The sequence below is a fragment of the Ambystoma mexicanum genome, chromosome 10 (genome assembly GCF_040938575.1).
Source record: "Ambystoma mexicanum isolate Mex_15411 chromosome 10, UKY_AmexF1_1, whole genome shotgun sequence".
Taxonomy (NCBI): Eukaryota; Metazoa; Chordata; class Amphibia; order Caudata; family Ambystomatidae; genus Ambystoma; species Ambystoma mexicanum.
Genome location: NC_090932.1, coordinates 1,489,379,029 through 1,489,955,744, shown reverse-complemented (window position 1 = coordinate 1,489,955,744; position 576,716 = coordinate 1,489,379,029). Strand labels below are relative to the sequence as shown.

General features: G+C 46.5%; 2 protein-coding genes across 3 annotated transcripts; both read left to right on the top strand.

Moving 5' to 3' along the window:
- Positions 1–108,045: 108,045 nt before the first annotated feature.
- VPS33A (VPS33A core subunit of CORVET and HOPS complexes) lies at positions 108,046–393,749 on the top strand. The gene is made up of 13 exons (XM_069619602.1): positions 108,046–108,248; positions 109,420–109,485; positions 125,677–125,804; positions 142,982–143,171; positions 233,040–233,156; positions 277,119–277,293; positions 287,826–288,019; positions 307,607–307,733; positions 309,618–309,685; positions 322,735–322,872; positions 347,254–347,391; positions 377,881–378,049; positions 392,894–393,749. Exons 1-13 carry the CDS (start codon positions 108,147–108,149, stop codon positions 393,085–393,087), a joined length of 1,806 nt encoding a protein of 601 aa, XP_069475703.1. The 5' UTR covers positions 108,046–108,146; the 3' UTR covers positions 393,088–393,749.
- A 181-nt stretch (positions 393,750–393,930) lies between these two features.
- On the top strand, positions 393,931–571,923 carry LOC138492457 (uncharacterized). 2 transcript variants are annotated; one of them, XM_069619601.1, is made up of 2 exons: positions 393,931–394,055; positions 566,559–571,923. In XM_069619601.1, the coding sequence occupies exon 2, from the start codon at positions 566,778–566,780 to the stop codon at positions 566,910–566,912; it is 135 nt and encodes a 44-aa protein (XP_069475702.1). In that variant the 5' UTR covers positions 393,931–394,055; positions 566,559–566,777; the 3' UTR covers positions 566,913–571,923. The 2 variants fall into 2 exon arrangements, with proteins under 2 accessions (XP_069475702.1, XP_069475701.1); XM_069619600.1 differs by lacking the exon at positions 393,931–394,055 and adding an exon at positions 531,836–532,190.
- The last annotated feature ends 4,793 nt before the right edge of the window (positions 571,924–576,716 follow it).

Below are 576,716 nucleotides of genomic sequence, written 5' to 3'. Positions count from 1 at the left end.
CACCTCTGGAACCGTCTACATGGCAGCACTGGACATGACCTCTGCTTTTGACAATGTCATTCGCAATATGTTGTGGGTCAAAATGAAAAAGCTAGGTTGTCCTTCATTTCTCATTCACACTATTGCCATGCTCCATCGTGCAACTTGTTTTAAAGTTTGCATTAATCAGGCTGGCAATCTTACAGATGAGATCCCAACTCATATTGGGGTCAAGCAGGGTCGCAACCTTGCATGAACTCTTTTTAATCTGTACATTTCTGATATTGACACTTTATGGTCGAGTATCACCATTTATCCAGTCAGGATGGGTCATCTGCAACTGCATTGGTTGGCATTCGTAGATGACCTTTTTTGACAGAACTCCTTATGGTCTACAGCATAAACTTGACGCATTTGCTTCATACGCTTCTCAGCGTAATCTTAAGGCTAACCCTGCGAAGTCTAAAATTCTCATCTTCTTGGGCAACAAGAAAAAGATTCCCTCATTTACTTGGACACTTCATGGTTCTCCTATAGACAAATCCCATGGTATTTGTTACTGGGCTACAATTTGTCAGATGTGCCTTTCATCGCAAATTGGCACCTCTGTATGCCTCCTCTGAAACCCAGCTCCTCTGGGCTTGCCCGGATGGATAAGATGGAATCTTCGAACCAGCCTTGGGGCATTCATGTTTGACATGGGTTCCCAGGTGCGTTCACTGGGAGGGTATCCTTTCCATTCAACCAAATATTGTAGTGGATCACGTCGGTATCTAGAGTCACAGATTCTGGAAACCTCGTATTCTAAGGTGGTCACTTACAGTCACAGGGGTAGTTCGAGATGACTGAATATATGGTTTTAGCAGAGAAGTATGGAATACTGGGTGGATCCTTTTCCAGGATTCTGGTAACCGAAGTTGAAAGGCCACTGGGTTGACGATTTCTTGTATAGAAAAGGGACCGTAATACCTGGGAGCCAATGTATTTGGGCTTAGATGTTGAGGAAGGAGCTTCGAGGATAACCAGACTTTATCGCATACAGAGTAGGAATGTCCAGGTCTTCTTCTGGAGTCAGCATAACATTTGACGTCTCTTCGGGCCCTTTCTAGATGTTCCTTAACTTCTTTGTGTACTGTAATAAGGGTTTCAATCCAGGAATCTACCACAGGCACTGGGGTAGGGTGTGGGAGTACAGAGGGTAGAACTGATGGATGCAATCCTTGACTACAGAAGAAGGGACTGGTCTTGATAGCTGAATGATCTGAATTGTTATAAGCAAATTCGGCCACAGGTATTAAAGGATAGTTCCGGGACTTTTTTTTTATTGTCCCTACGGGTCGGCCATGTGTTTGTAAGCATAAATCGGTAGATCGTAGGAAACTTTCCTATGGACCTTACCCGACTTTTCGCCCATTATCGCACTCGAAATCAGCCTCCATTTTGTGATAATCCTATCATTCTGCCGCATCGACCTGGCTCACCTGCCTTTGCGGCACTAAATCAAATCCCCCGCCCCTGAGCCTGACATCAGCAGACGCGTACTGCCCATTTCAAGCACGTCTCGTGTCAACAATCGCTGCGCCTCAGCTATTGACGTGTTGCCATGGAAATGGCAGGACGCCTCTTTCCCCAATAAGTATAAACAGACCGTTTCACAACATACAGCAGCAGATTTTCGATTCCATTCCTCTCTCTGTGTTACTTTGAGTATTCTGTGACTCGTTTCAGTGCTCTGGTCAGCTACCTTCGCCGCTTGTAGCCCGTGTGAACACCTGTACCATCTCTGTAAATTATTTTACTATCTTTACCGCACAATGGCCACAATAATGCCGTATATGTACGAGCCCGAGTACACCGAGGAGGAACTACTGGAAAGGCAAGCACGCGAAAACGATGGGGATTCGGACGGCAGTTGGGAGGACCAGTCAACGGATGAAGAGCCTGGACCATGTCGCATGGACGGCGTCTCCACCTGGTGCACGTGCAATCGGTGCGAGCTAATGCCAACTGAGGAGGAGAACTGCTGCTGCCGTGAAAATTCCGGGTGCTTGGCCTACATTTCGGAAAGCGAGCAAAGTCTGCAGGAAGGCGAGCAAAGTCCGCAATGCATCACCGAGCTGCCAGAGTTCAGGGAAGCCTGCCTCTCACGGACAGTGTTGAGGATGATGATGGTGCTTATGCACGAACTTCGTGGCACTGTTCGTCCGCGTAATCCGAGTAACGAGTAAGTATACTCTGTTTGTGATGTCAGTGATGCCACCACTATTCCATGGTCGTCTCCCACATATAAAATTTCATTTACATATCATTCGAACGCATGTAAATTGGTTCCATATAGTGCATTTTCTAGATATAATTTTTTTCTAAGAAAAATGACATGTGTTACCTGAATCGACATTGATAAGAAAGTTTGGTCAGTTTAATACAGTTTGCATCTTTTTTTTTCACAGGTGGTACAGGCTGGTGGCCTATCGTTGCTTCACTTGGTGGCTTCACGGGAGGCTCGGACACCGCGTTCGGAGAGTAATACCTGCCTGTGCGGTACTTGCCATTAGACAACATTTCCCCAGTGACAGTGGACAATACCGCGGATTTTCCCTCGATGTGCTGCAACCTCAACTTTACAATGTGTAATGTTTATTATTTATGTTTAACTAAAATCTAAAATAAAGCCCAACATATATTTTAACAATGGTTGTTTTGATTTTTTAAATGAATCTAGTGTATATTCTCCTGGGAGGGTGAGGTATTTATAAACTCACCCCCCTGCCTTCCATGTAGTAGATCCTGCAGCCATCCTCTTACATTCAGTTAGATGGCCTCTCCTTGGTGAGGCCCTGCGGCAAACGGGTCTTGTCTGCACGACCACCGCCCCGATCCACCCCCCCCGCCCTATCAAAGGCAGTTCGCACCAGGGTACTTGCGCTGCTGGCAAGTGGAGCTGTCAGGGAGCGATAAAGGCCAAGAGGTGCCAAAGACCATGTACACTTCAAAGTGGTCTATAGAGCATGGGTTGTTGTTCCCATGTCTACCTCCAGACCCCGTGTCTCCTGCCAAGCATCCCCCCTCACGCTGGACGCCCCCCTGCAATCCACATAAGTGTGTCTCCATTCACAAGTCTTCCTGTGTCTTGTCTGCACGACCACCGCCTCGATCCACCCCCCCCGCCCTATCAAAGGCAGTTCGCACCAGGGTACTTGCGCTGCTGGCAAGTGGAGCTGTCAGGGAGCGATAAAGGCCAAGAGGTGCCAAAGACCATGTACACTTCAAAGTGGTCTATAGAGCATGGGTTGTTGTTCCCATGTCTACCTCCAGACCCCGTGTCTCCTGCCAAGCATCCCCCCTCACGCTGGACGCCCCCCTGCAATCCGCATAATGCCACGACATATACACGTCATTCATTCACAAACACACCCCTGTTTCGAATTCTTTATAACCCACTTCATATTTCTAATGAGAACTTCTTTGCGCTTTGCTAGTCAACCCGTGAAGGTGCTGGTTATCTGCTCTTCGTCTCTGTGAACTTCCGTGACCACTTTGAGCAAACTCGTCAGTTTGCAACCTGTGAACTGCTCCCTGTTCTACGACAAGAAACTACTCTGATCCCTGCATCTAACTGTTTGTTCGTCAAGGTAAGTCCATGTACCATAATCATTTTGCGTCCAATTTTTTAATTTATATCTATTTGCTAGTAGTCATCAAATTGCATCCATGTTTTCTTTTCGTTCACGACAGTACATGCAAGGAACTAGTCACATGTTCTGAGTTTAGTCAAATTACTTTTTCTATTTTTTGAAAGTTATTGAAATACTTATCCGCATGTGAATAACGTGTATAGTTCCAAGAACCAAAACGGACCTTGCATTGAACCTTTTATGTGTCATTTAATGTTTTAACACATTGGTATTCATAGAGAATTGTTGATCTTTACTTTTCAGAACTTTCCATAATGCCTGCCTGTTCCATTGGCGGTTGCCCTTCGAAGACCCATAACAAATCTGAAGGTACTATAATGCATGTTTTCCCTAAGACAATAGATCAGATAAGAGAATGGGTCCGATATTGCGGATATCCAGCCTCTGAGCTAGAAAGTAGAGTCCTAGAAGTCTTTGCGGACAAGAGGGGTGATCGATACCGCATCTGCAGCAGGCACTTTAGCCCAGACATGTACTCCACATCATTGCTAATAAAGAAGAAAACACCGCGAGCGAGGCGAAAATTGCTCTCAACCGCTATTCCCACTCTATTCGTCCACATCCCTCCACTGGTGAGTCAAGTTTACGTATTTGTCTCTCGGCCTTGCGGTAGTGTGTAGCATTAGCTAACAATAATTTCCCCATTTATGTATCCACTCAATATGAAGGCGGAAGATTCTCCATCCGTGTCGTTATTGCAGTCATCAGCCACTTCAAGCGCCTATCGGGTAATCTTACTTAGCTATTCTGACACTGACTTGTTTTAGGCATGTAAATCAATAGTTTTAATTGATCGTGTAATTATTTTACCTAATGGTACACCACAGTACTCGTCCTCTAGTCTTTGTTTTCAGTTATAATTATTGTTATCCAAAATAATGCAAGTACTGTCTTTCAGGGAGATGCTGAGGAGTCCAACGCATTGACGACAACCGTAGATGTCACTCAGATGCTCGAGGTACGTTTCCGGACAGTTCCATCGATGGAGATCATCAGATCTTGCATTCTTGTAGCGTGATTGTTACACACAATGTTTCTTTCGTTTTTAGCCATTGGTATGTCCTTCTGTCGTCGCCCTCCTATGTGTCTTCTTTTTTCAATATTGTGTTCATTACTAATGAAAGTCCTATGTTTCAGGGAGTCGATGGAGCATTAGTCCAAGAAGAAGGGGGAGCATGCAGTTACGGGTCGGCGCAACAGCTTGCAGAAGTGTGCACCGCAGTTACAGCGTCCCTTGATGTTCTTATGCATTTCGAGGTATGGATAGTGACAGATCAATCATGCGAGATCAAATGACGTGATTACATCCGCTATACTTCCTTCTTTATTAACGCAAGTACTATGTTTCAGGGAGCTGACGGAGCTTCTTCAACAAGAACATCACCCCTAGTAGTTGATGCAGATCTCTGGGTGGTGACACTTCCAACGATGGAGCAAATCGAATCATATTTAGATATCCATTATTTATTTTAGACAACTGATCATTTGTGCAGGTCTATTTAGATGAGCCGTTGACGCCTGCAGAAAGTTTATGTTCTTTTAAACAAAATAGAAAACCATACTAATGCAATTACTGTGTTTCAGGGAGTTGCTGAAGCGTCATCTTCAATATCATCATCAATGGAAGTCTATGCGGAGCCCGAGGTATGGATCTTGACAGTTCAATCTAACTAGATCAACAATGCGTGAACTATTGTCGTTTGAATGTTCTACACAATGCGTTCATTCGTGTTTTGCTATTGAGATGTACGTATGGGTATTGGTCCCCAAGTACATTTTGTGTTTTCAATATTATTATACATACTAATGAAAGTTCTATGTTTCAGGGAGTCGATGGAGCCTCAGTGAGTGATGGATGTGCTTATCATGAAAATATAGTCGTTGCAGCGCGAGAGGAAGTGGAGACATGCACACACGAGTCGGAGCAACAGCGTCCAGATGTTGAAGTTCGAGGCAAGAAAGTTTCAAAGAAAAGAAAGCAAAAGAAGGTTAGTGTCCTGTTCACTATATTATGTTGTCTTTCACTGTCAATAGTTCAATACTGTAAGTTTTGTTTAAACTGAACATCCCTTTTCTAATCTGTCCTCTAGTTGCGAGTGGGTGTAAGAACTAGATCTACACAGACAGTGAAGCGAACGAGAGATGTTGCTTGTCAAACCTTTTGGCAGGGACTTGAGACTGGAGATGCATCGTGCCAATGGGAAGAATATGAAGTGATTGACAACGGAGCTATACCACCACCAGCCATTGATAGTGAATGTCCTCCTGGTAGTTTGGATGCAGTCGGAGATCAATTCACAGAATCCACACCCGCAAAAAATAAGAGCGCGCGAAAGTTGAAGACATTGTTTTTTTCTCCCATCTCCGGACAAGGAACAGATGTTGCAATGGAAGAGAATGAAGTGGACGACAATGAAACACCATCAATATCACTCAGCATAGCGGAAGACGATATCAGAGATTGTACCTTTCATGCGAGTGACATGTCCTCAACGTTACAGGCCGAACCAGCTGGGATGCAGAGTGACAGTATAAGGAAAGAGGCCAAATTCATTGTATTCGATAGCTGTTTGATGGATATTATTATGATGATGAAATGTGGGCATTGGGTTGGTGGGGAAGTATGTGGGGAGCCATTGATTAATGTGACTCGTGCAATTCGAGGCACTAACCTTAAAATACATGCCACCTGTACACAATATCATCCGTTCGCATGGTCTGCACAACCCATGCTGGGGCAACTGCCAGCAGGCAATCTACTTTGTGCAGCGGCCGCACTTTTTAGTGGTTCAAGTTTTAAAAAGTTACAGTATTTCTTTCAGTTTGTGGGAATCCATTTCATTGCGAAAAGTCAGTTCTACAAATACCAAACCGATTATCTATTTCCAGCCATCAGCGAAGCTTGGAGAATGGAAAAAATGTCAATGGAAAGTACATTCGCGGGCAAACGCTTCAGGCTAGCCGGTGATGGACAGTGCGACAGCCCAGGATTTTCAGCCAAGTACTGCACCTACCACTTTCAGGACATGGAAAGTAAGAAAATTGTGAGTTCGGTGGTCGTGCAGGTGTCACAAAGTACATCCTCAGTGGCCATGGAGAAAGTTGGCTTTGTAGCATCATTGCAAGAACTACAATCGCGGGGAATGGTGATCGACCTGATAGCCACGGACAGACACGTTTCAATTGCCAAGACAATGAGAGAAGAGTACAAAAATATAAATCACCAATTTGACGTATGGCATCTTGCAAAAACAATCAATAAAAAATTGTCGGCTGCAGGAAAAAAAAAAGATATGCAAGGTATTTCACAGTGGTCCAAGTCAATCAGCAACCATCTTTGGTGGAGCTCAAAAACATGTGAAGGGTCGTTGGAAATTCTACTGGAAAAATGGCGGTCAGTAATGTTGCACTGTAGCAACGTACATCGATGGTCGACAAATGAGCATTTCCACAAATGTGAACATGGCCATTTGTCCACAGAGGAGGCACGGAAGAAGAAGTGGTTGATTCCTTCATCACCCACTCACAAGGCCATTGAAAAGATTGTATTTGATAAAACTATAACAAGAGATTTGAGGGGACTCACGGAATTCTGCCACACAGGAGATTTGGAGGTGTTCCACAATATGTGCCTAAAGTACTAGCCCAAAATATTGCATTTTGGCATGGAAGGCATGATAAATCGGACTCTTCTAGCGGTCTTGGCACATAACCATAATGTTGGCCGTCAACAAAGTAGGACGACCGGAACTTTAGGGACGCTTCGCTACAATAAGGCCTTCACTAAAAGAAGTAAACAATGGGTGATCAAACCAGTGTTTGAGGATATGCAATATGAGTTTATTGAGAGACTTATCGTAGATGTCCTCGATAGGCACATACATGGAGTGGTGAACGAACCTATGCAGGGGACAACTGCATTGCCACCCAACATTGCCTCTGTTCCATGTCCACCTAAAGCAGAGCTCATTGAGAAATACACATCACGGTTTAAATGATTGTAATTTGATTGTCTGTTCTCTCGAGTCTCCTCATGTTGCAGGCCCATTGCAATTAAACCAAACAGTAATATAAATCATTTTTACAAAAATTATAGAATGTTTCCGTATTACAAACACATGGCCGACCCATAGGGACAATAAAAAAAAAGGCACGCAGACAAGATGCCCTTACACTAACTGCAGCTAACTAGAAATGTGTGCTCGCTCAAAGTGAAGGTCAGCTGCTTTGATGTTTTGCTCGGGTGGCGGAACGGCCCACGACCCAGTATAAGGTTCTATTGTGATTTGACCTTGACAGGCCGGGACCATCCTGAAAGACTAAGAAAAGATAATGAATAAAATTTCAGAAACGAAACGATGAGCCACGTTCATTAGAAGAAGTAACGTCGGCAAAGAAGGAGTGGTGTTTCGGGTCTGCCCTACACAGAGACACAATGGAAAATGCAAATATAATGTAAGTAACTTTTGATGAGTTTATACCGCAATTTCATTACTATACAGTGGCTTTAAAGACGGGTTCAGTTGTACTTGTTCGTTCTATGTGGCATATTGTTTTCTACCGCGCACTATCTTGAGGAGAAACATCTGCTTTTACTGAAGCACCTCAAAACCTTCCTCTTTGCTTCTGCTTTCTCTCTCCCTCTCCCCTGCTACAACTGGTCCACTGTCTGCGACCTCGGTCCTGGGCCCTTCCACTCTCCACCTGCACTGCCTCCCTGTCAACCCCTGCACTGGGGGACTGTCTCAGTATCCTACAGGCCCCCCTTCCCAGCACTTGTTCTGCACTTACCTTGCACTTGCCACCAGCTGGCCCTATTTATTTATTATTTTATGCTACTTACCTTGTACTCCACTCCCCCCCCTCCCTGCCTCGCCACGCCTTTAAACACTTGTGTACACCCAGTAGCGCTGTCCTCGCTATGATTTTAATAAGGATCTGATGGTGAGACTAATTTCATTTTTTATGTTTTTAGGTACATCATTCACTACTGTCTGTGTCACGAGTACCAGACACCGGCGGACGGCTTCTACAGCCGCCAGTTGCTTCTCCGCGTGAACAACGTTACCACCCTGACCATTTTATGGGACGATCGCCAAGTACAAGTATGCCCTTACGCGGTACTAATGGTTAGATGCAACATACCTACCGTTGTGGTGGCCTAGTGCCTCGTTGTTGGAACAGCCATGCGATTATCAGTGCGACCGAAGAGCTTATTTTTATCGTAAACCAACACCCTGTGTACTGCACACGAACATCGCTTCCCTCAAGACGAACTAATTTGGATCGAGAGCAACGAAAAATGCAAATCGCTGAATATTCTCTAAACATTTGATGTCCAATAGACGTACTTTGCCAAATGTACAATCTTGCCGTTTGCTTTTAAACCACGGTTTCACATTCCGAATTGTGGCGCTGTATTGTGAGATGCTCTAAGACCCTGTGTACAGCAAAGGACCATCGCGTTCCTCAATACGAACTTTTTGGAACATGAGCAAATAAAAATGCAAATCGCTGAATATTCTCTAAACATTTGATGTCAAATAAATGTACTTTACCACATTTACAATCTTGCGGTTTGATTTCAAAGTACAGTTTCATATTCCGAATTGTGGTGCGCTGTATTGTGAGCTGATCTGTGTTGATTTCCGGGGTCTGTGTGGAGTCGCGTAGAAGACGCCTGGGCGCGTTTGCCTACGCAGCTCAGTCACGTCACGGATAGAGGCGGGGAATATGAATGTTTTGATAAAGTCTGTTTCAGGGGCGGGGGATTTGATTTAGTGCCGCAAAGGCAGGTGAGCCAGGTCGATGCGGCGGAATGATAGGATTATCACAAAATGGAGGCTGATTTCGAGTGCGATAATGGGCGAAAAGTCGGGTAAGGTCCATAGGAAAGTTTCCTACGATCTACCGATTTCTGCTTACAAACACATGGCCGACCCGTAGGGACAATAAAAAAAAAGTCCCGGAACTATCCTTTAAGAGTGACCAATCATCCTGGACCTTGGTAGCGAAGCAACGAAGGTATTGTTCAAGAGTTTGGTTTACACGTTCAGTAGCCCCATTGGTTTGTGGGTGGTAGCCTGAAGACAAGTAAAGTTGGATTCCTAGTATATGACATCATTGCTTCCAGAACTGAGATATGTACTGGGGTCCTCGGTCAGAAATGATCTTGGAAGGTAGCCCATGAAGCCGGAATATGTGTTCCAGGAAGATTCCGGCAAGGTCAGATGAGGATGGCAGTTTGGATAAAGGTGTAAAATGAGCCATATGAGTAAAAAAATCAATAGTGACCATGATAGTCGTGTACCCCCTGGAGGATGGTAGTTCCACAATAAAATTTGTGGTGATGATTTCCCAGGGTCTTGTTGGTATTGCTGGTTGGAGTAGGAGTCCTGCCGGCTTCTTATTATCATGTTTGTTCTGATTGCAAACTGTACATGTCTGGATATGGATCCTGGTATCATCCTTCATTTTCGGCCACCAAAACTGTCTTTGTAAGAGATGGAGGGTGTTGGTAATCCCACGATGTCCCGAATGAAAGGTATCATGGCATAGGCTTGTGATCCTTTGTCTCAGTCCAGGAGTCGGAATGACCAAGCGATTGTCCTTGAATAAATATCCGTCCTTTGTTGTGAAATTCCATCTATAACTCTTTCCAGGTTTCAGAGGATCGAGTTTGGCTCTGAAGGCTCTCCAGCAGAGTGAGTGCTTGGACAACAAAGATTGTGTGGGGAAACATCTTTGGGAAGGTCTGATCCTCAAGGGTTTCATAATCTGGACGTCTGGATAAGGCATCGGCAATAATGTTATGTGTTCCGGGGACGTGATGGATTTGGAACTGGTATTGAGCAAAAAAGAAAGCCCAACGGGCTTGACGACTGTTTGTGCATTCTAGGGGTTGTAGAACCTGAAGATTCCGATGGTCCGTGCGAACTTGTACTGGGTGTTTAGCTCCCAGGAGGAGATGACGCCAGTCAGTGAAGGCTTGACGGATGGCTAGTAGTTCCTTTTCCAAAACGGAGTAATGGGTATCACTGGGAGTTAGAGTACGAGAAAGATAGGCGATGGGGTGTTCTAACTTGTCGTCCAACTCTTGTTTCAGAACTGCCCCAATGGCGTAGTTGAAAGCATCAGTCTCAACAAGAAAGGGTCGATCAATGTCAGGTTGGGCTAGGATGGGGCTTGTGTGAACTCCGACTTCAAGCGTTGAAAGGCCGTATTTTGGGTTGAGGTCCACAGGAAGTGGGTATCTTTCTTTAACAGTGAGACGATAGGGTGCACAAGCTCTGAAAAGGTTGGTATGAATTTCCAATAGACGTTAGCAAGCCCTAGGAAGGATTGAATCTGTTTCACAGTAGTTGGGGTGGGCCAGGACAAAATGTAGTCTACTTTCGAGGAGTCCATTCCAATTCCTTTTGGACTGAGAACGAATCCGAGGTAGTAAACAGTTGATACATGGAAAAGGCACTTCTCGGGCTTGGCCAGGAGTTTATGTTCACGTAGACGTTATAAGACTGCCTTCACATGCTCTTCATGTTTTAGATGGTCCTTTGAGTATATCAGTATATCGTCTAGATATACGATGACGATGAGGAACTATATATCTGAGACACTCGGTCCATGAAACGTTGGAAAACCGCTGGGGCATTAGCAAGTCCGAAGGGCATAACCAGGTATTCAAAATGGCCAAAGGGGGTTCTAAAGGCTGTTTTCCATTCGTCACCTTCCTCTATACGAATGAGATGGTAGGCACCCCTTAGGTCTAATTTTGTGAAGATTACTGCACCCCTGACTGCTTCTAAGATATCCGAGATGAGGGGCAAGGGGTAGCGGTCCTTGAGTGTGCACTGATTAATGCCATGGTCTGAGTTCTTTGGTATCTTTCTTGGGAACAAAGAACAATAAAGAACCCGCTGGGGATTTAGATGGTCGTATGGTGCCATTTTCCAGGTTAGTATCCAGGTATTCCCAGAGGGCCCTTTTTTCAGGTTCTGATAATATAAACATCCTGCCGAAAGGAATCACTGCTGAAGGTTCAGTATCGATGGCGCAATCCTCTGGCCTGTGAGGAGGGATAGCTTGAACTATAGCGGTCGAAAACACATCAGAAAAGGCTTGGTAGGACCTGGGAATCTGGATGATGTTAGAAACGGTGACTGGATTTTGTTGGCTCTCTTGCGAGTCTTCAGAAGGCTTCGGTAAGGTATCTAGGGACAAGCAGTGAGACATACAGTGTTCAAATCCAAGGAACAGGGAGCCTGCTGCCCAATTGATGTAAGGGTTATGCCTTTGTAACCAGGGCATTCCAAGAACCATCGGATAATGGGCTGATTCTATAATGTCGAATTTGATCCTTTCTCGATGGTGGTTTATAGAGAGTAGACTCTCTTTAGTCTGAAGGGTTATGGGTCCTGAAGAAAGAGGTCTCCCCTCAATGGCCTCTACCGGTTGCATTGTTACTCGGCTTTCATGTGGAATGTTGTGAGCAGTAACCCTATCATGATCTAGGAATACGCCCATAGCTCCGCGATCTATTAATGCCAGGATGGGGTAGGATTCTGTCTTGGAAGGCGATAGAAAGGCCTGTAGAACCACAAGATTATTTTGTCCAGGAGAGTTCAAGGATGGAATTGATGTGGAGCAAACATCTCTCTCCCGACACTGTGCCCCTTCTAGGACGGGAGCTAGCGTTTCCCGAACACCGTGGAGGAGCAATAGGGCATTCTCTCACAAGGTGTTTATCGGAGGCGCAATACATGGACAGACCAGTGTGGATCTGTCACATCCTTTCTTGTGGGGTAATGGGTCCACGGAAAGCCCCTAGTTGCATGGGTTCTGGGTCTGTGGTAGGAGAAACTGTCGGCTCTGATCTAGGCGGATCTAGATCTAGGTAACATGTACCTCCCCAGTTTCTGGGCAACCAAGGATATGCTTTCTCTCCACATATAAAGTAAACTGGATCTCACACATATACTGGTTCTATTTCCCATTTCAATACCACTGTATTCATGCATCCAGTGTATGTTCCGACTGAAAAGGAGCCTTTCTTTTTTAGACAAAAAGGGACAGTTCTTGGGCTATAATTCACCGTGTAAGATGGGGGGGATTGCATCTTTGTCCCCATCTGTTCTTACACAAAACGTCATTACAGATGTTTTTTCTGGTGGGGACAATCTATCATCTATTTTGTCGTGTTATCTTTCACGTACTTTTCCTCGTGGGCTCTGGGGCCATTACTTGTGCTTTATGGAATATGGAACAACCCACAGGCTTCGTTATTATTTCCTCAAACTCATTCATGTTGGTTCTATCTAATTGACCCGTACTACTCTCATTCCATTTCCCATAGAACATTGCACCTAAAGATTCAATACATGCAGAACTTAATGGTAATGGCTGTACATACCAACCTATTCCTTTCCCAGCATGCTGTGGTAAATGGGCACATACCCAGCAATTTGTTTTCTTCAGAATTGCATGTGTCATGTTCATAATTAATAACAAGGTGTTATTCCCAAACCCTTCCCTGTGTCTTTCTTCCATTGGGGGCAGAGTATAAGTAATCACCTGAACCGGGCTTTCAGTAGTGGATATATTAACTATTGGTAAAAACATTTCTAATGGGTGTATCGATTCCACATACCATAATATTAGGGCTGTCGTTATTGGTGCTAGCACGCTCATAAAGCACATAATTATTGTCAGTGCCAGCATACAATTCTTTTTACCATGCGTTTTTCTTAAGCTTACAGTCTTTATAATTGACTCATTCTCAGCAGTGGTGCAGGAGGAGGCTGGAACCGGTCCCGACATGTTTCTCATCGTCCTTCTTCTTCCTTATTACAGTTCGTCGTGGATGTCTCTCTTTGTTGCACTTGCTCTGATGTCAATAAGTTCAACGGAATTGTCACAGTTCATTTCTGCCAGTCCTTTATAGCCTGGATTGCTTATTTATTTTTAGGCAAGATCACTTGTCCTTTCTCATGCTGCTCAGAGGACTTTTGATCAGTTATCTTTTTGCCTTAGTACCATGTGCGCCCAGCTTGTCCACTCTGGTTCAGGACACATGTACTTTTTATGATCGCACTGAGGAGCCGCGAGTCTTGAATTGTCCGACTTGCACAATTCTCACGCTTCTCTCCTCTACACCTCTGGTTCCTTCGCCCTCCATGAGCATATAAAACGCCAAAGAACTGTGGATCACTTTGTCTTTCGAGGCCGCAAATTGTATCGCCTCACTCCTGGTATTGTGTGATCCGTGAACAGTGCCGGTGCATTTCGAGATTCAGGCTCAAAGTCAGCCTGTGGCGCTACTGCAGGTGCTGGTGTGCGCCGCGCCAGTGATGCAGATTCGTTCTTTGGCGTGCTGGCAAGTGCTGGTGGGCGCCAAAGGGGTACACGTTTCGTTTCTATTGTTAGTTGCAAGGCAGATTTCGTGTCGGCCAACAGTGATGTCGATTCTGCTGGGCAACGCTGGGGCACTCTTTGCCCTTCCCCCTTTTTGGCAATCGTCTCAGGCTTTGTTTCGAGTTTCACTTCTCGTTTGGGCAGATTTGGTGGCTGCTTACTGGCAACAGTTTCTTCTGTTTCTGGGACCGCTGTCTCTTTCCGGTCGTCTGGGTCAGGCAAGTCTTTCAGTGAAGTTGGAATCTTTTTGGCATGGGTGACATGGATCCACGACTTCCGCCCATCCACCCGTATCACCGTCTGCGTTGCCAAGGTACTTGATAGGGGCCGTGCCACCTGGGTGCTAACAATGACTTTCTTTCAAAATTTTTAAGCAGCACCCAGTCTCCTGGCTCCAGCGCGTGCCCCGGACCGGTGTATCTTACTGGTAATGCCTCCTGCACCTGCTGATGAATCAAACGCAATTTCTGCATTAAAAGGCCACAATAAGTACAAAGCACAGGATGTTCTACCTCTCTAAGTCGGTTTGGCTGAGGTGCGCACCAAACATTTGCCGGCCTCCCCACTACGATTGCGTACGGGGAGAGCCCAGTTTTAGTCTGTACAGACGTACGCATGCATAATAGCGCTATTGGTAATGCATCCACCCAACTCAACTTGCTTCCCGCACATATTTTACTGATCTTTGATTTGAGAATCCTGTTGTGCCTCTCCACAAGACCGGCCGAACTCGGATGCCTTGAACTATGGAATCTCTTATCGATCTGAAGACCCGCACATTTCTGTAACACCACTGCACCCACAAAATGCGGGCCATTATCGGACCATAAGACACGGGGCAAACCAAAACGGGAAAAATATTCTTTAAGCATTACTTTTGCCGTGCTCATTGCTGTGCAGTCCTTTAAGGGATATGCCTCCACCCACTTGCTGAACGCACAGATCACCATTAAGACTTACTTTACATTTTGGCATCTCTCCATCTCTATGAAATCAAAGTGGATCACCTCAAACGGCATAGAGGGCGGGCCAAAACTGCCTATTGGAGTCACTGTTCCCTTTCCTACATTGTGTTGTAAACACGTGACGCAGTTCTGCACCAACCTCTCTGCATTCTTCTTTATGTTTACATTCTGCCATACTGTAGATAGGTGCTGTATTATCTTTTTCGCACAGATGTGGGTAGGGCTGTCGTGGGCCATTGTGACCATTGCAGTCACATAGGAATTTGGCAACATCCAGTTTATAGTTCCCTTGTCCACCCAACAACCTTCCAGATCTAACTCAGTAGAGCCCTCTGCACACCCTTGTATTTCATCGGCCGTAACTTCGGCCTGCATTTCTTTGACAGTGGCAACTCCATTTTCTATCATACAGGGTACTTCCTCAGTCTGAACCGTCATCATTTTGGTATTTAAATCAGTGGCAGTTTGTTTCGCAATTCTGTCTGCAAACGCGTTTCCCTCTCCTACTTTGCATGTTACCTTTTGTGTGCCTTGCATTTCACTATTGCCAGGCGTTTTGGAAGCGTGAGTGCAGACAGCAATCGTACAATCAAAGGGCCATGTTGAATTCTGGCACCATGTGATGTCAAAAACCCTCTCTCAGCCCAGAGTCGACCAAAGTTATGAACCACCCCAAAAGCATACAGACTATCAGTATATATATTCACATTCAAATTTTCAGAAATCTCGCAGGCTCTGGTTAATCCTATTATCTCTGCGGCTTGTGCCGAATTGTAGGGTATTCTTTTGCTCTCTACAACGCTCTCTAGGGTAGTGATAGCATATGCGGCAGTTGTCGTGCCGTCAGGTAATTTAAAACATGAGCCGTCACAAAATAACTCTCCATCTGGCTCTTTCTGTGGGGTATCACTTAAATCAACTCTCCCCTTGGTTTCTTCCTCAGTGACCATTAAGCAATCATGGGGGGGGTGATTCATTCTCCCCAATTTCTTTTATGGGTAGTGGCATTAATTCTGCAGGATTCAAAGCGCTACACCTCATAATTTGGATATGGGGCGCGAACAAGATAATCTCATATCTTGTCTATCTAGCAGAGGTGAGGTGTTGCGTCTGTGTCCTATTTAATAGAACGTCTATGGCATGTGGCACCATCAGAATTAAAGTGTGCCCCAATACCATCCCTTCCGTTTGTTTCACTGACGCAGCAGCTGCCGCAACAGATCGCAAACATTGTGGTAGTGCGCGCGCTACAGGGTCCAGCGCAGAAGAAAAATAGCTGCATGGCCTATTTCTTCCACCTTGTTCCTGTGTCAAAACCGCCAATGCACATCCTTCACTTTCACACACAGTCTAAAAACCCTCTCATAATTTGGCGTGCCCAAAACTGGAGCCAAACATAATGCAGTTTTCAATTGATGAAATGTTTTCTGACATTCCTCATCCAACTGCAAAGGCATAACCGCATCCTTTCTAGTTAAATTCACTAATGGTTTCACAATTAACGCAAAATTACCAATCCATTGTCGGCAATATAAAGCCATGCCTATTATGGCTCTGACTCCTTTTTGTGTCTTTGGAATAGGCATACAAGAAATACTTTCTATGCGTTCTGGCGTTAGCCTTCTCCCTTCTTTTGAAAGCAGGTAGCCCAAATTGGCCACCTCCATTCGATTATATTGAAATATCTTTAAACTAGCTTTATGGCCATGTGCCGCTAGGTGTGACAGTAGTAATACAGTGCTTTCTTTACAAATCTCCTCTGTGTCAGCAGCTAACAATAGATTGTCTATGTATTGCAAGAGTAAGCAACCCACTGGTAAGTCTAACATGTCTAACTGCTCTTTAAATGCTCTACTGTAAATACTCTGACTTTCCATGTAACCTTGCGGAATCCGCGTGAATGTAAATGATCGTCCTCCTAATGTGAACGCGAACAAATATCTGCTGTCCTTGTCCACTGGAATGCTGAAGAACGCATTTTTCAGATCAATTACACTAAAATATTCTGCTGAAACAGGTATCATTGTCAATATTGTAGTGACATCTGGCACTAAAGGAAATTGTGGATCTACTACCTTGTTTAATGCGCGCAAATCAATTATAAAACGGTATGGTACTTCATTGCCTTCTTTTTTATAAACTGGAAGAATCGGGCTGTTGCATGTACTGCCTGTAATTTCTTCAATTACCCCTAATTTCACCAAATCTGTAACAATACTCTTCAATCCTTTCTCACCTTCAGCCGAAATTCTGTGTTGGGGAATACGCGGTAGGGTAACACCTGCTTTCAAAATGATCTTTACTGGCTCTATTTTCAAGCATCCTACATCGTTGTCATGCATTGCCCATATACAGGTTGGCACTTTACTTAGTTCTCCTGGTAAAGTTTCAGACATGAATTCTGACACGGGGGCATCGTGTGGCCAAATCGTTAGGAACCCCCCGTCTGCCGTGCAATGTATAACAGAACCTAATTTTTTCAACAAATTTAATCCCAACAGGTTCTCCCCACAATTTTCTGTTAAAAGGAAAGGACAGTGTTCAGTGAATGGTCCTATAGTAACTGGGACTGGTTGGGACACTGGGTTTATGACTGGTGTACCTGCGAACCCTACGGAAACATTCTTTTGCCCTGACAGTGGTATATCCAGAACCAAGTGGTGGTCTATTGAGCATTTTTGCGCTCCTGTATCTACAAGAAAGCGGTGCTCCTCATTCCCGACTCTCATTTCTACGTAGGGTCCTCTCTGATTCACGGGAATAGACACTGGTTCCGACCCCTGTCCTGGGCTGTCCTATTGGGGAAATAACACATCGTCTGATGTGTAATCATTGCTGTTACTGTAATACGTGTTTGGCTGTGTATCGAAAACGTTCCCACTCTTCCCTCTATTTCCCCCACTCTGGTTTCCATACTGTTGGTTTTGCTGCCCCTGACTCTGGTTAGGGGCATTTAGGTTTTGGGTTTGGTTTTGATTACCTCCATTATTGTGGTGCTGCTGCATACTATTCCTATTTGGGCAATTCGCTCCTTGGTGTCCTCTATGCTGTCTCCTCTGACTAGACCCATTTCTATTCTGCAGATGCGGACATTGCGCTCGCCAGTGTCCTTCCTCCTTACAATATGCACACTGATTTGGTCCCACTGTTCCCCCATGCATATTCAAATTACTCCTTCCTTGTGCATTCCCTCTCCCTCTATTGTGTCCTACTACTTGCTGTAGTAGTACCTGCGTTTTCAATAGGCATGCTTTCAAGTCTGCCCCCATCTGTTTTAACAACGATAATTCATCCACCATTTCCTTCTGCCCTGGTGATGGTAACTGCTGCCATTCATTATGTGACCCCTGCATTCCCTTCCGATGTCTCCCGATATCCCTACTCCTGTACCCAGGTGTAGTAAACATTTCGGCATAATCATTATCTAATTCATCTTTAAGTTCAAAAAGTCCATATACATGTTCTCTCACTTCTTCATCCCTCTCCCTACAGCGTGCTAACGCATTCAAATCTAACAATCGCTGCGGTGGTAATTTCCCAATTAACTGTTTCCATTTCTCTACCAAATATTCACCCATGCATTCCAACACTACCTGTCTTTCGTTGCTTCTTCGGAAGTCATATATCGAAGCCAATGTTGTCGTCCCATCATTCCCGTCTATATACATCTCTGCCTGTTGCTGCAATTCCACCTTCCTTTCTTTGCTGATCGCGCTGCGAGTTACCCTCGTGCATTCCCGTTGTTCAGTCCCGCCTCTCGCCCCCGTGGTTTCAACTTCAAGCCCGGGAGGAACGGACGGTACTGAGTCTGTGTCTGAGGCGGGAGGTGCGGATGGGACAATGGGAACAGGGAGTGTCTGTTGTGGGCCTGGTTGGCTAATAGGAAGTATTACGTGCGCGGTCTGTGGTTGTTGGAGGGCTTGAGCTACCGGAGGAAGAGCTTGGGCTACGGGTGGGGTTTGGGCAATAGTTACTGACGTGTCTGGCCTCTCTTCTGATCTTGGGCTTTGTTTTGTATGGGTCAATATGTTTTCTATCAATTCATCTGCTATGTGTAATTCTCGATGTGGGTATATTTTTTCTATATTCAACTGGTCACGCCTACCTGCCCTTCTTAGACTCTCAGTCCACTCCTCCTCTTCTTTCTCTTCCGCTACTTCACCTTTCGATTTATGCCTGCGCGCATGCTTCGCTCTACTTCTAAATCGGAGCATTGCTTCCCTCCTCCAGTCTTTAATGATTTCAAATGCTGCAGGACGCTCTTTCTTTCTTATCAACACCCTTTCCAAGTTATCTATTCTCGCTATCTCAAAACTACCATTAATCGGCCACTGATGGTCTTGTTGCTTTCTGGTTTGCCTATGCCAAGTCTCACAAAATATTATCGCACCCACTCCATACTTCACATACATCTCATACGCCGGCGTTCCCCCAGGTGATACAATTTGGCCATCTTCCAAAGATTGTCTACCACAGCGGAAAAACCCTGCTAGGGAGGACAATACCCCAGGCATGTTTCAACCTTCCCCCTGGTTAATCAACCTTACCTAGGACGTTTGATTTTGTAAAGTCAACTCTCAACCAATATCAGGATTACTTTGAATCGGGGAATGACTCACCTGATAAATCAAGTCGTCTGTATACTGACGCACCAAATGACGTTGTGTCTGCGTTTCTTGGCTTCCGCCTCGTTTCGGGACCCTCGCCTCCTTGTTCTCTAGCCAGGCACGTCGATCAGGGATCAGATGTGTGCAGATCTGCAAAGGAGTCTCTCATCACTTCTACAGGGCACCCCGAACACCTCTTGATCCCGGCTCGATCATCCCGTCCTCGCCGTTCTCCGCCTTACTCAATTACAACGTATGCGATGGAACAAGTGGGGGAGGGTCCCTATTCAGGCGCCATCTTGAAAGGGGCCCCTAGGGGTCCCTTACGTCTATGGAAACAAGGCGAGTCATCACACACGATAGATACGCCAGACACGAGGTTGTATTCCCAAAGCTAGGGTTTATTGCAATGCAAAAAGTCTCCGTTGGCCAACTCGGTCTCACGCCCCGCGACGTGTATCTCTAGACCTCGAGGGACGCAAGAGAGCGAATTACGTACATCAGTTACATATATGCAAAATGCATATCAAACAATCAGCTATGACATGTTTAACACCCCCCTTTATTCGGTTTCTTTGAACTTAGTGCGATGATGGACACTTTCGACAGCTATGACACCTTCAAATATCTATTCTAGTAACAATTTGCAATTTGTGAGTTCGGAGGCATCTTTCAGTTGTTGAACAGAACACAGCGCTTCTGTTCCTGGAAGCGAGCAACATACGGGGGAGAGTTGCATTCCAGACCTTGCTATCTATGAGGTGCTATTCGTGTCCTGTGAGCCGACACGCTCTAATGGGGCTGAGCAAAGGGGGGCCGTAAGAAGAGCATAATTCAAGCATTTAGCTGCTTTATTCTAACATATTCTACCATGTAACGAGACTGGCTGGCAGCTAACGAGACTGGCTGGCAGCTGCGAAATGGTTAAATGCCCTGCAGCTCTGCTTCAAGGCTACATTCGGGAGGGAGCCGGGCATTCTTCCTGGTGCTGCCTACGTTGTGTTTCAACTAACTCTTGTTATCCTCGCGGCCCTGCGGCCTTGTCCTTTTACGTGCAGACAACAATGTTTTACAGTCGAGCAGTGTAAGAAGAAAATGTACTGCGAAGCAATAAGAACAGCAAGCAATGTGCAATGGTTAGAAAACAAAATGGCGATTCTTGTTACATCAAAATGGCCACTCATTGGCAAACTCGGAAACCTATATCCTGTCATATCGTGCATGAGACGGTTGGCCCACGGCCATCAAAATACGTTTGCGGTCAGACAGTAGAGGTATCCATTTTTCTAGACTGACAATACAAGAGAACTGGATATAAGGCTTAAATGTCTCTTGGATTGATTCCCACCTCCCTCATCCTAGAATTCCTCCCTTAAGTCGAATTCCTCTCCTCACCTTAATATTAGGTATGGTGTGCTCTCTGTCCTGCGTCTCTGTGCAGGGGCGTGTTGGAGGTGTGGGCGTTCTGCGACCTAGTTGCTTCACTGGTGCGTTGCCCCGTGTTTGGGTCCAGGCCTGCTGTGACTCCGATTTGCTTGATGAGGTAGGTACTACTGTTTTACAGTCTTGTATCTTGCCCTTTTCCTCTTTGGCCTGTTTGTTGTTATTAATGTCTCTAGTTTCTTTGCCTCCGATGAGTTCAAGAGTTTTGGCGTTGCCGTGCTGTATAGGATGAGAATCCCAGCAAGATAAGTGAATGCGCGGTGCGCTGCGCTTTCTTGCCTTTTTTTTTCTGAGCTGTGCCTGCACCGCTTCCTTTGCAGGTCGTTATGATGTTCCGGGCCGCTGTGATGTTCCGAGATCAAGGAGAGACTACACCTGGTAAGTGGTATGTTGATCAGAGAATTTATTTTGTCTTTCTTTAGCTTGAAGTAAATGTCCAGTTGCCTCTTTGAAGGCTTCAGTAATGGTTGTATGTAAGGTTTTCACCGCATCTCCAGAGCCCTGGGGGCATCTAATTCAGAGATGCGTGGATGCCTACCATAGGGCTTTTCCATAGGGTATAAAAAGGAGTTCGTCCCATGCAGAGAATTATTATAGGCATATTCTGCTATCCATACTAAATCCTTCCAACCTTCTTCAACTTGGTGTAACATATAGCATAGGTATTGTTCGAGTGTCTGGTTTGTCCTTTCCGTTTGGCCATCCGTTTGGGGATGATGGCTGGTGAATAATTGAATATCGATTTGGGCCATTGAACAGCACTTCTTCCAGAAGCTAGATACAAATTGACTAACTCGATCTGAAATCAGGACAGAAGGAAAACCGTGTATTCGTACTATATGTTCCAGAAACACCTTTGCCAGACTGGATGCATTTGGAAGACCTTTAAATGGAATGAAGTGTGCCATTTTAGAAAATAAATGTACAACCAGTAAGATGGTGTTGAATCCTTGACTGGGAGGCAAATCCGTGATGAAATCGAGAGAAAGTGTGTGCCAAGGTGCGGGTGGAATTTCCAAGGGTTGTAGCAGACCAGCTTGTTTTTGCTTTTGAGATTCATTTTGTGCGCACATACCACAGGTAAGGATAAAGTGAATAATGTCTTTGCGCCATGTTGGCCACCAATAGTTTCTTTTCACTTTGGCTAAGGTTTTGGCAATTCCTGGATGACCTCCATCAAAGAGTCATGATAACCGGAGATGACTTGCTCTTGTAACTCTTTACTTGGCAGATATAAACGATCTTTGAAATATGGTAGTTGATCCTTAAAGGCATGGTCTAGTAAAAAATGTTATTTGAAAAATAGATAGGCAACATAAAAAAAAATACTAGCATTCTCTTCCCCGTCCTCCGCGTACAGCACTAATGAAGGGAAAGCCACCCAGCGGTAGCTTTTGTTTACTACAGCTGGCTGGCTTTTCCTTCATTAGTGCCGCAAAAGCAAAAGCCAGCACAGGAGGGCATCCATTTCACAAAATGGATGCGCCCATGTGCTTGCTTTTGTGAATTTGGAGCTTGAATAGCTCAAAATTTTACATAGGAAGTTTTAAAAAAGAGAATGTTAGTATTTTTTTTTTATGTTGCCTATCTATTTTTTAAATAAAATTTTTTACTAGACCATGCCTTTAATTATATGATGTTCGTTTTTTGAGTACTCCATTTTTGTAAGGTCTCGGGATTCATTAAGAGCTGGATCTTGTTATGGAGTTCACTTTGGGTTAGTGTTGTTGTCAGGCCTAATAATTTGTCATTCGGAATGATAGCTACTGGATTGGGGGTTGTGTATACTTTTTCATCAATACCCATGTGGGATAAAGCATCAGCTTTTCCGTTTCGGACTCCCGGTCGATATGTGATCACGTAGTCCTATTCTGCAAAGAAAAGTGCCCATCACAGCTGACGTGAAGATTGAGCTTTTGCAGTTTTTAAGTATTGAAGATTTCGATGATCAGTAATCACATTGATGGTATGTCTAGCACCTATGAGATAATGTCGCCAAGCCTTGAAAGCTGATTTGATAGCTAGAAGTTCTTTGTCCGTGATAGCATAATTGAGTTCTGGAGGCGTGAATTTGCGTGACCAGAAGGCCACAGGATGCAGCTGCCCGGTATCGGGATCCCTTTGTGAAAGAACTGCTCCCATTGCCATGCTAGAGGCGTCCGTTTCCACCACATAAGGGAGATCTGGGCGAGGGTGTCGAAGAATTGGGGCGGAGGTAAATCTTTTATTGAGTTCTAGAAAAGCCCTTTCTGCTTCTTATGTCCATTGGAATTTCTTATTGTTTTTTCATAACAATGACGTGATCGGGTGCACTATCTGAGAAAAGCTTGGGATGAATCGGCAATAAAAGTTTGCAAAGCCCAGCATGCTCCGGATTCCCTTGAACGAAGTTGGCGACGGCCAATTAAGAATGGCATCTACTATCCATCATGATCCCTTTTGGAGTGAGGATAAAACCGAGGAATTCAACTTCAGTAACTTGAAATGAACAGTTGTCAAGTTTAGCATACAGTTGATGTTGATAGAGTTTTGCCAGAACTGAACGAACATGTTTGACATGATCTTGTTTAGAAGAGGGGTATACTAAAATGTCATCAATATAAACCAAAGTGCACACGTCGATTAGTTCCCGTAAAACATCATTCATAAAATACTGGAATGCACCGGAGCATTGCAAAGTCCAAAGGGCATTACCTGATATTCGTACAGCCTTGATGAGGTCGAAAGCAATAGATTCCCGGTGTCCATCCTGGCACAGAAGGGTTAATACTGCTGTACATTGGGTTACTGGACCAGAAGCTATTTCAGAACCATCAACGGTGGTGAGCTTTTCAGTAGTTGGCTTTTTGCATAATGGATGCCCTATCTCTGCTGCCAGATCTTGGTCTATGTAGTTTCCAACTGTCTATGTATGCTTCTACGGCATGTATCCGCAATGGTTGTTGGTGATGGATCAAAATCACAGGTAATGCAAAGCGTGAGGTCTGTGGCTCATTCTCCTCGCTCGACAAACAGACCTCTACGCTTTCCGGGCTTGGTCGTTTTCCGTCTCCTTGTTGTCATCTTCCTTTTCTGTAGCTCCAACTGTTCTCCTCGGAGGCTTTATTGGACATTCTTTGAGGAAATGGCCTGACTTTCCGCAGTATAGACATAATAGCTGTTGCCACCTTTTGTCTCTTTCATCCTTAGTTAATGGAGCCCGTACCCCTCCGATTTGCATGGGTTCTACAGTGTTCTCCGCTGAATGCGAGACATTGTCCTTTGACCGGACATACATGGCATGAGTGTCAAATCTCATCTGATCGACCTTTCGGTCCTGTAGCCTATGATCTAACTGAACAACAAGATTGATGAACTCTGCACAGTCTCTTGGTGGATTCACCACTTGTGCTAGGACGTCCTTTAATTCTCCCCGTAAACCCCGGTGCAATAATGTGGTCCTTTTCTCTTCAAGCCATCCCGTTTCAACAACTAACCGATTAAAGGTTGCTATATATGATAACAAAGTCTTGGTTTCCTTGACGGAGGGACAAAAGTTCATTATCCAATGCTTGTCCTTGGGTATGTCGAGCAAACAGTTTCTCCATTTCCTGCTGAAAACCTTTAAAGTCACGTAGCAGTGGATCATCCTGACTTACTAATGGTACAGACCAATCTGCAGCACTGCCACTCAGATATGTATGTATGTATGTATGTATATCATCTTATATAGAGCCGGCCGCCCGCAGGCATCAGGCTGCTTTGACAATTCAAACACAAAGCTATCGAAAAGGACCTCCTGTATCTGACTAAGTAAACTAAGACAGTGGCTGGACATATGATAAAACAAAGGCATTAAGACATATGATAAAACAAAGGCAACCCGTGACTGATCGTTAGGAAAAGCCCCAGGTCTACAAAGGAAATGAAGACTACATTAGTTCATGAACATTGTGTACTTCTTTGGATCCCCAGCAAACCATTCTGGTGGAGCTAAAGGATTTGTCCCAGGAAGAGTTATTTGTACGGGACTGGCTGGTGTTGTCACTGGCGGAACGCTTCCAGGTAAGGGGGCCTGTCCTGCCTGTGATTGGAGTAATTGCTCAATTCCTCAGTACAATCTTTAGTAACTATAATTTCTCTCCTAAGGGCGTTGGTTTCCTGCCTGGCTGAATGTACTTCAGCACGTAGCTGCCCCAATAACTGGGCTAAATGGTCGATTTCTGATGTTTCCATGACGTCCAGGTGGATAGTTATATAAGGCTTTGCATTCTGTTATGCTCACCTGATATCCACGGGGACGCCACTCAGCCACGGATGGAAGATTAGCACTCTCGAACCCTCTCCCTTGATAGTGTGTTGGACGTGGATAGCACCTGCAATGCAGGAGAACTGGATATAAGGCTTAAATGTCTCTCTTGTATTGATTCCCATCTCCCTCAGCCTCGAATTCCTCCCTTAAGTCTAATCCCTCTCCTCACCTTAATATTAGGTATGGTGTGCTCTCCGTCCTGCGTCTCTGTGCAGGGGCGCACTGAAGGTGTGGGCGTTCTGCGACCTAGTTGCTTCACTGGTGCGTTGCCCCGTGTTCGGGTCCAGGCCTGCTGTGACTCTGATTTGCTTGATGAGGTAGGTACTACTGTTTTATAGTCTTGTATCTTGCCCTTTTCCTCTTTGGCCTTTTTGTTGTTATTAATGTCTCTAGTTTCTTTCCTTCGGATGAGCTGGAGAGTTTTGGCGTTGCCGTTCTGTATACGATGAGAATCTCAGCAAGGTAAGTGAATGCGCAGTGCTTTGTTGCCTTTTCTTTTTGCTGAGCTGTGCCTGCGCCGCTTCCTTTGCAGGTCGTTACGATGTTCCGGGCCGCTGTGATGTTCCGAGATTAAGGAGAGACTACACCTGGTAAGTGGTTTTCGTTGTCCTTGCATGGCCGTGAGCGAGCGCTCACTAATAATGTCTTTTTGTCTTTTTCAGGTTGCTGCAGCGTTCCAAAGATGGATGCAGCGTCGTGATGAAGAATCCCCGGACGGTGTGTATTCAGGTGAGCAGCTGGTGGTAGTTTGAAGATGGAAGATTCAAGACCAAAGCCAAGCTGCTGTTCTTCTTCTTCCAGATACAAGATTCAGCACGTGGCAGGATGCAAGAAACACTGGAGATCAGAACTGGACATGGTAAGCGTTACGCTAACTGCAGAATAACGCGAAGCATGTGCTGCTGTTTGGGTGTGGCTTATATAGCCCATGTAAAGTAGTTCCAGGTAAAGTCGTCCCAGGCCCAGCCACACCCGAAACACTAGACTGCATAGCTGTGAGTGCCTCCATGTTAACTGAAGTCCCAATCCAAAGGTTGTCCTTCACATAACACTATGAGCCTGGCGCCAAAGGCACCAGGACTGGCTCCAAGAGAGTCCCTAATGGTGTTTTGTGGCCCTTGAGGCCACAATGGAAGCTTGTAACCTGGCCCCAACCGAAAGGCTGGTTTGGCCATGATGACCAAGGGCATGAATCGTGACAGTTGTTGATTGATACTGACTTGTCTGAGTTTGTCACTGATGCATAATTGTAATATTCAAATAATTGTTTGATCTTTTCGATCATTTTGCTTCATCTTCCACACAGATTTGATGTCTCATGAAATGTTATCTTAGAAGCTCCAACTCATATGGATAGGGCCTGAGACATCACCCCCGACCATCCTTGAGCTCTAGCTGGGTTGCGTTACACCTTCTCCCTCTGGGAAAGGACGGGGAGCCTGCCGAGGTTCCCTGAAACTGCTGCTGGACTTGTGGATGGTCAACCCACATGAGGGATAGCCACCCAAGGCCAGGGACATCACCCCAGACCATCCTGGAGCTCTGGCTAGGCAGCATTATAGAATTACCCTCCAGGAACAGACAGGGACCCTGTCTGGGCTCCCTGGGACTGCCGTTGGGCTTGTCGACACTTTTTCTTTTCCGCCCATGTAGGTGCACCCACACATGTGAGGTATGGTTTTCATCCGGACACCTGTGGCAATGTGGGAAGGTATGACATGTGGTGTTGGCAGTGTGTTTCTGTCATATTCCCAGTCAGTGGACATAATCCTTATTCAGGCTTTCAGGCTAGGCAGGGAACATTACGTAAACCAGAAGGTCAAAGGTGGGTGTTAGCCTGGCACACATGGCATTTACATCATTCTCAGCACACACTTCCATAGACTATTGTGATGTTTTACAGTACATTCCATACACTTCCATAGACTATTGTGATGTTTTGCAGTAAATCCCATACACTTAACATGGCCGCCGCACAATCCATTCTTAAGTTGCAGCACGTTCTATTCATATTGCAGAGGGAGCTATTTAAGCCCCACCTCTGCCAGAAAGCACACCTCGCGTCTGAACCTCTGACAGCGGGTAACGCCACTGGCGTTTCTCCTAACAGAACCTGTAAAAGGAGATTATAGAGACATTAGCTTTACTGCAATTTACAGAGTTCAATAGTTAATAGAAAAGACCTACCTGTTCAAAGTTATCTCCGAAGCGATTATCTTCCATCAGAAGTTTTACACTCAGCCACAGCATTTTCAGTCAGTAGTCTCCGTTCGTAGTTGCAGCATCTTCCATCAGAAGTTCCACTCACCGCCACAGCATCTTCAGTCAGCAATTTCCAATCAAAGTCCCACTATCTTCAGTCAGAGGTTTGTTCCGCAGCCACTGCATCTTCCGAAGGTATTTTTCCTCAGATTTCCGAAAACCTGCAGACAAAACAATAGGTATTTAATTAACAACAGACAAACTTTATATATAGTTAAAAGAAGACGTTAAATAAGGTTGTTCAAGTTTTCACCTCACAGTTGTTTCCGCGCTCATCCCTGAAGGCTGCAATTACTCTGTATAGGTGAACTCAGGTTTAATAAACGTTATCTCATTCTGGGTAACTCTGCAGCCCTTCTCAGCTATAAGCTCTTTTCCTAAACTCCACGACCCTGCAAAAGAAAGAAAAAAAGAGCAAGTCATTAGAAAGAGAGATCTCTCCAACGTAGCAATCTGATTTAAGGCCTCAATGATTACAGTATATTCACCAGCTATTTACCCCAAGACTCATTCTTAAAAGTAAAGACATTTATTTGACAAGAAGCTATAGAGTACAACAGCTACCCAAGTTATCATTGTTTCATTGTTTCTTCACCTCAACACGCCTCTGTAGAAAAGCAGGATGGGGAGCTCCACAAAAAATAAACACAGGTGAGAAGGGAGGGATTAAAGGAGCACACATGTCATGCAGTAGCATTTTAGTTTATAGATGTTAGTGTTTTATTGTTGTTATTGTTGTTTTAAACAGAAAAAGAATCCAAAAGGTGTCAATTACCAGGTCCACAGGGAGAGAAGGCATTACGCTCCTGAGGAGTCCAGGTAAGCGTTACAGTTTCAGTAGTTTCCAGTTGGTAAATGGTCTGAAAATTGAGGTTTCTTTCCTAAATTTGGGTATTTGCTGGGGATTGTGGGTAATACATTCTGGGGTGATTCACGCATGTCAGACCTCTGTGTATTCCCACAGGTGTCCCCTTTTCGGAAATGCATGGGGTTCCCTGTTCTCCTTGATGGCTGCGACACCTCAGGCCCCAATCTGTAGGTTGTCCACAAGAGCAAAATCTGCTCTGCCGAAACACTTGGGGTTACCAGTGGTTTATCCTTTTCCCTTTGTTCCCAGATAGGTGCACCCACACATGTGAGGTACCGTTTTCGTTGGGACACCTGTGGGAATGCAGGAAGGTAGGACATTTGTTGTGTTCTCTTGGTTTCATAATATTTTCACACATTTGCTGCTGCACTTTGTCAAACAACCCTTTCATTTCCCAAATGTGACCTACATTGCTGCTTTAGGCACTATACGCTTTTGTAACCTGCACAAGTCACCTACCCTTCAAAAGGTCTGCCTATGCTCTTTCAAAAAATGTATGCTTGCTATTCCTCACCACATATGTTTTCCTTTTTTACACATGCTAAGTATGTCTGTTTGGGCCGTCAGCATACTAATCCTGTGTACCATGGATCCGGTTTTGGCTTGTAGTATTGCTTGTTTTGTGAAATATTACAAAACAATGTGTGATTTCCTAACTGGAAGACTCGACGGACTGTAGCTGGGCATTGCTTTTCTCAATATTCACAGAAGCCATTGCCTTACAGAGCCAACCATGTCCACCACATACGTTTTATATCTGTCATTTTTCCAATTTTCCCCCAAACTGTGGGAATTTTCCCTGCATAGTTGATGCCTGACCTGCACAAATCACCCTTTTCTGAATTTGGAATTCTGTCTCCTTTTCAGAAATGTATGCCTTTCTGTCTTCCCATTCAGCCCTCCTACCCTCCTATTCCATTAGGTCCACACATGCCCTATTGGAAAAAAAGGGCAAAATCGCCTACTTCTCACAAAACTGATGGTAATCTTATGAAAATATGTTTTTTTGGTTTCCAATCAACCTGTTCTTGAAAGCCTGGAAAATGGCGAATTCAGCACAGCAAACCATGTGTTCCTAGCTCTCAAAAGTAAAAAACCACAGGCTTCTTTGTACATCATTTTATTGGCATTTTCTGAAAAAACACAAAATGTACTCCCTTTTTGGTTATTGTCTCTCACCCCATACCGCAAACTAGGATTCCTTGGTGGTGTTATGGGAAGAAAAGGGGCCAAATTAGTTTGAGATATCACATGTAACAAAAATGTTACAAGGGATTGAATGGCGACATACCAAAATCACCAAAAATGGGCTTGGCACGGGGGGGACCCTTGGCAGTTAAGGGGTTAATAATGAAAAAAGTAAATTATTTTAAATTTGGGCCCCCACATACCCCATATTTCTACAGCCTTTTTACCCTCCCCCCAACTACACCCACCCCTTTTAATCCCTTACCCCACCCCCATATATACTTTTACTAAACAAAATTCAACTTTTTTTTCAGGTGTCGTTTAAAATGTTTGTCGTTATTTTATTTCATTAATAACACTGCATACCACAGTGGTGATAAATGATTGCACAGTATCATTCACTGCTAAATTCAATATGCAGTGTTTTCTATTTAAATGTATAAAGTTACAATTCAGTTCAGTGTTCTCTGGACATTGATTGGGCTTACGACCCTGTTTTCATTTATCGCTTTTAAATATTTGTGCCTTCCACTTTAAAGAACTTCCCAGTACTCCGAGACTTTCGAAACTGTTCTGCTTCAAGAGACGTGACCACTTCAATTCAAAGTATTTCTGATACTTTAAAGTTTAATAATGGAAAAGCCTAGGAGCGGAGACCTTTGAAAACATGCTTTTCTAATGCACGTGACCACTCCGCTACTAGCTACAAAATATTTCAGCACAATGGAAATGTACAGTCACTCACGCTTCGTGTACCGGGTTTATTTCTCAGAAACTCAGTGGTCTCTAAAGTAGCGGTCCTCGCAGCACTGAGCACACGATCTGCAGCTTCTGCTGCTTGGTGTCCAACCTCTGCCCCTTAGACACCCCTGCGCCGGCATCTCCGAAACAGGGAACAAGCACTTTACGTGGAAGGGAAAGGGGCAGCCTTTCCACCCAGCTCCCTTGTCTGCTGCCAGTCCGCCCCACGGAGCTCTTGCTCCAATGGCAGGCTGTCTCAGGTCCTCTCTCTTCACCCGAGTACTAAAGTGGTGAAAGTGTAAAGTGTTCATTACTCTCAATTGCCTCTTCCTCATCTCAGTACTGTCAGGTGTACTGTATATTGTTTTGGGGGGGACTGACTTAAAATAACCAATAAAGGTCGGGCAAGGGTTAGGTTGTTCATCACTATGAAAAGGGGAATACCATGTCTTGCCTGAGGTAATCCAACTCCAAATCATCAAGGATCCTCCACCCAGGTTATCCTCCCTCACCCCCCACCCCCCTGGGTCAGGATCCAAAAGCAATGGCTTTTCCCTGGCCACCTGCGTAGATGATTCAAGGGGTTTAGGCGTGAGAAAACCCCCAAGTTTCTCACAGGATCCAGTTTTTGGGCTCCGATCTTTTAACAGTAGCGCATTACTGTAAGTTGAAGTCTATGCATCCTTCAGGATTAGTCCTTGGTCAGGTGGTGTTGAAAAAGATTTGAGAAACTGGAGAATTATGGGGGCATTCTGAGCCGATACAGGATTGAGTAGCAGAGGGTGGGTACGTGACAAGAGAAGGGTTGTTTGCGGGTCCTTTCTTTGCGGACGAGATGTGATTCAAGCCGCTTTATCAATTTGCTGCATGAGGATCGTATGCCACCATCTGTACCTCACACTTAGACATACATAAAACTCATAAAGGTACAATATGGCAATTCAGGTTTCAGGTTTAACAGAAATAACAGTCATATTCAACATGAACCTGATAACTTTATATCCTTGTAGCTGGGGTCGGATCCCCTCCCCCAGTTCAGAATTTCCACTCTGAAAACCCTCTCAGGGCCGAACTCCGCTATCACAATAGCAGCGGCTCCGGCTTATTCAGTTATCTGCTGCTGCAACTGCAGCTTACAACTCCCACTGCTGCTCCACCTCCTAGTTCTAATGGCCTGCACCTGAGGGGGGCCTTATGTATTCAAAAGTCCTGCTCAGGTGTGGGTCATTAGAAGCCTTAGACTGCACATTGCCATTTAGTGCCTCTGAATCCCTCTTCCTCGTCCCAGTACTTCGGTCATTGTGGGACTTGAAGTCCCCAATGTTCTGACCTCTTTTTATATCACAAGTAGGGTTTTCCATTTGAATGAATTCACTCTTTTTAGTTAACACACCTTTAGGGAAAGATTTGGGAAAGATTAATGATTGGTTTAGATTTAAGGGAGAATTATATTCATTGGAAGCCTGGGTCTTAATGCTCTGCTTCCATGTATATTCTTCCCATGTTGATGACAATGATTTTCACTACAAACAAAGCGGGTAGGTTTAAGAAGAGAAACCTTACTCTGACAGCAAGCCATTAAATATCCTGGCATCATAGAAATCTCCCCTTCTGAAGAAGATAAATGCTACGTGCCTCCCAACAGAGCTATTTCATTTCCCTGGGGCCCTTCTCATCCCAGGTGATCTTCCCGCTAATACCACCCCCAGGGTTTGGATCTGGTAGCGGCTGCCTTCTCCTTGCCACCTGTGAGTAGACTTTAGTCAGGGGTTCTGTAGGACTTTGCAGTGTTCATCACAACAGGCTGCTGCCAACGGTGTAGCCAAAGGTTTTACCTGAATCTGAGAGCTACGCATCAAATCAATCTAGGCGCATGTCATTGAGCTATTGTTGGACAATGTTTTGTTTAGCGGGAAGACCGATGTGGACTATTTCAGTCTTGGATGGGTTAAGTTTCAGGTAGGCAGTCGACATCTATGACTGGATGTTGGCTAGGTTATTACCGAAACGACTGATGTCTTGTGGACTTTTTACTCATGTACAATTGAGTATCATCCGTGTGTTGGTGGATGGCTATATCCAGATCTTTGAAGAGTGTTCCCAGAAGCTTGATGTAAAGGTTAAAAAAGGATTGGTGACAGGAAGGAGCCTTGAAGGACTCTGCAGGAAATTGGGAATCAGTTACAATGTAACATGTTTGTCTGGACAGCCTAGTGTCTGCCTGAGAGGCAGGAGGTAAACCAATTCAGAACAGTACCAGAGCATCCCATCCTGTCGGCGAGGAGGCAGAGGATAATGTGCTGGTTGACTGTATTGAATGCAGCTGAGCATGTCCGGGAAGGAGCCTCCTGTAAGGAAAGCCTTAATGATGCTTAGGAGTACGTTGAGCGCAGGGCCCATCAGTTGTATAATGATGGAGGCTGGGATGATATTAGCAGAGTAGGAAGTAGGTTTGAAAGAGGCAGCTGTTTTAGGAGGTCTGAGGGAGAGACAGGAGAGAATTTGGTCCAGAAGGGCAGTGTGCGTGCTGGGATCCAGGGGAAACGAATGTTGTGGTAGGTTGATTCGATTGGTCGGATTTTGTCTGTTTTTTCAATATTAGAGTTAATTCAGTTGCATTTTTCCTCAGTTGCTGGTACCTTTGGGTTGGATTAGGGTTTGGTACAATGCTTTCTACTTCACAGAGTGCTTTGCTACTCTATGAGACTTTTGCAATGTTGGTGATTATTAAGCAGCTTTGGCCTTGATAATCAGAATCTTATGGTTGACGCTGAGAGATATGAGATTTGTGTGATCTCCTGGGTTACGGTTTTTGTGACACTGTTTCTCTAGAGCTCAGATTAAGCGCTTGCTGGAGACGAGCGCGGAGGTGAACCAAGAGGCAGATGGTTTGGTTTTAGTGCGGCTGGTTTTTAGTAGGGCATGAGTACCAACCAATTTCATAGCAGAGTTGTTGAAAAATTCTAGGAGGGCCAAGGCGTTCTATCTGGTGGGTAAGTCTGCAAAGTTTGCTTATAGCTCATTGACCGAGAAGGTTTTAAAGGAGTGGTGATAAGTGAGGGGGTGTTTAACTTGACCTTTGTGGGCCATGGTCAATTGGGTGATAGACAGTGAGATGACAGCAAGGTCAGACCAGTTGAGTGGGATAGAGTTTGTGCAGGTGATGAGGGGCGGATGTAAAGACTAAATCTTGCCTTTGTTGTGTATGCGGAAGAGCACAATTTGCTTAAGACCAATGGATCTGATCAGTGCGAAAAGCATACTTTGCGTGTGGTTGTCAGTGTGAGACTCTGGGACGTTAAAATCTCCTAGAAAGACATTGGTGTACGCTTTTGGCAGAGGAGAGACAGTTGGAGATGTCCGCAATGAAAGTGACTCCTGTGTGGTGGTCTGCAGATGAGGTGGAATGTGGTGGATTCTTTATGAGATGAAGGGAATTGGCAAGCAAGTGAATCAAATGAGATTCTTATGGGAGAATGGGTGATGGAGAATGGCCAATCAATTCTGTGGATGATTGCCACTCCGCCTCTTGCCCTTCCTGTCCAGTGACATTTTGGATTCAAAAGCCTGGTGGTAGGAGGACTTCAAAAACATGTGGGGAGGATGGGGTTCTTCACAGTGCTGCAATGGGTCTTCTGGTGGCAAAAATCCCCACAAGCAACTGGTCTTGCCAAAGGCAGAGGTAATCACCAGGATATAGAAGTGACCGAGTGGGGAGCTTGCTGTCTGTTTGAATTATAAGAAACTCAGACTGTATATACACCAGGATGAGAATTCCAGTAGCCAAGAGAAAAACTCCAGATAAAGTTCTTTGCACATCCTTCATTCAGTCACGCCTTCAGTCACTTTCTTGGCAAATAAAATTGAAGCAGCAGGAGTGTGTGCTGTTTGGTGGAACAGCGCCTTTGCTTACATCACAAAATGCAAGTACATTGCTGTTAGTGGCAAGGGCAGGGGTTTTACCTCTGTGAGGCTGTGTCTGTATGCCTCGAGCAGCAGGAATGGGCAGGGTTTCACTTTCTTCTGCAGTGCAAGCACTCAATGGATATGAGGCAGGAACATCAGTTCAATTTGACATCAGAGCTGGTGCTGGCCAGTATCTACAGGAATCGTTGAAGGAAGTGGTAGCAGGTATGGTTTGTGGCTGTCGCAAGACTTTGAGACAATGTTAGGGATTCAGGGGGTTGCAACATCTTCTTGCATGCAGAGGAATGTGTCCACAAAGAATGTCACAGGGACTTGGCAGGTGTCTTTGTCAAGAGGAAGATCTGATGTGGGGCAATTCTACCTTGCCTGGAGCATTGACTACCTCTGATGCACACTGGTGTAAAACTATCCCCCTGGCTTGAGCGATGATTGGGTCCACTGGGAATTTTAGGCGTGGCTCTTTCACATGGAATTAGATGGATCTGACCGCCTTTAGAAGGGAATTCAAGTAGTTCAAAACCATGTCCTCATGTCCTCATTAAGGTGAAGGTTAATTCTTCTATTTTTTTAAAATTTTATTTATTTATTTGTATATAATCTAAAAATAGATTTTTACAAAAAGAAACCGGAGATGGAGATTAGACATTTCATTCATTTGATCAAGTAGAAACTCATAAGTCTATTTTTTGAGATCTGAGTACTTATCAGCAATTTTACAGCCTCTACTATAATTTTGCAGCAATTTGTTCATTCCAGAAAGAAAAAAAAAAAGAAGTTTTTCTGAATAACTACAGCGTCGCCGGCATTTGGGGAAACAGCTCCTTGACTATATATTGCATAATATTGACCGTCGCCAGTAGCCATGATGTTCTGCCTATGCATCGTATTTCGTATTTACAGCTAGTTGTATGTGAATATGAAGCCGAGCAAGGGGCAACATTTGACGCCATTTGAGGCCAGTCTCTTGATACATCTTGGATAGTCCAAGGCCTATAGGTTAGTAGCTCTATAGAAAAACCCAGATAGTCTTCTCTTAATGGCTTCATTTCTGTGTTCTACAGTACCACTGGACTGGTGTGTTAGGCACAGTGTAGGTGTTGTATGACATTTAGAGTGTTTCCGCCAGCCCTGAAGATAAGGGGTGTATCGTCCACTTTACTTCCTAAAAATAGGCAAATCCTCCCAAAAAATAAAAACAGGGAGTAGAAATTATCCCAACAAAAAGTAGTAAACAGACCTTGTGATCCTGCTTTGACCTACACAGCTCCATGGAGATTTTTGGACCAGTAGGGCACATAGTACCACAGAAAGAAACTACGATTAGTACTGCCTGATTGGAAGAAGTAAACATGTATCTTTTGTAATGTGTATGAATAACTAGGTGCAAAGGAATAATTATTACAAAAACATTTCCGTTTTCCAGTTAAACATTTTTTGCTCACTTCCCCATTGGGAATTGGACTTACATTTTTACTCCCTAAAAAAATCATTTTACTCCCAACTTAAAAAAAGCGGGGAGGAAAAAAACGTATCTGGGCACACTGGTTGCATAATAACTGGTCTCTAATAACCTGGTAGTAAAGTGAATCCCATTGTAACTGATCTTGGGATGTCAAATGGGGGAATGTTTCCCGCTAGTAACCTTTTCGCCACTGTGATGGTGCCTGCTTTCCTACAGGGATAGGACCCACCCCAAAAACACATCCACTAAAACGAAACAATAGACATAAAATAGTCCTTTAGGGAGTTGGGTAAAATCTGTTTGGACATTGTGGATATTCTGGAATGGCCCTTCTTGAGCCGAGCATGTGGAAGACAGTGTTTTGACAGCCACACCAATTTTAAGAGCTAGACATATGGGACAGGTACTACAATAGTGGTTAGCTGCAACCAATAGGTGAAGTAGGGAAGAGTGGTCTAGGCACTACTGGGCGGCCATCAGGATTGTGTCATTGACTATCACTTCCCAACTTACAAGTTATGCAAGAGCAATAAGCCTTCTTTTGTTCAGGAGCTCAACCCCACTAGAGAGGGTGGAAATCCAGGCTGGTGTGCCAAAACACAAATATCATCAGCTGCCAAAAGACCTGAAGGGCCTTTGCCCTGGCTGATTTGTCAGCGAAGTTGTTTCTTTGAGCAAAACCATAGACCGTGTGCCTTGAGCTTACTTTGGAGGGCAGAAGGATGCAGTATGGCCCCTAATAAAGTGGCTACATAGGATTCAGTGCATAATGGGGTGCCTGCTGAGGTTAGGAAAATGAGCTGTTTCCACAGAATGCCAAACTTGTGGGTAACATCATGGGTGTAACAGGTATCTGTATACATGTTAGTAGATGTTTCTTTTTCTATATCACAGGCAGGGTAACTGTCAACTGGAGTGTCACAAACAGCACACTGACCCAAGAACACACAATGGACTAACCTGTTCAGGTGCAGCCAGCTGTGATGAGATAAGAATCCCCCTACCATCTCTACCAACCTTATGCAAAGGATTAGGTTTGCAGAAACAGAAGGGAAACCCTTGTAGAGTCCTGTCCCTATGTTGCCTCTAGGTTGGGAACCGGAAATTGCGACATGCGCAATACCAGTGAGGGTACCTATACCGTGAAAAGTTCTTGAAACAAGGTCTGCATTGAGAAAACCCTATATGATGTATCCACAAAGAAATGACGGTCTTCTGAAGGAAGTTCCAGAACAATGTGAAGATGAATGAAACCGAAGACTGGAGACATCACATGAAGCAGAAATGACGCACATAGAAGAGATGCCGATAAAGAAGGTGAATGGACTGTATAGAATCTGATGGCGAAGTAAAGGATTGACTAACATTTTGTGAGCAAAATGAACATTGAACCGGCAGAGAAGCACTGAAGAAAATGCAAAGCCGTTTTAGAATTGTACAGATGTAGTGACGCAAGTAGACCAAGTAATCATAAGGCTGGCTATACGTAGTGAATAGACTGCAGGCGATGCCGCCAATATATATATATATATATATATATATATATATATATATATATATATATATATATATGTTTATAGAATCTTGATGTTCCACAAAGCATTATAGCAAATTGTACCCCATGAATAGAAGGGCTGACAGTGTGGCGCAGTTGAATAAAATAGCTGATGGCAAAGGAAGATTCCAGAAGTCTTGCTGGCCCAGTGTCAAGAGTCGGGGATGCCAAGAGCCTGGTTATCTACTCGAGGAGATACAATGAACGTGAGAAGCAAGACGTGCCTCTGTTTGAGGTGTAATGGAAAAACACCAGAAGTGCCAGGTTTTATTCATTTAATAGTATTAAATACAACGAAGGTGCTCAAAACGTGGTCTCCTGTCACATGGTTAAGTTGGAAATAGACTTTGGGGCAAGCTACACCAAGACCAGAAGATAAGGCCATGCTCTCGCTCCCTTTTATTCCCAGAGACGAGAGGCTACTGCAAGGCCGAGTTAAAAAACTAACTGACTGGCAGACAGCAGGAGTGATGATGGATGTTGGGCTAATTGGGTGGGGAGGCATGACCAAGCCAACCCACATGCCCCTGGGGTAACCAGCTTGCGTGCTGCTAGCGAGTGGAATATTCCAGAAGAGTACAAGCGTGCCAACCAATTATAGAGGGCCACCTAGCAAGGAGCCCTATAATTTGAGTAGCCAATAGAATGTTGTGTATTAGTATGACGCAGAAGATGACTTGCACTAGGGGTGGGCTTAGTTGTCCACCTGACCTTAGAGACCCAATCCTAGTCCAGTCCCCATAGAAAGTATGCTTGGATGTTCCTCTTAAGTCTATCAAAATCCCCCGTAGGATTTCTTATTTTGCCACATAGCATGACGTCAGTGATGATGAATTTGTAGCATAAAGCTGTGTTTTTTATGTAAAATGTTTGAGAGACTTGAGCAAACGTTGGATGATGTCCATTGCACTCCCTGTTTTAGACAATTGATAATAAAACAGCTGTTTGTTTGCCAAATTTCCTGAGTCGGTCTGATTATTTATGTATGAGTAAGATCTGCATCCCCATCCATCTCAGATACTGTTACCTCGTCTTAAAGGACCTTCTGGTTGACCCTCAAGGAGGAAAACACCCTGTAGTCCTCTTTTCTTTGATAGCGTTGTCACTGGCTCCCCCTGAAGGCTTTCCGCGCTAGGTTTTCACCTGTGTGTAGCAAAGAAGGACTGCTAATTAGCGGCGGGCTGAGTAGGCAGGCTGTGGATTAGAAAGGGCCGAATGAATGCGCCACTTTCGCACTCAAGACCAATCTTCACAAGAGAAGGCAGAGATTACCTTTAACAGGGATAGGGAGGTTTGGGAACCAGGAGCAAAGGCGGGTCATAAGCAAGAGGATTACTCGCACACAGTTAGTTCTACAAGAAGAGACGATACAGTGAATACACACAGGACAAGGGCAAGGATAGTTGTGAATAGCACTTAAAGACAGTAGAAAAGGAAAACAAACTCACAAGCATTATGCTGAGATATAGCAACGCGCCTTCACTCCCGTCTCTCCTGTACTTGAGCATTTCTCCCACTGTTGTCTGACGCTGAGGCTGCAGAATCCACGAACCAGAACTCCTCCTTCCGAAACACTAGACCATTGGATGCCACTTCGGCAGCCATGTTGGGGGAGCCAGGGAGTAATGCGCAAACCCTCCTCCAGCGATGCAGAAACAAATGTTGGCGGAACCGGGATATTACAGTATGCCCCCTCCCAAGAGGAGACAGCCCCTGTTTTCTCGGATGCAAACGATGAAAACGTCGGTCCAAACATGGGGCATGCCCAGTAGAAGCCAGTTCCCATGTATGGCCAGCAGGTGAGTACCCATTACAGTTGTAAGGAAGGCATGGTATCAAACAGTAAAATAGACACTTGATCACAATTCAAGGGTGTTTATTGAACTTCAATCGGGTTTGAAAAATGCCTGTCTAATCCTAACTCTAAAGATGGGAGCAAGCTACGACCATCATATAATAGTTACACAGTCCTAGTCGAGTCTGTCAAAGTAAAAAGGGCCTATACTAATAAACCTATTGCCAATCCTTTCTTCTAAATACAAATAGTGTGGGATACAATGTTATGCAAAAGAAGTGTTCAAGAAATGATATGTTGGGATATTCAAGTCGTTGGCTTCCCTTCCCCACGTTTTGTGGATGGGACAAGGCAGCACACTCAAGCTTAGCACACTCTCTGGCTTCTCTAGCATAAGGATGCAGGTCTAAACTTCCACATCAGGGTCTTCTTTGTCAAAGTCTCTTTGCCATTCAAAGTCTCTTATTTTACAGGTGCAACACGACAACACATTAAAGTTCCTTTCGTCTCAGGATTTTCACTTATACAACTTTTCTGGTGTTTTACTGTTCACCCCGGTTCCCCCTCCGCTGGGCTCAGACCCACTTTAACCTCCAATTAGTCTCCCTCTGCCGTGCTCAGACCAAATTCATGTACTTTTCCAAACATTCCCTACTTCATCAAAATCGAAGACTTTTGACTGTGTGCAGGATTTTGCTCGACTACTTCGATTCACATTTATTCGTTCTCTTTCAATTGATCTCCCTATACCGGGCTCGGACCAAATGTATCTACTTTTGTCACTTTTCAACTGGGTACCTTACAGAGACCTTCGATTAAGCACCCACACAGTGCCGGACCACTCTGTCAAAGGTATTGTAGCTTGCTTTAAAGTTCAATCACTCATCAGCAGTTCAACTTCACTTGCACCTCTTATCACACGCGTTTTAACAATGTTCATTCCAGCGCTCGCCATACAATGTTGCTGCTTGCAACTTTGGCTTCAACACAGACCTGTCTTGTATCTGTCTGCCCAACTCACTGGTCCACCCCCAGGAACTGGATCCAAAAGCGATGGCTGTTTCCCGGCCACCTAGAAGACAGATGCCGGAGGACTAGTGGGTGAGACACCTTCTGGTTTCTCGAACAGTCCACCATATACTGGAGATGCCCATGAAAGTAGCGGGAATCACAAATGCCTGCAACCTCACACTCCAAACCTGAAATTGTAGTGATCAGAGGGGGCGAGCAACAGAGGGTATCTGGAACTGATCCAGGACATCAATTGAGACACGGAACACAGGATGCAATCTGGACCAGGATGGGGGAAGACTTAACAAAAATGCAGCAGACCCCCCATATACAGAATCTGAAATGGGCCAAAATACTTCTCAGACAACTTGGATGGAACCAGATGTTTGGGGAGAAAGCGGGAAGACAACAAAACTTTATCTCCTGGGCCTAGCGGGGGCAGCAGTTCTACGACGGTCAGCGGAGCGCTTTCAACATTCTTGGCCTGCAGTAACAGCCGTAATTGTCTGTTCATGACCCTGATGAATGCAAAAAAGCAATTCTGGATGCAACCTATATGTACACTGGAAAGGACTATCACCCAACTAGGAGTGCACAGCATTGTTATATGCAAACTCTGCCAATGACAAAAGTGTAGCCCAATCGTCATAAACAGAGAAGATAAAACATTGTAAGTAACCTTCTAAGGTTTGGTTCAACCTCTGTCTGTCCGTTGGTCCGAGGGTGGTAACTGGAACTCCGATCCCTCGGAATGTTTAGTGCTGAACAGACTAGCTTCCAATATCTAGAAGTATACTCAGAGCCTCGATCCGAGGCGATCGTGTCCGGGAGCCTATGACGAACATAAACATGATTGGTGAATAAGCGAGCCATTTGGGCTGCTGTGGGAATCTGGCATAATGCATGAAAGTGATTCAATTTTGTGAAATAGCCAATTGTTACCATGTTGGCAGTGTTCCCACACAAAACTGGGAGAGCAATGATGAAATCTGTGGCGATTATTTGCCAAGATCTCTTGGGTCTAGCTAAGGACACCAGCTGATCCAAATTTGACCTTCTTGGAACCTTGGTTTGCAGGCAGATGACACAACTTGAAATATAATCCTCAACATCAGATCCCATCTTGGGCCACCAAAAATACCTCTATAGAAGTGTCCGGCTATTACTGTGTCATGGCATATCCTGAGTTTAGTTTAGTTTGTTTATTTATATAGCGCAGCCAAACCCTAGGGTAACTGGCCGCTTTAGACTTGAGGAGCAACAAAAGTTACAGAAAGAGTGCTTCCTTCTGTACTGCAAGTGAAGGCAGAAATACTAGATGGTCATGGAAGAACAGACCGTCGTCTTGAGTTAAGTTATGTTCAGTGTCGCTGTTTCCCGTTTGACTATTTTCAAAAAGTCCATTAAAGCATAAAGGAATTTCACCTTTGGGAATAGATTTTCTGGTTGAAATCTCGTCCTCAAAGCACTCACCTTTCTAGATAGGATGTCTGCCATAATATTAGCCTTCCCTGGTATGACATTATAGGTAATGCTGTAAGGGGAAAATAAATGTGCCCAACGAGCCTGAAGGCTGTTTTGTGTCTCTGCATATTGCAGGCTCTTTAAGTTCGGATGATCTGTCCTGACTTCGATGGAGTGTTTGAATCCTAGAAGATGTCCACTCCTGGAAGGCCCATTTGATTGTGAATCATTTTTTTTCTAAAACCATGTAATTGGTTTCTGCTGGTGATAAAGTCTTTGACATGTACGCAATGGGGCATTCATCTCCATTCATCTCCGGTTCCAATGTTTGCTTCATCAGGGTTCTTTAGGACTGGACCAGTATAAAAGGCTTTCTTTAGTGTTTCAAAGGCATGATCAGTGGTCATTGTTCATGTGAATTTAACACCCTTCTTCAACAGAGCTGTCATTGGTAGTATAACCTTAGAGAAATCTGCTATGAATTTACAATAACAGTTTGCAAAACCTCTAAATCGTTGTAGTTCTTTCACAGAACGTGGTGGCATCCCGTCGAGAATAGCTGATACGTTACTAGGGTCCATAGAATTCCCTCTGGAGGACAACACGTATCTGAGAAAAAACATCTTGAAACATGTTGTATTGCTCGGGAAGTTTATGAATCTTGCTTATACTTGTACCAGCGGTTTCACCAAAGGATGAAGTGGAAATGGATTGAAAACCTGCCGTACAAGAGGTTAGGCAATGAGTTACGCAATTTTCGGAACCTAGGAAGAGTGTGCTGGCCTTCCAATTGTATATGGGTTGTGTTTGTTTAACCACAGGAGTCCTAAAATGATAGGATGGTGAGCCACTTTAATTATGTTAAATGACAATTCTTTCTGATGTGATGACAGTCATACGCAAGGTTTTTGTTTATTCGCAGATTGGACCTGATATCAAAGGAGTACCGTCCACTCCTCCTACGGGGATAAGCACTTTTTTGCCACTCAAGGAATGTGATGCAATTTGGCCCACTCGTCATCTATAAACAATCCGGCTGCTCTGCAATCTGAGGGCAGGTACGCCCTCTAGGTCAGTGTTTGCAAAAGCCAAGTCGATCTTGATAACCACCATGTGTAGATTCTGTATTTGTTGCTGTCTTGGGACAGTTTCCGATTTCTGGTACCCCTGTACTATTTTCCGCAATTGTGGGTTCCAATATGATTGGGAATTGGCGTTTCCCTGTCGCCTGAGAGGCACCAAAGGACAGTCTCGCACCAGATGTGTTTTAGAAGCACAGTACATACGAATAGCATAGAAAGACAATGGAAAAGGAAAACGAACTCAAGTGTTTTGCTGAGAAATAGCAACGTGCCTTGATTCCAGTCTCCCCTATACTTTATCACTTCTCCCACTGTTTACTGAGGCCGAGGTTGCAGAATCCATGGATTCCTCCTTCCGAAACACTAGACCGTTGCATGGCACTTCGGCAGCCATGTTCGGGGAGCTGGGGAGTAATGCACAAACCCTCCTCTAGCGATGCAGAAACTAATGCTGGCAGAACCAGGATATTGCAGTAACTGTAGTGAGCTAAGCAACTGGGCCAGAATGGGTATTTGGCAAGCGATAGGCTTTGCTTATTTCATACTAAGTGCAAAGTCTGTACACCACTATACATATGCCAGGGGATCCCTCAAAAAAGACCCATTAACACAGAGAATCTGATCCAGATTCTGTATGGGTACATCTTCCAAGTCTCATGTAAGGGTTAAGAGTTGTTATGTGAAATTATACAATCATGGGAACATGGTGTCGGAAGCAGGGGCTCTTGGTGTGATGTCATCTGCTCAGTGGCAGTTCAGTGGCAGTCCACCAAGTCCATCTCTGCTTGCTGTTGGCACACATTTTTAAGTTGGTGCTGGGAGAGGGGCATTTACCAGTTGTGATGCCCCATGAGCATAGTGTTACATCTCTTGTTATCTTTGCCCAATACAGGCCTTAACATTGGTGCTTTCAAGGGCTACCTGGTGGCCTTATCCATCTTTTCAAGGACTCCTGAGGGGTTGTATTTTTCTGATTCCTACTCTAACGGTTCCTAAAAAGGCTAGTTAATACCTTTGCAGCACCCACCCTCTGTGTGGGATCTTTACTTGATCTTGATGTTCTTGATGGTGACGCCTCTTGAGCCCTTGCATTTGTGTCCATCGAGGGTACCCAATAATAAAGTGGATTTTCTTTTAGTGGGGATCACTGTTGTTTAGTGGTTTGCTGAGTTTTAGGCTTTCAGTTTTGCCACTTCACCTTTTATTTTCTAAGGAACGTTCCTTCATCAGAATATGCCAGTTGAAACACTTTGTGCCCTATCCAAAATCGAAGACCCTTTTCACAGATTCGACTCCAAAAGAGACTTGTATTTCTATTGGTGAGGCTGAAGGAGTTCCATCTGGATTATCAGCACTGGATTGTCTTGTGTATCAATACCTACTATGAGTTAGCACACAAGGATGTCAAAGGGAGCACTAGAGCTCACTCTGTGAGATGTCAGAACGCTCTTTCTTCAGTAGGCAGCGGGGTAAAACCAAATCAATAAGGAATACACAGATGGGACTAAGGAAACTCAATTTGTGTTACATTTAACAGAAGGGAGTGGCAATTGGACAATGGAGTATATTTCAATGCAAGAGTTAGTATGGACCTTTCCACAGCCTTTGAAATGGTGAATAGGGTTTGGCTTTTTAGAAGGGTTAAAGATACATTTGCAACTCCTTAAAGTGATTAAACTTGTACATTGTATTACCCAGGCAGCTGTGCGCTTTGGACCCACAGGTGAGTGTAGTCAGTACTTCAATATAAGAAGGGGGTTCAAGCAGGGGTGCGTGTTGGCCCCACTGCTTTTTAACCTTCACACCATCGCATTGGAGACTGAGTTGAAGGCTATGTTTGCTGATGTTCCTATGACTGCAAGCACCCAAACTCCAGTCCTGAGCTATGCAGATGATGCAGTGTTGATAGCTAGGAACCCAAAGGCATCGCAGGTCCTGATCCGCAAATACTCCGAATGTATGGGTGCAAGAGATCTAAAAGTGAATGCCAGTATATACAAGGTTTTAATGATTGGGGCAAATAAAGGTTGCTATATCTTCTTCTTTAAAAAAAAATCAAACCAAAGCAGGTAAACCACTTTAGTTATTTGGGGGTGACATTTCCAAATAAATGGCATGGGATGGATCATTTTTCTAACCAAGCCAAACTTATGGGCAAGTCATGTGGTGCTATAAATAACATCACAACCACCTTAGGATACCAGTCTGTTGAAACCACTTTAAAAATGTACCGGGCAAAATCACGTGCTAAAGCAATGTCTGATGTTGAGCTTTGGGGGTTTGAGGACTTGCATTTAATTCAAGCAAGGAGGATGCTTTTATTAGATTCTACTCAATCTCCCGCAATCTGCTCTGCTTTTCACCATGACTGCAGAATTAAATCATCCCTTTATAGGTGATGAACTTAGGCCAAAACCCATTTTGTATGTGGATATCATTATGGACCAACCCTGCGGCTGGTCTTTCCCAGAAAATACTGAAGGACCTCATGATGAATGAAAACCTATACAAGATCCCTTCGATAAAATATGTTTGTGGCACCCTGATAAAAGTGGGTGCTGGAGGATTGTTTACGGATCCCAGCAGTATTTCTAAAACCGACATTGGGTTGATTACAGGGATATTAAAACATTTCTAGGATATTGAAAGTAGGGAAAAGGATCATAGCAAACTGATAATAGGAGGCATACTACTATTTCTATCCCAAGCTAAAGGAGTGGTCATCTGGACCTAATTGTTTCATGTAACAGCAGGTCACATATAACTTGCCTTAGGTTCGGTTTCTTGCCAAGTGGAAAGGTATCTAAGTGGAGTATACACATATCTTCTGAAAACTTGGCCTTCCCACATTGCCTGCAAGTTGAGGACACAGTACATTTTATGTTCTTGCGTGACCTATACAGGAAGATTAGGCAGAAGACCCTCCTCCCTGTGTTCAGACGTGCAAGCATTAGAACAATTGGGCAGGCTTTGCAACATCTGTTGGCTGTAGATCCAATAGCCTTAGATTCAACCCAGATTTATATTGCATTGCGTGAAGGACAGCAAACAATATCTCGGTGGGCTATCGCCATAAGAATGTGGTTTTACTTTCAAACTGTATGGCAAGTGATTGGTTAATAATTATTTTTGTATTTATGTAATTGATGTATGTATAACGTTGTTGCAATGTATTGTACCTTTAAGGCTTGTGTCGAATAAAGTTATGTTTATGATGATGATACTGCATTATTAAGGTTGAGAGTCATAGTTTGGGCTACAGCATACTTCTAATACATTTCTGCTTTAATATATGCAACAGTTTAAGATATATTGTAGATAACATATTAATGTCCTTGTTATGGTTATAATTTGCAGATTTATTTGAATTTAATGAGTTATGTTTAATTACAATATGGAAGAGGATTAATGTGTTTGTTTATTTATTTGTAAAGCGCTCTTCCCCCAAAGGTATCTGGGCGCTACAAGAATGTGGAATTTCTTAGTTACAACACAAAGAGATACAGGCTATGTTAAAATACAGAATGGTCCATAATACAGGTAATATAAAAAGGGTATGTACAGGAATAATATACATATATGGCTATTTTGTTGTTAACTAGGCAATTTTGAGGGTGCTAAAGACGTGTGAGGTCTTTGGATATGAGCCAGCGTTTGGTGTTGTCCCTGAATTTATGGAAGGATTGAGTGACTCTTGGGGAGGATGGTAGGGAGTTCCAAAGTTGAGCCGCGATGACTGGAAAGCTACTGTCATCGGCTTTAGTTAGCCTTAACTTAGGGACTCTTAGGAAATCGTTGTTGGAGGTCGTAGTAGGTTGTACCGTGTTGTTCTTGGTGAATTTCTCAGTGAGGTAGAGAGGTGCTCAGTTGATTGAGACTTTTACATGTCAGGGAGGCAGTTTTGAGATGTATCTATCCATAACGTAAAGCCAGTTATTATTGCGTCTTATTGCCGAGATATGTTGTCTTTTGGAGATGCCTAATGCCGTTCGCAGTGCATTGTTCTGGAGAATCTGGAGCTTGTTAGTGATGTACTTACTGGCATCTAGGTTTAGTATGTTACAGTTCTAATTAAGTATAGTATAGTATATTACAGTTCTAATTAAGAAGTTGTGACAAGACTTGTACACTGGCCTTGTCAAGTGAGGATGGAAACCCTCTCGACTAACTGAAGAGGGAGAGAACAGTCAGTCCTAACCCTGAGGACAGTGTCTGCAGAGAGAGCCCCACTTCCGTTTCCTCCCTTTGTACCAGCATATTTCTATTTAGACCACTCTTATCTCCAGCCTTGCCTCCAATGTCAGATACTTGCCAGTTTATTTCTATTTCTTTCAGAGCTCTGACATTGGAATCATGAGCCAAGACAAACCATGAAACCGGAAAAAGATCAGAAACACTGCCTGTCCACTGTAGTGATCTGCTGCAGAGAGACCGGCTTCTACAGACATGCAACAGAGGCAGCAATGCCCTGTGATGAAGAGAGAGAGAGACGCGCACAGAAGCTGCTTCAATACGTGACAAAGGAGGCCCTCACAGAGCTGCCGAAGGAAAGTCGGCAATTATGCACAACATCCCAGAGCCTCCTAAACTATGTGGGACCTAAAGGTGAGAAAGACCCAGGGCGGTTAGCACAGGGGCAACACACTGGTCTTGGCAGCAAGACCACGCAGCACAACAGAGGTTCAAATCCTTGATCCACACTTAGAAACCGAAACTCGGGTATGGTATTAGGCGCATTCTAAAAAACCAATTAAATAAATAAATAAATCCCCTTAAAAACTTAACAGAAGGTCCCCTCGGAACAGGGTCTCGGAACACGAACATGAACGCTGGCCTTACCAGGCCACCATCGCCAGTATGCTTCAAGTCTGAAAAAGTGGATAGGGATTAGCTCACTGTTTATGATTTTCTAAATTAGACACACACACATCCCAGGTGGCGAAGATAGGGACAGACTGGCCATGGAAAGAGATCCAATCATGGCCAAGGGGGAAAATATAAACTGACTACAGGAAGCAGGAAGTGTGTGTTATTTGGTTGAGGTCAGAGGCGAAGGACAGCCAAGAGACCAGCAAGAGGGAGGAAGGAGTAGCGGACTGTGGAGGCAATTTGTGGAGCAGATGAGGTAATGCCTAGAGTTTGCAGGTGGTAGTACACTGTGACTGTGCATGTTTGTTTGGCGAGTGTGTAGAAAACTAATGTAAGGAGTGATTGTGAAGCAGATGATACTGAGGGAAATAGAGGTGTCCGAGTAGTGTGGAGGGCGAGGTGTGGAGGAGGAGGAATAGTGTGGCGGGAGAAGTAGGAATGTGGAGGGAGTACTGGGAATTTAGAGTGAGTAGTCGAGTAAGAGTTAAAAAAGGGAGAGGTAAGAGTGACCATTTTAAAAGGGGCATGAATCAAACAGCATATTTGCAAGGGACCATCCAGACCCATATTAGAACACTAATCACTAGATGATGTAGGGAGAGTTGGGAAGTCCCCAAGGGAGTCTAGTGAAGTGAGATAAGGCATTTTGGTCTTTAGCTCCTTACCACTAGCAGAAGATGGGCAGAAGGTTTTCTTCCTCTGAATCTATTTACCTGGGGTCAGTGAGGCTTGGGTTAGGGTGGAGGTTTTACACTATTCGTAAGAGAGAGGGACAGCAATAAGCCCCACAAAATCTTCAATCAAAACCCTTGAATCGCCTCTGAGAATGAGAGCAATTCTTGAGCCATCTGTGACAATGTGTATTACTGTATTTTGCACTATTTAAATGTTTGTTTTCTTCTAATAATTTCTCCAAATTTCGATTTTTACTTTAGAATGTGTGCCTCTTCTGTTGCTTATGTATGTTATAATAATTTGTGTAAGCCGTCCTGCAGCAATATCATTGTGATATTCAAATTAAACGACAGTGGATTTATGTTCAGAAATCCAAATAAGTTAATTTGTCTGATTCACTTTTACTAACACCACTTAAAGGATGCCCCCTGAAGAAGAGAGATTGCTCGAAACACTAAATTGTTAGAATGTGTTTCTTGTATGTATGCTCCCTCCATTGGATAAATACTCCCACCATGGTCGCCTCCTTTTCTTCCTCATGTGGGATGACCACCTCTCAAGGGAAGAGATCATCAGCAGTATCTACCAATACGATAGGAAACATGAAGCCAACGCAGCTCCATACTACCCTCACATGTGCGTCTTTGATTCCTCTTTTCAGTTCATTTTCTTCGACTATAGGAATTGGGAGCACCATCCTTTCTCGTCTTGTATGAGAATCCCAAGCATGTAGAATAGCGTTCTTGATTCTGATTTGGCAGTTCGGTTTTCCTTCTGACTTCCCAAGTTCCCTGTTGCATTGCTCAGGGCGTACGATATCCACATCCTACATGGCTTAGTTTTATGCTAGTGAGCCGCATCTGCTGGAATTATGGTGTCTGATTTTTTAGTTTTTGGGACATAAAAATGTATTTCTGTATGTTGACTTACACTTCTTGATGGAGACCTGACACCACAAGCATTTTGGCAAAAATGCAAGCATAACCCAGGAAAAATGTGCATATTGGCAAAATATGTACCCCTTGTTGATAAATTAGATACCAACCAGATTGCAATCAGGTCAAAGTCTTGTTTGGCCACTGAGATCGCGATCCAGAGACTTGGTCGATAGGATACATTGCAAACGTCCAATCTCTTGGCGGAAAATAGGAGCATCTCACATTTCTAACCTCCTAAATGACTGGTATGACAATCACAGGGTTACTCCCATTACAGCCATCTACTCTTGCCATGTCAGGATTTGATCAAGGCTGTTGGAGTCTAGCTGCCACCCTACAACCCCCTATCAGAAGAACATTGTACATGTATTGAAACACTTGTGTATAGGCGCGTTACAAATGCCATATCATATCATATCATTAATTTTGGGTGTTTTCCAGATGGGGAACTATAACTCTGATATTAGGTTCCTGATGTAAGGCAGCCAGCTTGCTTTCAGCTATCTTCATTGAGAGAAATATGTCGGCAACTTGAATAGCTAGAACAAGGGGTTTATTGTAAGGTTGTTTCATCTTCTTTCCGCCCATTACAGCCATTTTCATTCTAGGATGCCATTTTACTTTCCATTGTTGTCCGTAATGATTTTATTTTTATTATGCAGTTATTTGGACAGAAAAAGCCCGATCTCAAATATTTTCTTCAGAAATGTTTCTTTTGAATAAGTCCTGTCCAGCCTTCAGACCAGCTCCAGTGCACTTCTAGGGCTCCTGGCCTCCACGACACTCCACCACTCCAAGCAGCCTGAGCGCCATTGAAAGGGCCTGCTGGTTTTCCACCACTAATGGGACTAGAATGCCATCCCTATTCAAAGATGGCCACCGCCATAGTCCCGAAAGAGCTGTACCCGACGAGGAGAGCAGCGTCATCGAACCCTGATTGGGCAGCATGCAGGATGTACCAGCTCTCTGGCAGGAGCCGGCAGGCGGAGCCAGCTCCTCCCCAAGGCTCCCTCCTAAAGCCTTCAATGCCTGTCTGGGCCTGTACCACACCAGTCCAGCTCCCAGACTGGCTCCAGTGCACTTCTAGTGCTCCTGGCCTGCAAGACACTGGGCCACCCCATGTCCGATCACCCTTGAAAGGGCCTGCTATTTTGCTGCCACTAATGGGACTAGAGTGATGTCTCTATTCAAAGATGGCCACCGCTACAGACCCGAAAAAGCTGCACATGACTAGGAGTGCAGAATCGTCGAGCCCTGATAAGGCAGCATGCAGGATGTCCCAGCCCACAGGGAGGAGCCGGCGGTCGAAGCAGGTCCCTCCCCAAGACCCCTCTCCTAAAGGCTTTGATGCTTGTTTGGACCTGTGCCACATCAGTCTAGCCCTCAGACCAGCTCCATTGCTCTTCGAGTGCTCTTGGCCTCCAAGACACTGTGCCACCCGATGCCCGAGCGTCCTCGAAAGGGACTGCTGGTTTGCCACCACTAATGGGACTAGAGTGCCGTCCCTATTCAAAGATGGCCATTGCCACAGACCTGGAAAGAGCTGCATCCAACGAGGAGAGCAGCATCATCGAGCCCTGATTGGACAGCAATGCAGGATGTGTGCCAACCCTCCTAAGGCCTTCAATCCCTGTCTGAGCATTCCTGGCATCATGGCCCCTCACCTCACCATTCCCCAAGCATCCCACTATCGCCCTCTGCTGCTGCTACCCTTTTATGCCCCAAACACAACGCACACCAGCCTGCGACATTCCCTGCACCACATCCTCCAACCCTCCTCCCGCCAGCAAGCTGCAGTCCAGCTACAAGGTATGACGGGCCCCTGGGGGACCCTCATGCATGGAAACAAGGCACAATCACCACACACGAACTGATACGCCGGACACGAGGTTCAATTCCCAAAATCTAGGGTTTATTGCAAAGCAAATAGTCTCAGTCGGCCGACTCACATCCCGCAACGTGTGTTACCAAGACCCTGTGGGACGCAAGAGAGAGAACATTTTACAACAGTCACATATATACAAAAAGACCATCATATCATCAGTCGTGACTCATCGAACACCGCCCATAATGTATCTTCTTTAGCAAGGGTTCGGTGATTGACAATTATGACGAATGACACCTTCTAAGACATTTATTCAGCAACAGTTGCAATCTGCGAAGGTGCATACACTATTCTTTGTTACAGAGAACATAATGCTCTTATTCTGCAAGCAAGCTGTGTTCGTAGGAGAGACACATTCCCAGCCCTGCTATCTCTTGGTTTCTATTTGTGAGCTAGAGGTCGGCTCGATTTAAAGGGGTCCAGGAAAGGGGGGCCGTGAAGGAGAGTATCATTCAAGCCATTAACTGTCTATTTCTACAGTTTCTGCCATTTCCTGCTTGGTGATTAAATGCCTTTCTGCTTACTTTCAAGGACTTGTGAGGGAGAAAAACAGTGTATTGCTGACTGGGCTGTCTGGGCTAGTCTCTCAGCATGTAACTTGTGGCCTTGCTCTGTGCATGGGCAGAACGAAATAGAATCCACTTTAGCAAAGCGTTAGAACAGAAAATCAAGAGAAAGCAAAATTGCAAAATGGCGAATTCTGTTGGTACAATATGGACGCTCTATAGTTATGCTGACGATTCTGTGGCTATGCTAGACATATGATGCGGTTGATTTTCGGCCAAAATGATATACTGTCTATGCTATGGTAGGGTATTTTCTAGACTAACAAACCCTCCTCTTGGCCGTAAGCCAAACGCATCAACCATACATCGTGTCTTCCTCTGACCATGTATCTGATTCTGAACTATGCATACTGCTGGAATCGCCATCGTCATTATCAATATTAATGGACATGAATTCTTTCATAGTTTGCATTTCGTGATTCGTATTCGTATTCACTTTGGGAATTCTTTTTTGTGTCACCATGTGTATGCATTCATCACTTAATTCAGTGCAGATTATTGATAGACAGTGTATGCAACAACATCATGTTAGGAAGATTCTGAGGACTGCTGCTAAAATTGCAACTAATTTCCATCCCCATGAGCGTAATAACTCCCAAAACCAGGAACTTATGTTCAGTTCCCAACTGCCTGCCAGGGGGTGGAGGTCAGAGCTCAGGACGTGTAACTTCTTTATTGCCTCAAAAATCGTAGGGGAGGAGTCACTTACAAATACGCAGCACGATGACCCCACGATTTTGCAAACTCCTCCACGGTCAGCCAAAACTATGTCAAGAGCCATTCTATTTTGAAGTGTCATTAATCTAATTGCCTTCTCTTCCAGAGTCATATTATACAATATATCCGTTGTTCCATTTATTGTTTTTTCCAAGATTCTGGACAATTGTCTTATATTTATGTGACTGTATTGCTTGACCCCAAAATGGTATAAATGATTTTGCTATATCTTCTGCAATAAATCCTGCTTCTTCATCCCGTCGTGGCCATGATCTGGATAATTTCGCTATGTCTGACGTTTTTGAAAGGAATACCCCTGGCAAAAGAATCCCTAAGTAAAAAGTACCTCCCCAATTTCTAGGCAACCAGGGATAAGCTTTTTCCCCACATATGAAATAGACAGGATCACCTACATATACTGGTTCTTCCTCTCTCTCTCTCTCTCTCTCTCTCTCTCGAGTACTGCAATATTCATGCACCTATTGAATGTCCCTACTGAATAGGAGCCTTTCTTTCGCAGGCAAAATGGAACAGTGCGAGGACTGTAATTTATTGTATACGAGGGGGGCACTGCATCTTTGTTCCCTAGTGGGTACATGTGAAACATGATTACAGATGATTTATAGGGCACATACAGTCTGTCTCGTGGCATTACTACTGGTTTTATCACTCTTGCTATGTTAAATATAGAGCAACCTACAGGTTCCATTAACACTTTTTCAAATTCATCCATATTTGTCCTATCTAATCGACCCGTTTCGCTCTTATTCCATTTCCCATAAAATAGTGCACTTATTGATGCATAACATGCTGAACTAAGCGGCAATGGCTGTACATACCAACCCATTCCCTTTCTACCATGTTGCGGTAAATGCATAAACACCCAACAGTTGCTTCTGTCCAGGGTTGAGTGTCCAGGGTTATTTCCATAACCTTCCCCTGTGTCTTTCTTCCATTGGGGACAGAGTATAAGAGATTACATGGATCGGGCTTTCGGTGACAGAGGCCTTACTAATAGGCAAAAATGCACCTAATGGATGTATTTTCTCTAAATACCATAATACCGGGACTACCGATATTGGTGCAAGTATACTCACAATGCACAGATATGTTGTGTCAATAAACATACATCTTTTTCGGCAACTCTTTCTAGGCAATTTTATAGTCTCTATATTTACTACATCATCAGCATTGGTGCAGGAGGGGGCGGAAGCAGGTATGGGCATCATGCTTGACTCTTCTTCTCCAACAGTGTTTAGGCCAGTTCTCGACAGCCTGGATTGCTAACCGTAAGGCAAGACTATTGTGCTCCTGCACATTGCTCAAAAGACTCCAGAGCAAACATCAATTGCCTTAGTACCATATGCGCCCCGCTCATTCGCACGGGGTGATCAACAAATGGATTTTTATTTTCAAAGATAGCACCGGGAAGCCGCGTTCCAGAGCGGCCAGATTGGTACAACCCCCACGCTCCGCTTCCCTAGGCCTCCGATTCCCACTTCATCTGTGATGGGAATAGAGGCAGCAAAATGAAATACGAAGATCAGATCACTTTCGATTTTGAGAACGTAGGTTGTACCTATTGCTCCAGGTTGTGTGTGATCGATGAAAAGTGCAGGTGCACTTCCAGATGCAGGCTCAGAGTCAGCCTGTGGCGCAGCAAGTGATGGTGGGCGCCAAAGTGATGATGCAGGCTTTGTGTCAGCCTGTGGCGGTACAGATTCAGCTGAACAAAGTTGGGGCACACTTAGCCCTTTCTCCTTTTTAGCACTCCTCTCGGGCTTTCTCTCAGGCTCAGGCAGAATTTGTGGCAGAGAACTAGCAATGGTGTCCTTCGAGTCGGAGGCAGCTGTTTCTTCCTTGTCGTCTGGATCAGGCAGTTCTTTCAATGGCGATGGAATTATTTTCGTGTGGGTGGCATGGATCCACGCCTTACGACCGTCCACACGGACTGCGGTTTGTGTTGTCAGGAGTACCTGATAAGGCCCACGCCATCTTGGCGCCAGTGATGATTTCCTCTTAAAATTCTTTATTAGGATCCAGTCTCCAGGCTGCAGACAATGCCCCGGGCCGGTATATCTGACAGGAAGAGCCTCCTGCACCTGCTGATGAATTAAACAAAGCTTCTGTATTAAAAGGTTACAATGGACTTGATGACGACTTTGGCGGTAACCCTTAAATCCGGCGGTAGCGCTAATACCGCCGGATTTAAGGGTCCGCCAAATCAGGACTTCGGCGGATTTCACCCCAGCTCTTAGCTGGGGGGAAATCCGCTGAAAATTTGCGCTATTACTGCCGGCGGGAAATCCGCCGGCGGTAAGAGCGCGAAATTTCCCCATTGAGCCCAATGGGGCATGGGGCATTCCCGAATGGACTCAATGGGGAATTACTTTACCGCCGAACTCGTGATCCGGCGCTATTAGCGCCGGGGAGTTCGGCGGTAGGGCTATTACCACCGGCGGTAAAACCCTTCGTGGATTCCTTGATTCTTGTTTGGTTCACTTTACTTTGAAGCCCTACTACTTTTCAACCCCTAGGGCTAAGGTTGGCTTCATAATTTCACACCTTTTCGGAAATGCTCTAACTGGGGCTACGCCCTTAGTCAATTCTGGTGATGCCCTCCTGGATGACTACGACGGTTTCATACAAGCCCTTAAAAACATGTTTGACCGCCCTGAGCAGGTCTATAGTGCCCAGGAGCGCCTCCTAGACTTTCAGCAAGGATCCCAGGATATGCTTACGTATGTAACCCGATTCAAGCAATTGACCAAGGAAGCTGACTGGTCTCCTGAAGCAAGTTTTACACTTTTCAGAAGGGGACTGAATGAGGAGATCAAAGATGAGTTGGCCAGAGTGGCTCACACAAGCTCATGCCAGGCTCTTTTGTACCTTGCCATGCAAATAGATTTTCGTGTCCAGGAAAGAAAGGCGGAAAAAAGGAAATCCAAAGTAACCCCCCCGAAGGCATCCTTCGAGATTACCTCCAAGACTGACACAAATCCAGGGTCAGCTGCTGAACCAGAACCTATGCAGATAGGAGCCTTCCGTGGACCCATATCCCCGCAAGAAAGGATGAGAAGGATTCATACGGGGTTATGCATGTACTGTGCCTCGGATAAGCACCTGGTTAGAGAATGCCCTCTAGCCCCTCCTTGGCGTTCGGGAAACGCCAGCTCCCGATCCTAGATGGAGCAAGGCTTCGGGAGAGAGATGTTTGCTCCACGCCTATTCCATCCTTGAACTCTCCTGGACAAAAACAGCCTAGTGATTGTACAGGCCCTTCTGTCGCCATCCAAGAATAAGACCTACTCCATTTTGGCCTTGGTTGACTGCGGAGCTATGGGAGTATTCATTGATCAAGATTGGGTTACGTGTCACCACATTCCGTACGAGACACGAAGTACCATGCAACTGGTGGAAGTGATCGATGGAAGACCCCTCACTTCAGGGCCTATAAGCCTGCAGACTAAAGAGATCCAACTTTCAATAAACCATCACCAAGAGCTGATCAGATTTGACCTCATTATGTCTGCTCATTATCCCATGGTCCTGGGTATGCCCTGGTTACAGAAGCATAATCCTTATATCAACTGGGCAGCAGGATCCTTATTTCTTGGATCTGAGTTTTGTATGTCTCACTGTCTATTCCTGGAATCATCCGTGACACCTTCCAAAGAACCATCAATAGATCAGCAAGTTCCACTCATGGTTTCCAATATCATATCGGTTCCAAGGGAGTATCAGAGTTATGCTGATGTGTTTTCAACTGCCATAGTCCAGGCTCTAACCCCTCACAGACCTGAAGACTGCGCCATAGACACAGAACCCTCAGCAGTGATTCCCTTTGGGAGGATGTTCATCCTATCCGAACCTGAAAAGAGAGCCCTAAGAGAATACTTGGATATCAACCTTGAAAATGGCACCATAAGACCATCGAAATCCCCAGCTGGAGCCTCACTGTTTTTTGTTCCCAAGAAGGACACCAAGGAACTTAGACCTTGCCTCGATTATCGTGGATTAAATCAATGCACCCTCAAGGACCGCTACCCTTTACCCTTGATCACGGATATCCTGGAAGCGGTGAGAGGAGCTGTTATCTTCACGAAACTGGATCTCAGGGGTGCCTATCATCTGATTCGTATCAGGGAAGGAGCCAAATGGAAAACAGCCTTTCGAACACCCTTTGGACACTTCGAATATCTGGTAATGCCCTTTGGACTTGCTAATGCCCCTGCCGTCTTTCAACGTTTCATGGATAGGGTGTTCTCCGATATGCTGTTCATCTTCGTCATTGTCTACCTGGATGATATCCTGATCTATTCCAAGGACCTTCTAAGGCATGAAGAACATGTTAAGGCTGTCTTACAATGACTACGTGAACATAGACTCCTAGCCAAACCCTAGAAAATGCCTGTTTAATGTGACCTCTGTTCATTACCTAGGATTTGTCCTTAGTCCAGAAGGAATTGGTATGGATCAGTCAAAGGTAAAAGCCATATTATCCTTGCCGGCTCCCACTTCTGTGAAACAAGTTCAATCCTTCCTGGGGCTAGCCAATTTCTACTGGACGTTCATACCCACCTTTTCTGAGATTGTTCAGCCGATCATTGCACTCTTGAAGAAAGACACTCCCTTTCTCTGGTCTACACCTGAAGACAAGGCATTCCAACGTTTAAAGACAGAGTTTACTCAATCCCCCATCCTAGCTCAACCCGACATAAATCGACCATTCATAGTGGAGACAGATGCCTCTAACTACGCCATAGGAACAGTGCTGAAGCAAGAGTTCGAGGACAAGATGGAACATCCCATTGCTTATCTTTCAACAACTCTGACTCACAGTGAGACACATTACTCTGTCCTGGAAAAGGAACTGTTAGCCATCCGTCAAGCCTTCACCGAATGGCAACACCTACTCCTGGGAGCGAGACATCCAGTCCAGGTCCGCACGGACCATCGGAATCTTCAAGTTCTACAATCCTTGGAGTGTAGGAACAGTCGTCAGGCCCGTTGGGCCTTCTTCTTTGCCCAGTACCAGGTCCACATCCGTCATGTCCCTGGATCCCAGAACATAATTGCTGATGCCTTATCCCGACGTCCTGACTACGAAACAATTGAAGATCGGACCTATCCCAAGATGTTTCCCACACGATTTTTGTAGCTCAAGCGGTCAGTCTCCTCGAAGAAATTCGGATACAAACCCAATGCTCTGAGCTCTGGAAGAACATTTCAAGGAAGAATCAATGGGATCTAAGAATCAAGGATGGATACTTGTCCAAGGATAATGCTCTAGTCATCCCCACACAGAAATTACAACAAAGGATAATCAACCTTTGCCACAATACCCTTCATTCCGGACATCGTGGCATCACCAACACCTTCCGTCTTATACAAAGACAATTTTGGTGGCCCAGAATGAAGACAGACGTACAAGTGTACATCCAAGCCTGTTCTATTTGTAGTTAAAACAAACACGATATCAAGAGACCAGCGGGTCTCCTACTACAACCTACTCTGCCAACAAGACCATGGGAATTCATCGCTACAGACTTCATTGTGGAATTGCCACCTTCCAGGGGATATACAACTATCATGGTTACCATTGACTTGTTCCCTCACATGGCTCACTTTACACCCCTGTATAAACTACCGTCCTCATCAGAGCTAGCTGGAATATTCCTGGAACACATTTTCCACCTACATGGACTTCCTTCCAAGATCATATCAGACCGAGGACCTCAATACGTCTCACAATTCTGGAAACATCTCTGTCGCATTCTGGGAATCCAACGCGCTCTCTCATCAGGTCATCCACAAACCAATGGAGCTACGGAACGTGTAAACCAGACCCTGGAACAATACCATCGTTGTTTCGCCACAAAGGTTCAGGACGACTGGTCGCTCCTAATACCCGTGGCTGAGTTCGCGTACAACAATTCCGATCATTCGGCAATCAAGACCAGCCCCTTTTATTGCAGTCAAGGATTCCATCCATCAGTGTTACCCTCTGTTCTTCCACATTCCACACCTGTTCCTACCATTGACTCCTGGATGGAAACACTCATCAATGTACACAAGGAGGCCAAGGAACACTTAGATAAGGCCAGAATACGAACTAAACAAAATGCTGATTCTAAAAGAAGTCCAGGGCCTTCATATGCAGTTGGTGATAAAGTCTGGCTGTCCTCGAAGCTACTACCCCGACACTTACACCCAAACAAACTGGCCCCCGATACTATGGTGCATTTCCCATCAAGGAAATCATAAATCCTGTCTCATACCGACTCAAGCTACCCGACTCCTGGAAGAAGATTCACCCAGTTTTTCACACTTCTTTATTAAAACCCTACATCCGATCTTCCCGGAAATCTTGCAGACCCCCTCCGGTGGTGGTGGACGACCAAGTGGAATATGAAGTGTCCCGAATATGCGATTCCAGGTATAAACGGAGTCAGCTTCAATACCTGGTTGAATGGAAAGGATATCCTCCAAGTGAAAGAACCTGGGAACCAGCTTCTGACCTGAATACCCCTCGATTGCGCAGAAGATACCATCTCATACACCTGGGCAAATCCGGTGGAACGAGTCTTCGGAGGAGGCATGCTGTCATGATCCACAGAACACGGTCCTTTTGGACCTAATGGTCCTTGTCACAACGGGGCTTGCACTCCTTAATACTCCCAACATGGCCGTCTAACGTGCAACATCTACCTTGTCTTTACGTCAGACGTAGCGTATTTACAAATAGGCCGTGCCCCTGCGGGCCCGCGCGTCTCAATGCTACTGCAAGCAGCGACTAGATGTGTGCTCCGTAGTTCGCTACACTGTTATCCTTGTTCCTGGACCTCCTAATTACATTCCCATTATCCTCTTCCTTCTTCCTTGGTTCCTGGACTCGTGTGCTGTGTGCTCACTTTCTTAATTTGTGTGAATCTGAAAGAATGCCCTTCCAGTGTGAAAGCAAATAGGTATCTGCTATCTTGGTGTACGGGAATGCTAAAAAATGCATTCCTAAGATCGACTACACTAAAATATGCAGCCGAGGCTAGAATCATTGTCAAAATGGTAGTGACGTCTGGGACCAACAGAAATTGGGGATCTACTACTTTATTCAATGCACGTAAATTAATTATAAAACGAAACGTGATTTCATTACCTCCTTTTTTATAAACTGGATCAATGGGACGGTTACAAGTGCTACCAGTAATCTCTTCAATTATGTTTCTTTTAACCATATCTGAGACAATGCACTTTAATGCTTTCTCTCCTTCCACCAAAATTTTATACTGGGGAATACGTGGTAATGTTACTCCCTCTTTCAAAACAACTCTCACCGGCTCCATTTTCAAACAACCAACATCATTATCATCCATCGCCCATATGCAAGTTGGTACCTTACTTAACTCTGTTGGCAGGGGTTTGGACAGGAATTGGGACACTGGCATATTTTGTGGTGAGATTGTCAAAAACACTCCATCAGGAGAACAATGAATAACTGCACTTAGTTACTTCAATAAATTTAAACCTAATAGATTCTCGCCACAATGTTGTGTCAACAGAAAGGCAAGACTCAGTGAATGGTCCTAGGGTTATCGGTACTGACTGTGACACAGGACTAATTACTGGGGTGCCTGCGAACCCTATTGAAACGTTCTTTTGCCCTGACAGCGGTATCTCTGGAACCAAGTGGTGGTCTATTGAGCACTTCTCTGCACCTGTGTCCACTAGAAAAATGTGCTCCTTATTCCCAACTTTCATTTCTACGTAGGGTCCTTTCTGGTCAACGGGAATAGACACTGGCTCCGACGCCTGTCTTGGGCTGTCCTAGCGGAACAATACATCATCTGATGTATAGTCACCAGAATAGTATGTATTTGATTGAGCATCAAAAACATTCCCATCCCCAACTTCATTCTACTGATTCTGATTTTGGTTACTATTTCCTTGATTATTCTGATTTTGTTGTGTACTATTGTTTCTATTCTGCCCCTGTGCTCCCGGGCGACCTCTGTTCTATCTTCTCGGCCCATTCCCATTTCTATTTTGCAAACGTGGACACTGTGCTCGCCAATGACCCTCTTCCTTACAGTATGCACATTGGTTTAGTCCAAGTGAACCTCCATGCATGTTCGAATAATTTAATAATGTGCATTTCCTCTACCCCTATTATGATTCGCTACCTGCTGTAGTAACACTCTTGTTTTTAGATTCACTCTGTCTTTTACCTCTTTTTCTTTTTCTGTATTTACTCTATTTTCATAGTACTGGGCCATGTGTAATACCTCACTCTGTGATTTTGCTTGCCATGCACTTTCAGGTGTCATTATCACATTTTGGATTTGAGGTACCAACCCTTTCACATATTTGTCAACAAATAGTCTTTTTATTTATATTATATTTTATTGTAGTATTTTCAGTGCTTAAATCTTGTCCACTAAAATCTGTAAACACTTCTTCAAATCTATTGAAATAGTCCGTAGCCAACTCATCTTTGCCTTGCACACATAAAGTTAATTTGTCCCATATAATTCTTCTTTCAGTTACTATAACCTTCAATTTCTGTACTAGTCATGCTGGTAACGATGACATATTTGACGATGGCTTTTCTCCTGCTTTTCTGTCCGCATCCTCTTTTATTAAATTCTCTCCTGTAGCACCCAAACTATCCTGATCATCTACATTCCTAATTTGCTTCCATGTATCTGCTGGGAGAATTACAGGAAATAATAGGTCAATGTCGCTGTCGCTCATCGTAAAAATGGACGATATTAAATAGGACTCAATTTCTTTATAGAATCCCGCCGGATTTTTTCTCAAATAAGGGATGGTTTTGTTTTATATTATTCACCTCTTGTCTGGAGAAAGGGACATGTACATATTGTGCTGTGTAATGCATTTCTGTCACCTGCGCTGGTTGCCCATTTGTGGCAGGAATTTCTACTTTCGGTACAAAAGTGGGTGGGATCTCGCTCATGGGAAATATTGCACTCACTCTTCCTTCTCCCTCTCTCTTATGAAGCACTATAGCTAGATCAAGGGATAAGGCAGTTTCTCCAGTATCCCGTGAAAACGCTCTTTTGTACACTGCCATTACTTCATGTGGGCAGCTCTGCTTTTTCTCTGCATATCTATCTTGCAAATATTCAACCATTACCTGCAATGCCTTTCTTTGCATCCCTAATGTATACTGATCAAATGTATCATGCACCTCCATTGTAGGGATGCTAGCATCTGTAATCCATCTAAGCGCCTCTGGCGTACATATTTTCATTTCTTCACTAGCCTGTTTTGATGGTCGAAAAAAATCGCTGTTGCACATATGGTGCTGTCTCTTGTCTCCCTCTTCTTACCTCTTTGTACCGAAACCCAGGAACAGAAAACATCTCTGAATACAATTCATCAAGTTCATTCTTAAACTCAAAAAGCCTGTCCACGTGTTCCTTCATCTCTGAATCACTTTCTCTTATACGCAAAAAGGCATTTAAATCCCGTAATTTCTGCGGTGGCACCATACCAGTTAATTGCTTCCATCTTTCCATAAGATATTCTCCCATGCATTCCAACAATACCTGTTTTTCACTGAGCTTCTTATAATCATACATCGACCCCAGTGTCGAGGCCTCATCATTTCCTTTGATATATATTTCTGCCTGTTCTTTCAACTCCTTCCTCCTCTCCTTGCTGACCGCACTACAGGTTATTCTAGCGTACACGCTTTGTGCAGGCCCTGCCCCTCCCATACTGTCTTCTCTGATAGCTGTGGATTCAAGCTCGGTAGGTGGAGGGGGGAGTGGGATCACATGTTCAGGAGGGGCTGGTGCAGATGGAACAACTGGAAGGGGGAGTGGTAACTGAGGCTGTAACTGAGTCTGAGAGGCGGGGGTGGGCTGGAGCTGCAGCTGAGCAATGGGCACTGGTGCAGTTATGTCAATCTTACTTTTAGGGCGTTCTTGCCTTTTCTCATTTAAAATCTTATTGATTAGTTCATCTGATACATGCAACTCTTGTTGAGGATATATTTTGTCTATGCCTAATTGAAGGCTCCTGTGTGCCTTTCTAATTTGCTCGTCCCACTCTTTTTCTTCCTGTTCTCGCGCTCTATCTGCATTAGATTTGTGCCTACGCGCATGTTTCTCTCTGCTTTTTAAGCAGAGGTTACCTTCCTTCCTCCAGTCTCTAATGACATCAAATGTCGCAGGGTGTGCTTTCTTGCTCAGCAATACTGATTCCAAATGCTCTATTTGCGCCATCTCAAAACTCCAATTTTTAGGCCATTGCAAATCTTCTACGTGTCTGGTCTGCCAATGCCAAATTTCACAAAACATTATTGCCCCTATTCCATACTTCACATACATCTCAAACGCTGGTGACCCTACGGGTGGCGCAGCCTGGCCAGTTTCCAAAGATTGTCTACTGCAGTGGAAAAATCCCACTAGACAGGAAGACAATTTTCCAGGCATGTTTGCTCTTATTAGTACCTTACCCTGGGCGTTTGATCTTGCAAGAGCAACTCTCAACCAATATCAGGGCTACTAAGAATCGGGGTACGACTCACCTGATCAATCAGTTTGTCTCTCAAGATGCAATTCCTCCTTATACAGACGTAACCAAGGATCGTCGTGTCTGCGTATCTGGCTCAATCTGCCTCGTTTTGGAACCCTCGCCTTCTTGCTCTCTGGCCGGATGCGTTGATCAGGGACCGGTTGTGTACAGATCTGCAAAGGAGTCTCATCACTTTCAAAGGGGTGCCCCGAAAACCTCTCGATCCCGGCTCGACGGCCTCGTCCTCGATTCGTTTTTTTTACCTTCTTCAAATTTCAACGTACACGATGGAGCAAATGAGGGAGGGTCCCTATTCGGGCGCCATTTTTTGACGGGCCCCTGGGAGACCCTCGTGCATGGAAACAAGGCACAATCACCACACACAAACTGATACGCCAGACACGAGGTTAAATTCCCAAAATCTAGGGTTTATTGCAAAGCAAATATTCACAGTCGGCCGACTGGATCTCATGTCCCGCAGCGTGTGTTACCCAGACCTCGTGGGACGCAAGAGAGAGAACATTTTACAACAGTCACATATATACAAAAAGACCATCATATTATCAGTCGTGACACCTCGAAAACCGCCCATAATGTATCTTCTTTAGCAAGGGTTCGGTGATTGACAATTATGACGAATATGACACCTTCTAAGATATTTATTCAGCAACAGTTGCAATCTGCGAAGGCGCAGACACTATTCTTTGTTACAGAGAACATAATGCTCTTGTTCTGCAAGCAAGCTGTGTTCATAGGAGAGACACATTCCGAGCCCTGCTATCTCTTGGTTTCTATTTGTGAGCTAGAGGTTGGCTCGATCTAAAAGGGGCCAGGAAAGGGGGGCCGTGAAGGAGAGTATAATTCAAGCTATTAACTGTCTATTTCTACAGTTTCTGCCATTTTAGCGGGACTAGCTGGCACCTGCTTGGTGATTAAATGCCTTTCTGCTTACTTTCAAGGACTTGTGAGGGAGGAAAACAGTGTATTGCTGTCTGGGCTAGTCTCTCAGCATGTAACCTGTGGCCTTGCTCTGTGCATGGGCAGAACAAAATAGAATCCACTTTAGCAAAGCGTTAGAACAGAAAAGCAAGAGAAAGCAAAATTGCAAAATGGCGAATTCTGTTGGTACAAAATGGACGCTCTATGGCTATGTTGACAATTCTGTACTGGCGATGCTAGACATATGATGCGGTTGGTTTTCGGCCAACATAATATACCGTCTATGCTATGGTAGGGTATTTTCTAGACTAACAGGTAAGCCAAAGCCAAACTCCCCTCAGCACTCCACTTCTCCTCCCATGCCCCCAACCACAACGGCCATCTTCCCCAACTGGCCTAAACCCACACCATTCTGACACGGCATTATAAGACCACCGCTGCATTCTTGTGTGATCCTCCTTCACTCGAATAAGTCCCCTATGCCCAAAGCCATAATTTATCACTGCAGCCCTCCTGCCAACAGCTCCCTTCGAAACAAAACTCTCCTGAAACCCACCCTCTTCCTTTCCCCCTCCATGAAAAAAGCCTGACCATCTTCTCGTGCAACACGGCTACTACACACCTGCCCATCCACAGACAATTCCTACCTCAGACATCCCCTCCCTCTTCAAAGATTACGTTCCCCCACCAGCCCTCCAAATCTCACTCCCTATACCACACCCATTTGAGGGAGCACCAGAACACACACTCTCATCCATACTCTGTCCTCCTCCCCCCAATTCCAAAACCCCCAACAGCATAGAAATAACCCTCTCTGAACCTACTCCTCAACACATCACCCAACTAAAATGTGCACTCATAAATGCCAGCTCACTATGCGCACACACATCCATGACTTCATTATAGAAGATCATCTCGATGTCCTTGCAATCACCGAAACATGACTCCACAATTCAGCTGGCAGTAGACTCTCCTTAGCCATTCCTCTGGGGTTCACCATATTGAGAGCCGGCCGGACTGACAAACCAGGCATAGGTGTAGCCATCATCCACAGGTCGGCTATAGTCATCAGAGAAATACCTTTTCCACCCCAATTAGGCAGTGAAACTCTACTCACTAAGATTTCACTTAAACGCAAAACTACCATCAACCTACTCCTCATTCATCAATAACCCAACCCTCGACCTCCCCCGATATCCCTCTACACATCTACCCCTTAATTAAGCCCAGCACTAAATTCATACTACGAGACTTCCACCTAGATTTTAACCACCCCACCGACTCCAAAGCTACAGCATTATCGTCCTCCCTCAATAAGATGAACTTCTGCCAACTCATCACAGCTCCCACCCACAACAAAGGCTGCACCCTAGATTGGTTGCTCACTCTCAACATCGCAGCCAGCATCCCAGATGTCTATTACATACCATGGACCGATCAATCGATCATAGAATTCGACATACTACATCACAGTAGTACTACTACCAAACCCACACCCATTCTCACCCGCAACACCCAAAGACTTAGAGGCTACCCTCACTCGCACCCTACTAAAACACCTCTGAAACCAGGTTACCAGCTTGGCCAATCCAGAGACCATTGCGATACACATCAACCAATCTCTCACGCGCACACTCGACCAACACAGTATTAGGTCAATAGACTTTTTTTTTTAAAAGCAAATAAAAAAAAAACAATTTAGAAAGACCGCTCTGTGACCCCACAGGGCGGTCTTTCTAAATCGAACTGTCAGCCCCTGCGACGCACATGAGTGCTGACCGGCATGCCAGGACCCGGAAGCAGCTGCGATGCAGAACAGGTAAGTGCATGTTTGTGTGTGTTGCGTGTTCGTGTTTATTTTAGGGGAGTGTGAGGGTGCTGAGGCAGAGGGGTGGAACCCCCCTATTTTGAAAATCCTGTTGGGGAGGGTGAGGGGGGGGGTGAGGCAATGTGCATTTTTGCTTTTTGTCGGCCGCCCAAAATCGGCCAAAAGAAATGGTTCTTTTTGTTGGGTGAAATTATCACATAGAACCAACATGCATCCCTCAAATCCATAGTGCCCAAACCACGCAAACACCCTAACATCTAGTTCTCAGACGAACTTACTGCACTCTGCAGACAAAACGAACAGAACACCACCTCTGGAAAAGACACCTGTGAGAAACCTGAAGGTGTCTCACCCGCTAGTTCCCAGGGGTCGGTTTTCCAGGTAACCAGGACACGGCCATCGATATTGGAACCAGTTCCTGGGGGTGGACAAGTGCAGGAGAATCACCTGGATGAGGAGTACTCAGGGAGTGGAAGTGGGACACCGGAGGGTAAGACGCAGAATCCGCCTCCCAATAGCACCTTTTCTCCATCCTGACAGGTAGGATACATAGGAATTCAACCCCCCCGACCTTTCCGTCACAAACACTTTCTCACGAACAGGTCACTGTGAGCAACAACGGACTAACACCAGAGCCGTATACCTGACATGTGCCAACACAAGGGTGAGGCAATTACTTATAATTACACACACCTGACTTCCATCACACTTCCGCAAACGGATAAAAGGTGGAGCATGAAAAGACTAAGCAAGGCTAACCGCATGAGGAAGCAGCAATTCCGAGATGGCAGTTTAAACAGAAAAAAATGTGGCAAAACCAGACAGGGCGGCAACGAGGGAACTACCCTTGACCTTTTCTGAGAAGAACCGCGACTTTCAAGAGGCCTAATGGAAAAGAAACATAAGACCGGGAATTGCAGCTGAAGAACGGTGCACTGTGTGTCGAAGATATACGGGGCCCTCCCGCATTGATAGCCAAGGCGGGGAGAAGCAATTGCATCTGTGATACTGTCCTTGGCTCCGACAACAAAACAACGCCGATCAATTCAGCACAGCCGCTGAGTCAGAGAGACTGATAGCAGACCGGACTGTGTTACGCTCAAGGTTGCAAGCGGCAACACTGTATGAGGAAAGATGACTGGTATGTGATTGAACTTTATGAAACCAAAATAGGTACCAGATACAGAGTTGTCCAGTGCCACGTGGGTGCTCACTCAAAGGTCTCTTTTTGGTATCCAATTGAGGGTGTGAGAATTATTGAACTGTGAAATCTAAGTGGTCCTGCAGCGGGTCAAGCTAAATACTTTGCACATTCGAAAGTCTTCGATTGCTTATGAACTGAAGTTGGTCTGAGCCGGGCTGAGGGAGACTCATTTTATAAGAGGGGGATCTGGGGTGAATCGTGAGTCACCCGAGAGGATATTGCTGTGACAAATGTGAACCTGACTGAGGAATGTCTACAAACTAAAATTGGTCTGAGCCCGGCTGAGTGTCATGATCCCAGTCAGTGAGCATGATCCTCATTTGGGCACTGAGGCTAGGCAGAGAACATTGGATCAGTCAGCGGGTTAAAGGTGGGTTTCAGCCTGGCACAGATGGCATTAACACCATTCACTGTATCAGCTTCCACAGACTCCCATGAGGTTCAGCAGTAATTTATTACACTTAACATGGCTGCCGCAAGACCCATTTACTGTTACGCTCACCTGGCTCCCACAGGGGCGTCGATCGGACCCGCACAGCTGCGGTCTCCTCCAACGTGAAGCGTAGTGCAGAGATGACAGACTGTACTGGCTTGCTTAATCTCGTCTGCTTGACCCGTAGAAGTATTCTCCTGCAAGTGGAGAAAGGGATTTAGCCAACCGTGGATTCTAGTAATGGCACCCCACTGTTCTCCCCACTAATCACCTCCGATATTCCCTTTCAGTAATCTCACCTTAGGTTTTTGAATGATGAGCTCTCCATCCTGTGTGGAATGCAGGGGCGCGTAGATACCAGTTACTTCACTGGTTCCAAGGCGTTGGAAGAGTTCCGGATGAATATTGACTCCGAGGTTCCTGGCGAGAACCCGTAAGTATAAAGTCCAAAGAGTTAAATATGTCCTCCGATGTTCACTCTTGTCCCATTCCCTTCTTGTGTTGCAGCTGGGTCCAAGAGAAGATTGTCTTGTGGCAGCTGATGGCGTTCAGGTAAGAGTCTGTATTACCCAACACTGTCCGGTAAAAGATGTGTGTATTTAACTTGTTGTTTTCTCTCTCCTTACAGGTGCGGCGTAAGAAGTTGCGGGATGTTAAAGAATGATGCCTCCTGTGGTAAATCAGGTAGGTCTATGGTGGTAAAAAGAGATTGCATTTGTTGGCTCTCTCGGCTCACCTTATATTTCTTTTGTCTCCTAGATGCTGGAGTTCGGTGAAGAAAATGATGGAGGCAGCGCCGAATCGAAAAATGCTGTGAGGACTGGTGAGTATGGTGTGGCGCTGCAGCTGGCGATGCAACGCGTGCAGAAATAATGTCCTTTCCAAGTTCGAAGACGTGATGGAGCCGGAATCAGGTAAGGAATTAAAATAATGTCCGTGTTCTAACCTTTCCTTCTTCTTTCCTCTTTTTCTAGGAGCTCTGGATTCACGGCGGGCGTGGCAGAAGACTGGATGCTGACTGCAGGCACGGTGAGCGTTATGCTGCTGGATGCAGAATAACGCGAAGCATGTGCTGCCGTTCGGGCATGGTTTAAATAGCCTTCAAAGTAGTCCCAGGTAAGAAGTTCCCCCAGAGCCACACCGAGTAAAAGAATTGTCCCTGAAGTAAAGTAGTCCCATTCAGGCCTCACGTTGGCTTGACTTCATTGCAGCATGGTCTGCATGAGGTAAGTAATGTACATGAGCCGGGCGCCAATGGCGCCAGGACTGTACCCAGACAGCCCCTAGCCGGGGCTGCTCGGCTTTTAGTAAGCACCTGGATGCCTGCTCCCGGGGCTGATGGGCTTGGTCCGGATGCCTGGGGGTAGGCATCATGACATTTACATGTAGCAGCACTGTTCCATTAATTTTGCAGAGGGAGCTACTTAAGCTCCGCCTCTGCTGGAACACGCGATTTGCGTCTTCTCCACTGACAGCGGGTAACCCTACCGGCATCTCTCCTCACAGAACCTGTCAAAGAAAGAAGATAGTAGAGACATTAGTTTTACGAATAGTTACAGAATACCTTTGTTCATAGAATAGACTTACTTATCTGAAGTTATCTCCGACGCAGTTATCTTCGGTAAGAACATTTATTCGTTCAGTCAGCATCTTCCGTCAGAAGTTTCACTCACAGCATCTTCAGTCAGCAGTTTCTTCGCTCGCAGCTGCAGCATTTCAGTCATAGGTTTATTCTGCAGTCACTGCAGCATCGGAATGGGTTTTTCCTCAGCTTTCCGAAAACCTGCAGCAACACAAGAGATATTTAAGTTAAATAACGAACTTAACAGTATTACAGAAAAGAAGTTTATAAGCATTTACGTGCCTGAAGGATTGTTCAAGTTTTCACCTCACAATTGTTACTGCGCTTCACCTAGAAGGCTGCAGTTACTCCATATTGGCAAACTTAGGTTCTTTAAAGACGTTTTCTCTTCCTCAGTAACTCCGCAGCCATCCACAGCCCAAATTCTTCTCCGAATTCATAGAACCTGCAAAAAAGATAAAGAAGATAAATATAATTAGAAAGAGGGATCTCTCCAACGTAGGAATCATTCAAGCCCTAAAGGATTACAGTATATTCATCTGTTATCTTACACAAGAAAATCAATCTCCATGAGTAGACATTTCTAAGCAAGAGACCTTAGAGTTCAACAGTAACCAAAGGGACCACTGTTTCGCCATTTCAACGCGCGTCTGTAGAAAAGCAGGATGGAGAGCAGCTCCACAATAATAAAACACAGGTGAGAAGGGAGAAAGTCAAGGGAATACACTTTTCATGCTGTTTTATCTTAGTTAGTAGATGATTAGCATTTTCTATTGTTGTCATTTGTTATTTCAAACAGAAAAAAGTTCCAAAGGCTCCAAGGTATCAGGTCCACAGTTTGGGAAGGTATTACACTCCCGAGGAGTCCAGTGTAAGAGTTACACTGAGGGAGGCTAATTGTATGAAAGGGGATCTGAGACCAGCAGAGGGGGATCCAGGGTTAAGAGTGAATCTCCAGACTTGAATATTTGGAAAGGAACTTTTTTCGTTATATTTGGTACTTCAGATCCTCTGAATCTAGAGACTTTGAATGTAAGACACTTGGGCACAGAAAGCCCTGATGTTGGTAAAAGGAACTGTATCCTAACCCCAACGAAGCCGAAGAGTGTGCTATGCTCGAGTGACCCACCTTGTACCATGCTAAAAACGTGGGGAAAGGAGCCCAACGGCCTGAACATCCTGACTTATCATTTTGTGAACCCTTCTTTCTTTTTCCTGAACATTACCCCACACTATTTGTAACTAAGCGGTAAGGATTGGCAATAGGTTTTTTAGTATATGCCCTTTTTATTTGAAGGGACTCCACTAGGACTGCATTATTATTATTTGATGGTTGTAGCTTGCTCCCATTTTAGATTTAGGTTTAGATAGCCGTTTTTCACACCCTTGATAAAGTTCAATAAACACCCTTGAACTGTGGTCACTTGTGTCTGTCTTACTTTGACACCATGCCTTCCTTACACACCCAACAACCATTCAACTTGGCTGCCAAAGCCTACACAGACAGCCTGATTACCATACCCCCATAACACAACAATCCTAAAAGCTGGCTCCAGCACACGAGAACTACTCTTGATCTTAAAAGAGCTAGAAAACCCCATGCCCCCCACCACGTCGATAGACTCAGACAAACTTGGTGCTCCACCATTCAAACTGCCTTATCTGGCCAAATTGTGAAACTAGGTGACAAAATCACGTCTAAAAAGGCCCAACTAGCTTCCAAAGCGCCCACCACAATGCCCTCCACCCCTTTGACCATAGCTACCCTTCTCAGCACCATTCTTCCAGTTCTCACCAGTTATCATCAAAGAGGTCTGCATCGCCATCCAGTGCCTCAAACCCTCGAACTGCAGAAGGAACTCTTGTCCCGCGAGCATCTTCAAACTTAGTGCCACTACACTCGACCCTTCCATTAGGGATTTTATCAATGCCTCATTCACTCCCAGCACCATCCCCACCCACCTCAAAGAAGCCTAAGTCTCACCACTCCTTAAGAAGCCCTCTCTTGACTTTTCGCTTCCTACCAATTACCAACCCATCACCACGGTGCCTTTCCTTCTCAAAATCCTTGATCGCATGGCGTACACCAAAGTCCAAGCACACCTGGAACACTCATCTCTACTAGGCACCAGACAATCGGGTTTTTGACCCAAACATATCACAAAAACAGCACTCTTTGACCTTAAAACCCAACTTGCTTGATCCGCGACACTGGCAAAATTGCAATCTTACTACTTCTCAAGCTATCAGTGACCTTTGACCTTTTGGACCATAACATGCTGGGCCACCAGCTCTCCACCAACTTCAACATCTCCCAAGATGCCACCACATGGGTCAAATCGTTCCTTACTAAGCACTCCTCAAGAGTCTTCATTGGAGATGCCTCCATCAATCCCATCCCCATCCCGTTGGGCATCCCTCAAGGCTCCTGCACCTCTCCAGCCCTCTACAACATATACACCAAACCACTATTCGACCACTTTGACTCTATCAACACCCTTTACACCAACTTTGCTGACGATGCCCAAATCCTCCTGCCCATTACCGGTAACTATGCCCAGGACACTGTATCAATCATCCAAATTTACTGTATCATCCAAAACTGGATGGTCACCCATAATTTATGCCTAAACGATGATAAGACGGACTTGCTCATTGTAGGCCCCCCAAACCATCTAAGAAACCTAGACCTAGCATACCTGACCATCCACATCACCCACATACAAGTGTCCAAACATGTCAAGACACTGGGTATATACCTGGACGCAGAACTCTCGATGTCCAAACATTTGAACGCCCTTGCATCCTGTGCTGTGTACACAGCCAAACTCATCTCACTCAGCGCAAATTCCTTTCCCCACAGAACTGCCTAACTCTAGCACAAGCACTCATAGTCAGCAAACTCGACTATTGCATGCAATGTGCTATTAGGAGGTGATTCAGCCAAAATACTCACCAAACTCCAGTTACTTCAAAACAAGGCCTGAGGAGTCGCCACAGGGCTCAAGCCATCAAACACATCACTGCCACCAGGAGGGAATCACAATGGCTCCCTATAAAAGCCTGAATTAAATTCAAAACGCTCTGTATCACTCACCGCTGCCTCCATAGCGATGCGCCAGCCTACCTCACTCACCAAATTGCCCCCAAAATCCCAGCGTGCCCCCTTTGTTCATCAGGCATCATCACCCTCCTCACTCCCAGGTTCATTCGCAAACGAGCAGGATGCACCAGCTTTGGCTATGCAGCTCCAGTTCTTTGGAACTCTCCCCAGATTCATCAGAAACGAACCTTCCTATAACACCTTTAGAAAATGCCTGAAGACCTGGCTGTTCAACAAATATGACTAAGCTGCCAGCCACCTTTGTTTTGTTTATGGACAACTGTTATTATCATATGTGACCGCTCTTTTTCACCTCTTGTACCAGCACCGTGATACCTGCGGGTTTGGGTGCTACATAAACGTAATAAATAAATAATAAATAAATGACTTCCCATAAACATATTTCAAAATTATATCTATTAAAAAAATGTATTGCAGCAAATTAATTTGAATTGTACAGCATTTTAATCAGCCAGCCGTCTTTTGGGGCTCCCATGTTCATGTTAATGGTCTCTAGTACTCATGTCTACATAATGTGAGGAGCCAGTCGGAGGGAAAACTGAGGAAAGGGATGGCAAATGCGCCACAGAACAAAGTTTGAGGACAAGGAGGGAAGAGAGGAACAAAGTGTTAGAAGATGGGATGTGGCAGGTATCAATAAATACGGCTAAATCTACATGAAATGTCCTCAAGGAGTGAGGCAATTGTGTGCAGTAGAGGGGGAAGTCCTGGATGGTGTAAAGGGATTTGGAAGTGTGAACCTAGATCTGTGCTGACACAAAAGCGTTTGGGCCGGAAACTGAACTAAAAGAAACTTATACACAGAGGGAAAAGAATCGCCAGTAATTAAATCCGTTAATACCCTCAAACTCATAATGAGGTCGTATTATCTGACAGGTTACATGGACGGCCAGTGACTCCAACTCGTAGGCCACTGTGGGCACAAGAGGATAGGAAATGTATATGACTATTTGCACCCCGATATAGGTTAGCTCTTATTGAGAGGGACCGACAGCTAACGATACCCCAGGGAGGTTATGGAATTCTTTTTTCACCTTTTTGGAGGGGGATTCTTCAATTCTTGTACCCTCAGATCAGTTGAAACATAGTAGTAAAGTTCCTAAATTTTACTAGCTTAACCACACAGTATGTCTCTATTACGAATATCCATAGTAAAGGGTCTCGTAGGAGATAAGGAAGCCTTTTGAAAAGTCTTACTTTCTAATTTCCTCTGGGTCAGGAATCTGGAAATTCCTTACAACCTCCAAGTCCCTGGTCTGCTCGCAGGACCCGCTAAGGGTGCCTGGTAAAACCAGGCGTCCTTAGCGGGTTCCCATGAGCAGACTCGTAATGAGGCGGTAAGGGGTTGACGGCTCTGGCACCTTTACCGGCGTCGTTAACCCCTTACCGCCTCACTGTCAAGTTGGGAAGCCCGAGAGGGCCGCGTACCTGATGTCTTGGAGGTCGATCTCGCAGAGGTCGCCAGTCTGGAGCTCGTGAAAAGATGAACAAGTGGCACGAAGAACCAGCCTCTCCACCACCCACGATTTGAAATGGGTGGAGGATGGACCGACTCCCAATGTCACGAAGGCACTCTTCTGATAACTGTGACAGTGGGACTGTGCAAGCACAGACAGGTGAGGCCAAAGTCTTGGTGAAGATTGCTGGCAAGACGAAGTCCGATGACAATACTCCGAAGGCTCAAGAACTGCAGTAGTAGTCAAAATGTCCGACGCGGCAAGACAGGTCTATACCGCAGAAAGAAAAGATCTTGGCAGATGCTGGTGGTCCGACAGGAGCAGGCCAGACAGGAATGAGGGAGACCAGATATAACTAGCAGACTGGCCCTAAAAGGAGCCGAGTAGGCGGACCCAGGGTTGACCCGGAAGAGTTGCTTGGCAGGACCAAGGCAGGACCCAGGTAAGTGATTGGCAGGCCCAGAACGGGATTATAGCAGGAGTGAGCAGGCAGGCCCAAGACAGGACCCAGGTAAGAGTAGCAGGCAGGCCCAGGGCAGGTCCCTGGTAAGTAATTGGCTGGCCCAGGACAGGACCCAGGTAAGGGTAAACAGGCAGGCCCAGGGCAGGACCCTGGTAGGGGTAAGCAGACAGGCCCAGGGCAAGTCCCAGGAAGGTAGAAGGCTGGCCCAGGACTGGACCCAGGTAAGTACAGGAGCAGAGGAACAAACGAAGCGGAGTGAAGCAAACCGCGTTGAGACGCGGCTTGCATCGATTCGTGGCCTCTTTTATGGGTCGCCGGCCCCCGAGAGGCTTGGAAGGCAAGCCGCTTCGTCTCCGGGCACCGGCGAACCCATAACGAGGCCTGGAAGGCAAGCCCTTCCAAGGAGGCGAGCCCAGTCCACGGCGCATGCGCGGAACCGCAACAGAGGTCTCCCGCTCATGCGCCGTAGGCCGCCGGGCCCAACACCCAACGCTCCTCCCCTGGCGAGTCCCCAGACGCGAACGCGCGGGTAGACTCGCCAGGAGGAAAAGGGAGCGGCAGACTCCGGTCTCCGACGTGACATGACACTATGCCCCCTCCCAGGAAGACCCGGGGCCCCAGGTTTCCAAGGAAACCGTCTATAGGACTCACGTACCAGACGGGGGGCATGCACATGCTGGTGCGGTTCCCATGTACGATCACAGGCCGGGTACCCTTTCCAATCTACCAAATAGTGGAGTACCCCCCTGCGATAACGGGCATCACAAATCTCGTGAACCTCGAACTCTGGAACGCCTTGCACCAGGACAGAGGCCGGGCGAGGACGGGTGCGGCCGTAGGTATCGACCACGTAGGGTTTCAACAAGGACACATGGAAAACGGGGTGTATATGCCAAGAAGGGGGTAATCGGAGACGGAAAGCTACAGAGGACAGCCGCTTGGTAAAAACGAAGGGCCCAAAAAATCGGGGAGCCAGTTTGACGGGCAGGTTGTGAAGCGGCAGGTTCTTTGAGGATAGCCACACCCTGTCTCCCTCCTGAAAATCTGGTTCTACACTCCTCTTCCTGTCTGCCTGTATCTTCATCCGATCTTTGGTTTCTGACTGACTCCAATGGAAGCGTGAATTGTATTGTTGTAAGACACTTCTGCAAGATCTAAACCAGCTTTCCAGTTGGACTGAGTAGCATTAGCAAAACAGCGGAGGTACTCTTCCAAAGTTTGATTGGTCCTTTCGGTAAGCCCATTGGTCTGTGGGTGATAGCCCGAGCTTAGAGCTCTATGAATTCCCAGATGACCACACACCTTGCTCCAGAATAAAGAGAGGAACTGGGTCCCTCGATCTGAAATGATCTTATCAGGTAGACCATGTAACCGGTAGATTTCATGCAGGAACGCTGAAGCCATCAGGGTTGCTGTAGGGATCTTCTGAAATGGGATGAAATGGGCTAGTTTAGTGAAACTGTCCACTACCACCATTATGCAAGTAAACCCTTCTGAAGGAGGTAGATCCACAATGAAGTCTGTGGCGATGGTATGCCATGGGTAAGGTGCTATTTCAGTAGGTACCAGCAATCCCAACGGTCGTTTTCTAGGTATTTTGCACTGGGCACAAATTGGACAACCTTCGATGTACTTCTGGACTTCAGTAGCCCAACCAGGCCACCAAAACTGTGGGGATATCAACTCCCGTGTGGCTCTTATCCCACGATGTCCTCCAATAGGTGAATCATGGAATCCATGCAAAATGCCATTCCGAATAGCTCCCTTAAGAATATACAGCCTTTTTTGAAAAAACAAAAGCCCATCTTGTTCAGACACAAATTGACGACTGAGAAGAGTCGCTCTTTCGGGATCAGTTCGAGTGGCGTCCACGATGGACTCAAGGTGAGGAGACAAAGTCAGCAAGAAATGTTGAGGGGAAATCAGTGGCTGAGCTGGGCAGGACGCCTCTTCCACATTCCCTAGGGATCTAGAAAGTGCATCTGCTTTCAAATTGGAGGTTGTAAGTAACATGAAACTCAAACGGAGAAAAGAAGAAGGCCCACCTGGCCTGACGAGGAGTTCGACATTGCAAGGAGCGAAGGTATTGCAGATTGCGATGATCTGTCCGTACTTCCACGGAAAAGCGAGCTCCGAGAAGGAAATGTCTCTATTCCTCAAATGCGGTCTCAATAGCCAACAGTTCCTTTTCAATCACCGCATAATTTCTTTCGCTGGGATTCAGTTTGCGAGAAAAATAGGCCACTGGATGTTCAACCAACGTAGTCGGGTCTTTCTGTAGGAGGACAGCACCGACCGCGAAGCTGGAAGCGTCGGCCTCCACAATGTAGGGTAGCTCCTCCTGTGGATGGCGCAGAATCGGGGCTGCCATAAAGGCTGACTTCAAGATGTCGAAAGCCTGAGAAGCCTTGGAATCCCACGAGAAAGCGATTTTGCAGCTGGTTAGCCTGGTGAGGGGCGCAGAGATCTGAGAAAATTGAGGAATGAAGCGCCTGTAGAAATTAGTGAATCCCAGAAAGCATTGAAGGGACTTGATATCATGAGGAGGTTTCCATTCTTGTATGGCTTGCACTTTCTTGGGATCCATCCCAATTCCTTCCTGATTAATCACAACCCCCAAAAACTCGATGCTGGGTTGGTGAAAGCAGCATTTCTCCACTTTGGCGAATAGATTATTAATGGACAACCGACGAAGGACCTCACGAACATGTTCCACGTGCTCGTCAAAGGATTTGGAAAAAACCAGGATGTCATCCAAATACACCCAGACGGATAAGCCAAGCAGATCGCCGAAGATGTTGTCCATAAATCGTTGAAAAACAGAGGGGGCATTGCATAGGCCAAAAGGCATGACTCGATACTCAAAATGCCCGAATGGTGTCTTGAAGGCTGTCTTCCACTCGTCCCCGCTCTTGATACGTACCAGGTGGTAAGCTCCGCGTAAGTCCAGTTTGGGGAAGACCCGAGCAGTATGCAAGGATTCAAGGATACTGCGAATCAGAGGTAATGGATAACAGTCTTTTGCTGTTATATCGTTCAGTTGCCGATAATCAACACAGGGTCTCAAAGTGCCTTCCTTCTTCTTTACAAAAAACCTGGGGAATCCTGCGGGCGATTTAGACGGCACTATGTATCCTTTTTGTAGACTCTCCGACAAGTACTCCTGAAGCACCTGCTTTTCATCTCCTGTTAGGGCATACAATTTCCCATGGGGAATGGCACAGTCCGGCAACACTTCGATGGAACAGTCAAAGGAACGATGCGGAGGAAGAGGTATATCGCCAGGTTCAGAGAATACCTGTTCGTAGTCGATGTATTCCTGTGGAATCAGAGACGTGGAACATAGACTGACCCCTCTGCCGTATGTTTCCAGGGAGGTTGAAACGGCCAGGGTAGGAGCTGGTAGCTTGCATTTCTGAGCGCAAGCAGCGGATGAAAAGGTTAAAGTCTGAGTTCTCCAGTCTATCACCGGGTTATGGTATTGCAGCCAAGGTAACCCCAAGACCACTTTGTAGGACGGGGACTTTATTACATCCAAGGCGAGTTCTTCAAGATGGTCCGCAATATGGAGGACTAGACCTACTGTGAACTGACAAACGGGCCCGGAAGACAAGGGAGTTCCATCAATGAGCTCCACGGTTAAAGGTATGTGTCTGGAAATGAGTGGTATCTTGTGTCTGGAGGCGAATGTCTCGTCGATGTAGTTGCCGGAAGCCTCACTGTCCAACGGGCCTAATACTTCCAGATTCTTGTCAGGCAACTTAATCTGGATCTTCAAGGTCTGTAACACTGCTGGTTGCATGGGAAGACGAATCGAACAAACAACTGAAGGGTCTGAAGATGGATTGAGACCTGTCGTTGCCCTTCCAGTACACGACAGGTCTCCTAGTTTCCCGACTTCTTCTTCTGCGGACGCAAAGGGCACGTACCGAGATAATGCCCGGCTGCTCCACAGTAAAGACATAAACGTAAAGACCTCCTCCGTCTCTTCTCTTCCTCAGATAATGGACCTCTTATGGCTCCTAGTTGCATTGGCTCCGATCCAGATTCAGTAGGACCGAACGAACCTGCGGGTAAACTGGACGTCCTGGGACTGTTTCTTTCGAGCCGACGTCTCTCAGCCTTTCGTTCGGCTAACCTCTGGTCAATACGGAGCACCTGATCAATCAACTGTTGGAGGCTCTCTGGTTCGGGGATATGGAGTAACTCGTCATTGTACTCCTCTCTGAGGCCTCGGCGAAACAGAGTCTTCTGTGTAATTTCTGGCCATTGGGAGTCGGTAGCCAAAAGTCGGAAGCGGCTGATGTAAGCTATAATGTCAGCGCTTCCCTGCTTGTAATCCATCAGTTGATTCTGTGCAGCGGAGGCCAAATTAGGCGTCTGGAACACCTCAAGGAATGCTTTTTCAAAGGCAGCAAAATCATTCAAAATGGGACTGTTTGTAACTACAAACGGAGTTGCCCAGGCTAACGCATTTCCAGTTAGATTTCCCAGGATATACCCGATCTTGGCCCTATCATTGTTGAAGTAAGTAGATCTGAAAAGGAAATGTATCCGACAGTGATTAAAAAATTCAGCCACCCGTCTCGGGTCTCCATCAAACTTGATAGGTGTAGTGTGAGCCAAAGATCCCTCCACCTGAGAGGTACTAGGTGCTCCTTGGGTTATCATCTGGCGTAACGTCTGATTCTCCTGACGCAGGGCGGTCATCTCGGCCCTGAGTGCTAGTAACTCATTCCGCATGTCTTGCGTATCATCCATTTCCAGGTCAGAAGGCAGGCGTCTCAATCTGTCAAGTTGGGAAGCCCGAGAGGGCCGCGTACCTGATGTCTTGGAGGTCGATCTCGCAGAGGTTGCCAGTCTGGAGCTCGTGAAAAGATGAACAAGTGGCACGAAGAACCAGCCTCTCCACCACCCACGATTTGAAATGGGTGGAGGATGGACCGACTCCCAATGTCACAAAGGCACTCTTCTGATAACTGTGACAGTGGGACTGTGCAAGCACAGACAGGTGAGGCCAAAGTCTTGGTGAAGATTGCTGGCAAGACGAAGTCCGATGACAATACTCCGAAGGCTCAAGAACTGCAGTAGTAGTCAAAATGTCCGACACGGCAAGACAGGTCTATACCGCAGAAAGAAAAGATCTTGGCAGATGCTGGTGGTCCGACAGGAGCAGGCCAGACAGGAATGAGGGAGACCAGATATAACTAGCAGACTGGCCCTAAAAGGAGCCGAGTAGGCGGACCCAGGGTTGACCCGGACGAGTTGCTTGGCAGGACCAAGGCAGGACCCAGGTAAGTGATTGGCAGGCCCAGGACGGGATTATAGCAGGAGTGAGCAGGCAGGCCCAAGACAGGACCCAGGTAAGAGTAGCAGGCAGGCCCAGGGCAGGTCCCTGGTAAGTAATTGGCTGGCCCAGGACAGGACCCAAGTAGGGATAAGCAGGCAGGCCCAGGGCAGGTCCCAGGTAAGTAATTGGCTGGCCCAGGACAGGACCCAGGTAGGGGTAAGCAGGCAGGCCCAGGGCAGGTCTCAGGTAAGTAATTGGCTGGCCCAGGACAGGATCCAGGTAAGGGTAAACAGGAAGTGACTCAGGAAGAGTGAGGTAGACGACTGGAGAATGTAGGTTGAAGGGGAGGATGAAGAATGACCAGAGGAAGTGGTGGAGGTGCAGAAAAGTAACAGCTAAGAAGGTGGTGAAAGAGCATCTGTTGCAGGGTGACATTGTGGGCAATACAAACCAGTTTAGGGATGGACTGGGGAACTTGAGGGATCATCATATTCTACTTCCAGGGTCTACATCAAGGAGATTGAGGTGGTCCCTGGCTAGGATCTTGCTAATCGCAACCTCTAGCTTTAAACATGCCCCATGGGATGTTTTCAGTTAATCCTCACTAACACTGATTTGTTTAGACGGTCCTGATACATTATTCTCATACCTTGCTTCAGAAAGCCTTTTCCTTATATGTCTCACACTACATGTAACTGGTTTCGCAACAGCTCCCTGATGCCCTAGGGCTGAGGCGCTTTACAAATGGAAAAAAATTAAATAAATATATTACATCCTGACAACCTATCAAACATTGTTTGAATCTCACATATGTCTTGCCTGTGTTTTATTGACCCTACTTCACATTACACAGGTGCTTCAAGTATCAGACTGTTTTTTTCACGTGACGCACTGTAAGAAATATTTGTCGCACTATGGATATAGCCAAGTCGAGAGTTCCAGAGTTTGTTAGTAAGAAGATGGGTGCTTGAAGAAAGGGATATCTGCAATGTTTACGTATTGTGGCAAGCTCATCTGTGACACTCAGTTTTGGTAGGAAAGAACAAACCATTTATTTTGTTTGATAAATTGTGTTGACCGTATTGGCAGTTCCTTCCCAGTTCTCCTTTGGATATTTAATAAACAACCCCACGATTCTCACCAGGAATCATATAAAGGTAGGTGATCAGGAGTACTCCAGCCCATCACTACTTCGGACATTGTCACCATGGCCCAAACGGACATCCAGCAGCTGCGGGATGAGGACATTGTGGTGGTGGGACAAAACACCAATCCCTTTGAGCAACAACTTCCCAAACCAGGGAGGGAACTTGCTGCACTTCCTACAGGAATCGGTAACAGGCATCCACTCTTCCACCTCCTTCTCCTCTGCCCATTGCTGCTGGTGCCACCTTTTAAGCTGTGTGCCACTTGGCCACTAGTAATGCTTCCCTCTGCCACCTGATGGCGGGGGCCAGCCTGCCGCATTCACAGTCGCAGGTTGCCTTGATTGGGGGGCTGAATTGCCAGCAGCACTGCACCCCAACTCTTTCTCCACTCGGCCCTTCTCTACTCCTACAATTGGACAGCAGTCTCTACCCAAACTCTCACCCCTTACCACTGCCCCTGCAGTCCACAGTGTGCCCACCCACAGTTGCTAACAAAACGGGGCTGGTGGCCAATGAAGTGTAGGGAGCAGAGGGGTAACCCATCCCCACCTAGGTTTCTGGACGTTTTTGTTTTCCTTACAAATGTTTTCAATTTCTTGGTACTTTTCTTCCATTGGCAATGTTGGCCCCCATTTCCACCTGGAATTCCTTTGCTGAATCCTGTTTTTTCTTTACATGCAACTTGCCCTGGATAATATTTAATTAGGAGTTTGCACCCCACACCCACTTGGGCAGCACCACTCGTCCCAGCTTTCCCTGCTCAGGAAAATGATGTTCATGAGAGTATCTCATAATCTTTTCATTGAATTTACACTGAAGTAGAGGATGGGCAAGAGTGATGCGCTTCCCTCTATTACAAGACATTGTTGATGCATTCTTTACACAGGACTAGGCCATCCATATTATTCTGTAGAGACCCAGTGGCTGCTTGTCATACCCATCGCTGTCATTGTCTGAGCCTGCCTCATCGGGCCTTTTTCCTGCCAGTATACGAATGCACTACCAGTCCTGTGTAAACACCAGAACCTGTTTTTGAGTACAACAAATGCTCGTTCATTGGGGTGTCGGTAGCAGGCATCAGCTGAATTTGTATGATGTTGTGGGAGGGGTGGGGGCACTGGAGTCTGCAGTGGGGTCATCAGACAATAATGTTTGCGACATTGTGTCACCTGGGGAGTAGAGGGATTTGTTGTGGTATAATTTCTTGTACTTTATTTATTTTTGGTATTTTATTGAGCATACAGCTTGCTTTGGGAAGCAATTGAGTGCTTTAATGAGCAATAGGGGAAACTACAGGAATTGGGTAGTTAGTAACAAGATAGGGGTATAGCATAGGAACAGGGAGAGAGTGAAGAAGGGGGCAGAGTGACAGCCCAGAGATTCAAGCAGTAGTGGGCCAGAGTCAGATAAAAGTAGAAGCAACTGGGTTTAACATAGAAGAGGGTACAGTAGTGCCAGGTGGAAGCACAGCATGGGGTGGGGGGGGGGCAATGCAGGAGCGGTGAAAACGTGTCCCGGCCACGGGCAGCAGGGAAGAAATGGGCTATTAAAAGGGTAAGGCGACATAGAACAACCCCAAGGGTCTAGTTCCCAGCCAGAGCAGGGGTGCAGTGCTAGATGTATTTCAGTATGTGTGGTGGAACCACCTTATAGTTCTGATTTCATGAAACATGTTCCAGTGACTTTCCGTGCAACGTGACAGTGTCCTTTCTCCTCAGCAATGCATGGAGGATAAGTGAGCAGCCCATGTATGTGTCAGGAAGCAGATGAAGGGTTTGTATGTGAAGGGCACAGGAATAGGAATGGTGTTCATTTAGGAGAAATTGAAGGATCCCATGTGCCACAACAGGATGTGTTTGCTGCTTCTGGGCAATAAGGATTCAATGTTTATGTGGAGATTCCACTGCTTATGATCATCTCCCTGGGCGTGTGTTGGGTCAAGCAGATGGCATTAATCTGTTACATGACTGGCCGTGGTCCACCACAAGGTGAACCTCTTTGTGACCAAGTCTTTCTTCCATCTTCATAGACAATGTTATGCAAAGATTCATCTGGGATGGGAAACCACCAAGGCTGGCAATTTGGAAATTACAACTTCCCCTGAAACGGGGAGGGATGAATTTGCCAAAATTTTGTGATTACCATCTATCTTTTTCTGCACGCCATCTATGTAAGATCATTGATTCTAGTAATGAACGACCATGTGATTTGGTGTGGGAGTGCGGCATGGTGTCCCAACTGGATCCATAAGCTCTGTTGACCACTAAGAAACGTAAATCCAAAGAAGCAAATCCCTTGACTAGTTTCCTGCAGGATTGCTGGTGTGAAATATCCAAGCGTATGAATGCAGATCCTTATCGGCACTTAAATGCCTCCATTTGGCTCAACCCTGCCTTGAAATATCAGGGAAAAAGGTTTTTTTGGCCGGAATGGTTCCTGACGGACATTAAGTACATCCATGATCTTACAGAAGGGGGAAATTGGATCTCATACACACAACTTTGCCTATCTTATAACATGGCGGATTGTACATTCGCTGAATACTGAAAATTGAAAACTATTGTGGCAAATTGTTTTGAAATGCCTCATTTTGAAACTCAAAATGTCGCCTGGTCGGCACGACAAACACGTTCAAGTGCTTTCCATCCAGCTTCCACGTTATATGGATTCTTGAAGGCTTGCCGAAAGGGGGACCTAAGATTACCATTTATCTGGGCAGAAGAGCTGGGAGAGGACATTGATCCAAACTGTTGGCAACGGTGCCGCGAGAATACTCGTTTGGTGAGTTTGGACTGGGGCCTTAGAGCATCACAAACTAAAATTCTTTTTAGATCCTACTAGACACCAGCTAAGTTATTTCGGAAGTAAACTCTTGGAGGACGATCTCTGCTGGAAGTGCAAAGGTGCAAGTGGCTCCCTCAGTCACTTGTTGGGGTTCTGCCCGAAAACAAGAACATTTTGGGAACATGTATGTGAAAGATTAGTATTGGTTTTGAACTGTACAATCCCTCTTTCTGGCTCCCTTCTGATTTAGGTGACATATCTCAGTTTGATGATTTAACCTTTGGAAGGAAAACTTGGTTACTCCGGGCTTTATGATCGCCAAGAGGATGATACTGAGAACGTGGAAGTCAAGCAGCTCCTTTAACATTGACGAATGGGTGGAAGAACTTCTCACTGTCTGCACTTATGAGAAGGCCATTTACAGAGACTCAGAAGACGCTGAGAAATGTTGGGACATTTGGGGAAGTTTCCTTGAAGTTTATGGTTGATATATACCTATTATTTGGACTGCAAGGTCTCAGGTCTATTAACTACAATGCCAACATGGTTCTCTCTTTGATTTATTGTATGATGCTTTATTTACTGTTAGCAATGTTTGATAGTATAAATATGTTTTGGTTCTTTAATCTTTGATCTATTTTTTTTTCTTTTTCCTCTTTTTCTTCTTCCTTTATTTCTTGCCTTTTTTAAATGGCCTTGGTATTTATGTGATCTGATATGTTATTGTGCTGGTTAACATTTACTAGATGCTTTTAGGTTACTTGTTGATGACATTGGTTCATTTGTTTTGTGTACTTTGTTTATTTGAAAATAAAAACTTTAAATCGATACATCCAAAATGCCCCCTGCAATTCACTGAAAGCGTGTTTGATGCTTCTTTTGCAGGTTTGACTGTTGAAGGACAACAGCATTGTAGTGCCCGATATCAGGGACATCACACCTACTGAGGATTGTGTGCTTCCTTGATATGAAAGAGGTACACCAATAAACTGTGGTGCAAGCAGAGTTGGGTCAATAATCACTCTACTGTATTTGAGGATTGCTGCACAAGGGGATGTATGCTCAGCACATGGGTCCACTGGAAGGGGAAGTTTGTGGATTGCTCTGATGGTCATTGATCTTGTTCCCCAACATGTCATATACCAAGCACAGGTCCCCTGACTGGGTGAGATCCAATGCAACCTGTCCCACTTGCACCCAAGTCATAACAAGCGAGTATCCCATCACTTCAGCAAGCCGTCACCCAGATATATGCACAGTGGGAATAGTTAGTCACATGCAGGATAGGTGCTTTGTATTGGCATAAATTAGAGGAGTGTGATTTAATATACATACACAGCAGCTAGACTGGTGCAGAGGTATTCCCTCCATGATGGTTGGGAGGTTTGCTCTGATGCAGGATCAGAGAGGTATTGGCAGAGACAGGGAATCTGGCCCACATGCATGAAGAGCAGGTCTACATCGAAGACCATCTACATGTTGATGAAGAGCTGCAAGTGTCTGTTTAAGAAGACCTTCTCTTGCCCTTGGAGGCAAAAGGGCCACGTATGTGCAGTCCAAGGACCACAGGATCAGTGTGAGTGAAATATAGTGCTGCATCAATCTCATCATGGTGACAACACCTGTGAAATGATGCGAGTAAAGCAGAGCTGGGGGATGCTGTGCGCCAGAATCACAGTGTGCCAAAATGTGCTTGTGGTGCAGAAATGAGTCAATGTGATGGGCTTCAAAGGGACCGGAAAGGGGGAGTGTTACTGTCTCCCTGCTGTCCTAGGTGTAGCGCTCAGATTCTGCCAGGAGACTGAAGATCATGGCAAGGGCCTGCTGATCAGTAAAGGGTTGGTGAGACAGCCTGGCCCTGTACTCTCTCTACGTATAGAGCTTGCGAGCTCTCCTATCCATACACCTGTCCTGGTACTGATGCTGGGGGAAGGTGGGGTGTAGCATACATGCCAACATTCTGGAGCACTTGGGAGGGAGATTTTGCGACAGAACGTGGGAGGAAGATATTTTCCCATAGGATTTCATTGGGGATTTAATTACTTTAGGTGTAGAAAAATAGCAATATATATATATATATATATATATATATATATATTTTTATTTGTGTCTATGACCTAAATGAATAGACCCTAAAATGTGTGTCTATTGCCTAAATGAATAGACCTTAACATAACTCATAAATACAACAATTACAACCTTTAAATTACCTTTTTATAAAATAAAGAGCATTAATAAAACAGCACAAGATCATTTTACAAACCTTATTTCCTTAAATAAGAATAAAGTGCAATTAATAATGATCTAGAGCAATGATCCAAATAAAAACGCTCCCATAGAAAATCCCAAGGAGGCGATCTCATTCTCTCAATAAAACTACCAAAGATGCCATTCCTCGATGTAATCGATACTGAACATTCACACACAAAGAGCCTCCTGATTTATGGAATTTTTAGCATTGTGCAACATCAAGTTGTACTGGTGCAAAGTGCAAAAACCCTGATTTACAGAACAGTGCAAAGTGTATTTTTACAGTGCAAAGTCACTGTGCACTGCAACAATATACTTTACACTGTTTTGTAAATCAAGGTGTTTGATGGCAGCACAAAGTGAATTTGCACCAGTACAAACTGACTTTTCTCCGTGCTAAAAATTCCATAAATCAGGCTCTATGTGTTTTAGGATTCTACATACACCTGGCAGTATCAACAATTGTATTCTCCACATCTTTAACGTTCCAACGCAACTTATTTTCCTTGGTCGGAAGTAAATTTAGTCTGAATCGCAACATAGTTCTTGCAAAAGTCCAAGAAGGGTACAATAGCAAGTATGGAGCACAGGAACCCAATTTTCGATTAGCTTGTTTAGATCGTTATAACACCTATAATTGTTTCTTCCTTGCTGGCAGACTATTGGAGGCTGCCTCTTCCAAACGTATAGAGGCGTTGCTTAAATGCGAACAACATGGCTGTATACAAAGGCATCTGTTCAAAGATGGAATTTAAGGGTTGTTGGCAAAGTTTCATACAGAATAGGGTCCACTTCCATAATACCTTAGAGGTAAGGAAATTCAGACCCAACTTCGATCGATCTACCACCATAGGAACTGATTTATGGAGGCCCAATGTACTTTTCCACAACAGCCCTTTTACATGATAAAAATTATACTCTGTCAATTCGTGGTGAATTTCTAACCCATAGCACATGATCGTGACCACTTTGGATTCACAAAACTTGACCACCGGCTTCAGTGAAATATGCCTGGTCTTGACGAGTACCAGATCAATCAAAAACGTTTTTCCCTTTATTACATCAACATTGAAACCTAGATATTTCAGGTTTCAAATCTCGTCAATTCTTTGGGAATTTAACACCCAGCTTGTTGAACGTTTCCTATGGCAAGCATGAAACACCATAATTTTTGATCTCATTGTATTGATGATCAAATCATTTTCCATTGCATAATGACCAAAGGCCTTTAGAAGCCATTGGATGCCGACCCTCGATTGGCCCAGGATCAAGATGTCATCACATATGTGAGCCAAAACAATTTGCAACCAAGCACAACAGGGGCCGCAAACATCTGCATGTTCCACTCCAATATTCGACAGGTAGATGTTAAATAGGATTCTCATCCGGGAAAGGCAGATTGACCAATCACAATCTGCCTTCCCGGGTGCGAATGTGCATCCATCTCCTACACTAACTACGCCGACGACACTCAGATCCTCCTTACCCTCACAGGTAACTATGACTCCCTGACCCTGAACAACCTCTACAACACCATCCAAGCCTGGATGGCAGAAAACAAACTAAGCCTCAACTCTGACAAGACGGAACTCCTCCTGGTAGGTTCCCCGACACACTAAAAAATCTAGATGCCCAATTCAGTCACTTCACCATAGACTCCATCAAAATTCCTGTCTCAGATTCTGTCAAAACTCTGGGAGTCTACCTGGATTCCAGCCTATCCATGGATAGACAAGTCAACGCAATAGCCTCCGCAGCTGCATATCATACCAAACTTATCAACGCTGTCAGACCCTTTCTCTCCAAAGAGAACTGCACCAATATAGCCAGAGCCATCACCGGCTCTAGGCTAGACTACTGCAACGTACTCTTTCTAGGAACATCCAATAAAAACTTAGAGAGACTACAAGTAATACAGAACAACGCTCTCCGGGGAGCCCAAGGCATTGCTAAAAGAGAACACATTTCTGAGGCCAGAAAACTAGCCCACTGGCTCCCAATAAAGGAAAGGATCGTATTCAAAGCCCTGACACTGACCCACAAGTGCATTCACCTCACTGCTCCTGCCTACCTCTCACAAAGGATACACCCCGTCTCCACTACCAGGCCAACCAGATCACCATACACCAACATGCTCTCTGTGCCACTAGTAAAAAGAGTCAGAGCGGGCGGATCCAGCTTCCCTTATCTCGCACCCACTCACTGGAACGCCCTAGCTCCCACTATCCGAGGTGAGGCCTCCCTCACCACCTTCCGCAAAACTCTGAAAACTACCCTCTTCACATAAGGCCCGACACATCAGCACGAATACCTATCATATAAGTTGTAATATATGACCAAATGCAATATCTGTAACAGTAAGTTTTGTAGTATTCATAATGTGTCAACAACCGCTATCATGCCTGTACCCTGTAACCAGGTTATTGCAAGTAACAGCACCTCAATGCCCCTGGGCTGCTTGCGCGCTATATAAATAAATAAATAAATAAATAAATAAATAAATTCACCGCCTGCGGTGAAAAAAAAAGTGAACAGAAATGGATGCTGCCATAAAAATAGAAAAGAGACTAGGTCCCTTTTCGGATGACAGCCGCCATTTTGGAACCTGTTTTATATGGCCGCCGTCATCCGAAAAGGGACCTAGTCCCTTTCGATATTTTATTTTAATGGCAGCCGACATTTATATTTTATTCTGACGGGTGTTGTCGACGATAGAGAATGCTTGAATTGTAGGTTGCTTGCAAGTGGAGAGGCAAGAAAATCACATCAGTGGAAGTGAGCGGTGACACACGAAGTGAAGAATCCTGTGAAGAAGACAAGCTGGCCATCATCATGGTCAACAGTTCCACTGCATGGAGAGAGAAGCCGCACTGCATGGTCAGGGTTGATGGAAATGAAACCAGGGTCATGGCTGACTCCAGGTCAGACTTAACCATTCTACCAATTCGCACGTACCAAGAGATGGTAGGCCGGAACAAAGTTGAAGTCTTGAAAATGAAACACAGACCTACCGTGCTTGGTGGCACATCTGTTCGGCAGTTAGGATACATCAACAGTACAGTGGAGTGCAAAGGGAGGACAGTTTACATGAAGGTGTACTTCGCCAAAGAAGGTCCCGCAGTGCTAGGGTGGGATGATCAGGCAAAATTGGACATAAATCTTGACCCGAGCACTGAAGATCAAGTTCTCTCAATGACAAGCAGAGAAACATCAGTATCGAGGGATGACTTTCCAAGGTTATTTCTGATGTGCCTGACAGAATTAAAAACTTTGTGCACAAAATGAGTCTACGGCAGAATTCCATCTCAGTCAAACATAAAGACCAGTGCCAGCCACAGCGCGGCAAGCCCTGCAAGTGCAGTTGGAGAAAATGGTCAAAGAAGGCACCATCGAGACTGTGGAGTCATCAGAATGGCTGAGCCCAGTATTACTTATAAAGAAGCAAGGCATAGAGTGTGTATAGACGTACACAGCTCGAACCTGGAAGTTATCACTGACAGTTACCCACTTCCCAGCATCAATGAGCTCATCTTGATGATGAAAGATGCAAAGGTTTTCTCCAAATTGGATATGCAAGATGTGTACCATCAAATTACGCTACATAAAGAGTCAAGACCACTGATGGAGTTCATCACCCCATTCAGCACATATCAGAACACCTGAATGCTGTTTGGGTTGTCCTCTGCTGCGTCATCTTTCCAGCGAATGATGGAATCTTTATTAAAGAACATCTGCAGCGCATCCTTTTTTCAGGATGACATTCTAATATACGCAGAAGATACAAAAACACATGACAGCGTGTTGAGGACAGTGCTCCAGAAACTACAAGTTGACGGTACAATTGCGGTATGAGAAGTGCGTAATCGGGACCAAGGAAGTGGAGTACTTGGGATACACCATATCTAGAGAGAGCATAAATCCCAAGAAAAACACTCTGGTACCAACCAACAAGGAAGAATTGCAGTCCTTCTTAGGGCTAGCTGAATACTATGCCACGTTTGTGCCAAGGTTTTCGTAGGTTACAGCACCCCTGAGAGAACTGTTTACGAAAGGGGTGGAATATGCACTGCATCAGACCCAGAAGAGTGCGTTTAAGGAAGTGAAAGAGAGGATTATATGTGCACCATGTCTCCAACCGTTTAATCCCCACTGGAATACGTTCATCACGACTGATGGCAGTGCATATGGGTTACGTGCAACGCTCACCCAGAAGAAGGGCGACACTGAGCACATGGTGGCCTTTGTGTCGAAAGCTTGGCCCGTTAAATAATTCCAGACTTATGCGCGGGGCACCAGATTCACGCTCCTCACTGATCACAAACCACACATACACATGCTGAGCCCAGGTGGTCCTGAAACATCCACACCCAGACTAGCATGCATAGCCGTGAAGTTACAAGAATACATATATGAGATTGGACATATAGCAAGATGGAAAAACTCACAGGCTGACTTTATGTCGAGGCTGCCAGAGGCAGGAGGAGCAAAGTCCATGTTCTTAAAGGGACAATGTGATGTGGCATCCATTGGAGAGCTGAGCAGCAAGACGTACATGGAAATGGATGAGAACCACTGGAGGGATGAGGCGGAAAATTATCCTGTGATACAAAAGATAACAGACTGGGTCAGGGTGGCCCGATGAAAGGATCGTCCCAGATAGGCTGAGATCATTCTGGAAGTGAACAGATGAAAAATATGAAAGGATTTGGCTTACTATTGAGAGGTGATCAAGTCATACCAGCAGTGGGTATGAGGAAGATAATCCAGTGCACAGCTCATTCGGGACACCTCGGGAGCACCATGACGCAATGCTGTGTCAGGGATGCATATTGGTGTGCGGGTATGGACCACAACAGCCAAATGATGATGGAGCGGTGCCATCAATACTTAAATAGCCACAAGCACCTAAAAGTGCACCAGGCACCACTGATTCCGAGAGATACCAGAAGGGGTATGATACAAATTGGGATTAGATTTTATAGGCACGTTAGATTCCATGTCGCCGCAGCACAGATACTGAATAGGGTTGATCAATTACCTGTCCAAGTAGGTAGAAGCTGAATTTGGCTCGGACATTACCACAGCAACGGTCATTGAAGTAATGACTGCAGTGTTTCAAAGGGGAGGCCTGCCCAAACTCTTGATGGAGAACAACAACAAGCAGAACAAAGCCTCTCTGTATCATTATTATCAAGCCAATGGGTTGGTCGAGAGGGTCAACAGATTTATCAAGGGCACCTTGCAACTGGTTAGGGCATCAGGCATGGACCTGTACAAAACAGTCAAAGAGGCCATTGCAGTTCATCGCCTCCCTCCCAATGGGGCCACCAATGTGTCACCATTCCACATGTTACGTGGTAAAGGGTGGTGTCCTCACTGATACCTCAGTGGCTAAAGAGAGTGAGGGAAGATGGAATCATGGACATGGAAAAGGTTGTACGGAGAATCAACAAGAATAAGGCAACCATGAAGAACAGAAGTGATAAGAAGAGGGCTGCCCAGAAAACGGTAGTACAGGAGATGTAGTCAGAATTCGATTGCCCCACAAAGATCATACCACTGGTTTCAGGTTCAGCAGACCGATCCAGGTGCGGAAAGGATCAAATCACATATGCACCCAGGATGGCAAACGATGGAACCTGGAAAGGGTTGTCATGTACCAGCGGTCATCTGCAGGGTTAGAAGAACCCAGAATGAGAGATCCAACGTACAGGAAAGTAATAATGCTCTTCCAACAGGTACCAGTTACAAGGAAATTGCAAAGGAATACCACCAGGAGATGGAAGAGTACAGATTCAGCATGGAAGGTGAGGGCGAGAGTCAAGGTGAATGGAGCAGAGTAGAGGCAGACAGAGTAAGCAGAGCGTCCACTGCTGAGTCACCTATCAGAGAGAATCAGGAGGGTCATCCTCACCGAGAATAGTGCAGACCAGCCAGGTATGAAGACTACGTGATGGAGTGGGACAATGCTGCTCAGCAAAAGGAGGTATGTAGAGGGAACAGCTATCTGTGCTAAAAGTCTGTATACCTATAATGGGACATCTTAAATATTTGCCCACCGGCACCTCCTTGTTGTAAGTGAACTACAGATATTTTAATGTGTCCTTTTAAGGGTGCATCACGAGAAAGGAAAGGGTGGAGTCAGCAGGGGAAAAAAAGGAGTCCGAAAGACTTAAGAAATGTGAACTGCATACACACCTCTGTGTCCTCCTTTCATGATCCGTGTAGGCCCGCTACACTTCCAACAACTTGTGACAAAGGAAATGAGCCAGCATAGACTTACAGCATCATCCGCTGCGTTTTCTCGGCTCGGTGGAGAGCTGTCCTTCCCGCATCATCTGATGTGTCCTGTTGGAGATTACTGATGTCCTGTGCCTCCAGCGCGTCTTCCAATGCCTGCAGAGGCCACAGCGTTGCATCTGCTGTAAGGAACGCATGGTGGCAATAGTAAGACTGACACAAGTGACGCTAGTTCAAGGGTGTTTATTGAACTTTTGCAAGGGTGAGATAAACGCATATCTAAACCTAAATCTACAGATGGGAGCAAGCTACGACCATCAAATAATGAATAATGCAGTTCTAGTGGAGTCTTGTCAAATCACAAGGGCCTATACTAAAAATCCTATTGCCAATCCTTAATACTAATTTACAAAATAGTGTGGGTGAAGTTCATGAAAAAGAAAGAAGTGTTTACAAAATGATAAGTCTGGATGATTGGGCCGTTGGCCTCCCTTCCCCACACTTTCAGCACAGGGCAAGGCGGTTCACTCGAGCAAAGCACACACTCTGGCTTCGGTGGCACAAGGATACAGATCTATTTTCACAGTTTAGGACCTCTTAAGTCCAAGTCTATTTGCTTCTTTTCCTTTTTACCAGTATTCAGTTTGGGTGTTCACCCTAGATCCCACTCAGCTGGGCTCAGATCCATTTTCAAAACAAAAGGTTCCACGTTGGATCCCCCTCTTCCAGGCTTAGATCCCTTTCAAACTATGTTCAGATATTTTCTTCTCAGGGGTTTCACGGTTCACCCCGAATCCCCCTCAGCCGGGCTCAGATCCCTTTCTTTTGGTCAATTAGTCTCCCCCAGCCATGCTCGAACCAATTGCGATGCACTTTAAACTATCAAAGACTTTCAAATGTTCACAGGATTTAGCAAGACCCGTTGCATGACCACTTCGATCTCAGTATTCCTTTTCTTCACATTCAGCATCAGTTGTATACCTAACGGAGACCTTCTAATGAGCACCCATGTGGCACCAGACCAGTCTGTGTATGCTATCTTGGGTTGCCTCCAAAGTTCAATCACAAAGTTCAATTACTGCTTTTAGTTTCCAATTATATCTGCGTCGCTCTTCGCAAACGCCTCACACACTGTTCTCTTTGTACAATGTTGCCGCTTGCAACCTTAGTTCAAAACACAAGCTGGTTTGCTATCAATCTCTCCAATTCACCGGTTGTGCTGTCTTTTCTGACACCCCTTTGTTGTAGGAGCCAAGGACAGTACCACAGCGGCAATCGCTCCTCCCACCTTGGTTATCGACGCAGGAGAGCCCCGGGTATATCCGACACACTGTGTAGGTTTGATCAGCTTTAGTTGCTGGTCTTCGGTTTCTTACTTTCCAAGGCTCATGAAAGTGACGGTCTTTAGAGGTCACGGTACTTCCCTCCTTGCGTCTCTCTTTGGTCTCACTGTCTTTCTCCTTGTATTAAACTGCCATCTTGGAACTGTTGTTTCGTCATGTGCTTTGCCTCGCTCAGAGTGTGCTTTCCTGCTCCGACTTTTATCCATGTGGGTATGGGTGATGAAAGTCAGGTGTGTGTAATAATCCGTAATTGCTGACCTTGCCTGTCAATGGTGTTGGGACATTTCAGATATACAGCACTGGTGCTAGTCCATTGTCGCTTGCGTTGTACTGTCTGTGAGTAAGGGTTTGTGTCAGAAAAGGGAAGGTGGTTGAATTCCTAGGTATCCTACCTGGTAGGAAGGGGAAAATGTTATTGGGAAAGGGATACCGCATCTCACCCTCGGGTGTCCCACTTCCACTCCCTGAGGAGCTCTCACTCAGTTGATCCTCCTGCACTGGTTCACCTCCAGGAACTGAATCCAAATGCGATGGCCGTGTCCTGGTCACCTGGATGACAGATCCCCGGGGACTAGCGGGTGAGACACCTTCAGGTTTCTCACATGCCCTTCCCCTATGCGATGTAGCCGCACTGTTTCACTGGGGAACTGAGAGAGGAAATCCACGCTCCTTTGGTCTTTACCTTTCCGGTGCTCAACAGTGAAGCAGTAGGGTTGCCAGTCTAAGAACCATCGCATGACTCAAGGGTTAGAGTCTTTTTGTTAGCTAATCCAAACTAGTAAAGAATGGTCAGTGACGAGTGTGAACCTTCTTCTAAGATGGAAAATGGCCCACTTGACAGCAAGGGCCTCTAATTCCAGCACAGAGTAATTTTTTCACATGGGAAAAGTTTGCGACTCATAAACAAGATGGGATATTCCAATCAGTCGCAGATTTGTGATAAGACTGCTCCTAGCCCTGTAAGGGAGGCGTCTGTCTGCAGTCAAATTCTTTTGAGAAATCTACTACCTTTAGGATCGGGTTCTGGTACAGGGTTTGTTTTAGGTTGTTGTAACATATATCATCCTCGTTGGTCCAATGAATTTTCTGGGGCTCAGCATTCTTTAGTTTATCTGTCAGCCTAGCTGTCCTGTCTGAGAAGTTTGGGATAAACCTACGGTAATAACCGATTAACCCTAGAAATGCTCTGAGATCTCTTTTAGTTTTAGGTGTAGGGGTATCTAGTATAGCTTTCACTTTCTCGCGTTGAGGTTGCACACTACCATTCCCTTCACGGCTGATTGGGCCAGTCTGCATTTGGATACTCCGAGAGCTCTCATAATGGTAAAGAGATGGAAAAGGTGGTCTTCCCAAGTTTTACTATAAATGACGTTATCGTCAATATAAACTCCACAGAAATCAGAGCAGGGGTGTAATATTTGGTCCATAAGCCGCTCATAGAGATATGAGAGTACACCATTGTGGGTAAAGGACATGAAGCGGACAATGGTCACCGCTACCAATGGGAAGAAGGAAGTGACAAGGAACGTGTCGTTTTTCAAGCACCGCATGTCTGGAAGAGAGAACGACACAGACCAGAAACGAAACGGGTGGAGATACCGGAAGCAACAGGAGGTGAAGAAGAAGACGTACAGCAAGGGGAGTCCATTGCCCCGGAGAGAGAGTATGGGGGAGATTACCGACTGAGACGGAACATCAAAAGACCCAGCAGATTCATTGAAGAAATATGAGATGGACGTAAGGAAATATGTGTGGGGGAGGTGTTGGAAGTGAACTGCAGATATTTGAATGCGCCCTTTAAGGGTGCCTCATGAGAAATGAAGGGGAGGAGTCAGCCAGGAAAATAGAGGGGTCAGAAAGAATAAAGAAAAGTGAACTGCATACATGCCTCTGTGTCCACCTTTCATAATCGTGTAGGCCTGCTACACTTCCAACACCTCCCCCATCTACCCGCCCAGCCGCATCCCCAGAAAATCAAATGGCAGCTCTCCTGTATTGTGTTTTCATATACCTCGTGGACCTCCCAGTAACAGGGCCCCCGTACCTGAAGAGAAGACACGGACACGTCTTCCTGTTACTGGCTCCCGGCGGCAACTGCCTCACACGGGGTCCCCTTTATTCATCGTGCATGCGCAGCCCTCCTTGTGGCTCGCGCATGCGTACGGGGTGTGCATCACTCCGTAACATTCCTCCTTTTTCATAAAGAACAAACAGAGTGATAAAACAAACAATAGTCAACTGCCCAAACAGGGCGCATACATTAGTGCAAAAACAAGTAATAAGTTTACCGGCCTAATGTGGCCATTACCATCCTCTCTGGGCATCAGGGTCCATTATGAAATCACGGAACCTGGCTGGGCACCTTCGACCTTCCCGACTTGGATACCTTCTGCCCTCATTCCTGGACTGATGGGGAGACTCGGTTGGTGCCAGACTTTCTCGATCCTCGCTGTCTTCGGGCATCGGAATTGGGCGCTGAGTCATGGGTTCACCTGCGATGAGGTCGTCCTCTGTGGATCTGATGTCCACTTTCTTGAAATAACAGGAGTTTCTCGTGACAGTCCCTCTGCAGTCTGATGCAGGCACCATTGACCCGTTCATGTGAGTCTCGCCCATGGGGCTGGACTCATATGTGAGAGAGAGTTTTCCTTCCGGGTGCCTATTGCGCACCAGGACGGTGTCCCCCACTGCACTATTGGGCTGCTGGAGGTGCCTCCTGACATTCTCGCGCTTATTGCACATCTGCCACTCCTCTGATACCCTCTGATCGTCAATGGTCCCCGGGTCGCGCCCTTTCATCTCCGGTATCAGTCCTCAGGAGCACCGATTGAACAGTCCCTCTGCTGGGGCCATCCCTGTGGACTGATGGTGTGTGGTTCTGAATATTTTGTTTAGGGTGTGCATAAACCGCTCTGCTTCTATGTTGGCCCTGGGCCATAGTGGTGTCACCTTCCGGTGAGTTATTCCGCACTCCTCCATGTACTGCGCAAATTGATGGCCTTGGAACGGGGGTCCATTGTCTGAACATAGCTCAAGGGGGAAACCATGTGTGGCGAATGTCCGCTCCAGCGCTTGAATGGTGTGGTCTCTGGCGGTAAACTCGACATACTTCATCTCCGGATATCGAGACCATTGGTCGATTACTGCTAGAAAGTATGTTCCTCTCCCTGTGGAACCGAAATCAGCATGTACCGTGCCCCATGGCCTGTCACTTCTCCCCATGGACTCAATACAGGCTTGGCACCATATGCAGTGTTGCACATACTCGTCTACACGACGTTCCAGGTCTGGGAACCAGACTTTGGTCTTCAGACGTGCCTTAGTTTTGGCCGTACCCTGTTGGCCACTGTGGGCTAGTTTGAGCACCCTCTCAACCAACAGTCGCGGTACTACAATCTGCCGTCCTCTTAACAGCAACCCTTCATCTGACACAGACATTTCATGACGGTAACGCCACAGTGCTTGCAGCTCTTGTTATGCGCCTTTTGACCTTCGTGACATGTTTGTCAGTGCCACTTTCCAGTCCCCATCGGCCATAGCAATACGGACCAGCTGAAAGCACTCATCATTCTTGGAAGCGTCTGCCAGCTCTGTCATGGTTAACGCTATTGGCATGATGGCGTCTACCATGTCTGACCACTTCGGCGCAGTCTTCTCTGGCTGGTCCATCTTGCGAGCGGCTGGCCCCGGGGTGTCAGGACAGGTAGTCTGCCGGGTTGTTCGTACCAGTACGGTACTGGAGCTTCACTCCGTACTCCATCAGGGATAACATCCACCTTTCAAACCATGGGGGAGGCTTAGAGGAGGGCCCCGTCATGATGGGAATCAGGGGTTTGTGGTCTGTGATGACCAACACGGTTTTCCCAAGATGTATATACGGAAATGTTTGCAGCCCCACAGGATTGCCAGAGCCTCCCTCTCGATCTGTGAATACCTTCTCTGTGTCGGTCAGGACTTTACCAGCATAGGCTATTGGCCTCATCTGCCCATGTTTGTCAGGTTGCAACAGCACTGATCCCAGGCCTACCGTGCTGGCATCAACAACCAGTTCTGACTCCTTATTGGGGTCAAAAAACGACATGGTCCCTTCCCTGGTTAGTGCTGCCTTAATAGTGTCAAATGCCTTCTGCTCCCGGGTGGACCACTCCCAGGTGGACCACTCCCAGGTGGTATTGATCCTCGTGAAAGCCCTAAGCGGTTCTGCGAGGGAAGCCAGGTATCTGATAAATTGGCCACAGTAATTTACCATCCCCAAAAAGCTTCGCACATCTGATTGTGAGTCGTGGCGGGGAGGGCAGCTTCCCGAATGTCCTTTACTTTCTCTGGGTCTGCAGATATGCCTGTAACGCTCACCTGACTCCCACGGAGGCGCTGGCCTGGTTCGCGCTGCTGTGACCTCTTCTAAGGTGATGCGCAGGGTTCGGAAGACAGACTGGACCGGGCCCCCAAATTTGGCTTGTCTGGCTCGCAGAAGTATCCTTCTGTAGGCGAAAATAGGGGATTAACTGTCTGCGGGGTAATGCAATCGGCCTCCCACTTTCCCCTCTCACCCTCCTCGAAACCCTTCTGTGATTCCTCGTAGCGTCTCACCTTAGGGTCTGGAAGGACGAGCTCTCCATCCTGCTTCTGATGCAGGGGCGCGTTGGTATCCGGTTACTTCACTGGATTTTCGGATTGGTGAGAACCAAACTTGCTTGGCTTCCAGGTAAGTTTTTTGATAAGAGGTTCCCCTTGTGTCCATGCATTAATGTACTAATGCTAGTGTCTTTTTCCCCATAGGGGCCGGGGTACGGAATGCCGGGGAACAGGCACTGACCCGAGATGAGAGGTGAAATCCTTGTAGAAATCAGGTAAGTCTTTAATGAGCGTTTTTTGGTAATGTCTTTTCATTCGCTCATTAACGCTGATGTCTTTTTTTTCCCCTTAGGGGCCGGGGTCCGGAAATGCCAGGATGCGGCGCGGACCCGAAATGAAGAGGGAATGAATCAACAGGTAAGTCTTAACATGGAGATTTAGCTTTCCTTATTCCCTTCTCTCTCTCACCTTTTGTTCTGGTCTTTTTCTCCCTTGGCGCTGGGGCGTGACTGCGAATCCGGATGATCGCTGCTGAACATGGAGGCGCCCTGTAAAGGTGAGTGGAATGCGGTGCTGCAGCGATCGACGCGATGAGCTTTTAAATAAAAGTCTTCCTTTTCAGGATTGTCGGCGAGATGTCTCCGGGATGCGGCTTTAGCAGGTAAGGACTTTTCCTTTTTCTGTTCTCTTCTTCTCTTCCTTTGCAGGTGATCCAGGATGCTGGCAGGCGTGGCAGAAGTCAGGATGCAGGAGCAGACACGGTGAGCGTCCAGCTGCTAGATGCAGAACAACGCGAAGCACGTGTGGCTGTTCGGGTGGGGTTTAAATAGCCTTGGAAGAAGTTCCAGGTATGTATCCTTCCTCCAATCAGGTATGTATCCTTCCCCGACCACGCCCGGATGGTAAATTAGTCCCACAGGTAAAGTAGTTCCTTTCAGGCCTCAAGGAGGCCGGGATCCTGCAGCATGGTCTGCATCAGGTAAGTGCACCCAAGCACTCCCATAATGAGCCTGGCGCCTATGGCGCCAGGACTGATGTCTTTTATGAGCCTGGCGCCATAGTCGCCAGGACACTGTCCAAAGGGTCCCTATATGGGGTTGCTGCGTCCTTCCTTGGGAACTGGATGTCCGCTTTCGGGGACGCAGGGCTTGAACCGGCTACCCGGGAGCGGGCATCATGACAGCACTCCCCCCAAGGCCCCTCCCAAGGTTGTTCCCTCCTGGGGGTTTTGGTTTGTCTGGGAAGAGTCGTTGGAATTTCCTGACTAATCAAGGTGCATGCACATGGTCGCTGGGTTCGCACGACCTCTACTGAGGTCCGTACCCCTTCCAATCAATTAGGTAGAACAGTTTTGACCTAAACATTTTTGAGTCTAAAATGTTCTTCACTTCGAATTCGGGCTCCCCATCTATTAGAATAGGTTCTGGAGGTTTGAGTAGTCGGGTTCCGGGTACCACTGGTTTCAGAAGTGACACATGAAAAACAGGGTGAATTTGCATGCTAGTTGGTAAATCAAGTTTAACAGCCACTGGGTTAATTATTGCCGTAATAGAATAAGGTCCCAGATATTTTGGGTTAAACGTTCAAGGCCCTTTGAGTGGTAAATGTAGGGTAGCTAACCACACTTGATCCCCAATCTGATACGGAGGTTCTTCACTCCGATGTAGATCAGCATTCTCCTTGTATTTTCTCTTGGCTTGTTGTAAATGCGTAGTTGCCTTTTTGAAAGCTTGGGTAATTGTAGAATGCAGATGTTCTACTGCAGGCATTCCGAGGTTCTGAGGTGAGTCAAGGTTTGAGGTTCGAGGGTGATGCCCAAACAAAGTATAAAAAGGACTGTGGCCAGTTCCAGAGTGTACCGAATTATTATATGCGTATTCGGCTATCCAAAGAATGTCTTTCCAGTTGCTTTCAGATTGCTGTAACATACACCGTAAGTACTGCTCAAGGGTCTGATTTGTCCTCTCGGTCTGACCATCGGTCTGAGGGTGGTGACTGGTCGATAATCTTACGTCGATCTGCGCCATTTGACAACATTTGCGCCAGAAGTGGGAAATGAATTGGCTTCCCCGGTCAGAGATTAGTATAGATGGGAATCCATGTAGCCGAACAATATTTTCGAGGAATTCTTTGGCTAGGACAGAAGCTGAAGGTAAACCTTTCAAAGGAATAAAGTGGGCCATTTTGGAAAACAAATCCACAATTACCAGAATAGTATTGTACCCCGAACAAGGAGGCAGGTCCGTAATAAAATCCATTGATAGGGTGTGCCAGGGTGCTGGCGGTATGTCTAGAGGTTGAAGGAGACCGGCTGGTCTTTTCTTTTGACTTTTATTTTGGGCGCAAACACCACAGGACGTCACAAAAGATTTAACATCTTTTCGCCAAGAGGGCCACCAAAATTGTCGTTTCACCTTTTGCTCTGTCTTGGCAATACCGGGGTGTCCCTCTATTAATGTATCATGATAACCGGAAATAACTAGTTTGTGTAATTCCTTATGTGGCAGGAATAAGCATCCTTGGAAATAAGGTAAACCATTATCTATGGTAAAGTCTGATCCCTTTTGTATCCATTCCTGTAAGGTTGTAGGGTCCAGGAGTTGTTTCACTCTGGCTTGAATGTCTTCAAGCGTCTGTAACAAAGTCATGCCTAGAATCCTCTGTTCGAGAATTATTGGTACTGGTTCTGAGTTTGTATCAGATTCTCCCATTCCAATTTGGGATAAGGCGTCTGCTTTGCCATTCTTGCAGCCAGGTCGATAGGTAATTACGAAATCAAATTCAGCAAAAAACAAAGCCCATCGGAGCTGCCGTGATGACTGAGCCTTGGCGGTTTTCAAATACTGTAAATTCCGGTGATCAGTGATCACTGTGATGGTATATCGAGCGCCAAGCAGATAATGCCGCCAGGCTTTAAAAGCGGACTTAATGGCTAACAGTTCTTTGTCCGTGATTGCATAATTAACCTCGGGTGTCGAGAATTTTCTGGACCAAAATGCTACGGGATGCAGTTGGTTGGTTGCTGGATCTCTTCAGACCATTCAAACCGTTTATTTTTCTTCAAGAGTGCAGTAATGGGTTGTACCACGCGTGAAAATTCTGGGATAAACCTGCAATAGAAATTGGCAAAGCCGAGCATGCTTTGAACCCCATTTACAGAGCTAGGTGATGGCCATTTGAGGATGGCATCCACCTTTCTTGAGTCCATTCGGACTCCTTTGGGTGTCAGGATGAAACCTAGAAACTCGACTTCTGTGGTATGGAAAACACATTTCTCCAATTTAGCAAATAGTTTGTGTTGGCGCAGTTTTTCAAGTACTGCCCTGACGTGTTTTCTGTGATCAGATTCCGAAGAGGAGTACACCAGAATGTCATCGATATATACGACAACACAAACATCGATGAGTTTCCGAAGGACATCATTCATGAAGTATTGGAAGGCAGCCGGCGCGTTACACAATCCGAAAGGCATCACTTGGTACTCGAATAATCCGTATTTAGTACGGAAGGCAGTTTTCCATTCGTCGCCTTCTTTAACTCGTACCAGATGATAAGCCCCCCGGAGATCTAACTTGGTGTATATGCAAGCGTCCTTCACCTGGTCAAGGAGTTCAGGGATCAGAGGCAGAGGATAATGGTTTTTAACAGTTATCTGGTTCAATGCGCGGTAATCGATACAAGTTCTAGGGTCGCCTTCTTTTTTGGGCACGAAGAACAAAGCCGAGGATGCCGGGGACTTTGACGGGCGAATAAAACCATTAGCTAGGTATTGATCCAAATATTGTCTCAAATGCAGAATCTCAGGTTCGGTAAGGGCATAAATCCTGCTACAAGGGGGTTGTGCACCGGGCACCAGATCGATTTGGCAATCGTACAATCTGTGAGGAGGTAACGTGTTGGCCTGTTCCTTTTGGAAGACGTCCTGAAAGTCTTGGTATTCCGGAGGTAGTTGCATGGAGGCAGAGGTTACAGATGCTAGATTAATCTTCAGGTTTTCTGGGTAGCAGGTTTGTGTACAATCCGGGAAGGTTATTCTCTTAGCTCGCCAATCAATTCGAGGATTATGTGTCTCTAACCAAGGGATTCCAAGAATAACCTGAAACTGTGGAGCCTTGATTACATCAAACACAACACCCTCCCGATGGCCATCGGGACCAATAAGAGTCACCTCAGTAGTGGAATGTGTTACCGGTCCAGAGGCAATTTCAGTTCCATCGACTGTGGTGATGACATCTTTGCTGGTTTTAGGACGGAGAGGGAGGTTAATCCTAGAGACCAATTCACGATCCACATAGTTTCCAATAGCCCCACTATCGATGTATGCCTTTATTGCATGCAACCGCTTAGGCTGTTCTGGATCTACGAGAACCACTGGCACAATGAAATGCGAGGTCTGAGAGTTAGTTTTCAAGCTCAGCAAGTGGACCCCTACACTTGTGGGGCGGAGTCGTTTCCCGAAACAGAGTCTTCATGGTTTTTATCAGCGGCTCCTACAGCCTTTCGGGGCGGTTTTGCCGGGCAATCTCGTAGAAAGTGTCCAGAATTCCCACAATAAAGACATCATTTTAACTGCTGCCTCCTTTCACGTTCCTTTTGAGTTAAGGGTCCTTTAACCCCTCCAATTTGCATAGGCTCAGAGACATCAACTCCCTTGGGATTAGCATGGGTCTTGACCAACACCCGGGTCTCAAACCTGGACCGATCTGCTTTTCTGTTTTGAAGTCTGTGATCCAATTGGACCACTAAGTCTATATACTCTGTGCATTCTTGGGGCGGATTTACAACTTGGGCCAAGACATCTTTAAGTTCTCCGCGAAGGCCTCGATAAAACAACGTGACTCTTTTATCCTCTGGCCATCCCGTTTCCACAATTAGTCTATTAAAGGTTGCAATATAGGATAGGAGGTCCTGATTGCCCTGTCGCAGGGATAGAGGTTTGTGATCCAGAACCTGCCCCTGAGAGTGTCGAGCAAATAACCTTTCCATGCTTGCTTGAAACCTTTGAAAATCACGGAGAATCGGGTCATCTTGTGTAACCAGTGGAACTGACCAATCGGCAGTGCAGCCGCTGAGATATGACAATACAAAGGCTACCTTGGTCTCATCATTAGGGAAGGCCCCAGGTCTGCATAGGAAGTGCAAACGACACTGATTCATGAATACGGCGAATCGTTTGGGGTCCCGAGCAAAGCGTTCGGGTGGGGCCAGCGGCATGTTTCCAGGTAGATTATCTGCACAGGGTTACTGGAAACCACAGGAGCGGGGTTCCCTCCGGAACCGGGTAGAGGAGTTTTCCCAGCTTGACCTTGCAAAAGCTGTCTGGCCCGGTCATCAGTTCTTTCCTTTGATATTATTAATTCCCTCCTGAGGGCATTAGTCTCTTGACGAGCGGCATGTACTTCGGCCCGTAATTCCCCCAGTAATTGGGCCAACTGATCAGTCTCAGAACTTTCCATAGCGCATGGGTGGGAATTTGTAGGAAGGCTTCGCATTCTGTAACGCTCACCTGACTCCCACGGAAGCGCTGGCCTGGTTCGCGCTGCTGTGACCTCTTCTAAGGTGATGCGCAGGGTTCGGAAGACGGACTGGACCGGGCCCCCAAAACTGGCTTGTCTGGCTCGCAGAAGTATCCTTCTGTAGGCGAAAATAGGGGATTAACTGCCTGCGGGGCAACGCAATCGGCCTCCCACTTTCCCCTCTCACCCTCCTCGAAACCCTTCTGTGATTCCTCGTAGCATCTCACCTTAGGGTCTGGAAGGACGAGCTCTCCATCCTGCTTCTGATGCAGGGGCGCGTTGGTATCCAGTTACTTCACTGGATTTTTGAATTGGTGAGAACCAAACTTGCTTGGCTTCCAGGTAAGTTTTTTGATAAGAGGTTCCCCTTGTGTCCATGCATTAATGTACTAATGCTAGTGTCTTTTTCCCCATAGGGGCCGGGGTACGGAATGCCGGGGAACAGGCACCAACCCGAGATGAGAGGTGAAATCCTTGTAGAAATCAGGTAAGTCTTTAATGAGCGTTTTTTGGTAATGTCTTTTCATTCGCTCATAAACGCTGATGTCTTTTTTTCCCCTTAGGAGCCGGGGTCCGGAAATGCCAGGATGCGGCGCGGACCCGAAATGAAGAGGGAATGAATCAACAGGTAAGTCTTAACATGGAGATTTAGTTTTCCTTATTCCATTCTCTCTCACCTTTTGTTCTGGTCTTTTTCTCCCTAGGCGCTGGGGCGTGACTGCGAATCCGGATGATCGCTGCTGAACATGGAGGCGCCCTGTAAAGGTGAGTGGAATGCGGCGCTGCAGCGATCGACGCGATGAGCTTTTAAATAAAAGTCTTCCTTTTCAGGATTGTCGGCAAGATGTCTCCGGGATGCGGATTTAGCAGGTAAGGACTTTTCCTTCTTCTGTTCTCTTCTTCTCTTCCTTTGCAGGTGATCCAGGATGCTGGCAGGCGTGGCAGAAGTCAGGATGCAGGAGCAGACACGGTGAGCGTCCAGCTGCTAGATGCAGAACAACGCGAAGCACGTATGGCTGTTCGGGTGGGGTTTAAATAGCCTTGGAAGAAGTTCCAGGTATGTATCCTTCCTCCAATCAGGTATGTATCCTTCCCCGACCACGCCCGGATGGTAAATTAGTCCCACAGTTAAAGTAGTTCCTTTCAGGCCTCAAGGAGGCCGGGATCCTGCAGCATGGTCTGCATCAGGTAAGTGCACCCAAGCACTCCAATAATGAGCCTGGCGCCTATGGCGCCAGGACTGATGTCTTTCATGAGCCTGGCGCCATAGGCACCAGGACACTGTCCAAAGGGCCCCTATATGGAGTTTCTGGGTCCTTCCTTGGGGACTGGATGTCCGCTTTCGGGGACGCAGGGCTTGAACCGGCTCCCCGGGAGCGGGCATCATGACAATGCCTCCTGCGTGAAAAACAAAGCCGAATAATTAAATTTTATCTTTGAAGAACTTGCATTTCTCTCGATGGAGGGTTAGCCCCAAGTCTCGGATCCTCTCCAACGTCTTCTCGAGTCTCTTCACATGTTCCGCTTCAGAGGACGCGTACACCAGAATGTCGTCACTCAAATTTAGTACCCCTGTTAGACCTGAAGGGCACCTCTAATCACGTTTTGAAAGACTTCAGCAGCTGAAGATATTCCAAAACTCAGTCTTTTGTATTGGTAAAGACCATTGTGTGTGGTGAAGGTGGTTATGTACCTGGAATCTGGGTGTAACTCGAGCTGGTGGTACCCCGACCGAAGGCCCAGTTTCGAAAATATCTTGGCTCCCTGGAGTTCTCCTACCACATTGTCGAGAGTTGGTGTCAGGTGACGCTCCCGTTTAATGGCTATGTTGGGCAGGCGCATGTCCACGCAGATGCGCACTGCCCCGGGTTGCTTGGGTTTGGACGCCACCACTATTGTAGACACCCACAGGGTGGGGCCTTCCACCCTTTCTATGATATCCAAATCAACGAGATAATGCAGTTCTTGTTCTACCCGCACCCGCAGGTGGAATGGGATCCGGCTGTGTTTCAATGCGGTTGGTCTCACGGACACATCAATGTGCAAGCGGATAGGTTCTCCCCGCAGTTTGCATATCCCTTTGAACAAATCGGCATACCTTTCTGTAATGTCAATAACGTCGCATTGATATACTGACAAGGCGAAATGTACAATGTTCAAAGCTTCAGACGCTGCAGAGCTTAGCAAAGAGTATGGACTGACTTCTGTTATGAAAAGTTTGGCCTTGATGGAGTGTTGGCCGTGAGTGACTGACGTGGTGAACACCCCTTGCAGGGGAAGGGGTTTATTGCCCCAAAAGTGTATATCCTGGCCTTTGTCTCATCGAGCGTTGGTGGACCTGGCAGCGCCTCATAATGTCTAGCGGCCATTACGCACAAAGATGCTCCTGTGTCTATCAGCACTGGGGTGTGGGTTTCACCAATTTCCACCACACAGGTGGGCTGCCATCGTTTCCTCGAGCCAAAGATAATATTCGAGACGAAGAACACCTCTTCATCCTCCTCGGCCAGTTCAAGATCTTGCATCCCTTGTTCAATGGCGGCCACACCATTTTGTTTTCACGGGCCATTACTGCCGGCCCTTGCCGGCCCTCGCGAGACCGCCACAGGGTTGGCTGCTCTGAATACCCTAGCAAAATGTCCTGTCGTGCCACAGCGCCCACACAGCCTTAATTTTGCTGGGCAGTCATTGGCATACGTCGTAGCCGCAATACTGACATGGTTGGGGCAGGCCGGGCTTCTGAGATGACTCTGGTCTTCGCTGGGCCCATCTCGGTCTCTGGGGTGCATTTGTTGCTGGGCAACCAATGGCGTAGGCCTCCTCACCTTTCCCTGGCTGGACAGCTGTGTCCATTCTCGCTCCTCTGCTCTCCACCAGTTGATACGCTCTGCCCATGTCTAGAATCTGCACTAGAATCAGCCCTGGCTCACGGAGTACCTGGTGCATGAGCTTCCCAGAGCTGCATCCCTGGATGAGTTGGTTCCGCACCATCCCCTCCTCATTTTCCCACTGACACATGCTGGCCAGATGTCGAAGCCTCCCGCAGAATTGGTCCAGTGTTTCCTCCCAGACTGTCTCTCGCTGCACATTATGAACCTGTCAAAATCCTGATTGGCTAGGGGCAGAAAGTGTTCCTTGAGGGAATTTTTGACCTCCAGGTATGTGGTAGCCGGAGAGTTCAGTGATTCAAATATGCAATGCACCTCGGAACTGGCGGCATACAACAGAGTCGCAACCTTGGGATTGTCTTCCGTCTCTCCCGTGGCCCTGAAGTACATCTCCAACTTTTTGACACATAGGAGCCATTTGGGCCCCAATTTGGACGGTGGACGTGACATGTCGATCTCTGGCATGGGTGCCTATGTACCTTGTTGTCTCCGAAGGGGTGGAGCTTGTGCACCGGTGTCCACTTGCTCTTCCATGGCTGCAGACCGCACAGGCACCTCCCTCTGTACAGAGGCTGCAAGTCAGCACCAGTAGCGTAGACTCTGCGGCGATGGCAGCAAAGAAAAATGACCCCAGTGAGGGAGTAATGTCCAGTGGACCCACTGCAGTGGGAATGGGGTGAAGGTCCTCAAATCCTTCCTCAGGCTGAATGTGCAGCACATAAATCACACATGTGCACAGCTTGCACAAGAATCCACAGCCATTTGTGGAGAAACAACTGTGGTGTATCCAAAAATTGCTGAAAATGCACGAGCACCCCATGAGGGGCCGCTACCATTAATTTACAAAATGGCGGCCCGCATGTGCCGTGTAGGTGACAGCGTCTAGTGAGCACCGAGAAAATTTCATGGAGATCAGATGTTGCGATCGTGATATTTTCTCTCCCCACTCAGGCCCGTCCTCGTTGCCAATATTGTGTTTTCATATGCCCCGTGGACCTCCCAGTAACAGGCAGACATGCCAACTCTCCCGATTTAGGCAGGAGACTCCCGATTTGGAAATGAAAAATATAGCAAAATATTGCTATTTTTCTTGTTCTCCCAACTAAACTCATGCTAACCCCAATGCATTCCTATCTGGTAATTAATTTCTCCCGAATGCTCTCGTGAAATCTCCCACTAAGGTGCCTCATAATGTTGGCATGTATGAACAGAGCCTCCGTGCCTGAAGAGAAGCCATAGCTCTCAACTCTCACGCTTTTGGCGGGTGTCACCCGCCTTGTAAACAGCTGACTAACCCGCCAAGCCTCCTGCACGCCCATTCATGTCAATGGGCCTCTCACCTGCCAAAAATAAAATCGGGTGTTTTCACCCGCCTTTGCGACACAAATGGTTGAGAGCTATGAGAGAAGCCACGGACACGTCTTACTGTTACGGGCTCCCGGCGGCAACTGCCTCACACGGGGTCCCCTTTATTCATGGCGCATGCGCGACCCTCGTTGTGGCTCGTGCATACATACGGGGTGCATACATGCCAACATTTTGCCACAGCTGGGAGGGAGATAAGGGAATTTTCCCATTGGATTGAATTAAGGTTACAATTATTTTAGGAGGGAGAAAGTAAAAATGAGCAACATTTTTGATGAAAATCGGGAGCGTTGGCATGTATAGGGGTGTGCATCACTCTGTAACATCCCGTTCCTGTGTGCAGTCATGATTTTACATTAGCATGTTGCGCTCTCAAATTTCCCCACTCGATGCGTGAAAGTATGATTTCCACTCATACTTTTCCGTCTGAAAATGTTAGTTTTACTTTTCTCACGTTAAATGTAGGACACGTTCCAGAATTAAAAGAAAAACATTTGGTTAACATTTTGAAGTCAGCATGCCCGATCCCCCACCCCCTTCCTAAAATAAGTCTAGTAATTGGAATACACTAAACCAAAACATCGATTATCATCACTCTACCTTCTCTCGAAGCAGTATTTAAGGAAACGAAAGATTTGACTCCGTCTATTACAAATGGAGTACAGTTAAAGATGGCCGTCACATTACGATTGGTTCTTATTGGAGTAACGCCTACCAAGCCCTTGCAGAAGTCATGTGACATGGCGGTCACGTGAGCTGTCATTGCCTGTGTAGTAGGAGATGGCGGCTCACTTATCTTACGGTAGGGTAAATCTGAACGTACTTCGAGAGGCTGTACGGAAAGAGCTGCGGGAGTTCCTGGATAAGTGTGCTGGCACCAAGGTGAGAGTAAAGGAGGATCCTGCTGTAAAGAGCCCTGGCACTTTCCCTGACTGCAGTCCCAATGCTGAGCACTATGCCATTTATATCTTTGGGTAACTGAGTGTCGCTGACCGGGTTATCTACGTATTTGCTTGTTTATGCCACGTACGTATATTTATAGATATGTCATTGTAGGGCAGTGTCCCACAGCGTGTATCTCTTTGAACGTCCTCGGCGGTCTTTTGTGTGTACTGTACTATTAGAGGTCCCGCAGTACATTGCTCGCAGTTGGTTTATGATGTTTATGTCAATGCTAGCATCTGTTCTGTGATGGTGTGTGTGTTTAATTTGTTAGGTCCTGTTCTTTGTCTCCTCTCTGATATTTATGTATTTCTAACACTGTTGTGTAGTGCTATGGTGTGTGTATCACAAATGAAAGTGAGACTTCATCAATAAAGTACGACCAAAAGCTAAAATATCCTCTTCTGTGTGAACAAGAGTACAAAAAGCAACCCCAGTCATACGTTTCTCCCTTATTGACCAAAGTGTGGTGCAGCTGATTCTCTGTAAGGGGTCCATATCTAGATTGCCCTTTCTTGTTTCTGTTGAAACAGGGAGCGATAAACATAAAAGCACAAAAGGTTGTGAGAGAACCTCAACCAAATTTAACAAAAGGCAGAGCTCTCAAAATGTGATTGCTGAATTTCAGGGGCTTTGTTGCGTTAAATCTGAATTTCAGGGTTTTTGTTGTTAAATCTGATCACCTTAACACACTCTTAACCAAGGATATAAATTGCTGGGCCATATATCGATATATAATCATTGCAGTGTTCTGTGATGTTTGTGTCTATAACTCATTGCTGGACAGTGACTTGTAGTTGCTATGTGTTTGTACTGTGTGCAATCCCCAAAAAGATCTTTAGCATTAAACTAAATATTTTTGTGTGCAATCACTTATACTTTGTCAACTGTTTTATGTGGTGTTTTATGTGTTGCACACACTTATTTGTTGAACATCTAAATACAGATGACAGGAAACTAATTTAAGAAATAAAAAATGTGTGTTCTTGGATAGGATAGCCCGTATAGTTGAGGCCATTCTTATTGGGGTATTTTCATTCTCTTAAAGTTTTTCATATATTTTCTGTGGTTTATCACATTGCAATATATTCATTTATTGGTGTTCTTTCAGGCAATCGTTTGGGATGAATATCTGACGGGCCCTTTTGGATTAATTGCTCAATATTCACTTTTAAAGGTAATCCAGAATTTTATATATTTTTAGTAGGTCTTTTTTATGTTCTTAATATAATCAGCAAAAAAGAAATGCTGTATCTTGTATGAATTGTATTCTTCATGCTAGTATGTAGTAGCTAAGCCTCTTACCCCATCAGAAAGGCAAGAACACTCATCTGTTAACGTTGGATCACAGCACCTCATCCATCGTGATTTCCTTTGTCTTGGCCTCCCCTTCCTCCTCCCGAATGATAACATTGGGGCTGGTCCTTACCTGCCATCATATATAGTTAACAGCACATGCTTACCTATTAACACAGATAAGAAATGCACATCTTGCTTTCTATTGTATTAATAAAGACTTGGACTGAAATTTGACCACAGGCCAATATGAATCCCTTATGGACTAACGTGGTTTATCTAGATCCCTGCTAATTTGATGCAATGACTAGTGCTCTCCAGGAGTACAGGGATGAGTAGTGGCTAAACTGTCTACTCGGCCCCACGACGCTACCAATAAAACCAGCAGTGATCCCATTCACAAAGGTAAGATGGACACAGCCGACATGTATACCTCCTTTTACCTTCTGTAGCAACATGGGCTGAGGGCAAACTTTACTCTCAGGAATGGTGCAAGGTGATTGCAGCAACTCAAACCTCAATCGTGCAGATGCCAAAATGAAATAACGTTGAATTAAGATTCTATACAAATATATATATATTTCACTGACAAAAAACTTTGTTAAAGGGATGTTATGGTTAAGTTGCACTACTAAAAACCTACGCAATTCAATGGACAAATGTTGTTACAGGGACGTTATGGTTACAGGTAAAACCGAAACCCCCTGAAATTCACCATTTATGGCAAGCTAAGCAACCATACCTCGCGCTACCAGTAATAACACCCATGACATCAAAGATGACATCACAAAGTCAAGCACCTTAGAGTGGCAGGAAGAAAATTTCCCTCATGACGCAATGACTTAATAGTAACCCCATTGGTACTCACAGTAGTGTGAACCATAAAATATGTAATATATATTGCTGCATGTACACCAAACGCATTTTCTTTTCAGTAAAAGAACGTATTGGAAAGGAAATCATGGCAGTACAAGCGGCAACCCTTCCACAACAGTATATGGGCATAGGAAAGGAAAGAAACTCTGTGTATAGGAAAATGGACAGCCTGGAAGCCAAAGTGGATAAATTGGTCAACAAATGTGCCACCTTAAAGTTTGCGTACAAAGATATATTTTGGATAAAATGAAACAGAACTGGCACACCTGCACGTGTACTCCTTCCCCATGTCAGAGCTCGCCATCCCCTCAAAATCCGTGTGATGGGAGACGTTACAGTGATGCGTCAATCTCTTCCTCCCCTCACAACCAATTTGTGCACATCCCCCATTTCCCCACAATAAGTATCCACTTCTGCTACCCCTTCCCTTTCCTAATGGTGTGTAAAAGTAAACGTTAATAATGAAAATGTTGTTGAGTGTATGTGTGGTATTGTTCTTATGCTGAAATGCCATTCTGACTCAGCGGCACACGGTCCTCATTGCAATGACCGCAATTAAGAAAAAAGTAGGTCTCCTATGGACACCGCAGCTGCCCGGCCTATCCACAATGGCAATGGAGGTATCTGTACAATGCCAGCAGGCTCTGCATGTCCGCATGTTGTCCACCACCCATCAATGCGTGTGGGAGAGGACGTTTGTTCGTTGTGCAAGTACACACATGTGTATGTGTTCCTCTGTGTTCTGGTAACATCGGCACTGTGCAGCATATGCAAAGGAACGTTAATGAGGTTGAGGCGGCCACCCACCTCCTACAGGTAGCTATACAAATAAACATCCTACCTGCTGTACCCTATAAATAGCCAGCGTCTCCCAAAGTGGTCGGCGCATTTGTGGCGCTCTATTAGTCAGTTGAGCATAGGCAACGGTGAGCATAGGACACCCATGCACACCACGTATTCCGCCCAAAACGCGTCCAGCCGCCCCAAAGGAAAACAGTGTCGACATCACCATGCGACCAGGCTGCGCGTGGGCCCTTATTGCGGGGACACAAGCCCATATTGTAGGAATTACTGAACCAGATCATATATCATTTTATGGAGTAAGTGCTGAGATAATGGCGGGGAGATGTGTTTTATGTATGAATGTTTATAACATAGTAAATTATGCTAAACAAGAGCAGCAATGTATTCCTGCATATGCAGCATAATGTTATGTAGCTTGTCCCAAACGGAACCTGGCCATGCACCCTGGAGACTCTGCAGCATCCCTTCTATGTCAAGAAAGACAATTTTGGAGGAGCTCTGCTGGTATCCAGTGACCAAGTCAAGAGTATTTAAGCCCCAGGCCCAGCATCAGTCTTCAGGACCTGGGAGCCAGCGACGGATGACACAATGCTGACCAGAAATGGCAGAGTCCTCTGCCATTTCCCCAATCGTCATGATCTGTAAAGATTAGTCTTGTTTTCACTTAATTCCCTAGAGGGGTGCATTTACTCTGATTTGAGGGTGATCAGGGGGTACCCCAAAAATATTTAAGGGGTGACCCTGTAAATTGGGGTTCGCTTTCAGTGGGGATGGCCCGACGTGTTACTTAGTTACTTCCCCTGTACTTTGCGAAGCCCTAGGCAGTTCAGCCACGCCCAACTGTAGTGATCAGACTCCTAACTCAAAAAACCCATGTATCCTGAACGACTTTAGTAGAAGCCATTTTAAAAGAAAGCCTTTCTGCTCACTGGAGTGGGGCGTGGCTCCAGAACAACAGGCATGGGGACTTCGAAACAGAGGGAAACTCAAGTGAAAAAACACCCACATGAGCATACTCTTGCAGGTGATAACAAAATGGGAAAATGTATGTGTTTGTTATGGTGATGTGAAAGATATGGTATGGTGATGTACGAGGTCAGTGGAATAGATGGAATAGGACTTTTTGGTGATGTAGTATTGGTAATATAGTGTAAAATAGGACTTTTGGTGATAAGGAATAAGATTCGATAGGATAGATTGGATTTCAGGTGATGTGTTGAGGAGTAGATTGGATAAGAGGTGGGTTATGTATTGCAATTGTCACGTATTTCTGTTTTTCTACTTTTTATAATGGGAAGGAAAGGGATCCCCAGCTTATAAGGACTGGGGGGGGGGAAGGGATCCTCAGCCGCTATAAACAGGTTGAGAAGGTAGTACCACACATTGGTCTTCTTAATGATGGTAAAAGCAATAAGTGGTATTACGTAGTGTCTCGGTATAAGGAATGGGCATGGATGGTAGTCTTTTTTTTTTTTTTTGTATATTTTCTCTTGCTGTCTTTTGTGGGAAGGAAGGAATGTGGATGTGTCGTGGTGTGTGTGGGTGAAATCAAAGTGAAGAAAGTGTAAAAAAGGGTGGGAAAAAGTGGGTTGATCTATATTTTTGAAGCAGGTGCAGCATAGCAGTAGGGTTTAAGTGAAGCATTAGGGACGCACGCAATATTATGTAGGAAGGAACTCCAATAAAACACATGCATAGGGTTCTGCCACTGTGTTGTGACGGAATAAATAAACAAATGATAGTAGAAACAAAGGGGGGACGTCCTGCTCCTGGCCAGAGCAGGGCTCCCATAATAGAAACATGCTAGAAAAAATGTCCATCTTTGTAGCAGCAAAATATGAAGGGAACAAGATTCTAGATCTCTGTAAATTAGTTGAGGATATAGGAGATCAGGAAGGTGAAAAAGAGATCCAGTGTAAGGGGATATACCCCGTAACACCTAAACCTGTAGTGGGGTATAAAAACCCAGTCTATAAGCCTCCAGAGGTAGAGAGTGTCAACAGGATTAGCAGGATTACCAACTAGGAGGGGTGACTCAAGAGCTTTTGCACCTCAATATAACTCCTCCACAAGCTCTAATTTGCCCGTAGCATTAGTGTACCCAGAGGGTCCACAAGTAGACATTGACAATGAGCTAAGAGCATTGCAGGAAAGGTTGGTCAGCTTACAAGAACAGAAAGAAGTATCACCAGAAATAAGGCTACCGGTGCAGAAAATAGGGGATTGGAATCCAGGAGATTTTTTGTTTCGTTAAACCCTTGGGCAATAAGAAATGTTTGTGTTGAAAAAGATGATGGACAGAGTGTATGGACAGTCCTGGGACAAGAAGTAGAACAAGCAAGGTATAATGGAGGGGAAGATCAAGGTGGTAGAAATAATGAAGAGGTAGGGCAAGAAGGAGATCAAGGAGAGGAGGTGGCGAGAAACCCGTCCCGGCTACAAGAGGCAGTGGGGAGGGACAGACCAAGAAATAGATGAGATTTAATCATGGTAGTTCAAGATAAGAAGAATACTAAAGGGGTAGAAAACAAAATGCAGATGCCTCTAATACATAAAGGAGTAGGGATAATGCAGTATGTGTTTTGGCCTCAAAAGGACAAAAATAATGTGACTAAAACTCTCCCCCAGCTTAGAGACGGTGATAGTAAATGGATCTTCTATGAATTTGAAAAACAAACAGCAGGGGTAGCCTTAGCAGTAGGAGACTTTAAGAATGTACTGGTCACCTTAGTTGGGCACCAGGCCGGGGACATATGGGCAAGGGCTGGGTTAACTCTTGCAGATAATGGACATGATGGAGAAGCCTTGATGGAGAAGCCTTTGATGAGGTAAGGGCAAGGGCATGGGATGCCCTACGAAGGGATGTACCCAGATACCCCATACTTGCATTCTTTAATGCAGTACACAATGGGTGAGGATGAGAACCCAGTTAGTTTTATTCTTAAGTTATAGGAAATGTGGAGAGTTGAGACGGTTCCATTTTTCTATTGTATTGTAAAGAGGGGACTACCAAAAGAGGTCCAGAAGGCAATCGATACATTTGTGGGAATTCAAACCAAAGGGTGGACAGAGATACAAAGTATAATAGTCCACAATTGTAAGAGAATTAAGGAGCAGGACAGGGAGACAGCCCAGAAGCAGCAAATTGACAAGTCAAAATGAGTGGAAAAGAAACTAAATAAGCTTGTCGTTCAAGCACCAGTGAAGCACCAGCTCAGGGGGAAAGGACACAATTGCGGCACTATGGGGCGAAGGAGGACGGGGTCAATGGGGTTGGGGGGAATACAGTACCCCAACCCACAGTGGCAATATGAAGGAGTACCAAGGGGAAAAGGAGGATTTCGAGGAGCAAGAAGCTTTGGGAGGATAGGGCCTCGGGGAGGAGGATTGCGACCATCACAGTGCTGGTGTTGCAGGAAATGGGGGCATTTCGCAAGGGAATGCAGGAACTAGCCTGGGATGAGATTTAATTATGGGCCATCACCTTCAGGGCAGGGGTTCGAAGGGCCTTAAGGAAGGAGACAACAGAAATTTGGCGAGGGGGTCAAAATCAGTTTCCTTATGGGGCCGACAGGCAAGGGCAACATGGGCAACAACTACAGCAGGGTGAGGGAACACAGTTTAACAGAATGGCAGGGGGATCAGGTGCCCCATTCCAAGGAGTTACAATGACGGGGGTGGCCCTTTTTCATTCCCCAGGACAAATACATATTCTGATTAGGACAGCCCACAGAAAGCATGTGCATGTCCTGTCCTATTGATAACCGCAGACCCTGAAGAGGAGCCCTTGGTGGAAGAGGAAATAGGAAACCGGCAATATATATTTATGGTAAATTCCGGTGCAACCAAATCATGCACCATGGAAGGGAACTTTCCATTATCAGGTAAAAACTCTTTATATGCAGGGATTCTCTGGGGCTATTTCTAAGTTCCATAGACTGAGGAGCTGGATATAAAAGTGGGAGGGGAGTTAGTATGAGCCCTTGTTATAGTCAGTTCCCCTGTGAACTTGTTGGGTAGGGATCTGCTCAGTAAAATAAATATAACTGTATAATTCACAGATCATGGGGTAGTGTGTTCCACTCCAGGGATGTATGTAACTCAAGCAATGGTAATAATCAATGCAATAGCAATTGAGTCAGTAGTACATGGGGTTCCTGTGGTCCCAGATATATATATATATATATATATCATTTTTTTTGTTTTGTTATGGTATTAAGATATTAGTAAATGCAGTGCCTCAAATTGTGACAGCGTTGGCAAGTACCTACAGATTTTATTTTCCGATCCATGGTGCCACCCGAGATGATGGCAGTGACAATGTTGTCATTAGATTTGCAAGGACAAGTAGTGTCAGAAAAAGAGTAGTCCTGATTGGAAAAGACCAGGACTGGTGTGAGTAGCACACAATATTATATATATACCCGACAGTGTATTTAAAGGAACTGACGGATAAGGAGTTATTTGAGGACAGTCAACAAAGTGGGGAGATTATTTTGGGATTCTGCATCCCCTGTTCATGGTGCACCATAGGGAGGTACAGTGCCCCCTGATGGCAGTAGTAACTCGGATGTTTTTATTTTTGAGGAGGACATGGGATATGTGCCAGCACAATTATGGACTGTTAATCCACACGATGTTGGGTTACTGAGAGCTGTGACCCCTGTACAGATTACATTGAAGTAAGGTACTTGGCACAAATCATCCAGTATGTGGATGATCGGTTGGGATGTAGTGAAAATAAACATCAGTACAGGAGGGATTCTGTTACATTATTGTAATTGCTGGCTCCCAAAAGATACAAGGCAGATACAAAGAAGCTACAGTACTGCCAACAGGAGGGACTATACTTGGGACAACTCATTTTTGTAATGGGGGAAAAAAAACTTATCAGATAGGGCGGCGGCAGTGCGCACCACCCCTAGACTCAGGACTGTTAAGGAAATGTAGCAGTTTTTTGCCCTTATGTAATTTTTGTAGGGCATGGATCCTAGACTATGCAGTCTACACAAGGCCACTGTTACAAAGTCTCAGAGAAGGACAGAGGACTTAAAAGTACATTTTAATGGACTGACAAAATGACTAGACAATTTGAGGACTTAAGCTATTTTCACGGCTTCTGTTTTAGCAACTCTGGATTATTTGCAGGAGTTTTATTTATTTTCACACTCTGAGGAACGGCTCATGAAGGAAGGAGACATATTATATGGTGATGGGTCATAAATAATTGACCAGGGGGCGGGAGGGAAGCACACGGGGGCGGTAGTGGGACACGGTAAAGGGGGGGGAGAAATAGTGACCACCCCTGTAGAAAGCGAGACCATGGTTCCATACACAGCATTGCCCATATTACAACAGGACCATCTGGGAAACTGATCATCCCCAGTTTTAAAGGTCCATATGAGGTGGTGGTCTGTACTCCTCTCGCCGTCCGTATGAAGGGGTTGGCTATTGGGTGCATCTCTCGGATGTCCTTAGAGCACCCAAGACCAGGCAAAGTTTAGTAAGGGCATAGCCAAAGAAGAGACATTTTTGAGGATCCATGCCAGGGTGGTGTGCAGTGGCACACGCCGCCTTTTTTTCTTTTTTCATTTTTTCCTGTTTTTAATTTTTTTTCTTTTGTCAAATTTTATTTAATTTTTATTTAATTTTTTTTCTGTTTTTTTCTTCTCTCTTGCTCTCTCTCTCCTTTTATCTTGCACGCCCTCTGTCTCTCTCCTTTTCTCTTGCACGCTCTCTCTCGCTCTCCTTTTCTCTTGCGCTCTCTCTCCTTCTCTCTCTCTCTTGCTCTTTCTCTCTCTCCTTTTCTCTTGCGCTTTCTCTCGCTCTCCTTTTCTCTTGTGCTCTCTCTCTCGCTCTCTCGCTCTCTTTCTCTCTTTCTTGATAACCTTTTTTCTCCTCTCCAGGAATAAGCAAAGATGGCTGACCGACCTCCCTGTTATGTAGGGATTAGATTAAAACAAAAGTAATTTGTTCTATGAACTATGTATTATATAAAGTACTATGTTTTGTATGACACTGGTTGTGGTTGTTGGAGTGGATGAAGGGATGTTTGTTATATGGGGTGGCCATATAAAGGGGGGAGGAGGGTATGGACAGTTGGGGGAAAAAATGCTAATGTCTATAAAAAGGGGAAATAAAAAATGTCTCAATTTTTACCGGCCACCCCTACCAGTTTTCTTAAACGAATGAAACGGGAAGCATGAATGACGTATGATTTACATAAAGTGTTGGGTTTTGACACTATTTCTGACGTCCAGAATGTAGAAACATTGAATAGCTAGTACTCTGATATGCGCCTTGCAGGAAGGAAGTCAGTGAAAAATGTTACGTGTGTGCATTTATCCCGCACACATCAGGGGCATCCTAAGGTTTTTAGTTCCACATCCAGTCCCAATTACAGAGGCACAATGATTGGCACATCCTGCACTATAAGGGATAAAGGGCACATTCCAGGCACATAGTGCGCAGTTGAGGAGCATTGATCTAGATCCAGCGTTCTGCAATGGCAACACAAAATACTGCCAGTGTCTACAAGGACCATATTTCTGTTTGGGAGGTTACTCAAATGACAATGACAAATGACAGGGAACCACAGTGATGTGCCTGGCAGATGGGCTGATCGAGTACAGCAGAGAAACAATATCTCAAATAGAGACTATGTGTGCGCAGTATGGTCCCAATACATCACATGGCTGACACAGATCGCAACAATGAAGAAGCCAGTGCAAATAGATAGGGCTAAAAATTTTGAACTTTGTTTTAGCAATGAAGGAACAGTTCCTGGTGGCACAAACACACAGTGCAACAACACTCTCTTGTGATCCCTGGCATGACGAAAGGTACAGCAGCAGTGATGGATTACTACTGGGTTTGTGGCCGACAAGCCTACTTGTAACTCCTACCACCTGCGAGAGGCAAGTGTTCACAGGCCACCCTGCACTCAGTGCTACTAGTAATCCTGGATGAACACCTGAAGGGAGAAGAAAGGCCTGTCGAGGTGCCACCAGTCACACTAGCACCTAAAGAAGCTTGCAGATCACACAAGAATTTGGTATGCTGCCAGAAAAAGGACGATTTCAATGGCGGGGAAGAAAGAAAAGCTCAAACTGTCAAAAGACTGTTCCGCACTGCTCAGAGGAATACCTGACAAGTATTGAATTTTTAGCTCGGCAGAGACTTTCTTTTTTGGCTCCTGGGGTACAAGCAGCTACTGCATTTTTCTACCCCCGGATGATGCTGCGAATGGGTCACTATCCCAAGTCATCAAGGCGGTGCACAATCCAGGTGTTCAAATGAAGGAATAAGGTGGAGTTCAGAGCAGATTGGCTATCGCTTGCCTTTGATTGGGTCCTGTCATGGCTGGGGGCAGCAGTAAGAATACTGGTTCCTGTGATCATGTTGTTCTTTGTTCTATTCTGCATGTGCCAATGGGGTCTCCAATGATGTGTTCCTATAGTCCCTAATAGTGCAAAGATGATGGTATCAATTGGGGGACCTAAAACACCTTGCCATACAATAAGCAGCGAAACTCAAACTAATATTTCTGGGGTTGTAGATATGTCGGGTGGGGATGAGTTTGTTACTATAGAAGTAACGAAAGGGGGAATGTTGGGAGGAGCCTAGTGCTTTTCATTTCCAAACTTTCCACGCGCTTTAGAACTAGGCAAGATTTCTGTTAACTCTTTTCTAAGCACTACACGAGTCCAGGGGGGAGGAGGGTCACTAAATAAAGATAGTTAGGATTGAAACATAAGTGCAAATAACTATTCAGATGGATATATATATGGGAAACTATTACATTGTAAGTTAGCTTTGCTCAAAGCACACGGTAAAGTCAGGCTGTGCTAAATATAAATTACAGGCAGGCTGGTAGAGGGCACGAAGTGGCTGAGCAGCTGTTCCTGTCAATCACAAGCCAATGGAGACTAAAAAAGATTCAGCACGACATAGAGTACTAGGAAAACAAGGTTTATTGTAGGAATTACTGAACCAGATAATATATCATTTTATGGAGTAATTGCTGCGATAATGGCGGGGAGATGTTTTTATGTATGAATGTTTATAACATAATAAATTATGCTAAATAAGAGCAACAAAGTATTCCTGCATATGCAGCATAATGTTATGTAGCTTGTCCCAAGCGGAACCTGGCCATGCACACTGGAGACTCTGCAGCATCCCTTGTATGGCAAGAAAGACAATTTTGGAGGAGCTCTGCTGGTATCCAGTGACCAAGTCAAGAGTATTTAAGCCCAAGGCCCAGCATCAGTCTTCAGGACCTGGGAGCCAGCGATGGACGACAGAATGCTGGCCTGAAATGGCAGAGTCCTCTGCCATTTCCTCAATCCTCATGATCTGTGAAGATTAAAGTTTTGTTATCACTTGCAAGATAGACTCATGGCTTTTAATTCCCTAGAGGGGTACATTTACTCTGATTTGAGGGTGATCAGGGGGTACCCCAAAAATATTTAAAGGGGTGCCCTGTAAATTGGGGCTCGCTTTCAAGACACATCACATCACCGCACACTGCGTAGCATCAACATTTTGACTGTGCAGCGAACTGGTACATGGGATGCTGAAGCCGATCCCGATATGCCTAATTTTAGTGGGCACAATGCTACGTACAAGAGGCCCAGCCATGCACACAATGGCTTAAGAGCCTTGGCACACACACCACAACACTATCCTCCGATGCACCGGCCGCGTCCAATGTTCGCAAACCTCACGGCATACTGGAAGCCAATGAGACTTCGGCCCGCGGAGCGAACACGGAAATGGGTCTGCAGAGCGGACCCATATATCACTGATTTTTTTTTTGAGACGTACATTTCAGTTCTCAATAAAAGTACTGGTCGGATTTCCACTAAACACACAAAAGCACACCTTCTGACCCAAGTCACAAAGCGTTTCCCCATTCAGTCTATGGAAGAAAATTGGGACCCCCCTATAACGAAACCTCACACAACTTGCTGAAAAAATTCATACTTTTTTTTTTTTTTTTGCAAAGTTTGGTGGATACCCATAAATATATATCGCCTTAACATCACTCACCTAGACTTACAGGGTTGACACTTGTATATCATCAAATAGTTTTGGCTTCAATAATTGTGTGCTCTTATCATTCACCATTCCATAACCAGGAATGGATTATTCTTAGAGATTACACTGCCACCAGTCAGACAAGTCAACAATTATTGCATGTTCGATCAGATGGGAAGAAGTTTAAATGCTACCTCTGGCTGCAAATGACTTTGGGTTACAGGAGCTGTCTTCATACACTTGTGACATTTTGACCTGCCCTTTGCTACTGGAGAGAAGGGGCTGCGATTGTCAGGTGGATATTGGTGCAGCAAAGGCATATGAATACACTATGCTTTTGGCATGGAGCTTTTTGGAAGTGTTGGGGGTGGGAGCATTCTGTATCTTTTTAAGCCAGTGCTTTCACACCCTTGCAGATAGCAATCCATCACAGCTAATCCATGTTCTTGAATGTTCACATTTTAGTTGCGTTTGCCTTCATACCGCTCATCAACTTATAAAGTGACAGAAGCACACTTTTACTGACTAACTTGCTCCCCGCCTAATGCTAATAAAGTGGGATACAGGTGTTGCTGGCATATTATTTTAAATCTCATCCCCTGCATACCTTTGCTCTGCAGTTGTTTTGGATTATAACTCCCCTCGCCCCAACCAGCATTGACAATGGCAAGGGATCATGGGAGTTATAGTCCAAAACATCTGGAGAGCTGCTGGTTGCAGCCCCCAGAACATATTCTATTTATGCTGGGCTAGTGGTTGCATCAAAGTGACTTTAAAGTACCTTGTTGAATTCAACATTTCATTGTAACTCTCCAATGTAAATTAACCTATTGTTTGCTGGTCATGGTCTGGTTGCAAAGATTTAGCCAGCACCAACACTGAGGCTTGCAGCCAACGTATGGTACATTGTATATAGAGAAGAAGCTTATGGTGCACTACATTAGATGCTGATGACAAATACAGTACAAGATAATCAGGTTTAGGATTTATTTATTTAAATGGCTTTGTTAGTACACACCACAAACATAATTTTTGCTAGTGCGCTGCAGAGACTAAGCAGACCAGAAACTGAAGGCAACTCAGGCATTCAGAGGAACTTCAAGCTTAGTTGTCTAACCAATTCTTCAGAATTTTCATGAACTCAAGTTCGAGAGAGGAAGTTCCACAGGGCTGGAGCAACCACAGAGAGATACTATGGAGCAGCAGTAAGGGTAGATCTTGCGGGTCAAATAAGTGGGAGACGCACCATGCAGACATTTGTATTTCAGGCATTGGAGATGAACTCCCCATCCTAACGTGTAAGGGGGACGAACTGCTAAGGATTGGGTTTCTCCGGCCACTACCCGATGTACCTCCTATAGGGTGAAAGGCGAGGGATCCTGCAAGGTCACCACCCCACCAAGGTGGGAAATTTCATCTTTAGAGGTTTTGCAGGTCCCTGTTCCAAAAAAACATTGGGAAATATTTCTGGGATATTTAACCAAAGCCTAGTTCAAGAAAACCATACAAATGCGCATGGTACGTCTCCGGTGTCTGAACTACAGCTGGAATACACTGCATTGTTTGCTCCCATGTTAAAACCCCTACTAGTAAGGAGAGAATGTGATCTGGGTCAACAAGTATAGCGTTCAGGTAATCTGACCAAAGAGTGCACACAATGTAAACAGAGAAGTTCTCAAACATACCAAAAGAATGGTTCAAACAGCCACAGTATTCACTTTAGAAGAGGGACATCAAGACACCACAGGCCACCATCCTTCAGATGTGGAACACCGCAGGTGCCCGCACACGCACTGGTTGGATTCCATGAAGTTGGTGACTTTACAAGCTGCATTTAAAGACGCAGAACGAACAGTCTTTCCCAATGCTGGGAAATCCAAAAAGAGGGATCTGAGTATCTATTAGAGGAAAAGGGACCAATCCAAATTCCAGAATTGAACCTATAATGGCCCTAGCTAATTCAAAAGGCACAGGTCCCAAAAGCCTGGAGGAAGGTAAAGAAAGTGGAAAGATGTAAGGAGCTTTGGGAAAAGCTTGGCAGGAAGCTGGCACACTTCCAAGCAGACCCTAGAAATAGGTAGTCCACGCCTTGGCCAAACAACAGCAGTGTCTCTAGAGAGATATATCCCAGAGCACAGAGCTACAGGAAGGTAGTCTGCTGCCATATCTGATGAATTGTTCCGAGCCAAGCAGGAGGCCTGAAGGTGAGGGAGAAATACCCATCAATGTGAATACTGGGAGAGACTTGGCTCTGCAAGTAGGGTTGTGGTACATAGCTTTTAGTTTCTTCGATGTCCAGTCAAAGAGCCTGCAAAAAGGATGCTGTGTGAAGGAACCAGAGAACATGGCACTTGGGAGAGGTCCTGAGTTATGGTTAATGAAGAGGGGGTTGAGATTGTGAGTAAACCCTGGAAGAGCTTTCCCAGTAGAACCTCTCTGTTTGTTATTTAAGGATTGGATATATAAGATTCAGACTCTTTTGTTGGCCAAATCTTGAAACGTTTGTGTTGTGAGTTTCGGGTAGCCAGGTGGCTAAAAGACTTGTTAAGATTAAGGGTTTGAACTTTCTGTTGGCCCCATCATTTGTATATTATTGTGTAGACTAGGGTGTCCCAGGTAGGATTAAGGGCTTATCAGAATAGCTTAAGAACTTTATGATGTTGGTACTTCTCTTTACAGGTGTTTGACACTTGAAGAAAGAACCACTTTGGGTGGACAATCCCTGACACTGTTTGCTTTAGGAACATCCTTATTATTTGTTGCCCCTTTGTTGTCCAACCATGTCCCTGAAGAAATAACTAATAAAATAATTCAGTTGAACCACATTCATACTGTCATGTGTATCATTGTTCAGCCATATCACAGCGGCAAATGGAGTTCTCCTACGAAAGGGGGAAGGATAGCTGTTTACAGATGCCAACAATGAAGAAACCAGAATCTCTTTGGACCAACTGAAGTCCTTTTAATTTGTAATCGGAAAGGTTAGCGTAAAAAGCATTCGCATAGTCCATATGGGAGTTGATAAAAGTTCCTCTTACTCCTGGTTCCATGTGTTAAAATCGCAGCAAAAATGGCAGTTTGCTCAATAAATCGCTGCAAAAAGGCAGTGGTTTTGGCGCTGCAAACCATGCAATGGATGCGGGGGACACCCCTGCAACTATTCAGTTTAAAGGGGGCGGGGGACAACACCCCTGCATCCCCCACTCACCTTAAATGGTATAATGGGTACACCTTTACCGGGTCAAACCACTGCATTTTTGCCGCTTTTATTTTTTACAGACAACTTTTTAGGAGGTTTTCCACTTGTACTGCAGCCACCTTGCTCGACTCCAAGATGACAGCCGCAGTCAAATACAAACTGGCTTACCTCCAGTGGCCGTTATGGAACTCCCACAGTTGGGGATAAGTACCAGAGACTAAAAGGGAGCTTTTTGTCTCAACGCTAAGGTTTCTGTACCATAGCTCAGTTCGCATTGTCCTTTTTTCTCTTTTCCCTTGTTCTTCTTTCGGGGTCCTTACCTCCTTGTTCTTCCTGTACCCTGTCTCTCCTTGCCTCGTAGCGACCTTGCTCCCTTTTTGGCCTCTTCCATTCCTCTGAATCCTGCATTGCCTTTTTTTCTATCGGCTTTATTGCTATTGACCGGCCTCTATCGTTCGTCATCTGGATCTACGTTTTTTCTTTCTCACAAGGGTTTTCCTATTTGTAGGCTCTCTCTGGGTGTCACCCAGCCTAGGACGGTGGACCAACAGGCAGGGTGGCATCTAGAGAGAGTCACACCTAGCTGCACGAATCCTGATTCTGGACCGTGATTGGCGGACACCTTGTCCATCAGCAAGACACGAGAGAGGTCTTGCCTACAAATTTATTCATCTGAATTGTCAGACGCTGTTCTGGACTTTAAACCTGACATTAGGATTAGTAGTGAAGGAGTTCTAGTGGCTGCAGCGAAAAGCATGTCATCGTGGTCATGGACCAGAGCAGGGTCAGTGCCATCTTTGTTTGAAGCTAGATTGGCAGAGGCTAAGTAGGGAGTTTCCTTCAATGTGAAGTTGTAGTTGTTTCGAGGCATCTTTTTAAAGTATTTTTGCAATCCAGTGGAGGCCAGACATAGAAAATTAGTTGGAGAGAACAAAGCCGTAGAGGTTTGGGAATCGTAAAATGTGTAAAGGAGCCCTCAAAGCAGTTGGGACTGAACCATGAAATAAAAAGAAATTGATTAAATGGGTCATTCGGTATAAAAGAATGTTTGTACAGTCGGTGGCAAGTGCTGTTGGGCAGATGTCCGCAGATTATTTAGCTGGCTAGAGGTGTTTGAGAAGAGGTAAAATCTTGTCAGGAGAGGTGTTAGGAGTGGGTTGGAGGGTTTGTGTTGATGAGTGGAATCCCTCTATAGCCAAATCTGAGATTTTGTTGCATAACTCCTCAGAGTGAGGAACGGGGGGTTTTGAGCAGTCGGGACAATTTGGAAGATGGCTCTGAAATAGGATTTAAATATCATTTTGAATTCTTCAATGTTTTCTGGGTTGCGGTCTTGGGAAGGGGAGAGCACTTCCGATAACTGAAGTTTTGATTAAGATACTCATCGAGCTAGAGCAGGGGGTCTTCAACCTTTGCCTCTACAGATGTTTTGCTCAATAACTCCCATCCGCATAGTCATTGGTGAGGGACCGTAGGAGTCGTTGTGCATATCATCTGCGGAGCTGATTGCTGCAGACCCCTTTGGCCACAGTTCTGAGTGTGCAACCTACATATCCATGACAGTCAGTCTGGGCTATTTTTAGTTTTTATTAAGAGGGCATTCTAAGTGGGAGTAAACCCTTTATGTTGCACGCTACTAGTCGGTCCTTATTAGTCAGTTGCCCTCTCAATTCCGCACTTGCAAAAAGCACACTATTTCTTACTCGCCAAAAGTCCATAATAATGCCTGCTGAAGGTGTAGGTTGAAAGGGCATGTCTTGTCAAAAAACGTTCTCTCAGGCTCGCATTGCCTCCTAGGTTTAAATCAATTTGTGAATCGGGCATTGGATAAACAAGTGATTTAAAGATTGAATGGAATTGCTTTGATTACAGTATGAACATCAATTTGTGATAACATTGTTTTTAGAATGCAAATAAAGAATTTCGCCTGTAGGAATAACATCCAATCTAAATCGTAAAAATTGCATCCTCCAATATGCATTAGGAAATGTTCTCAAGTAGTTTGGTAACGATCCCAGTGGTTTATCAATTACAGAATTGTTTTTATATAGTGTTGGATTTTGTGCTGCATTTACAGATTCCTATTGTATCCCTGTCTGCTTTTGTTTATAAGTGTAATGGCTGTATTTTTGTCTTTCTTTTCCCTCCCAGGAACATGAAGTGGAAAAGATGTTCACCCTTAAGGCTGGTCGGCTGCCTGCAGCTGATGTTAAAAACATAATTTTCTTTGTTCGGCCTAGATTGGACTTAATGGACATAATTGCAGAAAATGTGCTCAGGTAGGGTCTTCCATGAAAACACTCCACTTCCTATAGCTTCCTTGCAAAATGTGTCTTTGGTTAGTTTCGTTATTGTATAAATGGTATCCAGGGAAAGCTGGAGGAGAGAGTTGGAGTTGGGGTGTGGATGTTATGTGGGGCGTCTCCTCCGAGTGAATGCTGTCAATTAATTGAAACGGCATAGAGCTGTCAATTAATTGAAACGGCATAGACCCAGTGTGGGGTGAACCATTGTTTGCATTAGTTTCATTCAAACTCTTACACAAAAATGTTGGCAATTGCTTACAAATAATTTGCATGCTTAACTTAAGTGGCTCAACTACGGTCTAAGAATGAATGTTGACCATTAGTAAACAAATCTTGGGTATTTCAAGGTTTCTATTTACTTGTGGAGATGGAGCTTTTTTTATAGATGTTTTCAGTTTACAATCAAACCTTTGCTTTTCCCTCTTCCCTAACTTTGTTGACAACTTTCCTACACGATTTCTCTGCTTTTCACCGATCTGTTACTTTTCTTCTGTCTCTCCTTGCCCTCTCACAGGAGTCCTTTTCATTCTTTGATTAAGTTTTCCTCCTTTATCCTCTGACACCCCAATCTCTGTTCAAATTCTTGTCAATCTCTCCTCTCACTGTCTCTTCTATTCTTTTCTAGCCTTTATCTCTGAAACCCACAGTCACGTCTCCCCTCTGACTCAAATGCACGGTTATTCCATACAATAGCCATCAAATGTAGCTGCTCCTTAATCGCGTAGGTTTTAGAGATGCCTGCCCACATATGGAATTCTTCCTTCACTATTTTGAAGCATAATTTGTAATATATTTAATTGACCCACATTGTTAAAGACCTCCTCATCCTCTGGGAGCCGGTGCAGGTCTCCCGGCCCCCGAGGAACCTCTGCTTTTAAGCTGCCTTCAGTGCTGCTTATCAGGACCCTGTTTATCAATTGGTGTATTTCTAAAACCGCTTGTCTGAGGATAGTATAGCGCAAGGATCGAACCTCTGGCTATAATGGAAGGCCCCTCTCTTCTAATAATTATATCAATTAAAATGATACAAACACTGTTGACCGGCGCTCCAAAAGAAAATTTCTTTATTCGTCTTTGTATTTTCCAAATTATAATAACATCATTAGCTGTAGTTTTTAAACAATATCGATGGCCCCCGACACGCATTTCCCCTTTTTTTCATCAATGGTTCATCAGGAGGGATAAACAATATAAACTTTTAACCCTTTAAGTGCCATGGGTTTTTCCCCCCAGTGCCAAGGCCTTTTTTGGTGACTTTCTTGATGAGTGTCGCCATTCAATGCCTTGTAACTTTTTTGTTACATGAGATATCTCGACCAAATTTGGCCCCTTTTTCTCCCACTTGTAATCCTATGTTGCTGTAGGGGGGTGAGAGAAAAAGGGCGAAAATGTGTTTTTTCAAAAAATGCCAATTGGGCGCACCTACCGGGGCGGAAAAGGGTAACCCACTGGTAACCCCAAGCCTTTCAGCACAGCACATTTTGTTTGTGTGGGCAACCTACAGATTTGGGCCTAGGGTGTCGAAGCCAGCAAGGAAAACGGGGAACCCCATGCATTTCCCAAAAGAGGACACCCGTGGGAATGCACAGAGGTCTGACTTGCGTGAAGCGGCCCAGAATTTATTACCCAGAACCCCTGGCAAAGACCCACATGGGAGAAGGGTGCCCAAGGCCAGGGATATTACCGCCGACTTTGCTGGACCTATGGCTGCCCTACGTTACAGCTTCTCTCCACCAGGGAGTCCCGGCAGTGTGCCAATACCTCCCAGAAGGGAAAAGCTGTAATGCAGCCCAGCTGCAACTCCAGGACGGTTGGAGGTGATGTCCCTGGCTTTGGACATCCATGTACCATGTGGGTGTACCGTCTCCTAAGCACAGCGGCAGCTCCAGGGAGCCCCGGAAGGTTCCCCATTCCGCCCCGGAGGTGACATCTGTAACATAGCACAGCCAGAGGTGGAGCCTGGGCTTGCAGACGGACAAGCCACATGGGAGGGATCCACTCCCAAGGAAACGCCAATGTTCTGCTGGCATGGGGGGCAGTTTGTGGCCGGCCCCTGCAATTGTGTCCCAGCCCACCAAAATATCTGCCCAGACGGCCCACTCCCACCAACAACCCAGCCCCAGTCTCACCCACTCCACTGACAGTGGGCCCTTACCATAGAATAATAAAAAACAGTACTTGCATAATGTTGCAGCTGCTCGCGTAGAAAAAGCTGTAAACAAAACAAAAAACATGTGTTACCTATGGTCACACCAGCAAAAAGAAATCAGTACTTTTCAAGCATCCCCCTCCCCCTGTTGCAAGCCATCCCTGGTGGTCTACTGAACCTCACCCCCCCAGTGAAAACCCATTTGCCCCTTCCTACGGGCAGATATTTGCCCCCAGGGAGGGCTGCATGAGGTGCCCCCCCCACACTCCATTTGGGGTGGGGGTGGGGAGAAGCACATCCCAAAACGTCAGACAGGCCCTCCAATGGATGGGGAAGTAGGGTTTGGGCACCCTTGGGGCAGATTGGCACACCAATGTGCCAATCTGCGCCAAGGGAAGTTTGGTAAACAAACAAATTGAAAATGGCAGGCTGCACTTTAGTGGGGGCTGAAGGGCACCCTAAACTGCCAGAACATTTTGAAATGTAATAGAGGGTGCACCTCTCCACCCCCACCCCAATTGGAGGGGCGATGCATCTCATGTAGCCCTCCCTGGGGGCAGGTATCTGCTCCTAGGAAGGGACACCTGACTTATCTGCCCCCAGGGAGGGCTGCATGACATGGCCTCCACTCCATTGTGGGTGGGGGGGTCACCACCCCTTCCCATTAGAAAATTCCCTATCTGTTTGGGGTGCCCCACAGCCCCCCCCCTAAAATGCAGTCTACCATTTTCACTTTTTTCCTTTGGTAACCCAACTCCCCTTGATGCAGAGGGACACATTGGTGTGCCATCTGGCCCCAGAGTGCCCAAACCTGACTTCCCCCAAACACAGGCCCAGTGTGTGTAGTGAGACACACTTATATATAAGAAATAGCACACATTTCACTCTAACTTTGAAATTTATACCACTGTTAATTATTTTTATTAGGAACTGTGCAAATAACTTTTTCAATTTCAGGTTTCTGCTGAATTTGAATAAATCAACCCTTGTTTTGAAAAAAAACATATTATTGGTAGGGCAGAAGGATAAGCCTTTGGTAAGTGCAGATATTAAAGGCAAAGGACATTCATTTTTAGATAGATTCAATATTAGGTCTTCTTTAGTCTTTGTTCTTTTGATCTCGTCTTGACTCCTCTTGAGTTAGCATCTTCTTCTGATGTTGCCTCTGCCTCTCCTCCCTTTTTGGATTGTCATATGCTGGGGTAGATTTGTTTTCCATTGTTTGTGTTTTCTGTATTCTTCTAAAAAAGAATATGGAGTAGTGTTTTCTATGTTGTCTTGATTTGTGAGGTTTGAGATCTCTTGTTCTCCTTCACTGGTTGATTCTATTTCTGATGACCGTGGTGAGGCATTTGGTACTTTTGTTTTGGGATTTTTTTTTTTTAGATATGAACCCTTTTGGTTTTCTATTTGTTTGTTTTGTGAAGTATAGACCCTTTTAAATTCATAGTCCATCTCATCTCTATGAAATGTTTGTTTTCAAATTTTTATTTCCTGTTCATATTTCGCTAGGTACTCTTCCAAAATGTGATAATTTTTAGATGTTGCTTCCGGGATGTTAAGGTGCTTGATTTTACTTTTAATCTCTTCAATTTCCTGTGTTAATTTATCATGAGATTTTTTTAGTGTTATTATCCTATGCATCATCTCTTGTGAGGTTGTTTTTAATAATTCCTCCCAGTCTCTTAGTTCTTCTAAATCTTCATCGAATGAGGGAAAGATGCAGATGCGTAGACCTCTGATAATTCTTCCCACCTGTAGCTAGTTTTCCAATGAAGTGAATTCCCACCATTTGGAACGTTCCTTTTTTGAGGGATTTTCTATTTGTTCAAACAATTGTTTAAGTGATTTAGAATTAATATTGGGTTTTCCAATATTTTGAGTCTGTAGTCCAGAAAATAGTTGCTTGGCTTCTTGTTCATGCATTTTGTACTTGTCATTCATTATTTTGTACCTCAATTTGATTTAGGGTTTGATATTGATTGAAATACAACTCAGCCTCTTAAGACAAAGGTTACCTGAAATCTCAAATTTGCAGCCTTAAATGACAAACTGCGGCGAGTGGTTTGTAGAAGTATGTTTTGCTGATGGAATAATTTGTTGGTGCTGCCTACATTTGATGTTTGTTGCTCTAAGAGCTATCCGTTTCTGACATAGTTTGCTTAAATGTAGTCTTATAAAGATCTTATCATTAACTTATCCTTCCTTTTTATATCAGTCTGGCGACCCTCCAGTTACCCTAAATGCATCCCCATCAACCTCAGATGCCATTACTTCAATGCCAGACGTCCCTCTGATTGAAAATGTTTGATGGAAAACAAGGCAACGGCTAATTTGTAAACAGTTATCCTTTCCCTGAAAGAGGAATTTCTATCAGAAGAAAGATCTTCCCTTCCCATGTGCAGAGTTTACCTAGTGTAGTCTCTGTTTAATTCTTATTTTATCTGTTCATAGAAGATTAAAACATCACACCTTATGAGTGTTTCTTGATTATCCTGTTAATGAATGTGTTTTTCTTTTGCTATGTTTGTCTGCACCCTTCACCTATGTTTGTCTGCACCCTTCACCTAAGAAGGGGCCCCTCTCTTACTCTTATTAATGATTGACAGTGGTTTTCAAACTATTTATGCTCCTTCGTATATGCCAAATATCTCCAAAGTCACTGCGCCAATTGCATTCCTCACCTTTTCCCCATCTGTGCACCAGCCGAAAACTCATCAAGCCTCCTCAGCTCCCTCCCTTTAATCACTTTCTTTTATTGTGATAGCACTTCAGATGAGCCAACTCTAGATCTCATCATAAGCATCATTTTGTGCATAGCTGGATATAGCAAATGGGTCATGTTCCCTACTACCTGGAGTTTGTCTATACATTTTTGAAGTTCCAGAATTTACTACGTGTGAGTCAGTTAATGCCTGGGTATGCCATTAAGCTGGATGCCTGTACAGGTTTCTTGGCTAGGTCAGAGATTCAAGTTCCTACCTCCTTAGTTGCTGTTTCCAAGAAATTAGATATCAGTTCTTTAATCTTTTCTGAGTGCCCTTGATTTCAGAGACCCGCAGAATCTGAATATTATTGCCTAGTCAATACTACTCTGCACATTCTGAGGTTAGTTCCAAACTCTTGGCCGTATCCTGGAGAATTGAGAGCAGGATCTGCATAACATTAATTTCTCCTTCATCTAGCCTGATAACGACCCAGCGGTAGAGTGTGGTCTCCCTTCTCCATATTGTGATGAATCCTGCAGAGTCCTCACTGGTCCCCAGCCTGGAGTCTCCTCCCATGTGGCCAGGGGAAGTTAGCCGCTACCTGATCCTTACCCCGGGGGTGGTATTCTGAGGGTGGATGACATGGGAGGAGATTGCTGTCGGTGGGGGGGGGGGGTAGAAGGGGGTGGTGAGCACTCCAACAGGAGAGACGCAGTATTCTTCTCTAACCAGTGAAGAAGGCTGTTTTAATTCCGGAGTCCCTGGCGGCATGTTGACATTATTCAGAACCCTTCAGTGGTAAAACTCTGAAAACCCCTTTTGTTAAACTTTCCAAACATAACTCTATTTATATATGTACATTACTGCTCTAAAACACATTTAACATCTCATGTTTATGATGGCTCTTATTTAAACAAGAATTGTCTACAAAGTAATTAATTTAAAACTGTCTAAAATGCCTTTGGGCTCCAGGTCCCCAGAAAGCCTCAAGTACTGGGACGAAGAGGAGGAGCAAGGTCAATCTGGAATGAAAGTAATACCAAGTACAACATGTGGTCTAGTTGTCAGGTTCACAATCCGCTGCATGGGACATTTGAAATTGAAATCACCTGCAGGTGAGGGAAGGAGACGAGAGCTGGCGAGAGCGCGGAGCGGGAAGCAAACCCAGAGGCAGATTCACAGAGACGAGCCCTGCAGGAGGAAGAAACGGTCACAGGCAACCGCCTGGAGGTATATCATACCAGAGGAGAGGAACTCCGGTAAAGTTAAAGCGGGTGCCGAGGAGGGATCGATAGAAGTGAGACAATTGCTGTGTGACTTGCCGTTTGACTGGGGAAGAGGCCGTCTTGTGGAGTGGCAATGGTTCCTTCGGCGGAAGAGCGAGAGGCCGACGCAGGATCTGAAAGACGCTGCTTAGCAGGAAAAGCCTGCCCAACACCCTTCACACCAGCTGCACGTTGCCCTGGTGAGTCAACCAAGAGGAGTTGGAGTGAGGGTGTGGGGGCCCTGGGACGTGCCAACAAGTTAACATACATTTGGGACTTAAATACCGACCAAGTAGAATTGAAGGACAAGGGCAAAAGTGGTACAAATCTTCTTAGATGAGATGCCAATTTGGGGAAACCTGGAACCCGCATTGCCATAATTCAAGAGACACTAGAGAAGAAATTAAAGGGCAATAGTTGTACAATTATCCTTATGAGATGTCAATATGGGGAACGTGCACCAAGCATTGCCAAAAGACACTAAGAAAGAAGTTGACAGACTGAACTTGAACAGAGCCCCGTATGTGGGATATCAATAAGGGGGAAGTTCGAACGAGTGAAACCTAGAGTCAACCAATTCTAAACACTGAAGAAGTGCAACTGTGCTATACTTCAACTGTGTTATATCTTGTAGAAAAGACCTGGTGAAAAGATATGCATCAGGAAGTGAGCTCTTTTTTGAAAGAGATACCTGGCAGGAGAGTACACCAGGGGATCTGCGTGAAGGGGGCAATTCCTGGCTGGGGAATACACCAGGAATTCATAAGGTAGATGAAAGAAAAAGGTAAATTGAAAGATGCCTGACAGGAGAGTACACCAGGATATCTGGAGATTCAGTTGAGAAATTCCTGGCCGGAGAGTATACCAGAAAATCTTTTTTTTAGCAATTGTGGGAAACGGATACTTTTTCATTTGAAGCAGTTGTTCAAGTTAAACAGATTTTGCCATCCTGAGAAAAGTGTTCTATAGAAGAGACATTTGCTTAGCCAATCTGAGGAAAGTATTTTTGGGAGAGACCTTTTCATTGACTTTAACAGAACATTGTTGGAACAAAACACTATCCACAGTTTCCGTGAAATAGTTCTGGGGAAGGCAACCGACTCCTGGACTCGAGGAGTGATTTGCTGGAATTGCACGTTTTGTTTTGAAATGCAAACTGAGACATTTGCATTGCACCTTCTGATTGTGTATGTTAGTGTAAGGGTCAGATATCTTTTGGACAAGGTCAGCTTGTTTTATTTTCATAGGCAGGGACATTCTCGTTAGGATAGGGACAGATGGACCTTTATCCAAACCCCTTTTTATTTGAATAAAAATGCCTAATGTGAAAATATTACAACTTTGTGTCCGCCTCTCATTTCTGACCCCCCCCCCACAATCTGCACATAGAGCCTTTGTTATATCTCTTTTGTTTTCTGAGCTTAACTTCTGGATCCTTTCTTCCTCTACTTGGATTAACTTACATTTACTGTGGCTGTATTTTCAGCCCCAGGGGATGTGAGTGGTCTCTTAAAGGTGCAAAGTGCTCTGTATTGGACGCAAGAAGCCCTCTGCCTCCAACTGCAATGTGTCTGTAATGCATGGATGATCTCTGACTTTTTGGTATTGTTAGAAGAAAGATTATACAGAGGATGTTCTGTAAAAAGCTTAAGAGCTCAGTGAATTGTGAATCATGGGTAGACTATGACCCCCTCCCACCCTGAGTCAAAGATGCCCCAGACTGTTCTCTAGCATAGAAGTAGGATAGCACTCTGAGTCTGTCTTCTTTTTTTTTTAAAAACTTCTTTTTAATTATTTTTTCAACAAAGAAATACATTTCCCAACTCCCACAACAACCCGCCCCCCCTGAAAGCAGCTGCATTATGTCCTTGGTCCATTACTTCCATGGATCGCTTGCCCGCACATATAAAACAATTACACTCCACAACTTCACTCCCTCCAACTCCAACCCCCCCCCCGCCTCCCCCCCACAACCCCCCCCTGAGAGCAGTCTGACGTCGTCCCTGGTCCATTACCTCCATGGACTGGTCGCCAATGTTCATTGCAGGTCCAATAAACGCAAACGTTGCAGGTGCCACCCAATTCGGAAGTCGTCCCTAAGGAAGTCCAGGGTCTCCTTCCAGTCCCTTGCGAAAGATTGGATATCGCTATTCATAGCGTATGTTGCCCACCCAAGGGCCACAATTTCCCAAGGTTTCCGCAGCAGGTCCTGCAACAAGAGAACCTCCTTACTCTTCCACCTCTGCGCTATAACGGTCATAGCCGCAAGTATGAAAATCGCTCTTGCCTCTTCCTGAGATCTAGGTTGCTCTACCAAGGTGTCCCATCTAATTCCCAGAATAACCTCCCCAGGGGATCTGTTATTTCCCGTTCCTGTACCTTCTCAACTTTCTGCCAAAAGGGCCTTATTTTTGGACACGACCACCAGATGTGCTGCGCCGTACCCTCCATCCGGCATTCCCGCCAACAACTACCAGAGGTGGTATGGTATATCTCCCGGAGCCGGATAGGTGTGTAATGCCACACAAACAGGATCTTATACCACATTTCCTGTAGTGCGGGCGCTTTGACCAATCTAGGGATTCTCCTCCACAACCTCTCCCACTCTTCCCCCTCAATTGCCCTTCCCAGGACCTGTTCCCACCTCCGCATATACGGCCACTGTCCCCTGGTACATGCCTCGTCCAAGATTTTATATAGGTTAGATATTGGGCCCTTAGATCCGTCGTTAGTTGACCGGAATCTCTCAAACTGCGTCATTTCCCTTATTGCTGCCTGCTTGTTTGCAGGGCTCAGGACCCAATGGCGAATCTGCGCATATGAGTCTTTCCTCCTCTTTAATCCCGTATTCCCTCTTACACTCCTCAAATGAGAGAATTCTCTTCCCCCCTAAACATGTCGCCCAAACGCCTACAGCCCCCCTCTTGCCATTGCTTGAATGCCCCCATCTCCAACCCAGGGGTGAAATCTCCATTGCGAAACAGGGGTGTGAAGGGGGAGGGGAAAGTCGTGATTCCCTTTGTTCTCGCCAACTTGTCCCAATTCTCCGCCATCAGTTTTGTAATGGTGCTCTCGTACACATGTTTTGGCCTAAGGTGCCTTGGAAGCCATAGAACCTCCGCTAGGCTGCGATGTGCTACAGTCCTATCCATTACTACCCATCTTTTATCTTGCGTAGCCTCCCCCTCCTGGAGCCATTCCCTGATTACTCGCAATTGGGTGGCCTCATAATATTGTTGGAAATTCGACAAAGCGAGCCCTCCCTCTCCTCTGGGAGCCATTAACTGTTGGCTACTGACACGTGCTTTTTTCCCTTCCCACAGAAATTCTCTAGTTAAAGATCCCAGCTCCTTAAAAAAAACCCGCAGGGACTGCCTGAGGTATTGCCTGGAAAAGATATAACAAACAGGGGAGTGTTACCATTTTGATCGCGGTCATCCTGCCCATCCACGAAATCCTCAGGCCCCTCCAAATACAGTAGTCCCATTTGATGTCCTTTAACAACGGTGGATAGTTAGCCTGATACCACCCTGCAAGGGTTGGGGTAATTTTCACCCCTAGATATTTGATTCCCCCTGGGCTCCATAGAAATGGAGTAGCCGTCCTCACTAACTCTCGGTCCCCTGCCCTTAAGGTCAGATTCAGGAGTTCTGATTTACTAATATTGATCTTGAGACCGGAGGTTTTCCCAAATTCCTCCAGAATGTTTCGGCTTGCAAGGATGGACTCCATCGGCGCCGTCCATGACAGTAACATGTCATCCGCAAACGCCGCTACTTTATGTTCCGCCCCTCCGAATTGTATGCTCTTCATCTCCTCCATCTTCCTCATGGCCTGCAGGAGAGGCTCCAAGTAAATTGCATAAAGCATAGGTAACGGGTGACAACCCTGCTTAGTGCCCCTACTAAGTTTAAAGGACCTAGACATAACCCCATTAACTGCTATCCTCATGGCAGGATTCTGGTAGTTGGCCTGAACTAGACGCAGAAACCCCCGCCTATTCCCATCTTCTGCATAACCCTAAATAGAAAGGACCACTCCACGCAGTCAAACGCCTTTTCTGTGTCTAGAGAAAGGAGGACTGTGGGAGTGTCCTTTCTATCGGCCTTTTCCACCAAGTGGGCCACTCTTCTGATGTTGTCTGTCGGCCTGTTATAAAACCCGCCTGGTCCGGGTGGATCCAGTCCGGAAGATAGCCCTCTAGCCTGTTCGACAACATTTTTGTAAAAATCTTGGCGTCAATATTAATTGACGCTATGGGCCTATAAAACGTTTTCTCTTCAGGGTCCTTGTTTGGCTTCAAAATAAGGGTTAGCCTGGCCTCCTCCATAGAAGGAGTGATCTTCCCCGTTGACCTAAAGGTGTTGAAGAGGTAAGTCAGGTGAGGGATTAACTGAGATGCAAAAGTTTTGTAAAAAGCTGCGGTATACCCATCTGGGCCCGGGGCCTTATTCTGGGGTAAATCTCTTATCACCCTCCTCACTTCCTCCTCTGTGATCTCATTGTCGAGCAATTCCGATGCCTCCTCCCCAATTTTCCCCAACTCCACCCTGTCTAAGAACTGTACTTGCCTCCATTCCTGGGGATGCTGTGAAGCATAGAGCGACTCATAAAATTCAACTAGCGCTTCCCGTATCTCCCCTGCTCTTGTCACCCGTTCTCCCGATCCTGATTTTAGGGCCGTGATCGCGTTCCTAGCTGTCACTCCCTTTAGCAGACGGGTAAGGAGAGAATCTGCTTTATTCGCTTTCGTGTAAAACTTTTGGTGAACGCTAAGCAGAGCCCCTTAGGCTTTTTTTGGTTCTGAGGAGCTCCAGTTGACCTAATGCCCTACGATACTCCCTCATGGAAGCCCTAGTCGGAGTCGCTTACGCCTTGCTGTCTCAACCTCCTCTTCCAGCTGCTTCTCCAATGCCCTCTGTTGCTTCTCCCTGCACTTCGCTGCCGCTATTAATTCCCCCTTCAACGTAGCCTTAAAAGCGTCACACTTTGTCTCCTCCCTTGTTTCTTCCCTTACGTTGATCTCAAAGAAATTCCTAATCTTTTCTTCTATCTCTTGCCTAATTACCGGGTCTCTGAGAAGATATCCCGGGTATTTCCACGTCCACACCCCTCTTTCCCGATACCCCAGGTCCATCCTCATGGAGACCACTTTGTGGTCAGCGATACCAATGGGGCCCGTCACTACCTCCCGGATCCGACCCACCAGACTCGACGTTACCCAAATGTAGTCGATTCTAGATTGGGAACCGTGGACCCCGGACAGAAAAGTAAAGCCCTTTCAATTCTCGCCACACGTCTCTCGTCCCCGCACCGTGTACTCTTTCTTTAAGGTCTGCCGACATCACCGCTCCACCTCCTCCCACGGGGCGCCCTGACCTATCCCGTTCCCTCTCCCAGGCTATATTGAGGTCCCCCAGCAAGACTATCGGCCCCCAGGCCTTGTCTTCCAACCTTCCCAGGAACCGCTTCAAAAACTGCTCCTGGCCTGAGTTTGGGGCGTACGCTATCGCCAAGGTATATGGACTATCATGGTACTTCCCTTTAACGACGATATACCTACCCTCCTTATCCCGTATAGTTTCCATGACCCCTGAAGTCTACTGAATTTCTAATAGCCAGGGCCACCCCCCAAGACCTACCCTCCCCCGACGCATGCAGGATCTGGTCAAACCACCGCAACTTCAGTCGCCCCTGGTCTCTTTGTCTAAGGTGTGTTTCCTGCAGACCCAGGATGTCCGGGTTCTTTCCTGGTGAATTGCTCCAATTTCTTTCTCTTGAGTGGGGTATTAAGTCCCCTCACATTATGTGTTAGCCACTTGAAAGTTGGTTGACCCGTCCATATTCTCATGATAGCTAGGTCCCCACATTTCTCCTCCTGAGGGGCCGTCCGAATGGCGAAACCCCCTAGACTCTCCTCCTGCTCCCTTATGTATTCCTCACCGTTAAAGAGACACCCCCTAACTCCTGGCCCTCATGAGGTGCTCTGCTGCCCTCTCCCCCTTCTTTCCCAACCCCATTCTGCCTCCCCCTTCCCCCTCCCCTCGCTCCCCCTCTACGGGTATACCCACCCTTTCTGATTCACAGATGGATGCCCCCCCCGCCAAATACTCCCTATAGTGGTCCACCACCCTTATAGCACGTTGTGATTTAAGACTCCACTTGTGCGTCCCGACCCCTACCCCACCCGGTGGCTTGTCTTATTCCTTTCCTTAGATGACATACCGCTCAGCTTCACTCCCCTTCTCTTTTCTACTACTGTTGTCCAGGACCATGGTTTTGACTCTGATCTTGTCGTCAAGGTTTGCTTTCCAGAGCCACTGGGAGCGTCGTCCAAGTCCAGTTGCAGAATACTCGCCCCATCCCGCAGTGTGGTTACCCAACTCGACGCCCACTCCCACTCAAACAGCAAACCAAATGGGAAGGTCCACCTGTAGTTAATCCCCCTGTCGTTGAGTGCTTTGAGCACCGGTCCCATTTGGTGCTGCTTTGTCAGAGTGCTGCTTGCTAAGTCCTGAAATAGTGCGATGCGATTGTCTTTAAACATTATTGGTTCTGGCTTTCTTGCTTCCCTGAGAACTGCCTTCTTTTGAGCATACCTGGTGAACGCCGCCAGAACATCCCTAGGTCTCGACCCTGACCCCTTGCCTCCTCTGCCCACTCTATGAATGCTATGGAGCTCTATCTGATCAGGGGCGAGACTCAGCAAAGATAGATTGAGCCACACCTTTTAGGTCTTTGTCTTGGACGGTTTCCGGCAGCATTTTAACCCTTATATTAATCCTCCGAGACCTGTTCTCCATGTCCTCCATTTGGATCTCCAAGTTTTGCGTGGCTGTATCTAGCCGATCAATCACTTCACTATTGGCTGTCACCTCTTTATCCAAGTCCTGCATGCCCCTTTCCAGGCGGTCGGTCCGCTCCCCCTGCTGTCGCAACACTTGCTTTATTTCCCCCAAGGCCGAGTTGAGGTCTGCCCGTATCAGTTGAAATTGTTCCTGGAACGTCTTAGTTAGGCTAGTTTGCAGGGTGAGCATCTCCCCCTTGAGGTCTTGCCTTAGCATCGTGATCGGGCTCTCCCCTTCGAGTGATGAATCTCCTCCTTCTGAGCCCGCCTTCATAGTTTTAGCCAACTCCCTCATCTCCTGTATCGGCCAGATAGTGGGAAGGGTGCCCGGGCCGTCCCCCGGAGTCTGCGGCGCTCTACCGCCCTTTCCCTTATTTTTGGATGACATATCAGCGCATCTTTTGTCTGTGCGGTCCACCCACTCTGTTGTTGGCGATTTACCACCCCACCGGGCACACTGCCACCCGAGGATCTTTAAAGAATCCTCCCTCCACCACGGCCTTCCCACTGTCCCCTCTCCGGTGGTTCAATACCTTCCTTGCCGCCTACTCCGCCGTGCACTCCCCTGAATATTCCTGGCAGTGGGAGGGTATGCTCAGCCCCCGCACTCTGACAGGGACTCTCCTATGAGAAAGAAGGCCCCCGTGCTATGTTGTGCCTCCTGTGTATGCCTTAGGCACTGAGATCCGCCAATTACAAGCTTTATGTTAGTGCGGCATGGGCAACACCCTCCCCTGGTCTCCTGGTGTCCTCCTCTCACCTGCCAGCCAGGGCTCTCTCCAGCTGCACCAACCGATGCTCCGTCCGTCTCCCCGCTGCTGCGACTGCCTGCACAGTCCTAGTAGACAGTGGTAAGCAACCCCCAGCGGGGACCTGATCCGCCAAGGTAACTGTCAGAGCCACTGAACGCCTAGTGGTCCCAGTGGCGTTCAGCTGCACCATCTGGCTCCTCTCTTCAACCAGCAGCAGCGCTAATACGGGGCCTCTCCAGTCACCTGAGCCGCCACTAGCCTTCTGCCCCCTCCTTCTCTGGGATCGGGCCTGTTCAATACAAGCTCTGTCAGTGCCGATGCATCCTCTTCCCCCCTCCTCCTCTGTGGCGGCCTCCGGCACTCGCTCCCGCAGATGCCCGCTGCTGCTCCGCTTCACCTCGTTCCTGGGGAGGTAGTCCCCACTCCTCGTATGGAGACGGGCTTGACACCGCCTGCCTCCTCCTCTGCACAGAGCAGGCATCTGTAGCACTGGCCGCACGGCACCCCAGGTGATCACCGCCCGTGTCGCTCCTCGCCCACCGGGAGGATCCACAGCCCGCGAGCTGCCACTGCACGTTCTTTGCCCGTCCCGCCGGGAGCCTCAATACCGCTCCTCCTCCTCAGCGGGTCCTGCAGCACCACCGGTGGCCACCCGATCGCCGCCCTCCTCTTCTCGGACCCCTTCACCTTCAGCTCAGGAGGGGTACAGAGCACCGCACAGCAGGGTCGCAGCGGCCCTCTTCACCCTCGGCCGCCAACGCCGTTACTCCGTCGCTGCAGCCGACATGGAGGGGAGTCCACCAAGCCGTGTTCTATGCACTGCAGAATGTCAGGTGCCTGCCTCGCAGATTTCTTCCCAGTTGCCGGGTGGTGGGCCTTTCCTAGCCTCAGGATGCAGGAGAGCTCCGCCGACACGTCTACCCCCTGCAGGCGGCCATCTTGGAATCCTGAGTCTTTCTTCTTAAGATTAAATGTGTCTGAATGTTTGTAGCGAGAGCCCTAATTACTGTCCGTTTGGCGGGGGGGATATGGGAGGAGTGAAGCAGCGGGGTTGGGGTGGATGCAGGGTGCAACATTGAGGGGAGCGGGCGATATTTAGCTCCTGCTTGTGGCCTAGACGAGCCTGGTTAGCCTGACGGCAACAGCAACCAGGAGCTGGCTACCTGTGGCTCCCCATGCAAACTGATCCTGAACATACACAACTATGTGAATGAATCTCTGTGCGCTTGGGAAAATCTATAAATAAACATTAGTATAAATCTATACAACATTTAAAAGTATAAGGGGTCATAAATAATGGACAACATGATATGTTTGAATCTTATGTGGTAGTTAGATTTGCTTAACGCTATGTACTAGCTCCTTGCTCTCCAGCGGTAGCTCCTGGTAACTGGTTTATGCTGGATACTCAGGAGCTGCTTTTAGCTCCTGCGTATCCATTCTCTATTTCGATCCCTGTGGATAGGAATGGGTGAGATGGGGCAAGTGGGGAGGGATCAGGGATGAGGTGGTATGGTCTTTACCCTGCCCTGCCTCTTTACCCTGCCTCCTGATCCATTTACACCACTGTAGTCTGTATTGTTGGTGAAGGAGGTAGAATGCATTTCAGTTGTGATATTCGATCTCTTCACTGTGTGTCCTACTTTTGCCATACTATCTCCCTCCTCCTTTAGCCTGGGTGTATCCCACTAACCCTTGTGATAAATTGGTTCTCACTTGTAAGATTCAAAGTGGCACTAAAGTGTGAGGCTTTTTCAGTGGGTCTTTATAACCGCATTTTCACTCCCCTTGCCCTGCTGCTTCCTGGCCTGGCCTTATGGCAGTTCCCTCATAGTGCCCCTGGATGTTAGATGTCCGGGGAAGGGGATGCGAAAAACCAGAACAACTTATTAAGAATGCAGTAGGCCAACAATCGCAGAAAAGCTCTTTGCTGGTAGTAGTAGCTCTATGACCCTGGGATTTTCACATATTTCTTCAAAAGTGTCTACCAGTGTCTCTCAGTAATTCCATGTAAGGTGCAGGAGAGAGTAATTTTGGAATGTAGTATCGTGCTCCCCACTTCAGTGTCGCCGAGAGTGTGCAGTGCACAGCCGTCACCCAGTATAGTTGCTGAGGGCCGAAGTTCAGCACCTGAAATTGTGTGGAATAGGGCTCTTTTTTTTCATTGCTGTAATATTTCTAGTGCTTAAACATACTGGTGCCAGGTGCCAAATTCTCATATGCTTAGGAGTCTAATGAATACTATTTGACCAGATTTATCCTGGTGCAGTCAGTGGTTTGTAAAATCAGACTTCCACTCGGATTAGCTAGAGGCATGGTCAAACATCTAGCTTTTCAACTGTAAAAACCTTAATCTGTGCTATTGATCTATCAAGGCCAGAGTACAGCACTATATGCTGAACCATGCACAAAAACAAGTGAGGAAGCTGCAACTAGTTCCAAACCAAACACATTGATTAAACATTAGAGTTATTTGGAGCAAGCACATTGCCCCATCATTGTAAATCACAAAGTGGCTTCCAATAGAAAAAACAAATTAAAATTCTGCTTGTTATGCATGGGACTTTATAAAAAAACAGGTGGTCCTTTTTGTGTTTAGTTTTAGCCTTTTAGTTTTTCTTTCCTTTTGACCATCCTGATCCTTGCATAGGAAAATATAGTTCTACACATTCATCTGGTGTTCGTGACCAACTTTGCAATTTAATGGTTTGAAGGGAATAAAGTTGAGCATGGAAAGTTAGAGTTGATCAGAGATAAAGGAGATGTGTTGTAAGGCCCTCGATTAGGTATAACTGGAGGTTTTCTGGTCACTTACTATTCTTTCTACTTTAACCTTTCAGCTTCCAGGTCTTTACACAGAAAGAATACCGTAGCCCTCTCTAAATAATATCAAGTGTGCAGTAAAGAAACTGTTACTGGTTTTACACTTCGTTGGGATCTTCATAATTCCAGGTGTTTATATGTTGACTTGAGTATCTTGGATTATGGAAGGGGCGAGGAAGACCTGTATTGAATCGGATTTATGATCTTCTGTCTAAAATCCTTTATTTCCCACAATCAACCCACAAAATCTTTAATGGCAGCCTCCTCTCTCTCCTTTACACTGTCCCAAAAGAATACAAGAATTGGCTTTTTTGGTCCAGGTTATTGGCGCAAACCTTTGAGATCTGTAGGATGAGAATGTATTTGTTTATGCAAGGTAGCAGAAGGCACCAGACTAGTTCATCATAACCTGTTGCATGCACCCTATGTGGCTGCCATGTTGTGGTTTCTGACTCATTTATTTTTTTAAGATCTTTTGGGTTCGGTCTCTCTGTTTTGCCAGTTTATGTACACTGCCCAGATCATAGAAGAGACCTGGTCTCTATGGTGAATGCTTTATTCATGTTGGATTTGTATTAATCTGTGCTTTGAAATATTTTTTTGCAGTGAAGACCGGAGTCGTTCTCCTCCGAGGGAGTTCCACATCTTGTTTATACCACGTAGAAGCTTGCTCTGTGAACAAAGGCTGGACGATAAAGGGGTCTTGAGTTCCTTTACTCACAAAGAGGAGTACAGTCTTGACTTAATTCCATTTGATGGAGATCTATTATCCATGGAATCTGAAAATGCTTTCAAAGTAAGTGCAGTGATGCATGTGCTTCAAATACTTATTGTATACAAAAACCTTGTATGACTAACAATTACCGCACATTAGGGATGAAATGGTCTGCGTCTTAATGAATATTGCCTAGTTACAAAACATTTATTATTGTTCAGCAAGAGTTCTTGACAACATCTCATCCATCATACAATATACCACAGACATAACAAAAATATAAAGCAAACACATAAGAACCGTAATATACTTATCTATTCAACATTTTCTTCCAAAACCTGTATCCTATTTTTGCCACCTTCTTTAGTCAATTGAAATCACTATGGACCCCCCGGTCCTCCCAGCCTAGGTCACACACCACAGCTTACAACCACAATCCGCCTTCTGTCACCCAATTACTTTTATTCTGAAAGAATTTCCAGTAAGTCTTGCGGGGAAATACAGCTTATTTACATCTTTCAAAGCATATTCTATGAAGGGAGTCCAATCTTTCCCAAACAGTGCCAAATTGCCATGTATGATTGCAGTCACATTCTCCATACTAATGAGATCCCATATAGCATAATACCATTGTACAATGGAGGGCACCACTCTCCTCTGCCACATCCTAGCAGTGCATCTCTTAGCCCCTAGCATAAGGTTCGCTCACAGTACTCCTCTCCTCCCCCTAAGCACGACACTTCCCGCCACATATATTTTCAACATCACCAGAGCTAGATCAAAGTTGACGCTTCTGTCCAAGATCTTGCCAACCCTTGACTAGACCTCCTGCCAGAAGTGTTTCAGTTGTGGGCAACCCCATCAAATATGCCTCACTGTTCCCTCCTCTCCACAGTCTCGCCAGCATAGTGGGGGAGCTAGAGCCTTTCATTTTATGTAACTTCTGCACTGATGCAAATGGGCCAAACGCTCCTCGAGTCGCTTGATCCTTCTCCACATCCATTTGCCCCTAATCTGTAGTGGGCTCTGCTCTGCCACCCTGGATAATATTTTGTGCAGAGTTGAGGAAGACCTCTGTTTGTCACAGTGTCTGTGATTCCCCTTTCCCACTCTTTAGTTCTCGTTTTGCCCCCTCCCTCATAGTGGATGTGCTTGCACAATGTTTGAGCTGTTAATACGTAAAGAGGTCTCCCTCGCATAGCCGGAACTCCGCTTCACACTTTTCAAACGTCTTGTAGCGCGCCGCCTCCTTAAAGATCACCAAGCCCTCTCCGACCCCCCCCCTTCCATCTTGCAAACGTGGAATGAAGGCTGGATTTCGAAATATAGGTATTCTCAGCAATGGCCACAGTGATAACCTATATTGTCTGTTAACCCTATCCCAAATCTCTAGCGTGCACCTTGCAATGGGGTTCTCCCTCAACCCTGCGGGCCTATGGTCCCTCTTCGTCCATGGCATCTTCTATGTGGGCTCACCTTTTACCACCTGTTCATATGCATACAATGTTTCATAACATCCTCCCTTACCCAATCTGCCATTCTGCCAAAGCGCGCAGTTGTGCCGCCTGAAAATACTACATTATGTTTGGGCATCCCACTCCCCCCCCGCCCCCCTGCAGATTGGGTTTGTACAGGACCACCCTTCTGATACGTCGCTTCTTCCCGTTCCACACTCTCGTCTTGTACCCCCTTTAAAGCCGTTCCGGATGGCGCAATAGGCAACGCCTGGAACAAATAAAAAAAATCTAGGAAGTGCGTTCATTTTAACTATCGCTATCTGAACTAACCAGGACACATGAAATCTTTCCTGATCTGACCAGGCCCAGCAACAGGGTGGGGGGTTAGTTTGCTTTATAGACTGTTTTGGTATTTGCAGTCACATTCACCCACAAGTACCTCACCAAAACCCCAGCCCACCGAAATGGGTTTCACTTTTAAGGCGTTCCTCCTCCCTCATCCCCACCAACAAGTTCAGTATTTCAGATTAAGCCAAATTTACTTTGAACCCTGATGCCTTGGAGAACCTGCTAATTTCCCCCATGATCTCCGGTAGTGACTGTGTTGGGTTGGTCACCATTACCATGACGTTGTCAGCAAACAGCCCTATCTTATGTTAAGCGTTAACCCATTCTAACCCTTGAATCGTCTCATTGCTTCTGTTTTTGTGTGCAAAGGGCTCCATAACCATAGCAAATCGGAGGGGGGGGGGGACAAGGGTCAGTGCTTCTTGGTTGGCCTAGTGATAGGGAAGAGTCTAGTAAGCCTGCCCTTTACCTCTAACCTAGCTACTGGATGCTGGTAGTTTGCCAGAACCATCCTGGAAAAACATGGGCCCACTCCCATCATTCATAGCACCGTAAACGTATACCTCCAGTTAACTTGGTCAAATGCCTTCTCGGCATCAAGTGCCAAGAGAAGTGTGGGGACCCTAGCTCCTAACCTTGCAGTTTTGTCTACAATATGGAGTATTCTCCTTATATTATCAAACGTGTTCCTCCCCTGGATGAAGCCTGATTTGGTTTTGTTCGATCAGGCCAGGTAATACCTCCTCCAGCCTCACTGCCAGGACTTGCATGCATAACTTGGCATCCATATTGATAAGTGCTATTGACCTATGGGAAGAGCAGAGCTGTGCATCTTTGCCCGGCTTTGGGTTCAAAGTAATTTGGGCCATGTCCATAGACCTAGATATTGAGCCCTTTTCCCGGAACTCATTAAACACATCTGCCAGGGTGGCTCCTAGTTGTTTGCTTATTGTTTTGTAGAATATTGCTGTAAAGGCTGTCGACCCCCTGGCGTTTGTGGAGCTTCAACCTGCCAATTGCCTTCCAAAACCTTCTCTGTCGATATTGGCGCCTCCAAGAACTCCCTCTGCTCACTCGATATCTGGGTCCCTTTCGACACCCCCCTCCCCCACATATGCATCTTGTTCCTGCTCATTGCTGTACAGGTCCGCAAAGAAATTCTCCATCAGCTGCCTCCCTCTGTTGTTCCCACCCATTCCTTCTGGTCCAGCAGGCCCGCTAAAAAATGCCTCTGCTCCCTTGCTCTCGGGTGCCTCGCTAGAATAGTGCCCACTTTGTTTCCATGCTCATAGAAAGGCTGTTTAAACTGTAATATGGCGCTGTCCGCCAACCTATTGGTTAGGTGTTGTAGCTTTCCCTTCATGTGCACCAGCTGCCTAGCTAGTCGCACCGACTCTGATTACTTGTGCTCTGCCTCCACCCTCGATATCCCTTCCAATTCCCTCTCTTCCCTCCTCTTCGCCTCCCGAAGATCCTTCGCAATGTGAATTATATAGTTTTTAATATGGTCCTTGAACCCAGCCAACCTTTCGCCACCCACCACCCCCTAAGTCTCTAGCAGCTTCCATGTATTTATCGATCTCTCCCGCTATCAGATTACTGGTGCCTTTTATCGCTCAGCAGATAGTCAGTCCTCTAGCCTCCAGGCCCTATTCTGTCTTTTGAGGGTCCCTTCTTCCCATTCCAATGCCACAGGGGCATGATCCGAAAATGTAATCGACAATATTGTCGCTCTGTGGCTCGCTGCTATCATTCCTTGCATCGCCAATATATAATCTGTTCTCGAATACGTTCTATGCAGAGCTGAGTAAAATGAATAATCCCTCTCCTGCTGGTGCTCTATCCTCCAAACGACAAGCAAACCCAACCCACCCAGCCGGTCCGAGATGTGCTTAGACATCGACCCAGTTGCATCTCCCCGTACCCCTACAGACTTGTCCCACCCCGCAACGAAAGTTAGAGAGAGATTTCAATCATCCACTCTCCCTCCCTGAATATCTCAAACTCGTCCAGCCAAGCATCGAGAAACTGTTTTTGTCCCTGGTAAGGTGCGTATACTGATACTAACGTGCATGTCTGTCCCTTCAGTTTTCCTTTCACCATCACAAATCTCGACTGAGGATCCCGCCAAACCTGTACTCCTTCCACAGTGGCCTCTCTATGGAGAAAAATCGCTACTCCAGTCTGCTTATTCTTAGCATGGGCGTGAAATTGAGTGGGGGTTATTCCTTAATATGCAGCCTTTTCGCATCCTCCCTCTTGAGATGAGTTTCCTGCAAACATACAATGGGGGGGGTCTCTCCCTTGGCAATATTTCTCAGTTTACTAAATCTCTTGTTTGGACTATTCTACCCTCTAACATTCCACTATTCTAGCCTGAGCTTTGTCATGTTTTGGCTGTGTAATCCTGCCCCGTCACAAACTGTCGTCCTCCCCCTTCCCTCCCTGACCTCCCCATTTCCATCCATTACCAGACCACTCCCCCAGCAGCTGAGCCACCATTCTGTTAGACCTGACCCCCTTATGAACATTTTAGGTAACCCTGGAACTTCCATCCAGGCTCTTGGCATGTCCTCCATTGGTGAACTTATACCAGCTCGGCCCCTCTCTCTCCTCAACCAAATCTTTCACCCAACAACCCCCCAACCCTCCCCCGACTCGTAAAGCCCCCAAATAACAACTTGTAAAACTCTGAGTTCAAACGTGGCATTTCTGTAAACGGCCCAGTACCCTTCTTGATCAGTGTTGTCCACCTGGCACCATGCCGTCCAACAAAGTCCTTTAACCCATGACAGCCCCCCCTACAGACGGTCACACCATTATGTCTTCTTCTTGGCCTTCGTAGTCCATCCCTCCTGGCCAGTCATGGGTCGCCTCTGTGATCCTTTACTAGTGACCTCATCCTGCCGACCCATCCCCAACACCTTCAGACCCTCTTCCACACTGTTTATGATCCTTTCCTTATTCCCCATCCTGACCTGCAGCCTCGAGGGGAAGTGCCACCAGTATCCATGTTCTTCCTTATGAGATCCTCCGTGACCACTCTAAATGCTTTCCGCTTGGCCAATGTCACTTGTGCTAGGTCGTCGAACAGCTGGACCTCACTACCTCTAATGCGCACCATGCCCCGCTTCCTGGCAGCCACCGTGATCCGCTGCTTATTCTTAGACATCACGTGGCCATGCACTTGGGTCATTCTTCTTTCCACCCACCCGGTGCACCCTATCTATGTCCAGATTGTGTGCCTGACCATTGTCCACTAGGTCCACAAAGAGCTTCTGGATGTAGTCTTCCAAACTGGTCCCCCCTATACCCTCCTAAGGACCTTTTGATTCTAATATTTTCCCTCCTCAACCTGTTTCGCAGATCTTCGCACTTCTCCTCCAGCACCATTAACCTCTCCTACGCTGCCTGCATCTGCTGCGAGAGGTCCGGGATCTTCTCCACCATTGCAGTTAACTGGCCCTCCATGTCCATAACCCTCTCCCCCAGTCCCTCAAGCTCCTTCCTATTCACTGCTGTAGCTTGAGACAGGTCTTCCTTGATGTGTGCCGCTTCTGCCTTGACTGTTTCTGTTCTGTCACTTTTACATCTTGCCAGTGCCGAGTCCAGGTCTTACTTTGTGAGCAGCATCCCCCTGTCCCATTCCCCCCCCCCCCCCCCCCTGTCCTGGGACAGGAATTGAATTGCTGACTGCCTGGCGATGCCTGCTCAGTGCCTCTCCCCGGTCTCTGATCTTCTGCGGCTGACCCCTCTTCTTCGGTCCCATTTACATGCTGCTTGCCGGTCAAACTGGCCTTCATGGGTCCCCCAGTGAGCCGGTGATATGTGCGCCTGGCCGGTCACTACCACCAAACTCTGCTTCCCCTGGCTCTCTTAGCCCGTGTGTGTCCAAGAAGCCCTGCATCCACTGGCCCCCAAACCTGGACTTCTGCTGCATGTGGATCCTTCACATCAGCAAGCAGCAGCGTCCCATGCACCCAAAGTCACCACAGTCTTTGTGCCAATTCCTTCGACCCGCCACCAACTGGTACAACGTTCATTCATCGTCCATTTTATTTCGTGGCACTTTTTGAAAAAAGGTTTGCTGAAAAAAAACATTGAAAAATATGGAGGGGGACGGCATATAAGGCGTAGGGGATAGTGTTATATAGAATAAATAGGAGACAAGGGATTGGGGGTTCCCAATAAAAATAAAAAAATGTATTTACGCTGAAAATCTTTGGCAAAAAGTGCTGCGAAGAATGAACATAGAACCCAACAACACGGGCATCTCATGGTCTTTGTATTGTCCCCTCGTCTGCAGCGGCTTCAGTCATGCGGCCACCTCCGTACCCGCTGTTGCCTTTCTGTATCCTGCACCCTCCGCCTACAGGGGGTTCCGGCATCCCACCCCCCTCAACTCTATGAATGCCTGTGCCACTTTTATGCTCCCTTTGTGCTCTTCATATGTCTTGGCAGTGTTGGTGCCCACAGAATCATGGGCAGCCTGAGGCGGGCCCCTTTTATCCTCCGCCTCCTTGTCTTGTGCTTAGGTCTGGGAAGGCACTACACCTCTCAGCCAGCAAGCCCACCTCTTCCTTCTGCGCTGCTTGCCCTGTGGCCCCCAGGAAATGTCCTCTAAATTGACGTCCAGCGCTGTTCCTCTGCAGCGTCTGCCCACCACTCCTAGCTGTCCTCCACCTGCACAGAGGATCCAGGTGTACAGGGCCTCCTCACCATGATCTACTCTCTCACCAGTGGTGCTTCACTGTCTCCACGCTACTGTCCGGAGTCTCTGCTGTCTCGCTCTCCCTATGCCTCACCGTTGCACCGCTTCTCGACTCCAGCTGCCTTCATAGCCCCTGCACCCTGGGCTGCTTGTTCATCTGCTCCCCTGTGCTCTACAGTTAAACCCCAAAACTCTCCCACAGCTCCATAATGTGCCTTCCCTCCCCCCCCCCCGGGCTGCGCTCCGCTCCACACCGCCCATGGGTCTCAGGGCCCGGAACGCTTGCTGACTGCCATTAGAAAGCTCTGCGGAGGGGGCATCCCGCAGCTGTAAAGCGCAGGCCAGTAACCTGGAGAATAGGAGGGGACAGGGGCAAAAGTACCGGCTGCAAGGTCAGCAGCCGGGAACACAAGGGAAGCCCAACACCTCTCCCACTAACCCCCCCCCCCACCCCACCCACAGACACACAGAGCCAGGCAGGATGCCGGGCACAACGGGCCCACAACACAATAGAAATCAGGGAGGCAGAAAGTGCCCTGGTAGGGAACAGTGAGCACTACAAGGTGTTAACTGTTGTTGGCTCCAGTTGGCCAGTGTGGCGTTGCCCCGGAAGGGCTGCGCACGCGGCGGCGTGACGTTGCACGTCGCCGCGTGCGGCTTAAATAAACTGGGTGTTCCCGGAAGCGGGAGAGCGACCGGGGAGCCCGAACCTGACGGACGTGTGAGTGTGAGCTCTGTTGGGTTGGGGGCTCACGGGCACGCCTGGGGGGCAAAGGACAGACCCCCAACAGTGGCGACGAGTGATGTCGGATGCACGGGCCCGGCGGTGAAAGGCGTCTGGAATTTTTTCAAACGATCGGAACGTTCACGGACGTTTCGTTTCATGCCGTGGCTGCAGACCGCACACGCGGCTGGCGGCCATTTTGCATACGAGGCCGCAGAACTTCTCGGAGCTCCGGTTCGGACCGAGAAGGTGATCCGGGTCTAATTTTTGGATTTTGTGGTTGCTGAGTGCATGACCTGCACGCCCATACCCAATTTGTGTGTTTTCATCAGATTTTGGGACTGTTACGTCGAGTGTAAGCCAGGATAAGGACTAATATGGTAGGGCCTGCTTAGTCCAGTCCATCCACGTGGCTCAATTTTTGGGACTTCTATACGGCAGTGCTTTGCTGCAAGGTGGCAACAAGGCACTTCCTTGCCCCCTTCATCATCAGGACACTCTTTTTGATCCTCTTCATCATCACGAGGTGGTGGCCGTTTTGGAAGTTCTTTGTGTGTTTGCACCAGGCTGTGTGTGGCACGGGGGTGCATCCTTCCGCATGGTGATGGTGGGAATCTGAGTTGCGGCCCCAGGTCTGGTAGTGGGGTGCCTGTGCGCTCAGTCCCATGTCCGACAGCGACCAGGACGGTGACGCCACGGATCCTGGGGAAGAATCGCAGGACGAAGGTCAGGCGGCCCAGCCTGCAGCTCTGCAACCGCTGCCACCGGGGAATCGGGGGCCTGCACCACAGGCACCACTAGGGGCACAGCCTGTCGCTCCACAAGGGCCCCCCATTATGGCTCAAGCTAGAGCCCAGGCGGCCCTGCAACCGATACCAGAATTCGATCCTACGGGCCCCCCGTCCAGTCTGGGGCCCCGATGGAAGAGGTGGGTGGCCCGCCTGGACATGTACTTCAGGGCTGCTCGAGTGGATGACAATGACAGCATGGTAGCCACCATGCTGTACTCGGCGGGAGCCGCGGTTCAGGAGATCTTCGAGTCGCTGACTCCGGTGGACCAGACCTATGGTGAGGCGAAAGCGGCTCTCCTCGCACACTTCCTTCCACTTGCCAACGTGGACTTTGAGAGATTCGTGATGCTGTCGGCCAAGCAGAAAGATGAGACCCTGGACACGTTTTACGGCCGCCTACGCCGCCTTTCCCAAGGGTGCGCGTGGGGGGACGCGGAGGACATGATACGGACAATGCTGATCCAAGCATGCTCCTCCGGCAAACTGAGGAGACAGGTCCTCAGAGAGCCGGGAATCACTCTGCCCCGTATACTAGTACTGGGTCGGTGTCACGAAGTGGCTGAGGCACGGGCAAACAAGATGGAAGCGGGTTCACGCTCAATCAAGGCCGAAGAGGTGTGCGCTGTGTGGCGGGGCGGCAGAGGAACAAGAAGGCCTGGTGGAGCCCCCCGAGACAGGGCAGGAAGATCGGGGGAGTCATGTCAGAAATGTGGCTATGACCTCCCCCACCCCACAGAGTGCCCAGCCGCAGGAAGAACATGTGGCCGATGTGGACTGCCGGATCACTTCTCGAGAGTGTGTAAGTCGGCTCTACCTGTCATGGTACCCAGAGGTCCTGCCCGAATCTGGACTCCGCGCCAAACCCGGCCATCCAACGTGGCCCAGGTGGATCAAGCGGAAGAGGAGGCTCAGGCAGAGGAGGCTGAAGTAGAGGAGGAGGAAAACATCTTCTTCGTCTCAAGCATGGGGATCCTGAAAGGCAAAAGCAGGAGACAGCCAAGGTGCGTGGTGGAGGTGAACCGCTCGCCTGTTCCCGTGCTGGTGGACACAGGGGCATCGGTCAATGTTATGGCGAGGGGACATTATGACGCTCTTGACCCATTACCGAACCTGGCTGTGCCAAGAGCTCGCATCTTCGCCTTCGGTGGACTCGAGCCCATACCGCTGGACGGAGCGTTCGTGGCGAAGGTGGAGCATGAAGGCTCGAAGATCAGAGCCCGGTTCTATGTGACCCCCATAAGCAACAACACCCTGCTGAGCTGTGCGGCTGCGGAGGCACTCGGGATAGTGAGTTTTGCGTACTAGGTATACCTGGAAGATATCAACGATCTACTGGACAAGTACGCAGCCCTGTTCAACGGCATTGGAAGAATGACCGGTGACCCAGTCCGGCTACACATTGACGACTCAGTACAACCAATTTCCCTGAAACACCGGACAGTTCCTTTTCATCTGAGGGAGCAAGTCGACAAAGAACTGGACAACCTGGTGGCCTTGGACATCATCGAGAAAGTGGAAGGCCCAACACCATGGGTGTCCCCCATTGTCGTGGCCAGGAAACCAAAGCAGCCAGACTCCGTTCGCATCTGTGTGGATATGAGGCTACCCAACAAGGCCATAAAAAGGGAGCGACACCTGACCCCGACCATCAATGACATAATTGCTGAGGTACAGGGGGCCAGATTCTTCTCAAAACTCGACCTCGGAGCAGGGTACCATCAAGTTGTCCTCCATCCGGAGTCCCGGTACATTACTACATTCACCACCCACCGGGGACTCTACAGGTACAAGAGGTTGAGCTTTGGGGTATCGTCGGCAGCCGAAGTGTTTCAGAACATTATCCGGGGTGCACTTGCTGATCTTGATGGGGTACTCAACATCAGTGATGACATTTTGGTGTTTGCCAACACGGAGGTGATCCACCTGAAGCGCCTGGCCAAGACCTTCGAGAGACTACAGTCATTGGGCCTCACCCTCCATAGGGACAAGTGCGAATTCCTGTGCCCATCAATAGAATTCTTTGGGTTTGTGTTCAAGGAGGGAGGGTGTCACCCGACCCGCGGAAGGTTCAGGACATAAAGAGTGCACAGCCCCCGGAATCCGTGTCGGAAGTGAGAAGTTTTCTGGGCATGGTGACCTACTGTGGTCGGTTCATCCAAAACCTGGCCTCGAGGTCTGAGCCGCTCAGAGCTCTTACCAAGAAAGAGACTGCCTGGCACTGGGGTCCACTGGAACAGTCGGCGTTCGAGGACATCACAACGGAAGACACCATGGCGTTCTTCGACCCGGCGCTACCCTCGGAGATCGTGGTCGACGCCAGTCCGTTTGGCCTGGGGGCGGTCCTGACCCAGGTGGACCGGGATGGAAACCTCCGGCCCGTAGCATACGCCAGCAAGGCGCTCTCGGAAACGGAGCAGCGGTACTCCCAGATCGAGAGGGAGGCCCTGCCGGTCTTGTGGGGATGCCGACATTTTCGCCTCTATGTGCTGGGGGGCCGGTGACTGTGGTGACGGATCATAAACCCCTGCTCCCAATTCTGGCGGGCTCGTCATCAAAGCCCCCGGCCAGAATTGAGAGATGGATGCTCGCATTGCTTGAGTACGGGGTCACGCTGGTATACCGGCCAGGTGCCAACAATGCAGCAGACTTCCTTTCCCGTCATCCCGGAGTGCGTGGGGGAGTGGCGGGAGACACCTGCGCAGAAGAAGCGGACGACCATGTCCGGATGGTGGTGGAGGGAGCAACACCAAATGCACTGCCCCTGTCGGAGCTGGAGGCTGCGGCGGCCGAGGATGGGTGCTTCCAGATACTGGAGCAGTCGATGCAGAGCGGTTCCTGGAAGCTCGTCTTGGAAGCTCTCGCAGGGCGGACCCATGAAGCGAAGACCGCCCTTGAACAGCTGTGGAAGGTGAAAGATGAGCTGTCTTTCTCGGAGTCGGGGCTCCTGCTCCGGGGGGATCGCATAGTGGTCCCCCACTCCAAAGTGGGTGAGGTGATCGCTTTGGCCCATCACGGACATCAGGGTGCTGCCAAGACGAAGGCGAGGCTGCGGATGAAGGTCTGGTTCCCGGAGCTGGAGAAAAGGGTCGATGACTTTGTGGCAGCCTGTGTATGGTGCCAGGCAGCCTCCCCGGTGCAGAGGGAACCGGCTATCGAAGCAATGCCTCGAGGGACCAGGCCCTGGGAGGTCGTGCATGCGGACTTTGGGTCCACGTCCGTGGGCACCCATTTTCTGGCCATAGTTGATGAGTACTCCCGGTACCCCGAAGTGGAGTATGTGGAATCGGTGGCATTCGAGCATGTGGTAGTCGGCGTGGAAAAGATCTTTGCAACCCACGGATTTCCCCTGACGCTGTGCTCGGACAATGGGTCGCCATTTCAAAGAGAACGCTTCTCAGAGTTCCTGGCCAGCTGTGGAGTTCAACATCGAAAGATATCCCCGCTGTGGCCTCGGGCCAACGGCGATGCAGAAAGACTGATGCGAACACTAAACAAGACATTTCGGATTGCGCAAGGACAAGGCCAGCCCCTCCAACGAGCATTGTATCAATTCCTGAGAGTGTATCGCACCACCCCACATGCCTCCACTGGTGTCGCCCCAGCGGAAGTGCTGTTTTCCGGCGATGCCCCCGGGGTCTACTGCCGGAGGTACAGGAGAGAGAACCCGGGATTATCAACGACCAGCAGGTTGAGGCCGACCGACTGGCCATGATCAGCCAAGAGAACGTGCGCCGGGGCCTGCAGCCCCAGCGGCTGGTGCTCATCCAGAACCGCCATCCTCACGGGAAGTTGTCCCTACCTTATGAACCAGCGCCCCTGGATGTGGTCGCCGTGAAGGGGTCAATGGTGACGGCCTCCGATGGGCGAACGGCTGCCACCCGTAACGTCAGCTTCTTCAAGAAGCTGGGGGACTCGAGAACTTAACCCCCTCTGGACCCTGGTGTCGCCGAGATCCCTGAGGAAGATGGGCCCCCTCTCGGTGTCCCGGCCTCTCCGAGTCGGGAGGCTACTGTTGATGGACTGCCGGTGCCGGAGGTGAGCGGGAGGTACCCCCAGAGGACTGGGCGAGGGAAACCCGCTTACCTCAGTGAGTATGTGTTGGGACAGTTGGAGAGCCGTCCGGGGTGAGGGTGGCTGACATTAAAGGGGCCTGGGTCCAGGATGGGCAAGTTATTTGTTGTGTGATATGTTGTGTTTAACTAATAACGTAATTGTGTGTCCTCCTGAAAAAGGAGGAGTGTGGCGTTGCCCCGTAAGGGCTGCGCACGCGGCGGCGTGACGTTGCACGTCGCTGCGTGCGGCTTAAATAAACGGGGCGTTCCCGGAAGCGGGAGAGCGACCGGGGAGCCCGAACCTGACGGACGTGTGAGCGTGAGCTCTGTTGGGTTGGGGGCTCACGGGCACGCCTGGGGGGCAAAGGACAGACCCCCAACAGCCAGGGGCGCAGCAAATGCCCCCACAAACGGATATAGCCTAGGGCTATTATCTGACAATAAAAGGAGCTGCCCAAGCAGCAGAGAAGCACAATTCATTTGGTACTCCTCACATACGCAGAATACTTTTTTCTCTTTGGAAACATTTGCCTGTTTCCCGTATGGTAAAACCGTGAGCTTTGCCTTGCTCCGGTTTTCACTTTGCATTTGAACGGAACAGTGCCCTACTGCCAAACACCAAGTTAGGAGCTCCACCTTGCTCCAGGCACACTCGTTGGTGGCAGTATTGCAGTCTCCCAAAGCTGGAAGCTTCACTGTGCTCCCGAAAACTGCGGGGAAGAAGTGGAAATCGTTGCCGCAATGAAGCGATTTGCAAGAGGGACGCAGCCTGGTGTTGTGGATAAGGCAAAAATAAGGAAACTCGCCAGCGGATCCAAGGAAGCGGAAGAGTGAGATGTGGGCCGCAGCATAAGGAGCGGCATCGTGGAGGAACGAAGGCCGGTCTGTGAAGGGAGGAGCCTAGCACGAAAGGAAGGAACCGGCCAAGGTTGCCACAGCAACCAGAAGGAAACTCACACTAGGACCACAGCAAGTGCAGAGCGGGGACCTGGATGAGCGGAGAGGCTGTTGGATAGCTTGTAAAGTTTGAACTCCACGGCACACACAGAGCGAGGAGTTGGTGTTTCATAACAACATGGACACAGAGGCACTAATTGTTAAAAATAGATAGAATTACAAAACCACAGTTACAGCATACCTGGCTGAATGAAAGCATTTAATTTCTGAACTCCACGGTGCACGCAGAGCTTGTTACAAAACGCACAGACACAGAAGCAGAATATTTTAAAGGAGAAAGAACTGACAAACCACAGTAGCTGCATACTTCACAACGCGAAAATGGCAGCCAAGAAGAAGTCAAAGCTCATGGAACGGGCGGATGAAGCTGAACAGATACACGGCTGGGCATGGGTGAGGAAACGCTTAAGTGAAAGTTCATATGAGGAGGAAGAAGTTGTTACTGGACTCGAGGAAACGGTGACGCCACCAAAGAAGAAAATCAAGGGGGACAAAACTCCAGCCACAGCCCGGAAAGAAGAACAATCAAGGTAAAAACCTTTTATGACTGAAATGTTGGACGAATTTGCAAACAAGTATTTAGTGCAGCAGGAATCATTAGTAAATGCCAGATTTGACAGATAAGAAAAAATGATTGATTTTGGGGAAAAACTATAAACCACGAGATCAGAAGTACTAGTGGATCAAGGGGTCAGTGGCTAAGGGCTGCTAAGGGCCCTAATCCCACCCAGAAAGAGCTATCAGGGCCCAGCACTACAGGGCCCACCACAACAACTCCAGCAATGGAAGTGGGAAAGCCAGCAACAGACAACAGCGTAGTCCTTGCGGCAACGGCGACACAAGGACAAAGCACAGTTGTCACAGCCATGCAGTTTGTAGAATAACTGAAAGGACTAGAGAACAATATTTTAAACAGGTTTAAGAGGTCCCTGGCATGGAACATAGAATTGGTGGTCAAAGAAACTTGGAGAAGGGGGTACATGGATATATTTTCACTGCTAGAAGCACAACAAAAGGGTTATGATGCGTTTAGAGACCCCCAAAAAGATTGAAGAGAAAATATTAGCACGAAAATCTCCGGTAGAACACAATTGGGATAATTGGTTGAAGGCATTCACTGTAATGGCGACAGTGATTTTGGAGAAAACACCAGATGAAGGGGTAAAGTTATTCGCTTATGTAGACAAAATCAGAGAAGTAAGAGAAGCCTTTGGGGGGATAACTGGCTCACCTAAGATGAGGGATGTAGGAGGGCCATGTCTGAACACTCGGAGATGGAATGGGACAAGGTCCGGAATGATTTGTACGTACAGGAGGTGCTCAGGGTAAAGGCACCATGCTGCGGGGGAAAAGAGCTCAATACATGTTAAGACAGCACAGCTAGGCAGAAATAAAAGCACAGAGCCAGAGAATCAAAGCAAGGGTGAAGCCATGGGTGGCTAGGTCAAATACCTGCAGCCAGAGTACTAGCAAACTCCAAAACACCAACAGAAACAACATTACATGTTGGAAATTCGATAAGGGGTATTGCTCGTGGGTCAGGGAGTGTAGGTTCAAGCACGCCTGTACAAAATTTGGGGGGGGGGGGAGCACACCAGCATTGGGTGCACCCGGTTACCTAACAAAGGGCCCCACAAAGAAGAATAACATTTCGAGGGACAAGGTCAGAGGGATGCCAGGGAGAACTCCAATTAAAGTCTGGGAATGTTCTGCATTATTAACAGCCTACCCAGACAAAAACATCAGATTATAGAAAAGGGTTTCTAGGAGGGGTTCAGCATCCCGATTTGGGGCAAAGGATCTGTGAAAATACCAAAAAACGACATCCGCAACGGAGAAAACCACAATAAAAATAAAATTCTGAAAGAGCAAGAACTATGCAGAATTGGGAGGGCCTTGAGATGAAATGCCTTTCAAAGAATACATATGTTCTCCACTGAGCCTGGTACCCAAAAAGGAGTCAGGGCAGTTTAGAATGATAAATCATTTATCTTACCCCCAGGGGCAGTCAGTAAATGATGGAATACCAGAGACAGAGACCGCAGTGACTTGTAGGCACTCTGAATAGTCAAGGAAATTGGGAAGGAGACGCTAATGGCAAAACTGGATATTGAGTTAGCATTTAGACTCCTACCAGTACACCCAAACTCTCAACGTTGGCTGGGTTTCACATTTGAAAGCACATTTTATGTGGCCAAATGCCTACCAATGGACTGCACGATATCATGCACCCTATTTGAGCATTCAGCTCCTTTTTCTCAATGGGCTTTTAAAAATAATTTACCAGAAGCACAGGTAGTGCACTATCTGGAAGATTTCATGCTGATAGGTCACCCAGGGGCAGGGGAATGTCAAAACTCATGGAAATGGCAGCACAGTGGAGCATTCCACTGGCAAAGGAGAAAACCAGCAACCCAGCGACAAACATCATTTTCTTGGGTATAGAAATAGATTCTAAAGCAGGAGTGTGTAGGATACCGAGCAAAAAGTAGAACTACTACGGGGCAAAATCAGTTCCTTAAGAGGAAAGAGCAAATCGTCAATGGCAGGAAGCCTACATTTTGCAATTCTGTCGAGGAATTTCCCTGCCTTTTCTAAAAGCTAAGGGGAACGCACTCTTGACACAGGATAACTGGCTAAACAACAAACACATAAATAAACGGTATAGACCATAAACAATATGTACATTTCTTAAATTACCTTCTGAAGTCCTGGGAGATTTCCTTTCCCCAGGGTTTAAAGTCACTTAATCAAAATGTTCAACCTTGGAAAGGAAATGTCTTAACTCTGTAAAGATGTAAAGTTAAAGCAAAAGGTCATCAACAAAATGTTCCAATGGTAACTATCTCCTCCTTTTAACAAAGGTTCCACTAGCAACTGTTAAGACGGATTTCTGAACTCTGACCTGGTAGGCAGAGGTTCAGAAGGCCAGCCTAGTTTCTTGGAACAGTGTAACCTTCTGGACAAGCCAGACCAATCAAGGTAGCTTGGCGGCAGTCAAGACTAGGTCTCAGGAGGGCTGAGGGTGACTGAAAGACCTCAATGAGCACACAGAGCAAAGGACACTTACCAATCACTCCCACTCAGGTGTATATATGTTAAAAATACAAATACATTTATTTCAAGGCCTTTCAGTTTTAACACACAAATCAAATCACAGTAACACTTTTAAGCCAACACAATCCTATCTAAATACATATATACAAGACCAATGGGGTCTGAAGGGTTAATGCACAAAATGGCTCCGTACCTAAAAGGGGAAGGAAACGGGCAGTGCAAATAGTCTTTAGTCCCTTCGGCATCAAACACACTCCTGACTAAGAAGCAGTCCAATCTCAAATGTACTTGCAATGCTGGCGTAAGCGGTAATGCAGATGGGCAAAACGGAGTCTCTTCAAGGGTCTGTAGCAGCTCAGGAAGGTGGGTGAGATGATGAAGAATAGGTTCCCACTATTCGAGGAGGTCCTCCACTTGAGGGCAGAGTTGATTCTAAGAGTTGGCAATAGTTCACTTGTTTGCACTAGCAGTGGAAAGGAGAGTGGCCCTTGGGGCAATTGGATGGAGGTGCTAGGGGCCACCAGTTAGGGTTGCGATTACTCACCGGCGTACTCCGGAACAAACTTCGGCAGTCAAGTCCACAAAGGTTGCAGGTTCAAGTGCAGCAATTTGGCGCTTCTGCGGTTTTCAGCGACGAAGATACAGTGAAGATTCCCAAACGGGACAGTGGCGGTTTCTACGCTCCTGGTTTCAGGATACTTGGATCATATCCTTCGTTCAGTGAGAACTCCAGAGATCGACATGGTATGGCTGTGGTTGGCCCTTCTCTTATCCAGAATCTCCTTTGCGCCAAAATGAAGAGGATATCTGCTCACATTCAGGCATACCATACGTAGACCAATCACGGACCCTGGTGATCCCAGGCATTCACAGCACTCCAGACTCTCTGGCACCCAGGATGTGTATTGGGGACAGACACCCCAGCCCACATCCTGGAGGTACACACACAAGGCATGCAGAAGCCCGCGAAAGCTTGGCATTTAGTGGGAGAAGGCATGCCCAAATAAGGACTGTCCCGGGTCGGCTCGACCTAGGGTAGGTGAAGAGGCAAGATGGCCAAAGGACAGGACAAAGAACCTTGTGGCATGGCCATTTCAGAGCCAGCCCCCTGTTTGTGCCAAACGCGGTTAATGCGATTTACTTGCCAAAGGGTTCAAAATATAAGAAAAGATAATCTGCCACCAGCCCTGTCCGTGACACATCTGCACATCTAAAAAATCCTTCGAGAGTATCTAGGGCCTTTGGAAATGTGGATTAGACCCAAGTTCACGGTACTGTAAGGTACTTTGTACACTTGTTACATGTTGCAGAAAAGTTGCAACATTGGAAAGGGCTAAGGGAAACAAAGTCTCCCAGTACTGACTGTCTTTAAGGGCATGTCAGTTTCCCAATAACAGTGAGCGAAAAGCCCTGAGGAGTGCAGCAGAAGGCTGGGCTCCTCTGATAAAGTCAGACTATGGTGTTTAAACAAAGCAAAAAGTTGTGGGGGTTCACAACTGGAGGGAAAATTACACATAAATGGAAATCTTTCCTAATGGCAACACATCTCCTTTTGGGTGAAGTTTTCCACTTTTCTCTTCAAGCAAAATAGCCCCAGTGGTAATCCTGGCCACAATGCTTTTTCAATCCCACCGGAAGATTTGCCACAGCTCACAAGAATACGCAATATACATACTGTTAATGTTAAACAATTCTTGATTTAACAGTTAGGATTCCTTTAAATATGGCTTCAACAGTCAAATTGGTATTCTTTGTCAGGATGCCTTCTTAATACTGCTGCTTCTACTTCAACAACTATTTTGTTCACTTTGGTTTCAACAACTGCAATGTATCATCTACTGACACCAAATCTACCTCTGGGAATACTTTGGACCACTGCCACAACTGCAATGACTTTTAGACAGCCTTTAACAATGCTTCAACCTCTTCAGGTAGGCTAGGCACTCTTTCTTCAAAGGGGCAGCCTCTTAGCCTCTCTTGTTGAACTGTCAACAATGGTAACCTGTGTTTGGCCTTAACGACTCCCTTCTCTCTGGCCTCCACAGTCTTGGACATTACAGGTTGAGTCTACTTCAAAATGTTATTCGCAAGCAGCCAATTCCTGTTTCCCAACTTCACCTGTACCTTTCTGCCAGCTTTCAGCCCAACAATTACCCTGAAGCCTTGGTGCCACTCTCTTATTCTCGGTTAACAGTTGTATACGTGTTGGGTTATGCCAATGAACTGTTAGTAACTTCACAGTACTGCTGGTTTGTTTTAAATTCTGAGAAAGGTTCAGCTTCACACTTAATAGGGTACCTCTTGGCTTTAGACATTGCTTGTTCTCTTCAGTCCTTTATACTCTTGCGAATGAAAGGTATGCCACTAATATACAAAGTATAAGGTTCAGTCTTTTAAGAGAAACCACACTTTGGCACACATGACCACTCTTTGATGATGTAATTTTCAATCTTTAAAGGTGGTTGTGAAATTGTATTCCCATAGAAGCTCTTTGTTCAGCTGAGCGTGGGTGAGCGGTCGCCGGTAGCCCGTGAGGGAACTGCAGGCCTTTGAAGCCCTGCCTGGCCCATTGGGCCTCTGTGAGTTGATTGTGCCTGCTCTCCCCTCCCACTTCCTGGTCCTCTTCTCCCTCCCGCATCCCTGCCCGCCCACCCCCGTCTGATTGGCTGTGTGGCTGCCTCCCTTCTGGGCTACTCGAAGCCCGCTCCCCCTGCTCACTTCTTTGTTCAGCTGAGCGTGGGTGAGCGGTCGCCGGTAGTCCGTGAGGGAACTGCAGGCCTTTGAAGCCCTGCCTGGCCCATCGGGCCTCCGTGAGTTGATTGTGCCATAAACTGAAGATTTGCATCCGCGCTCTGAGCGCGTTGTTTGTGCCTGCTCTCCCCTCCCACTTCCTGGTCCTCCTCTCCCTCCCGACTCCCTGCCTGCCCACACCCCCCCTCCCTCTTCCTATAACCACCCCCTCCTGGGCAGCTATCTGTCCGGCAGCCCCCTGCGGCTAAGGGCCTCAAGGCCAAGGGCGACTCCTACAGTTGCTGCTCCCTGTGTGTCTGCAGGTGTCTGCAGGGGACGCTTGGCGCCAGTACTTTGCTATCTCCACCTTCTCCCGGCCCACCCCACCTACACCTGGCCACTGCATTCGCATGTTGTCTTCACCTCACTGTCACAGTTGTGGTATACTAGGGTTTTTTTTCTCCCCTCACAGGACTCTCAAACTTAGGTGGCCTCAACACTCTGTACCTAACTCGCATACTGTTGTTGTTTGATCTGAAATGTGGTAAACTAGGGTTTTTTTTTCTCCCCTCACAGGACTCTCAAACTTAGGTGGCCTCAACACTCTGTACCTAACTCGCATACTGTTGTTGTTTGATCTGAAATGTGGTAAACTAGGGTTTTTTCTCCCCTCACAGGACTCTCAAACGTAGGTGGCCTCACCACTCTGTACCTAACTCGCATACTGTTGTTGTTTGCTCTGAAATGTGGTAAACTAGGGTTTTTTCTCCCCTCACAGGACTCTCAAACTTAGGTGGCTTCACCACTCTGTACCTAACTCGCATACTATTGTTGTTGTTTGCTCTGAAATGTGGTAAACTAGGGTTTTTTCTCCCCTCCCAGGACTCTCAAACTTGGGTGGCCTCACCACTCTGTACCTAACTCGCATACTGTTGTTTGTTCTAAAATGTGGTAAACCTGTGCTTGCCGCTCTCATGCTGTCGGCGTTCTCTCGCATCGTCTGTCTCCCCCCCGCCAACCCCTCCTATTCCATGGTGCTCTCTATCTCGCCTATCTTCTCTAACTGCTTCTCTATTGACTATCCTGCTCTCCTCACTAAATCTGGTAGGAAAAAGTTTAAAAAGGACATCCTGGTCTCCAACCCAGGCCTCCCTATCGCTGACACCTACACTAGTGTCTGCTCTAAGGAAACTCTCACTGACATCCTCTTTTTCGTGCCTTTGCCTGACCTATGGACCCTTCACATGGTCTCTGTGCTCTCTCCTTTTTCCTCTTCTTCCATTAATGGTGGCACCCGTTGGGATGTCCTCTTGGCCCCCTTCCACTCCTCTAAGGCCATCATTAATGTCTAGGCTAACGGGACCGTCTTGGTCCAAGGCCCTCAGGCCAACCTTCATCTCTTTGATAGACGCTTCCCACCCCTCATCAACTTCCTTTCCTCTCCTGCTGTCCCCCCTCCTCTGTCCTCGTCTCCCTTGCCTCTACCCTCCCTCCCCCCTCTCGTGCTCCTTCTTCTACACCTCTGCAGGGCGTTCCTCTGATCTGTACCCCTCACCGGAAGTCCTTCAAGGATGGCAACCTTCTCCACATTGCCACTCTTAACTCTCGCTCTGCCATCAAGCATTCCTCTGATATCTGTCGCCTTTTTGAGGAACTGGACCTTGACGTCCTCGGTCTCACTGAGACATGGTTCACAGCCAGCTCTGTCACCAGCTTTGACACACTCCTACCTGACGGTTACAAGATCCTCTCGTGCCCAGGCCCAACCGTGCAGGGGGGGGGGGGTGTTTATCTTCCCTGAGTGGATTCCTGCCACTGTCACTCCTACGCAGACCTACTCCTCTTTTGAATGTCTTGTCTGCCGACTCTCTCTCCTAGTCATTCCCTTACCGTGGCTACTATCTATCGCCCACCTGGTCAAATTTCCTCCTTCCTCTCTGAGTGGGCTGACCTCTCCTCCTCACTCCTGTCCGCTACCACTCATCTCCTCTTTCTTGGTGACTTCAACATCCACCTGGATGCCTCCTGTCCCCCCACTGGACTCTTTCGTGAACTCTGCGACTCTCTCTCACTCTCTATTCTCCCGTCTGGGCCTACTCATTCTGCAGGGCACACTCTTGATGCTCTGATCGCTTCTGACCTTCCCCTCTCCGTCCCTCTCTCCACTCCTCTCTCCTGGAGTGATCACTTTCTCCTATCCTCCCACCTCACCCTCCCTACCCCTCAGGCAAAGTCACCCTCATCATTGCCACCCACCTTCTCGGTCATCCGACCCATGAAGCGTGTGTCAGTTGAGGCTCCCCCCCCCCCCCCCCCCCCCTTCGGCTGATACTCTTGATATCCTTGCCCCTGTCCTTGCCCCTATCATGAGAATCCGCCTGAAGCCCAAAGCCAAATGTAACTCCTGGTATGACTCGGATCTCGTCTCGCAAGTGTAGGGTGGCAGAGAGGAAATGGCGTGCTTCATGTTCATCCTCTGACAAACTGGCCTGCCGCCTGCTCCAAAGGCAATACCATCTCTCCGTACTCACCAAGAAGAGAGCCTTTATTCAAGCCCGCATCTCTGCGCATCTAACAACTCGACTGAACTCTTTAAAATCTGCAAGGAGCTTGCCAACCCTGCTGCAGTCTCTACCTCTCTTGTCCCCTCCCAGGCCCTCTGCACTGCACTGGCCTCTCACTTTATCTCTAAAACTCAGGACATCCTGTCCTCACTCTCCTCCTATCACCTCCCTCCCTCTCTTCCCGGCTCTTCCTCTGGCCCTTCTGCAGCCACCCCTCCTCCCTCCTCCCTCTTTCTCTGCCTTTCCCCTTTTTTCTGCTGACGAGGTTTCCAGACAAGTCCGATCTATGAAAGTCTCGTCTAAACAGGTTCACCCATGTTCCTCCAAACCTATCAAGGACCACATCGACTCCCTGGCTCCTGCCCTGGCTGACTTTTGCAACCACTCTTTTGCCTCTGGAGTCTTCCCATCCCCCCTCAAGCACTCCCTTGTGCACCCTCTTCTTAAGAAACCCTCTTCCGACCCCTACTGCCCGGCTAACTATCGCCCAATCTCCATCACTCCCTTCCTGGGCAAGCTCCTGGAGAAACTGGCTATCTCCCAGCTTAACCTCCATGCTGAATCCGTTGGCAGTCTTCATGACCATCAATCTGGCTTCAGAGCGGCCAGAAGCATGGAAACTGCTCTCCTGAACATCAGTGATGACCTGCTCTTGAACCTCGACTCCAACACTCCGAGTGTTCTCATTCTGCTCGATCTCTCTTCTGCCTTTGTCACTGTCACCCATGCCATCCTGCTCAACCGTCTCTGTGATAACCTGGGTATCACTGGTCAGGCTCTGGCGTGGCTGACTTCTTTCCTTTCCAATCGACCCTCCCAGGTCCAACTTGGGTCCTTCCTCTCTGACATCTTCTTCTCCACCTGTGGTGTTCCCCAGGGATCTAATCTCTCTCCCTGGCTGTTCAACCAGTATCTGGCACTCCATGCCCACCGTATCGCCGCCCTCTGCCCCAACTTTCAGTGCTATGCGGACAATACCCAGCTCATTTTCAGGCTACCCTCGGCCTCCTCCTCTCCTTCCCTCATCTCTGCCTGTCTGCTATCCAGGAATGGTGTGCCACCAATGACCTCTGCCTTAATGCCAGTAAGACTGAGATTCTACTCATCGGCACACCCACTCCCTCCTTCCCTGCAGCTCTCTGGCTGGCCTCTCTTGGCCCTCTTCCTGCTCCTACCTGCAAGGCAAAAAACCTCGGGGTCATCTTCGACTCCACACTCTCCTTCTCTCCTCACATATCTGACATCTCTAAGAAGTCCCACTACCAGATGCACCTCCTCAGAGGTATTCTTCCCTTCCTCTCCTTCCACCAGAAGCTCACTGTCTCCCGAGCCCTGGTTCTCTCGAAGCTGGACTACTGTAACAGCCTCTATCTCAATCTGCCTGACTCCACTCTCCGCCCTCTGCGACTCATCCAGAACAGAACTGCAAGACTTGTCCTTGGCCTCAAGCCCAGGGACCGTATCTCTCCAGGACTGAAATCTCTACACTGGCTCCCAGTGGCTGCGAGGATTAAGTTCAAAACCCTCTGCATTGTCCACAAGGCCTTCTGGGGCCTAAATACCTTCAACTCTCTCTTCCTAAATATCTTCCTTCCCGAGCCCTTCGCTCATCCGTCTCCAACTCCCTCAGGGTCAGCCGCTTCTCGAAGCAACGAGCTGGGGGTAGATCTCTCTCCGCGGCAGGGGCCTCCCTCTGGAACAGCCTTCCTGCCTCCCTGAAACTTGAGGAGAACCATCTCCAGTTCCGGAAGCACCTCAAAACCTTCCTCTTTGCTTCCGTTTTCTCTGTCCTCTCCCCTGCTAAATTCTTCACTGAAACTGCACTGAATCTGCAACTGGGCCACTCTCACCGACCTCGGTCCTGGGCCCAGCCACTCTCCACTTGCACTGCCTCCCTGTCTCTGTATCCCTACAGCCCCCCCCCCTTCCCAGCACTTGTCTGCACTTACCTTGCACTTGCCACCAGCTGGCCCTATTTATTTATATTTTATTCTACTTACTTTGTACTGCACTTCCCCCTCTCCCCTCCCCTTCCCCTTGCACTTTTCCCTTCCCCCTACCCCTGCACTTGCAGTCTGAATGTTACCTGGCCTAGTAGTATCGTTGTCTGTCTTCCCCTTGTTCCCCCCCCTGCCTCGTCGCGCCTCGAAACACTTGTGTATAGGCGCGTTACAAATGCCATATCATATCATATATCATATGATATGATAGTTTATTTATATAGCGCCTATACACAATGTGTTTCGAGGCGCGACGAGGCAGGGGAGGGAACAAGGGAAAATACAACATTCTTATAGGCCATGAACAGTAAGGATGTGAAATTAACTATCGTACTCGGCCTGACGACATTTCAGATAGTGCAAGAGCTAAGACATAGATGAGGAAGGTAGCGGGAAAGTGGGAAGGAAATGGAAACAGACAGGCGACTACCGTACTAGGCCTGACAACATTTCTGGTAGAGCAGAGAAAAACAAGAGGTGAGGGAGAGGGGTGCAGAAAGGGAGGGAAGGAAAAACAAGCGACTATCGTACTAGGCCTGACAACGTTTCAGGTAGTGCTTTAGGGGGTGGGGGGAGACAGTAAGGGGATGGGGAGCCACAGACAAGGTTGCTGTCCTACTAGGTCCAGGGACAATTCTGATAGAGTAAGTGCATAGAAGAAAGTAAGGGGAGGAGAAAGGGAGAGGGGAGGGGAGGAGAGAACCAAGAGTAAGCAGTCAAAAAGAGTGGAGAGCGAATGCAATTGCAGAAGTCAGTAGTAACACGCTTACACCTGCTCCCCAGCTGCAAAGGAAAAGAGGCTGGAAGACTCCTTAAGTAGGGAAAAGAGCGGCCAGCAGGAAGCCACCAGGTGGGCGGGGCTTGCTAAGTGGTGAAAAAAAGCGGCAACCAGGAAGGCACTAGGTGGGCCGGGCTTAGGCCAGGTGACCTAGATCCACTTACTCCTGCCCCCAAGCTGAGAGTCCAGGCCTCCTTAGGGAATCACATGAAGTCACACACAACCATTTGTTGATGTAGTTTTTCCCACGATAAAGATTGCAACTTTAATATTGTCAGCATTATGTTCTGTGATGGCATTTGCAGCGTTCTCTTCTCTTAATTAAGGATACGCAACCACTCTTTGAACAAGTATAGTCTTTGGTTTTGGAACAGTGGGTTTAACAGCGTTAGCTATCTGCGCGAGCAAGAACCTTTGACTTTATACGCATGTGTTGCAATTCCATTTGTTCCAACAGATTTTGAATATAGCGATTTAATTCTACTCACTGAACATCTTACATGAGTGGCAAAGGAGCTGGTTACTATTACCGGCAATGCTTTATAATGCTGTGCTTCACTCCCGGCTTCTGAAGCGTCTGCTCTGCGCGTCACCATGCTTCTCTGAATTCAACTACAACTTCTACTGCTTCTGGCTCGCAGGGAACCCACACCCTTCTCTTGAACAGGTGTCTCCGGTCCAGCCCCACGTCCTGGGAGTTTCCTCTTTTCAAGACACTCCACTTGACAAGTGCTTCTTGCCTCAGTGTTCGACAGGCCAACAGCTCGGCAACCGCGGAAATCAGGCTCACATGAGGAAAACTGTTTCTCCAGCACGTCTTCCACTGCGCAGCCTCTGCATTTCAGAGTTTGGGGGGACAGTACTCTCTCAGAACACACAGGTGAACTCTGCTGTCTCCTCGCTTCGGCGTACCTCTTGATCTCCCACTTCTGCTTGGTTTGCCAGTCTCGTGTCTTCCTTCTGTTCCTGCCACGGCCTGCACTCCAGCTATCATTCCAGCTCCTTCCACTCCTTCCACTCCTTCCTCCTTTTTCTGCCTGAGGGGGCCTTTATGCCTCCCAGGTTCAGTGATACTATTCAGGTGTGGGCTATTATCCTCAATTGCCTCACTTCTGCAATGGCTACTGTTGGCTACTGTGCTTAATTGCTTGTTTTTGACAACTGCATGCCTCTTCAGCCCTCTTCCTCGTCTCAATTCCTCTAGGATTCTGGGACTTGTAGTTCCTTTTTAACAAAGTTAGGTTTTCTGCTATTTGGCAAACGGCCATCAATAGTGTGCGATTACGAGGAAAGTTAGAGGGGTTAATCCCAGTATCCCTGGTCTGTCCCCACAACCCCCACCCCTCCATGTGACCCTCCTTCAGTACACCACCCCAAGGGACGGGATCAAGAAGCGTCTGCCTTTCCCTGGCCACATGAGGGGAAGAGTAGGATGAGTCATTAGTTATTTTCACACTTTATATAACTTTGTACTCTACTGGGATGAGTATGGAAGTATTTTCAGTTTTCTTATCACTTTGTATATTACTGTGACGAGTATGATTACTCCAATAGTTATATTAGTTCTTGGGACTGTGGTAATTATTATTACACCAATCATTATCGCTGTCACTCTCCCCGTTACTTTCCTTGTATTTCCTTGTATTGGGGCTGCATCACCTTGTCAGATTTCTCCTTCTGGTTAGGGTGGTCTGTCTGCCCGGCTCACCTGACACACTTCAGTATGCTTCCTGGTAGATGGTATCAGCTATAAGAGGGGGTCCCCACCACTTCTCAGTGTTTCTCTCGCTTTTAGCTCTCTCTCGGACACGCTTTGGCGCGTGTCTTGAAAAATGGTATTGGCATGGAGAGGGGTGTCCTCTCTCTCCCCGTCTCTGTCACCCCTTCCGAGTTGTGTGTCACTCTTTGGACTACCTTCGGGCTGACCGACTCGGTCTGTCCTTTGAACAGTGCGACTCGGGCACTTGTTCCTCCCAGCTTCTCCCCTGCTTGGTAAGTAACGTTTCCTCAGGTTTTCTAGCATCCCTCTCACAGCTGGTATGAAACTCCTGGGTCTCTTGCACGTTGGCTATCTATCCTCCCACTCTTATGATGCTGCTCTGGGGCTTCCCACGCGTCTTGTGGAAGTCCTTCTTTAGTTTCAGAGTCATATTCATTATAACTCGCTTGGGTTTCTTCATCACAGTACCAGGCAGATACTTCTCTTTACATTTTTTTTTTTGTTTATTTGTTATAGCTGGTAAACCAACTTTTCAAATCTTACATACATTTTCATAAAACATAATGAAAGCATCTACACTTGGAAATTACTTGAACCCAGTTGTGCAGAATTGAGACAACAGAATATACACCCTTCTTCCAGCTTACATTGCACATGTCAATCGCTAATTCACTTTGATTTAATTTATGCAATTTTCGTTTCAGGAAAAAGTATATTTAAAGATTGCACAATTGCAATCTGTCTAGTTATTCTTGGATTAGAGAATAGGCGATTCCATATTTGTGTATAACCTGTGCCACTCTGAACCAATAATTTTCCCCCAAAGCACTTCACTCTTATATCATGTCATGCAGGGCACACAATTATAAGATGTTGTAGCGTTTCTCTTTGTGCTTTAATTTTGCAATGACGACAGAAATTCTGTTCCTTTGATATTACTTTTCTTCTAAACAAGATCTCATTTGTTTCATACTGATTTAATCTAAATCTTAGAAATTTCTGTCGGCATGCATGTGACGGGAATTTCAACAGGTATTCAGCTATTACTCCATACCTTTTGGTGCCAAATGCATCGGGATCAAAGTCTTTGAGTTTTGTACAGAGTGCCATATTGCTAATCCAGTCAGCTTGATGAATTTTATTTTTGGAACGATCAGGATTTGTCAAAAGGAGCTCAATCGATACCAACGCATCAGAAGCCGCATTTAGAGTGTGATTTCTCCACTTCGTTGACATACCATTTTTTGCTGTTAATAGTTTTTGGGCTAATACATTCAAAAAGGTAGGCCTCCCTAACCCCTCTAGCATTTTTCGTAGAAAAGCACACTGCTTCCATAATGCATGGGCATATAGACATACCAATCCCAATTCAAATCGCAATATAGCCAATGGTGTTCCAGAAGAGAGTAATAGAACAGTTTTCCAAAATCTAGCTTCGATGCTGTCCCAAAACTTACGGTTTTGTGGTACCGAGGCCTCAACCCTTGGACACTATGTTTCACTGTAAACTTGCCATATCTTCTTAGGAGAATTTTTGATTGAGATATCAAGGCGTTCAGCTTAACATTTCAGTGGTCATAGTGCTTAGGGTTTTCTTGTGCTCAATATATACTCCAAGATATTTATATTTCACAACTTTGGTTAATACACAATTTTGAAGGGACCATTCAAGATGATATTTTTTGGAGACATTGTTATTGCAAACTAGTATTTGGGATTTGGCTGTGTTAATCACAAGATTATTTGTTATTGCATATAAACCCAATTGGTTTAGCATATTTTGTAGGCCGGCGGGTGTATGGGACAGCAGTACCAAATCATCTGCATATAGTAAATATGCAACCTTTTGAGATCCTATGCGAGGCGCATCTACTACACAATTCATTAGGACAGGTCCTAAATCAAGGATAAAGAAATTAAATAGGAATGAGGCAAGAGCACATCCCTGCTTCACCCCTCTGTGTGAAGATGGCTGGTGATAATTTTCCATCCATATTCAGTTTAACTCGCATGGACGTGGTGGTATGTAATAACATTACTAAAATTACTAGGGATGTTGGGCACCGATGTAGTCTAAGGGTTACCAGCCATTTGGGCGAAAACCAAATGATCGAATGCCATTTGGTCGAATGCCAAATGGCCGAAAAAATGGTTGATTTTTTTAATGGTGGGGTTTCCCCCAACCCCTTCTTTTTTTTTATTTTTTTTATTTTTTACCAACCAAAACAAAAAAAAATATAAATAAAAAAATTCGACCTTTTTTTTTTCCGACCAAATGACTGGACACCTAGTCTAAGCTTAGCTACGAGCATATCTCTATCAATATAGTCAAAGGCGGATTTAAAGTCAATAAACCCCAAATATAAGGGGAGTCCACCATCAACTTGCTTGGTTTGTATCATTGGTAGGGCTAAAATGTTAGGTATCTTGCCCATGCCTTTGAAAAGCCTGACTGTAGAAGGTCTCTTAGGCATTTTTTGTCCACCCACTCATTAAGTTCTTTTAGTATTATTCTACAGAATATCTTAGAAGGAGCATCCAATAAAGAGATTGGACGGTAGCTCGTCGGTAGTTGCCGGTCGCCTTTTTTGTAGATCGGAACTGTGATTGCGTCCATGTTTTGGGTAGTTTTTGGTTTCTATTTATAGCAGAAAATATCTGGTACAGAATTGAACTCCAAGCTTCAGGGTGTTTTTTCATCAGAGTTTGAGATCCCGTCAGGGCCCACAGCGCTTGAGTTGCTTGAGGTCATGATTAGTTGTCTTATTTCCTTCTGATCAATATGTAACCAAAACCTCAACACCTCACCCGAATTTAGTGTTGAGACCGTGTTTAATACTTCTCTTTAACACCACAGTAGCAAATGTCTAATGATTCTTCCTGCTTTTTTCAGCAGGATTGTTGTTGGTGGAGTATTGATTGAGGTGGAAAGGGAGTTCCTCATTGGAACGGGAGCCCTTGTCCCCTTAGCGGGGGAGTCTCTCCCAGCGAGGTCCCGGTTGCCTCTACCCTTAGGGAGGGTATTGCATAGCGAGCTCACCTCCCCAGCCTCCCAAGGAAAGGCTCCCCCATGGGGAGAAGTGACTGAATCCCTTGATTCGTCACATTAGTTTACAGAGGAATACATTTTTATGGAGGGTTCAGCTCTATATTTGATTCAATATAAATGCCTGTGACTTGAAGCAATAGTAGTGTATCAAGTTATCTACGTGCTTAACTTAAGTCAGAACCCCAAATTTGCTCCAGACAATGTAAATGTATGTGGCCACAGCTATTGCACTGGATGCTCGATTCCATGTAGGTCATTTAAAAAAAAAAAAGCATACTACAGTGCTGTCTCAAATGGATTTTTAAAGGAACTGCACATGGAGGCTGTTGTATCTCGTTTTCAGTCATCTTCATAGTTGAGTTATTTTGCAGAGTTTCATCATGCTGGTCATCTATGCATGTATTTGAACCTTGGTGCTTGAGAACGAATGACCGCTAAGAAGAATGTTGGGTGTGTGAACTGGGCAAGGTTCTATGAATGCCATTTGGGCTAGTATGCAAGTGAATGGCTGATGGGTGTTCTCCCTGTCTTACAACTGAACTACAAGAAACTGGGTTCCTTTGACATACACAGTGCTCCAGATAAGATTTTGAGGTGGGAGTATTTTACTCCCTATTTTTTTTTAACTTTTAGAGTAAATGTGATTTCAACAGAGTACAAATGACTTTTCTCCTTTGCAAGAGAGTAAAATGTATGTGACATCCAGCCGCGGTGTGCAAAACTGTATGGAAATCATTACCATGCGGCAGCTTTCTGCATTGTGACAGAATACACCTTTCATTCTTTCTCTAAGGGCTGGCCATGTGATATCTCCTGTATATATTTAAATGTTGAACAACAAAAACCTAGCCAATTACATAGTAAAGCAAGCATGAATTGTATTGTGTGCTTTGAGGTTCGATAGCAGAATTGTCTTTTGATGTTTAATGAAAGTCCTAATTTCTTGGAGCCATTACTACCTAATGGTAGGCCAATGTTATGATACAGCAGTGCAGAGAGGCAAGGACTCCATGCTAAATTCTATACCTAATCTCATGGTCAAATGGTTATTTATATAGCGCTTTTGGCAAAGCGCTGTACATGGAACATATTTATCACAATTATCGCCAAACCGAAGTTGGTACTCCTTTATCGACCTCGAAAGGATGAAAGGCTGAGTTGGCCTTGCCAGTATTCGAACCTGCAACCTGCAGCAACGAGCGCTCAACTGGCTGAGCTATCTTATTGGCTAACATCTTTCAGAGGTCGGTAAACTGAGTATCGACTGAGGTATAATAATAACAGTGCCAAGGGGCCTGATTCACAGAGCGTTTTCATATGGGTTTACACTATTATAAAACACTTCTGTGAATCAGGCCCAGGTTGGACGAACCATGTATGAAGCGCTAGACAAAGTTAAATACCTCCCTGGATTATCACAGGGACAGGTTTTGCTGAGTTTCTATTTCAATTACAAATTACAAATGTAACTTTCATTTGTTTGTTTTTGAACAGCGCTTGCACATTGTAGTCTTGAAGATTTGAGAGGCTAGAGCACCTGTGATTGGTGTAATGACAATCACTCACCCATGAGCAAACACTGACCATTTATAGTAATGTTCCCCATTGACTGCACGGTTGAATGGGTTTAAACCAGACTGTGCATGCTCATTATTTTACACACTGTTTTTGAGTGTAAATTAAATTAGAAGTGTACAAATTATCTGCCTTTGCATGATTATGCACACAGCACAGGAACTCTGAAAAATACAATTGTGCAATAATGGTTTGCTTCCACTGGAAAAAAAAGCATAATTTGTTAGAAAACAATTCTAAATTCCAACTTAGTTTTCCATCTTCAATCCTAAAATGCTAGGAAAATAAATATGCACAGTGCTTCTGTTTGCTCCGTTAGCATCTACACACAACACAGCAGAAGCTGAATGGAAAGAAACCATTCATTTGATCAGTGTGCAGTTTCTTTTTTTGAAAGGCTTCAGAGAAATAAATTCTATTTCAGAGGCTTTTCTCCATGGTTTGCAATTACATCCCCGTAGATTGAAAAAACAACGGAAGCTTTCTGGTTTCTGTCAAGTAACCTGACCTTTGCACTGTCTTGTGCTCTAAACTTGCCCGTAAACGTACACAGGAAAATAATAAAACTGTCGTATTTACATGATTTTCATGTGTAAAAAGGCCTTGCACAAACCTTATCTGGAGGCCTGGACTACATGGAAGAGACCAAGTCCAGGACAGGATGAGAGTGACTGGATGCTGCAGTCGGCACCAGTGCGGAATTCAAACGCACACTCGGACACAAGGAGAAGACGCCGCTGGCGGTTGCCCACTTTGGGAAGGAGATGTGGCCACAGGAACTGTCCCGACCGAGGAAGCAGACATCCCTAGACATTGAAGGATGCTGTCTGCCCACTGCAGAAGGGCAGAGATGTTGAGGAGCTTGAGCGGAACACCTGTTATCCCAGGAGGACCCGGGGACGTGTCGGAGCCCTAGAGAAGGTAATTTAATTGTTTTAATGGTTTTAATTTAATAGTTTTTTTTATAACGTTTCTAAACGCAGATACGGGTTTCAAATCTCTGTTGATGTGGGTGTTCTTCCATTGCCCCTGTGCTGCCCTCTGTTCACTATGGTAAGGGGTGACATGCAAGAACCGGGGGGCACACGGGAGAGCTGGGTGAGCTAATGCTGGAGAGAATCCCTAGACCCCCTTTCAGTGAAGCTTCACGGGTGTTGCCAGAGGGGTGTGTTGCCCTTAATCCTCCTCTTCCCCGTACGAGAGGAAAGGCTAAGTCAACTGGCCGCCAGGGAAGGATCAAGGACCGCAGCCCCAAAGCTAGAGGGAAGGTTCCTCACTGCAGTAGCAAACATAGGGCCGCTGACCACTGGAGAAGGGTACGGGACCCGAATGTGAAAGGTAACAAGATCAGTGGGAAAGAGAAGACCACTGAACAACAGAGAGGGGTCTGGTACCCCTATTATGAGTCACCTTCCTCGTGGCAGTACTTGGCAGGAGAGTGAATCAAGTGGGCCAGCTGAAAGAAGAGCAGTCGGGGTCCGGGACCCTCATCATAGTTGGATCCTTTGGTTGTAAAAAGCCAGGTGAAGGGAGTCCTTCCCCCTGGTTTTGTGTGTGGAAAACAGTGAGAACCAGACACCAGGAGAAGGGAGACATTCTCCTAGTGGTTGAACCTGCAAGAAGGATCAAACCAGTAATCCAGGGGAAGGGAGACATTCCCCCTGGAGTGAACCAACCGTGAACTTTCTGATACAGAATATTATAGGATTGGTAGTCCTTTGTTTGCAACGTATTGGAACCAGGGGAAGGGAGTCATTCCTTGTGGTTAAGAACTTGCAACCAGAACTCTGATACCCAATCCAGGAAAAGGGAGTCCTTCTCCTGAACCAAGAACATTGGTGCAAACTTTAGTTTAATTATAAGTGTAAGGGACGAAGATAGGGAATTTTGACACAGGACGGTGTACTCTTTAAGTTTTAAGGACATTCTGACAACCCCATTAGTATTTCGGTTGAGGCAGGTAATCCCCTCTTAGATAAAGGGAAAGTTATGTTTTCTCTTTATTTTCCTGGCTAATAAGTCCATAACAATCACTATGCCACCTCTGTGTCATTCTCCTCCACCTGCATCCTTACAATGTTTGCAACATATATTTTTCTTTTCCACGGTAGGACCGTTAAGAGACACACTGATGTATTTGTGCTGTGTTAGCCTTTCAACGTTCTCTGTGCTGGTGAAATCATGAGTTTAGGGTGGTTTTGAGTTTCGGCACATCATCAATACGTAGCCTGTGTTGACCGTAGTATTGCCTTGGCTAGGATTAGTAGTGAAGCCATCAAAGCACAGAGGAAGGGCACGTGGCCAATGGCTGCCCACACATTGTTGATTGATTGTAGTAGCCTTAATATTTTGAATAGAAGAATATGATCCTTGGTATTTACCTAAAATACTTTTTTTATTTAACTATATATTGTTGAACTGTTCTGTTTTTAATGCTCATGAACTGTCTCTAGAAGAAAATAAACATAAATGCTAGGCAAAAGAATTACAGCATTATATTCATGTGTTTCTATTTAGGAGTATAAAAGACTATATTGCAAGTGCAAACACCTGTCTGGTTAGCGATACAACTGTGTAGGGAAGATATTGATAGTGTCTAATTTGTATAGATGCATAGATTCACCCAGAGGTAGCCCCACAACGATCTTGCTGTCCAATAAGAGTCTTGGCAGGTACTCAGAGGTAGTAGTTTTTCTTGCACTAATGTGCAGATACCAAACTTTCTCCAGAGTCTTGCTTCAGTACAGCAATAGTCTCTGCTGCAAAACCTGCCACAGCTCCAGGTGGGCGCTTAGCTCGCCTTTGGGGGTGGAGGTTGGGCTCTGGCATTCAGGGTATGATGTAAATCATACACCCAGGCATGTTTTGGCATCATCCGTCAGATATAGCTTGGGTCTCTGGGCACTGCAGGAACTGGACCCATGTCTGCTCATACCCGTCCCACTCAGGATAATTAAAGCAAAATGACAGGTAATGGCAGGAATATTTGGAATTACTCCTATCCTGGGATTGCTCTTGGCAACCCCCCAGACCTTCGTCAGCACGGCTGCGACTTCTTGCCTCTAACTGCACTATAGTAGACAAAATGAATGATGTATGTGCACAGTTAATACAAGACTGCTACTCTCACTCCAACACATCCTGGAGCTAGGCCACTCACGCACATTGATGGAAGTACGTGCTGGGTGGATGGAGATGACATTTCAACATGTGGCAGCCGTCGCTGTGCTGGCGGTAGGAAGAACCAACTGTGGTATCAATAAGGTTGCACCCATGAAAGATCACACAAAAGGCAAATTGCAATCTCTGCACCGAAAGGGTCACAACCCTGCGACTACTTTGGTGGAAATTTACTGCATAATGGCTAGCGCCAAGCCAGAAGAGGCTGGTGTTCAAAGTATGGTCCCATGAACAGTCTGGTGAAAGGGATTGGGCCGGAAAGTGCCAGATACCCCACAAAGGAAGTTGAAATGCAAAACAAAGGCTGTGATTCCTGAAGATAAACAGAAAGACTTGGGAGGTTGAACACAAAGGACGGTGGAGCCATGTCATTTTAAAAGGAGCAATGTGGAAAATGAAAGCGTAAAATTGCTTTTACACTTGGTTTTCTGTTCCAGCTTATTTTGCAGGTATCCAGAGGTGTAGGGGGCACTGTAAAGCTTTGGTAGTCCTCTGCATGCAATTATCATATGTTAAATAATGATACCTAAAGTGTTCCTGATTTCTGCCCTAGGATAATAGCCAGGAAGGCGCTGCCAGCGCCACTGTTGGACACTGATTTCAGAAACTCCCATGCAGACGCATTGACGTGGATTCTCTGAAAACATTATAAACTGCTCACAATTCGCAAGGCTGAGACCCAAACTTCTTGTGGGGCCTGCCAAGGTGAAGGTTTTCATGTACAGAAGGAAAGCTCCAATTCCTCTGTTAACTACGGCTAGATAGCAGGGAAACTGTATGAAGTCTGACATGGCCACGCTCCGCACCTGCATACAATTCCTTTTTGGCGACTATGAGCAGTTGTGGACTGACATACAAGGAACTCTGGAGATGTCCTGGTGAGCCACTACAATATGAGCCTCTTGTGTTGCCTGATTTTTGGATCTTCTTACCTCTTTAGCAGTCACCTCACCCCCTTTATTCCACCTCTCCTCACCTCCCACATCTCTGAAGCAAAGAGGTTGTTAGTATGTTCTTACTCATGCTTAACACATGTTTTGTGTGTGTTTATATGTTATGTTCAACTACATTTTAATCCCTATATTGGGAAAAATTTGTTTTAATATTCAGTATTTAGACACGTTTTACATATACTTGGGCAGATGACCCCAATGCAACATAATGGGGCTGGGCTTGCTCGCTTAAGTCAGTTGCACAGTGTGCATGGAGCCACTTTGAAAAGGGTTTCCATAGCTGCTTTGATTTCCCCGTCCATCCCTTTACACAATTTAATGAGCTCTTCCACAAATTGGATGTCTGAGGAGCCATGAAGTACATTTCCATATCGACGACATACAACCATGACCCCGCTTGCACTGGCCCTTTTCAATCCACCTGCACCCCAAAGTGGAGGAGGAGCTGCATAAGCTGGAGAACACTGGAATCATTGAGAAGGGGATATGATTGCTCGTACTGGCATGAAAATACAAGCACCCAGACCATGTATACATTGACATGCTTGGTCTGAACAAGGCCATATAGCACGAGATGCTCTCACCTATCTGTGATGACCTGAGAGAATATTGAACAACGCCACTTGCTTGAAAGCGGTTTCCCCCTGTTATGCACTTTCTACAATTACTACAATCCCATGGTGGGTGCAACTCTGATATAACGGTTGCCACACGCTGAGAAGAAAACAACCAGGTGGAGAGTAGGAAGAGAAGGGCCAGTTAACCAATGCTGTAGGTCAGTGACGCAGTTCTCCTGAGGAACAAAACAACTCATGGAACGTTCAAATGCCATTTGAATCCCAGCCATTCACCATCAGTACCCGTGAATGTAGCATAACTGCCACCTGTCAAGAATGATAATTTGTCCTGAGAAATTAATTGCATTTCAAATCCTTCGGCGGGCCTTTAGAAGAAGCATCCAGCCCAAGTGCCGGGGACGATTACAATGGGTAAGCGGGGTGCGGTGACCCTGTCATACTGACACTGGAAGAGATGGAGGTGCCCTGTTCCCCAAGGATCGGCCCTGTGTCCTGAACCCCATGCTGACCTGAGGCCCCAGACCCAGTTACCTAGTGAGAGAACAGAGGGGAATGCCAGAGTAATATGATGATGATGATGATGATGATGATGGAAGTATGTAGTGCAAGGATGCCGTGCTTGGGAGGTTACGGTCCGCGCACTGCCACGCACACTACTTAGTGAGACAGGACCTGTCACCACAAGAATAAAGTGCAGCTTCCCATGCATGGGTAGGAATAAGCATACCATGGAACAGAGCACGATTTGGACATTGCTTATTCATGCATTGAGGGCTGTGCACCAGATTATCCCCCACACTACCGATTTTAGAGAGGGAGAGAACGAACTTTGAGAGTTAACGAGGATTGCGTGCCTCTGTGCGCGCTGCTTCGCTGATAGCAGTTTTTGTTTCGCTGTGTTACATTGCAGATGTTGATGAAAATCAGAGAGATGTTATTGTTATCTAGATCTTTCAATCCTCTTACCTTGGAAGGTAAACACGAAGCCTTCAGAGATGGGGCCAGATTTTGGCTGAAGAATGTTTACCAAATTTGTGTGACGCTGTCTGTTCACTGTGCCAGGTTCTGGTACCTTCGTTGGTGGAGAAAAAATATTTTAGCTGACATTTGTTATCAAGTAGTGTGTCTTTGACACACCTGGGGAAAACTTTTTGCCCTAAGCGGAATGTCCTATTTGTGTCCTTGAGTCGAAAGAAAACATGAGTATTTATCTTCATAATTTCATGAGTTTTTCTCTTATTTCTTATTTTTTCGTACTTCCTTTCACACACTGTATCCATCACCAAGAGACGACTTGTGTATTTTGCCACTTTTAAATTGTTGAACAAACGAGATAGAAAAAAAAACCACGACAAGTGCCTGGGAACAAACACCTACCTCATGCTGGGGTCTCACCTTTATCTCTAGGCATACATTTTCAGATTGATCCTGCTGAATCTGGCTATGTCTGCACATAAACAAATGTTCAATCCAAACCTCGGACACTTCATACTTTCCGTCAGAGTTGTACCTGACTGCAGAAATAACCCTTCTGTTTTGGGGCCTAGCTAACCGTATACGGACCTCTTGGGCTTTCTGGTATAATATGATATGGCATTTATAACGTGCTTATACACTATACACAAGTGTTTCAAGGCGCGACGAGGCAAGGGGGGGGACAACGGAGGACAGACAACTATCATACTACGCCACGTGTCAATCAGATCGCGCAAGTGCATGGGAAGGGGGGGAAAAGGAAAAGTGCACGGGGGGGGAAGGGAGAGGGGAAAGTGCAGTACATGGGAAAGTGGAATAAATAAGATAAAATAAGACAAATAAAACAGCCGGTTAGTGGCAAGTGCAATAGGTGCTGGTAGGGGGACTGAAGGGTTGGTAGGGGGACTGAAGGGATACAGAAAAACGGTCCCCAAGTGCAGGGGTTGCCAGGGAGGCAGTGCAGGTGGGCAATTGACGGGGCCAGAGATCAGAAAAGGGTGGCCAGGTAACCAGTGCAATTTCAGTCAGGAATTCAGCAAGGGAGGGGAGGAGAGAAAGCAGAAGCAAAGAGGAAGGTTTTGAGGTGTTTCCGGACCCAGAGATGGTTCTCCTCGAGTTTCAGGGTGGCAGGAAGGCTGTTCCAGAGAGAGGCCCCTGCCGAAGAGAGTGATCTGCCACCAACTCGTTGCTTGGAGAAGCGACTGACCCTGAGGGAGTTGGAGGCAGATGAGCGAAGAGCTTGAGAAGGAAGATATTTAAGAAGAGAGAGTTGAAGGTATTGCGGCCCCAGGCCCCAGAAGGCCTTGTGTACAATGCAGAGGGTTTTGAACTTAATCCTCGCAGCCACAGGATTTCAGTCCTGGGGAGACACGATCCCTGGGCTTGAGGCCAAGGAGAAGTCTCGCAGTCCTGTTCTGGATAAGTTGCAGAGGGCGGAGAGTGTAGGCAGGCAGATTTAGATAGAGGCTGTTAGTCCAGTTTAGAGAGGACCAGGGCTCTGGAGACAGTGAGCTTCTGGGGGAAGGAGAGGAAAGGAAGAGTGTGGTAGCACATTGTTATTCAATGGCGGCACTAGTTTAGCAGAATATTTTCCCATACTTCTTTTTTGGTCAGCCATCCATTGATCTTTTTAGCTTCTTTTGCTAACTTTGGTTGTACCCTAGACATTTTGCTACTTTGTGATCTTGTGACTTCTTTTTACTGATTGCAAGCCTTGCTGTCTAAGCCATAACTGCATTTGGATGTCCTGTCTTCTTCCTGAATATTGGTGTACTGTAAAGCACCCAATGTTCTACCTGAACACCTCGCGCAGTCTGAAAATTGTGTTCAGATCATAGGCTGGTGTCAACTCTGTACGTTTAGTTTGCCTGCACCATAGTGTAGCCATTTTACCACGCTGATCACCAGTTGCTTCCTGAACAGTGCCACCATGACGAAAATAGTTTGGAAGTCTTTTGGCCTGCCATTTTTATTTTAGCCTGTTGTGTGCTTTTCTTCTCATTTTTGCCGTCCTACATGAGCTTGGCCAGATCTCCCAACATCTCTTGTGTGTGAATAAGAGTCCAGTTCAGACTGGGATAAGGTCTTTCAGATTCCTCATTTAACATGCGTGTACGTACATGTTTGTGTGTCTAAAGTGTTAACACGCCCATGTGAAAGTGGAGTGTGGGTGGCCCCAAAACTTAAAGCACTAATGGTGTTTAGGGAGCTGGAGTAGGCTACAGTCCTTTGTGTGTGTATATATCTTTGGGGACCGTGAGCCATTCAACAAACTGTAGAAAACTTGAGAAGGTGAAATTATGCTAAGGACCCTTGTTGCTGGTTGCCTTTCTGATTTATTTGATTCTCCACATGGCAAAGCCCTGACACACTCTGTCCAAGGGTGATCTGTTTTAGGCTCTTTCTAAACCTCATGCAGCAGGAATAGTTGGATCCTCCAGCACCTCAGCCCTGTGTGCCGTGCTTGAACCTTATGGATCTTTTTAATCCCTGGATTGTGATAGGGAACCCAAGCTGCATCTGCTGGAAACTGGCAGTTTTCTTCATACTGTTCACAAGTGCCGACTCTATTCTGTCCTTCCTCGAGGGGGCCCTCCTGCAGCCCGTTCTGCAGCCCTTTGTTCAGACCCAGAACCTCCTGTGAACTCTCCCTATTATGCTTCCTTGCGGCTACTACTGTTGTGTCCAGCCATTCAAGGGTCTTCCAACATCACCTACAGTGTTTCTTTCATCCAGCCATCTCGGAGGACCCTGCTTGCAGACACTACTTCACGAACTGGCAGCGCAATCAAAACTAAATCCCATCATTGGAATTGGCCTCTACCCCTGCACATTCTGGGCTTCCACAACAATTTCCTGTAGCCTGGTCTGCATCCTGGGGGTCTTCTGATTGGCTTCTGTTTTTCTTGGTATTTGGTGTTCTGGCTGCAGTACTCCTACAGGGTCTCCTGTAGCATTTACTGCAACTGGGCTTGGCACCATCTCTGCACTACTTCTTTCAAGGGCCTTTGGTTGTCAAACATGGGTCTACATCTCCTCTGCTGGATTCCTGAATTCCTGCATTTACAGGATTGCATTCCTGCAGCATTCCCTAGTCGCTGTGAATGCTTGCCTGTGTTTTACCTGTAATTCGGGGCTGCCCACGGTTTTATTCTTTTCCTCTTAAAGTCTATGGGCCAACCTTTCTGAACTGCTGATAAGCATTTCAATTACCTGTATAATTGTCGTTAATAATTGTTTAGGTTGTGGCTTGTCAGATTTTGAGGACACACTGTTTTCATATGCATGCTTTCTAGCACTTTCCTGTAATGTACATATTTCTTAATGGTTACCTTTTACATAGAGTGTATTCACTGTAATATACTGTGGTGTTCTTTTGTGTGAACTGTTCTTTTTTGACCTGCCTGATGTCCTCCGAAGAGTCCAGACTGCTCAGTCATGACTCTTTTGAGGCAATCATGACTCTTTTGAGGGAGACCGGGAACCCTTGACATACCATACATTATTGGTTGGTCTCCCAGCCCTGCCTTGGCTCTGGTTCGGGTTGAGGTGTAATTGAAGCGCTTGCTGTCTTTGTTGCGCAAATAGTATCACAACGGATAATATGGCAGTTGATATTTTGTGCAGTTATTCAGGTCCTGTTTCAGGGCATAACTTTGCGCTAGTTTGGGCTGGTTGTTATGACGTACATTGCACCACAAAAGGTCTCTACCAGCGTGAGGAGCCGTACTGGAGACAACTGTATTTGTGTGTGTTTGCACCATGTTTCCAATGTTCATAGCTTCTGCACCAAAAGGGTGTTCTAAGGTTCACACAACTCATTATATGCAAAGGAGGGTTGTGGTTTTGTGGCAGTTATGATAGCAAGCTCACTCTTTCTTGTAAAACTCCTCCATTCCTTGTCCGATTTCCTCCTCTCCACTTCCTTTTAAAATAAATAAATCTACTTGGCATAACGTTTCTCAACAGTCCAATATGAAGTGCACTGTTGGTACTACCTTTACTTGTTTTAATGCCCTTGTTGTGTCGGTGACTCTGAAGAAAACTCTGTAAAAGTAAACAAATAGTTGTGAACAATATGTGTGTCATCGAAAGGCACACAAGTGGCAACGATATAGAGCGAAGTTGAAAGTGGTGTGGGCCATCAGCAAGGTACACATTGTCAATTTGACAGATATAAAATTTATCAAACTAAAGTGGGGGCAGCACAGACAGTGGGGGAGTAGGCGCATGTCCAGTACTCGACAGACTCAAAAAGCTGAAGAAAATTGCGTTCAGGGGAAAAACACATTCACATTTTGCGTTACTGACTAAGGTTTGTGGAGGTACCAGAAATGGTAACTTCAATTTGCATATGCTTAAATAATATACTGCCTTAATCCCCAATTCACCTTTAACAAATGTCTTTGAAGTCAACAAGATTAGTTTATAATCTTTCACATTCAATTCTCTATTGCACACTTCCTTTTCAAACTTGAAATGGTTTATTAGGCCCTAAGTCAGCTGTCTAACACAGCTTTTTCCTTGTCTGCCATAATATACTTAATTAGCTTTTGTAACCAATGTGAGGTGTCTGGACAGCCACATTTGATACTGTTTTTTTCTTTGGTATTTCAAAGAAGTCCTGGAATAATACAACCCATAGGATCCTAGGTAACACGGATATAGGTCTAGATCCATTCTACTAAGTGCCTTGTCCCAGAAGTGGTAGTTTATGTTGGAGTTCCGTAATGTACCTACGAGCGTATTATGGACTCATCCTCAGCAATCGTCGTTATCTTGATGGTTCAGTTTAGATATTTTTAGAGGAGTCAAGTATAATCTGAAGAGTTTTTTGCTGCATTCACTTCCAAATTTAGATCTAATTTACTAGTTTGTATGGCACTACACAGCCATTTTCAGTTATCTTCTTTTGGACCCTCTCCCAATTGCAGTTCACATGCTTCATTCAGCCATCCATGCACAGAAGAGGCTGTCGCCTCATTCTGTCTCCTCAGATGAACTACCACTGGAGAAGGCCATTCCTAAGTAGAATCCCTAGTTCTGGCTCCACTAAGACGTTTCTGTGTTGCATCCCTTCCAGACCAGACTTTAGAGTTTTGTACCTTCCCGACTTGGGGGGGGGGGGGGGGGGGGGGGGGGGGGGGGGCGGCTATGTTGTCAAAATCATTAATAGGGTCCTTTCCCTTTACATTCATCTGTGTATTTTCTGATAGTTACCATGATCCTTGGTTTCTGTGGCAATTTCTTGTTGTTCCCTCTTAGTGCTAGATTTCTCCAAAGGGCTGCCTTCTTGTGGAGGTTACAAGTGGCAGGGCCTGAAATGTTCCATTAAGCCACGTACCCAGGAATCCACTAGTTCTGCGAAGTGAGACGTAATTAGGAAGCACACAATCACAGATGCCACACACAAGGGCCAGCTTGTCTAGGAATGCACTGCTCCTTTCTGCAGACTTTCTTGTTTCACCTCCCAATTTATTCAGAGTTCGTAACCATCTCATTATGAGCAGAATAGTGCATGAAGTGAAAACCAATCCCTCTAAACCCCCATCTTTCAGACAATATCAGCAGGTGTTGTAAGGTAAACTTTGTCTGTCTTGTCAGTCCTTCAGGAGAACAGATAAACAGCCATGCTAACCAGCTGGCGAGAAGCACACAGGGGAATGCAGCAGGGTAAAGGGGGGGAAGCACGTTGGAGGAAAAACCGAGCAAAATAACAAAAGGTGGAAAACTTCATTACAAAATGGAAGATGTGAGTAACATTACAATAATACAGTATTACACACATTTCCCTCTTGGATGCGTATCGACATCTATATATTGCCTCTTGTGTTCACTGTACAGACTGGCTCGCCTGAGGAATTCTTGGGTCAGACCTTCACGTTCAGGGACAAGGATTCATAAGATATCAAGAGGGGAGAGGGTACTTACATGGCATATGGGGTGTGTGATAGCAAAGGCACAGCACTTTATTATCATTAGTACACTGATCGGTACTCTGGGTATGAGACTTATCCTTGGCCTCAAGCCCAGGGACCGCATCTCTCCTGTCTTCAAAAGCCTTCACTGGCTCCCAGTCTCAGCTCGGATCAAATTCAAATCCCTTTGTATCATCCACAATGCTATCTGGGGCTGGGGACCACTTATCTTCAATGCTTCCTGACCAAATACTCCCCTTCTAGACTCCTTCGTTCCTCTGGCACCAACTCTTCCTGTTGAGCGGTTTTTTAAGCGAAGAGCTGGGGGTCGGTCACTTTCCCCGGCGGGCTCTCTCCTGTGAAATTGCCTCCCTCTCCCTATGCGTCTTGAGCATGACCTCCTTAAGTTCTGAAAATGCCTCAAGACCTTTCTATTCACCTCTTCCTTCTCCTCCTCGCTAATCATACCGTAACATGACAGAAATGCAGGGCCCCTATGTTTCCCCGGGGCCCTGACCCCTCCCCCCACATCCCTCATCACAGCAGCTGTCTTTCTACTGCACTTACACCTCACAGGTGGTTACACTTACGTTCTCTCCTCTTACCACTTCATCCTGAGCGCTTCTCCATGCGCACCATAGCACCTATCCTCTACCCTTCTCCCCTCTGCACTTGCACATTCTGAACACTTACAAGGCGTAGTAGGTTTGTCTCCCCTCCTTTTTATCCTCATTATTTCTACTATTAATTCAATTATTTATCATTGTTGTAATTCATTGTTTACCTTCCCCTGTCCCCACCCTGTTGCCCTGTGGGTGCTTTGAAACAGTTTTTGTTAACTGTATAAGCACCTAACAAATGACCAATAAATAAATAAGCACTTCCCTGATCCCACGTAAAGCAGTAAGATATCCAACCAGTTTAATATACGCTTATCGTTAGGGGTGCCCACCGTGGCCACTTCCCCAAACACTACTGTGGGACTTAATAAGGGCAACATCCATTTCTAGTTGTACCTGGCCATCCACTGGAAAACAGCTGAAGGTGTTTAATAGGCGGCAACTCCCTCTTACTATGCAAGGAGATAGCCCAGGGCATATGGTTCTGGACCACGTATGCAGACCTGCTCTTAACCTCCTACTGCAGGGCCTGGATTGCATCTGCTGTACCATTAGCGAAGATCTCCAGTGTGGCGGACATATTTATCAGTGCCCTTTCATGTTCGACAAGCCCCTAGGGAATCGGGCAGTATAAATGATATGATATGGCATACGGTTCTGGACCACGTATGCAGACCTGCTCTTAACCTCCTACTGCAGGGCCTGGATTGCATCTGCTGTACCTTTAGCGAAGATCTCCAGTGTGGCGGACATATTTATCAGTGCCATTTCATGTTCGACAAGCCCCTAGGGAATCGGGCAGTATAAATGATATGATATGGCATTTATAACACGCCTATACACAAGTGTTTCAATGCGCGACGAGGCAAGGGAGCGGGAACAGAGGGAAGACGGACAACGATCATACTAGGCTAGGTCACATTGAGATCTCGCAAGTGCAGGGGTGGGGGGGATAGGGAAAAGTGCAGGGGGAAGAGCATTGCAATGCATAGAATCAACAGTAAAATGAATACAAAATAAATAAGAATGATAGGTAAAAGTGCGACCAGCTAGTGGCAAGTGCAGGGGTAAGTGCAGACATCAAGTGTCGAGAGCTGGTAGGGGACTGTAGGGATACCGAAACAGCCCCCAAGTGCAGGTGTGCAACTGGCAGCGGAGGGGACCTGTGCCCGAGATCAGAGGGTAGCCAGGTGACCAGTGCAGTTTCCGTCAGGAGTTCAGCAGGGGAGAGGAGGAGAGAAAGCAGAAGCAAAGAGGAAGGTCCTGAAGTGCTTCTGGAACCAGAGATGGTTCTCAAGTTTCAGGGAGGCTGTTTCAGAGGGAGGCCCCAGCCGAAGATGGAGATCTACCACCAACTCGTTGCTTGGAGAAGTGACTGACCCTGAGGGAGTTGAAGAGGGATGAGCGAAAAGCTCGAGAAGGAAGATATTTAGGGAGAGAGAGTTGAAGGTGTTGAGATCCCAGGCCCCAGAAGGCCTTGTGGACAATGCAGAGGGTTTTGACCTTGATCCTCGCAGCCACTGGGAGCCAGTGCAGAGATTTTAGTCTTGGAGAGATACAATCCCTGGGCTTGAGACCAAGGACAAGTCTCGCAGTCCTGTTCTGGATTAGTTGCAGAGGGCGGAGAGTAGAAGCAGGCAGATTTAGAAAAAGGCTGTTGCAGTAGTCCAACCTAGAAAGTACCAGAGCTCTGGAGACGGTGAGCTTCTGGGGGAAGGAGAGGAAAGGAAGAATACCTCTGAGGAGGTGCATCTGGTAGTGTGACTTCTTAGAGATGTTAGAGATTTGAGGAGAGAAGGAGTGTGTGGAGTTGAAGAAGCCCCTTAAGTTTTTAGCCTCACAGGTGGGAGCAGGAAGAGGGCCAAGAGAGACATGAAGGGTATCGTACCAGTTAGGGCAGGTGGCTAGGGGATTTTTCACCTCTCCCCATCAGGACCTGTCCTGGACATCATGGGGAAATGGTGCAGGGAGAGTGCATATTTGAAGTAGTTACTATGCCTACAGTGCATATGCCCGTTCAATTCAGAGGCAGTGTCTTGTAAGCATCTTGTCTGCAGAGGCAGTAGAACCCGGGGTAATATAAGAATGGCAAACGTCCATGCAGGATAATGCGCACCATCAATACGGCAGCAGGCACAGAACCGGGAAAGTCTGACAGGTTCCCGGAACATAAGTCGGTAATGTTGCCAACTGTGCCTAAAGAAAAGGGGCAGTATCCTTCTCATCAGTGTAACTGCATATGGGCCCATTGGGCACTATCTTTGCAGTGGACTGATGCCATTGACCTAGATCAGGATCTGCATAAAAGGCGAGGAGTAATGGCCCACAGGAGATTTTGTGGTATAGGCGGTATTGTTTCATGCACAAAGGGGAGCTTCTTCAACTATTTTCACCCTAGCTGGTGTGGTTCTCCATACTGGTATTTCACGCTGACCACTAATGCCTGCAGCCCAGGGCAGTCCCCATACGTGGGCTCCTGCAAGTTGAAGTTGGAGGGCCAGCCCTTGCTAGCAGTGTTGAAGACCATTTGTGTACACCCACCAGTTGCTAATATTGTATGTGCAGTGTGGCAATCTAGAAGGAGGACTCGAACCAAAGGACCTGGTTTACACGCATTTTTATTTAAATGAAAAGAAAATGCCTCTCTGAACCTACTGCTAAAAGGGAGTTTCCTTCCTAAACAAATTAAGCATAAGGCGCTCGTCTAGTCCAAAAAGTAGTCCTCGGGCCAAACCTATTCACTAAACTGGCCCTAACACTTAGAAAAAATATAAAGGAAAAATAGGTTGAGATGCTGCACTCTGGGTTTTTTCACTACAATCTCGCTCGGGCATCCCAGGAATCCCTTCTGGGTCTGGATCCAATAATTATCAGTTATTAAAGTTCCCCTCAAAGAGAAGCAGTTTTTGGCAGTCTATCCAAGTTCCTCCAAAGTTTGAACAAAATCTCAAGTTCCTAAAAAAAACGAAATGGCCAAATCTCTTTAGGTGTAGGGGTATTTCCCTGAATCCTTTCCACCACTTTGGCTGTTCTCGCCCCACTTTGATCAACTGTAGGGTGCCTACGTACTCCCCTCGTATCTGCGCTTCACTTTGTTTATTGGGCCCCTGTGGCTCCTTTGGGTTTCTCTGTCCCAATGTCTCACTTGCCTCTCTAGGGTACTGGCGTCTCCTCTTTCCGTCTGACTGTTTTAGCTCTTGTGTGTCCCACTGACCCTTCTGGAGGTTTGTGCTATTCAGGTTCTCTGGCTCCCGCACCCTTTTTCCTTATCTCATGTTCTCCCTCTTCTCGGGTCCCTTTGACCCTTGGATGGGGGTTAAGGTAGTCCTTCCCTCTCTCCAACTCGTTCTTTCCAATCCTCTGCTCCCTCCAACCAGGGAATCTGCATACCTACTGTGTTGTGGAGTTTGCTTCAGTGTGTGTCCGTTTCCACAGCAGCGGTAGCTTTCTCCACGGCTTGACACTCTTCCGCACTGGATACTAGCACGTTTTGCGTTCCTCTTGTCCTATAGGTGGTCATGTCTCAAGGTACGGATGGCTTTGCGCGGTATTTTTCTCTCCGGCCTTGTGCACTGCTTCACTGGGCGGACAGCGTTTCCTTTGCAAGTCGGCTTCCTTCCGCGCTACAGCCACCTCTGTTGGTCTGCATGTCTATGCCCCTCGCCATCCTTCTCACATCGGAGGCTCGCCTACGCGTTGGGTTTCTCCTCCTCCATGCAAGGGTTGTTGGCCCTTTATTCTCGCTCCGAGATCTAAAAGGGATGGCTTGTTCACCACCTGCTTTCAAACCTTTCAAAAGTTCAGCATTATCTTGAGACAAAGGCATAGAGGTAAAAGGCATCAAGGTAATGTCAGTGTTAACTTGAGTCTAACACATTGATGTGAGGTCAGTCTTTCGCGCTCGCATGTAGGCAGATGATATTTTATGTATAAGTAGTTCCCTGTGGGAATGGGAGTCCTTGTCCCAAAGGGGAGTTGCTCCTAGTGAGGTCTCACATTCTCAAACCACTAGGGAGCGTTTTGCTAAGCATGCTCCTCTTCCTAGCCTCAAAGGGGATGGCTCCCCGTAGGGAAGAAGTTTCAAAGTCTCCAGATTCCCCAAAGCTGCCTATAGAGGCTGTTGGACTATACACTACATTGACTGACCATCCGGTTTCCCCTTTTAACCAGACAGTAGCCCATATATTTACTGAGATGGTGAGCTTTCTGGACCCTTCTGGCTACAGTATTTATGACACAAGAAACAGAGGTGGGGTACATCACTACAAAAGCTGTTGGTAACGAGGGTTGTCAAATATCATCTCTGTTCTTGCCTCCCCACTGATTCCAGGGCAGGCCTCCACCTAAGGGTATGTGTGATTCTGCCACAGGAATTGGCGGCTTTAGAGTCAACTGGGCATGAGGACGAACTTGGGCTCAGACCAAAAATGCATAGTACCATAGGTGGGAGCACAGTAAAGGGGTGTCTTCTCCCTCTGAGGTATCCTAGGTAGAACAATGTGGATAGCAAGGACTAACATGATCTCTAGATGCCAAAAGAAGTGTAATGTCGGGTACTGCAGCTGCCATGCAGGGGATCACCCTTTCTCAGACCCTGCCCAAGTGGGGTCGGACAGCAGTTCTTACCAGTGCAGTTTGCGATCTTGCAGGGATGCTAAATAATGGTCTCTGCATGGATCCAATTACCTGATCAGCAAAGATGCAGATTCCTGGGGCAGGTACACACCTCTCCAGGGATGTGGGAGCTGCCCAAAGAGTCTGGTTGCTAATGACAGAAGGGGCTACAACAGGGGTTGGTGACTCTGTGTATTAACCTGACTACATGGAGCCCCTACTGCTTGTAGGAAAGGGAGGTGGTCAACCTTGCATGAAGGCAGGTGTAAACATTGGCACCACTAGCTAAATGAAAGTCAGGATAGTTGCATTGCAGGGTGCCCTAATGGCAGATCTTGCATGTGGACAGTGAGCAGGTGTGGTAGTTGAGCGCCACCTGATAGTTACAGTGCAAAGGGCTGAGAGGTAGCTGGAGACTGAGGACTTGCAATCATAGGGGCTCAAAGAAAATTCTCACGTTGTGATATTCTGGGAGGCCTAACGTTGGGACAAGTACAAGCATGTTGTTCACAGTACTGCTCAGCCTGGTCCCTATTGGGCCTGGGAAAGGATCAAAATATGCTTCTGATATTCAGCTGGCCCAAATATAAGGTTTATATTGTCCTAGCAGTTTAGGCCTATAGTAATTGCGTGGCTGCAGGTTGTATTTAGGTGCAGATCCTTGTGTGTTCCTTAAGGGTGGCAGTGTATCTAAATGGTTCAGCCTCTGGGTTTAGAGGGGAGATCCATGGTAGCACTTCACTTGAGAACTGTGGAGCCAAATGGGGACCCTGGCGTGCTTCACAGAGATAAGATATGTCAGCAACAGGAACAGGGCCCCCTCCACCTAGGCTAGAGCAAATTCTTACAGGCGTTCTCCTGGACGTAGACCTAGTCGCCTTCCGTCAGATCATGAGGTGGGTCACTCGGGAGCTCTGACAGGGTATTGTTAACCTGTAGGTGAGAACTTGAGTCACTCCAGAAAAGTACATAAACATCACATCATCTATGAGTGTCAGAGGTAGGGGCTTTGCCGTGGGCAGATCCACAGGAGCCGTCTTGGGTCTGCCCAACACAATTTCATATGTTGATCCAGTGGTGCGATTAATGCTGGCTCTCATATACCGGAGGGCAAGAATTAAGGCATCCACCCTGACAGCTGTGTCTGGCCCACATTTATGCTGATTTCAGTTTGAGTTCTCTGCTTGTGCGTTCCAAACACCCTCTTGATTGAGGTTCATAAGGGATGTGTAAATGGCTGTCGGTATTCAGTGCTTGGCACACAGCTTTAATCAGTTTTATTAGCAAAGTGAGGACCCGGTCACTGTCAAGAGGCTGGAATCCCTCATCTGGGAATGAATATTAACATTTTCTTAGGAACTGTGACCTGCAGCCGCTCACAAATGTTCCTACAACTATGCCCATCTTACCATACCTCTTGCACACAAGCTTTTATTGCATTTTCCGTGAGGTGGTGTGAGAAACCAAAGGGAGTCTCACACGCTAGTCCCCAGGGACTTGTCATTCAGGTGGCCAGGACACGGCCTTCGCTTTTGGATCCAATTCCTGGGGGTGGACCAGTGCAGGAGCATCACCTGGGTGAGGGGTCTTCAGGGAGTGGGGGTGAGGCGACCAATGGTGAGATGCGGTATTCCCCCCCCCCCCCCCCGTACCCATTATGCATCCTATTTCATAGGATTCTCTGAGGTCCCAACTCCCCCTGTACCACCTTTCTACACCAACACTGGTCTGCTGAGGAAGAGGTCGACTCGACTGAGATGAAAGAGGCTAACCCTTACATATCGCATTGGACATGTCCAGCTAATCGGGTCAGGCAAAGTTGGGGACTTCACTTTAAGTGCATACGTCTGATACAATTAGCTCTCCACCCACGGATAAAAGGTTGAACATAGAGACACACTTTGTGCAAGGTGGAACACGAGTAAGAAAAGAACTTCCGGGGCGAAGCAGAACCTAATGGAGGAGAGCAGCAGACCGAGGGACGAGGGCCAAGGGAGGAAAATCCCAGGAGTTCCCTGAAGGAGGTTATTGCCTCCAAAAGGCTACGAAAGACACGTGGAAAAGGCTGAATCCCAAACAAGAAGGTAGCATTGTGTTTCAAGGATGCCAGCAACCCTCATGGGTGAACGGCAGAGTTGGGGAGGAGAGGCCAAGCCTGTGGTACTAACTTTGACTTGTGAATTGGAAAGACATGGAAGAAACAAGTTGGCAAGCGACATGAGAGACCGGTGGGTGCTAAGGAAAGATTGAAGTTGCAGAATTATATCGCTCAATTGAAGGCTGCACACGTGTGGATGAGACACAAAGAAAAGCAGACCTCTGAATAACCTTTGAAGTAACGATGGATGTAAAGCCAGCGATACTTAGTAATGTAGTGGTCTGGTGAAAAGAAGTAACTCACTCAAAGGTCTCTGTGAAAGGTAAATGTTTGTAGCGATAAAGTGAATGAACTGTAAAAGCGAAGTGATCAAGAGAGTAAAAAGGTGAACATTGAACTTTGGTGCTTGTAACAGTGAACTACCCAGACCAAGAAGCACTGGGGCAAATAAAAGTGTGAGTTGAAAGTTGGAAAGTCAGTGTCTCTGCGGAGGTCTGTAGAAAAAGCCACACACATTCGAAAGTCTTTGACAGCAGAAAACGGTCCGAGCCCAAGGGAGACCAGAAGTGCAATAAGTTAGGGGAAGGGAACCCCTAAAGGATGTTAATTGAGCTTGGGGAGAGGAACCCCACTTTTGATTTGAAAGCTCAGAGTCCGACTGAGGGGGACTGGTGTGAACATTTTGTTCAACTGTGTTTTGGAAGCTGGAAAGTGAGGCTTTAACGTGGAGGGCCAGGTGGTCCTTTATCCACGTTTCGAACTGCCTTTGTGTTAAGAATCTGAGCCAATGTGTGTCATCCTGTCTACGGGGACTGCCTTATTCCGTGCTGTCTAAACGCAGGGAAGGAGCTAACTCAGCCACCTTTTATTCTTTATATCTGAACACCGATTCTCCTTCACACACCATTTGTACAAGAGATAGGGCAGGCATATTAGTATAGGCCATTTGACAGTCAACTAGAACTGTTTTATTATTTGATGGTTGAGACTACTCCGATCGTAGCTATAGGCCAAAGTAGGAGTTTCTCCAACCCCATTGGAAATTACAATAAAGGTTTTCCAAATTGTACAATTTGTATCAGTGTCATACTTGTGAAACCATGCCTCGCTTACAGTGGGTAATGCCATATGCCACCCTCGCTATATGCAAGTATGCTCTAGTGGAGGCTAATTGGCTTCCCGAACTGTCTCCAGATCCCTTCTTTGTCATGAATACAACCTGTCTTTGCCCACATCTCTTTTGTGGTCTTACTAGCCGTGTTCTCAAATTCACTTTCTCTGTTTTATTCCTGCTCAACCATTGATATGGCTTCCTAGACCTGTTTTTGTAATACTGTTGTTGCTCTTGCTACCTCATCTGCCACCGCATTTCACGTGTGAGGAATGGTTCCATGTCTTTTTAACGAATACATAAATAACAAATTAATTTATAATTATAAAGACACAAAATAACAAATACAATTATTTATTTCCCTTTTTTGGGGGGATCCCCCAAAGCCCTCTTTCCCCTTGCTAAAAATCCACCCCACCCCCCTCCCCACAAGATGTTACCCTTTACCCCACTCCCACACATAGTTTCTTTAAAAATTTCGTTATTTATTCATTCGTAATTTTTTTCCCGTTAACACTGTATACCGTAAGGGATCTCTTTTCCTGACCGATTGCCCCGAATCATTACACACGCCAAATGTGTAACTGCTATCAGTGTGAATAGTGACTTGGCCACAAACCTATATGGTACAAGCTCGAGTGACGCCTACAAATTCTGCCACCTGTGCAGACACCAAAGATTGCAACAAGGCTGCTAGTACTACAAATGTATCCATTTTAATATTTACTTAACAATCGCATAGGCAGATAATGACCAAACCATAATGAAGACCCATCGACAAACACCTGGTCTCCCCATTGGAGATGTGTGTCAGTGAGATCTGTCTCATTTGTTACCAAGGTTACGATCTCCAAGCAGTCATGCTTATCCTGGTGAGATAATGGGGAGGCTAAATTGAGGGCCTGCACATTCTAGAATGATACTCACTTCACAGTACTTCCTCATACCTAAACTATTGCTCTTTGGGGACATGCAGTGTTAGTGAGGTAACTAACAGAGCATGCATCGCAGACATGCTAGGGATGTTTCAAAATAATATTAGATGATTTTGGGACCAGAAGGGCAGTGACTAGTAAAGTGGCAGCCACATGATCTGGACCAGTACTGTAATATGCCAACGTGTGTGGCGTGTATCTGTGCTTTAGTAGTAAGACTCCTGAGGCAATGCCCAGTTTCTCATGGCAATATAGAATGAAGTCCTCCTTGTCATCTGGCAGATTTAATGCAGGAGCTGAGCATAAACTGGCCTTACGGGTTTCAAGGTGGTAAACCAACGATCAGGCCAAAGATGATGATCAGGGGCATCCCCCTTGGTGGCCTCCTGCATGGGATTGGTGATAACTGTGTAATCGGGGATCCAATTTCGGCACTACCCACTGATTCCCCCCCCCCCAACTAATCTTTGTTTGTAGTGTGGGTAACGTAACACACTGCTGAATGCGGGACCTGTCTGTAACCTTACCTCAAAATGTGTCTTGTCTTAGAGACTTCAGTTCATGCCTGGACAATTGCATCTTTGCTCTGGTCACTTTGGGTCAGGTCTATCATAAATGGGTGGTGCCCATCATGCAATCCTCCTAGGAAGGGGAACAAAGTAAAATGTGGTCAACGTACCTGGAGTTCAGTTTCTGGGGAAAACCAGCTGGTATGTGTGTTGATGCAAAATCCATGACACAGCTGAGTGATTTGATATGTGAACGGAAAATGGGACACGTCATACAGTGAAATGCTGAAAAAAGCACTGCATAGGTTGATCACTGTAAAAAAATGTGATGTCCGAGGGGATAGCTGCAAGAATAGTGGGCGGGTTTGTTACAAAAAGGGCCATTAGGTTGTGCCACAGCGGTTACAGCAGCTCCTAGGCCTTGTACAAGTCTTCAGGCGTTAGAGTTGCATTTAGGGACAGGAAGAATTTGGGTATTGCAGGGAAAGGTGATTGGGATCAATATACTACCTTGTTGCAAGTGTTCCTTTTATATACCCTTCTCTGCAACTGTTCTTGGAGGTTGGGGGGGGATGGTGACACATGCAGGGCAGTATCAGATTATCCTTAAGAGCAATCTTAATGGGTTCACGGGTTTTTTAGGCATGTGCCATTCAGACTTGTGACCCAAAAGTATTCTTGAACCTGAGACAACCACAGGGCCAAAGCAGTGTCGTTTGCCTAATGGAAACCCTTCTGGCCTACAATAAAATGCTGCTCCAAATCGGGCTAAGAGATCCATCCCTAGAAGGTTGGGAGGTGCTTAAAAGGAAAGTGTGCTGTTTGGTCAGTGAAACCAGAGTCACACCTACAGGGGCATAGACTGGAAGGGTTATGGTGGTGTGTCCACTCCCACAGTAGAGACCATGGCTCCCGACCAGGGTAGCTGTGGGAAGCTCCAGTATCTACAAGGAGTTTGGTTTGCCTTCAATAGTGGCTGATATTTAGGGTGCTTTGGTAGGGAAGGCTAAGTGCAATACAGTGACCGGAATATCTGAGTTGACGGGTTGTCATTGTGGCACAAACTGGAGATACACTGGTCATGAAGACAGTTATAGGTTTACCTGAGGGGACTGATTAGGGTTAGCAGGACCTACCACTGGCATAGTGTGGGACTGAGATTGAGTGATCCTAAAACACTGGGGCTGAGAGGTAATACATTGAGTTCAAGGTACCATTTGGTTGGGTGTTCATCCAGGCATGGTTAGGCCTGAATGCCTGATATTGAGGGTGGTTGGGACATTTCCTTTTTCAATGGCAGGCTATCTGCAATAGTTACCTGCTGCATTAGGGATACCTGGCCTGGAAAGGATTAAGAAATGGGTCAAGGTCTAGTGTGACCTTAGTGGTACTGTCTATCCCTATTGGGTTCCTTAAGCTGTTGAGGGCCCTGTCCCTATTAGTATAGTGCTAGGGGGAGGGTCTGGAATCTGCAGGTCATCTTGTGATGTAATGGTGGGCTTTTCCATTTTCTGAAGCTGCATGGCCATAAGTGTCTCTTGTGTCTGATCTATTATTCCGATCGATATTCCGGTAGTGAACTGCTTGAGTTATTATAGAGGTGTATCCTATTGATTTCCACACCATACTGTTTTTCAAGATATCGTGCAATGCTTTGTGTAGATGAACTTCCAGAAAGGTCCTGACCGTCAACTGCTTTTGAGTTTGTGATGGGGTCTGAGAGATCAGAATTATCAATATATGCCTCTTTCACATGCTCCAGGGAGTCGGCAGGGTACTCGTATGTCTCTTAAATGTCCTACTTTTCTCCTAGTCAGTAAACTGGGGCACAAGCTATTTTCCTTCCTGTAAAATAGTGTCCCTTTAATTCTTTATTGCATCAATGTCCAATAGGGACAAATCAGCAGCTGCTTCCTGACCAGCCTGTTCCACGGGCTCAAGGAGAGTGTGTTTTGCTAAATTGGTAAACTACTGTTTCCACCTGGCTTTTGGTCGGCAACATTGCTGAGATTTGTGTCCTTTCAGAAAGCGTGGGTATATAGGCTCCCACGGTGTCCTTAATTTTAGGAAAACCTTAGTATGGTGTGTGCTTGGGGGAAACTGCTTTTTAAGTGCTAAGAATTCTGCTGAAGTCCAGGTGGTGTGACAATTGGCTGGGGCAGGATGTTGTCTCAATGGAGTAATTATATTCTGGGGCAGGGGAGAGTGACTAGGTCACCCGTCTTTATAGTAAGAGGTTCCTGAATCTTTTGGTCTGATTAGCCGTGGAGGAGGCTGTGCACAAGTTAAGGTCTCCAACCATGCGAGGATTTCACCATCCTTTACATGTCTGTGTCGGGTTAAATTCTGGGGGATGTCTCCTCCGTGAATCTGATAATGGTCTGGAGATCTTGGTCAGCTTTTCCATAGTAACGTAACCTGGTTCAAGCTCAAGCAGCCTTTCCTGGATCTCGAGGGGGTGAAATTAAATCGCTTTGTCAGCGTTGAAGGACTCGAGCTTGGTGCCTAAGGGCCTACAAAACCCAGAGCCTCGCTGAGGGGGAGGGGAGACGCATCAGGAGGTAGTGGCTGCAGGCGTGACGAAGGTGGCGGGTGGAAGTATGGTGACAGGAGTGGCGAGAAGTGAGCTCTTAAAGGACTGGGTCTGAGATGCAGACTGGGGTTGGCCTGCACCTTGAGTGGTCAGCAGGGTTGTGGGGTGGGTAGTGGAAGCTTAGGGTGGCGAGCAAATGCCAAGAATATTCTCTGCCTGGCATGCCATTGTAACGGGCGTGCTAATTATGGGACACGAGCTAGTTTCTTTCATATGTTGCTTTGTGCCGCAGCCTTTCTTTCTCAAGCTGGGCCTGCTGTTCCCTCAATACAGATGTCTTCCTGTGTGCACACATTTGGCCCATACAGATTACACTTTCCACTTAGTAATTGTAAGTTTCACTTGCAAGCAACTGGCGTTACAAGTCAATACAGGATTCCCTGAAGGTGCTTGCTACTGTAAAGCTTTGATAGCCGTACCTGTTGAGCCCCTGTGTGTGGGTGTGCCATTTTAAAACCTACCTAACCACTACATGACCGTACTTGGCTTGAATCATTCCCAGTAGAGTATCTGTATTAAACTTCTTTCCCACTTTGCTACGTGCGTTATCCATGATGTATATATGAAGCCACAGGTTCCTGAAACAATAACACAATACAGATGACGACACAATACAGGTAGCCAGAGAAGGAAGTGCAGTATGCTGGTTTAAATTGGAGGCTTGGGTCGGGGACTGCGTTGTCCGCAGTGGATAATACTCACATGGGCCATGGGGCGTGGAAAATAAATCTGCTTTGGCTACTGTTTATCTGGGAATTGCACATTAGTGTGCTCTGGTGTGTTGTAGATGGCAAACGTGCAGGCCCCCATGTGCTTTGAATCTTAGTTACTGGTATCACTTGAGATTTATGCTGTCATGTACTAGAAATTCGAATGCATATTTGGCAACCACGCGTTTGTCCGAAAGTAATTTATTTAGCTAGTAAAAGGGCTGTGCATCGGTTTATGTTATGTTAAAGGTTCTTATTCTGCGCACTGTTGCCACCTATGTGGTTTCTTGGCGCTGTGGCGGATCTGTAAGGCAAGTGGGGGCAGGGGGGTCATTTAGTAGAACTGAGCAGGGAAAAAAGAGCAAGAGAGCTTTTGATGTGGTGTTGGCAGCTTCAGGTTGGTGACACCGTTCACTGAGCGTAGGTGTGTTTTTTTTCGATTGGTAGCTGCCATGTGTTGGTCGAGACTATGTGCTTCATTACGGGGTTGCCGGAAAACCTGCTGGTAGGCGGTGAGTTTCCGGCAACCCCGTAACAGATGTACCGCTGCCTGATATCCCAGTGCCCCTGGGACATTCGTCCCAGTGGCCCAGGATGTCACGCGGCAGGAACTGTAAGTCCCCATTCCTGTGGAGGCCCACAGGACTCCACAGGTATGGGGACACGGAAGCACTGGCACCATTGCTAACGGTGCTGGTGCTTCCGTGAAAACCATGCCTGCAGGGGCCGGTGCTCCCGGCAGGCCAGGTCATACCTGCTGGGAACACCGGCCCCTGCAGGCATTCTTGTAGTCTGGCGGTCCGGACAGGCTGCTGGTACGTTGCTACCAGCACCTTTATTTCCGGACAGCCAGACTTGTAATGAGGCCCTATGTGTTGTGTGTATTGTTGTTGTTGTGGTGGTGTTGTGAAGTGCGTGTGGTCCGTTGTGCTCTAGAGGAATGGTTGCGTTTAGAGTTTCAGAGGTGTATGCATGAGGGTGAGTTTTTAGTAGGGCTAGTTTGTGGCAATACATTTCCTAGCCTAGCTTTTCCAACTAAGTGCCACCCATATCCCTTCCCCTTTCGTACATTCTGGTGTGCAGCAATGACCATCCCCGTGGGTTCCCCCAGTGAGGGATGTTCCCTGTGCCCCTCGGTCTGTCGGTGTGAGAGCGGGAACACCTTTCTCTCTCCCCTGATTTTTGTCTTGAGCCCTTCATCAGTGGTCCAATTAAGTCGGACCCATCTCCCTTTCCGGTTTCCTCTTTGGCCATCTAGCGTGATGGGCACACCCTAGGTCTCAAAACCACTCCATCCCATTCAGGCGCCTCTCTTCTCCCTTGCCCTCCATCCGGCCTACTACCCACTCCTCAGTTGTGTGTTCAATTCATGGTGCGTGAATGTAGTTCATCGTTCACATCCTGTTCGATGTTGAAGAGCCAGGTTTTTAGAATTTTTCTGAATTTTTCGATGTTCCTTTGTAGTTCATATTTCTCTGGGCAGGGAGTTCCAAGGTTTTACGGCTAATCAAAAGAATGCTGATCCACCAAGTTTTTTCCTCGTGTATGGTTTAGGATCTAACCAGATGTCGTCGCTGGATCGGTGTGTTGTAGTCAGCCGGTAGATGGTGATTTTCTTTTGAATGAATTCTGCTCCTAGGCCTTGGATTGCTCTGTGCGTTATGGACCTTGTTTTGAAGGTGATTCATTTTTTGACTGAGAGCCATTGTAGCATCCTTAGCACTGGTGCGAAGTGGTCCCTTCGTGAGAGTTTGAGCAGAAGTCGGGCAGCTGAGTTCTGTATACGTTGCAGTTTCCTCAGTAAATAGTCCAGCATTCCGAGGTATAGGATGTTGGCGTAGTCTATTCTGGACATGATGGACAAGCAGAGGAATGGTAGAATCTTTTTGATCGTGTGTAGAGGGAAGAAGCAGTTTTTAATGATCCCGTTTACTTGCGGTTCTAGGGTTAACTCGTTGTCCATTAGGATTCCACGTTGTATTAGAACGTTGGATGTTATGGGTGGTGGTTCCAGTTCTATGGGCCATGGGATGTACTGGTTGCCTCCTTGGTTGTTGGATGTAATCATGGTTTCCATCTTTTCCGGTTTGTGCAGTAAATATTTCTATTGTATTATATTTAGCCTGTCAAGGGTTGGCCTTGTTTCTTTCCTGGTTTTGTAAAGCTGCAGAGTCACTTATGTGTCTGAACCTCCTTTATCATTACCAATATATTTACCATGAGGATATGTGGGCTGCTGATGTCCCTCCTTTGGGATTCCTCCTTCGGAAGTGTAGCCTCAGTTGCTGCGTTAGGGGAATGTCGATGACTGACTCTCCTTGTAGTCTGACCAAAAGACAGACTTGAAGTTTCTGTCCTGGAATTTTAAGGGTCACATTTCTTGTAGTAAGTGCAAGAAGGCTGTGGTACTACCTCAATTTGATGTGATGTGACATGGCTCTACTTCAGAAGACCACCTGGCATCTGAGGAGAGTGAGAAATTGTTACTTACGTGGGTGCAAAAACGTTTATACTTATTCGATTCCACGTTGAGGGAACTGCAATACTGGTCCGAAAAAACATCTCTGTACATTCCGTAAGCCACGAGGGGCGGTTGTCTCTCTTAAGTTGAAAATTCAAAATAATGTGGTCCTCTGCTGCAGTGTCTGTGCATCAGCAGCCAATGATGGGTTGTTCGTCCATAGATTCTCATGGCACATTCAGAAATACTGGTGAACTAGAGTTTGTTAGTGAGGATTTTAATGAGGTACTGGAGCCTATCCTTAACAGGTTCCTGGGGAGGAGTCACTGCATGTACCAATCAATGTGGCTACAGTGTTAAGAAGCCTCTGCAAACTTGGCCTTTCTGATACATAGAGGCTTCAGCATCCCACAGGTAGGAATTACACATTCCATTCCCCCGTTCGCAGTACATACTCAAGGCGTGTTTATTTTCACCTTGGGGATCACCCAGAAAACAACCAACAAGGGGATTGGAAATATCTTTGATTTCCGATCATGCCCTAGTGTGCCTTATCTAACCATGAGCCACCCCCCTGACCCTGACCCATTGGAATGGCCCACACCTTCATGATAACACTGTCGAGGGAGAAATTGTGGCTGAGATACAGGAATGTGTCTGACTCAACGGTCTGGGAAACATTTACATTTTATATAGGCAGATATCTGATGTCTGGTTGGAAAAGAAGAGGAAGGCAGAAGGTAATTAGGAGACTGGAGAAGGAAGTGAGCTGAAGGCCAGTTCAGAAAAGTAGGCTCTGCAGAACCCAAGAGAGAAGTTGAAATTTGAATTCAACAAGCTGCTGAGCGATTGGAATTTGTGAGAAACCTGAAGGCGTCATCACGTTTTCTTCCTCTGGATCCCTTGCTCAGGTGGCCAGAGAAGGATCCCGACCCTGGGGGCGGACGTGCGAGGGAGGATCACCTGAGTAGGAGGTCCCAAGGGATTGGGAAAAGGCCCCCCTTTTCTAATTATCGATTATCCTACTGTTCCTCAGCTTTTACTGTATGTTACCATTTCTGACCCGTTTTCCCCTCCCTATTTTCAACATTAACTGAGACGAGGAAGAGACGACGAGAGTTAGAAAGGTTACCTCTGAGAAAAGCACTATGAGGAGGAAGATGAATGGTGAGGCCTACTACACTGCACTACTAAGTTGTCCCTTTAATGCGGTCAGGCACTTAACAGCAATTATGCACACCTGCAACACTGCTCTAGTACTGACAAGGAAAACAGGAAACCTAGGAGTCGGACATGTACCATTCATTGGTCTAATGATTCAGACAAGGGAGGCCAAGGACTCACACCTGAAACCCCTTGACAGGGTTTAGGTGTATAAAAGGTGGGGCACTCAGCAGTACAGGAAGAAGCAGTTGCGAGAGCAGAAGGGAGGCTGCGTGACTGAGTCCAGCAGGGGGGGGGGGGGGGCCCTTCTCAGTCCCAAGCCACGGTTTGCCAGTAAAGCAGAGCGAGTAGGGAGAGGTGCCGAGGAGCCGTGGCTGCTTAGGATGGAAGGGAACGGAACGGCGTGACACTGAAAGTCTGCAAAGTGAAGCAGGAGAGGGAAGTGTGGCGAGGGAGCCATGTCTCCAAGGAGCCAGGAGAGTCCATGGAAGGTAGCCATGAGGCGTGTTAGTCCCTTTTTGAAATTGGTAACCAGAAATACTCCTTCCCCTGGGCCAGGACAGGAGCCCACGATTCACTGTCTGAGGGGCAGGCAGTGAGACCATGACCTCAGACGGCAAAGACATTGACAAAGAAAACACAGCCGGTGAGTGAAGCGCCGTGAGAGCTTGGTGTGTATTGACAAGGATACAAAATGGCAGAGTGGTCATGTGTATGATTACACATTCTCGAAAGGCTCTGTAAAGAATTTAAAAAGGAAGGTTCTGCAAAGTCACAATATGAGTGAAATAGCCTAAAACGGGAGCTGTGCGAGAAACGAAGTGGGAGCTAAATTCCCAAAGCTAATGAAGAATTATTCACATAAAGTAAAGAGTGTTGGAAAAGCATTGGGGTGGTCTCCAGGTGGGAGATTGATCCAAGAGGGCCGCAGAGACCCCACCACAAGAAATAAGCACTGGGGTAGCTACCAGGCGGGAGAGTGATCCAGGAAGCTGCAGAGACCCCATAATAATGAGATCAACAAAATACATGTGTGAACTTTGTTACAAGTTGGTAATAAATATCTGAGAGGCAGGTGGTGAGATCCTGACCTCAGAGGAAGTTGAAAAATGGGGAAGGAAACTCCGAAAGAAGGCAGTTGAACTGTTATGGAACTTTTTATGTTTTGCAAGTTGAAAATGTGTGTTAAAGAGAGTGGAACATTGTGAAACTAAAGCGGGGCTTGAAACTTAGTCGAGGGAAGCCTAAGAAGCCCATTGAAGTGCATGGTCAAAGTTTTGAATCCAGGAAAAGGGAACCTGTAGAAACCCAAGGAACTTTGTGTAAAGTGATCTTTGTGACGCCACGAGGTGTCTGAGCTCTGAGCAAGGGAAGCCTGAGTAACCCTTTGTGAGAAATAAGGTACTGTGAACTTTTTTAATCTTGAAAAGCCTGTTGAATTTTGAGATCCTGAGTACTTTGAACTTGGGGAAGTGAGCTTCAGAAGAGCTCCAGTGCCATCCTATTTTTACTTTGCACACTATTGACTTTATCCAGTCCCCTACACATTGTTAACAAATAGAAGTGAGGGCAAGCATAGTTTTTGACACCGGCAACATTTTACTTACTTTTCCATTAGGGAGCATTGCCACCATAGAGCAAGGGCAGGTTAGGCACCACACCATCCTGACAAGCAAAAATAAAGGTTATCAAACAGTGTTTCACTTGTCTGTGTCGTCTCTTGATACCATGCCGGTCTCACAGATTAAATATGCCCTATCAGTCAACTATTTTCATGAAGGGCAGAAGATGTGCAGATTTCTGACGCACAGACGTTATTGTATGAACAGCGGACTAATGATAGCAGCGGTATGCGAATGTGGGGGAACCTCAAACATCCCATTGATGATTAACCTGGAATTGGAAGATTTCTACCGGGTTTATATAGATCTGAAATCTCAGTAGCACATTCAATAAATGAACATCTGGAGGTGATGGACATGCCAGTGATTTAATGAAGAAGCAGAATAATTTACTTGCGGGGGGTGGTTCCTGCAGTCAGTTGTGATTCTTTGGAACCTCTTTGCAGACGGGGCAGTGGTAAAGGAAAGGAGAAGGCGACACGCATGCACGCAGACGCCAATACTGTTTGATGTAGGGGAATCGAGCATCAGTGTAGTTGCAGTGTAAGCGGGCAGTTCCTGCCGTTCCACCTTGACCACGTTGGGCCGGCAAGATATTGGGACTTGGCCCTCGGCTTGGTGCGAGTGCAGAATAATGCGGCTGCTGGTTGATGTCAGGCTGAGAAATACACTTGTGACTTTGGAGCGCAAGTTTGATCTGGAGCCTCCTTCCTTCTTTGGACGATTGTAGGACATTTATGCCTGACTTCAATGTGAATTAAGGAGCTTGTTATTCAGTATAGGCTGCTGGAAATACTGATTTAGTTCTTCTTTGCTGTAAAGATCGTTGGCGCAGAGAGAGTAACATGGGGTACTGGCTGTCTCAGACAGTGCTCTTACTCAGTAAGCAACGATGGACCCTGAGGAGGCATACAATCTGCAAAGTAAATCTAAGTCTAAGACAACATCGAGTGAGGTCAGAGGGGTTTCCACTTTTGGGGGTGTAATTAACAATAACCTTACTGTGGAACACCCGACCTCACATTGAAAACTACAGATTATTTTGCAAATCAGCTTGACAAGAGCCTACAGTCTAACTGCGCAGCGGAGTAATTTGGAGAGAAATAAGTTACCTATTGCTTCTGCCCCAGTGTCACTACCCTCACGGTCGACTCAGTAAATTGGGCTATCTCATGACTCTTTGCTGATTGAAACCTGTCTAAGTATGGAGAAAGGAAAAATCCTGACTAAGAAGAGTCGGTAAGTTTGAGTACCTTTCCTCGTTTAACATGTCTTTTAATAAAGCCATTCAAACTGGCAAGATAGATCGCACCTTCTCAGAACGTGGGAATGCGGATTATATTTATCTATTTAAAACTATTCCTCTGCTTTATGAAGATGGAAAAGGTTTTCCATCTTCATTAAAAGGTCTCTCTTAGGGTTCCCTGTCTAGAGGTGCCCTAAACTTGGTGCTACAGTCACTCGTTTGCTTATATGATAATATTGGCTGTGAAGTGCGGTCACATTCTTCCTTATTAAATGTAATCGCAAAATCAATTAACTTTTAAAAAGACAATTGGGCATGGGTCAATGTAACTGCGTTAAGAACCAATTCACCTTTGGAACATCACAGCCCAAAGCATCAGAGGCTTTGACAGTAGTAGAAGAGGAGCGGATCTATGTAGAGGCCTTGTATTTGGATCATGGTGCACTTAACTCCTTTAAAACTGGCAGGCCTTACAGCATCTCTCCTAAGGCATTGGTTAGTGATGTAAATTATCAGAATTCAACAGTGTCGTACTACTAAAACACTGACTAAGAAAAACAATCTAAAAATATTAAGAATCCACTGAATATGAGGAGAGGTTTTCAAATTCTTAAGAGACTTCACCAAGAAAAGAAATACCCAGGTGATAGGAAACGAAGAAAAAACAACCAATAGGAGATTAGCATCTTTGTCGCCATGGATGCAACTCCCAATGTGATGAAGGCAACTGATGATAGGCTTAGGGCAAAAGATTCTGCCCAGGTCAAGGAATCGATGGGCTCCAGTCCAAGGGATGTTGGTGGTTCTTCAAACCTAGAGGTTTGTTATCGAGGGGAGGAAAGCATGTTGACTGTCAACAAGCAACTGCATGAAGAGGTTGCATTAAACCTGGAACCAAGTGGCTGCAGTTGGACATCATTTATGTGATGGAACATTGGAAGTCTATTGCCTATCCTTGGAAGCAGTATTTAAGGATATGGGTTTACTGCTGAATATTCATTTATTTAATGAAATTTACCAGGAAAACAATGCTTTTTTGGCACAGAAATGCTTACAAAACCTAAACATTGATTTAAAGAGTGGAGAACCAGTGTCCTGAACAATGGGTCGGAGGATGTGAATATACGACCAGATGATGCAGAGGAGGTAAAAACATGATCCAGGGACAAGGAAGATAAAGTCCTGACAATTTGTTTCTGGTATTCCTTTATCGTGCTTGTTATCATTGTCTGATTCAAAATGGGTTTTGTTTAAAAAAACAATGAAAAAAAAAAGATACAAAGTGCTGCTTAATTTGTACTCTAATTGTGCCCTAGAAATCCCTATTACAGGGGGCGGGTGATATGTTTCTCCCCTAAACAAACTTAAAAAGGGACTGGGATGACAAATCTTTTTTAGGAAATTTTAGGAATACACATAATGATTTAAAAATAAATTGCACTTTCGGTGAGGCGGAGGCAGGTCTCCTTTGAAACCCCAGGCAATAAATAACTTTGTTCAAGAATGTGTTGATGATTTGTCATGGCTTCCCAGCATCCTACAAGGTTGTATTAAGAACAGGTCAGGTATTTAAACCTGATGATTTGTGATTACTATGAGGGAACACAAGATGTTTTAATAGATTTCAGCATAGTGATGTATGAACCAGCTCTGACATTTTTATATATTCGCATTTCAAGACGTTTGATTGTGTTCACTCCTGATCATCAATGATTTTAATGTATGTTTGAAAAGCACATGTGGGAAAGTAGGGCAGACCATGTGGTGCCATTTTGTTTTTCACAAAACGTTCATTAGGCTGGTTAGTGAATGAACAAATTGTAGCTGCTACAACTTGTTAAATGAGTCAGATGCAGAGAGTGCTTAAGTCCCTTTAGGTGCTCAATCAAGACAATATAGTAATAGGTTAAAATCGAGGGGCCAGAAATTGGCCTCATTTAAGCACAGTTGGAACGTGATTAAAGCTAACGGAAGTCTCAAAGGTGATATTCCAAGTGAGCCAACATGTTTTAGGCAGCTTAATGTTGTACCTTGGAGCGATCATGCAAAATATGTGTGTTGAAGAATAACTGTCTGTAGATGTTCATGGTACTAGATTAAGAGGGAGATATCCCGATGTTCAGGCATGGAATCATTGCAGAAGTAGGCGGTGGGATAAGTTGTATCACCCAGATAAACTGCAATTTTGTAGCCCATAAGTATTTAATTATTCAATTCAGCAATGGACGTTAGCAAATTATACATTCCTGCAAAATCATATAATGTCTTTGATATTGAAATAAAGAACCGAGAAAAAAGGTAATGAGGGTGGCATTAAACAAGTTGAGCCAACATGTGGAGATGCCTATAGAAGAATTTATAAGTGGGAAATCCATTAACTAGGGATATAAAAATTAGTAAAAAAATTAACAAAACATCAATTATTACATACACCCAATTTATGTTGGGTCTACCTATGAAAAAGGGTTCCAGGGGAATCTAGAAGTGATTCAACAATAATGACCAGATGTAATCCAATTGTATCCCGGAAGAGATTTGGGTTGGCCATTTTCAAAATATACATGTCGGAGCTCAAAATTCACACTGTCTGTTGGCTAATGAAAATGAACTCTTGGCGAGTAAGAAGTGGTGTGCTCTGTGTATGTTTAAAACCAAGGTGGCCAATTACGTTTTATGGTTGGCTAGTAGTTTGCACATTTAAATTTGTATGGTTGTGTATGTTATGAATAATGAAAACATCAATGATTACCCTGTATGTGAAGTTTGTACTATAAACTAAAGGCAAGCTAGTCTGGCCCAGATGGGTTACCTAATATTTGAATTAAGTGTGTGGGTGGATATCCTTATGACGCTATTTCAGCAAATTGTTTCCACAGTCACATTTCCTCCTCCTTGGTTTAATCGTACCTATATTTTTTCTTTTTAAAAGGGACCAGGACCCGCCCAAGTAATTATAGGCCCATATCTTTACTAGATGTGAGTAGCAAGGTTCTAGCTTCCCTAGTGATCCAACGATTGAAAATATGGCTAAAACAGTAAGCTGTCTGTTATATTCTCTCTGTCCAAAGCAAGCCACTAAATAGCATGGCCTTTCACTTTATGCTGCCTGCTTAGATTTAACAGTAGCCTTCGACAGCGTTGATAGGAGTTTGCTATGGAGGAAATTTGCTACCTGGGGTATTTCTGAGTGGAGTGGTTGCTGAACATTTTGATTAGGTTCCATACTAATACCACTCTGCAAGTAAGATTGAATGCAGAGGGTTCTTTTGTCTAAGAAAATTCCCACTTTTATGGGGCTCAGACAGGGCTGTGTTACTGCTCCCTGTTTGTTCAATTGCTAAACTAAAAAGAATGAAGGAATTTGATAATGTGAAAGTTTTCCAACTTTTTATTTATTTGTTCATGTGACAAGCTTTTGTGAAGTTTCATCTTGATAGGGGTACGGCTTGTAGGAATGCCACCTTTGCAAGAAAACAAATGTTTTGGCAGCAAGATGCTATAGTTAACTAGACTTACTTACAACATTAGAAATCCTTGGCTGAATATGTGATACCTCCTCCACTGATTCTGTGCATTACTTGAGGAATTTTCCATGTCCACTTTTTCGGAGCTGGTTCATGAGATTCGTTTTAATGTACTGGATATTTTTGACTTGGTCTCAGACGAAATATTGAAAACCGCTATTGAAGTTATAGGATTTGTAAACATCCTTTGGATACTTTAAATCCTGTTTGTCTACAGTGTGAAGTTTTAGGGAAATTGGACAAAAATATTTTGAATGTTTTGTATAGAACATGGATTTTATAGCCACAGAGACATTTTGAGCAAGGTCAATCAAAGGGAGGCTAGCCTGACTCTAGGCCTTAATTGTTTTTGTTTTAATTTTTTGCCTTTTTTTATTAACATATTTTTATTGGTTTCTTGTTGTACAACATAAGAACAAGAATTAAACAATCAACTTCTTAATTGTTTTTTAAGAGCGTTTTACCACACTTTGGGACATTTGTTTTGTTTTTGAATGACTGCAAACTGTAGGGATTGTGTAGTTTTATGTTTATTTAGTAATTGAGGGTATGAAGTTTAAGTGTTAGTCATAGAATGATTATAATTATTGTATGTGTATATGTTGTAAATTGTATTATGTGCAGCTTTTGTTAATTGTAGGATTGGAAGATGAATTGTGTATTGTTTTAGTTTTAAACCAACCAAAATAAATAAACCTGTTCAGTCTTGGAGCACATGGGTTTTGGTAAGAACTTCATCCAGCTGGCTAAGCTACTTTACAAGAACACCAACATCTATTATGATGAATGGCTTGATCTCGGTCCCATTTGAGCTGATGAGGAGACACGGCAGGTGTGGTGTTTGTAGGGATACTCCTGAAGCTGGGGTTGTATGCCAACTACCTTCTTAATAAAAGGACCGCATTCTAGGTACTTGCTGTGACCATAATTAAGTTTAGGAAAACATTTTGAACATAGTCTATTGGGCCAGATCTGAAATTCTCCCCCTTTCTACAACATGCCTCAGAGGTGACCCAGGAGACATGGGCATTATCTGGTGCCCAGAGAGACTCAAATTAACTCGAGATGCAATTGCAGGTAGATCTGGCTAGTGCCCCTAGGTACCATGTGGGTAAGAATATCGTGTAGTTAGACTTTGATCGACAGATGAATGACAATCCAGCTATTGCTGTGGGAGCAAATCAACACTTGTAAAACTATGCTGGTGCACCAGGTTAATTGTATCCCGTTAATGCTGCCGGTGCCTGTCCCTCTGGGGGAATCTTCAGAGAAATCAATGTGCTTATGTGGAAGCTTGTATGGCACGATCAGCGGCAAACTTCTACAGGTAGCCCTGGCTGGTGGTTGATTTGGTATACTGGACTTTGAAACATAACATCTGGCTTTTGCTGTTTGGCACATAGGTGGTTGATTGGTCGGCAGTGGTTCCGTTGAGGATTTGGCAGCTGCAGAGGTGACTGTAAAAGGTATGCAACTAGCGTCAGTGCTGTCGATGAGACTGTGCCTAGCAAACCACGAGAGGAGCGTTTTGTTAGGCTTTCTGATATTGGTCAGGTTGAACATAGGCAACCTAATGTGACATAGAACCTCGCGCTGCTTTAGTGGCTTCAGTCATGTGCAACTCTGGGGACAAGTCCAATGAAAAAGTCTTGTTGTGGCCTAACTGGTACTTGTGTGGCTGGGTATTGGGGACTGGAAAGTAAGGTGGCTTACCGCGGGGGAACTCTGTGCAGCGTCTACAGTGGTTGGCAACTTTTGAGCACTAACCATGCCTTGGAGAGAGTTGAGGTCATACCGCAGTGCAGGCAGAAAGTCTGCAACAGGGCTGTCCAAGAACTAAGAGTAAAGTTATAAGCAAACCAAGTCCACAAACAGGCTGGCTCTGTATTCACAGAGCAGGTTTGAGAACAGTGCAGGTTCAATGAGTAACCAGGCGACACTAAGAAGCAACACGGTCAGGAACACGGAAGTGATATATGCACAGCTGTCATGGATTCACTCTGGATGTCGGACATTGTAGTCCCAAGTGAGCATATGTATTTGTATGCTTGCCTCTGTAGCCTCCAGTCATGCCAAACATGTACTGCGATGTGTGACCATGTAGTGTGATGAAGCACAGGACCTCAACACGGTAAGCAGTAATAACGTAGAAGATGTGGCATTCAAAGACACTGAATTCAAGCTGCTGGAAAAGAAAGATGACTGTAACAACATGCCAGTGCTTTCATATAGCTTTATTTGGTAATAAATCATAAAAGCAATTAAATATCACATTCTTAACATCATACATAAAATCAATAGTTTCATATTTACAATACATGTTAAAATTTAGAATAAAAAGGGCTTGATCCGGCTCACACAACTTTCACTAGCATACTAGAATTTTAGAATAAAAGAAAATTGATTCAGCGCACACGTTTCAGTCACATTTCCCCCTATATAACCAGGCTCTGTGTACACATTTTGCAGTAAAACAGACTAAATTCACATCTAATGTGTTCTTCTTAGAAAATGTCACAGCCAAGTCTGTTGTTCTAATATCTTTCATTCGAAATACTGGCAATAAATAACACTTTCTCAGCCTTGAATAGCCTGGGCAGAAAAATAAAGTGTTTAATTGATTCCTCCGGGCTGCCACAGACTGTACAGCTCTTCTCCGGGGTATCTCACCACCTAGCCGTTTATTTAGCCCCTTTAAGAGTATTAATACACAGTTGTATATATAAACTTCGGACATATGCAGGAACTACACAATCGAAGTACAATTTGAATCCCTTTACCTGTTTCAGCATAATATAGGGGACACCCGTCTTCAGCGCAGCACAAGCACATTTCATCTGACTTATTATAGCTTTGTGGCACTTAGTTTTGATATGGCTCTTTGAGCTCAAAGTTAGATCCTCTGGTTTTTCCCAGAAAATCCCCATGTCCAGATTCTCAAAACCCCTACATACAAATCAAAGCCATGCCATGGATCTCGATGTATTTTTCAGACAAATCCTCGATTCTCTGTATTTAATTAGTTCAGGTGTACTCCAGAGCCTCAACCAATACAACAATGGTTTGGTGACAATAACTTCATTTATGGGCTTAAGGCAGCATTACCAACCTAAATTTGCCACTGGGGCTCCCTTGGGTTGCATTGATAAAGTTTCCCCTTTCTCTTTCGCTACAACACTACTCAAGAAAATGTATTCCTGCATGATCAGGACATGGTCACGTACTGAGACGAAAAAGCCTGGCACAGGTGAAGTAAGAAGGCAAAAGAATCGGGAGACACGTTCTAGTTGTCTGCCATTACTAAGATTGCTAAATAAAAAAGACGTGGGCTGACACAGAGGGGTTTGTAGTAGTCGTCGTCGTAGTAGTAGTAGTAGTAATAGCAGAGGCAGAAGAATGAGCAAATGAGACACTGCAGAGCGGTGGAAATAAAAGTGCTTTGTCAGAGGCACCGACAGTGGATTGAGTTGCGAACATACGTGGACTTGGATGAAAGCCAGAGAGAAGGAAGGTCCTTCTCTGAGGAACTTCACCCCCAGGTGTGCCCGTCAGCAGCAAGAGGCACAGTAGAATCGCACCCCCAGACACCTCGCAGATCCAACCGGAGGACAGCTGGAGATCTGAATGGACAAGCACGAGAAGTATGGTCTGCGCGGGGAAATTGGAAAATGCAAAAAGCACTAAAGTAAAGTGAAATGAAACAGGGATACGTTTATATGCGCAGTCCCCCACAGCACCTGATACTATTGGGTGCCAAGGATATTAAACAGCCCTGGGCGCCTTACTTTTCCACGTCACAGTTAAAAAGGAGAAAAACTGCTACGGCATCAGCTAAATAGTTGTTCAAGACAACTAAACAAGTGGAAAGACCTGGGGGAAGAAGTTTGTCCCACCCTGGCACCTCGGAGACTTGATCCAGGGGTGGGAAGTGGTTCCCCTTTGAGTACAAATCCTTATCTGGGGAACCTGGTTAATTTGAAACTTTTTTTGCATCACCTTTTTTTTGGTGAGTAAAGCTGAGAACTGTATTATTGGCTGAATACTTATTTTTGGAAACAACTACCCTTGCACAGTTTTCTTAAGTTATAAGTCTTGGGAATAGTGACAGGCTTCCGACACAATGGTGATAGACTTTAGTTTTGGGCTGCCTGGCGGTACCATTTGTTTTCTTTAAGGCAAGGAAACCCCTCTTAGCAGTAGGAATAGATAGGAGTTTGTCATACCCATTGTTGTGAAATAAAGGTGTTTATACTGAAAAATGCCACCATTGTGTCCGAGCTGTTCTTCTGATCCCTCCCAGTAGTTACCATCTAACCAGTTTTCATATATGTGTCCTTCTAACAATGCACATGAGAAATCGCCCCAAATCCCTTTTTACAAAACACGAGTCTGGGGAAATGCAGGTGTGCTGTCCAAAGCTATATATTATTTGGTACCCTAGTGGCGAAACTTAACAGGCAGCTCTTCGCCGGATACTTTCTTCTTTTATCAATCAGGTACCCGGTCCTCTGGCGCCACGCTCCTACCCGGTGCATGTCGACTTCAGCGGGCTTTAGCCGGTGTCCAGCCAGTCTTCCCTACATCAGATCCCCATGCTCTTTGCCTCCGCTGCCTTGGCCCTGGCCACGGGTGGAAGGGTTGCACTGGGGGCAACGCACTTTCTTCGCATGCTTTTAAGAACAGACTAGCTCAGTTGAGGGAGCTCTTCGAGAAGTCGCCTCCAGAGGACTTGAAGGACTTTGTCAGACATAAATCAAGGACCAAGGGAGGGCCGCTCTTTTCCAGTGCACCCCGCAAGGGCGATTCCTTCCCAAGGAAACGCCCAGACGGAGGAACCTCTCAGGTTCTCGCACCAGCACGGGTACTGAGGCTAATTCGGCTGCCAGGCTGAGTGGTCTGTAGATCCTTTCGGAGACACTGCTGAGGGACAGCACGGTTCTTATACCAGGTGTACACCCGAGGGGCTATGCCCTTGTACCAGCATAATGGCTGAGGGGGAGCCTGCATGCAGCACAACCGGCAACTCTGCCGATGGCGACATGCCTACCAGGCCTCGGCCTGAGATGCAGGGTAGGTCTCATGCTCCGTCGCCAAGAGTCCTAGAGGAGGCTGGACCCAGTGAGCCAAGCACCATGACTTCGGCACGTGGTATGGAGCTCAAGAAGATGGCCGCTGCGCCAGACAAGATGGCTGCTCGCCCGATACCACCCCAAGGAACGGAGCAGGTGGGAGAACGAGTTACATGATGGGGCTGGTGTTTACCAGGTACATGGCCTAGAGCGTATCCATCAGCAGGGCAGGTTTACCCCGTAAACGGCTAGACAAAGTACGCACCGGCCTCAGCAGCCAACCCGCTACCCCTGCTATATCACTGACCGCTGCTTACAAAATCGTCGGAGCACACCTATTTACAGATATCATTGAAATTAGCAGCACTGCCCTAATTTCGCCTGAAAAACTGCTTCTAAAACCGAATTTCGCCTCCTGAAACCCCCATTCTCCATTATGCACCACGTGGAGTGCACCTTCCAAGATGGCCGACCAGGGTTTGATGCTTTAGCACCCTCCACCTTACCAAACCTAAGCTCTGTTGCCAGGCTCGGATTGGCTATTGTGGCCTATATTTGCACCTATCCGGCGCCGCCAGGTGTAATCCGGCCCACCTCACCAAGGCCCAGGAAACAAGGCTGCTTCCTGTCCCTAGCCTGTCCACAGCTGTGCACACCGTTAGCACAAGGAGTACACAACATCCATCTACACAGCAAATGTATAGCGTTAAACTTTTTAACTTAATTTGCTTACGTCTAACTTTGTGTTGATTGAGGATTCCTGTATCTTCAGACTCTGACCCTGTCTGCCTTCAACATTTGCAACATCGGCAACCGTTATTAACTTGTCTCTCCTTGCCGAGATGTCCCGCAATGCGAACGTCTAGTCCACTGCCACGTATCATAGTTTCCTTTCACTAGGACCCGTGTGGCCAATGGACCCTGCACATACTGTACTGCACGTGTAAACATTGCTCTGATCCACACCTGATAATGCCTGTGGCCGTGCAAGAGTCGCCTCCATTCTTGGCTGACTTCCGCACTTGTAAGCCAGCGTTATAGCATTATTAATGTTTGCATCTTAGTTATAACTATGTTTCTCCTGCCACCCCTGCCTCTGTGGATTTATGATTTATGACCCTGGTACTTGTTGCTATGTGCCCATTGTGCTAACTCACTGCAGAAGGTGCACTCGCCTCTCAGAAATATATCAAAGATTGCCTTTACTAGCACGCATCCGTAGCCTGATACCATAGTTAAGAGTGATCTCCGACCTAGGTAAATGTCGATCGTGTGCCTATTGTGCAAACCCACTGCTAGGAATTTATTCTGTTTAAAGTGCTGGAATACGCATTCTGTTTGTTAAATTATAACAGAAGGTTGCTGCCTTTCAGCATATGCCTACCATCACACATATTAGAGCACTGTGCCCACTGACCCATGCATCTGCCTTTACATGCAGCATGCAGCAACTGCTCTTATGTGCCTAATGATTTTATAGCTAACTGCGTTCCCTGACCTAGGTAACTGCTCCTGTGGCCCATATTATCCGTTACCATATGATGTATTGTAGTGTTTCTTTCACACGTTGTTGTATAAGCAAACTTGCCTCGCGTCATAGTTGCTGCACCAGCACCTTGCTGTCAAACACCCAGCCTGTTTCTATAATTGAGCTACACGCGCCCATCCCCAGACCTCTTCCAGGTACACCGTGAATCTATACCGTGAACTGCTCCTCTGCTATCTTCACACACCTTACTGAACCCAGCCAACGGCACTTGCAGCGCCAATAGCATTTCGGCCCACTTTTTTTTTTTTAAGCTTTATTTTTGCATTTTAGTAAACGGGTGTACCAACAAGCCCAAACAGTGGGCTACTAACATTCCGCCGTTGCACCCCCCCACGCCCGCCTCCCCACCCCCCGACAGTCCCATCACACAACAAGCAGTTATTGCATTTGAATTTACACAGGTGAAGTCTGTGGTGGCTGATCAGATGTCTGGGTTGGTGCTGCGCTGGCGAGGAGGTGGGAGATGTACGGGCCCCAAATATCTGGGGTTCTTGCGTGGTGAGGAAGTGTCTTTATAAATTCTGATTCCGTTTATTGGCAGTATGTAATGTGTGTCCTCCAGTTCGCAAGAGTGGGGTGTGCCTCGTCCCCACGCCATGGCCACTGTTCTATGTGCCAGAACCAATAGCATGCTTGCCAGTTTTCTAACGTGAGAGGACAGGGGTCTCATTAGGCCAAGGAGTGCCACTAGGGGGGGGAGTGCCCCACCTTCTCGCCGATTATTGCATCAGTTTCGTCGAGCACATCTGACCAGAATTTAGACACTGGTGGGCAGCTCCACGCCAGGTGCAGGAAGTCAGCATCCGGGGACCCGCATCAGTCGCAAGATGCATTTGACCCGGGGCGATGTCTGTTTCTCTTTTTAGGGGTATAATGGGTTTGGTGCAGAAAGTGAAAGTGGATTTGTTTGAAGCGGAGTTGAGTTCCACTTTTTGAGTCTGTTGTAAGATATAGTTCCAGTCTTCATCTAGAATGGGGGTTTGAAGCGTGGTTTCCCATCTTGCCTTCGTTTTGGGGGTTCGATGGAAGAGTGTCCATGAGCAGGGCTTTGTAGATAGATGAGACCAGTTTGCCCTCCCCTTGTGCCTTAATGGCTCCATGCAGCAGCTGCCAGGTGGGAGGTTGTTGTGGGAATGATGAGATGAGGGCCTGCAGGGTGTACCGCACTCTGAAGTACAAAAAGATATCAAGAGAGGATGTGCTACCCTTCTCCTTCGCCTGCTGGGGTGTTATGACGGTGTCTTGTATGAAGAGGTCACCAAGTGTATTTATTTTGCACTTGTCTGCCCAGATCAAATACACTTTTTCGGCGGTGAGTGGGATCCCGGGAATTAATTTTGCGGGTAGAAGAGGCGAGTATCTAAGCTGAATCTTGTACTTTTGGGCCATTTTCCGCCATATTGTGTAAGTGGATTGCACTATGTTCAGCGTCGTGTGTGGCACAGCCTGATTGCTGATGATCAGGGCCCTTAGCAAGTTGGGTGAGGTTAGTGCCCGTTCGACCTGTACGTGCGGTCTTACGAATTGGGGCTCATACCAGTGGCTGAGAAACTGGGCTTGTGCTGCCCAGTAATACCGTTCTAAATTGGGTAGAACTAGCCACCCTTAGTGACGGGAAGTACGAGGGATGAGTATGCCACCCTTGCAGGTTTGCCCGACCACATGAGGTCCAGAACTAGGCTCCTCAGATTACCCAGGAAGCGCCGGGACAACAGGATGGGGATGTTGGCGAAAAGGTACAGGAGTTTGGGTAAGATTACCATTTTTACCAGTGAGGCTCTCCCCCAGTGGGTGAGTGGTAGAGATTTCCACCTGTTCACCTCATCTCTTAATGATTTCAGTGTGCTTTCGTAATTGTCTTTAAATATGTCGTGGTGGTTCAGGGACACTCTGATTCCTAGATATCGGACCTGGGCTTTCTCCCAATAGAAGTTAAAATCGTCTTGAACTATTTTGGTCTTTGTGTTTAAGGGAAAAACTATTGATTTAGATTGATTTTGAACCCTGATACCAGCCCAAACTTAATTATTTCCCGCATAATCGGGTTAAGGTTTTCGCTGGGGTTTTGCATGAACAGGACTATGTCGTCGGCATAGAGGGATATTATGAGACGGTGAGGTCCTATTTTAAGCACTCTCTGGATTTGGCGTTCCCTTAGGCCCGCTGCTAAGGGCTCCATCACAAGGGCGATGATCATGGCGGATAGTGGGCAACCCTGCCTAGTGCCGTGCTGGAGGTTGATATGTGCCGAGCGAGTCGACCCGAGAGTGATTGCTGATAGGGGCTGATTATAGAGGAGCGAGACCAGCTTGATAAACTGTTTCCCAAGACCGAGCTGCTGTAGCACGGCGAACATAAAGGGCCACTCAATGGAGTTGAACGCCTTTTCGGCATCCAGCAGCACCGCCACTGCCTGCTGTTCGGGGTCAAGTGCTGCTAGAACCCCGAACATTCTACGTATCCCGAATGTAGTGTTTCGCCAGGTACGAATCCCGCCTGGTCGGCGAGTACCAGTGCAGGCATTAGCGGGAGAAGCATATTAGCGAGGATCTTGGCCAGGATTTTGTTGTCCAGATTAATTAGTGATATGGGGCGGTAGGATTTACAATCTTCGGGGGGCTTGTCCTTTTTGTGTAGTAGTATTACGTTGGCTTCTCTTAATGTCTGTGGGAGAATGCCGGATTCGAGCGCTTCTTCGAATACATTTAGCAGAAGAGGGGCAATGAGAGGGGCGAAGTGTTTATAAAACTCACCAGTTAGCCCGTCGGGCCCCGGTGCTTTGGATGGCTGTAGACTTTTGATGGCTTCTTGGATCTCTTCTAGCGTTATGGGCACGTTCAGCGGCTCACGGAGTTCCCCTTCCACCCAGTACATTTCTGTCTCGTTGAGGTAATTCCGGATCGCGTCGGAATCTTCCAGGCTGCCGGTGCTGTATAGATCTTGGTAGAATGCCCTGAATACTTCGACTATGTCTTCTTCTTCGTGCAGCATATTTCCCTGTGGTGTCCGGATGCTGTCCACCCTTTGTTGGCCTCCTGTCTGCCGCTATAAGACGAGCAAGAAGGGCTCCAGGCCTCTGGCCTTCGCCGTATTGTCTAATTCTGTGATTGTGGCCCAGAAATTTGATCTCCCGTTCAGCCAGGTTTCTAAAGTTCAGAAGTTCTTCTTTCAACCTCGCCTTGGTGTGGTCTGAGTTGTGAGCGGCTTGCTGCTTTTCCAATTCCTTCAGGTGTGTTTCGCTGGTCCCTAGCTCGCGTCTGATAGGTTTCAGGATTCCATTTTCTTTGCCTAGGCAGACGCCGCTTACATAGCATTTGAGAGATTCCCATAGCACTCCGGCGGAGTTGAGGGTGCCTTGGTTAATGTCAAGAAAGGTGTTGATTTCCTCGCTTAGCTCGGTGGCGAATGTTGGATCGGCTAGAGATCTGGGTTTGAAACGCCATTGGGGAGGTCGTGGTCTGGTGGTCGGCAAGCAGCATTCGAGTATTACCGTGGCGTGGTCTGAGAAGGTTTTGGGGAGTATTTGGCATGTGCCCCATTGCCAGTTGCTGTGAGCGGAGACTAGCAGATAATCGATGTGGGAGTTTGTATTATGAACACTTGAGTGGTATGTGTAGTCTCTGGCTTCCCAATTCTGGATCCTCCACATGTCCAATAGGTCAAATGCTTTGCAGATCTCCTGCACTTGTAGGCTAGCTTTGGACGGATCCGCGGTTGTTAGCTGTGATTTATCATTCTGTGGGTCGAGATGAGTATTCAAGTCACCTCCCCAGATTATGGTAGCGTTTCGCACTTGCGTGAGGCGGGACAGCACCCAGTCAAAGTTGTTTGCACCGTCTGTGTTGGGGGCGTAGGAGTTGACGAAAACCACCTCCTCTCCCTCCACTATGCCCCAAACCAGAAGAGCCCTTCCCTCGTTATCTCTTTCTGTTTGGATCAAGCGAAATCCCAGTGAAGTGTGAAGAAGAATTGCGACTCCTCTGGTGTAGGATGAATATGAAGAGAAGTAGCGATGGCATCCCCAGTTGCGGGCCTACATGTGTTTGTTTTGCGGCAAAAGGTGGGTTTCCTGAATCATTCCCACCTCGATCTTGTGGCGTCTGAGTAATTGCAGGATCATGCGTGTCTTGGCCGGGATGTTGCCCCCTCTAATGTTCCAGGTTTCTACTTTGAATGTACCAGTGATGTTTTATATGACCCCCATTTGCAGACAGACCGGAGGCGGTGTCCCGACACTTGGGACGGCTGGATTGCATGGGAGCAGAGCATTTCGCCCCACTTGAATCAGGAGTGGAGTTGCAATCTGTGCCCTAGTCATCGCTCATGTGCACCTAACTAACAAGCAATCTATCCCCTGCCAACTATTGTTGAACGTTGCTTCATTTACCTATCGCGCCCCATGCTTTCAGCGTAGTCTTGTCAGCAAGTATGACATTTAGCCCACTGTGCCTTATCATCTGAACCTTGCATCTACCTTATTGTGCTACCATACCATTTGACCGATACATTCAACCCACTATACCCTACTATCTGAGTTTTGCATCTAGGCCACTGTGCCTTACAATTTGAGCTTAGCATTTATCCTACTGTGCCTTACCAGTTGAGTTGCATCCATTCTAATGTGCTCTACCATTTGAGTTGCATCTAGCCTACTGTGCCTTAACATCTGAGATCTGCATTTAGTTTCTGTGCCCCACTACTTGATTATTGCTTTGAGCTTTCAGCCCATCCCACGCCATGTTCACCTATCTTACTATGGCTGCGACAATACTCCTCGCTACCAGCACCTTAGACTATCTCAAAGAGACCTCGCTAGTCAAGCTGCAAACAGTCCTGCATAGCCAACAAAATGCAGCTTCAAATAACCCTAGCCATGCCCCTCCTAAATATCTACACGATATGGGTTCAGGTGATTATGATACTATCCCATGTACCATTACCAACAGAAATCTTAAACTTTGTGCTAGACTTTCCAAATTGCATGAACCACTCACAAGATCTCAACCACCAACAAATAAGAGGACTGTCACATTAGTATAAACCTCATTATTACCAACCAGTCTATCCCTTCATCTAGTCTCTGCGCCACTACGAATCAGACTTGGACAACTAATCGTAAGCCTAGAATCCCTAATATTCCTACTCTCCTCCAGATATCGGCTAAAACATAGGCTCATTCCCTCAAGGGAGCACTTCTAAATGCAAGATCCCTCGTGGCCCACACCATAGACATAGCTGATCTGATTACAGAACGTAACTTGGACTTCCTTGCTATAACAGAGTCCTGGCTACACAATGCCCCAGGACATGCGCTTCTGCTAGCCATACCAGACGGATACACCATCTCCAGACAAGACAGAGTTGGATCCCGAGGTGGAGGAATTGCCATCATATCTAGAGAGAACCTAGCATTGAGACTAGTCCCCTACCAAACTCTGCAATCATGTGAAATTCTCACTGTTAAACTCCCGCTAAACAATTCTCCATCACTTACCATGCATCTAATTTACAGACCTCCTGGCCCCCTTGGGACATTTGAGGAAGACTTTCATAGTACATTCGCCAACAATCTTAAACCTACCTCCCAACTACTGTTGCTAGGCGACTTTAACTTAGGATTTAACAATCCAGCGGACAAGCATGCCTTAGCAATAGCTAATACCCTTAATGCACTTGGCCTGTCGCAAAACGTTAACGAACCTACTCATATAAAGGGTAGAACTCTAGAGTGGATAGCCAACTACAATTGCACAGGTACTATTGCCGCCATTACGTCTCGACTCTGGACCGACCGTTCTCTTGTGTCCTTCACTCTATTAACTACCAGACCCCAACAAATGACAACACACACGGTTCCACCTTGCCTTACTAGAAATAAAAAGAACATTACTGTGAACAAAGTGATTCCTGCTATCCTCCCCACCTTAAATGCATTGCCTGATAATCTTTACCCGAGTACCCTGGTGCATGAATACAACAAAATCATGCTCGCCACACTGGATAAAATTGCTCCATTTAAATTAAGAACAAGTAAAGATAAAGCCCACCTTAACAATTGGTTCACCCCACAACTAAAGGACCTACGCCTACTGAAGAGAAAGTGTGAAACTGTCTGGAGACTATGTCCTCCATTGAGAACAAAAATAAACTAACTACCTCTGCGCATTATAAAAATGAAGTCTGCCTGGAAAAACGGAACTCCTATAACGAATGTATTGCCAAATCTAACTCAAGTATGAAGGAATTATTTACCATACTAAAAGAACTTGAGTACCCTATCTCCAGACCTGACATATGTAACAAAAACAAGATCTGGTGCTTGTATATTCAACAGACACTATCTAACAAAATAATCCCTCTCCAAAATAAAATCAAACTAAAGAAAGATTCTCTAAACTTACCACATTCCCCTAATACCCTTCCACACAGTGATTTACCTACTCCCCAGACTAATAGATTCCGCTTTACCAAAACATCTGTTATAGAGGTAGAAAAAACCATTTTATCCCTTAAGCCATCCAATTGTAAAGGAGATATTTGCCCAGCACAGATTATAAAATATGCTGCTAGAGACCTCTCCCCATTTATCTCTAAATTGATCAATGCTTCGTTCTCCTCCGGCTCTATCCCGGCCAATTTAAAACAATCCTGGGTTCTCCCACTCCTATAGAAGCAAACTTTAGATCCACTTGTTGCTACCAACTACCGCCCTATCACGACGGTACCATTTTTACTTAAAATACTCGACAAAGTCGCCTACACGCATATTCAAAAGTACCTTGAGCTGCATAAACTTTTAGGGGTAAGCCAATCTGGCTTCTGCCCGCTACATGGGACAGAAACTGCCTTGATCGACTTGAAAGCACAGATTCATGAGCTGAGAGATAAAGGGAAGACAGCATTGCTCCTGCTACTTGATCTCTCAGCTGCATTTGACCTGGTGGATCATAAGGTTCTCTGTGGACTCAGCAGCCCACTTTTCCACAGAGGCTATCAGATGGATAGAATGCTTCTTGAGTGAGAGAACTATGAGGGTGTTCTCCCCATCGGCAGCTGTAGACCCTACCCCGATCCTGTGTGGGCTACCTCAGGGCTCCTGCATTTCCCCCACTCTGTACAATATATTCACTAAACCCGTGTTCGATGATCTAGACCTTCTGGGTCTAGATCATCGTATGCAGATGATACACAGATTCTCCTACCGCTTTCTGGGGATCGTTGTAAAGACTTGGCGCTGGTGAGTAGCGTATATCTCATCATCCAGGAATGGATGGCCACCCACGGTCCATGCTTGAATGATGACAAGACAGAGTTGATTATCTTAGGTACTCCCTCTAACATCAATAAATTAGGTCACGAATACTCTTCATTTACCATTGATGGAAACATTATTAAGGTCTCCAAGGAGGTAAAAACCCTTAGCTTTTACCTTGACTCAACCATGTCCTTTGATAAACAGGTGAAATCTCTGGCCTCTACCACAGCCTACACATGCAAGCTTATCAGAGCTGGTAAGCCATTTCTGTCAAATGACAGTTGCATTATCCTGGCCAGCGCACTAATCCTCTCTAGGTTAGATTATTGTAATGCTCTCTACAGTGGTGCCAACAAAGCAATTATCCAGAGGTTACAAATTTAGCAAAATAACACATTAAGAGCTGCACTAGGCATGAACAAAAGAGTACACATTGCCTCAACTAGACTTCAACACAAGTGGCTCTCCACCCACAATAAAATACAGTTAAAAATGTCCTTCCTGACCCATAAAGCTATAAACAACGTTGCCCATACCTACTTAATAGACAAACTGATGAGAAGAACTTCAAGTAGGCCAACAAGAGTGAATAATACCAACTGCCTCGTGGTACCGAGATTCAGGCTCACCAAGATTGGTGGCAATAGCTTTCCTGTGAAGGCTGACAAACTCTGGAACTCCCTGCCTCACGAGCTGAGAATAGACCAACCTTCCCTACACTTTAGAAAGAGATATATCACCCATCTCAACCTGACTGAAGGTTAGTTAGACTTTCACAACTGCCTACATAACACTGCTACATTTAGCTAACGTTGCACATCATTGTAAATAATTTTTACAATTTTATTGTATAGATTCGAATTTAATATAATCTGTAACTTGAACATTGATACCTATCTCTTGCCTGTGAGTAACTTTACCTGTACCATTATGTTGTGATATTGTGAACCACTTGAAACTTGCATCTTCTTATTGCTGCGCCCTGTTACCTCCGGGTTTGGTGCGCATTAGAAATAAACAAACAAACCTGCCACCCCACCGGCCTGTGAGCACAAGTTCTTTGAAAGGTTCCTCACGCTCATGAGATCTTCTCAGATGGGATCCATCCTTAGGGATGTAATCAGGGACACGCTCCCTCCTGTCCCTCCGCCTGTGTCTATAGTCATTCCTCCTATGGCTCTAGTGCTGCAGGCCCCGGTGCAGCCCCTGCTGCCCACGCCAGCTCCTTCAATTCTGGCTTCCCTGCCTCCCACAGTTCAGGCGGTTCCGTACCAGCCTCTGGCTCCGGTCTCCACACCTCAGCCCTCGGAGCCCAGCACCCCTCCGCCTGCTCCGGACCAGCCGGACGCCCTGGTGGACACATATGAGGAAGAAGACCCCGACATCCCATCGTCAGCCAAGGCCTTCCATAAACGACTCGCAGGTCTGGAAGAGTACTTGGGCCTTCCTCAACCCGAAGTGGGACAACCGGAGGTGGGGGTACTTGCAGAGGTCCTCAGTCTATACCCTGCGGCTAGAACGGGGATCCCGAAGCAGAAGGACACTGTCGCCTTGGCCAAAAAGGGGTGGATGAAGCGCCATTTGGCCCAGCCTGTCAATCTGTGCATTGACGCCAAACATAGGCAAATGAAGGGGGATCCACTCTTGCTGTCGGCCCACCCTCAACCGCACTCTTCAGTGATTGCTGCAGCATCAATCTATTCAAAGACGCTATCGTCCTGGGCCACCTCGTCCTCTGCGCTGCTAGGCATGGAGGAGAAGATCTTGGAGGCGTACGGGAAGAAGCTTTATTCCAACGCTTCGCTGCATCTTCGTCAATCCAACGTGGATGCCATGCTGGTAGCCGTTAATCAGAGGCTTTGGCTGGAAATGGCAGACTTCCTTCCAGAACTTCCGGTGCAGAGCCAGTCACGTTTCAAGGCGGGACTGGCAGAGGCTAAAATGGTGGCACAAGACATCATGGAGTCCACCTTGGACCACATTGACACCTCTGGCCGGGCCATATGCATCACCACGGACATGAGAAGGGCTGCCTGGCTTCGCGCTACTAAATTTAACCCAGATGTCCAGGAACGCATTTTGGACCTTCCATTCAAAGGGGTAAACCTCTTTCACTCAACCACCAATGAGGCGTTAGGTAAAAAGAAAAACAGTTTGCAAAGTCTTTATCTATCCTTACGAAGGCCACGCCCAAGGCGTACACCCAGTTAGAGCAACGCTTCGACAAGGGGCGGACGTTTGGAAGGTTCTGCGGCTTCCAAGATCAGAGGTCCTGGCACCCTGACCATTCGCCGAGTCAACACCAGTGCAAACAACAAAAGGGGGGAAGCAAGGGCATTTTTTAGTGTTCCTCCTCCGCAACAACCTCAAAGGGAAAGAAGGCATGACTTGACCCTTTGGGACCACGTGTCTCCAGTGGGGGGCAGGCTTGCTCTTCACGCACAGTTTTGGCGTCAGAATTTCGCAGACCCCTGGATCCTCTTGGTAGTATCGCCTATCGATCCCTTCCTCTCCTCCCTCCTCCCCTCCATTCCCACAGATTGGGCCAGCAAATCTGTTGGCGGAAGTTCGGTCGCTCGTCGAGAGACAGGCCGTGGAAGAAGTCTCAGCTTCCCAGCGACGATTGGGCTTCTATTCCAGGATTTTAGCCATACAAAAGAAGAAACAGGCTGGCCTGAGAGTTGTGTTGGACCTTTCCACCCACCACCTCTCCCTCCCTCTTCAAAAATTCAAGATGATTATGCCAGCACTGATCGTGGAGACATTGTGCAGGGGAGACTTGTTGTGCTCCCTGGATCTGAAGGACGCTTATCTACACGTCCCGATTTGGCAGCCGCATCGCTTCTTCCTACGATTCAGGATCATGGGCTGCCACTTCCAGTACAAGGTGCCACTCTTTGTCCTCAATTATGCCCCGAGGGTATTCACCAGGCTCATGAACGTGGTGGCAGCCGGCCGCAATGCTACCATGTCTACTGTACCTGGACGACTGGCTCATCGGGGCGAGATCTCCGGAGGCGGTTCATCACACTTTCACCACTCTTATGATCACACTCCCCAAGCTGGGGTTTTCGGTCAACCTCAATAAGTCTTGCCTGCAGCCTACCCAGAGCGTGACCTTTCTGGGCCTCATATGGGACACACGCTCCGAGAGAGTTTTCTCCTCCGAGGACAAGGTCACGGCCATCAAGAGGCCCACGACTCACTTCCTCATCTGAGAATTGACCTCGGCCTGGTGGTACCAACACTTATTAGGCATCATGGCAGCGGTCCTACTGGCCTTACCCTACACGACACTCAAGATGAGGAGATTGCAGCTGCACTTCGCAGCCTCATGGAATCAGGAGCGGGGTTCCCAAGCAGAGCTGGGTCAGCATTCTGCCTTCTCTACTCCCAGACCTCACATGGTGGTCCAGGGACTGCCACCTGCGGACAGGCAGGCCCTTCCACAGCTGGCCCTGCAGGTCACCATTATTATGGATTCCTCCCTGGATGGCCACTTTGGACAACCAGAGCGTCCATAGTCTGGGCCCTGCAGGAGCAGGAGTCTCGTATCAACTGGCTGGAGCTGAAAGCCATCTGGCTAGCTCTCAAAGCTTTCCTTCCGCTCATTGCCGGCAAGGTCATCCTCATCCAGATGGACAACTCCACTAGCATGTACTATGTCAACAAGCAGGGTGGTACCAGGTCCCCTCCACTGTGCAACCTAGCGTTCAGCATGTGGGACTGGGCCCTGGAGAACATCTACCTGAGGGCCATCCACCTTACAGGGGAATCCAACCTGTAAGCGGACAGACTAGGCAGACTGGGAGCGGTCAATTACGAGTGGCAATTGAGCGATAAGGTGCTGCTGGAGATCTTCGGCAGATGGGGGCATCCTCAGGTGGACCTCTTTGCCTGCTGGGACAACGAGAAGTGCCAGCAGTCTGCGTCCTGGCAGAGGCAGGGCCACGGCTCCCTGGGCGACACCTTCCAGATTCAGTGGAGCGGCATGACTGCGTATGACTTCCCTCTTACACCCCTGATCCACAGGGGGAATCTGCAAGATAAAGGAATCGTGTCACTTCAGCATCATTCTGATAGCCCCGTGGTGGCCCACGAGACTGTAGTTCTCGGAGCTTCTCGGTCTCTCGGACTGGCCTCCCATTCACCTGCGTGGGGCCCAGCTCATTTCTTGGTGCAACGGGGGGGCAGGGTCATCCTCCCCGCTCCACAGAAGTTGGCTCTTGCAGCGTGGTTCCTGGGCAGGTCACGCTGAAACACCTGGGTCTATCACAGGCAAACTAGAATTCATTCAGGGGGGTAGGAGCAAGTCTACTAGGAGCCAATAAGTGAATGGTCGAGGGTATGTCACGGGGCCGACTCAAAGGAGATGGACCCCCCCCCCCCCCCCCAGTGCACATTGGATGACGTACTCTCCTTCTCTGCACACCTTGCCCACTCAGGCGTGAAGGTGGATACATGCTGCACCTATCTGGCAGCCAGAGGGGCCTACAGAAATTCGAAAGAGGAAGTCTTCTCCTCTTCCAAACCGGTGGTCAAGCGACATTTGGCAGGCCTCACCAGCCTATTTCCTCCCATCAGGAAACCACACCCCGTATGGGACCACATTGTAGTGTGGGGCACCTTGGGGCACACACCATTTGAGCCAATGGCGTCCGCTGACATCAGGCTGGTCACCATTAAAACAGCTCTGTTGGTGGGTCTCACCTCTGCTTGCAGATTCAGCGAGATCCAGGCGCTGGTGGCTTCAGCACCCTATACTATTTTTCACAAAGATAAGGTGGTCCCAGAACACACCCCACGTTCCTACATAAGGTACCCTTTGCTTTATGTCTGAACGAGGAGATAGACTTGCCTATGTTTTTTCCCGAACTGGAGGACGATTCTCAGAGGGTCTTGCGCTGTCTGGATGTCCGACACGCTCTGAAATTCTGTCTGGACAGGACTAAGGGCTTCCGCAAGCCTGATGCTCTGTCATCTTCGGCGGGGGTCCAGGCCTGGTAATTAGGCATCCAAGGCCTCTATAGCAAGTTGGATGGTCTCGGGGAATCAAGGAGGCTTATGAGGGTCAGCACAAACCGCTTCCAGCTAACATGCACGCCCATGCGGTGAGAGCCAAGGCCACGGCCATTGCATTTCAGCGGCAGGTGCCGTGGCAGGTCATCAGCAGGGCGGCTACCTGGGCCACCTCTTCGGCTTTCTGTAAGCACTACTGTTTGGACGCCGGCTCTAAGTCAGACGCGGTTCTCGGACTGGCGGTTCATAGGAACTTGTTTTCTTAAGTTTCCACCCTGGGGCTACATTCAGTTGTAATCACCCATGCAGTATGGAGGACAGGGGCCGGGACGTAAGAGTAATGAATAGTTACTCATCGTAGTGACTAACATACTCTTAGTCCATAGTGCCCTATCCTCCATACGTCCCAACATCATCCCCCCTAATAATACTGGTCTCATTAGTCGATGTTAAATAGTGTGGACGCGTCAATGGGGGACTGAGGAGTGGTACCGGTGGGCGGAGTCATGGGAGCACATGCTCCCAGGGCCATGCCTCTAAATTTAAATGGAAAGAAGATTTTTTCTGGTGAAAAGGTTCCGTCTCCCGTCCGTAGCGAAGGACGCCCATGCTGTATGAAGGAAAGGTGACTATTGACTAAGAGTATGTTAGTCACTACGGTGAGTAACTATTTCTCCCCACCTTATCCCCTTCTTCTTATGATGGGGTACTTGACATTTGCACATCCGCCTTTTGATCTGTTACAAATTCGAACTGTGCCTCACCCTACTCCCCTGCCCTGAAACTTCCTTGTGAAAGTCCCCTTATAAGTACTAACTGAACTTAATTTCCATGTCTCTTGGCTAATTTCCGTGTCTCTTGGCTAACCTCTTAAGAGTTTCTGCTCTCTAACATTTCTCATATTACCACTATGAAACGTTTGCCTCTAGCACTTATGCCACCCAGCATTGTATCCTTTTCTCCATTGTGTTTTTCGGTCATGGAATTTGCCTCAAAGCATAATGACCAGTTACAAATGTGACCTTATTACTCTGTACCTATTCTTGCTTACCAGCACGTCTTGCCCTGGCTGTATCCCTTTGCTCTATAACCTTTGTGAGAAACCAGAGGGTGTCTCACCGATTAGTCTCCGGTGATCTCTCTGTCAGGTGGCCAGGGCATGGCCATCGCCCTTGAATCCAGGCCCTGGAGGTGGACCAGTGTTGGTGGATCACCTGGGTGAGGGGTCGTCGGGGAGTGGGGGTGAGGCAGCCGATGGTGAGACGCGGTATTCCCCCTCCCTTTGTTTATCTAACCCATCCAATTTGTTAGGATTCTCTGAGGTCCCAACTCCCTCCCCCTCCGACTCCCCCCCTCCCCCCTAAAAACACTGGGCCGAGGAAGAGGGTGACTGAGAATAACAAGACTAACTCTTATGCATCGTACTGGACATGTCCTGCTAATCGGGGTCAGGCACTTGACTTTAAGTGCATACATCTGATACCAATTGGCTCTCCTCACATGGATAAAAGGCAGAACATAGAGACGCACTCTGAGCAAGGCGGAACATGAGTACGAGCAGAACTTCCAAGGGCGAAGGCAACCCTACTGGACCAGAGCAAAAATGTTCCCTACAGGAGGTTGTTGCCTCCAACAGGCCGCGAAAGACATGTGGAGAAGGCCAGATCCCACATCAGAAGACTGTGTTAAAGAAAGTTTGAAGTAGCAACATTAAAACGCAAGTGAAGACTGCACGTATGTGGATAAGACTCAAAGAAAGGCAGGCATTTGAATGAACTTTGAAGTAAGGACAGCTGTGAAATCAGCTGTAATTATTAACGGTGTGGTCCAGCAAAAGGTAGTAGCCCACTCGAAGTCTCATTGAAAGGTGCATTGTTTGTAATGATAAAGTGAATGAACTGCAAGAGCGAAGTAAGCAAAACTAGCCCGTAGAGAAGGGGAGAGTGAAAGCTGAACCTTGAACTTTGAGTCAAAATGGTCCTGCGGGAGTCTGTGAAGAAAGTCACGCACATTCGTAAATCTTTGACATCCAAAAGCAGTCTGAGCCCGACTAAGGGAGACCCTAAGTGTAATAAGCTTGGGGAAGGGAGTTCCCTTGCAAGTTTTGTTGAACTTTGTTGTGAAAGGTCTGAGCCCAACAGAGGGGGACCTACGTGAACTGTGTTGTGAAAGGTCTGAGACCTACAGAGGGGGGCCCACGTGACCTTGTTGTCTAAACATTATTTGGAAGTCTGGAAAGGGAGACCAGTTGAGCAGCGATCCATATTTTAACTGTTTGTGTTGAAAACGCGAGCCAGAGTGTGTCATCCCTTCAGGGACTGCCTTACTCTGTGTGGTCTAACGTGGGGTTGAGAGCTGATTCAGCCACATTTATTCTTTTGAACACTGACTTTTCCTTTACATACATTTCTCCTTCATACCCTTTTTGTATAAGAGATAGGGCAGGCATAGGGTTTTTGTTGGCATGGGCCATTTTGATTTGACGGAATCCACTAGGATCGTTTTGTTTATTGGTTGATTGTTGTGACTACTCCCATCTTAGTTCTGGGGCTGGTAAAACTACTTTGCCCTATACAGTTCAATACAGGTTTTACAAATCGTACCTATTATGTCAGTGTCATACTTTCAATACCATGCCTCCCCTACACCTTCAAGTAGGGATTTCCTGTGACGCGCCTTCCTGAGTCCTGTGTATCCCACTCCTCTTCCAATACTTTTACATATTCTTGTTCTCTTTTCCCCTCCATTCTCGTACCCTCCCCTGTGCTTTAAAGTAATTTTATGGCAATTTGATGCATTGCAAAACTTTAAAGTAAATACATTGCGGAAAACATGCTTGCGAGCAAGCGGTTATTCATAAATGAAAATAGGGATCCGATTTAACCTTGACTGCTAATCACAAATGGGCTGCTAATCAGGCTGGCGCGGGTCCTTACCAGCTGGTACAGTCTTTAGACTGGGTATGGCATAAAAGTAGCAGGGAAATAAATTGAGATAAAGGTGATGCTACTAAAAGGCAATTTTCTTTCCTTGGTGTATTTGCACTTTCGTTTTAGGAATAAATGACTTCTGTAGTCATTTCCACTTTTCCATCTTTACACTCTGCCTGGGTTCTATTCGTATCCGGTTGTAAAGGTGAAATACACCAAAGTAATCCAGAAGTAATGCAAAAGTAATAAAAAGAGTACACAAATTGCATGAAAGAACAGCTTTTTATGGGCAAATATGTCTGGGTGTATCAGAAAGCTCGTGGAACTGAACTGAAGAAGACCATCTCAACACGCCCACTTGGGGCTATAGTATTTAAGGCAAAAAACTACAAACCTAACATGTTCTATGAATGCAACATTCATTCTAATATTTCCATTGGCTACTCGTCATTAAGCCCCTATAGAGCACTATACGTTAAACTATATAATTGGTTTTCTTTCTCGTTACCATCAAAATACCCCCGCATTGAACATGACATATTGTCATAATCTGCATAAAATACAGTTTTAATTGGCTGGTTCTCTTTCGTGTTACAATTGATTTAAAAAAACTCTACCCTAATTGGACAGCGACACCTGAGGCAGCCCTGACTGCAGGATCCCACCGAGACAGAGCAATCGTATAGTGGGTGGAAATCAGGGAGGTCAAAACTTTGTTGCAACTCTTTGAAAATCACAATCCCATCCCAATTGGGCCTTTTGGCTCTCCACCCTGTGCCCCTGCTCGCTCTGCAACTCCCATCTCGATACACATTGCCAATTCTGGAAGCAACCTCCTAGTTCTCTTCTCACAATAAATATCTGCATGAAAAAGTGTCTAAGACCCTGCTCCTGGAAATTAATATTCTTTTATTTATTTGAATTACATAAGCATTTTACCACAAAACCAACAGCTCACATTGGCAGTGGGAACATTGTGCTCACAGCCTAGTCCTGGATTATTGGAATGCTGATGGCTGGGGCCCGCCTGCACATCTGTGTCGTTCACAACTGTTGTGTATTAATTTGCCTATCATCAGTGAAAACACCTGCTGTTTTGTATCGGCCCCTGAGAACTGCCTCCCTCGCAACAATTGAAAACTGTTCAGCATCCATTTCCATCCTGACCTTGGCTACTTGGAGCTTTTTTTCCAACAGCAGAAATAAAATTTACTTAAATGACCATAGGTCAGAAATGCAGCCTAGCACACTAGAATAGCAAAATCTGCAGCCTTTGGCAATGGCCTGCTCTAACATGGTAGACCTCTTGATCATTACAACTACTAACAACTATACTGAATAAAGCTCAATCTACATAATCAAAAATAAAAACCAAACTACATATCCTTATCTAATAATGTGTGGAGAAAGGAATTGATTATAATGAAAGCAACTTGTTGCTCTACATGTATTTTATTATGCAACAAAGAGTCTGGACCTCCCTGAAGTGTGGCAAAAAAGTTTACACCAAATACAGTGTCGCATCACAAAAAACATGTGACCGCTACGTCATTACCAGTGGCCTAATACCCTGCTAACTGTTTTCTGAGCTTGTACTTGCCCAAATGTTTAGGACGTTGGACTTCATCCTTACACTGTCTTGCCAATTCAACAGCCACTTGTGGTCAGAAACCTTTTTTATGAGGCAATATTTTTAGGGTGTCCTTATGGACCCTTTTGCTTTATTCTAAAAAATAAAAAATTCAAAAAAAGGGTGTGGACCCTTCATGGATGATACATTGTGTGTGTGTGTGTGTAATATATATAATCTATTATAGGGCGGCGACTGGCACCCTATAGTTCAGGTGAGTAGCGAGTTGCATAGGAAATCGAAAAAATGCTAATAATATTTGACTCTTGCAACAGACTTAGATACATTTTGTGGATCATTTTGTAAATGTGTCACATGGTGCAAGTGTTTGGGGGGTGCATGAGAGTACTGGGGAGGCAAATGGCAGTTGGGAGGGTTGGGGAGGTGCGGGGTAATGAGGGGACCTTGCCTGGAGGAGAAGGGCACTTGATGAGTGTGGGTGCCTGGGGCACGTTTTAAGTTTTTCTGATATTCACGGCTATAAAACCACTGATAATCTCGGCTACATGTAGTACATTGCTATGCAGACCGTGGCTATATGTAGTACATTCCTATTATAGCCACGGTTAAGGACAAAATGTCAACAACAAAAAATTATATTTATACAGCTACACTGAGGTAGGGTGTGAAAAATCACTGGTCATTGGCTTGGTAGTGTTTTAAATGGCTGAAGGCCTGGTAGTAAAGTGGGCACGGCCAAAGACCGTGGCTAGTGAGCAGCAGTGATTTGATAAATACAGTGAGCATAGATGACGACCATGGCCAGTGGTGCTGAAAAATATACAGTGGGCACGGCCAAAGGCCATGGCCAGTAGTGCTGAAAAATATACAGTGAGCATGGCCAAAAAAGTTAACTTAACGCAACAAAACCCTTCAAATTCAGCGCATTGGGTAACTCGGGACCGGCTTAACTTGGCTCGTTCCTGTTGCAAAGCCCAAGAGCACATATATATTATAAGAGAAGCAATTTGCAATACCATGCAAAATGGCACTATGGGGGATATGGCAGTATGTGGGATATCAACGGGAACATGCCGAGTTAAGCCGGTCCTGAGTTTCCCAATGCACTGAATTTGAAGGTTTTGTTTTGCGTTCAAGTTTGCCACTAATATTGACCGTCGGAAAATGTACAAATCAATTAATTCTCATTTCTTTCCCTCTCCTTTTACATAGGAGTGTTACCTGGAGAATGACCAGACTTGCCTGTACCAGGCAGCAAAAGGACTGATGATGTTGCAAGCACTGTATGGAACCATTCCCCAGATCTTTGGAAAAGGAGAATGTGCACGGGTAATCACAACAGCTTTTACTCTGAAAAAAATGACATGTTTTATCTGCCTCATTAACACTAATTTTCCAAATCGATTTACAGCTTCTGTTTTACCTTCATGTTTTCACTGTGCATGCTTGGGCTTGTTGGAGCTCTCCCTTGATAACGCGACTCTAAAAGTACTTATCGTGCGTGCGTGTGTGTGCGTGTGTGTGTGTGTGTGTGTGTCACAAGATCTGCTTCTCTGCTTTTATGAAGTGTTCTAGTGCTTGCTGTGGGATCATGGTTTGGGAGAGGCTACTGGTTTTCTTTTTTTTCTTTTTTTTTTCTGCTTGAAGCAAAACTAGCTATGCTCTTTATGGACTGCATGCATCGTTCTTCAGCAAGGAAATGATTAGGTTACTTTTCAGTCCTTTTTGCATGCAAAAAAAAACAATTTGCATGGTGTTGCCAATCTAGTTTTTTTGGTGACTATCCACTACTGAACGTTCAAAGTTGCCCAATAACGTTTCCGTATTAAATGCAACCCTGACCAAATGGGGAGTCAGTGGATCAAGTTCAAAGTTTAAAAGGTAAAAAGACTAATGGCCACATGTGTTGTGTGTGCATTATATTGCCTAACTCTTATGGGAATCTTGATAATGGATATCTTCAGGTGGCATAGCAGTTAAGATATTCTGGGATACAAGGTCATGTAAGAGGCAGCAGTGTGATTTACAAATCTCACATAACATAGCAGGTGACATCGAAAAAAAAAACATCGAAGTAAGTGTCCAATGGTGGAGGCTCTAGCTTAAGTTTGTGAGACTTTGAAAGCCACGTTTTAAAACTAGTCTCTTCTCCAGACTCATTCCTATGAAGCCGAATATGCCCCCACTTCCAAAACAACTTTATGGCCAAGGGATCAACAAATTACTCAAAAATAACTTGAGGGTCTTTATTTGATTTATTGAGTATTTATAAGGCATACTGTACGTCAATAAGTGTTTCTAGACGCCAACAGTTTATTGGTTTGTTTTTGTCCCACCAGGTATTGGGTATAACCAAAGATGTGATGGGTGCAAGGTTATGAATTAATGTTAACCACTGGCTCTGGTCATTCTTCCACACTATAATTTTTTTGCCTGTTTGCATCATTGTAGAAGGGAATCAGCAGTATGCAGATCAGTCTTGGTCCTGCCATCAATGGGGAAGTTAAGGTTGACTGTGAAGGGGTTGAAACAGCATAGTAATTTGTCTGTCTGACACCCATTCAGATCCTTAACCTCATTTTGGACCATGGCCTTCATTCCTTACCTCTCTCCACCCAGGTGTTTCACACATTCCCCCTTCCTCTGGGATTTTGTATTGTCCTGAACGCTTCTTTCTTTACTCCTTCCTTCTTGGCTGGTGCAGGGGTCTTCTGGATTCCTCTACCAGGCCTCCCCACTCTTGGGTCGTCTGGGGGGTTAGGCAGCAACCACAGTATAACCAGTCGAGTTAGACCGCAGGGTACTTTAAGCTTTCACCTCCTGGTTTATTCTCAAATGCACCCCCCCAGCCTAGAGCTGTACTGGAGTTTGCTGCCATTACATTTCTGCCTCAAGCTTATCGCTGTCCCTTGATCTAGCCCCTCTCTAACAGCTTAGGAGCATTTTCCTGGCCCAGCGCTTAAAGCCTTTCTTTTCCTTGTCCTTCCTGCACACTTAATTGAGGTATTTCTCCCTCCTGTTGTTTGCCTCCTCCTGGCTCTTCCCTCTTGCTCCTTGATCTCTTTTCTCTGATGTTTCAGTTTTTGCTCTGTACTGAGGCTTTGCCTCCTCTCTGATCTGTCCAACTTTTCTCCTTCCTCCATCAGTAGGTAGTTTTTTTCACCTCCTTTCTTTTAACTCTGCTTAGATGTTCTACCAACTCCACTTTCCTCTTGTGCTCTTCCTCTCACCTCCTCTTCTTTATCTGCCTCCTTTGCTCTGTTGCACCTTTTCCCTCCTTATTTAATTTCTCCTTTTAATGTTCCTCCCCCCTTCTCTACACACATGCAAGCTATCTGTGCTTTACCTCTTCATCTTCTCATTGTATCTCTGCACCTTCTACACTCTGCTTTCTCCACTTTCAGCCTCTCTCCTCTCCACCTCACTCCCCTAGCTTTCCAACTGACTCCTAACGCCTACACTTCAACTCTGGCTAGCACGCATTTATATACTTTAGTGGAGTTTCTAAGTGGATAGTTAATGGCAGCTTTGCATGAATCAAGAGCAGGCTTTGTGCATACTGGTGCAGACTATTTCCCTACGTGAGATTGCTTGAGCGATGGATGGCTCTGCGCACCAAGGCTATGTAAAGGCCATCTGTCATCTTGAAGTCCGACAGACCTTTCCTTTCGGCCTCCCAACTAGCTGATTGGAGCCCCTGGCCCTGTTCTGTGCAAGGGTGTACTCTGCCCTTCCCCGGAGCAGGCACAGTTCCCATGGATATCACCCCAAGCCCACTGGGTAGGGAGGGGCACTGCACCTGCTAAAATAAAATCGCTGTTAACGGGAGATGGGCTACACCTGAGTTCTTAAATGACTAATGGACACAAACACCAGAGTACATTTTATAGGGATCCCAACGGGGACCCCTTTCTATTAAACACCTTTTGATCTTAAAACCTTTACCCTAGGATTCCCCTGGCGTGAGCTCCATCTAAATGAGTACCGGCTAAGTCAGCTCACCCTTCCTTGGAGGGATCTTGGGGACCCTTAGGATGAACCTACTGCAACCAAACCCCTTCCTTACCTCAGGTTACCACACACATGAAGTGTGAGGCTAGAGAATGCCCTCTGTGGGTGGTCCCGTTTTGCTAGGCGGCGCCAGGCAGGTCGGCAACCTATCCTGCTCCCTATGTAATATAATGGCCACCTAAACCTTCTACCCTATTTAATGTTTACCCTAATTAACATACCCCCAATAATTACCCCAAATACCTCAGACTTAACATTTAACCTATATAACAAAGCTTAATTATATATATTTTTTTAGAGGAGATGAAACTCCTGCATCAAGTCGGGAAAAATACACCAGGCAGAAACCAGTCGAGGCATACAAGAGGAAGAACAGACTGGGGAGAAGGGGCCAAGGTAAATCCAAAAAAAAAAGAGGCCAATTGGGAGCCCCGCAGACACGCGGTGGGAAGATCAAGAAACAGAAGCAATAATGATGACTCAAAATGTACAAGTCGTCAATCTGTCAGAGAGAGCATTAACAGACATAGAAATTCAAGTTTTGTCCAAAGGTTTATCTTTTTGTTTAACATCTAATTTTGATTGTGCGCAATGCAGAGTGGATTTACATCTGTTCATCAGAAAAATCAGGCTGGCAAAATTCTTTGCAGGAGCAAACATTAATGACACATCTGGTCCTCTAGAATCAGAAATGCTGTCGGCCCTCACTATTAGAGATATACCAACTTTGCGCACTTTATCATCATTACAAGAAGATGACGAAGAGATAACAGATATGAATGCACCTGATCTGAAATGGTCTTCTGATGTCCCTGAAGATCTCCTTACGAATATGCCAGCACCAAGTCTTTTAAGAAAAAAATCTAGATTTATTCCTCCAACTAACAACATGGCATTTATAGATCTCTTTGAGGATCTAATCATAGATGACTTGAAAAAACTGGCCTCTGAACAGCAAAATGCATCACAATGTAACCTCAGACGAACGAATAGCCATAAACAATCTAAAACAAGATGAAACAATTGTCATCCGTTAATCGGATAAAGGAGGAAATATTGTGATTTTGAACACACAGAATTATAAGCGAGAAGCCTCACGCCAGCTTAGACAACTTGACAACTATGAAAAATGACTTGCAAATCCACTTAAGTCATACAAAACGGAGTATGATCAGAAGCTCACGACATGGCACGAAATGGGCCTTTTGACTACACGAGAAAAGGCTTTTTTGACGAGACTTTCCAATTTTGCCAATAATACATTTTTTACCAAAAATCCACAAATGCAAGAGAACACCGCCGGGGAGGACAATAGTTGCATCAATTGACTCCCTGTTAGAAAATACATAGAAATATCTGGATCATTTCTTGTTTCCATTTGTTCAGACATTGCCATCCTACGTCAAGGATACATCTGACTTTCTCCAACAAGTCGATCAAATACCATGGAAACCAGGGTACTTATTAGTAACATTAGATGTGGTCTCTTTATACACATGCATCAGACATCAGGAAGGCATGGAAGCTATTAAACGATTTTTATCTACTAGATCATTAAGCTTTAGAGACCACTCACAAATGTTATTGGACATGCTATTTTTCTGTCTTACACACAATGCCTTGTTTGACGGCCAACATTATAAACAATTGTGTGGAACAGCTATGTGCACGACAGTAGCACCCACGTACGCGAACCTCTTTATGGGGGCCTGGGAAGCTAAGCTGTTTTCCGAAGAAGCTCTTTTTACATATACCAACAAGTTGGCCCTTTGGCGCCGTTATATTGACGACTTGTTTATATTGTGGGATGGCAGCGAACAGGAATGGATGTCTTTTTTTAACATTGTGAATGCACATGATACTAATCTTAAATTTACCGAACAACATGATCGAATAGAGGTGGTTTTTTTGGACATTAAGATCTTGGTAAAAAATGAAGTACTGACGACAAACTTACAAAAAAACAACAAGTACAAACTCATTGTTTCATGCGGAAAGTGCACACCCAAAATGTCTAAAAAACAGTATACCCTATGGTGAATTTTTAAGAATGAAAAGAAATTGTAGCGAAAACAAAACTTTTGAAAAGAATGCCAAAATAACAGCGATCAATTTCATGGCAAGAGGCTACAAGAAATCAACTATCAATAGTACCTTCAATCAATGCGCCAAACAAACTCGAGCAGAAATTTTTAGAAAAAACAAGGAGAAAAATGAACAGAAGTCACAGGAAACGAAGTCTGAAAGTATACGCTTCATCACAACTTACAATAATGGGGCAAAAGACATCCAGAAGATCCTGTCTAAACGATGGGCGTTATTACAAAGAGATCCAGATATTGCAGCACACATTCAGAAAAATGCCAGTGACATTCAGAAAAGCGAAATCGCTACATTCAGAGTTGTCACCAAGTCTCTTCTCGACCCCGACACAGACAGCAAATCAATGGTTAATAAATAATCAGGGGGGTTTTTACAAATGCACAAAATGCAAGGCCTGTAAACGTAGGGTGGCTTTGAAAGACTATATACATCCGCGAACCCAGAGGAAAGTGATTATTAAAAAACATATCACCTGTGCAACAATTTATGTAGTCTATGTGATCACATGTGGCTGTAACCTCTGGTACATAGGCAGCACAAAACTAGAAGTAAAACTTCGAATTTTACAACATCTTCGGGCCATTAAAAACAAAGATCCAACTTACCCCCTTGCCAAGCATTTTGAGGAAAAGCATAATGGAGATATTTCATCTTTCAAATATTTCGGCATAGACAAAATCTTACCACACCCAAGAGGAGGTAATCGAGAATTAAAGTTGAGACAAACTGAATGTAAATACATCATCGACTACCAGACAGAAAATTCAGGTGGCCATAACAAGGACGAGGATCTCTATACATTTGTGGGAAATTAGAACTGTTTTTGGGTATATTTGTAATATGTATAACAAAAGCCAAAACATGAAAATAGAATATGGAGACTTTATCTAAGATTATGAGACCACTGTATGTTTGCTTACCTTTGAAGTATACTTTCTTTTAACACATTTTTTTATATAGTTTTTACATTTCTTAACATGTAGAAAGCTTTTTAATAATCATACACATATATTTTTGAACATGGTTGCATTTTTTGGCAATCTGTCACAGGCTCCTTTTAAACACTTGAAAACATATACTATCCCCCTTTTTTCCTTTTGAGTTCCCTCTTTTAACATCTCATATATTTGAAAACTGAGATGTTTGGGGTCAACTAAGTTGTTTTATATATTGTGCGCATAAAGCACTTTTTTCTGGCAAAGAGGTTTTATAATTACTGAAGACTGTCGAATGATTATTGTGATGCACTATGCACTTTATCTATAGTACTAGTCACTTTGGAAATGTGGAACATTTGCTGCTACTATACATAATGCACTTTATCCAGGGCCTTAGATACTATGGATGCTTGGAACATCTGTTGCCATAATGCACATTGCCCTTTATACAAAAGGTTAGAAATTACTGTTACATTCCTTGAAATGATTAGGTATGCTTGTTGCCATATTAGTACGAGTATTGCCATTGTGCACTATGCACTTTACTAAAGTATAAGATATTTTGGAAATATGGGAATACTGGTAGCTATAACACACAATGCACTTTGTTAAAAGCACTTGGCACTTTGGTAATCTGGAAAATGCACTATAGCAATGACATAGGAAAAACATGTCCTTAGGTAATGGCTACAGTTTGAAATTTCACAAGTGCATAACATGTCATTTGTTATACCAGCTAGACTTGACTTATTTATTGTTATTGTTATACCAGTATTTTCTCTGTGCACTATGCACCTTATTCAAAGTTTGGACACTTTGGAAATGTGGAAATACTTACCATTACAATGCATAATGCACTTTATTGAAAGCACCAGGCACTTTAGTGATATGGAAAGTGCAATATGGGCATGATGTGAGAAACCTCTTTAAAAACATGGGTTATTGTTAATAATCCAGGAAGTGCAATGCTTGATGTAGAAATGTAAATAAAAATATACAATCAAGATTTATACGTTGGGAAATATGACTGTACTATCAGTATCTTTGTCAATATGTGTTGCATTTCTAAAACCATATATTTCATGTAAAACACAGAAAGTATTTGGCTCTATTAGTATTTGTGAATACATGGTTTAACCGTTCCAAGATGTCACTCACAGAAACATGTACTGGTAATGAGAGGTTTAGTTACAACCAGACGAAGCCCGTTAGGGTGAAACGTGTAGTTGTTTTGTTCTCTCCTGAGCAACTTGTCCACTGTACCTGTTGAATAAAGGACGTTTGATGGAGATCCTTTTTTAAACGTATCTGGGTGATTTTTTTCATTGAGGAGAGTGCCGTCCAGAAAGCGGTATTCCGCTTTCACTTTCTTTGTTTTGGTATATATGTGCTCACAACATATATACAAAATAAAGTGCTATATCACAATGGGGTAACTGCTGCAGTCAGTCATCCGCAGTACCTTGAGGTCTGTCCATGGGGTGCTGGGTCTGGGCAGGCTGGTGTAGGGCTGATGCAGGGCTGAGAATTGTTGATTGCAGACTGGGGTTTGGTCCTGTTGACGCCTGATGGTAGATCTTGTTTGATGCCTGGCCCCTCTTTTGTTTTCATGGTGGCACCGTCTGCCACATGGGGCCACTCACACTCACTGGCAGCATGTGCTCCTGATTGCATCCTGGGTGGCCCCCTGCTTGAGTGGTGGCCCGCCCACACTTTGCTGCTGTACAAGTTGTATATCATATTTTGTTGGTTGGGCGCCCACCTGATATCACTGCTGCAACCCGGGCACCATTTTGGATTCCGGCAGAGTCCTCGTTGCTATGGGGAGGCTGCGATACTCCCCGCTGCGCACTGCGGGCTCCTCCTGGCCTGCCCCTCAGCGATGCGTTGTTGAATGCAGGGGACAGTCCATGTCTTCACTTGGGCTGCTCTGCTGGGCAGCTTGGGGCTTTCTTCACCTGGGCCGCTCAACGGAGCGACCCGGGACTTCACCGACTGGATTGGCTGCCGAAGAGGACTTTGATGATGACGGGCCCGCCTCTCTGGCTACGAGGCAGGCCTTTTGTATCACATACACGGCCTTGGCCGGGCTGTTTATTAATGGGCCCAGATGGCCACTGCCACTCTGCCTGTGCCACAAATGTCTCTGAGCCCGCCCGGTCTGGCCCCGCAGGCACCATGGCCCGAGGGCGGCCGAGCTACCCCTGGCATAGACGCTCGGCCCCCTTGGAAGCAGTCTCGAGGGGCCTCCTCATGCGCTGGCCAGCGCTAATCAAAGGATTCAAGCTCCGGGGGGGGGCACTCAAGGCCCCCCCCTCCCACAAGTAAGCCTCTCTCTTTCCCTCTCTTCTCAAACTGTCCTTTTGTCAACTATCTTTTTCCCAAAATGTATCTAGATTCTCTTTTCTCGGGGAGTTCTTTCCTATTGTTGTTTTCTCCTTTCTCTTAACATTTCAGCGATTCATCGAGGTGTGTGTGTGTCTGTCATGATGACATCATTGTGGTCTGCTTCAAAATTCTACTGGTGGCAGAGTCTCCGTTTTCCCTAGAACTGGTGCGGGCCCTTTGTAAAGTCTAGTCACTGAATGTCCTAGCGGGCATCCTACCAGACCAGCTTTAAAATACCCATCTGTCCAGTACCTAAAGCATAGCTACTTTAAGAAACGGTATTGCACTATGCCTGTAAACCTCCCCACCTTAGGCATTAACAGTTATGTCGTGTGACAAGCCCAGTTCCCCCTTGTCAACCACAGTATGGGAGCCCTCCGTCACCCGAGCGTGCCCTTGGCGACAGAGATCCCCACTGCTTTGCTAAGGTTTTGCTATGGTTACACCTGTTGTCGTAGTGATTCAGGCTGATTGTTATGCTTTCCATATGCTGTCTGTAAACGTACATTGGTACATTCGTTCTTTCTCTGAGATTTTGTCATATCTTATTCTATACACTGTACAAGCAGCACGCACTTACAATTTACGAGATTCTCACAGGCCGTGAGGCAAGCAACTGGGGGGGTACCAGTTGGGGGTACCGGTCGGGTGCTCCAAAGTTGTGTTTGGAGGAGCAGTCGTCACGGCAACCCCTCGGCGCTTGAGCAGTAGGACGGAGCCGTGGCGGTGGCCATCTTGGAGCGGTAAGGGGTCCATAGCAAGCAGGGCTGAACTAGTATGTTTTGACTAGCTTGTTATGAACAGAAACAAATAAACAAGGTGTATAGTGTACATCTTCAATATACTTAAGGAACTTGCTCCGTCTATCGGTGTCTTATCACATGGGTCAAAGGAAGGGCATAGGGATCATCCTAATTATTACATCAAATACTGTACCCAACCACTTTGGGCATAATTAAAGGTACATCGCACATTATATTCTTGCCCAAGTATCTCTCAGGTGTTGCTTGCTCACAATCTTAAACAAAACACATTAGATCTGTAGGGAAGGCATGGTATCAACACTAAGACACACAAGTGACCACAGTTCAAGGTTGTTTATTGAACTTCAACAAGGGTGTGATAAACGCCTATCTAAAGATGGAAGTAAGCTACGACCATCAAATAATAATAATGCAGTCCTAGTAGAGTTCTCGTCAAAATAAAAGGGCCTATACTAGAAAAAAACTATTGCCAATCCTTACCTTTAAATACAGATGGTGTCGGGTGAAGTTCATGAAAAAAAAAGTCAGGATAATGGGGCGTTGGCCTCCCTTCCCCACGTTTTCAATACTGGGCAAGGCGATTCGCTCGAGCAAAGCGCACAGTCTGGCTTCTGCGGCATGAGAATATAGTTCAATCTTCACAGTTCAGGACCTTCTGGGTCGAAGCCTCTTTACTACCTGTAAGCCTCTAGATTCAAAATGGGCCTGCTGGGCAAAAACAATATGTAAATGTTCTTTTCGTTTCAAATGTATTCCAAGGTGGCTGTTTACCTTAGATCCCCCCTCTTCCGGGCTCAGATCCCTTTTTAACCAATGTTAAGAGAATTCTTTCTCAGGTGACTCTCGGTTCACCCCAGATCCTCTTCTGCCAGGCTCAGATCCCTTTCTTTCAGTCAATTAGTCTCCCTCAGCTCGAACCAATTGTGATTTTACTTTAAACTATCAAAGACTTTTGAATGCGCACAGGGTTTAGCTTGACCCGTTGCATGACCACTTCGATTTCGTTATTCCCTTTTCTCACACTCTGCATTAGTTGGGTACCTGGTGGAGACCTTCGAATGAGTGCCCAGGTGGCGCCGGACTACTCTGTGTGTGGTATATTTTGTTGGCCTCCCAAAGTTCAAAATGTAAAGTTCAATCACTCCTTTGGTTCCAATTGTATTTGCATCGCTCTTTGCAAACGCCTTACACACTGTTCTCTTTGTACAATGTTACCTCTTGCAACCTTGGTTCAAAGCACAAGCTGGTTTGATCTCCGTCTCACTGGATGTGCTGTCTTTGCTGACGCTGCTTTGTTGTAGGAGCCAAGGACAGTACCACAGCGGCAATCGCTCCTCCCCACCTTGGTTATCGACACGGGAGAGCCCCGGCTACCTCCGATACACAGGTTTGATCAGCCTTAGTTCCTGGTTTTCGGTTCCTTACTTTCCAAGACTCGCGAAAATAACGGTCTTAAGAGGTCAAGGGTACTTCTCTCCTTGAGACTCTCTGGTCTTGCCGTCTTTTTCCTTGTATTAAACTGCTGTTTCTCATGTGCTTTGCCTTGCCCAGAGCGTGCTTTCATGCTCTGCCTTTTATCCGTGTGGGGAAGCGTGATGGAAGTCAGGTGTGTGTAATAATCTGTAATTGCCTGTCTATGGTGTTGGGACATTTCAGGTACACGGCTCTGGTGCTAGACTGTTGTCGCTCATGGTGAACTGTCAGTGTGAAAGGGTTTGTGTTGGAAAAGGGGAACGGTTGAATTCCTGGGTATCCTAACTGGTAGGATAGGGAAAAGGTGTTATTGGGAAGGGGCCACTGCGTCTCACCCTCTGGTGGCCCACTTCTACTCCCGAGAGCCCCTCATCCAGGTGATTTCCCCCTCCCACACCCCCCAGACTGGTCAAACCCCCCCCAACCCGGAACTGGATCCAAAAGTGATGGCTGTGTCCTGGCCACCTGGATGACAGATCCCCAGGGACTAGCAGGTGAGACACCTTCAGGTTTGTGAATCCAATTACTCTATCCAGGCTACCTCTCTCTGTAATAGTCTCCTATGTAGGTGACTGCCTCTATTTTGCATTGAGACCTGTTCTAGTAACACACTTAAGTTGTTCTGCATTGTGTCTGGCCTCCACAAAATGTGTTGCCACTGGTGATTTGAGGTTTTTAGTTCTTATATTGGACTTGTGTTCGGTCCATCTAATTTTAGCTTATCTCATGGTCATCCCCACATAGTAGTATCCACAGGGGCAGCTGAAAGCATATTTACATTTGTAAAGTCACAAGTGCAAGAGTGTTTCAATTCTATTTTTTTCCTTGAATACGGGTGTGTAATCTTGTTCCCCTTCATGATATTACTGCAATGCTGGCAGTTGTAGCATAGTTGTGTACCTCCTGTATTTTTCTTTGTATTGATTCAGGGACACTGTGTCTGCTCTTACTAGTCTGTTGTGGAGTGCCTGACTGTTCCTGTAGGCAAATTATGGGAGTTCCGGAAAAGGCCTTTGTAGAGTAGGGTCTTTGCGCATCATTTCCCAATGTTGTTTCACAATTCCTTTGATTCTAGTGCTTTGTATAGAGTGTGTTGCCACATCCACCAGGGAAGGATTAGTTATAGGTGGTTTAGTTGTGGGTAGAAATTCTCTTGTTATCCGCTCTACTTTTTTGGATATCCCTTTGATCAGATCCTGGAATTTAACCTGTAATTCTTGAGCTTGTCTCTTATACTCGTCCATGTTGGATATGTTTTGCTGATACCTTAAGAATTGACTCAATGGTACATTGTCAATGGTTCGCTTAGTATGAAAACTGGTAGTAAGTAGAAAGCTGTTTCTATCCATAGGTTGGTAAATATCCTGGTGTTCAGTTTGTCGTTCTCATGGTATATCTCTGCATCCATAAAATGGACCCTGTTGTCCATGTGCTGCGTTGTGGACCTGATTAGTGGGTGCATTTGGTTCACCATTTCAAAGAAATTTGCCAGTTCTTGTTTAGGACCAGTCCAGATCCCAAACTCATCGTCTATGTAACGCACAAAGACCGATAGATGCTGCATCCACCTAGTGGAATTTAAGATATGTTCTGTTTCCATATAGAGCATATAAGTGTTTGCATAGCTAGGAGGCATGGCTGCTCCCATGCTGGTGCCTGACACTTGAAGAAAGCACCTTTTGTCAAATGTAAAGAAATTGCTCAACAACACCAGTTACAAAAGAGTGAGAACAAAGGTCCGATCTGCCAGACATGAGTTGGAATTGAGGAGCCACTCCATCGCTTCCAAATCTGCTTCATGCACAACATTGGTGTAAGGGGACGTGACATCCATGGTGAAAAGTGTACCGCGTCCCTGTACAAAAGCTGCATTACTGAGTATAGAAAGGAAATGTGTCGTGTCCTTGATGTATGTCAACTGTCTTTAATCAAAGGTTGTATCACCTTGTCTAAGTACTTAGCAAGCAGTTCCAGTAAGCTACCCATCGCTGCAATAATGGGGCGCCCCAGTGGGTTCACTAGACTCTTATGAATCATAGATAAGATATAGAAGACCGGCATCACCGGATGCGCAGTCTCCAGGAATTTCCTGGTACGTTCTGAGATGACGTCTCGGTTTTCTGCTTCATCCAGAACTTCCTTGATGAAAGATTGGCCCAGTCATGAGGGCCCGACTGAAGCCTGCCAAAAAGTGCAACTCTTGGTACGACTCCAAACTGGCTGCCCTTAAATGCAAGTGCAGAGTGGCAGAACAGAAATGGGGTTTTTCAGGTGCACCCTCTGACAAACTGGCCTCTTGCCTTCTTCAAAGGCAATATGGACTCTGCATCCGCTCCAAGAAAAGTGTCTACATTCAATCCTGCATCTCTGCAGCATCTAACAAACAGCCTAACTTTTTAAAGTCTGAAAGGAGCTGGCCAACCCTACTGCAGCTGCATCCTCTACTGCACCCACCCAGGCCCTTTGCTCGGCCCTGACCACACATTTCACCACCAAAACACAGGACCTCCTGTCCTTGCTCTCTTCCGCTCTCCCTCCTGCACCAACATCTCTTGGGCCCCATTTCGCCGCCCCCACCCTTTATCCTCTTCTCGCCTCCCTATCCCCTGTCACACCTGATGAGGTCTCTAGACTAGTCCGGTCTATGAAAGACTCTTCTAAACAGGTGGACCCCTGCCCCTCCAAAACCATCAAGGATAATATTGACGCACTCGCTCCAGCCTTGGCCAACCTCTCTTTTGCCACTGGAGTTTACCCCTCTCCTCTCAAGCACTCTCTTGTGTACTCTCTGCTCAAAAAAACCATCCGCCGACCAGTTCATTCCGGCAAACTATCGCCCGGTCTCCATCACCACCTTTCTGGGAAAACTCATGGAGAAACTGGCTATCACCTCCACACTGAATCTGTTGGTTGTCTCCATGACAATCAGTCTGGTTTTACAGCATCCAGAGGCACGGAAACTGCTCTTCTGAACACCCGTGAAGACCTGCTCTCCAATCTTGACTCTAACTCTCCCTCTGTCCTCATTCTTCTAGACCTCTGTTCTGCTTTCGATACAGTAAGTCACAACATCCTGGTCACCCTTCTCCTTGATACGCTGGGAATCACAGATCAGGGCCTGGCGTGGCTAGCCTCCTTTCTCTGTGACCGGCCCTCCCAGGTGGAACTTTGGTCCTTTCTATCCTCTATCACTCTCTCTACTTGTGGTGTCCTCCAGGGATCTAACTGGTCCCCCTGGTTCTTCAATATCTACATGGCCCCCTTGGCCCACAGGATCTCTACCTTTACCTCATACTTTCAGTGTTATGCTGGTGACGCCCAGCTCTCTTTCAGGCTACCCTCAACCTCCTCCTCGCTCATCCCTGATTGTCTATACGCAATTCAGTCCTGGTGTGTGGCTAACAATCTCCGCCTGAATGCCAGTAAGGCAGATTGTCCTCATTGGTAACCCTGCTCCCGCTTTCCCACTTTCACATGGGCCAGCCTCCCTTTGCCCTCACCACCATTGAGGTAAATAAAACTTGGGTTCATATTCGACTCTACGGTCTCCTTCTCTTCGCACATCTCACACATCTCCAAAAAGCTGCATTACCAACTGCACCTCATCAGAGGCATTCTACCTTTTCTCACTTTCCCCCAGAGGCTCACCACCTCGAGAGCCATGGTTCTCTCTAGGCTGGACTATTGCAACAGCCTCTTCCTCAACCTTCCTACTTCTACTCTCTGTCCTCTACAACTCATCCAGAACAGAACTGCAAAACTTATCCTTGGCCTCAAGCCCAGGAACAACATCTCTCCAGCTTTGAAATCCCTCCACTGGCTCCCTCGTGGCTGCAAGGATCAAGTTCAAGACCCTCTGCATAATCCACAAGGCTTTCTGGGGCCGGGGGCCACACTATCTACAATGCTCTCTTCCTAAATACTCTCCCTCTAGAATCCTCTGCTCATCCTCCTCCAACTCTCTGCGGGTGAGCCGCTTTTACAAACAGAAATTTGGGGGTAGATCTTTATCCTCTGCAGGTGTCTCCCTCTGGAACAGCCTCTCTCCATCTTAAGCACCGTAAGGTCTGAAAACTCAAGACCTTCCTCTTCTCTTCCTCCATCTCTCTTCCCTGCTAACCTCCATCTTTTTCTCCACCCTCTTCTTCCTTCTCCGCCCTAACGCTGTTTACTTTTTGCTGACTGGTTGCCTGGTTCACTACCAGAGCCTTACAGGTCTCAGGCCCCCCTGCCAGTCTTTGGACTTGCCTCCGGGCCACTGCACTATGTTCAGCATTACTGCACTTTCAGCTTACGCTCCATAAGGGAGGCAACCTCTGCACTTAACCCAGGGCCCTGTTGGACTGGACATGTTTGTCCCCCCCGCATCCCTTCCACGCACCTCCGTCTGTACGCATCCATTACCTAAATGTATTAGGATTAGTTGGTTGATCTGTCCTGTCGTCCCCCGCCACCCCTACCTTTTTCTGCCCCCCTACTCCCCCTCCCTAGCTGGGTCGACACTGTAACATTTCATGCACTTGCACTAGGAGAAATGCTGTTGGGGCCTAGTATGTTAGTTTCGAGGGGATTGGGTCCTCCGACGTATTCCATATCTATGACATGTAATCACCACAGCTGTGCTGCTTCGGAAACTTTTTTCGGCGTCTGCGTCCTGCGTCGATGACGTCGATGCGCCGTTGTCGAGGACCTCCTCCGACGTCCGATGTCATCCGATGTGATAAGTAGGACGCACGACGCCCGTAGCCTCAGTTCCGTTTTTTCCGCGAACCTGTTGCTTCGTGAATCTCGGTTACCGCCTCGACTCTTTGGAGTTCTGTTCTTCTCGGTTCTTCGAACCTGTTTGTTTTGTGAAAATCCTTTATGTGAAGATGTCTTCTACTTCGTCTTCGACCCCGCGTCCGGGATTCAAGAAGTGCGGGGAGTGTGGGTCCAAGATGTCGGTGACAGACTTGCACAACGCCTGCCTCTGTTACCTCGGGGAGGCCCACGACACGGATGACTGTATCGACTGCCAGTCGCTCACGTCCAAAGCCTTACACGAACGTAAGAAGAAGTTGTCGGTAGGTCGGGTGTCCAAGCCCCGGAAGTCGAGGTCTGCGGGGCTTTCGACGGATGATTCGAGGGGTGACTCTCCGCGTCATCGTCGGAAGTCTCGTGGGTCTCCTTCTAGGAGTCGGTCTCGCCACTCCTCAGCCTCTTCGAGGCATTCTCGGAAGCGCCGACACCGGTCGTCTTCCAGGTCCTCTTCGGAGGACTCTGCCCGGCACGTCGCTTACCCCACCAGCCGTGCGACGCCGGAGGAATGGGCTTCCTTCGGGAAGAAAATGCTGGCGATTCTTGAGTCGCAGGGTACTAAGCCGTCCGGGCCCCCGAGTGGGGTCGAGAGTCACTGCTCGCAAGAGTGGTCGGCACGAGTCACGGGAGAGGTCCCGTTCGGACAAGGAGACTCGTTCTCGACGTACCCGTTCCAGGTCCCGGTCCTCGACGCGTTCGAGACCGTGTGCACCTGTGAGGTCTTCGAGGAAGACATCGACGTCTGAGGCGTCGAGGGCGTCGACAGGCTTTCTCGAGGCTCCGGCTCCGAGGAAGTCGTCGAAGCCGTCGACGCTCAGGTCGTCGAAGGACACGCTCGGGGCTCCGGCTTCGAGGGCTGTGTCGATGCTGGCGGCGCTGCATCTGATGTCGACGCCGATTTCCTCGACGCCGATGCCTGTTCTCTCGACGCCGGCGCCGAGTCGCTCGACGCCTTTCGTGTCGGAGGTGCCCCGTGGCACGGGGGAACCCCCTAGGAAGGCTCTGGTTAAGAGCAAGCACTCTCGGGTGCCTTCTTTTCGCCACCTGGAATATATTTCAGAGGCGGATGAGGATTCTGATGTCCTGGTTCCTAGTCAGGTTCCAGATGAAATTGTCTCGGGCCATAGTCAGTTTGACGATTTGAGGCAGTCACTGCATGATGCCAGTGGACTGGACACCTCTCCGGAGGTGGAGTTTTGTAGGCCTGAACCTGGCTCTCATGCCGATTCCTCGTATACGCGCCTTATGGCTAGGGTTTCTGAGTACTTGGGATGGTCTGCTCCCCCAGGGGAGTTTGTGCAGGATGATCTAACGGACATCCTTGATGTTGGTCCCCCAACTGACCCGGTACTGCCGTTCCATATGGCTTTACAGAGAAGGGTGGCGGCGGCTTGGACTGCTCCGGAGAGTCTCCCGGCGGTGGGCAGATCCTTGAAGCGAAAATACCGTCCAGCCAGTAGCGACCCCTGCTACTTGACCAGGCACCCCACTCCGGAGAGTTTGGTGGTGCAGGCGGCCACGGCCCCGGCAAAGCAGGCGTCGTACCCTACCATCCCTCCTGATAGGGACGACAAACGTTTTGATGGCTGGGCGAAGAAAGTGTTTTCTTCTGGTGGTATGGCGCTTCAGGCGGCCAACTCCATTTGTGCCTTGTCTCGTTTCACACACACTCTGTGGAACTGTGTTGCGTTAGCGGGTAAACATATTCCCGAAGGGGACGAACGGGATGGTTTCCTTGCTGTGGTCCAGGATGGTAAGGATGCCATGTGCGAGTCCGTTCAGTCGGGTTTGGACTTAGCTGAATGCGTCAGTAGGTCCATGGCGGCGAGCACTGTGATACGCAGGTTTGCGTGGTTGCGGAAGTCGGGTTTGCTCCTGATGTTCAGTCCCGGCTCCTCAACATGCCCTTTGACGGTGAACACCTTTTTGGCAGCAAGGCTGACGAGAGCCTTGAGAGGTTGCAGACCTCAAAAGCTGCAGCGAAGTCGTTGGGCGCTGCAGTTCGCCAACCTCCGCCTTTTCGTCCTAGGGGACAGCAGTGGAGGGGTGGTTCCTTTCGCTATTACTCGTCCTTCAGTAAAGCGAGAGGAGCTGGCAGTCAAAGAGGCCAACGCAGGGGTACCAGAGGTGAATGACAGGGTACCCGTGGTGCCAAGGCCGCTCGGGCAGTTGCCTCTTTGCCCTCAGGTAACGCCGCAGCCGCTCCCACTCAGTCATGAGGCCATGTCCCATGGTTCGCCGGTTGGGGGAAGGCTGGCGCAGCATCTTGTAGAGTGGCAAGCCATTACTTCAGATGTGTGGGTTCTGGAGATCATGACCCACGGCTACTGTCTTCCCTTTCGGCAGAGGCCTTGCGACAATCCACCGGGGAACCTCTCTTTGCAGAGTCCGGATCCGCTCTTTGTGCAGGAAGCCCTGCTGGAGAAAGGCGCCATAGAACTGGTGCCTGTAGCGGAGAGGAACAAGGGATGATATTCCCCTTATTTTTTGATTTTGAAGAAAGACGGGGGATTGAGACCCATCATGGACTTGCACGGTTTGAACAAACTCCTCAGGAAAGACAAGTTCAAGATGGTTACTCTCTCTCAAGTCCTCCAGGCCCTTCAGCTTCAGGACTGGTTGGTGTCACTCGATCTCAAGGATGCTTACTTCCATCTGCCGATCCATCCCAAGCACAAGAAGTACCTGAGGTTCGCGGTTGGCGACTCGCACTTTCAGTTTCGGGTCCTGCCGTTCGGATTGACCTCCGCCCTGAGGGTTTTCACCAAGCTCATGGTGGTGGTGGCAGCGCATCTCAGGCAAGGGGGATTCACGTCTACCCCTACCTGGACGATTGGTTGATCAGGGGGAGCTCTCCCGAGCAAGTCCTGGATCATCTGTCCGTCACCTGCCACTCCCTTCACAGGCTGGGCTTCTCCCTCAATTTAAAGAAGTCCCATTTGACGCCAACTCAGCGGCTCCAGTACATCGGAGCAGTGCTCGACACTTCCCTGGGGCAGTGTTTTCCTCCCCAGGTGAGGGCTCTTCACATTCAGCAGATGGTGCACAAGTTTCAGCATGCCCAGACGCTCCCAGCGTTCGAGTTCTTGAGGTTGCTCGGCCTCATGGCATCCTGCATTCTTCTGGTGCCAGAGGCTCGCCTGCGGATGAGATCTTTGCAGTGGGCACTCAAGACGCAATGGTCGCAGTCCTCCGGCAGGATGTCGGACCCGGTTCAGGTGCCGTCCTCGGTCGCCCAGGACTTTCTGTGGTGGGCCGTCGAAGGCAACTTGATGAAGTGGGCTCCATTTTGCCTTCCCTGGCCGGAGGTGACGATCGTGACGGATGCATCCCTCACGGGATGGAGAGCTCATGCCAACGGGCTGACAGTCATATCAATCTGTTGGAGCTGAGGGCCGTCAGGCTAGCCCTGAAGGCTTTTCTGCTGACTGTGCGAGGAAAGAGTGTCCTGATCCTGACGGACAACACAGTGGCCATGCACTACCTCAACAAAAAGGGGGGGCAGGGTCACTTCATCTGTGCAGGGAGGCGATGCAGCTCGAGTTCTGGGCCATCCAGCAGGAAGTTTCGATCTCGGCAGTTCATCTGGCCGGAGACGAAAACGTGACGGTGGACGCTCTGAGCAGGCAGAGCGCGATCTCTCACGAGTGGGAGTTGGCTCAGGAGATTCTCCTGGAGATCTTCGCCCTTTGGGGGACCCCTCAAGTGGATCTCTTCGCCTCCAGTGTCAACCGGAAGTGCGAAAGGTTTTGCTTGTGGGAATTTCCTCCAAAAGGAGCCTTAGGAGACGCGTTCGTGGTGGAGTGGTCATTCCCGCTGCTGTACGCGTTTCCGCCAGTCCCCGTCATCCCTCAAGTGCTGCGGAGGTTACGGAAGTTTGGTTCCCGGATGATCCTCGTTGCTCCGGCGTGGGCTCGGAGGACGTGGTACCCGGACCTTCTCGACTTGTCCATCTGCCCTCCACGTCGTCTTCCCTACCGAGACGATCTGCTCTCACGGGAGGGGGGTCAGGTTCTCCATCCAGAGGTCGGATCCCTCAACCTTCACGCTTGGCTTCTGAAAGGTTGAGGTATAAGGATTGGGACCTCCCTGAAGACGTGATGGAGGTGTTGCTTTCGGCCCGAAGGCCAGCAACAAAGTCTCTGTGCCGTTGGCGTATGTTCTGCAACTGATGCAGAGTTCAGAATGTGGATCCTTTTGCATGTGACATCCTCATGGTTCTGTCCTTTTTACTTTCTTTGGCCCACAGGGGCTTGCAAGTGGATACCATTAAAGGTTACCTGGCGGCGCTGTCCATCTTTAGGCGCTCGTCTGAAGAGTGTTCTTACTTTAAAATCCCTTTAATTTCACAGTTTATGAAAGGGCTCGCTAATGTGTTCCCTCCGTCACCTTTCCTGGTGCCCGGTACGGATTTAAACCTTGTTCTTACGTTTCTTATGGGTGCTCCGTTTGAGCCTTTACATTCTTGCCCTTTGAGGCTGTTCACTCTGAAAACTGTTTTTAGTTGCGGTTACTTCCGCTCGCAGAGTGAGTGAGTTAGAGGCACTTTCAGTTAAACCACCTTTCACTGTATTTCACAAGGACAGGGTTGTCCTTAGAGTTCGTCCTTCTTTTCTTCCGAAGGTAGTGACGGAATTTCATTTGACCCAGAAGGTTGTTCTTCCGGCATTCTATCCTCCTCCGCATCCTGGTAAGGAAGAGGAGAGGCTCCATAGGCTTGATCCTAGGAGAGCTTTAAGCTTTTATGTTTCACGCATGTCCCGGGTCAGAGTGGACGATGAACTCTTTATTGGTTACGCTGGAAAACGTTTGGGGCAAGCTGTGACAAAACAGACTTTGTCTCGCTGGATTATTTTGGCCATCTCGGAGTGCTACCGCTTGGCGGGTAAGGACCCACCGGCTGGCTTGCGGGCCCATTCTACCAGGGGTATGGCTGCATCTACTGCCCTGCAGAGGGGTGTTCCTATTCGCAACATCTGTGATGCAGCCACCTGGGCTTCAGTACATACATTTGTGCGTCACTATTCCCTCGATTCCATCCAAGGACAGGATCTGGCCTTTGGCAAGGCGGTCCTTTGCTCTGCTATTTGATTGGCTATTCTAAATTTTGATTCTAAATTCTTTCCCTCCTCCTTGCTCTGGTACTGCTTTGGGAGTCTGTCATAGATATGGAATACGTTGGAGGACCCAATCCCCTCGAAGAACAAGTTACTTTATTACCTGGTAACGTTCTTTCGATGGGATGGTCCGACGACGTATTCCATATCGCTCCCGCCCTGCCTTCCCTGCTGCAGAATTTCTTTTGCGATTGCAGCTTACGTTCCGCAAGGCTTTGTGTCTCACTGGCAGTTGACTAATGTCACACGTTCTGGGGGAAAAAACTACAACTGAGGCTATGGGCGTTGTGCGTCCTACTTATCACATCGGATGACGTTGGACGTCAGAGGAGGTCCTCGACGACGGCGCATCGACGTCATCGACGCAGACGCCGAAAAAAGTTTCCGAAGCAGCACAGCTGTGGTGATTACATGTCATAGATATGGAATACGTCGTCGGACCATCCCATCGAAAAAAGGTTACCAGGTAAGAAAGTAACTTGTTCCTTTCTGTTTAGATCATTCAAAACCTTCAAGGCCTAAGAATGATTATTGTATTACTTTGTTCCCTTCCTGCCTTGAAGCGCTTTGAAGTACTCCACCTATGTATAAGCGCTGTATAAATAAACAATTACACTTACAGTTAGTGCCTTCTCCTTCTCTGTTAGATCATATGGAATTTCCTGATAGGTCTCTCCATCGTTCAGTGGTCTCTCAACTTCTTTAAGTTAGTCTGTCTTGTCCATGAGGACCAGCGCCATTTTCTGCTGGTTTTGATTGTCTAAGCACTTGTCTTTCTCAATTAGTGAAATGTCCATGTTTCTTTGGTTGGAACGATATCTTCTTAAATCCCTCAAGGTCTGTTTTGTCAAAGGCGATCAGAATTCTGTTTTGCACTGGTGGAAAAAAAGTGCTTTTAGGTGCCATTTCTAGGTATTCAGAGCCTTCTGCACTGTCACTTGGTTCCTCTGAGTCAAAGAACTCGTTTGGTTTCAGTTTCCTTTGATTTTTTTTCTCGCAGAAGGGTGCTGCTGTGTTGTGGTACAAATGATAATCCTTTCTGTAATAAGCTTAATTCCAAACTTGACAACAAATGTGTTGAGATGTTTGCTACTAATTTTTTTTTGTTATTGCCGTCTTTCATTAAGGAATTTTTCTTTTACCCTCCACAGGTTGGTCTCTTCATAAAAAGGCAACTAGGCCAATGACAGTCGAGTTTGATGGTGCCACATAAGCTTCTGTTTCTGTCCCCGGAATTGTTTCCAATTCGGTACTAGACCCATCAGAAGATGTTTCCTTATTTGGCACTTGAGGTTTTGGTATACTTGGTGGATTCTGCTTGGGAGCTCTTTGTCTGTAATATTCTTGTCCATAATAGTCTTGCCACGTGCATATTTGTAATCCTGGGTGTCCCTCCTGAATTTCCTTATTTCTTTGTATTTATCGAGCTTTGAATTGGTGTCTTCTAATATTTGATCTATTTGTTCCTTGGAGAGATTGCTACTCAGGGAGACCTTAATGCTGTCAATTTCCTCATCAAGAGAGCTAACGTTGTGTTTCAGTTCCTCTATTGATAATGAAATCAGATCCAAAGAGCACTTGAGGATCGGTCGCCAGCGTTTTACGAAGGTTCGGTTATCCTTGGGGTCGGTTCTAGTGAAACACTCAACCCGCGTGGCATCCTTTCTGCCCTATGATACTGCGCCAAAGTGGAGGCAAGTCGTTTTTAATTACTCTCTCTGCGCATTGCCCATTCCAGCTGTTGAACCAAGTAGCCTGCAAGCTTCTTCCCTGCTAAAACCGAGAACTTCAGCTCAGTTAGTAGTAGTTGCGGCTAATCTTAAGGAAGGACATGCTCGAAAGTATGTACTGTGTCCAAAGAGATAAGTGGTGTGTGCTACCTCCTGAGGTGGCATCAGAAATTGAACCAGTGCATGGTTGATTTTGAGCCATATATTTAAAAAGATCCAACAGCACAAAGGGGGGCATTTTTGCATTCGCCCTGCATATATATTTGTTGCTGCTGTTGTTGCAGGAAGAGTTCTCGAATACCAGCGCCTCCAAAGCATGGGTTATCCATTTTTAAGACCCATCATTGTGGCTCCATGATTCTAGTGTTCGCGTTGTTGAAATGTGCAGGTTTCTGCCCCAATCGGACTTATTCAAGATGTGTTCTATTGTCAACAGCACTGTCACATCTTTTGCTCATTTGGCTAGTAGTGATCTACGCTGCCCGAGTCTCAGTGATAAGACCTATTTAGGCGCATCCTGGAATAAAAATAGATAATTTTTAAAACCACAGTTCAAACAGATTGCCAGGTCTTGCTATTATCAGCTTTAGGTACTTCAGCAAATCTTATCACGTGTTAGTCATCCTACTCTGGTTGCCCTGGTTACGGCTACAGTTCAATCTTGTTTAGGTTATTGTAATATGGTATACCTGGGACTCGCCAGCATGTGCTGTCTGAGAGCAGGAAATTCTACAAAATGATGCGGTGCCCCTATTTTTTGCCTCCAATCGACGACTACTTCACAGGTCACCTATTATGCGAAACCTTCACTGGCTACCACACATTTTGTTCAAGGTTTTATGTATGGTGAATCGCTACGTTTATTATTCTGCTCCTACCTTTCTTCTTGCCAGATTCCCTATCTGTCTCCCAATTCATTCTCCAAACAGGTGTTTTACTGTTCAAAGCACCTCCGATCTTCCTCAACTTGCGCTTCCTAATCTGAAATTCGCCTTTTTTTTCATCTTTGGGCTATCTGCAGCTTTATTTCTTTTTACAGGTTTTAGACCTGACTGTTTTATACTCTGCCTAAATTTGATGTTAGTGGATGCTTAGTGCTCCTCTGCACCAAGAAGTTTATTTGTGCGAGTACTCTATAAACGCAACTTGTATTACGTTACAGAAAAAGAATTCTGCTTTGCTCATTTCCATCAAAGAAGTTTGTGGTTTTTTTTTTTTTTTTTTATCCTCTCTGCAATCTGGCGTGTCTATTCAAACCTTTATTTCTGAAACCCAATACCAGGTCCACATTGTCAAGTCCTGCGCTGACCTCCCCTATGGGTAGAGGCAGTCCAGATCTATGGAAAACTTTGTGACAAACGGCAAAGTAATGTTTCTGCTTTCTGCAGTCAGAAATTCCATAGTTGGAGAGAGGAAATCTACTGGAACTGGCCAAGCATTTCGAGATCTGCAGGTGATTTGTAAAATGGGCACATAATTGTGAGTCTGATCATAAGTAATCTGCATTTTCTGTGGAAAAATATGCCCCTACGATTAGGAGCAACCCTTATGATATTTTGCGATGTATTCTTCTCATTTCCCTGAGCATCCTTGCCCTTAGGATCTTTTGCTATATAGATTACATTTTGAAAGGCAACATGAATGTCTGACAAGTTCCCCTCATTGGAATAGCTGGAAATGGTAAGCACAAAGGAAAGTGTATGTAGTCACTTGGTATACTCTGAATGCAGGCAATTACTGGAGGTAGGGGAACATTTGTGCTATGGAGGGAGTTGTTTCCAGTCACCTGCCAGTAAAATCAAGTGCGAAAAATACAAGTACCAGAATCCTCAGTCAATTAACTAGCCACACCTTTAAAAGAAATGAAGACATGCCCGAAACAGCAAAGAAACTCAGCCTCCCTGAAGATTGATGGAGTCATGAAAACAGTCATGAAAATGTGCGTTTGGAGGAGAAGCTAATGACTGGTAATAGAGCACCTGCCTTACCAATTTTTAAACAAAAATTACTGGAGGTAGGTGTCCACACTTCGGACAGTCATGTTGGTTGAGTCATGTTGGTTGAGAATCAGCCAGCATCTGCCTATGTGGTCATGCTGATGCTGTTTTTGTCTGTATTTACTTCTCTGGGGCTGTCTTTTCTTACTCTCTAGCCCCAGCTAGAGCTGTTGATGCTCTTTGACCTGCCAGCCTTGCTCTCTTCCGCTATGATTTTCTCTTCTCTAGCTTCTCCAGCAATGTGGAACTAGAACTTCTTCTGAGTCTCTGGTAGAGATCCTTGAATTCATGTATATTTGTATACCTTCATTTTTTTTATACCTTGCACAGAAACGTGTTATTGTAATTGAGGTGGTCACCTTAGAACTAACACCCTACTATCGGGCAAAGTGGTTCTAATGGGGTGAGTATTTAGACAAACCAGCGCCACTGTTTGGTAGATATGTAAATTGCAGACTGGGCTCAAATCCTGGGTTCACAACTTAACCAAAGTGTGTGATCCTGGGCAAATCCTTTAATCTATTTTATCTGCTAAGATTAGGGTTCCAGTGAAGTGATTCATTGTATAGCATTTTATTAAAACAAAAGGATTGTGCTCTAGCACCTTGAAGCATCTTGTGTGCTCGATGTAATTACCAATAAAGATCTCTGACACAAATAACCGGACAGACTCGAAGAATATGACAAAGTACTACTTTGTCAGCTCAAAATAAAGTAGGGCAATCTGGTGAACAACAAACTAGTCCAGGCACTCACACTTAGGTTTCGATTATACAAAGGCGTTACACCTCAAAGTATGTCAGATATGACGTCATCCTACGTTGTAAACTGATAAACCTATTGAAGGGAGGGATTAGTTAAGCGAACGTATATATCTATATGTCATATAAGTATTAATATTACTGGATGCCCCTCATCTAGCAGGCACACCTTAAACCACCTCTAAATACGTATAATACAGAATAGCAGCAGCGGATTGGCCTGTGCAAGATTGTATAGCATGTTGCTACATAGACCCTCTGACTGGTTGGTATTCTCTTTCAACCTTGAAGTTTCAGCTCGTTAACAGCAGGTAAGCAAAACGAAACTCTGGCGCAGAGAACGTCAGACTACTACCCACTTGCCCAATTAGTCCAACCTCTGTCATCATTCAGGCCCCAAGCCAAGGCTTCTCCTTCATAGTTGACCTTGCAGCCTGTTCTCTGTTCTGGGACTTTCAAGGAAGTGTAAGCACACCATTATTTTCATCTGGAGCTTAATGAATAGTCCTTGTTTTCAGCATCTGAATTGCGTGTGTGTAGACCACGATTTTCTCCATTTTGACCTTTTGTTTACCGCTATTTGATTCAATTATGCGGATTGTCCAATACTTGGCACTTGCAGATGTATTCTTGTTTGCTTAATCTAAGAGAAATATGTCCTACGCACATGGCTTTTCCTCTTCACTTCCTTTGTGCCTTGCACTTATTCCTTGATGTGGCATCCTTGATCCCAGGCCAATAGACTCCTCTTTGTTCAACACACAAAGCTGTTTATCCAGCGTCTCCTGACTCTACAGCCCTGGTCTGTCTCTGAGGTAGCTTGATAGGTTTCAACATGGGCCAGGCATCCATCTTTTTCTCATGTACACCTTAGCCTCGTTATGTTTTCTTCTGCAGCAAGCTTCTAGATGTCTCAGCTACCTTGTGTTTCTGCGTATGTACATTCACTTCATCTCTTCTCACTTATTTATTTGGTGTATGATTTCTTCGTATTAGATTACATGTTTCTCTTATCGCTCCAGTTACATTTCTATCCTGTAAGTATTTGCATATCGTTTCAGTGCGTCTTTGTGTCTTTCCTTCATGATGTCACTTTGCTCTCGTCCAATTTCACTTATAGCCCTTCGATGTCCAATGGTGTGTGCAGACATCCTTACACTCTTCCAGTGCAAGGGCATATTCGATACAGTTGTCTGAGTGCATATCGTCTCTCATACACTCAATACCTGGTGTCCGACATAGGGCTCTTCTCCTGCTATTCCAGTATGATTGAGGTGAGGGGATGGGAGATAGGGATGACTTGTCTACTTGCTCCTCTACATTCCCCCTTTTGGTCGAGTCCTCGACCACCACCACCTCCTCCCCCTCAGTCTTCATTTTCTCTTCACACTGTGGCTTCTTTGGGTTCCATATCTTCGGCACCCCTCTTAAGTGACCTGCATTTTTCATATGTTCATCCGTACTCCAAGTCATATAGCAGCACTCCCCAGATAGTGGAGAAAATACCCAATGTCCTACATATTTCTTGTGATCGTATGGGTAATAAAACATTGTTCTTGTCGGTGCTAGGGGATTCCTTTCATGTTCTCACAGGTGATGCTCTCGTTTTGCTTGTGTTCACCAGTTTCAGCATTTATATCAATCATCTTCATCCCAATAGGTTTCTCAGCTGTCTTCTTGCATTATCCTATAATGACCTTGACAAGACAGAATCCTCTCAATACCAACACTAGTATTGCTCCAAGTATCTTGAAGGCATTCACCAGCCAAGTTGGAATCCACGTAAACAGAGATCAAAACCAATTATCTCCTTCCGTCTCATCAACTTCATCCTCCATCTTCGTATGCAGGGTTGTCAGCATAGATATTGCTTCTGTCAGGGTTCCATTTTCTACATGATGGGCAGGTGTGAATGTACAGCAAAAAAGCCCGATCTTGGTACACACGCCTCCTTCCATTGCTGTAATTAGTTCAGGACATACCTGTTCTGGAGGGTCGTAAACCTGATGACCCTCTGTTCTTCTTGCATTAAATCCTTTTGTCGCGTTGGTCGTTTGTAGAAGCTCTCATCTGGTGATTTGTAACCACTTGGCATTCCCTGCAGTCTGGAGTCCTGGCATAAATATAGAAGTAAATATCATTGCCGCCTTGCTGAATAATTTATGCTCTGCTGGAATATCGTCATAGGCTGCTATTGATTTTGCTGAGAAATAGTTCTCCATCTTCAGCCAACTGAGGTTGAGTGACATCTTCTTTCTCTGGTATTCATTCATTTTTGGGAACTCTTCAATGTGAAGGTCACTTTGGGGAATCACTAATGCAGGAACACGTATGACCACGATAATGCATATTTCTTGCCAATTCTTGGGTAACTGCATATATGCTCTGGATCCACAATCCCAAAATCGGTCCATCAGCATGGCAGTTCCTCCATTAATTCCTGGTACTTCGAGTATCTACTTGTATCCTTCATTTTCCCCAACTAGAAACAGGCCTTTGTTCCTGAAGCATGTTGTTGCATTATTTATAGGTATTATGGACACCTGTCCTGCTTCATTATCAAACCAGGTTAGTAGCTTAGAATACTTGGCCCATGACTTTAACACTTGTCATTTACTATTTACACTATGTTTACTGGTTCCTTCTTCAATTAGTGTGCGGTACAAGATAACATTCCTTCGTCCCATCCTGAACTGGTGGCAACTCGTCCATATACCAATAGCGGATGTCTCTCCCAGCATCCTAGTACTCCTGATTTTTCTAGTATATCTCAACATCCCAGCCTCTACATTTCAACAACCTTCATTTGTTCTCCAGTCAGGGATGGATCTACAAGGCATCGTGTTCGCCCAGCCTATTTCTTTTTCCATCTTTTGTGTTTTCACATAAGCATCTTCATATGGAATCTATCTTCTTGATCGCCATCGTTGGGTGCTCATCTTCCTACAAGTTGTCCTCTGACTTTGCACGCTGCTAGATGGCTAAGGCACTTTGCATCGTGTGCAGGTATTTCTCTTACAATGAATGTTCTGGCTGCATTCGTGGCATAGGGGATGAGGGAACATATGTAGCAGCTTTCATCTGACGTCTCTCTCCCACCTCCTTCATGTGCTGATACCATATGTTATTCTTTAAATTGGTCGAATTATCGGTGGCGCTGTGGAGCAGCCCAAGATGGCTGCCTAGCTCTTGAGCCCCGTGTGGCTCCGGCTGAAATCCGTCATCAACTGCGGTTCCTTTTGCCTGCGCTGCCTTATCTTTGGTGGAGCTGTTGCCCCTTCTCTTCTGGCAATCTTGCTGCAATCCTGACCCGAATCGGCCCTGGGAAGCCTGTGAACGGGATTTCTGGGCCTGCTGGCGGTTGGCGCGCCGGGCCTTGGCGGGCGCCTGGCTCCCGCTACCTGCCCTCCTTCATCAGCCACCGGCGCGGCGGCCCCCCTAAGGACACCACCTGCTGCCGGGACCCGCGTGCTCTCGCCTCCTCCTCCACAGTCGGCGCCGGAGCGTTCGTCCCGGCGTGGCGACCGGACTGGGACCCCGCCTGCCACTTCTCCCCTTGCATACAGCGCCAGAGCGCTCATCTCGTCTAGGCGGCTGGCGGGAGCCTGGTCACCCTGAGCTTGTGTGGCTCACATTACTGGACTAAGGAGGTGAGGAGCGGGTGGGGGGGGTGCACCGGGCGGACCCCCATCTACTTGTCTGCCTGCTCCTGTGAATCCTGGCCCTCTCACTCTGCCCTGCGTGTCATCTGAGCGGCCTGCATTCCCGGAGGGCCTGGATCTCTGGCCGCAGGCTGCTGCACTGCTTCCCCTACTGGGGGCCCGGACTGCACCTTGCGCGGGCTACTGGGGGCCGCCGTGTCTCGGGCCCGGCCGGGTACCGAGCCTACACATTCCCACTCCACCGGGGCTACCTGGCGAGTGGCATCTGCACGGCCTTGGCTTCCTACTCTCCTGCAGCCTACCCAGCCTTACTGCTTCTATAATCGGCCTGGGCTGCCTTTTCTACCTGCCGCTTCTGCACGCTCTGCCACCCGGAGCCGGGTCTTCTGGGGGCCGCTGGTGCGACTGGGCCCTCCACTCCAGCGGCCATATGCCATCTCTGTGTCTCTATCTACAATGCCTAATAAAACCAAGGGGGTCTCTGGGAGAGGAACCATGGACAAATTTGCCAAATCCGTCCCGAGGGAGGAGAGGGGACACGCATCGTCCTTGCAGGAGGACCTGGAAAGTGACACCCCCTCTGGGGCGAGAACCCCCGATCTGACCACACTTATGGAATCCATGGCCAAGAACTTCGCCTCGTTCCACGAAAAATTGGACGACATTAACGCCAATGTTGCTTCTCTTAAAACCCGAGTGGACCAGGCAGGCACCAGAATCACTGAGGCCGAAAGTAGGATATCCACGAATGAGAACGAGATTCACGTGCTGCAAAACACCGTTGCCTCCCTGTCGCGCGATATGAAGAGTGTGAGAGCCAAGTGTGACGACCTAGAATCGCGTTCCCGTAGAAACAACCTGCGTATAATCGGGGTCCCTGAGAACGCACTTAAGGGCCGCATGGAAGACGCAGTCGAAGCGCTACTCAAGGATCTACTGGGCAACCCGAGTCTCTCACCGTACTTTACTGTCGAGCGTGTGCACAGGGCCCTGTCTCCGCGCCCCAAGCCGGGGGATATCCCAAGGCCCATCATCGCCAGGATTCTCAACTATCGGGATAGAGACCTTATCCTCTGTCTGGCCCGCGAGAGGGGAGACTTGCGCCATGAGTCCCACACCATCAGGATCTTCCCGGACTTTTCAATTGCGGTGCAGCAAGAGCGGCGCCAATTCCTTGGGGTTAAGAAACTCCTTAGAGAACACAACGTCCGGTAGGCCATATTGTTCCTGGGACGTCTCAAAATTACTCACAATAATAAACTACACTTTTTCACTGTCCCGGATGAAGCGGCAAAATTCATCGAGGCTCACATACCACTCCACAATCCGGCGCCTGACCCTGCCGGCGCTGACTGACCAGATGTAGCTTAGACTGTCACTGCTTCACCTGTCTGGTAATCCGTCAATGTGCATGGGTCAATGGCAATTTTTCGATCATCAACCATGCGGCCTGGGTACCCTTAATATACTCACGGGCCGTGGCCCGGCTTGGGTGTTGGAGACTAGCGTTGGGACCCAACAAAAACTCTGTATTCCGCAGGAACCTGTTATTCGACAGCTTATGCTGTCTTACGCAATGTCTAAATGGCCGTCCACACGGCAACAGCGCACCTCACTGCAATTGCAATGTTTGTTTTATTGGATGCTACTGCTAGTTGGCCCCTGTTGGATTTCGCCCACCGACCCTTACTTCCTGGTGATGGTCGGGTTAGTTGTTGGCGCATACATCCGGGGGGGGGGGTTGATTTCCACTGCAAGTTGTGGGTGGGCAGTGAGGGAGGGAGATGGTATGGTTGGGGTTTGGGGTAACAATAATGCAAATGATAGGGGCGGTTTGGCAAAGCGCACGACATCAGGGCGCCCTCATGGGAGCTCTCCTCATTCACTGTGTAGGTTTCTACGGCGGTTGTGGGATGTGCCTTAGTCTCCCGTAATGTCCACAACAGTGATGTCCTGGAATATCCGGGGTTTAAGTAACTTCACCAAGGCGCGCAAAATCATGGCCCACGCCAACAGACATGGTTGCAAGATATTACTATTGCAAGAAACACACTGTGGGGGCTCGCTAGCTAGGTGCATCGCGCCTGCATGGGGCCCACACAGGTACTTCACGGCTTATTCGACCCGCGCCAGAGGGGTATTGACAATGATCCACAGGTCACTTAAGTTTGTACTCCACAAGAGCTACATCGATCCAGAGGGAAGGTACATTATCCTACACTGCGCAATAGCGAACAGGGACTATTTGCTGGTTAACACGTATGGCCCCAACGTGGACTCTTGCTTCCATATTGTTGGGATATGTAGGGGTGCAGATCATTTGGGGGGGGGAACATGAACTTTATCTTAGATACCACACTTGACAGAACTGGCTCGGCCCCCAGACTCCTTTCCAATGCGGCGCGCAAGCTCCTTGCACATACCATTGCCCTTGACATTCGAGACCCCTGGCGGGTAATGCACCCGCAGACGCGGGAATATACTCGTTATTCCTCGGTACATGACAGCTCCTCCAGAATTGATATGTTCTTCCTGTCCATTTCCTTGCTGGGGAGGGTGTTGGAAACTCAAATATTGGCGCGCATCCTGTCGGACCACTCACCGATCCGGCTCTCTATAGATTTGGGCGTGCCCGCCCCTACAATTAACTCTTGGCATTTCAAGTCTTCGGCCTTACAGGACATAGTATTTAAGGCTGATATATTGTCCGACATCCAGTCCTACTTTGAACTTAATACACCTCAATCTACCTCTACAGGGGTCCGGTGGGAAGCTTTCAAAGTCTTCATCAGGGGAATGTCCATATCTAGGGAGGCGGGAACCCTCAAGGGCATTAGGGCTGCCCTCGCCCGATCTGAAGCCAAATTACGCGAACTTGAGAGTGCTCATCCCACGTCTGTCGACCCCCCGACTCTATCCCAGATCAGCAAGGAACTCCAATTTTTCAACGAACAAGCCACCAGGGAAGTCCAATACTTCAGTCGCCCACAGGCGGCTCGTAGATATTGAGAGGGGGACAGACCTGGCAGGACACTGGCTACGTTGGCCAGGGGTGAGTGTGGCCAAACCCAGATAACCTGTATCAAGGACAGCCTGGGGTCGGAACGGTGGTCTGACCAACATATTCTGGAGGTCTTCACAGATTTCTACTCAGAGCTGTACACACAACCCCCCCGAGCACAGTGAGTCCCAAATGCGCGACCACCTTGAGCAGATCCCCATGACTATCGTCTCCCCCGCTATCAGGGACCAATTGGATTCCCCCATCCTGCTGGATGAAATAGTTGAGGCTATATCTAAATTCCCTAAAGGTAAAGCACCTGGCCCCGACGGGCTGACAGCTGAGTTTTACCAGGAGCATGTGGCCATCTTGGCTCTCAGGCTGCTTGAAGTTTGGAACGAGTCACTTCGGTTTGGCACTCTTCCCCCTTCGCTGCGCGAGGCCACCATCACGGTCCTGCTCAAACCCGGTAAACCCACTAACGAGTGTGGATCATATAGGCCCCTCTCACTGATGAATTTGGACACCAAAATCTTCGCCAAAGTGATTGCCAACCGCTTCTTCCCGGTCATGTCATACATGGTCCACAGGGATCAATCGGGCTTTGTACCCGGAAGATCAACATCCCACAACATTAGGAGGCTGCTTAACATCATGGCACGTATTGACCAAGGGGCGAGTGCGGTTGCGGTCACACTGGATGCCCAGAAGGCATTTGACACGGTGTCTTGGAAATACATCTGGTTGGTCTTGGAAAATATGGGGGTAGGGCCCAATATGATAGCATACATTAGGTTACTGTACACTTCCCCGGTGGGCAGGGTGCGAGTTAATTCTCAGACGTCCAGTCCCTTCCCTCTCTTTAGAGGTACCCGACAAGGCTGCCCGTTCTCCCCGATCCTCTTCGCCTTGGCAATCGAGCCGATTGCCGACTATGTCAGGGAGCGGCATGCGCGGAGGGGAGTGCGGTTGAAGGACTCCCCTGAGATCATCTCGCTGTATGCGAACGATGTGCTACTCTTTATTAGAGACCCAGCTGTTCATCTGGACCCGATCTTACGTGACGTCACCCGCATAGGCACATACTCTGGGTTCACAATAAATTATACGAAATCTGAAATCCTCCCCCTCACTAGCTCCACGATACAGCCCACCACCGAGTACCCGCTCCGTTGGTGCCCGAATGGGATTAAGTACTTGGGAGTCCAGGTGTCCCTCACCAGAGATTCACTCCTAGCAGACAACTACCAGGCAGTGGCCGAGCAAGCCGAGGCCAAAGTCATGCGCTGGCGTACCCTTCCACTATCACTAGCCGGCAGACTCTCGCTGGTGAAAATGATCCTGCTACCCAAGTTGTTGTACATATTTGGTAATGTTCCTGTCTGGCCGGGTAGGAAATATTTTACGAATCTGCATAAATTGTTTGCCCAATTCCTGTGGCACTCTGGCGCAGTGCGTAAAAAGTGGTCGGATATGTCACTACCCTACGACAGGGGGGGTTTCACAGCCCCAGATTTGCTGCGATATTGGACTGCCTCACAGGCGCAGTTCGCATCTTACTGGTACCCTGGGCCCCCACCTCGTCCCCACGTCAAACTTGAGGTTCTGGCAGCGGCAGGCACCGATGTCATGTCCTTGATTCTCAACCGGCAGTATGTGCCGGACTCTCCCATTGATCCGGTCCGGACCACGGTACAGGCTTGGGGCCAGATATTCAAAACTTGCGACGAGCAATGTCCGTACTACAAATGGCTCCCCACCTGGAGGTTTCCCGGGCTGGAACCCACGTATGACACCGCCCTGGCGCGCCATTGGGAGGCCCTGGGATACCGCGCCCTCACCGATTTCTATCCAGAGGGACAGTTTATAACACCGCAGACGTGGTGGCCGGGGCACTCGGGTTCTGTTCTGGAGCTCCTGCAGTTCTACAGACTCCGCGCTGCCATCGAACCCCTGGACTCTCCTGCGATCGCTTACATCGCCAACTCGGGTGGCGCCCGCGGAGTGGTTTCCTCATTATATAAGCTCCTCTTGTCCTCGCCCTCTCCACTTCCGTCCAGGGCCCATGATGACTGGGCCTCCGAGTTGGAACTGGTACTTACTGACCAACAGTGGGAGAGGATGTGTTCCCATACTTGCAAGGTGTCCTTAAACTTCTGCTACCGCACCATACAATATAAACTGCTTAATAGGCTGTATTACACTCCAGGTAGAGTGTCTAGGTTTGCTTCCTCCGATCCTCGGCTGTGCCCTCGCTGCGGTGCGGAGGGTGCTGACCAATTGCACATGTTTTGGAGCTGACCGGAACTGGCCACATTTTGGAGTAAAGTCATAGAGACACTGTCTGAGATCACTGACACTGTGGTAGACCCTGATCCATTGGGGGTTTTGTTTGAGGTGTGGCAGGCTGGGGGGGCGGGAGACATTATTAAATTCTTGAATGTAAGCTGTATCATAGCCAAAAAGTGTGTCCTACTAAGCTGGAAGAGCCCCAGCTCCCCCGCATTCCAGAAATGGTTAAATTTACTCACCTGGTCCCGGAACTGTGAGGAGGAGTTTCTGGGTATGCTCCCAGTACGTTCTCGTCCTCAAAACATATGGACTGCATTCAACAGCTACTTGATTAGCTTAAATGACACTTCCTCTGTGGATGAATCCCCCTAACGTCCCTATTGCTGTTCGGCTTCTTGGTGCTCTGTGATATGTCATTATTCAACCGCTGTTACCATAATTTTGCCTATATGCTCTGTATTTACCTGTATATGCTACGAATCTGTGGTTATTGCTCGGATGTGTGTGTATGCCTTTTGCCTCTGTCAACAAAAATAAAAGTTTAAAAAAAAATTTAAAAAATTGGTCGAATTATCAAGATATGTATTTATATTTTCATTATCTTCACCAGCATCCCTTTAGTTGAACAATTTGTTTAATGAAATCAGGGAAGATTCTACTCGTGCTTTTGTTAGGGATGATAAGAAGCATTACATTGTCAATCACTGTATCTGCGTTTTTAATCATTATGTGTCTAAATGCCATAATAAGGAAGAAAAGACAAATCATAATGCATAATGAAATCGCAATTACTATTCCATTAAAACTCAGATTTTTCTGGATGGTAGTGAGCCTCTTACATTTTGGAACCTTCTTATCTTGTTTTAATTCAATATTTAATTTTGTTCTTTTTTGTAAATCAGACTTTTATATAAAAACTGCAGAATAACAGCGATAATGAAAATTATTGTTTTTGTGATTGCCAAGAAATGTCACAATGTCCACGTGTCATCTTATCAGAGCTGGGTAAGACTGTATATATTGCAGCATACCGTTATTGTGATTGGCAGCATAGAAGATGCAGTGTGCTCTTTTTGTTTGGATCCGGTACGTCAATACATTGTCTCTTGCTCCTATCTAAAATAGTTTTACAATAGCTGCAAGTCCATTCAGTCCTTTCCCTATTCTTGCTAGCCGATCTGGTCTGCATGCGCGGAACTTCTTCTCTTGCTTCACTGTCAGCAGCTGCAGGAGGGGTAAAGGTATCTGCTTTATACGGTTTGATGTCGTGCAAGTGCAGCCAAGCTTGTCTTCCTTGTAGCTTGACAGCTGTGGGAGTAACTTCTACCTCATATGGTCCCTCGAAACAAGGTTTATTCCAAGTTCGAACAAACTTTTGTACCAGCACCTGGTCCCCTGGATATAAAATAGGTTGCTTCAATAGATTTTCAAGATCAATTGGTTGGCTGTCTTTAATCCTCTTTGCCCCACCCTTCGGTTCTTGATCTGTTGAGAAATAAAAGATGCTAGCAGTCATAGTTGCCAAATAATCATGCATCTCATCACCTAATGTCTTGGCTACACTGTGGGTATCAGTTTCTAACCTAGTAGGAGGAGCAAGAGGTGTTCTCATATGGCGTCCAGTCACCAACTCATGAGGAGGTAGGTGGTGATCTGAGCCAGGCTGATTTTGCAGTGCCTAATAATGGAAGGGGTAGGCAATGTAACCACCCCTTCTTTTAAGTGGTCATTCTTTTGGCTCACGGTCACAAATCCCATTTGCCTGTGTGTGATAGGCAGAAGAGAATGTATGCTTTTTACCTAATAAGAGTAACCGTTTCTAATTGTTCATTTCCAAAATGCGGTCCATTGTCAGACCGCAGGACTTCCCACACACCCTTTCTTGGAAACACCTCACGCAAGAGGAACTGGGCAGCGCATGTGGCATCGGGATTCATACAAAAAAGGGACATACCACTGCCAGCATGCACCTATAGCCATTGCATGTCTGCAACATAGCCACATAATCTATATATAGATGCTGAAACAGCCATTGTGTCTAGGGATTGCTCCTCTCACTGTTCGCAAAGTGTGCCCTGCTGTAAATTTCTGGCACATAATGCAGTGTAAAATAAATTGTGCCACATATTCTAAGAAATTTGGTCAGAACCAATCTTCTGTAATTATAGCAGATAGACTCTCTCAAGTCGTAGACGCGGGGTAGTGAAGCTACTCCAGCTCTACCCTCAATAATGCTAGAGGCATAACTGGCTTTCCACTACTGTCTTGTCTCCATATTGCCTGCGTGGGGGATAATGAGCACCCCTGCTTTCTCCATAAATCTTGCTCCTCTTGTAGGGCTTGACCTTGTAACTCAATTAACTGAACAATAGACCACATATTACAACCCTCCTTTTCCACTGTACACCGTCCTGACATCTGTTTAGCACTTTTTACTTCAAAATCAGAAATATAGGGGAAACATGCTGCCTTTTTGCCTTCTAAATCTGCGGCTTTTTACAGCAAGAAATCATGTCTGTTCTTTTAGTGTGGGCTGCGCATTTCAAGACTGCGATAGCCAATGGGATTCTTAGTGCCTCAATAAGCTTATCCAATAGGGACGCATGGCGTGTGCCGTTTGCACAGAGGAACCCCCTCCTTTTCCAGAGTGACAAACCTGCGTGTACATTTGACGTCACATAGGCGGAGTCAGAGTACACGTCACTTCCTCATCCTCCTATCTTTGAAGTGCTGCGATAAACGCCACTAAATCTCACAATTGTCACTATTTCAAATTCACCGTCGCGGTTCAGCTCCACTACTGCTGATTCAGTATGCCTCTTGCGAGTCGTTTGGTCAATTTTTGAAAAGCCATCAATAAAGAGAATTCCCCCCCACCCGCTAAGAGCATTTTCTCCAACACTGGCAATGTCGTAAAACTCAGTATACGTTGTGCAGTCATGTACATAGTCATCCTTTCCTATCGATTCTGCAATGAAAGTTGCTGGGTTCACTATTCTACATCTAAAACATTTTATCGCAGGGTTTGAAATGATGACCTCATATCCCGATGCTCTTTGTGTAGTCAATGTACTTTTGGGTTTCTCTAGAATAGAAAATAATGCATGCTTAACACATGTCACTGAACACTGCATTGTAATACTTTGAGCTTTTTCAATAGCAAATGCAGCAGAGCTAAGGCTTGTTCGCAATGGTAATGCCCTTTCATTACTGGATCTAAAATCCCACTATAGTAAGCCAATGGTTTGTGCCCATGTCCTAATGTAGTTTTCTGTGTGCGGACTGCTGTCGTACCGTCTCCATTTGAATGGGAAAATAGGTAAAATTCTTTGATAGTCTGAAATTCCTAGCACAGGGGCTGTACTGATTGCCCTTTTTAATTATTCAAATCCTTCAGTCACTTCATTTGTCCATGTTATCCTTTGTCTACCTGCGCTTCTTTAGGTCCTTTTAAAAGTGGTTGAATATAGGTGCTGTATAGTAATCGAAAACCCAGGCTCTGCAGTTGTTAGATAGGCCTAAAAATTGTTGCATTTCCCTCATTGTGTTAGGTTCTGAAGTCTTCATTATTGCTTTTACTCTGTCAGGTGTCGCCTTTCTCCCTTCTTAACTGTCCTAAATACAGGACCTCTTCCTGAAAATATTGTAGCTTCTCCTTGTCTACTGTATATTTTCTCTGTGCTAGTATGGTCATGAGTCTTCTCTGCATCTTGCTGCATACTAACATGTCATCCTCATACTGAATTATTGCACTCTCAAGTTGTACATTACCTAGGCCCATCTGGAAGACCCTGTTAAAGATTGAGGGGGACTCACATTACCGCTGATGCAGTTCCGGAAACAAGACCTTCCTCTTTGCTACCGCTTTCTCTCTTCCTCTCCCCTGCTGATGTCCCGAACGCTCCACACACTGGTCACCTGGACAGATACAGATGAAGATGACTATACCCAAGACACAAAGACAAGAAACGGAGCCCATAATAAGAATCATGTGATCAGATACGAAAAACCTGGGTAAAAGGAGCTTGAATCAGATGGGAAGTAAATAAAAAACTGGAAGTTCCAGGAAAAACTGCAGAAGATATTCGTAGACGGAGGCCAGAGGCAGATTTGGGGAACTGTGCTATCACCAGATGGCTGAGAAGAAGGGGTAGTGATCTGCAGAGACTGGGTGATAATAGGTCACTACCAACCAACTATTGAGAATGCACAGATGTTGTGTAAGCCTCTATGTTCGAAACTTGCTAAGCTATTGACATGGGTCGAAGACAGAGGAGGACCCTTGCATTGGGCCCAGGCTCCTGCATGTCCAGTTGCACTTTGCACTGCCTCTCAGCTCCCTGAGCACTTGTGCTCTGTATCTGCAACCCTACAGTCCCTTCTCGCTGCACTTATGAGCCAAACCCCATTCTCGGCACTTGTCCCCTTCTACTTCCCTGCACTTGCGCGGTCTGAATGACACAAGGCCTAGTAAAATTGTTGTTTTGTCCTCCCTCTGTTCCCCCCCTCCTTGTCTTGTTGCGCCTAGAAACACTTGTTTACAGGCACGTTATAAATGCCACATATATCATATAACCAGTATGTTTTAGGCGTGTATTTCTATATGAAAATTAAGTCAAATCTTGGGTGTCCTCATGAAGGGGAATTGAGAAGAAAACTTTTTTTTTTTTAAATCTATAACTGTAAAATATTTGTCTTTAGGTGAAATGTTGCATAATATTGTAGCAGGATTTGGAACTAAAGTAAACTTCTTCAATAATATTTTTTAGGGGACAGAGATCCTGAATAAATCCCCAGCACCGCCCCACCACCCAGTTGATTTTGTCACTGGGTACACCGACATGTTACATGGGGACTCAGATGGCACCAATATTCCCTGCTTCATTAAAGCAGAAATAATCTCAAATATACCTTCATCTGCTTCTCTGGACATAAGATATTGCTTTGCTTGTGGCAAAATTGTTCCTGGTTTAAGCTTGATTTTAACTGCTCCTACTCCTATCAATAGACCCAAGTCATATGGACTGTTGGTCCATAAAATATGTGGCACTTCTCAAAATCTTCCTGGAAAAATGACAGTTTTTTTAGCATTGCTATTCTCTGCAGTATTTCTCTATTCTCCACTTTTTAAAAAATTATCTTTATTGATTTTACAACAGGAAAAAAGAAATTCCTCTACCCTCCCACTTCCCTGTCCTCTCCCCCTAGAGGACCTACAAGTCTGTCTCCCTCCGAGAATCTGAAGGAGCTGTTTGCTCTTTATAAGTCCAATAACCTCAGGCGTTGCGTGCACCACTGCGCCCCGTAGTCGTCCTTCAGGAGTGCCAAAGTTTCTCCCAAATCGTTAGCCAATTGCTGCAAGTTGCTCTTCATTGCGTAGGACGCCCATTCCAGTGCAATCAGTTCCCAATCCTTTTGCAGCCAGTCCTGAATCGGTGGGACCGTTGGGCTTTTCCAATTCCGAGCTATAAGACTCATTGCCGCCAGCGTGAGGACTGCTCTTGCCTTTTCCCAGTCCCTGGATTCTTTCTCTGTTGTCCCCTGGCAGCCCCAGCAGTACTTTCTCTTGGAATCTATTGCCCCCTTTGCCCAAAGGCCTGGGTTTGAGCCTGCTGAACCTCCTCCCAGAATGGGGCTATTCTTAGGCAATTCCACCATATGTGGGCGGTCGTGCCCTCCGGACCGCATCCCCTCCAACAGACCCCTGAGGTTCCGGATATTTGTGTTTTAAGTGGGCGGGAGTGTAATGCCATCCATAAAGTATCTTGTACCATGTTTCTTGCAATTGAGAAGTTTTGGCCAGTTTAGGGATTCTTCTCCTGAGGTTTTCCCAGTCCACATTCTCGCCCCAGCGTCCCCGTTGACTCATATAGTTCCATGCTGCTCTGGGGGTAGTATCATCTAGGATTCGATAAAAATCAGATATCAGTCCCTTCGTGTCATCATGTGTCAGCAGGAACTTCTCGAATGGGCTGACCCGCCTAGTGGCTGCCTCCCTGACACCTGCACTCAGTAGCCAATGACTTAGCTGTGCATATCTAAGCCTCGCCCCTTCCCCCACTCCAAACTCCTGCTTGCAGTTTACAAAAGAGCATATGACCTGACCCTGGAACATATCCCGAATTACTCTCCAGTCCCCCTCCCAGCATTGTCTGAATGACCCCCTTTCCTTCCCTGGGGTAAAGTCTCTTGTTAAAGATGGAGGGTAAATGGGGAAGGGAATGTTGTGATCGCGTTTCTCCTAACCAGTCTATCCCAGACATCCGCCACTAATTTGGTTATGGTGCTCTTATACATGTGTTGCGGCCTATGATGTTTCGGCAGCCAAAATACCTCCCTTAAATCGTGTTGCATCACTACCCTGTCCCTCGAGGCCCAAAGGTTGTCCCCCCGTCCCCGAGAATCACTCCCTCAGTACCCGGAGTTGTGTTGCCTCGTAATATTGCCGAATGTTGGGAAGGGCAGCCCCCCCCCCCTCTCTCCTTGGGGCCATCAAGATCTGCCTGCTGATTCTTACCCCTTTCCCCTCCCAAACAAACTTGTTTACCATTTTTTTCAGGTCCCTGAACAAAGCTACCGGAAGTGCCACCGGGATTGGCTGAAAAAGGTAGAGAAGGCGGGGAGAGTACTACCATTTTAACTGTTGCTATTCTCCGTACCCACGTGATCCTGAGACTCCTCCACTTCTGGAGGTCCCTCGCTATAGCCTTCACTATGGGCGGAAAGTTGGCTGCATACCATCCCGCCAGTTGTGAGGTGATATTAACTCCAGGTATTCAATCCTCCCTTGACTTTGCATGAACAGTGTTGCTTCCATCAGGTGCGCCATTTCCTCCTTCCCCATCGTGAGGTTGAAGAGTTCTGACTTACTGAAGTTAACTCGTAAACCTGAGGCCTCCCCAAATTCCTCTAACAGTGCAGTACATGCTTGTAGTGAGCTCCTTGGTCTGGTTAGTGCTAGAAGCATGTCGTCAGCAAAGGGTGCAACTTTGTTGGATGCCTGCGAAGGGAATGTACTGTATCTCGTCTGCCTCCCTGATTGCTTGGCGTAAAGGCTCCAGGTATATTGCGTAAAGGAGGGGGGAGAGCGGGAATCCCTGTTTCGTCCCCCTTTCCAATCTAATGGGACGTGACATTGAGCCATCTATCAAGAGTCGCGTCGCCGGGGCGTAATAGTTTGCCCTGACCATTCCCTGAAAGTCCCTGCTCACACCCATCTTATCCATTAGCCGGAAAAGGAACGTCCACTCCACGCGGTCAAAAGCTTTTCCCCCGGCTAGTGACAAAAGGACCATGGGAGTGTTCGTCTTCTGAGATTTCTCCACGAGGTGGGCACCCGTCCAATCTATTGGGCAATATTTTTGTATAGATTTATGCGTCCACATTAATGAGCGCTATAGGCCTATAGGAGGTGCATTCTGGCGGGTCTTTGTTTGGTTTTAAAATCAGGGTTATTTTTGCCTCCTCCATCATGGGGGTGGTGCATCCCATTGTCTTGAAGGTATTATATAGGCGTGCCAAATATGTCACCGCAAACGCTTTGTAAAAAGATGCTGCATACCTGTCCGGCGCCTTGTTTGCAGATAAGTCTGAGATCACCCTTCTCACTTCCTCTTCTGTAATTTCCTGTCCCAGTGTTTGAGGTTTCCCTCCCTATTCTGGGCAGTTGCATCTTCTTCAAGTGCTCCCCCTTCTCATCCCTTATGGCCATAATTGTGTTCCGTTCCCCCGCTAATCCTTAGTAATCTTACTAGTAGCACATCAGCTTTATTAGCTCTCGCGTAGTATCTCTGCCTCACAAAAAGGAGTGCCCCTTGTGCTTTTTTCATTCTTAGAACCTCTAACTGCCCTACCGCCCTTCTGTAAGCTTTGAGGGTCTCCCTTGCCCTCTTCCTGGCCTCCACTACTTCTTCCTCGAGTTGGGCTCCCAGTGCCCTCATCTGCTTCACTCTTTGCGCACTAGCCGCAGTGACCTCCCCCCTCATAGTAGCTTTGAAGGCATTCCACCTGGTGCTTTCCCCAATGTCCGCGCTATTATTGGATTCAAAGAACCCCTTTATCTTTCCGTCCAGCTCTTCTCTAATCACTGAGTCCCTCAGCAGGCCCATCGGCATTCTCCAACTCCACACTCCCCTTGCCCTATGCTGTAATTTCAATCTCATGGAGACGATCTTGTGATCTGCTATACCGAGAGTACCCTCACCATAATGTATCGTCCTCCCTTGTCCCTTTTTATTGCTGCCACTCTGAAGTCTAAGGTGTTCTTAAGTGCCAACACCCCCCCACCCCCCTGTTTTGGTCAGACCTGAGGCAAAGAATAATTGATCAAATCCCCATAGTTAAACTCTTGCATGGTCGCGCAGAAGGAGGTGCGTCTCCTGGAGTGCCGGGACATGCGGGCATGGTTTTTCTGTACATTTTCCTAATTTGTTTCTTTTAAGAGGGGAATTAAGCCCCCTTACATTATGCGTTAACCATTTGAATTTGGCTGTGCTTGTGTCGCTCCCAGCTCCTCTCCCGTTCGGTTTCCTCCTACCCCCTTCCCCTGAGTTCTACTCCCCTCTTCCCCCATTCCCTAGGGGTGTCCTCTCCACCCGAATTGGCACATCCTTGTTGCCCTCAGCTCTCCCCGTCTTGTCATAAGGGAGACTACTGGCTCACCGTCTTTTGATAATTTGCGATTATTAACCGTATCTTTATCTCCATTATCATGTATGATTCCCCCCTGTCCCTCCCCCCCCCCGAACTCCCTGGCGTTCACTCGGACTGCTTTTCATTCTAAACAAAGAAGGAGGGGCATACATTGTAATGGATATAAAGATCACATGAATAGCCGCTTTAGTAGAGGTGCAGACAGTCCCTGTCAAACAGTTTACTTATGTAATGAAATGCGGCCAACTGCTTGAAGTGGGCCGCATATCGTGGGATGGAGGGCTGCATTTGGCCCGCGGGCCGTATGTTGTGCACCCGAGGGCTAGACGGTGCTGATGTTGGTGGCATGTGGGGGCGTCTTGGAAAGCACTGCTCTGTGTTGAAATACCAGCACTTAACATATTTAAGCACCACAGACCAAATGATGAAGCTGGGGTGAAGCGGAGAGTGAGGATGGGGCCATGGTGTTCAAATGGTAGGGTGTGGGTGGGGTACATGGGAGGCACGGGATGGTGGAGCTAGAATTGGGCAGTAATCCAGATAGGGCCAGGGCACTGGTCAAATGGTGCAACCGAGCGGGGAAACTCAACTGACAGATTGCAGGCGGCAGCACAGTGCAGGATCGTAGAACGATGTGTGGGACAGCAAGCACAATTACCTGGCAAAGTGATCCCACTTCACCACCGATCCATGGCGAAAAACTTCAGCCAGGGAACGATCAGCCAATTCTGAGCTGTGCTGTGCGAGTGGCAAGCGGGGCGGGACAGGAAACATGAATTCAGGCAGCAGTTTGCGCTTGGTGGTCACATTGCTTAAAGCAGCTATGACTATTTTTGGAACTTTACCTGCACTGCAAACCCTGACAGCAAAAATGGGGTAGCCTCAATGGGACTTGTGGGATGTCATGTGCCTTGGTCAAGCACTGGCTCGATTTATAAAGGTGAGGCTTGAGCCCCTGGTTTTTATCTAGGCCAGCTGATCCTCATCTGGATTGGCCAGCTTTTTGCGCTGCTTTTCTTGAGCAGAGCTCCCAATTTTCGCAGTTCAGTGTTTGAGAAAGCCATTCAGTTTTGTTTTATTGCTTGGAATTCTGGGATTTGAAGTCCTATATTTAAAATGGAAAATACAAAAGTACCAGTCCCAAAGTACTGATGGGGGGGGGGGGGGGAGCGACTGGATGCATTGATCTGGGAAACTTGATCACTGCTTGCTTGGGTGCTCTAAGATGGTACTTGTTATAATTGTTATAATTGCTCTTTTATAACGTGCTTAATACCAGCGGGTAGTTTCTAAGCACAGAATCGGGATTCGAACCTGTGTTGCGCTGCCTAAACGCATTGCCCTGGACCTATCCTTCCTCCCCTTGTGCTTATTGCTTTGAATAGACTCTTCCAAATGTACTTTGCATCCTTGCCGATAGTCCACTGGATGGCTCACGTTCCATCTCATTAGGTAGGGTGACATGAAGGGGTCATTTTAAAAGATAGCTCGGATTCCGAAATGTGTGTTCCTGGATGCCAGTTGGGGTGGATAAACCATTAGAGGTAGGCAGCTTCCTTGAAAATTGCTTTTTTTTAACCTAACCAAGTGCTTATTTCCTTACAGCATGTGGCAAATATGATGATCAGGATGAAAAGAGAAATCACAGGGAGCCAAAACTCAATCTTCCCAGTTTTTGATACTCTATTGCTGCTTGACCGAAATGTAGACATGTTGACACCTTTGGCTACTCAACTCACCTATGAGGGACTCATTGATGAAATATTTGGGATACAGAACAGTAAGTTGTCAATATGCTACCACCATATGTGTTGCATGGCAAACATGAATTATGTATGTGATGTTTTGCCCCCACCTCCATCCGTTGTCGGGACTATCATTCTCTACTATATGGCTTGGTTTAGACTGTATTTGTCAGTAACAAAGTGCACAACTGATTCAATTACCTAAATACAGTAAAAGATGCCATCTACCATCGTTGGGTACCTAATGACACTGGACAATTGGATTTTCCAGAAAACTGAGCGTCGGCTATCTGGGTGACAGAGAGCTGGATAACAACGCTTCTTGGCCATTTGCTCTGTACACCGTCTCTCCAGCATCCAGATAATCTTGTTATGTGGCTACCAGCAATGGGAGTTGCCAATAGTACCTTTTGGCTTGAGAAAGAGCTGTTTAATGAAGCTTTCACTGCACTATAATCTCCTTTTAATGCATGTGAAAATATCATGGGTATTTGCTCTTAAACCGCGCTTTGCTCGACTTGCTATGTGAACGTACTTCTCAGCCAATGCCTTTGGTATAATGCATGATCCTTTAAATGCATTTCAAAAGGTGGACAAGGAGGATTCCTTGCATCAAAAACCCAAGCCAAAAAACATCTCATGCAGGAAGGAAAATGGCACTGTCCATTAAGGTTTGTTGCTCCTCCTACTTTGGGACTGGACTGTATTTTCCTTTACTCAAATGTGAATAGTGTCATATGTACAAATCCTCTTTGTTTCCGTTTGCAGAACACCCCAAGTTTTGCAATAAGGTTTTGCCTTAGTAATGAATTGATTTAGAACTCAAAATAATAGTTTTGGAAAATGGAATCCAACTAAAACCATTCTCCAGAATAGTAGCGTGACAGATCTTCATTTGTATGGTTTTGGCCATAATTCACAATACACACTGCAAGTCAAAAGTATTTGTTTCACCACAATCAATTTAGATTTTATGATCTGCCCTATTTCATTGCTCAAATTCTATTGCACAGACTGGTATTTGGTAATCCCTGCAATCGGTTAAGCCAACACATATTTCTGCACACCACCTTACATCCAAACCCTCATCAAATAGTGGATGCCTTATGACGAGCTAGCTAGAAGAGGGAGATTGTTTAAATAAGGTAAAATGGCAAGTGGATGTTTCACTTTATATTTACTACATAGCGTAATTTAAAGTTTCTGTTCATACACACTTTACATCAGGCACAGTGGCAGTTGAGAATTGCGTAATTGCAAATGAAGGGGTTAATAATTGTGCTCAGCAATTTCAAGGTGTACATAAGTTTACATACTATTAGTTGAGTTTCATCTGCTTGGCCATGTGGTGGTAATTGAGATATTTGGTTAGAATTGTATTGAGGTTCATTGGTGTTGAAAGAAGTAGAGGGGGAGGTGAGACAAAAGCATATGTAATGTAAGCAGCCAATGAAAACATTGAGTACGTAAAATAGGAAGTATTCGGGGCAAGTTGGGGATCACAGCTGGTGGCAGGTCGAAGTGAGATCCGGGATCCATCTAACATACCCACAGGCAAACGGGCATAGAGTTCCAGGCTACTAGAATAGAAAGGTCATGGGGTTAAGTGGATGTTTATGCTGATTGTATTTTTCATGGGTTTTGACCACAAAATACATGCACACACACGTTATTCAGTGTATACCAAGGTTGGAGAATGGCCTTAAAGTGTGTCTGAAACTCAAAAGGAGATGCATGTAAGGAAAACAGTGAGAAGATGGATGATTAACCAAAGGTTCTCTGGCGCCTAAACTGCAGGACTGATGTCCAGAGTCCAATCCCTAATCTAGTTCTGGTTTCTCAGATAAGGTTCATAAGTATTCTCCTCCCTACCCAGATTTAGGATTTACCCCCTCCCTTACTTCATCACCGGCATTGGCAACAAAAGGAATCCTCTGTGTAAAAAAGGATTGTATTATGTGAGGAACCAGGAATGAGGCTCAGACACAGAGATTTATGGTTTTAACCATAAACTTTTGTTGACAAAAGAAAGGGGGTTTGGGAAATGCCTCTCTGTCCCTGCGCTAAGAGCTGTTTCCCTACCTCAAACAAACTAAGCGTCTGTGGGATGTCAGAATGTCCAAAGCAAAACATCCTGTGCTCAAGGTACTATTCTGGGCCTCACATTCTAAAAAGAAAATCAACTCTAAGGCGAAAGGCAAAATGTCTTTGGCCTTGAGTAATGTGTAAATGTTCAAAAAGGGTATGTGTAACTCCAACACAAAAGGTTCCAGAAGGATGGAGTTCTTTGTTCCGGAGCATGGCTCCCTTTCTCTTCACTCTGTTTCATACTTCCAAGAATATTAGTTCCTTAAGTTTCTCTTGATCAACAACACAACTGATGAACCAGACAACTTGGCTAGAAGTCTGTATCTTGGTAGGAACCTGGTGTACCACTCCTTTTCAATATGTGTGAACAGCCTTTTACTAGTCCTGATGTACCCTTCTCAGGACCTCCTTAGGTGTCCTTGCCTGGTATGCTTCCCTACGAGGGCTTTCTCATATGAACACACTTGCAACTTGCATCCACCTCGTATACTGTCTATACTCTCCTGCTAATGGCTTTTCTCTTGTAGCTTGACTGGTATATTCTCTGGCCAGGGCCTCTCACATATGTATACTCTCGCAACTTTAACCTGCCTGTTATATTCTCTTTCTGTCTTGAATCTGCCTGTTATACTATCCTGCCTGGGCTTTTCTTATAAGTATACGGCATATACTTGCAAACTTAAGTCTCTTATAATTACTTTGTCGCTTAAAGTAACATTCACTTGTTTGTTCTTTCTTATATACTGCATTTATCGTTATTTGCTTTCGGCAGAGTTGCCAATACACCTTGGTGTCCCGGTTTCCCTTGGTTGGACTCGCTGGTTCTTGATGGCATGTGTAGATTCTCCTGCAGGAAGTCTGTGGAGGCTTGTCTGCATTGCCTCCTCTGCGCTGTAGCTTCTCTCTCTTGTGGCTCCCGCTCGTCTGTTTGGCGCCACTCCGGGCTTAGGCGGAGGGTGCCTCTCTGTACCTGCAAACGCTCTGGAGCATTTCTCCTGCTTTGGGCATCTTTGCAGCGTACCGTACCCTTCAGTCGGCTCTCCACAGCCTCTTCAGTGAGCGGGTTGGCTCCACGGACCTCACACCAGCCCTGCAGTCCATCGGTCGACGACGAGAGGACTCGAGTTCTCCAGCCAGCGTCCGCTTGTCAGCTTGCTCGCCGGTTTACATCTTCCAGCATCGGGCATGTTTCTGCAACAACTAGAGCGCAGCTTGTGTTCTTGGCCTCCATTGATCTTCATTACTCAGCTCATCTTCTTCGACAGTGTTTTCCCATGTTGGGGAAATAGAAGGCAGTTCTTGATAACTTGTATGGAAGGTCTGGGACCGCGTTCTCAGCGATCTTGAAAGGCAGGTCCGTTCTTGATGACTTGTATGCAGAGTATGGGAAGGGATTTTTAGGAGTCTTGAAAGGCAAGTCAGATTTTGATGACTTGTGTACAGATCCTGTGAAAGCGTTTTCACTACCCTTCCTAGGTGTGTGAGGGGAAATATGACAATATGCCATTAAGACATTTTCTATTTCTATTTTCATTTATTTCTGCATATTTGTTAAGCACCAAAGCCCTTAGGGATCCGGGCGCTACACTAAAGGACATGGGACAGACATCAGAGAACCATAATAAAACCGAAAGCCAACAGGGGAGAACCTACCTAGGAGAAAAGCCTAGTCTTTAAGCCCCTCCTGAATGCAAGGTAGCTTGGTTCCTTTCGAAGTATCTCCGGCAACGCATTCCAAGCTTGTGCAATCAAGAAGGGAAAAGAGCTGCCATTTCCCCTGCTTCTCTTGACACGAGGAGTAGCAAGCGCCATGTGAAGACCAGAGGTAGCGAGTTGGTTTGTATACTTCCAGTTTCTCCTTCAAATATGATGGCGCAGCTCCAAACAGGCATATGTGGCCCAGTAAAAGTATCTTAAATCGGACCCTGGGGGCCACAGGAAGCCAATGAAGCTGCCTGAGAGCCCCATATACCGGTTCTCTCCACGCAATGTTACAAACAACTCGCACTGCATCATTTTGAATTTTTTGTAATTTACCCAGACATTTCTTGCTAGCCCCACCTAGCAAAGCATCACAGTAGTCAAGTCTGGGTAACACTATGGTTCGAACTAGCTTCTCACGATGTTTCTGGGCTACTAGGGGCATATCTGCCTCAGAACCCTCAAGTACTAATAGTTTTTTACCACATAATTTACGTGAGCATCTGCAATTAATGATGCCTCCAGGAAAATGCCTAGGGTTTTAACCTGATCAACCAGAGGGATGCAACCTCCATCTATGCTGAAACTCTTATAAGCCGAACTTAGTCTTCCTCTGGCGTGTTTTGACCCGTAAACCATGAGTTCGGTTTTAGTGGTATTTAAACACAACCAATTAGAAGTCATCCAGTCTTTGAGTTTGTACATTTTATGTAAGTTGTCTTGATCAGTTTCGTGGTGCCCACTCAACTCCACGGACAACTGAAACTCATCGGGGTAGTTTGCAAAGAAAATCCCCAGTTTTTCTATTTCATCACAAAGTGGTTTAATATAAATGTTGAAGAGCAACAGAGACAAACAAGCCCCCTATGGGACTTCACACAAGATTTGAGCAAGATCAGAAGCAGCGTCTCCCAACAGATTTTGGAGCATGCGGCCACAGAGAAAAGATTCCATCCACACTATAGCTTCCTCTGAGAGGCAGTCTGTATGACTGAGTGCATTCAGCAATCGTTTATGGTCCAAAAGGTCGAAGGTTGCCGATAGATTTAGAAGAATCAGCAGCCCCGAGCCACTGTTTTCTAAAGCGGTAAGCATGTTAGTGCAAAGATCAAGAGGAGGCATGGAGGGGGGGTATCCTCAAAAGAGAAAGGGGATACCATGACTCATCCGATGATGTCATGACACCTCCCTGAGGGTTGCCTCTCTATGTGACCCTCCCTCATATAGCTGCCTCCAGGGTCGGGGATCAGGTAGCGGCTGCCGTCCCCATGCCACATGGGGAGAGATCGCAGCTGGAAAGAAGTGATGGCACCATCGTATTCATCACGATTAGCACACAGTTAACCCTCTAAGACCAAACCGCACTGCGAGTGCCCCATTTCATTGATCGATGAACCACTTGACACCAAATGAAGGTTCAAATCTTTTGTATTCCCAAAGAAGGGTTGGTTGGGATAAACACCTACAGGATATAAGGGTTGGTCTAATAAATAAAAATGGGAACCCCTCTTGGATAATCTAAGCTAACAGTGCCCTATAGGTCAAACAATACAGTGCCTGGATTCTATCCCTTGTCGAGATACTGTTCTCCAAATTCAACACTCTCATGAATATGCTTTCCAGTCACTTCTTTGCTTATGTTACAGTCACAAGTATACAGCTCTCAGCCACACTTTCTCTTCACTGGGATATACTTCTTAGCTCACTATTTGTAATTCACCAGGAGGATGGTGCCTGTCTCGTTTCTTCCTAATCTGGAGTTGTAGTGCTCCAGTTTGCTAGCAAATGTTATGGTGTCCTCCTTCCTCCCTTACAAACAGATCTAGTGGGTGCCCTTCTCACTGTCGATAAGGGATCTAGTGCCTTTTCTCCAGCTAGCAGTGTCCTTCGCCACAGGCTGCCAAGTGAGTCCAGCTCCTAGGACCCCTCCTCAGCCCTTGTCACAGCCATGGTTAAGAACCTCAGACTCTTCTGCCAATAGTTCTCAGGTTTAGTCTCTTTACCCTCTGGCTGCCTTCTCTATTGTCTGCCCCAGGTTCCTCCCAGTTTGTCTTCCTGTCTCCTCTCCTCTCTTGGTTCCAGCCTGCTGCCTAAGGCTTAATGTATTTATCCAAAGTTAGAGACTGTCCTGACCTTCCTCACACTTCCTCCTCGAGCATCCTACACACTGCCTACTCTTCCCTAATCCTCTGTTTCAATCTCCCGCTTTAGTCCCCTTAATACTGAAGTGGTCCGATCTCTACTGATGACAGCAAAGCCCCCTTTTGGTGCCATCAGACCCTCTTGATCCTCAGCTAGTCCAACATATTGCTCCTTTAGTGGCCTGTCACCTCGCTGAACTTTTCAACATGTTTAGACTTTGCTTGCTTTCCCTCTATCTTCAAAACAGTCATCCCTCTCCTAAAAAAGCAAGAGGCTACCCCAAGCCTACCGGCTAAAGTTTGCCCTTTGTCTCTCCTTTCTCACTACTCTAAAGGACTTGCCAGGGTTGCGTTCAGCCATCTTACAAATTTCTTAGACCGCCACAAACTACATGCAGGTTTGTCTCCAACTTCATCACGTCTGCTAAAGACTCCAACCTATCCTCTATCCTGATTTTCCTTGGCTGGTCAGCAGCTTTTGTCACGGTTGATCACTCTGATCTCCTTAATAAGCGCGTTGGATTAAGGCGCTATTTAAATAACACATCATTATCATTAATGCTCGTTATTCTTGAGATTCGCAATCAAGCCCTTGCCTGTATTGAATCCTACCAGGCACTTCGCCATTTCTGTTTCTTGGAGCAACCAACACCCTTTTAACTTACTGCTGTAACTTTTGGTGTTCCAAAAGACTGTTTCCGGGGTCTTCTCCTATTTACACTCTGCACATCGGCTCTTGGGACACTAAACTCCTTTGGGTTCTTGTACCAACTCTTTGCGAACAACACCCAAGTCGTCTTCTCTTTTCCTGGACTCTCATCTGATCTCTCTATCAAAATGTCCATCTGTTGCTGCCATTTAATATTGGATGGCTTCACACTCTGATGTTAAACTCTACCAAAACAGAGGTGCTCTTCTGCCATGCCAAATACTCTCTCATATCTATTCCCCTGCCTATCCAGTTACCACGTGACACCCTCCAGCTAGAAACCCAGTGTCAGCTCTGTCCCTTCTCACATCTCTACTTTTCATCTCCAAAACTGCAACAGTGGCTTACCTCAACCTCCTAAATATTAGCAAAATCAGGCACCTCCTTTCTTTGAACGCCACCAAGCATCTGTAACCACTCTTCTCTAAATGGGACTATTGTGGTAGCATCCTCTTTGGTTTCCTTAACTGTGCTTCCTCTCCTCTAGACGAGATCATTAACTTCGATACCAGGACTCTCTTTGAACTCCATCACTTTACATATACTTCCTCGTACCATCACCAAGCTGGATGGCTGACAATGCAAAACAGGGCCAGATTTAAATGTCTTCTATCCACGGTAAGGCACCCACCAGATATATCCTCCTATCCACGGTAAGGCCCCCACCAGATCTATCCTCCTCTATCCAACTCTACAAACCTACTTGACTACCCTTGTGGCGCCTCACCCTCCCTCTGCTTCCTCACGCTTCTGCCCTTTCTCTCTCTCCTTGCTCCACTTACATGGGATTATCTACCCATTGACGTTGAGAAAAAATTCCACACTGATTTGTTCCCAACCAAACTAAAAGCCTTCCTCCTCGCCTCCGAGTTGCTCTCTTAACCTACCTCTCATCTGCCTCTTAGCTAACATTTATCCTTCTCCTCTAACTTACATCTGTCCCTCACCTTCTCTGCCTCCATTCTAGCAATTCATCTATCATGGCCACATCCCTAACAGCTGGTGGTACTGCCTGCCTGCACTTAATGTCTAATATTGGTTGTCTTCAATCTGTGCATGTCCACCCATGGTTTTTCCCCGATGACTGTTCCATTTACTCCCCTCCACAACCTGGTCAGAATATCTCTCATACTCACCCCTTTGTAAGAAGGTCACTGCTTTACGTCAAATCTGATTTCTTATCTATTGTAGGTCTGTGATCAAATGAGCATTGTTCGTCCCTGTATATAAATAAATATTGTATAGTAAGTGTGTGACATTATTTACAGAGAGATTTCATTTGCTTAGTGTGTACTTTAAAGGGCTAGTAAATCATTGTATATTTTTGTACTTAACTGTGTAACTGAAATTATTGGTTGTGTTCTGTGGGGATTCATTGACGCCCTAGCCCACTCTCGCACCCCCCCTCTTAAGTCTTACTGCTCTGCTACCTACATTGATTGGGTTTGACTAGACTTTAGTGTCTTTCCTGTTCACAATAATCCATTTTAACAATGATCTTTAACACCAAATCCTGGCCACAACTATGTTGTGGCTGTAAGAAATGGAATTCAGCCCTCACCTCGGAACCACAAGTTCAAACAATAATTCAAAGCAGTTTCCTGTTCGTCCCACACAGAATCCTGGTAATAGTACTCTCAAGAGTTGACCACAGAGACCCAGCCTTTGCTTGCACCTCCAGGGTTACCTGCGGAATCATACAGAAAGAGTGCAAAGATCGAACGCATCATGCTGCCACTCGGGACTCGTTACTGGCCTGAAGTCCAACACACGTCCAGTTCTCCAGCCCCTCTGAATCTCACACACGCCTTCCACTAGAGGTCCTAACGAGCCACAACGAAGTCGTTCATCCATTAGATGCTTGGCTGTATGCTCCGATCCAGCACTGCGGTTCTAGTAACCATCCCATTCTTCAGACTCAAGTGACTCTGCACACTGGGAAGCCCCATGACTTTCCAGAGATCCCGAAAAACCTGATCATCGTGTTGCAATAATGTAGACCGCGCCGATGCCGTCTCTGAATGCTTGTTCCATTAGAAATTGAAATTCCCATGCATTTCCACAGTAGGCATGGAATACCAAGACCTTCATTGAAACCAGGCCCAGCATGGGCCGAGGACAACTAGAATATTCCCGAAATATCTTCCCCCATCACCATAGTAACGAACAAAATACAGCCAGGAACCTCTGTCCTGGTGAACATGATCGGTCCAGGCCACTGGTCATCCCACTCCTTGCTAGCCTGTTGACCGTATTTCTTTCCACCTTAAAGTAGGCACACAGCTTTCCATACAAACTGCAGCAGATGGGATTCGTAGTCCAAAACATCTCGAGAGCCAGAGGTTGCAGCCCCCGGAGTTTATAGTATGCACAAACATTAATAATTACGAATAAATGCAATATCAAACATGGGTATAGAATCGGCTCCCTTACAATGTCTTTCTGAGCTCTGTACTTTCTGCAGAGTCTATACCTAGCCCCTCACCTTTCCCCATACAGATGCTGCGTCCTCCGTGTGATGGCGATAGTCCTGCAGGACCCAAATGCGATGACCGTGTGTTTCCAAGTACGAGGCTGGCCCCCCACATCAGGGGATGCCTTTTTCACTGCTACTCACATTCCCCTCCTTCCAGACGTGCGTTTTCTCTAGTTGCGTTGCTGTGCGCAACAGCTGGGGTAGGTGTAACAATGCACACCTGACAACACAAATCTTACCCACAGCCAAAGAGACATATGGTGTGGCAGAGAGAGTGCAGGACCGGTGTATGAAATTACAGGCACTGCTAGTTTTAAATATTTGTATTGCGACTCATCTTAAAATGCGTCACTGCTGAATATCTCCCATTATTTCTGAGGAGAAAAACATGGTCATGTTGGGTTTGTAAGTCAGTAAGTCACACTGTGACCATTAACCTTGTAAAAGTGCTATATATTCTATGCTAGTATAGAAGCCCGTGTACACGGGCCAAAGTGAAGGTCTACATTAACACAGTAGGACCACTATGTATCCTAAGGCAACAGCTCCCTCTAGCGGTGAAAACAGGCAAAGCTACTGCATCGGACAGACATACAGGACAAGCATACATCTGGCCTTGTATTATGTTGTTAAATTGATTAGATGATGTAGGATAGATTGTCTACTAAAAGTTTATATATTTTTTTTTATCAAAGTTGATATTTCTATCATATCCTAATGACCCCCAGTGTCCCGTGCCAATCATGTAGAGGGTGCTTATTTGTCGAAACGTTTATTTCTGGGTGGCACCATTCTGGAAATGCGGTAGTCCGCCAAGTCCCTGACTCCTCAGCCTTTTTGGTGAAGTGGCCACTCTAACAGCAGCTGGTTTCGCAGGATCAGTTGTTGCTGCTGCAGTGCCCCCTTTTTCACAACTGGAATGTGATTATTTAGGCAGCAGTTATTATTTGAAAACGTGCGTTTCCCAGGAACCTCCCCACCATGTTTTAAGGGCCCGTTTCCTTCCACACATGACATTTGAACCGCGACTTGGGTTTTTGCGGCAGCCAGCCTTGTGTGCCCCAGGGGCTGATGAGCCATGACGGGGGGGGCTACGAGAGGCTAAACGTCCGGCTATGCTACAGGCACCAATTTCATGGGCCAGTCGTCTATGCGTGCATACTGTTGCAGCAGTGATGACAAAAGCGCGGCAACACATCTCAAGTCGAGGCCTGGTATGTTTTAGGGAAACTTGTCAAGCTTCGTTTGCACAGTGGAGTGGGCATGTGAAGGTGTAAGAACCCTCCGTATACATTGAGGATTTTTTTTTCATGAACAGATTGCCAAACTAGTGATTCTCTCCAGTGTTGTGTTGTACTCACGGAAGTGAAAAGTTACACTAGAGTTTTTTTTGGTATGCTGTCTGTAAATAATAATTTATAAATACCTCTTTTTAACCAATGCTTATTTTAGCCCATGTGAAACTACCACCCGAGAAGTTTGCTCCCAAAAAGCAAGGCGAAGGGAGCAAAGAGCTGCCCACAGAGCCAAAGAAGCTTCAGCTGAACTCTGCGGAGGAGCTCTATGCCGAGATCCGAGACAAAAACTTCAACGCCGTGGGACCGGTGCTGAGCAGGAAGGCCAAAGTCATATCCGCAGCTTTTGAGGTGAAGTAGCCCCAGCCTTTTATGAAAATGCACCTGCTTACCCCACAGCAGGGTCTCTTTTCTGTTTGATATCTTCGCTTGTAACTGTGTCCCTTTCCACTCACTCGGATATCCATATCCCAGGCTTGAACGGGTGGTGGGCAGGCCGGGTTTGCCTCTAGATGTCTGTGTTCCCAGCGGCAAATTTACATGCCCATTTTGCCACCTTCCATGCCGAATCCCGCTTTCATTATTGCTCCATCCCCTAGGGTTTCAGATGGCTTCTTGGCGAGGAACGTTAGCACTTTGGCTGCATGTCGGCATTGGCTTCACAGCATGCAAGTATATCACATTCTGCCTTGTCTTTGAAAATCATGGCACCAGTGTGCTGATTTGTGGCGCTTGGGAGTTTTGGGCTGAGTTTCACTGTTTCTAAAGAGCACCACCTGTATTTAAAACTTCATATATGCTCTCAAACTAAGACGAATGTATGGCAACTACCTTTCGTTTTCCTATTTTCTAAACTTTTGAAAGTGAATGCCTTTATGCTTAAGTGAAGTCCAATTGCATGGGAGCTTTGTTTTTCATTGGGCAACTGCAGTAAATGCGATCATTAGGGGCTAACCCCCCTGACAAAGTTAACACACTTCTTTCTCTGAGGGTGCAGAGTTAATTGAGAGCTTCCCAGAAGAAATAGGTGCTAATGGAACTGTGACTTGTGTTCTAAAACTGCATTCTTCATTATCACTATCCTGTTGAGACCTGTCCATTCATGTGGTTCAATGTTTTGCAGGCATATCATTTTCATATTGATTTAAACTTAGATTTAATAAGAGGATAAAACTGAATTACATGACATCCATACACAGTGCTTTGATTGCATTTAAAATAATGAAAATAGCCAAACGAGGACAGCAGGTCCCTTGGAATGAATGCAAATTATACACCACTAACTGCACAATAAGAATGTTCACTGAGGAGATCCGGTCTTTATATAGCACAGTGCAAAGCGCTTTTTACAGAACTCCATTGTGACTTAGAATAACATGAAAATGAACTTAATTCTATATTTTGCCAGATTCAAAATAGGTATTCTAATTATCATGTGATCAGTGCTTGCCTTCACGTCCAGAGAAATATTGCGCTGAATCAAAAGGGTGTTTTGTGTTTAGAAAAGTGCAACTGTTTGTCAGTTAATGCACCTTTTGCTGCTTTCAAAAATAATTGGTCTCCAAGGCCTATCCTGTAAAGCCACTTCCTCATTGTATGTCATTAAATGACTGCCAGGGGTGGACTGGGAATCAAAAGAGGCCCTGGAAATAATTTTCAAAGTGGCCCCATATTACACATTTTCAGCAAGCCCAACCCTTTTCCTATGGGAGAATTCGAAAATACCACACAAAAGAGGCCCAGGGTGCAGAGGCCAACAGGAAATCTCCAGAGTTCCCTATGGGCCAGTCCAGCCCTGTACTGTGCAACTCCATGCTGAGATTTTATTTGTCACCCGTTTTGGGTAACTGCCTGGCTCTCTGCCCCGTATAAAGTAAAGTTGACCTAGGAAGGCCCAGAAAATTATTTGTGGTCAATGACAGTTTGTATTTTTATACTTATTAGCTGGCATAGGTGTTCGTAGCAGTTCTGAGCTTCATATCTTACTCAAAAACCCTTGTCCGCCCCTGACATGTGAGTTACTAATATCCTTACTGGTGTGATACTTGTGGGGCTTCAAGCACAATACATCGTATAATTAACAGTTTGCCTTGTAAGGTTGTTTATAGAATTTGCGGTATAAGCGGTTGGATTTAAACACCTGCAACATTAGCTAGCAGCAGGCGTTTGGTTGGATTTAAACACCTACAACATTAGCTAGCAGCAGGCGTTCGTGCAAGTTCTGCGGTTTGTACCATATTAACTATTATTTGCCCTTGCCATGCATATGCCTACCGTCCTCAGTGATGTGGGACTCTTAGATCTGCAATTATTTGTCATTTGCATTTGACATTACATTCCAACTCTGCACGAGATGTCATTAGGACAAAACATGTTTGCAAACGCGGTTTGTTAGCACAACGTTGTGTTTTAAAAGAAAGAACCCCGCGTTTGTTAACCTAGCAAATACATAAACTCTGCATGATATGTCTTTGTGTTGCCAAAAATGGGCGAAACATATTCCCAAATGCAGTGTGTTTTAAGAATGAAAAAGAGCGGGTTGGCCCTTCTGGGATTGGAACCTGGATCGGCAGGCTCCGCACAGATGTCAAACGCAAGTACTCTACTTGCTGTGCTATCCTATTAGCCCTGCCATTTAATGGCTTGTTAACTTTATTTGGCCAACCTGCCCACTGTGGCTTTCAATGACACGGGAGGCTGTGATGTGGTGCCTTCTTTCCCCGTTTCCTTGACGCAGTATGCTGTGACCTATTTACTTATAAACACAGATGTCAAAGCGGGCTATCTATGTAGCCTTAACAACAGAGGGACTTATGCGGTGCTTAGGTTCTCTTACAGAGTGTGCTGTAACCTTTCTCCCTTTGGGCTGTGCATACCGGCGCCGCGGCAGAAACTTACTTGAATGTAGCAAATCGCTGTGGCACCAGGTTTCTTCCTCCGAGCGCTGGACGCCCCGGGGGCCTTCACACCTCCTCCCGCCAGCACACGCGCTCGTATGTCCTGTGAACCTCGGAAGGCAAAGAAAACCGAGCTTATCCATGTCGAGATTCGAACCTGCGTCCGCAGGCCCTGTACATATGTCAAAACGGGGCGGCTGTAGCCACTGTGCTACCTATGCTGCCTTACAAAATCGAGGGATTTACGCTTTGATCCCACCTTATGTTCTTCATAAAAGGACATTCGTAGTGACTCTCAGTAATGAGTCAGAACACTGCTCAACTGTGCGAGCAAAACTGGCTCATGCAGTTCTGTACCCCTCTGCTGTGCACTATGCTGGTATCACTATGGGGCCTCGGAAACATTAGCCCCGCTTCATAATAAAGTGTAATCCCTGACGCGTCAATATCAGTTCGCGCCGAGGCTGCTTCGTGGTTGCATGTGTATTTCAACTGAGTCAGTTTCATTGCCGGAAGCCCTTCTCTTGCAGAGCTTCGGGCTGTGCATGCCCGGCGCCGCGGCAGACACACACTTGAAAAGCATGTAGCGAGTTGCTGCGGCGCCGGGTTTCTTCCTTAGAGCGCTGGACTCCCTGGGGGCCTTCACACCTCCTCCGGCCAGCACACAAAGCGGAGGGGGGCTGCAGTCCGCTCCCAGCCACTCATTTCATACCGAGTTCCAGCCGTGACGCCCCGTACCAGGCGAACACTTTCCATGCCCAGCCCTGCTGAGAAGGAAAAAAAAAATATGAAGCGCCTGCATCGGTTTGTGTTGGCAGCCGGCATTGCAGGCAGCCAATTCCGAGCAAACCACCCAGGCAGATGTGGCGCTCACTCAATGTGTGTCCTTCCGCTCCAAAGAGGCCCTACGGCCAGAGGCCCACCGGGGGATGTCCCGGTGTCCCGGTGGGGCAGTCCAGCCCTGATGACTGCATAGCACCCCAGAATGGCAAAATATATATTTAGCTCCTAAGAACTTGCTAAGTGCCAAACTGTGTTTCCTGGGTACAAATTGACACTGACCTGTACTTTGTTTACAGGATGTTCAATGAGTCAAGGTTTTAATTGATTTATTTTTATGGCTTAAATGCCATCTCGGGAGGATAGCTAAGCGGCAACGTGCTTGCCTTGGAAGCAAGACACGGAGCAACATGGGTGCGAACCCCGGGTCCGCGCTTTGAAACCTCTGGGTTAAGCGCGTTATAAATAGCCTATCATATCATCATAGTCTCTAAATTTGGTTATTTTTAAAGGCCTATCTTCATGGACCAAATCTCTTAATTTTTGGTTTGGAAGACCTAAGCTGTGGCTCTAACGTAAGCCCCCCTTATATTTGTGCATAGAAGTGGTTCCCAAACCTTTTGCCATAGTTGTCACTCAATGCCTCCCTCAGGGTGCTCCTTTCTCTAATAAGTCCTGCGACAATCCTTCAGATGGCGTCACTTTTCCCCGAGAGGAGAGCCCCTTCCTGTGAGGCCATGAAGGTGAGGCCGCTAACTGATAGTCCCTCTAGGGGTGGTAAAATGCACGAGGACCTCATTGGGAGAAAGTCCCCTACTGGGGATAAGGATGTGCGTCTGGAATACAGCCCCTTTAACTCCCAAGCCCACACAGAAACGGCAGCACCCAACACTTCATTACATAAGGTATAGTCAGAGACTGTTATTTTAATGTGTCAGATGGTCTCACTATGGCAAGTACTGGGACGAAGAAGAGTTCGGGAACACTACAGTCAAGTAGGAAGAGTGTCCGACCAGCGGCATCAACCAAACTGACTTTATGCAGGGGCAATCCCAGCTATTTAAACCAAACGGCAAAGAAGGACTCTGTTCTGTCTTGTATCCAGAAGGAGAACGGCGCGAGCAAGGAGGCTGCCAAAAAGCCTGCGAGTTGGAAACAGGGCATCCAGAGGCTGTAGTGAAGCAGTTATCTGAGGCAATGACCCCGAACCGAGGGACGTGAGTAAAGTGTCTTGTCAGTCGGCTGGGAGCCGACAACCTTGAAGTAGAGAGTCAGTGGGGTGGTGGCGTGACCTGTGGTGGGTGGACCGTGTGGTGCAAGAAATACACTGAGACTGCCAATGCTCGCCTTCCATGAGACTGCGCAGGGGATTGTATGGAAAGTATGAGGAACTTTGGTGATTGCACAACCTGTAATGGGCGGACCGTCTGGTCCGAAACTTGCTCCCGTCAACAGTAACAGGCTGCGAAGTCAGGCGAGCCGAACAAGAGTGGACGAACTAACATGAGACCCCTGGCGAAACCGGTGAAGAGTTCTCTGAGAAAATGTAACGGGAACAGTGCTGCGTCCGCGAGGGGCCGGGAATAAATGAGAAGATGAAACAAGAAGGCAAGCAAGAGGTTGATCGTTTTGTAAGGCAATTGCCAGATCCATTCCATAACTGTGTGGGATTAAAGAGTCAAGAAGGACTTGGTGAACCTCTTCCTCATCCCACTAAAGAATCGAGGGGAGAGGGAGTTTCTTCCTCATCCCGGAAGGGGCAAGTCAAAGGATAGTATTCAAGTAAAAATACAACAAAATCTGTGGAGGGAATTGGAAGTATTGACAAAGGGGCTAAAGTTAAAATAGCTCCAAAGAAACTTGTTGGAACTGAATGGGCACTAGGAGTAGGGAGCAATTCTCCTAGGTCTGTGAGACTTGTGAAACTGAACTGCAAGAGACTTTGACCCAGTAGAAGGGAATCATCCTCCTCGGTTAGGAAAGAAATCTGACGTTAGCTTAGTGATTTGTGTTTAAGTGATGGGGATAGAGTAAGAGTGTGACTAGGACAGTACTTTTTTCTTTGGACGTTAGACTTTCTGACAGACCCAAGTTTTATTTTTGTTCCGGTAGGGAAACCACCTTCAGAGTTGGCGATAGAAAGGATTACATTTTTTTTTTTCAGAAAAGTTTATAGCAACAAACCTGCCTTCACTTGGTCAGACTCCTCATTCCAGGTCACCACAGTACACCAAGACCAAGAGACTACGCCTCTCGGGGTGTGATGCGCTTAGGCCAGGGCAGCCAACACCAGAAATGTTCAGTATTTCAATACGATGTCTGGATTCAAGGCTGAATCCAGACATTTTGCTTTGCAGGGTGCCAGGGAAAGTCTGCATGTGGTGACCACCAATAATTGAGTGGCTGCCAAATGCTTTTAAAGATGCGTCTTTGTGGTATGATTCCGAGTGCAAACTCTGCTTCCAATGTTCCCATCAGATAGAGGAACTGGTACCTAAATGTTTGTCACTGTTGCGAATCCTGAAGCACTTAAAAGCGATATCATGTGGATTCAACAACGGTAATTACTTCAAAGTAATTTACTTCAAAGTAATTACTTTGAAATTACTTTGGAATATATATGTAGTTGTGGGTTAATTGGTAAAAAGGGGGTGGTGTTTAGGGTAGGGGGTAGTAATAAAGGGGAAGGAAGGGAATGGGAGACACACCACTAAAATTAAATCACTTCGAAGTAAATAACTTCGAAGTCATTTTTTTCAGTGAAATTACATGGAACCCGGATCAGCACCCTTGAACCTGAAAACAACTATGCATAAGGTCTACTGTGGCAACCTGCTGAAGGCGGAACGTTGCTGGGATCTGAGTTACTCTTGCCTTTTTATTGACTAGAGGTAAATGTGAACAGTGTTTCCACCCCTTGTCCCGGCAGGACCAGTAGGGTTGAAAGCCTCTAAAATCCATCTGCTCCCAGAAAAAGTTTTGCACATCCTGACATGAAGCTGTGGGACCATTGGATTACTTTCATCAAGACACCTTCCCCTAAGACTTGTGGGACTGCAAAAACCCACAAGGCTGATGTAATCTGCACCACTGGTTTGCAGTCTCCACCTCCTGGCAACTGGACCTGACTCGTCAACCACTGGACAGCTGCTCTGTGCCCTAGCATCCGCTCTACATTATTTGTGATCCAACAAGACCTCTGGTAACTCTAAAATCTTCCTTCCTCTGGGGAGAACCCTTCTTTTTCCTCACATGAATCATTATTGGTTAACTGGACGCTGGCAATGAGGTAAATGTTCTTTTAACTTTCAAAGCAATTTAACAGCTGGCTGTTGCTTTCCTTAACTTAAGACATGTGCTTATTGACTTTAACACTGCTTCATTAACCTCTATGGGAAAGGTGTATTCCCTTTTAGAATAAACACTGACCTTTCAACATCCCAATCCCAACTTTTGTCAACTTTGTGATACTAACTTGGGGACAGTTTTAGAACCTGAACTATCCAATTTATAACGTTAGTCATTGGTAATTCTGCATTTTCCTTTTCCTGCACAGCAACAGATAGATCTTGTTTGTTCATCACGTAACTTTCAATACTAACTCCATCAAATACATTTTAAAACTGTTTATGCAATAAAACATGTTGGGACAGCATATCTTGTGTAGGGACCTCACTGTATAAAGATTATTGGATACTTGTGCGAACAGTGTCTGGATGGATGAACTTAATGTGATTCAAGGATCTAACTAAGGGCATGCTTATCTTCCCTAATATATAGTCTTTGGCTATAGCACCCTGTAAACGTCTTGTCCTAATCTTAGCGTCTTGGGGCTGTATCACTCTGCATGCTTTTTTACCTCATGCTCAGGGATATAGTGCCTAGCTTGCTTCTTGACTCCCTTGCCTGCAATACATCTGCTCCCTTGCTTTAGGTAACTTATCTGGCTTAGTCTCGCACTCTAGTTGCAGCGTACTCTCTTGTGCTGTTAATATCATTCACACACTGCTACCAGCAGTATTTCTTCCCCCTGGATTAGTGTTTTTGTTAGGCCCTGCTATTGTAAGCCACAAACATACCTCATCCTCCTGGATCAAAGTCTCCTTGCTTCTTCCCCCTGGGTTTTTCTCTGCCCATGTCCTTGAGCCAGCCTACAGTGGGCTATTTAGTTTCTCCCCATCGGTGTCTGTTCTCCACCAGATATTGAGATCTAACTCGCTACAGGCTTGTGACTTTCTGGCCTCCTGATTCAATTCTCAGCCTGCTTCTAAAATACATTTCTCAGCAGGCTCTTGGCTCTCAAGTTTTTACCCTAACTGGCCTCTGCCAGTGTCTGGAAACTAGCTCTTTCCATGAACCTTAGCCTTCTCTCCTCTACAGCTTCTGGTCTTTTCGTAGTCTGAATTATAGTCCTCAGCAGAGTTTTTACAGTTTCTCCAGCATTGGATTTTCCATGGATTCACATGCTGTGAATATTCCCCATGGTCAGGCTGGGAACCTCGATCATTTTTTACTTAGCGTTTTCCTATCGAAAACTTTGACACTTCAGTGTCCTATCAACGTCCTTTTTGGTTGCTTTAGCCACCACCAATCGGACGTAGGGTATAAGTAGCCCCGCCCCGCGGCTACCCTTTAGATTTCAACTGTCTCCAAAGTGTTGGGATCATCTCGTGCTCATTCTGATTTCTGCACGTGTTGGTGCGGTTGGTGAAAATGTCTTCAGGAAAATCGTTGTTCCGGCTCTGTGCGACTTGCGGGCTGACAAAGGTGTATGAAGGGGATGGGCATATGGACTGCCTCTATTGCCTCTACCCCCATCATTCGTCCGAGTCTTGGGAGATCTGTAAGTGGTTTTCGCAAAAGACGCTTAAAGACCACAATCAGCGGTTGGTGTGTTGGCTGAACAGGGGTACCTACCCCCCCTCGGAGGTGGGGACGGTGCGAAGCTTGGCATCGGAGAGGCCGGCTCAAGTGGCGGATCATCGCAGGTCAGCGTCAGCTGAACCTCCGACTAAAAAGTCTTGGCCTGGTCCTGTGGAGGTCGGTAAGAGTGGTCGCTCCTCTTTGAGTAAACATCTGTCGAAAGGGGCATCTTTATCCAAGCATGGGCGGATGGACCAGTCACGAGGGTCTGGAAGTAGGCCCGAGAAGTCGGCGTCTCAAGTGAAGGCCAAGAAGGACTCGGCGTCGTCAAAACACTTCTCTTCAGGAGACCATCACAAGTCCTCCTCTAGTAGAGAGTCGTCTAAACATCGGGCCAGTGGTGCCAAGCAGGCAGGATCGCCTGAAATATCGACACCGCAGGTTGCGGTTCCAACTACGTCATCATCGGCAGGAGTCCCGTCGTCGACAGTCCCTTTTGTCAACTCCGATTCCGTCGTCGACGGTGTTGTCTGCAGCTCCGTTAGGGGAAGGAGGCCCGATGTTGTCATCATCGAGGATAGACACAGACAACTTGCTACTGACAAAGGTGTGGCAGGCCCCTGCTTTTGACTCTAGTCTACCAGACACTATCCTACATCAAGAGACTGCATCGGAAGCAGAGGACGATGGGGATCCGGTGTTGGATCCGTCGGCCCTGGGCCTACAGTGTGTTGGTCCATCGACGTCGATGGATGTGGGGGCTGGTCCATCCAGTTACCTTCTGGTGAATCCGCAGGCGATGTTATCGCTCCAGGTGCTGTCCACGTTGCAATCTGTTTGGACAGCTGGATTCCAGGTTGCCTCCTCTGAACGTAGCTCTGGTGGGGCCTACCGTCGACGCTGCAGGTGTTCCTCCACGTTTGACAGCTTCGGCTTAATCTCTGGCACCCCCTGCAAGTGAACGAAGATCGTCCACGTTCCCATCCTGAGCAGGGGGAGCTGCTGGATTCGGAATCGGACAGTGTATCTAGAGGGACCATGTCCACTGGCTCGTCACCGTCGAGGGATCCGGCGTGGGATTCGGACGTTGAGATGGAGCTACCTCTTAGTCCGGCACAGCCGTCTCCGCCCGATGATGTTGGGGCGTTTCACGCCATGATGGCGAAAGCATGTGTGGAATTTGGTTTGGCTCCAGAGGAGGAGCGAAAGGAGTGTTTCCTAATTGATCACATGGGAAAGAGACGAAAATCTGTGTTCGCCGTGCCTATCCTGGACCATGTGTGGCAAGAGGGCCTGCGCACGATGCAAAACCCCTTTTCAGAACCGGCTATCAAAGGAAGGCTGGAGAAATGTTTAGTTTCACAGCCCACACCTGAGTCGGTGGTTTCAGCGGCGGCTAGCCGCAATGCTAGGAGTCAGCACAAATGTGTTACCCCTCCCGATAGTGACGCTAGGAGACAGGATGCCTTCGGTAAAAAGGTTTTGACTGTGGGAGCGACGATGGTGAAAGCGGCCAATTCTCTAGCGATCATGGCTATGACCCTGAGATGTGGCATCGGTTGGCTCCTAAACTGGAACATCTACCTGAGGAACACCATAAAGCTGCTATGATGATACGCGAAGGGGAGGAGGCGTCCAATCATCGTATTAACATTGCTGTGGACTTAGCGGAATCTGGTTTTAAACAGATAAACAACGGTGTAGTGCTGCATCGACAGGCCTAAGTGCACAGACTTTCACCCGGAGGTGAATTATAAAGTTCTGGACATGCCATGTGAGGGGGAACAATTGTTTGGTGAGAAAATCGATGAGGCCCTCAAGGGTACCCTGTCCTCGAGGGCCTCCATCGAGCCGACATCACCGGATGTTATAAGTAGGACGCACAACGCCCGTAGCCTAATTCTGTTTTTTCCGGGAACGTGTTCGCTTCGGAGATCTCGGCGTGCCTCGGTTCTACTGAATCCTGTTCTTTCGGTTCTTCGAACCTGTTTCTTCCTTGCAATATTGTATAATGTCTTCGGCTTCTTCCACCCCGCGATCCAGTCTTAAAAAGTGTCGGGTGTGCGGGTCCAAAATGACGCTGACGGACAAGCACGACGCTTGCCTCCAGTGCCTCGGGGAGGACCACGATACGGATGACTGAGTCGACTGCCAATCGCTCACATCGAAGGCCTTGCGGGAGCGTAAGAAGAAGCTGTCGGTCAGTAAGGTGGCCAAGCTCCGGAAGTCGCGTTCCACTGGTCTTTCGACAGGTGATTCGAGGGGCGACTCTCCGCATCGTCATCGTGATTCCGGGGGTTCTCGGTCTGGGAGTCGGCCCCGCCATTCCTCTGCCTCTTCGAGTCGTCGCAACTACCGGGCGCCTTCGAGGTCCCGGTCGGACAAGGATGGTCACTCTAGACATGGCCGTTCTGGGTTCCGGTCCTCGACGCCTTCCAGACCGCGAGAACCTGTGAAGTCTTCGAAGAAGACATTGATGCCTGCAGCGCCGAGGTCGTCGACAGACTCTCTCGAGGCTCTGCTGAGAGACGAGCTTGAGGCCTGTGTCGACACCGTCGAAGCTGTCGGCGCCGCGCTCGACGTTGATACCGATTCCATAGATGCCTTTTTACGGCGGTTTTGTTGGAGGTACCCCGTGGCATGGCGGAACCCCCCCCAGAAAGGCTCTGGCTAAGGCTAAACATGTCTTTGTTCCTTTTTCTGTACCCTCCTTCCAGCCTCTGGATTATATTTCTTAGGTGGATGAGGGGTCTGAGAAAGGTGAGGTTCCTGCAGAGGTTCCTGATGACCTCCTTCCTGGTCATAGCCAACTTGAGGACCTGCATCAGTCGTTGCACGACACCAGTGGTCTAGACACCTCTCCGGAGGTGGCGTTTGGTAGGCCTGAGCCTGGCACGCATGCCGAGTCCTCATACCGGCGCCTGATGTCGAGGGTCACGGATTAGCTGGGGTGGTCTGCCCCCCCGGGGATTTTCAGCAGGATGACCTGACTGATATCCTCGACCAAGGTCAACCAACTGACCCGGTGCTGCCATTCCATATGGCCTTGCAGATAAGGGTGGCTGCAGCTTGGACTTCTCCGGAGAGTCTCCCGGCAGTGAGCAAGTCCTTGCCGAAGAAATATCGGCCAGCCAGTGGCGACCCCTGCTACTTGACCACGCACTCTACTCTGGAGAGTTGGGTGGTGCAGGTGGCTACGGGCCCCGCAAAGCAGGTGTCGTACCCTACCATCCCTCCTGATAGGGATGAAAAACGGTTTGACGGCTGGGTGAAGAAGGTGTTTTCTTCTGGGGGAATGGTGCTTCAGGCTGCCAACTCCGTTTGTCCCTTGTCTCGTTTCACGCACACTCTGTGGAACTGTATCTCCTTAGCAGCTGATCATATTCCCGAAGGGGAGGAACAGGATGGTTTTCTTGCTATCGTGCAGGATGGCAAGGATGCCGTGTGTGAATCCGTTCAGTCGGGTCTGGACATGGTTGACTGCGTCAGCCGGTCCATGGTGGCGAGCACCGTAATACGCAGGTTTGTGTGGTTGCGGAAGTCGGGTTTTGCTCCTGATGTGCAAGCCCGGCTCCTCAACATGCCGTTTGATGGTGAACATCTTTTTGGCAGCAAGACTGACGAGAGCCTTGAGAGGTTGCAGACCTCCAAAGCTGCAGCAAAGTCGTTGAGCACTGCAGTTCGCCAACCTCTGCCATTTCGTCCTAGGGGACAGCAATGGAGGGGAGGTTCCTTTCGATATTACTCATCCTTTAGTAAATCGAGAGGGGCTGCAAGTCAAAGGGGCCACAGTGGGAGTGCCAGAGGTGGAAACAGGGTTCTCGAGGTGCCAAGGCTGCTCGGGTAGTTGCCTCTTTGCCCTCAGGCACTGCCGCAGCCGCTTCAGCTCAGTCATGAGGCCATGTCCCATGGTTTGGCGGTTGGTGGAAGGCTGGCGCAGCATCTTGTAGAATGGCGTGCCATTACTTCAGATGTGTGGGTTTTGGAGATCATAGCCCACGGCTACTGTCTTCCTTTCCGGCAGAGGCCTCACAACAATCCACCAGGGAATCTCTCTTTGAAGAGTCCAGATCCGCTCCTTGCGCAAGAAATACAATCCCTACTGGAGAAAGTCGCCATAGAACTGGTGCCTGTAGCGGAGAGGAACAAGGGATGGTATTCCCCTTATTTTTTGATTTCGAAGAAAGACTGGGGATTGAGACCCATCATGGACTTTCGCGGTTTGAACAAGCTACTCAGGAAGGACAAATTCAAGATGGTTACTCTTTCTCAAGTCCTCCAGGCCCTTCAACTTCAGGACTGGTTGGTGTCTCTAAACCTCAAGGACGCTTATTTTCATGTGCCGATCCATCCCAAGCACAAGAAGTACCTGAGGTTCGCGGTTGGCGACTCGCACTTTCAGTTTCGGGTCCTGCCGCTCGGATTGACCTCCGCCCGAGGGTCTTCACCAAGCTCATGGTGGTGGTGGCAGCGTATCTCAGGAAAGGGGGATTCACGGATACCCCTACCTGCACGATTGGTTGATCAAGGCGTGCTCTCCCGAGCAAGTCCTGGATCATCTGTCCGTCACCTGCCACTCCCTTCACAAGTTGGGCTTCTCCCTCAACTTAAAGAAGGTCCCACTTGACGCCGACTCGGCGGCTCCATTACATCGGAGCAGTGCTCGACACGTCCCTGGGGAAGTGTTTTCCTCCCCAGGTGAGGGCTTGTCACATTCAGCAGATGGTGCACAAGTTTCAACATGCCCAGTGTCTCCCAGCGTTCGAGTTCTTGAGGTTGCTCGGCCTCATGGCATCCTGCATTCTTCTGGTGCCAGAGGCCAGGTTGCGGATGAGATCTCTGCAATGGGCTCTCAAGATGCAGTGGTCACAGTCCTCCGGCAGGATGTCGGACCCCGTTCAGGTGCCGTCCTCGGTCGCCCAGGACCTTCTGTGGTGGGCAGTCGAAGGCAATCTGATGAGGGGGGCTCCATTTTGGCTACCCTGGCCGGAGGTGACGGTTGAGACGGACGCATCCCTCACGGGATGGGGAGCTCATGCCAACGAGTGGACAGTCAGCGGTTGTTGGTCTCCGTCGGAGTCCAGACTCCATATCAATCTGTTGGAGCTGAGGGCTGTCAGGCTTGCCCTGAAGGCTTTTCTGCCGACTGTGCGAGGAAAGAATGTCCTGATTCTGACGGACAACACAGTGGCCATGCACTACCTCAACAAAAAGGGGGGACAGGATCACTTCCTCTGTGCAGGGAGACGATGCAGCTCTGGTTCTGGGCCATCCAGCAGGAAATTTCGATCTCGGCAGTTCATCTGGCCAGAGACGTAAACGAGATGGCAGATGCTCTGAGCAGGCAGAGCTCAATCTCTCACGAGTGGGAGTTGGCTTAGGAGGTCTCCTGGAGATCTTCGCCCTTTGGGGGACCCCTCAAGTGGATCTTTTCGCCTCCAGTGTCAACCGGAAGTGCGAAAGGTGGTTCTCACAGGAATTTCCTCCAAGAGGAGCCTTAGGAGACGCGTTCGTGGTGGAGTGGTCCTTCCCACTGCTGTACGCGTTTCCTCCAGTCCCCGTCATCCCGCAAGTGCTGCGGAGGTTACAGAGGTTCGGTTCCCGGATGATCCTCATTGCTCCGGCATGGGCCCGGAGGACGTGGTACCCTGACCTTCTCGACTTGTCCATCTGCCCTCCACTTCGTTTTCCCTACCGAGACGATCTGCTCTCACGGGAGGGGGGTCAAGTTCTCCATCCAGAGGTCAGATCCCTCAACCTTCATGCTTGGCTTCTGAAAGGTTGAGGTATAAGAATTGGGACCTCCCTGAAGACGTGATGGAGGTGTTGCTTTTGGCCAGACAGCTGGCAACAAAGTCCCTGTACCGTTGCCGTTGGAGAAAGTTCTGCGATTGGTGCAGGGTTAAGAATGTGGATCCTTTTTCATGTGACATTCTTGTGGTTCTGTCTTTTTTGCTTTCTTTAGCCCACAAGGGCCTGCAAGTGGGTACCATTAAAGGTTACCTGGCGGCACTGCCCATATTTATGTGCTCGTCTGAGGAGTGTTCTTATTTTAAAATTCCTTTAATTTCTCTGTTTCTGAAAGTGCTCACTAATGTGTTCCCTCCGTCACCTTTCCAGGTGCCCGGTTGGGATTTGAACCTTGTTCTCCAGTTTCTAATGGGTGATCCATTTGAGCCTTTACATTCTTGTCCTTTGAGACTGTTAACCCTTAAAACTGTATTTTTAGTTGTGATCACTTCCCTCCGCCGAGTGAGTTACAGGCACTTTCAGTTAAGCTACCCTTCACTGCGTTTCATAAGGACAGGGTTGTCCTTAGAGTTCGTCCTTCCTTTCTTCCAAAAGTTGTCAGAATTTCATTTAAGCCAGAAGGTCCTTCTTCCGGCATTTTATCCTCCTCCGCATCCTGTTAAGGACGAGGAGAGGCTCCATAGGTTAGATCCTAGGAGAGCTTTAAGTTTCTACATTTCACGCATGTCCAGGGTCAGAGTGGATGATCAGCTCTTTGTAGGTTATGCTGGAAGGCGTTTGGGTAGCTGTTACTAAGCAGACTTTGTCTAGATGGATTATCTTGGCAATTTCTGAATGTTACCGCTTGGCAGGTAAGGACCTTCGGTAGGCTAATGGGCCCATTCTACTAGGGGTATGGCTGCCTCTACTGCCCTGCAGAGGTGTGTTCCTATTCGTTACATCTGTGAAGCGGCCACTTGGACTTCCGTCCATACTTTTGTAGGACACTACTCCCTAGATTCTATCCATGGGCGGGATCTGGCGTTTGGCAAGGCGGTCCTTTACTCTGCAATTTGATTGGACATTCTAAATTTCTATATTCTAAATTCTTTTTCCCTCCTCCATACGTTGGTACTGCTTTGGGAGTTGGTCATAGATATGGAATACGTCAATACGTCGGAGGAACCAATCCCCTCGAAGAACAAGTTACTCTCTTACCTGGTAACGTTCTTTCGCTGGGATGGTCCGACGACTTATTCCAGATCGCTCCCTCCCTGCCTACCCCACCACAGAATTTCATATGCAATTGCGGCTTACGTTTCTGCAAGGCTTTCTGTGGTTGTACTGGCAGAAAATTGGTGCCACACGTTCTGGAGAAAAAACTACAATTGAGGCTACGGACGTCGTGCGTCCTACTATAACATCCGGTGACATTGGCTCGACGGAGGCCCTCGAGGACAGCGCATCGACGTCATCGACGCAGGACGCATACGCCGAAAATGTTACTGTCATAGATATGGAATACGTTGTTTGACCATCCCATCGAAAGAACGTTACCAGGTAAGAGAGTAACTTGTTCTTTCTTACCTGTAACTCCATTTCTCCAGCGTTGTTATCTTTCATGGATTCACATGCGCCCGCCGCCGCCGCCCCTGCATGCAAACCTGAATTGGGTAACCTCCACTTTGGAGGTTAAAATCTGAAGGGAAGCTGCAGGGGTGGGGCTACTTATACCCTATGTCCTATTGGTGGTGCCTAAAGCACCCAAAAAGGACGTTGATAGGACACTGAAGTGTCGAGGTTTTCCATAGGAAAACGCTTAGTAAAAAATGACTGCGGTTCCCAGCCTGACGACGGGGAATATTCACAGCATGTGAATCCATGAAAGATACCAACACTGGAGAAACGGAGTTACAGTTAAGGAACTACTCCCTTCGCCTTCCCATGTCTGCGATATAGCCTCCAGCCGCCCTGGTCTTTGTCCCCTGCCTTATTGCCTTCCGCTTCACCCAGGGTCTGCCTTTCTCTCGTCCTGCTTCTTAGTTGGTAGCCCAGTCTGACACATTTCCAGCTGAGCCCTAGGCTGTTTTATGGGGCTCCTGATTGCTTTGATTACCTATCATTCCTCTTGATAGGTTGTTCCCCTTCTCTCACCCCCCTCTTACTGTGAATGATGAATTCTAATTGTTTTTTTCTGAACTGATAAGGGTTTTTCTGATGCTGATTAACACTGTCCTCTTGGAAGCTGAGGTTTCTGCGGCCTAACGCAGCAGCAGCAGAGGGCTTGAAGAGCTGACTTGCCAATGTGAGAGCTGCCAGTTTCTTCCTTTTGGTGTGCAAGCGCATGAACACAGGAAGCATTCGGCTTCAGCCATGTATTCCGCAGACACAATCGGACAGCTGAAGCACTCCAGGTTCCAAGCTAGGTTTGCTTCTGCCACATACTAGGATATCATCTGAACTGAGAGGTGGATGGGATGAGTGATGCCCTCTCCTTTTCTGTCCTAGTTTAGTTTGCAGAAGCTGTGCTGGCTCTATTTTTGCTAGGAGCTGATGTAATCTATACAAGTGCCTGGGAGTGTTTATGCTCCTTATTAAGGTGTGGTTTTTGGCAGACTGGTGGGGCAAAACTCGGAAGCTCTCGCTCAGCATAAACTGGTTGCATAGGTAGAACTGCCCCCTCTCTCAGCTATCTGGACGAAAATGACTTGCATTCTCTATCTCGATAAGGTAGAGGGAGATTACCTTAATTTCTTTTCTGCAGCTGTAGTTGGTTTGGACCTTTTTTCTTTGACTGCTGTTGTGAGCACATCAATAGTGTTTGCGACTGGCTCTCTATACAGAAAGGATGTCCACCATCTTGTCTCTAGGGATAATGTTGGCAGCGGGCTCCCATTTATTCTGGACCATGCACTACTACGTTCATCTGGCTGAGATTCGCACTGTGTGAAGCTGCACTGCTCAGCCTTATGAGGGAAAGCATCATCCATCTCCTATCTTAATCTGGGCATGGTAAACTGTTAGGGAGAATTCTCAGGAATGTGCTAATTCCTCTCTACCTTAGAGACCCCCAGCAACTTTGCTGGATTTTGAGGACTTGAATTTTTAACCTGGAGAGAGTGAGACCCTTTTTCCCCACTCATGTATTTTAATGTGATTTGAACACTTTCTTTTGGTTGTGGAGTCTTAGAAACTCCATAGGCATCATCTTTTACAATGTGTCACACAGCACCTTCAGTGCAGTGGCACAGGGAAGTCTTTCAGATTTCCCCAAAGTTTAAATACCTTCTCTTGGATAAACTACTGTTTCCAAGAGCAGTGAAGTGAAATTGACTTTACTTATGTTTGTAACTTTCTAGACCCAACGCACACTATCTTGCAATGGGGTGCTAGAGTATCCCCTTTGTCTAGTTTCTCCTGTAACATTTGTGTTACCCTTTCTGTAATTAATGGCTGGTGGCAGTGGTTTACTTTTCCATTGTTTGTTTTTACCGCGTGTTGCAATCGCGATTTCTTGTTGGAAAGGTCCTTCTTGAGATTTACTCTGCGAGCCAAACCAAGTTTGGTCCCTTTGTTCGTTTTGTCTTTGGCGGGATTCATAAGTGAAGCCCGCCTCTGGCTCCAGTGTGTGGCGGGGGCAGGAAGCGAGGGAAGTGCCCGAAACTCCCTGTGCTTGGTCTCCTAGGAGACAGGAATGCACTCCTAGATTATTGGTCAGCTAGCTGTCCGGCAAGGACAGCCACCCTACTGGGTGACTGACAACTAGGCTGGAATGAATGGGAGAAACCTGCATAAAAGGCAATGCTTTTTGGCTCGGAAGGCAGTCAACCACTGGACGAAGGAATCCGAAGAAGCACTTGGAAGAGACGCCTGCTGCAACTCCTGGACCGTTGGTTTGCCCTGTGAAGCTCTGCTGCTGTGCTGAAGCTCTGAATTCGCCTCGACTAGAGAAGCCCTACAAGGACGTCTTCTCCCCTTGAGTTGGTGGGACCAATCAACTCCAAAGTAAGCCATCTGGACATCCTCTCGGAGCTGGCTGAATTTCCACTGTCGTTGCTGCTGGAAACTGTAGAGCCAGGGACAGGAATACCAGATTGTGTGCGTTGTTTTTAAGTTGGCTAAGAGCTCCAGGAAGATCCTCTGGACTCCCAGGAAGCGGGAATGACCGAGCCTGAGCCACATCAACAGAGTGCTGGACCCCAGATGCAAGGAAAGCCCATCTCGACAGCCAAGAGTCTGCTGTAGTGCTATTTGCAGAGATGTGAGAAGTTGAAACCGGCAAGTGCCACTGAATAGAAGTTGGTCCTTTTCTGTTGCTGCTGTGCCGTTGCTGTGCAGGAGTGCTCCAGACGTCCTCCCTCTTGTCCCCACAACTGAGGCCCAGGAACACAGGATCTGCAGAGCTGCAAAGGAACAAACCCCTCTTCTTCTAACCAAAGTTACTGTAAAGTCTAAGAGAATTTACCTCTTGGTGTGTAACCTCACTTGTTCTCAGTTGAGACTTGTCGTGGTTGCTCTTGTAGAGTTGCTATCAGCTTCTTTACCTCACAAGCCTAATCAGCTTGTGGCCCTGCTTTGATTTCTTCTTTTCTACAAAGACTTCTAAAACATTGTGCAAGACTTTTACCTATCTGCAAGAAGTGCTTCAGCTCACCTAGACTTTTGCCCAATTGACTTTGGCCTAGCCTGGCTCTCTGGATGACTCTTCTTTCCTCTGACACTGTGTTTGGTCTTCCTTCCAGGAGGGGGTTAACTAACTTTGCATTGGGGTTGTTTCAGAAGTACTTACCTGCTTCAGGATATTTGTGTGATCTCTTGTTTTGTTCAATAACCTTTTTCTATGACATACTCTTAAGTCTGATTCTAAATGCAAACAGTGGTATATCAATGTCCACAGTGTCCTAGTTACTAAAGTTACCTGAGGGCGTAGGAACTGTCTGTGTGCCATCCCAAAAGGGTACTTACTGATTTAGAAATATTAATATTAAGTGTGTATTTTGGAGTGTATTTGTGTGTTACCATTATATTTTCCCCTTCTGAGGAAGGCTTACTCTAACTGACTGTTAAATTAATAATTGTTTAATCAATAAACCTTGTGTGTAAGAGTTTATTTGAGTACTTGTCACTGTGAATCTCTGTGTAACTCCCCTACAGCTCACATTGACCCCTCTTGAGATGGGCCTAGCTGCTCAACACACTATCAACCTGTGTAGTACAGACTTATATCAAAGGTTGGGTACCTATTGCCAGGAGGTTAGGGTTGTTGTAGTGCACCAAAGGGCACTGCATACAATCTTGCCTAACATAAACCTATCATTTCAAACAAAATCTTTCCTGTCCCCTAAAATTCACATCATCTTTGAACTTGAAAGTAGCACTAATTGTATTTTGGGAAACCGATTATTTTTTTCCTTCTGATTGGATTCATTGTTTTTGTCTATTTGCCTATTATTGCGTGACTCTTATGCAGGACATCACTATAGCTTTTTTCTTAAAACGCAGCCATAGGCTAACTTTATGAAAGTATGTAATCTTGATGCCAAAGCAACAGCAGAATAACTTCAACTTCATAAACGTAGGCTACGTACGACATGTATTCCCTTTTTCACAAGTGATTTGCATGGTCACAAGCAACTAAACATGTGCTAATAGATATTTCAATTTTTAGGAAAGGCACAACGCTAAAACTGTGGGTGAGATCAAACAGTTTGTATCGCAGTTGCCACATATGCAGGCAGCAAGAGCGTCTCTGGCCAACCACACTTCAATAGCAGAGCTTGTTAAAGACATCACAAGTAAGTCGTCTGTTTTCATCTGATACATATCCATTCCTTTCTTCCTACATTGTGAAGTCTTGCTCTGAACTATAGCAACTATGACTTCTGAGTAGTGCTGTACCTATTTGGACTGATCCTATCACGTTATCTTGACTTTGCACCTGTGTACCGTTTACATTTGAAAGACGAATGGGTTGCAAAGGCTGTTTACAATACGCTTTTCCCATGAGTACTGCAGCCATGATTAGAGCCGCAGCCATGTATAAAAGCTCCCATTGATTTCCTCGCAGGATGTTCCATCCTGACCTGTGGTGTCCTGTCAAATGTGTGCTTAAAGATTCTATTCCAGCTACCCTTATTCCAGTCCAGCTACTTCTGTCTCACATAACATATTTACCAGCACCAATCCTAGCATGCTGAAACAGACATTTGGAAATGTGTGTACGCTTGGGAATGTTGTGAAGTGTTACTGGTGCAGGTGCTATTTGTTTGGGCTGAAATCCCCTGTATGGAATATTGGAGACCATTTCACAGTGTACCATTTCACAGTGTATCTAGTTAATTGTATATAGCATGTTTGAGACCCTGTTGGGCAGCACGTTCTCTCTCTTCAGTGAATCAAGAAACCAAAGATTACATGAAACCATTCAATAACCTTATTTCACATGCAAGTGTAATAGTAGAGAGGTGGTTGGTAGTTTGTAGGCAGGTTATAGGGGAAGGACACAAGGAACCAGTCCAGAAAGAACACTGTTAGGGTCACTTTCTAATTTTTATCCAGAGAAAAGAAGCTCCAATGCCACTTTTCTCTATCTGGTTACAAAACGCAGTCACACGACCGCAGTTAATCCTTTTAACTAATACTGGCAGTAAAACACCCATGATGGAATGTGGTTTGGGTTTAACAGACCAAAGGACTAGGAACCAACCTCAAGAAGGCTAGCAGCAACCATGAAGAATGATTATCTGCCATGGCCATGTGGCTAGAAGGATATATGTAATAAACAATTTAAATTGAAATTAAACAAGTGCATCAATAAAACCAAATCTTCAAAATCAGAACTGTCAAGAAGTTGGACACCAATCGCCTCTCCCTTTCAATAGCAATGCACAAACCATCTTCCAGGCATGACCACTGCACAAGGCCACAGACCTGAACTGACACCACATTTGCCGAACCACCGGCAGATCCACATGCAGCCATTCAGGTCCCGACACTTCCATAAGCCAAACAGGTTGCTGTGCTGCAGCGATGGCCCTAATTCCCCGAGACCATGTGGTAACCATTGCTGGTCACAAAGTCGCACGTAGAAAATGTAAGACCAGCACGAACTGGGAAATTGAATTGGAAACATTTCTCTTTGGCTCCATTTCAAAGTGGTTGCTTTGAACATGACTGTTTCCTGTTAAACCCTTTACTATTTCTTCCCACTAAAACCTGTCCAACAACTCAGCCAGTCCTTTCGACCAAACTTTCACATTTTCCTGAGCCGGTACTAATCCATTGAAAAACCGAGATTCTAATGAGGGGCAAATACAATCTCAAACTTATAGTGCTCATGAAGAGGATTACACAACTCTATCACATTGCATGATGATGGGTGTTCCTAGATTTTTAAATGTTTTTCCTACCTCAATGAAAGTATTACTTTACCTTCACAGTGAGCCTTTGAATATATACAGATGGTGCACTTTTAGCTCGACTCTATGCATTATAAAAGTTATTTATTAATTTAAGTGCTGCCTTTTTTTGTAACGATTTACAATGTTGTATAACGATTTATATAAATAGTATATGCTCAGCTGTATTTAAAATCTGTGATGAAGTATTTGTGGTGAGCTGATCAGTAAAGTCAGTTTCCAGTTTTCCATTACATTTTGAATGTCTATTTTATGTTTCAGCTTCAGAAGCCTTCTTTGATAATTTATCAGTGGAGCAAGAATTCATGTCTGGAATAGACACTGACAAGGTAGGCAAAGATGATTGTTGCTCCTGCTGTCTGTGTTGGCTCTGGTGAGGGTACCTATGGAATTTGTGAATCGCTTCAATTCAGAAGCTTGCTCAAAATTGAACTCTTCTGCTTTTTATGCATCTTTGTGATTTTTCTTTTTTGAATTTATTTTGTTGCATATCAGCACTACAGAAATCATGCGAGACACAGTTTCTACTTAAATTCTCCAATTTACTTGTATCCTGTCGTGAGTGAGATGCATTTGTCTTGTGGTGGCATCCACATGTCCTGCTGCTTTCCTTGCTTGATGTTAGAATGTTGGTGACTTTGGGTAAATAACAACTCGATGAATGTTGGATGGGTGGTGTGCGAGTGTCCTGAGAATGTCAGTTGGGAGCTGAGGGTGGACAGTGTGTGTACTTCTGGTCTTAAGTGTACCTAAAGAGTAACTGGAATCCTGTATTATGATCTGGGAGTAAAGCTAATATGTTTTACCTGCTGGACATGCTTCTTCTATGCTTGCAGAGAGATTGCAATATGTTTCATGCAAGAATAGAAAGAAACAGCCAACACATTTAATACAATAAAGAAACGAATGAGGAGGCTACAAACTATAGCAGTAATATACACATGAATGGTTTCAAAACACATACCCAAAGTAAGGTGAAAGCATTTCAGATAGGTGTAATTTCATCATAAAAACTGACAAGGACTCCAATTGTAGATGTCTGTTTTCAATTTCACATCATACGTTTTAAATAATATGAACAATCTTTTTCAAGATGCAAGAGGTACAATTTCCCTTGGTTTGAGAAGGCAAGTTGGCCATTTTTCTACTCTCTGAAATTCTTTCTCATTGACATTAACCATTTCAGGATCCAAAAATGAACACCTTCTCCATGTATATTATGCTCAATAATAGTATTCTATGTGGTGTTGAATTTCCCATGGGTGAGCATCTATTCTATAAATCCACTCCTGAGTGATTGCTCTTAAGTCGCTGCAGAAGTAGAGGACGCCGGTCATGAGCAAAGGAAAGGGGATAAATCCTCAATGTTGACATTACCATCAGCATGGTTTACCCAAATTTGTATAATCTACCTTGGCCAATAATTTAAATATGCATTCATGTCTGCACCTTTTGAAAATACAAATGCATTCCAATTACTTGAACAGAATTTCAATGTTTGGGTAATTCCAGGGTGTGTTTTTAAAGCCCCTTAACTTATTGATTTTCCCAATTTTCTATTTTGGGGTCACTCACCTAATTTTGGTGGACAGAGGGTTTTCTACTCCAGTCCCCCTGAGATTGCAACCCTTTTGGGCTCATTTTGAGTATATGCTCATGGTTTTCCCATAAGGCTTGCAGTCCGAAATGTGATTCTTAAGTACCCAATTTGTTCCTAAGTGTGATTTATATCGCCCTACAGTGGAGTAGGTTGGTTGCAACTGTTATTTAGTGTTGGGTTCACCAAGGGTACAAGTTGTTTTACCGCATTGTTGGCCCAATATACCTTTTTAGTATTTTCATTACATCTTGCTGTTGGCCATTTTGTTTTAGGGGATTCCTTTGTTCAGGGCTACCTCAAGAAAGGCCCAAACTGAATGTTCTGGCCACGTGGGTTCTTTCTGAGCCTCAGTGAGGCAGCCTCCATACTGTTTTTTTTTCCTGGTTTAGGCAAATCTGTCCCTGGGCAGTCCATATAGGATCGCATGGACATAGTGTGGGTTGAGTTGCTGACTTAGGGGTCAACCAGATGGTCTACCCTCATAACTCTGTGTCTCTAATTCGCTAATGTGATTGGTGGGCTGACTTAGGCCGTCCCATATGAGTGGTGATACTTAACAGAATATCCTGCACCTAAGCTCTATCTTGCTACTGGAATTTTCTGAGGAGCAGTTTTTTGTTTTAACCTGCTGGAGGAATAACTGCCATTGCTGCAATTTTAGGATCACATTTGGACACACTCGTTTAACACTGTGTGCTGGGCTGACTCTGGTTTGTGCTTTCTGCGTCCATACGTTCATCCTCTGTCCATCTATTGTTTTCACTTGTGTGCTGGACCATGCATTCTATCCTGGGACCATCTACAGGCTGTTCGGCCACTGTAATCCGGTCTGACTTATCTGGTCCTCCATGGGATTGTTTTTCTGCGAATCCGTGTCTGTGGGGTAGAACTGGGACTTTCCAACCTTTTCTCCATAAATACGGATTGATTTTGTCCTGTTTACTCTATGGGAACTTTTTACTCTCCTGAAAATTTTCCAATGTGATTGTGGGGGTGCTTGACATTTTTCCTGGATCCAGTGAGTTTTAGGCCAGAGACTTTTAAGTGAGACCTGTGAATATAACGCATTTTAAAAAAAAAATGCTTTCCACTTCAATTTCAACTGTGAATGCATATTTACACTGTAACTATTTTATATTTACACTGTAACTATTTTTGGTGACAATGGCCCTCATTACAACTTGCCGGTCTGGAAAGAACCGTGCCGGTATTCTTAGTCTGTGTGGCGGGTGCTCTCCCACCCGGCAGGTCTGACTTCCTGGGCAGAACGGAACCCGCCCACAGACTTTCACGAAAGCACCGGCACTGTCATTAACGGTGCCGGTGCTTCCGTGGTCTTCACTCCCATGGGACTGTATGGGAATGGTATCAACATTTTACCGGCGCCTGACTTACCGGACCCCCGGTATTGTAATGGCCCGGTGTTTCCGGCAAGTCGGGCGCCAGTAAAGCATTACAGGGCCGGCAGCTACCTGCCGGTTTTACCGGCTCGGATACCGCCGGACCCGTCATGAGGGTCAATGTAATTACTTTACTATGAAGTGTACTGCCTTGGTTGCTAAAGTGTTTTTCGATTTTTATGGTGGCCTCTGGCTGTGTTTTATGATTGTTTTGCCCCCTCTGGAACCTTCATTAACTATGATTTGTGTACATTTGTATTTCCATAAGGTGCAAGTGGTTCTGCTCTAGGGAATTCCCCTGACGTCTTGACAGTCCAGTGGGACTTTGACCTGCTCTATGCATTCCCACCGATTCCCGTCGTACCACTGGTTCTCACAAGAACGGTGCCTGTTTGCGTACTTTATGAGCTGGATTGCTCCATACTGTGCTCGGAGAACACGGTACCCAGATTTTCTGGACATGGCCATCTGCCTTCCCTGGCATCTAGTTCAGAGGATGGATCGCCTCTCCCACTCAGAGGAGGGGGGAGCAGCAGGGCAGAGGGTCCTTCACCCCAACCTCTGCTGCCTGAACGTGGCTGCTGAAAGTCTAAGCGATAGGGAGTTGGATTTGTCCGAGGACGTTCTGGACGTGCTCCACTCCGCTTGGAGTCCCGCCAACAAATCATCTATGTCTGCAAGAGGCACTCATTTTTAGCTTGGTGCCGGGAAAGGTATCTGTATCCTTTTACTTGCTACGCAGCATCTGGTAGAGTTAAGGAATTTCTTGCAGCTGTTTGTTTTCAAGAGGACCCTGGAGCAAGGCTCATTTTTTACAATTCCCACAGTCATTCAGTTCCTGAGGGGTCCTTCTAATAAGTTTTTAGTGGGAGGTCCACTTGAGCCCCTTCATTCTTATTTTTTTCAGGTTACCCTTAAGGTGATTTTCATGCTTGCCATAATTTACAGTAGACTGGTGAGTGAGTTCCAGTTGTGAGTTGAAGCTCCCTACTTGTTTTTCTGGATGTATGCTAATTGACCTTTTCACAATTGATCGTGGGAGAATTGTCCTTTTCACAATTGGTCGTGTAATGAAGGTCAATTAGGACATATAGGTGTGGGAAACCCCCCACTCAATCAAAAAAAACCACAACCCCCTACCCAATACCCAATCCCATTATATTATTTATTACCCCAAGCCCACCCCACACACATATATATATATATATATATATATATATATATATATATATATATATATATATATATATATATATATATATATATATATATATATATATATAGTAAAGGTCATTTGTGCAGAAGGTCAATTAGGACCACTATTATTAGGTCAATTGTAAAAGGTACATTTGGGTAATACCATTTTTCTCCAACAAGAAGGCGACTTTGAGAGTTGGACTGTTCTTCCATCTCTCCCAAAAGAGCCATCTTCCAGTGTTTTTTCCCCCTGCCTCATCCTTCCAAGTCAGAGGAGTGTTTCCACCGGCTGGATCCGGGGTGAGCCCTCATGTTCTATGTCTCTAAGACAAGGGAGACCAGAAATGATGACCAGCTTTCGTTGGTTACAGTGGTGGCTTTGCTGGCAGGGCTGTGACCCTGTAAAGGTGGTTAATTCGCTGCATTGGCAAGGAGATCCCTGAGGGTCTCTGGGCTTTCTCCACCAGAGGGTTGGCTGCCACTGTGGCTCTGCATTGTGCTGTCGCTGTTCTAGATATTTGCCAGGCTTCTAGGTGGGCTTCATTACACATGTTCGTTAAGCACTGCTGCTTGGATCCTATGTCTGGTCAGGATGCTCGTTTTTGGCAGAGCTGCCCTCAGAGTTTTCTTGTTTAGGTGGTGTGCTTGCTATTCTCCCTCCTCCATGTCATTGTACTGCCTTGGGTGTGTATCAAATATGAGGATTCTGTAGAAGGAAGGAGTCCATTGGAAGAACAAATTACTTGCCTCTCGGTTATGTTCTCTCTGGTGGACATTCATCCCACCTCTTGACAGATAGCTAGTACACTTGGTTCTGCGGTCCTTTAGCGTCTGAGTGCTGGGGGAAAGGGTGAAACACAGGGCACAGCGCCTTAGTATATGCTGCCCACTACGTCCTGTCTGGAGCAGGGTGCATATAGGTGTCTGGTGGAGCTGTGCGGCACGCCCTGATGGCGGAAAGATTCTGAAGTGCAGCTGCACTAGGAGATGGATATCAAAGATGAGGAATCTGTGGGAGGAATGTCCATCAATAAGAACATTACGTAGAGGTGAACCATGTTTTTTTCATATTGCCTGTGCTAGCAATACATTGCAACAATTCACTGTAAAAAGCAATCTTTGCATGGTGAAGGTGCCCTTGTGCCCTGGCTCCTAGTGCAGCTACTCCCTTCCCATCCTGTGCTTTCTGCTTTGGTTGCCCCTCATGCCTGTCTTGATCTGCTTTTTATAGATGGACTTCTCAGAGCCTTTCTGTCTGGGGGTGCAAAAGGTTGTCATTCATGTGAATATATGAGGACCCTGCATTGGTTTCATGCCCTAATGATCTCAGATGCCCCTCCTGCTGGGGGTCTGTGGTTTCCTAAAATGATAAAAGGCCCAGCTGCAGTTTGTACTTCATGAGTTTGTCTTGGGTTGCTGCACCGTTTTGCAAGTTCCCCAGGGCAAGTGGCTTTTGTGGAATTTGCCGTTGCTCTGGGTTGCTATTGCTGCAACCACTCTTTACTCCTGCAGCATTTGGTAAGGCCTTCTCTGTGGAGTGCTGGTCACCCAATCCCTGCGTGGGAAACTTCATATGGATGCTGGTATTTCCTTCTCTTTTTCCCGAATATGGGTTTCAATGGTGAACAGGAACTGAATGGTAGTTCTGTCACAAAGTTAGCTGGTGCTACCCTACATAATCACAGGATGACACACGTAGGTTCTTATGACAGATGAACACACAGACTGTGTGAATCCTTTGCCAAAGCATAGATCTGCAAGCATGGTCTTTGTATTCTCATGTACCTCGGCATAGGCACTAGACACAGGCTAGTGTCTGTACATTGCAGAGAAGGCGTGTGCCTCCAGGTTGCCAATCACCTCACTTAGTCTGGGCAAGGTCTGAAAAGGAATTGATTTTTCCAGCCCCCGTCCTGAACCGCCTCCATGTAGCTCATGACTCTGGCTCCAACAAACGCTGCAAAAAATCTTTTTGGAGTTCAGGGGGAACGGTTTAGCTCAGGAAAATGAAACCCTATGTCTTGAAGCATATGTAAATATCTATTTTGTTTAGCCTATAGTGACGTGCATTGTACCCACAATCCCTCACGCGTCGAGGTCCCTCAGATTGTTTTTTTCCGCCCAGCTTCTGGTTGCCTTCACGCGGAGCTCCTCGAGAGACATTGCAACTCGACCTTCGGTCGTTTTTTTATAATAATATTAATAAACCCTCCCTCGACGCAGTTGTAGCTGTTCTCCGCCGAGCAAAATCTTCGACGGAGGGTCGAGTGGAGGAAATCCTTCGGCGCTGCGAACACGTGGCCTGGCCTCGCAGGCCATATACAGTAGGGAGAGTGGGGTCGTGGGACATCTCTGGGTCTTTCTGAGAATGCCTTTCCCTTTCCCCTTCCTTTCCCTTGGGGTGTTTATCTCGATTTATTGCCTCGGCTATGGAGAGGACACCCTTTAGGTTTTGCCCGCTTTGCAAAGGCAAATTTACTTGGAAGGACAAGCATTCACGGTGTAACCGCTGCTTGCCCCTCGATCACAAGGAGGAAGGTTGCGCGGCTTGTCGGCTTCTTAAGCCTAAAACTCTAAAAGACCGTAGGGTTAAAAGGTGGGCGGCCTACGCGATGTCGAAGGCCGAAGGTTCACCCGCCGCTGCTACCACCGCAAGTGACGAGGAACGCGATAACACGACCTCCGCTACGGAAGTCGAAACCCCCTCTAAGGAGCGCTTGCGCGCTTCGTCGTCTGTCCCCGGCCCCGACGGGCTCGGCTCACGCCCTGCTTATGGGGATGAACACCCCGGCGACACTGACGCACACAAAGACACACATAAGCACACAACCCACGGCTCTTCTTCGTCTAAGACGAAAAGAGCTTCGGCGCCCAAGGAGACGCAGGATCCACCGGCGGACTCCTCGGACCGTTCAGGTTCGAAGCCCCTCTCGCAACCGCAGCCGCGACCATCGACTGGGCTTTCGGCGAATAAGGGCGCCGCCCCCAAACCATCGGCCGGCGCGCATCAACAGAAGGCGCAGACCGCCGTAGAGCGTTCGACACCCATAGCGTCGAAAACACAAGCTTCCGCTGACAAACGAGTCGCCGACAAACGAGTCGCCGATAGCTTGGCAAGGATCGCTGTAGCCAACGCCCAGAAGCGTACGCCGAAGAACACGTCGAGCGCTACGCGTAAGTCCAAAGACACGCCGAAAAAGCCCGAAGAAAGGCAGGGACTACCCCCTTCAATGGGGGGTCACCCGGCACACCTGAAGGTTTTTCGGAGGGCGACGGGACACTTTCCTCGACGCTTTGGGAGAGGTCGAGCCATTTCCAGTTAAATGACTCTTTTTTTCCCCCGCCAGACCGCTCTGGGGTACCCCATGAAACCATGGAAAGACTCCACCTCTGTATGGAGAGGATGGAAAACTTTGAGTACCCAGACCTCTCTAACTCACAAGAGGACTAGAGAAGGCTCTCAGGAACACCCCAGGGCCAAAAATCCGAGGCTAGTCGATCCCCAGCAGGACACAGCCTCAGACTTCCATAAGGTATACGACCTCACTGGGGAGGAACAATACTTGGAGGAAGAAGATGATTTCATGGACAATGAAGAAGGACAGTGCCAGGAGGAATGTCTGGAAGACAGCCCAGACATTATAGAAGAAGGCTTCGGAGAAAACCCAGAAGAAGGACCTTCGCACCCCTGGCAATCCCCATCAGTATATTCCGACACTGATGTCCTAAACCTAACTCCTCCGGACATTTCTCCGGTTAGGAACAGGTCTCCAATCGACGATCAGCCCACTTTCAATGCACTGTTGCGCAGAGCTGCAGCGCATTTCGAACTGGACACTGGGGAGCTCTCTCCAGAATTGGACTTTGTAGAAAGAGTTATTAAAGAGAAACCCCCGGTCAGCCAGACCATTCCCCTCCTCGCTTCAGTGAAGAGAAGAATTATCCCTTCGCTGTCCACTCCCGCATTGATCAGAGGGGTCAATCCGAGAATTGAAAAACTTTTCACTCCTTCACCCTCAGACCCGCTCTACATTAGGGGACATTCCATACCGGATTCCCTAGTCGTATCTAATACTAGAAAGAGGGCAGGGGTACCACTTTTCCTCCAGTGAGGCACCCCCCTGACAAGGAGGGCAAGAGGCTATATGCCCTTGCAAAGAGAGTAACTTCCTCGGCTGCCTTCTCCGCAAGAATTGCGAACAACAATTCCTTGCTTGCTAGCTACGCAGACGCGCAGTGGTCCAAACTGCGCAAGGACGCAGAGGAAGCACCGGAGCCTTTACGTACACGCCTACTTTCAACTATTGGCGAAGGAACCCAGGTGAACCAGAGCATTGTAAAAAACTCTTTGGACGTGGCAGAAACAGCGGGACGTTCCATAGTGCAGGGAATACTCCTAAAACGCCATGTATGGCTGCGCAACTCAGGCTTTAAACCGGAGACACAGGCGTCTTTGATAAATAAACCTGTCGAAGACTCTAACCTCTTCGGAAAAGCGGTGGATGAAGCTCTAGAGATGGCTAAAAAAAGAGTTCGATACTATCAAGACTCTTGACCAGATCTCTAGGCCCACTACCAGACGCGGCTATGGCAACAAACGCTTTTTTCGTTTCCAACGCCAGCAACAACAACAAAGTCAACATCAACAATACCCTGCCACCAATTACCAAACCAATAGTGGGCAGTACAGCCAAAGAGGCCAACGCCGGGGTAAGGGGAGAGGTCGGGGATCCACCCCCAGAGGCTCCCAAGCCCCCAACAACTCCAAGTGACGCGAAGATTCGCGTCCCCTCCCATGCAACACCGGTCGGGGGCCGGATAACATCCTTTCTTCCTGCATGGGAGGAGATAACGTCAGACCGTTGGGTACTTTCCACCGTAGCCCATGGATACTGTATCGAATTCAACAGTTCCCCATCCTACAGACCCCCGAGGGGACGTCGCATGACACCGGAACATCTTGCCATCCTTCTCCAAGAAGTACAACTACTGCTGGAAAAAGGAGCCATAGAGGTCGTGCCTCTATCTCAGGTAACGGAAGGTATTTATTCAGTGTACTTCCTTGTACCCAAAAAGGATCTAACCATGCGCCCTGTATTAGATCTGCGCCCAGCGAACAAGTTTATCAAACCCCAAAAGTTTCGTATGGTAACCTTACAGGAAGTGAGCCCACTGCTTTCTCAGGGAGATTACATGACAACATTGGACATGAAAGATGCATACTTTCATATTTTAATGTTGCCAGCGCACAGAAAATACCTAAAGTTCATGATAGAGGGCAAACACTACCAGTTCAAAGTGCTACCCTTCGGTATAGCATCAGCACCAAGGGTATTCACGAAGGTGCTGGCAGTGGCAGCGGCCCACCTGCGCAGGTTGTCCATTCCAGTTTACCCTTACCTCGACGACTGGCTCATAACAGGGGATTCTTACGAAACATGCTTCTCCAATACCCAAAAGACGGTAGACCTTTTGTTCAAGCTGGGTTTCTCCATCAACGAAAAGAAGTCCAGTTTATACCCCAGTCAAATCAAACAATTCCTAGGGGCTCTAATTCAAACAAGGGACGGCCTCGTCTTCCCCTCCAAAGAGAGGGTCCAAAACATGCTGTTTCAAATCCCTCCATATGTAACCGGCCGAGAGGTGACGGTACGCAAAGCAATGCGCTTGCTAGGAATGATGGCGTCCTGTATTTATTTGGTACCTCACGCGCGCCTGCGCATGCGCCCAATGCAAGAGTGGCTCAACAGCCAGTGGTGTCAGGCCAGCGGACTATTGGAAGATCTAGTGGTGGTCTCGCAGGCCTTGGTTCTCTCGCTACGGTGGTGGACAAAGGAAAACATGGGAAAAGGGAAACCCTTTGCCACACCCGCGGCGGAAGCCACTCTAACCACAGACGCATCCCTCACTGGATGGGGGGCGCACCTATCCCATCAGACTGCTCACGGAGTGTGGACTCCGAACGTAGCATCCAAACACATCAATCTACTGGAGCTACTAGCGGTGTTCAAGGCGCTAAAAGCCTTCCAGGAACACCTACAAGGCAAGACAGTAATGGTCCTTACAGACAGCACTACAGCCATGTACTACATCAACAAGCAAGGGGGCACCCACTCTCCAGGCCTGTCCAAACTGGCCCAGAATATATGGAAGTGGGCTCTCAAACAGGACATGTTCCTACTGTCACTACATGTACCCGGGGAACTCAATCTGCTGGCAGACAGACTCAGCAGAGATTTCCCCCTGCCCGGAGAGTACGAATGGCGCCTGCACGAAGACATCGTCTTCGACATCTTCACAAAATGGGGATTCCCAGAGATAGACCTGTTCGCAACCCTGGAGAACTCACAATGCCTAAGTTACGCCTCCAGGTATCCCCAGAACCAATCCAAGGGGAACGGTCTGTCGATGCTATGGTCAGGGAAATTTGTTTACGCTTTTCCCCCGACTCCCCTTCTCAACAGAGTGGTGCACAAGATGCACCAGGAACAAGTAACCATGATACTAGTGGCCCCAATGTGGGCACGACAACCATGGTTCGCTCACTTGATGGAGATGTCTCTATCTCCCCCAGTAAAACTCCCCTGCCCGTACAACATGCTGTCTCAGGACAAGGGCAGGACCCTGCACCCATGCCCCCAGAACATGAACTTAGCAGCTTGGCTCCTGAGATCATAGAGTTCGGACATCTACAACTCCCGCAAAGATGCATGGACATCCTCAGGGAAGCCAGAAAACCGAACACTCGCCACTGCTATTCTAGCAAGTGGAAAAGATTTGTCATCTGGTGCAGGAGAAAGAGCATCAACCCTATTGACTGCTCTCCCACACATGTGGTCCTATACCTGACCCACCTATTGGATTCAGGTCTAGTGTTTAACTCCATTAAAGTCCACCTAGCGGCACTTTCTGCATACACCACTTCCCAACTCAGTGTCGTGGTGGAGGATCCCTGTTATCAAGGCCTTCATGGAGGGAGTAAAGAGAATACACCCCCCGATAGCTGACCCAGCTCCCGGATGGGACCTTAATGTGGTACTTACCAGACTCATGGGCTCTCCATTCGAACCCATGCACAAAGCATCTCTTAAACTCCTCACTCTTAAGACTGTTTTTTTAATAGCTATCACCTCCATCAGGAGAGTAAGTGAACTTCAGGCTCTTTCTATTCTAGACCCCTTCGTTACAGTTCACAGAGATAAGGTGGTTCTACGCACTCACCCTAGGTTTGCTCCGAAATTTATTTCTAAATTCCACGTAAACCAATCTATAGAACTACCAACGTTCTTTCAAAATCCTTCCAATTTGGGAGAAAGGACTCTGCACACACTAGATGTACGCAGAGCGGTCATGTTCTACATGGAAAGAACCAGACCACTGAGGAAGACTAATCAGTTCTTCGTCTCGGTGGCAGCAGGAAGAGAAGGAGATGCGGTTTCAAAGTCCACTATTTCTAGATGGATTGTTCAATGCATCACTCTCTGCTATACTCTTGTTAAGAGAGAACTGCCCTTTAGGCCAAGAGCACACTCTACTCGAGGCCGGGGGCATCCATAGCATTCATTGCAAATGTTCCCCTTGAGTCCATCTGCAAAGCGGCTACCTGGAGTTCTGTGCACACCTTTACAAAACACTACTGTCTAGATACACACTCTAGATCTGACTCCCAGGTGGGGCAGGCAGTATTACGACACCTTTTCTCTACTGTTCCTTCTCATAACCCACCGCCAACTCCGGGTACTGCTCGCTAGTCTATGCACAGCATGTGATTCTAAGCAGATTAACAAACATCAGAAGAGAATGCATTACTTACCGTAAAAGCATTTCTGATGGTTGTATCTGCTTAGATTCACATGCGCCCACCCTTCCTCCCCACTCGGATGGAAGGAACATAGACTTCCTTTATATATATCTCTCTCTCTTTTCTGTACTCACTCACGTCTAAAAGGCTCCCTCAGGGCAGAAAAATACAAACAGAGGGACCTCGACGCGTGAGGGATTGTGGGTACAATGCACGTCACTATAGGGATAGTGTTTCAGACACGCCTTGTCGACGTCCCCTTTTTCGACTACGAAAAACAAAATGCAATACTCCGCAGTGACCACTGGATGTCGGACATATGCACAGCATGTGAATCTAAGCAGATACAACCATCAGAAATGCTTTTACGGTAAGTAATGCATTCTCATTTTGTTTAGTAGTGTAGACCAGAGGTATGGACGGGCTATACCCCCTGGCCTCCGGGCCGCAACATGCCAGCTCACCACACCAGCAAGCACGGCCTAGGGACATGTAGAATTCCAGGATGCAATGCGGCCTGGGAACCGGCATGACAAGTGGTGATGATTTTGAGGGCAGTGCAGGAGTAGTGGGTGTATGTAGTGCAGGCCCACATTCAAAATTCAGGGCATGGGGAACAAATGGGGGAGGGTCAGGCCCCATTGAAGGTGTAGGGTAGTAAGACGCGTTGAGGACGACCTGTGCAGGTCGGCACATGCCGACTCGTCACAAATCATGCCTGGAGGGCTCGGTTTTAGTCCTGGGCTCGGTTCTTCACTGTAGCACTCTGTCCAAAATGAACCTTTGGAGAGTATATTGTTGCCCATTATTGAAAAGCTGGGACTGAAACGCAAAGAGCTCTGTCTTCCATTCTCAGAGGGTTGAAGATGGCTGCTGGAGAGCTGGCTGCATGCTGACCCAATTTGTAATAGAATAGCATGCACAGCTGCATATGCCTAGAGACCTCATGTGTGGTGGGGAGCAAGTCCCAGCTCACAGGAAAAAAGCGCTTGCCAGAACTCTGAATGCCAGACACCTAGGCCTCTTATTGGTCACATCCCGGGATAGGTATTGATGATTGTGCTCTTTCTCTTTGTTTCTTTATGTGCACCAAAGCCAAACCGTCCTGTGTGTGATCTGGCTCGCTTGTGCCAAAGCAGAGAACACTTAGGCCCCACTATATGAAACCTACACTAACCACTACTGCCGCTCGATTGCATGGTCTAGCATTGTCTATGTACAGCACCTTATTTTAGAGATGTACCTCCTGCAATGTTGGCTAGAAAGTATTTTTGGAATAAAGTGATATGGGAAATTTTTGGGGTTGCGATGACTAATGAAGTGCATTTCTCAGTTTTGAATTTGCTGAAGGTTCATTTGGTAATGGTGTGTTTTTTGTAGGTTAACAATTACATCGAGGACTGTATTGCACAGAAGCACCCCTTGATTAAGATATTGAGACTGGCATGTCTGCAGTCAGTGTGTAACAGCGGACTCAAGCCAAAGGTGCTAGACATCTACAAGAGAGCCATTATACAGGTCAGATTCTCCTGTCAATGTTATTATTCTTGCATTTATTGTGTGCGGGCCTAGCTTTGAGAAGTAACAGAGTGCTTTACAGGGGTATACAACAATACAGATACATAACCGAGCGCTTTTCAGAGGTAACAACAGAACAGGTATACCGAGGGGCACAGACGAGGAGTACAGCTGTACCATATGGTGGGGAAAAAGGGGCCGGTGGTATCTAGCAAGTCAGGTGGTGCGAGGGGCGACATGATGGCCTAGGTGTTGAGGAGCAGAGATTCCTTGAAGAGGTGGGTCTTGAGTTACTTTCTGAATTGTTGGAGCATGGGCGCAAGTCTGATGCTGATGGGGAGGAAGTGCTATAGTCTTGGGCCGTAGGCAGAGAAGACTTGTTTTCTGGTTCTTTCCTTTTTGCAGTGCACATGCCCTTTCTTCTGATGGTGCACTGGCCGCTGGAGATGTTGAGTTTCTCTGCAATTAGAGACCCTTGATGAGGCGTGAAACCATGTGTAGGACACTTCTCAGGGGCACAAGGGAGGACAACGGGAGGCCTTTGAGGAGTGCATTGCCCCCATCCAGGTGGGATAGCACTAATGCTTGAACAGTGGCTCTTAATGCTGTCCAAAGGGAGAAAGAGCTTGACTTTCCGCAGGAGGGAGAGTTGATACCAATCTGTCTGAGTTTTCTTAGAAATGTGTTTCTTGAAGGAGAGGTGTTTGTCGATGTTGAACCCAGGGACATGGCGCAGGAGGTGAGCTCAGGTGTGAATGCCTCAGAGTTCATGGTTGATAGCCAGGTCTGTATGTTTGGGTGTTGTGTTATTGGTGAGGAGTAGGACTTCAGTCTTGGGGTTGAGCTTCAACTATGCACTGGACATCCGAGTTCAGCGAGAGGCAGGTTTTTAGCCTATGGATCGCCTTGATGGAGTCGATCTTGAGGTAAAGCTGTGTGTTTTGGGCATATTGGTGGATGTGGATATTGTGTGTGGCTCGGTGAGCTCCCAGCGGCTCCATGTATAGATTAAAGATCACTGGGGAGAGGGTGGAACCCTGCGGTACTCCACCGGTCACTAGTAGCATTGGCGATCTAGAGGTGTCCATCTGAACAAACTGGCGGTTGGTGAGGTAGGACTTCTACCAGCATAGGACAAGGTTGCCGATCCTCATGTGCTGATGTAGGGTGTCCGTAAGCACCGGGTGATCTACTGTGTCAAAAGAGGCCAAGAGGTCGAGTAAAACCAGGAGGCTGTGGGGGCAGTTATCAAGGATGTTGAGGGCGTTGTCGACCGCATGTGTGGTTGCTGTCTTTGTGCTGCATCTGGGACTGAACCTGGATTGGTAGGTTTGGATGAGATTGTTGGTGTCGATGTGTTGCTGCAGTTGTGTGGAATTACTTTCAATGTTTTGGCCCCTTATCTGAAAAAGCACCCATCGAGAGACTTTAGGTTTAAAATGTTGCGCCTGAAGCTCAATCTGTTTCCAACTAGGGAGGTGTTGGGGGCAAGAAGAAAGGTGCATAGGGGAATGAGACTGTCGTTATTGTGGAAAAGAGGATGAGATCCTCAAGCACCTTTGCATCAATTGTCCATGTACTGGGGGTGGAGCTATGGATCAGAATTTTAAATACCAGTGACATTTCTTTATCGTTAAGATTCTTGGAATGTGTGGAGGTAGATTTAAATTCTTAATGGGATGACATTTTAGGTTTTACAGTGAATTCTGAATTTTGAATTCAGAACTTTGCATTTTGTACTTGTATTAATTATGTGGAAATTGTGGTTTTAAGATGTTTTAAAATGTTCAAATGTTTGTTAATTTGTATTGTGTAAATTGTGTTCAAATGATTGTGTAAATTGTGTTCAAATGTGTCAACTGTGTGAAAAGTCCAATTAATGTACTATAACGCACAATAAATCAGGAAATTGATTGGTTGATTGGTTTGCTTTGTATGACTCAGTGAAAAGTTGGTGATTTTTTTTTCTTGAAGTGATCTGCAAGATCATTGCATTGTTTTTGGGAGGATACTGGTGAGTTGTTGCATCCGGATGTGTTTTTCATCTCATTTATGATGTTGAATAACTCGAGTGTTGGTGGCTTTCCTGATCTGATTGTCGCAATGCTTCTTATTTGCTATGAGTATTTTGGATTTGTATGCTCTAATTTGTATTCGGAATTTTACTCTTTTGTCTTCATTGGTGTATTTCCTCCAATCGTGCTGTAGTTTACGGTTAGTTCTTTTCATTGCTTTTAGGTGAGGAGTGAACCATCTCGCCACTGCTTTCTTTTTTGATGGGGTGAGGAGTTTTTCTGGGCAGAGGATATCTATTGTTTCTTCGATCCATTTCTGTATGAGGTTTGCTTTTCCGTCTGTCATATCCAATGACATTGCTGTTGGCTTTGCCGCTTCTAGTTGTTCTTCTAGGTTACTGCTCCTGATGGTTTTTCAGTTTCTTTTTGAAATTGGTGGGTATTTTAGTGAATTTTTGGATGGGTTTGATAGTATTTGAATCACAAAAGGGATGGGGTGGTCACTACATAGTATTTGGGTGGGAGGTGCTATCATGATCAGGTTTTTTGGGGTGAAGATTGCGTCTAGGGTGTGTCCTGCTATGTGTGTCGACCCTTTCACCATCTGTCGAAGATTCATGGTCTCAAGTTGATTGGATAATGTATTCGGCGAGTTGGGGGTTCTCTACTTCAAAGCATATATTGAAGTTCCTGAGAGTGAAAATATGGTCGTTTGATGGCTAGATTAGTGACGGCTTCTATGAAGGTATTGTGAAGGTGGTGTCGTAGGTCAGAGGCATGTAGATGGGTATGAATGTGAGGTTTGATTGTGGTCCCGTGGTAAGGTGGAAGATAGGGATTTGCAGTTCTGGATGTTTAAAGGCTCCAATGTTTCGATTGCTAGGTGCTCTTTGTAGGCTACTGTGAGCCCTACCCCTCTTTTTTTCCTTTTCCGTTCGCTTGCTTGCATTTGAAGTTGTCAGGTAGGCAGTAGTGTAGTATGACTTGGTATTTACATCTAGCCAGGTTTCTGTGATGAAAAGGATGTCAATTCCCCCTTCGTAGAGTAGGTTGTAGATTTCGGTTGTATGTTAGGACATGGATCTGACGTTGATTAGGTTGCATTGTAGTTTTCTCTTTGTAGTATATGGATTTGTTCTGGTTTACATCTTTGGGTGGTTTTATTGGTGGTTGTGAATATTTTACCATCTCACTGTGGGAAAGGTCTTCCTTGGCTAGTCCATGTTAAGAACATTCTTGCTGATCTCGATTTGCTTGACCTTTGGACCAGCCCAGTTATTATTGATCAAACTACTGTGAGAATCCCGAAGGTGTCTCTCACTAGTCCCCGGAGGTCTGTCATCCTGGTAGTTGGGACACGACCATCGCTATTGGATCCAGTTCTTGGGGGTGGGGGTTTCACCTGGAGAGCGGGTCTTTGGGGCATGGAAGTGGGGCACTGAAGGTTGAGACACGGTACCCCCTTCCTTGTAACAGCTTTTCCTCATCCTACCCTGTAGAATATTTAGAAGCTCTACCACCCACCCCCTTTCTGACACAAACACTTTCTTACACTGTAACAGACAACGGACTAACGCCAGAGCCGTTTACCTGACATGTCCCAACACACGGGTCAGGCAATTGACTATAACCACGCACACCTGACAGCCCTTTACCTTCCCCACAGGGATAAAAGGCAGAACACGAGAGCACACTACGAGCAAGGCCAAACGCACGAGAATACAGCTATACCGGACCGGCAGTTGAAGCAGAGGTGAAAAGCGGCGAGACCTGGAAGGACGACGAAGGGGGAACTGCACTTGCCCTTTTTAACTCAGACCCACAAAGCCTCAGAGAGGGAAATCCTAAGACTGGGAGTTACAGCTGGCATGTGGATGAACAGATGTCAACGGTGCACGGGGGCCTCGTGCATTGATAGCACATGCGGGGAGGCGTGCTGGGTACCGTGGTACCGTCCTTGACTCCAGAGACAAGAGAAGCCAACAGGTTCATCACAGCCGGTGAGTCGGAGGAAGCTGAAAGCAAACCGAACTGTGTTGAGCCCACGGTTGTGAGTGGCAACATTATATGAATGCAAAGAAGTTGTGTGTTTGAACTTTTTAGAATGCCCAGACAAGGGCTAGCTGTAGAGTAGTCGGGCGCCGTAGGCGTGCTCATTTGAAGGACTCTCGCTGGCCCCTTTGATTTAGTATGAAAACTGCATGTACCAGAAGACCCTAGGACAGGGCGGCGTGAGAGGTCAGTGGATTTACAAGTGTCACGTCAAATCCTTTGTACAATCGAAAGTCTCTGACCTATTGCCGGGAGAAAGCTGCGGGAAGGGAACCCCGCTTTCTGTTAAGATTGTGAACTGTAAGATGAGGCAAGTGTGAACCCTACAGAGGGATGCCGAAAGAAATCTAGTAGAAGGGAACACACGCTTTCTGGTGAAATTGAGCAAATCATGGACTGTGTGAAAGATGGCTATGTGAACCCGACGGAGGGATGCCAAGGGGAACGCACCTGTTAGTAAATCCTATATTGATATAAAGCAGAGAAAAACTGTATATTTGGCAAATGTGAGCCTGGCTGAGGCATGCCTGCGATTTGGGGTGATGAGAGTAATACACCCGGGAACATTGTGTCGACGAGAGTGAACCCGGTTGAAGGTTTCCTCAGTAGTGTGTGTTTAGAAATACATCAAGGCTCCTGGATGTTACGAGATGTGTTGTGAAAGGCTGTAGTGAACCCGACCGAGGGAGGCCCATTTTGCACAGAGGATCCAAGCCCGGTGGAGGGAGGTCCTAAGGGCGAAGTGCCATCGCCCAAAGTGCAAGACCACCGAAATAACTTTTGTTTGTGTTTTTTTGAACCAGCAGGCCTGCTAAGGCAAGAGACCTTGTAGAAAAGAGACTTGGCCCTTGAAGATTATAGTATCGTGGAATGGACTTGTGAGCCTCGTGGCTGGAAAGGCCCAGGAGTGTGCTGTGCTCAGGTTTCCCGCCTTGTCCTGTTCTAAAAATGTGGGCAAAGGGAGACCCCACCATACCATCCTGACTTATCAATTTGTGAACACTTATTTCTTTTCTGGTGAACATTATCCCACACTCTTTTTGTAACTTAGTAGTAAGGATTGGATTGTTATTTTATTTAGTATAGGCCCTTTTTATTTGACAAGACGCTACTAGGATTGCCTATTGATGGTCGTAGCTTGCTCCCATTTTAGCTCTAGGTTTAGATAAGGTGTTTTTGCATACAGTTTAATAAACACCCTTGTACTGTGATCACGTGTCTGTCTTTACGTTGCCACCATGAGTTCCTAACACCACCCCTACGCAGAATAAGTGCTGCTTTACAATTGACAAGGAAATAAATGGAGGAGGCATGTATGGGGTTAAATCTAGGCATGGGGTATTTGGGAAACAAGCCTGACTTTGGTTTTGAGGGCTATTTAGACTACCTCTGTATGCCTTCACCCTATATGTGGAATTCAGAATAGGAACTCTCAGGGTAGCCACATTCACTAAGTTTGGGATACAGCAAACGGCAGATTGCCCCATATGTGGCAAGTATGATAAAACCATGATCCATTTCTTGTTGATCTGTGATGTGTTGGTTGCCCTGAGAAGAGCTTACTTAAAACCATTGTTTTATGCTTGGAATATCCGTTGCACCACCGATGCTATGAAGCTGTGTAGGTCTACTGGCAACCCAGATGTGGTGCATTGGGTGGCCAAATGCATTCATTGGGCATGGCTGAAGCGCAGCAAACTAATTAACAGCAATTTTATGTATAGCGTGAACTGCAAAGTACTTAACTGTTTGTGCCACCCCATATGAATTGCAATAATGTTTTATTCATGTTTTTAAACTGTTTTCATTGATCTAATATGATTATTGTATTGATAGATGCATTGCTTAGGTTATGTTATGTACTTGTGTGCTGCTGTGTTGTGCACTTCATTGTGTACTGTATTCTGCACCTTAAGTTTTACTTCAAATAAAGGTCAGTGAACTGAAAAAGTGGGCTCATGTGTTTTGGGAAGTCTGACTCCATGGAGTAATTATGTAGTGTAGTTATGGAATATGGAGCAGCCAGGCACAAGCTTTGCTCTTCCATATTCATTGACCCTTTGCTGCCACAAGAAGGAACCGAAGCCTTCTAAAGCCAGTAGACCACTATTTCATTGTGATAGAGGTTGCAAATAGCCACAACAATGTTCAAAGTCCCTACTGCAATGTTGCATGCCTTCTTAATGTGTAAAATGTATTTTGAAAGTCTGTGCTGCTACAAAGCACAAGTGCAACTTCACATTGTGACTGAACACAGAAAGCTTTCTGCTGTGACCTTGTGTGTGGCATTTATAATACCCACCAACACTTCCATAGTGTGACTGAGCAATTGTGCAGCAGCCCTTTGTGAATTGGGATGCTACACAGTCTGGCAATACCAGGGCACAATGCGCTTATCCTTCTCTGGATGCCCAAGCACTCATGTAGTTGCTGTCTATTCATTGCAGTGAGTGATATTCAGTAGGTCTAGTCCCAATAAGACATCTTCAGAGACCTACTGCTCTCCTTGTTGATGTGAGTTGATGGCTCTGGTATGCCTAAAGATAATTGAGTTGTTTATTTTTACTCTACAGTTAGAAGTTGCCCTTCCTTCTTCCCAATTGTACTCCTGCAGCAGGCCAAACCAGAAAACGTATCTTTCCTATACAATAGAATATAGGTTTAAAAATGTATTGTGAACCCCCACTGCACGCATTCATTCCTCTGTGTTCCGGGAGTCTTTCCACCCTCTTCAAATACAATCACTAATACGCCAGTCCCAGTCCCCATCTTTCCCATGTACCGGTCAGTTCACTGAACTGCTCTTCTTTACCAACCTCCCTTTTTTGTTTTTTTGGGTTGGTGTTTTGTTTTTCATCTTGGTTGGTAAACTTTCCTCAGTTTTTAATTTGTGTGCTTAAATTTTACCTTCTATATTTTTTGATTGTATTTTATTTAGATCTGTTTATGCTCTGTTTAATTTCACTCTCTTGTCCTGGGTGACTTGCCTTAAGTTGCTGGCTTCAAGAATTCTATCTGGTATAAACGTAGATGTTTTGTCTTGCAAAAGCCTTGGCCAACAGGTTAAGGCCATACATGGAACACATTATACATATAGATCAATCTGGATTTATTCTGGGTTTTTTCACTACCTCAAATATCCGTAGGGTGGTTAATGTACTAACCCAAGTGGACCCCTCTATCCAGGCAGTAGCAGCCACACCTAATACCTAAAAGGCATTTAATTCGGTCTTCTGTGGGGTTTTATATCCTGTTCTTGAACAATGTAGGTTTGGATCCAAATTTATCTTGTATGCTGACCTGTTGTGAGAGTCATCACGAATGGCAAACTTTCAGGTCCATTTGAGATAGGATGGGGCACAAGACAGGGGGCCTCATTACAAGTCCGCTGGTCCGGAAACAACGGTGGTGGTAAATCTGCTGCCACCGTTGTTTTCGGACCGGCTGATTCCGAGTCCTGCAGGCGGGAGGTGTCCCTCCCACCAGGTCTGACCTGGCGGAAGTAACACCACCCGCCTGCAGGCGGACATGGAAACACCGGCTCTGTCATAGGCGGAACCTGTGTTTCCATGGCCCCCATCCCCATGGAGTCCTGCGGGACTCCATGGGAATGTGGATTTACAGAATTCTGCCTCTGGAATTACCGGGTCACTGGGGTTGTAATGCCCCGGTGATTCCGGCAATCGGAAGTGGAAAGGTATTACCGGTCCGGCGGCAGTCTGCCGGTTTTTCCGGCACGGCTACTGCCGGACTCGTAATGAGACCCAGGGATGCCCCTTATCCCCTCTACTTTTTGCTATTGTGATCGACCCACTGGCAGATTTGGTGAAACATAAATATACTGGGAAGGTCATCAGATTACACAGGTGTGCTAACATAATCTTGCTTTATGCAGACAATGTGATGTTTGTTAGAAACCCTAGTGAGAATTTGGACCCTATTATGAGAGATGTGGTGGAGTTTGGCTCGGATTCAGGCTTACAAATCAACACGACAAAATCCGAGCTATATCTGCTCACCATGGTCACGGCTCATCCACAGAGTGAAGTACAATTTGCATGGGCACCCAAAGGAATCACATATTTGGGGGTCAGAATATCCAATACCTGGGCATCTCTGTATCAAAATAATCATGGGAAATATCTTGTTCACTTCAGACTTATAGACTTAAAACTCTTTGATGGGCAAAAATTCCATTAGCTATAGCTGGTAAGATGTTCTTACTGAAGATGGTGGTAATGCCAAAACGTCTATATTTTTTTCATGAATATACCAATGTGGCAAGGCTGTTCCTTTTTTTAAGGAGCTGGATTCAGTAATTTTAAAATGTATCTAGCACTCTGGTGCTCTCCGGATAAAATGGTTGATCTCACCAAATCATACGATAAGGGGGCTTTGCTGCTCCTAACTTTAAACTGTATTGTATTGTGGCACAGGCACACATGCAGTAAAATGGTTTGAAGCGGAGCGACCCACATCTCGTATATGGACAGAGTGCTATGCTGGTGAACATAGTACGAGAGCAAGACTACTTGCACCCACATATGCGGATGGGAGCTTGTTTGATCCGTCTCTTTATTATTATTGTATTTATTCAGCGCAGACCTGGCTTCGAGAAGCAACAGAGCGCTTTACAGATGTATATACCAATATAGACTCATAACAGAACGCTTTACAGAGGTGTACAACACTACAGATAGAGAACGGAGGACTTTTCAGAGGAAACAGAACAGCTATACAGCAGGTGTGGGGCACAGATGAGGGGTAGAGCTGTAATAGGTGGCGGGGAAGAGCGGGACAGCACGTCCAGCGAGTCAGGTGGCGCATGCGCCGATGTGATGGCCTAGGTGTTGAGGAGAGACTTTTTGAAGAGGTGGGTCTTGAGTTCTTTTCTGAATTGTTTGTTTTATTATTAATGCGCACCAGACCCAGGGGTATTAGGGCGCAGCAGTTACAAGAATATGCAAAGCTTAGTTACAGAATTGCAGGAGCAAGTCTGATGCTGACGGGGAGGAGGTTCTATAGATTTGAGGCTTAGGCAGAGAAGGCTTGTTTTTTGGTCCTTTCTTTTTTGCAGTGGCAGATTTTACGTCTGCATGTGTCCTGGCTTCAGGTGTTGTGCTGTCTGCTGGAGATGGAGAGTTTCTCCGCAAGGTAGCTTGGTGAGTTGAGGGCAACTGCCTTATAGATGATGTGGTAATACTTGAAGGTGATTCGTGCGTGCAGTGGGAACCAGTGAAGATCGAGGTGTGCCCCGTGTTGTGTCTTCGTATCTTCATTGACCCTTGATGAGGCATGCAGCCGCGTTTAGGTCACTTCTCAGGGGCACAAGGTAGCACCATGGGAGGCCTTCGATGAGTGCATTGCCCCCGTTCAGGTCGGATAGGAACAGTGCTTGTATGGTGGATCTAAAGCTGTCCGGAGGAAGGAAGAGCTTGACTTTTCGCAGGAGGGAGAGCTGATGCCAAGCTGCCCGAGTTTTGTTAGCTATGTGTGCCTTGAAGGAGAGGTGTTTGTTGATGTGGAACCCTAGGGACTTGGCGCACCCTCACTTGCCATGCACCTTTTTGGTCAATAAAAAGGGATACATTTGTACACAAAAAGTTATTAAAACCATGTTTCTTGCTTGCTAAATGGTGCATACTACAACATTGGACACACTCTACTGACCTCAAACTCCTTCTCCTGGGTATAGATGCGGAACAGGACCTATCGCGCTTTGAAAAGCTGTTACTTTCAACGTCCACAGGAATAGCCAAAAGAAACATAGCGCAGCTCCGGGGCTCAGAAATCGCTCCACATTATGATCAATGGATATCGGACATAGACGCAATGATCCTAATGGAACGTCGTGTTTACCAAGCAAGAGGTTGCCCGGGTAAAGCGGACAAAATCTGGGGGAAGTGGGAATTAACGTTGTGAAACGCATACAATCTGTACTATTACAGTCCGATGAACAGCACTATCGCCACCCCAAGGCATAACAACTATGACGTTTAATACCTCTCATCGCCTGAAAGAAACAGATGAGAAACTGTCAACTGATCTTTGATATGTTTAATGTTTCCTGTATTTCTACCCTCACTTGTGTTTCCACATTGATACATATATATATGCAGTAGTCCCTCATACAGCTCTACCACACATATGCAAAGTTATGTTTGTGAGTTAGTGTAATTGTATTGTAAGACGAAAATACAATAAAATGTTATCAAAAAAACATTGGACACACTCTAAAGCACTGACGGAAGAACAATGGATGAGTGATTTAGTTTGGGCATATAACATGGAAGGAGCATGGATACTGCAATCTCCACTTAACTGCCCTCCAGGGGATATTTGGTCAGACTTTCGGTCATACTGGTTAAAGGAGCTTTCAGCGGTATCCCCATGAGTATAGATGGAATATTAATTGTAAAATGTTAACCATGATCGGGTCGTTTGGGGTATAATGTCCTCCTGTAAAATCGGAATGATTACGTATAGTGTACTATCCCATGTGATATTACATGTCAAGATGTATTGTTTTAATGTCTATTTGAATGTTATGATGATGCCGGCTACCAAAAATATAAGAAATTATATCTGTTGAACATGACTCAGATGCCGACCCTCACATGGCGTGTTTATTGGAAATCTGCATTCCAGGGATATTTGGAGGAACATGCTTTCTCTAATTTTCTCCTCTATTTGCACAAATAATTGGGATGCCTGCTTATCATCTGAGTTGCCTTTTGCACACAACAAACTTTTTTTTCTAAATAATTGTGTCCAATCCTAGGGATTTTGAATGTGTTCATCTCATGTTACTTCTCTGACCATGGTGCTACAAAGGGGTCGGTTGCAGTTGGCGTTTTCTGCTGTAGAAAAACCTTCCCCTAACTCATTTGTAAATAGCAGTTTCTGTGCCGTGTCTTTATTTCTCGATATGCAAGAGAAACACATGTAGATAATTTCCTGGCTTTGGTGGGGTGACAAATTGAAGGATCCCATGCATCCTTTCCTGGTGAGTCCTTGCTCAGCCCTGGTACTGATGGCTGTGCCACTGATTCGATTTTTACCCCCGATTCTTCCTATTTCTAATCTTTTTGTAACATCAAATCCTGTGTGCTGGGCACCCACTACAGGTTAAAGAGGAAGAACCTTCTTTCCAACAAGTAATAATGTAGAGAATTATCTTAGCTTTGGCCATGTAGGCCTTAGACTTGCACCTTTTTTGAAACCTATATTCCCTCAGGTTTCCAGAAGGTTCAGTGAAATTATCATTCTAATCTTTTTTTAGTCTTCAGTGTTAACCTGCAACAAATATTTAGCACACAAGTCACTCAGTCAATTCTAGTGTTTTGATGGTAAATTCAAGACTTCCACTGATGGTCTTGTCTTGTTGCAGAGTTCTTCTCAGCGCAATCTTGTTTGTTTCTTTCTTTATTTGTAATGCGCTCCAGACCCAAAGGTTACCGGGCGCAGCAGACGGTATATATGAAACACATTGTGTATAGGCGCTATATAAATAAACTATCATATCATATCATATATGCAAAGCTTACAATGTTACATAAAACGAATTTGCTATGAATAAAATATTTACAGTATTGAGCACAAAATGTACAGTATTACATAATTGTATAGTTACAAATTTACAGTGCGTTTAAGTCGTTACCGTGTGCACTCAGAAATGTGCAGGAATAATATATACAATATAAGACAGTTATACATATAATACAGGTAGCTAATAGTCTCTATATACAATTGAGAAAGGTTAGGCGTGCAGTGGAGAGGAATCATATACAGTGTCTAGGCATTGTTATCATTGATATGTTTAATGAAGTTTCTTCTGAAGTGTGAGAAAGGTTGGTCTGCTCTTAGGTTAGGTGGCAAAGCGTTCCACAAATTGGCAGCTCTCACAGGGAAGCTAGTACCGCCAATTTTGGCAAGTCTGAATCTAGGTACTACCAGGCAGTTGGAGTTAGCAGTTCTTGTAGGTCTGTTGGACATTTTTCTTATTATTTTGTCCTTCAAGTAGCTAGGGGCAGCATTATTGAGAGCCTTATGAGTTAAGGATATCATTTTTAGATGGATTTTATTGTCAGTAGAGAGCCATTTATGTTGCCGTCTAATAGAGGAGATATGCTCCCCCTTCTTTATGCCTAATGCAGCTCTAAGAGCATTATTTTGTAGTGTTTGGAGTCTTGGGGTAGTGTATTTGTTGGCACCACTATAGAGGGCATTGCAGTTATCGAGTCGGGAGAGTATTAAGGCTCTCGCCAGGGTTAGACAACTGTTGTTAGATAAGAAGAGCTTACCTGCTCTTATCAATATACAATCAATTTACAGGTGTAGGCTGTGGTAGAGGCAAGGGAGTTAACCTGTTTAGTGAAAGACATGGTAGAATCGAGGTAAAAACCAAGTGTTTTTACTTCCCTCGAGACTTTGATCACATTTCCATCAATACTGAACGCAGAGTAGTCTGGGCCCAGTTTATTGATGTTGGCTTGTGTGCCCAGAATGATCAGCTCTGTCTTGTCATCATTCAGGCAGAGACCATGGGTTGCCATCCATGCCTGAATGATGAGATACTCTGTTCACCAACTCTCTGTCCTTACTATGATCCCCAGAAAGCGGGAGGAGAATCTGTGTACCATCTGCATAGTTAGTATAGGTGATACCTAGATTATCCAGATCGTCGAACAGAGGTTTGGTGAAAATATTGTATAAAGTTGGGGAGACGCAGGATCCCTGAGGGACTCCACATGTGATGGGTGTGGGGTCTGCTGCTGCCGATGGGGGAAAGAACTCTCATAGTTCTCTCACTCAGAAAGGATTCTATCCAACTGATGGCTTGTGTGGAGAAGTGAGCGGCAGTGTCCAGATGTTTACAAAGGGCCTTGTGATCTACAAGATCGAAGGCTGCTGAGAGATCTAGCAAGAGGAGGAGAGCTGTTTTGCCTTGATCTCTCAGTTCGTCTAATTGGGACTTTAAGTCGATAAGAGTGGTTTCTGTTCCGTGTAATGGGCGGAAGCCAGATTGTCTAGCTCCTAGTAGCTTGTGCATTTCAAGGTGTTTTTGAATCTGCGTGTAGGCCACTTTGTCCAGGATCTTCAGAAGAAATGGAACTGTGGTAATTGGACGGTAATTAGTAGGGATCAAAGGGTCTAGTGTCTGCTTTTTGAGCAGCGGGAGCACCCAGGATTGTTTTAAGTTAGCAGGGATGATACCTGTGGAGAAGGACGCGTTGACAAGTTTGGAGATAAAAGGTGATAGATCTCTGGCAGCGTCTTTTATTAGCTGTGCTGGGCAGATGTCGCCTTTGCAGTTGGATGGTTTAAGGGTGAGGATGATTTTCTCTACTTCTAATGTGGTAGCTTTGGTAAAGGAGAATTTACTTGTTTGGGAATTGTGGGTGGCATTAGTTGGTGGCAAAGGCAGATTAGCGAAGTTGATCAAGTCTTTTTTTTTGTTGGATTTTGTTTTGGAGGGTGTTTATTTTGTTGACTAGGGCGTGTTGGATATCTGTACACCAGGTCTGGTCCTTGGTGCAGATGTCTGGTGTGGCGATGGGTGATTCAAGTTCCTTCATTATGGAGAAGAGTTCCTTCATGCTTGAATTAGAATTGGCAATGCGATCGTTATAAGAGTTCTTCTTAGCCAGGCAAACTTCCTTTTTATAGAGGCGTGAGATTGATGTTAGGTTGGCCTTATTCTCATTGGTGGGCCGTAGTTTCCAGTTAGATTCACATTTTCTCTTAGTAAGGCGTAGGACCTTGAGTTCAGGTGTAAACCATTTGTTTAGGTGGGCTTTAGGTTTACTTGTGCGCATTTTAAGTGGGGCAATTTTGTCCATAGTCTCAGTCATTATTTTGTTATACTCATGAACGAGAGTACTGGGGTCTGAATTGACAGGTAGTGCATTTAATGTAGGGAGGATGGCAGGTATGACATTGTCTATTGTCATGTCATGTACCATATTGTCATGTTATATGGTAACTGTGGCTTTCGGCAAAGGGAAAACTAATACTTACTTTACTTTTTCAGCCAGGAGTCACAAATTGCAAACATGGCAGTCTAAGGGGAAGCAAGTATTCCAAAATTACGGTCTCTCCTTAACACCAGTAAATAGCTTAACTCATCTATTTTGTTGAGGAATTCGTATATGCAGAGTGATCCCCTCTAGACTCCACAGCCAAGTATGAATACATGTTGGCTCTTGGAAAGTAGACTGTTTCAGCTCTGTATTAGTCAAGGGTCAGACTGATACAGTGGTTAGATCTGTCTCTCAGGATATAATTAGGAGGCGTCTGCTTATTTGAAACATGGAGCTTCCTTTTAAAGGGGGAAGCCATTCTTTCTTCCAAGACTGGTGCACTTCTACAGCAATGTTAAAAGACCATAGCGAAAGCTTGAGCAATCGTCTGCTAATATGCCTAGATCTTTAGCTGTTCATATGTCTCAGGTTTACAAGTCTTGCCATTCTTGCAAATTCTGTGATCGCGGGGAGTCCTGAGATTAAAGAAAGAGATGGCTTGTGCTTGGGAACCCCTCGGTCCTATATGATAGAGTACTCCAAGAAGTCTACCAGAGTATCCATGTAGTTCAGAAGTGCTGCCGTCTGCAATACCTTGCAATTTCCGCACATGATCACGCTGGGCAAGTGGGTTTGGGTGAGGTGCTTTGGGAAACTTCAGCTGGCCTTGCTAAGCAGTGCCCCATATGGTCCCTTCCTGATCTTGCGCAGGCAGTAAGGTACAGGGTGCATGCAATTCTCTGTTCTATATATTGTGGCTAGACATGCAGATGCATTTTATGAATCCCTTAAGAAAATGTAGAACAATTCACTAAACTTAATAAGATATGGAAATGTAGTTCCCAGATGAATCACACATTCATAGCGTTTTTAGGAACTGGTGGTCAGCCTATTTGCAACATATGCCTACCCATTGATGCCAACCAGTCCTTTTCACTCCTAAAAGTTCAAGTTATCTGGGAAAATGCCTTGGACGGAGCACTCTCGCTCATGCCTTTTTGGTATAAGGCATTCACGTGTTTAAATGTCCTGCAATGCCAGGTTCAAGCCAATAAAGTACAATATCCTACAAAGGACCTACATCACTCAACCTGATTTATATAAGCTGGACAACACTAAACCGGGTGCTTTCCTTAATTGTCGACATCTATACGCATTCATACATTTTTATCGTCTACTCTGGCTGTGCATCATGGTGGCCTTCTGGACAAAAGCCATATACAAGTTTGAAAGAATCGGAAAATCCCAGAACATGGCATGCTGGGCATTGCACCACACTCTAGTATAGGGGTGTATGCAAACTGATACTGCTGGGATGTTTATTGGCCAAACGTGCTGATGCAACAAAGGGGATGTCCTCTACAGTCCCCATTATAACAGATTGGATTATTTAGATGGATGTATGGGCCTCAATAGAACAAGAAATGATACGCAAGAGAATGATGCCCATTGTAAAAATGGTTAATGCTTTGTTTTCACCTGACACGTATCCCTGCCCCTTCCCCTGTAAGGTGATCTCCCCTCTCTATGGGCACTTCCTGGCCTATGCCGATGATTTGTAATAATATTACGCGTGTGTTTTCTGTGTCCGGTAAACACATCATTAAGAACTCTAGTCTTATCACAGTTTAAGCTATTAGTAAAGCCACCTGTTTTGGGTGAAACTCTGGTGCATTGTTATGAAATTCACTATGCATAAACGGACTTGCCCTCTGCATACCTGGCTGCCTCCCCTGGATTATCCCACATTGCACATTCATTTTTAATCTGGTTTCTGATTATTTTTCACTTAATTATACATAATGTAATTTTACATATTCTCTTGTACCACAATACTGGCTTCTTTTTTGTTTAGTAAAACGAAATGTTAAAAAACATGTCAAATGTGAATAGGAAGGGGGCGCTGTTGCGTGGCTAAGATGTCCACCGCCTGAAAAGTTCCGGCGACGGCACTAATATCTGAATTATCCTGCGACTTGCTGCCTTGTTCTCCCCCTGGAACCTGTGCCATGGATCTGTGATTATGGGAAGCAGCGTCTTAGCATGGTGTCGATTCAAAGCAGAACCTCAACCTCGGTGAGGCGGGCGAAGAGAAACACTGCAGTGAGCCACCATCCCAGCCCCTGTGAAGCATGCAGAGTTCGCGGGGAGTGATGGACACCTTCAGCAAGGACCCGCCACTGAGGTTGTGGCGGTGAATGAGGGGCGTGAGGCCTCGATTCCTTAAAGGTGGTGAGACTGTGTGGCTCTGATTCCCCAAGGGAAGTGGGGCCACCATGCGGTGTCGCACTCCCAGCCCCCCCCCCCAACACCCCACCCCCCTGGCAGGGAGACCTGGATGGACCGGTGTGAAACACATAGGGAGACGGTTGTCGGTGCGACTTTGCTAGAAGCACCCAAATACTTCTGAAGTGGTCGTACAACATCTGAGCCCTCAGGTGAGGTTCCCCCCACTGCCGCGACCCTCTGGAGGCAACTGCGCGGAGTGGGAGCCTCCTGCATCAGTTGGGAGGGATAGCCCATTGTCTGCGTGGCTACGCCGCCCGAGCAGACCTCCGTGCAAGGCTCCCCAGGTTCTCTGAGGACAGTTCAGCCTTACCGGGAGGATGCTGAAAGCAGCGGCCACCAGCCGCCTGCATTCCGGGATTAGCTCCCTCACAACCAGCACTCTGCAATACCCCACCACGAGGTTAAAAGACACCTAGTAAATACAGAAAGTGTGATTTGGAACATTCCCCCTGCACAAGCTATACTTACAGTTCCAGGGCTGTCTGCTGAGTGCCCCTCGTGTCCTCCAATACATGAGTCCTCCCTGGAATGCGTAGACCTCCTGACTTGTGGCCTTTGTTGGCACCTACTGGGGGTATCAAAACGTGACTGAGGGAGCAGATAAGAGGCTGCAGGATCCTCTTGGCACCGGGCCACAGATTCAAGGCGGCTGGCACTGGACAATCGCATCAAAGGCCCTGCATTGCAGATAGAACGGAGAACACCTTGTAACCCAAAACGAAAGACTGGGCACAAAGCACGTAGGTCAGGACTGTAATAGAACTTGCACCACCTCATACTGTCTCACTTAAGGAGATGCTGCTGGCAATAAAGGTGGCACGACCCCATTGGACAGTACAGCAAATCCCCTGTGTGACCCCAATGCAACATACTTGTTCTCCGGTTGGGGAGTGATCCTAAACAAGACCCAACATAGCCCTACTCCCATAGCTATAGCCCGGGCTGACAAAGACTGTTCTACCTGGGGTTCACCTGCCACATAACCCTGCTGCAACACTGGACATCGCTGGGCCCCGGGCTGCTTACCATACCAGCGCTCCACTTGAACCCACGCAGCGATCTGGACAAGAAGTGTTGCAGATACTGCAATACAATGGTCAATCTAAAAAATCAAAAATTGACCAATTTGGACGGTTAGATCAGTCACAGCCCTCTCCACCGCCAGAGTAGAATCACGCACCAGCCCACCTAGATATGACTGCCTTAAACCAGACCCTACTGGCTTTGAAGGGTAGCATGGACAACCTAGAGGCAAAGATGGACGCCCTCACTTGCAAGGTTGATATCTCTGCCATACAAATCGATAAGTTATGCAGTGGAAATAGGAGGCAGAACAAAGGATAGGGAGGGTGAAGACAAAGTGGCCGAGCTACAGCAAACTGTCAAGAAATTGGTGGCGAAGAATTCATTAACTTAATGAATCGAGCATTGTGGAGTCTTTCTCTAATGTGCTGATGGTTTCCCGTCGTGTTTTTACTTTCCTGTTTTAGGATTGGGTATTTCCATGGTTACGACTAATTTAATTTTCGTGGTTGGCGTTCTCACAGGATGAGTCTCATTGGGACACGGTCGAGACATATGCAGAGGCTGATAAGCATCTGATTTTTCCATGAAGTTAAGTTTGGGGCTTATAAGTGCTTTTGTGTGTAACGGGAGTGCACGTTATGTGGTGTTACTACGTAGGGATAAATGAGATATATTTGTCCTCACCACATCGTGTCACTCTAGTACCTTAGTTGTTTGTTTTCCCCAGAGCCCCATCGTGTCTGGCTATCGATCATGTTGTCGCCTTTGTGTTCACAGGAAGACGAGAAAGTTGCTATCATTTACAGACAGAACCTGTGAGGAGGCTCCTCCTTTTAATACTGGGACTGCACGCTGCTTTATTGTTCAGGCGGGTGCGTGCCCCCAGTGATGACCCTCATCTGTGTTTTTTCGCCGAATAGAGTTATAGGAGATTGAACGTGAGTGTTTCGTTAGAAACTACCTCTGTTTTAAACATTCCTCTACTCTTTGGTGTTTTGATTATGTAACCTTTCGGGTCACAGGAGGTTTTGCCTTATGGTGAAGTTGTACCTTGCTGATTCTGGATGCCTGGAAGTATCACAAGGTGTTGGTGATGGTGGATACATTGTATAGGTACCAACTCATATGGTGTCTTCTATTGGTTTGTGGATTACGGTCTTCTCACTGTCCCCTTGGTTTAAGGAAGAAGTAAGGTATTAATCACCTTTTCTACGCCCCGTTTACTGATAGCACGGTGGTATTAATGATCAATCTTGTAACTTAAGCATTTGGCCTGATTGATGTTGTGTTCTTATGCAGGTGAGCTTTGCTGGTGTATTCTACATGTCCCTCATTTTTTCCATCTACATTCTACCCTACTTTGCTGGACCATAGTGCCCCTGAAGAATTTCTGTTTACTGGATATTATACAGAAAGAAACATGTCGGGTTGGGGAGTGTATTGTTATTTGTGAACAGTTCGAAGTTATATCCGCCCGAGCCAGAATAGATTACATTAATGAGGAAGAGGCTCAGTGGCGTTAAATTTATGGTTCATATTAACAATGGATAAAAAATTGTATAATGGTGTTTTAGAATGTTTGATTTTTAGTGATATATTTGTCATTATTGAATGAATTTTTGAATGTTTTGTGTATGAATGTGGTGTGGTTGGATGTGGTTTTTAGATGGGAATGATGTATTAGGTCAGTCCAATGATGAACTAGAAGGATTGATCAATACAAAATATATTGTTTGATACTCATATTGCTGTACGCTTTTATTATTGAGAAATCAGTTTTTTTAGCGATTTGTTTAATAATGTCAATAAAAAATATTCAATTATATTCGAGCGTCTACTGGGTTGAAATCAATTGCTTCACCTCAGGGTTTTGTTCATTGATAGACGCTTGTGTTCCACAGTAGTTTTATGTACCGAGAAATGAGTTTGGCCTTGTAGGCATGGATATTACACCAGCACCTGTTATTTGAACACAACAGTACTCTGACCTTCTAAGTTTATCTTGTATATGTTCATTCCAGACCAGGTCACAGTACATAGATATTCCTGGTATCTCTTGTTACTCTTGTGTTTTGGCGAAGAATGAGGACCGAGAAGGCTGATCCAGGCGAAACAATAGCCGTATCCTGGGAATACCAGAATCCACACCAATTGACAACATGGACAAGTTTGTGGAGAAACTGCTGGTAGAGGTCCTGCATGACCCCCCACTCACGAACATGTACACGGTGGAAGGAGCACATTGATTGCTAGCAGCAAGACCTCCTCCTGGGGCCCCAGAACGTCCTATCATCACTAGAATGTTTGCAATCGTGACGGGGACATCCTGCTCTGCCAGGGGAAAAGGAGCTGTGGTGGGGGTCCGCCACAATTCGGCTCTTTCCAGACTTTAGCCCATTAGTTCAGGAACAACGCAAGACCTTTCAGTCTGTAAAGACTATCCTACGTAGAAAGCAGTTACAGTACTCAATGATATACCCAGCTAAACTTAGGGTTCTACACAACGGCTCAACAACCTTCACCTCTCGCTTCTCTATGAATCTCCCGGACCTGGGGAGATCTCCTCGACATTTGCCCTGAAGGCACCCATGTGTCCCTTCTTAAATCACTGCACAGCTGCCTCAATAGCTTACATTGAAGATTCCGGGGGTGATGGATGGGCCCACAGAACATCATCTAGCGGCTGTCGCCACGTGGAGCATACTGGCCGCCCTCTGTGCCCCGATATCCCCAGACACTGCAGGAGTTGTTGGGGGTTTGTTAATGAGGAATATTTGGGAAGGGTGGGGATATGGGCACTGGTAGGTTTATGTTTCTGGCGTGGGTGGGAAAGGGTGGGTACTAAGGTTGGGTATAGGGGAAGTTCATTTCAGCTAGTTTGTATGGGGAAAAGGGGGAGGGCTCAGAGGTCAGCCCAATGGAGAGATTTCCGATCCACAAAATGTACCATGGTAACACACCGCCCGTGGTCCAATAAACAGACCAACTATGTCGGATCTATAATTCAAGGGACTCTGTTTTATTGTTTCTACCATGGGTACACTTAAAACGGGGAAGAAATCGGATAACATAATGTCATGGAACATATGTGGATTCACTAACCAGAAGAAAGTCCGGTTAATAGCGAATTCTAGCCGGAATCATAATATAAACATACTATGCCTGCAGAAAACTGATCTGGTTCGGAAAGCAACCACTGTTCCTCTTAGAACACACGCTCAAGAGGGGTGGCTGTTTATATACACTACTCCTTGGAATTCAAGTTGCACGAGCGGATTGGTGATGAGGAGGGGCAATAGATTATATTAGCCGAGGAAGACTCTGGATCAAAACTCATGTTGATAAACATATATGTACCAAATACTAACTCCCCTGTTCTTTTTCAACAGTGTGCCAATCATATCCACAAGTTCCCGGACTATATCTGGGTAGGCGATTTTAATATGGACCCATCGGTTAGAACTGGATAGGTCCTCTACAGCGCAACAATCTCTACCACGAGCTGCCCAGGCATGGTCTGCTATTTCTAAGTATCACAAGTTGCATGATGTGTGGAGAGAAAAGCACCCTACAGATAGGGAACGCACCTTTTTCTCTGGTGTTCACGGTAGCTCTTCAACAATAGATTACATTTTGACCACCGCCTCCATAGCTAGGAGTGTGATGGAGGCTAATATACTCCCCTGATCCCTTTCGGACCACTCGCCAGTGCTGACCCACATTGCCGGTCTGAAAGGGCCCCCGAAACAACCATGGTGGCGGTTCAGGGCCACGGCTCTGGATGACGTCGCGTTCCGTGGGGAAATTGGCCAAGACCTACAGAACTGCTTCTAAACTAATGTGGGCTTAGTACCCGACCCGGGGGTGATCTGGGAGGCCTTTAAAGTATATGTTAGGGGATATTGTATATCAAAAGAGGTGGGGGGGAGTGTTGAAAGCCCTGTGTAGGTCCATGCGGGCGTTGGCATGGACCTTTAAGGAATTAGAGATTCAACAGGGGACCCAAGATACAGCCGAGGTGTGCAACGCCTTGAGAGCGCATAGAGAGGAATTGAACTAATTGGAAATTGGGGAGGAGAGATTTCTCGGAGATCCGATTGCTGCGACAAGGTATGGAGAGGGCGACCGCCCCAGCAAGATACTAGCGTGTGAACCGTTAAACAAGAACATCAAGTGACCTCCTTTATGGAGGTCAAGGACTGAAGCAGATGCCTCATTAAAGACCTTGTAGAGATAAACAGCACTTTCCGTGAGTATTATGATCACCTCTAGACATCCCACTCCAGCGTAGGGCGCAATATTATGATGCAATACCTAGATGAGATAGCCCTCGGATGGTTAAACCAAGACCAAGGGGCAACTTTAAAGGCACCCATAACAGACGAAGAGATCCACAAAGCAATACTCCCCCTCACTAATGGAAAGGCCCCGTGTCTTGATGGAATAACGGCCGAATTCTATAAAACTTATTTAGACTACCTGCTCCCATATCTGTGCAAAATGTACAAAAGCGTCTTGTCCACAGGCACCCTCTCGAACTGTACAAGAACTGCCCTGGTAACAGTACTCCTTAAGCCAGAAAAGAATCCCCGAAGATGCACCTCATACAGGCCGCTGTCTCTAATTAATACCAACAACAAAATACTGGCAGACTGACTTCTACCACACATGCCTGCATTAGTCCTTCCGGATCAGGCAGGCTTTATCCCTGGTCGGTCGACTCAAAATAACCTGAGGCGACTGTTTACACTCATGCATAATGTCGACCTAGAAGTCCCTATGGCAGTGGCAGCGTTGGAAGCAGAGAAGGCCTTCGACTCCGTCGAATGGTCATTTCTCTTTGAGATCCTTTGTCGCTCCGGATTTGGCCTGACATTCACACGCTGGATCCGCTGGTTGTATACTGCACCCAAGCTGGCAGTGTATACAATTGGGATGACATCAGAATATATCTGTCCAACACGGGGCCCCTCTCTCCAATTCTTTTCGCTCTCGCAGTGGAGCCGCTGGCTTGTCATATACGAGAATTCCACGTACACAGAGGCATACAAATACACTTGCATCTTACTGTTGTTTCCCTATATGCGGACGATATATTACTCAGGTTAAACATCCTAGGCTGAACTTACCCAAGAGATAAGTAGATTCGGGGACCTCTCGGGGTTAAGAATTAATTGGAATAAATTGGAAGTGTTGCCCTTGACCCCATGTATTCGACAGACGCAGGAGAGGACTTCCGCTGGTGCCCCTAGAGCATAATGTGACCCTCCCTGTCAGTGGGTGACCTCTACAGGGAAAATTATGTGAGGGCTCTGGAACTACTGGAACACAGAGTGCACTTGTGGCTTCTCCTGCCCATCTCCCAGCAGCCCACATTGCACTAGCTAAAATGGTTGTTCTGCCCAAATTGCTCTATATTTTCAATAACATACCTATCTGGCCCCCTATGCACTTTTGGTCTCGGGCCAAAAGCTTAATGATACGATTGGACTGGTAGGCGGGCCAGGATATCCTACGATACCCTCACGCTGCCATATGAGCGGGCGGGTTGGAATACCCTGACCTATACTTATACATCCTGGCGGTGCAAGTCCAATACATAGCGGGATGGGTGGCTCCCACCGCCAACCTCCCTCACTCTTAACTGGCAAGGGCTGTACAGGATCTAATGTTAGGGATGTCTGACTCATTGCCAAAGCAGACCCCATAGGTAGTGGTTCTTCTCTCTTCACAGCCTGCACATAGGTGCTAGGGCAGCATGCTGACAGTATGGGAGTCACTGCCCCCTCATAGTGGTATGCAGCGTCGATCAGGTCGGGGCGCAGACCCACGATGGAAGTGTTCTCTGCAGTTCCCTCCCTGTATCACTTCCGGGTAGCTCATGGCTCTAGCTCGGTATGCTGAGTAAGGCAGCTTTTGATGGTAGATGTCACAATAAAAACTGTCAGTTGGCAAAAAGTGTGAAGGGCTTGGTAAACATTGTTTTATATGCGTTCTCAAGTGATTGTTTCATTTTGTCAATTAGGTGAGTGGAGGGAGAAAGTGGCGGTCCCTGATTTTCTTGAATCTTTGTTTGTCGAAAGAAACTTGTACCGTCTTCCATGTAGAGATAGCATGGTTTTGAATAACGTTTCTGCTTTCACCCATATAGCATTGTCATATTTCTGTTTAAAGCAGAAAATGTATATTCCTATTTAAGCCTAGACCAGTCCGTTTTTCAGCTGAAGATGTTAGCAATTTGTGTGCTGGAAGCCCCCAATGTGTTTTACTTGGACAGATCGGACCATTTCATGTCTGATAATTTGTTACCCGAGAAACATGACTTTGGATTAAAAAAGTGGCAAAAGCAACTTTCGTCCAGAGATTTGTGGCCTATATTTCTAAGGCTGCAGGATTCTCTGGTTCCACAACCTTCAAGGCAACAATTGTCGCTTTCCAGAGCTGCATGCCTTTTGAAAGCATTACTCGATGGAAGTTTCTTCATCTGGACCAAATACTTCATTAAGCAAAGCAGTTCTACATAAGTTGCTTCCTTGAACCTCTCTGCATCTGCTGTCTCCCCGTCTACCTTATCATTCTTATGTGCTCTATGATACAAAGTTGCAAAGGAGGGAGAGCAAGGTTGCCGAGGTAAATAAATATTCCGTCCATGGTGATTCGTCTTACTTGGTATTGGTGAACCCAGAGGCTGTCTATGCAACAGGTGCACTATCTGTGCTTGTCATTGCTGTGCTTGTGACTATAGTGACGGCAGATGGACTGGCATACAAAGAAATACTGGCAACGGTTGTTATAAAAGCAGGGAATCCAACAAGATGGAAGCGTTTGTGTTCTGTGGACTAGGAGTACCAGAGTCGCTGTTAAGGCACTATTTTTCTTATTGGCTTAATTGTTTAATTTTTTCAAATATATCAATTGTGTTTACTTTCTGTTTTCTCAATGGAGGAAGTAACTTTGTTTTGTTCTATCCTACACAGACGTATGGCTACGAACATATATTGACCTTGTCCAATTTGGAAAAAGCTGGCCTTTTGAAACCTCAGATTACAAGCCGAAACAATTACCCCACTATTCGGAAGACAATGCGCCTGTGGACAGATGATGTTAGTGAGCAGGTGAGTTCAGCGCTGCTTTGTTGTTAACATGGAACTCCAACACAAGGGGCACATAATTCTCTTTAAACACCATTTATTCAGTAGTAAGACCAACTAATACTCTTACCTTTCTATTAGTTTAATGAGAATAGACCTCACAAGTACTGCTCCTGTCACATTCCACCTTCCTGCCAAATGTGTGGTTCAGAGAATAGTTACGCTGGAGGACCGTGCAATCTGAGTTAGCCCTACCTCAGAAAAAGAGCATAGGTTTAACTATCGGGAGGGCCAGTTCTACCCTTCATCTTTCTGTGGTCAATAAATTGAGGGCTGTTAATTTTGGTGATGACACCACCTATTACAAAACTTACGTGATACTTTGACTCTGGTGCAGTATTGCTTGCTGTTCACTGAGGTGTCCGTTCCGGCGACCAGGTATATATTCAGTACAAAGTCGAACAGTAGGACATTGTTCTTAAACAAGTGGGATACAGATGTTGCTACATATCATTATGGCTACAGCATGCCTCTGAAATTGAGGGTTACAACTAGAAAAACCAGATATGACCCGTTTGTAGATGTATTGATTTGTGAACAGAGGATAGCACAGGGGGCAACGTGCTGCTCTTGCAGCAAGCCACGCAGAGTAACAGAGGTTCGAACCCCGGATCCGCGCTTAGAAACCAAACGCCAGTACAGTATTTGGCACGTTATAAAAAAACAATTAAATTCAAAGTCTGAATCCGCGCTTCAGAGGAAGTCCAGTAGGAAGTCCACACAAGTAAAATATAACAGACGTCCAATGATTTGGCGGCCACAACCTTCAAGTAACTATAAGCTTGGTATGGAGAGCGGATGGTCCCACACCCAGCCTTTAATTTCCTATTTAACTCTATGGTCTGCATCCTTACCTTTTCGTATGTGGGGAGGAGTCCAAATGCATAGAAGATGCTTACCCATAAACAAATCGTGAGCAATGTCTGCAGTATCCTGCCCTCTTCCAAGAACCATTGTGATGGTGAAGCTCTGCAGAGTATCTGTGGACCACAGACTTCTAAGTCGCCAGAAGAAACCAAATATCTACTCGTCCGTTCCCCTTACCTGGTGAGCACAGCAAAGTCACAAGCCCTAAAGGTCTCCTGCTCCTAGCAAAGACTTGCTGCCCCATGCCTGCATGGAACAGTAACAAAAGGATGGAAGGAGCTAAATCAAATGGAGGAAGCCACAGACAAAGTTGGGTGTCTGCTCTGCTTTTTCAACCCATGACTAAGCCGAAGCAAGAACTCTGAAATGATGTGAGTCTGAGGAGTCAATCTCCTAAATGAACTGTCAGCTGACTATTTCACCAGCACTACAGCTGCACAGTCTGCAAATCAGATGGCTGCCCAGTACCTCTGCGCCAACATTTCTACCCATCTGCGGAACAGTGACATCACCAGTGGGTCCTCCTTTTCATAGCTTTCAGAGCTGCAATTACATCACTGGAACACAAACTACCACCCCTTGTCCTCTCACCTTGCAAGGAGTCGAGCCTTGTCTGTCAGCCTTTGCAAATATTCAAAGGTTCCCAGCACTCTGGATTCCTAAAGTCAACTGACTGATTCTCAGAAAGAACATATTTCTATAAAGCACATTTCACTCATAGAACAGGAGATGAGAGGTGCATAGAAAATATAACAATCATTAAGGAACATTACAATATGACATCAAAACCAGCAAATATCACACAAACATGCAATTGATCTAGAGGAAAGAATTGCTCCATAATAGATGAATAGTTGGTCTTGCCTCATCAATCAGACTTTGTTCAACTGTGCCATGCTGACAGCAAATAATTTGGAACTATAAAGGTTGGAAAATGGGCAAGCTGTGATTTAAAGAATGCTAAAGCGGCAATGAAGTGTAATATCCCATTCTCCGTTCTATAATACGCGATGAAGCTTTTCAGTGCTTTTTGTTACAGTGGGCAGGTCAACAAGAACTGCCTCAGTTTCCTCGTATGTTTTACAATAGGGACATTTATTCGAGGAAGTCTGGAACCTTTTTACAGTGTTCAGTGCAATAGGGAGGATGTTTAGCCTGAACTTGAGAGAAAATTCTTACCATAGATTAGTCAGCCAAGAAAGATGTAATTCACATGCTCAGCGAGACTTGAGTGCCCAGTAGTTCAGTGTCACTGCCCCACCAGCTATAGCCAAAATAAAATCAGCCATTGCGCAGCCTTGAAATGTGGGTTTAACAGGGTGACTCACAAATGATGTATCTGGCCAAGAGGAATCCCAGACGGATCTTAAATCTAAATTAATTAGCTACTTTTTAATGTGAATTAATTCCAACTGTGCCTACCAGTGTAATTTGCCAAATCCCAAAGAACATTTTTATGGAAACGGAATGCTTCTATATTAAGACTGGGCCAAAATACCACTGGACAAAGCAGTATTGTGTACGCTAAGGGGCACAGGCCCACTTCGGAATACAAAGGCAGGGTAGGACTGCTTTTTGGAAGCGGTAATTTCTTTCGAAAGGCCCTCTACTTTATGGCAAACATGGGTATGTAACATGACCCCATAACTCTGTGCCATATGATAGTTCTGCGCAGGCTTGTGCCTTGTAATTCTCTATGGTTGGTATTATTGCTCTACCCACAAACTTGTGGTGAAAAAGCTCTGGTCGCACCTGTGCATTTCTTAAATATGATCCAGATGCTAATTCCAGGCTCCTTTTTAGAGGTAAGCCTTATCCCCACATAATCAAAATGTCTAACCTGCTTGATTGGGGCACCATGGGCCTCGTTAAGGGGAGCTTCCCTAAAGTCCCACTTGGAGGTAAGACTTTAGTAAGCTATCCCACTGGTTTGTAGATCCCCCAACTCTTAGTATCAGTCTGTACTACTCAGGAACCTTGGTAGAGTGGCAGAGCAGTCAGGCGCTTAACTTAAGAGGAAGATATGAGCTCTAGGTAAGTACATTGAACGTAGCTAGTAATGCACATTAAACAAACACTTACACATACATTTATATTAAAATACAGATGTATTATACACAAGTGTTTCAAGGCGCGATGAGGCAAGGGCGGGGGAACAGAGGGAGGACAGAGACAACGATCTTACTAGGCCCCCCTGTTAAGGGACTTGCTAAAAGTATACAAGCAGCCGCTTGAGTCGCAGGTAGGAGGGAGTTGCCCTGGACACCTCTATGTGCACTCAAACGCCCTGGAGCGACTTTCTGGAATAAAGTAAGCAATACATTTTTCTCCACTGTACCTTGGGTTTGAAGAAAACATTTATGTTGGATGCGCCGCGATATTGCAGCTCTGGACCCGACCTCTGGATTCGTTTGTCTGATGACAAAAGGTAGGATAAAGGACGGTATTGCTCAGCAGCAGTCCCGTGGTAGGGACCTCTGGCACGGCTTTCATCAACTTCTTTAGTCACTCTGTGGTTTTGGTGCCTTTTTCTGCTGCACCAACAAAGGACTTGATTTGCCCGGTTAATCCTCAGTTCCTGCAGTCCCACACTCTGATGAGGGGGTGTCAAAGAGTTGGATTGGGTCTCTGGAGTGTCCTCTAGAACACAGCAAAGGCTTGGACGGATTCGACCTTTCCAAGACGATGCACTCGAAATGGGTAGCTGGTCTCCTGGTATTGGGGTTCCACAGCTCTGGAAACTCACAGGACCTCGCGGGATGGCTCAAATCAAAGTTTGTCTCGGGACTAGTGGTTCCCACCAGTTAAAGGGAAGGAGGAGTCCTCTTCAGAGTTCCTCTGTCACACAGAAAACATGGTCAGGGTAGCAGTGGTCGCTTCAATGTTGCAAGGAGTCTGCAGGCGGCTGTGGTAATCTTCTTTGGTTACTTCAGCTTCGAGTGGTCGACTTGCTTTTCACTCCAGGAGCCTCACCTTTTATCCAGTTCCAGCACTCACGCCTCTGCAATCTTCTTCAGCAGTTTACAGAAAGGGGCATTTGGCTGTCCTATCAGGACATTATTATTATTATTATTATTATTATTATTAGGAGCTGGTCTCATTCAGGCACTCTGGCAGACAAAGGACAAGGGGGGTGGAAAACTCCTCACCCACTTTCTGCTTTCCCAGACACTCTGAAGGCTAAGCAGGGACACCAAAGGTTTCCAGCCAAAGGCAAAACACACACACACACGCCTCACTATCCCAGAATGGTAGAAGAAGGGCTGACCAAGAACAACCACGCTAGTAATGGCGAAAAAAGAAGGGAGGCGCCAAGTTAATACTTGGGTGCCCCTATTGTGCATTACCGCGGCTATGGACATAGCCTGCAGTAGAACAATTACACAATAGAACACGTCCGCTGCCATCAGCCATAACTAGGAGATTGTCTATGTGACTAACAAGTCACAGGAGCAGAGAGAAGGGCCATACTAGGTATCCTTTTGGCACTCCACATAAGGTGGGGTGTGCCAATCTCTCAGACTATAACGTTTTAGAAGAGATACCAAGTATCTCTGTATCCTTAAGAACTGTAGTTGCTCTAGGATAAAGAAAAGAATCTCAAAGGAGGACTCTAAGGGTCCCCAGCAACACAGCCCATAAGAAGCTGTGTACTGCAATAGTAAAATACAGATGCCTTTAAGAGTTATGGAGGAAAATAGACTCCATATGATAGGTACAATACAAAGAGTAGAGTTCCAAAAGACAGAGCACATAAGAATGAATGAGTGGAAAAAAGGCTCCACTCATTCAGGTTTTCAGAAAAGGGTCCAGAGGTCCAGCAAAGTGCTAGGGTTCTCACTAGGAGAGGGGATGAAGCATACAAAAAATACATTTCCCTAACAGACCTGCAATGATGCAACAGACAAACAGTTTTCTCTAGATTCACAGTGAGTTGGTGCTCATTTCTAAATCAATGAAAATGGTTCCAACTGTCTCTTGATGCCCCCCACCGATTTAGAAATGAGTACTATATTGACAGTGTATAAAAGAATTCACATTTTCTTGCCCCCAATCATGGGCACATCACATGCCATGTTATCGATTAGAACGGACAGAGCATTTATATATAACAAAACCAGCAATGGTGCCAAAACACAACCTTTGTGCAGTCCATTTCCCACCTTGGCCATAGCGCACACATGCAGTATTGTTACTATACAGTAATTTGATCATGGTTCTCAAAGTCTCTGGTATGCCCTTATTTGAGAGAACGTCCCATCATATAGATCGATCAACTCAGTCAAAGGCAGTTTTAAAATCACTATAAACCATAAATAGATGTGCTCTGCTTTGGATTACCATTCCCTGTAAAATAGCAGCAAGTAGAAGGCATTGGTCTGTAGTGCTCCTATTTTTCACGAATCACTCCCTGAAGAGTGGAAATTAGTTTGTTATCCTCTACTCAGGCCTCCAGCTTTGCAAGGAATAATTTCTCAAAAATGTTGGCCAGACTGTTGATTAGAGGAATAGGCCAATCGTTTTCGGGGCTTGCCCATCACCTTTTTTTTAAAAATTGGCAACATTTCTGCCACTAGCCAACTTATTGGGAGGACCTTCTATTTATTTATATCATTGCAAAGATTTGCCAAAAATGGAACCCAAGAAGGGAGATTGTTATTGAATATATATATATATATATAAATTTCTGATGTTTGTTAATCTGCTTAGAATCACATGCTGTGCATAGGTCCGACATCCAGTGGTCACTGCGGAGTATTGCATTTTGTTTTTCGTAGTCGAAAAAGGGGACGTCGACAAGGCGTGTCTGAAACACTATCCCTATAGTGACGTGCATTGTACCCACAATCCCTCACGCGTCGAGGTCCCTCAGATTGTTTTTTTCCGCCCAGCTTCTGGTCGCCTTCACGCGGAGCTCCTCGAGAGACATTGCAACTCGACCTTCGGTCGTTTTTTTATAATAATATTAATAAACCCTCCCTCGACGCAGTTGTAGCTGTTCTCCGCCGAGCAAAATCTTCGACGGAGGGTCGAGTGGAGGAAATCCTTCGGCGCTGCCGAACACGTGACCTGGCCTTGCAGGCCATATACAGTAGGGAGAGTGGGGTCGTGGGACATCTCTGGGTCTTTCTGAGAATGCCTTTCCCCTTCCTTTCCCTTGGGGTGTTTATCGCGATTTATTGCCTCGGCTATGGAGAGGACACCCTTTAGGTTTTGCCCGCTTTGCAAAGGCAAATTTACTTGGAAGGACAACCATTCACGGTGTAACCGCTGCTTGCCCCTCGATCACAAGGAGGAAGGTTGCGCGGCTTGTCGGCTTCTTAAGCCTAAAACTCTAAAAGACCGTAGGGTTAAAAGGTGGGCGGCCTACGCGATGTCGAAGGCCGAAGGTTCACCCGCCGCTGCTACCACCGACAGTGACGAGGAACGCGATAACACGACCTCCGCTACGGAAGTCGAAACCCCCTCTAAGGAGCGCTTGCGCGCTTCGTGTCTGTCCCCGGCCCCGACGGGCTCGGCTCACGCCCTGCTTATGGGGATGAACACCCCGGCGACACTGACGCACACAAAGACACACATAAGCACACAACCCACGGCTCTTCTTCGTCTAAGACGAAAAGAGCTTCGGCGCCCAAGGAGACGCAGGTTCCACCGGCGGACTCCTCGGACCGTTCAGGTTCGAAGCCCCTCTCGCAACCGCAGCCGCGACCAGCGACTGGGCTTTCGGCGAATAAGGGCGCCGCCCCCAAACCATCGGCCGGCGCGCATCAACAGAAGGCGCAGACCGCCGTAGAGCGTTCGACACCCATAGCGTCGAAAACACAAGCTTCCGCTGACAAACGAGTCGCCGACAAACGAGTCGCCGATAGCTTGGCAAGGATCGCTGTAGCCGACGCCCAGAAGCGTATGCCGAAGAACACGTCGAGCGCTACGCGTAAGTCCAAAGACACGCCGAAAAAGCCCGAAGAAAGGCAGGGACTACCCCCTTCAATCGGGGGGTCACCCGGCACACCTGAAGGTTTTTCGGAGGGCTACGGGACACTTTCCTCGACGCTTTGGGAGAGGTCGAGCCATTTCCAGTTAAATGACTCTTTTTTTCCCCCGCCAGACCGCTCTGGGGTACCCCATGAAACCATGGAAAGACTCCACCTCTGTATGGAGAGGATGGAAAACTTTGAGTACCCAGACCTCTCTAACTCACAAGAGGACTAGAGAAGGCTCTCAGGAACACCCCAGGGCCAAAAATCCGAGGCTAGTCGATCCCCAGCAGGACACAGCCTCAGACTTCCATAAGGTATACGACCTCACTGGGGAGGAACAATACTTGGAGGAAGAAGATGATTTCATGGACAATGAAGGACAGTGCCAGGAGGAATGTCTGGAAGACAGCCCAGACATTATAGAAGAAGGCTTCGGAGAAAACCCAGAAGGACGACCTTCGCACCCCTGGCAATCCCCATCAGTATATTCCGACACTGTTGCGCAGAGCTGCAGCGCATTTCGAACTGGACACTGGGGAGCTCTCTCCAGAATTGGACTTTGTAGAAAGAGTTATTAAAGAGAAACCCCTGGTCAGCCAGACCATTCCCCTCCTCGCTTCAGTGAAGAGAAGAATTATCCCTTCGCTGTCCACTCCCGCATTGATCAGAGGGGTCAATCCGAGAATTAAAAACTTTTCACTCCTTCACCCTCAGACCCGCTCTACATTAGGGGACATTCCATACCGGATTCCCTAGTCGTATCTAATACTAGAAAGAGGGCAGGGGTACCACTTTCCACCAGTGAGGCACCCCCTGACAAGGAGGGCAAGAGGCTATATGCCCTTGCAAAGAGAGTAACTTCCTCGGCTGCCTTCTCCGCAAGAATTGCGAACAACAATTCCTTGCTTGCTAGCTACGCAGACGCGCAGTGGTCCAAACTGCGCAAGGACGCCGAGGAAGCACCGGAGCCTTTACGTACACGCCTACTTTCAACTATTGGCGAAGGAACCCAGGTGAACCAGAGCATTGTAAAAAACTCTCTGGACGCGGCAGAAACAGCGGGACGTTCCCTAGTGCAGGAAATACTCCTAAAACGCCATGTATGGCTGCGCAACTCAGGCTTTAAACCGGAGACACAGGCGTCTTTGATAAATAAACCTGTCGAAGACTCTAACCTCTTCGGAAAAGCGGTGGATGAAGCTCTAGAGATGGCTAAAAAAGAGTTCGATACTATCAAGACTCTTGACCAGATCTCTAGGCCCACTACCAGACGCGGCTATGGCAACAAACGCTTTTTTCGTGGCCATCGCCAGCAACAACAACAAAGTCAACATCAACAATACCCTGCCACCAATTACCAAACCAATAGTGGGCAGTACAGCCAAAGAGGCCAACGCCGGGGTAAGGGGAGAGGTCGGGGATCCACCCCCAGAGGCTCCCAAGCCCCCAACAACTCCAAGTGACGCGAAGATTCGCGTCCCCTCCCATGCAACACCGGTCGGGGGCCGGATAACATCCTTTCTTCCTGCATGGGAGGAGATAACGTCAGACCGTTGGGTACTTTCCACCGTAGCCCACGGATACTGTATCAAATTCAACAGTTCCCCATCCTACAGACCCCCGAGGGGACGTCGCATGACACCGGAACATCTTGCCATCCTTCTCCAAGAAGTACAACAACTGCTGGAAAAAGGAGCCATAGAGGTCGTGCCTCTATCTCAGGTAACGGAAGGTATTTATTCAGTGTACTTCCTTGTACCCAAAAAGGATCTAACCATGCGCCCTGTATTAGATCTGCGCCCAGCAAACAAGTTTATCAAACCCCAAAAGTTTCGTATGGTAACCTTACAGGAAGTGATCCCACTGCTTTCTCAGGGAGATTACATGACAACATTGGACATGAAAGATGCATACTTTCATATTTTAATGTTGCCAGCGCACAGAAAATACCTAAAGTTCATGATAGAGGGCAAACACTACCAGTTCAAAGTGCTACCCTTCGGTATAGCATCAGCACCAAGGGTATTCACGAAGGTGCTGGCAGATGCAGTGGCCCACCTGCGCAGGTTGTCCATTCCAGTTTACCCTTACCTCGACGACTGGCTCATAACAGGGGATTCTTACGAAACATGCTTCTCCAATACCCAAAAGACGGTAGACCTTTTGTTCAAGCTGGGTTTCTCCATCAACGAAAAGAAGTCCAGTTTAGACCCCAGTCAAATCAAACAATTCCTAGGGGCTCTAATTCAAACAAGGGACGGCCTCGTCTTCCCCTCCAAAGAGAGGGTCCAAAACATGCTGTTTCAAATCCCTCAATATGTAACCGGCCGAGAGGTGACGGTACGCAAAGCAATGCGCTTGCTAGGAATGATGGGGTCCTGTATTTATTTGGTACCTCACGCGCGCCTGCGCATGCGCCCAATGCAAGAGTGGCTCAACAGCCAGTGGTGTCAGGCCAGCGGACTATGGGAAGATCTAGTGGTGGTCTCGCAGGCCTTGGTTCTCTCGCTACGGTGGTGGACAAAGGAAAACATGGGAAAAGGGAAACCCTTTGCCACACCCGCGGCGGAAGCCACTCTAACCACAGACGCATCCCTCACTGGATGGGGGGGCGCACCTATCCCATCAGACTGCTCACGGAGTGTGGACTCCGAACGTAGCATCCAAACACATCAATCTACTGGAGCTACTAGCGGTGTTCAAGGCGCTAAAAGCCTTCCAGGAACACCTACAAGGCAAGACAGTAATGGTCCTTACAAACAGCACTACAGCCATGTACTACATCAACAAGCAAGGGGGCACCCACTCTCCAGGCCTGTCCAAACTGGCCCAGAATATATGGAAGTGGGCTCTCAAACAGGACATGTTCCTACTGTCACTACATGTACCCGGGGAACTCAATCTGCTGGCAGACAGACTCAGCAGAGATTTCCCCCTGCCCGGAGAGTACGAATGGCGCCTGCACGAAGACATCGTCTTCGACATCTTCACAAAATGGGGATTCCCAGAGATAGACCTGTTCGCAACCCTGGAGAACTCACAATGCCTAAGTTACGCCTCCAGGTATCCCCAGAACCAATCCAAGGGGAACGGTCTGTCGATGCTATGGTCAGGGAAATTTGTTTACGCTTTTCCCCCGACTCCCCTTCTCAACAGAGTGGTGCACAAGATGCACCAGGAACAAGTAACCATGATACTAGTGGCCCCAATGTGGGCACGACAACCATGGTTCGCTCACTTGATGGAGATGTCTCTATCTCCCCCAGTAAAACTCCCCTGCCCGTACAACATGCTGTCTCAGGACAAGGGCAGGACCCTGCACCCATGCCCCCAGAACATGAACTTAGCAGCTTGGCTCCTGAGATCATAGAGTTCGGACATCTACAACTCCCGCAAAGATGCATGGACATCCTCAGGGAAGCCAGAAAACCGAACACTCGCCACTGCTATTCTAGCAAGTGGAAAAGATTTGTCATCTGGTGCAGGAGTAAGAGCATCAACCCTATTGACTGCTCTCCCACACATGTGGTCCTATACCTGACCCACCTATTGGATTCAGGTCTAGTGTTTAACTCCATTAAAGTCCACCTAGCGGCACTTTCTGCATACACCACTTCCCAACTCAAAGTGTCGTGGTGGAGGATCCCTGTTATCAAGGCCTTCATGGAGGGAGTAAAGAGAATACACCCCCCGATAGCTGACCCAGCTCCCGGATGGGACCTTAATGTGGTACTTACCAGACTCATGGGCTCTCCATTCGAACCCATGCACAAAGCATCTCTTAAACTCCTCACTCTTAAGACTGTTTTTTTAATAGCTATCACCTCCATCAGGAGAGTAAGTGAACTTCAGGCTCTTTCTATTCTAGACCCCTTCGTTACAGTTCACAGAGATAAGGTGGTTCTACGCACTCACCCTAGGTTTGCTCCGAAATTTATTTCTAAATTCCACGTAAACCAATCTATAGAACTACCAACGTTCTTTCAAAATCCTTCCAATTTGGGAGAAAGGACTCTGCACACACTAGATGTACGCAGAGCGGTCATGTTCTACATGGAAAGAACCAGACCACTGAGGAAGACTAATCAGTTCTTCGTCTCGGTGGCAGCAGGAAGAGAAGGAGATGCGGTTTCAAAGTCCACTATTTCTAGATGGATTGTTCAATGCATCACTCTCTGCTATACTCTTGCTAAGAGAGAACTGCCCTTTAGGCCAAGAGCACACTCTACTCGAGGCACGGGGGCATCCATAGCATTCATTGCAAATGTTCCCCTTGAGTCCATCTGCAAAGCGGCTACCTGGAGTTCTGTGCACACCTTTACAAAACACTACTGTCTAGATACACACTCTAGATCTGACTCCCAGGTGGGGCAGGCAGTATTACGACACCTTTTCTCTACTGTTCCTTCTCATAACCCACCGCCAACTCCGGGTACTGCTCGCTAGTCTATGCACAGCATGTGATTCTAAGCAGATTAACAAACATCAGAAGAGAATGCATTACTTACCGTAAAAGCATTTCTGATGGTTGTATCTGCTTAGATTCACATGCGCCCACCCTTCCTCCCCGCTCGGATGGAAGGAACATAGACTTCCTTTATATATCTCTCTCTCTTTTCTGTACTCTCACGTCTAAAAGGCTCCCTCAGGGCAGAAAAATACAAACAGAGGGACCTCGACGCGTGAGGGATTGTGGGTACAATGCACGTCACTATAGGGATAGTGTTTCAGACACGCCTTGTCGACGTCCCCTTTTTTGACTACGAAAAACAAAATGCAATACTCCGCAGTGACCACTGGATGTCGGACCTATGCACAGCATGTGAATCTAAGCAGATACAACCATCAGAAATGCTTTTACGGTAAGTAATGCATTCTCATATATATATATATATATATTTGGATTCTATCTGGGTCAGGGGGTTTTCCTATTTCTGTGAACGGATAGCATTAACTTCCGTGTAAGGGGATGGTGGGGGCCCTGCTCATTGGCTCAATGCCCCTTATCCGTACTGACATCACTTGCATAAAGAGAATCAAAATGGGAGCCTGTAAAGGGTTAATCTTATCCTCCTGTTACTAGTCTGGATTTCCCTTTTAGATACTATATGCCAGAACCGTTGTTGGTCCTTTTTCCTCATAGCTTGCATCAGTGAAGGCTCGAGAGTAGCTTGGGCAGCTTTTTTCTTGGATTGAACTAAGGATTTGTATTGTCTTCTAAGGTGAGAGATAACCTCATGATTGCGTTTATTTTAGACCTGTAGTTAAGGCTTTAGTGCATTTTTAGCCTTTTTTTCAGGTGGAGAATTACAGAGTCATGGGTGCTTTCGGCTTTGCAATCTACCTTTGCATTGCAACTATCTTCCAGCTGCATAAATTAACCAAAATAAAATCGATGTGTGATGTTGCCTTTAACTTTCTAAAAGTAGGTTTTGCAGGACATTCACTGGGGTTACAGCCATGTACTCCCCTGAGGCCCAACTCGCTACTTTTCAGGGCAATGCTAAGAACATCCATGTGGCTCCTCCTGGGAAGATTGGGAATATACCAATCGGTATCTTGCTCTTCATATACATCACTAGATGTGCACAATGGTTCACATTGTACATTAAAATTGCCAGCTACTACATAAGTCACAATTTTTAAAGGGTAAAGTCTCTACATTTTCAAATTAGGTTTTCTAATCCATCTGACATTTTAAGATCAATTTTCCCTCACTAGGGTCTTGGATGTTCAATAGCACGCATTTCAATGTCCACCCACTGAAAGTCTAAACATATTAAATCTAAAGACATAATAGATCGAATAACCATCTCAAAATATAAATTTGCCATCCTTTACTCCGTTTTCCGCTGGGTTGTCAAAGCACTGGAAACCTGATATTGAAAAGGGTAGTGCAACAAATCCCTGTATTTCGTCATTTTTCCCCGAGCGGGAGCCTCTTCCCATGAGGCCGTTGTGGTGAGGCTGCTACCCGATAGTCCCCCGGGGGGGTGATATAATGAGGGAGCATCTCATGAGTAGGAACTCCCTCTCTTGGGGTAGGGACGACCATCTAACATACAGTCCTTATAACAACACCACACCCCCACATACTCCATCTAACCTCTCTTTCCTCTAATAACCGCTTTGTAGACAGTAAACCCATATACTGTTATACAGTAGAGAATCTCAATAGACTTGGAAATACTTAGACGAGGAAGAGCGTGGGGAACACTTGTCATCCAAGTACTGGAACGAGGTGGCCCCCGCACAAGTATGTAGCGCAAGACAACAAAAGGATGAAGGATTTATATAATAAGCATAATGGGAACCAGCTACATTGTATACAAACTGACAATGGACAAAGCATTTGGGCGACTCCAGATAGAATAGGCAGCAGCTGTGTAAACTCTCAGGCGCAGGAGTTTCAATGCCGCTTGGGGTCCAGAGGAAGACTAACACAGAGAACTCTGTTGAGCCGCCTGCAGCATCTCTCCACTGGCACTGCAGGAGCAGTCCCAACACCAGATGCAAAGGAAGTTGAGCTGCACAGAAAGGTAACATGCTGCTGTTGCAGTCGCAGAGAGAAATCTGAAGATGCCAAGCCATGCAGAGGGAAGCCGTGCTGCTGTCGCAGACACAGAAAGAAACCCAAAGAAGGAGGGTAGCAAACTCCTGTTCTTTGAAGTCCCAGTGACATACCGAGATCCCTGTGAAGGTAAAGGGAGGTACAGGAGAGCCAGAGAGGACTTCGGGTTAGCAGGGAAGCATGCAATAACGGCCCTACCATGGCCCAATAGATAGGATACCCAGAATGGCCCATGTGTGCATCAGACTTGCGTAAAAGCTTTGTTGTCGTGTCTGTGGATGTGCAAGACACATTGACCTCCAGAGAAGGGTAAAGAACCCCTACTCAAGAAGAATATGAAAAACCTTGGTCAGGGACCCTGAACAAGAACATAATACAAGGTATCTTCCTTGTGGCAGTACTTGGCAGGAGAGTGAACCAAGTCTGCCAAACTCAAGAAATGGGGAAACCTGCGCCGGAGTCCCTCAACACATTGAGTATTGAAATGTTGCAGAGTGTCCTAAAGAAAGGATCCGAGAGACCAGGGAAAGGGAGTGTTGAACTGTGAAGCGCAAGATACCTGGAGAAGAGCTATTCTCCTGGTAACATAACCTGAAGGGAACATCGAAGAGTCTGGGGAAGGGAGTCATTCCCCAAGGCTAGTGGAAGCCCGCTATCAAGAGAAGGGAGTCCTCCTCTTAGCAGTAAAAAAAAAGAAACCAGGTTATTTTTCAACCAAGGGAAGGAGGACAATCCCCCTGGTATGAAACTTTGGAACTATATAGTAGTTTGCTGAACACTATTTGGCCAGGTGAAGGGAGTCATTCTCCCTGGCGAGGGCTTGGAAGTCTAATTTTTGTAATAAACTCTGACCATCAGCCCAGGAGAAGGGAGCCCTCTCCTGGACAACAACCCATTTCTTTATCCTTCGTTTGAATAAGAGTGTGAGGGACAAAAGTGGTGTTTTGGTCACAGGACAATGGACTTTTGAGTTGAGCAGACATTCGGACATAACCCTTAGTATTTTAATTGGGTCAGGGAACCCCTCTTAAGAGTTAGGGCAAGTTAGGTTTCTCTCTCTTTTCATTTGGCAAATAAGTCTATAGCCAAAATCATACCACCTCTGTGTCAATCATCTCCTTCTGCATCCTTAAAGTATCTATAGCCCAGGTTGCCTGTAAGTGAACTATGTTAAAACTGTCAATGTAAAATTGTCAATCGGGATCATCTGTTTTGTGACTAGACCTGCTAAGTTTCACAAGTTAAAATGGTCCTGGACATTATTGGGTCTAGAGTTTGGGTCTAGAGTTTGTGCGGCTGTGAGAAGGAGACCCTAGCTTTGGGCATGAGCATCAGTAATTCTGTCCCAAGATACGTTGCGTTGTGGAGATCTTAGGAAGGGGGGAATCACTTTTGAGCCAAGCTTGAGGGACCTCTAGAATTTAAATGGCTGGAAGCGAAATCTGCTGGATGAGGTGCCTCCCTCTCGCTGAACCATCTCTTCAATGAGCTGCGTAAGACGATGGTGCATTCTCCCAACAGGAGTGTCCTATACTTGATTGCCAACAGTCCTTCTACTAGGCTTTCTTTGGTCAAGGTTACGCCAATGATGCCATATTTACTGTTGAAGGGGAATGTGTCAATCTGTTCAAGTCCATAATATCCTCCCTTATAATTGAGCAGCAGCCTTTCATCAGGCAAATCCAATTAGTTACCTTATTAATCAAGGAGTCCCAGTTTTCTTTAACCACGTTGGGTATCTTTGGCACTGCAGTCATAAAGAAAACTCTTGGTTCTCCTAATGGAGGTGACCTGCGGGTTTTGTAGCAAGAGGGGAATTGTTGCTAATCCAGAAGAGGCTGGCTGAGTTGGCAGGTGTAAAATAATGTTGTTATGTAACATCTTAAAAGGAACACCTGTAGCAGCGGATGGACCCACACTTGTTTGTTTGCTACTTCTGTAGCGGAAACAGCCGGGATCTTGATTAGTTCCCTCACTGGGCAATCTGAGATGCCCACGCTCCTCAAAGCATTGTTCAGCAGGATGTGTAAGGCAAGAATTTCCTGCTTCAGCCACTCAATCTGGTGCAAGTTCTCGCCACATTTGGGGCAGACGCACTGGCGTTCGCCAGAGTTCATCTTTGATTTTTGAGCAGTGGGATTTGGAGAAGCGGTGGGCCTGGGGTCGTGAATGGGGCGCACAGAAGACTTGGAGACAAAGTCAGAAGCAGGTTTTTGTGAATGTTAAATTTGGTGACCCACTTTCCAGAGCTCCGGGAACCACCACCACCACCACCACCACCGTTCTCCTTGATACCAGGGGCGATATGAAGGTTTGTTTGTTATCCCTCTGAAATCACTTAATACTTCAATGTCATTAATTAGTGTAGTTGCTTCTGAGATCTAGGCACCAATATGTGTTTTGTTTTTTTTGCTTTAGGGGATAATGAGGCTCTCCCTGGTGCCTTTCTTATACCCATGATTTAGTTGGGGGAGATCTCTCCCTCCCCCACTGGACCCAGCCCAGGTTTCCCGGGGTGCCCCTCTCCGGTATTGTCTGCTGGCCCCTACTATCCACAGGGGTGGTGGCAAACTCGGATATGCCCGAGATTCGCTGATTCCCCCCCTACCCCATCACAGCATACCCACATCCGTAACTCATGGCTTATAGGGTAGTGCACAGAAATACAGGACTCGAGCACCACCTCCCAGGAAGAGGATGCTTCTGAGTTCTGGATTGGAGGGAGAGAAAACCAGCAGACTGGTAGACCATTGGTGACGGCAGTGGAAAGAGGGGGCACTGCATAAGTATACAGGAAAACACTATGATGCTAGACCCCCTTAGCCTGTCAAGAAGACTGGAAATGACTAGCTGCCAGACAGACTAATAGACTGTTCTACCTCGATTTACCCCTCTTCCCCTCAATCCTACATTTTCACTCAACAGGCACTAATTAAGGGCTAGTCATCAGCATGCACCACCACAGCCGGGCAACTGGGCTACTCTGTGGTTTCTTTGAGTTACCACAGTCCTTGCAGACCCTTACAGACCCTACACCAATGCCTGTGATCCTTGCCGCACCTCAACACAAGTTGGCTGTGGCGGGCCACGGTTTAGAGGAAATTACCTGGTACGTGGAAGACAGTCCAACTGCACAGCGAGGAGCGGTCACCTCATGCACAGTCAATCCCCAACCATGTGAGTGAGTCTGAAACCAAGTGCTATCAGTAACTGTGAGCCTTGTCTTTACAATTGGGTTGTGTACTAATAAGTGGTGCCTCATCAGTATCAGCACCAGAATCCCACTCATCCAATCAACACCCAGTGCATCACTCTCATTGGCTCCTATGTAAGACTAAAACACATTTGCGCCAAGACAAATCCAAAGGTTTCTTTAGGTACGAACTGTCCAACCTTCTACTCTGAGATCCTGATTTACATTTGACTTCACTATCCACCCTAACAAGTAGGGTCAAGCCCATAGAAAGGTTGAAGAGACTTTTTGGTACTAAATTACTTACATGTGAACTGCACTAACAACTTAACATACCTTTCACGAAATACAAAGTAGATGTTTATGATTCCTCTGGATGGCAAAGACAGGGCCACTGTAAGTGATTTTATTCTGGCAGAGTACGCAGTGTGTGTGTTAAGACACCAAGCCTGTCTATTACAGAAAATGAAAAAGCACATTCAATCAGTGTGTAGGTATATGATGTGTCAAACCCCATAGTAATCAGACTTTAGCTGTAAACTGTGCACATGGAATATTCTAATAGAACACTTGACAAGCTACGGTGTGCAGTGATATTATAAACAAATAGAAAATACAAACAACATTTAAATCTAAACATTTACAATGAAAAGAATACTTAATTTTATTAAATATATATATGGGGGTGGAGTAAGGGGTTAACACTGGTGGGGAGGGGGTTGGGGTGGTATTATAAACAAAGGGAAACGGGATGTGGGGAGGCCCCCAAGTAAAAAAACAGTCTGTATTCTTTTATCGCTAAAATGTTTAGACATGAATGTTTATTTTCGATTTGTTAAAATCACATGTAACTACAAACAAGGAATGTAATTCAACACCTTACATGTTTAATAAAGAATGGATTGGATGAATAACTATACGGCCTAGGGGTGGAAGCCCTCTTAGATGTTGAGCCAGTGCTCTCCTTTCTTTATGGAATACCCAAGTATGTGGATTTTCCCTAATTAACATGTTCAGTAATTGCTTGATTATCACGAAGAAAGCAGGCTTAAGTCCTAAAGCGTCCTGCCGTTCTGATTCAGTTGGAACAGGCTAGCTTAAGTCCTAAAGCGTCCTGCCGTTTTAAGTCAGTTGGAACAGCCATGATGCCTGCATGGCTCCATGTGCTGTCTCCCTGCTTCCCTGATGATCTGTGTTAGGTTGGATTCTCAGAATCTGCTCTGTCAACAGATTCTGAGGCCACCCGTTCCTAGTGAACATGTTAAGACACTGCCTAGCCAAGCATTATCAAGTTAGTGTGACTGAGCAATATGGCTTAGTCTTAGGAAAGTCTGAGTGGTGAAGGGTTCAGTTAAGCACACACAGCACACTCTTAATAACACAAGTTAGTCAGAATGTATACAAATCCAATTATTTATTAAGGCTTTAGACAACTCTTAGCAAACAGTAAATCACAAAACCAATTTGAGAATATGTAGTTAAAATAAAGGAGTTCAAACACAATACAAAATTTATGAATAAATGGCACTACGCTTTAAAAGTCGTTCTCTCTAGAAGAAATAGGGCATATTAAGTGGTCGAAGTACACAAAAAAAGAAGTAGTGGTACTATGTTCCATGCTGGCCTCTCCCCCTCTCCCCACAAACCCTGTAGGCCACAACCCTCCTAGGTGCAGTACAAACCCCTAAACACATGTGCCTGCTGTTTAATTGAACGTTCAGTGCACTGCACTGAAGTACACGTTTTAACTTCTTCCTATACTTTTTATTTTGAAACAAAACTATTCTGAAACGGGTTCTTTTAAAAATAAAAGTATAGGAACAGTACAACTTAATTAAAATAATAAGAGGAGCACCGCTCCCGCCCACTTCGACCACTGGGCATATTGCTCTAAAAGTCAGAAGTCCCATTTGAACCCTTTGCAGGAGGCTAGGAGTATTTAAAGTATGCTGTACATGTGTCGGCAAAGCCAGCCGGCAGTTTGTGTCTTAAGAGTTATGAAGAGTTATTAGGAGGTCCTCTCCCAATCCCACCACTTTAGGGGAAGCCCGTGGGGTGAAGAGGCCTATCGAAAGGATCCTCGACTAGAACTCCACCGATCAGTCATTCAATGGAGATGGGGTAAAAAAAGTCATGCTGGTTCACCCTTGTGATGATTGGGGTGTAGAAACAGATATGTTAACTGATCCCAGGAACCACCATTTTCTCAGGGGTCGCTTATGATTTTGATGTGCCTACTTAATTTATGCCTTTTGGTTCCATCGGGAGTGGCCCAGAGGTCGCTGAGCAGAGGTCACTTTCGACTTCATGATTTAAGTCTGGCTAGACTGCAGTGCTGCACTCTGGCAAGAGGGTTCCTGGCACTGCACAGCCAGCTGGACATCCCTGGCATGATGAAGAAAGGACGACCCATGATGCAGACTACCTCAGAGGACCCAGAGGATAGATGCAGGCAGGAGACCTCCATGGACATCATGATTAATTGGTGGAAGATGACCCTTGTTGCAGAAACAAAGAAACTGATCGTGCAAGGCCCCTATTTATGCTGGACGGCTGCAACTGCAGGAGAAGGCCACTTGTTACATAGGTTGAAGGTCTGTGGAATCCCAGGTCCAAACTCTGAATGGTGACCGATGTAGCCCAGGAGGAAGCAGGTCAGACACAGGATGGTTCTCAGACACTTCCGTAGGCTTCCAATGGCAGAATCCTCAAGCAGGGGTCGACGCTGCTTGTTCCCATCGGTATAGGGGTCAAAGCACCAACAGAGGCCTTCTGGAGATGTGCAAAGGAGCAGGCCTTTTCCATGCGCTGTGATATGTAAAGCGGACACCTGGGCTTCTCCATTTGCATTCTGCAAGCAGCACTATTCCCTGGACAACAGCTCTAGAGTGAATGCTTAATTTGGGCAGGCAGTCCTGCACGACATCTTTGCATCATGTTAGGGTCCTTCCACTTGAGTCAAATAGTGCTTGGTACTTTCCCATAGGTATGGAGGAAAGGGAATGGAATGTAGGAGTAAGGAAAGGTTTCACACCATAGTGACTCCTAGTTCAAAGTCCCTTTTACTCCAGATGCCCACCCACCACCCCCCTAAAAATGTAGTGAGTACTTCCAGTCCCCTCAATGGATATAGGGACTGAGTGCTTGGAGCGTGTGGGGCAGATCTGAAGGCATGGTCATGCATCGCAACTGCAGCTGCTTCCACTTGCCAAATTATTAAAGGGGAATTATGCATTGTTGTGCTTAGGCACTCAACCCATCACCACTCCACGGGAACTCCCAAAAGTATAGTACAAAGGGGAGTTTGAACTATGAGTATAGCAGCCACGATCTACGGTGAGTAACTTTTCCTTTATTGCCCCTGTAAGAACACACCAGTGATGGGATTGCTCCATCAGTCCCTGTAATTACCTATGTAAGAATGTTTGTGATGAGTTTGCCTCAAAACTCAGTATTTGCCCCTTTAAGAAAACACCTATGATGTATTCTGACTTGGGCAAATACTCACACTGATAGAGGACAGACACCTTTGGTGACTTTTGCCCCAATGTTCCAGTATTTGCCTCTGTAAGAACATATCTGTGTTGGCCTTGCCCCGCTATTACAGGTATTTGCCCCTGTCTGAACACAGCTGTAATTGCTTTGTCCCAACAGTGCCATTAGTTGGCCCTATCATAGCACACCTATGAAGGCTTTGCCCCAATATGTCAAAATATATCCACATTAACAGCACCCCCTCTGATGGCGTTGCTCCAAAATGCCAGTATTTGCTCCTGCAAGAACAAAACTGTGATTGCTTTGCCCAGAAAATGCTAGTATGTATCCCTGTAAAAACCCAGCTGTGGTGGCTTTGCACAGCATGCCAGTATTTGTTCCTGTAAGAACACATCTGTGATGCCTTTTCCTTAAAATGTCAGTATTTGCTGCTGTAAGAACTCTTGTGGTTGCATCGCCCAGTACTGGAGTGTTTACACTAAGAAAAATTACACCTTCCGTCCCACCCACACATGCACCACACACACACACAGGATACTTGACCATCCCCCCTTCCCAACCCTGTGCATCTGTGTACACACCCATATGTGTGTGTGTGTGTGTGTGTGTGTGTGTGTGTGTGTATATATATATATATATATATATATATAATATATTTTTTTTTTTAAAAGAAAGAAGAAGAAACGCCATACTGATGGCACAGACCGCACTCCAAGGTTGGGGCACCAGAGACAAAGTAAAGACAACACTGTGAATGAGTAGACACTGGTCTTTAATTAGAAAATATATCATAAACACTGACAAACCAGGGCACACAGGGGAAAGACATGTTTCGCACTCGCTGAGTGGGTAATGGCCCAAAATGTCGCCCTCATAATTCCGACAGCCAAAATTCCGGAATTATGGGGGTCGCAGTGATCACATAGATCTGCTGAGTGCTTGTTCACAACAATGGACCATTTTCTCTCCCCGCATTTAAAACATAAAGGTCCTTTTTTGCTGTTTACAGAGCACTGGCACGTTAGTGCAAGATTAAGAGAAAAGCAAGTGGCCATGTTGAAACAATTAGAGCTGCATAGCGCAAAGCCACAGGGTCAGTGAGTATGCTAGTGTGTGGCAGGCACAGCATGAATGGCACCAATAAAAGACCATATAAAAGACATGTAATGATATGTAAAGCAATCACAAAGCTTGGAATGAAATTAGTAAAATGCACATGCATAGTTACAATTCGGCTTGAGGTAATTCCATGTTCTGCACGTTTACTTGAGATGATAACATGTAAAAAATCCTTGCAATAATGTCACACAGATGCACCCCTAAGTGGGAAACATTGGAATATACCACCTGATGCTGGTCAATATTGTACTGAAACATATGGTATAATGCTACAAGCGCTGATGACTGCGTAAGAGATGAAATAAGTGTAACAAGACATGAAACCTATCCCCATGCTAAAGCAGGTGTACAAGGACTGGTGACATCTGGTGCACCAGGGCTCATGAAGACTTGCGCAAGGATAGCCAGGATCATCTGGAAAAGTGTATCTATGGGATTAAAATGCAATTAATATAGGGGTACAGCAGTAGAAAGTTGCCTAACAGGAGCTGAAGAAAGTGCAAAGTGCCCTAACCTGCTAATGCATTAAAGATACTACTAATACAGCAATAAACCAGCTACCAAGTAAAGTGCAAATGCATACAGTGTTGTACAAACATTCCACTAAAGTAGTAAAATGCAACGCAGATGCATAGTCCCTATACAAAGTGCAGATGCATAAAGTGCCAAGTGCCCTAAAGTGCTGATGCATGGAAGGTGATGCTCATACAACTATATACAAGCTCCCAAGTCAAGTGCAAATGCATACAGTACAGGATCGTATTCGATCCACTATTCAAAAGTATAGAAGCCTGAGTCATAGAGCAATAACTACCGATACCAAAGTGCAAATGCATACAGCACAAGTTAAAACCACTTGTCTGATCATACAGAGGCCTAATGCATGGAACAATACTACCACTATCGCAACCTAAGCATATGGTAAAACACGGGGACAAAGAAAATGAAACATGCCTGGACACATGGCACAGAGTCAACTGAGGCTAGGGTACCTGATGGATTAAAACTCACACACACATGATCACATCACAGTAAGCCTACAAAAGAACACTGATGTGACACAAGCCACTGCACCAAACAAACTGAGAAATGAACAGTATGAAAATGACCAAAACATGAGATGGACAATAGTAAAAAAAGGAGCGAGGAAAGAAAAACAAAGCCTATTATGCTTGTGTACACGAGACAACAGAGAAATAGCAGAAACATGTGAAAACCGGGGCATCACAATGTGCTCTGGATAGAAAAGAAGCAATCATGAACGTATATAGCAATAACCATTCACACTCCAATGAAAGTATAAAGCTCCTCATCAATGTTGTGACCATGTGGAGCTTTTGTATCACAATCCAAGATAAACCGTGTCTAATGTTGATGCAATTTTAAGGTCTGATCTCCCCCTTGGGGATGGATGAGTACATGAGCCACTCCAAAGAATGACAAAAGCTGAAAATTGTTGGCATGAAATTCCTTAATGTTTGGCCATCGGGTACAAGGGATCTGAGGTCTTGATGGCTCGAAGATGCTGAAGGCTCCTCATCGTCAATTTACAGGTGGTGCTGCCCACATACCACTTGTTACAGGGACAGTACAGTACATACACAACAAATGTAGTGTCACATGTAATATATTCTGAAATGGTGCGAGATACCGTAGTGATGGGGTGTTTAAACTCTTTTTACATGGCATAGCATGGACACAAGCTTTACATTTGAAACATTTCCTAAAATCTATAGTGGCAGTGGATAACCAACAACTCGATGTAAATGCTTTGCCCTTGGGTTGAAGAAGACTAGAAACGAATCTGTCTCGCAATAATGAGGATCGTCTAAAAGTCAAGGTTGGTTGCTCCAATGTTTTTGGATGATATGCCTCATCTTATTGGATGACGGTCCGAAAGTCACCACAAAACAAGGATCCTCATTCACCTTCCCATCAAGAGATCTGTTGGTTTTGAGTAGTGTGTCCCTGTCAAGTTCTCTAGCCTTAAGGTACAGATTCTCTACAGTACCCTTGGCGTACCCACACAATAGAAAGTCATATGCTGCCTCTGAACAACATTCGGGAGGATAGCTCAGCAGCAACGTACTCGCCTTGGAAACAAGACGATACAAAGCAACACAGTTTTGATCCCCAGGTTTGTGCTTGGAAACCTCTGGGTATTAAGCGTTTTATAAATATGCAACTAGGACATATTTCTGTAACCGTGCCTCGATGCCCCTGGGCTGTGTGAGCGCTTTAAAAATGCAAATAATAAATAAAATAAATACATTTGTCAAACTGTACCAAATCACAGTAGTTCCTACAGTACTGCACAAATTCCCCATAGTGGATGCTTTTCTTGCAAGTGGTGGGATGGCTACTTGTCGCATGCAATGGTAAACCTGAATTTGTTGTTTTTGTGTACAGTGTTGTGTAATGCTTCCTTATCCATAGTGACTTTGTCTAAATGGACAATTTCTGTGATGCTATGGTTTTCTATGAATGACAAATGGACAGTATTGACATTGATCATCTTGACGAATTGGACCCAACTTGACTCTGATCCCTTCCATAGGACAAACAAATCGTCAGTAAATCTCCACCATGCAACAATGTGATCATTGAAAAATGCAGTTATCTCAGATAACATTGTAGCCTCCCACCAGCCCTTAGGGAAGTTGGCAGATGAGGCTGCAAATGAACTACCCATGGCAGTGCCCCGCAGTTGATGAATGAATGCTCCTTCAAACAAAAAATATTATTGTGTAAGCAAAATTCCAACAACTCCAGAATCCTGTTGCTATGTGTCCGCATATTCAAGGATGTAGTTTGCAAACAATATCGACACGCCGGGACCCCCACTGAATGATCAATGGATGTGTATAATGAAACCACATCCAGGGTGGCGAGAACAAAACCCTCTTTCCAAGGGACTTCATGTATATGATGCAAGAAGTCCTTAGTATTTTTAAAAAAAGACGCAAGGAACGAAACAAACAAAATTAGGGTTTCATCAATGAATCATGTTATGTTCTCCATTAGTGAGCCTGACCAGGTAATAATGGGTCGCCCGGGTGGCTTGATGATGGATTTATGAATTTTAGGCACGAAGTAAATGGTGGGGATGGTATAAAAAGCAGGGACAAAAAAAGTTACTAAGTAATCATCAAACATTCCTCCCTCACTCCATTTGGTAACCAACACCAATTCAGATTGTAGTCTAGGAAAAGGATCTGCAAGCTTGAAGTAACAGCTTGGATCTTTGAGTTTCCTGAATGCTCCAAAAACATAATCTTGGCTATCCAACAATACTACATTGGAACAATTGTCTGAAGGTTTGATCACCAGAGCTTTCAGACCCTGTAAGGTTTTCAGTGAGTACAGTTGGGACCCATTGAGATTGGTACCTCTGGTGGATGATGACATGAACCTTAGTTTGCGAAAAATCTGCAATACAAAGATCATGGAAGGCCTCCATGCAGTCCCCAGTTGGTATGGGCGGGTTCAACTTGGATTTTCGTTGCAAATTGGAAGAACTGGACCAACCCGTGTCAATGTCAAAATCCTCAAAGTCAATGTTTTCAGGATTGAAAGTGGGATCTTCAAGACTGGCCAGAGCGGTTAGTGACTCAATGTCTTCAATGCAGAGATCTGTGCGCCCCACAATGGGAGTGACAAAATGCCTTTTAATGGGATTGATAGCAAAAAGTCTTCATTTTATATTTTCGGAAGAGTTGGTCAGAATCAAGATGTCTTTGAACATAATGAAATGGCTGACTGGGGAATAAATGTAAGCCCAACTCCAAAGGAGGGGTCTGTGAATCGCTCAGCTTATGTGACGAAAGATTGGTAACTTGTATTTTGTGTTTTTTATTAATATTAAATGCTATTTCTTTACCTATGCCCCAGAGCGAGTTAACCTGCTTTGATGGTCTGTATTTGTATTGTCTTTGTTGTCCCTTACGGGTTTTCTTTCACTTGGTGGTTTGCGTCCTTGACCTCTGCGGCGAACCCTGCCTGTTTTTTTAGATTTCCCATCTTGTCGTAGGAGTCGCATCTCGTCTAAAAAAATTCATTTTGACGATAGGTTCTTTGCTCTCAGAATTTGAAATGTCCGATTCAGACCAGGAGGCGACATTGGATTCGCCAGTTGGTAAATGAGGCTTCAGCGCATTGCGTAGAATATCAAAACATTTGGCGAAGTTATAAACCCTTAATCAGAGTCCTTTTTTATCACGGATACATTTTCTGTTTACATAGCTTAATTTCTTCTTCATACGAAACTAATACGGTATCAATTTTAGCTTTTAGTGTAATGCCTTCTTCAGTAGAGGGTAAGATTTTCAGTTGATTCTCAATCTCGTCCATAAGTTTCAATACTGCAACACGTTCCAATTTAGCAAATTTAACCAATGTTAAAAATTCTGGCAGAGAAATCTGAACTGGCTTGTCCCCACTCCTCAAGCATCACAGGATCTTGCTCCTCAAATGATGGCGTTGTCATAATGCATAAACCTTGTGGATGTTGCCCCCACCATTTAAAAATTCCTTTTTCTGGAGTTTAAGTTCTCTGATGAGAGTTAATTCTTTGCTCATAGCTACAGCAGATGTTTTTTTCCTCACAAGTTCATGTGTTTTTAAAATAGTCTGTTGCTCATTAAAAAGACTTTGGGGTTGCAGCAACTGTGCTGCTTCCCTAGCGCCCTGAATGACAATGTTAGCCATGTTAGTGTTTGGAAAAGAGGTGCCCCCAAAACGACCCTGCCGCAGTGTCAACACAAGGGCACAACAAGTAGAGAAACTAGGAAGTGGGTGCTGGTGAGAAGAAACTTAAAGCAGCAATTCCATGTCTGTACAAAAAATGGGAAAAGAGAAGGCGTACACACCTACCTGGAACATTGCAATCTACAACCGTCGACCCAGTTACAACACTCCCAATCGCTGGTGTGATGTGCCACCCTTTCCCATGGGTTCGACTAAGTGACTTCTATGAATGCTTGAATGCGCCACTGGAGGCTACAATGAATCCCAAACGTGTAGACGGGACATAATGCGCCAAAATCAAATCCTTTAAAAAAGCGGTGCTGGTCCAACACAGTGTACACTGTGTGAAATACTGTGAAAAAAGAAAACAAAAGAAAAACGCCAGGGCGACTGCACAGACCGCACTCCCAAGTTTGGGGCACCAGAGACAAAGTAAAGACAACACCGTGATAGAGTAGACACTGGTCTTTAATGAAAACTATATCATAAACACTGACAAACCAGGGCACACAGCGGAACGACGTGTTTTGCACTCCCTGAGTGCTTGTTCACAACAATAGAAAATTCACTCTCACCACATTTAAGACATAAAGGTCATTTTTGCTGTTTACAGAGAACTGACACGTTAGTGCAAGATCAAGAGAAAAGCAGGTGGCCATGTTGAAACAATTGGAAACAATGACACCTCACAACACACCACATCCCCACACATTTACAATGTACAAACGTGCACATATTCACCAAACACTCGCACACAAACACTGTCTTTTTTCAAACGTTCTATGGATTGTGAAGCTCAGTCCCCCATGTGGTGCCTTCAGCAGTTGATTGATAACACTTGCCTCACTGAATCTCTATTCCATCAAGGCCTTGGAATCCCTCTGACTATATGATTCAATGGTAGGTGTGATTTTCTAATTGAATCCTCTGGAGAGGAGGTTTAACACATCCGCAGTGCAAATAGTGCAGATAATGGGATTATGCACAATGGTGCCTAATCATGTTTTGAGCTTTCATTGTTAATGTTCAAAGATATAAAATAAAAAAGAACGAGACCCAACAAAGATGAAACACGTGTATGGGGTTGCTGTTGGTACTCTTGTTCAAAGGAGGTTTTCCTGGCATTTCGGTGCTGGACTGCCCTTGTGGGCGGGCCAAAGACTGATATCCAAATGGATATTCCTCCTTTGTGAAAAGTACAGTGAGCTAAAAGCGATGGCTGCGGACTCTCACAGTGGGTAAAAACCACAGAATCTGGCCATTCTGCAGCCACCTCTCCTCCCTCCTTCTCTGCCTTTCCCCTGTTCTCCGCAGATGAGGTTTCTAGACAAGTCTGATCTATGAAAGTCTCGTCGAAACAGGTTCACCCCTGTTTCTCTAAAACTATCAAGGACCACATCGACTCCCTGGCTCCTGCCCTGGCTGATTTCTGTAATCACTCCTTCGCCACTGGAGTTTTCCCATCCCCCCTGAAGCACTCCCTTGTGCACCCTCTTCTTAAGAAATCCACTGCCGACCCTTCTTGCCTGGCCAACTATCGCCCAATCTCCATCACTCCCTTCCTGGGCAAGCTCCTGTAGAAACTGGCCATCGCCCAGCTTAATCTCCACGCTGAATCTGTTGGTTGTCTCCATGACCATCAGTCTGGCTTCAGAGCAGCCAGAAGCATGGAAACTGCTCTCCTGAACATCCGTCAAGACCTGCTCTCCAATCTTGACTCTAACACCCAATGCGTCCTCATCCTGCTTGATCTCTCTTCTGACTTTGACACCGTCAACCATGCTATCCTACTCAACCGTCTCCGTGATAACCTGGATATCACCGGTCGGGCTCTGGCGTGGCTGACTGCTTTCCTCTGCGACCGACCCTCTCAGGTCCAACTTGGGACCTTCCTCTTTTTCTCTACCTGTGGTGTCCCCCAGTGGTCTAACCTTTCTCCCTGGATGTTCAACCAATACCTGGCACTCCTGGCCCACCGCATCGCCGCTCTCTGCCCAAACTTTGTGTTATGCGGATGACAGCCAACTCATTTTCAGGCTACCCTCGGCCTCCTCCTCTACTTCCCTCATCTCTGACTGTCTGTCTACTATCCAGGAGTGGTGTGCCGCCAATTACCTCTGCCTTAATGCCAGTAAGACTGAGATTCTGCTCATTGGCACAACCGCTCCCTCCTTTCCTGTAGCTCTCCAGCCGGCCTCTCTTGGCCCCCTTCCTGCTCCCACCTGTGTGGCTAAAAACCTAGGGGTGTTCTTTGACTCTACACTCTCCTTCTCTCCTCACGTCTCTGACGTCTCTAAGAAGTCACACTACCAACTGCACCTCCTCAGAGGTATTCTTCATGTCTCTCCTTCCCCCAGAAGCTCACTGTCTCCAGAGCTCTGGTTCTTTCTAGGCTGGACAATTGCAACAGCCTCTTTCTAAATCTGCCTGCTTCTACTCTCCGCCCTCTGCAACTTATCCAGAACAGGACTGCAAGACTTGTCCTTGGCCTCAAGCCCAGGGATTGTATCTCTCCAGGACTGAAATCTCTACACTGGCTCCCTGTGGCTGCGAAGATTAAGTTCAAAACTGTCTGCTTCATCCACAAGTCCTTCTGGGGCATGGGGCCTCAATACCTTCAACGCTCTGTTCCTAAATATCTTCTTTCTCAAGCTCTTCGCTCATCTGCCTCAAACGCCCTCAGGGTCAGTCGCTTCTCCAAGCAACGAGTTGGTGGTAGATCTTTCTTCGGCTGAGGCCTCCCTCTGGAACAGCCTCCCTGCCTCCCTGAAACTTGAGGAGAATCATCTTCGGTTGCGGAAGCACCTCGAAACCTTTCTCTTTGCTTCTGCTTTTTCTCCTCTTCTCCCTTGCTGACTTCCTGGCTGACACTGACATTGCCTGGCCGCCCTCTGATCTCGGGCCCAGGTCCCCTCCCCCACCAGTCGCACTCCTGCACTGCCCTCCTGGCAACCCCGCACTTGGGGACTGTTTTCTGCATCCCTACAGTCCCACTACCAGCACTTGACACCTGTCGTCTGCACTTGCACTTGCCACCTGCTGGCCGTACTTTACCTATTGTTATTTTTTCTTATCCCTTGTACTGCACTGTCCTCTCCCCCTTCCCACCCTGCACTTCTCCCCTTCCCCTTCCCATGCACTTGCACAATCTGAATGACACCTGGCCTAGTAGGATCGTTGTCTGTCTTCCCTCTATTCCCCTCCCTTGCCTCGTCGCACCTTTAAACACCTGTGTATAGGCGCGTTATAAATGCCATATACCATATCATAATAGGTCATCATGCCATGCTCTTTCGAGAGAGGGGTGCCTGCTACCTTTTTTGCATGATTTAGAAACGAGACAGTCTTTTTGAGCTTTCTCGCCTCTCGTTTTATTAATTTTCTCCATTTCAAAGGCTATCAGTAAACTCTTCGTTTACACACACATATACAGGTCCTTTTGAAGGCTTTCACCAGCCTTTCTCGCTTTCTTTTCATGGCTTGCATCAACCTCCTGGATTTTTATGGTGGTTCTGGCATAAAGGCTGTTCACCCTCTTCAGACTTCCAATAACCTCATTGCTTTATTAAATGATTGTTCTTCAGTCTCTTTGTCCGCTCATTGAGCTAGTTTGACCAACTTTCATCAGACTTGCAACTACCACTTGGATTTCTTAGGCAAGTCCCTCTTTGAGATTTCCATTCATATTTTGGCATTGACGGGTTAAGTGTTTATCAGAGAATTCCACCTGCCCCCCCGCTTTGTACTGCAAGCATTCTTCAGACGGTTTCACCATCCTGTTGGCTTTGCAAGGGCTTCCAGAAGCTGAGTGCTCTCCGTCTTCTGGTGCTGATCGGCCTAGCCCTACTTCTCTTGCTCGGGAGGGATGGTTTGCCGCCTCTGCTCAGTAGTGGTTGCAGCGCTTTACTTTCTTTTACTCCATCACCTGGCTTGACTTTGGTCTGTCCCCTTGATTTCGCCTTTGCAGATAATTGGTCTTTCTTCCTGGCCCTTCTTCACAGCAGACCTTGGGCCATTTCTCCGGTCAGATGGATGGGGAAGAAGGGCATTCATGGGCAATTATGTTGCTAGCATAACTGCCAGTAAAGAGTCTGGTTTAGGAGGGGGCAAATCCAGTTCTTTAGTTCCGTTTTACTGGCCACTGCCCACAAGAGTGATTTCCCACACCACTAAATGCTGCAGAGGTTAGTCTCCGCACTCATTTTGATTGGCTACAATGTGTAGTTTGTTTGTACAACCTAATCACGGATAGGTATGGTATGTACTATTGTGCATTTGGAAGTATGTCCTGGCTTACAATAATTGCTTGTATAACATACAAGATATTTAAACTTTTTCCAAATGCTTACTGAATAGAATCTTGTATTTGAAATATCTTTGTTTTGATTCCCAAGATGACTCTTTTTCAAGCTTTGAGCATTTTGTCAGGAAATTATTTTCTGCAGAGATGTGAATGGAAAGTCTGGTTTCTTTCTTTGCAGAATCCCAATGATATCTCTTATGTGTACAGCGGATATGCACCTTTAAGTGTGCGTCTTGCCCAGGTGCTTACTCGACCAGGTTGGCGTAGCATTGAAGAAGTGTTAAAGATGCTCCCAGGTCCCCACTTTGAAGAGAGGCAACAGTTGCCTACAGGACTACAGAAGAAGCGTAAGTTTGATGTAAAGACATGTAGTATATGTAATAATGCTTCTTAAATTGTTAGTGAATACAGTCCACATTTTATAATACATTTTCACACATTTTGTGCAATTGTTAGTAGTCTGAAGTGTTTATGAAATATCTAATTGTGTGAATGAAATACTGAGGAGGGTGAGCCACGCATCAAGGCCCACGCCTAGAGGGTATCCACTCGGGGGTTCCCTAGGCATAGATTTCACCCGCTCTCTACACTTGATAAAACTGGCAGCTGGTGGCTCAGAGCATAGTAAAGCAAACTTTAGGGAGATGTGATATCACTATGAAAGAGACAGACTATGTCAATTCCAGGCAGTAAGTTATGTTTAAGGAACAGATGGTAGAGAAGACTAACATCCTAAAATGCACACACTTGCAGCCACTGCATGTTACTTTTACATTTGTATGTGTTGAAAGAACAGGGATGTCCATTTCGATCAGAAATGACTCGCAAGAACAAATGTACAGATGGCAGAGACATTCCCATAAAGGGTGCCTTTTTATAATAGCACAAAGGTGAGACCAAGCAGTGATCCAGTTTGAGAGTGTAAGAAAGTGGGACATATACTAGGGACAACACAAGCAAATATATTTAAGAAGACTTGTGACTCGTGACTCAGAAAGGTAGCATTAACCTAAGGGGGATATTGTTTCAAACTAAAGAGGAGTACTATAAATATATACAAAATTACATTATTAAGCGTCACTGGAGTGAGTGGTGGGGTCAGGCAGGAGAGATGGGGGCAGGCAGCACAGGGAGATGCCGCTTTAGCAAGTACGTACATTTTAAGCTGAGCTTTGAAGAGATCTGTTAGAGTCCACCTGTGGTAGTACTTTAGAAGACTCACTCTTGGGTATACAGGGCTCCAACTCTTAGGTTTGGCCTAAACTACCCAAAAGGTATTGTAGCAATGGCTGAGCGGCCAGGCTTGGTGTAGGAGGGAGAGGAGCTATAGTTGAGTACAAAGACCGTTAAGTACACTTACAGTCAGGGAAACACTTAAACACTGTAGATATATAAAAATACGCTTATTTATATGTACTAGGGAAGGTTACATTCCCAATAATTCAGGTAACTAAAAAACAGTTCACACAGATAATTGCACTCTATTTGCTATAGCAATACTCATTTAAAACAGTAGACCTTTAGATGATGATCGGGTAAATACAAGAGTAGTTTCAGGTTAGCAAATCATACATTAAGCAAATCAAAGGGGTGTCTGGGAGACTCTCTACCAGCACGAACACGGCCCATTGACCTGTTCTTGGGTGGATGGCCCCTTGGAGAGTCTCAACCAAGTCTTTAGCTCACTATCCCTTTCACAGAGGAGAAATATCCCTGCATATCAGTCTTTGTCCTGCCCAGGGCAGTCCAGCACAGAAATGCTGGGCAATTCTTCTCTGAACAAGAGTACCAAGAGCAACTCCATATACGTGTTTCAGCCTTGTTGGGCATCAGTGAGGTGGAGCTGTGCCTCTCTGAGAACAGATGCCACTATTAATACTTTAAACACTGTAAAAGTATTTTAATATGGCTTTTTAGTGTGCTCGGCGCTCTAGTCCCCTTCCTCCTTCCCCCCTCCTTCGCCAGCCCAATCCCGCCTCCCAACCCTCCCCCGGCACCCTGATTGGTCTCGTGACCACATATCATAAACCCTCCCAGGGCAGCCCTCTGCCCGGCAGCCCCTGTGGCTAAGGGCCCCAAGGCCAAGGGCGGCTCCGACATTGGCGGCTCCAAGATGTGTCTCTAGGTGTCAGCAGGGGAAGCCAATGAAGCCAGAAGTCAACAGACACCAACAAAAACTGTAAGTGTGACACGGGTGGGGTGTAGAGCAATTACTCTACTCCAAAAAGCCCTTGCCACTCTAGCTTACCTTTCGTTTTTATGGATTTCCATAGCCTCACAACACACATACTTAGAGATTTATGACCACCAACCTAAATCTACTCAATACTGACTAGACTAAATGTTGCCTGCATTACATACTAGCCAAACTACTTGCCAATGTTAGCATGTACCACACTTAGATGAAACGCATGACTCTAGCCTGCGTTGCATCTAGACAGGATTGTTAATGTTAGCATGTACCACACTTAGATGGAAATCATGACTTTAGCCTGCGTCGCATCTAGACAGGATTGTTAATGTTAGCATGTACCACACGTAGATGGAATTCTCAATTTTAGCTTGTGTCACATCTAGGCAGGATTATGCATGTTAACATGTACCACACTTGGATGGAAATTCTTGAATTTTGTCTGCGCCGCATCTAGACAGGATTATGAATGCTAGCATGCGCCACACTTAGATGAAACTGTGAATGATGACAATCATGATCACTAGCCTTCCTCACATCTAGACAGAATTTTGAAATTAGCAAGCGCCACACACTCAGAAGGAATAGTGAATGATAGCAAACATCACACCTAGACACAATTGCAAGGACTGAAAGGCCAACTAACCAATCCACTAACAATCTCTTCTCTCTGCATACACCGCTCAAACTCTAACCAAACACAACCACAACTCTAATACGCAGCAATCAGCACAAACTTCACTACACTGCAACAACAAAACAAACCGCACATAGACTTGCACAAAAGCACATGACGACTACGGACCGCAAACACCCCAAGCCCAACCAACAGACCCACCGGGCTGAGGCTGCCAACAGCAAATCACTGCTCTCTTGCACTTTTCCAGCTTATTCCCACTAACTCACCCACCTCCCCCCTCTTTCAGAGCCACCAGAGCGCCAGGGGACCACTCCGGTGGTGATAGTGCGCGGTATAAATATCCTTTAACATTAACATTAACAGTGAGCAAGGAGTCCACGTCTGGATTCCCCTGGTAATTTAGGGTGAGACCCAAAGTTACTTAAAATGCAAATCAAATGGGGTGTCTGGGAGTCTCTCTACCAGCACGAACACAGCCCATTGACCTGTTCTTGAGTGGATGGCCCCTGGGAGAGTCTCAACCAACCCTCTGTTTTGCATACATTAAGCAACATTTACTGAACTAGCAATACTGGTAATCCTAGGAAAGCCTTATCTTTAGAAGTCCAACTCTGAGGGATGATAATCTCAAAGTCAGATGGGAACACTGAGAGACCAGTAACCGTTGGGCAGCAGACACTGTCAAAGTTGTCAAATGCACAGGTGATGTTTTTCGTAGAAAGTAACACATTTTTATTCAAAGGGTTCAGGGTGACTCAGTAGGTCACATGAAGGATTTTAGCCTAAAGGACGGATGTCCTAAGGTGGCGGAGAACACTGCTGGGTTTTCCACCCAAACGTGACTCTACAAGCTCAGGAGGAGCGAACAGCAAAACGGCAACGGCCCAGGTAAGTACCTAGGAGTCGGACAGTAACTTCTATGTTGAGGAAAAGCGATGTCGCTGGCAGGTCCCATGGGAAAACGACAGCAGCCCTGTTTCTGGTGTCTGGCCTTGGAGGCTGAAGGAAGAACTATATGTGGGAGCAGACAGTCGGACTGTCACAGGGATGCCCAGCAGATGGTTGTGCAGACTTTATTTCTCTCTTTCATCGATTATTCTGAGGGGACTTCTGTGGTCAGGATGGAGTATGTGTAGGCTTGGGAAGATGCTCACAAGTTAGCTACAGGAACCACACTTGACGAGACAATGCACCGCAGTAGTGCCAGAGGTTGCAGGGTATTTGGATTTTGCAGACCTAGAAGCTTGCAGCACTTCATGGGATGTCTCAAACTATAGCTGGTCTCTGGACTTGTTTGGCCCACCAATCCAAGGTAGCATGTCGTACGGTTTGGAGCTTCCCTGTCGCACAGAAGATGGGGATGGGGCAGCAGCGGTCACTCAGTCGACTTTGGTGGTTGCTGGAGGTAGTGGCAGACGTCCTCTTCTTTCTTCTTCTTCGGAATAGATCCTCTAGTGGTCGACTCTGACTTCAGCATCAAGACCCTTGCCTTTTATGCAGGAACCCAGCCAATCAACATGCATGCAACATTAAATCTTCGGGTGGTGGCTGGCCAAAGGTGACAGCCAGGCACCCAGTGAAAACTGGATCCAAGCAGGCACACTGAAGGACAAAGATCTGAGGAGATTAGTTGTCCTTCCAGCTTCCTGTCCTCCCAATGGGAGCCCCTGAAAGACAAAGGCGTGAGCAGGACTCCACCCCCACCACCCCCCGCCAACCCAGGATAGCAAAGGAAGGCTAACGGGAATAGCGGTCGACCTGGGGAGAGGTGCAGCTTTAGCGACTGGCTTAACCTTAATTGGCATGATGAGAGTGAGAACTACAGGACTGTTCCTACTCGTCCCAGTCGTACTAAGAATCGTAAGAAGAGTGATAATAGTCTAGCAAAAAGTACGGGGGACTCACTAAGTGGGGAAATTCTACCTAACAAGATCCACAGTTGGGCTCGCTTTGTTTGTGATGGGCAGCTTGCTTTGTTTGTGATGGGCAGCGGGTTCCAGTGGAGGCATTGAGTAAGAGGAGAGAGCTGAAGCAAGAGGCAGCATGGGACAGTGAGATTGAGTACAGAGGAGTATCATAGTTAATGAGTAAACTGAGATGCAATCGGTCAGGTGCTGGGGAGCAGGACCATTGATCGCTTTAAAGACTAAGAGGAGGAACTTGAAAAGGGAGCGGTTGCGCATGGTAAGCCAACCAGCTTCTTGTTGGGTAGAAGTGGGGGTGAATTTGGGTAGTTCGTAGAGCGTGCGGGTAGTGTAACAAAGTTGAGGACTTTGTCTAGAAGGAGTACGAGCAAAGAGTAGATTTGAGCAGTAGTCAAGTTTGCTGAGCATAAGTGTGGAAATTAGTTTTCTTATAGTGGTTAGTAAGAAAAGAATGCCATCGTAGTAATGAATTGTTGCAGTCTGCGGTCGCTATCAGAGGGCCCCAAAATTGCAAGACTTGGGTGAGGGAGCAGGAAGGTCGGGCAGGAAGGAGATAGGAGAGGGATGGAATTGGAAGCCAAGAGAATGATGACTTCTGTTTTTTGAAGGGTTCAGCATGAGGCATTGGAGAGCCATCCATTGACGAATTGTAGTGAGACAGTTTGTAATCCATTTCGAGAAGGCTGGGTTGAAGGAGGGAAAGGAGAAAATTGAGTGTCATCAGCAGGAAGGTGACGGTGAAAGCCACAGAAAGGATAAGTCTTCTGTGACGAATCATGGGATTCGGTCACTTGTCCCCAAGGGGGATCTTTTCCTTGTGAGACTAAGGAGGTGAGACTGCTACGTGATATTCCCCCAGGGGTGGCGAAAAGTGGGATGTCCTTGTCCTTTGGGGACAAGGACTCGGTACTGAGAAGGAACTCCTTTTCCATCGGACTCAAGAATCCAATAAAGACATATCTACAAGACCAGAATCCTCTTATGTCTATTATTGCAGTTTGGTACTGAGATGAGTAAACACCAAGGAGTACGAAAGAATAAAGAACTGCCTGACATTCAAATGAAGAAACCTAATGGAGTTAAGCTGAACATAACACCAACACAAAGAAAGGACTATTGCTGGAAACTGGGGAAGCCTCAGTATGGCATCATTAAAGTGGCAGGAGCAAAGCAGACCTGGAGAGAAACCCGGGAGTTTCAAACATGTTACTGGGAGGCAGAGATGCTGACCTCCAGACAGCCAAAAAGCATGGAGGAACAAGTTTTGGAGAAGCACCAGTGTGGAGAAAGCCTACCAAGAGGCTACGATGTGGACGAGCAGCCCAGGAGGGACTCGCTCATGAGAGGTGGTGGCCAGAGGACGGTGAAAGAGGAAAAACCTCTCTGTGCCGATTATCATCAGTGGAGGGGTACCCCGAGCGGTACTCGAGAAAGTCCCGAAGCAGGGAAGTAAAGTTATCCTGATGCGTGGTTGCCAGTAGGATAAGAATGAGAGAAATCCTCTTGGAGGCGATACCACAATCCACGAAGTACGCAGAGATGAACTTGGTAGCAGAACGAACTGAAGTATGAGAGCCATCCTGTATCAAAAACCTGAATCCAGGAAGGTAACTGGAATAGCGGGCGACCCAGGGAGAGGGGTAGCTATAGCGACTGGCTTAACGCTATTTGGCATCATAAGAGTGAGAACTACGGGGACTATTCCTACTCGTCCCAGTTGTACTGAGAATCATAAGAGGAGTGAGAATAGCTACAAGACCATTCTTACTCATCCCAGTAGTACCAAGAAGAGTAAGACTCACTACGGAACTCTTCTTACTTGTCCCTGTAGTCTTGAAAACCTTAAGAGTGAATCGCACCCCTCGGTACAATACACAGATCTCAGGTAGGACATAAGTGATTTCCTAAAGGTGGAATCAATAATACAAGAGGGAGAGAGCCTGTTAATTTATGAGATCAGGATTCAAGAGAAAATGGGGGCTGATATCCCTGTGGGGAGAAAATCAAGAAAACCAGGAGTGATCAAGAACAGGACGTGGATAAATCCTAGAAGAGAATTGAACAAACTTGTGGAGGAAATAGCTAAGCACTATTTGAAGATTAAATATTGAAAAGGAAAATTTTTATTGGGAAACTATCTTTCCGTCCCAGGAGAAGGGAGTCATTCTTTAGTTATTTAGTATTAGTGGTAGGGTCAGTATGGGTTAGTTTTAGGACTGAGGAAAGATGAAGAAAACCCTAGTTTTAGTTGTTAGGTAGGGCTAGCCTTACATTAGGGAAAGTAAGGCCTTTTCTTTATTTTGAACAAACACTGTGCTGAACCGTGGCCTGTCTCCTCCTTCTGACCTACCACACTTCCTAGGGCAGATGTATAGAGGGTGAAGAAAAGAGGTCCAAGGACTGATCCTTGAGGGATGCTGACAGTGAGAGGGCTGAGATCAGATATTTCAGAGTTCCACCAGATAAAGGATCGACCTTTCAGTTGGGAGGCAATCAAGGCGAGGGCCGATTCTGTGAAACCCAAGGTCCTGGAGATTGAGTTAGTGAGAGGACTGCATAACGTCAGAAGAGGGTTTCTTCAATAGGAGTAAAACCGTGGGAGATCTGAAGGAGACTGGGAAGTGTCCAGTGGAGAGTCTCTCCATAAAGCTCAGGTAAGAGCAAGTGATCGAGACTAAGCCTTTGACCATTTGGAGAGCAAAAGGGTAAATAAGAGTGCAAGATGGGTTGGTGCTGCAAAAGTTGTTAATTTAATGGGAGAGGTAGGGTACAAGTAGTCGAGAGTAGAAGAGGTAGGCGGACAGAAGGAGGGTCAGACATGCAGAAGGGCTGTGAAAGTGTTTAGGAGGAAAAAAGTAGTAAGCAAAGTCATTCGCAGAAAGGGAGAAAGATGATGGGTATTGCCTTGAGAGGTGTAAGCAAAGCCTGTATAGTAAAGGAGTTTGCCTGGGTGATTGCGAAGGAAGGAGATTAGGTTTGTGACGTAGGAGGATTTGGCACAGTCCAGTTATGAGGTGAGGGAAGCACGGACATGTTTGTAGACTACAACCAGAGCAGTGGTCTGCAATTTGCGCCGTTTTAGGTCATGGTGCATGTTTGTTTTTGAAGGTTTGACGTTCAGAGCTGATCCAAGGCTAAGGAATGGGGCGGGGACGTTTAACTGTGAGTGTCATGATCTCTGCTTCCAAAAGGTCAGGACTTACCCAACTCCCTTGGAAGCAGACCCATAACCCAGGTTCCGAGTGCCAATCAGTCCCAATTGGGACCTTTTGGACCCTGTCCTGGCGCCAGTGGCACCAGGCTCATAAATATGCCCAGTCCCAGCGCTGGAAGCGCCGGGCTCATAATGCTTGGGTGGACTTACCTGCAGCAGACCATGCTGCTTACTTACCTGCCAGTTGAGCCTCTGATCCTCTTCTGTTTGGGACTACTTTTCCTGTTGGGTGGGGCAGGAGCCACTCCCTAGATTCAGAACACTGGAACTCTTCTAGAAAGCAGGAACTCTTTTCTTACCTAGGCGAGGCTGTGGAAGGAGACACCTAAGCACTACAGGAGGCTATTTAAACCACAACCGATGGATGAATCTTGCTTTGCGTTATTCTGCATCCTCTGCAGCAGAACGCTCATCGTGTCTTCTGCATCTGATCCTGGGCCTAAGGGAAAAAGGCTTACCATCCTGAATCCAGTCTTCAGCAACACCTATAAAGACAAGAAAGAACAGGTTAGCACTACGGTCTTCAGTGACAGCGCATCTCTTACCTGGTCCATTGGCTGTCACCAACGCCTCACGCTGCATTCCGGCATCTGAAAGACAAAGGCTTACCTACTCTTCGCGTGCTCCGGAGGTCTTCGCACTGCATTCCGGCATCTGAAAGACAAAAGCTTACCAACTCTGCGCACGCTACGGAGGCCTTCGGCACTGCATCCCGCATCTGAAAGACAAAAGAAGGTGCGTTTAAAGACATTGGGTAACTTTAATACTCACTTGCCATTACTCCTTCCCACGCCGAACCCAGTGGGTTTTCCGGCACCCTTCAGCAGCTCCGAACTTGTACCTGCAAGATAAAAGGACAGTTAGTGCGCATCGTGAAGCAGGCAACAAGCGCTTACTTACGTGCTTCCAGGCGCTTCTATTCCTCACACGGGTTCCATCCTCAACTCACTTCGGCCCGTCATCCGCCATCGCCGGAACCCTGCAAAACAAGAGACATCATTACAAAAGACTTTTAAAGACATTTGAAATGCTCGGAACTTACCGTTCGTGCAGTAAACGACGGACAGCAGTCCTCTGAAATCAAGAGGCCTGCACCCTTATCCAGTGAAGAAACTGGTTACGGCACCCTGCCCCGAGGCAGATGGAGAGCACGGCGTTCACTTACCTAAGGTGAGAGCGTTAACCTTTGGGGTTCTACAGGAGAAGAGAAAGGGAAGAAGAGAGAGACACCCAATAACCCAGTTCATTAATCCCATATTTTCTATCTGCAGACATCTTACTCTTCGAGTCAGACATACAGTGCACAGAGGTCCAGCCCAAAGAGCCAACCGTGTGTTACACATCACCTTTGAAGATACGGTATTCGCCCAGTCAAGACCGGCGCCTCTGCGGGAATCAGGTGAGCGTTACAGTGAGAGCCAGGATTGTGTTGCTCAAATGGAGTCAAAAGCGCAGGTGAACTGAGCCCCCCTTCTCTGTGTGACACCCCTTTCAGCCTTGCCTTGCTGGTGCCTTTTTTCTACCTCCTTTTTCGCGCTCCTGCTCTATTTCTCCCCTCTTCTTCCCGCTTTCCCTGTTGCCCGTTCTTACCTCCCCTCACTCGCCACTTGCACGTTTTATTCATGGTGTTGGTTGTAAGGAAACCATGGTATCAACAGTAAGACAGACACAAGTGATCACCATTCAAGGGTGTTTATTGAACTTCAAAAAGGGTTTGGAAAATGCCTATCTAATCCTAATTCTAAAGATGGTAGCAAGCTACGACCATCAAAACAATGACGCAGTCGGGCCTATACTAACACACCTACTGCCAATCCTTACCTCTAAATACAAATGGTGTGGGAAACAAAGTTATGCAAAAGAAAAGTGTTCAAGAAATTGTCAGGATATCTGAGCCATTAGCTCCCCTTACCCATGGGACAAGGAGGGAAAACACTCGAGCTTAGCACACTCTCTGGCTTCTGTAGCACAAGGTTGCAGTTCAAAACCTCAGCATCAGGGCCTTCTTTGCCAAAGTCGCTTTGCCATTCAAAGCTTCTTATTTCAGAGGGTCTGATGCAACACAACAAACATTAAAGGTCCTTTCTTCTTGGAATTTCACATGTAAAACTCCTTGGGTGATTTTCGGTTCACCCATCGTCCCTCTCCGCCGGGCTCAAACCCACTTTAACATAAAACCTTCTCGGGTGTTCTACTGTTCACTCCTCGTCCCCCTCTGCCGGCTCACACCCACTTTAACACAAAGCGTTCAATTGATCTTCCTCTGCCGGGCTGGGACCAACTTCACATACTTTTCCAAGCTTTCTTTACTTCAAAAATCGATGGCTTTTGATTGTGCGCAGGATGTTGATCTACCCATTGCAGTACCACTTCGATTCACAATTACTCGCTCTCTTCTTGATATCTTTCTCACTTTCATTTGACCAATTCTGAACTGGATACCTTACAGAGACGTTCGACTGACCACCCAAGCGGTGCCGGACGACTCTGTCATAGGTATCCTATTTGGCTTTTAAAGTTCAATCACTCATCAGCAGTTCAACTTTACTCAGGCCTCCCAGTCGGGCTCAAGTCTGTCTTGGTTTCACCAGTTCATTTTAGACACCTTCCATCACAATTCCCCTTTCTCTTTCTTCTAGAACTACAGGTTCCATAATGCAACGGTCACTTGTTACGATAATTCACAAACCGGGCTCTCTCCCATTGGACACGAGAACTCACCGGTTGTCTTGGTCTTCCTTCTTCTTATTGATCTTTTCCTTTGCCTTAGGTCGGGGCCTTCGGTGCCGGCTTTGCTCCTCCCCAACTCCGTCGTTCACCTGGAAGGGATCCGGGCAGTCTCCAGGCACCAGTGGCAGGAGAATACACACAGTTCAATGTAGGAGGGAAGGGTTTGGAAGCTTTCACTCTCCGCCTCCTTCTCTTCTGCCTACCAGACCTTGCCGGTAGCTTCTGCTCTGCTCCACATCCATCCCTCCACCAGTCAGTACTGGGCTGAAAAGGATCTGGGCTTATGCTCTCTGCTCTGTGGCTCCCCTTCGTGTCTCACCTTCTTCTCTGGGCTCGCAGATTGCCAACACTTAGGGATCCTCTGCTGGTCTCAGCCATGTACCCTGCCTGTACCAGTGCTGGGTCTGGTCCACTGCTTCCTCCCAGTGCTTGGGATTCACGTAGGGATCCTCTGCCCGACTCAGCGTTGCATCCTCCCTTCTGGTGTCCAAAGAGCAACTGACCATTCTTGCTCAACATCCTTCCTTTTATACACCAGGTAAATGTTAACAGGCTGCAGGTGTTAAGTCAGGGTTGGGTCTGCCTGACCTTGCATGACTCAATTAGTGGTACAGCCTATTGTCAAGGTGTGACAGTCTGTTTTCTGTTTCCGAAGTGGTTTTTCCTGGGTAATCCTTATAATCTTGGTCCCTCTCTTCGTTGTCTGTCCTTGGGTATTTCATTAGGGGAATGGGATTATGGGAATTGTGGTCTTCTACAAAAAAGGACAGATGTTGTAGATTTTTCTCAGGAAAAGGGATTTGAATGGAGGGTTGTTGAAATGTGGGTTTCGAGGAAAGTGGGGTGAAACTCATGTTGGAATTTAGGGATGGTCTTTGTTTTCCCTGGTGGTTTCACCTTTTTCTTACAGAAAGGTACTGTGGTATGATAGGACTCTGCTGACAATATTCCATGACAACTGAGGGGTTGTCGGGTAGGGGTGTATCGGAACGGGAAGAATACCATGTCTCGCCCGGGGGCGCGTCTCCCATAGTCCCCAAGGACCCCCTGCCCAGGTGATCCTCCCTTGCTTGTATGCCCACAGGGTTGGGATCCAAGAGCGATGGCCCTCCGCAGGGCCACTGGAACAAAGGATCCCGGGAATAGCATGGGAAAAACAATTTGGGTTTCTCACATGGTCCACCTGCACTCCATTTTCTATCCTGGAGTGCAGGTGAGCAGAGATCCCCTTCTATTTGTGTCCCCTCTTCCAGCCTTGATGGTGCCTTTTTTTCTGCCTCCCTTTTCGTGCTCCTGTGCCCATTTCTCCCCTCTCCTTCCCACTTTCCCTGTTGCCTGTTCTTCCCTTCCCTTAGCCCTTCCCCTAGCCCTCGCCCATTGGCTGCCAACCTCGCCACTTGCAAGTTTTATTTCATTATGTTGGCCTGCCTGCACTCCCATTTTCCATCCTGGAGTGCAGGTGAGTGGAGACACCCTTCTCTTTGTGTCTCCCTGTCACCCCTTTCAGCCTTACCTTGCTGGTGCCTTTTTTCTGCCTCCTTTTTCACGCACATGTGCTTGTTTCTCCCCTCTTCTTCCTGCTTACCCTGCTGTCCGTTCTTCCCGCCCCCATTAGCCGCCAACATCACCACTTGCGAGTTTCTTTCATTGTGTTGGCCCACCTGCACTCCATTTTCCATCCTGGAGTGCCGGTGAACGGAGACCCCCTTCTCTTTGTGTCCCCCCCTTCCAGCCTGGCCTTGCTGGTGCCTTTTTTCTGCCTCCTTTTCTGTACTCCTGTGCTTGTTTCTCCCCACTTCTTCCCTCCCCTTAACCCTCCCTCCACCCCATTGGTCCCCAACCTCCACTTTAGTACAGCCCCCAGGGCTGCCCAACTGCTCGTGCAGTCCCTGAGGCAAAGGGCATCTCCTACTGTAGCAGCTCCAGATTGTGTTTGGCTGTGTTCGCCAGTGGAGCATGCAGCGCAGCCATCAACCAGCATCGACTGACAAAGTAGGGAATGTGCGGGCCGGGGGAACAGCCATTATTGCTCCTTATCAAACTGTCTAACCTCTCGTATTACTCCTTTTACCAATGATTTAGTCTGATGTACTTTCGCCCAAAATTGTATGTTGTCCATCACAGGAACTTGGGCCCTTCCAGAGTACTTGCATCTTGTGTTTATGCTATTCTGCTGTATGCTTGAAACCTAGGCTTTTCCCTGTATCCTGGACACTTGATTCTAGATGGTTGATTTGCTGTTGTGTTGAAGTTGCTTTGTGCTTATTGCTCTCTTGCTTTCTGGCCTCTCTTGGCCCCCCTCCCACTTCCCTCTTACTCTCCTCTTCTCTCCCACATCACCTGGCGAGGTCGCTGGACGTCTCCGCTCTGGGAGAGTCTCATCCAACAGGTGAATCCCTGCTCCTCCAGAACTTCTACGACAACTTTGCCTCTGTTGCTCCATCCTTGGCGGACTATGCTATTACCCCTTGGCTCTGGGCTCCTTCCCGCTTCTCCTCAAGCACTCCCTCGTTCACCCTCTCCTCTTTAGTGCAAGCAAACCTGTTCACTTGCACTCTTTGTTCCCTTCTCTTCCCTCCTGCCTTAGCATTACCTTAGCACTACCCTCCCTCACCATCCTGCACGTCTCCTGCTCCCCATCTGCCCTCCTTTCTGTTACCGCACTTGCACGCACCGAATTGTCCCACGAACTAGTAGGAACGTTTTTGTTGGTCTTGTTCCCTGCTCATCCCATCCTACACCGCCCCCCTCTCCGTTCTCTTTTCCCCTCCTCCCCCATCCCCTTTTTCTGTTATGGCACTTGCATGCTCTGGATTGTTTCACGGCCTAGTAGGGACGTTATTGTTTGCCTTCTTCCCTGTACATCCCCATCCTACACTTCCCCTCCTCCCCTCTTTTCTGTTACTGCACTTGCAAACACCGAATCGTCTCACTACCTAGTAGGAACATTGTTTATCTTCTTCCCTGTTCATCCCCTATCTTCACCTCCCCCATCCCCTCCCTTCCACTGCACCCTGGTTATGGCACTTGCACACTCCGAATGTTTCAAGACATAGTTGAAATGTTGTTTTCTCCCTGTGCCCAACCTCTCTTGTCTTGATGCGCCTTGAAACATCATTTGGCTGTATAGGCGCATTATGAATGCCCAATAAATATAATAAAAATAGTGAAAGTCACAAGAAAGCATGGTTAATCGAAGAAGCACGAGTAGGGGAGAGGGACAGGAGAGAGGTCTTCACATCATCAAGGTAAGGGGCAAGAGATTACTGCCTGAATTTCCTCTCGGTCATTGAAGAGGGGAGAGGAGTAGTAGAAGGTGGAGGGACTGAGTTCTTAAAGTGAACAATGGAGTGATCAGAGAGAGAGGGGTCCATGGTGAGGTCAGAGGAGGAGAGTGAACATGAGAGACAGACTGTGTCAAGAGATCCCACCGAAGTAGGAAGGCTGGTTGTGGTGGGATCAGAGGGAGTGGTCAGGTAGGCGGGAGTTAAGTTTAAGACAGGTGGCTGCAGAGGGCGTGAGAAGGTTAAAGGCCCCCAGAAGCAGGTCTAAACCTATATTTCAGCAACAGTCTGACCGGAAGAGCTGCCTTCCTCTGCATTCTGCTTTTGGATCTCCACATTCCCCCTACTTCTATACAGCTTTGGCCTGTTCAGCACTCTCATTTCCCCTTCACCCCCAAATAAGGCTCTGATGGTCCATTGATAAGGCGGCCTCCCTACTTTAAAGTGAGCAGCACTTGCTAATTTTGCAAGATGCTTGCTAACACCTTGGCCCAACAACCAAGGACCAGAAGCCCTGTCTGCCGCACAATTTAAAAGTGCACAGCATCCTTTTTTTTTTGTTTTAGTTTTTGGTCATCGCCCCTCTCGCACCCCTGCCCACCACCCCATACAAATAAATGCAGACTCGCCAAGGGGGCAAAATGATAATCCTATCCCTGTGGTTGAAGGATTACATGGTTAACTGTCAACTTTGCCCCCGTGTACTCTGCGCCTATGAATCAAGGAGAAGGGTCAGAACGGGGAAGAAGTTTAGCGGACCAGGGGGGCGATGTAGAGTCAGAACAGGAGAGGAGTAGAAGGGAGGAATTGAATAGTAGCATATTCAAATGAGAAGAGGTGATGTCAGACGGGGGTAGTGTTGAGGGCTTATTGAAGGCTGCAGAGGAACTTTGTACTGACACCATGAAAGGCAGTACAGTGGGTGTTCCAGTGCGCAGGCTTAAGTCTGGGAGAAGTTCTTCTAGGTAGGAAAAACATGCTCAAAAACTGTTCGTGATCGGTTTTTAGTGCAGGCCGAGGTAAGGGCATGTGACTTTCCTCACCCCATGTGTCCTTTTAAAGTGACTTAAGGTGACACTGTTGCCTTTTTAAACTGTTGTTTTTCGCTTTAAGAAACTTGTCACATGTACATTGTAGCAGAAAGTTGCAACCTAGTTGTGTCTCTGTGTTCACATGTGTAATGTGTTCCTTTTCTGCACTGTTACAGGTCAGCAAGGCGAAAACCGAGTCACGCTGGTGTTTTTCCTCGGAGGAGTGACCTATGCTGAGATCGCAGCTCTGCGCTTCCTGTCTCAGATGGAGGATAGTGGGACAGAGTATATCATCGCCACTACCAAGCTGATCAACGGGACCAGTTGGATCAAATCCATTATGGAGAAACTGGAGGCCGCACCTTTCTAGATTCCGGTGACAAACTGAAGCGTTGCTTTCCTGATCGTAAGATTGCTCTGTTGGGCTCTCGCTCGCCAGTGTAGCGAGTAAGGGCCATAGGCAGACTCCCGACTTAAGCAAGTGGTGGTTTCGTGCCCTGGAGAGGTGTACGGAGCTGGAGGAACAGTCCTGGACTGGCAAACAGTCTCTTGCTACCGATATTCTGCCTAGGTTATGGTACAGGCGTGGGGCAATTAGTGCTGTATGCCCTGATGTGCACCCAGGAACTACTCAGGTTGCCTGTTCCTCGTTTATAATCTCACTGACGTTGATTATTGGCTGCAGAGATCACATGGACCTTTCAAAAAGGCTGTTTTGCAAAGTGGATTATCAACTGTATCTATGCACTTAGATGAACTTGTTAGGTTGGCAACAGCATAATATGCTTTGCCCCACCTGTCTGGTCTTAAGGTGGGACGGCTGTGTAAGAAGCGCATCAATGATGATATTTTTCAGCAGTGTTACCGGTAGCAACTACAATTTTGCCTTGATGGATTCGTGCTCGTCAAAATGGAAAACATATTGCCGCTAAAAGTTGTCTTGTATTGGTCTGTGGACATTTTCGTTTTTACATAATGTCAAACTGCACATTTGTCGGACCATGGAAGGAATAAAACAGAAAATGTAAACAAGCTTCTATTATTATTATTATTATTATTATTATTATTGTAGAATGCATGTTTGTATTAATCTCTTGGCATCAAATAACTGCAGCAGATGTATCAAAATGGCGAGCAATTTACTTTGCATGCAGCAATCGGTCGGTTTTCTATATATATATATATATATATTTCTTGTTTTGTATAGCGCTTAATACAGCCTTCCCGGAGTGTCAACCCTGCATGGAGCAGAGAAGGACTCTTTTGAGAGGGTAAAAGGGGGTGAGGTTGGAAGAGGAATCTGTGTGTGACGAGAAACTGGACAAGCAAAGGAGAGCCGTAAGTTGGGGACTGGTACAGAGGGGTCTCAGACAGTAGTTCTTTCTTTTTTGTGTTTGTACTGGGGCATGCAAGGTCGGACTTTGATTTGGGAAACAATGGAGTGCTTTACAAGTCGTAGGGAGAAGTACACAGTGAGGAAAACAGATACAAGGGAGTGGGGACAGTGGGCAATTTGGCATCAAGGGATCAACTGGGCGGAGCAGATTGCCCAGAGTCGGGTTAGGTGGGAAGTGGAGGGTGAGTGGACATGGATGTTGGGAATGAACCATCCCTCTCATCACACCCCTCCTCCCCCCACATTATCTAATGCCTTTAATTGTTTAGGTAGATGGGACAGAGGATGTGCCCCTCATACCAGTGTTTGAATGTTCAGGGTAATGTTCCATATTGTAAATTACATAGCCATTTCTCTTATCCTTCCCGGGGCCTACACAATATCCTGCAGACTGCTGCTACTGTGTCCTACTCCTAATGAGGGTTCATCAGCAGAATCTGTAACAGCAATGAGGCAGGCCTGGTGTCAACCACACTGTACAAACTCCAGGTCGTCTCTTTATGCCAGTGCCTTTTCCTTGCCCAGATCTGGTAAGTATCTTTGACAGGGAGTCACACTGCGTATAGGTACTTGGCACAGCCTTGAAAATTGAGGAGTTATTCATCAGTTGGGTTGCTGTTCGCTCACAGTACATCACAGTAGATACTTGTTGAATGTGGTCTATTGTATGAATAACATACATTTTGGATATCAAATCCAACATTGTTTGATGGAAGCATTTTCAAGGACCCACGGCAAACTGCAAGACCGAAGGCTAATATTGAATTCTAAGATCTACTCTGTTTTATTTTGGAAAATTCTCCAGACTTGAAGACCTGGTTGGCACACGGTTGTTGGTCTTCCGTGTGCACTATTGGACTGGTTTTCTGCCCGATATAACCTGCCTCGAAATGTACATTTGATAAATGTTCAGCAAGTATGTGCCACGTTAAGAAAAATTTAACATTGGGGTTTCTTCCTGCACCCAAGAGGCCAGCTACATAGCACTTTAGTTCAAGATTTGCAGACTGACTTGGTGCCTGATTTAGTCTGGTTCTAGGAGTTCATGTCTTCTTTGGGATACCAAATTGCTGTTCTGAGTTTTTCATTCTCTAGATTGGTGCGCCTCTGTGATTCGTTAAGATGCAGTTAAGTTTATAAGTGACACCCCTCTTCAATTTATTTTTCATTTTTTGTTTTCATTTGTAGAGCACCTAAACCCTCTTTTGCAGACCAGTTGTATTTATGCACACACTTGATTCATACAGGGGTTATAACAGTAATACATTGGGAGTTGACATACAGTTAGGAGAGAGAACAGGACATTCAGGACATGGGGTGCATGCAGGGTGACATCCTGGTCGGTGAACGTTTAGGCAAAGAGACAGGTTTTCAAGGATTTTCGGAAGGCTCAGTATCAATTCTAGCATTCAATGCTAGCTGGCATCCTTCTTTTCTGGCCAGGTTACTTCATCAACGCTAAATGATATAGAGGTTGGAGCTATTACATTGCAAATGACGAATGGTGTGAAATGCCCTAGTGAGAAGTGACTAAACGTCTACATTCAGAATGGAAGTTGGGGCATACATAGTACTTGTAGGGCACAAAATGTGCACTGTATACCAGCCATTGGCTAATGAAATTTGACTCTTGGCAAGTAAGAAATGGTGTTCAGTGTATATGTACAGAATTGAGGTGGCAATTGCTTTTTATGATTGGCTCATAGCTTGCAACTTTCATTGTTGCATCCTGGTGCTTGCATATAAAAACCTCTATGAAGGCCTTCCTGATGGAGATCATGCGAAGAAACGCACATTTAACATGGGAAGCTCACTTGATGATCATGTTGGGTGACAAATAGCATTACTAACAGGCAGTGGACCCCTTTTTGCCTAACTGTTAATATTGGGAAATACCAGATGGTGGTGTGCTGAGCTCCCCTCCTAACCTGCCCAAAAGAAACTCGCTCAACCTGTTGCCCATGTTTATGGTTATGTGAGTGGACCCACAACACCACAGGTGATTAAAAGAGACGATGACATAAATGCGAATCCTCGTTGAGAACCGAGGAAAGAGGCTGACTAGCAGCGCTGGCCAGAACGTTGAGGGTCTCTGCAACAGCCGAGGCAAGAGACTGAGTAGTACTGGCTCAAGATGAAGAGAGCCGAGAAGAAAGGCTGATGCCCAGCGCTGGCTGAGCAGCAAAAAGAACAAACCAGAGACTGGGAGAAAGTACACCTACTGAGAGACCGAAGTAAGTTAGCTTTCAACTCTCAAGGCCTCCAAAATCCTTGTTGGTACCCAAAGCTTACATATCTGATGGTGATGCTGTAAGCGGTCGAAGCACAAGGTAACCCGAAAAGGAAGGTGGAAAATTGCAAAGTACGCCATTAAGGAAGGGAGTGTCAGTGCTCGTTACCACTCTGGCGAACAGGTGAGGAGACCACCAGTGAGTGACTATGGAGGAGTTGTGTGCAACCCACCATATTTCCACAGTGGTGCAAGGGTCGGTGGCTCCTAAAATACTCCGAAAGTGGTCGCGAAACCAACACCAGTGAACACTGTGAGAGCATGAGAAGAAATGCAGCTACATTCTGGAACCTCGGTGGTAAAGTTCCCAACCGTTTACCAACCTTCAGTAAATATGGAGACTGGGAGAGACCCACACAGCGTTCTGGCACGTAGGAGGAGGTTTCTCAGTGCTCAGCAAGAATAAATGACCATTGCGAGAAAAGAGCAGTGGGGTGGGTTCTGCATTCTCGAACCGTGAGTGTAAGGGTTGCTTTGGCTGTAGTGCGGGTTGTTTTCTTTCCTCACAAACCTTTCCATCATTTGTACACAGTCAAAGCCATAAAATGAACACGAGGCGTTGTGCCCAACTCTGCGTCCCCGGGCCTAGAAGCACTGATGCAAGTCTTCATGTCAAGCCTGCCTGCCTAGCTCATAAGATCACCCTTTTTGTAAAGCGCCCACTTGCACTGGTGGAGGGACTTCAGGAAACGTGGAATAAGGCTACTCCAGTGCCAAGACATACTGCCCCATAGCACCCTGGCGTCCAGACATGCACAGGCTCTGTGTTTGCTTTTAGACCTGTATATGATCGCTATGTTGTCCTGCAAAGCTGCATGATATGACACCTGTGACTCGGGCATCACTGCAGGATAGGCGCTCTTGACAAAACTGATCTCAGATCCAGTGGTTGTGCTGGGTCCCATTCCTTGAGACATTTGTTCTGTGGGTACCAGTCCATATTGCACTCCAGATCAGCAGAGTTCATTGGTGGCTACTGTCCAGTCTGCTAGTGCTTGGGCTAAGCATCTATAGGGGGCATGTTTAAGATAGAACTCTTAATTAAGTTATTCTGAGATGGTGGCTTAAACATTTTTTGGGGGGCTAGTGGGGTTGGTGCAGGCTGCTGGCTATTAAGTTGTGGCGTTCTTTTTAATTGAATGTCTGGAGAAATACTGAAGACCCTACCTGCCTCATGCACAGTTATATAAAAAAGTTCAGTTAAATCCTTTAGCCTGTGTTGAGGGTCAGGGGCGAGTCCAGCGCCTAATGGTTAGGTTACTGTCTGACCACACTTCAAGCTTTTGTATAGTTCCTCAGAGAACCATGTAGCACTGCGCTTTAAACAGTTACTAATTCATTCTAATTTTGATCTTATAGTCTTCACAGATCGTAATATCTCCTTAACGTATTTTCTTTTCTTTGTTTAAAAACATTGAATTGGAAGCTCCTTTTACACATTGTGTGTTAGCAAAGACGTGACAGAACATACGAACATGAATTCCAGGCACCCAGCACTATCATTTGTCTATGTGCTTTAATATAGTGGCGAGCATGTGTGTTTAGGTGTATCAGGGATGCATGATGGCTCTTGAATTGAGGGTACTTGTATTTGAGTGAGCTGCCATTTTTAAATGAGGCTTACTTGAATATATTTGAGGGGGGATTTGGTGTGAATGAGTTTGTGGTCATTTCGATGCAGATGTGATGTCATCTTTTACAACACCGTCGAGCTACTGGATGGGAATCCGGAGAGGTAACTACTTAGCCGCCACACTGGACACAATAGGACCAGGGACCGGCATAGATCCCTTCTATTCCAGACCTAATGTTGGAAAGGAGAGTAAGTCTTCCCACACCCCTAAGCTATTCCGAATGAGAAACAAACTGTAAACCGCACACCAAGGGAGCAGGGGGCAGGGGTATACACACAAGAGTGTCTGATTTACATACATTAGGAGCTATATAGTAGAGGAGAGTGTAAACGCCATCTTGCTTATTGACAGCCATTTTTGTAACTAGTCCCAAGCATGGCCGAAAGCACCAAACGTGTTAGTAGTAGGTTTGCATGGCCCATGCAGACATAACCCTCACCACGAGTAAGCTTCAGCGAGTTGCAAGCCTGCATTGTCTCAGTCTGTCCGACTTAGCGACCCGGAAAGAATGTGCTCTGCAAGGCCACGAGAAGGGGACAGAGCACCTCTTGGCAGTTACCATTCCACTATACAGATAGCATGACCTCTTGGCGCCAACACCCCACATGTTGGAGTTAAGCCTGTCTATGCTTTGATTGCGAGACCCCCACATACCCCAGTGCCAGCCATACCATGGAAGGGAGCAGGTGGAGGAGAGGAGCGAGTGTCAAGGTGGGACTGGTGACATCCAGGTACGTGGCATACAGCCTAACCTTCATTTGCGCAGAGCAGGTTTCCGCTGTGTCCATATAGTCGAGGCATGCAACGGCCCTAGCAGCCGCCCACTACCCCGTCAATATCCCGTACCACCCCTCTGGCCTGTAAAGACAGGTTCTTTGAAAGGTTCCTCGGGCTCATGAAATCTCCTCGGATGGGGGTCATCCTCAGGGATGCCATTAGGGACGTGCTCCCGTCAATGGCTCCAGTGGTGCAGGTCCCAGTGCAGCCCCTGCTGCCCTCTCCGCCCCCCAGCCAATAGCGCAGGCAGTTGCGTAGCAGCCTCCGCCGCAGCCCCGGTCTCCACACCCCAGCCCCGATCTCCACACTACAGCCCCGATCTCCACTCCCCAGCCTTCGGCTCCCAGCACCCCTCCACTGGTGCCGGAACAACTGGACCCCCAGGTGGACACAGATGGGGAGGAGGATCCCGACACACCATTGTGATGCCCTCTCTGTTTTCCTGGATCAAATTGTTTGCCTTCCCTGCCTGACTCACACCCCATTGGTTGCCTAGCCCTTCATTGCCCAATCGGAGCAAACGGGAGGCGGCAGTCAGCTAAATCTACAAAAGCCCACCTCTAAGGCCCCTGTCAGCTTCCTGTCTGCTGACAGGCCACTAAATGAGACTACTGTCTCTGCCACAGCCCTACCCTCCCTGAGGCTGCTACATCTGGACTATTGGACTCTTACCACATTCTGCATGGGTTAGTTTCCTCCCTCTTATGTACTCAACTGAAGCTGTTTCCATACTCACCTTTACCATCTCACTCGCATCTTAAATTTCCTTACCCACTGGGCCCTCATTTAACTGGAAAGTCAAACATGGGTGTGTTTTGCTTTTAACTGGAAAGTCAAACCTGGTGTTTTTTATTTTGCATTTAACTTTGGCCATTGATTGTAACCTGCTAGCCCAGTGACTGTTCTATACTGTTGTACTTGCTTATTCCTCCCTTTGCCTCCTCTCCTCCCATGCATGGCGCTTTCTGTTTCTCCCATCTATTCTAACTGCTTCTCTATCAACTGTCCTTCCCTTCTCCCTAAGTCTGGAAAGACATTTAAAAAGGATATCTTGGCCTCAAACCCTGGTCTCCTTATTGCTGATACCTATACCAGCGCCTCCTCTTCCAGACAGAACCTCACGGACATCCTCTTTGTTGTTCTTTCGCCGGATCTATGGACCCCCTATATGATCTCTGTGCTCTGTCCTGTCTCCTCCTCTCCCATTAACTGTGGCACTCGCTGGGAAGTCCTCATGGCTTCATTCGACTCCTCCAGAGTCATCCTTAATGTCTACCTAAACGGCACTGTCATGGTCCAAGGTCCTCTGGCCAATCTCCTCCTCTTCGATAGGCGGTTCCCTCGCCTCATCAACTTCCTTTCATCTCCGGCTGTCCCAACCTCTCATTCCTTGGCTACCTTCACGATTCTTCCCTCCTCCTCTGCCCCTTTTCAGGGTACCTTCACAACTCAGCAGGGCGTACCTCTTATTTTTACCCCTCCCGGAAAGGTTTTTAAGGCCGGCAACCTTCTTCAGCTTGCCACCCTCAACTCTCGCTCTGCTGTCAAACACTCCTGACATCTGTCGCCTCGTTGAAGAACTGGACCTTGATGTCCTCGGTCTCACGGAGACATGCTTCACAGCCACCTCTGTCACTAGTTTTGACACTCTCCTCCCTGATGGTTACAAGATCTTCTCCGCACCCAGATCCACCTGGCCCAGAGGGGGTGTAACCCTGATCTTTCCAGAGTGGATTCCTGCCACTATCATTCCCACTCACTTACTCCTCTTTCGAATGCCTTGTCTGCAGGCTCTGAATCTCTACTCTACTCTCTACCGCCACACCCCCCCGGGCAAATCACCTCTTTTCTTTTTGAGTGGGCTGACCTCTCCTCCCTCCTGACCTCTACTACTCAACTCCTCCTCCTTTGTGACCTCAACATCCACCTCGATTCCCCCTGTCCCTCATCTCTGCTCTTTCGTGACCTCTGCGATTCCCTCTTCATTTCTATCCTCCCCTCTGGCCCGACGCACTCTGCAGGACACACACTCGATGTCCTGATCTCCTCTGTCCTCCCCCTCTCTATCCCTCTGTCCAGTCCTCTCTCCTGGAGTGACCACTGCCTTCTCTCCTCTCATTTCTCACTCTCTTCCCCCCCCAAGCCAAGCTCACCCCAACACTGCCACCTACCTTCTTGGACATCCGACCTATGAAGCGTGCCTCAGTTGAGGCTTTCGCTGCTACCTTCTCTCCCCCTCTCCTCCTCTGGCTGACTCACACCCAGACACAACCCTGTCCCTTCTCTACTCTTCCATTTCTGATACTCTTGATGCTCTTGCACTGGTCATGAGGAGCCACTTGAAGTCCAAAGCCAAGTGTATTTCCTGGTATGACTCGAACCTAGCTACACTTAAACGTAAGTGTAGGGTGGCTGAGAGGAAATGGAGGGCTTCTTGTTCATCCTCTGACAAACTGGCCTGTCGCCTGCTCCAATGGCAATACCGACTCTCTGTCCGCACCAAGAAGAGAGTCCACATTCAAGCCCGTGTCTCTGTGGCATCTAACAACTCGGCTGAACTCTTAAAAATCTGCAAGGAGCTTGCCAACCCTGTTGCAGACTCTACCCCTCCTCTGACCTCCCAAGCTCTCTGCAAGCTCTCATTTTATCTCAAAAACATCTTGTCCACCCTCTCCTCCTTACCCCTTCTATTCCCCCTCAGTCTGTGCTTGGTAACCCCCCTTTAACCACCTCCATCCCTCCTTCTCTTCCTTTCCTCTCTTCTCCCCTGATGAGGTTGCTAGACAAGTCCGATCTATGAAAGCCTCATCAAAACTGGTTCATCCCTGTTCCTCTAAAACCATCAAGGACCACATAGACACCCTTGCTCCGGCCCTTGCCGATTTTAGCAACCATTCCTTTGCTTCAGGATCCTTCCCATCCCCTCTGAAACACTCCCTTGCGCATCCTCTTCTCAAGAAACCCACAGCTGATCCTTCCTGCCTAACTATTGCCCCATCTCCATTACTCCCTTTCTGGGCAAACGCCTGGAAAAGCTGGCCATCTCTCAGCTTAACCGTCATTCTGATTCTGTTGGCTGTCTCCACGACCACCAGTTTGGTGTCAGAGCAGCCAGAAGCACGGAAACTGCTCTCCTGAACATCAGTGAAGATCTGCTCTACAACCTTAACTCTTAACATTCCCTCTGTCCTCATCCTACTCTATCTCTCTTCTGCCTTCGACACAGTCAACCATACCATCCTGCTCAACTGTCTCCGTGAGAACTTGGATATCATTGATCAGGCTCAGGTCTGGCTGACCTCTTTCTTCTCTGATCGACCCTCCCAGGTTCAACTGGGGTCCTTCCTATCTTCTATCTTCCTCTCTACCTGTGGTGTTCCCCAGGGGCCTAACCTCTCACCCTGGCTTTTCAACCAATACCTGGCAACTCTCGCCCACTGCATTGCCATTCTATGCTCAAATTTCCATTCCATTTTCAGCTGCCCTCGGCCACCTCCTCTCCCTCCCTCATCTCTGATTGCCTAACTGTGATTCAAGACTGGTGTGCCGCCAATGATCTTTGTCTGAATGCCAGCAAGACAGAGATCCTCCACATCTGCAACCATTCTCCATCCTTTCCCCTCTCTCTCTGGCCGGCCTCGCTTGGCCCTTCTCCTATCCCCACCTGTGTGGCTAAGAACCTCTGGGTCATCTTTGACTCCACACTTTCCTTCTGCGCCCACATCTCTGAGGTCTGTAAAAAGTCCTACTGCACTTCCTCAGAGGTACTCTTCCTTTCCTTTCCTTCCCCCAGAAGCTCACTGTCTCCCAAGCTCTGATTCTCTCTAGGTTGGACCATTGTAACAGTCTCTTTCTAAATCTACTTGCCTCTACTCTGCGCCTTCTGCAACTAATCCAGAACAGGACTGTGAGACTTGTCCTTTGCCTCAAGCCCTGGGATCGTATCTCTCCAGCTCTGAAATCTCTCCATTGGCTCCCAGTGGATGCAAGGATTACATTTAAAACCCTCTGCATTGTCCACAAGGCTTTCTGGGGCCTGGGTCCAAAATACCTCCAGCTATCCCTCCACAAATACCTCACCTCTCAAGCTCTTCGCTCCTCTAACTCCCTCAGGGTCAGTCGTTTCTCAAAGAAACGAGCTGGGGGGTAGATCTATCTTCGGCTGGGGCCTCCCTCTGGAACAGCCTCCCTGCCACTCTAAAACTTGAGGAGAACCATCTCCGGTTCCGGAAGCACCTCAAGACCTTCCTCTTTGCATCTGCCTTTGCTCCCCCTCTCCCTTGCTGATCTGCTCTCTCTTGGCACTGTGCACCTGGCCACTCTATGTCCCCTTGGCCCAGGTACCTGCTCATCCTGCCACCCTTCTGCACACCTCTCAGCCCACCCCTTGCACTGGGGACTGTATCTGTACCGATACAGACGCACACCCCCCCCTTTTTCTTCTTTTTATGCACTTACTGGCTGCACTACCCCGGTTTATTGCTCCGTTATCTATTTTATTTGTATTTATTATTATTTATCTATTCCGCACTTTCCACTCTCCTCCTTCCATGCACTTTTCCCCCTTCCCCCTTTCCCATGCACTTGCACATTCTCAATGTCACTGGGCCTAGTAAGAACCTTGTTTTGTTCTCCCCTGTTCCCCTCCCCTCCCTTGCCTTGTCGCGCTCTGAAACACTTGTGTACGAGCGCGTTACAAATAAAATATCATATCGTCAGCCAAGGCCTTCCACGAACGTCTTGCAGGCTGGCAGAGTACTTTGGCCTTCCTCAACCCGAGGTTCAGCAACCAGCAGAGGGGTTGCTCGCTGAGGTCCTCATGCTACGCCCCGCGGCTAGAACGGGGATTCCGATGCAGAAGGACGTTGTCACCTTGGCCAAAAAGGGGTGGCTCAAGCCCCAGTTGGTCCAGCTGGTCAATCGACACCTGGACGCCAAGTACAGGCAGATGGAGGGGGTTACACTCTTGCTGTCGGCCTATCCTCAGCTACACTCTTCAGTGATTGCTGCGGCATCACTCTACTCCAAGCCTCAGTCGTCCTCTGCCTCCTCGTCAGCGGCACTGCTAGGCAAGGAACAGAAGATCTTGGAGGTGTACGGGAAGAAGCTTTAGTCGTATGCCTCACTGCTTCTTCGTCAAGACAACGCGGATGCCATGCTGGCGGCCGTTAACCAGAGGCTTTGGCGGGAAATTGCGGATTTCCTCCCAGAGCTTCCGGCGCAGAGCTGATCACGATTCAAGGCGGAACTGGCAGAGGCCAAGATGGTGGCACAAGACATAATGGAGTCCACTGTGGATCACATTGACACCTCTGGCCGGGCCATCTGCATTGCCACGGACATGAGCAGAAAGGCCTGGCTTCGTGCTAAGTTCAACCCGGATGTCCAGGATCGCATTTTGGACCTGCCGTTAGAAGGGGTGACCTCTTTCACTCCTCCATGGATGAAGAGCTGGATAAAAAGAAAAACAGCTCACAAACGGCAAAGTCTTTATCCTCACAAAGGCAATGCCCAAAACGTACACCCAGTCACAGCAGCGCTCGGACAAGGGGCGTACATACGGAGGGTTCCACGGCTTCCAAGAGAGGAGGTCCAGGCAGCCGGACCGTTCGCCGACACATCGGCACAAGCAACAAAAAGGGGGGTTAGGGGGTAGTTGGGGCTTTTTCCAGTCCCCTTCTGCGCAACAGCCTCAGAGGGAAAGAAGGCATGATGCCCCCTCGGGTCCACGTGTCTCCGGTGGGGGGGCAGGCTTGCTCTGCATGCACACTTCTGGCGCCAGAATTTTGTGGACCCCTGGATCCTCTCTGTAGTATCCACGGGGTACTGCCTACCTATCCCTGCCTCTCCTCCCTCCTCTCCCAGAGGTTGGGACAGCAACTCTTTTGACGGAGATCCGATCGATTGTTGAGAGCCAGGCAGTGGAGAAAGTCCCCGCCGCCCACTGAGGCTTGGGCTTCTACTCCAGGATTTTCACCATTCAGAAAAAGAACCAGGCGGGCCTGAGAGTTGTGCTGTACCGATCCACCCTCGGCCTCTACCTACCTCTACAAAAATTCAAGATGGTTACGCCAGCGCTCATAGTGGAGACATTGTGCAAGGGAGACTGGATGTGCTCCCTGGATCTGAAGGACGTGTACCTACACGTCCCGATTTGGCAGCCTCATCGTTCTTTTCTACGATTCAGAATCATTGGCTACCATTTCCAATACAAGGTGCTTTTCTTCGGCCTCAACTCAGCCCCCAGAGTTTTTATCAGACTGATGAATACAGTGGCGGCCCTTCCCAGGGCCACCACATTTACCCGTACCTTGACGACTGGCTTGTTAGGGCAACATCCGGAAGCAGTGCACCACACTTGTGACGCTCTTATGAGCACCCTCCACGTTCTGGGCTTTTCGCTCAATCTCAAGAAGTCACAGCTGCAGCCTACGCAGAGACTGACTTTCCTGGGGTTCATCTGGGACACAGACTCCGAGAGAGTTTTCTCCTCGGAGGACAAGATCACAGCTATCAGAAGGGCCACCTCTCAATTCCTCAGCAGAGAAGCGACAAAGGCCTGGTGGTACCAACACCTACGGGGTCTCATGGCAGCTATTGGCTGTCCCCCATATGAGACTCAGGATGAGGAGGATACAGCTGCACTTCGCACCATCATGGAACCTGAAGTGGGGCTCTCAGGCAGAGATGATCATCGTTCCTCCTTCTCTTCACCCAGACCTCACATGGTGGTCCAGGGACTGCATCATGCGGATGGGCAAGCCCTTCAGGCAGCCGACCCCACAGCTCACCATCACTACAGACTCCTCTCTCGAGGGCTGGGAAGCTACTCTGGACAACCACAGCATCCATGGACTCTGGACCCGGCAGGAGTACCACATCAATTGGCTGGAACTAAAGGCCATCTGGCTAGCGCTCTCTTCCTTCTAGTTATTGGGGGCAAGGTCATCCTCATCCAGACAGACAACTCCACCAGCATGTTCTATGTCAACAAGCAGGGAGGTACCAGATCCCCTGCGCTGTTCAGACTAGCAGTCAGCATGTGGGAATGGGCCCTGCAGAACATCTACCTCGGGGCCGTCCACCTTCTGGGGAATCCAACTTGGAGGTGGACAGCCTCAGCAGACTGTGAGTGGGCAATTACGAGTGGCAATTGAACAACCAGGTGCTGCAGGAGATCTTCAGCAGATGGGGCACCCCAGGTGGACCTCTCTGCCTCCTGGGACAAGAAGTGCCAACAGTTTGCATCCTGGCAGGGACAAGGCCATGGTTCCCTGGGTGATGCATTTCAGATTCAGTGGAACGGCATGACAGCATAAGCCTTCCCACCCACACCGCTGATCCACAGGGTGATATGCAAGATAAAGGAGTCTTGCCACCTCAGAGTCATTCTGATAGCTCCATGGTGGCCAGCCAGGCCATGGTTCTCGGAGCTGCTCAGCCTCTTGGACAGGCCCCCCCATTCACCTTTCGACGGGCCCAGCACATCTTCTGGCGCAATGGGGGGGCAGGGTCATCCACTTGTGCCACAGAAACTAGCCCTCACTGCGTGGTTCCTGAGCAGGTCACGCTAGGGCAGCTCAGCCTATCACAGGCTAACCTTGAAATCATACAGGGTGCAAGGAGCAAGTTTACCAGGACCCAGTATAAGAGTAAGTGGAACAGGTTCTGTCACTGGGCAGCCTCGTAGGAGATCGACCCCCTTGCATGTACGTTGGACGACGTGCTCTCCTTCTCTGCGCACCTCGCCAACTCAGGCGTGCAGGTGGACACTTGCCGCACTTATTTGGTGGCCATAGGACCCTGCAGAAATTCGGAGGAAGAGGTCTTTTCCTCTTCCAACCAGATAGTCAAGAAGCATTTGACAGGTCTCGCCAGACTCTACCCGCCCATAAAGAGGCCACACCCGGTGTGGGATCTCAACGTAGTGTTGGACGCCCTGGTGCACAAACCATTCGAGCCAATGGCATCCGCGGACATCAGGCTGGTCACCATTAAGGCGGCCTTGCTAGTTGGCCTCATTTTGGCTCGTAGAGTCAGCAAAATACAGGCGCTAATCGCCTCAGAGCTCTATACTACTACTTTTCACAAGGATAAGGTAGTCCTGCGGACACACCCAGCGTTTCTACCTAAGGTAACTTCCGCTTTCCATCTAAACAAGGAAGTAGTGCTGCCTACGTTCTTTGCTGAACCAAAGGACGACGCTCCGAGGGCTCTGCACTGCCTCGATGTCAGGTGTGCCCTAAAATTCTACTTGGACAGGACCAAGGCCTTTCGCGTATCGGACGCACTGTTGGTCACATTCGGCGGGCCAAGGCCTTGGTATCAGGCATCCAAGGCCTCTATAGCGCGATGGGTGGTCTCGGCCATCAAGGAAGCATCTGAGGGACACCATAAGCCACTTCTGACAAACATGCACGCCCATGCGGTCAGAGCCAAGGCCACCGCCATCGCATTCCAACAGCAGGCCCTGTGGCAAGTTCTAAGCAGGACGGCCACCTGGACCACCCCTTTGGCTTTCTGCAAGCATTACTGTTTGGACGCCGGGTCTACATCAGACGCGGCTTTTAGTGAGGCGGTTCTTAAAAACCTGTTTGTTTAAGGAGGGTCTCCTCTCCACCCTGGGGCTACACTCAGTTGTAATCGCCCATGCAGTATGGAGGAAAGGGAATGGGACGTAAGAGTAATTATAAGTTACTCGCCGTAGTTACTAATGTTCTCTTAGTTCTTAGTCCCCTTTCCTCCATACGTCCCACCACCCTCCCCCCTAATAAAACTGGTGTCATTAGGCAGTGTTAATCTATTGTCGACGCGTCTATGGGTACTGATGTGTGGCGCCGGAGGGCAGAGTCAGGGCAGCGCATGTTCCCAGGGCCACACCCTGCGTGCCTATAAATTTAAAGGGGAAGAAGGTTTTTTATGGTGAAAAAGGTTGTTTCCCATCCCTAGGAAGGGACGCCCATGCAGTATGGAGGAAAGGGTACTAGTCACTATGGTGAGAAACTTGTAGTTACTCACCATAGTATGGCCACAGCTGCGACTACCTCCCACTCAAAATCAACCTCTCTCCCAACACGAGTCTGGTTCTCCACATCGTCTACCGCCTCCCTGGGCCTACCACAGACTTCCATGACTCCCTCATCGACTCCCTCTCTGTCAACCTGAAAAAGACATCTAAAGTCCTACTCACTGGTGACCTCAACCTCGGCCTCAATGACCCTAATGACGCCCACGCAGCCACCCTAGATAAAGCCCTATCCACCTTAGGATTCGCGCAAGCCATCGCCCAGTCCACGCATTCCAAAGGACGCTCACTGGACTTGGTCTCCCACCACAACTGTCTATCACACATTACTGAGAACTCTCCCATCCCGTGGTCCGACCACCACTACATCCAATTTGATCTTGACGCATCTAAAGAGCCCCCCCCCTTCCGACTACCCCCTTCCCTCCAGGCCTCTCCAGAAGTTCCTGCCAGCTCACGGCTGAAAACATTATTCCATTCCTTAATGTACCTGCACTCCAGTCTCCCTTCTCGCAGGACCCTGAAATCCTTGCCAGCTCCTTCAAGCTAGCCATTACCCAAGCTGTCGACTCTACTGCTCCCCTCACTCTCAGGAAAGCCAAGCACACTAATGCCTGGTTCTCCCAAGATCTGCTCCATATGTGTGCTAATAAACGTGCCGCCCTTGCAGCTTGGAAAGCCAAACCTAATGATACTACCAAACTAACCTTCAAGACCATCTCCAAAGACTACAAATCTGCCATAATCCAAGCCAAAGCCAACTCCTTCAACACAAGGATAGCTAACGCCAAATCCGGCACAAAGGAAATCTTCGCCATTTTCAGGGAGCTAGAAACACCATCCACCCCGCCATCCACCCTCTTGATGGATGAAAAATGGTGTAATGACATCCAATCCGCCATGCTCAACAAACTAAATACCCTGTAAACGAAAATCCTAGCTCACCAAAAGGCCCTAACCCTTCTGATTGCTTCCCAAAACAGTCATCAGAACAAGGGGACTACAACTAACCCCTCTCCGGTATTCAACTTCAAGGACGTTACTGAATACGAAGTCATCTCCCTCCTAAAAACTATTAAACCGTCCAACTGCAAGGGCGACGCCTGTCCTGCTCAGCTCATCAAGGACTGCGGCACAACCCTCGGCCCCTTCCTGACAGCCTTTATCAATGCCTCCTTCCAATCAGACCTTGTCCCGTCTGACCTCCAAAGAGGCCTGGGTTCGACCACTCCTTAAAAAGCCATCCCTTGACCCCTCAGTACCAGGTAACTACAGGCCTATTACCACGGTCCCCTTCCTGCTTAAATTTCTCGACAAAGCAGCATACCTGCAAGTCCAAAAATTCCTTCTGGGCCTTTGGCAGTCTGGCTTCAGGCCTCGACATGGGACCGAAACGGCCTTACTTGACCTGAAAAATCAAATGGACGATATCAGAAACCTGCGCTCCTTCTGCTCCTTGACTTATCCGCCGCATTCGACCTTGTCGACCACAACACACTTTGCCACCACCTCTCCATTGCAGCCAACTTCTCCCCCAAAGCGTGTGCGTGGATCACTTCGTTTCTGCAGGAACGGGCCATGAAAGTCTTCTCCGACTCGGCATGTGCCTCTCCCAGCAACATTAAATGTGGAGTACCCCAGGGGTCATGCATCGCACCCACCCTCTACAACCTATTTACTAGGCCCCTCTTTAACCTTCTCGACACCTTGGGCATCTCTTACACTAACTACGCTGATGAAACACAGGTGATTATCCCTCTTACAGGTGACTACGAGGCAGACAGGATCACCCTTAACTCCATCTACTGCACCATCCAAGCCTGGATGGCAGAAAATTGGCTGTGCCTCAACAGCGACAAAACTGAGCTCTTACTCATTGGGTCACCAACCATCCTGGGTAACCTTGACAAGAAATATCGCTCCTTCACCATCGATAATATACCCATCGAAGTGTCCCACACAGTTAAGGCGCTCGGAGTCTCACTTGACTCAAACCTCACCATGAACAGGCAGGTCAACGCCATTGCATCCTCATCGGCCTACTACTCTAAACTGCTCAATGCAGCAAGACCCTTCCTAAACACGCAGAACTGCCTTATGATTGCCAGGGCCACTATCGGTTCAAGACTGGACTATTGTAATGCTCTCCTCGGAGGCACATCCAGCAAAAACATTGCCAAAGTCCAGCTTGTCCAAAACAATGCACTTAGGGCCGCCACAGGATTTCTGAAAAAGGATCACATATCGCACCTTAGGAGACAGGTGCACTGGCTTCCCGTTAAACAGAGTTATCTTCAAAATCCTCTCCATTACCCACAAATGCCTCCATGATCTAGTGCCCCCCCTACATCTCCCAGCGCATTTCCATGCCCACTTCCACCAGGCCGTCTAGGCTAGCATACACCAACCTGATTACCAAGCCCAAAACATGCAGAGTGCGTGCTGGAGGCTCTAGTTTCCCAGCTATCGCTGCCGCCCACTGGAATGCACTCCCCACTCACATCAGGGCTATCAACTCCCACCTGGCGTTCCGCAAAGCCATCAAAACCAGTCTGTTTGTCTGAAATGTTCCTGCCTAGCATTTGCTTGGTCCTCAACTGTAACCTATGTCTGCCTAATGTACCTGCAACTTACCGCTTTATATGTAACTAAGTAATCGCATGCTCCAAAGTCGTATTCTTGCCTACTTACACCTTCTTGAAAAAGCGCCTTAATGCCGGTGGGCTGTAGTACGCTATACAAATGTAAAAAAATAAAAATAAATAAAAAATAATTTATCCTATTTTTTGTACTATTATATAGTGAGCAATCAGGTGAGATATTGTAACTTGCGAACAATGGAAATTTACCCCAAACCAAAACCAGCCGTAGCACATGCAGCAAATAAAATAAAGGTACTCCTTCAAAGTACACTCTCCGTGCTTTTCGTTGGCAGCTCTATACAGACTTATGTATGATTCTATCATGTATTATTTCTAATGTGCATAGCATTGGATGGGCTATTTATTTTTGAACCTGCATATGCCGGAGACTGTGCTAGAAGTATCTACATATTGGTAATTAGACTTTTTCAATAATCTGGAAGGTAACTAGCAATCGAGACACTGGTGCAGGCATGTGCACGTCTCCTAAGCACCAAAAAAGAACAAGCATTGTCACAATCCAAGGTTTTGGCGTTTGTAGTTCTGCATTGCATTTTAAATAGATGGGCATGAATGTGCATCGGCCCCATAAATGGCTGGTTATCACGTGTCTATTATGTGAGCTGTTAGCCACTGCTGGCTGACGAAATGCTTCTAAGTTTCACATTAACAGCTGAGGGACCAAACCTGTAGCTTCCACAGACCACCATGGGGGTCCATAAAATGTTTTTGAACTTTGTCTAGCAGTCATGGCATCATAAATGATGTTAAACCATTCCTTTAAGCCCCAGTTCCACAGTTGTAAATTATGTCCAACAGCAAAGCAGTGTAACCCCTAACAATCGAATAGGATGTTACCACTCCCAAATAATTACAAACATACTTGTCATACTCCTACGTCCCGTCCCTTTCCTCCATCCTTAAGTGGTGATGCATTAATGCTGCACTGGTTTCTGGGCTGAATTGGAAGATAGAAGGAAGATGGAAAAGGTGTTCGAGGTTGACTGCGACAAAAACAGTTGAATGCGAAGTTACCAAATGAGGGAGAACAAGCATTCAGATAGAGAAATGAGGTAAAAAAAAAAAAGCAAATGACAAACCAGAATACAGCAGGAGAGGAACAAGCGCTCAACAAAAATGTGAATCTTTTCAATTTCAGTGAAAGCGTACTCATGCGCACGAGCCTTGAATCCATATTTGCATGCGCAACACATTCCTGAATGAGCAAGACTGAAAAATACCAAGCATCGTCTTCTACTCAAATCCCTTCATCTTACTTTGTTGCGGTCAAGAGCTTCATGCAGAAATGTCTCTGCCACGTAGTCTTATTGGAGCTTGCTCTGTTGCTACATGTGCTGCAAGTGTTTTGTGTTATTACTATTATATAGTTTTATAGCGCAATCCTAGCTCAGGAGCAACAGAGTGCTGTATGTGTCAAAGAGAAAACATTGGTAGGGAGAATTGAATAAGTCATCAAGTAAACATTAGCAATTATCACAGCAGAATACATGGATGGGGTATGTGAACAAGATAGCTGGAATCTAGGTTACACCAAGGTGGTGTTGGAAAAGCCAGGCCTTCAGTTCTTTCCTAACCTGAAGGACACATGGCGCACTCCGAATTGCCACTGGGATATAGTTCCTTAAGACCAGAGCGAGATTTGTTTCATAGTTTTCTACATGTAAGCCAGTCTAGTTTCCAGTCTACTGCTGGTCTTACTGTGAGATGACCGTGTGTGACCAGATATTTTTTAGTCTGGTCATCAGATAGTCGGCTGCACTGGGGTGGTGGGGTGGATGCCTTGTAGTTGAAGCATGTGGTTTTGAGCCAGATCCTAGCTGTGATTCGGAGCAAGTGTCATTTATGCAAGGTAAGGGTGGTGTGGTCAAAATTCCTAGAAGTAGTGATAACCCCCAGCATGGTGGACCACTTTTAGAGAGGCGAGATGAGAAGTTGGGAGCTCTGCAAGGAGGCTATTAGCCCTGTCAATATGTGAGATCACTAAGGCCTGTTAAAGTCCTAGACCTGGAGGAAGGGCTTGATCTTGCACAGCAGAGATCTGATGCCAAGACGTTTAAGCCTTTTTTTGCAGCGTGTTGTTGGATGGATAGCCTGCAATTTTGCCTAGTGAGTGAGACTACGGTTCAACCCATCCAAGTGCATTTCATCTATCATCCTCCTTTGAGTGGGTTCCAGTTTGGGGTTTGGATCCCTGTCCTACAACTACCTATGCTTGTAAATGCAATGCAGGAAGGAAGCTTTCCCTCCTGCTAGCAGTACTGTATATCGATTTTGTTGGTAGGAAGCATGCACGGATGTTATATGTAATGGACCTGTTGTGAAAGGTATGCTTGCCTTAACTTTTCTGTGGATGAGAATGTGTACTGTTGCTGTTTGTGCTGGATCAAAGTTGAATGATGTTTGCAGTGCCACAATCTGCTCTGTGTAATGTAAGAAGGAAGCTTGCATTGCTCTGTGATGGGCCTATTTTGTGGGAGGGAAGTTCACACTGCCAATAGCTACTATACCTCTTCAACTAGTGAAGTGTATATTGTTGCCATCTTTGATTTACCTGTTCAGTTAATGTGCAGGAGGTTTTCGCTGTTGACATGGTTTGCCCAGTCTACCCTACAAGGATCAAGAGGGGTAGGAAATCCACAGAACCTCATGTTCGCTCATAATAGACCACTATTTAGGTTTCGGCTTTAGAGACCTAAACAGAAATTATGCCACCTGAAAAGGTAAGTAAATAATTTCTGGTGTTTTATTTCTATTTATTTTTTTATTTATTTATTGAATATAGTTCAAATTACATCAACTGTTTCAATTTATAAGAAATAGAAAAGTCCATAAACATCAAATCCAAGTAGAAATAAGATTCACAAAATGCTAAAATATCATCATACAAATTTATCGGAAAGAGATAAGCAAAGGACCCTTTTTTTTTTAACTTCATTCCATATTCAAGGCTTTTAAAAAATTGATGATTGCAATTCTTATGCTCATACATTCAGTGGCTGCCAAGGCGATCCATCTATTTCTAGGATCAATTTGTGCAAAATACGCAAAGTGGTTAACAAAGTGCAATTTTCTTAAAATGGAAAGTGCAGGACAGTTCAATAATAAGTGTTGTAGAGTTTCTACAATCGTTATATTTTTGCAAAACCTACACCAGTTGAGGTCAGAGGGAATTTGCTTTCTTCTTGTTTTAACCTCACGGGTGGGCCAGATGTTGAACCGCAAACGAAGAATGGCCGTTCTTATAGCAGCATATGGTGCTTAGAGTCAAAGTCTTTGTAGGTTAAACACTGAGTTCTAGTGTCAATCCAGTCCATCATATACACCTTCTTCTTTGCTTGCTCTGGATGAAATACAAGAAGCTCAAGTGATATATCAGCGTTCGCCATGATTGATAAAATGTTTGTAGACCAATGTCTCGGAAATTCTTCTACCGAGCTCAGCAAATAGCTAGAGATGGAAGATAGTGTGGAATTATCACATGTGGATAACAAGCATTCGCCAAATAAGGAACATAAACGCCAGTTGTATAAGGCAGTTAAAGAGGTTAATCCCAATTCATAGCGTATCAACACACCAGGAATACACTGTGGAAGATGTAAAGTTGCACGCCAAAACTTAGCTTCTAATAAATTGAGAAAACCTGGGGGAACAATTAACGTTTCTAAACCATAAAGGATGGTTGCTACAACATTCTGGTTCCAATATGTGATGACAGCTTTGATAGAGAATTTGCCATATTTGGAAAGAATTACTCGTGTTTGACATATTGCCGTGACTAGCTTGTGTTTAATTTTGTTCAGGTGCGAGTCTAGCGTTGGACAACCATCGAAAATTAGGCCCAAATAAATGTAAATTGGTACCATCTTTATGGGTATTCCCTCAATTTGCCATTCTAACAAGTGTTTGCGTAAACCTTTAGGAACATCCATGACAATTTGCGTTTTCCCAGTGTTTACTACTAGTTCATTTTCTTTAAAATAGGAACATAGTGCTGAAAAGAGATTACGTATACCACTGGGAGTTTTAGACACTAAAACAAGATCATCCGCATACCACAAGGCACAAATTTTTACACCGTTCAGTTTAGGATCATCAGTTGTTATTTTGCTAAAGATCCAGCGTACATCATTAATAAAGAAATTGAACAGGGCGGATGCTAAAATGCACCCCTGTTTCAGCCCTCTAAATGTTGGAACTGGGGATGAACGGAGACCCTCAGAATTTAATCTCACATAGACCTTAGTGTGTGAATTGGGGGCAAAAATGATATCAATAAGAGTTGGAGGACAATCCGCTTTGAGTAACTTATCTATGAGTTTTGGTCTTGAGACCGAATAAAAAGCGGAGTGGCGATCCACAAACGCAAAATATTTGGCTTGTCTCTTGTTAAATGCTTGTTGTCTTATAGCATTTAAAGCAATTAAATTGATGCCAGTACCTGAACCAGCGACAAAACCAGTTTGTGCTGGGTCACGTTGATTTGCTTTATTTGACCAAACATTAAAATCTCTTAACACCAACCTGGAGAATATTTTGCCTGGAAGGTCCAGTAGCGTTATTGGACGATAGCTTTTAGGGTCCATTCGATCGCCTTTTTTATAGATCGGAATGATCACAGAAGAGCGCCATGAATCAGGAATATTTTTGGTTTGTATAATGTGGTGAAAAGCATTGTTCAAGATTAGTGCCCATTCTGTTATATTTTGTTTGAGCATTAAATTAGTAAGTCCATCCATGCCTGCTGCTCTAGACGATGAAGATAATTTAATAAAATCATGAATAATAGATCTTGTACAGTGCAAAGCCCACCCATTTATAGAGCTGCTGTTGTACTTATAGCAAGTCATCTTGGAGTTGTCGTATAGAGTAGAAAAATGTGTGACCCACACCGATTCAGATCCTCCATTGAGTTGTGCATGAACTTGGGGTGATGTGTTACATTTGTTCAACCACTCCGAAACCAAGGCAGAATTTTTGCTACGACAAGCTACCAAAAAGTGTTCGCTATCTATTTGATACATGGTTGCTCGCCTCATGCGAACCCAATTTCGATATCTCGATGTAGCAACCTTAACTGCCTTAATTTGATCAATCACAGGGAGTTTGCAATGATTTCTGATCTCTCTTCTGTAAGCCTTCTTACTTTCACAGAGAGCTAGATCAAACCCATGCACATGTCTTTTAGCTAATTTACTATGAATGGGGTAAAGATTCGCGAAAGTGCTTAACACATCTATATACGAACCAGTCTTATGTAACCTTTGATTGTCTAGAATAGCACCATTCAGAGCTAGTAATTTATTAACAGACCATTTGAAGCGGTTTTTACCATTATTGACAGATACAGGCTGATTATAGTAAAATGCGATTTTCGAATTATTTTCAATTTCAACCGCCCAAAATAGTGCTAAAAGATGGTGATCACTGGATGACTGTTTTACTATGATAAATTTGGTGGTATTCATGAAGATGCTATTGGACATAAAGATGTAATCAATCGTGGATTTTGAGTTGCCTCTCTCCCAGGTGTTCATTGGGGGAATGTCACCTATAATCGCACCATTTGCCATCTTTAAGTCATGATCTTCCATAAAGGAGATCCATTTTGCACCCTCACGATTCTTTTTTTTTTTTTTTAAACTTCTTTTTATTCTAAGCGTGGCAGCAAAACAGGCGAACAGCGTCAGGCAGAAACATTGTTAAAGAACAGTGCACATAGCGTAGGTATACAGAAGTTACTACACATATTGAACAATCGAAGAGCAAAATGCAGTAAAATCGTGAAAAGGGGTATCAGGGAACTATGACTGGGTTAAGGACCCAGGCTGGCTGGGGGAAGCCGGGAAGGAGGGGGTGACCTGAGTCTCGACTAGGTCAGACATATAGGAGCGGAACCTGAGCCAAATATTTCTAGGTCTGGAATGTATGGGTTGTAGGTGGGACCAGGTTTCTTCCGTATCAGAGGCCCACGTTACCGCTCTCAACCATTGGGCATGTGTGGGAGGGAAGGGGCGAAGCCAACAGAGCAGGATAGAGTGCACCGCGAGGACTAGGCAAAGACCAGCTAATTTCTTGGAATCTCGGGGGAGGCCTGGGAGATCGTGAAAGAGACATACCAGCGGGGAGAGAGCAATGGGGTGGACAATCACAGCGGACACTGTCGAGCAGACAGCCTCCCAGAACTGGGCGAGGCGGGGGCAGGACCAAATCATGTGGATATAGTCGGCTTCATCCCGACCGCATCTGGGGCAGTTGGCAGGATAGTCGGCAGACATACGATGCAGTCTGATCGGGGTATAATGGAATCTGTGAAGAACTTTGAATTGGATAAGTTTGAACCGAGAATTGAGGGAGACCCGCTGCGTGCGGTCGCATAGGTGGGTCCAGCGGTCATCAGACATCTCCACACCGAGGTCTGCCTCCCAGGCGCGTTGCAGTTTAGCAAAGGCTGGGATCGATCTGGACTGCAGCATGGTATATAGCCTAGAAATCTTGCCCCTCATAGGGGTGGGGGAGGTGAGCTCCTCAATTGCGGGGTCGTCAGGCGGTAATGCAGGGAATGTTTGGTAATGTCGTTTAAGGGTCTTTCGAAGGGATGCGTATTGAAGCCATACGCTCCGGTCTCTTCTCAGAGATAAGGGGAGGTCAGGCCACTCGACGAATATACCCTGGTCAAACACGTCGCGTAGCAGCTCGAAGCCTGAGTCCGCCCATCGGCGCACCGCTACCAATGGGACCCGCGGGACCCCAGGGAGAAAATTCCAAAGTGGGAGATTGCCATGGAAGGCATAGGCAGTCCCCGTCAGATTCCACATTTTTGCTAGTGCAACGGCTGTGCAGGCGACCGGGTTCTGCGAGTTCCGAGCCAAGGGGGCGGGTTGCAACACCAGGGAGTGGATGTCTCGGTCAACCACTGCGAGCCTCTCAAGTCGGACGTGCGGAGCAGGATCCGTGGTATCAAACCAATAGGAGGTATATTGGATTTGTGACGCCAGCCAGTATTTAAGAAAGTTAGGGGCACCGAAGCCCCCGTAAGACATGGGAGTGGAGAGGGTTCCGATTTTAAGGCGGACCGCGCCCGAGTGCCAGAGAAAAGAGTGCACGGTGCGGTCCAAGTCGCGGAAAAAGCACCCCCCCGGCCATAAGGGAACATTAGCGAACCTATAGAGCAACTGGGGCAATACCACCATCTTCAGCAGGCCAATTCTGCCGGCCAGAGATATTGGGAGCTTGTCCCAGACCTGGATCTTGGCCGTCAAGTGTGTGAGATACTTCTGGTAGTTTTCGTGGAATGTCCGCTCGTATTGGCGAGCCACCACCGTCCCAATGTGAAACCGAAGGTGTCGGGAGGGGGAGAGGTACATTCCGTGAGTGGGAAGAGAGTGGATTTCGAGCAGTTCACTTTAAGGCCGGAGATCTGGCCAAAACGGCTAATGTCTGCCAGTATAGGGGGTAAGTTGGCCGAAGGAGAGCGCACAAACAGCAACGCGTCATCCGCATAGAGGGACACTATGTCCGTATGTCCTGCGGAGCAGAGACCCCTGTGAGCATGGAGTTGGCGGAGCATGTCGGCGAAAGGCTCGATTACTATCGCAAAGACCAGAGGAGAGAAGGGGCATCTCTGTCTCGTCCCCCTGGCGATCTTGAAAAGGGGAGAATAGCGGTCACCAGTGCTGACCCTGGCAACCGGCTCAGAGTAAAGCAGTCTGACCCAGGAAATAAAAGAGGGGCCGAATTTACAGCCCTCGAGGACCCGCCATAGATACCTCCATGAGACCGAGTCAAATGCCTTTTGCATGTCAAGGGCAACAGCCACAGCGTGTGTGTCGGGACTGATTCTATCGATAATGTTGAATAGCCGCCTCAGGTTCAGAGAAGTGGAGCGACCCGGGATAAAACCAGCCTGGTCTGGATGGATAATAGATGGTAGGAGGGGAGCCAGCCGGAGAGCCAGAGCCTTGGCAAATATTTTGACATCGCAGTTTATGAGAGACAGTGGGCGATACGAACCGCACTGCGAAGGGGGTTTACCGGACTTAAGTAGCACTGCAATCGTGGCTTCACGGAGAGAAGGAGGGAGCACCCCAGCCTCAACGGACTCCTCCCAGAGAGCCAGCAAGTAAGGGAGCAGTTGTGACTTGAAGCGTTTATAGAACTCGACTGGGATACCGTCCGAGCCAGGTGTGCGAGGATAGGGAGTCAATTGCGGCCGAGAGCTCCTCCCATGTGAGTGGGGAGTCAAGGGAACCCGCGGCCTCCGGGGACAGAGTAGATAGAGGGAGGGCATCGAGAAAGGAGTCAATCTCCGCCAACGAGACCTCATCAGCGTTGGAATACAGAGATTCGTAAAAGGTGAAGAATTCCCCATTGACCTCCTGTGAAGAGACCGCCATGGAGCCATCAGATCTCTCAATCCCGAGAATGTGTGGGGGTCCCGTCTCGTGTCGGATCAACCTAGCTAGAAAGCGGCCGGCGCGCTCCCCCTCTCCATACCTCCTTGCCACGCCAGGGTTATCGAGGAACCTCTGCTCGCGGTCCGCAAGAGAACGGAAATTGTCCAGTTCCTCCCCGATGTCAGCGAGGTTACCAGAGGTAGAGTGTAGTGAGCATGTAGCTTCCAGAGATGAAAGTCTAGATTCGCTGGTGGCGAGGTCCCTGCGGATCGACTTAAGAACCCAGTTCTTCTTAGACAGCGCAATCCCTCTAGTGTAAGCCTTGAATGACTCCCATAAGGTGGCGTGGGACGTTACCGAGCCCGTATTGGTCTCGAAGAACTCTTCAATTGACCGCTCAAGTTCGGAGCAAAACTCTGGGTCCAGTAGGGAAAGGGGTTTCAATTTCCAGTGTCGGGTGCGGGCGGGATCGGGGCCCCAATCTACTGTAATGGTGACGGGAGAGTGGTCAGAAAGGGTTCTCGGAAGGATCATTAGCTGAGTTACACTTTTGACCAGTATGTTAGAGATCACCCACCTATCAATACGAGAACAGGAGTCGTGAACCGAGGAGTAAAAGGAGTAGATGCGGGAGTCCGGGTAGAAGAACCTCCACGCGTCCACCATGGCCAGACGGGGAAGGGAGGACAGCGCCGCATAAGCCGCCCTGGAGATGTGACGGGGCCTGGAGCCCGATCTATCTAGAGCTACATCGAAGATTGTGTTGAAGTCCCCACCCCAGAGGATTGGGACAAGGGGGAAACCATCGAGAAGGGAGGTGACCTGCACATAAAATTCCGGGTCATCAAGGTTAGGGCCATAGATGTTCAGGAGAATCACTTCCTTGTGGTGCAGCATGGCGTGGAGAAGTACATATCTACCCTGGGGGTCCATTGTCGAGGAGATGAGGGAAAATTGAAGGCTCCTATGGATAAGGGTCATGACTCCTCGGCTCTGGGAAGAATAATCGGTGAAAAACCTGTGAGGACCCCAGGACTTGGCGAAGCGCATGCAGTGTACAGAACGAGCATGAGTCTCTTGAAGGAAGAGAATCTTGGATCGATGGCGCTCGGCCTGCAGCTGGAGCTGTCTCATCTTCCTATAGTTCCCCAGACCCCGCACATTCCAGCTCATAAAGGTCAGGGCACTCTCAATCACAGTATGGCGGTATTAAGAATAAAGCAGAATGTCCGTGACCGAGGGGTCAAATTAACAGTTCCACGAGAACAGATCCAAAATGCCTCAGCACAGTTCGCCTTCGCGGCCATCGTCACTTTTTCAATAACAAAAACCCCAACATCCCCAACATAGCCCACCCCCACCCACACCCCCCTCCCAATCAGAGGGATGACCAGCCCATCCCCTTGTAAACAAAACCAAAGCAGAGGCATCATCGCCTGGGGGTCTGAAGGCCCGACTGGCCGTAACGCTCCGGGTTGCAGCAGAGCAAATAGTACATGAGAAGCCCGTGATGGAGGAGAAATGCAGATTGGACAAAGTACTTGCCAAAGGCACTACGGGCGAGCACTGAAGTTTGAACTGAGCAAGCAGGTTGCGGGATAAAGGATTGACATGGCCCCAGTTCAGGGGGGGCGAGAGGACCTATGCGCCTCCCGTCGGGGACCAAGGATCACCGCTGTGCCGAGATCAGGGGAAAGGGATCAGCCAGGAAAGTGTTCATCAATGAATTTGGAGGCCTCCTCTGGAATCGTGAAGAACAACACCTGATTGGAGTGCTCTATGTGAAGCTTGGCCGGATAAAGCATAGCATATTTGATGGAGTGGTCTCATAGCCTGCGTTTCACTGCCTGGAAGGTCTTGCGTTCCCGCTGGACCGCCGTTGAGAAGTCGGGGTAAAGATGGATCCTAGCACCGCCCAGAAGTAGCTCACCCTTGAGTCTCGCAGCCCTGAGGAGGGCGTTGCGGTCGCGGTAGTTTAATACGCGGGCTATGATGGGTCGAGGAGGGGCACCAGGCCTAGGTTTCGCCACCAGGGCACGATGTGCCCGTTCAATTGCGAAGTGTGGAGAGAGCTCGGGCTCGTCCAGGAGCGACAGAAGTGTGCGTTGAACAAAGTCCTCCATTGGCTCATGAATTTCATCCTCGGGGACCCCGATGATGCAGAGGTTATTGCGCCTCGAGCGAGATTCCAAATCTTCATTTTTCTTTTCCACCTCAGTGACTCGGTTGGAGAGAGCGACGACCTCGGTGCGAAGAGCCCCCAGCGCATCCTCAGCAGAGCCGACCCGCGTCTCGACCTCCAATACACGGCTGTCCGTCCTCTCAATGTGGGCCTTAATAGAGGATATGGTACCGTTCATGTCGTCAAGTTTGGAGTGGAGAGCGGTGAAACCCTCACGTATAAAATCCATCATGTTCCGGGAATCCGGGGTTGTGTCGAGGGGGGCATCGGAGGCCGGCTCGGTGGGCTCCTCAGATGGCTTCCCCGCAGCCCTCGCAAACATATTGATGGAGCTCTGCTTCCTCGCACCTCCCTTGGTCATCCTGGCTTTTACGTGTATCAGGGAGAGAGAAGAGGGAGAGATGGGAGCTAGATATTAGTGCCAAAGAGCGTCCTCCGGGATACCGGGGCCAATGCGTGTACCGGGGCAATGTAGGCAAGGAACAACCAGTGGGCTCACCCCGAGTCCGGGGGGTAAAGAGTAGAAGTTGTGACCCCTCTAGGGCTGGAGGGTAGATGTCGCCGAGGTTGGTGTAGTGGGTCCAAGCGCGCCCAAGCGACGCGGCACACAGTGGCAGGCGCGTAGTTCACGGAATCCTGTGGAGGCAGTAACGCGGTGTGATCACCAGCGCCGCAGCCCCAGGGCGCAGGCAGCCCGGGGGGAGATGGAGCGCGGCCACGCGGGTCCCAGTGGCTAGGTCCGTTTTCCAGCAGGGGTTAGCGGCGTCGAAGGAAAGGCAGGGGGGTGGAGGGGGTCAGCGCCGTCCCAGGCCCAGCCGTGGCGCCAGTCCCAGCACAGGGGAGACACCCGCAGGGTATAGTAGGTGCGAGCGGTCGAGCCGGGATCACAGCGGCCAGGCACAGTCCCCCCCCCCGCGCTCCCCCTACCTCCAAGCTGCTACGGAGTCGAAGTGGCCCCTCAGGGCATGGACCAAGGGCCCGGGGCCGGTCGGCGCCCGCAAGCCGCACCAGGAAGGAGAAGAGTCGGCGGTCTGAGGAGGTCCCGGCTGAGCGGCTCACAGGGATGAGGAGAGGCCCGGACGGCCACAGTAATCCGGCGCGCCCTGCCGGGCGGGCGCCCCTCCCCCAAAGCGGCCCGCAGCGCCGCGGCCTCAGGTCAGAGGAGGGCCGACGCCCGCGGGGCGGGGAGGGCGGAAGGCTGCAGCCGCAGGAGAGAAAGAGAGGCGCAGCCCCGTCCTCGGGGCTTGCAGCGGCCCCAGGCTGCGCCCAGCCGCGGTAGTGGTGCACCCGAAGGATCGGGTTAAGGAAGCAGGTCCGTAGGTGGCGTCGGGCAGAGCAAAACAGGATCGAGCGCTCTGCTGGTCCGGAGCACGGCGTTTAGGCGGCCATCTTGATTGCCGCGCAACAGCGCCCCCGCACCCTCACGATTCTTATTCCTTATGTGCGAATCAAAGCAAGAAAGGTTCAAATCACCCATAAGTAAGATTCCAGAGATATTATTTTGTGCAGAAATGTACTCGAAGAGAAGAGAAAGCGCATCATAAAAGCTGTCATCATTGATTCCCACCGGATTCCTGTAAAGATTAATAAGTGCGTATATCTGTGAGTTGAAGGAGATTTTAACCAATTGCATAAATTTATTTGGAGCTTTCCAGGGGGATATCTTTAAACCCTTACTCGCTTTCACTGCAACTAACAGTCCAGCTGAAGGTCTACCTTTATCAGCTTGAACTGCTGGCAGCAGACCAATCTCATGGTCATCCCATATAGGGGGATTTACTAGCCATGTTTCTTGCAAGGCCACTATGTCATAAGTGTTCAACTGGTTGTTTAAAGTCCACTGCAGATGAGAATAGCCTCTGGTATTCCAGCTAGCAAGCGAAAGTTCAGTAATGGGAATAACTGCTTGTGGTTATGAGTGATAATTACCGGATACTCTGGGGTCTAATGGAGATTCTTTAGTGCAAAAATTGCAGGCACATGACAGTGCAAGAGTAGTACCTACAATAGATTTATTACCATCAATCTCCTTAGACTGCTGACGTGCTGGATCTTGGGCTAGTAAAAAGCCAAGATTGAATAAATCCATTCTGGCGTTCCACAAAGTATTACGAACAATTCCAGACTTTATCCAGAGTCTAACGATGGAAAGATTCTTGTCACAAAGGAACTCAACTTGATCCAAATCAGTGGAAGATATGGCATCCAAACCCTCTATATCTCCAAATATATTTAAAACACTAGCACGACATAAGTCGTATTTTGGAAAGGACCCATCGCGACACTTCAAAATTAAAGTATGGAATAGATTGAGTTTCTTTGAAAATGCAATGCTATCGTCATTTATGTAAGGTTTAGTGCCACCATTACGTAAATCAGAATTTCTCTTATTGTTTTGTTTTGGAGGATCTTGAGGACAATTCCTATTACAATGAGATGGTTTGGGATTCATACAATTATCTGTTCGGATTGTATATGAAATGAAGCTTCATTTTGGGTATTATGCAAGGGGTTATGTGTTTGAAGGGATTGATCAATGGCATGTGAAGCTTCTGGCAACACCTCAGAAATTTTTTTTAGTAGATAAGAGTCTACTGCAGCTTTTAATGAGCTTAAACGATCTTCAACTCCCGCTGTAGAAGCGGCAGAGGGAGGTAACTTACTAGCACCTGTATTGATGACACTGCATTCAGTAGATAATGTTGTTTGTACAACAGGAAGGGATTGTTTTATTTGTATATTATCAGGCTTAGATGTTAGCAGATGTACCAACTCATTCAAGGGATCATACATAAGCGGCGACATAGGAACCTCCTTTAAAGCAACTTGAGAAGATGGAAAATTGGCTGGCAAGGCTTTAACAGGGGATTTGCCGGCCGTAGCGACTAATTCACTATTCGTGATCACATCGCAGATATCTGGAGGTGCAGCAGCACTGCGAACTGCAATTTCCGTCACTGCCAGAGATTTTTTATTTCTTTGTGTAGCTTTGGTTGAGACAGATTTTGTTTTTTTGTTGTTCGCTAGTAAAGATCCAATTTTTTGTGAGTTTTGGTTGACGCCCCCCTTTTCTTTACAGGCTGCAGGTTGAACATCACTCTTCACAGGAGAAGCAACACTGATCCAGGACTCATTATTTTTTGAAGTCACAATTTTCTCCACACATTCAATCGGACGGATAATTTTAGAAAATGTTGGCAATGCTGAGGTAGTAGTCAGAGGGTTTCGAGTCAAACTTTCTAAATGTGAGAGACGTTGCGTAATGGGTACCCCAGAGTGTTCATTTAAACCTTGATAAGATAACAAATGAGATTCAAGATGGACTACTCTTTGTTCCAGGTTTCCTAATGAAAGACTTTTAGAGCATTTAAGTGAGGTTTCTGACATCCAATCACTTATATGGTCTAGCTTAACAGTTTGTACAGCTATCTTCTGGTCTAAATAGTCAAAAAGCTGAAATAGAGTGGACATAGTGTTAATGGCCCCCAAAGTGATTTCTAACAAGGCAGGATTAGCCGAGGGAGCAAAAGATTGTTGTTTCCTGTCAGTAGTTTGACATCGGCGGGGGTTAGGGTGTAAAAAAGACACCTCCTCATCCAGTCTTATTGAAACCATGGAGCACGGTTGTGCATAGTCAGTCATTATTGAAGCTCTTGAACTTTCTAAGTCCCTGCATTCAGGAGAATTTTGATAGGGAGGTGATATGGATTTATTTGGACTGACATGTCCCACGTCTACGATAATTACTGAGGCCAACGAGACGTTCTTAGTCGGAATATCTTGCACTACATTATGGCTTTCAATTGTCATGTCTTCAATATGAAGAGTTGACTCTTCTAAAACAGTAGCAAAGGTTTGAACGGGTTTAATAGGTTTAATAGGAGAATGCGGTATAGTTAATAAAGTTTGATCCGAAATAGTAGAACTCAAAGGGAGAGTGGGCGCCTCATTGTTAAGGGTAGGATATTGATGTGGAGTTACACTATCTGGACAACAATTAGGTAGCGGTGGATTCGAAGAAACCTTCACAAGAGAGATGCCAAGTCAATCGGATCAGACATTGCTATACCACCTGACTTTATCTCATAAAACTTACAAATGTCATGTTGAGTGGGAGTTTTATTAATTGGGGTTAAAATAATATTTTTCTTAGAAATACGAGTTTGACTTTTGGTCTTTCCTGTGATTTTGGGATATTTTGGTTCACGGGCGTCTTGGAAAGCAGAGCTAGATCCGATAGATTAGGCATTGAACTTGGAGAGGTAACCATGGGGTCTCTAGCGATCTCCGATGGCATACCTGTTTTCAGGGTAAACATGAAATGATTTATATCAAATCGATAAAGATTAATACAGTTATCTCCTTTGATAAAATACAGGGCACCAAACTCAAATATTAATAGCAATAAGAACTGATAACATTTCAAACACTCATCAATTCCGGATTTAAGTGATTTATGTTAGTAGGTGCGGCGGCAATAAACAGTACCTGAGGCAGTATGGTAAAATGCCACCATCCGCACAACAGCCGGTGGGCTTGACGCCACAGGGCTTATCGCCGCAAGGGTGATTCTGGCGCAGCTTTGAGGGCGCTGCCGGGTCACGTGATCGCCCACGTGATGTGGGCTAACTCCGCCTCCACCAGGAAGCGGAACGGTGCAGGCAAGAGCAAAGCTCGCAGTGTCTGTAGCGTTTTAGAAGCAGGAAGCAGGTCCAAAGTTCCTGAGAGCAGAGAGGGATGACAGGAGTCCGCTCCTGTAGCATGCCAAAATCTGGTGAGCAGAAACAAATACGCCGCTCGGGCGGCTCTGGCGCAGCTTTGAGGGCGCTGCCGGGTCACGTGATCGCCCACGTGATGTGGGCTAACTCTGCCTCCACCAGGAAGCGGAACGGTGCAGGCAAGAGCAAAGCTCGCAGTGCCTGTAGCGTTTTGGAAGCAGGAAGCAGGTCCAAAGTTCCTGAGAGCAGAGAGGGATGACAGGAGTCCGCTCCTGTAGCACGCCAAAATCTTCCAGCTACAGCTCGCGCAATATCTGCAGGCGCCTTCCCAACTTCCACGCAGTGAAATGTCCACTCAATAGAAAATCTTCACTAGTATGACTTAACCTGACCAGGAAACTGTAGCTGTAATTCACGTGAAGTTGGAATATTTACAGGCTATGTTTCTGCTGATCAGCGAGGCGCTTTCATCACCGACAACAGAATGGCAATTTTTGCACACGTCGTTCGCTTACTTATTCCTCAATGTCATTCTCTCTGGTGTTTTATTGGAAATATTCTGTGAAGACCCGTTTACCATATTAACCTGAAGGTGTCTCACCCGCTAGTCCCCGGGGATCTGTCATCCAAGTGGCCAGGACACAGCCCTTGCTTTTGGATCCATTTCCTGGGGGTGCACCAGTGCGGGAGGATCACTCGAATGATGTGTCTTTGGCGAGTGGAAGTGGAACAACGGACGGCGAGATGTGCTATACTCTTCCCTGTAACACATTTTCCCCATCCTACCAGGTAGGATACCTAGGAACTCAACCACCTCCCCTCCCCACCCGACCCTTTCCTGACAAACACTTTCTCAAGGACAGTTCAACAGACTAACCCCAGAGCTGTGTACCTGACTTGTCCCATCACCACGGACAGGCAAGGTCTGGCAATTACGGATCATTACACACACCTGATTTCATCCCACTTCCCCACACAGATAAAATATAGAGCACGCAAGCACATTTTGAGCGAGACAAAACGCACAAGGAGATGGCAGTTCCAAGATGGCAGTTTAATAAAAGGAGAATGACGGCGAGACCAGAGAGGGTCGCAAGGAGGGAAGTACCCTTGAATTCTAAAGACCTTTACTTTTGTAAACCTTTGAAAGTAAGAAACCGAAGACCAGGAATGAAGGCTGATAAACCTGTACATTGTGTTGGAGGTACCCGGGGCAATCCTGCATCAATAAGCCAGGTCGGGAGGAGCGATTGCTGCCGTGGTACTGTCCTTGGCTCCTACAACAAAGCGGTATCAGGAAAGACAGCACAGCCAGTGAGTTGGAGAGACTGATATCAAACCAGCTTGTTTTTTTGATGTCATCTTTGATGTCCTGGGTGTTAGTGTTAGCAGTGCACAGTGGTGGCGCGAGTTATGGTTGCTTAGCTTACCATAACTGGCGAATTTCAAGGGTTTTTCGGTTTTACTTGGAACCATAACGTCCCGTTAAAGTTTTTTTTACTGAATTTCACAGATTTTTAGTAGTGGCACGTAACCATGATGTAAATGAACATCTGACTTCATTCCACACCTTGCGGAGAATGCCACATGATCAGAACCGGCCTTAGGGGGGGCGAGCCGGCCGACCGGCCGGGGCGCCGCGCTCCCCATGGCGCCATTAGCCCCCCACCACGCCAGCTCGGGGGACTCTTTCAAGGGCTCCGTGAAGCTGGCGTAGCAGCAGAAGGCGCAGCCGGCGGGCACATTCAATGTCAATTGGGTGCTTAGCACCCGATTGACATCAAATGCGCCCCTCTGCCGCAGGTGCCTTAACCAAGAAAAGGGACCGTTCGCCCCACGCCAGCTCGGGGGAGTCTTTGAATGGCTTCTCCGAGCTGGCATAGTGGGGGCAGGCGCCTCATTGTTGGTCAATGCGTCCGCAGCAGCAGAGCACATTTAGGAACAATAGGGTGCTAATGCACCCTATTAATAGAATTATCTCCTTGCCGGAGCGAGGAGATATAAAATAAATAAATACACTCCATAGCCACGGCCCCTGTTGACCAGGGGTGCGCGGGAAGGGGGGGCGCCAATTCACCCAGGGCGCTGCTTCCCCTAAGGCCGGCCCAGCACATGACCATATATCGGCGCAGAGCACGGTGACATGTCCGAGAATCTGTACACACTTAACAATAAGATATATCCCGCATGGACAGTGTGGAAGTACATTTTTTACTGATTTAGGAACTGCCACCTTGAACATTTCCCTTGCACAGCTCCAACACCTATTCGTAGTGAGCCATGAGCAATGTAGCACACAGTACATACTTTTAGCAAAAATACTATTTATCTGAAAACGACATGAGCTAAGGCCATCCCTCCTCCCCAAGAAACTGCAGCACTGCTGTAACGAAGGAGCATGAGAAACACTGCCCCTACCCTAGAAAGAACACACGCACAACATTTTCCCCCGTCCGCCTAGCCCCCATATTACTGTTTGGTGCCTCTTTGCTCATTTCCATCCACAACTCTCCTTCTTAGCTGTCCTTCCAAAATAAAAGCCATCCGTAAACAAATTAAATGTTCCTGTAAGAACCACCTTTCACAGTTTAAGAATAGTAAAAAAAACAAAATCGCATACAAAACAAAATCCTTTTCCAACATGGCCGCCATAGAAAGGAAAGGCGGTTGTTCCATACATGCCCCCTCTTCGCTTTCCATGGCAGCCTGCAAATAGCACAAAGTAAACGCTGTTAACATATTACCATCAGCACTTTTTTCCTCCCTTTCAAATGTATCGTTATGACAACTTTAGCACAAAGCCCGTCCCAGGTGGACATGGCCACTGTAATCCTATCTTTTCTCCCTTCTGGTCATGGCCAGTAGCCACATTGTGCGGATCATGACCTTATACCATGACCCCGACATTTTGCCCAGTCCCCATAGCTGCAGCCTACCCCTCAGTGAATAAATGTATACCGCAACGTTTTTTAACTACATTATGAAACTTGTGTAATACGAAAACACTCCCACATTTCGTCACATAACCAACCATAGTGATATTCAACACTTTTCTGGATGACGTTCCTCTCCAGCGTAGCCAAATGCATCCATAAGCACCTACGTGCCGTGACGCAGAACCTGCAAAAGAACACACGGCGACATAGAACGTAGCACGTTACATTTTGAAATAATAAACTGTTCTTTAAAGGAAAGCATTAACAATTTTAGAATTTGTAAAGTACTTTAATTTCACAATAAACTGTCCGAGACCATCGGACTATTCCCATTTTCAAAGAAATAGTAACTTTGTTTGTTCCGTCGTCATCGAAAATGTTAATCGTGAGCCACACGTTGATCTTTTCGCATACACAAAATATTCGCTTTTGATAAAGCAAACGCTTCGGTCGCACAGTGATTTCCAAGACGTCGGCATGAACTTTGGACTACACCACCATAAAAGATGTTATGTTACTCCTAATGGCCACTCCAGAGTATGGACAAATGGGGCCAGCCCGGTCGTCCCACAATACAGTCATGGTTAGGCAGCCGGTCACGAGTGCGTGCATTTGGCGTCCAAAGAACCCATCGCTTGGCATCTGGAATCCATGGCAATTACAGTACGGCAGAATGTAGCTGTTCGGAAAATGTAACACAAAATACGTATCAATACCCAACCTTTAGCAAACAATTGCAAAAATGACAAAAAGAACATGGAAAGTGATACACAAATCGATGTGGTCATACATGACATTTTAAAGAAATAATAGCGTTGCACATGGGTGAACCTAATGGTAGCCTACAAACGATGAGAATCTGCCTTCTCCATAACGTGCAAAAAAATTGACAGCTACACAGAAAGATAGTACCTCAGTTATAATGCCAAAATTACTGTTCTGGTAATAACAAATTAAAACTCATTCCGGTGTAGAGTCGTCAAAAGTAAACTTACACGATATTTACCGTCTCCATTGTCTTCGTTATAACCCAGACAGCGAGGTACTTGCAGCAAAGAATCTTCTTCAACTGATATGACATGTGTTTGACAAACGTTTTGAATACATAACCTTATCAAATGGTATTTTTCCCAAACTTGCACTCCCTGCATTCTTACTGAATTCTTCCCTTTCGCTCAAGGTCAAAACACAATTGACCCTTATGGGTTTCAGTTGGATGCGTGGACCTAATGAGCTCGCAACCACAAAAGCAAAGCAAATGACCTTCACTCAGAATGCAAATACATTCTGACTTTTCAACAACATGTCTCAACGCATTCATGAGAAGTGGTACTCCCATACACTTGCAACCCTGCTCTTTCCATCAAACACTGCAGGTGGCTCCCTCAGATTTCAAACTGTACAATGCTATTTACTGTATGACTTAGATGACAAGAAAACACCACTTTTTGCCTTCCTGCTCCACATCCCATCCCAGCCTCATTAACCCTCACCTTCCGATACAATATTTAATAAGTTTAACAAGTGCATTGTTGTGTTGTTTTATATGTGTAACCGGCGATGTCCGCGTACACTAAAACACGAATAAAACATGGCGGGCGGAGTGACAGAATCTGACGCACTTCTTGCCGTTCAACACCCAATCAGTGAATGCGCCACATGTCTGTGAACATGACGCTACGGATTAGCCAATCGGTATCTTGTCCACTGAGCGAACAGGGAAGTGTGTCCACGGAGCGGACATGGATATCACTAATTTTTTCAGACCTACTTTTTGGTCGTTTTAAAGAAAAGTACTGGACGGATTGGCACCAAATTTACAAAAGCACGCTTTCAGGACCAGGCTCCTGCTCCTGCCTCAAATTTGGTGAAAATCCATCCAGCCGTTTGCACTGTAGACGTGCGCATACTTTTTCCCCCCATACAGTCTATGGGAAAAAAGACGTTTTGGGACCCCCCTATAACTTTTCCCCCCTGCACCAAACCTCACCAAACTTTGCAAAAACATTCAGAGTGGCCCATATTCTTTTTTTTGCAAAGTTTGGTGAGGATGCGTCCGGGGGAGCGGAGTTATAATCTGCCCAAAAAGTGCTCTTCCTATGGAAACAGCAACTTAACCATAACTACACTGCCACTACTGTTCAAAATGTGTCTGGTGGTTTTAAGAAATGAGCAAATGTTCTCTTCAAAAGAAACAATGTTGTAATATCCAGGCAATGGCTCCTTTCCCATGGATTCCGTCGTCTTCCACTTAACTAACTTGGAGGTTGTCTCCTTATTATGTGGTTTTCTTGATGGTTCACAACGGCACAAAGGTTCCAAATGTCAGGTGAAGTATTTCCCTGTTCCTGCTTCTTATTAGACTGTCCCAGAGTCCAAAACAATATTCTGTTAGCCAAGGCATGTGTCTTCCTTTCCCTGGCCCCTGTTAAGCTTTCCACAATAACGTACCACAAAACTCTTTATCTTGCTGGGTCCCAGACCCTGTATTCTCTCAGATAAAGTTCATCTTAATCTTTGGCTCTCATAAGTGTGCGTGTCCAAGACTCGCCATGCAGTAGTGTTCCAGCTTGATTTACTCTCCTGCCAAGCATATACATCTTCTCTCTTGATCTCCTCAGCTCTCAGGGTCCCAGACTCTTATCCTCTGGTTCTCATATGGGTGTGCATCCCAAACTCACAGTTCTGCATCATGACAGCTTGGTTTACTCTCCTGCCAAGCGTAGGATTCTATCTCTTGTGCTTGGGGTCCCAGACCCTCTTATTCTCTTGCTTTCACATGGGATTGTGTCCCAGACTCGCAGTTCTGAATCCGTGACAGCTTGGTCTGCTCTCCTGCCAAGCATAGGATTCTGTCTCTTTTACTCTTAGGGTCCCAGACCCTTGTATTCGGCTAGCCTCATAATAGGGGTTTTGGGTCCCAGACTCACAGTAACTTCTCAGGGTTCCAGACCCTCTTATTCTGGTCTATGTACTTGCTCCTCGGCATCCTCTAGTCCCTCTTGGCCTGCCCATGTACCTTCATGCTTGGTTTGCATCTGCTGAGCAGTGTGACAGCTGATCGAGCACGAGGCTCCGGCAGCGTTCCGGTGCTTCGTTTCGTCGGTCTCAGCTTCGATGTGCTCTTCGCTTCTTCCATAGTGCCTTTTTTCAACTGGCGTCTCCCGAGATCCTGCAACACCCAGAGGGGTGTTTGGGCTACGACATGCGTAGTCCTTATGTCCTGGAAAACGCCCTATCCTTCTCCGTGCACGGCTTTCGGCTCTCTCATCTTGCAGCCAGTTCTACAGCGTCTCCTGGTTTCCCTCATCTATTTTGAATGAGTTTGTCTCAGTCGAGTTCAGTGGGAGACTAGACTGCTGAGCATAGTTCTGAGGGACCTCGACACGTGCAGGACCATGGGTACAGTGGACATCAAACTAGGCATAGTTTTACTGGCACGCCCTGGCACCGTCCCTTTTCGAATTTTGAAAACAGCAATTGTAATACTCTGCAGCTTCCACTATATGTCGGCCTATGCACAGCATGTGAATCTAAGCAGATACAAGCATCAGAAATAAGATTACGGTGAGTAATGTATGATTCATATATATATTCACTAACAAAAAACATTGTGGGAGGATATGGTTAAGTTGCGCTACTAAAATAACCTGTGAAATTCAATGGAAAAACGTTGTTATAGGAGCGTTATGGTTACAGGTAAAACCGAAAGAAAAAAAAAGCTGACAGTTATGGTAAGCTAAGCAACCATAACTCGTGCCACCAGTGTGCACTGCAAGGACTAACACCCGTGACATCAAAGATGCCATCACAAATCTCATTCATGACATCACTGATGACATCACATGTGCATTTAGTTTTAATAGGAAGCCTCCACAAGGGATTGTTATTGTAATGGTGGGAGAAAACTATCAAAGAATAATGGAACTATCATGAGAGAAGTAGGTCATGGAGGAATGCATAGCTATACACACACCATTGTATTACACACTTTTTCACTGTACATGAAAGAACTAACATGCAAACGTAGCCATTGTGTGCACCATGCCTCATGGAAGTGTAACCTTCAAAATCTTTCCATGTTAGACAGTCAAATCATGAATGCCTCTGCAAACCCATTTCTATGAGCGTCATCTGCAAAAGGGGCGTATGTACCACGTGCCGCCCTGCAGCTATCATCATTTTTGCAGACTTTTCGTGCAGGACGCGCGCAGGAGTGGGGGAATAACTTTCTTTGTTGGTTGTGGGGGGGGGGGGCGTGGCCAGCGCGCATGGAGTGAGGACATGTTCTCCTCGCGCTCCTGTCAGGGATCCTACAATGGACCGAATAGTTCGGGCTGCTTAAGCTGAACAAGCACGCCTGAAGTAGCTACGGGATGAAGAACCGTTTCCCTACCCTTGACGAAGTTTCCGCAAGAAAATCGGACCGAGATAACGGTTATCCGAAGCGAACAGAGAGGAGGCCCCGGCCCAACAAAATGGCGGCGCCCGCCAGTCCCATCTGAGACACACTGCTGGAGGGCGGATAGCCTCCGGAGGCGAGAGAGGAGGGCCCACAGCGTCCAACCCAGTGATCCTGCGACACCCCGTGGGGGACGGACCCCCGTGGCCGGCTGTGACCTGGGTCTCTATCTCCGAGACAGAGTGCCGGGAGGAGGAGACGAAGGGGGGGGGCTCTTGGCGCGAGACCGCGTGCAGGAGAGGCGCTGGCTGGCGGAAGGCCACGAGAGACACGGAGAGACACAAAGAAGAGAGAAGGCGACGGGCAGTTCCCTCTGGAACATCCGCGAGCTGACGACTCCCCATCTGCAACGGCCGCCCCCGCAATCGACCCTACATACACGTCCCAGCTGAACGGGAAAAGGCTGCGGAGCACGCCCAAAGGCAGGCGATGTCGCCCCCCAAAAGCAAATTAAAAACCGCGACCATGGACTCCTTCACCACGGTCAGGGCGAAACAACAACAGGGGACAGAGGCAGCAGACGACCCGACGGCTAAGGAGGATGATCCAACAAATACGCAAGTGCTACAAGCCATAGCGGCGCTACGAACATCCATCGAAACCAGGATCGATGAAATCAAGTTGGACATGCAACTGATGAGACAGGACACCCGTAACCTTTCAGAAAGGGTGACCACAACGGAGGCAACGCTCCAAGACAATGTTAAAAACACCACAGAACTTAAATCTAAGGTCCAAGACCTTGAGTTGCAAGTAGCGTGGCTAGAGGCGCCATCAGAGGACGCTGAAGGATGTGCCTGCCGCGGCAACATCCGAATCCTGGGGGTACCGGAAGACACGGAGGGCCCAGACCCGACCGAATTCGTAGAAACAATGCTATTGCAAGAAATCGGGGCCGGCAAACTGACCCAGGGCTTCTCAATAGAACCGGCCCACAGATGACTTCAGAAGAGGCCCCCTCCGGGCTCCCGACCGCGCCCTATTATTGCAAAAGTCTTGAACTTTCGCGACAGAGAGACTATACTGACGAGGGGAGATCGAGAAACATGGCGCCAAAATAATAATTTACCCAGACTATACCCCCGCGGTGCAGCGAGCACGGAACTCATTGTACCGGTGAAAGCTAGGTTGCGCAAGCTAAACCTCAAGTACATGCTACTGTACCCGTCCCGCCTTAAGGTACTATACAAGGGGAAAGCTATCTTTCTTGAGACTCCGGCAGCGGCAAATATGTGGCTTGAGGACAACAACCTTGCTGATAAGGAAAGCACTGCACATGAAGTTACAGGCCATTGAAAGCACCAAACGACAGGAAAATGAAGGTTTGCAAAACTGCCGAATGAATACCGGACCGCTTGAGATCTACAACTCTACGTACGCCATGACGGGCAGGAGCGCACCGACCCATGCAAATTACAATGAAGCCGGTGCACCCCCCTGCAACACGTGGAGGCCGACTGCCGACACACCACCCGCACCGGGAGGCCCGGAAAGGCCTGGAAGGACCGGGTGCCCCCGAGCGCTGCAAGTTTAAGGCAACTGCTGGGGGCAGTTTTGAGTTAAAAGGTTTGTTACCCTTATTCACTAGAGTGAGGATTGTTAATGTTAATAAGTCTCCAATTGACACTGAGTGGGACGGGGGAAGGGAGGGAGGAAACGATGAGGCTTGTGCCCCAACACAGACCGACCCCTGGTTAACAGGTCCAGGCCCGGGTGGTGGCAGAGGCGGGGAAAGGGAGGGGAACAACAGATCCGTTACTAAACCCCTATGGCTGCGACCACCATAAAAATAATGACATGGAATGTAAGGGGCCTAAGGACTTCTCTCCGAAGGAACAGGATTAAAACCTACCTGCACAGAAAAGGGGTAATGATAGCATTCCTACAGGAGACCCACTGCACGACGGACTCGGTGGCCAAGCTACAAACACATTGGGGTGGACAGGGGTTTGGTACCACTTATTCTAAATACGCAAGAGGGGTCTACACCTGGATTCACCCACAGCTCCCATTCTGGGTGGACAAAACTGAGACAGACCCGGAAGGTAGGTTCGTCGTAATTTGGGGATTCTCCCAAACAATAACATACCGTCCTACCTGAACTCACTGTACCCTAGAGTTGTACAGTACAGGAACAATCTCTTTATTTGGGGGGGGGATTTAAATTGTGTACGTGACCCACGGCTGGACAGATCCACACCACAGCTAGGAGGCCCATCGACCGCTACGACAGCACTATCCGCCATGGGGAGGCTGGAAATGACGGATGTGTGGTGGGAAAAACATCATGAAGCACGCGAATACTCATTCTTCTCATCCCCACATAAGTTGCACACAAGACTAGATTATATATTCATGCACAGCGAACACTTACCCCGGGTGGAGGGAGCACAATACTTGGGGAGGACTATCTCTGATCACTCCCCGCTTCTGATAACATGGAACCACAGAGGGCCCAGACCCCCCATTCCCATGTGGAAAATGCCCACAGACGCCCTGAGGGACCCAGCCTTCCGAAAAGAATTACTCAATTCTATTGATGCATACCTAGAGGTTAACACCGGTAGTGTATCTTACAATAGCACAGTGTGGGAGGCTCTAAAGGTGGTAACCAGGGGAGAAGTAATTGCAAAGGCGGCAGGTATCAAGAAGCTGCTCAGGAAAGAACTAGACCTAGTGGAACGGCAGATTTAGCGACTTGAGGCTATCCCCGTAGACACCCAACAGAGGGAAGAGGAGCTTGTGAAACTTAGAGAGCGGAACATAACTGCGTGGAACAGGCTGGAAAAGTTCGACTATGCTGCCATAACAAATAGAGCACATGTTGAGGCCGACAGACCGGGCAGACTACTCGCCTAGCTCTGCCGTAAAGAGTACCCCAAACACCCCACCACCTCACTACAAGATGAGGATGGAAACACACACTGTACGCAGCAGGGCATAAATGACACTTTCACTCGCTTTTACACCCACCTGCATTCACATGAGGAGCAGATCCCCCATGAACGGTTGATAGAAACACTAGAAAAGATAGGGCTCCCCAGGCTGTCCCCTGAGCAAGCTGACTCCCTAGAAGCAGAAATCACGCCCGAAGACATTACCGATGCAATCAGATCCCTGGCCACAGGCAAAGCACCGGGAACAGACGGGTTGCCCACTGAGTTTTTTAAAACGTACGAGTCCTCCCTGACCCCCCCCTATTGCACGCAGTATACCAGGAGGCATACGAAGAAGGGATACTACTCGAAAGTATGAGGGAGACGCTTGTGATCCCGATCCTCAAGCCCAATTAACTGGCAGACCAATGTGACTCATATCGCCCGATTGCAATGTTAAATTATGATGTTAAAATCCTGACTACGATCTTAGCGAAGCGGCTGTCTAGAATAATAGGAGACATAGTTCACCCAGATCAGTGCGGCTTTGTGCCGGGCCGAAATACGTCCATGAACCTACACAGGCTGCAGCACATTATAGCGCAAACCGATAAAGACAAGGGGCCTCATTACGACTCAGGCGGTAAGGGGTTTACGGCGGCGTAAACAGCGCCGACCCTTACCGCCTGATTCCGAGGTCCCTTAGCGCCATGGAGGTTTTAACACCTGCTTTTAGCAGGTGTTAAAATCCATGGCGCTAAGGGACCTTGATGTTAATTACGCCACCGTAATTTACGGTGGTGTAATTAACGCCTTCCCCACTTCCATTATGCCCTTTGGGGCAAAAATGGGAATGGGGAAGGGTAAATGGGGATTGGGGACTTACCGCCCCGCCAACCTTGGAATGGGGTGGTAAGTCCGCCAACCACCATGGCGTAAACGTAGTTTACGTAGTTTACGCCATGGTGGTAAAGGTACGACCCAGGCGGTAACTTACCGCCTGGGTCGTAATGAGGCCCAAGGACTAAGACACGCTGCTGTCCCTAGACGCAGTCAAAGCGTTTGACTCCATTTACTGGGAATAGCTTGTGGTAGTGCTTAGGGAGTTTGGCTTTGGTCCCGGGTTTATCAGGTGGATTAACATCTTGTATGTTAAACCTAAGGCAAAGGTGAAATCTGGGAAGTATGTGTCGGAGGCCTGGGATATATGCAGGGAGACTAGACAGGGTTGTCCACTATCCCCAATGCTTTACATACTGGGACTAGAACCCATAGCTGTCTACTTTAGAAAGCAATTCTTCGATGCAGGTATTAGACTGGGAGACGTGGATCACATCATCTCGCTCTACGCGGATGACGTTCTCATATACGTCAGGGACCCACACCTCAACGTACCAACCATGTTAGACGTGCTGGACAATTATTCCAAGGTCTCTGGGATAAGTTTTAGCAGGTCAAAGTCTTGTATGTTCCCCCTAGCGGCCCTGAAAACAGAGTTTAGAAGCACTCCCTGAAGTTGGGATCCAGTGGCAGAATACGTCATTCCGCTACCTTGGAGTGCACATCATGCATACCCCCGAGCTAATGCACGAACGAAACACAAAGGCAGCACTCCCCGCCCTGCGCAAATCAATGGCGTTCTAGGCGAAACTCCCCCTCTCGATGATGGGCAGGGCTTCGATAACTAAAATGATCGTTCTCCCACGTTTCCTTTATGGGTTTCAAAATGTACACTACTATATACACAAGCCCTTCTTCCGACTGCTTGAGACCATACTGCAAGAGTTTCTATGGGGGAAAGGCAGGCATAGAATAGCGTTGCAATTGCTAACCCTACCATATAGCCAAGGCGGTATTCAACTTCCAAACCTAGAAAAATATTACATAGCAGCAGTTTAGTTTTGTGACCAAATGGCTCGATGATGAACCCACATCTGAAACACCATTGCTACAGGCCATGCTGCCCCAATTCCATCTGAAAGAATTGGTCTGGGCACCGTCCAAACTGCTGGGTACTCTACCCTTTTTGGCTGACCTGGGAAGGAAAATTTGGCACAGGGCGAAAATGCTCACTAACCCACGGAACTCCTATACCCCAGAAGTCCCCCTGATCGCAGACCTATGCACAACACTTTTGGATTTGAAACATATCAGGCTCTGGGAGAGGGAAGGGGTCTACACCTGGGGAGATCTGTATGATGAAGGCACTTTCAGGGAGTTCACCTCGCTGCAGGAGATGGAAGGCATATATACCGGCCAGTTTCTGTGGTACCAAAGAACTCGTGCTGTGGCCCGACGCAAATGGGACTCGTGGCCGATGGAACCAGATACAGACCCACTCCTCACCTTGATGTACAACTTGGGAGAGGGCAGTAAACCCGTTTCACAAATATTTGGCCACCTGATCGACATGCCAAATCCTCGGAGCATGAAAATGAAAAGCAAATGGGAGGAGGATATAGGCCGGGAAATGACTGAAGGGGAGTGGAACAGAGCTCTCACATTCCCCAAAACGGTGTCCAGAAACCATAGATTTAGGCAGATTCAGTTGAACATACTACACAGAACTTACCTGACCCCGTGCCGCATAGCCACCTTCAATCCCCAGGTACAACCGACCAGCAACTGGTGCAAGGGGGAAAAAGCGGATCTGATCCACATGTTATGGGAATGCCCCAGGACAAGGGCTCTGTGGGATAGCGTCCAACAAACTTGCGAAAAAGCAGGCCTGAGTAAATATAATTGGACACCCGGCGAGTGCCTGTTAGGAACCTACCCCAGACCAGCCAAACTCAAGCATGCAACAAGGCTCATGGACATATCGTGCAAACTGGCCAAAAGAACTAAAGCAATGGCCTGGAAGAAACCCATGGGCCCTCAGTTCAAACTATGGCACAAAGAGACTGGACGGTGGGTGCTGGCCGAGAGCGTGGCATGGGAGGACTGTGTGGCCAGATCCACGGATGACTCTAGTATGTCACTCGAGGCATGGAAGGAACTCACCAGACACATGTTCCACCCCTCAGATGATAAACCCCCCTGAACCGGAACTTAATCCAGGCCCATGTGGGACCTGTCATAAAGCCAGCAGCAGTGGAAGTACTGCAGAGGATAGAGACCTTGCGGAAGCCTTTCCCCTATTGTAGTTGCCGGATGGTTCCCCTTGGCTCCCACACTCCCCCCGAAACAGTTAATGATATATGAAATGGACAGAATATGGAGACAGTTATGGTTGTTTTGTTTTTGTATTTGTAATTTTTTGCCGTTAAGTTAAACACATGTTTATAACCATTTGAGATTGGCTCCATTGTACACAACTTGTTTGATATTATTGAAAAATGCCAATAAACAAATTTGAAAATAAATAAATAACTTTATTCGTTGGTTGTAGTGGCTCTTAAAAGAACCTTTGTTTTTTTGGGGGGGTTTCATACGTGAATTTGTGTTTTCAACTTCAGCTCACATTCTTAGAGTAGGGTCTTCAGTGCAGTCTGTAGATTATGAACGAACATTTTGTTGCCACTGGCCAACCAAGACATGCCATTTCCCTTGAAGAGGTGTAGTGTTTCGTGAACCATTGTTCTCAGTCTCAGAGGAGACCATCCCAGCAGCACTCAAAAAGTCACACATGCTTCTGTTGATGAGACCCCTTATGACCTCTGGCTGGCAACAGGAAGCATTGGAATAATGCCACGCGATTCTCAGCATTATACATGAGAAAAACACCCTGGCAGTAGGAAAAATGCGCTGCACTGCTTTCATCAAAATAGTCAGTTGACTGAACATACGAGATCAAGGCATGGTACCCAAAAAGAAGCCTCCAAAGTGCATGTACAGTTGCCGAAGAAGCCACGCGCTGACATTCTAGAAGCGGTCTGTTGAAACAGCACAATTCCATACCACTCCACAAAACGTCCACTCCCTCAAACCTAAATTGCTAGGCAAGTCTTCTTGGAGGGCATGCATACATGCACAGATCTTCCACAAAGTAATCACTCAAGATGAAAACTGTATGTCTTGCCATGTTTGCTAGCCGCAGTACACAAAGTTATGGAAAAGTGAATGCCTACGTTTCCTGTGATGCACACCCAGAGCACCTGATTGGCCAAAGGCCATAGTCCAATTTCCATTGGCCAACATGGTGAGAAGGGCAAAATGTTGCACGTGCCTTTCCACAATCTCCACGAGGGAAGTTCCCAAGTGAAGCAGGAGGACTCCTTCTACCTATTGGTGCTCTTTTCTGTAACATACACCCTGACCACCTGATTGGCCAAAGGGCATAGTCCCATGTCTATTGGCCAGCATGCTCACAAACGCAGAATGTGGCATGTGCCTTTCTCCAAGTACCGCCAGGGCCGTGCCCCAGTCAAGCCAGAGGAGTCCTTCTTCCCATTGACGTGCTTTCCTCTGACGCACACCCTGAGAAGCACATGATAGGACAATCGCTACAGTCCCATTTTCATAGGCCAGCATGGGGAGGAGCGTCGAATGTGGCACGTGCGGGTCCCCAAGTATGTTGAGGACTGGTTGCCAGTGCAGCAGGAGTCCCTCTTCCTATTGCCGCTTATCCTAAGTAATTCATTGGACAATCCCCACAGTTCCATTTTCATGGCTGCCACCTGCAAAGTCCCTGCATGTGACTTTCATGCTGCGTGCGGGCATGGGGGAATAACATGCAACCAGGGCAGGGGGAGTTTGTAGTAAGGGGCTACTCTTAAGAGTCTGTTTATTTTTTTTGTGTAGATCCTTCTATAAAAACACCTTTTTTTGTCGTAGCTTTTGTGTTCTCTTCTACGCACATTAGTTCAGTAAACTCTTCACCGCTTCCTGTAGGCGAGCAAACAAAACTGCTTTGCCAATGGATGATAACAAAATGCCATTTTCTTGGAAACACTCTGCATTTCCACAAGTAATAAGGTCATTGTTGCAGAAGAACATTCCACGAGCGGACGAAAAGTGTACATGCTTCTGTTGATGAGACACCTTCCTTTGTCTGGCTCGGAACAACATCCATGAGCAGTAGGCCATACTCTTTGCGGGAATTATAGATGAGAAAAGCACCTTGGCGGTGGGAAAAAGCATCCTCACGACATCCAGCAACCTCCTCAGTCTACGGAACAAATGTAAGCAAGGCAGGTAACCCATATGCATGCCGCCGTAATGAATTACGCCAACATGTACTACTGGAAACGTGGTGAGGTCTTTGCAAAGTTTGTGCATATAGAAGAAATGGCACTTGTGCAATGCTTCCACTCCTTCCAAACCAAAATTGCCGTCAAAGTTTCTTTGCAGAGCATAGTTGTGCAGATCTGTTACAAAGGGATCACCTACAGGCAACACAATACGTTTTACCATGTCAGCCACCCTCAGTACGCAGAGTATAATGTGCAACTGTTTCACCTACCCTTCTTGTTATCCACACCCACACTACCTGATTGGCTAATCCCCACACTGCCATGGCAATTGGGCGAGGTGGTGTAAAGGGCAGATTTTGCCACGTTCGTCTCCCAAAGTAGCGCGTGTGCTGCACCCCTGTAAAACTGGAACAGTCCTTCTTCTCTTTTCTTCAGCTCTACTTCATTAGGTTACTGGTAAATAGGCAGACACGCATCCACCAATTGCATTAAAGCCGCCATCATCGAACACTGTCACTGCTGTACAACACTTGAAATGTACCGTTATACATTTACAGTACAAATGTAGTGCCATTCCAAAGCATGTCCACTACAAAGTTCAATGAAAGTATGCATGCTTTCTCCATCTGCATACATCCACATAGCCACCCACGATGTGGCACATGCCATCCTGAAAGTACCGCGTAACCCATACCTTTTCGTGAAGGTGGAGGGGGGGGTTTAGTGGCAAACAATATGAAACTGGGCAGGGGATTCAGTCTTCCAGCGTATATGTATAAAGTGTGTTTAATTTTTATTTTGGTATTTTCTATTTATATGCGTTTCTGTTTACCTGTCCTCACATTTTTACAACATTCTGGTCAATGCTTCTTGCACAGTGTGAAAGAAAACGGCATTGGCAATGGCGCTCAAATAAGTGCCATTTCTATGGAACCACTGCATATTTTGCGACCTGATGATCTCATAGTGTGTGGAGAACATACCAGCAGTCTGCATAAACGGACACATAATTCTGTTGATAACACACTTTCCGACCGCTGGCTGGGAACAAATTACAAAATCATGGACCCATACTGCTCTTGGTGTTATGCATGAGAAAACCACGTTGGCAGTAGGAAAATAAACGCATCACTGCGGTCAGCAACCACATCAGTAAACTGTTCAAAAAAGCAGGGGCGAGGCGTGCACTCCAATTCTTGGCCAATATATTGCCTGAACAAGTGTCCAAAAACAATTACAGGGTTAAATCCCAAAGTGTCCAAAATATTCACAGGGTTAAATCCCAATTTACTGCCACATAGTTCACAGGGTTGAAAGCGCTTGGAGGAGTACAACAGTGCAAGAATGGAATCAACCCTGTGAACTATGTGGCAGTAAATTGGGATTTAACCCTGTGAATTTTTTGGACACTTGTTCAGGTAATATATTGGCCAGGAATTGGAGCGCGTGCCACGCATCTGCTTTTTTGAACATTTAACGTGTGGACATCCGGAGTCCAGAGGCTGCAGCACCAGGGTTATTTTGCCCTACACTGGAGAGCCATAATCATGGTTTTCCCCCATCCCCCTGCTAAGGGTATGATGTGTGTGTTGGAGGGGAGTCTTTCACTGGTCACCAGAATTGTTTAAATGGGTTCACTACATTGACCATAATTCCTAGAGACTCCAACTGCATTTATATTGGTTTCACCTGAATTGAATGGCAACTCAGCCTCCCTGATTAGTATTGCAGATACGAAAGCGATTGGAGGAGTACAACAGTACAAGAAGGGAATCAACCCTGTGGCATTAAATTGGGATTTAACCCTCTGAATTTTTTGGACACTTGAAGGAGCACAACAGTGCAAAAAGGGAATCAACCCTGTGATTGGGATTTAATCCTGTGATTGTTTTTGGGCACTTGTTCAGGTAATATATTGGCCAGGAATTGGAGTGCGCACCTCGGCCCTGCTTTTTTAATCATCAGTAAACTGATTAATCGCCCACACGACATGTAACCCAAGTGGGCACTTCCATATTGCACCACGACACAGTCCACATTCGTGACGGACGCCACATATATGCAAAGGCGAACCATCCCGCCGAAACTGCAGTTACCCTGACAGGCCCAGAAAGCATCCACTCCTTCCAACCTGAAATTACCAGCAACGCCTCTTTACATGCAACACCTGTGCAGATGGCGCACAAAGGTATCACCGACGAAAAGCACTGTGAGTCTCTCCATGTGGGCCACCCTCACGACACAGCAGTGTGATGAAATGGTACCGCCCCTTCCTATGAACCACACCCTAAACTCCTAATTGCCTATTTCCATTTCCATGTGCATGTGCGCTTTGCCATCTACAGTGAGGGCCACGTCCCAGTAAAGCTCTGACAATACTTCTTCCCTTTGCACGGTCACTTTTTCCAGCACTCCCGAAATTGGGTGCTGTCACATTTCAAAACACGCATGCACCAATCATATACAAAACCTCTGCATTGCACACTATCGTTTCTATACAACACTCCTTATTTACAGTTAAACACTCTCAGTACACATTTGATTGCAAAGCCCCTCCACCAGACATTTCTGCTAAAGAAGGCACTATTGCAGCATCCACACGCATCCTAACACACCCCCAGCACACCTTTAGGTATGCACACAACATTGCAACCCTTTCCACACCCACCGCAACACTACACATTCAAGCTAGGGACCATGTGGGCATCTAACATTATGCATAAACATTACATACGTAGCAGCAGTTCTACCCATCTCCCCCAAATCATACAACACCCATTCACGGAAACGTGTCAAACTTAGCAGAAGCCACAAACATAGCGCAGCCTGCATCAACACTACGCACTAACATTCACACGCTAACATTCACACGCTATTCTGTCACTGCCAACCTATGCACACCACCTTCACAATATTGGGCCTACTTCAATAAATCTGCACACAGCAGAGTAACCAACCACATACAAGCTGCCCTTCAACCATACCCACTTCCATACTCGCATTACGTATGCACTGCACCCTGTGGCACACTTCCCAGCTTCTCACTGCACCATCTGCCGCCGCACACCAAATACTCTAGCATGTTCCAAATATCACCACAACCATAGAATGCACAATACACTCTTTACAACTCACTTGTGCTGCTGTAGCACGTCCACAATGCGCTCCACACACATTCTCCAAAGATCACAACCCTGTGCCTCATACACTGCCAAACCTGCATTGCTCCAGTGGGTCTGCTCCTTGCACACATTCCCACCACCGTAATTCAACAATACATGTCAGCATATCACCAACTACCACTATGCACATATGCACCACTGGCATCAGCACTCCTAATCAACCTCAACACTGCAATGGGCATACACATCATTACATACAACTGTTACCATAATGCATAAACATTACACTGGGCCTCATTCCGAGTAGGGCGGTAAGGGTTAACGGTCACCTAACACACCCCCAGCACACCTTTAGGTATGCACACAACATTGCAACCCTTTCCACACCCACCGCAACACTACACAGTAACGAGACCGGTGCTATTAAACCCTTACTGCCCTACTACGAGTTCCCTTTGCGGGTCCTTCCTTAACGCCTGCTTATAGCAGGCGTTAAGGACGGGACCCGCAAAGGGACTCCGGGGTCAATAACGGTACCGTAATTTATGGTACCGTTATTGCCGCCTTCCCCCTTCCCATTGAGCCCTATGGGGGCTCAAATGGGAATGGGGAATGGCCCTGGTGAATGGGGAATTACCGGTCCGTCCGACCTCGGAATGGACCGGTAATTACTCCATTCACCAGGCCGGAGCTTGGACGAGTTCGGAGGCAGCCATGCCGCAAATAGCGCCGTGGTTACCTCCGAACTCGCAATGAGGCCCACTGTCTCCGGCACCCCTACGCCCTTTCATTCACATACTATTGTCTTACCCACTTCCACTTACAAAGGATTGTTTCACTGGCAACGTAAACACAACATGTTTAGAACATTGCCCATACTGCAAGCATTGTGCACACAGCACACTATCCATGCACATATAAACTGCCCTTCAACCATACCATGTAACATACTGACAGTATACAAGCATTGCACCCAGTACCCACACAGAGTGACTTTTCACTGCAGCATCTCCAACCACAGGGCACCACCATGGAGGTATGCAGTAACAAATTGCAACTGTTACCATAATGTACAAACAAGACACTCTCTCCTGCATCCCTGTGCACTTTCAATCACATACTTTGGGCGTACCCACTACCATTCACAGACTATTGTTCCACTGCCAACCTACACACAATCTGTTTGCAACAGTGGCCTATAATGGCTTAAATGTGCTCCACACCCATTCTTTACATGTCACCACCCTCTAACTCAAGCACATTGAAAAATGCATTACTGTCATGCGTGTCCTCTAGGCCTAGACTCTTCAATGCCTGGCCTTTGGCCATGCATCCAATAGTCTAGGCCTTGAACACACTCACGACAACGTAATGCCATCATGCATGTCTCCATATCAGCAACTGCGACAATCCACATAGACATCACTGCCACCAACACTGGTACCCAACCTGTACACCGCCTTGGCGCTATGCAGCCAGAAATGGCAACATTTAGCCTAATGGCTATGTGGGCAGCTACCATTTTGCACAAACGTGCCACACGTAGGTAGCAGTACTTCACCCCAACTCCCTTACACCATAAAACACCCAATCACAAACACAGGTTGCACTTACCAGAATGCACAAACATACCACATCCTCTACCACCTCTACCCACAGCCATTCACAAAGTATTGAGTCACTAACCACAACATTTTTGCAACATTCGACCTACTTCAACAATTGTGCACACAGCATAGGCCCTGAACACACCTACAGCAACGTAATGCCACCATGCATTTCACCATTTCACCACCTACGACCATCGATATAGACACCACTGCCACCAGCAGCCTTACCCAACCTGCGCACCACCATGTAGCTATGCAGCAACAAACACTCTCTCCTGCATCCTTATACACTTTCATTCACATACTATAGGCGTACCCACTCCCATTCAGAAAATACTGTCACTGCCAACCTACCCACATTCAATTTGCAGCACTAACGATACTACAACCAATCTGCACACACTGCACTATGCAAGCACCACCCTGTACCGGATGCAGATTCAAAAATGCCTTTATTGCTAAATCTCGGTTTACGCAAGCGAGCTGCAGCTTTCTTGGTAGCTTTGGACATCTCCTTCCAGGAGTGTTTGAGATTTTGCCTGCACAGGTCCTGTCTGCAGAGGATTGTAATGGATTGTGTTTTTGAAGATGGCCGCCGGGGCATTTCCTGTTTCTACGCAATGACGTTACTTCCGGTTCCTGTGATGACAGACCCGGTAATAACGAATCCGAGTGATTTGCCCGCAGTTGAAAGTACCGCGGGAAAATCATTCGCATGAGAAAGGTGCGAACTACCAAAAGTTTGCAACTTTCTCATGCGACACATATACAAACTGACACCCACAACACACACAACACTCCCCTACCCACACCCCCAACATAAACAAACCCCACTTACCTTGTCTTCACGCTGGGTTCCTGCAGCGCCACTTCCCTTTCACTTCCGTGATCGGGAACCGGCGCTGCAGGGCCCTTTTCTTCTCTTTTATTTTTTTTTTAACTTAAATTTTATTGGTTTGGAAATACAAGGGTTATATGTACAAGTACACTCATGTTGCATTCACATAGGTACATCAATATGTTGTTGAGATCAAACAAGGGTATTGTTACTAACAACGTTAAACCCCCTCACCCTTATGGATTAAGTGTTCCTGCTCCCTCTCCCCCACCCCACCCCCCCAAGAGGGTCTGACGAAGTTGTCTATTTTGTCGGTGACAGTTTAATCTGTGGTTAGCGCGAGATGGGATGTTGGTCTCGGTTGGCTTGCATATGTTCGTTCGGTGCGACAGGCCTGATTGCCTCTATGCTGTAAGATGGTTGCCGGGTCTCGTAGTCATATTTTGATTATGGCGGTTCAGGATCTTCCGGCGTTGTTTGTCTTTGGCTTGGGATGTGTATATTGGCGAAGTCACAGCAGGTTTCTTCGTGGCGGGCTGCCTTTCCATGGAAGGCTGCCGTGATTTTTTCCATCATATGTTTCTTGCAATGGCAGTCCATTATTTTTTGGTTGGGAGGCATGGAGATTTCCATTTGATGACCAAACCGGCCCTTGCGGCAAGTAGGAGTGGAGAAGCGAGTCCCTTTATTCTAATTAGTTCGTCTTCTTCTTCTTCCAGGCCAAATAAGGTCAGGAGGGGGATGGATCCTGCTCAATGCCGTTGATTTCTTTGATACATGCAAGCACTTTGTTCCAGTATATACAGACTTTGGGACAGTCCCACCACATGTGCCAATAGTTGGCCTCCGCTCCACATTGTCTCCAGCATTTGGGGCTGTTTCTCTGGTACATTTTCGATAGTCTGTGGGGATCGAACTGCCATCTATGAAGTAGTTTTATGGCATGTAGTTTGTATTGTGCAGCGATGGATATTCAGGACAGAGTTTTGCAGATTGTGTCCCATGCCTGTTGATCAAATTCTCTGTTGAAGTCCTTTTCCCATTTCTCTTTGAGGTGATGGTTCGGATTTTGGTCTTTGTTGATCAGGGTACTGTACATGCGTGTGATCAGGCCTTTGTTCGTGGAGGTTGTATTGAGGATTCTCTCGAAGCGAGTGAGTTCTCTCTGTATCTTGGTTTTCCACTTCAGTATGGTTAGGACTACCTTCAAGCGGAGATAAAGGAAAATCGGGATAGGATGCAGTTGGAGGGCGTCTTCCAGGTCTGTGATTGATATGATTTTGTCGTCTCTCCATACTTGTCCAAGCCTTTCGAGTCCTGCGTCATGCCAGGTTTGATATCTAGGATGCTCAAGGGGGATGGCCATGTGGTCACTCCCACCATCCATTTTCCTTCCTTCCTTCCATATATTCCATATGGTTCAAAGTATAGGGTGGTTTCGCAATTTTCGTATGAGTTGTGGTCTGGGGACCCATAGCCATTCCGATAGCGTCGCAGGGATCAGGTTATCGTTGTCCAGTTGGACCCACTGCAGATCTTTCCGGTCTCTGAGGTGGGGGATAAGGACTCGAAACTGTGCTGCCTGATATCGTTCAATGTCAGAGAGGCATACCCCTCCCTGATCCTTTGATAGTATGAGAGTTTCCTAGGGTATTCTAGGCTTCTTTCCTTCCCACAAGAATGCAGTTATTGCCCTTTTCACCTGTTTGAAAAATTCTTCTGGGACTGTGACGGGAAGTACTTGGAAAGGGTATAGGAAGCGTGGTAGACTAACCATCTTAATGGCATTCAGATGTCGCATCCATGAGATCGTGAGGGGTTGCCATTTTGTGAGGTCTGCTTTAAAGGCGGCGAGGAGTTGGGGGAAGTTGGCCTCGTATATATCGGCGATGTCTCTCGTCAAGTTGACGCACAGGTATCGGAGTGTGAGACCTCCAATGATGAGGCCGAGTTGTTTGAGTTCTGCTCTTTGGCTGGTGGTAGGTTCCTGAAACGGGAAGAGGATTGATTTAGCTCTATTGATTTTGAAGCCTGACAGGGCACCATATTGTTCAATGAGGTGGATTGCTTTGGGGATTGATGTCATCGGGTTCTGCACGTGGAGCAAGATATCGTCTGCATACAAGGCCAACTTATATTCTTTTCCGCTCACGTGAAGCCCTTCAACGCCTTCGCTGGCTCTAAGCATATGCGCTAGTGGTTCCAATGATAGCGTAAATAGTATTGCTGAGAGGGGGCACCCTTGTCGCGTTCCTCTGCTTAAGGTAAATCAGCGGGAGTATTGGGAGTTTACTGCGACAGAAGCTCGGGGTGAGGTTTATACAGCTTTGATTCCACGTCGGAGAGTAGGGCCGAGACCTATTTTCTTTAATGTAGCTTCCAGGAAGCGCCATTCGACCCTATCGAACGCTTTTTCTGCATCAATTGAGAATAGTGCCGGTGAGTTTGGCATTTTCTTGGCTTCGTGTATGAGGTGGAGAGTCTTGCGGGTTGAGTCTGCACCCTGTCTTCCAAGTATGAATCCCACCTGGTCATTGTGGATTATAGCAGGAATGTGCGTCTCCAGTCGTGCAGTGAGGACCCTTGTGTAGATTTTGGTGTCCGTGTTTAAGAGGGAGATGGGACGGTAAGAGGTGCATTGGGTGGGGTCTTTTCCTTCTTTCGGGATCACCATGATCAGGGCGTCGGAGAAGGATGCGGGGCGGTGCCAGTTTGGAGGATATGATTGAAGAGCTCGACCATTACTGGGAGGAGGGTGTCGCTGAAGGTTTTGTAGAATCCTGCTGTGTAACCATCATTTCCGGGGGCCTTCCCTGTTGGGAGTCTTTTGATTGCGTCTGCTATTGCGCTGTGTCTCGAGGTAGGCTTGGGATGGTTATCGTGTTCATGTATTCTGCGATTGCACTCTTGTCTGACGGGGTATCCGAGGTGTACAAATTCAATGACACCCATCTCTCTTTGCGTTGTCCACGAAGTCTGGCGGCAAGGAGCGCGTCGGCTTTATCCCCTTTCTCATATTGTTTCAGTTTTAGGTATGGAGTTTGCGGATGATCTTGTCTGTTTCCAGCTGCCGCAGTTCCTCTCTCTTGCTGGCGGCCTCCTCTATTTTTCGGCATCTGTCGGAACCGGGGGATTGAGCGCTGCAGTCTAATTGGGTTATTTCATTCCTTAGCCTGTTTTCTATGAGTTGGCGCTCTTTTACGTGCTGCTCCTTCTTGGATTAGTACTCCTCTCCAAGTGGCTCTCCCCGCCTCCCATACTGTGTTTATCGAGACTTCGCCTGTGTTATTGAACTCGAAGTATTGGTCAATCTCCTTCTCAAGGTATTCACGAAATACCGGGTCGTTCCAGAGCGTTTTGTTACAGTGCCACTTTGAGCTTCTGTGCGGGAGAGCCATATGACTGAGGTTGACCGTGACCATGTTGTGATCTGTTAGCTCTGGTGTGAGGTAAAGATAATCGATTCTGGTGTATGTGGCATGTGGCGCTGAGTAAAATGTGAACGTCGTTTCTTGCGGGTTCATGTGGTGCCAAGCATCTGTTAGTTTGTAGGTGTCCACCATATTGACTATCACTGAGCGGCCGGCTTCTGGCGGGGTGTTCGCCAGTGGGTTTCCGGCTTGTCTGTCCAGGGTTGGCCCACAAGGGGAGGTCACCTCCCATGATGACTTCGCCCTGTGCTTCAACCATAACTTTAGGGACAATGTGTTGTAGGAACCTGGATTGGCCAGACTTGTGTGCGTATATAGAGGCGAGTGTGATGTCTGTGCCCCATATCTTACCAACGAGCACCAGCGCTCTGCCACTTACATCTGCCCAGGTTTTATGGACTTCGAATTGTATCCTTTTTGTGATCAGGATGCCGACGCCAGCTTTTCTGAGCGGGCTCGAGCCCCAATGTTCAGTGCCTGTCAGGCATTTAAGAGCCTTCTTTCTTCCCCTTTAATGTATTTGGTTTCTTGTAAGAAGAGTATGTCGAGCTTTTCCCTTTTGAATTCCCTGACCACGAGGGACCGTTTGGTGGGGGAATTGTCTTTTTTTTTTAAAACGGAAGGCTGCGGGGGTGTCCCCCGCAGCCCCCGCTTACTATACCATAAGTATAGTGAGCGGGGTGATGCAGGGGACACTCCCGCAGCCCCTGTTTTTTATAGTGCTACCACCAAAGGTTCAAACTTTTGGTGTTCGAACCTTTAGTGGTAGCTTTTTTAGATCAAAAGGTTCATGCGGACCTTTTGATGCGAGCAAATTGACCTAAACCGTAATAATGCTAAGGGTATTAGCGGTACCATTATTTAGGGGATGTCGATGGATGAGGAGGTATCGGCGCATTCCATGATGCTATCATCAGGGGTTTGTGGGATGTTGCTGGCATGGCGGTACATCCATTACTGGCATGCCGGTACATCCATTACTGGCATGCCGGTACGCGCGTGCACGCAGACTCCTAATCAGCCGCTGTTTGCGGTATCAAGGCTACTTGGACACGTTCATACCGGTATGCCAGTAATGACAGATTTTTACCTCCATAATCGTAATGAGGCCATATGTGAATTGTAATAGGATATCTTAACCTACTTGTTTTGTAGAGATTAGTGCATTTTGTGTTGCCACAACATTGGGGGCTGTCAAATCTTTGATTTTCCTTTTTCATTAAATAATAAATAAATATCTGTAATAGTGTTAATGGGGGCCTCCCAGCCAAGTCCACATACCTAGTCTGACTACCGGCCATTAAGTCGAGCAGGTGCAGGAGCTGTTTTATTGAAGAATGACCAATTGAGAAAAAAAATAGTGGTCCAGGGCACTACCTGTCTAGTGCTGTGAGATACCCGATCTTTATATAACTCTCTCTCCTCTGGCCTGGTTGGAGTGGCTGGGTGACAGACTAACATGTCTGGTTGTTATGGGCATGACACATAAACATGGGGAGTTTAGTCATTACAGGTGTTTTCTTCACTGTCACTTTCTATCTAGAAGAGCTACGCTTCCTCTGCTACTTGAAAGCAGCTGACCTAGGCTGCTGTGGTGTGTCACCTATCTAAAAGGGATAGAGAGACTTTATTCCTCTGAAACCTAATAATAGCTATGTATCACTTCCGCGATCCTTACAAGTTTTTTTTTTTATTGTCTTAATTTCTTGATCTTATAATTTCTTAACCGACCCTTTGTGGTTGTTTTCTGTGGCAGTTCAGAAAAAGGACACGGAGTGATGATTCATTTCACTGGGTTCTTTATGAAAGAAAAGGATAAATGTTTATCTTTCCTTATTCTATGAGGCGTCCATACCTAACAAAACTTACTAAGGTGCTTGTCAGTCATCAGTGTAAATACTTAAATGAATCAGTCCACCGTTCAAACTAACCCTGTCTGACCCTACCACTAATCTAATAACTATGGCCAGAAAAACGACTCCCTTCTCCTCATGTATTTGCTGCTTGTGAACTTCAATTCAATATGTTGTCTTCAAATAGTCTCTGGTGACTACTTTTATCAATTCACACAGTTCATTCAGTAATTTCTGGGACTTTCCGCTCTCTTTTCTTGGGTTATGGTTTCCCGTTCTTTTCTTATCTTTCTGTTGACTTTCCTGATCAATGATACTGTTTCTTTACCTGGTAGGGTTATCCAATACTGACAAATCTCTCCTTTTATACTTTTTCTGCTTCTTGGTCTCTCTTCTTTGCTTATTCTTTCCTGATTGATCTGAGTTATGGGCATTCCAATACTGATTCTCCTTGCCTCTTCTGGATATTAACTTGATATTTTCCTCTTTTTCACTGTTAAGAGTACGAGTGTTCCAGTTCAATTCCCATTAACTTCTCTAGACTTTAATCTGAAATACTCTTCCCTTTTACTGAGACGAGTATGAGCCTTCCAATAATGATTCTCATTAGCTTCACTGGCGTGTAATGTTATAGTCTCTTTATCTGCAGTGGGACGGGTATGAGCATTTCAATAATGATTACCATTGGCTTCACTGGTTTTTAATATTGTAGTCTCTTTATCTGCACTGGGATGAGTATGAGCATTCCAATGATGGTATTCTGTCCCCTTCCTGGGTCTCCATTCTTCCCTATTACCTGTGACTTGTAGGGATAACGTCAGCGGATTCTGCGTTTCCTCTTGGTCCTCTTTCTGCTTCACCAGGTTGGCCTCTGATATTTTCTTCACATCTCTTCTTCTGTGCCGCCATAACTGAAGGCACTCTGGTTTCCCAGTTATTGGTTTATTCTGTTTCACTTGAGCGGTATCAGTGTTGTTGACAGGACCTCAGGTCCACCACGGGTTTCTTGTGGTCACGCCATCACTGTCCCCCTTATCCTTCTCCCAGCTTCTAGGGCGCTCTGCGGCCAATGGTGCTTTACTCCTTCTCGTCCTTGCGAGATGATTCGCGTCTCTCTCTGGTCCCTACTCTCTCACAAGTTGTGGACACAGAGCTTCTAGCCTCTGATCAGCGCTGGCGTGCAAGCTAATTCATAACTCCCAGTCTTCTCTGTCGTCTCCAGGGTCCTCCCCTTTCATATACTACATAGCCTTGGCACTTCCCCAGTGCAGTTCCGTAGTCTTTTCTCTGCCCTCCGTGACTTCTCGGGTCCACCACAGGTCATCCGCCTCGTCTGAGTTTTTTTTTTAAAACAATTTTTATTATTTTCTTACAACCAAAACAAAATGCAACAAACTTACAACACACATTGTAACATTTCAATATTTAGTTTTACTTCCAAGTCTGCTGCCCACGATCCGAGCCTATTCCGCTTCTCGCTCTGCACCTGTTCCTACTAAAGGGATTCCTCTTTCTGTATCCTCCTTTGAATCCTGGTCGCTTCAGCGGGTCCATATAGCGTGGTCACTAGGTGCTTCCAGGCTGTCAGGGTTTCTTCCTCTTCCTCTCCCCCTCTATTCCCGGTTTCGTGCCATACTGCAGTTTCAGCTTCGGTCCATTTTAGTAGGTCATTCCACCAGGCTTCTATTCTAGGTCTGTTACACACTTACCATTCTATGGCTATTCTGCATTTGGCAAGTATGTATGCCAAGTCCTTTAATTTGCTCACATGTTTTAGTTGGCGTGGCCCAGGGAATCCTATCAAACATGCCCACGCTGATTCAACATCTAATTTAATCCCCTTCACTTCACGCCGGTGGGCTATTTCCTCCCAAAATGTACCAATTTCCGGGCATGTCCAAAACACTGTCATCCCTGCATTATCTTCCCCGCATTTGGGGCATGTTTGCCGTTCTGCATTCTTGAATTTGGCTATTCTTTGGGGGGTCATACATGCTCTATGGGTTATATATAGCTGTATTTGCTGTAGCCTCGCATTTCTAGATACGTTTTTGTGGTACCCTTGTGCCCGCTCCCACATCCCATCACTCATTGGTACCCCCACCTCTTCTTCCCAGTCCTGTCTCAATTGTGTCACCTCCTTTCCCACTTTGGTCATGAGAAGTTCGTACAACCTAGATATCTGATGCCCTCCCTCCGCGATATCATATATTGAGTCTCTGGTGGCATCAGGTTGCTCTTCTAATGTTATCTCTGACCATGTTTTTAATCCGCCATATCATTCTGTTACATGTGATGTACTGCCCCTCATGCAATCCCGTTTCCTCTACCAGCCCCCCAAACCTCTTTAACTCCCCTTCCTGCCACATATCTCCCATTGTTACAATTCCCACCTGTTCCCACCTTGTCTTTATTAGTTGCTCATCCCTTCCCGCCAGTGCAACCAGTGGTATTTGTGGAGAACACTGTGTCGGGTTCTCCATGACCTGACAAGCTTTTCGCCATAGCTCCCATCCCAGTGCCAGCATCTATGAGCGCTCTTTTATCTCTGCTTTAGGCAGCCATATTACATCCTTTGGGAAGAACGGGGCACATTCTAATTGCAGCAATCTCGATTCTGCGGTATGGTCTTCCGACAGCCACTTGGCCACATTTTGCAGTTGACTTGCTAAGTAATAAATCTCATAGTTCGGCAGTTTTATACCCCCTTTGTCGTGTGTGTTCTGCAAATTTCAAAGAGCAATTCTGTTCCTTGTCCCTTGTCATAGAAACCCCCTGCATATGCTCTGTAGCTTCAGGAAAAATTGCCTCGGTATCATGCATGGTATATTACCAAAGAAATGTAATAGTCTCAGCAATACTACCATCTTCAGCAGCGCCCCCTTCCCATCATTGCCAAGGGGAGCTTGGACCAGAACCTCATGCTATTTTCAATTTTCTGCACCGCTTTCTCTGTGTTGTTCTGATGTCCCGCCTCCACCGTGGGATAAATATCTATCCCAAGGTATCTAAACGTTTGTGGTTCCCATGGTATTTGCAAGACCGGTAGTTGATTGCATGGGGCCCCTACATACCTCCTTAATGGGGATATGCATGATTTCCTGGCATTCACCGCTATACCAGATAGCGACGCGAATCGCTCCATCACTTCCAAAATATATTGGAGATTTTCTTCATGGTATCGTAAGTATAGCAGCATGTCATCCGCGTATAGAAAGATTAGATGCGGCTCCCCTTTTATTCCGATCCCTATTACCTCGTACTGCTGCCTCAGATATATTGCCAGGGGTTCCAGTGCTAAAATATACAGTATCGGAGACCAAGGGCATCCCTGTCTGGTAGCGCTGCTCAGTTGCTATCTTTCGGAGATGATGGCTCCAGTTTTGACTCTGCCTAGCGGCGAGCTGTATAGTAGTTTGACCGATTTGAGGTACCCTGGTCCTATCCCATAGTGAGTCAAGACTGCCATCAGCCAGGGCCCTTTGACCGAGTCAAAGGCTTTTATCGCATCGAGTGATCCAATTGCCATCTCCTCCGTGATTTCTTTTGTGTGTTCTATGACCCGGTGGAGTCGTCTGAGGTTGTCAGATATGTTCCTGCACGGAACATACCCTGTTTGGTCAGGGTGTATTGATTTGTTAATGATCCTTTTCATTCTGTTTGCTAATACCGCTGTGAGTATTTTACTATCTTGATTCAGCATCGATAGTGGTCTGAATGATCCGCAGTCCTTGCCTGGCTTAGGTTTGTGGAGGGGAATGATTATTGCTTCTCTTAGGGATTCCAGCAGCCTCCCTGTCTGAAATGCCTCATTTAGCATTGCAAGCAGCAGGGGTAGTACCTTGCTCCTGTACATTTTTGTAGAATTCGCTAGGGAGCCCATCCGCCCCAAGGGTCTTACTAGTGGGTAGTTGTACCACCACCTCTTCCAGCTCTTCTAGAGTAATCGGTGCATCTAGGACATCGCGCTCCGCCGCGCTAATTCGTGGCAATCCTAGGTCCTCCAGCGTGTCCATTATTTCCTGGTTGTTGCTACCTTCTTCATCCCCATATAAGTTCCTATAGTATTCTAGGAACTCTCGATTGATGCCCTCTTGGGTGTCCATTAGTTGCCCATCTTCACCTGTTATTGCCCTTGTCGTAGGTCTGGGGGTTTCCCTTTTGTACAACCATGCTAACATCCTTCCGGGTTTGTCACCCCCGCATGCTGCCTCTCTATATACTTTTTATAGTTCAGATTACATAGCCTCTCCCAGTGTTCTGCACATTCCTGTTGCAGTCGGCTTATGGTTTCGGCATCCTCCTTCGTGCTGCCCCCTCTGCTTAAGGTTATCTCTAGTTTGGTTTCAGCCTTCTGTAATTCCCTTAGTATACCTCCCTGCAGCCCTTTGGATTTGGCTATTGCTATCCCTATTGCTATCCCTCTCACCACCACCTTAAAGGCTTCCCATAGCATACCACCCGACTCCACGCTCCCAGTATTAGTCTCAAAGTACCTTACAATTTCTTCTCTTAGGTCCTCTCTAAACATTGCATCTTTAAGTGCTTCAGTCGCCAAGTTGGTATCCTGGCCCTTGGGTGACAATATTGCCATATTAAAACCAATGGCGAGTGATCCGATAGGACCCCTGCCTTGTATTCTGTCTGTAGTACTTCTGCTACCACTTCCTGCGTGGCGAACATGTAGCTAGTCTTGTATACAAGTTATTTGGGGCGGAGTAATGCGAATATTGTCTATCTTGTTGGTGACGCACTCTCCATATATCTTCTAGTTGCAAGTCCGTAAGCAAGGTCTGCAGGCCTTAGCTGCAGGGGCAGGCATACTTGTTTATTATCCTACCTGTCTACCTTTGGATTTAATGTGCAATTAAAATCTCTCCCCAGATCACCGCCTCCCCCATGTGCGGGCTCAATTTGTTGAATAGGTTCTGAAAGTATGTCACAGTGTCCTGATTCGGGGCGTATGTGTTAATGATACATATTTCTCTAGTTTCCACCAGCCCCCGTATAACCACCAACCTCCCGTCTGCTTCGATCGTGGATTGTAATAATTGAAATGGGACATGCTGTGCTACCCATGTAATCACTCCCCTGGTATAGGCCGACGCCTCGTCTCAGTTAATGAGGATTTCTCCGTTAAAGGAACACTTGCAATTTCTTACAGGATATGTTTGAAGAGGTGATATTGGCATGTTCTCTAGGGAGTTCCTATACACGTCAGGGAGAACTCCATCACGTTTGGAAACTGGAGGGCAATTGAACATATGCACAAAGCTTGTTCCCTACAGGTTAATTCAAAGACCACTATGGCATTTAAATTCGATGTAGGCATTTGATGTACCTAGACATGTAAGTAGCTCTTCTATCAACTTGAAAACTTAATTAATAAATCTTCATAACTCATATATTGAATACATCCCAAATCAAATTTATTATAATGATTAATAAACTAGAGAAATATACAGCTCTACCAATATACAAAAACGTAATAAGGTCCCAAAGGACGTGATAAACCATGCAAACAAATAGAAAATGCACATAGTCATTCAATAGTCAAAAAAATTGGTGACATGAAGATAGTACCAATGTTAACTATCCTTTAATTCTTCTAACAATCACCCCCCAAAGAGGCAAATATTTGCCGAACCAACGGTTCATGGTGACATACCTAGGCAAGCGGGGTGTTCAATATGCAACCCGATGAGTCCCTAGTTCCAGAATAGCCCTGTGTTAGGGACTGTGTACTTATTCAGAGAGCTGATCGTGGCGTGTCCGCTGTGGTGATTGTTGGAAAAAGGATCATGTCTTAACTTACTTATTTTTAAAAGCTGCCAGCGATGCACGCCTGACTGCTCACCAAGATCCTCTGCGGGCGAACGTGTATCCATGGCTCTGAGAGACGTTGTGTGCGTGTTGCCCGGGGAGATATTTAGAAACTGAAACTAGCTCATCACTGGGTAGCCACGCCTCTGCTAGTGGCGTCCAATCCAAAATAGACAAGAATATTGTTGGAGCAGGAGGTGTGTGTGTGTGGAGCAATTGAACACCCCCCCCTTGCCTAGTATGTCACCATGAACCCTCGGTTTGGCAAACTTTTTTTTATTCAATAGACGCTCGGATTAGTATACGCCCAGGCTTGATCCACCCTGCATGCCTTGGTACTAGTCACAGACACGGGCTAACCAGATGAGCTACAACATGTTTTCTCACAAACCAAGCACATCGCTGAGCATGTATAATATTTGCACCATGTAGATGAGCACTGTTTGTCAGTTTAAACGATATAGACCACACAGATGCGGTCTTCTACCACACACGATCACCTGATGCACGTGAATGGACACTACGGAGAACAGTGGCTGACACCACGCCTATGTGTTTTTTGTTTTTCTATAGCTGGAAGCATATTAGAAAATAACGATGAACGCACATCGGATACGACCTTGTATTCTTCCGGATTTATCACAACGCTTCAGTAGTGACTCGATGATTATGTAAGAGACCTTTCACTAAGGAACCACAGTTGATGTTTAGAACATCTGATACCAGCATTGACATGGATTCCTTTTTTTCCTGTCTTTTGATTCTATTCAGATAGACAGGATTTCTCGCAACCACCTTCATTTTTTTTTTTAATGGAATTTGACTAAGAAAGCACCCCCCACTAGTGCACAGAGGGACATCTTTGCGAATACTTACCGTAGCAAATGATACAGATGGTAAGCTGTTAGCCGGTGATCCAATATGGACGCTGTGTGTTTTGGCTCTCACAAGCATCTAATAAGATTTTTAAGTTTGAAAAAGTTCATTTTGAGATCATATATCGTTCTAATACACACCTCAAACTGTAATTGTTCTTTGACAGATACCCCACGGACATGGATAACACTTCATCCCCCCGTCCTGAAGAAGGCCATTCTCACTAGAAGCTTCAAGATATAACTTTATTTGGCAGAAACATTATACTGTCAACCTCCTAGTTGTAATGTTCAGTATTTAATGTAACATTGTGGTTTTTGTACTCCAGAAATGCATCACACTCTGGAGAGCACACGTTTTTATAGAAATGTTTTGTCACGAATGACAGGAAATGTGCATTGTATGAGTTAAATCCTTTGGATCAAATAGGATGGTACACAGTGGTAATACCACGCTGAAAGATTGATAAAATGTCTGTTTTTGGGTCATAATGTGGAATATGAGGAAAGTGATTTGTTTAATAAACAACTTTGGGTGAAAGATTTGGTTGACCCAACAGTAAAAATGTGTTGTATGTTTGTGAGTGTGTAATAATGCACTAAAGGACTTTACATGTGATCCCGCACCCTGATTATTTGTTAAATATTGTTGTATACCCACCTGGGCATATCAGGGCCTAGCCAGGTGCCCTTTTTCTTATCGGATCCAAAACATATACATATTAGGTGCATATCTGACGTTTCGGCGGAGTTGAAAGGTAAACTGCCTTTGTCAGGACCCCAAGGATATGGAGCACTGTGGATGTGAAACAAATACACGACTAATTAAGATACAAATTCCAAAGGAACAATTTAAGATAGCAGGTTACAGAAAAGGAGAGTGAACCACCACCCATGCACAGTGCATGTGCTCCAATGATACATATACTTTCCTAGAAGCCAGTGCACCCAAGAAGTGGAATTGCAAGAACCTCTGCCCCAATACCTTCACCACAAGTGGAGCCATGTAAAATCAAAGATCTAGGTCGCACACCTGAACATTGTGCAATAGATCATATGGCGAACAGGCAAGAGGAGTGAAACCCTATACAAACTGTTGCTCACCAGAATCAAATTGATTTTGAATATTGGGAGCCAATTGATGTAAGAAAAACGATTTTTGGACGTGCTGGTAGGCCACATCATGCCACCTAGATGAGGAGGCGGACCGCAACGAGATGTATTTCACTCTTGAGCACTAGACTGCGAGATAGAAGAGGGCCAAAAACTCGATTATAAAAGAAAATAATTTTTATTAAAAGAATACATTAAAATAATATATGTGAGGCATGGAGACTGAAAAAGGAGAGCTTGCGCACAATGCCTCCCCTCCTTACATGGTTCCCATCCACTTGTCAACTTTCAGGCTCCTGTGTTTTGGTAGACGGTGATGGCCGCCAAGCGACTATCATCACAGCTCTTAATTTCTTGGCCATAAAAACCGGAAACCAAATGTATCATATAATAAAACCTGCAGCTAGATGTTGGCAAAATGTCACTATAGATGTAGGTATACCATCTCTTGTATAGTTGGCTCATGCCCTATAGGAAACTTATATCCCGGAATAGAAGGGCTAATTCGTACATACATCGTATCTATCTGCTTAACGAAGTACAGCCGTGTCTCTGAACTCAGGTGAACCCAGATAACAGGAGATGACAGTGTTATTTATGCTGCATGAAAATCGCAGCCATGTGACATGTTCCATCACGTTACGTTACCAAGATGAAATAACGTAATTTGTGCTGCATCTACAGCCCTGGTCACGTGGCACATCTGTTGCATCACGTGAGAACTAATGACAGAAGGCATACCTAGTGATGTGTGCACACGCCAATAGCTTGCGTGCCATGTGAAGTCTCATGCTTGTATATTGCCAAAGGGGTCAAAGTTCCCCCATACCTGTCCCCCATGTTGAAACAGAGTTCTAAGAATAGGAAGGGGCACTGCTAAAGGGGGGCGCTCTTACCCAGGTTTACACAAATGCAGTGATACTCTACCCCTCAAAACGTCCATTCCCTCGGTCAAAGGGACCAGCTATAAAGTAAAAGCACTCAAGCCCAGAAGTCATATACACGGTGTACTCAGACGACGGGTCACCAATAATTAGGCAAAGCATCATTCAGACCATGCACCAATGTATCCAATCTGTGGATCCATCTTGCTTCTTGCATTGCCAAGACACACATTTTTGTAGGTTCTGTGAAAATGCAAATCAAGAAGAAACTCTACGACATATCATGTTGAAATGTCCAGCGTTTACAGGAGCTAAAGATTTGCACTTGCTTAAACACTATATGAACTATTACACCTTAGATGAAAATGACACATGGAAGCTTTTTTTCTCTTCGAATCGTATCTCAACTTGTATTGCCATGGTACATTTCCTCGAAGCTGTATTTGCACCCTATCAGGTGAAAAATTAGGAAATTCATGAAATGCAACTGTTTAATATTCATTTTTATTTTCTTTCCAGTTTCTCTTTTTAGTTCATTGACCTTTTTTTGTAATGAGGTTATCTAAGTCAGAAGTCTAAACGCTGATTTTAATTTGTGATTTTTTTGTATGAAGTAATATTGTAAAGTTGTGTAAACATCTAATTCAATAAAAGAAAATAGCCAAGACACGACTCGTATATGGGCCATTTGGGGTTGTATCCACAATCCACCACTGAATGTCATCTACCGAGTGGCCATGCTCAATGTAATGTGCCACCAACAGTGCAGTGGTATTATGGCACTGAATGCGTGATCTGTGTTCTACAATGCGTATGTGTACTAGTCCCACAGTCTGTCCAGTTTTATCTAAACCCACATGGACATTGGATACAAGATATTGCACACGTCGTTTTACAATTCGTTTGCTTCTGCAAGTTCCATTGTCTGCCTTGGACCTAACAAGATGTTATGTTACTGAATTTGCACCTGGAACAGTTGCCACAATGGAAATGGCCAACCAGAGGTCTGAGGTCCCAGGTGGTATTAGTGGACCTACTCTCTTTGGTTCTGGAATGAACCAGGTAGTCCCGAAGATTTTTCTGATGCTTCATAATGAAAAGGGGAACAATTTCATTAACGATGTGTGTTGCACCAACAGCCAACATTTTCTTAATAGGATTTCCCTTGATGCATACCTTGCCCTTTTAAATGATCGTGTGATTAGCTTCTCTAGGGAGTTCCTCACAGGAACGGGAGGTGCCACTTGCTCTACCCCTAGGGAGGGTATTGCGGAGCAGAATCACTTCCCTAGCCTCATGCAAGGGTGTGGGAGGGCTCCCCCTTGGGGAGAAGGGACTATGTCCCGCGATTCGTTACAGTTCATAAAACTAGTCAAGACCAAAGAGTGGATATAAAATGGTTTACTCCAGCTTGACCCTCAGGTGAAGTGACTTCATCACTTTTGTGTCCTTATTTCTAAAGCCAGAAGGTGACGCATTCAAATGAGGGATTTATACAACACATGTCTTTGATTACACCCTCAACTTCATATGTACACCATTTAAAAATAGAAGAATAGAAGAGAAGGCTCTAATCCTTTGGTAGGGTATCTCAAATAAATAAAGAATATCCCACATGTGTATTTCTATCAATCTTTTTCAGGGTCAGCTTGCAGGTTCTTATGTACTGCATATTTCTTAACCATTTGGAAAGGTTTCTACAGGGAAGTAGACAATGTAACCCATAAGTACTTATGTGAAGCCTGAGCAACAACAACTCAATTTATTTGCTCAGTGTTACTTGTTTAGGTGGTAAAACAACGCCCTTTAAATGCATTTAATTAATTAGTTGCCTCACCTGAAATATAGATGAGCTGACTTCAGTCTATATCGATGCATCAGTCTTCCTCAATACTAGAAAAAATAATTCAGCAGAGTATTGAAAAAAATCTTTTGACAGACTCTCCACATTGTTATAGAGGCTGTGGTGTTGTGATCCTCCCACGTGTGTTGCCCTTTTAATCTGATGTGTCCCTCCCATGTGCATTGCCCTTTTAAGATGGGCCATGACTGTGTCACGGCCAAAGCTAATAAAAGGAGCCCCTGCAGGCACGTGCATTAGAACGGCTGCAGACTCCCAAAGAGGAATGACTGAGTACATCTCTCATTTAGGCCTGTGAGAGCAAGGGCCTGTAGGCCATGTTGCCATTTGACCCTCTCGTCCGCAAGGTGGCTAGGGTCAGCATGTCCAGGGTGGAGTCCGCCCTGCCTCCCACTAAGATTGGGTGTTCCCTGGCAACCCCCTGAGGCACTGGGCCTCCACAGTGCTGGTGTCCCATAGCACCCACGGGGGGGGCGGCTTGATGCCAATGGCTGGCACCCACAACAGAGGCATCATCATTTTACAAAGTACCTGTTGAGTGTGTAAATCACTGCCCCACGGAATGGCAGGCTTTACGTGCTACAATGAATCACAAGACGGCCTCCATGTTAGGAGTTCTTTATTTCACATGCATCGATGCTTAATTGCATGACAGCGTCATGCCTCACCAAACAAGGCATGACATCCTTCGTCCTGTGGCACCATGATATCTGTTGTTTTAAGACTCACATCTAGTATGTAATTTGACTATTTTGTATTTATAGAGTCCCATTCTGTTTAACAAAAAAAGTGTCTAGAATGTTTTCTCATCTGGCAAGAAATGAAATCTTTTATGTTTTTAGAGTCCAATTATGTGTTATTCAGTGTTGTCCAACTCTGGTCCTCGAGGGCTGGAATCCTGATGGGTTTTCAGGATATCCCTCCTTAACATTCAAGAGCAAACATTTGCAAACATTCAAAATCATTGCATGCAAATGCATCTCATGAATAATAATGAGGGGTAACCTGAAAACCCTGTCATGGATCTGGCCTTCGAGGCCTGGAGTGGCCAACCCTGTACAGTTATCTAAAAGACTCAAATTAATGTTTCTCATGCACTGTAATTGGGCACACCACGGTGTCATACTACATAATGAATTTTACATATGCATTACTGTGCATTATTTCACGTGCGTTGATGAGTGATTTGGAGATGTTGTCACGCCACACGTAATAACGCGTGAAATAATGATGTCATCAAGCCTGTGGCATCATGCCATCTATGCTGTTTTAAGACTCGGGTCTAGTATGGAATTTGACTATTTTGTATGCATGGGGTCCCGTACTGTTTAACAAAAGAATACTCGATTGGATAAAATTAGACCTTGATATCTTTATAGAGTCCTGTGCTGTGTTAACTAAAAGTCTTCACTTATTATTTCTCATGCATTTTAATTGAGGCACAACACAGTGTCATTTTACATCTCACATTTTACACGTGCAGTATTAAATACACATTGATGGTCCTGAAGAATGCAACACCGTTTGGAAGGTTGCAGAAACCATTTGACCTACTATGTGGGATATCATTTATTTGTTTGAGATACCCTACCAAGGACTTGGAGCTTTCTTGTCTATTTTCAAATGGTACACGTATTCAGTTGACAGTGCTGTCGTATTTGAATGGATCACCATAAGACACACAAGTGATGATGTCACTTCAGCTGACGGTCAAGCAGGTGTAGGTTATTTTTGTATCCACTTTTTGGGCCTAGTCACGAGTTGGGCTGTATCCCGGCTGTAATACAGCCCGACTGTAATAGCCCTAGCAACGCCCGGGATCACGGGTTGGGTGTTAACAGTAAATCCCCATTCCCCATTGGGTCCATTGGATTCAATGGAGAATTTTCAGCGCTAATTGTGCGGGCTAATACAGCCGGCGGTAATACAGCCGAAAACACAGGATTTTCACCTCCAGAGAAAGGCTGGAGGTAAAACAGCCCATTTAGCGCCCAACTCGTGATAGGCCCAGCCCTTAAATGTGGCGGGAATACAGTTACCACTGCATTTAAGGGCTACAGCCCAACTCGTGATAAGGCCTTTTGTCTTGACTGTTTTTATGAACACACAACCACAAAGGAGTGGTCAAGAAATTATAAGATTAAGAACATTTAATGCATAGCCATTATTAGGTTTGAGAGGAATAACATCTCTCTATCCCTTTTAGATAGATGGCACTCCATCGCGGCGTAGGAACAGCGTCCTTTCACATAGTAGATGGCAGCGGAAGCATAGCTCTTCTAGAGGGAAGGTGGCAGTGATGGAGGCATCCGTAATGACTGCAAGGAGTCTTCCCCGTGTTTATATGTTATGAGATCTGTTATGAAATAGGGAAGATACTTTGGATCTCATTACGAGTTTGATGGTAATTTGTTGGTAAATCCGCTTCATTGCCACCACACTCGCTTACTGTTACTGCCATTTGGTCCTGTTGGTTTACCATGGGATTACAAGTGGTGGAAGGGCAATGTTAATACCCATTTTTTGAGTTTATGGGACTCCACTGGGATTTTGGTGGAATTTCCGTGAGCGATAATTCCATTGATATTTGGCCTTACAGTGGCAGATTTACCTCCAGCCAAACTTGTAGTTCAGCGGTGTGGGAAAAACAGCGTTAATTCTGTTACCATCCAAAAAAGTGCCAGTAACGGACTACCACCAGGTTTTTCCTGGACTGGCGAACTTCTAATGAGGGCATTTATGTTTCGCTATCCCTCATGTGTTATCACTATGGTTGTTATGGGCACCACCATGCCCACTTGCCTGATCCACAACATGCTGGTTGCCCCCTCGCCCTCCCTATCAAGCCTCACAGGAGCTGGAATCGCTTTATTGCAGGCCGGAAATTCCTATTCCTTGTCCTTGATAGTGTCTTGACTCGCTGCCCCCTTGCCGGACTCCCTGATGCAAGTCCTGCAGCAGCAGAGGAGGCTGGTTGGATATCCTGAAAACACTGCAGTGGGCCTGAGTGACGGGCACAGATTCCCTGTGCCTGAGGAGGACAGAGCGAATTGCTGTCCAGTCCCTTATGACTTCAAAACAACCATGCAGAGGAAAGTCTACTTTTCTTGCACAATCAGTGGTGGAAGGATAGTGCTTATTAATGTATTTGTATTTTATTGTACATTTGTAATGTGCCTATACACGTGTGTTTCTAAAGGCGCAACAAGGCAAGATGGTGGTGGGGGGGGGGAGAACAATCCTAGTAGTCCTTGTACATTCGTATCGTGCAAGTGCAGGTATTTATAATGTGCTTAATACCAGAGGCTGATTTAAAGCGCGGATCCGGGATTCGAACCAGTGTTGCTTGCTTCCAAGACCAGGCGTTCACACTGAGCTATCCTTCATTTACATGCTTCACTTATTGTTCTACTACCCCCAAGACATCGTGGTGGCAAACAAATCTGCTTTGAGAGACCACCAGGAGGCCAGACGACATGGTTAGCTGACATGTGGTCTTCCTCGTCCTTGGCAATCCACGTGAAAAGAGACCCCTGTCCACCCTGTTTTTAAAAATCAGATAATTGGTTATAGCCTAGGAGGTGTCCAGGAGTAAGTTGTGCGCTATTTGGATGATTGAAATTGACCTCCAATCAGAGAAACACCAGCGCTGCTTGCATCAGTGTCAACACCGCAAACTCAGCTGCAGAGAAGGAGGTGAAAGGGCTCTAGAACGTTTCACAAACTGAACAGGCCTTGAGGATTATCAAGCGACTATGGCACTTTTCTATTTTCTTTGGGCCTAGCTATGGGCCTCCTTTTCCTTTTTTGAACAATGGGCTGTGGAATATGTCTGAGATGGAAGACCAATGGCTTTGTCGCTTTTTTGTGTGGATTTATCTTGGTTGTCTTTTATTTTACAAGAGGCGTTCCCCAGACATAAAGTGTTGCAGGGTGTAGAGATGTGTAGATCTCGCTCGCGCCCTTGGCTCCGCCCCCGCGCGCATTACGGGACGAGCTGAGGACACGGACAGCTGCGTCCTCCCGGCTCCTCCGAGCACGGGACAAAGTTAATGTTACAGCTGCACTGTTTCTCCTACTGCAGCCCAGCCCCAGTTGGCCACGTTGGCCTTTGTGATTCTGGACAGTATTTATGCAAGATCAGTTCCAGCTTATCAGGAAAATAAAGCCCTGGTGAAAACCCTGCCTGGCTCCTGTCTTCCTTCAAGTATTAATTTACTACATAAATTGGCGACAAGGATCACCACGAGAAACCGCGCAGAAACATGCAGGGAGCCACGCCGCCGCCACCCTTTCTGCAAACGCCAGGTAGGCCTGCCATTCCTTGGCCACAATGGCAGCCCCTGTTCACGACGTACGTGGAGGCTATGGGTGGATCGGGATTTTCAGCGGTGAGACGCAGGGCCATGCTACTCAATGCCTTAGGGGTGGAAGGGTAAAGAATATTCGAGGGCCTTACCCCGATACTAGTAGATGACGACAATGATGATGTGTTTAAGGAGGCCGTTAGAAGAATCATTAAGAGGTTCGCCAGCAAAGAAAACACAGTACTCCATAGAATAAGATTTTACACTCGAAAACAAGAACAGTCTGAACCCGTCGATGACTACGCCACGAAATTAAGGGAACTAGCAGCCCTGTGTAACTTCGGCACCAATGCGGAAAACCGCATATGCGACATGCTAGTCGTCCACACCAACAGTCGCAAAGTCCAAGATAAGTTCATCCTCGAAAAAGAGCTACAGTTAGAAAAAGCCGTCGAAATTGCCAGAGCAGTTGAGGAAACAGCGGGAAGAAGGAAAGAGCTTACAGGGGCCCAAGTTCCCACCGAAATACAAGCGGTGGGATTCCGTCCAAGAAAGGAAAAGTTTGCACCAGACACGAGAGAAGCAAGAAACAGCAAGAAAGAACCCCTCAAGTGTCATAGGTGCACCAGCACCAAACACCTGGCATTTGACAGAGAGTGCCCAGCCAGAGACAAGGAGTGCTCTGTCTGCAAACGCATAGGACACTTCTCGATAGTGTGTCGATGGAGGAACAAGAAAGTCACAAGCCTCACCACAGGACACATAAGGGAAAGGGAATCCTCTTCAGATGAGGAGGGTAGACCCACAGTCATAATGGTGAACAGCACACGAGCCAGGAGAGAGAAGCCCCACTGCGTGATCAAAATCGACGGAAAAGAGACAAGGGTCATGGCTGATTCCGGGTCGGACCTCACCATCTTACCCCTTCAGACATACAAAGACATGCTGGGTAAAGAGAAAGTGGAAGTACTCACCACACGACACAAGCCCACGGTATTTGGGGGGGCATCAGTCGAACTGCTAGGGTATATCAACGGCAAAGTCGAATTCAAAGGAAGAGAAACCATCACCAGAGTCTACTTCAGCCATGAAGGGCCTGCTGTTTTGGGCTGGGATGATCAAGACAAACTAAAAATCAGACTGGATCCCAGTACAGAAGATCAAGTTCTATCAGTCCATACGAGGAGCGAATCCGTCGTCAAGAGCGATTACCCAACACTTTTCTCGGAGGAGCCGGGGCACATTAAAAGTTTTATTCACAAAATTGTGCTCAAAAGAAATGCCGTCCCTGTCAAGCACCGGGTGAGACCAGTACCGGCCACAGCAAGGGACACCCTTAGGCAACAGCTAGACAAAATGAAGAAGGAAGGAGTGATAGAGGAAATAGAAGCGTCCGAATGGTTGAGCCCAGTCGTCCTGATAAAGAAACCCCAATCACAGGAATTAAGGGTGTGCTTAGACCTACGCAGCCTAAACTTAGAAGTCATCACGGACAATTACCCGCTCCCAAGCATAAACGAACTCATATTATTAATGAAGGAAGCCAAAATATTCTCAAAACTTGACATGAGAAATGCATATCATCAGATACAGCTCCACGAAGAATCGAAACCCCTTACGGCATTTATCACGCCATTCGGCACGTTTCAATTCACCAAAATGCCTTTCGGTTTGTCATCTGCTGCATCGGCCTTTCAGCGCATGATGGACGTCCTACTAAGGAAAGTCAAAAATGTGGTATATTTTCAGGATGACATATTGGTTTATGCAAGGGACAAGTAGACGCACGACACCACCCTCAAAGTGGTTCTCAACAAACTACAAGAAGCAGGAGTGCGTTTACGTCATGAGAAATGTTCATTTGGAGTAAAAGAAGTTGAATATCTGGGGTACAAGATTTCGGAAAAGGGCATCAGCCCTAAACAAAATCTAATGCAAGCCATCACCAAAGCTCCTGAACCCACCACCAAAGAAGAGGTGAGGTCTTTTCTGGGATTGGCTGAGTACTATGCAAAATTCATACCAAAGTTTTCAGAAACCACTTCACCCCTACGTGATCTACTCAAAAAAGGGACAGAATTTTTGTGGAGTGAACCCCAGAAGAGGGCGATGGACACCATAAAGCAACACATCATGAAAGCTCCATGTCTTCAACCCTTTAACCCAGAGTGGGATACGGTCATTACCACTGACGCCAGTGCGTACGGACTAGGAGCAGTGCTAACGCAGAGGAGAGGTGACACCGAACATGTGGTGGCCTTTGCGTCGAAGGCACTATCGGAGGCGGAACAGAACTATTCCACCATTGAAAAGGAAATGCTAGCATGCGCATGGGCAGTCGAACATTTCAGAACATATGTGTGGGGCACAAAGTTCAAGCTGGTGACAGATCACAAGCCGCTCATCCACATGCTTAGTCCGGGAGGCACCAAAACATCCACTCCCAGACTAGCTCGCATTGCAGCGAAACTACAGGAATACACATTTGAGATCCATCACATCTCTGGATGGAAAAACTCGCAAGCCGACTGCATGTCGAGACTGCCAGAAAACAAGGAAAGGGCTACCACATTCCTACACGGAGAATGCATCGTCGCATCCATCTCTGACATAAGGGCCCCAGACTACCTGGAACTCAGTGAGAGACACTGGGAAGAAGAAGACGTGAATGACCCAACCATGGCCAAGATGCGCAGATGGATCAAAGAAGGTTGGCCAAATGAGAAGATGCTGCCGGAAGGCATGAGACCATATTGGAAGGTGCAAGATGAGTTGTCGGAAACGGAGGGGATAATCATGAAAATGGATCAAATCATCCCCCCCACAGGAATGAGACGCACCATTCTCTGCAGGGCCCATGCGGGACACCTCGGAAACACGATGACCCGCCGCAGGGTGAGAGAAGCTTACTGGTGGCCGTCTATGGAACATGAAATACGTGCCATGATTGAGCGCTGCCATGAATGCCTAAACAGTGACAAAAGACTGAAGGTTCGACAAGCACCTCTCATACCCACGGAGATACCAGAAGCAGTATGGTCCAAAGTGGGCATAGACTTCATAGGGCCCCTGGAGGCAATGGAAACGGAACACAAATACGGCATAGTGCTGGTCGACTATCTATCCAAGTGGGTGGAAGCCGAGTTCGTCCCGAACATAACCACAGAGACGGTCATACAGGTGCTCACTGAGATATTCCAAAGGGAAGGCCTCCCCAAAGAAGTCGTCACAGACAATGGAGTGCAACTAGTTTCAAAAGACATGGAAGCATTTTTAAGAAAGAACCACATCAAACAAAAGAAGGCGGCTTTGTATCACCCCCAAGCAAATGGACTTGTGGAGAGGGCGAACAGGTTCATAAAAGGGGCCATCCAACTGGCAACAGCGTCGGGAATGGACCCCCTCAAAACCACCAAAGAAGCCATAGCGGCCCACAGGCTCACGCCAAATGGAATTACTCAAATATCCCCGTTCAAAATGTTGAGAGGGAGGAGTGCGGCATCCACCCTCATTCCACCTTGGCTGGCGAAAGTAAGGGAAGATGAAGCTGTTAACATGACAGAAGTGGTATGGCGCATGGAGAGAAACAAGACACGCATGAAATCGTGGAGTGATGAAAGAAGAAGGACGAAGCAAGCGCCCAACATAGAAGAAGGAGACTGGGTCAAAATCAAACTGCCAAGAAAGGACCTAGCCACGGGATCCCGGTATAGTCAGCCCATAAAGGTAACTCACAAAGGAACAAATCATGTCCGCACAGAAGACGGGCGCACGTGGAACTTTGAAAGGGTAGCATTATACCAGCGAAGGCAAGAAGAAGCGAGAACCCCAGGGACACCCCACTTAGAGACTGAAAGAGAGGACCGGAGAAACGAGGAACGAGAACCAGAAGGAAGCGATGGAGAAAGAGATGAGACCGAAACAGAACGAGAAGAACCCAATGTGAGTCCAGAACCGGATCAGCAGAGACCATGCCCTGCAACCAGTGAGAGGCCCCGAAGGGAGCACAGAAGACCGGTGAGATACAATGACTATGTGTTACAGTGAACCCGTTCCGCATTGGAAAAGGGGAGGTGTGTAGAGATGTCGCGAGAGCCCCGCTCTCGCGAGATCTCGCTCGCGCCCTTGGCTCTGACCCCGCGCGCTACGCGCGCATTACGGGACGAGCTGAGGACACGGACAGCTGCGTCCTCCCGGCTCCTCCGAGCACGGGACAAAGTTAATGTTACAGCTGCACTGTTTCTCCTACTGCAGCCCAGCCCCAGTTGGCCACGTTGGCCTTTGTGATTCTGGACAGTATTTATGCAAGATCAGTTCCAGCTTATCAGGAAAATAAAGCCCTGGTGAAAACCCTGCCTGGCTCCTGTCTTCCTTCAAGTATTAATTTACTACACAGGGGTCTTGTGTTATTGAAATGTTTATAGCCTAATGGTTCTTGAGGGGTTTAAGGAGCCTGTTTGTGTGGCCCCAGTTCCATAGGGCTGTCTCCAAAAAGTGAAATGGGAACGGGTTATGAGGGGATTGAAGGAGAAAGGGGGAGCGGGACCAACAAGCGTAGATAAACTCATTGGGGGATACTGCCGTGTGTTTGTAGTGTTTGCACCATCGTCATAAGGGATAACATCGCAGCGTACCAGTTGCTACTAAGGGGGATGGCAGAAGAGCAGAGTGACATTTAGTTGTTTATCTATTGATGGTACGTGAAATGTCTCTGCAGGTGGGGTCGTGGAAGGTCAAGGGTTTAAATTCACCACAGAAAAGATCTATGCTGTGTAGGGAATTGCGACAGTCAGAAATTGATATATTATTTGTTCAGGAAACAAAGTTTAAAAAGGGGGAAGAGTACTCCATGAGGGGTAATGGGATAGGCAATATTGTGTGGGGTCTAGTCCGGAAAGGAAAAGCAGTGTGGGAATGTTGATTAGGAAGAAGCTTCGTTTACAAGTACTGCAGACCACAATGGGACATGATGGCCGTTTCCTACCTGTTAGGGGGGGAATTAAAATGGCAAAGGTCACTTTTTGTGTCATGGATGCGCCTAACCAGCAGCAAATACAGTTTTGTGACGAGGCATTTACGCTATTAGAGGGATGGGAGAATGGCATTACAATCTGTGGCAGTTATCTTTATGCCCTAGCAGATATATGATATTATATGATGAGTCATTTATAACGCGCCTCTACACAAGGGTTTCTCAAAGATCCATTGAAAGACTGGTCTTCACTGCAGGAGGGTGCAACACGACCTGTTTATGCCTTCACCCAGACCTTACGGCATTCAAATTCTACTCAGCATAACAGAAGACCTACACACGGCTTAACAACGTACTTAAAGACACTAATAAAGTCCCTGCTGTAATAAATTCAGGTATTAGGCTATGGCATGGACTAACCATGACATGACGACAAGAGATACCGACTTAGGCCATCAGTCCATCACAGACTGACGTTGGCCGTATAACGACACTTTATTCAGGGATAAATTGTTCAGAGACCAGTTGCAAGACGAAATAAAACACTGTTTTTGAACTAAGGGCACGAGAGAGGTCCGTAGGCACACAGTCTGGGAGGCAGCGAAGGCCACCTTCCGAAGTCTGTTAATCTCTGAAAGTGCACCAAAAAAGCAGGTTAGTGGATTACGAGACATACAGTCAAGGCAGCAAATACGGGCCTAGGAGGACGCTTTGCATAATGGGCAAATAGATCAGGAGGATGGACAGATAACAATATGATCTGAGATGGGAATTGAGTGACCTTTGGAGGGGAGCCATCCTCTTCCAGTTTTGTTGCCTAAAGCAAACAATTTTGGAGAAAGGAGATAAAGCTCACACCGTCCTAGCAGTTAGGCGGATAGGTCGGTAAATGAATTAAGAGGTTCTCAGGGTGAGAGGTTAACGTCCCCGGAATTCATTCTTTTTATACTAGTGAAGCAAGTGCTCCTGCCCATGTCATAGAGGAATATTTTAGGGATATTCTTCTCACTAGCCCATCTGCAAAACACATGATCTGTTTAAATGCCTTGATCGAACCTCAGGAGGTACTGCAGGCAATTGGTAGGGTGAAGCCGGGCGTGGCCCCAGGTCAAGATGGCTTCACCACTGCCTTCTATAAAAGGTTTGGTTCACTCTTGGCCTCTTTCCTTGCTGCACTTTATAAAGATATAGATATTATTTAATTCTTATTCTGCACCACATGCCAATAGGCCTAAAGGTGCACATAAAACAGACAGACAAACAAGTAAGTTAACAAAGAGAAAGCAAGATTTAAAAAAAAAAGCAGGAATGGCACTGCTCAAGCCGGGTTCAGGTTGAATAGTCGTGTTTTGATCGTTTTTTTCAAAGCGAGCAAGGAAGGAAGAATTTGCAGACAGAGAGGGAGAGCATTCAATTCCTTGGGAGCTTGGACATCGAATCTCATCCTGCTGAATCTCACCAGCTTAACACGTTGTTGCACTAGTTTGTGATTGTCACTGTAGCAAAGACTTTGCATTGGCTAGGCAGCTGCTAGACCATTCGTTAGGTATTGAGGTGCTAGTGCCATCTGACATTTGAAGGTCAGTGAGAGCAGCTTCTGAGAGATCCTGTGCTCCACTGGATGCCAGTGCAAAGCCCGCCTTGAAGATGTCGCATGATCCCGTTTGGGTAAACCATAGACGGCCTGGACAGCTCCATATTGAACCGCTGGAGCAAGTGTAAATTAGCTTGTGATGTTCCGGTCAACAGACTGTTACAGTAATTCAACCTTGTGTTGACAAGAGCAGATGCAAGAAAGGATCTATTTTCCATTGATAAATAGGATCTTTGGCAGGAGCCTTGTAACATAACAACAAGAGGAGCAAAGATGGGGAGGCGTGAGGGTTCATAGAAAGCGCTGCATCTAGATAAACTCCCTAAGTCCTCATCTGTTTAGCTACGGTATCTTGCAGTTCATGATTGAAACATGATTATAAAGTGGGCCTAGTTTCTTTAATCGAGGACCGAAAGCGATAATGAGAAGCTCTGTTTTTTCATGATTGAGGGCCAGGGAGTTAAGAGCCATCCAAGATTGAAACGCAGCATGAACTCTGTTCACCACCTCAGTGTCTTGGATATGATCCCCCGATAATGGATGAGGAATCGGTTCCCTTTACTCAGGCAGGATTGTTGTTATTCGAAGGAGGGGAAGGCCATGTTAGACTGTGGCTCCTACCACCCATTTTCCCTCCTAAATGTAGATGCAAAGATTTATACTAGTGTCTTGGCTGATAGGATAGGAAGGTTGATGCCCACTCTGGTACATAGTAATCAGGTGGGTTTTGTGAGAGGACGGCAAAGAGCGGATAATATCTGAAAAACCTTAGATCTTATAGCTTCCCTTACCCCCGTGGATAAGGATCCGGTATTGGTTTCACTTGATGCAGAAAAGGCCTTTGACAGAGTCGAATGGCCTTTCCTTTGAGCGGTCCTTTGTAAAATGGGACTTGATTCTCGTTGGTGTGAAGGTACTCTGGCTTTATACAAGACTCTGAGAGCCCATTTTACAGTCAACAGCGTTTCTCCTGCAAAGGGGTACCAAACAGGGCTTTCCTCCTCTCTCCCCTGCTCTTTGCCTTGACCCTACAGCCCCCTGTGGAACTTATCTGCGGAGATGGGGAACATCTGTGGACTTGTGAGAAAGGGGAGAGTATACAATTTTTTAATTTTTTTTATTGTTTAATCAAGACAGATTTTTACAATACAATACTTTCTTGGCGATTCCTGAGAGTGGATCAGTGCTTATCTAAGTGTTGCAGTTTCATTTGCTGGTTTTTGCGTGTGACTTGTTGCTTGTTCACAGGCATTGCCCTTAAGTAGGTTTTGCTCAATGTGTTCTAACATTTTAGCCGTAGCAATTTGCCAGGTAGTTTTATCGTCTCCAATGAGTCTGCACCACCATGTGCTTTCTTCATGTAGGATGTCAAAACCATCCAATTGCCGCAAGTAGTGCTGTCTGCTGGATGCAGTAGCAGGACATACCATAAGTAAATGTCTTATAGTCTCTTTTATGGGATATATGGTGTTGTCGCAGAATCTACAGCCGTATGTTTGGGCTTGTCCTCTGATGTGTAATATCTCATTTGTTTTTAATAGATTAAGTCGTGCTCGTAAGATTAAGTTTCGAGCCTGTTTGTTCGGAAATTGCTTTATAAAACTTTGCAACTCATTTCTTTTCAGCGTGTTGGGTGGCAAATGAGAGGTGAGCTGTAATTTGGCAGACATATCTATTGCCAATAAGTTCTTCTTCGTCTGATGCAATTTCGTGTAGCACCACAAGATTTTATTCTTGCCATGCCATCAGCATGACACAACTTTTGGTGTCCATTTTGCGTTATATCACATTGAATATCTTGTTGCTACTGTCCATTCGGGTCTTTCTGAAAAGCATGATGGTATTGCAGGTCACTGTGCATTCTAATGACTGGAGACTTAGTTCCCGACGAATGTCTGCCCCTGATGTAGAGTTGGGTAGTTTCAATATTTTACGCCAGAACAAGGCCTCCAGTTTTGCCCATATTCGCTTAGGGATCGCGGGCATTGCTTCAGTCCCATATGTAACAGCCGGCACAACCTTCATTTTATAGAAGTTTAGTGTTGGCCCGAGTGAGTACTTTCCGAATTTGCTATCGATGGCCTTTGCTTGTGCCGCTAATTTGTTCATCTTCGCGTACATTTCGGATTGCATTGTGTCTTCTTGACATGAACTGTCCAGGAGTACTCCAAGATATTTGAACGTGTTCACAGTCTCAATTTTTGTTTGGCCCAGCTGCCAGTTGAAGTTGCTAGGTTTTTTATTATGATTTTGAAGGATCATGATTTTTGTTTTGCTTATATTGATTTCTAAATGGTTGTCCATAGCATACTGTTGTAAAGCGTTGAGTTTGCGTTGTAGCCCTATTTGTGTCTGATCGAATATGGTGAGGTCATCAGCATACAGAAGGTGACCAATTTCCGTTGTTCCAAGTTTCGGCGGAAAAGCTCTTACTGTTTTTGCAATTTCTTGCATATCGCTGATATAGGTCAGAAAAAGAGCAGAAGCCAGCGGACACCCTTGTTTCACTCCACGTGTGCTGTTGATTTCGGCTGACAGTTCGCCTTCACGACTGAGTCGCACTCTCATTGTGGTGTTGCGGTGAAGAGTTTGTATCGGAGCCAAGATGTCATCGGGGCAATTCCACTCCTTTAGCTTCTTCCATAAGAGTGGTCTCTCTACTCGGTCGAAAGCTGAGTGAAGTCAATGAAGATCATGAATAAACTGCACCTATTTTGCAGGGCTTTACTTTTTAATATGCTGCAGGCCAGGATGTTGCACGTGGTGCCTGCGTTTTTTATAAGCCGGCTTGGAAGTCGTCTTTACATTCTGCCGAAGCAGCCCACACTTGAAATCTCTTCATTAATAGTGAGGCGTATACCTTGCCTATGACGTCTAATATGGCTATAGGACGAAAGTTCATTGGATCCGTTAAATTGCCTTTTTTGTAAATCGGTATGATTATCGCTTTTGTCCATGACTTGGGTATTGATCTAGATTCAGTGCAGCGGCAAAAGATGGCGCTCATGAGGCTGGCCCATTCCGTTGGATATGTTTTCAATTCGGCGTTGGAGATGCCGTCTGGGCCTCGAGCTCTTGAATTTTTTAACTTCTTAATTACGTCCAGAATGTCCTCTTTACTTTCTAGGTTGACCCAATTTGCTGCTTCCAATTGTTGCTCACTACTTTTGTCCGTTGTCACTGCTTTGAAGACTGTTTCAAAGTGCTTTTTTTCACGTGTGTTGACTGATGTTATTCAAAATTTGGTTGTGTAACGTTTTTCCTGTGTCTCTTAGTAGGGTCCAAAAGTCTCTGCTATTATTCGTAATGAGTGCTTTTGTGATTTGTTTTGCATCAGCCTGGTACAGTTTGTGCCTATGCGCCCTCACCCATGCTTTATACATTGTCTTAATGCCTTTGATGATTTTGGGCACTTCTACTAGCGTGTTCTTATGTGCACCTCGTAACGCACTTCTATATTCATGCCTTTTTTCAATTAACTCTTTATTATATACATGTTTTGTGTCCCATTTTGTTGTTCTTTTTTTACGACACTTGTGCGGGATCAGCAAGGGTTGGTAATCAACTGCATTCTCTGATTCTGAATGTAAAGCTGCTTTATATTTTGTTGTCACTTTGATGATGTCCTTGGCGCTTATTTTAATTCGAATACCTTGGGCATCAGGCTCGACTTTGAAGCTTGTTTGAGTGTTATTATTGTTTACTACGTGCCACAATGTTTCTAGCAGATTGTGATCACTTGCTGTTGTGCGCCGGACATTGAAGTCTTTCGTAATATGTAGTAACGGCTGTGAGACGAAGATGTAATCAATCGTAGATGCAGATAGTGCACGCTCCCACGTTGGTAATCTGTTTGCGTGCGGAAATGCATCGTCCAGATTATGAAGCCCACACGAGCTGGTAAACTTGAGCCATTCTTTGCCTTGTTGTTCTATAGCATGAGGGGCTACGGTTGATCTTGTATTTTTTGTTGCTTTACAGATTGCGTTTAAATCTCCGCATACGAGAATTGTTGTCACTAGATGTTTAGACGTGGCTACGTCAATTGCATCCTCGCACAGTGCAATGCATTTTTTTGCACTTGTTGTTGCGGGATTCCAATAGGTGTTGACTAAAATGGCTTTTGTGATCTCTGCTTTTTGCTTCCTTGCATCTTGCCAGGAGAGTATTACTGCCAAAATTGATTGATTTGCGGTTATTGTTTTTTCAATTGATACTCCACATCCATTTCGACATGCCGTCATCAGCCCTGAGGTTGGTCGCCCTTTACAGCCTCTGGCGGCTGGTGCTAGAATGATCTGATAGCCTTCCATCGTTGGCGTTTGTTGCAGCCATGTCTCCTGGAGACATATGATATCAAATTCTCCAAGATTTGGTCCCCCTGGAACCGTCAAATGTGAATGTCCTTGCGTATTCCAAGAGCATAGAGTTACTTCTTTTGGTCGCTCCTCAGTCTGGTCGCTTGTCTCTGTCTCTGACCGCAAGCATGGCTATTTCTTACGGTGCAGTGCGAGTGCTTTCGGGAGCCAGGCCCATAACCCTGTTTTGCTGCTTTGAGGAGCATTTTGGTATTGTCCTGTCGGGCTATTGTCTACTTTTTGTATGATTGTTCTTGTCATCGCACTCTTGTTATTGTATGTCCGTTGCTCTTTTGTCGTTTGCTTTTCCTCGCGTGTTCTGCCTTAGGATGAGCCATTTTTAATTGTCGGGCGCTCGATGTTACATGTTACATCCTCCGCTCTGTAATGACTCTGTGTTAGTTTACACACATTTGTTCTTTTGTGTTCTTTTTGTGGACTTTCCTCTTTCTGTTGTTCGAAGTACGCCTTACTATCTGATTTTGCTTTTCTGTCTCTAGTTGGGATTTCCTGGTGTCTGGTGATTCCTTCCGTGTTTTCTTGATGTTTTTGTGACATTGCTTCTTCTATGTGGTATCCATGTTTGTAGATGTCATCTTGATACTTTTGTATCATTTTGTAAACCATGGTGGAATCAAGATGTAGCAATGCCACTGCCCCCTGTCGATTATGCCATGGTTCAACAATTTTTATGTCTTCCAATTGTAGCCCTTTCAAGCTGGGCATTTGGTGCAGTATGGCCAAAACAGTTCTCCTGTTTAAAATTAGGTCTTCTTTGTTGCTGTTCCTTTGTGTCATTTTGAGTGTCCACTTAAAATCTTTCTTTTTATTTGATTTACCAGACTCGTCGCACTCTGCTTTAAACCTCGTATGGCTTGTGTAGTGGGACAATCTTTGGTTGTTGCAATCTGTGCCATGCTGATGTTTTATTATCGCTGGTGCTTGCCTCTCGAAGGTTTCCCCTTGCTGTTTTCTTTTTGTTTCGTGATGGGGTACTTGTGAGGTTTTTTGTACTTTGCAGTTATCCCTCGATTTCCCTTCTGTGCTTTCTCTTCTTCCTTGCATCTGATTTACGTGTTTGTTCGCTTCAACATTGCTGCTTTTAGATTTATTCTGATCTTCCGGTTTTGTATTTGTGTTTCTTTCTGAGCTATGTTTTTGCTCGTATAGCTTGTTCGCCTCAGACTTTTGCAAACGATAGATCAAACAATTTCATTTCTCCTCAAGGGATTCAAAGTCGCGGTCTTTGCAAGCTTTGTTGTTGTTTTTTTCACAATTGGGGATGGTTCAAAAACTGACCTGTGACTCTTCTCTGTCATTTGCTTAGATTGTTCTAGTGTCATCGCTAGATGTACATCATCATCTGGGTACACACTCAGATTCATTAGGGTGTCTTCAGGATCTGCCGCCTCTGATTGGTTTACTGGCAGTGGCTTTTCTTTGTTTGTTTTTTCTATTTTCTGATTTTCGCTGTCCAACACTTTATTTTTGTTTTTGTTATTTTTATTAAAATGATATAGTTTATATATAAACTTTTCATTTAAATTATCAACACTTTATTTTGGGGAGTTCTCTGCCGTATCTTGTCTGTTGGCGGTGAAGTGGCTTCTTTCAGTGTGCTTATCCTCGCCACTGTTTCTGCATTGTGTGTGTTGTTCATGTTTTTTGATGAGTCTGAGTTGTTAGTTATTAAGGTTCTTGCGGTGCCAGTGCCGCCTTGGTCTTTAGGCTTGATTGGGTCAAAAATTCTGTAAGTTGATTCTGCGACTTCGTCGTCACGCTTATTGTTTGCAGTTGCTTTATTTAATACCAGGACCACCTTTGCAGCCTGTTTTACTTTGCGCGTGGTTGCCTTATCGGTGGTACTATATGTGTCCATTGTATCTCTTAATTGAGTCTGTACTTCGACACTTTTTGTCGACTTCTGTTCCGCTGTTAAGTCGATAATTGTTTTTGTCTGTGTTCCGACTTCATTGCTGTTATTTCTCTTGTCTTTCGCCTCAGACTGTACTGACCCATTACGTGTAGTTGCGATTTTGGCCATCAAATTGTTGGTAAGATGGTCCATCGCTTCCTTATTGTTTTGATTGTTCTCATTTGCTGTTATATAACCTTCTAAATGTAGAACTTTTGTCAAAATCATGGCTAAAATGACTTGTTGGTCTTTCGCTGTGTCATTTATTGCCTCGTACAATTTGCACAGGGATTGAGAGCGATGGTTATGGCTGACACTATGCTTAACAAGTCAGTTTTCTTCGACGCAGGATCCTGTGATGTGCTGGGTGTTTGCGAAGCCGTACTTCTACCATATGTATGTGGAAAGTCACTATACCTCCCTCTAGGAGTTTGCAGAAAGCTGGTAGCTTTCTGTGTTTTCGATGGCGATACATAATCCTCTGAGAATATTCAATGTGACTTCTTTTTATGCTGCTTGCATTGTTCTTCCTGTTCTATCATGCCCTGCTGGTTACTTGGTGTTGCTGTATTTGCCAAGTTTGGGCTTGCTGATATTTCTATTTCCTCGGGACTTTCAGGTCCTGCCGTCTTGCTTCCTCCTATCTTTGGGGACTGAGACATTGAGTCCTGTCTTTGTAATGTGGGACTGGCAGATGCTTCCCTTTGATGTGGGAGTGGCTCATGTTGAGCCTCTGGTTCCTTTGTCTGTGCCTGTGTTTCACCACTTTGAACTTCCTTTGTCAGATTGTCATTTCTGTCAGCCCTGTTATTACTGGCAGCATTTACATTGGGTGAGTTTGGCTCATTTGGCACTGGTTCTGACACTATTTCGTGGCTCTGTGGTTCAGTGTCTGTTTCTGGATCTGGCCATATCTCTATTGTGTGGTCAAGTTTCCGTTGTTTTGCATGTGGCATGGTGTCGTTTACCGCCGCAAGCATTTTGGCATCTGAAAGTTCGCTGAATCTTTTAGATTTTGTTGAGAGCTGAATTTCAAAGAAGTCTGTCAGCATTCACATAGTGTTGATTTTTCTAGCAGCTGCTGAGCCTGTGCTGTCCTTCGATCCGCCTTTAATTAACTGTTGCACATTCTTATTGGGGGCATTGATTTTGGTTCGTAGGCCGTTTTTTTTTCTTATGTTGAGGCTTTCTGCTTTGCATGCTCGGCTTCCGCTTGGTTTTTTCATTAGTCTCCCTGGCTCTCTTCTTGGAGTTTTGTGCAGTTGACAGGGTACTGTCCGTTTGCTCCTCCCCGATTTGTATGTTGAATAGTGCTGGAGGACTTGTTTTGCTTTGTATGTCCTCTTTGTTGCTGTTAATGTGCACCTGTGCTTTGATGATCTGGTTGACCTTACTTCAACCTGATCTTTCCTGTGTCCGCATGCCCGAGGGACTTGCTGTTGATGTTGTGGGCTCCTGCTCGTAACAACACTCCCGGGCCACTTCCTCCACACTCATTCTTAACACTGTTCTTGGTCGGCAAAAATCGGCTGGTGTCTCTTTCTGTTTTGCTCCTGGGCATCTTTCTTTGCTGCCGGCACGCGACGCTGTGACTTTCTCAACAGCACCGGCTCTGCCTCGCCCCGTCTCCCCTCTGGGAGGCTGCAGCGCGACAGAGGCGACGGTGCTTATCGGGGAGACATTCGGCGGCTGTGCCTCTGTGTTGACTACTTTTGGCAGCGACGCAAGACTTTCCTGGGATGCCGTCATGTTGTTATTTTCCAGTACGTTGCCTAGGTCACGGCAACCTGCGAGATTGTGACTAAAATCTGCTCGCTTCGGACGTGAGTTAAGCATCCTGGGAGTTTGTAAACCATAACCTTTTGTTGTAGCCGTCACACCATGAATGGAGTCCCCACCCCCTTTTTTGGAGCTGCGTAAGCAGCGGCCGTCTTCTTCCTCCATACAACGTCTGGTAGGGGGGTGGTGGTAGTGGTGGTGGTGGGAGGTGGATTGAGGGGCACTAGTTAATGTTTTGTTAGGTTTATACAAAAACTCTTTCTTTCATGATGTATCTCTTGCATAGTTTATAAATCTTACCGTAATTTGCTGCACCAGTGTCTTGAGGTGGCACCGCTTCCGCTCGGGACACTTAACGGTTTCCTTTTTTCTGATGGCGCCCCAAAGTGCCTAACAGCCGCACAACAGCCAGCGCCCTTTACCGCTGTCGGGCTTAACGCCGCGAGGGTGGAAGCCTCAGTGCTTTAAGGTTGTGGTGAGTCACGTGATAGGTCATGTGTCCAGTGGCAGCTCTGCCTCCTCCAGGAAGCGAGCGGATGCCTGCAAGAGCCCCTCGGCGGCTCGCAATGCCGTTTCTCACAAAAGCAGAACGTTCGTATTAATGAAAGCAAATCCCTTCACGTCCAACAGCACTCGCCACTCGGGCGGAAGCCTCAGTGCTTTAAGGTCGTGGTGAGTCACGTGATAGGTCACGTGTCCAGTGGCAGCTCCGCCTCCTCCAGGAAGCGAGCGGATGCCGGCAAGAGCCCCTAGGCGGCTCGCAATGCTGTTTCTCACAAAAGCAGAATGTTCGTATTAATGAAAGCAAATCCCTTCACATCCAACAGCACTCGCCACTCGGGCGGAATCCTCAGTGCTTTAAGGTCGTGGTGAGTCACGTGATAGGTCACGTGTCCAGTGGCAGCTCCGCCTCCTCCAGGAAGCGAGCAGATGCCGGCAAGAGCCTCTAAGCGGCTCGCAATGCCGTTTCTCACAAAAGCAGAACGTTCGTATTAATGAAAGCAAATCCCTTCACGTCCAACAGCACTCGCCACTCGGGCGGAAGCCTCAGTGCTTTAAGGTCGTGGTGAGTCACGTGATAGGTCACGTGTCCAGTGGCAGCTCCGCCTCCTCCAGGAAGCGAGCGGATGCCGGCAAGAGCCCCTAGGCGGCTCGCAATGCTGTTTCTCACAAAAGCAGAATGTTCGTATTAATGAAAGCAAATCCATTCACATCCAACAGCACTCTTTGCTGATTATAATTTGGTATACATGACTTGTCTGGAGGTCTGCCTCTCGGGACTGGTCACAACAGTGAAGGAATATGGTATCTGTTCAGGATTTAAAATAAACATTTTTACGAAATCTGAGGTATAACCCCTGACAAAACCCATACCTGAGTTGGTTGAATGGACAGCCCATGACGGATTTGGCACACATACAGTAGGTCTGAGGTATCTCAGAGCTCTTCACAAGGATTTGGCAAAACTATATAGTGCCTACTACTCCTTTGTGGTCTGCCATTAAAATAGCCCTAGCGAGATTAAAGGGGCTGGTTCACTCATAAGCGGCCGTCTCTCTGCAGTAAAAATGAAGGTCCTCCTACGTTTGTTGTTTTTATTCTAGGCATTACTGATTGAGATTCCCCCAGTGTTTTTTTTTTTTACAGAGGTGAAACAAACCATCTTAAACTTTTTGTGGGAGGATAAGAAACCAGGCGTAGCTTATAAAAGGCAAGATAAGGCAATGTGCCTTTTTGGTCTCCGTAACCTTGGTCAGCTTTATGGACTTTTATGATTTATGTTTATTGACGATGCGCCTTGGAAAACTGAATAAAAATTTTGAATGGAAAAAAAAAATCTGCTTTGCTATGCAACACTGGCTATGCTGTCCGCAATGGATCAGGTTGTCAGGCGTGATGGTAAATGGTTCCTAGTACCCACATCCCATCGCTTCTGCCATTGATGGACTTTTGTACGCAATCCTATGGCTTTTGTTAGTGGTATATCTTTTGTTTTTAAATGAGTTTTTGTTGTGCTGACAATGACAGACATACTCTGATTTTGAAGAAAACATCTCACTTGACCTTTTTAAATGTTGCAACCGCTAAAGAGCTGGGGGCACCCAGGTTAAAATCTCGGGGAAGGGTTACCGCTTTCAATGTTGTATAGCTGCTACATTTAGAGACTGTGTGGCAGGGGCAAACTTACTTGAGTGGAGGCATGTAACTTCTTTACACATCCTAATGAGACTATTCTTGTGTAGCGTCAATGTTACAAGTAGTTAACTCTCTCCTTCACGCCTGAAACCCCACACTTAAGAACTGCTGTGAGAATGAGCTGTCTCCTGTACCCCCTACCCTTCCAATCACTCCCCTGACATGCAAGCACTAACTCTCCATCACAATTTCAATTGCCTAAAAATATATGCATAAGAATGCAGGTCCTAACAATGAAACGTTTTACATTCGCAATTGCCGGTCACTGTGCAGCCACACGCACTGTTTGTCTGTGTTCTATTCTGTCGGGTTAAGTCAACACATTTGATTTCACTAAACCACGAGTAAGAGTCCCAGAGTGCATCCATCAGTTCTATGAAGGCTGAGGACTGGAAGAGTTGTGTGCTGTTTCTTGTAGCCACCTGGTCAACCATAAACGCTATCCTGCGTGACAGTTTTTTTACAAGAATAGCCAAAATCATGGCCACTGTGTGCAAAACAGCAGCTCCCTCTGGACCATGCCACCAACAAACCTCTTCATTCAGATTCTAAACCCTGAAGAAGCACCTTCCTCGGTGCGAAACACGTGTATGCTTTTTCCTCCAGAATGAATTCCTCCCTGGTATGAGAAACCACTTGTGTGAAGAACCGATTTGACAATGAATTAAAAGTAATCTGGCAGTGCAGCCCATGTGGTCACTATCTTTCTGTGACGTGTGGTGCAGGACACGCTCTCGTAATGCAGCCTTGTTCATACATGCCTGTATGTTTGCCAGAGCAGAGCTCCCCGTGCCCGCGACCAAGCATTATCCCCGGGAGCTAAATCATGGCGCTTGCGCTGAAGGAAGGTTTGGATTTGCCCAAACCTCCTGAGAGGCAATTATTGCTGCCAGGCTTCCGGGAGAGCTTGTTAATGCTTTGCGTCTGTCTGAGGCTTAGCAGGCGATGAGGCCATAATTTGATAAAAAAAAGATCCCGATTGAATTAAGGGGCCATTTGCTTCTGCTTGCCCCGAGGGCGCGCCTGCGTATTAAATAACCCGATAGGCAGAAGCTACTCTAGTGATAATTCAAAAAGTACAAATGTCTGATGCAGTCATTCAGCGCTGGCAAAACGGAAACACATGTACACTTTAATATTGCTAAAGGGCGGGAACCCCTTCATTGGGACGTACGCATTACAAGCCTGAAATGATCCCAACAAGGGGAATTGACCTGCTTTAAAAAAAAATGCAAGAAGAAAGACAATGGCAAGAAAGAATCGTGCTTGAAGCGTTGAGTGCATGGTCTAACACGTAGCCAAATAACTGGGTTGACTCGAGTACTTTGTGATGTGGTCCACCTTCAGAATGGAGTTCTCTTGAAGTGCGGCTGGAGCCATTGGTCAAGTCAAGTGGTTGGTGCCTGGAGGCGTCGACCCGTGAGAACCCATCAGGGACCTAGTCATTCGCCCAGCTAGGCAGCTGGTTCTCGATTACTATATCATTTGCTATTCTACATAAAACAACGTGTGATCCTGGGCACATGTCTTTATCTCCACATGCTGCTAGTTGTTCGTTTGTGGAAAGTAACATACAGATTTGAAATCAAACGTTGCACGGTTTGATTTACATAGTCCCATGCCCTCTCCCCATCACACCCTTGTTTGTGTGACCCGTGTCCACTGAACCCCCACACTGTTCCAAGTACATGTTTGAGGGGCTCCTGCTAAAATGAATGGGCTCTTCAAAGTGACCTCTACTCGTTGGAGGCAGGTCAGTGCTGGATGTTATTGTATCCAATATTTATACTGCGCTCATCACAACTCTAGTGGTTTTACGGGGCCTGGCCTTTTCGGAAAGGGGACATATTGTGACCCTGCCAGTGTGACACCAGACCGCGGTCTATCAAGTAAAATAATACGTTCTTGTTTGGATACTTTGAATAGTGCCACGTTTCTCCTGCCTGTTGCTTCAGTGAGGATCTACGTCACCGTAAGCTTGAAGCAGGGTTTGGAAGTTCAGGCACAGTAGAGATATAATTCACAAAAAGATTTAGGCGGCGAATACCACGGGTCTATATTAACCCCTCCGCCCCCACCGTCCCTATTCGGCCCCTACATCGGCTGTGCGAAAATCCCCTGATTTATATGGGGGTACAGGCATACAGGATGTGGGACTGGCTGCAGTCCCTGCATGATTCTGTGGGGTGCCCTCCCCCCCCCCCACACTACTCGCATTGTCCCCACACAACTGTGTTGGTGCAAGGTGCGCATTGGCCATAACTGTATTCTATGCAAAGCACGTTGGGGAAAGCGCTATACTAACGCCAGAATATGCATAGTGTTGCGATTAGCAGAAAAGAACTGTCCGCTCACTAACAAGCATCAGGATTCAGAATGGAGGAAAGAATGTGTTCCCTCCATTGTTGCGGGGGCCATCAATCTGAAAGGAATTAAGGGTGGGTGGCTCGTGCGCTAGCATGCACGGATTAAGCACGCCGAGCAGGAGCCCATTTCACTAAGAGATGTTTTGCTTTTAAGTAAATGAGCCCTAAGGCGGGAGCGCTGGCATCACGGTATGCATGCAGCCAGTAGTTGGAGACGCCGCATCCCTGCGACCCTGCATGGCCCCCCGCCCCTAGCTTCTAACCACTGGAGACTCAACGCGTTTGACCTGAAATGCACAGAGTTTAGTTAGTGCTTATACTGGAGCCAGCCGCTTTTCAAGCAACAGATAATGTTTTTTTGATTGATTGATTGATATTTTATTTCTATCACGCTCGTACACAAGTGTTTCAGAGCGCACAAGTCAAGGGAGGGGAACAGGGGAGAACAAAACAGAGATTTTACTAGGGCCAGTGACATTGAGAACGCCCAAGTGCATGGGAGAGGGGGGAAGGGAAAAGTGCATGGAACAGGGAGAGGTGGAAAGTGCGAAGCAGAGGAGAAACAGATAAATAACAATAAATAAATAATAAAGGCAACAAACAGTGGTAGTGCAGCCAGCAATTTGCAAGTGCTAGGTTTAAGGCAGCAGACAGGATAGGTCCGATAAGTGCAGGAAGAAAAAGGGGGGGGGGCTGTATGGGTACGGATACAGACCCCAGTGCAAGGGGTGGCCCGGAGGCAGTGCGGGGGAGGGGTGACAGAATGAGCAGGTACCTGGGCCCAAAAGACAGAGGATGGCCAGGTGCACGTGCCAAGAGAGAACAGATCAGCAGGGCAGAGGGGGAGCGAAGGCAGAAGAAAAGAGGAAGGTCTTGAGGTGCTTCCGGAACAGATGGTTCTCCTCAAGTTTTAGAGTGGCAAGGAGGCTGTTCGAGAGGGAGGCCCCAGCCAAAGACAGAGATCTACCCCCAGCTTGTTTCTTATGTTATTGAGGACCAGGCAGGTAACCTGAATTTACCAAAGATCACATAGTTTGATTAAAGGGGTACCCCCATGGATATATTTTGAAGACATTGTTACTATCCTACTTGAGGTTTGGATTTAGATACAGAAGGTTCTGGAAACAACAGGCGATCATGGACAGGCCACTCGATAAACAATAGAACAGGCGCATGCGCAGACCGTCCAGAAGGTCAAAGCACCACTCACCAGCAGGCTCCGCCCACAGAGGCAAATAGAAAGGCCAATCATGCAGTCGCATTCCTTCCTGTGAAATGGGGGTGGGGAGGCAGGGTGGCGGGGGATCAGGGCTATTCAGACATATTTTGCAGCCCGAGATGGACGAACTTACAAACCTGAGAAGAACGCTGCTTTGTTAATAAATGCACTGGACTTGGAAGGGCAAACAGTTTTTCATCACCTGCTCAGGGTGGAGTTAATGGTGAGGACACCAATGAATTATGAGGAGGCTGTCCTCAGGCTGCAAAAGACATTATTATTGTAATACAAGTTTGTAATAAACTAAATGTTACTAATAAAAAAAATAAAAAAGACATTATGCTATGCAGACATGTCAGACTAGAAAGGCACCAGTCCTACATTGGGCAACAAGGTGCAGATGAGTCAATTGAGGAATATCTGCGAATATTGGCAGCAGATTGCGAATTGGGTCAGTTAGTTGATCAGCACATAAGAAACCAAATAATTGTTGTACAATGCAGCAGCACAAGGATACAGGAGAGGCTATTCAGCTGTAGGGACCTGACACTGGACCAGGCAATATCGCATGCAAGTGTCTGCGAGCGGAGTAAACGTTTTGAACAGACAACACCCCCATTGTGTTCATGTGTAAATGAGAAAGCAGTGAGCGGACCAGCAAACACGAGGAGAATTGGAGAGAGAAGAGGAGGAAGGGGTGACATGCAGGATACCACGACATGCTACCGATGAGGGGTATTGGACACATAGCGTCCAGTAGGATGTGTCCAGCAGTGGGCAAAGTTAAATGCATTGGCCATTTTGCAAAGACGTGCCGCTTGGCCTGGGGAGGCCGTGTGGATTTTGTGGCGGAAGATGAAATGGAAGACAACCGGAATGCAGAGAACATAGTGCTAAGGGTTGGATCGGCGCAAGCAGTAAAGAAAAAAGGAAAGTTACCACGGTGTAACGTCAGTATTTGGTGCAAATATTTACATCTGGTGGCAGACCCTGGTACTGCAGTGAGTCTAATCTCTCAAGGGACGTATTGTAGTTTGTTTGGCGACATGAGGTGATGAGAGCGCGTATTAGCCCTCAACAGTTGGAAGACGAATGGATAACCTTCCAAGGGTATTTTCTCAGAGAATTGGAGTTTAAAGGATGATTCGCTGAAGAGAAAGTGCACGTGGCCAACAAAGGGATACGTGTGCTGGGTTGGGGAACAGAAGCACAGTTGAAGATGGTCCTGGACCCTTGCAGTGATGAGCAAGTGCTATCAGTGACTCGGGGGCACGATTTGGAAAGTATCTTGCAGGATCACAAAGTGGTTTTTGAATACAAGGTTGGCATTTTAAAGGGTTTTGTACATCGTATTAGATTGACTCGAGGTGCAGTGCCAAGGAGGCAAGGAGTGCATCCAGTGCCTTCTAGTGTGCAGGAAGAACTTGCAGCTCATCGGACCGCATGGTGTGGCGGGTCAGAAGAAGGGCGCAGACACTGATTCTATGTCTCACTGATGATTTTATTAACTTACAGAAGAAATGCCTATCTTTCCCTATGCTATGAGATTCCCTACCTAACAAAACTAACTAAGGTGCTAGTCAGTCATCAGTGAGAGTCCAAATTATAATCTGTCCAACATCCAAACTAACCTGTCCTAGCCCTACCACTTTTATAACAACTAAAACCAGGAGAATGTCTCCCTTTTCCTGGACACTAGAGTTTCCAGACAACTAATTTCAGTAGTGGATCCTTAAGTAGTTCTGGGTAACTGTTTTTATCAGTTCATATAGTTCTTTTATAGCTAGGTTCAGCTTTTGACTCTTCTCTCTCATATATTGGTTTTACTTTTTTCTTTTGTCCTTCTCTTTTATTTATTTTATTTTTATTTATTTGCATTTTTAAAGCGCAGCAGCTGCCCTGGGGCATCGTGGCGCTGTTACAAGAAGGTTTACTTGGCATGTTGAATCGGTTACAGGAATGGCTGTGGTTCCAGGGTTACATAGGAACCATAGCCATGATACAGTAGTAATTTACAGACAATATTGCATGCAATACAATTGGAAACTGGGTTTCACTTAAATAGAGTGGTTTTCAAGGCTTTTCTGAAGGCTGGGTGGGATGTTTCCGCTCTTAGCTTGGGCGGAAGGGAGTTCCAAGCTTTTGGCGCTAGGACTTTGAAGCTCGAGCCGCCAGCTTTGACTCTGGTGAAGTTAGGGATTGTAAGTTGGTTGGCATATAGGTCCCTTTTGGGTCTGAGTGATTGGACTGGTTGTATCCGTTCATTGAGGTAGCTAGGGGCGGTTTGGGCTATGCATCTATGTGTGATTGTGAGAGTCTTGAATTGAATGCGCTCTTTAACTGGGAGCCAATGGGCATTTTGTCTTGCCAGGGAGATGTGTTCTCTCTTTGGTATATTGAGGGCTGCTCTCAGGGCATTGTTTTGTGCAATCTGGAGTCTGTTAATGTTTTTGGCCGAGGTACCTAGCAGGAGGACGTTGCAGTAGTCTAGTTTCGCGCCTATAGTCGCTTTGGCGATGTTGAGGCGGTTTGTGGTGGACAGGTGGGGCTTTACTGCATTGATTATCTTGGTTGTAAGGGCTGCTGAGGAGGAGATGTAGCTGACATGTCTGTCCATGGACAGGGTGGAGTCTAGGTATACCCCCAGAGTTTTTACAGCTGGGGATACGGAGATTACTGAGTTCTCGATGAGGAAAGTACTGTATTTCTTGTCTAGCTTGTTGAGGGTTTCTTTAGGGCCTACTACTAGAATCTCTGTCTTGTCTCCGTTGAGACAGAGGCCATTGGCTGCCATCCATGCCTGGATGATGGCATAAGTATTTTGTAGGGTTTTCAGGTCTTGCTCATAGTCACCAGTTAGTGGGAGAAGGATTTGAGTGTCGTCGGCATAGTTGGTGAACGTTATGCCGAATTCTTCTAAGTCGTTGAATAGTGGGAGTGTGAATAGGTTGTAGAGAGTCGGGGAGGTGCAGGACCCTTGTGGAACTCCACAGTTGATTGGCGAGGGGGTGGCTGACGCTTGGTCTGAGTAAACTCTCATAGCTCTGAGAGTTTACTCAGGGAAGGATGAGATCCAAGCTGTGGCATTGGATGAGAAGTGGGCCATGTTGGTGAGATGTGTACTTAGTGTTTTGTGGTCAACTAACTCGAACGTGGCTGACAGGTCAAGGAGTAGGAGGATGGCGCATTTGCCTTTATCCATGTTTTTTAGGAGTTGGTTCTTAAGGTCGAGTAGTGCTGACTCTGTGCCATGGCGTGGGCGGAAACCAGACTGTCTCTTACCTAGGATGTTGTGAGATTCAAGGTAAACTTGTATCTGTAGGTATGCGGCCTTATTGAGGATTTTCAGCAGGAATGGCACTGTTGTGATGGGTCTGTAGTTGTTGGGTGAGTCCGGGTCTAGCGTAGTTTTTTTTAGTAGTGGGCGAACCCAAGCTTCTTTGAGGGAAGAGGGCACTGTGCCGGTGGTGAAAGAGGCATTAATGAAGGTAGCAATGAAGTGGGCTAGGGGTTCAGAGCAGTCTTTGATTATGTTTGCTGGGCAGATGTCCCCTTTGCAGAGTGAAGGTTTGATTTGTTTCATGATGCGTAGGACCTCAAAGGTAGATACATTTCTGAAAGTGAAAGGTGGTGGAAAATTGTTGTTGTGTTTGTTTTGGGGGGAGTGTTTGGGGCTGGGGGCAGTCTGTGTTTTGTGTGGAGACTTTGGTAGATTGTCGAGGTTGGCTTTGATTTTCTTTTGGAGTAAGTCAATTTTGTCTAGCATAGCTTTTTAGATGTCATTACACCAGTTCTCATCTTTGATTGTTTGGTGTTTGGAGGCTGTAGTTCATTGAAAATCGCGAATAATTCTTTTGAATGTGATTGGGCATTGTCGATTCTAGTGTTGTATGCGTCAGCTTTGGCTTTGGCTATGGAATTTTTGTATTGCTTGGTAATAGTTGGGTATGAGTCGCGTAGGGGGGTGGAGGGGTGTGATTGCCATTTTTTGAGTGCTTGTCTTTTGAGTGTTTTTAGGTCACGTAGTTCTTGGTTGAACCATGAGTTAGCGTGGAAGAGTTTTTTTGCTTTTTTTGTTTCTAGTGGGGCAATGGTGTCAATGATCTCTTTAATGGTGGTGTCGTAGAGTGCTACTAGTTCTTTGGGGTCGTTGGAGGTGGGTGATGCTAGTGCTGAGACTTCTAAGAGTGGGCACATCCTTTCTTTGGAGAGTAGCTTTTTAGATGTGGCTAGAGCAGCTGGCATAGGAAGGATTTGACTAATGGCTGTCTTCGTTGGGATGTAAAAATGGATAAGGTGGTGATCGGTCCATGGTTGTGGTGTGTTAGAACTGATGTCTACCCTGCAGTTATGGTCGACTAGCCAGTCTAGTATGTGGCCTTTGGTGTGAATGGCCGAGTCGACTCTCTGGATGAATTGTAGGTCTAGAAGGGCTTTCGCAAGGGTTTTGCTGTGTTTGTCTTTTGTGTCATTAAAGCCGAGGTTCAGGTCTCCTAAGAGTAAGGCTTTAGTGTTGGGTTTGAGATTGTTCCCTAGTAGGTGTAGGATGTCGGCTTGGAAGTTCAGGAGTGGGCCTGGGGGTCGGTAGATAATGTGCATTGTAATGGTGTCATTAGGGGAGAGGGAGATTTTTACTGATAGGGCATCGAAGTCGTTCTCGGGTGAGATAGATTTGGTTTGTCTAGCCTTTAGTGTTTCTTTGATTATTAGTGCCACTCCTCCGCCTTTGAGTTTTGGTCTATCTTGCCGGAGGATGGTGTATCCAGGGGGGAGGGCCTGGCATATGGCGGGACCAGAGGCTTCATGTAACCAAGTTTCTGTAATGGCTAGGGCGTCTAGCTCGAGGTCAGAGATTAGGTCATGTATTTCTGTGGCGTGCGCTTGTAGGGATCTGGCGTTGATGAGGGCTAGCTGAATTGGGGGGGTTGTCTGTGCTTGGCTTGGCAAGGTTGTGATTGTGTTTGGTGGTGTTGGTGTGGAGATTGTTGGAAGGGTGTTGGGGTGAGGTGGGATAAGAGATAGAGGGTTTGGTGTGTGGTTGCGGTGTGAGTTTGTGGTGGTTATTAGTGTGAGCTGTGGTGGTGCGGGCTCCTAATCTGGCGTTTCTTGTGTGCACTGGTATCGTGTGGGCTGTGCTTTTAGCTGTGGGTATGGGGTTTGGGATAGTGTTAGTGGATGGGTACTGGTGGCTAAGACTCTCTAGTGTGCGTAGAGCAGGTAGGAACAGAGTAGGGTGGATGGAGTCCGAGCATGGGAGTTTAGCAGGGTGGGTGGGGGCCATGTTGGGCATAGTGGGTGTAGTCTAGGGCAGAGTCGACTTTAGGCTAAGAATGTGGGATGCTGCAGATGTGACTCTAAGATCAGGACATAGAAATATGCAGATTCAACTTTGGGCTCAAGACATAAAAATATGCAGATTCAGGTGTGACTTTAAGCTCAAGACATAAAATTATGCAGATTCAACTTTGGGCTCAAGACATGAAAGTATGCAGATTCAACTTTGGGCTCAGGACATAAGAATATGCACGTTAGACTTCACGCTAGGTGTACATGCACAGTCGTGAGGCATGGGAGGGCAATGCGCGTGGGTGGTGGGGAGTGTGCGCAAGAATGAGATGCCTGGCTAAAATATGGTAGGCTCTCAGTTGAATGAGCAGTTATAGATGTAGGGTGAGGGCATGGTGTAGAGTAGGAGGCACGACGGGGGGAAGTAACAGAGGACAATGCAAGTGTTCAGTAGGCAACATTGTAATAGACATTGCATAGTATGCTTACTGATGGCCCAGAACGGCGGGCAAGTCTTTGCTTGGCATGGGTCTCATTCCATGTTTGGTTCAGATACGGCGGTGTGAGTGTCCTTGTGGTGCACCAGGTGTGTGCTGCTCAGTGTTCCGTGGGGTAGTGGGAGAACTCCCAGAGGGTAGTAGTGACGGGCAGGGGTTTGCGCCTTGCGGCTTGTGCGGCGAGACAGGCAGAGACAGGCTCCAGCCTTGTCGTGGCGGGCCTTGAGGTGGGCGGGCTGGCTCTCGCCTTCCGGTGCTGCTGGCCGGGGGAAATGGGCAATCGGAGCCAATCCGAGGCGCTCCGCACACAGATCAGCTGGCGAGGTTGCTTAGCAACCGAAGACGCCAGGTGGCGCGGCGGCCCTTTTAGGAGGCGCTCGCACGCTTGCTGCTTCAATAAACAATACGGGGCTTTTTTATGAAAAATGGATGATGAGCTGGTTGGCCCTCAGAGGGGGAGACAGAGGCAGGGCAAGGCAGGGTGTGCAGTTGCACGACCCTGGTACCTTCGTCGTCGTCGAGGCGATGTGCTCCTTAGCTCCAATGGGAGCGGATGATGAGGGGCAGGGCTCCAGCCCTCCCTGTGTCGTCGCTGAGAGTGGGGGGAGTGCAGGCAGAGACAGGCTCCAGCCTTGTCGTGGCGGGCCTTGAGGTGGGCGGGCCGGCTCTCGCCTTCCGGTGCTGCTGGCCGGGGGAAATGGGCAATCAGAGCCAATCCGAGGCGCTCCGCACACGGATCAGCTGGCGAGGTTGCTTAGCAACCGAAGACGCCAGGTGGCGCGGCGGCCATTTTAGGAGGCGCTCGCACGCTTGCTGCTTCAATAAACAATACGGGGCTTTTTTATGAAAAATGGATGATGAGCTGGTTGGCCCTCAGAGGGGGAGACAGAGGCAGGGCAAGGCAGGGTGTGCAGTTGCACGACCCTGGTACCTTCGTCGTCGTCGAGGCGATGTGCTCCTTAGCTCCAATGGGAGCGGATGATGAGGGGCAGGGCTCCAGCCCTCCCTGTGTCGTCGCTGAGAGTGGGGGGAGTGCAGGCAGAGACAGGCTCCAGCCTTGTCGTGGCGGGCCTTGAGGTGGGCGGGCCGGCTCTCTTGATTTATCTCATTTGTATGTGGGGTACGTTTACCAGCCCTTTCAGAAATTCCCTTCACCACAAAACCGCATTTCAACATTTCACCCAAAAACGGCGGTGTTGTGTTCTCCTTGGCACATGTGTGGCGAGCTTTGAACACTGTCACCCTAGAGAAAGGCTGTATTTATTTTTGTTTCAAATCAGGCACAAGAAAATGACCTGCAGTCAAGACGGCATTACAATGTGTTCCTCCTTTCAAACACCACAAAGTTTTGCTCCGTTAAACACAGCCCTGCATGTGGATTTCATCTGATTGCCATGAAGTGAGGCAATACACTTCCAGAACGGCATTGTTTTCACTAATAAAGTCCATAAAGAGCAAAGAATGCTGTTTTCAGTCATCACGGCTTTGATTTCCTTTTGAAATAAACCAGTGCACTCAAATTACTGCAAAGAAAAGCAATAGCGCGGCTCTCACTCTTGTCTCATGTCAATTACAAAGAAACTCTTTGCAGTATCTCTTCGTGTACATGAACCTACAGTCTAATGTAAAAGCCCTACAGAAGGTTAATTAACAAGGACCTGTGTGCAGCAGAAACCGCATTTGTGAAATGAACATGAAAAGAAATAAATACACGTGTACATCTGCTTTTATGCAGATCAGGAAAATGCAGTGTTAAAACTAAATATTAAATGACAGACACCCTGTGCTTGCACAGAAACATGATTGTATATGTAGGTGGAGAGGCTGCAAAGCCATGTACATTATTATTTGTTATTGTTGTTTTAATCAAGATAAATCTTGACTTTTCAACATAAAATAATAAAATATGAAAATAAACAATCGAATACATAAAATCCTACATAAAGCAAGAAAAAATCAGAAATTATTTATAAAACAATCGAGACACAAACTAACACAAATTATCATCTCTTAATATTTACATTCACAATTGCCACACTTAATGAAACCAAAACTATAAAAGAAAACTATTTGCTCAAATCGATATGCACCATGATTATGCACACATTGTTTCCTTATGTCATGACCGTTATAACTACAATTTACTTGCAATTATTACCTTTTTTAACATTCCTAGTCTATATATAAAATTGAGGATTGCATATCTAACCTTTTTTCTAATGCAATGAAACAATAGCTCCCAAATTCGGGCCATGGATAGATCGCAATAGTCCTCAAACAGGTTTAAAATGCATGATTCGCAGTGATAATAACATACTACATTCTGTGCACAAATGCTTCAGTGTTTCAGGCACCATTTTACAAAATCGACATTGCAAATCACTTGCTGTAATGAGCTTTCTATGTATAAAACTTCATGTGTGGGCCATAAATTCAGACGTAAGCGTAAATAATCATCCCTCTGGCGTGAGTTGGGGAATCTGGTTAGGTAACTTTCAACTACACCATACCGTTTTAGTGCAAAAGGGTTGTCCACGAACGTCTGATATTTAGAACAGGCACTCCTTGTCTGTATACAGTCATATTCCCATATGCGCATCTTGGCTTTATCTGGATTCTCGAGCAATAACTTTAGCGAGAAGCCTGTGTTGTAAATGATCTTCTGTGCTTGCCCTCTCCAAGTTACAGGAAATGAATACAGCGAGTTTAGCAAATAATCTGCTATAAGACCTAGCAAGCCAGTTTTTGTAGCAGCCAGAACACATTTGCGATAAAGAGAACATAGTTTCCATGTATGTATTGCATACAGTGAATTCATGCCTTATTAAACATATTGATTCAGATGCTGGCAGGTTAAGCACTTGTTTCCAATACCCCCCTTCCAATCTCGACCAGTAATTGTACGATTTCCCTATTAAGGCTTCTGAACCATTCAATATTACTGGAATTAATTTTTGCTTGTAATAAATGAGAATTGGTGAGATGGAAAATGTGCAGAATTTTGCTTTGATTATGCGGGCTTGGGAAACAGCTGTGTGTAATTTTTGTTTGGTATACAGTTCGTAGGCACTGCTACCCTGTTGATTGGTTACAAGAGTACCTAGATGTATATAGGATGACACTGACAACAAGAATACTTGTTGAAGCGGCCACTTGTACTTGGTAATGCGTTGCTTAGCATTTCCATACTGGATTACCTTAGTTTTTGTTACATTAATTGATATACAATTTCTCTGGGTATACTTATCAAGTGCACCCAACAAGGCTCGTAATCTGTTAGGGGTTTTGGAAAAGATACCATGTTGTCTGCATAAAGTACAAATTTCACCTGCACTACATTGATTTTTGATGATCCAGCCCTGATGTCGGTGAAACAACATCCAACATCCAAGATAAAAAAATTAAACATGGAAGGCGCCAACAGGCAGCCCTGCTTTAACCGACGGGCAGTGTGTACAGGGTCTGATAGTAAGCCGTCAGTGGATAATTTGACCGGAATGGAGGTGTCGGTATGGAGGTCCATCACCCATTTTAGGGTAAACAATGGACAAACTTTATCCATCAGTTTTTTGTATAGCAGCTCACGTGGCACAGCATCAAAGGCCATGCGAAAATCTATGAAGGCAGTGTATAATGCCTGGTGACTTTGCTGCGCTTGGAACAAAATGCTATTTATATTGACAGCTGTTCCAAAACCCGGTAAAAAAGCCGTTTGGAAAGGGTTGCGATAGTTGTTTGCACCCAGCCATGAGGTGAATTGCCTCAAAGTTAAGCGTGCAAAGATTTTACCTGGGCAATCTAATAGTGCAATGGGTCGATACGACTTAGGTTCGTCCCTATTTCCCTTTTTAAAGATGGGGAGAATTATGGATTGTTTCCAAGAATTGGGGATGCGACCATGCTTTATGTGCCAATCTCAGCAGTTTTTTCGATGTGATTCTATCTATATTCATTTGATGGTTCAGATTACGAAGGTTCCAACTCAAATGGGGTTTACGATGCTGCAGTTCTAAATCAAAAACATGGCGATGTCTGGTCTTGATGCTTGTGTCTGGTAGACTGTGTTCTTTAAAAATCTGCATCAATTGCACATAGCAGTCTGAACCATCTATGTAGGGCGAATGAATCGGGACAGCTTATATGGGTTCCAACGCAATTGATTACCACCGTTATTCACAGCCACAATTATCAGATGCCAATTTTTTTGTTTGGTCTTTGAGCTCGATGGTATCATAGAATAAACATGTAGCATGTTATGATCACTTAAATTTGATGGAATAACCTTCAGGGACAATACATATTTCAAAAAGTTAGCATTCACAAAAGTGTGGTCCAAGGTGGCTTGTTGTTGACCTCTGCCCCATGTGGGCTGAGGCAGAACAGCACCAGCTACTACACCAGTCAGCATCACAAATCCCCTTTCTTTCATTATTGAAGACCAGATCATTTCATCACGTGCAAATTCAAAATCATCTTTAGCAAGCAGATGTAAATTCAAGTCCCCCATGATAAAGGTGTGTGACAACCCAGAATCCAAACGTAGTGCATCTAGAATTAAGAGCAAGTGTTTGAAAAACAGATCTGCTACTGATGCTTGCTTGCTCCAATGCATGTTAACGATGGCAAATGTTGTTGTGCCTCTTGTTACCTTCACTACTTGGAAGCAAGACGAGGAAGATGGACAGGACACACTAGCTAGGCCAGAGGCTTTTTTAACTGTTAGTAATAACCCACCCATTGGGCGTCCCATCAATTTCCTGGTGGCAAGTGTTGTAATAATGGTATGAGAGGCCCATACTGGCGCTGTCAAAAGCCAGGTTTCTTGGAGCGCAATAATGTTGTAAATCCCCAAACCATTCTCCCAGGAGTTGATAATATGCTTTTGACCTCTCGTATTCAAAGAGATCATACTGATGTTTTCAGCAATCTCACACTGTTATGATCTAGCATTGTATTTTTGCATTACTGGGGAATAGCTCAGGGACGTCATTTAGGGGTCGCCAGAGGTCGCAAATGCGACCTCTGAGGTCTCCCTTGCGACCTCTGAGGTCTCCCTTGCGACCGCTGTGGTCACCCTTGTGACCTCTCGAAAAAAAAAGAAAAAAAAAAGTCTTTTTTTTTTGTAATGTAAGCTCATAGGCTGTGGCCAGCACCATGTGGCTCTTTAGTTCTGGAGTGTCTGGCTTTCTTGTTAAAGCCCCTTAAACAAAAGAAGAAAAGGAGTGACACAAGTCAAACACTTTCCGCACTGACCCTAAATAAGAAAGGAAAAGTTGCAACTGTGCCTGCACTTATTTGCGCCAAGATAAATTACTGGTGTATTTCCTTGTTGCTATGAATGACAAATCCAAAAGTTCTGTTGTATTTGATAAAGTTTTTTATTTTGAATTTTCAGCCCCTCTTGGATTATCCAAGAGGGGCTGAAAATTCAAAATAAAAAACTTTATCAAATACTAACATTGAAATGTCGAGACTTGCCAGGTGCTCAATATGTCCTCAATAGAGTGAGCATATTGAACATCCGTACCGAGATACCAACATTAAGGAATCTAGTAACATCAGACATTGATCTAGTGGAATTTAGTAATGGTCATGATTTGGCAGAGGCGAGGATTTATATTCGATCTGGACTGGTTGCCATCATACTATGGTACTACCGAACTAGTGTTCGGTAGTAGTTCAACAGAAGCTCTGAAAGGCTCACGAGCTGCTTACCCTGGAGGGCGAGATTGACGAGGATGCGCTGGATTTTATGAATTTATCTAACAAATCCAGCCCACACTCCCAGGATATTTTGAATATCTGCTCCAATTCTGGGGACCTAATACAATTGCACGAAGATCACACGCGTAGTAACATTTCCACACAACTTGACTTTGAGTCGCCCAACACTACAACGCTCCGAGAGAGAAGCCCACCGAAAGGTGCGACACCAGAGGTGCAGGATAAGACCCACATTAATTTCGTAGATGAATCACCCTCATTTATAGCCCCAACACCAAGACGATATAGATTCCAGGAGGCAGTGCAGGAATCAGAATTTTTCATTCACAAAAGTCAATCAACCTGATTTTCCTTTCCAGAAACCCCTGCCCTCAACAATGCATTGAGTGCCATGAACACAGCCCTACTAGCCGTGGAAAAACTGTACAAAATACTGGAAGGGAAACTAAGTCACCAAACCACAATATTAGCACAACTCGTTGGAAATGTGAGTATCATTAAGACTTTTATTAATCCTAATAAAACAACTAGCTTGTCTCCATTACAAGATTACCCAGACGTGCACCCTGTATCTACTGAGGTAGTAGTCACACATGTTGATGGTGGCACTTATCACCAAAGGACTTCAAATCAGCTTGTAAGCGAGATGATGGGAACCCAGGTGCACTCATTACTCTGTGACTGCCTCAACTCGGATATCTGGAGTATGTCAGAGGCACCGAATTTGCGACCTGGTGAATCCCAAAATATCAGGCCCACCGATTCAGTGTTTATAGTGGAGCCAGTGTCGATTGAGAAAGCCAACCTCTTTGAACTATTTGTGTCGGCTGGAAGTAAAACGCAAGGACAAATAGGCCTGCCGCCTATTCCTGGCAATGGCCTCAAGAAATGTTTGAAGTCGGCCAAGAAAATTCGGCAACTGCAGTCCAGGGGGAGGGCGAGAAGAATCGTCAAGACCGTGAGTTGACTAGTGAAACAACAAGATGTCTCAGTCACCATGGCTGCTACCAAGGTCACAAGGAACACCACCCGATGCCTACGGCTTATAAACCCTTAGACGACCTAGTGGCTCTTTCTTTGGAAGTTGCGCCTGGTGGAAGAATAAAATATCGCAACCGAGACCTCCAGAACACGTTGCCTATGAGATTAATGTCCTCCAACCCCAACACCGAAAACACTGTAACGTTACTAGCAGTCTCAGTCAACTCAGCTGCTGTGAACTTGGTGTACCCAAACATTGCCATGCTTAGAGAAGAAATTCGAGCTTCCATTGATGCTTATGTAACACAAAAGTCATTAGAGATAGAGCATACAAGGCCTCTTCAGGTCACCTCACAGCACCGTTCTTCGATCTTGAGGCAGTAACACCAAGGCCAACCCCAATAAGGGAGACACTGGCAGTCTCAACAAATCCTCACCAGTTGCATAGGACTTTGCCATCTACTAACCTTGGTTTCCAGGTAGGAGATCTGCAAAGTAGTATAATTTCAATCCCTGCTCTTTAAATCAAAGATGCCCACAAGCTTGCACCAATTCAAGCGGTCCCCACAATGCCAACCAATGTGGTGGCACCCATGGCGCAAGACATAAGGGACATGATAAAGATGTCCATTGATTCCTACATTGCAGGAACTCAAGACGATGTGAGCGCATTGCTACAGGGTCCCACCCTCTGCCCCATTGACCCCCGTAAGGAGCAGATATGGTTCCCTCTATCCTTATGAATAGAACCCAGATAACATCTATGGGTTCTCATAGTAAAAACCAGACAAACAGGGAGAATATAAATGGAAAAAAACCATCACTGCCTAACATTGAAATGTCGAGACTTGCCAGGTGCTCAATATGTCCTCAATAGAGTGAGCATATTGAACATCTGTGCCGAGATAGCAACATTAAGGAATCTAGTAACATAAGACATTGATCTAGTGGAATTTAGTAATGGTCATGATTTGGCAGAGGCGAGGATTTATATTCGATCTGGGCTGGTTGCCAACATACTATGGGAAGCCAGGATGGCTCTGTTCGATCTGGGTTTTATATTAACTCAAGCTACCATGCAACCTGCACAACAAGTCGAGAGGCCGGAAATCAAGATCTATAACCCCACCCAGAGGGCTGCAATCGAGAAAGCACGGAATTTCCCAAGCTATTCCAGGGACGTCATTTCACCAAAAATGCCAGTGGTAGCGGAAGTGACATCACACGACCCTTGACCCCCTGGTGACATCACAGGAAGTGTACATTATGCTCTTTCCCCAAAAGACTTCAATCAGCCTGGCTGCGGCCCAGGAATTCCAGTCAAACCAGTTTGACAGGAAGGCTTGCCTCCCACTTTCACACCTACAAGTGAACTGATGCTGCGAGGACATGTGCTGGGACTGACAGTGTGATAATTACTGCTCCTGCTAGACTGCCAGGCAGAACTGCCCAAAAGGACAAAGGAAGGAGGTGAAGTCCAGTGTTGACCCAGAGGTGCGATTTCCTTTAGCACCTCTCTCCCAGGAAGCTCCTTGTTGGAAACCAAGCCTGACAGAGACAATTTGGCTGCAGGGGTTTTTCCGGACTGCCCACAAAGTGGGCCTCATTCCGAGATTGGAGGCAGCCATGGTGCCATTAGCACGATGGCTGCCGCCAATACCGGGTCCGTGTCCGGTCTGGTTGAATGGGGACCTACCGGGACATTCCGACCTGTGCGGACCCGGTAAGTCCCCATTGAACCAACCATTCCCCATTCCCATTTGAGCCCCTATATGGCTCAATGGGAATAGGGAAGGCGCCAATTACAGGTCCGCGAATAGCAGGCCCGTAATTAGCGCCCTGGTCCCTTAGCGGGACCCGTAAAGGACGTGTGGTCAGACCACATGTTCTTTGCGGTTCCCGCTGAGGGACCTCAGAATTGGGCAGTAAGGGTTTACCGGCACCAGTCTCCTTACCAGTGTCCGACAACCCTTATCACCCAACTCAGAATGACCCCAATGACTCATTCAGCCCATTGACTTTAAAAACGGTTGTACATTAAGACATTTTGCCCAGCACCCTAAATAAGCAATAATTCGATATTATGCCAGTATTTCATGGGATTTTTGGACCACCATAAAGAGACCCAGTGCATGTTCCTGGCACGTGGTGAACTGGACTGGAATGGCAGGAAAAATGCATTTCAGGGTGAATTATATATGGCACAGACATAAAACTTGGTGAAAATATGCCAAATACTAGTGGACATGTGTGTAGCTATTTGCAGAATTTAAAATAGTATGCTTTCCTTGAAAATGATGAAATTGTGCCAAAGGGCGATGCAACATCACACAGAGTTGACGATTGGACTGTCTAATTCCCATTGACATTTGGAATCTGCACATCTGCATTTTATGATGGTGACTAGTATAGATTTGAAGTTTTGCTCCATAACTCATTTTGTCAAGAAATAGGCTTTGTGAAACAAAGAAAGTCATAAATGCACACACATAAAATGATGTCATTTCCCCTAAACCAATCAGCCCAGAGAAAGGAGGGGACACTGGGAGACTGCCCTATCCAGGCAGAGGGGCAACTCCAGAGTACTTCCCCCAGATTGTAAAATTCTATGATGTCACTCTGGCTATATAAGCAGGAGACAGAGAAACACAGGGGATTCAAGATTGCAGACTCAAAAACCAGATCCAGAGGCAGCTGATTACATCCAGGCAGGACTATCCAGATCCAGGCAGAACCACCCATCCATATCCAGCCATACCCAGCCATACCCAATAATCCAGGGAGAAAGGAGGAAAGGCAGTTGGCCCCCTTTAGGAGAGCCCAGTAAGCAGACCCCTTGCCCAACTGACCCACCCAGCTGTCAACCGTGATCAGACATTGCCAAGCTGATCCCTTTCTAGGAGAGGCCAGCTGTCAAAGTGACCAGATCCTTGGCCACGCCGTCCAGAGACCTCGCCTGCTGTCCAAATTCCCATGCTTACATTGTAAGTATCACCTCATCCAGTCCCAAAACTGCATACCCCTCTCTTTCAATTTTGCATCTCTTAGAAAATCCCATTGAAAGTCCCTTATTGCATACCCCTCTCTTTTAAATCCTGCATATCTTAGAAAATCCAATAGAAAATCCTAAATTGCCAGTTACATCTATTGGCTTTTCCAAAGAAGAATCTGTGTTAGTCTCTGTCTGGTAGCACATTCCTTTTCTATTTCTTTCAGTTATCTGTGTAAGTCACTAGAATCATTTGAAGTAAATCAATTAATTTCCCCATTGAAAATTCATGTTCATTATTGTTGTCCTTTCGAAAATAACAATGTTATCAAGTGTTTTTACTAATTATAGCCATTACAATATAGTCTTAACAGAAGTCTTAACAGAACTAGTCTTTGTGCTAACAAAACCAAATTTGCATGTGTATTGTGCTTTTCCATAAAATCGATTTGCATTTCCCATAGAACACCCCACACTATCACCATATTAAGAGTAATCCCTTCCCCTCAGAATCCTACTTATTATGTGCCTGTGTTTCATATTCCAAAAACCAATTTCCGATTTTGACAGCTGAGCCCCTTTTCTTAGCTGCTTGTCACTTTAAAGCCTGTATAAAAAACAAATTGAAATTCTGCTGTGTGTGTTTTCTGCTGCATTGTTTTTTGCCCAAAATCGATTTTCATACCTGTGTTCCCATTGCATTGGTGCCCTGCTCAGTAGCCTGTAAGCTTCCTTATCATTTAAGTGCAGCCACACATATTTTTGTCCTAGTTATCCCACTGCAATTGTAAACTGATGCACAAGTAAAAAGTAAAATCTGAGTATGCCAATTGTCTCCTTTTGAAGGTTTTCAATTTTGTTTCTGGCCTCTCATCTTGGGGTGGTGGGCTGGATTCACATTTTGATTTTTCCCTTGCCACTACTTTCTATCCACAAATAATTTCATTAGCAGGTGGTTGGGGGAAGTGTTAAAGGGGGAGTGCATCACCTGTGTGCTACCTATCATTCTGGGTCTCCCGCCTCCCCTGTTGCCTGTTGTATTCAGAGATAAGGTCAGCGGGTTTGTGATTCGGCTGGCACCTTCTCTCTGGTTCGTCAAAATGGCTTTTCATGACTTCTCAGTTGCTTTCCTTTCAGTCCGCTGTGTGCGTGAACTCACCGACTTCTCAGCCACCGATAGCTTGTACTTCAAGTTTGCAGAACGGTATCTGCATTATTTAGCAGGCTCTGTGTCCACCATGCTACGGTTTTGGTTATGGCACCACTCAGTTCCTCTTTGGGGTAAGTATCCCTTGTGTCTGAACTGGTTTCTCTCCCTTTTCAGATTCCCTTACGTCAGGAATGCAATTTCGGTAGTTTCCTCTCGCTTGACTATGAGATGCTGTGCTTTCTCTCTTGTCTGTGTACAAGCCAGCAAGCAACTTTGTATCTCATGGGTGAGAGGACTCTGTCTGTCCCACCTCCTCCTCCTCCCCTTCTCTTTTTGATATAGTTGTGGGAATCCCCACGTTGAATCCCCTATTCCTTCGTCTCTGTTTGTTTTACATTCTCCATTCTTCCATAGATCTTTCTCGTCTCAGTAAAAAGGGAGTTTTCTTTTACAGGAGTAGTCAAAGCCTCTGGACAACAGAAACACATTTTGGTGTTTTCTTACCACCATGGAAGTGCTTGAAGATGTATTACTAGAAGGTTTCCTAGGGAGTTCCTCATAGGAACGGGAGTATTTGTCCACAAAGCGGGAGTCTCTCCTGATGATGTCCGACTTTCCTCAACCCTTAGGGAGGGTGTTGTAGAGTGGTCTCACCTCCCTAGCCTCACCTGCAGGCGAGGGGGCTCCCCTTGGGAAGAAGGGCCGAATTCCAGAGATTTATCACAATGCTGAAGGAGAAGATGGGAGCGTGTCTACAAGGCCATGTAGGAGGACGTGTTCCAGAGGGCTCCCATTGATCCTGCATTGATCCGGACCGAACCTACACATATTTGATGCTAAAACAGACTATAATTGGAGGAGCAGGCGTGTGAAACTGTGAGGTACAACTGGAGGGCAATGCAGCTATGATTGATAAAGCAGCTCACGTAAAAGAATCCCGGAGAAGATTGCGGCAGATCGCACACAATGGATCCAAAATAGCAACCTGCCCAGTACAAAGGGCCGGAATAAGAAGGGCAGCGTGAGCGCTCAGACCGTTGTGTTCTGCGGCACATAAAGACACTGATAGAAAGGAAACAAGCACAGAAATAATAGAACGAGTAAATGTGAAGTTCTCCGACAGAGAGACCGATGGCACAGCCAGTTCACATGGTATCCGGGAAGTGTATGCCCAGGATCGAGTGACTGAGGAGGTTGGACCCCGGCGCTGAAGGGCTTCACCAGAACGAAGCTGGATCACACGGGCAAGGCAACCTCCTTGCTGTGGGCTGGACGTGGTGATGCAAGGAGCCGACTTCAGGACGCACAGCCAGTGTTCTAAACATGCCCAGGAAACAATGTATCAGCTGAGCCTACGGAGACTCCACAAGTGTCTGTAGCCGAAATCGCACTGGAACGTGTAACCGTGTTGCATACTTCAAGGGGCTACATTTGTAGCACAAACTGATACGTGGCTGCAGGACAGGGGAGGCGAGCACAGTGATGCTAGGAACTAGTGGAGGGTCATGAGCAGAGAAGAAGGGGGCTCGCAACTAATGCAGAGCAATAAGTATGGCGTGCCCGGGGATTGCATGCAAACTAACAAGTGTGAGAAAGGTGGAGCAACCCTAACACTGGAGGGAACTAACCTGCGGGATGCCATGGAAATATAGGGGTCGTACTGATTAAGAAAACAGGCACACATGGCGTGCACTCTGGAGAAGGCATATTGTCCCACCGCATCAGTGGGAACCCAACTCTGGTGCACCCGACGTGGGTATACTGCAAGCATTAATGCTGAAGGAGCAGATAATTGAACCTAAGGAGCTGTCAGTATGGTTGTCACCAGTAGTGGTGGTCAGGAAGAAATTTGGAGACATTCGGTTGTGTGTAGACATAAGAGGGCTAAATGGAGAAATCTGGGTGGATTGTCACCCATTGCCAAAGCTAGAAGATTTGCTAATTAAAGTTACGAATGCTAAATGTTTTTCAATACTTGACTTGAAAGCGGCATACCACCAGATACTATTAAACACTGATTCTAGGCCGCTGACTGTTTTTGTAACACCTGAAGGGGCATTTCAGTTTAAGTGATGCCATTTGGACTAGCATCTGTTTCCTCAGTGTTTCAGCAAGTGATGCATGAGATGTTCAAGAGCATAAAAGGGAGTGATAGCTTTCCAAGATAATTTACTCGTATTTGGGCAAAATGAGGAAGATTTTGTGTGAAGTCTTAAGGAGGTTGAAGGAAAGGGGGTTACGTTGCAAAAGGCAAAGTGTGTATTTTTAAAAGTGTCAGTAGAGTATCTGGTTGAAGTCGAAGGGTAAAACCAAGAGAAGAATCGGTCACGGCCATTAAGCAAGCACCAAGGCCACAAGGAGTTGCTATCATTTATGGGGTTGAGTGAGTATTATGCACATATTGTTCCTGGTTGTGCTACATTGGTAGAGCCTTAGGGAGAGTTGCCATGCAAAGGGGGGAAGTATGAGCGGACTGAGGTGAGAGAAAAATGTTTTCACAGAATTAAAGAATGCATTGTACAAGCTCCATTATTTAAGGTGTACCGAGAAGGCATACATTGTGTTGTAACAGTAGGTGCAAGTGAATGTGAATTGGGTGCTGTGTTGGGGCAAATGGTGTTGGAAGCGGAGTATACAGTGGCATTTGTGGCACTTGTGGCATGCTGAACATTAATCTTCATTGATAGAGCGAGAAGCTCTTACTTGCGTGTGGGCGGTGCAGCATTTTAAGTCTTACTTATGGTGCACAGTGTTTACTATATGAAATGGATCCCAAGCCTTTATTGAAGATATTAAAAGTGGGTTGTGCTGGTAAAGCCACACCTAGGTTGGCTTCAAAACTTCATGAATATGTGTATCAAATGAAGTATGTGCCTGGAACCAGAAATGTGATGGCTGATTTCCTGTCTCGATGCTGTTTCCAGAGGATGGGCTAATAGAAAAAGGGGAGGAAGATATGGAGATGGTGGTATTTCTAGATGATGGGTGGGGTGCGATTTCTAGTGAGTAGTGGAAGCAGGTGATGGAACAAGATAGAGTGTTGTGATGCTGATCCAACATGTGATGAATGGTTGACCTAGGGAACGTAATCTGGATGGTGAGTTACAAGTTTATGCAAAAATTCAAGAGTTTTCAGTGGCAGATGGTGTACTTATACAGAATCATCGAGTGATACCACTGTCACGCTTCCATGAAAGGCTATTAAGAATTGCCCATGAAGGTCACAGAGGGTCTACGCAAACAAAAAGATGTGTGCACAAGATGTATTGTGGCCAAAAATGGACAAGGAAGTGGATTGGTTGGTGGACAGGTGTCGTGTATGCCATGTAGCAGACAAAGTAATGTAGTGCAGGAAGGTAGCATTAATTTGTTGATTGGCCTGAAACACCATGAACCAAAATAGCAATAGATTTTATAGGTTGCATGCATAGATTGGTCCGGATGAGTAATATGCGCTAGTTGTTATAGACTATCATTCTCGATGGCTTGAGGTGGATTTTATGGCAGTACCAACCACTGCTAGCGTGATTGAATATTTACGTGACTTGTTTGGAAGAGTGGGTGCTCCAGATAAGTTAGCAACAGATAATGGCGTCTAGTTTACATCCAAAGAGATGCAAATGTTTATAAATGAACTGGGAATCAAAAGTTGGAGAACAGCACTTTATCACCCACAGGCCAACGGGTTGGTGGAAAGAGCCCATAAGACAATCAATGGATGTATTTAATGGGCTATGACCAATCGCGTGCCCATTCAGAGAGATTCAAATGGCATGCTGTGGGCATATCGTACCATGCCCCATGTGGTGACAAGAATGTCACCCTTTGAATTACTAAGGGCAAGAAAAGCAGTGTCAAAGTTGGTGCCTGCATGGATAAATCACTTAGCTGGGGCAGGAATACCTCCACTATATGTTGAGCATATTCATGAAGGAATGCTGGAGTTGTAGTAGAAGAACAAGATCAGATCTGAAAGCTGAAAGTGTGTGAAAGAATGTGACATTGATGTTGGAGATGTGCGTCTGAAAAAACCTTACAGGATTGCCAAAGGGTAGTCACAGTATTTTGATCCCCATGTGGTCACTGAAACTGGTCTCAGTGCAGCAAAGCTTGGGAAGAATGGTTGGTGGAATAAGGAGAAAATTGTCAGGTTAGGAAGAAAAGTGGACGCATTGTATGGAGACCAGAATAGCATGGATTTGATGAGTGAAATCAATGGTACTACATCCATGCAGGAACCCAGTGACGAACACGTAAGGGGGGCAGAGTCAAGTGAGGGTGATTAGCAGCGTGCCAAGGTGACTGCTCAACAGCTCAATGAGGTTGGGAGTGAATATGCAACAGGAAGTAGGCAAGGTACGAGAAATCACCTCTGACGGAGTGCCGATTATCCTAGCAGACTCATAGACCATGTGTATTATGATTAAAACAGTTGGGTGCAGGTTATAGATTCCATGGTTAAAGTAATCCATTGTTGTATTGTTGTTGAAAGGGAGCTGTGATAAGATGTATAGTTCCATGGTGTGAGGCACATGACTGTGCTGCGTGCCATGGAACACAGGGAATGGAACGTTGGGCATGGGGAGAGTGACCTTTGGGGAAGACATATCGCACCAACAATTGACGATGTAATAGCAAACCACAGCAGTGCCAAGGTAGTCTCAAACCTAGACCTGGAGTCTGGTTATCACCAGTTGAAGCTGGTTAAGGATTCTAGGGTGATTACCACTTTCCCCATACTTGTAGGGCTCCATAGACACAAGATGCTGAGTTACGGCATGTCACTGGCAACTGAAGTATTCCTAAACACTACACAAACCACACTCCCTGGCTTAAAGAGTGTCCTCAAGATAAGAAACAACATACTGGTAGATTTGATGAATTAAGTCTAACACCTAGAGAAAACTAAAGGTTGTATTCCAATGCAGTCATTAAAATGGACTCTCTCTGCATCAAGAGAAATGTGAATATTTCAAACCTAGTCTAGAGTTCTTTGGCTGTATTTTCGATCACCAATCCAAGCCCCTATTTCCCACGAAAGTGAATGACATTAAATCAGCTGCCTGCCCCAATTTAGTATCTAAACTATGCACCTTCCTAGGAAGGGCAAACTATTGGGAATATTTCACCCCAAAACTGGTCCTCCTCGCAGAACCACAGAGGCACCTGACTAAATTAAACATGCCTGAACAATGGACAGAGTGACATCAGACTACATTCCAGAGTACCAATGTGCCTGTCGAATGGGACCACAATGGCATACTTTAACATGAAGCGGAAAACAGAACTGTTAGTTGATGCCAGCTCCTGTGGATTGGATACTGTCCTGACACAGCATGCTATTGCTGGAAATCCAAAAGTGGTTGCATATGCTAGCCCTGCCATCACGCCAACTGAGAAGAGGTATTCCCAGATTGAAAAGGAAGCCATCGCCATCCTCTGGGTTATTCAGAATTTCAACCTAAATACTTATGGGCATCCCTTTAAGGTGTTGATGGACCAGAAGCCGCTGCAACAAGTCCTTCAAAGGTCAACCCCCAGGACACAACCCTGGATTGAGAAGGGGATGTTGCAACTTCAAAGCTAAGACTTCACCTTGGAGTTCCGACCTGGTGCTGGTAACCCTGCAAACTGTTTGTCAATGCACGCCCAGGACATTACCATCTGAGAAGTCAAGGAGTCAAGGAAGCTGAACACACTGAGGACCTCTAATGCATGATCATTGAAGCAGCAGCACTAAGGGCCATATCACTCTGTGAACAACAATTGCCTCCAAGATTCAGTAAGAGCCACAGAATATGGAGACTGCAAGAGGATTCTCTATGAACACAATTATTGGACCACCTCATTCAAGTCAAGACTGTCAGCGATGAATATGGTTGCCTCAGAACTATTCAAATCTCTCAATAGACGTGTGCTTTGAGGCACTAGAATAATACCAGACTCCCTCATCAATCAAACATCACCAATGGATCTGCAAGACCAGACTCAGCAGATGAGTTTAGTTTCCTGACGTGGACAAAAGGGTAGAAACCATCTAAACGTGTTGCATGTGCCAGGCATCCGGAAGAGTTTTTCCACTGCCCGCAATACGGACACAAGTGAGAGGTGATCGACCTTGAAGCAAAGTCAGTGTAGACTTCTGCCCCCAGGTGAATTGGCGCTACATGCAAGTCATTCTGGATGATCATTCAAGGGATACAAAAGTAGAGATGTCCACTTCATGACGGTAAGTGAGGTAATTTCCACATTTGAGAAAATCTTCGCAGCTCAAGGGATTACAGATGAAATCAAAATGGGCAACATGCCACCTTTCCAAAATAATGAGTGCAAGATATACCTTGAGCGCCTAGGTAAACATCACAGGAAGATCACTTCTTGCTGTCCTCAAGCCAATGGGGATGCTGAGCATTTTATCGACACTTTGAGTAATGTTGTCCGTATTGCAACTAAGAATCAGCAGGGCATAGAACAGGAAATATATAAATTCCTTTGTAATTACCGCTTCACCTCCCATTCTTTGACAGGATGCAGTCCAGCTGCTTTGATCAACATTCAAAACATCCATACTGCAATTTCGCTGCACCGCTCATAGACTCTTATGGCCCAGGATCCTAAGAGCTTAAGAATCCGATGCCAACAAGCCAATGGCCACAGCAACAGCATTAGACAAGCTCAAAAGCCCAACTTTGAGATTGGAGACATCGTCCTGGTGCAGTGCTGTCATCCCAGTGCCAAATCAAATTACTTTTTGAAACAGCCCCACTCACCATTGCGCACTGCCAAGGTACACCCGTGACGGCTGACAATGCTTAGGGATCTGTAACACAAAACACTTAAAACTTCAATAGGATAGAAATTATGCCATGGTTAGGGGCCCTGAAACACTGTCCAAGCATGACTCAGGAGCTCCAGGACAGCCGAGAGGACCCACAAGCAGACAATCATCTAGATTTCACCCCTGAACTTGTTGCTGACACTACATCAGGAAGTCCCGATGTCTGGGGCTTGAGGGCAGAGACGTGCCCGCAAAGCCCGGGGGAGAAAGGTGCACAAGAGACAGGAGTGTAAGGAATCCTGTAGACAAGAAAGGATCTGCAATAACTACAGCCAGGTAACAAAAGCAGTGTACAGAAAGGGTCAGGGAGTACAAGTAAGACAAACACGTTAGGTTCCCAATTGTGTGCACAAAATGGGGGAAGAGTTTGCCACAGGGTCAGAGGAAACTCTACCTTTCTGAGCTGGTTACTATTACATGGCCTCACTCTGAATGCTCATGAAAAGAGGCAGCAGATGTGGGTGTCTTTGTGTGGATCCTAAGGCACAAACAAGGAAACAGTACTCACAAGATTGAAGCCTGTAAGGGTCCAGCAGGAACTTAACAGTGACTGCGTCTTGAAACAGGAACCAGCACACTGTTAACAATATAGCACAAGGTACAATACTGAAACACGACAAAGGAAAGGGGCAGAGATTGCCTGCTGGGAGACATAGAAGCCATACTCTGAACAAAGGAATTACACAAGCACAAGTGAGGACAAGAACAGCAACAGAAATATCCAGGGACAAAATATGAAGTCAAAGTGAGCAAGGTTCAGGCAGTGAACTGGAAGAAATATAGAAAAATATAAGGATACAGAACTGTGGAACTGCAGACTAGAAACTAAGGACTGGGATCAAGGTACAACAGAGTGAACAATAGACCAGGAACAAGAAAACCCAGGACTGAAACGCTGGATTAGGATAAGAATGACTGAACTGCAGACTGGTAACAAGGAAATGTAACTGTAGACTGGAAAAACAAGGAGACATGGGTGTAATTTTAGGTGGGGGGGCAAGGGTGTGTGTCCGTTCCCAACTTTTGTGGCACACCATTTTGCCCCCCTCATTTGGCAGGGGCACCTTTCCTTTAGATGTCATGCCCCCCTCCTAACATTTCCATCAAAGTTACTTCACTGCAAGGGCAGGACTGCAGACAGATAACAAGGAAACTCAGGACTGGAATCCAGGAAGCTAAAGCCAGGTATCACAGGCTAAGGGTACAGAACAAGAAACTGCAGGCAGGGAACAAGATAGTTGGTGATAGAGAGAGCAAGGGGCTGCAGTCAGGGAACAGAGGAGATGTAAACCCTGGTGTCCGACAACCAGGCAAGGTTTGACCCGAGTTGCCCCAGTATCACACTCAAAATGAGGGGCAGCTGCCACTCAGACTTAAAGACTATGATCTCAGCCGGGGTTACGGGTACTGCCCTGTGATGTGTTACTCATCTGTTGAATCTTGGATACATTGTTTCATTTAAACTTTTGGAGGGATGTTATGCAGAGAGCTTGCCTTTTGGGCTCTTTTGGCTTCTGTTGGAGTCCATGTCACGCACACACAGGCATACACGCAATCACAAGCAGATGACAGGTTAAGTCACTGCTTGCATCAATAAAGAGTCAGCTGCTGTGATCAGGCGGGATTCAATCAGCGTGAGTAGTTACTGACCAGGTGTCTGTATGAAGTTATTTGCAGAGTCCTGCTGACTCATAGCACAGGCCTACACAAGACAACAGTAGTGAAAAACAGAATAGCAGCGATACTGATACTTTGGAATGGAGGTAGCCACTTTCGACTGTAGCTCCAGTTCTTAATCCATGAAGGGCTGGTACACCCTGATGAGGCAGGTAGCCCCTCAAACATGGGCAGCATGTGCTCTGAGGAGTTGGGGACTCTTGCGCTGCTTGGGGAGCATCTGGTAGAAAGTTACAGTCTTCCCATGAGGTGTGATCAAGTTGTACTTCGGAGGTTTTGCCTTTGATGTTTGGTGCTTAATTGGATGTGTTGACCATGCACACTCACCAGTAATTAAGGCCACTTGTCTATTGGATTCTTGGTGAGGGACTGTTTGTGATGACACCTGCTGCAGTACCTACGCGCCCCGTTAAATTAAAAGGGTTTGTCCATGAGAGTTGAGGTGATGTTAAAGATCTTGCGTCGCACCAGGTTTAGCTACTACAGAGACTTAGAGTCCCTCCACTCCGTTTGTGACAATATATAATGGTTGTGTTGAGCTATCCCTTGATAGTGCGCCGAAAGATAATGGAATGGCAAGTAGTGATGATTAATCAATTCCTGTTTATTTTTGTGATGTTAGAGCCTTTGTGGATGACACGTGTTTCGGCAGAGCTGCCTTTATCGAATCCAGGCTATATAGATAGCTCATAAGTCACTGGGGACACTCGTACATACGGAGGACTTCTTTGTATCAGGAGGGATTCATCCCTGTGAACTTCAGCACCTTTATGCATTATGCAGTGACTTATGAGCTATCCATATAGCCTGGATTCGATAAAGGCAGCTCTGCCGAAACACGTGTCATCCACAAAGGCTCTAACATCACAAAAATAAACAGGAATTGATTAATCATCACTACTTGCCATTCCATTATTTTTCGGCGCACTATCAAGGGATAGCTCAACACAACTATCACTTGTCTATTGGATCTCATCTCACAGTGAGTCATCTGTTGTCTAAGTGGGGTCATTCACTTGGAGTCTGTTTCATTAAGGGCTGTTTCTAGAGCGTCTTTGACCGTCGCCCCACCAATCCTCCACCCGGCCTGCCATGGCGTGTCACAATATAAGAGGCCATTTATTTATTTTTTTCCTTTTTCCTTTTTTGACTTCTCTCAATTCAAGGCCTGGTCAAAACGTTGGTACCAATACTGGGTCCCAAAGAGCTTTGGGTGTCTTCATCCCATTCTGTTGACCTTGGGCTTGTTTAGCACGTCCTTAAGGACTGAACGTAGATTGAGTGCTGTTTGGCAATTGGCGGCATTTCCCCATACAATTCTGCAACTGTGTGCCAGCATCTTGAAATCCATTCTAGCGGCCATTGCCAGTCAGGGACGTTGCCTCAAAATGTCTGCCCGGTGCCATGTTGCCTTTTCGCTTTGGAAGCAGTTCTGGTCGTCGAGCCCTGTACCTTTTGCAGTCTGAAAGATGGCATCATTGGTGGTCTCATATAGAACACCTTAGAGTGCTCTAACGACTCCCCTTGCAATGCCGTTGTCTTTCCTAGTGAGATCATCTTCAGGCAGGCATGAATGATCTTCAGAAATAATTTAAGGTAGGCAAGGCTGAGCATGGCCTTTGTTGTTTGAGCTAATGGCATTGGAATGAAGGAGGGTGCCTTACAGGTGTGACCATAGGGACACAGTGGGCCACATTAGGAGTTTGGCAGTAGCCTTGCCGGTAAAACCGGCAGGCTGCCGCCAACCTTCCGAAAAAATCCGGCACCCGGCAATGAGGAATTACCAGGTATTCCGACTTTGCCGGACCCAGTAGTTCCTCCATTGCCGGGTGCCGGTGACTGTCAGTCCCCATTCCCATTGAGCCCAATAGGAAGCCATTGCCAAGACCTATCAAGCATATCAAATAGCCCTATTTTTTATTTTGGCTCATAGGTGGAACATTCACACTACATCGGGAGGCAAATTTATTGATGTAGAGTGAATAGCGAGCGGGTTAGAATTGTGGAGGCAGCACAGTCTGCAAGTGTCCTCATCTGATTAGATTTGGCTCACATGTGGCATACTAGTGAGACTGTTATCTTGGCATTAGTGCCACCCATTGAGACTATGGGCCTCATTATAACTTTGGCGGCCACGGTATGAACGGTGCCGGTAAGGGACCCGCTAGCAGAACAGGATATTAAAAACAGACCCGTCATTAATGGGTCCGTTGTTAGCATCCTCCCCATTCCCATTGAGTCCTATGGGGGCTCAAATGAGAATGGGGACATTCCGGGTCCCGAAAATGGGATTTACCGGGCCCGCAAATGTCAGAATGGCCCGGTAAATCCCATTTTTCAGGACCCGGACTAGACCCGAGTTTGGGGGTAGCCATGCTGCTAAAAACGGCATGGCTACCTCCAAACTCGTAATAAGGCCCTATGTATTTTTAGGATACAGGTGGTGCTTCAGGACAATCTTTAGTTTTAGCTGCTCTGTGGCAATTTAGCACCACCTAGTGGGATCCAAGTATATTGTAACATAAGTGGGATATTATATACAATCACCAGTGCACACTGACCTGCACTGGGACAGGGGAGGCAGATGGGACCATCAAAGTGCATGGACTCATTGCTCCTTTCTTGAGGCAGTACACCTTTGGCCTTGCACTAAACCAAAGGCAAAATGCTGACCGCTAACATGGGTGGTCACCAACAAGGTAAACCAGGGGGACCTTTTCAGGACCGACTGCTAGAAGGTGTTCCATGGAAATGTGGTGGTTGACATTTTATTCCTAGGTGCTGTGCCGACTTCAATTTCACCTAACATGTACAATCATAATTTTGCTCCACAGTGATTTGCTTTCACCTGAACCAACATACTCTTTATTTATTTAATATAGTCAGTGGTCGAAGAGAGCGGGAGCGGTCGGGAGCGATGCTCCTCTACTTTTTTAAATTACCTTTTACAGCTCCTATAGTTTTATTTTAAAAAGAAACCGTTCCGGAATGGTTTTGTTTTTAAATAAAAGTGTAGGAAGAAGTTGAAACTTGCACTTTCACTGCACTGCACTGCACTGAACGTTCCCTTAAACTGCAGGTGCAAGTGTTTGGGGTGTGTATTGTGCGTGGGAGGGGATGTCGTGATGGGGTTTGTGGGGAGTGGGTGCAGGCCAGCAGGGAACATAGTTCCACTACTTCTTTTCGTACACTTCGACCACTGAATATAGTGCAAAATTAAAATGCTCAGCCTTACACAAAACACAAATTACCCCAAGAACCCAAAACAATTAACAATACTTAAAAATCGTACATTTGTCATGAGGGGACAAAGGCAGCAGGCATGGCAAGGCAAATGTGTACAAGATCACACGGGAATAGATTAGTGTCAAATAACATGCACTCAGGAACCAAGATACATGTACACTAAAAACCCAGGATGTGCAAGTTGAGCATGATAAGAACACACACCTATGAAAAGGGTTGGTGGGGTAAGCACTTAGAAGCTACTTATGATCACAAGGAAAGTCGGTAACCTCCTCACCCACATATGTTGTTACAGGTACTATCCGCGCTAAGCCCTCATACAGGACAAGCAATGACAGTATCTGTGAGCTAACACCGTTGATGGTAATAAGGTAACTTAAAGACCATCCTCACAAGGACGAGAAACACCACCTGGAATGCCAGCAAAGCCCACAAACCCTGCTGGTCGAACAGGGACCCACTAAGGCTTTAACAGCAAAGGGAGGATAACTTAATACATACAACTCCTGGCAACGGACAGGTGGGAATAGTGCTTACAGAATAGTGAGAAAAACATAGGCATTTACACAACAGCTGGATACAACAGCACACTATGCCTAACAATCAATAGGGAAGAAAGAGAGAAGTGTAAAAGAAAACCAGGAACAGACTCCAAGAGAAAGTGAAGGAACAGGACCATGGAAAATAAAATTACAAGTGAAAAACCTCCCCTTTCACCACCCAGACAGGGAAAGAAAAATGGAACAAAATAGGAAATCTCTCAATGGGAGGGGTTCTAAAGAATCGAGGTTACAATGCAGAACAGGGCAAATGTCAAAGGAATAAAGAACACAGATAAACTGGGCTGCAAGTGAAAGGAAAGCACTAGAAGTGCTGACTGCAAACCAGAGGAAGACAGAAAGGGAATCCAGGAAGCAGAAATGCTTACAAGCACACTAAATTCGAAATCTGTGGATCCAGGAAGAAGAAGTAAGAAATTAGAAACTAGACGCTAATCATAAGAACCAGGAACAAGGGACCGGTCACAAACCGGAACACTGCATAAATAATCAGCACTGGACTGAAGCAAACTAAGGCTTTTAAAGCTGGCTAACAAGCACACGCCTCAGGTGTGCTGCTTGCTAGCCACTACCAGCCACCGGTGCTGCTTATCCTCCCCCCAACCTTGTCCTGCAAAGGTGGAGATAAAGCAGTGGGCCATGCATTCTGGGAAGCATATTCTTTTGATTAAAGCAGCATACTGGCTGCCAAAAACCTGGAATGGATCCGGAAGGGAAATTACATGGAAAATAAGGAGTTAGTGCTCCCAAATCACCATGGCATTGTCTCATAAGGTTTGAAACAAATGTCCAAAAGGGAATAAACCCCAAATTGGAGCCCATGTGGCAGGAAAGAGGGCAAAGGGAGAGAATTGTGACGGGGTCACCCTCACCCTATCGAAGGACCAAGTACATTTTGCCTGCTTCGTGGATTTTGAGAACACAATTACATTAGATGTGTCGATGTTTATCACTAATGTGTTCTTTTGGGCACTGTTGGCTAGAATTTCCTTGTTGAGAGTAATTCTTCCCACTTTGTGAGTCCCCCTCATTTTTCGGGACTATTGGATTTTTGCACTATTTCTCCTGAGTGAGTGGGAACCTTTTTCCCCCGCTCATTCATGCTTTTACTCTATACTTAAGAGCCATTTTAATTGTTTTGATACTTTTTAATGGAGTTATGCTTTTTCCTCCATGTTTTCTGGCATCTAGCTTTTACTATTGGAGAACGCAGTACTTTCTGTACAGTGTTGCTGGAAGCTCCTTGAGCTTTCCTTTTTATTTTATATGGGTTAGTTGCAGTTACCAGGGCGCAGGGACACGCTTTTGTCCCTCCTGTATTTTATTTCGTGAGATCAGCACACCCCACCTTATGTGGAGTACTAAGGGGAAACATTGTGTCCCTTTTCTCACTGTTACTGTAACTTTTAGTTACTGTTACAAGTTAATCCGATAGGCTGGTGGCAGTGTATCTTTTTACACAACATTGTGTGGACTTCTACTGCAGGCTGTTTTCGCAGCTGCAGTAGGGACACAGGGGTCACCATTTGCCTAAAAGGGTGGCTGTACTTTTTTAAGCCCTGTTCATGATGACTTGTTCTTACTTGAGCCTTCTTCTTCCATCTTGGTTGTGGGAGGTCTTATGTCTTTGGCGGGCTTCCCTTGGAAAGCCTGCCAAGGATCTCTGAGTGCTTGAAAGGACAGGAAGAGGGGGAGGAAACCAAAACACCCGTGGTCTGTGCCCTGCAGTGTGCCTGCCTGGAACCGGTTTGAACTATCCCCCTGGACAGCCACCCCTCAAATTTGCATGAGATGCTTGAATGGTGATTGGTGGGCTCAGCCAGTATTATCGCAAAAAAGGCAAGAGTATTAGAGGTGAACCTCAAAGTCAACAACTGGACTGAAGATCTGAAGAGGAATTCATAGAAGGATGTCCCAGCAGCTTCCAAACGACCACCAGAGCCATTGAGTGACCACTGAAGACAAGACCCTGAATTACAAACGACAGGGAAGATCTCTTGAAGAGGACATCCTCACCTGGACTGGTGGACCTAACCAGTCTTAAGACCACCTGCATTTTGCACAATCCCACGAAGAGCTGTGACCTTCCCGGGCTGTAAACTCCAAATACCCTGCGGCATGTGCCATTTTGCGGTGCAACATTGCGTGAAGCATGGCTCTGGCTGAAATCTTGTGGGCATCCTTCTGGGCCTGCAGTGACACTTTTCCACACCTTGAAGTCCCCTCAGCTGAGTCATGGACCGAGAACCGAAGAAAAGTCTCCCGGATGACGACCATCGCTGAACCGGAGCCTGTGAAGGGCTCCAACACACCAGTGTCGCAAGGATCGACTGCTGGGCATCAAACGGCTCGAGTGCATTCCTCTGTTCCCTCCAAAGTTCCTTCTTCAGCCATCCAGTCCATGAAATCCGAACCGGGGACAACTGTCGTCTCACCTTGGGTACCAACCTGCTGCACCACGTCCTTCATTGATATGGTACTGGCTCAAGCCTAGGTACTTACCTTCATTTTGCTGCATTGTTCAGGTGTTCTTGGAGGGGTCCAGTTAAGCTGTTACTTGCACCGCCCTCCAGGGCACACTGGGTCCCACTGGGGTGAACAACCCATTGGACTCTAAATTACAAAAATGAACTCTTACCTACCTGCAAAGCTGAAGAAACCTTCATAGACTTTGCTCTGTTTGCTGCTTACCTGCCATTGGTCACTGGATCCTGAGTGCCCTCCTTGACTCTTTGAGACTCATTTAGTATAGGGTTGGACTTTTGAAGAGTGGTTAAGAAAGGGGTAACTAAAGTTGCAAGAGTTAATCTAAGTTTGCTTATTAGTATCAGTAGTTTTCTCTAACTTTTGTGTTGCTTTAAATTTTGTATTTAAATTGTGCTACCTTTTATTCTACTGTGATATTAATGTGTGGATAGTACTTACATGACTTCTTTTCTAAAAAGCCTTATGGCCTCATCACAAGTTGTGTGGTATCCCGGGGCTAATTGCGCTGGGATACCACCCAATGCTATTTGCATTACTGCAACTCGGGCCAGTGCAATTTGCGCTGGATCCCGAGTTGCGCGGGGGTGGGGAGGTAAGTCCGCTTTCCCATTGGATCCATTGGACCCAATGGGGTTAGGGTGGCGCTATTAGCGCTGGGATAATAGCGCTGAAAACGGGCCAAAAATTTAGATTTTTTTCCTCCAGCAGAATGCTCAAGGGAAAACTCCCATTTTACGCCAGACTCATGATTGGGCCAGCCTTTAAATGCGGAGGTAATAGCGGTACTACTGCATTTAAGGTCTACCGCCCAACTCATGATGAGGCCTTAGTGTATATAAAATAAATAACTATTTTTATATAACTACTAGTGTCAGTGTTTCCTTGAACCAATTGTATGTTCTAAGTACTGTGCGCCGTACTACAGCCCTTATTCCTTATAGACTAAGCCTGGCTGCTCAGCCATTGCTACCAACCCTTTGGGTAGTTCAGGCTAAACCTAAGGGTTTGCAACCCTGTCACCTAAGGTGGGTTTTTACAAGTTTTGTCACAGACAGTGGGAGTCATTATGAGTTTGGAGGCAGCCATGCCCTTAATAAGGGCATGGCTGCCTCCAAACTCGGGTCCGGGTTCCCGGAATGGGGAAATACCGGGCCATTCCGACCTTGGAGGGCCCGGTATTTCCCCATTCAGGGAACCCGGACCCGGACCATACCCATTCCCATTTGAGGCCCCATAGGGCTCAATGCGAATGGGGAGCATGTTAACAACAGCCCCGTTAATGACGGGCCTGTTGTTAGCATGCTGGGCCGCTCGCGGGACCCGCCAAGGACGTCTGGTAAAACCAGGCGTCCAGAGCGGGTCCTGCGAGTGGACCTCGTAATAGGGCAGTAAGGGGTTAACGGCTCCGGCACCTTTACCGGCGCCGTTAACCCCTTACCTCCCACCTCGTAATGAGGCCCAGTAACGTGTGTAAAACTCCCCAACAGGCATATTGTTGAAATAGCACAATGAATCTTGGAAGGCCAATAGGGGTTTAATCCAGAAGCATTAGATCACCTGCGTAAGCAATCCATTGGATTTATGTAACCCCAATACTAGGAGGAAAATATCTACAATCTGGTAATTAAGAATCCACTTTGGAAAGAAAAAGGTTGTATAGACAGGGGGTCAGGACACACCCCTGTCTTAACCCGCATGTGGTGGCAATTTGGTCAGTCAGGGAATCAGGTTTATACATTCGAATCAGGATTCTTGTATCACTGTAAAGGGCAACAACCATTTGAAGCAATGCCATGGGAATACGCAAACTGGCAAGCTTATGCCATAGCAGCTTTCTGTCAGTGCTAGCAAAAGCTGCCTTCAAATGGATTCCCGCTGCATACACCAATGGCCCATTGAGTTGTACTTGTTTTTTAAGTAGGCCTGAAATGAAGCCATTTAAATTGGTATGCATACCTCTGCGGAAGCCTGCCTTTCCGTAGCAATGGCCCATTGTTCAATTTTGCACAAAACCATTTTGCCAAAAATGTTACTTGAGGCATCAAGGAGAGCGATTGGTCTATCATTTCCAGTATTAGACCCATCGCCCTTCTTAAAAATTGGAACAATATAAGAAAGCTGCCAGAGCTGAGGAATACATCGATTCTTCATAATCTGCTGAAAGAGATTACAAATAATACTGCCGGAGAGCAAGGGAGACTGCTTTACAGTAGTAGTTTAGAGTCCGCCTGGACCACAAGCTCCAGAGGGTTTAAGCGATTCTATATTTCTAATGACACCCTCCTCAGTGAGGTTTAAGTTCCACATGGCATCAGCATCATCAGTCTACCTTTTTGACTCCATATTGGGATTATCAGCATAGAGATCTGAGTAATACGCACACCAGTCACAGGAAGTGGATTAATAAGGGGTTCAGAGCCATTCTCTAATAAGCTATTTTGCAACTCTAAAACATTTTTAGAACTTTTGGACATGATTGTACAAAACCTCCCCTCTATTGTACCACACAACACCTCAATGCAATCTTTCTCCATGGTATCCAAGTATAATTTGCTCCCAGGTCTCTCACGATAATGTTCTGGTAGCTATCACACTAAGATTCTAATGGATTATTTCCTCCGACAGATTCCTGATCTATGAGATCCCTATCCTAGTTCAGCTGTTCTCTGGAAACTTTTCCGCCACCAGTGCGGCTCTGCGGCTGCTCTGTCCGATGCCTCTACGCGCTCCGTGCCGGATATGACGTTGGGGACAGTATATATAGCGGTTCTGCACCCTGTGACCTCAGTTCCTTTTTCTGTGCACTGTGTTCACTGATTGGCACATGCTCATTAAGCTTACCTACTTTTTCAAAGCATGCTATGCCCTACTCTATGCCTTGTGCCTGAAGCCATGTGCAGACTGCGGACAGTAAATGGCAGTCTCGGATCCACACCAGATTTGTTTATATTGCTTGGGCGAGGAGCATGGCACCCAGGATTGCGGGTCATGCCAGTCCATGCACCCAAAGGCGCTGGTGGCTCCAGCCTCAGTGTAGGCAACTGTGCAATCTGGACCAGTGATGGCGCCATAGGGTCCCACTGCATCTGCTGAGACCACAGGATACCCTCTGGGGACCGCTCCTGCAAGCCTAAGGGCTCGGGCCTAGACAAGACAGAGACAGAGTTTTCTCTGCGCCAACAGGCCCTGTCTTCTGAGCAGCTGCCTCAGCACCAGAGTCGTATTTGGCACGGCGGTTCCACAGGAATAAGTTCCACTCCCTAGGGACACCTCATGTCAAGGATGTATGACATCTATGAAGAGGAGAGTGACCAGGTCCCTTTTCGGTGTGAACGTATGGGTTCTTGGGAGATGAAGGATTTCTCTGAAGAATTCTACAGGGAAGTTAAGGGCATGCTGGGCCTGGATGCATGTTGATGTATCGTAGACGAAAAGATCAAATTGCAAAATACCAAAGCCCAATCTGCCGCATTTTGAAATTTGAGCTTTTCTATTTTTCTTGTATGTGGGGGGTACCCCTGCAGCCCCCTAACCTGAAAATACCAATGTAAGAGTGCAGGGTAACCCCCGATCACTTACCTCGGTATTTTTGGATTTGGTATTTTATACCTATGCCAAATGCGGCAAAACGTTATGTAGGACCTTTCAGATACAACCTTTTCGGTCGGTACGGCTGGGTCTAGCAGAGGACCTGCAGGTGGCCAGTGGCCTCGACACCTCCCCGGAGATGGAATTTCGGCCAGCTCCCACTCCAGGAACGCCTCATGCTGCCTTCCAGTGTTTGATGGCTAAAGTGGCCAGTACTTTGGGGCTATCTGCTCCATCCAGGTCCATGGTCCAGTACGAACTCTGAGACATTCTGAACGATGCCCCCAAGAAGGAGACGCTCCCGTCCTTCAGTGTGGCAGTGGAGACCCGATATTGGAGGCGTGGGAGAAACATGCCTCTGTTCCATCAGTGGGCAGGGATCTGGCGAGGAAACACTATGCTGTTCCATCAGATCCGGCCTTTCTTTCCTCTCCTGCTTCGCCTGAGTGCTTGGTGGTTCAGGCCACAATGGCTAGCCAGAAGACTTCTACCTGGCCGTCCCTTCCACGGACAGGGAAAGTAAGAGGTTCAACACATGGGGCAAAAATGTGTGTGCGCTAAGCAGTCTTGCACTGAGGGCCGTGAATGCCTCTTGTGCCATGGCAAAGTTTTCCTTTGGACGGTGGTGGCCAATGCGGCTGAGTATGTCCTAGAGGGATGGATGAAGGACGGCTTTTAATGGCAAGGAAGTGGCACTTAAATTGCTGCAGTCAGGATAGGAGACAGCAGACTGTGTGGAAAGAGCCATGGCCACTAGCACAGTGGTCAGGTTTTGCACCCGATGTCCAGACCAGGATGTTGGATATGCCGATCGACGGCAATAACCTTTTTGGTCCTAAAGCTGGCAATGCCCTCCAGAAGGTTCCATCATCCAAGGCAACTGCTAAGTCTTTGGGGCTAGCAATACCAACAGCCTTCCGCACAGCCGCCAACTTAGAGCATGGGTTTTCGTCCCTTTCCTACATTTGCCCCGAAGGGCTGTGGTCAGTCTACCCCAGGAGGAGGCCAGGGCAGGTGCTTGCTGAGAGACAGAAGAAGGGATGCCCAGTGTTTGGGGACGTTGCACCAACCCTCATTTGGCGTTTCGCCATTTGTTAACGTGGGGGGGGGCTTTCCTTGTTCAGTCTGAATGGTCAAAGACCACGTCTGACACTTGTGCCTTACAGGTCATTCCATTCCTTCAGTGCCCTCCGGCAACCCCTTTGTCTCCAGACCCTATATTACTGGAGGAGGGCAGTCAGCTTCTGTCGCAAGCGTGAACAAGCTAGGCTCTGTCAGAGGAAAGGGTCTAGAAACCGGGGTGACTAAATGAAATCAAAACGTTCATTACAATATAACTGTAGCTTTCCATAGGTCACCATATCAAACCAGATATGCCTTTATATGTATGTTTAATCAAACTGCCACCAGCCCTAGGGGAGGTCTGAATTAAAGTTACACTGAAAACTGGTTGTTTACTTTCAAAGGGATTCCTAGTTCAATTGCTAAACATGTCAATGCAAAAATTAGAATAACTTTGGTGCAGTGCATGCCAGCTAGACGTCCTTTGGAGGCCGCATTCTACCACTTTTGTAGATTTGCAGATTTGGGAACCAAAATTGGGTGTACACTTTTGACGGAACAAATTGGTTGTGAGACATTTGCCGCTAAAAAATAACTTACCTTTTGCAAACTGTTTGTAATTCAACACCGCACTTTCCCCTCACCTTGCAATACAGGATCAATAAGGCGAGATGTGTCTACAGACAGATGTATGATGTGAAAGGGTTTCCTTAGAGCCAAGTATGTGTTTACCTGGAAATCAACACGAGAAACTGTTCCTCAGTTTCTGGATGTGCCCATTACCAGCTGTGCATACTTTTATGCTACATTTCTCAAAGCCTTCTGCCCTTCATTTCATCGTCTGACCACCCCAATTGAGTGAAATGTTCTGTCTTGTCTTGTATCTTTTGTTTGCGCCCTTAAGCCTTCGGGTACCGGGAGCGCGGTACAAATCAACAAACATAAACATTATGTTGGGTACTGTGTGACCAAACCAGCTGCTGGCAAGCTACTAACTGATGCTCAGCACAAAGTAGACATTTGGTGTCTTACTTTTTTTTTAAGTGTTTTTAGTATGTAAATACCATACACGTAAAAGAATCAAAGAAGAGCACTACAAAGCAACAATAAACAAGGGTAAGAACCACAGAAGAAAAAGAGAATGTATACTAAATAGACACATTTGTACAATATGGCAGCGTTTTCCTTTACCATTCTAGAGTCCATACCCTAATTATGCAAAAGGATTCTATTTTGTAGACAAAACTTAAAAACGACATCAGAGTATTCAAATAACCAATTCATCATCTAAAAAGATGTCAACTACAAACCAACACTACCCACTTAAGTGTGTTGTGCATATTCCTTGAGATCTTTCTTAACCTTATCTGTCTCAGTGTGACATTCCGCAGTGCTTTCTTAATTCATCCCATCACAGGTACCTAACTCTACCTTCATAAAACCATATCATAATCTAAAAGATTTTAAAACAAATTCTCATACATGACCAAAGTACTTCACATTTCAAATGTATCTTATACACGTAACAAGTGCTTCTCATTTAAAGTGCTTGTGCATCAGTCCAGCAAGTGGCTTTTCACCCTGATCTGTCACACTTTCAAGAACTGCAAATATTTTCTTTAGGAGTCTTACTAATGACAGTAAAAGAAATGTATTGGTCCTCATCATTAGTCTCATCCACAGGTCCTTTGATATAATTCACAATGTGGAGTGTACAAAAGGTGCCAATGTCGTAGGTCTGCAAGAAACCGTGTCCGGACACTTTAACATGATATGATACAATGTTTCCTTACTGTCAGACTTACAAAGGCGACACTTACGAGCTTGTGTGGTATTCCAAGTCTTGGTCCAATTACCTCCAATGTGGGCAGACAGTTCAAATGAAATCTGAAATACCAGGCTCTGTGCCCCTGACAAGGACACTTACGTAGGTACAATCTCCTTTCTGCTGTGGGAACATAAAAGATTCCTCTATTTCTGTATAGTTTCAATCTTTCCAGATCTTCCATGTTTGTTATTCTGTCCCACCGTTAGATTTGATGTTTAATGATCAGTTCAGAGTCAGAGTCCACAATCTCCAACAAACTCATAAAACCTTCACATCGCTTATTAAACGTGGTCAGAAAAGGGTTGAGTCACTTACTAGCATGTTCCCTAAAAAGGTGCCAAGGGTTGGTTTTTCAAATGTCTTAACCTTCATATACAAAGATATCGATTTCTTTATGTACTACACCCAGCAGGATTGTAGGACTAGTTCTAACTGCACAACGCTATATATGGATATAAGTCCAGTTATGGACCCAATGGCTGGTAGACCCATCTGGGTATAAACCCACCATCACCCGTTTTTAAAGCATCACACACTGTCAAGAAATGTCTATGTCTAGCAGATTTGACTTTCATGGCAGGATCCATGGCTCTCGATTAAGGATAAGATCCAACTCAAAACTCTCTCTATTAAGGATAAGATCCAACTCAAAACTATGTCCCTTATGCATAAATCCTTCAACCATGCGGCCCCGTTGTACTTAACCAAAAAGTTCAACCTCAGTTCATCTACCAGAGTCACTAGGTCTTCGAACACCGTTGGTTTGATAGTTCCTAGATATAAACTTCAAAAATCAGGAGGGACTAGTTTCCCAGCCATGGCTGTGCAGCTATGGAACTCGCTCGCTCTCTCCTTGAAAATGACCAAATCATTCCCTAACTTCAGAATTAACTCCATCAAATGGTTGACTGAGAAGTACTAACTGCAAAAAGACAACTGTATTTTACCACTGTCCGGTTCCTTTCTGTATTTGATCCATGCCGTGTACTGCCTATTGTGAATTTAGGACGTACATTGCCTGTAACTCAATCTGTTGTTATTACCATCTGATTGTACACACTGTAATCCTGTAATCAGGGCTCAAGTCGAGGGTACACGTGGGGGAGGATGCCCCCCACTTTATTCAGAGGGTGGACTCAGTCCCCCCAGCTAAAAGAGAAACATTGGATGTCTTCTTTAAATTTAACAATTAAAGCCAACCTCGGGGATATAATCAAAGTCGTCAGGTTGTAGCCCAGACACTTCACCATTGCACTATTTAAACTGATGAAAAACAACCAACTAAAGGTGAAATGTCCCATTTCGGTTCTGCAAGTCTCAGGGAAAACATTTGTATTTGTTTTTGGAGTTTAAACCATGCACACCTTTTAACGTTTTCAAAAACACTATTAGAAGAACATATCCTGTCTTGGTTTTGAGTGTGTGTTGATTTTATGAAAGGCAAATGGCATTCGTCATGTTCAATTTGGGTGGTTATTTATGCAAAGCCAATTTATTTATTTTTTTTATTTTTTATTTTGGGTGGCTGATTAAATCAACCTTTCAAAACATACATCAAATAAAATCACAGATATCATAAGAATAACAAATTTGACAGATAAGATAAAAAATACATTTGTTTAACTGAAAAAGAAAAGAAAAAAAGAAAAGGAAAAAAAAAAACAAATAAGTAAAACCTCCTATGATACCACTTCCAGTTAGCATGTCTAATTCTCTGAGTCAGACAATAATAACATATTAAAATTAGATATAAGCACTTCATATTCAAATGGTTATCGATGTATATAGAGAACCAAATTCAACCCAATTTCTTCCATTATCCAAACAGCTTACTTACTTGGATAAATAGGACACAGAATTTTATTTAGAAATTGGATAGTTGCTATTCTTACAGTTATCTTTGAGGTCGCAAACAGCTCATGCCATAGCTCATCGTTAGAGCGACTTGCGTAATGGTACCTTGTTAATTTGTCAAGAATGTCTTTTCTCTGCAATCGGAGTGCAACACATTCTATCAATAAATGTTTCAAGGTTTCTTTGGTTTTCTTATCATTGCAGAATCGACAGAAAGAGGAGTCTGTCTTAATAATACCCCTCCTTAATAAGATTTGTTTCGTTGGCCATAAATTCAGGCGAAACCTCAATATTTGATTTCTCAATTTGTGTGAGGGACATTTTAATAGATAGTCAGCAGTTTGCCGGATTTTCTTATGCCCAAACAGAGGTCTATCAAAGTCTTTTAGTTTTACACAATTCTGTTGAGTTAGGTGCCAATCCAGTTGATACAGTTTTGTTTTGGCTTTGGTGGGATTAGATAATAAAAGATCTAGAGAGATGTTTGCTTCTGTTAGGTCCGATAAAACAGCCGCTCTCCAGTTTGAAGGGAATAAATGTTCCGATCGCAATAGATAATCTGCCAGGGTTCTTAATACACTGTTGCTAGAGAGACCCAACACACATTTTCGAAATAAGCAACATCTCTTCCAGGATGCATGAATATTCACCGAGAGGATACCCAACTCAAAGCGAAGCAATACCGTTGGGCTTGAATCTGGGAGATTCAATACTTTTTTCCAAAACCTTGCCTCAATTTTGTCCCAATAACCGGCCTGTAGGGGCGACCAGGATTCAGATCCATAGGTAACAATAGGAATTACTTTCTGCTGGTAGAAAATAAGTATGTGCTTGCATGAAAACTTGCCATACTTATATTGTAAAATCCTTGCTTGCGATATTAAAGTCGACAGTTTACCCTTTATACTGTCTCTTTGAGGCATGTTATTAGGAGAATTACTGAATACAACACCTAAGTATTTATATTCATTAACTACATTCAACTTTTGGTTGTTCAGATACCAACAATACTGTTTCTTTGATCTAGATCCATGCCTCCCCAGTTCCATCACTTGTGTTTTTTCCAGGTTTAAGGTCAAATTATTCTTGGCAACATACTGATCCAGTTTAACAAGCATGTTTTGTAGGCCTCTCGGTGTTTGTGAGATGAGAACTAAGTCGTCTGCATACAAAAGCCATGCAATGATCTGGTTGCCAAGTTTCGGAGCATCATTCACAGCGTTGCTGAATTCATTGCCCAAATCAAGTATAAACAAATTGAACAGTGTAGAGGCTAGAATGCAGCCTTGTTTCAGGCCGCTTTTGGTGAGTATTTCTTCCGATAAAAGTCCTTCTAAGTTTAATTTAACTTTCATTGAGGTGTTTGAATGAAGTAAATGTATTAGATACACAAGTGAGGTTGGACAGCCAAATTTTAGCAGTTTTCCGAATAGCAAGCTCCGATCTACCGAGTCAAAAGCTTCTCGAAAATCCACATACGCCAAGTATATTGGTTGGTTTCTTATGGCATTCATCTCTTTGATTGCATTAAGAGTCGTTATGTTGATACTAGTGCCAAGACCTACCACAAAACCAGTTTGAAATGGGTCTCGCCGATTCTCTTTTGACGCCCAATTATTGAGATCTCTTAAGACAATTCTACTAAAGATCTTGCCCGGGGCGTCAAGAAGATAAATCGGTCGATAACTTCCAGGATTTGCTCGATCACCCTTCTTATAAATTGGCACTGTAATGGCCTTACACCACGATGGAGGAACTGCCTGTTTTATTAGCAGGGTTTGGAAGACAGCGTAAAGAATAGATGCCCATAATTCCGGATTCTGTTTTAAGATATAATTTGACAAGCCGTCAGGCCCTGGAGCTCTTGAAGAACTAGCTTTGTTGATGTAAAACAGAACATCTTCGCGATCAAAATTAATCTGAAAAGATGGATTAATTACTTTCCAATCCAGCTTCGAAGTATTATTAGATGGAAGATCATAAATGCTGGAGAAATAAGTGACCCAACTTTTCTCCGACACACCATTGAGTTGAGCTGATAGTTGGGGAGCACCCACTCCATTATTTATCATTTTCCAGATTTGTGATGTATTTTTAGTTTTGGCCAACTGTAACCACCTTTCTCCATCCTGTTGGAACATAACTGCTTTATGACCTCGGATCCAATTTCTATATTTGGTCTTCAATTTGCGTAGGGCCAGCTCTCGACAATGTACCGGTAAATGGTAAATCTGCCTTTTCTGTTTTCGATGTTGCCTCTTTTTCTCTCTAATGGCCAGATCAAATACATGGATGTTACACTGATTACTCTTTTTAATATCTGGGGTTGAAACAGGGACAAAAAGATGCATTTTATCATGCTAGTCAGTAATGTTCAGACCTCTTAACAGTCGCTGGTGGTCATTTGTTACACTGCCCACAAATGATTGCAGTGCATCACTTGACCAATGAAGTCTGTTTCGTTGAGGATTTATAATTAGGCCACTTAATTGATTTCGGCTAGAGCGAGGTTCTTCCTTAGTTTGAATTAAGAACTCAGCCCTCAGAATCCAATGATCGCTCGCAGTGGTGGGAACTACCCTAAACCCAGAGATTTTCTCAAACAGCCCTCTATCAACATACATGTAGTCAATTATAGCATTTTGAGCACCACAAGACCAAGTATACGATGGAGGATCATCAGTTTCCACAGCTCCATTTAGCATAACTAGATCCCACGTATTAATAAATGCCCTCCACAGTGAGACCCGATCCATATTTCTTTTCTTAGAAGGCGCCAACAGATGTATGTTCAGATCCCCAGCTAATATTACATGCGCAATATCTGGGATAGTTATAGTGTCTTCCATCAATGCATTCAGATCATTGAGGAAAGTAGAAGTTGCAATTGCAATTGGGTTCCAATATATATTTATGACTAAGAATTTCAGTTTTTGGAACATTATTACTGAACATTGCAAATAAGAGTTAGGATTGGGCCTCTCAGAGATAATACTTATCGTGGACATATTGGAAATGATTGCCAAGCCAGACATGGGTCTACCTTTTTGTCCCTTAATTGCTGGTACTAAATGGACATAATGATTGTCCCATGATAGGGGGACAGTGAGCCAAGTTTCTTGCATAAGAACTAGATCACACTCTTTCACATCACAATTAGTGTCATTTAACAGATGTTTATGCCCCCTAGTATTCCAGCTCATGACTACCATTTTCTGACCTCGGGCATCAGAATATTCGGTTTCTAGTTACGCTTTCCCACAACTACATCCTCTACCTGAGGTATGCTCACCAATAATCACCTGACTAGCAGGTTTAAAGGTAGCTTCCACCGGTAGGGAATCTTTTGAGGTTGGAATTAAATTGAAGCCCAAATCATACAGTTCAGATCTAGCAGACCAAATGATATTATAAATAATACGAGAGCTTAACCATATGCAGGACACCGTTGGATCATTGTCATCAGGGAACTCAACTTGTACCACATCTCGTGAGGAGATATCCTCCAAGTTTGGGATGTCTGAAAATATTTGCATAATACTTCCTCTGTTCATTGTATATGTTGGAAAGGAACCCCCACGACAGCAAAGAAACAAGGAAAACAACTGGGTGGGCTTTTTACTCTTGGGCAGTGCCTTGACATCAGGGTAACTCTGCTTGCTTGATGTTTCTCTATTCTTGTGACAATTTGTCTCCACCAATGGGGATTTAAACGAAACATTTTTAGAGGAACTACCTTCATGAGATGAATTTACCAAATCAGAATGGCCATTCTTCATTGCCTTCAAGGACGATTTAACAATTTTTTGTTCTGAAGTCAGAGCAACTAGACAGTCTTTAATTGTGCATAAGATGTTATTTTGCAGATTGTCTTGAGCATCCGCAGTTGCCAATTTGCATTGAATGAAATGTGCATATTTCACCTTGATATGCTAATGTCTGGCAAAATCACATCCCATTGCGTTTGTTAATGAGTCCCCCCACTTGAAATTTTAGGATTTGATCCCTGCATTTATTCTATGACAACTGCGTACCTGTAACACGTGTAACATTTCCAATGCGCCCAGATACCTCTGGGTCAAGGTGCGCTATAGAAATATATAAAAAAACAGAACAAACAAACTAGAGCTCTCAAAACATCTGGCCAATCCCCCCATCAGCTGGAAATCCGTCACACACACCTGCCCAATAATTAGAACATTTTCCCTCGTCTCTGGGTACAAGCAGCAGAGATTCCCTCCACACAAATTACCCAGAAACCAAGCCGCAATCAGTGTCCAGATACCACCAAACTGCACGCGTCAGCGCAGCAGTCATGCATTTTACCGCTCTCCCACTAAGCTATCCCGCCCCTGTGTCTGACATGCCAGAGCACCAAGAGACCATGCAAATGCCAGCAGGTGCCATATGAAACCCACTACCATAACATACCATGCATGCTGCAGACCCCTTCTCTCTGCCTAGGACCTCACGAGGTCATGACCTCATGAGGCCTGCATAGCGGAAGGTGATCCATATACTCGTCAGGTTTCCCTGGAAGAGTGAAATGATTTGTTTTCAACTTTCCATCTCAACAAAAGGATAGTGTTCTAATGCGTCTGTAGGAAATCACCCACGTGCCGGAGTTCTAGAAGATTGGCACGCCCTAGGTCTAATTCTGAGGGGGGGGGGAGACGCCGCCTCACTCACGTAAAGTACATATATAAGCCCATCAGATAATGCTCTGCTTGCGTTCTTTGCGTCAGTAATGCGCCTGGCAAAAGCTCGTGGCTTTTTTTTTTGGTCCGAGGTATTAAGGCTATGAGAGAGTGGTGGATGCAGAGTGGTGCACGTGACCCTGCCCACCGCCGAGCACGACTTGATGTGCTCTCAGTGGCAGGGAGCGAGCGGTGCCTGGCTTCTGGCCTCGCCGCTAATTGGTCCCGGGCCACACCTAGTGCATTAGTGATTGCGCGGCCGGTAAATACGGCATCATTATTCTCGGATCTCCGGATTAGCAGGAAGGAAGCGAGGGTCCAGCTGCGACCAGGAGGCAGACGCCGTCCCAAAGCGCTCTGCGGACGGACGAGCAACTTTCCACCCGCACAGCACCGCCGTAACCAGGTAAGACGACGCGAACCGACAGCGTTTTATTATAGCGCTCACAGCTGGTGTCAAGCAGCTTTCCTCTACATTCTCACATTGTGTCGTCGGGGAAGGGGACATGTGTATGTATGCATGCATGTATGTGTTGGTTTTTACCTTCTTTGTTTTTGTAGGCAACCCCAACTGCGAAGCAAAGGAGTGCAGTTTAACAAGGTTTAGGCATATACAAACGATTTGCTCAAGATCACAACATTTTAGTCAAGTGCAGAAGCAAAATGAGAACTCTAATCTCACCTTCCATGCTCGGCAAATGGCTGTACTGTTTCATATACTGTACTCCACATTATTTTCACATGTATGTACCAGCCTGTGACAGGCACTGTAACTAAGCTTTGAGACTTCTTGTACTGTTGCGCCCAGCTGACCAAGGGCTTGGTGTGCATTATCAAATTACTAAACAAACAAACGTTGCTTTATTTTACAATTTAACCACTGAACTTTAGCTTCTTGAAGTTGCATATACTGCAATTTCTTATCTTAGCGCTATTAAACATTGAGTGAGCAGTTGAGATTTTCTCAAAAGAAAAGGGCTGCATGTTTATGACGTGTCTGTTGCAAAAACACACGGAATTTGCTCGAAAACGCTCGCGCAGATACCAGAAAAAAAGAATTGGCGCGTGAGAGTTGGATGCTGTGCTAGTTTTGAACCACATTGAGCCCGCGTTGTCCTTTAATAATCTCGGGCGTGCTCGGGCTTGCCTGCATCTCCCTAGAAGGGACTTCATTGCGACGTTTCTTGGCAAGCCTCGTGCTTCTGTGCCTTCAATACAATCACGATTGGCCTACGCGTTACCTATAGTATAACATGATGGCGCCGACCCACCCTTAACTATAGTGTGCGCTAAATATTTATAACAAGCCAGGCAATCCGAAATGCTAGTCAGCATCACCACATCCTAAAGAAAGTTCGTCTAAGATAAGTAAGCATGCGTTCATATTCCGAACACTAGAGTGTTAGTGCGCTGTTTGTTCATGTTGCCCCATGACATGCAGTTATATGTTTTGTTTAGGTGTACGGGCATTATCATTTAAATGGCAGCCTAGGGGCAGAGCTTTAGGGAGAACGTGGAAGCAGTGTTTTAAAATACCCTTTTTTTTCAGACGTGCAAGCGGCTTACGTTTGCAGTCCTAGCCAGGGCTGGGCTGGGATGCAACAGTGGCACTGGGAATCTTGTTCACAGTGGCCCCGTGTTACACCAAGCGAGCAAGCCCAGCCCTCCTAAGTAGGGGTTGAGGTTTCTCACCACAAGACACTTTTGAAAAAAAGGGCGAAAATAGTGAACTCTAAAGTACATTTGTCCCTATCTAGGGATTAAAAAGTAGTTGAGCACGGGCACATTGACGTAGCATTTTTAAGAGTAAATAATATCATTTAACTCAAAGGGGTCTGGGGATGAGGAGAGATGGATGTAGAAGAGTAAGGGGAGCAGGAAAGCAGGGTACCGCGAGAAAAGTGGCCCATGGTGCAGAGGCCCACGGGCACCTCCCCAAAGTTCCCTGTAGGCCAGTAGGCCCTCGCCTGAAGGCAGAACACACGTGATCGCTGTTGTGTGTAAAGGTCCCATTGAAGATAAGTAACCACTGCACTACCTTATGTTATTTTGCTATAATGGCGTTACCAGTATACAGTAACCAATGGCCCTTAGTTTCAATGATCGACTATGTGGCATAAGCACTGCTTTCAACAGTAGACCACCTAGCATTATTGGCTGAGTTCTTGGATTCCTTGTGAGTCAGTGCTGCCTTTACTGAAGAATAACACTGATGTGGTATTTATTGCATAGTCTTCTTGTGGCCTCTTTCTATATCTATCGATATGTACTGATCTATTCATCCATCCATCAATCTCATTTGGCGTCAGTCCACAGATCGCAGCAAGAAACACTTGTGTAGAGGCGCGTTATAAATGACTTATACCATATCGTGCTGCGAGCAGGAGGTCCTACCGGTGAATTGTCTTCTAAAATTCACCTGGAATATCATAACTCCTTTGAATTCTTTATTTCATCCAACTGTGCAGCAGACTTGATTTCCTTCTTGTAATGGATTAGTCGCTTTATTTCAGCCAATGGCGTGGCGCAGACTTGATTTCCTTCTTGTAATGGATTAGTCGCTTAATTCAATATGTGGCCTGCAGGATAGCTCAGCGAGTTAAGGGTGCGCCCCAAATATCGTTGTTCAGTCGGCGTGAAACAGATGTTATTCGCTAAAGTGCCGACTCAGCCCTTCATCCTTCCGAGGTCAGTGACTTGAGCACCAATGAATTAGGTAAGGAAAAGGAAGTGGTCTTATATGTTTTGATCAAGGTTCTTATGCCGCGCACTGTTGCCACCTGGGTAGTTTCTTGGCACGCATATGGCGATGTCGTTCCAATAATGTTGCCCTGGCTGCGCGTGGCTCTGTAAAAATAAAAAGCAAGCTGGGGTGTTAGTGGTATAGAAGGAAAAGCAGGTGCGGGAATGTGTGGTGTTGAAGAGTGCATATCGGAAGAACCCATTGGTTGTGTGCCAGGAAGGAGTACCTATGTTGGGGCAGGGTACGCTGGCCAGGTTACCGTAAGGGCAGAGCAGGGTACAAAGTGCCGCAATGGGTGCAGTGGGGTCTTGATAGCCAGTGGACAGTAGTGGTCCGTTTAGCACACTAGAGCTTGTGAGTTGCCCGATGGTGAATGAGTGTGGTGTAACATTGCAAGATTTTAATGGCAAGGTGTTAGCAAGGGAGGAGGGAAGTGGGCTGGCGAGGTAGGGTCCTGGCTAAAAGACTTCCTCCGATGTGGCTGCAAGGCCCTCCCTTGGTTCTGGAGGTTATGGTTTGGAGACTTGTAGAGGAGGTGAGGCTTAACCAAGGCAGGGAATCACGTATTGTTACAGTGCTTAGAAGCAGGGGGAATCTGGCATGAAGTTAATGTTAAAGGATATTTGTACCGTGCACTATCGCCACCTGAGTGGTCCCCTGGTGCTCTGGCAGCTCTGAAAAAGGGAGGGGGGGGGTGAGTTAGTGGGACTAAGATGGAAAAGTGCAAGAGAGCAGTGATGTGCTGTTGGCGGTCTCAACCCGGAATTCCGTTGGCTGGGCTTGGGGTGTTTTCTGGTCGGTAGTCGTTGTGTGCTGTTGTGCGAGTCTATGTGTGGTTTGTTTTGTTGTTGCAGTATAGTGAAGTTTGTGCAGATTGTTGTGTTATAGGTTTGTGGTTGGTTTGGTTAGAGTTTGAGAGGTATATGCAAAGGGGTGAAATTGTTAGTGGATTGGTTAATTGGGCAAATCCTAGCAATCACAATTCCAAGTGTGGCACATGCTGACATTTTAAACCTATCTAGGTGCGACGCCGGCCAGTGTCTACGATTACATCTAGAAGCGACGCCGGCTAACGTTCAAGATCACGTCCAGTTGTGGCACATGCTAACATTCACAATTCCATCCCAAGTGTGGCGCATGCCAATGATCACAATTCCATCTAAGTGTGGCACATGATAATAATCACAATTCCATCTGAGGGTGGCACATGCTGATCTTCACAATCCCTTCCAGGTGCAACGCCGGCCAATGTTCATGCTTTCATCTAGAGATGACGGCGGCTAATGTTCACGATTATGTCTAGAGGCGATGCCAGCTTATATTCACGATTACGTCTAGAGGCGACGCCAGTTAATGTTGAAGATTACGTCCGGGTGTGGCACATGCTAACATTCACAGTTCCGTCTAAGTGTGGCACATGCTGACCTTCACGATCCCATCTGGATGCGACGCCGGCCAATGTTCATGCTTTCATCTAGAGATGACGGCGGCTAATGTTCACGATTATGTCTAGAGACGATGCCAGCTTATATTCACGATTACGTCTAGAGGCGACGCCAGTTAATGTTGAAGATTACGTCCGGGTGTGGCACATGCTAACATTCACAGTTCCGTCTAAGTGTGGCACATGCTGACCTTCACGATCCCATCTGGATGCGACGCCGGCCAATGTTCACGAATACGCCTAGGTGTGGCATATGAAGTGCTATATATTTAATCACGGTCCGCCTACTGTGGCCAATACATTCCCATTGGGGCTTGGGGACTTTTACATCCACTCTGACTTTGGCCCCATGATTTATTCTCGTGTCTTCAAAACCCCTCAACTGTGTTAGAAAACAATTGTCCCCATTACGAGTGTGGCAGGGTGGTAATGAGTCTGTTACCACTGCATTACCGCCACGTTACCACACTGATGGAAAACAGGTTTGGAGGTAAGTTACAGGAAACACCTCCTGCAGAATGCTGGAGGTAATTCCTCTGCCTTACCACCCAAAACCAGCCAAATCGGCAGTATTACCGCTGGTGGTAATACTGACAGTGATAATACCTTCGAAATCCTAATGGAGACCTATGGACTCCAATTAATGGGTAGTAACACCACCTACCACCACTTGTAATCTGGTGGTAATACTGCATACCAAGTGGTGGTAAGGGTAATACTGTTAGGTGGTATCTCAGTGGTTTTACCACTGAGATACCACCAAACTTATAATGAGGCTGGATGTTTTCTCATTTTAAATACATAATGATGTTATAAGCACTATATATCCCAAGGCTCTATGCAATATTGTGTCGCTTACCTGTCGAAGGGTCCAACGATGGGAAAAGTGCACTCATTGTTTCATTAATGAAACCCCCAGGTATTAACCATGGCAAAAAGGGTCATTTTCTGTGTTTGAGTTTTTTGTATTTGGGAGCCAGTTAGACGTTTTTAACCTCTGCTGCAGCCAGGTACTTATTTCACACAATGCTTAGTATTGGTGGTTATCAACTGCACATCCTGGAGGAAGCGTGCCACTGTCATGCCAGGGGGCCACGAAGGACAGACCAATCGCAGACAGCGAAAAGGAAAACTCATGCACTGCCCCAGCAATGCAGCACTGCGCGGAGGTGGCGAAGGCTGGCAGGCCCACGGACAAGGCTCCCGTCCCGTGGCCGCTGCTTCTTTTCTGGGCCCGCCTGGGCGGCTTCGCCCCGTAAGTGCGTCCCCGGCCATGAAATATTCATGCGCAGGGCCCGGGCGCGCGCGCGTAGAGAGCTCCTGCCATCCTAATGGACGGGCCAACAGCGATAAATACTGGGCTCTTTGTCAGTCAATTGACCGAGGACAAAGTGTGCGATAACTTCACTGATCTCATGTATTGACTGGTGGCGGAACCGCGAGGGGGCGCGAGCCCCTCCCGGGCTCACAGTGCAGCTTGCCCAACACTTGTGAACATCCGCGGCTTGTAAACATCCGCGGGCATGGGGGCATGGGGGCACGGAAGAGGCTCCCAGCAAGCTGGCTTTGCAGAAATGGGCAATGGGCCTCATTGCCGAAACTCTGCGCTGGGGCAAGTTCAGTTTTAGGCACTATTTGCACTGAGGCAAACGCCGCCTCAGCGCCAGAACGTATTCTTCAAAATCATGATAGTACCAGGTAAACCTTTCCTTCAGTGCAAATACGGCGGAAAATAACACTGCGCCGAAGCAGAGGGCCTGAGATGATGGCTTTGATGTCTCTTGGTAATTAAGTTCTGTAAATTAACTCCATGAACAAAAGGCAGGTCCAGCAGCTAAAAAGAATCACACTTCACCGGCGGGTCCAGCAGCTAAAAAGAATCACACTTCACCGGCGGGTCCAGCAGCTAAAAAGATCACACTTCACCGGCGGGTCCAGCAGCTAAAAAGATCACACTTCACCGGCGGGCCCAGCAGCTAAAAAGAATCACACTTCACCGGCGGGTCCAGCAGCTATAAAGATCCCACTTCACCGGCAGGTCGAGCAGCTAAACAGATCCCCCTTCACCGGCAGGTCGAGCAGCTAAAAAGATCACCCTTCACCGGCAGGTCCAGCAGCTAAAAAGATCACACTTCACACTTCACCGGCAGGTCCAGCAGCTAAACAGATCACACTTCACTGGCGGGTCCAGCAGCTAAAAAGATCACACTTCACCGCAGTTCCAGCAGCTATAAAGATCCCACTTCACCGGCAGGTCGAGCAGCTAAACAGATCACACTTCACCAGCAGGTCCAGCAGCTATAAAGATCCCACTTCACCAGCAGTTCCAGCAGCTATAAAGATCCCACTTCACCGGCAGGTCGAGCAGCTAAACAGATCACACTTCACCGGCAGGTCGAGCATCTAAACAGATCACACTTCACTGGCGGGTCCAGCAGCTAAAAAGATCACACTTCACCCCAGTTCCAGCAGCTATAAAGATCCCACTTCACCGGCAGGTCAAGCAGCTAAACAGATCACACTTCACCGGCAGGTCCAGCAGCTAAAAAGATCACACTTCAAACTTCACCGGCAGGTCCAGCAGCTAAACAGATCACACTTCACTGGCGGGTCCAGCAGCTAAAAAGATCACACTTCACCGCAGTTCCAGCAGCTATAAAGATCCCACTTCACCGGCAGGTCGAGCAGCTAAACAGATCACACTTCACCAGCAGGTCCAGCAGCTATAAAGATCCCACTTCACCGGCAGTTCCAGCAGCTATAAAGATCCCACTTCACCGGCAGGTTGAGCAGCTAAACAGATCACACTTCACCGGCAGGTCGAGCAGCTAAACAGATCCCCCTTCACCGAGCAGCTAAAAAGATCACACTTCACCGGCAGGTCCAGCAGCTATAAAGATCACACTTCACCGGCAGGTCCAGCGCAGCTAAAAAGGTCCCACTTCACCGGCAGGTCGAGCAGCTAAACAGATCACACTTCACCGCAGGTCCAGCAGCTAAAAAGATCACACTTCTCTGGCAGGTCCAACCGGCAGGTCCAGCAGCTAAAAAGATCACACTTCACTGGGAGGTTCAGCAGCTAAAAAGGATCACACTTCACCGGCAGGTCCAGCAGCTAAAAAGGATCACACTTCATGGGCGGGTCCAGCAGCTAAAAAGATTACACTTCACGGAAATAGAGACACGTTTTGCATTCTTAAAAAGTGTGATGTCGTTTATTGATATACATGATATGTAATTCATAAGAGTACTGTAAAATGTATTGAAAGTCTTATTTTTGTGTAAGGTTTCGAAATAAAACCAATCACAATTTAAAAGTGTGATGTAGTTTATACTTTACACAAAATAACATAAATGACATCCTTAGAAATAAGTTGTCAGGTTATATGTGTTAGAGACGCTTTTTAAAAGCCCACAAAGTTTTTTTGCAAAAAACGAGGCAAACAGGTTGTGCAGAATTTTAGACACAGACCTGGTAAAATGGAGCAACAGAGGAGGGTTTGCTCCAAGTTTAGCCGTGTTCTTGTGTCTCCGTTTTATAAAGTTGTGGACAGGGGTGAAAGAATGGAGAAACATTATTTATTTTTCTGCTGCTTAGATATTAGGGAACAGAACGAATACTCCAAGTCGGTGGTAAAATAAAGTGCCGCTATTCATGGATACTTTACCGCACCGGCCGACTACGTGTTTGCAGGTGGGGCACCTGGGTTACCTCCAGCTAAATGCTGGAGGTAAACCAGATGCTCTACCAGCAGGGAAAAAAATCCCTGTGCCCTGTGTGGGCAAATCCCATCACGGAGTTCTATGGGACTCCATGAATGGGGATTTACACCGTCACTCCATCTGGAAACGGTAAGTACATTTGCCGGTATCCTGGCCCTGGCGCTACACTGCCACTCGGAATGAGGCCCAACGTATCTGTGGTGAAGGGTGTGCCTAAGCTCCTGGAGCAAATCGTTTCCTCTCACGTTACTTCTTTTCTACATCTTGTCGGGCCCTGTGCCACAAGCACCAGCGTGCGGCGGCGGTGGCAGGCACGGGGCCTGACAAGATGTGCAAAAGAAGTAACGTGAGAGTACACGATTTGCTCCAGGAGCTTAGATAGGAAAGGGAATAAAGGAACAGGACGGACGTTAGCAGGAAAGGGAGGGGTCAAGAGAGGGCTTTCTTTAGAATGGGGATGGCAGCAGCATGTCTGGAAGAGTCCGGAAGGACAGCCGAGGCGCAATCCCGTTGGGAAAAACCGCTTTGTAAATCAGGCACGGCGTGTCTCGTGAAGCAGCGTGTGCTCCTCGCAGGGCACACGTCCAAAAAGAAAAGCCTGGAGGGATTCAACTTTCGCAGGGGCGAATGACGTCACAGCAGGCAATGAACATCTCTGCGAGTGAAATATGCAGCGGTCATTGAATGGCCCTTTCCCGATCTAAGAAAGCGCACGGGGCAGATGAGCATGTGACGCGCAATCAAATAATCAGCAGCGCCCGCAAACGGAACGGGCTGGATGCGTTCCAGTAATGTGGCTGGGGAAGTATAAAAGGGGCACACCTTTTAAACCCAAGAATATGTGTTAAAAACCTCTGCAGAGTCAAATTCAATATGAGACATGTCACGTGCAACTAGATGACGATTTCACAATCTGGAAGCCCGATGCTGGCCTGTAGCGGGCTCTCTCTCGGAGCACAACACACTGGCCTGTAGCGGGCTCTCTCTCGGAGCACAACACACTACCCTTTTTTGAATTCCCAGCGTCAAAAACACCAAAGGAGACGGGGTCTACCCACGTGTAGCCTCGACTTGTGCCCTGGCTCCCCCATTGCAGAGGCCTCAACAGGACTGCATGGTTCAGTACGCACTGTGCCCAGTGTCTGAGATGACCTCGCCCAGGAATACCTGCAACCCACCCCAAGAAGGGTGTACAAGCTGTGCAGACCTCGCCCTCGGGCTGTACAAGGAGGCCACATGCCTCATTAAATGCCCTCGCCATGCTCGGGCCTTTAACTCGCGCTTCAGGACATATAACTCCCAATACGGCCCCGGGGCTGGATCTATAAAGCTTAAGTATTAAGTATAGAAGACCCCCACTCCCCACATGACCACATGTCTGTGGTGTTCTATACCTGGCACAGTACCGATGCCCTAACAAAACGACATAAACAAAAATGCAGACACCCTTGCTTAGAGCCCACCCACGGCCACTTCCCAACGAAGGACTACATGTCTGAGGATGCACATACTCTGATCCCACAGGGATACATGCACTCTGCCTAACCTAGAGCACTGCCCCCAGAAGACTACATGTTCCAGAATACACTCTGCCTCCTTCAGTGGTGATGATGCCCTCCAAGGACTATATGTCACAGAGCACACGGTGCCTAACTCAGCACAAATTCCCAGTCACGACCATATGTCTCCACATTCCGTGTGTCTCACTTACTACAGAGGCACAGGACATGTCCCAGAATGCACTATGTCTTACTATGGAACGCCCTACAGTGGCCACATGCCTGCCAACACATTCTGCGTCACTCATTTCACCTGTCCCCACTGGAGTGTGTGTCCCTGAATGCACATTGGTGCACTCACTTAAGATGCTCTGGCAGGACTACATGATCCAGAAAGCACTCTGCCTCACAGTGTGCACATTGCAATACAGGTATTCGTATCCCAGAATGCATTGTGCCTTGCTCAATAAGTGATCACCCCAAACAAAACTCAGTGAAGGACGTGTTCTGGGACGCAGTCTACCTACTTATCAAAGATGCCCTCATAGGACAAGTTAAATGTTAAATGTTAAAGGTATTTGTACCGCGCACCGCCACAAATGGAGTAGGTCCCCAGGCGCTCTGGCGGATCTGTAAACGATAAGGGCGGATGGGTTAGTAAGGTGAAGAGGGAGTAGGATAGTGAGAGGAGTGGTGTTCTGTTGGCAGCTTCAAGTCGGTATACACCGGGTGCTGAGCTTTGGTGCGGATATTGGATCGGTGTCAGTCCGCGTGTGCTGTTGCTCCGGCTGGTTTATGTGTTGTTGCAGTGTTGTGAAGTGCGTGCGGCTTGTTGTGCGAGAGATGGTTGTGTGAGTTTTTTGAGTGAGAAGTCCCAGGGTTCATTTTACCACACTCAGTAGAGGTGTCCTCCGCGTGACTGCACACAATCACATTGATTGTGCACCACCGCCAACAGAGCCAACTCATGAACTCGCCTCCCCCGACTGATGTCCAGTCAAAGGATCGATTACAAAAGGCTCGAATGCAAAAGGGGAGTCAATAGGGTCGAAAACCAAAGGTTCACATTTTTTATTTATTTATATATTTATTTTTGGTTTTCCGTGTAGGTAAAAAAAAAGTGGACAAAAACAGGGGTTGGGGTGGGTCCCCCCAAAAAAAAAATATAAAAAAAAATGTTTTCGAGACTATTGACTCGAACCTTTTGTCATTCGACCCTTTGCAGTCGATCCTTTGACCTATAACCACCTCGACTCCCCCATCGCCCCCACACTTGGGCAGGTACAGGTTGACACCTAGCAGTATAGACTTGGAGCAAGGCAGGGACTGCTTGCGAGTGACAGCCTCTCTCCGCTCTGCACCTCTCGGGAAAGAGAGGAGCAGATACTGATCCACTGAACCACAACTGGTACTGTCCAGTCTCCCGTCAATGGAAATACTTGAGGCCTCCTACGCCCATAACTTGTCACCCTAAGCACAGCTATAACCACGTGCCGCCCATAACTTGTCACCTCTCTCTCTCTCTCTCTCTCTCTCTCTCTCTCTCTCTCTCTCTCTTCTCTTCTCTTCTCTTCTCTTCTCTCTCTCTCTCTCTCTCTCTCTCTCTCTCTCTCTCTCTCTCTCTCTCTCTCTCTCTCTCTCTTTTCTCCCCCCCCCCCACTCGTCAGACAATCCTGGCTACTCTGGTGTGTACTGGGGAGAGGACTGTCCCCAAACACTCTGGCATCCAGACGCCTGTGTTTGGCCGCGAGAGAGCCTGCTCAAGATTGAAGGTAAAGCAGCCAATGCAGAAAAGCGGCGCACCAGTGTAGTATTGGGACATGCGCTCCCAATAGTAAAAGACAGGGAGTTAAAATGCTCCCCCCAAAAAACCTTGCTCTATAGGAGCCGGCCCCCTGCTTCCAACCACACAGCTCTACTTATATGTTCATATCAGCAGTGTTAAGCTCTACCATTAATAATGCCTGATGTGAACGGGAACTTTAAGTTAGACATTCACCTTTTCATTTGCATCAGTTATTAGGTGCCAGGAAGTATGGATTACACAAAGATATCTTTTTTGAGATGGTGTTTGGCGCAGCTCTTTGACATTTCAACAGCACTAGTGAGGCGCCGTTTCAATGCGCGGCGAGAGCCACACACGAGTGTGTTCCCATCACTATTTCCATATGGAGAGAATGGCTGACATAGCAAAACTAAGAAAGCAAATACAACCTTATTCAACTGCACTATTCATCCGGAATGAATTCATCGTACTACACCGGCGGGGAAAACGAACAAGATAGTGGCGATGGATGCATCAAAACAGAGGGTGCACAATGAAACCATCTCAGACACAAGCAGAAGTAGCTACACCTGGAAACATATATAGAGGACTGATGAATGCAGTCAAAGTGGCTAAGCAGGAACAAAGCCTACTAAGAGACATAGAGTGTATATATATATATATATTTCCTTCTCAAAGGGATTCTACCTTTTCTCACTTTCCCTCAGAGGCTCAATGTGGCTCAACCTCTTCTCTCCAGGCTTGACTACTGTAACAGCCTCCTCCTGAATCTTCCTTCTTCCACTCTGCAACCGCTCCAGCTAATCCAGAATAGGGTAGAGAGACTTATCCTTGGCCTTAAACCCAGAGACCACGTCTCTCCTGCACTAAAGCATCTTCACTGACTCCCGGTTGCTGCACTGATTAAATTCAAATCCCTCTGCATCATCCACAAGGCAGTCTGGGCCCAGGGACCACACTATCTTCAACTCTCTCTTACTAAATACTCTCCCTCTAGACCACTTTGCTCCTCTGGCACCAACTCTTTGTATGTAAAGCATTTAGCTAAACAGAGGGCAGGGGGTTGCTCACTTTCCTCTGCGGGTTCCCTCCTTTGGAATACCCTCCCCATCTCCGTGCACCTTAAGCAGGATCTTCTCAAATTCCGGAAGATCCTTAAGACTTCCTCCTCCTTCCCTCCTTCTCTCCTCTGCTAATCCCACAGTTGCTGAATTGGTGTCGTGTCCGTGGCCCTTATGCATCTTCGGGGCCTTGACTCCCCCCACCCCAATTCTTCCCAGCTCCTGTCTTTCCACAGCACTTTGCAGCTGCATACCCTTCGCTCTGGAGACTTGCACTTAGACCTCCCGCTTCCTAGGCCGTGTAGCACTCAATTTTCTAGCACTTCATCCATGGCTCACCCATGGGCTCGGACTCCCCAGCACTTAACCCCCCTTCCCTCTTCCTTTCTGCACTTGCACGGTCTGAATACTCACAAGGCATATTAGGTTATTCCCCCTCCCTTTTCTCCCTCTGCTCTTAAATATTGTAATGTATTTCCCACTCTCCCTCCCTGACCTGTGGGCGCTTTGAAGCAGTATATTCTTATTGTATAAGCACCTAACAAGCAAACAATAAATAAACAAGCAAACAATAAATAAGCCTATCTGGACACAATGCCAATGGTGCTCCTCTTTGGAAAGACATATTTATTATTAGCACCTGGAGATCGTTATTGTCCTCCTCTTAGCCAATCAGAATGTTCACACTGCAGTCAATAACTACTGGCATTGACTGCTTTCTGAACATTCTGTACCCAAACGCAGACATGGAAACAACAATGCAATTTCCAGGCAAGATTTCTTTCCAGTAAGAAACCTCCTTTTAGGGAGGATCTTTCTTGGATGCCACAACCTATTAAGCACAACAGAGAGGAATCTAAGACATGGGAAACTGCGTTCACTTTTCAAAGAGAAATCGTTTACTTTTACACGACCCCTAATGCATGCTCTTGTTAAACCTGCTGCAGTATAATAAGTTTGCAATTTAAATGCTTACCTTAAGAAAACCTCATTTAAATACTACAAAATTAAAAAAAACATGTGTTTTTGTCTATTTGCTTTACTCACTGTTAAAGTAACAGTTTTACTTCACAACAAAATCTTAGAAAAATGCAGTGCTGCAGCCACTATGTGCTAATGGCCCTCGGGAAGGTCAATATCGCTTGATATAATAACCCTGCCCCAACTTATGGCCCTCAGCCTTTCCCTGGGCCATAACTTGGTGGCGGGCCATTATCCACCAATAATGACACCTCCATTGGCCCATGAGGCTATAATACTTCAAGTTATAACCCTACAGTACCTAGCCAAATTTGAGCATCAATCCTGGCACTCCAACAATACAACACCTACCTGATATCATGGCAGTTTTCAAAGTCAGCTGGCGGATATTCTAAAAGAAACATATTGCGCTATGATATGTATTGTATAGAATTCCAGAGACTTGGTTTACCCCATGCATATATGCTCCTCACGCGCCACACACACTCGGTTATCCGCACCAAGGATGATATTGGCAAATACTTCAACAATGAACTTCTGAACAAAGCCATAACAGAGACTGTTTGAAATTGTAAGTAAATCACAAGGCCCCTGGGTAACTCTCAGCCTAACATCACCCCGGATGGAGGAAGGAACTGGCTGTAAAGGATTCCCGAAATACTTCAATAAACAAACCCTGAGCCACGTCGTATACCCCTGAAAGGAAGGAACGTATGAGAAAATATACTTTTGACATCGATTTATAGCGCTCCGCAATCCGCAGCTCACAGAGAAATGCAATGCATGCCTTATCATGGAACGGGGGCTGCTGCTGTTTCTGGGTATGCGATGCTGGTAAACGCACCAGAAAAATTCCAATTTTCGGGCGCAATTACCAATGCGCTATTGGCGCACACTGAAAATGGACCCAATGGCGAATTACAGTTACCGCCAAACCCGTGATCCAGTGTTCATAGCACTGGAGGGTTTGGTGGTAACGCTATTAGAGCAGGCGGTAACCCGGCGGTAATACCACCAGGATACTGCCTATCTCATGATGAGGCCCAATGTATTGTTTAACAAGAGGCTTCAACAATCTCTTCTATTTATTAATTAATTTATTAACATAGATCGACAACTAATATATGACTAATGTCAAAAACAGCCAATTGGCAAAGGAGACGAGTCTCTGATTATACAGGTATTATTCTAGGCACCTTCTAAAGCAATGTTATGTAAAAATAAAATTCTATCTGGAGGTTGAGTAAAATATTTGTGTTTTTAAGTGCATGTAAGTTACACAAGTAACTTTCAATGCCAAGTGCAACTGTCGGTTTACATATGTAATCATCATTACCCCTACTCCTCCCAACTTGCCAGAGGCCTCTAGTTGAAGGCCTTTCTGACAGATAAATAAAATGTTTTAAATTCTATACTCTTCACTTTTTTCCTAATTGAGACTGCATATTCCCTTCCCTGACCCTGCTGTACCCTTTTTTGACACCTGTGAAAGTGAGACCAATAGATAGAATTGGGAAGGGAGGGATGGAAGAAATGACTGTCACACCTCAGGAGGACTAGGAGTAATAATGACATTTCCTGGCCCTTTCATCCCATTTCCCCCTGCCACGTCACAGATCGTACTAATTTAAGATACAACAAGCAGTTTCATTAGTGTACCAGCTGTAATATTCCAAATAACCCAGTCAGAACCAAGATGCTGCTGATGGGGAATTTACGAACTGCATGACTTTGACTAACAAGCTTGAAGAATTCTGGAGTGGAAACACACAGATATGTCCCCTCCCATGGATAGTAGACATTGCCTAATCGATGTGTGAGGTGAAGTCCATATGGCAGCATTGCAGATGTCCTTCAAGGAGAACCCGGAGCCTTGGCAACAGATTCCGCCATGCCCTTTGTTAAGTGACCCTGTGGAAGAGTCAGCAAGTTGTGTCTGACCTGTCGCAGTTTATTGAGAGGCCATCCTCAACACAGGGAGTCTTCCCCCAATCAAGGTGTCAACCCACAAACTGTTGGTTCAGCCCTATTGCAGCTGTGCCTCATGCCCCTTGGGTCCCTACACCTGTACCACCAATGACCCAAGAACCAGGGTGGTGTATAGGAAATATATCTGTGTTTATTTGAATTGTAGGTAAGGGAGATCACACTAAAACTACACATGCCACCTTCTTTGTGGCACACAATTAAACTTCTTTTTACAGAAATAAATCACACAAGTTGGTTGGGAAAAACACAAATCACAATACTTGGCTTTATCCCGATTTCAATTCAAGCGATAATCAACAATGGTCAATGAATAAAATCAATATACCTACGCAGTGCTGTGCAGTTTTTTTTTTCCTGCGCGCTGAAAAAAGGCTAGCAGTTCGGTTTACAGATTTGTACAAATACATATGGCTATTATTATTTCCCCCACACTTTTGCTTTAAAGTAAACACAGGGTGATTCAGCAGTTTGTTTTTCAGACCCCCCCCCTACTTTGGTCTGTGTTTAGGAAATCAGACAGAACCATTGTAATGATTTAAGAATTTTGGATTTCAGACCCCCTCCACTTAAAGGCTTGTGTTGGGCAAATCGGACAGACAACTTGGGATGATCTAGGAATTTTGGATTTCAGACCCCCCCTCGACTGAAAGGCCTGTGTTGGGGAAGCTGGACAGAAAAATTGGGATGATTTAGGAATTTTAGTTTTCAGACCCTGCTCCACTTAAAGACCTGTGCTAGGGGGAAGTTGACAATTTAGGGATTGTAGTTTAGGGGCAGCGGCACCCCTTTTCCTAAAAGAAGTGAGGATTAACAAGAAGAATAGGATTACCCAATTACATTACAGGCTATAGATTTTAGCGTACACTGGGAATGAGCTTTGGTAATTTCGAATGTTAACAAAAATCGTCCCTTGGTGTTTTGCTAAAGGGAATTCATTATATTAATATTAGTCAAATAGGCTATGGTTCTCCAGTCCTCCTCCTGCCCGCCCACTACAAAGGGAAAAGATTTAAGAAGGCAAGCAGAAACCCCCCCCCCACCTTTTGGTTTCAAATGGCTCAATTCTACTTACATTGAAAACCTCGGTTTAAAGTTCAGGAAAGCCAGCTGCATTTCAGGACCCTCTTTGAGGACAGGGCAGGTGTCTGGTCACACCATTCTCAATGATGGTCCCCAGCCCTTCAGCATAGGGCCCATCAGCTTTTAGTCCCTCACCCAGCAATAGACAGCTCCAGTCCTCTTCCAAGCTCCACCCAGATGCATTTTCAGCAAATCTCCTTTGGTGTTCCCTTGTGGCTGTCAGTTGGTCATTTTTAGCAGCTCTCCATTCCCTCATAGTGCATCCACTTTTTATACCAGTGATGACAACATCAAGATTTCAATATTGGGCAGTGCCTTGCAAGAATTCTCGCAACCAATATTGGACAGTTATCCTTCTCTCTCCCCCAAAGTGCAGGCTCTCTCTAAAATTGGTTTAGGAGTCTAGAACAGAAATATGGCATCTCCCATTTGAAAACCCCTTTTTTCACGTCAACATTTTGACAAAAAATTGTTATGTGGCAAAACTTCATAATTTACTAGTAACTGCTATAATGTATATATATTCTGCTTCAGCTAATTATGGGGAATTCATTAAAATGACAGCCGGGTCTGCACCATGCTGCATGGGTGTGTGGCAATTTTCTGTCATTTATACAAACAGCATAATAGTTATGAACATGCAGTTTACTCTCCGAATACCCAATTTTACCCTCCACAAACATGCCAATTCTTAAATTCGGGACATGTTCAGAGCAGCCAGAAACACATTTGAGCTCGCCCTTATAATTCCCTAAGTCGCAGGTTGATGAATTTTATTTCAGCAAAACTACCTGGAATTTATTTTTAAAATAACATATAAAGGGATGCAGTACGACCTGTGGTTGCTGAGAAAAATGAAAAAGTTATAATAGTCCTTTTAAACTAATGGAAAGTCTTCATGTAAATTAGGGCTCTCCTGTGTTCAGGCCATTTGCCATTCCTGGCCAGCATGTGACCAGTAGTGAAGAAATGGGCTAGTACCCTCTTTTTTGTTTATGGGGGGCCTGACTCTTGAGGGTTGTATGAATTCTAAAAAGAAAATGAGTCAAGGCTACCTCTCCCTTCATCATACAGGTAGTGCAGACCAACCTACAGAGGGCTATGGGATATTTCCATTAGCCATTCGTGATTACACTAACAAGTTACAATGCTGTTAAAACCAAAGTTTATTCCAAATAAGGTCTCATAATAAAATAGTATTGGAATTGTATGACTAAAATGTGTGTGGTCAATGAAAAATACTTAATTGGGTAGTGGTATCTGGAGGTTGAGACCTACCTACACATTATTTGCTGCGTGTTGGGCTGGAATTTGCAGAGACTGTCATCTATACAATCATGTATTTTCAAATGCTCTGATGGTTGCTGCAGAGAAGTGAAACAAGGCTTATTGTAGTCAGCTGGTCACCCAAAACATTATTATTAAGACATCTATCATTGATCACACACATTTTTGTCATACCATTCCAATACTATTTTATTTTGTTTCTATTTAGATGACAAGGAACATCCACTCCTACATGTCTTTGATAACAACCTCCCACTACCTGTAGCACCAGTGTCCTGAGGAAAGTTCAGAGCATATCCCAAATTGTGCTATTCAGAAAACTTGTTCTGTATAAACTCTGAACTGGAAACACAGAATTGTGTCGACAGTAGAATGTGCTGTCAATGTTTTGACAGAACATAAAACACCTCTCTGTTACTAACCCCACTTGTTTTCGAACTATATGTTCCTGTATTGTGATTGACAATGACAATCATATGTTTGTTTCTGTTTTTATTATGAGACCTTATTTAGAATAAACTTTGGTTTTAACAGTATTATTACTTGTTAGTGTGATCATGAATGGCTAATGGAAATATGTAGGTTGTTCTGCACTAACTATGCGTTAAAGGGACCACCTTTTGATGGGTGGCAGTTTCAGAGAAAATGCTTTACTTATTTCTCAGCTAACAATGTGATGTGCCTTTCCAATGTGCACTTGGATTAGATTTTATTTCAGCTTTCTCTGGGTTTCACCTGCAGAAAAACACCCACATAGTCTGCCTAAATAGGCCCATTTTCAGCGTGAAGGTTTTTGAATGCTGGCAGGTAATTTTACCAGTGGGCTCTTCAGTTCTGTTGGTTTTGGGCCATTGATTAAACCCCACACGCCTCCTACCCCCGGTTCTTCCATGATTCATTTGTGGGGAAGAGCAGAGCTGAGTGGGGTTTCATCCAAAGTCCTTTTCTTTCCTTATATATATATATATATATATGTTATTTTTTTTTCTGTTGGAGCACGTCTGGCTCAATTTCCTTCCTTAGGGAGTGGGCACTCCAGCCTTCACACCCGTCTTTGATTTGGGGTGCTGCACGGCACCCCTTTCCTTCCTTCTTCCTGGGTTCCTGAGGTCCTCCCCAGACTCCACTCTTGCCTCCAGGCTGGAAGGCAGGTTGAGACCGTGACCTCGACTCAAACCCGTTTGAACTTACTTGACCTGCTCGCCGGCACTGCGCTACTGTGAATGAGTTCCGCGTAGCAGAGAGAGATACTCAGTAGCGTGAGGGTGGCCGGAGCAGGGGCAGGAGCGCTGTGAAAGCAGAAGAGCCTGGTGCAGCGAAAGTGTAAAGAAAGCAAAGTAAAGCTGAAAAAGGGTAACAGCAAAGCAAATCAAAGCAAGCGAAAGCTGGAAAGTGGCAAGAGAAAGCGGAATGTTAGAAAACGTGCACTACAGGTGTGTATGAGAAGAAAGACAGAGCAGAGGCGCTGGTGGCACGAAAGCAGCTAAGAGGGGGTACGAGGTACCCAAAAAAGGAGTGGGGCACAAGCGACCTGCAACAGAGAAAGAGACAGTAAAGTGACAGTAAGAAGGAAAATGGACAATCATGAGAGGATTAGAGCAACCTGAAACTGAGAAAGTGGTGCAAGCGACCCTAAGGAAACACAGAGTGTGCCTGAGAGCAGGGTGAAGAAAAGAAGGTGCAACACAGGAAAAAAAGGTGTGCAGGGTACACGACAAAGAAGAAAAGGATAGAGTGAAAGAGGCACAGAAGAGGAGAAGGTGCCAGAGAATAAGGAGAGGGGTAAGAGGTCAGAATGGTCACGCCTGGGAGGAGCAAAGAACCCAGCATTCTCAAAATTCTCTGGTACTACCCCATGAAAGAACTGTGCAGTGAAAGGTACATCCTGACAAGAGAAAAGTTCTGTTTGTTTGAAAACAGAGGGGCCTAGACTTGGGGAAAGTAACCTTGAGAGGCCTAATAGGAACTGTGTCTTTTTGTTTGGAACAGGAAAGATCGAAGCTTGGGTAAGGGACCCCCAGAGACCCAGAGAACTTGCAAACTTTATTGGTTTGTAGCAAGAGCCCTATGTGAAAGCTTCCAAGGTCGATCTATTTGAGTTGAGCTATTTTGAACTGGCAGAGCTACACCCATTGGTAAGACTACTTGAAACTAACTGTGGTTTACATTTTCTTTTGAATCACCATTTTTCCTTTTAAGAAGATCCCCTATCACATTTGGTTTAGAGTGAGGGCAAGCATAGGTTTGGACACAGACGAACTTTGGGTTTGGACTTATGGACATCAACGTCCCTTAGAAACATCAGTTGAGGGAACAACCCCCTAAGAATTAGGGCCAGATAGGCATTACAACAACTACACACATTTTGATAATAAATGTTACTTTTGAGTCTGTGTCTCTCTTGATACCATGCCTGTCTCACAATATGTTCTCATACCTATTAATGGATCTAAGCTAAAAAACTGGCAAAACATATTGGGTCTCTGGAAATTATACGAGGAGGCTAAATAGGAAAAATTAAAGAAAGAAGAAGGAGAGACCGTGTGAAGGGGCGGACCGAGCTCACCACCCCCACCCTATGGGTTGTATCCCACCTTGCGACCAGCCACAGGGTATACTAACCTCGGCGGGAAACCCCAAAGAGAGATCAGGGGGAAAACAATGAGGGAAAAAGAGAAAGAAGCACAAAGAGGAGGTGCACTTGTGGGGTAAAAGAAAATATCTAGCAGATATCGAAAATAATACGCGCCAACAGGTGGATGTGTTATTTAGTTAAGCAGAATGGGTGATAGAGGAAGAGATGAGGAGGAAGAACAAAGGGGATAAGGGAGAATGGCTATCGGGAAGAATAAAATTCAAATTATATGGGGAGGACAAAGAGTAAGAAACAAAGAAAAACGAAGGGTATGAGGAAGACGCAGCCTCAGACGAAGGGTTATTAGGAGACAAATGGAGTGACTGGGACAGTGATGAATGGACACTCGACAAACTTAGGAGAAGGGGAAGAAAAGAGCAGAAACGACAGGACAGTGACTTCACCTCCCTATGTAGTAGGATAAGGAAGGTCAAAATGGGGTTACCTCAAGCTGTCAGAGAGGAAGTAATGGCACCTAAGGCACAGGTAATGCCACTACTACAGAAGGAACGAGGGGGCGCCCATTAGATGGCGTGATAAATAATGGACTGGGAAAACCTAATATGTAGCCTGCCCTCCCTCGTCGCTGGGGCCAGTAAATGGATACAGGCACTCGAGAAATGGACAGCGTGGGTGACGCTGGCCATAGGGGATATGAAAAGTTTATTTGCCGCAATTATAGGCGAACAAGCAGATAACATTTGGCATCAGGCTGGCTATACAGGAGTGAAATTGAGCACTGATGCTCCTTCCTGAACTCCATTTATCAATTGTTGAGCTGGGTGGCGCTAGTGAGCTCGTCCAAGATGGTGATCTCTTGGTGAGCTCTGTGTGTTGGCTCTAATAAATCCTGTTAAATAGCAGCATTGGAAGCAGCCTGGTGTATTTTGTTGGTGCAATTGGGGTGCAGAGTGCGATCAGCCCAAACTGTGCCCCTCTCAAAGCTTGCAGAAGCCGGTATGACTTGCCTGGCGGCCTTCCTGGAGTGAGGCAGCTGCTGTGGTGCTAGGCTGCCTGGTAGGTGAGCGTGCTATGATCCAAGCTCCCTTGGTGTGAAAACAGCTGGTGGTGCGGGATGATGCTCCCCGACGGTGACAATCGATCTGCCCCCCGTTCCTTGTCCCGGGCAGACAGGGTGCGCTAGTGGAGCCCAGCCGTGGGTTGGAGGGGAGCAATGGCCTGGAGGAGGACATCTGGAAGGGCACATCGGAGCGTGACCGCTGAGGGGCAGAGCCGGTGTGCAAGACCGCGGTGGCCTGGAGGTGGAGGCAGCCTGGAGCCGCTCCCAGCACCTGTTACATCTGGTGAGTCGCGCACTACCAACTTGGGCTGTTGCTTGTACCAGGGGCCGACCGCACACTCTGAGGCCTGGGCGGGCCGGCAGTGCATCTGGGCCTGGTGCAGCCTCGGTTGGAACCCCCTGGGCATGCGAGTGGTAGGGCCCCCCGGCCTGTGGAGTACGGCGTGGATGACCTGTAGTAAGGTGGAGGACAGGTCTGGATGTGGGGGTGTGCCAGAGTGGCCAATGAAGCAGAAATTGATGCGTTAGCCCAAGGAGGCGTAGCCTGCTCCCCCTGTGACCTCCCCCTTCCGGTGGCACTTCTCTGGTGGCGGTTTCTGGCGGAAACAGTCATCGCCACCTACACCTGGCTGGAGCGAGGTCTGGTTGGAGTTTGTTCAGGAGTGGCTGGATCCCGGGGGCATACAGAGACAAGAGCCTTGGACTGGGTGGTGGCACCAACCTGGGCTGAGTGGCTGCTATCCCCTTGTCTAAGGGTACGTGGGGTACATACCGGCTCTCCAGATTTCACCCCCTGGCTGAATTGACATGGAGGTCTACAGGGCAGAGGGGTGTGGGGTTCTGTGAGGCCCTGAGTGGAGACGTGGGCCTGGGGGCCAGGAGGAGGGACCTTTGGTTGGTGAGATCCACAGTGAAACGACAGTGAGAGGTAGCGTGAGCCTGTGGTCACCCCCCCTGGTTGTCAAAATTCTCTGCTGGCCTTAAACTAGCCCGGTGCCTTTGCTCCTTCCCCTGCTGGTTCCTGTGCAAGGAGACTGCCATAGGCAAAATGGACAAATTGCAGAGGAAGCTTACATTTGAGGGGGCCCCTTCCTCCAGGACTCTCTGCAATAAGTGCCACGTGGAGGAGCCAGAGCCTATCATCCTCTGGGGGGTTACCCCGGTGCCAGAGGAGGACATTATGGAGATACTGTTGGACTCAAAGCTGGACTCGCTCTCCTCTAAGGTTGATATGTTACAGCACCGGCTGGACAAAAACAGCGACCGCCTGAACGAGGTGGAACACAGGGTGTCTGGTCTAGAAGATGGGTCAGCGTCGCTTACGGTCAGGGTGTCTGCTCTGGAGGTGCAACTCAAGTCACCCGAGAATGAGGATTTGGAGGGCAGGGTCTGCAGGAACAATATCCATTTGGTTGTGGTTCGAGAGCGCCAAGGGCAGATCGAGATGGAGAGTTTGTTGAAACTCTCTGCATGGAGGTCTTTGGAGGGACGGAGCTCTCACCCATTAGTGGTTGAGAGGGCTCACGGTATAACGGCAGCACGGCCAATACCTGGGGCAGCCTCCCATCCCATCATTTCCCACCTCCTAAACTATAGGGACCGGGACACGATCCTTCGCCTGGCACGGCAGAAAGGGACCTTCAATATCATTGCGATAAATTCCAGGTCTATCCAGATTTTTTGGCAGCATGGGTTAAACGTCACCTTAGGGACAACAGTATTCCATACTCCATGTTCCCTGCAAAGCTTTGCATCCAGCATGATGGGAAGATACAATTCTTCATGTCCCCGGAGGCGGCATGTTCATTCCTGGATGAGATCGCCAGGCGACATTGTCCCACAAATTCAAGACGGGACCAGGAACCAGGGTCAGAAGGGCCAGGAGGATCCTTCAGGGCTGGCCGTTGTTGTGGCCGCTCCGGGGGGAGGGCAGATAAGATGTCTAACAGATAACTAGGTGACACTGGCATTTCTATCCATCAGGTTAGACTGCCTGGGAAATATGTTTTTGCTGCCCGATGGTAGCTGAGCGGACACAGGCCTGGTTGGGCACTATCGCCCCAAGCGCAGCATTGTTCATAGCTTGTGATTGGGTGTGGGGGGATCACTCAGGCAGGTTTGGGGGTTGCCGGTGGGGGTGGGAGTAGGGGGCTGGGAGCAGGGTTGGAGGGAGGATGGGTTGCAAGGGCAGGCTGGGGGCAGGGGGCTGGGGAAGCACAATGGGAGGGCTGTATTATTATGTCTGTCAGGAGGCCGATTCTTAGCCTGGTGGTTCACTGTTATTTTGTTTGTTGAGAGTCCGATTCCCTGCCCAGCGGTTAGCTGGCTGATCCTGTTGCGGCTTCATAAGTGGTTTTGGGTAGCCCAGCTCTGCCAATTGGGTTCCGGTAAGCGAGTATGGCCCTTCGGGTAGGCACATGGATTATTAGGGGGGAAATCGCCCCTCCAAGGTTAGGAAGGTTGCACAGTACCTCTGTAGACACTGAGTTCAGGAGTACTTCCTTCAGGAGACCTCCCTTAATCCCTCCTCGGAACACAGGTGGGGTTCCCATTGGGGCTGCCACCAGTATTTCTCATCCTACGCAAGGGGGGGTGGCCATTCTAATGGACAGGAGGGTTAAGTTTCACCTGATCTCAGTGGCGAGAGATAATGAGGGAAGGGCCTTGCTGGAATGTGGCATCTTGGAGGGGGTGATGGTGGCATTGGTGAATTTGTACAGGCCAAATGTGGATAATGGCAATGCTTTTGATTGGGTGATGGTTCAGCTGGCGGGGTGTCCAAGACACCACCATAATGTGGGACGGGGATCTATTTATTTATTCAGATTTGTAGAGCGCACGTCAGCCCGGGGGCATCGTGGCGCTTGTTACAGACAATGTCTTAGTTACATAGGTTACAATATTTGCAAACAAATACAATATTTACAGTAGACATGTACACATTAGCAATGCAGTATATTTACAAGGATTTAAGAGAGTTGCCTATTATTTTGCACGGAATGCGGTTTTCAATTTCCTACGAAAAATAGGGAGAGAGTTTTCGGCTCTGATGTCTGCCAGAAGAGCATTCCAGGTCTTGGCTGCAATGTAGGGGAAACTAAGACCTCCGGCTTTGGCTTTTTTGATGCGTGGGATGCAGAGTAGGTTTGTGTATTGCGTTCTTGTGGGATGGGAGGAGGATGGTTTGAGGATGGTTTCTGATAGATAGGACGGGGCAGAGAGGGAGAGGCATTTGTGAGTGAGTGTGAGGATTTTGAGAGAGATCCGCTCTTTGACCGGGAGCCAGTGGGCTGAGTGTCTATGGGTGATATGTTCTCTTCTTGGGATACTAAGAGCAGCCCGGAGAGCATTGTTCTACGTGACTTGTAGTCTGTTTAGGTTTTTGGCTGATGTGCCTGCTAGGAGTGCATTACAATAGTCCAGTTTGGCTCCAATGGTAGCGCTCGCTATGGAGAGGCAGTTGGGTTTGGAGAGGTAAGGCTTGATGGTGTTTAGGAGTTTGGTGGTGTGCGCAGACGCGGAAGTGATTGCGTTAACTTGTCTGGTCATTGATAGAGAAGAGTCAAGGTATACTCCCAGTGTCTTTACGGCTGTGGATACGGGGATGATGGAGTTGTCAATGGAGAAGTTAGCGTACAGTTTGTCAAGTTTGTCTAGAGTGTTTTGTTGACCTAATATCATGATTTCAGTTTTGTCTCCATTGAGGCAAAGGCCATTAACTGCCATCCATGCCTTGATGATGGAGTAGATTGTATGAAGTGCCTTAGCGTCTTCGTTGTATGATCCTGAAAGGGGAAGAAGTACTTGTGTGTCGTCCGTGTATGTGATGGCATATGAGTCGAGTTTGTCAAAGAGGGTCTTGGTGAACAAGTTGTATAGTGTGGGTGCAGTGCATGATCCTTGGGGGACCCCGAAGTGGATTGTCGTGGGAGAGGCGTTGGCGATGTCTGAGAAGACTTTCATGGCTCTTGCCTCTAGGAAGGAGGTGATCCAGAGAGCTGATTCTTTAGAGAAGTTGGCTGAGTGTGTGAGGTGTGATGTGAGAGTGTTATGATCAACTAGTTCGAAGGCGGCTGAGAGATCTAGAAGGATCAGAAGAGCAGGCTTGCGTTTGTCCATGATTTGGGTGATCTGACTCTTCAGATCCACTAGGGCTGTTTCTGTGCCATGTCCCTTCCGGAAGCCTGACTGCCTGGTCCCGAGGATGGAGTGAGTTTCCAGAAAATGTTGGATTTGGCAATGTGCGGCTTTGTCCAGTAATTACAGTAAATACAGTAAATACAGTAATGGACCCTCTATTGGATAGATCTCAGATGCGATGGGGTTCTGTGTCCAAGACGAGTCATATGCAAGACTTACAACATTGTGGACAGTTGGTGAGGCAGCACAGGGATGAACGTGACTATACTGTCCACTCCTGGGTTCATGGGAGCACGGGAGCAGCTCCCGGCTTGATTATTTGCTGGTGTCCCCTGCAGGTGGATTCATGTGGGGTGATTGCTGTATCCTCCCCCGGACCCTGTCGGAACACTTCCCTGTGACCCTAGAATGCTTTTTGGGTGGGGGAGCGAAGGGGGCCCATTCTTGGTGGTTTAAACCTGATGCCCTGCAGGATTCAGTGTTCTGCCAGGAACTGCAGGACGGGATCAAGAACTATTTTGAATACAATGAGGGGTCCATCTCGCCACAGGGCGCACTCTGGGAATGTTTCAAGTGCTATGTCAGAAGGGTGTGTATGTCTAAGGAGAATGGGATACTCTGGCATATATGGGGTGACCTAGCGGCAGGTGAGGCACGGCTAAAGCAGCTGGAGGGTGACTATGCATCCACGGTGGAACCCAGGACCATGGCAGAGCTCCGGAAGGAGCTCGACAGGTTTAGGGTGAATGCTGATCGGGGGATGCGATTTCTGGGTAGAGGCCATCAGGTACGTTAGTATGGGGAGGGGCAGAAATCAGGGGCTCTATTGGCTCAGCTGTTGGCATAGAGTTGCTTGCTTCTGGGACTCTTCCTGCCTCATTGTGTGAGGCGAATATTGTGCTTCTACAGAAGAAGGAGAAACCGGCCGAGGACTGCGCATCATACCCGCCAATCTCCTTAATTAACATAGATAACAAGATCTTTGCTAAGGTGCTCGCTAACCGGCTGCTTCCCTTGATGCCAGGCCTGTTGCTGACAGATCAGGCCGGTTTTATTCCCAGAAGAAATACAACATATGGGCTATGCTGTTTTTCCGTGGTCTTGGCAGCACTTGAACAGGAGTCAAAAGCGGTCGCTGTCTTTTTAGATGCCGAAAAGGCATTGGGCTCCGTCAAGTAGCCATTTCTATTCGTTGTGCTCCAAAAACTCAGGCTTGATGCTCACTTTATAATGCTGGTTTCCCTACTGTACATTAACCTGTCAGTGAGAAATGTGGTGCGATGTGCCAGATCCGAAAGCTTCAATATGGAGAGGGTTACACGGCAAGGCTGCCCGCTTTCCCCACTCCTTGCATGGTGAAAATGAATACATGAACTGTCTGTAGAAGTTGGTGAGAATGAACCCGGCGGAGGGATGCTAACGAGACGAAGTCTAAAGACCCATAGTGAACTGTTTGTGTAAAAGTTGGCGAGAGTAAACCCGGCAGAGGGAAGCTGACAATCAGGTGTGAAGCCAGCATCACCCAGAAAGTGAAGAATTGTTTAAAAAGACATTAAGATTCGTGAACCAAGAAAAAGCCATAGTGAACTGAAAGGTGGGAGGCTGACGTACGAAAAGGGTCCAAAGTCAACAACCCAAAGGTTCATTGAAAAAGAACTTTGCATTTGTTTTGTCGAATACGATTCATGAGTGGTCTGCGCCTGGAAGAGGGGGACTCCGGGGTGAAGCCTCACCCAACGTATATGTGGAACGGAACTTTGTGTTTGTTTGTTGGATACATCAAGCCTCGAAGGCAAGAGACTTTTTATTGGAAAGAGACTTAACCATCGAAGAACCTGATAGCTGAAACAGAACTGTCGGCTCGTGCTGCGAAAGCTCGAGTGTGTGCTGTGCTCAGGAGATCCACTTTGTCCCGTGCTCAAAACATGGGGAGGGAGACCCCTGGCAATCATATCCTGACATATAATTTGTGAACACTTCTTTCTTTACTGAAACCCTATCCCACACTCTTTTTTGTGTGTAATTAGTTGTAAGGAATTGGCAATAGGTTTTTCTTAGTATTGGCCCTTTTATTTTGACACGGCCACAAGGACTGCCTTATTTTTCATTTGATGGTCGACGCTTGCTCCCATCTTAGATTTAGGTTTAGATTAGGTGTTTATCCACCCTGAAATTTACAGTTTAATAAACACCCTTGAACTGTGATCACTTGTGTCTGTCTTTACTGTTGCCACCATGAGTTTCTTACAGGTCTCACAGTGTCATCTAGTGTTTTTTTCATTAATACGATTCCATCTCGATAAAATGTTTCTACAGTTCTTTATTTTAATTTACCTGACATAACATATTTTCTACCTACACCTGACCTTAAAGGTACCAATTAACAGGGGGGATACCCCCCACTCCCCGGGCACCCTTCCTGCTTCCACCCATGAAGCCATCCTTTAATCCCTCCTATTTTTCCTTTTACAACTGTACCCTTTCCTTTTTTTTGTAATGGTTTTTCTAACATATAATACTGAGATATTTCCCGCAATGTGTTATTTTTACATCGATTTGTTGTTTTTTACCCTCTTTTGATGTATTCACATTTATATTGGCTTTACTATAGTACATTGATACACAACAGTTTACACAAACATAGGCCGGGTCGGCCAAGCACCAACTCACTAGTTAACCAACTCCAAGACCATCCCCCAAATTCCTTCATACAGGTTCAGTTTCTTCTTCTTGCTCAAACTTACCCTCTCCATTAGAGACATTCTGCATACATCATCAATCCAAGCAGACCTGCTAGGGACAGTGACTTTTTTCAGTCCCTCAGGATTATCTTTTTTGCTGAAAGGGGCGCTCTAAACACCTCTGCGGGTAGCTCAAATCTTCCAAGAGGCTATCTCTTTGTCGTCCCCTCTCCAGACCTATGGACCTAGACCCTTCATATGGCCTCTGTTCTCTCTCCTTTCTCCTCCTCTCCCATTAACGATGGCACTTGGTGGGAGGTCCTCTTGGCCCCCTTGCACTCCTCCAAGACCAACATTAATGTCTATCTGAACTGCACCATCTTGGTTCGGGGCCTTAAGCCCAATCTCCTCTTTTTTGATAGGCGTGTCCTGTGTCTTATCAACTTCCTCCCTTCTCCTGCTACTCCTTCCGCCACCACTCAGGCACCCTCATCTTCCTCCCCTGCCCACCCTTGGGCCCTTCTACCACCTCTGCAGGGTGTACCTCACGCCTGTACCCCTCCACAGAAGTCTTTCAAATGTGGCAAACTGCTCCACGTCGCTACTCTCAACTCTTGTTCTGCTGTCATCTCCTTGAAGAACTCGACCTAGATGTCCTTGCTCTCGCCGAGACATGGTTTACAGCCAGTTCTGTCACGTGTTTTGACACTCTCCTCCCTATGGGCTACACCCAACCATCCTGGGGGTGGAGTAGCCCCTATCTTTCTGGAGTGGGTCCGGCCCCTGTCATCCCTACGCAGGCCTATTCCTCCTTTGAATGTCTGGTCTGCAGGCTCTCTATACTCCTGGCCTCTCTCTAATTATGTCCACTATCTACAGGCCACCTGGCCAGGTCACCCTCGTCCTCTCTGAATGGGCCAACCTCTCCTCTTCTCCCCTTGCCTCTACTTCTCAGCTTCTCCTCAGAGATCTCAACATCGACCTGGATGCTTCTAATTCCTCCTCTGGGCTTTTCCACAACCTCTGCGGCAGTCTCTCGCTTTCCATTCTGCCCTCTGGCCCGACACATACTTTGGATGTTCTCTTCACCTCAGACATCCCACTCTCTAACCCTCTCACCACTGCTCTCTCTTGGACGGACCACTTTCTACTCATCTCAAACTCTCTTTCCCTCAGGCAAAGCCCCTCACCTCAGCACTGCCACCTACCTTTTACGTCATTCGGCCCATGAAGCATGTTTTAGTGGATGCCTTTGCCCCTACTTTCTCTGCTCCTCCTACTTCTATGGCTGACTCACACCCTGGCACAGCCCTTTCTAATCTGCGCCTTTATATTTCCAACACCCTGGATATCCTTTCCCCTGTCATGAGAATCTGGCTGAAGCCTACCTCCAAGTGCAACTCTGGTATGATTCTGACTTCGCCGTCCTGAAATGCAAGTGCAGGGTGGCTGAAAGGAAGTGGAGGGCTTCAGGCTCATCCTCTGACAAACTGGCCTGCCGCCTGCTCCAAAGGCAATACAGACTCTCTATCCTGTCCAAGAAGAGAGCACACATTCAAGCCAGCAACTCTCTGGCCTCTGACACCACAGCCAAACTCTTTAAAATCTGCAAGGAACTTGCCAATCCTGTTGCATTCTGTACCTCTCCTGATCCCTCCCAGGCCCTCTGTACGGCTCTGGCCTCGCACTTCTCTGCTAAAACTCAGGGCATCCTGTCCTCCATCTCCTCTTCCCCTCCCTCTTCCTCTCTCGGCCCCCCTTTCGCCATCTCTACCTCCTTTCTCCTCTTTCTCTCTGACAACACATGGCGAGGTTTCTAGACAAGTCCAATCTATATAAGTGTCGTCCAAACAGGTGCACCCTGATCCTCCAGAATCATCAAGGACCATATCGACACTGTCGCTCCAGTCTTGGCAGATTTCTGTAATCACTGTTTCGCCACTGGAACTTTTGCCTCTCCCTTTAAGCACTCCCTTGTGCACCCCTTCCTCAAGAAGCTGTCTGCCGATCCTACCTGCCCACCAAACTATTGCCCAATCTCTATCACCCCTTTCCTGGGTAAGCTCTTGGAAAAGTTGGCCACCTCCCATCTTACTCTCCACACAGAATCTGTTGGTTGTCTCCATGACCAACAGTCTGGCTTCTGAACTGCCAGAGGGACGGAAACTTCTCTCCTGAACACCGCTGAAGATCTGCTCCCTAACCTTGATTCCAGCATTCCTTCTGCCCTCATCCTCCTTGATCTTTCCTCTGCTTTCGACATGGTCAACCACACCACCCTGATCAATGGACTCTGTGAGAACCTGGGCATCATGGATCAGGTCCAGGAGTGGCTGAACCTCTTCCTCTTGGACCACCCCTCCCAGGTCCAACTTGGTCCCCTTATGTCCGCAACCTCTCTCTCTACCTGTGGCATTGCCCAGGGCTCTATCCTCTCACCCAGGTTTTTCAACCTCCAATTGACCCCTTTGGCCCACCTGATCACTACCTTCTCCTCTAACTTTTGGTGTTATGCGGATGGGACTCAGCTTTCCTTCAGGCTGCCCTCAGCCTCCACTCCACTCTTGCTCATTCCTGGTCGTCTATCCACGATTCAGGATTGATGCGCCTCCAATGATCTTTGCCTTAATGCCAGTAAGATGGAGATCCTTCATTTTAGGACCCTTGGCCCTGCTTTCTCTCTCTCACTCTGGCCACCCACCTGGGGCCCTCTTCCTTTGCCACCCTGCGAGGGAAAAAACCTCAGTGTCATCTTCGACTCCACTCTCGCTTTCTCTCCTCAAATCTCGGATGTCCGACTACCAGCTGCACCTCCATAAAGGGACGCTTCCATTTCTCACTTTCCCCAAGAAGCTCACTGTCTCCAGACCCTGGTTCTCTCTAGGCTGGACTGCTGCAACAGCCTCTTTCTCAATCTGCCTTCCTCTACTCTACACCCTCTGCAATTAATCCAGAACAGGACTGCAAGACTTATCCTTCGCCTCAAGCCCATGGACCATATCTCTCCAGCCCTGGCATCTCTGCACTGGCTCCCGGTGGCTGCAAGGATCAAGTTCAAGACACTTCTACATCCAACGCTCTCTTCCAAAATACCTTCCTTCTCCAGCCCTTCACTCAGCTACCGCAAACTCCCTAAAGGTTAGATGCTTCTCCAGGCAGAGAGTGGGGTAGATCTCTCTCCTCTGCAGGTGCCTCCCTCTGGAATGGCCTCCCTGCCCCTCTCAAACCAGAGCCGGAACACCTGAAGTTCCAGAAGCAGTTGAAAATGTTCCTCTTCTCCTCTGCTTTCTCTCTCTCCCTCCCCTGCTGACCTACCTGTCTGCTGTAATGTTTGCATGGCTACCCATTCATCTGGTGATTTCTCCAAGAACGGTAACAGGTGAATGGCAGAGAATGAAAGATGATACAATGCAAAATCTGGAACCCGACCCTGCCTTTCTCGTAAGGGAGTTGTAACTTCCACAAATTTAGTCATGGCTGTTTGTTTTCCCACAGGAAGTTTTGCAGAAACCTGCCGATCTCCTTAAAATGTTTCTTCTACATCTGTAGCAGCAACATGCTCATCACATCATTTATGCGCTGCACGGGTGACATTTTGTTGGCATTAGCCTTCCCCTAGAGTGCGTACTTCAATTCAGAACATCTCGTCAGTTCCATTTTCAGATTCTATGTTATGGTCTTCACGTTAACATCCACCATTCGACATATCCTGTTTGTTAGCCATACACCCAGATATTTAATTTGCTCTGGACGAAATCTGAGCCTTGTGACACAAGTGCTGGAGCAGGCCTGCAAAGCCGGCATTGCTTTGGATTTTTCACAATTGATTTTGCATCCTGAATAGGACTGGAAATCTTCTCTTTGCCACATTAGAGCCCTCAGTGAGGAGTCCCCGGAGCGTAGCACCAACAACATGTCGTCGGCATATAGCCATACATTCTGCAACACATAACCATACTGTACTCACTCTATAGCTTCATCACACCGTTTCCTCTCCGCCAGTGGCTCCATCACCAGAACGAAGTGTTGTCTTGTTTTGCGGCCTAGATCAAACGGTTTGGATGACCATCCATTAGTATTCGCAGCAGCCATTGGCTTTGAATAAAGCAACGATATCCATTGTATGATATCTGTACTAAATCCATAGTTCTTCAATAGTGCAAACAGGATACTCCATTCAATTCTGTCAAATGCCTTCTTGACATCCAACGAAAACACGGCCACATCACAGTTCAATTAATTGGATTCCTGCAATGTCAATATTAATTTATGCATGTTGGTGGAAGGGCTCCTTACTCTCACAAAGCCTGACTGTTTAGGATTGATCAGGTGCTCTAGTGTGTTTTCGATCCTCAAGGAAAGTGCTTTTGCCAAATTGTTTACCCTCTTTATTTCTGAAATGCATTGTGTTTACACCTTCCATTATTCTCTTTATTTTTTTCTGCTACATAATCATTGGTTACCACACATTCATCTGCTTTCCCTTACTGACCTAGCCCTCTAATCGGAGCTGCAACTCCACTGTCCAATTCTAACTCATCCCTTTAATGCATGTGGCCAATACCTCAGAACCAACTGCTGCATCTTAGTTGCTGCTTACCAGATCTCCCACCTGAGGTGTGATTTTCTTCTTGGACACTGGCCATGTGTTTGGCTTTCTATTCTGTATGATGTAAAGAGAAAGGAAGAGTTATAAAGGGCTGTCATAATGGCTACAATACTGCCTCATCTCCCAAACTTGGAACCCATCAGGAAGCTGTGGTATTAATGCAGCTTTTTTTTTTTAAATTCTTTTTATAAAATTTTTCAACAGACATAACATTCCCCATAATTCCCCCCCCTTCCCTCCCCCTTCACACAGTGCTGCCTAGGGTTTTCCGTTGTTTCCTGTAATTTCATTGGTTCTCTTCGGGATCATTGCAGATCTAACAGTCTTAAATGTTGCGGACGCCATCGATCCTGAAGTCGTCTCTGAGAAAAGTTAACACTTCCCCCCCACTCGCCTGCAAAGTTCTGCATTACATTGTTCATTGAATATGTGGCACATTCCATTGCCACGATTTCCCACACTTTGCGCAGCCAGGCCTGGAATGTCGGAATGTCAGAGCTTTTCCACCTCTGGGCTATAATTGTTAATGCAGCTTTTACCCTGCCGACAGGATGATGGCAGAGGCAGCCTGCAAAATCAGAGCAAGGGGGAATGGGCACAACTCAGGACATGTTCTGTAGCATCCGGTCATGCTGATGTGTTAGGCACATATGTGGGCACATCAGCCTTGCTGATCTTAGAACACTGCAGGACAAATGCATTTGAAGGAATGCACATAAAAAGATGGGTTAGAACTAGCAAGGCATGGATCGCACAATGACAGTGTCTGATGTCCGCATCCCATCATCCTTTTTCATTCCACAAACTCCATTCACATGGCTCAGTACTGTTGCAGTGTCCTACGGGTCCCCATGCTAGCATACACAATGCAACCCTGGGTCCTTTCTGACAGTGATCTTAACCTACACCACCTTTTTACTACTACCACTCTGCTGGCCAGGATTAACCTGCTTAACATTTGGAACATCTGCCCTCTCCCCACTACCAAGCTTCCAAAACCCTCATACTAACTCTGCCACTTACTCGCCTTCACTACTGCTCCAGCCTCCTTCTGGGCTTCTCCCCATCTCCGCTTTACAAAATACTCAGCTTCACCACCCAACACCCCTCTACAAGCATCCCTGGTCTTCTCCCACTTTCAACAATCACCTTCATACCCGCTGGCACTATGTGATAAATCAGTCACTCTTAACATTCCTACTGTTTGCCTTCATCTCCCCGCATGGGCTTGCACTACCTTCCCTGGCTGACACTATCTCCAACTACTCTCCTCCCACAACCTCACCCATCGCCCTTTCTAATATCTCTTTTGCCTGCCCACCATGCACATCCTCTTGCTTTCATTGCCTTTCCATCCTTGCCCCGCACCACCAGAACTCCTTTTCACCTCCTGAGCTGCGGAGGTAAACTCTCAACTTACTGTCAAATTACAGCCCCACCTGGACGTCCTCTGATGTATCTTCTCTGTACACACAGACCTGTACATATCCAGTCCCATTGGACTCCTGTCTGCTTAGTGTCCAGTCTCGACCCCGGACTCTGTAATAGTTACTCCCCTCAACCAAGGTGTCATTTTCACACAACATCTCTGTCTAATGTATGGCACCCAATGAAGATTGCCCAGATTATTATGTTATGTTCTCCTTGTAAGTGCTTCTGGGTGAAATACCTTCTTCCCCCAATTAAAAGAATACAAAATAAAATAAAAACAATAAATGTGGGTCACATGCAACCCAATGGAACCAAAGATATCCTGATATGTGTGGCAATAGCAGCAAAGAAATCGATGAACAGTTGGAGGTTTCTGCAGGGACATATTTTCCAATGCAATACAATATTCTAGGTGTTGGGCTCTAAATAATGTTGTTTTCTGCTGATGGTAGTAGTAAGTGAAAGTTGTAAAATATTGTCCTATGTACCATCCCTTAAAATTCTGAATGTGGTGTGTGCCTAAAACACTGTCAATAAACACATTGAGAAGAGCAATCACTGATAGCGACAATGAAGTAGCCTTTTGGTGTCATGTGTCCCATTACGTATTAGCAGTAAAGAACTAACATAATAAATATAATGTCCTTTGTTTCCTTCCATTCAGGAGATGCAAAGAAATCTTACGCTATCCTGCTTGCTATCCTGCCTGAGGCCATCTGACCTGTGACTCTACCTGAGACCATACTGCTTGCAATCCCACCTGTGGCCTTCCTGTCTGTGACTCACAAGTGGTCTTTCCTACTGCAACCTCACTTGAGGCAGCCCTGACCCTTGCCGAGAGCCTCCTGCCTCGACCCAAGGAGCAGCCCTACCTTTGAGGACCATGCGTGGCTCGGTGGCTGTTCAGGTCCTTCAGATGTTGAAGGAGCTCCTGGCCTTTGTACTCGTCAGCTACACACTGCTCATCGGGGCCCTGCTGCTTGCTGGATGGACCACCTACTTCATGGTGCTCAAGTGATGGGTGAAGCCCTACCTGGGGGTGAGGCAAGCGCTTTAGACACTGTGACCCTTAACAGGGCTGAGTTTGAAGGAAGACTTCTGTGGACGAGACCTTCACCTTTCCATGGGGTACCACCATCACCGATAATACTGATCCAATATGGGGCCAAATCGCTGAGGTCGCAACGTGCCTATACTTAGCAGCAACTCACACTAGAGGGCTACAGCATAGACCTTCAATGGAAGGTTTTAGCCCACCCATGCTGTTCTAGCACATTCATCCGTGATTCAATGGATGCACTGTATGAATTATGCATGTGTATATGTAATCCTAGATCAACCCACCAATGAACCTCATTGATATGGGTATGCTCATACATGGACACATAGATGCCAAAGCTTGAGAGCCCTTTTCACTCAGGGTCTGGCACCCTGAAGCCATGTTCTCTTATCTGTGGCAAAAACCTAGCAAAGCCCCATTAAAGGATTGATGGTCATACTCTTCCAAATTCTGGATTGAAAACCTCACCAGTGTGGGCCCATCCTCCAATGAAGAAACAGGGAGTAAGAGCAAGGGGTCAACCCATCCAGATCACCCCATCTCTGTACATGACTTTCCTTCTTTGCGGATAATAGGGGTCGAGGAAGTAAAATGTGGCATAAGCACAAACTTTCATAAAGGTCACTTTTATTATGATTACAATGGAGAAGCAAGGAGGGAGGGGCCGGAAGGGTAGAGAGCAAAGGAGGCAAGGATAGTAAGAAAGTGATTGTGGAAGAAAAGTAGCCAAAAACAGAAGGAAGAAAAGGTGAATTGAGGATGGAGGAGTAAACCAGGTGTTAAGACAGAAATAAAGGTAGGCTGGAAGGAAGAAAGGACCAGTAATAGAAGGAGGGTGATAAAGGAATGAAGGAAGAAATGAAGAATGTAGGCAAGGGAAATGGGGGGAGCGGAAAAAGGAAATGGGGAAGAAGAGGAAAGGAATGGGCAAAGAAAAGGATAAGGTTAGGAACGGAAGCAGAGAAAGAAGGGAATGGAAGGCAGTGTAAAAAGGGATGGAATGAGTGAAAGAGTGACCGGGAGAGAGCATCATTGGCAAAGAAAGAGATCAGATTTTAGAAAGGAGGGGAGGGACATAATAGAAGGGATGGACGATGAGGGAAGGAGGGAGTGAGAAGAGATTGACAAAAAGGGAGACTGGGGAGAGAGGGAAGCAAGATATTGGAGAGTCAGAAAGAAAGCTGAGGTGGCAAGACAGAAACCGAGACAGAGTCTGTGAGTGAGAGGAATAGAGAGCTAGAGAGCGAGCAATGGGAGTAAAGAAAAACGGAGTAAGGACTGGAGTGAGGAAGGAAGGAAGAAAGGATGGACCACTGACTCCTCATAAAAAACAATATGTAATCTTATTGTTATTCATATAATATTTTTCTCCATAGATACGAGTAGCATCACCTTGTGTATTTATGTCCATACATTTCAAAATGTGTATCGTTTAAGCGTGTACATTCAGCAGCAAAATGTGAAAATCAGACATATGTACAGTATGTTTCATGAAAATATAAGCCATATGTACACCTATACGTGAGAGTAAGTGGGATGGAGTTCATCAGGTAGGCTGTATTTATCCTTATAACACTGTCTTCCAAAACATTCTACCAGTCTGTTATTTAGCCCCATGCCCTATACGTTCCAGCCATTAACATCTATGTTGAGTCTCCATCGGTGAGTGTCTCCCCTTAGGCATGGAGACATGGTATCACCAGTATGGCACTGACACAATAGGTACAATTTGTAAAACCTTTATTGAATTTGTGGGGTTTGGAAAACTTTGATTCTGCCCTATAACTAAGATGGGAGCAGTTTCGACCATCAAACGATAAACAAAACAGTCCTAGTAGAGTCTGTCAAATCAAAATGGCCTATGCTAACAAAACCTAATGCCTGCCCTATCTCTTGTATATAAGGTGTATAAAGCGGAAATGTATGCAAAGGAAAAATCAGTGTTCACAATGATAAACGTAGCTGAATCATGTCTCCTCCCACGTTAGATCACACAGAGTAAGGCGGTCTGTGTAAACAAGATGACACACTCTGGCTCGGGTTCTCAGTACAATAAACAGTTCCAAAACATGGATCGAGGCCCATCTGGTCTTCATCGTTTAAGTCTTTCTTTCCAATTCCAAATAAGGCTTCAACATAGTTCCCCCTCTGTCGGGCTCAGACCCCTTCAAAACCACAGTTTATGTGGGTCCCCCTCTGTCGGGCTCAGACCTCACGCCGGCCCCCCTCTGTCGGCATCAGACCTTTCACAACAATCCTGCTCATACTCATGTTCTGCCTTGCTCAGAGTGTGTCTTGAGGTATTGCCTTTTATCTGTGTGAGGAGAGCTAATTAGTATCAGGTGTATGCACTTGAAGTTAAGTGCCTGACTTTGCCTGAACCGATTAGCAGGACATGTCCAGTACGATGTATGAGAGTTAGTCTTGTTACTCTCAGTCACCCTCTTCCTCAGCCCAATGTTAGTGTAAAAAAGGGGGGTGGAGTCGAGACTTCCCAATATCCTACAAAATACAACGACGTAGATGAACAAAAAAGGGGGAAATCCTGCGTCTCACCATCGGCTGCCTCACCCCCACTCCCGGAAGACCCCTCATCCAGGTGATCCTCCCGCTCTGGTCCACCCCCCAGGAACTTGATCGAAAAGTGATGGCTGTGTCCTGGCCACCTGGATGACAAGTCCCCAAGGACTAGTAGGTGAGACACCCGTTCGTTTCTCACATAACCTAATACACAATCTTGTGACATCATTAAGTGAGTCAGTGGGATCATTTACACACACTGCAAAATTAATCGCTTCTTGACAGTGTTATGTAGTAGGAAGACGATGGTAGTATGTCGGTAGGTGTACATAAGGTTGTGGGGGGAGAGCACAGTAGGTGGTCCAGCGTCCTACAGGAACCTGCACTGAACTGAAAAAGGTGTGTAATAGGGTGGCTGACACTTCCTTCAGTACTCCTTTGGCCCATCTATGAACCCTTTTCTGTGTTTCTAACATCCTTTCCTTTTTCCTAATGTTTTGGTTTGTTTATAAAAACATGCACATTTAAAACAAAGCATATTCCTCATATTCATCATTTGGCAATATAGGCTTGGAGGATTACTAAGGGGCAATACGCTCATCTTAGGAACAAAACAATGCCATACAACATCCCTGACCGGCACTTAGAAACTGAAGGAGTCTGGTATTAAGGCAAGTATAAATCACCATTCGCACCAAGAAAAGTTGGTTTGACCAATCAGAATCTGCCTTTCGTGCGCGCAATTCTGCATTCACCACGTACATCGGTGAAAAAAAAAGTCACCAAAAATTCTCATCGCCATAAAAATCGAAAAAGGACTAAGTGCCTTTTCGGATGACTGTGGCCATTTTTTAATATGTTTTTGATGGAGATGTGCTTGCGCTGAGCAGATCTCCCATCGGAATAATAAAAAATAAAAAATGATCTGCACCCTGGGAAATCGTGGGTGCAAATAACTTTCACACCCCGCTGCCGGGACAGACATGCCATTTAACGGCCTGATTTGAGGCCCTTGCTTCACTTGTGCCTACCAAAGCTGGGGCTGGCGGGCTGTTAAATGCCATATCCGGCCGCCGAGTGTGAAAGTTATATTATCATTAATTATAATAACAATATTTTTTCCACCTATTTAGCAGTTTATACACTTGTTTATGCTGGAGGGGACAGGACCTTTAAAGAAAGAACAAAACAGCATCAAGAGTAGGAGCCCCCCCAGTTTCACATGCAATACTCTTACAGGTGGAAGGGACACACCCTGATGAGTGGACGATGCAGGCATAACACTTCTTCAGCCTATATGACAGAAGATGTCATATACCATGGTCCCATACCTTGCTAAGCTTTGAAAAATGCAAAAAAGATCTATGTGTATTTGGTCCAAAAAAACACATGTGTAACCACTTTACATTGTGCAAGATGGTGATATGTGCTCGAAAAAACTGAATTTGACCTGTTGTGTTTGCTACTTGTCTTAATCAGATCTAAGGGAAGGTTTGTGTCAAAGGTATTGCCATAGCCCAGGAGAATGCTCACCGTAAGGCATGCGACTGTGATTCTAGGTCTGGGGCTGTCACTAGGGATTGGGGTGCAACTTTCTTTGTGGAGGTAGTTTTTTAATTGCAAGGATACCAGTAGCTGGTTTAATGGAGTGTGCCAGAGCCCACGAATACAGAGGGATACAGTGCTTTGTACAGTGCCAAGTGAGTTGCTGACTCTTGTAAGGAAGAACTATGAATGGGTGGGCCACAGAGGCTCCACTTCTTTAAATACATTTACCTAATGTGTGAATGGACCCTCTCTAATGGCAAGAAGGAAAGTGGTCCTGGGAAGAGTCCCAGTGAATAACTCTTGTCCTCTACATGGATCCTGTAACTTAAAGCCCCCTATGGAGAATGTCCCTCCACTGAGAGGCGAAGGGAATGTATGTCCACATAGGAAGTGGATCTAGCTTCAAGGGTCTGTAGTGTTCCTACAGCTACACTTCCTGGCTAGACAAATGCTTGGAGCAAGGGGGGTGCGATAGTCCTTGACTGTTACATGTCATTTTTAATGATCTGCATGTGGCTAGACCCTGCCATAGGCTACTGGCGTAGTGTAGTTGTCGTGGGAAATAGAAGGTATCGTTCTAAGTGAATCACCCATGCAGGATGTAGCTCAGAAATAGAAACGTACCCTTGAGTTGTACATCTTCACTTAGGGATGTATCTGGGTTCCCCATATAAAGTGTGTGATCAGGGTACATCTGTAAGAAAGGGGCCAGCAAGGGCAATCCCCTCCAGGCCTTATCATCACCAGGGAGAGATATTTTTGGTTTTGCCAGTTCTTCCAACCCAGTGAATGTGTTGCGCCAGTTACTACCTGTACCAGAAGCCATGGCATATGGTTATGATGGCTACTTTCTTATGTAAATGGGAACTGAATAAATAGTTATTGCTGTGTCCTAATAAAATAGGGTCTGCTATTGTTTTGACGTGTGTCTATCCTCTTTGCATTTATGGGGTTTCTAAGCAAGGGCCTACCTGGAAAGCAACAGAGCGCTGTACATAGGGGACACTCCAAGGGGTCAGAAGTTAGTTGCAGGTATATCAGTGGAGGTGTGATGGGTAAGAGGAGCAGGAGAAGGGTGAGGAGAGGAAGAAGTAGGGTTGAGTGGAGATATCAGCAATTAGCAAGATATCTTTTGAAATGAAAGAGGGCCAGTCTTCTCTGTATTGGTAACGTCTTCCAGAGACTTGGGTGGATAGCAGGCAAAAGGCCTGTTTCCTCTCTTTTTTATCTTCTTGTTCTTTGTTTTGAGTTTGCTGGTGCTGTGGCTTCTGGTGATGCACTGGTCTCCGGCGATGGAACGTTTTCTAGACCGGCAGATTGGTGTTTTGGTGTGACTGCATTATAGGTGATGCAGGCTGTCCTAAACATGATGCACCCTTGAAGGGGTAGGCATTTCTGTTCCTTGGGGATGCGGGTGATTTAGTTGAATTGTATCAGTCCGGTACACGAGGCATGCTGCACTGCTTTCAGAGGGGCCAGCTTTGCATTTGGGACTCCTGCAAGTATGGTCTTGCCACAGTCCAGGTAAGAAATAAGCAGGACATGGACAACTGTCCTGAAACTCGGGGAAAGGATTAAATGCGTGACTTTGCTGAGGAGCTCCATTTTGTACCATGATGCTTGTGTCTTCTTGATAGTGTGTTTTTGAATGAGAGGTAACAGTCAACGGTACAACTGAGAGATTTAGCACTGGGTGGATGAATCCATCGAGTTTTATGTCAGTCAGCCAATTCGGCAATTGGCATGCTTGACGGGGTTTCCCAGAGGAATGAATCTGGTCTTTGTCAGGTTGAGCTTCAAGTAGACCCTTGACATCCACACTTGGATAATGGCAGACAGTGGTTAAGTAGCTGGATGTTGTTGATGCAATTTTTCTTTAGATAAAGCTGCCTGCCATCTGGGCTTTGTTGTATCTTGATGTCGGTATTGTGAAAGGAGATCCCCCAGAGGTTCCATGTAGAGGTTGAAGATGACGAGGAGAGGGCAGGCTGGCTCCCATGTGAAACTCTGTGTGTTACTGTGCTGCGTTGGGAACTGTTGGAGCCCAACTGGATGAATTGGTCACTGCGGGAGAGGTAGGAAGCAAACAACTTTAGGACTGTTCCGTCAAAGCCAATGTGCATGGTGCAGATGCTGAGGAGAACTTTATGGTTGATGGTATCAAAAGCAGTGCAGACGTGTAAGCAGTAGTTTTCTTTTTCCAGGATGTATAGCACATCATTCATAACTTGGATGGTGGCGGTAACTGCTGCATTGTGGTCAGAAATCACATTGGTAGTCCTGTTAGTGACTGTGCTGGGAGATCTTTTGTGTAACTGAATGACAGCGGTCTTCTCAATCACTTTACTGAGAAAGGGTAGATACATCATGGGACAATTGCTAGAAAGATCATCCAGGTCGTGTATGGGCTTCTTCAGCAAAGGGAGTATGTTTCCCAGTTTCAGAACATCTGGGATTGTGCCGTGTGTGAGAGATGCATTGACGGCATGAGTGTGTCACTTGTGATATTTTCCATAATGGAGAAAGGGAGAATTTAGTATTTGAGGGTCTACTACAAGAATTGTCCTGAATTCAGTCATACAGGTGAGTACATGCTACCCCACCCTTCAACACACTATGGTACAGGTAGGAACCAACAGTGGCACAGGAATGTGGATCACTCTGTCGTTAATGAACAGGTAATAGTCCAAAACTGGTAAAACAAAATGTATTCATAATTCAAAATGCACCAGTATTAAAACAACACATGGATATGTGTCTAACAGAATTTCTAGTGAGTTCCAAATCAATTGCACACAATAGAACAAAGATCCCAAGGATATAGTGAGGTTAGTAGTTAAAGTGACTTGGTGTGCTGTACTTATTATCAGCACATTTCATTGGTCAGTTCAGTCCATCCTGATATATTGTGGGCTGGTATAAGTGGGACGTTTGTGTGGTGATTTTAGAGTGTTCAGTTTGTTGCCTTATCTTTTCTATTGTGTCTGTGCAGAAGTTGTTTATGGCACCATGTTTGTCAGTCAAGCTTAACATATGGTTCTTGTATGATTAGGTGTTCTTGATGGTGGGATTTTCTCCACAAATGTTCTTCTCATCAAATGGCACGCTTGCTATCATTGAGTTCCTGTGTGTGTATCAAGGTGTGTCAGTGGTGCATGGGTCTCCTTTAGGGTGTGGTTGAGTGTGCTGAGATGAGTGTTGACATTCTCCGAGGGTTTGGCTGTAGAGGCCATGCTGATGAGGTTTCCTTCCAGTCCATTCATTGAGAGGTTCTTGAAGGAGCAACAGATACAATATCATGTATTGGCTGGTTGTGGTTGTAACTAGGGGTGTGTGGTGGTGCTGGATGGGTATAACTGCACAGTTTGTCTAGTCCAAAGGGAAAAGGGGAGACATATGATAGCTGGGGAGGGGGTGTATACCAGGTCTGGTGTGTTCTCTTTGGTTTTTGGCCCCTGGGCAGGTATAGGTCTCCAAGAAAGATATTGGGTTGTGGACAGATTTTGATGTGATTAGGTATGTGATCTTTTAGAGAAAGGCCTTGTTGGCTTGGGGTGGTCAGGAGATAAGGTGGAAGATAGCTCTCTTTCCGTGTGTGAGCAAGAAGTGCCAGATGAGGCGTTCCATGGATGCAGCTGTGTTATATTCCTGGAGGGTGCATGAGGTTTTACAGAGAGCCCTCCTCCAGTCTGCCTTTTAAAGTACTTTTGTTGGGTGCTGTAGCTTGTGAGAATGGATACATCCAGGGTGTGTGTGGGGTGGGGTGAGCTATGTCTCTATGATAAATAATGTGTCTAGATTGTGAGTGGTGATGAGTTGAGCAATATCTGCTCCATGTTGTACTCTGGGGTGTGTGAGGATGGGAAGGTGTATGTGTGATGTGATGCATATGCTGGTGGCTTTCTTGTAATGCATGGAACAGGGGGCATGTCTCTTTCCAGGTCCTAAAGGTATGAAACAGGAACTGCCCTCATTTTCTTCATCTGCCCTTCTCTTTGGACAACTAGACAAGAGACACCGTAGGATCTAAGTGTTCAGAAAGGGGTGGGGAAAGCAAAAGATGTTTAAAACGAGTAGCATTAATTAGCATGTGGGTAGGGCAGAGATCACCTGACCTAGATCCACTTGCACCAGCTGACTAAATACAAAAGTTAAAGAGGTCTCAGAGGCAGTTTAAGAAGGGAGGGAAAGGGGCCAGCAGACAAACAGAGTGCCAAAAGATTAGCTGTTCGGTGGAGCTAAGTTCATGTGATCTAGATCCACTTGTACCAGCTGACCAAATACAAAGGAAAAGGAGGCTGGGAGGCAGCTTGTGCAGGGAAGGAAAGTGGGGGAGGGGGGCATAAAAAAAAAACACCAAAAGATTAGCAGTGATTAGCAGCTGGGCTGGGCAGGACAGACAGAAATAATGTGGCCTAGACCCACCTGGACCAGCTGACCAACTTGAAAGGATGATCTCAAGTGTTGTAAAGAAAAATAACGAGAGTAGTGCAATGGAGGAGGAATAGAATACAGGATGAGCGGAATAAAGTAAAACAAGGAGAGAGAAGAGTAATGAAAATAGGGAGAGCAAATAATGAAAAACCAGGAGAGCAGACAATGAAAACAGTAAGAATGTAGGTTTAATAACAGAGAGAACTGAATTATGAAAAATTATGAAAAACGAAAAATGGAGAGTACAGAAAAGACAGGTAGAGGAAAATATGTATGAAATGAGGTAGGTAGATAATGAAAAACAGTGAGGGTGGAATCATAGAAAACAGAGAAAGACTGAAGGAACAACAGAGAAAGTATTGTGGTGAATCTGCCGTCCCTTCTTCCCTATGGCGAGACCTTTCCATGGGGCCAGGGCAGTGCATCTACATTACAATAGACAGTTATGTGGGAAAGATGAGGTGCGACACACAGACTGGATTAACAGGAGTATCACTTTAAGGGTTGTGTTCACCAGAGACCAGGCAAGCTGCTTCCTGTAGCGACCCCAGCCAGTCTCACACTCAACTGACTCTACTAGAACCTTCACAGCAAGACTTCAGGCTCCAGTTGACATTAACTATGCACATCATTAGATAACACGAGACACCTTGCATACCTAATCAAGAACATACAAACAGTATGCAAGAGCTCTTCTAACATAGGCCCCTACTGGGGGTAGTCCACCTGGAGATGATCACATGTGAGAGGAAACCCCTTATGGGATCAGGGACGACCATTCCCAGAGAACGCAGTATTCCTCAGCTTTATTAGACCCTCCCTCCTTCCCCAAGCCAAACTCTCCTTCCCTGTTCCCAATCAGTGCCAATGTATTCTATTATGAGGTCAACCAACCTGGTATGTTAGACCTGACTAGCAGCCCTGGAAATACCAACTATTTCCCATGTAACTCCAATACAAGTACTGTGAAGAAGTAGATGACCAGGAGTATGAAGATCACTCCAGAGAACAGGAGTGAACGGTATAGTCTCTCGCTGAATTTGAGTGGTCATGGGAAGTGCAAAACAGCAGAAAGAAACCAACATGGAGAGAGCCATCCTCTGACGAGAAGACCCCAGAGACGCCGACCTCGTGAAGAGGTGACCGCAGTAGAATACACTGTGCGCGAAGGCGAACCGGAGTGTGAGGTTGTCCAAGGAGGAGCTACTTTGCACACTGCCCAAGCAAACCTCCGGGCGCCCCAAAGTCCAGCAAGCCTCC

Excerpts from the sequence above, each read along its gene's own strand:
- VPS33A (XM_069619602.1), top strand. The coding sequence starts at position 108,147 with ATGGCGGCTCACTTATCTTACGGTAGGGTAAATCTGAACGTACTTCGA. Across the intron at positions 125,805-142,981 it reads ATTGCAGAAAATGTGCTCAG|TGAAGACCGGAGTCGTTCTC; the intron begins GTAGGGTCTTCC and ends ATTTTTTTGCAG. Across the intron at positions 347,392-377,880 it reads CAGATGATGTTAGTGAGCAG|AATCCCAATGATATCTCTTA; the intron begins GTGAGTTCAGCG and ends CTTTCTTTGCAG.
- LOC138492457 (XM_069619601.1), top strand. The coding sequence starts at position 566,778 with ATGCGTGGCTCGGTGGCTGTTCAGGTCCTTCAGATGTTGAAGGAGCTC.